Source organism: Bacillus rossius, chromosome 1 (genome assembly GCF_032445375.1).
Source record: "Bacillus rossius redtenbacheri isolate Brsri chromosome 1, Brsri_v3, whole genome shotgun sequence".
Lineage (NCBI taxonomy): Eukaryota > Metazoa > Arthropoda > Insecta > Phasmatodea > Bacillidae > Bacillus > Bacillus rossius.
The window spans coordinates 14,693,648-15,180,762 of NC_086330.1; the positions used below are offsets into that span (position 1 = coordinate 14,693,648).

A 487,115-nucleotide genomic window follows, 5' to 3' on the forward strand; every position below is an offset into this window, starting at 1 on the left:
TGGTTCCGCACTGGGTCGCGGACCACGCCACTTACGGCACTGGCCGACTCCAGCCAACACGCTTTCGATAGACCGCCACGCATACGCCTGCCGGCTGCAACCACAAGTAAGTGTAAGGTGTAATTTAAGGTCACGCTCACTGAGCCACCCTAAGACAGTTAACTTTCGGTACTGGCCGTCTCCAGAACACTCGTAACCGCGCCCTGCGAGACTGCCGCGGCAAATTCATTATGTTATATTAGTGTCGTGTTTTATTCTGTAATCAGTGTATGTTCATGTAACTGTATAACAGCTCAGACACCGCATAGTGCATTCGCATAGTGTTTGTAGTGGTTCTGCCACCGCGTAGAGTACTCATAGGGAGTACCGAGTACCCATGCGTACCACCGGAGAAGTCCATTAATTAAACGTAAATCAACATAACCAGTGTCGCTTACGATTATTTCGCGCCACCTCGTCCTCCACACGGCCGAACGGCCTCAGGGAAATTCAGGTTAGATTTCAAGCGGCATACCTGGCGGGACACACGGGGGGTAGAGTACCCACGACCAATCACCAACGGCCTAGTGTTCCACTAGCCTAGCGCACCCCCCCCCCCCCCCCCACACCACCCCCTGCCAGGACAACAGCACCACCGCGATGCCCGTAGCGCCCATCAGGAACTTCCCGGGCCTTCTACAGAGGCCAGTTGACGGCAAATGCAATGTAGTGATGGATAGAAATTTTTAGGCATTTTAAACTTTTAAAACAATTGAAAATTAAAATTTTATTAATACTTGTTGCAAAATAAAATCAATGTTCTGCGTTGTAAGAAAGTTATAAACACAAAATACATCTTTTTCCAAATATTTTACTTTACATATGACATTTATAATAATTTCATTTTACATTTCATCGAAAATGTCTGCTTTCGCTGTGTACAATACTGATAGGTTTATTCATCAAACATCCAACATTTTTTAGAACCAATCCTATAAACTGTCACGGTCCCAGCTCCGACAGATGGGTGGAGATGAGGTGGATGTCACTTGGTCGCTTTGCTGATGATTGGATGTTTGCTTGACTGGCGCCAGCTCTGTGGAAAGAGCAGCCTCTAACTCTGAGGCGGGAGTGGACCATCCAGCCCAATGAGGCTGACCGCGGACATCACTCGCGCGGAGAACTCTGCAGCAAAAACTTAGAGGACTACTAGTTGGTCCACATGGTGGGGGCCCGTATATGACAAGGCAAATAGGAAGCAAGCAGATTAAGTCGCAAAGGAATACATACAGTTCAGTGGCAATTTACTATAGCACAGGGCAGTATGAAGTGCTCCTACAAAACACACATATGATGCAAAAGAGAACAAACAGTAAAAAAGTGAAATAACAAACAGACATTTGCAATGGTGCGCCTCGCTACAGCGTCTGGCCTCGGCGGTAGCCTGGGCAGGACTGGCGACCAAAACGCAGGGATGCCACACCCGCACGTACAGAGCGGAAGTGACGTCACAAACACTGCTGCCACTTGCTGTGGACAAGGCTGGGCCCAGGCTTTAATTAAGAGGCAGGGAGGTACTATGTCAATAGAAAATAATAAGTGCATCTTAGGCCGAAGCATATATGCATTATCATGCAGGGGAATTGTAGCAAGCATTTTATGTTTATTGGAGATTGATCAGTCATGGCATCAATTGATGTCATTACTAATTGTCCTATACTAACTCAAAACTAGTAAAGTTGGCCCAGGTAAAACCTGCATAGACACAGGGAAAACTCTGGACACAGTCATGTGGGCCAGGACAAAAGAGTTGTTCCAGTAGAAAAGTTGGGCTGCACAGAAATGTTTCTACCATGCATAGGTCAGAGCTTGGACATTTTCATTTGCATTGCTTGAGTGTATGTTGTTAGTTTAATAACCACCCGGTTCCCAGCAGTACCTCTAACATATTTAGGAAGAGAGAAATTATTTATTATTAAAGATTTCTTAAATAACATTAACTTAACATATTACATTCCTATTTTGGTTTGGGATCGTACCTCCTTGGCCTTTATTTTAACCCCGAGTCCCAGCCATGTCTGTACTATCTACCGCTGTCGGGATGCGCCTTTGACAGCACAGCCAGTCCACCGCCCGTGTTGTGTAATATAAATATTGTGTTTTGGCAGTAATTAGCAAAATGGATGGCATATAAATTAAAGTATTTAATATTTGTGTTTCTCGGGTATGCAGAGGAAAGACTGGCAATTTTATATATATATATATATATATATATATATATATATGAATTGGTAGTATCGTTTAAACCACTTTCTGCTCCTTCGGAATGGAAGGGGTGCCTTTGTAGTCCATGCAGGCAATCCTGTCCAGGCCACCACTAAGTCCAGTCGCGGTTGGGAGGTGCTCCTTTGCCATCGTTCGTTTCTTGCCTATTTTCCTGTTATTCGTTACTAGTTTCTTGTGATCGTATTTTCGTCATTAGGGCTCAGACTGCCTCCCAGGACCCTTGTTCGACCATTAATACTGATTAACCCCGAATGTTATCCTGTCCCAGCAAGTGTCCACAGTGTGTCTATCCTAACTAAGGGCATATCCACTAACCTACAACATTAGGGTTAGTAAGGGTTCAGGCTAGGCTGCATAGCATTGTGCGCAGGTGATGTCCCTTGGTAAGCCACACAGGCTGAATGGTCCACGATATCCATCCGTATGGTAGGATGATATTTATGAGAGAGTTGGTGCGAGGTTGAACGAGCTTATAAAATAACTTACGCTATGCTTAGTAATTGACCACATTTTTAATTTATTGCACTGGATTGGTAGTGTGAATTTATTTCGTATTCCAAAATGCAACATGCCATCAGAAATACATCCGGAGCTGGAGGTGAAGCCTTTCTGTCGGGCCTTGTCCTTGAAGCATTAACACGACGGGAAGCCTACAACTCACATAGTTTCGGTTCCCTACCTCGTTCGTGCAACTTCGGATTTCTCTCAAATATTGAAATTAAAAAAATCGAAGGGTTAGGTTATGTTAGGTCAGTCACAATATGCTTGTTTTCATTGATTTAGCGGCTGAAGTGACGTTAATACCAAAACGCAAAACCGGAAATATTCGGAAATTCTTGCAGGGAACCGAAACTACGTGAGTTGTAGGCTTCCCTAACACGACAGACAGTGAGATTGAATAGAGACATACTTACACCTCGTGGTTCAGATTATTTTGAATTAGCATTTTAGTTCAGTTGTTAGCACAAGCTGCCCATAACACTGCCTTTTCATGGACCTTTTTTCCTCGCTAGTCCAAATGGCTAAATTCTAAATGTACTTATCTAAATGTTATTTATACTGTCATTAAATGTCAGTAGAAAACTAAATTAACGGATTCACTAAACTTAAGCGTTAATTAGCGTTTATAGTAAACTGACTTTACTGTATTTTAAATGATAACATTAGTTTATGCGCAAGTCAAGTTGTACAGCTAGGTTAAACTTCGATAGCACTCATTCCAACTTAAACGAGTAAAATTTTATTGTTAATAAATAGCTTAATATTCACGTACATTTTTCTATGGTTTCCAAACACTCTACGATAGTGACCATGTTGTTTGTGTGGTGATGATGTGACATGTTTATTTTGTTGACGTTTGGATTGTTTGGTTTCGGGTGAAATATAGGTTTTTATTTTTTATTTTCATATACTCTTATTGTTAGATTTCAGCTTCATCATTCTTCGACACTCTGGAAGACTTGCAGATAAGCGTATGTTAATTTCCGTCGTTAGTTTAGAACTAGAATACCAATGAATTTTGCTTTTTAATAACAACTGTAACCACGCATTTTGAGTATTAATAGTGTGATAAGACCCGTAAACACATTATTTTTACCGTAGCGTGATTGGTCCTCATTGGTTTTCATAAATATAGATAAAGATGATAAAGATATATAGGTCGTACCGGTTAGCTCTTTATATATATATATATATATATATAAAATTATTCCTTATTACGTATCCAGTTGTATTTTAACATAAAATTCAAATAAAGAATATATTTGGATGTTTTGTGATGCAAAGCTTTATAATGAACAAAATATAATTGATTTTGAAAATATCTGACGGAGGAACATTGTTCGCAGGGGCAATGAATATGTGTGACATTATCCAATTGTATTTTAACGTATAATTTTTTAATGAAGTACGTAAGCAGTTCAATGTGTTTGTGAATTCAAACTGTAATTTTTGTAATTGTACCGTTTGAAATGGTAATATTCTTACGTCGCGGCTTTTCTGTAAATTGAAATTAAAATTTCGAAAATATTTTTTTCGAACACTAAAGACGATCCTGTTTGTACAAACAGCATCTTTAAATTCGTATTGGTTTCTGAGAAATCACAATATATGCCATACATTACAATACCTGTGCATTTGACTCAGCTCCCGACAGTGTTTGCTTGTACGCAGATCAAGATAAACGTTCTTGTATACAGAGAATAACAGGATTGGCAAACCTAACATTCACAACAGTCGGTAAATATGTAGTTTAGCGGTATTTGCGAAAAAAAATGTTAAAAATCCGAAAATACTTTTATTATATGCTCTTTAACTTCCTCTTTTCATTAAACCCGGCGGAGATAAATTCCAAATACATCCACACGGGAAAGAAAACAATGGCAGTGCTGCAAAAAATGCACAGATATTGTAATGTAAGCTTATAATGTTGTTTTTCACGAACCAGTAGGAATTAAAAACCATCCTTTCAGGATAAATTTTGGGACATGTGTAGTGTGTGAAAACAATGTTTTCAGATTTTTTCTTTTCGTTCTAAAAAGCAGCGATATCCGAGTATTACCATTTTCAGAATTTTATTATTATTTTTTGTAAAGCTGCAACATAAAAATTTTACCGAATTTCCTGAATTTTATGAGGCACTGCAGATGATTTGTTTTGTATGTTGTTCCATGGCGATAAATTACTGTAGAATGCTGTATCAGTGTTGTTCCACAGCAATCGGTTACTGTAGAGTGCTCTATCAATGTTGTTACATGGCGATCAATTACTGTAGAGTGGTATATCACAGTTGTTCCACAGCGTCCAATTGTAGAATGCTGTGTAAATGTGTTCCACTGCAATTGATTACTGTAGAGTGCTGTATCAATGTTGTTCTGTGGCAATCTATTACTGTAGAGTGCTGTATGTATTGATATTGGGAATTGAGCTTGGCTTGAACTGGATTTTACATCTTGTAGCAATTTGATTTTGTGTCACTTTAATTGGTACACATAAGCTCTCCAAGGCCATTATCAAGGGTTGTTCACTTTTCTGGGAGACCTGCTAGCAATAAAGTCATAACCCATTCATCGGATACCTCAAACTCCATATCATGTAGTCATTGTGCTGTTGAAGTTACTTCATTCACATACGGATTTCCAATTATCCGAGCGAGTGAAGATTAGCCGACACAACAACCAGACTTTTGTAGTGAGGCCAGAGAATTTTCAAATAGTGTATGGATCTTGTTCCATGCTTGTTTTGAAGTTAGGTACATCGTTTGATGTGGTGGTTTAAATCCTCTGCCAGTAATGAAATTGTGGCTAATGCTGGGATCTTTCTCATTCTCTTCATCTGCCTTGACTTTTCCTTGACCAACATCCCGCTGGTCTTCTAAGCATACCAAGGCTTTTTTTGTGAAATTTCCAAGTTGCGTAGTTTTCGCAACTATGGTTTTTTCATTAAGGATAATGTGTTCGACACCGTGACTGTTTCCAGGTATAGACGTGATGATGCAAAATGTCAGTAACATCTGCAATCCCACATTTACTGAACTCGTTAATCCACACTGATCCACCTTGGCCCAAAACCTCTATTGGTTACATGCAGTTTAAATAATACTGCATTAGTCAATAAGTACTGGGTATATTTTACTACGGGTGATAACATATTAGTATCATGGCAACGGCAGCGACATACAGACTTGTGTAATCGGATTCCGGAATCACGAGTGAGAATACACTTCTCAAGTCAGTTGAAGTCAAACAATTTACAAACCAACACATTTTCTCTGTTCTATACAGTGAAAATGTTAAAATGTTTTTAATTTTTTGCATCCAGAATTGCGTACGTTAGAAAGAATTTCATACCTTACTAAGGTAGTCGTGAATAATTTTTTTGTTTTTTAACTTCAAACGCTATATTTAACCCTTTCTCTAATAAGTTATCATATAAAATTCTTTTTTCGGCTAAGGTTTTATATACTGTTAAGGAAGTAAGTTGGAACAAAATAGGTAGTGAGGAGTTTTTTTTACTTCAACCCTGTTGTTTTTCAATCCATTGCAGTAATAGTTTGTCTCATCAAAATTGTAAATAATCTGTAGGATTTTTACAATAAAAAGTTTCGAATTTGATGGATCACCTTTGTCCTTCGATCATTGTTTTTTATTTTTCACCTCTTGCAGTAATAGTTGGTCATATCAAAATTTTATTCAAATGTTTTAGTTAATATTCAGAAAGTTTAAAATAAACAACAGATTTAATAGTGAATACATTACATAAGTTAAGTTTTTTTATTATTTCAACCCCTGATTTTTAACCCCTTGGAGTTCGTTTTGTCAAAATTTGTTGTTGACAAAAGCTTTGGATAGTATTTAGAACTTTATAATAAATGTTACATATAAGATGGTGTGGCTACTAAGGAAGTTATTGTATATTTTTGTCCTCTAACCCATCTTTTTTTACGCCCCTTGCAGTTATGGTTGTCGTATATATTTTGACAAAAAAAAATTTGTATTACTCTAACAAGCTATAATTAATAACTTTATACTTACTGGAGTTATGGCAATTTTCTGTTTTTCATAAAACCTTCCCCATTTATACTCCTTTGTTCAGATTTTTCCCATTAGCGAATTCAACCAAGATTTGCCATTAGTATATTTTATGTATTGGTTTGGAAGATGTGATCTGAGAAAAATTACAGTAGATAAAATGTTCATAAAATCCTTCAGTGCTAAGAGGCAACCATAAAATGTTTATTACAACTGACGATAATTAAATATATGTGCAATGCATATGATACAGTGTTATGAAAATCTTTACACGGCTCAACTCCATGAATCAGTATTCTTCGGGCAAACAATTTAGCAGTTAGTAGAGAGCCTTAATACATACATACATACACATTAGCCTGAAAGAAGCAGTTGTAAATAAATGTGTCTTTATTGCATGCAAGTGAACAAGGCACTGCTATGATACACATAACCTCCTATGCTGTCAAAATACTGGACATTATTAATCTCTTAATTAGATTACTCTTTAGCAAAGTATAAAAAAATTTATATATAGCTTGCACAAACCAGTAAATAAGAAGCTATGGATGACCAAAAGACAATAGGCCCTGTATTAACATTCAAAATATTACGTGGGGGCTACAGTAAATAATATGCAAACATTTATAAATACACACTAAAATATGTGTTAAACATATTGTTACAATTTCAATAATCGTTGAGAGGGAAGAACTGGGTTCGTATAGGGATAGCCCAATTATTTTATTTTATTGCGCAGTTTTATTGACTGCTAATATTTACGACACTAATGAATAATCTTAACTTAAAATGCCTACTGATCAATGACTCGCACTCAGTATATCAAGTCCTCACACACCACACACCTCGCTGGGCCGCACCCCTCGCGCAACTCTCGCCGCAGCACTTCTCGTGGACCACCGTCGCCACCGTCGCACTTCCCTTTGCCGAGGATCCGCTTGACGTTTCGCTCGGGACTCCACCGCACCCCGCGGCACTCTCGCCACCCAAAAACTCTCTTCGCAGAGGAGGAGCTCACTCCAAACTCGCCGAGCAACTCCCGCGGAGGCCAGCGTCCAGGCTTATATAGACCCTGGCGCCCTTCTAGAAGTGACGAGCGCGGCTGGGGCCAGTCGCGTCATCCTGTGCCGACCCGACGCATCGGCAGCTCGCGCGATGGCCCGTGGGATTCCCGAAGGCTGTCCGGCGCCGAGGCAGGGCGTCGTGCGGGGATCGGAGAGGAGGAGGGGGGTAGCGACGACCCTTGCAATCCGGGCAGGCACGCATGGCATGTCTTACGTCAATGGATGGCGCATGACGTCAAGTGACAGTGCGGGGCTGCCAGCCAGCTCCGAACCCGGCATCGCGGTCTTGTCTCTCAACGTTCGTAACAATATATTACTAGACAACAATCTTTATAAAACAACAGGAACTACTGCTTAGCTAATTACTAGTTGTTACAAACCATTCAGCAGTATTGTCCTACAACGGAGCCCATGTATATGTTGGCATACATGAGTATTCAGTGTGCTGCTAGGCAAACACCTGTAGACAGTATCTTCATGTACGTTAATACTGTTAACGTAACAGACCATTAAACGCTAAATTATGTAAAGTAAAAAAAAAGTTCTGAAAGTCGCTTCATGATAATGGCTACAATAGGTAGTCTTTCTTTGAAATCTACTAAAAAAAAAACGCTGGGTAAAATAGTGTAAGTTGCAACTCATTGGATCTAAGTCAAGTGGGAAAAATTAACTAAATCGAGACTTAGTACCATTTTTCCTAAAGGTAGCATTTAAATATTTAAAGTGATTTTTTTACTAGTGAAGATTATAGAGCTGCAGGTTTTGGAAATTGAGGCGGATATTTACAAAAATGAAGGGTATGTTATATCAGGTACATTAGTAACGTTTAAATTACAATTTGAACAAAGATTTTACGTGTTATTAAAGTAGCTGACTTAATCTAATCAATATTTCACTTTTTGTTATTAGATTTTATTTCCTGGAAGCCTTTGACTCTGCAATTTTCACAGGCGACGAGTTCCGAGATATTTTCTCCTCTTTGTCATTCCACGCTATTCTAGTGTCTGAGACATGGCTAGTCCCATCCCTTGCAGATAGCCTTGTCTCTCTCCATGGATATGAGCTAATTAGAAATGACAGAACTTACAAACGTGGTGGAGGAGTGGCCATATTTGTACGTAATGACATTAAAACTAAAATTGTCTCAACCTCCCTACCCGAGAGTCTGCCTGGGCCCGAGTACCTGTTCCTGGAGGCTATTGTCAACAGCCAGAGAGTGTTGTTAGGAGTAGTTTACAAGCCCCCTAAAATTAACTATGGTGATGAACTTGAAACAGCTATTATGTCAGCTGTCTCGATGTATGAACATGTCATAATTTTGGGTGATTTTAACACTAATATTCTTAATGAAACGAGTCATACGCGCTATCTGAGAAATATGCTCGCTTCTTCTAACCTTAGCATCTGCCAACATTTGCCTACTCATCATACTGAAAAAACTAGCACGTGGATTGATTTAATCATAGCATCTAACTTAGAAAGAGTTCTGAACCATGGACAACTTGCAGCGCCTGGTCTCTCCCACCATGACCTCATTTTTGTAACATATTCCTTAAAAGTCCCCAAGTTCTCCCCCAGGATCGTAACTTACAGGAGCTTAAGAAACATCAATACTGACAAAGTTATAGATGAGGCTGCAAACGCTCCGTGGCATAACATTCTGTTATGCAGTACTATTGACGGAAAAGTTAACACTTTTAATGAGATAGTTACCTATATTTTTGACCAACATGCTCCTGTCGTTCGTAAGCGTATAACGCGCCCCCCCTCTCCGTGGATGACACCTGTCATCCGTAAATTAATGGCAAAACGAGACCATGCGTTTTGAATTTTCAAAACAGAAAGAAAACACAACTCGTCTCTTAAAGGTGAAATGTTTGAAATTTACAGAAAACTCAGGAACCAGTGTACTCAAGCTGTCAGAACAGCCAAACGAAAACATTTGTACGGTCTCTACGAGTTTCGTTCTGAGCCTAAGAAATTGTGGGCTAGTCTTAGAACAGCGGGTATTAACTCATCACAGAAAGATTCTGATCTTAAAAATCATAATTTAACAGCAAACCAGTTAAATTCATTTTTCGTTAGCCAGCATACAGATACGTCAATCCCGTCCACAACCAAATCGTCTGACACATTCGTACCTAACAACTCTGAGTATTCTGAAGATAAGTTTTTCTTCTCTCCTGTGTCATGTCTAGATGTCGCGAAAGCCTTGCGTCGCATCAAAAGTAATGCAATTGGTAACGACCAAATATCAATTAAAATGCTGGAAATTATTTTACCTTTTGTAGTCCCTGCATTAGAACATATTTTTAACGTATCCCTTACAATAGGTAAATACCCGACAGAGTGGAAGTATTCACACATAAAGCCCATACCAAAAATTAAGTCTCCTGAGACAGCTAAAGATTTTCGCCCTATAAGCATCTTGCCAACTGTCTCCAAAGCCTTTGAACATCTGGTGCACAAACAAACCTATGCTTACCTGTTACAGAGAAATTTTTTAGATACCTTCCAATCAGGATTTAGACCCGGCCACAGTACCACTACTGCCCTCATTAATGTTACTGATAGCATACGTCATGCTATTGATAGGCGTGAAATAACGATCCTAACGTTGCTTGACTTTAGTAAAGCATTTGATTCAGTAGATCACAATCTTATTGTACGAAAAATGTCAATTCAATATAATTTTTCTCATAGTGTTTGTACATGGTTCAATTCCTACCTAGGTGGTCGTTACCAACGTGTCGTTCTCAATACCGAAGTATCCATGTGGCTCCCAATAGTAGCAGGTGTCCCTCAGGGTTCAATTCTTGGGCCACTTTTATTTACTATATTCATAAATGATCTACCTAAATGCTTAAAACATTGCCAATACCACATGTATGCCGATGATGTGCAAATATATATTCACGCAAAAGCAACCAATATCAATCAGTCAATTTGTTCTGTCAATGATGATCTCGATTCTGTCTCTAAGTGGGCAAAAGTTAATAAACTCAGGCTGAATGCAAATAAAACCCAAGCAATATTAATTGGTTCTCCTCAAAAGCTCACTGAATTAATTCCTAACAAATACTGTAACTTAACGCTCCAAGGAGTTGATATTCAGTTCTCTAACGTCGTAAGAAATCTGGGAGTCCTGATAAACACAACCTTAACCTGGAGGGAGCAGATAATGCAAATTTGTAAGAAGGTACATTTTTCCCTTCACTGCTTACGACGGTTAAAAAATTTGCTTCCACTTAGTATTAAAACCATGCTTGTTCAAACATTAATTATGCCCCACTTTGATTACTGCGATGTCCTCTTTCCTGATCTAACTGATAAACTAGCTAAGCGACTACAGAAGCTCCAAAACTGCTGCGTAAGATACATTTTTAACCTTAAATTACGTGATCATCTAACCCAATACTACCAGCAGTTAAAATGGCTCACTCTCGCACAAAGACGCAAAATGCACATACTTATCCTTGCTTATAAGGTGCTGCAGCAGGTATCACCTCATTATATGTCAGCCGGTATTAATTACCTACATAGTTACCATAGCCATGACACGCGATCCACACGCAACCCAATGCTATCTATCCCAGTGCACTCATCCAAATGTCTGTCGGGATCTTTTGCAACCGTGAGTAGCAGGCTCTGGAATAAATTAGACCAAGCGACAAGGCAAACAAAAAATCTAGCATCCTTTAAGTACAGGCTGAAAAAACATCTTTGTAACAACTGCTTACCATGACCACTTCACTGCTACCCTACTGCTTGATTCTGTGTGTGAATGTGCGAGTGACTGGTTTTAATGTAGTAGCACCTAATGTTTTTTTTCTTTTTTTTTTCGGTTTTGATACTTTTTGCTGTATGTTTAATTATTTTCCTTTTTATGTATGTCTATGCTTAGTATTTAATTACTTTATAATTAGTTATGGTTGAATATTTTGTAATAGTTAATATTTGAACATTAAGTTAAAATTTTAATTTGTTCTCTTAATATTTAGTCTATATCATGCTTAGTTTTTAATATTCAAATCTTTGATGTAATTGCAGAAAAGTGGTTAAGTGTAAGAGAAGGCGTAACGCCTTAACTTCGCCACCAATAAAGACGATAAACAAACAAACAAACGTATTTCAATGCCCCATTTAGCAAACAACTTAGCATTGTTTTTACATGCTGGTGCTATGTATTTATTTAGTATATTTATCTCACTTGGTTCTAATAAGCAGCAACTTTCAGTGTTTACCAACTTCTGCACTTGAGAGTGCAGGCTAGAGCAGTTGCTGGAATTGGCTAATAGTTAATATACGAGAAAGTATTATGTTATCTGTTTTTAGTCAGTTTGCTCCTGTAATTCGTTACTTCCAAAGAGTGGAAGTAATAAGTCAGTATATCACATCCTGTATGTTGTAGATACATAACCTTGGTTCTAAAAATGGGGGTTTCCTAGGCCAGGTATCCAGGTACCATATCCTTAATTTAACTTGACGTGAAGGAGCTCGGTGTGTTTCCAGTATGGTTAGATAAGTGAAGAGCTCATTCCCGTCTTTATATAATAATTTTAAAAATGCAGCAAGTCTCATGGGCCTATTCATCAAAACAACAAAGTATTCTTCAAATAAAAATAATAATACCTGCAGACGGCAATGTCAATTACAACTAAGCTTGCATGGGTTAAATAGTTGAATGAGGATAATATATCACAAACGTAAACCATAGAAGTTCAAAAAAAATTTTACTCCGAACCATTTTGTGCTTGTAAATTAAGGAGTTGTGACTGAAGGTAAAACTCATCTTCATCCACTCTTGCCAAGATACCTCACTGATCGCGGCCATCAAAGATTCTTCAGGGGTTTGAGATTAGCGACTGTGAACACTTCTTATAGCTTATGGGAACTTCTGTTCCAGAGGCGAAGGGTGGTTTCAAAGTCGAGGAACAAACATTTAAAGTTTCATAAATGTTCACAGCAGTAAATTTTAAGATAAATAACTTTATTTTTTTCTATTATCGTCATTCATAATTTAAATAACAGTAAATGTGAATTTGCAAAGTGAAATTTTTAATTCAAATGTAGAACTACTTATATATATATATATATACTATATATATATATACATACATATATATACACACACACACACACACACACACACAAATATGTCAATTACACAACGCTACAGTAAGATATTGTGTGTAACAACTAATTAAGCCCCTCATCAATCTACATGACCTTCTCATTGTTGCACATTAAATAAGGTTCACAAAATAAACTTAATGTTTGTTCTCAACATGTCCTAAGTCATTCATGAGAACTGTAAAATCTTACTTAATGTATTGTGAAATCCCTGATTTTTATTTTAGCATTAATAAACGTATGCATAATGCCAGGAGTAGGTGTTACACTTAAAATTAAAGAGTTTTTGTCTTCAAATGTCTTGTTACAACCCAAACCTCCCAGCTAGCTCAAAATTGGTCTGAATTGCACATACATGAAAACAACACTTTAAGAATTTGTTGGGTTTGAAAATATGGTTCAAATTTCGTAAAAACCTTTCCTCGAATTGACTTACTGTGAAAATGAAGTCTCTTGAGAACAAATGCTGATTGTTTCTGCTTTTTATTATCCTTTACTGGAAATTCACATAAGCACCAAGGCTGCCATATTTTGATCATAACACTGTTCCAAATAATTCACAACACATACGAAAACAAAGGTTTGTTGCTTCCAGAAAGAAAATTTATTTGAAAATGGTACCGAAAAGTCTGATGAAAAGATCATTTATTGCTGCCAATAAATCCCATGATTTCCTCCCACGAACTCAAGGTACAAACCAAATACTTACATGCTTGGACGATGACAAAACGACTCCTGTTTGCCTCGTTTGGGCTTAACACCAACTACTGCAATCAACTTATTGTAGATGAAATGCCAATAATGTTTATTAATCGGCAATGCCAGGACCGCAGCCACGAAATTTACTTTTCCACACCAAGAAGACTTATTTCTTAATACAATATCAGAGAGAATTTTTTTTTAATTGTATTAGATGAAAGTAATCTTCAAAGAGCAGAGAAAAGCCCAAAGGAAATATTGTAATTTAGAAGTCGATTTGCTTGTTTTTCAGAATTAACTGAAAGTCTTCAAGAAAAATATTTCTGATAACTGTTAGAGATTAATTTTATTAATATATAAGTAATTCCTAACTTATTTACAATCATCCTTTTCTCCAATTCTATTTAATTGCTTAGAAACAAATTAGAACTTTGAACTACATATCAGGAAAACTCCTAAGAAGTGTTAATAGATTAGCAGTGCCATTTTCATTAATTTTATTTTGCCAAAATAATATACAGGACTCAGATCACCACATGCACCTTATTGTATTTTTGTTCTGTTTTCAACCGAACTTTAGTTTTGCAAGTTAGTAGGTGCTCAACAAATATATTATATATATTTTTTAATTAATTTTTTTTTTTTTAAAGGAACGGCAGATAGGCATTTTCTTTCCTTTCGCTGCACCCAGTCTGATACAGCTCCGTGCGATTTTTGTGCTAATTTCAGTATTCACCATGTCGGCAGGAACCTCGTGGATCCAAAGACTTAGCAAGGCGGCACTGACTAGATTGCTCACGGAGGCAGGGGAGGCCGTGTCCGAGACTGAGAAAATCGAGGTCCTCCGCACGAGAATCCGGAAACTGGCGCGGAAGTCGCCCGGTGACTTTGACGTGTCCCCTGGCAGGCTAGAGCTACTGGGTGAGTCCTCTTCAACACCCACGACTTCGAAAAAGTCTTCTTCCCGGTAGAGTCTGTGGACTTGGAATTCTCTTAAGTTGAGGCTGTGGTAGGATGACTTTTCCGTTGGGCTCTTTGGGTTTTCACAGACTAGTACAAGTAGTTCCGAATTTTGACCAGTAGACGAGTACATTTATTGCATTTCTTCATTTAATTGAATCCTTTTGTTGAACGTTCAAGGTCTTAGGGAAGGAACCCTTGCATGAATTTTCCTAAAATCACTTTTGTTGCAAAATGATTGTAGAATTTCGTAAAATATTTTTTTTTTTTTTTAATCTTTGTTTTTGATTAACATTTTTTTCATCCTCGTAGAAAAGTCCAGGAAATGTGGTGACTGTTAACACTTTCACTGCGTGACTGGCAGTCGGGCAGCATGTTTTACAAACTGGCAGGATGGTGAAGGTGATAAATGGGGTAACAATTGTGACACACTCTATTCTTATACTATTTTCGTAGAACAAATAGAACACTAAAGTAGGTAGAAAGTAGTTTAGCTAGGTGAGATTTCGCCAAGCATTTATAAAACTAGCATCACAAGCAAGATAATAGACGTTTGAGTGTAAATAAAGAAATTTGGAGGTTTAGATTTTCCTTCATTCCAAATGAGGTAGCAAATGTAGATATAAAAAAAAGCATGCAAGATGTATATCCAGTCTTTCAAAGGTTGTGTCTTTGACAATACTACATCTGGTAGTACCAGGAAATGTAACACCGTCATGTTATTATTCTTATGAGTGGAATATCAGTTAAACTTTTTGGGTACTTTATTTTTCTATTTCCTTCAATTTTATTGCAATTTGGCTACACGTTGTTTTCAGAAGGTAACCTAATTGTAGTTTCCCAATTTTTTTATATATATATATTTTATTTGCTATTTTGTTAATCTGTGTGTTTTGGTAATGTATTGGTTTGATGATTTAATGAATAATTGTAAGTATTTATGCAAGAGACACTAAATATTTTTTTGTTCTAGTTACTTTTTTCTCCCAGTGACAGATTAGGTACTCCTGAGCAGAACTTGTCTTACTAGGTGGTGTGTGGTAGGTGTGTTACTTTTCAGTGGACATGGGGAAATGAGACAAGCAACTCTCAGACATTTATTGTGTTCTTTGAAAATCAAAAGGCTTACGTCTGCAGATTTAGAAAACTGTTCTTTGCTCGATAGCATCTCATTCGGATCCCAAGTGGATGCATTGACATTTCATTTGTGATGAGTGCAGTCAATGCAGCATGCATACGGTAGGCAACATCACCTATAAAGTATTTACAATATCTTCACACTTTTTTGGAACCTGGCATATGAAGTTCTATTCCCTGGTTTCCAAACACTATATATTCTTTTGCCGCATGTAAAAAACAGCAGTGTGGGAGCTGAAAATTTTGGCAGTATTCTGTTTTAAAGGACAAAATTATCAACCATGGAGAGTTCTAGATAAAGACTAACGCATGCTACGAGTATTACTAATTAGTGAGTATAATAAAAGCATGTTCTAATGATATTGAATGATGCTTACGTATTATTTTAGTTTTGCCTTTAAAACTTTTTAGTTTCATTTGGCATTCTGTCAAATGTATATGTATTTTTCTAAAAAGTGAACTCATTTCACTTGATGCATAAATTCAAGTAATCTTTCTGCAATCTCATCAAAGCTAGAAAACTACTTGTCTAAGTGGACAAAACTGTTTTTATCTTCCTGTCGCTCCCTTTTGTTTTCTTTTTTTTTTTTTACATATATATATATATATATATATATATATATATATATATATATATATATATATATATATATATACACTTGATATATTCCTCCTTTTCCTTCTCCTGTTTCACTTCCAATGCTATTTAACTTCTTTCTCTTATTTAATTTCCATTACTTCTTTCAAGTTCCATCTCTTCTTCCGCTTCCACTTTAAGAGGGGATGAGGGGGAATGGTTTAATATGCACAATAAATGGTTTCCTTGCCTAGCGAGGCATCACTGGTGTTCATCTCTTGACATGCAAGTCTTATTGTCGACTGTGTCGTAAGTGGGCTGAACTGCGCTTAGCCACCTGCGTTTAATGTCCAGCCTCGAGACTAAGGATTATTTTTTGCTGCATAAGAAGCACCAGGAATTGATCATACTTTTTGGACCATCCATGGTTTAAGCATAGCCTCCTAAGATAACCTGGGCATCTTGTGATTCAAATGTAGCCACCTAGGTGAACATGGATGTTGTAATTAAAATTTTTGATAGTCTGCAAAGTAGTCCTTTATTTTCGTAAAACGTAATCGACATGATGTTGGGCTAATCAAGAGGCAATATGGCAAGTTGCTACTGACCTGACGTGTGCAACTGTCACAGTTCCTTCCTTCCTGTCGCCAGGAGAGATGAACAAGCGACGAAGGACTTCGTCTGTAGCGAGCAGGCAGGAAGAGGATGCAGATACCGACTCTGTGCCTGAGCCGGCTCGGAAAAAGAAGAAACTGGACCCCGTAAGTTGCTTTACTTTACCAGTGTAATACACGTGTAATACTGTAGCCTATGTTAGACATAAGTTGGCTGCTTTCATTTTTTACATCTGTAAATAACCTTTATCTTTACGAGTAAAAATTGTGTTAGAAAAAGTACCACACCTTTTTTTTTTTAAATTTGGGAACGCATAGGGAGGTTTATTGACATAAATTTTTTTGTAGCCTTATAAAGAAATTTTTATAATCGTGTGCCAGATCTCATTGAAGAAGGTCGAAACCGATTATGAATGTGGCAAATGATTAATCCTTTTAGAATTTTTATAAGGCATTTTTTTTTAAACACAATTTAATTAATGAATGATTTAACAAAATTTAATTAATGATTCATTTGTAGTCTCAATATTATAATGCTAATGTAGACATGCTGTTTTTATTTATGGATATGGCTGTTCATCAGAGTGCAGTGAATAACTGAGTGTTTGTTCCAGTCGGAGTTGTGTCAGCAGTTGTATGACACGATCAGGAATTATAAGAAGGACGATGGGACTTTACTGTGTGACTCTTTCATCAGAGCTCCAAAACGCAGACAGGAGCCTGCCTACTATGAGGTAAAAACTGATTTTTCTGTGAATATACAATGTTAATGAAGTGTGTTTGGTAGTCACGCAATGAGTTCCCAAAGTTATTTTAACCCAGTTTAGCTTTTATTTCCTTTCTATTTCTTAATAAACAAAATTTCATCTGATATATATATATATATATATATATATATATATACATATACATGCACACTTATTGGAATGTGAGTTACAAGCATTAGCTATGTATAATCAACCTACGGTGTTGTCTTTTCGGGAAGCTGAATTTTTTAGGTACTTTATGTACAGGGTACTACTTAAAAAGATGCTAGTATGTGTTTATATTTTATGCTAAAAAAAGTTGGGATGTTTTTCTGGGAAATATGGGTATTAATACTATGTTAAAAAATCATGTATGTATAAATAAATAAATATATATACTTATGTGTGTATGTTTTTTTGTAATGTGACAGGTAGTGTCAAATCCCATTGACATGCTGAAGGTGCAGCAGAAGCTGAAGACAGATGAATATGAAGACATAGAGGATTTAGCAACTGACATTCAACTTATTTGCAATAACGCAAAAGCTTTCTACAAGGTATAATTTATTGTAATATTGTACCGACCAGTTTACATACTCTTGTTGTGCAAGATGCGCAACTCACTTTGCTCACTTAACAATGCCACACTTGTGAAGGATGTAGGGATAGAAACAGAAGATGTAATCTTGACTTCAGCAGGTTTTTTTAGCACACATTCAAACCATGACCTCATTAAGACAATTTTTTTCCTCTGAAATGTGTGGGTTCAAAATGTATTCATTAGTCAAAAGTGACTTAAACTGTAAAACTGTTACCAACATTTACCCCTGCAACATATATATAAAAAAAAAACCTATTGTCTTAACATATTAATTAATGAGCAATAAAATAGTTACTTATGATGTTAAAAACTGTTAACACTTAGCTGGTGTCGTTCAGCTTCTATTCCTCCTGCTTTAGGGTCTCACATAGCCCAGCAATGATACTCACGCAGAGCTTTGATAAGTCAGTGTTTTCAGTCTGTTACATCTTCATTACAAGGCAGTGGAGCTGGGTTTATTAAAAACACATGGAGCTCATGTTCCAGAGGAACTGGCTTGAAATTTCCATTCTGGCCATCCTTGTTTTGGTATTCTATGGAGAGGGGCAAATGTAGTCTTGGCTAGAGTCAAGATTTTGTGGTGTTATAAAAAAAAAGCATATTTCAACATTATAATTACGTAGTGGATTTCGTCTTTATCGTTATTAAGTAGATATCAAGTACAATTGCATTGGTCAACTGCTTCAACAATGCGTGTTGAGATCCTTCAAATGTGTAAATTAAACAATACTACATAGATTGATGAGAACAGGTTAAACAAAAATCTGCAACTAAAACATTCAATAATCAAAAAATCATAATGCAATGTTAAAATCGCAAAATCGTTGAAGATATTCATTTTCTTGTTATGTTTATCTGTAGGCCTTTACCCTTGTCTTTATGGTATCTGCTTTTATTTACTTTATTTTGAAAAAACCTAGATAGAAACTATTTTTTTTTTTTTAACTTAGTACATAACATTTTAGGTTTTTAAATAAAAACATAAACTAAATATTTCTAAAATTAATTGTATTTTTTAATATCCATAAGCATGTAATTAAGGCTAATTTTGCTATATTTCGGTATTATGATGTGTTTCGACTTTCATTTCAATAATGTTTGGCAGCGTAGTGACATTTTGCGGTTATTTCAGTTTCATCGCCACTATTCACTAGAGGTGGGTTGTTACAGCAATTTTCGGTTTCTGTTCCAACCTGATACTGATACAGTAATGTATCTAGTTACAAGTATCTGATACTTTTGTATCAGAGAAGTAGCGGTCCCAGGAAGCGACAAGGTATCAGCATTCTCGTTACAGGGTACACATCCTCCGTGCCGTCATCACCAGCGTAAAGAGGTATCGGTGTCTCTGATACATTATTTATCACGCCCGGTAATTCTCTACCTCTATTACTCTCATGCCCGCCTGATACAGCCAGTATCAATCAGTTCAACATTCACTGCAGTTCGTCCTGGCCGTGTATTAATTCCCACCATGTACATTGTTGCCGGCTGTCATGCTTTGTAGTTAGTATCTTTATAGTGAAATAAGGAATGGATAAGTGCAGGAAAAAGACTTCATTTGTGTGGAATTTTTTTACGGAAAATAATGAGTTTGCTAATTGTAATTTGTGTAAACAAAAACTGACTAATCTGAAGAAACATTTGAAACGTAAACATTGATATAGTATGCTCACTAATGTACGTATCTGTTTTTTTTTTTTTTTTTTTTTTAATTTTTGATAAAATCGTAATCTTTTAATGTATGAAAACACTAGTTACTAATTGTTTTCGGGAAAAAAAGTCCATATGTTGATTACATCTGTTATTAGTGTCAACTGAGAATTTATTTGCATTTTCATAGCTGTTAGGTGCACAAATATAAATATTATATCTTGTATTAATGTACCTTTTAATATTAAAATTTCATTAGTTTTATTATTGAACGAGACTGTGCACGCACTGCGCACTGAGCGTACTTTGATGTGGGACAATAACCAAACGACTCGTAACAATTTTGCTTTGCGCCTCTCCTTCAACGCCTTCCCCTGCGCTTCCTCCCCTACATTATTTCCCTTCTTTATCCCTTATTCGTCGTTCCTGCTCCCTCCCCTTTCACAAGCTCCGCCCAAGTGACCGTCATCTGTGATCGGGTTCTGCGCACATTGGCCGTGGTGTTGTCCAGGCGAATTCTGAACTGATACTAAAGTACTTGATACTTTTCAAGTGTACTCGTTTGCCATTCCTGATACAGGCACGTATCAGTGCTAAAGTATCAGGTTAATACTTTTCGACCCACCTCTACTATTCACCATATTATTTTGCCTGTGGTCATGCCTCAGTTTCCTTGAACTGTACTGTCAAGCTTTTCCATCCAATAACCTCGCTGTCATAGTCAGAAGTGTCTTTGTGTCAGTGAATGAGAGGGATTGACAAGTGTGACCCTCACTGGTGCTTCTTTGTTTTTCGTTTCATGGTTCATAGGGTCCATAGACCCCAAAACCATCATCACCTCAAAAGTTTATCTATATATATTATGGACATTATAACTGTCGCAATTATTCACAAATCACTTCCAAACTAACACATAAAATCATGCAATGGAAAATCTTGGTTGACCAAAAGGGTTAGAAGTAGGGAAAATTAAAAAAAAAAAAAATAGCTGTAACTACCATGATATGTAAAATATCACATCTGTTTGAACATATTATAATTCGTAGGGGTAATACCAAAATCTTTTACCTGAATAAATTTTTGGTACGACCAACCATAACTGCAAGAGGATGAAAAAACAACGGTTGGAGGGGGGGGGAAAAAATCATAACTCCCTTCCTAGGCACAAATCAAATTCGTATGAATGTGTGTTAATCTTATAATTTTTATCCAAAACTTTTGTCTTAAACAATTTTTTATTAGACAAACTATGCTGCAAAAGGGTTGGAAAAAAGTGCGGTAAAATTAAAAAAAAAAATCTTAACTCCTTATTAGGAACACTATTAAATCCGTTCAAATTGTTTTAGATCTTATAATTTTTATGTAAAACTTTTGGCTGAAACAATTTTTTATTAGACAAAATTTAAAAGATCTAAGGATAGTGATGTATTTGCAGGAAACCCCCACAAATCATAGTAGTGACGAGATGATATTGTTTCTCAATGTCTCACTTTGATTTTAGTATGCTTTGGGATACTTAAATTGTATTTGTTACAATGATTCATGTATAAACAACTTGTTCCGTAGCTTTGTGATACCTACCAAAATCATAGGCTTAAGGAATGTTTTTACAAACAAATAAATAAACCAACATGGTGTATGAGTCTGTGCATACAGTGTGGCGTAAAAACTTGTTTAATTGGTTCCAGAGGACTTCGCAGGAGTACCGCGATGCTTGTGAGCTGTGGGAGTTATTCGTAGCCAACAAGAATCGCCTGGTGGACTCGGAGGAGAGTGGAGCAGAACACAAGGGAAAGATCATCCTGAAAGTTGGCAAACTGGTAAGACCCACTGTTAAGAATAAAAAAAAAAATTTAACGTACTTTCAGTATCATCATCCATAACTAGGAACCTGAAAAAAAATCACTGTCCTGATAAACTCGAAAAATAACGCAAATTGTGATGTTTTGAAGGCAAAACACGATTTTCTAATTTTTTTTCGTCTTTTTCGAGAATTTTACATTTTATTTCTGTGCTCGTGTTTTGTACCTTCTCTACCCAACACTGAGAACCATAACCTCATTATCACATGCCAGGCCGAGGGGTGGAAGAGCTTAGTTGAAAAAACCACACGCTCTGCCTCTAAACTGTGTTACGTATGACTTATTTAACCCCTCTTTTTTTTTTACTGCATGTGAAATGTCTGGGTTGACAGGTGACAGTGGTTACACTTCAGAATTTCCTGGAATGAGGTTCTTACTAGTTTGTTATAAGCAAAACTCCGCACAGAGAACTCAGTACATCAACCAAACACAGTCTTTGGTAACGGTGCCGTGTTTTTCCTACAACATATGATGCAGATGGATTAAACCCAAAAATTAGTTAAGAAAATCATGTTTGCCGACATTTTTCATGGTTTCAGGCCAAGATGATCATGGAAAGCGACGTAAGTTAATATTTAAAAGGTATTTTGCTGGTATTATGAGATTTTGGAAGTAAATTCTCTATATCTTTTTCGGCAAAAAAAAAGTCAGTAATATGCATAAAAATTTGCATTCTGGCAAGTGCAATAAGTGCGTGTCCCTATCTGTTGGCAATGAATGATTAAAAAAAAATTATTTGAAATGTTTGCATCAAATGTCAAATATTTTTGAATACATAACTTGCAGACCCGTATTGGTTAAACGTGATGCGACCTCCAAGGTTATAGTTCACTACAACCCGCTCGAGTTGACTCGGTGCTCGATAGTTTGTCATTTTGGGAATCGTACCCGCGACCCTCACCACACGAGAGTGGCGCATCAGTGGTGTCACGATGGCGCTTGCACCTGTGTTTGCAGGCGCGCCGCGCGGCGGCTGCGGCAGAGGCCAGGAAGCAGGACTCGGAGGCGACGGAGGGGGAGAACTCCGAGTCGTCCTCCAACAACCCCGACGACGACATGAACCAGTACGAGGAGCTGTTCACCGCCGTCATGCTCGCCACAGACTCTGACAACCGGCCGCTCCACACCGTGTTCCAGCTGCTGCCTTCCAAGAAGGTGACCCCTCCGTCTGGGTGTGCACCCGCCCTTCGAAGTAACCCGCTAGTTGGTTCCAGAGCGCTAGTAAAATATTTTTTTTTTTTTTTTTTTGGTTTCATAAGAGCGCACGTTATTCGAAATGATTGTTTTCCCATCCTTTGAAATATGTTTACGGACATTTATTTCAATCAAGACGGTTCACAATTAAAATGAGTTCACAGTATTTAATACATAGATACATTTATGTAAACTTTAGATTTATATTTTGAGATTAAACCCCTAATAACATTCATGAGCCGCATTGTTAATATAATAGGTCTTGGGTGTAACATTGGTAAAAAAATAATTGTTATTAATAAATAAGAATTTTTTAGGGGTTGATCATAAAGATTTTAAATAAACATTTATGGGCTGTAGATTGTAATTGCATGGTAGTGCACAAAAATAATTATTCCTTAGTGCTCATTAGATTTTTTAAAGTAAAATATGAAAACAATGTACTTCACTGAACAGTTATTTCTGTAAAGTATACCTTTTCAAAGCTCGTTCAGATAATGTAATTTAGTAGTTTTTAGAATAAAATTACTTTCATCATTGAATACGAAATTTAAAAGTACCAAGTTTGTCATTTTGATAACCTAAAATTTCCGTGACAATTAATTATTTCTTTAATGGTGGTGACACATCTCAAAATATTATAGATTTTACCTGTTTTCTCAATATACATATTTTCCTTTTTAATGATGTCATTGAAATTTATAGTCAATATTAATAAATATCTGTAAATAAAATGTTTTGTGAATGTGTAATTTTTTTTTTTTTTCAGCGCTATCCAGAGTACTATGATGTTATAGAGAATCCTATTGATCTGAAAATGATAGCAACAAAGATACAGCAGAACAAGTACACCAGCATCAATGATATGGAGAAGGATTTGCTGCAGATGACAAAGAACGCCTGCCAGTTCAACGAACCAGGCTCACAGATCTATAAGGACGCGAAAGCACTGCGTAAAGTGATCACAGGGAAAAAGACAGAAGTGGAGCACGGAAAGTTGGAGCACGGCAAGTTTGTGCCAGGGAAGACCAGCGAAAGGATCAGGTAAGTAATGGAATGTAATGAACAGGGCTTTTTTAAAGAAATATAACTGAATGTGTGTGTGTGTGTTGAATGTCTTACTAAGATTCTGATTAATATGTGATTTACATCCGTGGTAGGTTATTATAATAATTATTTTATTCACGTTATTTTCTGTAGTAATTGATTTTGTTACAAGGTCAACTTATTCCACTATGTATTACATATTATGAAGCAAACAGATAGCCCATAAAAATTTCCATGATATTTCAGCTAACTCCCCTTCTGTTAAGTTGATGAGTGATGTGTAGAGACCCGGGAAATTCGCGGGTTCATTTCGTGTTATGCTAAAATTCAAATAATTATACCTTAGTGCTGCTTCTGTCATTGGTTCACTGTTAATCTGGAGGACTGAGGGCCAATTAGAGACCCTCACTCATAGAAGTGTCGAATCACAGGCCACCCAGTCGAGACGACTCACAAGTCAGCAGCCAATGAACAGTTGGCATTTGCCCGAGTGTGTAGAGGATATTGGAGTCTATCCTGGAGGTCATTGAACCCGCGAATTTTCCGGGTCTCTAGTGATGTGTCGTCCACAGCACCTCCGCAAGGGTGTTGGCCGGTGCCGTCCGATGTCCGAACCAGGGGGTCAGTGATAAGTCAGGCAGTGGTCCTTCCAGGAACAAGCGGCTGAGGGGTGTCCAGTCCCTGTCCGCCATCACCGCGGCGCTCCGGGATGAGGACGAGGACAGCGACGAGGGAGAGATGGACGAGGAGCCCGAGATTGAGGACGCCGACAATCCTCGCTGGCAGCTTTTCGAGTCCGTCAAGAACGCCAGCAGTCCAGCAGGTATCCGTCGCTCGGCTGTTGGAATCATGTCCACACACGGGGGCTATTACCCTGGGATCCTCTTCCGAGGTGGAAAAATACACACGTAGATATATATACCATAGACAATTTCTGACAAATTTATAAACATGTAGATTGTTCATATCCAAGCACTTTGAAATGAAAGAAACTTTTATGAAATAGAGACACTGCAACATTTGTGAAACCCATAGAAAGAGGCCTCAGGGTTCCATTTGTCATTCACTTTTCACAGTTATGATTTTGCAAGCGCAATCAGGCCTCCTGGGTGAGGGGTGTTTTTGACTCCAGGAAGGGGGTGGGGCCCCTCTGGCCTCCGGAGATTTAAGTCCATACTGAACAAAGTAGCTGGCACAAGCCAAAAAAAAATACAAGTTGATTCTTTCAATATAGCCTTCGTTAGAAGGGTCCTCAAAACTATCATTTCAATGTAGTATCGAAGAATATTTAGGTATCAAAGTGTCTAAATGTCCAGTGATGATAGTGATGTTCTTTTTTTCTTTTCAGGTCACATACTTAGTGAACCGTTTTGGAAACTTCCATCAAAGCGGTACTACCCTGATTATTACAAGGAGATAAAGAATCCCGTATCACTGTCTCAGATTAAGAAAAAACTCAAAGTAAGCACTTTTTGTTTCGCATGTTTTTTTGTTGTAACCTTATCTACATTTACAGTAAAACCACATTTTTACATATTTCGAGGGACCAGGACAAAATTGTGAAAACACCTGGAAAATGTAAAAAAGAGGGAAGTATTAAAAAATTTTTTTTGCTATCTTACCAAGATGGAAACAATAAACAAATACCATGTTTACCCACATAAGGTTTGCCCCTGCATATGGATTGCACCTTTAATTCTGGGGCAAAAATCCAACATTTTTACAATAAGGGTCGCCCCTGCTTATGGGATGTATCACCATATATCTGTCTTCACTAGAGTTCCGTGGATACAAGAGTAGTGTTCCTTTCCTCGGCTTATTGGTGCGTAAGAAATACGACTGGTGTTCTTGAATGCACGTTACCGCGAGGCTGGAGGAATATAAAATGTGCCCTTATAAACTACAGTATTTTTTTTTCCTACCCTAACTAAAAACTTAATGTATTTGTTTGGGAGAGGTCTGGGTTAGGGAAGACTAAGTACGTCCCAGGTCGAAGCCTTTACGCCTAGTCATGCAGGGTTTCAGCCATGCATAAAGGTTAGCATGCATCGTGTGCTTTGTTCCGGGATTGGCCAGCCACGGCAGCAATTGATGCCGTGACTAACTTCTCTATCTTAGATCTGGACTATAACTAGTTAAGTTGGGCCCAGGTAAAACCTGTATGGACACAGGAGAAAACCCTGGGCTCTTTCATGCGGGGATAAATACCGCAAGCATTAAGCAGGCAGGTTTAGTACAGGATAAGAAGGACGGTCCGGGAAGAAGAGTTGGTCGGGGCAGCAAGTTTCAACCATGCTGGGGTTGGGAGCTTGGACCCATCGGCCCTCATTGGTGTTTGTTTGTATCTGGATGTGTACCCGTGACACGTGTGCTTGAAGCTAGGAAGGAAGAATGTGTTGAGCGCGGATATAAAATAATTCTGTTAATTAATCGCGAGCTGGCACATTGGATCTCACTCCAGAAGGGACAGAGCACCAGGTCGCCTGTAAAAGGCTGTCAGTACTTAGCGAAATTATCCAATCTGTCATTGTAAAACACTAACTCCAGTATATACGCTTCAGGAGCTACGAGTTAATTAATTTTAAATCGTCTAACCGTAAGTTGGTGCATCGGGACACACTCAGGAAAGGATAAAGCTGCAGTTTAACTTGTAGCAAGTAGGCAGTCGGTCGGTTAGAGAAATTATCCAGTCCTTTATTGCGAGGCCCTAGCCTACACTTCTACACATTTGTGATGTACGTGCTGTAGAATAGCTTACTTAGTCTTAAGTTTATGAACTGCCAGAATACTTGTGTTAAGAGCGCCGGTAATTAAAAATAAAAATAACTGTGCAATGCCCAGCTTAATGTTAAAGCAGAGGGCTGTGTTCTCTCGCCATACCGCAACACCAGGGCTGAGGTAAACTCGTGGAAAGCTGCTCTGCACTGTGATTGGCCAAGGACTCTCGGCTCAGCCAACCACAGTGCACTACGGTAGTCTGTAAGCAAGTACCGTTTTAGGACGTTTATATTTCTGTATCTCATCGGGGTCGTAATTGCCGAGAAATGAAAAAGTTTCGATGTGTTTTGCATTTGCCATAAAATTAATTTTTATCTGATTCTGGATTTGAGGGAAAAAATTTTAAGAAAAAGGGGAAATGATTTTACCTTTTCCATAAAATGAAATCATTATGTATATTTATCTCACCCTGCATTAATTTAAAGTATTCTACAATAAATTGTCCGCGTTTCATCTTATTAGTTTATTTGCAACATGAACAACATGAGAATACGGGAATTTGCTATTAACCGAGGTTATATGTTTATACACCAGAGGCGAGTACTAAAAGAATCACATTTTTCTTAATTTGAATCAAATTTCAAATTGAATATCAAAGAATACATGAATGTTGAATATTTTTCCAACTAAACATAGAGTGACACTTTTTTCCTTCTAATTCAATAATTTTAGGGAATGTCTGATGCACTCCTAGCTTTGATAGCTGTCCTAAGCATAAAAAAACCCTAATGCCAATTACAAATGTCATTTTCTGCTGGTTCATAGGTACATAGGTAATTCAGTACCAGCAACTTTCCCCCAAATATTAGGACAAAGAATGTTGGCCTATGAAAATAAGTATTTAGTTGTGTTTGTGGTGTCTGTGACATTTCTTTCTTAGTGCTTTCATGCAGTTTTTTCTCTGTAGTTTGAATGTTGAGATACTGAGTTGTTTTGCTGAGATGGTGAAAAAAATTTTCAATTAGTAATTGAATTAATTTTTTTATTTTTTATTGATTTCACTTTTATTTTCTGAGAAAAAGCTAAGGAAAATTGTAGCTGAAATACAGGTTGTCCATAAAAGAATGTCTCAGTTTCAATACTATATTATAACAGTTTAATTTAGACTATTTACAACAAATCACACATGGAATTGAATGTAAACTAACCTAGTTTTTTTTACAAATGTTCAATATGTGCACCTTTAATTATACAGCACACATCTCCTACCTAAAGTCCAATTTTTCCCACGCTTGGTTAACAAGTCTGGAGTAATGGAAGCAATAGCCTCTTCAATACTGGGTCTCAACTCTGGCTAATCATTAAAAAAGCGGCAGAACTTAGACAATCTTTTATAAGGTGACAAAGGAAAAAAATTGCATGGCGTTATGTCAAGTAAACATGGAGGCCAGCGAAAAAGAGGTCTGTCGTCTCAAATTGCCTATACCGTCGGTCATTTTTTTGCTACATGGGGGATCACAATTAATCTTTAAATGAAATTCATGAACTGAAATTACAGAATATACTCAGTAAATTGCAGAATAATAAATGCTAGGGATGTGCGAATCCTTAATTTTCAGTTCGGTTCGAATCCGATTCGAATCCCTGGCAATATTTGAGATATGAATCTGAGAATAATTAAAATTAACTGATTAATTTAAAAATAATGTGTGTTCCCTTTTTTTTTTTTTCTAACTGTAACTACTGACAATTATTTATTACATTGAGATTGAAATGTTTATAATTATGTAAACTTAATTAATAATAAACACTTTAAAATATGAAAACCAAAACATATTCTATTCTCCAACTCAATCGTAATAAACTGCACGCCACAGGAAAATCTCAGTTTTATAAACGTTTCAGCAAACGAAACCATTTTTTCTCCAATAAATAGCCAAGACTTTTTTTCTTGTAGGTATGTAATTGTTTTTAGTTTATAGTTTGCTATACGATGAAATTCATAATTATAGTTTAAGCTCTCGAAATCTCGAAATTCTTTTAATGTCACTGTGTTAATTATTTAATTTACATATCTTTCGTTGATACATCATATTATAAACACTTACGTAATAGTAGCTTAATTTTATTTTTGACTGCTAGTATTTTTGAGCCGTATTAAATTAATTTATAACTTTTGTGAATATTCGTAATACTTTTCGAATCCATGTAAGTACAACGAATCCGGGTTCGGGTAATTGTGGATTTGAACCGTACCCGAAAATATCGGGTACTCGCACATCCCTAAAAAATGCTTTACGTTCAGGAGTCACCATTTTGCGTAGGTGACGCTGCAAGCGAGAAAAAACAAAGAGTTACACGCGCATGGGCTTATCTAAAACTGTTTTTGAGTTACTCTTTAATTTGTGACCTTGAACCAACATTCTACAACACTTATAGTTGATACTATTAAAATTTATAACTGGGACATTCATTTATGCACATGGTGTATACTGTTACCTTTTATCTTTTTATATTTGCAATTAAAAAGTTTTGTATATATTTTAGCGGGGTGACTACGGAACTGTGAGCGAAGTGGCCGGTGATATGAATATCATGTTTGAGAATGCCAAAAAGTACAACAGGCCAGATTCCAGGCTTTATAAGGTCAGTTCACTATTTGCTGTGCAAGTAATCAAACCCATAGCTGATGGATGGTACAGTGTTAACTAGAGGAGTAGTTTTATTATAACGTGGTGTTAATGGTTGAGTATTTAATAGCTCAGCACTGTAATATGTTCAGCATTTCTTTTCTCTTTTTTTTAGTAGCGGTACATGTTTTATTTCAAGATTTTTGCATGGTTTATAATAGCTACAACATTTCTTAGAAAGATAGCAAATTGCTAGTTGTTTGTAGGTTATTTATTGTTTGCATTTGAAATATTTTATTTAAAAATTACATTTTCAGATATATACATATATATATTCTCTAGGCATATTGAGTTAATTGCTTTTGTTGTAGTTTTTATTTTGTTGTAATTAATGTTTGTTCTGTATTGTTCCATAGCTTTTGTGTTTTTCTTCAATCTCTATTTTAAAGAATTAGAGATGATGATAGATAGTATGTTTTTGCTGTTGGTATTTTTTATTTCAGAAATTTTTTAATACATCAGCACAGAAAAGTCAAATTTATAAATGGCCTGCTGCAGTTTTATTTCCCTTAAACCTTGTTTCATGGATTTTTTTTTTTTTTTACATTTATTTGTAGATGCCTAGTTAAATAAACACATGTTGAAGCCTTATTAAGTGTAAAGTGAAAAGTGATTTGCCAAACAATGGGAATGGTTAGTAGTTTAATACATACAAATGTCTGCTTCTAACTATATCACCATTTCATGTGTTTTAAAACCTCTTGTTTCAAATTTTGTCGATTCTAAAAATATTCTGTGGAAATCTATCTTAGCTATCACCCAAATGTAAGTCTAGAAATTTTATTTAAATGCTTAATAATTTTATTGAAAAAAAAATTTATGTGATTTTTTTGTCCAAAAATTATTTTATTTAAAGAAATATCCCGTGTTTAGATAATTCATTAATGTAGTAGCAGGTAAGTGTGATATTGCTGTAATTGATGTTATAGCAGTTAAATCATGTTATCTTTATAATGATAATTATACAGTCCACTTGTAAATTGTTCAATACAAGTGTTGGTGGTGAAATGGATATCAGTATGAACAATTTTTTTTTAGGTTTTTGGAATTTCAGAATGTTTATTAGACCATGAAATTTAGCAGGATGTTAGGCCATGAAAGGAATTAAAATAATTCTAGATTAATTTATATCCTCTACAATAATTTTCAAAATAGTTCCATAATTTTTGTTGATGTAAAAAAAGTAGTCTGTCTGCTCATGAATGCACATTATCACATGAGGAACCTTCTAAGTAATTAAGACAAGTGCATTTTTTTAGAAATCTCAATGTTTTTCAGGGAAAAAATTGTCAAGTAATTTAAATTTAAATTTAAATTTTAATGTTTCATAATGCCAACTTAATTTTACTATTTATGAATCTTCACTTTGCTGCAGTATAACTGTTTAATTTCTTCAGAAACTTTTTTTCTCACTTGGTGATTCTATAGATATTGATGGTGCCTTTATGGTATACCGTATTTATCATAGACTAGGACTTCAAAGTAGATTACTATTAGGGTCATGTTTTGTAGTGTAAAAATGACTCTTGGAGTGGTGGTTGGTAGATTACTGGTTATGATTGAGATACCTTCAGGTTAGTATAATTTATAATACTAAACATAATGAACATGTACTTGTAGCTGAAACCAACACTGGACCAAATAAAAAAAGTAGAGTAGTTTTAAGATGATGTGTACATGTCTTAAAAGCTGCTTTAACATACAAATGCTTAGTGTAAATCCAACACTTGTTTTTGCCAGGTGTTATAGCAGACTAGTTTTGGTGTAGTTGATACATTCTGGCAGGTTTTATGACTTTTCAGAATTGGTTTTGGAAAATGCTTGGAAAATAATATTATGAAATTTGTTTTTTAGAAATTGAGTTACGTTGGTCCAATTTGTGAAACAAGTCTCCATACTGGTTTATGTAACTGTAGATAATGTCTGTTCAGTACATTTCTCTTTAATTGCAGTTCTCATTCATTGTTTTTTCCCAGGACTCCACTATAAAGTAGAGACCACTACTACTAATGTTGGATAGACGTAATTCTTGTGCCAACAACAAACATGTTTATTTTGCATGTATTTATAATGAATAATGTTAAGCAAGATGTACGGCATCATGAAAATAGTCTTTTGAAGTTCATTTTGCACGCAGTAATAGCTATAATATTGGTTGTTACAGTACATAAATTGTATTTGGTTAGTTGCTGGTTGTATGTTGTTATTTTATAAACTTATAAAACTTATAACTTTTGCAGTGAAATCCTGCTTGTAACTAAAACAACTTTGCCAGTTTGCTTTAATATCAGACGGTAAAAAGGGGTCGTAAATTTTTTCTCCTTTAATATATTTTGCTTAGTCCTGTGTACATTTTTTTCTTTCCTTAGAAAACCACTTTTTTTTTTAGAGGACTTACGAGTTGTAATTTTTATAATTTTTTGGTTCCTCTTTTTGTTTCACTGCTGATCGTTTATCATTCCTGAAAGTAAAACTTTTGCAAAAATTTTCTATGACTATGAAAAACAGTTGCAATTCGGAATATGTCACTTATTTTCTCTCCAATTCCAAAGAAGATTAACTGAGGGGCACTTTAAAATGTGCTTCAGCTCAAGGCTGTTGTAGATATGTGAATAGAGATATTATTTAATTAATTAATTTTAGTACAATGTAAATTTAAAACAACAAACCAGATATTCTAACTCACCTTCTTTAAACTGTACTGATTGGTCCATAAACATATTGAAACTATTTTAAAGTTTTTTTTTAAAACTTTGCAGGCATCGTAAATTACCTAAGCTTGCTGTTAATGTTAAAATACCATTACAAGTTTTGTTGGTCTTCAGTAGTGGTTAAAGTGGGTCTTGAAAGTTTGATTTAGCTTAACCAGCAATGTGGTTGGCAATAAAAAAAATTATATAAAATAGTTAAACTTGGGACTTTATTTACTCACAGATTATACCACTTACTTATTGGTTATGAATTTACACGAAAATTAGCATATTTTCCCTGTTCAATTTTTTTCTTAAATCCAAAAAGCACAATAAGCACAAAAAGTCGAAGCAGTTATGTAATGACGTAAAATGTTTCCACGTGACTACATTTGGACCTCCGGAAATCGTGCAGGAACTGTTACTGCTTGAAGAACTTAACAACTATTTCTTTATTTCATCTGCAAATATCTTTCACCAATAAAGAAACCTCTTTATATAGACATGGGATTCTCACGTAAGCTAGTCACACAAACATACATTTACAAAATCATAAATTGTATTAAAACCAAGGCGATAGGTTTGGATGGGATTAGCATTCAAATGATTAATCTGTGTACACCAGACTGTGTTCTCGCTTTAACTGACATAAATTTTTCTATCAAAAATTCTGACTCCTCAAACCAGTGGAAAAATTCAAAAAATATTCCTGTAGCTAAAACAGCACATTCATGAGAGCTAAAAGACTTACGCCCATTTAGTATTTTACTTGCAACCTCCAAAATAATTGAAAAATTAGTCCACCAGCTACTAAGCGAGTACATATATTGAAAAAGGTATTATTGCATACGAAAGACAAATCAGGATTTCAGTCTGGCCATAGTACATTATGACACTTCTGGATATAACCGACAATGTATACCGAACACTGGACTACTCAAACATAGCCATTTTATTGTTACTAGACTTTACGAAAGCATTTGACACTCTAAATCATGAATTACTCTTATCTAAATTAACTGAAATCAGGTTGTTTAGGGCCAGCTGGCTTTGGTTCAAGAACTGTTTATCAGACCGGCAACAGCAAGTTCGTGTATGCTCCAATGCTGGAAGTTTTACAAGACTATATTAAGGTCTCTTGTATTTTCTATTTTTATATTAGGGGTGTCACAATGCTTCAAGCACATGATGTGCCATCATTGTGCTGACAATACCCAGTTGTTGATATCCGTGCCTGCTGAAGAAATCTTGCATGCAGTGGTCAAAATAAACAAAGACTTTTAAGTTCATTACACAATTGTTGCATTCAAAACTGTTTAAATTTAAATGCTTAAAAATGTGTATACTTTATAATAGACAGGCAGAAAAATATTAATAAAATTTCTAACCCTATAGATATTAAGATAAATAACTGTCCCATCTTCACCTGCCAAAATTACAGAAATCTTGGTTTAACATGTGATGAAATCTAACCTGGAACAAACACATCATCATTTGCTTACAAACAGGATATTACCAACATTGGCACCTTTATAAATTAAAATATCTTGCCCCCCGATACTCAAATTAAACTTTGTGACTCACCTTTTAATTATAGTGCAGGATTGTTTGTCAGCATTAACAAAACCTGAATTATAGATTTCAGACACTACAAAACGCATGTTTACATTACACTTTTAATTTGAAGAAGCACAATCGTGTAAGAAACTAACTAAAACAAATTGTCTCCATATAGATCACTGACGGCAATTTCACTTTGTAACCCAACTCAATAATATACATTTTAGACCATGGCCAAATTTTCTTGTATTCTTAGCTTTCTGGACAGTTGGTAAAACATGGCTACAACACCAGACATAAGATGAAATATTCAGATACCTAAGCACCAGAGCACCTTCTTTAAAAGATCATTTAGTTACCTGGCAAGCCATCTGTAGAATGACGTCCGTCGCTGTTTTCAGAACACGTTATCGCACACTGCTTCACAAGAAACAGTCAGCTGGAAGCCTGGAAGTATAACCCTACCCAGTCAATATTAACAAAGACAATTCATAAGATGCAGTCTACTGATTTATTTTATTATGTTAGTTCTTAATTTTCTTTAGCAGTTTTCTATAGCTTGATTTAATACTTAGTGTTGACCTGATATTTTATTTTTTGTAATATGTAAACAACACTAAAAAATTGTATGCCAGCCTAGCACTGAATTTTGTTCATTTGTAAATAAACGAAAATAAACAAATAAAAAGTTGTACTTTTTAAGTTTCTGAAAGGTCTGTCCGTGTAATACCTTCTGTCATACATTCTCATGTAACATCACAATTTTTCATTTAATAATTTTTCTAATGCAGTACAATATTTTGTAGTGTCACAGTGATGCACAGGTAAGTAAGATAAAAAACCATCAGTTAGTGTTTTTACATTCATAAATGGGTTTAAGTATGGGCATATAGTCATGAACTGAAAAAAGAGCAGCTGAAATTGTGAAATATGTTTGCAATTTCATCTGTAAGTGAAATGATAACTAAATCAACTTATTTTAGATATTATGGTTGTACCAACTAAGATCTTCACAAAATGATGCCATAAATTTTCTGTATCCAGTTCTGTTCTCATTTCAAGAAATGCCTGGCTTACTAGCTTGTATCTATTTACTAGCTATAATTCAGTTGTAGTATGGAGCAGGGTGACGAAGTAGTCGGACATTGAACTCGCATTCCTACGGGCCTCGGGTTCGAATCCCAGTCTTGCCGTTGTAACAATTCGTAATCATTACAGCAATTTTGGAATGGTTTATGAGTAAGTAATTAAAGTACCATGTCACTGTGTGTAAAATTTTATGTTATAGTTCGTTTTGTTTTGTTTAATGTATCAGCATGATTATAGTTGGGTCAATTTTGTCAGGTATTTCTCTATACCAGTGCTTTGATGAGAGTTTGGAAAATTACAAAGGAGACTTATTGACTTATGTGTATTAAGTAAAACTGTAACAAAATATTTATGAAAGCAAAATTTTCAAATTCAAGTAATTGCAAAAGAAAACATTATATTGAGGTAATAAATATGAAACAGGTTTTATAAATATAAGTTCTGACAATTTATTACTTTATTGTGACCTCAAATGTATAATTTTTAACAAAGTTTTGGCACCCATGAATTTGATTACAAAAAACTATGTAGGTGTTTACTAATTTTGTGGCAAATCATCTGCTAGTCTGTGGTATACCGTCCTGATTACTGTTTTCCATGGTTTTCCAAATAACTCCAGTCAACTGTGTGGATGGTTCCTACCATCGGTCATGGCAGATTCCTTTGCCAATATCCCCATTCCATATCTCTGGGCGTTCACAGCCTCTAGTCACCTCACTATCGACAAGATGTTCAGACTATGTAAAATAAATCATTTTTAAATAGATTGATATGCTAGACTTTCAATGGTTCTCAAACTTTTTGAAGTCGGGGCACATTTAAAATCCTACAAATAATTGTAGGTGCACAATGTACGAATTTCTGAGAAATTTGTTACAGTAATTAAGTCACTGTTTGGGCAAAACATTTAAGGGTCATTCAAATAACACATGATAATGATTTTTTTTTTAACAAAAAGAGCTATATATTGTTATAAAATTTTATAGCAGACTAACTTAATTTATTTTTATATCTGGACAATGGACATGTACTTCTCTGGAATACCACAGGCCGAATCACACACTTTGCGAACCACTGACCGGACGCTACCAAATAATTGTTGTATATAGTGACTAAGGGGGTGAGGAGGGATCTGTAGCAGCTCAAGATGAGGTTAATGTATTTCTTACAGGACGCAGTAAAGTTGCAGAAGTTAATGCAGACCAAAGTGCATGAGATTCTCGACCTTGAACAGGTAATGTACTTCCCCTAGCTTACTGGGTAGTAGATTGCATTACATGCGCAGAAAGTTAGTGGAATTCGATTACTTTTTGTGATCTGGTGGCAATTTTAACCGGAATATTAATGTGTGGTTCCCATTAGGATTCTGACAGTGATGGTGATTCAGATGACAGATCTCGGAAACGAAGCCGTGGAAAATTTTCTGTGACGCCTAAAGTGCTTCGCTACAAGGATGACCTCCCGCTGAAGAAACGACTCCATGCACTGGGGAAGTGTCTGTTGGAATATGTGGTAAGTTGACTGTGGTCCCATTCGGATAGCTACATACTTTCAAAGGTTTTTTTTTTTTTTTTTTTTTTTCAAATTTATTATTTACCTAATAAATGTATTTGAGTTGTTCAAATAAAGTAGTGTGAGTAAAATTAGAATATTTATTTTCAGCTTCTTACAAAGAACTTAAAATTAATCAATCAAGAATAATTTTTGTATCAATAATTTCATTTATAAGATTTAAATTGGTGTGACATTACAGTGGCTGTATAAATAATTATTACATGTACTTCTAATGGCTTGACAAGCAATTTTTAATTTTTATTTTATTCTTTTAGTTTTTGAATAATTTTTTAGTTCTACTCTTTAGTAGTTTTCATCAAATTGAGAAAAAAAATTAAGGAAATATACATTACATGTGTGGATTTAAGTGGTAAAATTGTGGTTTATATTATTTGTATTAATAATACCATCAGGGTGACTATCTGCTATGTGCAGGCTTAACTGTGTTTCTATTTTAGTAATATTTAAAAGAAAATTACTTTTACTTGCTTTTCCCAGTACTTACCATGTATGATGATATTTTTTTTATCAATCAGCATGAAGATGGTAGACAGCCAATACTCATGTTCATGGAAAAACCATCAAAGAAGCTATACCCGGACTATTTCCAAGTCATCACAGAACCTATCGACATGTTGACCATTCAAGCGAACATCAATGCTGAGAAATATAATTCAGAGGAAGAGATAATTAGTGATTTCAAGGTCAGTAATCACATCAGACATTAATGCAAAGTTGTATGTTTTTACAGTATCCAGTACAGTAAAGAACAAGTTCTGATTGCTGTGTTTTTGTAAGTTTTGGTAATTTATATTTCTGTGTGGTAATAACTTTTAAGTATAATGTTCACTGAGATGTAATTACAGTATCTACAAAGAAGGAATCTGGTTTTAAGTATTTAAAAATAAGTAAGTTCTTAAAAATCTGTTAGAAAGAATTTTTTTTTTCTATCTTTACTTTGGTTCACATGTTTGTAGTTGATGTTCAACAACTGTCGTCAGTACAACGAAGAGGGTTCGATGATTTATGAAGATGCCAACAAACTAGAACATGTGTTGATGGAAAAATTGAAGGAACTAGGACCTTTGAACGACTTAAATAAGAAAGGAAAAGGGTTTGTATATTTGAATTATCTTATGTTTATAATTGCTTCGTATTCAGTTTCTAATAAAATTAATTGAAGCATGTTTTACGGAAGTCATCTTTGTTTAGTTCTGGACAAAATTACATGGTGAATTGTGATAAAACCGAAATAGCACCAAAAAGCATCTCAAAACACAGCATATACAAGTTAATGCACCACACAGCACTGAAATACAAGTTATATCATGGAATTAGGCAGTATTTAACCAAAACTTAATTCAAATCATAAAAACAGTGATCTTTTAATGTTTTTGAAATTCAAGGAATGTCATTTCCAGACAAAAAAAGATTGTACTTAAGTGTGTGGATCAGAAAAATTAATTTAATATGTTTTATTGTGCATCTCTTACTGAATCACTTTTAAACCACAAATGCTCTGTAACTTATTTTTATTATTTGGAATGTATCTGTTTTTTGACCAATTTATTACAACTTCTTTTATCATAAAAATGTAGCTTATAAATTTTACCACTATTTGGATGGAGTGAGTTTTGAAAAAAACAGCTTTCATACAAATAAAAACAATAACACCGTAGTCTTCTGAATTAAAAACGAAACTGGACTATAAATAAAAGCATAAAATCTTGTCTCTTATTATAGCTAGTGATAGCTTGGAAGCTAGGTGCATCTTGATGGATTGAGGTTCTGCAGAGGGAGACCAAACGCATATTCGTGATGACACCAGTTTGAATACCGGTGTGGTGTCGTCTTGATTCTAATATTTCGTAGTTTCACCAAAATCATTGCAATCTAATGACGAGATGGATCTTTACAGATTACGGTGTTAATTGTTCTTATTTTTATGAAAGATAGCATATAACTGAGCAAATATGGTACTTAATTTTCCACAATACTAATTTCTCCGAAACAGTATAATACATGATACACTTTTTCAATATGACGATGTATAAAAATTATGTCCAACTTTTCAGAACAAATTTTGTTTTTAATAATATTCTAAGATCTTAATGTAAAAATGATTAAAAAGTAACAGTTGCGAGATTTAAAAAAGTAAATTTTTCCAATCTTTTTTTATTAAAATTGTGTTACAAAAGTCATGATAAAGCATGTTCATTTAATTTAATTCATTTAATTTAATATTTTAAAAAGTAGGTATTTGTCATTAGGAGTCAAGTTTTGATTGAAAATTCTGATTAGTTTCATGATTTTAATTGGATTTTGGTACTGTGTGGTGTATTAACTTAAATTTTGTTGTTATGTGGTGTATTAACATGCTGTGTGGTGTTTATCGCCATTCAATGTATAATCTGGTCCCTAGCCATATGATTCCTTCCCCACTGCTTCTGATCAATGTTGTACGTTTTGTCTATAATTCCTCAAGGCCAACAAGACATTAAACATAATAAAATGGAAATGTATTTTTATATTTATATTTCCATATATATACTAAAGCACTCATGATATCTCTAAGGTAGTTACAAAATTTTTCGTAATGTAATCTGAATTCAGCAGTACTGCTAGAAAATTTTTGCAATTAGTTCTGTTTATTCTCTTCTACTGCTGAAATTTTTTTTAGCTAGACCCTTCTTCATTGAAATACATTACATGTTACGTTCACAAGTACACCATTACAATTCCTTGCTCATTAAATTTATGTTTTTTTAAGCTTTACATAGTATTTGCTTATACGTTACACCCTAAGACACAACTAACATTGATGTACAGCATTGCAACCACATGCTATTCGCATAAAACTCTAAATGTTTGAATTAAAATAACCCATGTTCAATTGTTATTCTGAGTGAAAAATATATTTATTTTAAAAAAAGTTATGAATTTCAGTAGTCACTGCCTGATTCCAACAATACACTTTTGGTAAGTTGAAATATTGAATTACTTAGCTTAGCTGACCTACTGAATTGCATTGAGACCAACCATGTAATGAATTCATCCATTTAGTCAGAGTAATGTGCAATGAGTGTATTGTAACAAACTTTTTGAAATATGATGTTTTTTTTATGGTACATATTTCGCTGATGTTAGAATGGCTTGTGTGTGAAGAGCATGCATTGTAATACCGTCTAGAGAAAACATTTTCTGAGGAATGTGTCAAAAAAAATTTTTGCGAGATTATTTTAATTTTATATGTCACTCATGGTTCATTGACTTACTGTGTATTTCATGTTGGCATTCGTCATTGATCCACCTGATGTTTTTAAGTCAGCAATCACTTGTGTCAGATCATTGACAGCTTACTTTATAATTTCTGAAGGTGATAAATGCCCAATAATGCAATGCATTATTTTCCAGTCCTGTGAAGGTTCGCAAGAGCACAAGTGCTCAGGCCCAAAAACTGAAGACGCTATATGACACCATTAAAGATTACAAAGATCCCAAAGGCAGGCAACTCAGTCTCATCTTCCAGAAACTTCCGTCAAAGATTGTGAGTATAAAGAATGTTACCCAAGAATGTTTCCTGTGCTGGGTCGTTTAGGATATCTTTCTAACATCCTGTTGTTCATGTGTGCAAACCATTAATTTTTTTATCCGATACATACCAAATCTCGAAACTGCTCCGACATTTTTAACGGCCTAACGTGTTGAATATTTTAAACGAATATTAGTTTCACAAACTTTTGTTGATTTTTATGCAGTAAATGATATGGAATTAACTTCTCATGTGGGTTTTAGCCATTTAAAAGTTTTAAATTACACATCCCAACATTATTGCGGTAGCAGCCAATTTATGGTAATTATTATCAACCAAAATTCTGTAGGGTTTTGGTGCCTTTATTCACCCTTTTCATATTAAATCTTTAAATTATTTCTTGTATTGTACCCTTTTCTATAATTGTACCTACTGTGAGGAAACTACTGTGTGTTAGAATAGTTGTTTTTAGTACAATAATTAGATGGAAGTACAGTAATTGGAGTATTTTAATAGTTTTTCTAAGATTTTAATTTTGTTGTAAGATTTTTAAAAATATGCTATAATTATTTAGAACTTAAAAAATCAAAATGTACCTATAATTTAAATACTAAAACATCAGTTTTTTTATAATTAAAATTAACTTGCTAAAATGAAAGTGACTTATTAATACTTTTCCTTAATTCAAGGGACGAGGAGGCCTAATTTTTTGTAGCGTTAATTTTTTTTTTTCGTCCAGTACAAAATGTGGAGCTGTAAAGTTTACTTTCAGTTATTTATTTTCAGGAGTATCCTGATTACTACGAGGTAATCAAAAGACCCATTGACTTGGAAAGAATTTCTCAGAAACTGAAGACTTCTCAGTACGAGACACTGGATGATATAGTGTCTGATTTTGTGCTGATGTTTGATAATGCCTGCAAATACAACGAGCCAGATTCCCAAATATACAAGGTAATTCTCGTCCATCTTTCTAGCTCTCTCTCACACTAATTTTAATTAGTATAAACAATAAATTACTGTTTTATTTTTAGTTTTTACAACTGAGGTTGTCAGTGTTATTGTTTTTATTTTTATAAAACCTGTTTTGTGTTACTCAGCCAATATAAGAGTAAAACTTATGAGCTGCATTGTTACAATTTTTTTTTTTGTTGTAAAAAATTGTTTATAGTCAAAACAATATAAAATAAATTAACGAGCATTTATGGTTTAAAAGCGATTCAATAAGAGAAGTACGATAAAACAAATTAAATTGATTTTTGTGATTCATGTACTTTGGTACAATTTTTTGTCCGGGAATAACAACACTCCTTGAATTTCAAACATAAAAAGATTACTATTTTTTATTAAGTTTTGATTAAATGCTACTTAATTCCAAGATAGAACTTGCATATCGGTGCTATAAAGTGTGCTGTGTTTTGACATGGATTTCGGTGCTATTTTGATTTTATCGCACTTCACAGCATAATCTTGTCCCTAGCAATGAATATTTGCGTTCCCTGGACGCAATTTACGACAAACTTTGGAACCAATTTTACCAAGCCACTCGCCCTAGGAAAAAGGCTTTAGATTCAAGTTAAGTGCTGTATCCGTTGGGGTTCTTCAGAGTATTCAAAAAAGTTGATTTAGAATTTTAAAAAAAGGGGGGGGGGGGGGGGGGTGTTCTGTAAAGTCGGTAACGGACGATAATTTTACGCGATAACGTCATAAGAAAACATTGATGAAAAATTGCATACTTTTTAATTTTCAAATATTATTTACAGTTTTTGCAAATTTTATTTAAATAATTTGTTCAAATATAATCACGAACAATTAATTTAAAAAAGACCGCCTTAACCTGTTTGATATTATATAGAAGATTTTCCTCGCACGGTGTTTGGCCCGGTTCTTGCATGCTCGGCTCAGGTGGAACGTGACAATTTTTCGTGCGTGCAGCCGGCGTTCGTCGATTCATAAGACGTCATCACGTCAAAAAGAAAAAATATTTGCGGAAGCCTGGTGTCTGCGCGCGCGGCTGAAGGCGAGAGACCGGGCGGGGGACGGCGGCGTGTGTCGCAGGACGCGCTGATGCTGCAGAGGGTGGCGCTGCAGACCAAGCTGCAGCTGCGGGAGGACGAGGAGTCAGTCCCGGACGTGACGGCCGCCGTGCAGGAGCTGCTCACCTCGCTGTTCATCGCCATCTACAACCACCAGGACGAGGAGGGCCGCTGCTTCTCCGACTCCATGGCGGAGCTGCCCGAGCACGACGAGGTGGACGGCCAGAAGTGAGCACCCGCCCCGTCCCGCGTCGCACCGCCAGGGGAGGGCAGCCGGGGCCTCCACAAACGGAGGGCCCCCACAAGCGGAGGGCCCCCACAACAGAGACTTGGCAAAAAAAATATCTTTCAAATTCCGACAAGTAAACACTAGTAAACATATTTTCCTTTTGATATTCTTTTTTTCGCTGTTTTACCTTTACCTACAGTACTTTGTACATACATGATTATATTATTGTTAAATATATTAACAGAAATATTTCACTAACACCAAAATTTAATTTCATATAATTCTTGTCTCCGATTATATTTATGTATGTTTTTACTTGATTTCACAATAAATTATTTATTGGAAAACTCGACTGAAAAAAAATTGTTCATTTTATTTGGGAAATAATTTGGGGCCAGGGGCCTCCGCTCCTCTGTTGCCCCGAGGCCTCCAGACCTCTAAATCCGGCCATGAAAACAATAGTTGAGATAAAATTTATTCAACACAAAAATTGCGTGGTGTTAGACTCATTTAATAGGATTAATTTCAATTTTTTTTTTTCCCCCTTAAATTATTTATGGCTGGAATGCTTACTTTAGATGCTACCTATCTTCGAAATCCTTCGTTCCCGACCTTCATGTACCTACACCATATCTTATTACATCGCCAAACAACTAAATAGTTGAGATAAAATTTATTCGACCCAAAAATTGCGTAGTGTTAGGCTCATTTACTTGTATTAATTTCAATTTCTTTTTTTTTTTGCCATTAAATTAGTTATAGCTGAAATGCTTCCTAAAGAAGCTACCTATCTTCGAAATCCTTCTTCCCCATTTAATTTCTTCACCACCAAGTTATGACTTAAGTTCGAGACACCTAGTTTCCAAATTTAGTCCTGGAGTTTGAAAAACATGTTCTTTACTTACTCTCTACCCTCATCAACTCCAGAAACGTTCTTCGAGACCTAGGATTTGGATTCGTGGTACAAACTCAAGATTTTGATTCGGGAAAAGAAAAAAAAGGATTTTATCCGTTCATCAGTACTGTCGGTAATGTCTTCGGGTTCTTTTGTTTTTTCGGCAGAGTTCGGGCGTTATCCTTGGACCTGATCAAACGCCGGCTGGACAGGGGCTTGTACCGCCGGCTTGACACCTTCCAAGAGGACGTGTTCGCGTGTCTGGAGCGAGCCAGGCGCCTGTCGAGAACAGACTCCCAGGTGTTCGAGGACTCCATCGAGCTTCAGTCCTGCTTCATCAGGCAGAGGTACAGTGTGAGGATCCCCGCCGAGACGTTTCTCAAATAAATTAATTAAATTTGGGCTTGTTGAAAAGTAAAACTTCTTTGAAGGGTAAGTAAAAAAAAAGATTGGGTTTTTTGTGTGTTAAATTAATAACTTTATCTAACAAAAAATTTTTTTTGAAGTTATACCTACTTCTAATGCGACTTCCAACAAGGTTGCTTTAAACGTTTAACGCTACCGTGGAGAATAACGCTACCATGGAGAATTATTTGCATGCAATTAAAAACTATTTTTTAATGATGCCAAAGATGTATAACCTAAGTACACGCACCCATTTTTTTCTCGCATCCCTACTTTTCGAACTTTTAGCAATCGATTGTTTAGATCGTTTCGTGCACTAATTGTGTGATCCATGGATGAGGACGAATGGCGTGTTATAATGTACTATGATTCTATGAATCGTTGACACAATGTTTGTTTACGTTTTATACTTGTAAACGATTCTTGAAAGTGATAAAAATTAATTGTAATGCACATTTATATTAAAGAACCCCTGCGCAAAATCAGTAACTATCCTGTAAAAAATTTTCCCGATAACCGGAAGAGAATGGTCGTTGTATTGAAAGGTAGGATACATTTTTAACGTTAGAGTGAAATATTTTTGCATTGTTCTTATTGGTGTTTTTTGAGCGGGAATTTAAAATCATACGTTGAACTAAAAGACACGTTATTCTGGAGTACGTTGTAACGGGAATTTCACTGTACTACTCAAGTTGTTTGGTGTCGGTGGGCCAGGGACGAGCTGTGTCGCGGGGGAGACCTGCTGCACTCGCCCGCCCTCAACTACACGCTGCTGGACATGGCGGAGGCCGTGGAGGCCACCCGCCAGCACAAGCTGCTGGAGGAGCAGCCCGAGGAGGAGGCGGAGACCCGCAGCTCCGACGACTCGCTCAAAGTGAGCCCGGCCAGCCCGCCGCCTGCACGCTCCCTCGCCGTTAGTTGCCACGCTTGCTCGCTCTCTCACCTGCTCTACCTGTTCACCCGGCTGTTTGTCCCCGCTTTCGGAGAGGGCAGTTTGTTTAATTCTAATTTAACTGTTATTTGCAAAAAAAAAAAAAACACAGTGTAAACACATTTTCAGAAATATCACCAAAAAAAATTAGTAAACAAAACATAAAAAAAAAATTTGTTGTCTGTAAAGTCGGTTTACGGATGATAGTTTAACGTGACGTCATAACAAAACATTGATGAAATGATTGCATACTTTAATGAATAAAATTGAATCATTTTTATTTTAATGATAAAAGAAAAAATACTTGAAATTATACTAGTAATCAGATTTTTAAAATGCAAGAATAATTAACCTTTATTGTCGAAATTTTTGTTGTAATAAGCAATGAAAACCACATTAACTTTTCACTTCACTTTATAAACAGTCGAGTGGAAGAGATAGATGCGGCGCAAGCGTACAATGAGTGTAACGGGACACAGCATAACGGGACAATGTGCGTAACGGGACTCTTTTTCGTGCGTGCAGCCGGCGTTAATTGATTTATTAGATGTCACGTCAAAAATACAACTACTATAACAACAGTAATCATAATAATAATGTCATTACCAATGGACCAGTTTGACCATCTTTTCCAAAAAAATAAAAATTCAGCTGTGCATTTCAGCCTGCGACACGATGGAAAATTGAAAAAAAATATTTCTAATCTGGAACTCTGCTGCATTTGCCGTACACCGTAGATGTGTCAAACGGGACGGTTTTAAATCTTTGCGTTCGCCGCCATCGCCATGTTGTGATTCCAGCATAACTCATTAGTCGTTACTTGTCAGAAAGTCTTTGGCCCTTGTTAGCATTTTAGTGATATTTATATCGCTCGTAAATACAGTCAAACCTCTTTGAAACGACCCGTCTTGGTTCCCAGGAATAGGGTCGTAATAGAGGGGGGGTCGTAATAGATGTTTTCCGAAATTTTCAGTTCATTTTAAAAATTGGATTACTAGTATAATTTCAAGTATTTATTCTTTTATTTTAAAAATAAAAATGATTCCATTTTATTCATAAAAGTATGCAATCATTTCATCAATTTTTTGTTATGACGTCACGTTAAACCATCGTCCGTAAACCGAATTTACAGACAACCAATTTTTTTTTTCTTAAGTAGTTCATGTGGTTTAATGATTTATGCACATTAATTCCTAATGTTCAAACCCACCTTTTACGGCTCTTTGTGGAAAAATATTTGACCGTAAATGTTATTTGGTGTTGAAATTTATGCACCCTTGATTAAACTTGCCTTAACACTCGGATGAACACGGTAGCTTACACCTTGCTTGCCATGTTGTTGTTCTACCGTTTCCAGTCTTGTGTGTTGTTCTGCTGTTTGTGTGCTGTCCGTCCGTGAAACTGTCAGTGTCGTGTTATGTTCTGAAATGCCTTTTAGAACAAAATAATTGATTTATATTTGAAAAGGTTGGGTAAATATTTTTAAAGAACATTTTTTTTAAAAAATATCACTAATATCAGTAATAATGTGCAGTATTTTAGTGAGTTTATTATAATTTGTTTTAGTGTATTTTACATTTATCCAAGACATTAATAACATGATGAAAAATTGTTACTGCACTTTAGTTGTTTCGAGACTATAGAAATTATAACTGTTACTTTTTAAATAAGTTTTCATTGCATTCAATGCTTGTTTGTGTGTAGACAGTGTTTAAGATAGTAGTGCTAGATAGCAGCTATCCCGTTAGCTGGTTAGCACTCTACCAGAACGGTAGAATTGATTTATTTTGCATGTGTTTGATTCATTGAGTGCTGATGGTCAGATGTGAGGTTGAAATTTATCATTTTTTTTTCATTATACAGCATGTCCATAAAAGAATGTCCCAGTTTCAGTGGTATATTATAACAGTTAATATTATACTATTTACTACAATTCATACACTAAATAGAAGGTAAACTAACCTAGTTTTTCTTACAAATGTTCAATATGTGCACCTTTAGTTATATGGCACACATCCAACCTAAAGTCTAATTCGTCCCACACTTTGGTTATCATGTTCGGAGTAATGGAAGCAATAGCCTCTTCGATTCTGTTTCTCAACTCTGGCAAATCATTAGTTAGCGGCGAAATGTAAGCACAATATTTTATAAAGCCCCAAAGGAAAGAGATTGCATGACTTTATGTCAGGTTAACGTGGAGGCCAGCAAGAAAGAGCTTTTGTCATCTCGACCACTACGACCAATCAACTCTCGTACAATTAAACTTTAAATTAAACGCACATTGAATTGAAATTACAGATTCACTCTTAGCAAATTGCTGAACACAAAACACTTTATGCTCTGGAGTTGCCATTTTGCGTAGGTGGCGCTGCAAGCAAGAAAACAACAAATCAGTACTCGCTAATGATCTTATCTAAAACTGTTTTGAGTTACTCTTAAACACTTTACAATGCTTACAGTTCATACTATTAAAATTTATAACTGGATCATTCTATTTATTTTGGTTAGTACGTTTTACCTATTTTTATATTTAATCTGATATTGAAAACTTATTTTTACTTAACTTTTCCAGTTCTGGTTTATCTGGAAAAACTAATTTAACCAGTATGTTGGACAAAGCTAATTATCTAATTAGCTAAAAATAATTTATTTCATTTTAATATAATATTAAAAAAATTTCAGACAGCCATAATAATGTTCTTTTTTTTTTTAGTTTATTTGTTCTTATTATGCAAAACAAAAAAAAATTATTGCAATTTTTTAATTTACTTTATGTGAATTGATGTTTTGGCAAGTAAATATTTACTTGCAATTGTGGTTTTTTTTTTTTTTTTTTTTTTTTTTTTTTTTTGGTAATATTTCTTTTATCCACCTGAATGAAGACTGACCTTAATTGCAAGCCAACCTCTGCGTTTTGATATCCCTGTTTTGTGTAGTTGTGTTTTAATCATTTCAAATCACCTCACTGTTAACGAGATGTTAAACTCTATAGAAAAAAAATTAAATTATGTTTGTAGTGCAGTCAACATTGCATGACAACATTCATTAGGTAAATGGAAATATTCAAAATAAACTAATCAAAATGATGATTCAGAAAAAATTTACTCACCCAAATTTAGCTGATTGGCAAATATATTTAGATTAATTTTTTTGTTGTTTTTAAATTTTATAGTTTCAAAATTAATTCTAAATATATGTTAGATAACACTGGCATAAGAGTCGCTATATTGCTGTACCTTAAATAGAAATACTGAAATTTCATACAGACTCACCAATTTTAATAAACTTGAAGTTCCAAAACTTTACAATAAAATAATGTTTTTAAAAATTTTAAGAAATGAGTATTTAATTTAATTTGTATTTAATCGCATAATGTCCGCACCAGACAAAGCAACCTTGGCCACCCCTGAAAGGCACAGTAACGGGATGGAAAATTACAGATGCTGTCAACAATGCTTTGACCTTAAGTTGTTCATTTCTCCGGAGCGGTCGCTTTGACCTTGAGTTGTTCATTTCCCCGGAGCGGTCGCTGAGAGGGTTTGTAGCGTGGTGAAACCGTCCGGACTCAGAAACTCGCACTCCACTGCGCAGCTGCCTGTGCCGTCACGCGAGTTGCAAGGGGATGGGCTATATATAGCACAAGCCAGTACACGTCAACTCACACTACGTCACAAAGTAGGGGAGGTAGCAGGTAGCGGAGAAGTGGTGGGGGTACATGTGCACGGTTTTTTTGTACACACAGTGGGCAAGGGACAGGGAGGGAGGCTTGCCGGCGCCGGCTAATGCAGACATTAGACATCTGCCCCGTGCCGTAAGTGGCCATCTCAATGAAAGATTAAAAAAATATCTTTTCATGCAAAGCGTTTATTTTGTGTAGGCTGGCTGCTGCTTCTGAATGTAAGAGCGCACACGCGAGTGAGAGAAGAAAAAAAAATGAGTGGCGTCTTCCACTAATCGACGGCACCCAATTATCTCGACACCTGTCACATTTCTCACGTCCGCTGTGGAGGGTCGCCAGTCACCAGCGCTTTACTACTAAACTAATTATGAGAGAACAATTTTTTTTACTCTACACAAAACGTAAAATTTTGAGGAAAAAAATTTTTTTTCTCACTTCACCTCATAATGTCCGCACCCCATTTTTTTTTGTCAAAAATGTAGCCAAATTACTGCGGACATTATGCGAGTAAATACTGTATTTTTCAAGCAACCTTACTTGCAGCTTATCGTATAATATCCTTTTAATACTTTTTCATTAAACTGTTAACGTCACTGTGTTTGTCCATTGTTTGTTCTGACTTAAGTGGTTTGTGGTTCTATCTTGTATTTTTATTGTTATTGTTGTGTCTGTTGTGCACATCCGTGCAAACTCATTTTGTGTGTTGGTGTGCATATTGCAATGTATAAAATAGACTGAAAAGTTATTTTAAGTTGGTGATGTTTGAGCTGGTGCGGACGTGTGCTGAGATAGTGATTGATGTGGTGTGGACGGCGGCTGCCCGGCAGGAGAGCGGGGCCAGCGCCGGCGGGGACTCGATGAGCTTCAACCAGCAAGTGTACCGCGTCGGGGACTTCGTGTACGTCGAGCCCAAGGAGCGCGGCATGGAGAGCAGCATCATCCACATCGAGCGGCTGTGGACCAACCAAGAGGGCCAGCAGATGATGTACGGCAACGTGCTGTTCCGCCCGAACGAGACCTACCACGTCACCACGCGGAAGTTCCTCGAGAAGGTGGGGTGGGGTTGACGCTTCATGCCCTTCAGTTCATAAATCTGCTGCTGTTTGAACTGAAGGTAGTATATTTTTAAATAATATTTAGTTTCATACATTTGTCATGTAGAACAAATGCAATTAGATAAAAGAAAAATGTTTGATAACAACAGTTCAGACATTAAAAGAGATGTTCACAAAAGAAAACTCACAACACCACAAAAATATTATTATGTCATGAATTGGTAGCATTGGCTTCGTACCTCATATATTTTATTTATTTAAGCTATTTATTTCTAATTATTAATATTTTCCCCAAATTAATAGAAAAGTTATTTTGAAAACTACCTAATTATGCAAAATTTTCAAAGGATATTTATATCCCCCCTCAACAATTATGCACTTGAAAAGTCTACAACTAGAATAATTTTTCATAAAGGTTTTAAGTACATACAGGTAATGAGTTCAAATGTGTGAAGTACAGGAAAGCACCAGTACAACGAACTTCAGTTAAACGAACACTTCACTTAACCGAACTCATTGTTTGGTCCCGCCAAAAACGTATATAATAACCTTGAATTTTATTTCATCTTAACGAATTTTACGACGGTCCGTTTCTTCCTGAAACAAAAATATTCACTTGAACGAACAACCTTGAGGCAAATTTTGAAAAAAATTACCATCCAAAAACTTGTACTTTATTTTTAATTTTCTTATTCAAACGTAACAGCGTGTACGTAAACAAAAACAATAACGGAACTAGTATGTGTGCGCATGTACTGTCGACATGAGTAGATTAATTCTCGTGTTTTGAAATAATAATGGGATGGTATTACGTCCGTTGTACGATACAAATAGTACATATTCTCGGACTTTTCGTTTGTTGGCTACTTACATCACGATAATTTTTGTACGGTACTTTGGCTAACCTGTGCTGTTTTAATTTATTTCTTGAAATTCATTTTTTTCACCATATTGTTTTTGTCGTGTCTACAGACGTGAAATTTTTTTCCTTTTTTCAATAGTGTTGTGTTCTTCAGTGCCGGTTGTGGGAAGCCTACAACTCACGTAGTTTCGGTTCCCTGCAAGAATTTCCGAAGATTTCCGAAGTTTTGCGTTTCGGTATTAACGCCACTTCAGCCGCTAAATCAATGAAAACAAGCATGTTGTGACTAACCTAACCCAACCCTTCGATTTTTTTAATTTAAATTTTTCAGTGAAATCCAAAGTTGCACGAACGTGGTAGGAAACCGAAACTACGTGAGTTGTAGGCTACCGGCCGGTTGTAGAAATGAAGCGTGTATCTGGGGGATAAAAAAAAGAACGCAATTCTTCAAAACTTTCGACCTAAGACCTAACTATTCAAAAGAATGGCCATGCTTGTCTTCAAATGTTTTGGAACACCACGCGTTTTGTAATGTATGCACGTTTGACTTTTCAATTGCACATGGTGGAAGGGATGACTGTAGAGGGCACATTGAATTAAAGAAACAGGCGGAACATTTTATAGTCATGACGAGCAATAAATCCATATCGTAGTTTTTTCGCTACATCTGAAAAAACGAAAGTAACGAACGCAGAGTTATTGTTTACAAGTTCTTTTGTTTGTCTTCTGTTGTTTGTTTATTAGACAGTTCTTATCCAACCAGGATAAAAGAAGCAAATAAAAATATAATTGTTCAAAAGTATAACTTTGAATACTTTGAATTGAAGGTTGAAAATTTCCTGTAAAATTAATGACATTTCTTACATATTCAGATGATTGTATTGTTCAAATAGTTTTTTTCTTCGATTCATTAATTTTCATTGTATTCATATACATAGGCCTTCATTTTTAATTTTTTTTGCATATTATTGTCCTTTGTTTTCTCTTGTGTGTGTCATAATTCCTCAGGAAAAATTTATTGTGCATGATTTACGCGTACTTTTTTAATATAATTGTCATTACTGATGGGTGTGATTTGAGGTTGGCAGCTCTGCCTACAATGTGTCTCCTGACCATAGACAAAGCATCAGCAGAGAGTATGTGAACAGGTTCTTCAAGCGGCCATAGACTAATGACTGAGATACTGAACCTTAAAACACTTAAGGTGTTTCATGTGTTTATCGGTATACATATTTATAACAATGCTTATGTTTCAGTATAAAGAACTTCAGTATAACAAACTCAACTATTTTTTGGTCCCTTCATGTTCTTTATAGTGAAGCTTTCCTGTAGTTTGCTGTTTTCACTTGCAATGTTTGTCTTGTCACTTGCATGTAAATTTTTGATTTTAGTATCGATTAGCCTATGCAACAGTGTATTGTGAATGTATGTTTTTCTTTCAGGAGGTTTTTAAAAGTGATGTCCACAAAGCTACGCCATTGAACCAGCTTCTCGGTGTCTGCTGCGTGATGAGTGTGAAGGATTACTTCCGTTCCATCCCAGAAGGTTTTGCAGAGAAAGATGTGTATGTGTGCGAGTCGAGGTACTCCACGCGAGCGCGAGCATTCAAGAAAATAAAGGTCTGTATATACATATATAAAATTTAATGCAATGTAAAGATTTTTTTACCCCAAACAATTCCATTATTAGTATAAATTGTAGTTTACAAAAGGATTTTTAATTTTTATTCTAAACATTATTTCAACTTCAAAATACTAATAAACTAGGAATAGTTTGAGAAAAGTTTTTAGAAATACTATATTTTTAATTTTGGGTTGTGGAGATGTCAGTTAATTTGATTGCCGTAAATATTTTTGTAAAACTAATTGTGGTGTCCTCCGTCTCCTCCGTCTCCTCCTCTCACCGATGTCCCTCTTGACAGAGAGCCAGCAGGGGTGGAGGAGGTCGAACTGCTGGTCTGGCCCCACGTTGGGCGCCAGAAAGATGTTGATGTCCTCTCTTGACAGAGAGCCATCAGGGGTGAAGGAGGTCGAACTGCTGGTCTGGCCCCACGTTGGGCGCCAGAAAATTGACGTGCTGTCGTCTTCTCACCGATGTCTCTCCTGGGTGAGAGCCAGGTATCGGGTGGAGAAGGTCCAAGTTGCTGGTCTTGCGGCAGGTTTCACACTCGGCTGGTGTAGGCGAATAGCTAGTGGGGTGAGGGATGGGACTAAACTATTCATTGAAAATAATGTCGGTATTTTCCACGGAACTTTTATTGACCTGAATTGTCGAAACAGTTCAATTTGTTGCCTGCATCGGCTTTTACAACATACATAGAATTTATACACGGTACACCCTATCGTCCAGAAAGGGGAGGGGGAAGGGAGACAAATTCCCTAGGCCGAGATAGGTCCTCGGATGGCCTAACTCGCGAAGGAGGGGTGCGAGCAGCAGAAAACGGATAGCCAGTAGTTCTGCTGCTCCCCCTATGATCGTCCTATGACCAGTGGGCGGAATCCAGCCTCACTGGCCGTCGGGCCGATCAACTGACTTTCAGGTGGATGACCTCGCCTTTATATAGGGAGAAATGAAGGGAGGGGCGAACTGACTCCTCTTTGGAAGGGATGAGATGCGTGCGCATGAATCTCGCTGAAATTTCCCTGCCCTGGTGGTGGAAGTATAAACTAGATATTAATAATTAAAATGAAAAGATAAACGTGGCATAAATAATTATATGTACCTACATTAATATTCAATCCTATGTATTAAAAAGTATTTAAACTTTCTTTCACAACTTAATTAGTTAAATTTATACTTTTTATAAAATATAAATACAGTTGGTAGTTCGCCGGTCACAAGATGGCGTCACAATGTACATGTTTAGCTGCGGCAAGAGAAAAATATCCATTTGTATACATAACTCGTCCATATTTACTATTATATTCTGAAGTGCATTAATATTTGTGGTTATAGCGACGTGAAAAATAAAGGGCGAAGATAGTTGGTTGCTTTAATGAATTATTCTATTGTTTGTCGCTTTGTTTATAACCTACAACGTCGCACAGATTCGTTGCCGCATATTACGTGAGTAGGCCTATTGCCGAAATACATTTTTCCCTGAATTGCTTCTGAACTTAATTAAACTCGTTTTGGGTTTAATTATCACGTAAAGTAACGTGATATTTAATATAGGAAGGGCGGGCACGCGTCAATTTCCCCCCTAGTGGCGAGCGTTACTTTACGGGAGAAGACGCTAGGACGTCTTGGAGGAACTCTTTACACATAGATAACTGTCAGTCTCTGTTTTGTACGAGTCTCTGGGTTATCACTTCGGATATGGCTTCTTCAGCTTTCTGGAAGTCCTGATTGGGGACAGCTGCCGGTGGTCTCCTGGGAACGCCTATTGGGACAGCTGCCGGTGGTCTCCTGGGAACGCCTATTGGGACTGCTGCCGGTGGTCTCCTGGGAACGCCTATTGGGACTGCTGCCGGTGGTTGTAAGATTCTGCCATTGGTAAGGCCGTTGGTTTGGTGTCCGCCAAACCGTCTCTCGGTACCGTCCTAGTAGGTCCTTGGGGTCTCCTTTGCAGCTCCGCCACGGCATCTGGCGACGCTGTGGAGGCTGGTAGAGGCCTGGCAGAGGCCTGGTTGGGTCCTTCCCACTTTGGTGCGAATCCCGCGCAGAAGTGGTTAGGCTTATTGCTGAGTGGATGGGTCTTGACTAGTACCCTTTGTCCTTCAGCAATCTGGTGGTTGGGCGGATTCTTCGGTGTAGGATACTTGCGGGCTAGGTACCCTAGTTGAGCCTTTCGTGCGCATCTACTCTGATGGAAGCTTGTAGACAGATCTCTCCGCTGAAGGGCGGTATGTGGGGTTGGAACTCCACTTCATTCTCCAGGTTGCTGGATCTGTCGTCTCAAGTTTAATTCGCTGGTGCTGGTTCCGATTGCTTCATTGTGCCTACGCCGCAGTGTGAAGAGGATTTCTCCCAGGTAGCGATCCCAGTGGCGATGATTGCCCGTGGTACGCAACCTGAGCCCTTTCTTCAATTCCTGATTACGGCGCTCTGTAGGGGTTGCCTGGGGATGGTAAACTGGAGTGGCCCAGGTTTCTAGTTCCCATTTGGCGCAAGTGTTGGCCCATAATTTGCTAGTGAATTGCACCCCATTGTCTGTAAGTATGCTTTTGGGGTATCCCCATCCAGGGAACACTTCATCTTGGAGTAGAAAATGAATCAACTTTAGCGAGGGGAAAGGCTTCGACCCATCGTGAGAAAAGGTCTGTGGTGACGAGTAGGAAGCACTTACCCGTCGTGCTTCTGGGGTAAGGTCCCATCAGGTCTAGAGCTAATTGGTTCCATGCTGCAGCAGGATTGTCTCTGCTGGCATGCGAGGCATCGATATTCTAGTCCGGCGTGCTCTCGGGGCTCGTCTGGCCAAGAGTGATGGAACAGGAGTCCACAGTGAGCACAGCTGATCTGGTGGATTCCGGTGCCAGGGCAGTCTTCTACACCGCAGAGTCGATGGACTGCGTCTGCCGTCGTTGGGTATGTACAGGTAGGTGAGTTGTTGGGCGCCAGGAGGGGAGGCTGTTCCCCTCCGCTGTCTGGGTCTGCTTCTCGAGGATCTCTGGTGGTAGGAAGGTCAGGAGCACTTGCCTGCTTGCTGCTGTTCCCGGTGTGGGCCATGGTGTGCCTGCTGTTGGTTAAGTCTTCTATGAGCTGCGAGTGGTGGCAGGCGTCCATTCCAGGGGTTGTTGGCTAGTCCATCTGGTAGAGCTTGCAATGGGTCTTCACGGGTATTGTAGAACAATCAACGGGCCCCACGTTGGTGCGCCAAACTTATTGTTGATGTGGTCCTCCTCGCACCGATGTCTCTCTTGGGTGAGAGCCAGGTATCCGGGTGGAGGAGGAGGTCCAGCTGCTGGTCTTGCGGCAGGTTTCACACTCGGCTGGTGTAGGCGAATAGCTAGTGGGGTGAGGGATGGGACTAAACTATTCATTGAAAATAATGTCAGTATTTTCCACGGAACTTTTATTGACCTGAATTGTCGAAACAGTTCAATTTGTTGCCTGCATCGGCTTTTACAACATACATAGAATTTATACACGGTACACCCTATCGTCCAGAAAGGGGAGGGGGAAGGGAGACAAATTCCCTAGGCCGAGATAGGTCCTCGGATGGCCTAACTCGCGAAGGAGGGGTGCGAGCAGCAGAAAACGGATAGCCAGTAGTTCTGCTGCTCCCCCTATGATCGTCCTATGACCAGTGGGCGGAATCCAGCCTCACTGGCCGTCGGGCCGATCAACTGACTTTCAGGTGGATGACCTCGCCTTTATATAGGGAGAAATGAAGGGAGGGGCGAACTGACTCCTCTTTGGAAGGGATGAGATGCGTGCGCATGAATCTCGCTGAAATTTCCCTGCCCTGGTGGTGGAAGTATAAACTAGATATTAATAATTAAAATGAAAAGATAAACGTGGCATAAATAATTATATGTACCTACATTAATATTCAATCCTATGTATTAAAAAGTATTTAAACTTTCTTTCACAACTTAATTAGTTAAATTTATACTTTTTATAAAATATAAATACAGTTGGTAGTTCGCCGGTCACAAGATGGCGTCACAATGTACATGTTTAGCTGCGGCAAGAGAAAAATATCCATTTGTATACATAACTCGTCCATATTTACTATTATATTCTGAAGTGCATTAATATGTGTGGTTATAGCGACGTGAAAAATAAAGGGCGAAGATAGTTGGTTGCTTTAATGAATTATTCTATTGTTTGTCGCTTTGTTTATAACCTACAACGTCGCACAGATTCGTTGCCGCATATTACGTGAGTAGGCCTATTGCCGAAATACATTTTTCCCTGAATTGCTTCTGAACTTAATTAAACTCGTTTTGGGTTTAATTATCACTTAAAGTAACGTGATATTTAATATAGGAAGGGCGGGCACGCGTCAAATGGGAAATGTTAAAAAACCATGAGGGATTTTAATCAGTATTTACATATATAGTACATAACCCAATGGAGTGCATAACGTAGACAATGTTTTGATTGGTTGAATTAATTATTTTTCATTGTGAATAGTCATTTAATCCACTCCTAAATTAAACATATTTTCACAATGGCAGTGCTTTGCGTAGCATTATTGGGTCCGTTATTTAGGGGCACAAATTATTGTTGGATGTCCCTTGGTGGTAATGGGAGAAAGGTTAAATTTTAGTTTAACTGTAGGAGACAAGGTGTCAATTATTTAAGTTCTCCCAACAGATTATTTCATTAAATGAAATTAGATATTTTTTTCACCGTTAACTCACGGATGTGCGGGATTATGGTTTTGCTGTCTAGGGTGGATCTAGAGTAGAGATTCATATGTGCTTCAGCTTGCAACAAAAAAAAGTGGTTGTATAAAGATTTTACCGTTACATTTTTCTTCCTGTCAGACATGTCTGACGACAGAGACTCCGCTCATCAATGCTTGTCCCTCCAGGTGTGGCCGTTCATCACGACCCAGAACCTCAAGCTCATCCCGAGGGAGGAGGTGTTGGAGCCGAAACGCATCATGTCCGTGTATCGAGAGAGAGTGGAGAAGCACAAGGAAGAGATCGCCGAACTGGAGGAGAGGGAGAAGTTTGTTGTGAAGGAGAAACCTGTGAGTATGCGTTCTTGATGTTGATGCCGGGCGGTTACAGTCGGAAACACTTACTAGCTCGACAACAGGCCTTTCAACACGACGGCCATGCCAGATTAGAAATTTTGCAAAATTAATTGTCAATATAGTAGGGTTGTGCGAATGTTCGGTATACCGATACCGTAATCGAAATTTTGCTACTTTCATTTTCGATTTCGGTAAGAATTTCATCTGTCGAAGTTCGTTTTTAGCGAAATACTTCGAGCCAAACGAAAGTTCAATAGCTTACCGAAGTTTGTTTGTTCTAGTTGAAAAAGAACTCGTAATTTAATAAAAATGTACAGTATAATACCGGTACAATAACGTACCTTATTATAAAGTATATTTCACTTAACGAGTTTTTTTTAAGTCCCCGCCAAAAATCGTATCTTCGCCATGCAAAACGGTTTCAGTTTAAAGTATCATATTTTCACTATAACGTATAAATTCTACTAGTAGCGTGGCATTACTACACCAAAATTTACTTAAACTGGTAAATAAATTTCCAGCTAAATGATTAATGTAGTAGAACAAAGATACACAAATACCACCGCAACGTATTTTCTAACCTCTAAATTCTCAAAACAAAGTTAACAAACAGTTGCGCGCACAACCATAGATTATACCGTACGTAGTATGTGACGTGAGCAACACAACACCATTCGATACATCGAAAGACGGAGGTTTGAGAGAAGTATTAATTATTCAGACAAAAGTGTTACGCTACGCTAAAAATACTGTTTGAAGTCTGTGCCGGGATTGTTTATTGTAATTGTTGAGTTTATTTTCAGGTTACGTTATTTAGACACCGCATTGTATTTGTGCTACAATATGAATGATCCTGGAGATAAAAAGAAACAAAAGCAATTCACGCTTAAGGAAAAAGTGGATATACTCAGAGAACTAGACAAGGGGAAAAAAGCAAGTCGTAGTTGCGAATACATATGGCATTGCAGCTCTCCTGTAGCTATTTTTTTATATACCGTATTGGTCCGAATATAAGGCAACCATTTTTACATAAACGAGAGATGCGAAAATTGGAAGTCGCCTTATTTTCGCACCCAAGACGTCAGAACTGCAAACATTAGTTCCAAACTGAAAGCTACAGTAGAAACATTGTTACAAAATGTTCACGATTTTTTATATTAACTAAAACTTCGTTACCTCACACAGGGAAAAAGATAAATCCACCCAATATTGCAGTAATTCACAATTGTTTAAAGTTGAAAATTAAAATATTTGTTCTTGAGTAAAAATGTGAATGTTGAAGCATCTCAAAATGGCAACCTTTTATTACACAATTTGTACTTTATGTACTATCGCGTGTCAACATTTACGGTCATTTATTTTCAGATTTTTAACGGAAATATTTGTACTAAAATATCACAGCTATTTTCAGAACGATTGTTTACGTTTACAAAGAACATTTCGGATGTAATGTCTGCCAACTGTCTTTCCACAATATTTCTTTGTTGTAAAACGAACATTGCCGAACACGCACGAAAACGCCATATTTACAGGAATTTGGTATGTTGCTTCAAAAGCTATTTTAATAATTTCACAGTAATCCACTCTTTATTTATGTAAAAACCTTTCAAACAACATAATTATCATAGATTATTCTTTAAAATTCATAGGACAGAGACACTCTTGTCATAAAGTAATATGGACAAATATTCGCGATCACGTCACCGAAGTTATTCATGGCCGTATGCTTCACCATGGCAGCTAGCCACTTGTTTTGTTCCGGCAAGCTGCATTCTGTGTTTGCGTTGTTACATCTAACACACAATACTAAATAGTAATACGTATCTTAAGTGAAACGGAAAGTTAAATGCTGTTTTTTAAGCGTGATTAATAGCCATTGTATAAATTTTAAATTCGTAGATACAGTAAACTGTGAAAAATGAACGATCACACATAGGTGGAACGGCGGGGAACGAGCTCTAGACAAATAAACAGCTCTGAAGATGACAATGATGCAGCTGCATTAGAATAAACATACGAAAAAATTTCTAGTGTAATACTTTAAAATGTAAATATTTTCTAATTGTTTTCTTTTGACTTTTAGTGTAGGCAATTCAAACTTTTTTTAAAATAAGTAATGTGATAAATATAAATTATTTGTTATACATAAATGCAAAAAGAATTTATCAACACAAAATGTATGTCTAATGAATTTTCACATTAATTTCTGCCAAAATTATTTTTACATTTGTTTGGCCTCCTGAAACTGCAGGTCGCCTTATATTCGGGGTCGCCTTATATTCGGGCCAATACGGTACTTTTTTCTCTTTGCTTTGTAAAGATATGTATGCATGTTTCAGTACTAAGTACAAAAACTTGAGGTACCTGTAAGTACTTAGCACTGAGATTCTACTGTAATGTCTTTATATGATTTGCTTGTTATTACTAATAATGTAATAACAAATGCAAATCATATAAATACATTAATTAGAAAAAAGATTTACATTAAGATTAATTTACGTGGTGATGAAAAAAACTCACATTAATGAAAATACGGTAAAATCATAATTTGAACAAACATGGCAGATAAAGTAAACAAAATTAAACCGTGATTACAGTAGGCCTAGGTATCAAAACAAAATCATGCAATATTTGAAAAATTACCTGATTCATTTGCTTTCAAACAGTAGTGTAGGTACTATATTCGTAAAACATACATTCCAGAACTGTTAGTACACTATTTAGTATTTACCGTATACACATAAACAAAGAACGTACCTACTTTTATTCGCGCACAGCCAAACAAAAACATTGTCGTCTGCTTTATTTAAATTTTACATACTCTGACTGGCATATAAAATCCTCATAATATACAGCCAATTAGACAAAAAGGTGAACAAGTCACTGCATGTAATGACCACTTGGCAGCAACCATTTGTTATGTTTTGTTTTGACCATGTCCCTTGCCTGGTCTACAGCTTCCTGAGCTAGCCATGTGTGACAGTGGTGCAAGATGGCGGCCGTTCCGCAGTATTCACGTGTTTTTTCATCAGTACCATGCACGTGATAAATATATTATCATAGACTGCGACATTACGACTGTAAAGGAAATAGTCTGTGCGCTGAAAGATCTGGATTGATTCTTGTAATTTACGAGTGACATGGGGCTGTGTTGTGTGGTCTAGGGTGGATGTTGATTATATTAAATAGTAATATTTATATATATATATCAAAAGGTACCAAAATGATTTATGTAATAGAATTTATTACTGAAGAGCAAATTTTGGGGCACTTTTTTCTTTGTTAATTAAAAAATTTCGCTTAACTTTCGTTAAGAATATATTTATCTCATAGAAAAATTCATTTTCGTTTCACTTTCGCGAAACTTGATAAATTTTCTTTCACTTTCATTTCGTGTGGATAAAGTCACTTTCGCACATCCCTACAATATAGTTTTAATGGGAATACCAACTGTGAAACAAGAAACAATGTTAAAATGAAAACAGGCAGTAACTATGTATAAACTTGAGTCAGCAACCGGAATTCATCTGAAAAGAGAAGCTCAATGAGTGCCGGATTGCAAGTTGTACCGAACCGTAGAATGCTGGATTAAAGACCTTTTGTTGTAGCATACTTGATTCCTATCTAGAAGGTGGAGGGTTCATGCCTGTCGCATGCACTGGCGGTGTTTTTGTTCCAGAATGGTTTTCCGCGTCTAATTGAAGTGAATGCTGAAGCAGTCTTTAACCTCTAAAGAGGTCGCGGTGGTTGCCTAGTCTGTCACTCGCCTCCCACATAGTTGATCTGGTGTTTCCCAGTGGGGTCGGACCCCTGGACACTTTGCAAGTGGGAAATGTGGGGGACATTGCCTTGAGCTGGTGGGTTTTCTCTGATGTTGACGAGACTTGAACCTCAAATAGTTTAATCCTTTTTCCTACAGAAAATTATTATTATTTTCAATCATTGTATGTTGCTCTAGGAAGTAGTACGTTATTTTAAGGCTGTCTAATGCAGATGGGAAATGCTTTTTTATTTTTTTATTTTTTTTATCATTTGTGGTGAAGAGTTTTGCAGAATGTTTTAAAGAATTAAATTTAGTAGTAAAAAATTCTGGCTTTGCTGTTTTTTTTGACTACAGCTGCCAGGGGTTTGTTTCATTAATTTCCATCGTGCTGAATGGGAATGTTGTGTATAAAATAAATAAAATAATTTAACGAAATTTATTTTTTGACATGAATTTAATGAACATCTTACTTGATAGTCAGGTGGCCATGCCAGAGAAATTGCAACACCAAACCAAGACAGACTAGGCCCATTACACAACCACTGGCTCAACTGACTCCATATCAACATCAGAATCTTCAGAGAGAATATCCACGTGCATTACCAAAAAAAAACTTTTCTGCGTTCCCTGTTGCTTCTCGCGAGGTAGACAGCTGAGACTTGCTTGAGTGTAAATTTTACGCCTCGTTCGGGGGCTTCTTTTGCCCACTGGCTGTTTTTCTTGGCTAATTCTTGCCTCATTTGATACCGATGAAACTTCTCTGAATTTTCAATTGCTTCTGCTTGGGTGATTTTGCTTGTTTTCTTTCTTTTCTCCAATATAATTTTTTTTTTTTTGTTTAGGCATTTTGCATTTAATGTCTCCAAAACCAAAGTTAGTAACATTATTGTTATTCCACTCAACTACCTTTCAGTGCTCATTCACAAGCAAATTAAAGTTTAAATCACGCAAATCTATTACTTTCGGAGTTACAGCTCTCACTGACTTCATTTTAACGCTCCCCAACGACCGTCATTACGTCATTATGTCATTACCAACACCGAGATTAAAGTCATTCATATTCCTGTCTGAAATTCATGTAAAAAAAACTGCGTCAAACACTATGAACCATATTGTTTGTTACCATAGAGTGTTGAATTGATTGCTTTTTTGTTTGTGTGTGTGCAGAATATTGAAGTTTTCTATCCTCAAGGAGTGGAAGGTCATACGTACTTCGAGCAGTATAACACCCCGGCCTGTTTGATTAGGACAGGTGATTGCGTATATGTCAGAACTGATGGAGGGAGACAGTTTGTTGCGCAAGTGGATACAATCTGGACTACCAAAAAGTATGTACCTTAAATGTTTACATATTGTTAATTTCTCTATGTACGTAGTTAGTGATGGCCAGACCCCAATTTTCTCTAATCCAAATCTGAAATTTGAATCCTAAATCTACCTCGTGAATCATACTTTTTGTCTCAAGGATCAAAAATTAAATAACGTACAAGAAATAAAATAGTATTACGTATAATGTTAAATAATGTATTAAGTTTCCCGAATCAATGCATATCTTAATTTTATTTACATAATTACATAATAGAAGTTTAAATTGTTAGGGAGTGGTAAAATAATATTAACTTCTGTTTATATGGTAATGGAAAAAAAATTCTGAGGGGTGCTTAATGCACACTTTGTATTATCATCTGTTTCTGTAGTACTTGCCTCCATTTGCATTTCTTTTTGAAACTTTATGTTTAGTTCCACCCCGTGCCCCCAACAGTAAAACCCCTTATATACACTTTTCAAGAAAAAAAACGTGTAATTTCAGGGACAATTCTATAACATCATAAGTACCTCATATACCAGCCATTTATTATTCTCCTGCCACGCCCCTGCCACTATCTTACTCCAGCTCGATTTTTAGTCGATTCTTTACTCATTACTCACCGAGTGAGTATACACTCGTCAACTCAATACTCGAACCCAGGACCTCCGGTACTGGTGATGTCATCCAAACACCTCATTTGTGGTTCCTAGTGACAAGGCTTACCCACTTTTATCGCATAATCGTCGCACCCATATTTTAGGGCGTCAAAATTTGGATAAAATAAAACATCTTGCGTAAACATCACATGATATTTTTGGTCCCACTATTAGATTCCGAGCGCTTTGTGTGGGTATTTTTTCCATATGAAACAATATATTTTAAAATAGAAATCTAATTTTTATTCGGACATTACCTCTTACTATTTAATTAACGGAAATACAAAGTTGTCTGATGTGTAAATTTTCTTTTAAATACTTTTTAAACGTTATAACCTTATTCTGTTTGTCTGCATTGCCGCGGTGTACCGCTTACAAAAATGTAGCCAGCGCTCGTTGCAATCATTACTGTTTGGTTTTGTTGCTTCCCGTATAGAGCGCGCACACGTAGCCGAATATCGATATCTCGCCGAGTGCATACAAACTCTCGCTCTCTGTTGAGTGCCAAGTTAACTACATCTGATGGCCCACACTCTTTCGTGGTGTTTGTATTAGGGCGATAGTTACTCATTCGTTCAGCTTGAATTTGGATTACAGATTTTGTTTTTCTATTTAAAGTTGAAAGGTTTTTGTTGCATGACTTATTAATTTAAATTGTTTGGCGTGCACTTTTATACGTCACTTTTTAAATAAACGTACTTTCCATGAATGGGTTTTGTTTTTATGAATAACTCTATCCAACAAAAAAAAATTTCTGCATAATTGTCGCACCCCTACTTTTCAAACTTGATTTTAGAATAAAATGTGCGATTATTATGCGAGATAACACGGTACCCCAATGATGGCATTGTCTTTAGGTCAGCACAGTGGACAGGTAGAGCTTTGCTGGGGGGTCTGTCATAGTGGCGGTGCAGTGTCTTGGAGCGTCTGTGCCGGTCTCTCTCGACTTATGAAAAACTGGGGTTAATGTACCCCTCCAGGGGAAACTGTCTTTACAAAACAGAAAAACCAGAATATTCCTTACTCCACTCACCAAAACTACACAGAATGCATAAGCCCCGGGCGGATATTCCAGTGCCACAGAACAGTCAAATGAACGAGAACTTTCTTATTTGAGTCTCACTCAAGCTCTGCAGGCTGCCTAACCCACAGGCAAGCTGAGTACTCGCACTGGGAAGTGCAGCGGGTTGCTTTCTTTCAAGTGTGCAACGAGCCACACCTACTATGTCGCGGTGCAAAGCTGTAACAGTTGGAGAACACCCGTTAGACGAGATAAACTGGGCTACATCAACATGAGAAATAATAACGTACATCATACATTGTATGGAGAAAATGTTGGAACTGAAACATATGAACTTATTTAATGGGAAATCATATTGGGCGAGAACATCTTAAACAAGTTTAATGTAAATAAAAAACCAGTTTTTACTTCGTTTACGAGACTAATAATAACAAGATAATAATTTCCGAAATGTAATTTGAATTAAAGTATTGCATCACATTTAATAACACATAAATGGAACCTAAAGAAAATGTTTACTGCGGAAAATGTAAATATGTACTGAGAAATCAAATACGGGGTTTCACTGTAGTAAAGATAACACCATATTAGTCTATTGCATCCGTGCGAAGCTAAGGGGTCTAGTTTTGAAGTAAAGAAGTTGTCTTAAAAAACTGTTATAATATACATACTAAACCACAAATGTCCCTTCTTTTGAATATTAATACTTTATATGTAGTAACTATTTTTACAAAAACCTGTGTTATTATGTGATAGAATAGCATTTTTAGGTATAGTATTTGAAGGTAAGTAATTTCATACAAAAAAAATTGATTTTAAGCATCAACTTTGTGTAGGAAATTGTTTTTATAAACTTTCAGTTGTAATATAAACACACCCGCGCTCACGAGTGCAAAACAGTGAGACCATCTGGAGCAAGTTTTAAACATACTACTATTTTATGTTGGGAGGGTTAGGGCCTGCAATGCTACAATACCAAATTGTATATTACATAATTATAACTTGGCTTATTATAACACTTTGAAGAAAAGTTAACCTCTTCACTTGGAATTGATGGGTGAAGTAATTTTAAACCAAACTGATGTGTTTAGTGCAATTGAAGTAGCGACATTGTTTTTTTTAGTGTATTTCGTATTGCGGGGTTTTTTTTTTTTTTTCTTTTCTTTCTGCAGTGGAGTGTGCTACTTCCGTGGCCCGTGGCTGGTGACGCCACCGGAAATACCTCACGCGCCCACCCGCTTGTTCTACAAGCAAGAAGTGTTCCTCAGCACACTCGAAGACACCAACCCTGTGGAGAACATCGCTGGGAAGTGCGCTGTGCTCGAACATGGCGAATATATATCCTGTGAGTATAACTGCGTCGCCAGACCGACACAACGCCGTGCCAGAGGTGGTAATGGTGGTAATTTATGTCGTGGAGAACATATGTTGTTTTTTTTAATTGAGTAAATTATAGTAAAACTTTGTTGTTAAGACCCTTCACGATTCCCAGGAATAAAGTCTTAATTGGGCGGATAGGGGGGGGGGGGGGGGGGGGGGTCGTAAAAATAAACATTTTGACCCACCCCAACTCCTATTCGTCAAAAATATACCATTTTTCACACCAAGTACATTTTGTCGTCTCTGGCATAAAGTCGACAAGTTTTGAAAATCAAATATAGCAGTCGTTTTCGTTAAAGGAAAGACACCCAAGAAAAGCATTGCCCTTCCCAGTTTTAAAGAGTATTTTTATGACCATGTTTTTCTAGTAAGGTAGTACATCGGCTGATTATGTAGGTTCAAGGTCATGGTAACCTAGTTTTGTATGTTTTGTAATAGTTTTTGATATTTTATTATTTTATTTAGAAAAGCCATCTATACTGGTTTTCACATTTTTTGTTAGATTGCTATTTGTACAATCATATGTTTTAGTACTTTATTACATTTAAATGTTATATTTATAACTACCGTATTGGTCCGAATATAAGGCGACCATTTTTACATAAACGAAAGATGCAAAAATTGGAAGTCGCCTTATTTTCGCACCCAAGACGTCAGAACCGCAAACATTAGTTCCAAGCTGAAAGCTACAGTAGAAACATTGTTTAACAAAACGTTCACAATTTTTTATATTAACTAAAACTTTGTTACCTCACACGGGGAAAAACGATAAATCCACCTAATATTGCAGTAATTCACAATTGTTTGAAGTTGAAAATTAAAATATTTGTTCTTGAGTAAAAACGTGAATGTTGAAGCATCTCAAAATGGCAACCTTTTATTTCACAATTCATATTTGTACTTTGTGTACAATCGCGTGTTAACATTTACGGTAATTTATCTTCAGATTTTTAACGGAAATATTTGTACTAAAATATCACAGTTATTTTCAGAACGATTGTTTACGTTTACAAACATTTCGGATGTAATGTTTAGAAATTCACGGCTGCCAACTGTCTTTCCACAATATTTCTTTGTTGTAAAACGAACATTGCCGAACACGCACGAAGACGCCATATTAACAGGAATTTGGTACGTTGCTTCAAAAGCTATTTTAATAATCCACTCTTTATTTATGTAAAAACCTTTCATAATTATAATAGATTATTCTTTCAAATTCATAGAACAGACTCTCTCTGTCAGAGAGTAATATGGACAAATATACGTGGTCACGAACCGAGTTATTCATGGCCGTATGCTTCATCATGTCAGCTAGCCACTTGTTTTGTTCCGGCAAGATGCATTCTTTGTTTGCTTTTTTTACGTTTAACACACTACTAAATAGTAATACGCCTTGTTCTGTGGTAATACGTAGCTTAAGTCAAACGGAAAGTTAAATGCTGTATTTTAAGAGTGATTAATAGCCATTGTAAAAATTTTAAATTCGTAGATACAGTAAACTGTGAAAAATGAACAATCACACAATCACACATCGGTGGAACGGCGGGGAACGAGCTCTAGACAAATAAACAGCTCTGAAGATGACAATTATGCAGCTTCATTAGAGTAAACATACGAAAAAATTTCTAATGTAATACTTAAAAATGTAAATATTTTCTAATTGTTTTCTTTTGACTTTTAGGGTAGGCCATTCAAACTTATTTTAAATAAGTAATGTGATAAATATAAATTAATTGTTATACATAAATGCAAAAACGATTTATCAACACAAAATGTATGTCTAATGAATTTTCACATTAATTTCTACCAAAAATTATTTTTACATTTGTTTGGCCTCCTGAAACTGCAGGTCGCCTTATATTCGGGGTCGCCTTATATTCGGGCCAATACGGTATATTTTTAGGTGTGAATTTCATAGTAGGTGTTTCTTTTTTTGCGTAGCCTCGTCAGTCGTTAGAGTTCTGTGCTGATAGATCCCACCATTTGGCTGGCGGTTCTAGTAAATATATATATATATTTATTTTTTAGTGAAATTAAGTAAATCTATGTTACTAAGTCTTTAATCAACCTGTAATATTATATAACTTTTTCTGTATTAGGTTTCTCTTATTTTATATCATTAAATGTAGTGAAAAATAAAAACCATCTATGTGAATAACCCTAAATAACTCTGGAGGAAAATAAATAAATATTTTTCTTTTGCTGGCCGAAGAAAAGTTCTTAGTGATTCTGAACATTTTTCTTGAATTTTTGTTTTCTTTAAATCCCACATTCTACTCATTTTACACAAATCAGAAGTCTGTATACCTTATATAAATACAAAAAAATGTGCAGGTTTCTAAAAGCCTAGTCAGAGTCTTTTTTTTTTTAAAAAAAAAAAAAATTGTGTGGGTCACCCACAATTGTTCACCAAATCAAATCATAAATTTTACCAAATAGAAGTTTAAAAAAAAATTTATTAAGTCGTTAACAAACAGTTATCAAAACTAAGAGAGATCTAAAACCTGGCAAATCAAAGTCGTGATAACAGAAACAGAGAGGGCAGCATGTCCACGAGCAAGCAATATCACAATTGTTTGCTGGCGTCAGGAAGACATACGTAGCGCCATGGAATTTTTATCATTGCTAGGAGGATGAAGAGGATAAGCCAGGGGGTGCGGGTGTCTACTGGGTGCCCTACAGTACAGTGATCGGTAGAGACCTGCAAAAATCGCGGATTCATTCAGTGATAGGCTAGAATTCAAACACATATACATAGGGCCCGGAAATTTTCGCGAACCGCGAAATAACGCGAAATACCGCGAAATGCCACCAAAATTACATTATATGCGAAATTCCACAATAAACCATCTATTCGCGAAATAACCGCTAAATCATTTAAATTCACTGGTTTACATAAGCGTTCACCCTAATTTACGTATTTTGCTTTCACCCGAAACTCGCGTTACACTTATTTACAGCAATATTATATGCTCTTTATTCATAAAATCTACATTTCATAACCCCATGTGAATTAATATTGTTCTGTTTTCTATTCCACGTAACGTAACCTACGAACAAAAACCAAAACAAACACATCGACGCCTGCTAGATGCGAGTGCGAGCGTAGGCGATAAGCGCCCGAGTTCGAGATAATCGATTTAAGTGTCGATACATTCATGGCAACTGTTTTTTCTGTGCGTAAAAGTGTAGCCGGTGCAGTCTATTAACGATTCTATCCGTTTACCGCGTCAGTGGCCACGCGCATTGTGTTCATGTGTTTACTAAAGGGATGTTCACAATAAAATTATCTCGTGATTGATGAAATACGTGTTTGGGTAAATATGTATTGTACGGATTAGCGCCAAAAAAAATCTTACAAATATGAAATAACTTTCATTATATGCTATCTTACGTCCTCTTTTCAGAACCGCCTGCGGAGATAAAAAATTCCAAATACTTTTGGAGATATGGCCGTTCTTATTTTGCTATACCAGACGTGTGTATTAATTTGACCGTCGCCATTTTATATTTTGCCGTGTGCGCGTGAATGTCTAAATAACAGAAATTTTCCATTAGGTAAGGTTAGTTACATTATAAATACTTCAAAATAAACCGAAATTAAAAATTATATCAATTTATTTTACATGTTGTATAGTTTTAAGTATTTATAATGTAACTGACCTGACCTAACAAAATGGGACAAAGGTAGATTAGGTCAGGTCAGCTACATTATAAATACTTTGAAACTGAAAAGACATTAAAAATAATAAAATTAATTTTATTGGTTGTTTAGTTTTAAAGTATTTATAATGTAGCTGACCTGACCTAACAAACCGGGAAAAAGGATGAACAGAATAAACTCACTTAAGTTTCTTTTTACATGATGTATTCGTTCACGTGAGAGTCCTAAGATCCACATAAAGTTCTGCCATTCCCGATTACACCCGAATATTCACCTTCGGCCAACCTCGGGATTTATTTATTTTTGCGCAGGAAAAATGAATTGAAATATTAAAAGTGGTCGGATAGGTTAGCTACATTAAAACACTTTAAAACCATTTGGATGGTTAGTTAGGTTAGTATAGCTACATTAAAATAAACACAGAAATATTAATAGTGTTGAAAATGCCGAAAGTTGTAAGTGTTTTTGATCGCGCACGTGAATTTGAGAGCGATGGATTTTACGTTTTTGACAAAGTGAACAAAACATTGATGTGTAAATTTTGTAATGTTAAAATAGAGTGGGCTCGCAAAGACACGTGTGTCAAGCATTGCCGCGATGGTACAGTGCACAGACAGAAAAAAGCAGCAGCTGAATCACAAGCCTGCACAAGCAAAAGGCAAATTTCTGTTGGTGACAGCTTTCAGGTGGCAAAAAAGACGAAAGTTGACAAAGAAATTTTTGCCTCATCTTTGACAAAAGCTTTCATGGAAGCGAACATACCATTGGAGAAACTCGGCGATCCTGCAATAAAAAACTTTGTGGAAACTTTTGTTCCTGGTAAGGATGAATATTTGTTTATTATAAATTATTTGTTACGTTCCAAGACCCCATCTAATCTGTTAAAACTTGTTAAAGTTAAAATTGTTTTAAATTTTTTTCCATGTTTATACCGCTAGAGGGCACCATTTGCTTACAGGTGGAGGGCAGTTACCATGTGTAAAAACATTGCGTGAGACGTATGTGCCCAAGATCCAAGAAGCGGCTGAGGAGCAGTGGATTAAATCAATTGAGGGACAAGATATTGTTATTTTGTGTGATGAAACCACTGACAAAAAGGGACAGTGTGTTTTTGTGGTGCTTTTCAAAACATTACAAGCTTCAGACTCACAAATTCTTCTTGTTGCCGGGGTCAAAATTTTAGAGAATTCTAATGCTAGTGAGTGCTCGCGGGCAATATTAGAAGTACTGACAAAATTTAAGGTTGACCATACAAGGGTTGTTGCGGTTGTGTGTGACAGTGCACGCTACATGACAAAGTGTGTGCATTCTTTACAAGTTGTTCTTTCGTCTGAGGGTAGGGACGTCCTTCATGTTCAGTGTTGGAGTCATAAACTGAATCTCATTCAAAATATTTGGCCCCAATCTCTGCCGGAGCTTAACAATTTTGTTAGCAAAACGAAAACAGCATTTATGAACACGCGCAAAAGGAAACACAAGTACTTGTGTTTTCTCAAGCAGCGCTATCCAGAACAAGAAAAGCCTCATGTTCTGTTTCCATCACCAGTCCTTACAAGATGGGGTTCATGGTTTGAGTCGGTGGGTTATGTTAACACATACCTTGACGACTTGGTAACATACCTGAAGTCACTGGAGCTCGAGTCGTCAGAAGCTCTGATGTATTTTCAAACCTTGTCAGTGGAAGAGATTGTAATCATTCAATGTCAGGCTGAATTTCTCGTCAAACATGGGTGTGCTTTGGTTGAGCTGACAAAGCAGCTGGAGGGTTCAAGCTACCCCATGTCCCACTTGATCAGTGGAAAACTCTCAGACTTGTTGAAAAGTTTGCAGCTGGTGAATGATTTTAATTTTGGCTCAAAAACAAATGAGAGTCTAAAGTTGTTGGCAGCTGTTAAACAAGGTTTGGTTAAATCCCAGTTCCAGTCCTGTGGGTTGAGGTGTCACACAAAGTTGATGAAGTTGATTAATGAAGATCTTTCCAAAAATATCTTCCAAAACTTGGGGCAACTGTTTAATCCACGGGAAATAATGTTGAATGATGTTTGCAATGATATGGTCAGGGCAGGAAAATCATTGCCATTTGTTTCAACTGTTTCAGGAAAAGAATTTTTGGAAGGATACTCAGCCTTAAAGGAAATAGTAGTTGAGAAAGTGAAAAAGAGTGAAGGAAGTGTGGATATCATTCCAATTCTGTTGGCCTTGAAACTGGACCATTCAGCTTTTGCATTCAATGCTCTGAAAGCCATTTGGATACCAGTATCAAATGTTGACTCTGAAAGGACATTTTCAGCATATTCCGATGTGTTTTCAGACAAAAGGCGAAGTTTGAAACCTCAAAACGTTGAGCTTATGGTCTCATTGTACTTTGGAAGTAAAACATAACATGTTGAAGAAACTCGGACTAAGTTATACTTACAGTGCTGAATTGTTATTAGCATAAATTTTGCTTCTTGTCTTACATATTGAATAATTTTTGTAATTTTTAACTATTGAAACTGTTGATTTGTAATTTGTATTGTTTTGTGGAAAGCTGGAAAAAAATGTAGGCCTGTCCGATTATATTTGCATTCTATATGACATAATTTTTGTAAGTACAGCGTGTATTTTTTTTTAATTCACACTTCCGAAGTGCAGTTTTTATGACGAAATATAAAAATTTTTATGACGAAATCAAGAAATTTTTATGGCGAAATCTGCTTATTTTATTTACCGTTAAAGTAGGGCTCTACGATATACATCTTAGATAATTTTGCTATCTGCTTACTGTTCATCTGGACGAATCTCAACCAGTTATAAACCCTCAACCAAAGAAGGATCGAATCACAGACAGACCAGCTTAGACAACTTACAAGTCGGCAGCCAATGAACTTGCGTTATTTGCTTGAGTGTACAGGGGTATGTGCAGTCTATCCTGAAGGCCATATAAACCGCGAATTTTGCAGGTCTGTAGTGATTGGTAAGAGAACCGCAGCGCAACGCTCTCGAAAGAAATTTTTTACTTTTCTTACACAAAAATTTCATGTTCCCTCGAAAATGGGTTGTAATATAGAAGTGGTCAAATTAATGGGGTTGAAACAACGGGGTTTTACAGTATTTGTAAAATGTTCTATGAAGGTATAAATATTTATAAATAGCACTGCAGTTAATGTGGTTTGTCTCTCATAGGTCGGCCAACTGAAATTCCAGAGCATGATGTGTACGTGTGCGAAAGTTTGTACGATGAGGCAAGGCGACAGGTGAGGAAGCTGTCGAGAGAAGGACTGAAGAAATATTCGCATAGCAATGCAGTTCTCGAGGATGAAATATATTTTTTCAGGCGTCTCATCAACCCACCCAAGGTAAGTAAACTAACACTGGCTGCTAGTGGAAGAGAAATTACTGTACATTTGTCAGACGTTACAAGATACCTGGTTCATTGTAAAATGTTTAGTCCTGTTATGTATTTATGATTTAATTTTTTTTTATTACAGATTGGAAGTGAATCGGCTCAGCATCAGCCAGATTCAAAGCAACAGGGTTCGAACTTTGATATGGTAAGCTAAACTACTTAGCAAAAAATAGGTATAGGCGTCACTAGGACTATTTCAGAGGGTGAGGGTGCATGTGATTTCAAATAAATAAACATAGAGCTTTATAGCTTATATAAAAATAATAGTATGTACTAATTTACTAATCATTAAAATAATCAATAATATATTATTGTAACAGTTATAATAACAAATTAAGAAATTAATTTTTACAAAAATGCATATGAATAACCCTGTTACTTCTTGCTAATGAAGGTTTTGACTTTGTGACTTTATGTTGCAAACAATCATTGGACGTGTAAGGTTCATAAAAATTGCCATTGGATTGACTTACTATGCAGTTGAATACTTGTCATTATTTTCAGTGAAGAGTGTATCATTGTGAAAGTATGGTGGGTGACCAAAGTTTTAATACAACGAGCTAACAGGATGCACTCACCAAGGCTTTTCTTTTCCGCAGTTCACTCAAACAAAGCACAAATGGGCAACATATCTGGACGGCATCCATCTCCCGACTGTCCCGTGTAGTCTACACAGCCTTCTGCACATCTAGTGTATACTGCAGTATCTTGTCAATTCATGTATTTTGACATCTCAACGGGTGGCCCATGACTTTTTCTGTACTCGTATTATTACAGGCCTAACTTCCATCTTACAAACAATCAGGAAAACTTAAAACAATTATCCAGGCAAACTGGTAGACAGCCGGAAATCACGAAACTTTAGTTTGGTAGACACGGTGATAAACTGATAACACATTAGCTATCACAGCTACCAAGATCCCATTTTTTTAATGTAAACATTTTAGAGGTACATATATTGTGTACACAAAACCAACATTACAATTGGAAGCCAACACTGCTTTCAAATTTGCTTTAACAATGTAACATAGTTTTATCTGCAGTGTATATTCTTTCAGCATACATATTTCAGTTTATGTAAATAGAAAATTTTCATTTAATTGTAAAATTTCTCAGTTACAGAAAACTTGAAAATAATTTTGCAAGTTCAGACTTCATGTTAGTATAATAACTAATCAAGTATATTATTCTTTTTTGAGAATATAAACTTCAGTGCTAGTTAGGTTACTTTTAACAAAATACATATTTGGAATCAAGATGGGCCAAAATGCATCAGTGTGAAAGTCAAACAAAAACAAATAAAGTCAATTAAAACAAAAGTTCTTTTATTTTAAATAATTTTGAGAAAAATTTTGACTAGACTAGCTCTTAAATGGAATAGTTAGTAATATGCTCATATTTTTTTTTTTATTTGGCCATTTGTATTTATGGGGAACCTGTACCTAATATGGTTTCTTTATACAAATGGCCTACTAGCCTTCCCTTTGTAGCATTGCACAATGAGTATGTTATATACATATATATATTTTTTTTGGTCATAAGAATATTGATTAAGAATAACTTTGATATGAAAGATAATAATAATTTAATATGTAGATAAGGGTAATTGTTCAGAGCTGTTAAGAATTGTTATTAATTACTTTGGTTAAATTTCATGGAAAGCCTTAAAATACTTATTTCCTTGAGATACTTAATTATTAATTTGAGGGTTAACTCCAGTTCATAATAATTAATGTTGACATTTGATAATTAATGTCAGTAATTAAAGCAGTATAGATTATAATTTTACAGGACATCATTTTTAAACAAAAGTTTCTAATATGGTATGAATTTCAACTTTGTTTACTAAATTTTGATCATTGTAATTGAATTTTTTGGGTAATTTTATATTCTATTGGATATTGCTAGTGTAATATCTTGAGAATAGTCTGGAAGGTACAGAAGGAAGAGCGGACAGGCGCGACACTCTGGCGCCAGAAAGCTATTTTTCACTTTGTAAATGCGTGTTTGGGATTTACGCGTCACGTTGTACGCACAGCTGTAGCGACCGTCTGGAAGGGTCTCTGGAGGCTACCACTAGCCAGCCAATCAGGGCAACCCCTGGCGTCAAGTGATGTGCCCGTACAAATTTCCTTATATGGTCATGTTTTGGAATTATGTGCGCTGATTGGTCAGTTGGCCCACGGGGTTGCCTACCTTGTTTTCACCTTTACAAGGGAAGGTAATCTCGTCGACCAAGTCACTTGTTGTTCGATCGTCACCGAACTCGGTCGCGTCGTCGGCAAGTCGCAAGACAAATGAAAAATTACTAAGGGACAATTTAACGCCTAGGGGCTGGGGCCAGGTCGTATTTTTTAACTTAAGTTCATTGTTTTTCGGACTAGAAACTAGAAATTTAGGCCCTAGGCGTCGGCATCGGCCCGACTTCGTGAGATTACGGTCCGCGATCGACGGTACCTTGAGTTAGGTAATTAACCAAGGGAAATTACTAAGTTTTTTTTTTCTTTGGCGAGTGACAAGACTCCTCGACAATCAACGGCAAGATGTATGGTGCTGTGGTATGTATTTGGACCTCATCCTATCAAAATTCAAAGACATCGTTAAAATTCGTATAAGAAAAGACAAAAACTGTGCAAGTAACGAAGTTTTTCTAACTAAATTCATTTGTAAAATTGTGTATTGAGGCCATGTAAAAATGAGAAAAAACATTTTTTTTTTTAATGAAATAAACAAAGATAATTTAATAAATCTTTTATTTCCAAATAACGCAGAACCATAGTAATGAAAAATTCCTCAGGAACATTGTTTGTTTTGTTTTGTTACGTTTCTATGTGTGCTTAGCCGGGCAAAAACATACAACGTAACACCTTTTATCCTAACATTCGTATCTGCATTTATCCACACATACTATTCTTGGCTTGTGTACATGAGCTCTATAATGTGTTAGTCTAAGAAAAAAAAAATTTCAAACCTTACGTAAGCCATTCAGTGAAAGGTATTTATCTTGTAATCCGTCGCCAATCGAACCGCTCCCATTTCAAATTTTCGGGGTAAATTCAGGTTGTTTACATTGGTCGCCAAATCGCATTACTGTGCAGCCGGTGTTTTCAATCTGCTCCGGGGTTTATCATTTGTGTCGGTTTTCATTTCACTACAGTGGTTTCTGTTCTCTAGCGGATTAAAATTCACATTTGCACGTTTGGTATTCCCGTTGAAACTACATCGACGTTCGATGACCCGGAAAAATCGCCAGCCCGGCCCGGCACTGTGCCGAATGTGCTGTATTCAAGATCCTTTCACTAGGGCCTAGGGGGGCCCTTCAGCTACGGGCTGTGGGACGGGTCGGGAAGCTGTGGTTTTTGGGTAGCCATTCCTTGTTTGGTGCCACAGGATGCCTCTCCGTTGTCCAAGATTGCTGTGGACCCCGACCTGCTGGAGGACTCGCTTGACGGCGGGCCGCCTTCCATGGGCTCGGGCGACATCCCCTCGCAGTCCTCCGCGACGCCCCTGTCTTCCAAAAAGGTGTGTGATCTCGGACGCAGAGGTATGTGTTTCCGTGTTGCGCTGTCTTGCCGGTAGCTGCTGGAACATAGGAGATTGACAGTTGTCTGTAGCTGTTAAGTTGGTTTGTTTGTAAATGCTTTGTTTCGTTTTTTTAGTTCCGAACTGTAGTAGGTAAATAAACTTTGTACTTTTTTTTAGGGATTTTCCTAATCACTATTTTTTTTAAGCTTGATAACACACAAGTATTTTCAGAAGTATCTCAAAAGGGTTTTTGATAATGTTCTTAAATAACCTGTTTTGAAGGTGCTATGAATGTTTCCATCCCGGTTTTTTTTATACTATCACTCGGACTATTTAATTTAAGCTTGCTTAACTATATCTCTTTTTTTTTTTCACAGCCTAAAAATGCTTGTGTTGTCTATCTGGAAAACATTGTGTATTGTTTTATTTTTTATAATTTTTGTATATGTGGTTCCTTTTTGTGTAAGCTGTACTGTTTTAATTTTTTTTGCATACGTAATTTTCTGTAGTTTGATGTTGAAAGATGTCATGGTCATTTCCTTTTCTTTTCAGTTTGGTTTCTTGTAATATGTATGCGTTTGGCATTTTGTTATTATATTTTTACTTTAAAGAACCCTGTGATACTGAATTTCATTGAATATATTTATTGAACAATATACTTCTCTAATTATTAAGAAATGCACAACTAGAGCATTTTTATTAATTATCGGGTGAATTATGCAAAGTGACGTGAATGCTTTTACAGCCCCATTAACTCAAAGATTACTTAAAAAAGAAAAATCAATTTTTTTAAGTTAGTAAAGCATGAAAAAAATTAGTTACATTTCCTATGATGTGAAAGTAAAATACTGATTGTTGTTACTTAATTTATATTCTAAATGTTTTGAACAAAAAAAAATTATTCTGATTTTACATCGTAATTACTGACAAAATTCTTGAACTGTATTGTCACTTAATGTCCCGCCATTTTACACAGTGTGGTATGGGGAGTTAAATTGCCGTTTTGAACAACTTCCTGTCGAAAATCAAGTGGACTATGAAACAGTATCAAAACAATTAAGCTGCTTGCGGCATGCTGCTCCTATGTTATTTTGGCTGTAAAGTTAGTGTTTTTAAGTATTGTCTGTTTATAACCACCATTACTGCCTATTTTAATGTCATGTAGGTTTTTACTTTCCAAACTTTGAACAAGTTTTATTTTGCAAAATTTTAGAACATTTTTAAAGTCCAATTATCTTCATTCATTGTTTGGTTTGTTTGCTCCATGCTTTATATGTAGAGTACGTAGTTTATTACATTTTGAATGCCCTTTTGTTATTTTTTATTTGCTGGTTGTGATTTTTTTTTTAATTGTAAAATAAATAGTACTGTCCTCTTTCTAGACTTTCAGCATAATAATTTTTTTGCGATAAAGAACAACGTAATTTGGGCTTCAGTCTCCGGTGATTTCCCTAAATAAAATTTTGGCAGAAACAATGCAGCTTTCATGGAAATTTGGGTATAATGCGCAATAATGAAAGAATTAGTCAGTTGATTTGTGGAACCAAGATTGTTGCTTAGTTATTCCTCTACTCATTGCCTCGTTGCCTGTTTTATGAACTATAGGAAAACTTATGTTTATTTCTTAGAAACTACAGAATGCCAAGAAATTGGTCACAGGCTACCTATTGTACTCGAGTGACGTACGCAGAGCTATTGCTGCCAACCACCCCGACTCTACCTTTGGCGAGATCAGCCGCATCGTTGGTAATGAAGTAAGCTCCCTGTCACTGGATTCATGGTTGATGAACTGAGTTTGAGTTATTTACCGTCAGTAAGTGGGCCGTCTACCGGAGCAGGCAAAGTGGTGTGCGTAGCAACAGTCTTTGTAACAGTTCTCATTTAATCCGCCTTGACGCGTTCATTGGGCCTAGGAAAACCTTAGAATAAGATCTTGATTGATTATTTTGTCGTTTAGTTCCCCTCTAGACGTAAATTTAATCGGAAGTTTGAGATCAAAGCAAAATGTTTGATGTTGTGATGAGTATTTTCTTCACTAACTGAGCATTGCATAGCTTGTGATCTAGTATTTACTGTTGTTTCTGCTCAATTTTTCATTCCTCGCTCGCAAGTCGGCACGCTGGAGCACTCTGCCCACGGGGGCAGCCACGCCATGGCCCGCGGTAGACGGCCCCCTCGGCTGGGGTCGCAGGGGGGGGCGGGAGCGATAACCACGCCCACGTTGTTTTAGTGGCGCCACCTGCCGGCGCAGGAGAAGCAGGCGTGGGAGGAGCGAGCCGCCAGAATAAACGAGGAGCAGGCTGCCAAGGCAGACTTGGACCGGTGTCCCAGCCCGGCCTCCAGTTACTTTCCCGTCCCGCAGGGCCCGCCTGTCGAGAACCACGTCTTCGAGTGCCTCTGGGACAGCTGCGACTGGCAGTTCGAAGACATTGCCGACTGCTTCGACCACGCCGCCGCCGAACCGCACGGCCATGTGTTCACTCATTTCGCATCCGTGCCGTCCCAAGGTATGCTGCAGTTTGGCACCTAGCAGGTTACTATCTTCCGAACCATAGCACAATTTTTTAACAGTTTTACTTTTTGCAACCATTGTTATTCTGTCCTAAATAACCTATTTTTGTGACCTTTTTATCACAGAAAAAGGAGTGCTGCTTACATTCAGTGAATTCAGTAGATTCTTAAACCAACCTAGTTATTAATTTTCTTAAGATTTGGCTTATTAAAGATGATCCTACAGTTGCAAACTGATCTACATTTGTAATACGTACGAATAGAGCATGTAATTTCGTAAGAGGGCAATTCAGGATGTGGCACAAGACGTATATATAGGGCCCCCTGAACATGGTAAATAAAATTTTCAGATTTCGTCATTAAAAATTAGCAAAAGCGGTGTTAAAATTCATTTAAAAACCCAAAAGCGGTGCTAAAATTCACTTAAAAACACAAAAGCGGTGCTAAAACTTAAAAAAAAAAAAAAAAATGTGTGTGTTACTGTAAATGTATCTGAAATTATTTAAGTTAAATAATTTTACTTGAACCTACTCATTACTGAATACCCTAAACAAATAGGTTGCATATAATATTTATATGACAAACTTTTGATTTAGACACTGATTATTAGTTCGTTCCCATAAACTAATCTGGAAAACTATTAATCCCTTTAACAAAATCGGGGATGCACCACAACGCCGACAGCTAGAAAACTGCTGTGTATCACAATGCCGAAATACACTAACACCGAAAAATGTCATTGCAGGGCTGCCACAAAGGTTAGGTTAGGTAAGGTAAGGTTTGATTGTGGTATTTCAGCGTTAAGGTACATTTAAGAAACACACACAAATTCATTCAGTTGTTATTTCGGCGTTATAGTATTTCGCCGTTGTGGTAATGACCCAACAAAATCTATAAAACACTGTTGACCAACTAATCATCATCGTCACACCATTCGAAAATGAATGTTTGTTTACATTTTTCCGCTTTTTGGCGCGATTTAAAATGCTTGTGCCTGGTTTGCCCGATAATCTGCTTGATACTACGACGCTGTTCAACTATATGCCAGCGCCCCCGGCTGACGTGATATGGCCACTCACGTATGGCTGTTCCAAACACCGTTCGCCCAATCATTTGCTTGCTTTTGTATTTATCCTGTGTTGCTGTTCCAAGCTGACGTTAGTGCCGCGAGCGATGTGCGTACGCTTTAAAACTTCGCCTGTTTGTCTTATCTATCCAAACATTATGCCGGAAAGGAAAATAAACGCCGTAGCTCTGCGTATTTTTACAGTATATTTTTGGGTTTAACATTATAACGTGAGCGTGTGTAAGCTTTTGTTTACTTTAATGCATTTATGATTAATGTTCAGTGGCGGCCATGTTGCGATGTTTGTTTGCCAGTGACGAGACAATTCTTTTACCCAGTATTTAAATTTCGCGTTTTAATACTAAATTTTGTGTAAAAACGCTGTGTTATGGCGATTTCACGTAAAAACTGTATTTAACGGTGATTTCGCATTTATCGTCGTTTAATCGCAATCGCGAAAAGAACAGGCCCCTACGTATATAGTAAAGGCCAAACAACTGTAATGTTAGGTTAGAGAGCTGGTAATCACAGACACATACTGTGTAAAGTGTTGCTCGTATTTATTTCAGAAAGAGACAGAGCATTTAAATTATCAAAGTTTAACCTCTCCTTATTTAAGGATGAAGCAGGCAAATACGGTAGACTCCCGATTATCCGGGTGCGAGTTTTCCTGTTTGCGGATTAACCATGCCATATTTCACTTTCATGAATCATAAAAACAAAAATAATATTTGACGTTCTATTTTCATGCGCGCACAATGGTGAAGACACTTGTTTGCCATTAAATACAATGCAGTGAGTTAGTAATGCAATGAATTAATAATGTGACAAATTAACAAAAATATTTTGCTCTTTCCTCAATAGCTATTCTCTTCCTTCATCCCAATATTATTTCTGACAACGGCCAAGTGTTCAGCAAACGTTTATACTCCGCCATCCTGCTTATCAACAGCAGCTCTGAAGAGAAAATCAGAAGCTTTCAGGGCTAGTTTACATTAACAGGTTAATCTTTCTAATGAAAGTTTATGAATTTTAAATTCTTATTAGAACTGAAATCTATATTTTTTGTAACAATAACATTATTTAGTATTTGTAACTCAGAAATGTTGGTAGCACCTAAGTAGGAAAAATGAATGTATTTAAATAGATATTAGTACTATAAATTAGTTTTAACGGGAGTAGTGTCTTGATTAAAATCGTTACACTTACGTGATTAGGAAACGAATTATTTTGATTAAAATACTCTCTTAATGAAAAAAAAAAGTGTTTAACTAGCGCTGTTTTGATTAGCGCTCTGTTTTACTGGAACGAATTAGGGCATTACTTTGTGTTAGTAATTACAGTAAAAGTCCGTTATAACGTAGATTTATAACGGCGCCAAAAGTTTATGTTATAGCGAATTTTCGTTATAGCCAAAATTTAAAAAAAAATCTTATTTTTGTAGTATTTATAAATATATTATTTTCTCGCTTGTTTTAACTATAGAAATTCACAACAAAAGTAAAGGAAATATACATGAAACTTACTAAAATAACATTTTTAAGCTATATCAGCACTTGCCGACTACGAAATATGAGACCGCATGGCCGTGATAAGGCCGTCACGCACATCGTGGCTAAACGCACAGCCGTTTCTTTACATGGAGACGGGCGGGTGGGGTCACGCAAGGTCATGCCGGCCGCTTCCTGTCGCTTTGACCGCAGCTGGTTTGCTGGAGACATGTGCGCTAAGCTGATGATATCGGGTGGATATTTGCGTAGTTTTGAATACAAAAAAAATTTAAAAATCTCTAATTACGTTCGACAACCATACAAATTATATAAAATAATTTTTCCGACAATTGTTCAGTAACACAAAAATAATCACTCGTACAGATCCTTGGAAAATAACACAAAATTAAAAATCACTTTTTAAAAAACGGATAAATTTTCGTTTGCCTTGATTTCACTAGACTTTCGGAAAAAATAAACGACTGGACCTCTTGGAAGTTCATCAAATCTTTCGTCGAAGCATTTGTATGCTGATGAAAATGACTGATTGTGTCAAGTGCCTCCATCATTGACGTTTTCGACGGAACAGATACGTCACTTGGTTCGTCGTCATTATTGTCATCATCTTCAGATGCCGCTTCGTTTTGATTAGAAGAGACGAGCTCGACAAGTTCCGTGTTCGTCAACTCCCCGCACGCTTACGGTTATGATGCAAGTATGAGACAAGTTATGCTCATTTACGGTCTACAGTCGGCGTGATTCTAAATAAGTAATGCTCGCAGCGGGGCCCTGTCCTGCTTTTGTCACCGCGAGGCAACCTAAGCTCACTGTGGGGCCCCACCTTGTGTGATGTTGCCAAGACAGCCACATCATGCGCGTTGTTTCATTTGCCGGATGCGTGGAATTGTGCGAAGCTGTTTTTCATTTATTAAGGAAATTGCAGATGTTTTCTCATTGTTTTAGAGCAAAATTACAGTTGTGTAATCTATCGCTATAGCGAAAATGAGCCCAAACTGCATTCGTTATTTCCGAAATTTTTATCCTACGCAGCATATGCAAAACTGACGGTGCCGATGGCAATTATCGTTATAGCAGACTTTACGTTATAGACCGTATATGCTACAACGGAGTTTCACTGTATATCAAAATAAAATAATAGTAACCTGTTTATGTCATCTAAGGAGTAAATTTTTAACTATGTATGACAATCGTTCTTTTCAATAAAGCAGTCTGTTGCGAATATCCAACGAGTCTTAATAGGTTATGGGCTACTCCCAAATTTATCAGTTATTAGAAGTTAAAATAGATAAATTGTGCTTGTTGATTCGCGGAAACATGAACTCGAACTACATCGTTAGTGTGCCGAAGTTAAAAGGTAGGGAGAATTACGATGAGTGGTGTTTTGCGGCTGAAAACTTACTGGGTTTGGATGGCATGGACAATTACATCAAACCAACAGCCGGTTTCGAAATCAAGCCAGCGGAAGATGCAAAAACGAAGGCAAAACTAATATTGACAATTGATCCCAGTTTGTACGTGCATATCAGAAAAACGGAAAGTTCAGCGGCATTATGGACTAAGTTGAAGACCATGTTTGACAACTCCAGTTTCTCGAGGAAGATAACCTTACTTCGACATTTGATTTCAATAAGATTGGATAATTGTGACTCGATGGCTACCTACATCACACAAATCGTCGAAATAGCTCAACGGTTAAATGGCACAGGATTTACAATAACCGATGTATGGGTGGGATCATTATTATTAGCAGGTTTGTCTGATCATTATTCTCCTATGATTATGGCCATAGAATATTCGGGTATTTTGATAACTGCTGATGTCATTAAGTCAAAGTTGCTTGACAAGGAGGTTACCAAAGAGTCTGGAGTTAGTAGTGCTGCATTCATAGTGAAAAATAAATATTATTCTGGCAACACTAAGCCGAAGAAAAATGGCGGTGCAAATACGTCAAACAAGAAGAGAGAGACAGAAACAATAACAAAAGAAGTTGTTTGTTATAAATGTAAAAGCAGGAGACATTATCGAAACCAGTGCCAGTTATTGAAGAAAACCGCTAATAAATGTGTTTTTAACGTTTTTATAAACGGAAAGTTTAACAAGACGGAATGGTATGTCGACATTGGTGCGAGTGCGCATATGACTGTGAAAGGATATAGGTTGTTTAATCCTACCAAAAACATTATCATCACCAGCAGGGATGTCATTGTATTAGAAGGCGAGACGGGTGATATAGCAACCAGCTAAGACGCTACATGGATACCATATGATGAGACAGCACAGCATAGTGTGGGAACACCAGAGATCAGTGTGGAGAAAGAAAGCAGCGATTCAGTGGGGGAATCATGTGTTCCAGAAGTAGAGGATTAAAGTGACAGCTTTTCAGATTCTTCAGTATACACTGATGGTAAAGAAACATTTCATGAATTTCCACCAAGTGAAGTGCAGGAGGTCCAGACAACATTGGTTCCAGATCTGGAGACTTGTGTAAATACGAATCGGCAAAGGAAACAGCCAAAGCGGTACGGCTTTAGCAACATGTGTGTATCCAGTACTGTTCCAGCATCTGAGGAGATCTCAATCTCAGAGGCTCTGGAAGAGACTGAGTAGGAGCAGTGGAGGCGTGCCGTGGCTGATGATTTACAGTCATTTGAGGACAATGATGCGTGGGAGCCTGTCAAAAACCCTGGTGATGTATCTATAGTGAAGTGTCGTTGAGTGTTAGTAAAAAAGATTGATGTGGACAATAATGTGCGGTACCGGGCTAGGCTGGTGGCCAAAGGCTTTACGCAGAAGCCAGGTGTAGATTATACTCATACTTTTGCGCCTGTCATTCGTCATTCCACTCTTAGATTATTGTTTGCTCTTAGTGTTAAAATGGGAATGAGCATTACACATTTAGATGTAACTACTGCTTTTCGAAATGGTGTTTTAAAAGAAAAATTTACATGTAAATACCTGAAGGGTTTGCAAACAAAAGTGGGGGAAATTTGTTAAGATTAAAACACGTGATTTACGGTTTAAAGCAGTCATCTCTAGTATGGTATGAGAAAGTAAAAGATTGTCTTTATAAATTAAGTTTAAATAACAGTCAATATAAACCATGTTTGTTTGCAAAAACTAAGGGTGATGTAAAAATAATCATTGGGTTGTATGTAGATGATTTCTTGATTTTTTCAAACAATGACAAAGGAATTGAAAAATTAAAAAAAATTATTAGCTTCAGAGTTAATGTTAAAGGATTTGGGTCATGTTAGACAGTATCTAGGAATGAGAATAAATGTAAACAAAGATAAAAATGTTTTAACTATTGATCAAACACAGTACATTGAACAATTAGTTGAAATATTCCAAATGTCTGATTGGAAACCACAAAGTACTCCTATTGAACCAAAATTTAATGTAGAAAGATCTACAGAATGTTTACCTAATGTTCCTTATCAAAAACTCATTGGCAGTTTAATTTATTTGGAAGTATTAACAAGACCAGACATTGCCTATGCTTTAAGCTATCTCAGCCAATTTAATACTTGTTATAATATAAGTTGTAATTATGCAAAATGAATATTAAGATACAGTGTACTAAAAATTATTGTTTAAAGTATACCAGTAATGACATGGATTTACAAGGTTTTGTAGACAGTGATTGGGAATCTGATGCCTTAGATAGGAAATCCTATACAGGATTCTGTTTTATGATGTCAGGGTCGGTAGTTTCCTGGCAAAGCCGTAAACAGAAGTCAGTCAGTCTGTCTAGTACTGAATCTGAGTATGTGGCTATGGCAGAAGCTTCCAGATAAGCTGTTTATTTAAGGAATTTAATTCATGAGATTACTGGGAATTTATATGTAATTAATTTACATTGTGATAATCAAAGTGCCATAAAATTGGCCTCTAGTCAACACTGTCATAACAGGTCCATACACATAGATGTGTGTTATCATTATATGTATTAGAAATGTCATTAATGATAACATAATTACAATTAAATATGTTCCTACTGGAGAAATGCCTGCTGACATTCTGACTAAGGGTTTGTGTCATATAAAGCATTATAAGTTCATGCACATGTTAGTTATTGTAAGTGAATAATGTTTTGCTTATTTTAATAAGTGGGGGTGTTAGTAAGGGTCCTTACCACAACGCCGAACGTACAATAACGCCGAATACCATAACGCAGAATGCCAAATTGACTACAACGCCGACAGCTAGAAAACTGCTGTGTACCACAACGCCGAAATACAGTAACGCCGAAAAATGTTGCTGCCGGGAGGGGGGGCCACAGGAGCAAAATGAAAAACATCTGAATGAATTTGTGTGCTAACCTTACCTAACCTTAACTTTGTGGCAGTCCTGCAATGACATTTTTCGGCGTTTTAGTATTTCGGCGTTGTGGTACACAGCAGTTTTCTAGCTGTCTGCGTTGTAGTCAATTTGGCATTCTGCATTATGGTTTTCAGCGTTATTGTACGTTCGGCATTGTGGTACGTCCCCTGTTAGTAATTATATCAAATTAAAATAAAAGTAACCTGTTTATGTCATCTAAGGAGTAAATTTGTAACTATGTATGACAATCGTTCTTTTCAATTAAGCAGTCTGTTGCGAATATCCAACGAGTCTTAATACTTTGAGAGGTGGGTGTTACAGTGTTTGTCTAGATAGGATAAAAAAAATTAAAATTTTTTGTCTCCCCCAATTGCTTTAACCGTGATTTTCGGTTATCCGTGAACCCCTTGCCAGTTATTACCCCGTATAATCTGGAGTCTACTGTAAAAGCAACTTGACCAGTAAGCTTGCGCAGTTAATTTGCTGGGCAGTGCTGTGAGGTTAGCAGTTTACTTGAAAGTAGCATCAGTATTAGTATTTGTGTGTTGTAAATAAATATGGCACTTAAATTGAAGTGCAGCTTTTTTTATTTTGTAGGTAAATGTTTCTTTTTGAAGAAACTAAAGATTATAAGAGGTATGCATCATAAAATGAGAGCATTGGATTTAAATAAATACAATTTAACTGTGTTGGATTTTACTTGTTTTCACAGGGTAAACTTATTTTTTGTATTATCATTGTTTTATTTTTTGTCATATAGAGTGTGTAGTAGTGTATTATCGTGGTTTTATTGCCCAGTGTGTGTGTGCACTGCTTACTTTCTTGTAAAACAAGACCCACCAAGCACTGGAAACCATGTTTACAGGGCCGGCCCTACACATTTTTCAAGTGTAAGCGAACATAATTGCAGTACCACGTGGTTATCTGTAATATTATTTATACACCCACTACTTTAATAAATTAAATCATGATATTAGATAAAATAATTTACAAACTTGCATCAATTTTTACAAGAATAAAAAACGCACCTATGTTATAACTGTACATAAAATAGAGAATGTAAATGAATATAACTACACTCACATTATAAGGACGTATGACAAAACTAAAAATAAATCATTAAAAAGAGATTTTTCTGGGTTTCATTTTTGCGAATTCATTGAGTATGAAATCGGTGTCCATTTCATTAAGCAACTCATTTTCAATGGACATTGTTGCCAGCCCACCCAAACGCTCTTGAGACAAAGTTGATATTAAATAGATTTTTATCAGTTTTAACTTAGAAAAACTTCTTTCACCACTGGCCACTGAAACCGGAAGAGTCAGAAGAATTCTCAGCGCAACAAAAATGTTTAAGAAGGTGTCCATATAACCGTTTTTGGTTATGAACGACAACGCTTTAGCTGGAGAACTTTCAGACGGCAGCATAAGTCCAAAAATTTGTAGCTTGGCAAACAGTTCAACTCCGTTTATATCACGATCTGCTCCATCACTTAGAACACTGTCTAGAAAATTACAAGCATCCTTCAACTCATTTCTATCCCAAGTGTGTAAATTTGTAGTATCATAAAGAAATTTGAAACTCTTACTGTGGTTCTCCATAAGTTCAAATCTCTCTTTAATCGAAGATATTGCTGTGTCAAGTACTACAAAGAAGAATTTAACTTTGAACGATGTTCTCCCAGCCTGAATAGGTTCATCTTCAGTCTCGTAGGAGAATAGCTTTTTTGTTTTCCTTGGACGGACTTAAGTTTCTTTTTCAAAGTCAGCAGCAATACCGACTTTTTCTGCAAGCTGTTTTGCATATGTGATGACGTTATTCAGGCCTTCATCAGATCTCATTTGCTCTAGAAATCTCTGTACACTTTTGACGAGATCCATTGAGCTTTGCAGGTCAGTTGTAACCTTTTGCAAGACCTTACTTACCATGTTTATTTTGAACAGAATCTCATACCAAGTTACTAAACAACACAGAAACTTGAAACTTTGCAGTTTTCTTGCCATTCCTAAAGCAGCGTTTCTGCCAAATGCATCAAGTTTCTGGTCTTGAGAGGCTTCAAAAACAGCATCGTATATTTCCTCAATACGATATCTTAGAGGCAATAAGGCCTCAATCCTACTCTCACATCGAGTGTTGCAGAGAGATTTTACAGTAAGATTTGGCGTGTGTTTCATCAAAATACTCCATCGGTGAGTTGAACATGAGAAGAAATTAAAAATTTCTTGAATAATGCTAAAACAGTCAACTGCAGTAGGGCAAGTCAGAGCGGCATCGTTAACCACTAAATTAAGGGAGTGGTTTCCACATGGCACAAAAATTGCTTGATAATTCAAATCAAGTATCCTTTTCTGAACTCCAACATGCTTTCCTTTCATATTGGAGCCATTATCATATCCCTGGCCTCTCATGTTCTTTAAAGGAATGTTCCGTGTAGATAGCTCATTGAGTAAAGTTTCTGTGAGGCCTTCGCCTGTAGAATGTGTGATAGGTACGAAACCTAAGAAATGTTCTTTAATTGACACTTCTTCATTTTCTACAAATTTAACAAACCTTACCACTAATGTCATTTGTTCAGTGTGACTTACATCGGGTGTACAGTCCAGTAATATGGATTAATATGTAGCCTGTACTATCTCATTTAAATTACGATCTTGGATTTTAGCGGACAAGAGACCAATAAACTCATTTTGAATATTTTTGCTTAAGTAATGAACATGTGTGTCTTCCGAAGTAACTCTCCTAACGTGTTCAGCTATGACAACATCAAATTTGGCAATGTATTCTACAAGTTTCAAAAAATTTCCGTTGTTAGGACTGAAAAGAGTTTCTTTTGTTCCTCGAAAGGCCAGTCCTTGTTTCCCTAAAAATTGGACAATACAAAGCAAGCGTCTAAGAACTTGGTTCCAATGTTCGGTTTCACCTCGAATAATTCTTTCATTTTCTTTGTCAATAGTTTTACCCGAACGCAAACGTAAGGCTAGTTCCCGCCAAGACTGACAAATTTTGATGTGATTATGAGACCTTTCATGACTGTACAATATTTTTTCCAAGTCTATTTTATATTTGGGGCCGCGGCGGCCGAGAGGTTAGATCAATCGCCCTCCACCAAGGCGACCCGGGTTCAATTCCCGGCCGGGTCACGTAAACTAGGTACTAATATGTACCATGGACAAGGCCGGGGGTTTGCCCCCCTTTGACCAGCGCCCTACGCGCCCGCGTAGCTTGCGTATACCTAGGACCGGCCCTGCATGTTTATAACAGTGTAACTGAGAACACTTTGAATGTCACATGATTTTCACAGTTTAGTGCAGTCATTTGATATATGTGTGTTATTTTTCACTTCCTGGAGTGGACAAAAAAATACTGAAAACTGTTGGCAATGCTTAAAATTCAAAAAAAAAAAAAAAAACACTAGAATTGTATTTATCATCAAGTTCATTATATTCTATTAGGTATTTTTTAAATGATAAGTAGTACACCATTCTTAGTTATTTTAATAAATTCTCTTGCAGATCATGATAAAATGGACTGTAACTCACCTGAGATTTTGAGAGGAATTCTTCGTCTATATTTATTTTAAAAAATCACTTGATGAACATGAAATAAACTGACATGTAGTTAGCGTTATTTTTTCTTAAATGCAATAAGAAGTCTGACCCATAGCAAGACATCCAGAGTAGTTTTACAGAATTGATATTATATTGTGGATAGCAAAACATTGAAATGTAAGGCAAAACAGTAAATGCACAAAAATTACCTGAATGACTTCATTTTTGTCTATTAAAATGTTAAATTTAATTTGTTAACTCTTGGTTAAGGCTTTTAATTAGAAAATTTAAATAATTATATACTATGCACAAACTTTTCTGTAGTTTGCAGTGTTTTTTTTTATAAGTATTAAAAAAAATTTAAAAAAAAAACAGTTATGTTCCTAAATAAAAGAAATCATATTTGATACATCATAAAGAAAATTAATAAGTAAATTAGACTTTTAACTGCATATTCATTTTTTTAAATGCATATTAATAGTTTTGAAATAATAATACAGTGACAGATGATAAAATTCAAATTTCCAACTACATATATCCACACCTTTCGTTACCCTTTGGGTCACTGCTAAAAATGTTATGTAAGATTATTAGTTATAATAACACTGTTGTCTGGTCTAGATGCTTGAAGAAATGTTAATGAATACCAATTTGAGTTTATTTTATTTATTTGGGGGATGAGATTACTGACATTTACGACATTCGTAGAAATTGAAACGCTAATGAAATCCTCAATTTTTTTACAGCGAAATTGGTCGAAATATAAAACCATAATTATTTAGCTCTTGAACATCGGATTCGTGCCATGTTGGGTTCGTGACAGCCCGGCCTGGTCTCCTGGCGACGACAGTGCCGACGTGTTGCGGGGAAGTGTAAGCAGGGGCTTAGCCAGGGAGGGGGGAGGGTTTAGGGGTTCAAACCACCACCCCCCCCCCCCTTAGCACCAAATCTTTAATTAATTTCTTATTCATCACTCGAAACAAATTTCATATTAAAATTAATAAAAAAAATTTACCTTTACAATATTTAAATTATAAGTACCAAAAACTGCTAAAATAGCACTATTTTACACCTTAAAATCCAAATTTTCCCCGGGGGGAAGGACCCTTGGACCCCCCCGCTTTAATACGGGTGGGTGGGGGGGGGGGAGCATGCTTTTTAACACCCCCCCGTACACAAATCCTGGCTACGCCACTGAGCGTGAGGGGTGTGGTTGCAGAGGCGGAGTTCCAGTGCCAGTGGCGCGGCTGCGGCCGCATCAGGAAGTGTGCCCCGCCCTTCCCCAACATCCAGCGCCTGGCACGCCACGTCAAGGAGGTGCACATCCTAAAGGGCAACGGCAGAGTCATCATGCCGCACGACCGGAGCAGGTGCGTGCGTCATTCCACAAGATCTCCGCACATCCTTCCTTTTTTTAAGTTGAATGTCAAGTTGTTTGCTAATATCAAATATCTATTTAGAATTTAAATTCCAATGTACGATGAAACTTTTTTTATACACACTACTCACATGTCCAATAGGTACAGTAAAATGAAATAAAATAAAATTAAACTGCTAATACATTTCCTTAAACAAGTAAAAAATAATAATTGATGTGAAAACTGTTTTTTGTTTGGCCTATTTTATTACATACATAAAAAAAAGTATTTTTTATTAATTGTTAATTATAAAAAAATATTTATTAATTAAAACAAGGATGTATATATGTTTTGCTGCTTTTTTTTTTAATATATATATATATATATTTTGTGGTTAAGTCCCACTTGTGTAATTTATATGCTGCTGTAGTATACGTTGGCCCCAAGTTGTGGTAGCCACTGTAATTTTATCCTGTGTGTGGCCAACTGTAAATAATTATTGTTGCGTTCTTGCGGGGTTTTGGGCGCCTACCCTCTTCGCAGTGGATATCAGGAACGCTGCTACTGGATTGACTACCAGACTGATAATCCAGCTAGCAAGTCACTGCACTGTGTTACTGTCCAGAGAGTAATTATTAAAAGGAAAATTTGGTAGTGTTGTGTGAATAGTGGAAATTTGCATTACCTCTGACCAGGTCTATTTTATGAGTAACCGACGTTTGCTATAAATGAAATAATAATAGCTGGAAAACATATGACTTTAATGGGTTCTTGAATATGGGCGTGAAGTTACTGTTAACATGTAATTACGCGAGGACAACCAAGATAATATATTTTGTATGTTAACTTCTGTTCAAACCTAGGTGTCGGTAATTAAATGCAAATGACGTCACTGGAACACATTGAATTCCATGCCGAGTCTAGCTATACGCTGTCGGAGGCTTGAGGCTCTCTTCCTAGGACCTCCAGGTGGTCTGCTGCTGCGCTGGAACACTGGTCGCTGTAAGCTGTAATTGGCGAACTACAGAAGATCTGAGGTAGCCGGGTGTCTGGCTGAAGAATCGACTTCCCTCTCGTCCTAGAAAGTCTGGTTTAATTAGGATCGGTCTCACCAATCGTCGTGGCCGATCGCAGCTGGCGCTGACATCAGTCGTCCGGAACCACTACGGGACGAAACGGGACCGACGCGGAAGTTGGCACTCGATGTCGCCGATACTCCCTATCTAAGACTTATTCAGTCTAGATACTATTCTCCCAACTCGTAGAATGGAGAATTCTAGGTAGTACACGACCGCGGATGACGCGAATCTTCAATTCCTCGGGCGGCAACCAAGGCTTTGGTTCGCCCCAGACCGAGAAACGTCTTCCCGCTTCAAGATGGCGATGGCGTCTCCTCCTTCCTCCTCCTAACTATTTACTTTCAGTCCCTAGCAACCAAGGAGCTATAGCTATCAGCAAACTGAATAAACTGCATAGTGAAATAAAACTTGGATGTTAGCGTGTAAGAGTATCGAACTAAGACAAAATGAATAAAGTTTCCAAGGAATAATGTTTAGAAGACCCTGCAGTTAAAAGTGTGTTGTCTCTGGCAATCAGATGTGTAATATCTGTTATACTTTGGTTGTCCTCTTTACAATAAAATAATTAAATACATAATATTGGCTCATGAAATACCCAATTAATGTTACAATAATAATAAAAATAATAATAATATAACTGTAAACAGTTGGACTGGTTACACTTGGTATATCTATCGGTAAGGTATAATTAAAAGACATTATTTCATTTGAAATTTCAAATCAAGTTTCAAATTATTCATCTATGAATATGTAACTTTTTTTAATAATAATACTCGTGTAGACACCTACATTTCACCATCCTCTTTGTCTTGGTACTCGTGTACGGTATTTTCACACTTGGAAAGTCAGGGAATTTGATTAAAATTCAGGAAAAGTCATAGAAATTCATCAGTGATAGTAATTTGAGGGAAAAGATCATTCTCCAGTCTGCCATCACCCCAACTGTGAAGGGGAGGGGGGGGGGGGGGGGGGGGTTCTTTTTTCCAGAGGTAATTTAAGGTATTGTCATACACAATATGAATGACATGCCAAGTTTTGTTTGAAATAAGAAATGAAGAGAAAGAACTAGGCTGTCTATGGGGATGGTTGAATTTGGATTTTCTTTGTTTCTGGCAGAAAATTTCAAGATAGCAAGATAGGTTAATTATATTATAAAAATTAGTCTGGACAATTTGAAATTTAGGTCGGGGAAATTTTATTACATATTTGTTTGGACAGTGCATGGATTTGACTTTTGCTTTTGGTGTTTATTGTACTTAAAAAAAAAATTCATGGAATAAAATAATGTGATGTTATTTGTATCTCTGTGTATGGTATAAGTCTATAAGTTATAATAACTTAACGAACACCAATGAAAGTTATGCGTCACTTAACTTGTCTCAAATTTTGCCAGTTCTCATAAGTAGTAGCAGTGTCAACCCATTTACCAATTTCCATAAACATGCAGTTGTTCACAGTCATTGTTATCAGAACAACAGCGATTAAGGGATACATAGACTGTTAGTACCACTATTGAGTATCTTCAAACTTTAGACGTGTTACAGTAAAATCCTGATTATCTGTGTTAATTGGGACCTGCTGATGCCCGGATGATTAAAATCCTGTAAAAATAATAATACATAATCTGTTTCACATTTTCAAAGGCCACCCATGAATTTGTATTGCATCATATATTTTGTCTTCACTGAATTCTTAACACAATTTAAATCTTTCTATGTGGTCTTTCTCCTTCTGCAGGAGAGGCGACAACCCATAAACCCCCCCCCCCTCTCCCCCAACCACAGAGGGCAGACTTAGCTGTATGGAATACAACAGATTTAGACTGTTATAATACTTGAATGTTTACGCTATAGTTTTTTTCTCCCTGTCAAAATAAGTGCTTTTTATTTTTTATCTGGAAGGCATCACAGCTGCAATTCTGTTAGGCCTTTGTGATTTGTATATGTATGTATTGTGAAGGAAAAGATAAATGTCATCGTGAATGTAAATTATTGTTTTGTAATAATTATATATATATTTTTTTTTGCATATTGTTCCTAAATCTTATTAATCTCGTGTGTATTATTTTTATTTGTACAGAAAGTTGTGTACTTCAGTACACTTGTGTTCATTTATTTATAATAATTCAGTATTATTTTACAGGAACTTCATGAATTCACGTGCACCGCCACAAACCCAAGTCATTAGTCACAGTGAAACTTCCGGTTTGTTCTTGAACTTTGTTAGCTTGTCTGTCGTGCATTTATCATTTGCTTTGTATGTTACATTTCCACAATAGGTTTTTTTTATTATTATTTTTCCCCTTTACCACATTTGGCATCTATGTGTTGCATTATTTTTTTTTATATAGACTTAATAATAATGAAGTTTTCTCATTAATGGAACTAAGTTTTATATTGCTGTGTGTGTAGTATTTGTAGTTTAGTTTTATATTTTTGTACTGCTGTCAAAGAAGTGTGTGAGTCACCTCTAGAAATACCAAAGAAAAATTCCTAGTTCGACGTAGTTGTTGTGTGGCTTCTTCACAATGACTGCAGATTCAAAACAAGTGTGGAAGTCCTTTGCTTTTGCTTGTGCTTCAGTAACTTAATAATTTGTTTTTTGCACAAAAATTATCTGTTACCAACATGCACTTGGATAAGTAATTTTTGTACTTCTACGTGCAGATAATCAACATTTTGGGTGTTATGCCAGTGAAAAATGAAATGGTTTGAAAATTCTATGCTCAAGTCTCACTGCAATTCATTTTTTTTTTTTGCGTGCAGGCATTATCAACAGAGATGAGTCAAGACTAAAAAACTTTTATGTTGCTATTTACATCTCAAAACAATCTAAATTGACGCCATTTTGGAATGAAATACCAGCAGTATGCCATAGATTTGTAACACAGCAAACAAAGTTTGAGAAGAAAATATTTTCATGTGTCCCTAAGTATTTTTTCCTTCTAGTGTAAATCGATAGAATCTATGTTCTGCATAAACGTTGTGAAAACCTTAAGTGTTATGTTATGTTGTTGCATCTTCATATCTTTGATTATCTAGTCAAAATGGCTGATGGCATTTGTTTTCGTGTAAACAAGGCTATAATGCAATTTGCTTCTAAACTTCTAATTAATGCCTTTTTTTAAAGTACATGATGTGATGCTTAAAAATGTCTATAACTATTGTGATGTTTTGAGGAGGGGATCGTTTTAACCAAAAAATGGTGGATTAAAATTTAAAAAAATTATTGTGGAGTTAACATTCCTTTCGGTTGTGTTTACACTTTTTGTTTCTGTTATTTTATCGCTAAACAACAATTTTTTACAATGCCCATGAATGATGTTAACAAATATTATAATATATAAACAAAATATCAAAAATATTACATATTCCAGAAAATAAGATGAATATTAACTTAAAATAAATATATTTTAGGTTAGGTTAGCTACATTAATAAATATATATATTTAATAGGAAGTAAATAATAGCTGACATAACTAACTAACCTTTTGCATTAGTTAGTATTGCCCTTATTTCTAAGAAGCCAATTTTCTGCAGACTTACCAAAATATTTAATATATTTATATTCCCAAACAAGGCAAAAAACCGTATTTAAACCTACTCTTTGATAATATTTATTTTATTAATTTATATGTCTAAGTACGATGATTAACTACTTTCATCTAATATCAAAATATAATCTTTACTTGTAAGTTTCTGCATGCATTAATTATTTTTAACCTTAGTATTATAGTATGAACCATTTTATTTCTCTAAACAATAAGAAAAACTGCACCTACCTACTTGAGCTTGACTTGACTATAAACAAATTAAGTTTGGACTCGACTCGACTTGACTTAAAAGTATGACTACTGAACTCGGCTCGAACAAAAAATTTGCATTCTCATCCATCTCTAATTATCATTTGAAATTTTAGGCCATTTTAGTAAACATTTACTTGTTTAAGCTACAGTATTCGTTTTTAAGGTGATCTTACACACCCCTTGGCAATTTTTTTAATTATTTACTTTACACATACTAATTACTTTCTGCTGAATTTTTTTTTTGTGCACAGTGAATGTTTTTGTGTTATTTTTTTTTTTTATTAGCATTGTAATGTATTTTTTTTATGGTGTGAAATGAGTGAAACTTATTAACATGTGCAGTTTCGGCAAGACAAAACGTTAGTTGGAATGTTTGCCCAGCCAAAGATGCAACATTGGTTTGCTTCGTAGATTTTTGTTTGTTTGTTAGCTGCCTGTTCTCCTCCTGCCTGCATGGTCGGTGTGCTGTTGTTGATAGGAACTATGTGTCGTCTCGTCGCCCCCCCTTGCCTGTCCACAAGCAGTTTTCCTCGCCCGCCACGCCCCAGGCTTCGTACCAGCACATGCATAGTGAGTATACGCAGGCCCCTCCCCCGCAGTGCCGGGCATGGTGTTCCGCTTCCACTAACCATTTGCTTCTGTATTCTCTCCCCCTCGTCTTGCAGGGTTGCGGGCTGATTTACGGTACAGTAGGTCGCCGATGAGTCATGTTGAACAAATACACCATTTATCAGGGTGTACTGTGTCTTTGGTGCTACTTGAAATCGTGTAGCTGTTAACCTGAAACCCGGAACCCAACCGAGAACCGGGGAAAAAATTATAACCAACACATCACTATGCTAAATAAATTACTTTCATTGAATTTATTATTTAAAAAATTATTTGTCAGGAGAGTTAAGTTTTGATCGAAAATGCTGATTAGTTTCAATATTTTAATTGCATTTCGGTGCTTCGTGGTTTATTAACATCAATTCCAAGTGTTATGTGGTGTATTGAAATTTTTTTGGTGTTATTTCAGTTTTATTGCAATTCACCATATAATCTTGTCCCTAATGATACATGATGCTTGATGCACTATGAAAAATAATAATTTTTGATAAGCATTGCCAACTATTTGGAACAATATTTTTTTATAATTATTATTATTATATATGTAACAACACTCAAATGTAAAAATTAGTTACCGTATTTACCCAAAAGCAAGATGAGGATTTTTCACAAGCTTGCAGCATAAAAATTTTAATTTGTCTTGCATTGGGTTATAAATATGAGATTGACACTGTTGATAATTTTTTCCTGCGTGCCATTGAAGTTAATGCAGACTATGCCTGGCAATCTGCGGGCTAGGGTTCCATATCCAATTATACTTTTATTTCTTGCAATATTAAACTATTAGTAATTACAGAATTTAAATATGTTTAAAGCAGTTCAATCACACTATTGGGCGAGGTTCTCGAATTAAATAAACATTTAATTATCTATTCTGCTTTTTATTTTATCATCAGTAGACCCTTTACTTTTTTTTTATCATTTTCCAATCTAAAAATGCGTTTTTATGACAAATCACTGCAGAGCAAGACACTATTTACAACTGTAGGGACTGTTACAAACTTAGGGAAAAAAGGATTTGAAACAGCTGCCAGAGCAGTGCCATGTGCTCTGGACACACGAAAGAGAATAAAGAAAAAAGATCAAATGGGGATATAACGACGACAAAAACGTTGCTATGATGGAAGGACAAAAGTTAAAAATAATAAATCACGCTCTACAGTAAATACAACTCAAAAATGTTTCATTTAAAACAGTTCCTGTTTTGATATATTAATTAACTAAATTCACAGTAAACTTTACTAAGTTTAATTCTTTAATATTGCGAGAAATAAATGAAAATGTAAAATAAAAACTGGTACCTGTGAGAATGGAACCCCAGCCGGCAGATCGCCAGGCCATACGTTTGACCACTCCGCCATGATAGTGGCTTACTGGCTTGACAAATTGTGAAAAAAATGTATATATCCGAAAAACTCTACTTTAAAATTTTTAAAGAGCTTTTTCTCGCTTCTGAGATATTTTAGGGCATTGAAAAGAATACCTACCTGTTTCCACTCACAGTTTAAGCAAAAAAAATTTTGTGTGCCCTGACTGGGACCCTCACCTTAGTAAGGTTTCAACTCTAAATTTTCCTGGTATTGCAGCTTGCCATTTTTTTCTATTAACTGGGTCGTTAGGTAGGTTAGAAACGAAAATAACTTGGCGGTTTTAAGCCGTAACCTTCGATACAGCCAGATGCAATACAAGAGCGAAGAACTCTCTCTCACCATTTCAACTGAACTAACAAATGTAGAAAAACTTTATAAGGCATTTGTACAGATTAGGCATTTACCAAGCACCCGAAATAATGAGAAATAGTGATTTGGGAAAAAAATTCAAAAATTGAGGCGGAATTAGGGATAATATCATATTATATATGAAACTCCCATTCAACACAATGTTGATGAAGGGGACACCTACTACTATTGCCGTTAGTTCGCAGGCCGTCGCGAGCTTCACTAAGCCGACGAGACACGCCAAAGCAAGGGATAGGAAGTTGCCAGACATGTCTATATGACTGTGGTCTGAACTTAATGATATCTTTGGAGTAACATTTATTTACCATGACTTTTTCTCTAAGATATACAGTACATAATTCTTTGGGTTTTTTTTACTAACGTGTTTTTCATAATATTAAAATTAAAATTGTAATTCATGCAGTTGGGTCCAAGCTAGATTGTTTTCTAGCTTTCAAATACAGCTATTCTGTAAATTTAAACAAAATCGTTGCAGCTGTTTTTGAAACTGTCAATACATTCAAAAATTGCTCGTTTAATAGCTTTTTTTGTTAATACATAAATCATTAGTATGTGTTACTTGGATGAAACAAAATGTTAAGTCTAAAGTCCTTCACTTCGCGGCCAAACTTGCACGGTCGGCCACTTGGCCCACGCAAGCAGCGAGGAGTCATGGAGGTGTCACTTTGCAACCTTGCCCTCACTTGTTTGACGTGAATGCCCACCTTCAATTCTCAATCATTCATGATGGGTGCACTTAATGCCATAATTTATTTGATGCTTTTCTTTATTTTCTCACTTGGAATTTTTATTAATAACACGTGACTGGGAGAAAGGATTCTCTGTATTTATTAGATTTCCGATGTTTGGCTGTGGAATGCAGTGTTTACTTAATCATCAGTGTTTTAACATTTGTGTGTTTATCTAGTTTGTGTTGTAACGTCTACCAGACTTGTACAAATCTGTTGGTTTGTGCCCATCAACTTGTTCGCCTCTTGTTTATTTTTCACGTTTTAAGATTTGGTAATTTTTTTTTAGATACCTGTTGTGATAAATTACAGTTACCATATTTGTAACTCTAATAACATTAAATATTTTACTGTATGAACTGCAAAACTAAATTTAACTTACAGAAAATTTAAAAAAAAAAACATATTTTAATACTCAAAAACTTATACTTAATCAAACAAGATAAATTACTATCTCAGTCATAAAACTAATTTTTTTTCATACACCAAATCAATTTTTGTGTTTAGCCATTGTTTGTCAACTTTTTTTGTTTTGTAACTGTTTCTAAAAAAAGAGTTTAATTGTTTTGCTGTGGCCATATTTTGTCAGCATTTTACCATGTTTTTATTTAGTTAGTAGACTGTAGATGTTTGTACCTAAGCATGTTACTAACATTTTTTTATGTTTGTGCTTAGTTTTGCCAGACTAACCATTAATAATTGTACATACTCTTCAAAATTACTTCAATTAAATAACAGACATATTTCTGTGCATTATTCCATAAGGTGTTCACTAACCTGATGCGTTAGTTTGTGTATGTCGCTGGCATGTTGCCTGTGTTTTGCAGTGGCTAACCCTACAAGCTCACTCGCTCACAGTCTGTCTCGACAAACTCCATCGCCTCACGCACATTTCGCTGGTAAGTCTCTCTAAGGCGTACCGCTGCATGCACGTTTCCTGTGAACATCATCCTGAAGATAGGAATCGGCTAGCTTTCCCGATTTGCCAGTGGCTTTGCATTTGTGTTTATGCTTATGCTTCTCTCGTAGCTGTGGAGTGTAATGTAAATATGATCTACTTGTCAGTGGAATTATTGATTCCTGAGCTGTGCCGTGATACTTACACACAAATAAATTTCAAAAAAATAAAAGCTGATGTGATTTCCCGATTTACTACTTTTCAAAAACTAGGTGTTACCATTACATAGTTAAAAATAATCACATGGCATTCTCATACATGCATGTAAACAATAACACATTATTTATAGGGAAGTCAATGAGATTTTTGTGTGTACTAGTTGGGTAGTTTCGAGTGTTTCAACTCATTGTCAGAAAGCTACATTGCTTTCAAAAGATTTTAAACATTGTAAATATTTAATACAGAAAGTAAAGATAGCAGTGCAACATGATGGGCAGAAATGCACTTTATATTGTTCTTGGTTGCAAACTTTATTGTTGAAATATTTTCTTTCTTTGCTGTGGCTTTGCTGCAAAATCTGCGTTAATATTTCTTGGCTCGATGCCCTCGAAATGTAAACTGACAAGCATGCCTTCCATCTCTTTAATTGTGATCATGTAATTAATGGAAATGCCGTTAACATTGGCCGTCTTCCGTAGAGTTTGATTTGGTACTCCTGCTCCAAAGTGTTCTTTTTTATTTTCAGTGTTTGTGATTGATTTTTATAAACTTTTTCGTGAATAAAAAGGTTAATCTTTTTTTTTTTTTTTTTGGGTAAGATAGTCAATTCCTTTGACCTTTTAGTGCAGCTCAAGATGATCTTAACATAAGAAACACTGTGGACTCCAGCAACTTTACCTCTCACTTCCTCCCTCCCCCCCCCCCCCCCTTGTAGGACAAGGATTTACCTATTGACCATTAACTTTATATTTTGTATTTTACGGTACTGTACCTACATTTTCATTTGGGAAATAGACTTTGTCAGAGTAGACACTTATCAGGAAATTAAATTGTGCTGTGTAATGAAAAGAGAAAAAAAAATAAACTGGGTTAAGATTTTTTCCCCCAATTCATATTTGAGTACTTATGGTTTGAGGCCAACGACAATCATCACATATTGTGTTATCTTAGGCTGATCTTTTTCATAACTACATACTTCTCCCTACTATCATAAAAAATAAAAGCCTTTTCTGCGCATGCTTACATCATAGTAATTCAGTCGACAAACCTGTGTTTCACTGGCAGTAATTCTTGTGTTTTTCAGCTATTCCCACCACTGTCCGTGCTACGGAACCATTGTTTGTTAGCGTTCCACCAAGACCTCAGCGGTTGCTCCACTCTGAGGCATATATTAGGTACGTACAGTAGAAATTAATTTTTTTTCTTGGATTTGTGTTAGAGAATTTCCAGTACCGTGTAACATAGAAACCTAGAAAGTGTACAGCATGTATTTAACATTCACATACATATTTTAATACTTTCGTAGAGACAAAATTATGTAGTGGCATACATAACAGGTTTTATTCTTGGATGAATTAATTTTTCAATTAAATGGGTTTGCAATAATTTTCATATAGTTACGGAGGGTGTTTTATTATTCCTGGTGGATTCATTTGTCCCATTTATCTTGACTTTTTTAAACACTTAATTTTTTGTTACATTGCAGACAGACTTACTATGTATTCCATGTATAAACTGTATTCTTGTGGTGTCAGCCTCTATGCGATAATGTCAGGAAAAGTGGACTCTCACACACACATAATATATAGTGATAATGAATTTGTATAATATAAGCCAAGCACTATATCAAAAGTTATTCAATGTAAAATTTATTCTGAGTTCTCAGCAAAAAAAAAAAAATATTTAAATAAGGTTGTAGCCTTGTCGGCTTGAGACTCGTGTGCGTTTCTCATCACACCATAAAAGCGTGCAACCTAGATTTTAACAGAATTTTGCAATACTCTTTTTTTTTTTTTTCCCCTTTTTTTCCTTTCTTTTTTTCCTTTCTTTCTCTCACTTAAGGGGAGATATAGAACTCTAAAGATACTTTCTTAGAATCAGCAATTTTTTTAGGTCATAGGGTATTTTTATGTTTCATTACACAGGAGCACAATCCTTTATCCGAAATGGTCGGGACCAGCAGCATTCCGAATTTCGGAATTTTTCGGATTTCGGAATTTTAATACAGGAGGCCTAGTAAAGCCAAGTTAGGTTATGTCAGATGTATTAAGGAATTCAAGCAACATAGTACAAAAAACAACAAAGTACATAACGTTAATAAACACTGCAGCATAAATAAATACCTGAAACAATCGCCAAAATAATTTGTTTTTAACAACTGATACTGTAAAACATCTGGAGAATGTTTATGGTGCGTCGTCATCGCCGTCAACTCGTACGTCTCGTGATCGGCCGGGAGCAGGATTTTCCTTCTCCTGAGATGAAGCAGCACGAATGATGGCATTTTTAAATGCCTCTTGAAGTGTCACTTGTTTTGGTTTAGTTTCCGCAATAATTCCACCTTCTGAGTTATTGATAATGTTAAGTGTTTTCGTTTTTTTTCGCTACCACCCATCTTCATATCGGAATGCCTTTTTGCCATTGCCGTCTTCAAATATGGCAACACGTTCGCGTAACAACACGGTTAACTACTAATCGCGATAAAACAACTCCTATCGTAGCCAAGCAGCAAGCTGTAACTGGCGCTAGTTTGCCGGACAAACGGTAAACACAGCGCCTCGGCGTTGCCAAATTGCATGCTGCCTTGCTGACGCAGTGCTGCCAAGTCACTCGCTTTAGTCACGCGATCGCGACTTGAGTTTGCCACACAACTGCGAACAATATCGCGGATGTTGAAGTTTTGAAAAATATTTCGGATTTTGGAATTTCGGATAAATGATGGTGCACCTGTAACACCATGTTGGTTTAATTTTCTTGATGTTGCTATTATTTATAGACAATTCCTGTAAATTCATAATGCTAGCACACTTGCATTTTATATTTTGTCCCAAATTATGCCACCATATTTACTAAGTGTTATCAGATAGCTTAAAAATAGTCATGCATGTGTTGGTAATTATGATCATTCACAGATAATGTTTAGAATGTGTGGTGGCAAAATTTGCAAACTTGCAATAAATGCAAGAGCCTCAACAACAAAGACAAGAAAAACAAATAATCAGAGTGGTGTGTTAGTTTTAAGACAGAAAGCAGACATTTAGGGTATATATATTTTGAGATTATTTAAATCATTCTTCAAAGTAATGTTTGCAGGCTTTCACGGCCATATTCTGAAGTAGCTTGGCTTCTGGGTTGTAGTAGCGACCTTGGCGAATAATTCACCGACGTATCGGTCGACATTGCAGTCGCCATCATCAGGGAGCAGTTACTTACTGAGGTTCTTAAAAGTTATCCTGCCTTTATATACTCTCACATGAGGGTAAGGTGCTTCCTAATTGGCTGCAGCTGTGGGCCAATCAGAGCCTTCCTTTCTTCTGGTTGGTTGGGCTGTTTTGCCAATCAGGGGCGATCTGTCTGATGTTGGATGTGGAGCTATGTTTTGAGGATTTCTAAAGAGTGTGTTCCATTTTCATTTACTTTTTTTTTTTACATTGTTCAAAATTTGATATCAAGATTTTATTTCTACCCAGTTCCTACCTTCTGTAAATGTAAATGACACGACCATAGGCTGGATTTGAACGTGTGTTTGTGAAGCGTAGAGATGGGTGCGTTGCAGGTACATAGAGGGCCTGCAGGCGGACAACCGGTACATGTCGAACTGGGACCGGCAGCTGCGAGCCACCCCCGAGACCACGCATCCGCCCGACCCCAGCAAGCTGCCCGCGCACTGGCTCTCCAACAGCGTGGGCAACCACGGCAGCATCGTGAACGCCCTGTGGGCGCTGCGCGACTTCATGATGCGGGACGCGCTGGGCATCAACAAGGCCCTCTGAGACGGCACGGCGTCGTCTCGTTCGCGAAGACCACCTTCACGCGGTGGAACATTGGTGCGACATTCCCCCCTTTATGGAGCTCTCCCACGTGCATTTTGCCTGTGTACGTAAAATATTAACTGTCCCTTTCAAAATGTTTCAATAGTGTACCACTTTTGATCTGTTACTCATAAATGTTCATAGAAAAAGCATTATTTTTTCCCAACTTGATGGGTTTTCCGACATTTTGAACCACTTTGATGTTGGTTATGTTGATACAGCACGGCAAATGTGTGATATCTTGGACCTTGGTAATCCTGAGATGTTGAATAACTCCTAACGAAAGTTGGCAAAATGAGAAATATGTATGTGTTAGTTTTGAATGTGTTTATTAAATTGCAAACGAGCCACGTGGAGTTTTGTCTAGAGAGCTTAGAATACTGTGTTCACCTGTAATTGGGTATATTTTATAGCTGTGTTGCATTGGACATTACAGTGACAGTCTAACCTTTATCACTGCCTTACAGATGATTTTTTGTGGGAGTATCCGTGTGTAAGCATGGTGTAGAAGGGTCTCACTTGTGATTAGGTAGTTTCAGAGGAAGAGTGTCTCAGCTTCTGCTGTTTTCTGGGAAACTGTGCTTTTTTTTCCATTTCGAAGTGATTTGGGCAGATTGCTTCAGAGATAGCAATCCTTTGGTTTAGTTGGGAAGGATCGAGCAGAAATGAAGGTTGATAGAAATGCTGACATCTAGAGCGTAGCTTACATTCAGTTTCTTGTGAACAAATCTTATCAAGTCAGCTTTCTTCCCTCATCCCTTCCCCATTTAGTGCTAGCTTTAGGTAGAGTTTATAATATAGAGGTGTGTGAGAAGCCGCCGCCCCCCCCCCCCCTTTTTTTTTTTACGGTTCGAGACAAAATTGAAATCAAATTAGGAAAATCTTCCAAATCAAACCTAATTAAATTCACAGAATTTACTATTATAAAATTAATGTATTTTTTACTCAATTAGCTAATTCTTCAAGCCTTATTAGTGCACTGGCAGTTATGATCTATTTTTAATGACTTGGCTGATTCACTACTCCCTGAAAACCTCATGATATCAGGATTTTATCGAAAATCGTTCTTGATGTTCCCAGACTCGCATGTTTCATATAACTAGTATAAATATTTTAACATTTTTTAACATTTTGACTATCACTAAATATTTTTAAAAAGTTAAAATATGTATATAAAACTTCTATACAATAAAAACTTATTCAGAACTGAATTGAAAAACTTAAGAGGACACTTCGTTGAGTTGTAAACCCCTGAATATACATGACACCGGAGTTTAGCCATTACCAAGTCATAGATGCAACTTGTGTAGGTTGATTGTGAAAGATTGTTTCAATACAAGAAATGCCAAAATGTAATTTTTTTCTCATGTTAATTTGTTGATTTGTATCTGTTCCTTAATATTTTTATTGCTCTGAAATTTTAAATTTGTCTTGAGCATTTTTGTACACTTGTGTGTTCTGAACTTTGCTTAATAAAAAATGGTACAAAGAGTAAAGACGTGACTTCACTCCCACGCTCACGTCTGTCTCCGTGGACAAGGCACGGACCAAGACAACTCCGAGAGTGCGGTAGAGCGTTGTGCGTACACATCCTGAGCCTGTATCTTGCCCATTCAGCAAGAGATGATTCCAAACAATTGTTCACCGACTATGAAAATATATCACATGCTGGAGTTAATACAGCTCTTGTTTTATTTACGAATACAATTTCTTTATAGACTGTTTGGTGATTCTCAACGTAAGTGGTGGTCAACCGGTTGATCACTAGGGGCCGGAAAAATTAGCATCTTGTCAAGGATACAAATTTTTTTTGCTAATTACCAACATAAATGTTATTTTACCTAATTTTCTAAATTAATGCTCTTTCCAGATAATTAGTTTAAAATGTCATTCATTTGTAAAAAAAAATTAATCCTAAAATGTCCCATAACTGCAACATATATTTTGACATTTTTCAAAATTGTTCAAAGAAAATGTTATCTTTTCACATTTACAAAGAAACAATTCTATTGACTTATAACCTTTCAGTGAACTGGCTCACATTATGTTCATACTTTGCTGTTAATCAAGGACACAAGTGTATGTATGAATAAGTTATTTTTAATTATGTCTGTCATTAAGACTTAAGTCTGAGAAAATCACAATCGCGATAAACTGAAAAATAACACGTATTGTGATGTTTTGATGTCTAAACGTGATTTTCTAAAATTTTTCCGTATTTTCACGAATTTCTACCCAAATAAAGAAATGTTACGTTTCCTACTGTGCTGATGTTTTGTACTTCTTCTCCCGAACAGGAAGAACCAATACAGTCACACGCCAAGCCGTTAGCAGCTGGTTGAAAAACAACATGCTCTGCATCTAAACTGCATTACTTATGTCAGATTTGACTGCATTTGTTTTTCTTTACAGCCTTTGAAATGTCTACGAGGGCTGGACAAGCTTAGTTTAAAAACCACACGCTCCGAATCTGAACTGCTTTACTTAAACATATTTTTGGCACCTTTCCCCACCTCCCCCCCCCTTTTTTTTCCCTCCCTTTTTTTCCCCTCCCTTTTTTTCCCCTCCCTCTTTCTTTCTCTCTCGCACTCTTTCTTTCTCTGAAATTTTGTCTTGTTTGAGAGATGACCCAGGATTACACTTCAGGATTCCCTGAAAAGGGAGAGAAAGCACGCTAATGGAGCCGTCGCAGTATCCTTCTCCCTTCTCATTCGTCTACACACACGCACTTTACTACTGTTTATACATTTGCTTTCCAAACAATGTGTTTTATGCGGCAGCAACCAAACAAAAGGTTTTTATTTTTATTATTATTTTAAAAAATAACTGCCAGCTTGTGGTTTTTTGGCATAGGCGTGTAAGTAACAACGTTATTAATATTTCCAGTCTTAAATTTTACTTTCTCCGCATAAAAAATGCCAAAAAATGTAGTTAGTGCAAGGCAAACAAGCTGACGAGTTTAAAAACGACTGTGTTTATGCATCCGATGTCGTTAACACTAATGTGTAAATACTGCAACTGCAGAGTTATGTTTGCAAGAAATCAAATCAAAATTCTGTTGCAAAGCACTTAAAAAGTGACAAACATGTGAACGCCTAAACTACTCAGTGGTAATGATGAACAGTGACCCTTCTGCACCAGTATTCAGTAGGCATGTGCGAGAAAGACTTTTTTGAATTCGAGACGAGATCGAGAAAAAATTTAAAAATTCTCGAGAATCGAGTCGAGATCGAGAAATCTGTACTTTAGTTAACAGGATAATATGATCCAAAAAAGTAAAACTCAATAATCTGACAAACATACATAATTATTCAATAATTTTATCAAGTATCCACAATTGCAATTGCAATTACAACTTTACCTTTACACTCAAGTTTATTTGCCTACTGTCGTATGTAAACATACGTTACATACAGTTTCCTTGAGCCATGGACGGTACTTGATCATGAAAGTCTGAACATTCGCCACTATCGATATGTCACTATCGATACGGACCGCAATTTAAAAATCATGTTGCTTGTTATATACTGCTGGCCGTGTGTATAACCTAACACCTAAGGCCATAAAACAAAATGCAATCGCGGAAGAATTCTGCAGTCATGTTTATATTTTTATTTTTTACCGTACCGTTTTACGTTGATACTTGATATTGATACCGAAAATGATTTATTTTTAACTTTAATGTTGGTTTTATTAACGGAAAATAATCATTTTCTTCTGTAATTTAATGTGATAACCACATCACAATTCATTGTTTACGTTTACCGTTTCATGTAGTGACTTGTGAACAGAAGTTGTTCGTTTTTAACTTTTTAATAATTTATCGTGTATACTAGCGTAACAAGTATATTTTATTTTATTCGATCAACGTTACGTTGAAGATATGTTAATTATTTCAACACGCAACACAAAATGCTGCCTCAATATATTATATTACCTAACCTATTTCTTGTTTACAAAATTCTCGAAAATTCCGAGCCAAAAAAATTATCTCGAGACGAGATCGAGAAAATTTCTGTCTCGACTCGTTCTCGATGATGCCGAGACTCGCACATCACTAGTATTCAGGACTTTAAATAAGTGTTTTGTATCCAAATAACATTATCCTTAACAAGTCGGAAGATGTTACTTCACTAATGAAAACTATTCCCGATCTCAAACATTTTGAGATTTTCAAGGATTAAGAAGCCCTTGATGATGTGCAATAGATTTGCAACAGAAAAAAAAAAGCACGTACGTAGTTATGTTGAAAGTGCTGACTTCTCAGAGTTTAAATTACAATGAGTTTGCACTGGCAGTCTTTCGTGCTGTTTGTAGACCTTTAAACCATGTTGACAGTGAATGGTTACTTAGTCACTACGACTTAGTTGTCACAGACAGAAGGCATAACTTGAAAGAAAGTAATGCTGTCTTTTGATGACTAAATTCAACACTTACAGTTAGAATTTGTATCCAGTCTTTAGTTTTAAATGTAGTAAAATAAAATAATTACAAAATTGAATTTTTTTTTATGTTCTTAAAATAAGTGCTATCAAATAAAAGTGAACATAAAAATAAAATAACTAGTGATGGGTCGAATCCCAGACCTGGGTCATTTTTGTACAGTATAAATGTGGACATCCCAGTTTCCATATATCTGTTATATCTATCGATGGGCCCAATACAACTTCCCAAAGTTTTTTCAACATGTGCACAGTGAACAGGAGGACAATATGTAAATTGGGAATATTCTGAGTTGAGTACAAAGCGAGTGATAATAATCAGATTGTAACAACTGCACCTTAAGTCCCTAAAAATTTGTAAGCATTGTTAAAAAAAAAAAAAAAATACTCATAAAAATTTAGGGTAAAGAATACCATTTAACTATTCAATCATTATTTGTATCCGACAATATTTTGATATTTTTATTCTAATTTTATTTGAGCCAAAAGAACTTACATTCTGTCTGGTCTGTTTAATTAATTAATACTGTTCTTAATAGTTTCAGCTAAAAATAAAGTTTTCAATTGCACGCATGAATTGACTTGTCAGAAAGCAGTGGACTTATGTAAAAGTGCAATATTTTTTTTTAATAGTTAACAATAATATTGGCATACAGGGTTTGTCCGGAAAGTAACAAGACTGATTTTCTTCCGCCGCGACTACTTCGGAGCGTGCGCGCACCGACTAGATTCGGTAGAGGGGGTTCCTAGCTAACGAACGAGCGGCTGGTCAGTTGTCTCCGAGCAACTGGAGAGTCAGGACAGGCTATTTCGTGCGTCGTGTTTCTGTGAGTGGTGCAAGCCGAAAATGCAGCGTTCGTTAGAGCAGAGGTACGCGATTAAATTCTGTGTGAAACTCGGTAAATCTGCGACAGACGTTATGATCAAGCAGGCTTACCCAGATGATGCTTTAGCAAGAAGTGGTGTGTTTCGGTGGCACAAGGCCTTTTCGGAGGGCCGGGAAGAGGTCACCGATGAAGACCGTGCTGGAAGACCTTCGACTTCGACAAACCCCAACAATGTGACTCGTGCGCAAAGTTTTGAACTCAGACAGTCGACTGAGTATTCGTTTAATTGCCCAGATGTTAAATTTACCAAAATCTGTGGTTCATGACATTGTGACGGAGCATTTGAACATGCGCAAGGTGTGCGCGAAGATGGTCCCAAAAGTGCTCACTGACGACCAGAAATTGCGGCGAGTGGAAGTGTGCCAAGAAAATTTGAACATGTGTGTAAGTGACCCCCAATTTTTGAATAACGTAATCACAGGTGACGAGTCATGGATCTTTGAGTATGATCCCAAGACAAAGAGGCAATCTTCTGAGTGGCACACGCAGGCATCTCCTCGCCCAAAAAAGGGAAGAATGAGCAAATCCAAAGTGAAAACGATGCTCATTGTCTTTTTTGACATCAAAGGCATCATCCACCGTGAATTTGTTCCTTCTGGACAAACCGTCAACGCCAAGTTTTACGTGGAAGTGCTCAAGAGACTCAAACGAAGGGTCAATCGGGTCCGACAAGACATCGCAGCAGACTGGAAGTTGCACCATGATAATGCCCCGGCTCACACCGCCTTTCTTGTGAACAGCTACCTGGCATCCCAACGCTTCATTCCGCAGCCGGCCTACAGCCCAGATGTGCCCCCCCCCCCCCCCCCCCCCCCGGACTTCTTTTTGTTTCCTCACTTGAAAAGGCCGATGAAAGGCGAGCATTTTGAGACGACAGAGGGGATACAAGCAGCTTGCACCGCGGCTCTCAAGACGATTCCGGAGAATGCCTTCCGTGACGCCTTCAATGCTTGGAAATCGCGGTGACAGCGCTGCATCGACGCAGAAGGAGCCTACTTTGAAAGTTTTTAAAGAATTGTAACGATTGGCTCAATAAATTTTTTTAAATTGACTCAGTCCTATTACTTTCCGAACAAACCCTGTATGGACATCGAGATAAGGAAAACAGTAACTCCCACTCTGCTCTTTTCCCAACCCATGTATCTCTAATCGTAACGGACGTTTTGAGGTACCTGCCCTCACAGACGTCGCTGTGTGATACTGCATATGGCCGCACGGAAGCATTTAATATTTTCCCTTTTAAAAAAAAAAAGAACGTTTTAAATAACGAAAATTTACGTTTGCAGGTACGATTGCGCGCTCTAAACACTTTGTCGCTGCAGACTACAGAAAAGTTGATTGCTGCGTTAAGATTCTTAAAGAAGAATACCATTCACAGTTCTGTTACAATCACATCGCCTGGGAAACTGAATCCACCCACGCAGAAAACTTTGTTACAGTTCAAATTTAAGGAGGCCTAGAACATGAAAAGTGCTCATGTCTGAGAACTATTTACTAAACAAAGATGTTTTCATGTTTATATGGGATATTAACAATTTGATCAATGAAAATAAAACACTACAAGTAACATTAAAACCACGTGTTTATACGGGCAGCATACAGGGCCTACTGCACTTGTGAAGTTGCATCTGTGCCTACTATCCAGTCAGATGTAACACAACTCTGCCGTACACAAAACCAGTGTAGAAAATAAGTTTGCAAGGATTGTACATAATCATTTTTCTAGATCTTGTAATTACACAAAGCATAAGCCCTATAAAAAAAAAAACTAAATCGTGAAGATTGTATACGCCGACACCTGCAGCGCGCCCTAGGTATGGTAATTTTGGAGTATGCCGGCTTTCCCATAAAACTAGAGGTAAGTGGGAAGATTGTATTTCTGAGTTCAATGTTAAGATGATTATAATTATTATATTCACTAAAAAAAAATTTCTCTAATTTTTAATGTTTTTACCTCACCATTTCCCAGGAATTTATTGCCCTTCACACTATTAAGTATTTCAGAACCCAGTAGGAAGTTCGAAACTCCGTTTTTGGGGGAAATCAGATAACATAGAAGAACTCATTTTTTGTATTTTTTCCCCATGGAAAGACTGTGAAACTCTTAATTTAACTTATCAAAATATGCGAGTGCCTGCAAATTCACATTGGACAGGGAGTAAAAAAATCCATAGTTTGTAGTAACTTGCGCTTCTCAGTAAACAAAATTAGAGCAGACAACTTTTTCAGTTATCGCTATATATAAGTGAAAAAAGAAATACCAATAGCCAAGATATGTGAGTTAACAGTTAAGAATAAAATATATTCTAGTTTTAAGGATAACTTAATTGTAGAAGGCATACAGGTTTTCTGAAATATTTACGGGCAATTTATTTTGCAGTTAAATATTTTTTTTAGTAATCAGCAAACAGTTTCCATATAATCGACAAACAAAGCAACACTTCCACACAAAAAGTTGATTAAAACTATGTCTCCTGCTTAACACAGTATGCTTGAGAGTTTTCAAAACCATTCAGTATTTCTTTTCTAATTAAATAAATAAACCCGGCCTTTTAGTTTTCTTTGCTGTAGATGACAATAGACTTTCACAAACATGTCCTTACCACATGTCGCTATCCACACATCGTTATATGTAGAAACATTAAAACTTTACTCATTTTTTTAAGTCTCTTGCTTCCTAAGTTCTCAGACAAAGGTAAATCCTTAAACCAACTTCGAATGTATTCAATTTAATGATTTTGTCCACGGCAACTCTTTAAACATAAGCTTATTCCATTATCAGTGGCGGTTTATACTGTCTCACAGTTGACAGTGGCTGTTCAACTGGCTGTTACGTGAACTGCTTGGCTCCGCCCCATTTCAAGTCGTCCATTGAAGCATCGAAAACCAGACTTTTCAATTAAATAGTTAATGAAGTAGAACAGTTAAATAAAATTAATTAATCTCTGTTTTGATTTTTAATTATTTTTATATTGTATCAATCATTAACAGTGCATTTTACTACATATTTTTAAACAGTTTCTTATACCTGTACTTAATACTGAACATACTTACATATTCTGACACTGACATAACCGACAACAGATTTAAAATTTTGTGTATAGGATCAAACCCCATCATGGATTTGTATTTTTTTGTTATGAATTCACTTTCAAAGATTTTAATAACTTTTTAATATAAAGACATACTGAACAGCTCTAGCAATTAAGATTCTAACTTTTGGCAGCTGGGTGAAAGAAAGCCATTTTAAAATCAGTTTCTAATTTAAAATATTAACATTCCAAACATGACTGACTTCTGGAAATGTACTAAAGCTGTGTATTTTGTCTGTCAGTCCATAATTTTGTTAAAATAGTTTTGGCTAACAAATAAATTTTTAAAACCCAAGATGGTGGATCAGCCCATTTCACATTAAATGTTATATTAACATTGTCTTGCACCCTTAATCAAACATCAAATTTTTAAAATACACTGTATGAGGCAGTCTGATTCTGTTTAACCATAAAATATATTCCATAATCTGTAATGAGTGCTGATTTTAAATATATCTAGAAATCAATAAGGGAACTAACCAATATGGCCTTAAGAAATTACGAAGAAATATTTTCTTAACCAGTGAAATAAATTACAAAAAAAAGTTAAATATAAAATTACATACAGTAATTGAACTATTATTTAATGCTGAACAAATTAATTATTAAACTCACAATAATGTACAGAAAAAAGAAATGTAATAGTAGCAAGCTAGCTGAGTACCATTAAGGCATGATAAGGCACTCATTTTAAGTATGCTACAGAATATGCTTAATATAAACACACATACTTGCTAATAGATAACTTACAAACAATTCAAGCAATATTGCATTAATACTATATTCATAACTGGAGTTTGTTAACCTTTTAAAAGCTCAAAATATTAATGTTAAAAGTTAACATCAATTACAGCTCAATGTTTATTAAGTACACTTTAAAAATTTTAACACAAAAGTGCAATATCATAAGAGTGGAAGGCATTTTACTTGCATAAAGTGTCAAATTCCAATTTTACTTGCTAGTAACAATAACAAGAAACACTTATTACAATAACAGTTTAGTTACATACTATTAAACTAGATAATACGGTATTAAAATCCACATGTAATAATAATAATATGATGGAATTTATCATTTGTATGGGTTCCAATATGTCGTGCAGATAAAATTACAGTTTACTGTTAACTCTCGATTATCCGCTCTACGGCACATAACGTAGAATAACCATATCTGATTCCCAGGAATTACCAGCAAAAATGAAAGAAAAGCAATGAAAACTGTTTTAACGTATTTTTGCCAGCTAACAGCGATTAAATGTAGGGGTTGCATGTCACTAACTCTGATACGCCTCAGCATGTATAACAGAACAGATTATAAAAATAAATGAATATAAACTTAAGTCACAGTGATTTATAACGACTCAAGCTGCCGCTGGCCTAGCAAGACAGATTAACTCACGACATCTGCGGCACAACGCACTTCTTTGTTTTACGCTCGTTCCTTTTTTCTCCCCGTTAGTGAAGAGACCTACCTGTTGCCAGTCCTGTACTGGCTCCTCGTTTACCGCCATTCGCACACATGTGGCAGTCAAGAGTTTCAACATATGCTTCGCTCTGTATTAAGGGGTAAAAAAAAAAAACACTTTTTGTGATAAATAAATGTTACGTGTTCCCGGGTGTTGTTCAGAAACATGTTGGAGAAATTATGTACGTTATGATAAAAATAAATTTTCTTGCAAAAAGCCATTGAAAATAGACTTTGCAAAACACTAGCTGATTGAAAAAAAGTTGGGTGTGATTCCTTGTTTATGGTTTCTTTTTTTTTTCTTTCACAATATGAGATTGAATTTGTCATTCTTATAATAAGTGTTTTATCGTAGACATATACCTACTTTAATAAATTCATATTTAATTAAAAATGGAGTTAAATTTTCTACTAGACACCACAAAAAAATGGACTTAGCATGCATATTTAGCCAAAACTAAATTGCACCACAACGGCAGGATTTTGAGGATACCTTTCTGTGGAATCACCTTGTTGACAAGACATGGGACTAATAACATAAAGTTTAATTTCAATAATAAAATCAATTATTTTCTTGCAGAAAACTGCTGAAAATGAACTTCGCAATGACCACTCATAAAGAGTATATGACTTAGCATTTATGGTTCTGTTATTGACAATTGTGGTTGTATATACCATTCTTAAGTATTAGTTTGTTTGGTTCGTCCTGTATTTAAATAAATTATTGCTTAGAAAACAAACTGTCCAACATTTTCATAGTAAGAAGCTATCATGCATCGCATGTGCACAGAGTGACTTTGAGTTACATGCGGCATCACCATCTTCAATTAGCGCGGATAATCGGGAGTCTTCTGTTCTATAAATAACACTTGCAGGAATACTTACTGATGATAACACTTGCAGGAATACTTACTGATGATGAGTCTGTACATAAATGCAGAACACTAATTACTAATTACAAGCTTCATAATAACACTGCTTCTTTTATTTACCCACTTAAAAATTTGAATAATTGCACAATTAGGTTCACATGCATACATTCAATACTTCAGAAATTCCTTCGATGTATAATCTCCCTATCATTGTTTTTAATCTCGTGAGCAGACAACAAGTAATCATTCACAGTCTGGGCTGTTGAAACTTATGCAGTGTTTCTCACTATGTAGCACTATGTAGTGCAGCTAAATTCAAACAGATAAAACTAGACCTAACCACTACTTTCCTAAACTTTGAAGCATGTGTGAAGACAATGGGACTTGTGCCAAAAAAATTTAGAGATTGAGACCCACGACTTTGGGTTTTGACAGTTTATAACAATAATCATGCCTACTGGCCGTAAATGTGAAGTTACACACAATTAAAGGAAGACCAAGTCAAACAATGATAACAATCTCTCAGGTAGTCACTGAAGAAACAAAAATTATGAATGATTAATGAAGAGTATTTTATTATATTTGTTTATATACATGAGTTTTTCCAACCCAGGTTCTATCTTCCTTAATTTCAAAAAATGCACCAATAATTTTCTTTTTATAGTAAAACTTTAACGATCATCTGTTGATAAATACGTTTAACAACATTAAAAAATACCAAAGTATGATGTGATATTAAATATAAAACTGAAGTTTTATTATTAGTACTATATAATGCACTTTAAAACCAGATTTTTACTGTAAAACTTTTTTTTTTCTGTCAAGACACTTTTTGGGCTCGTAAATTGTGGTCTGCAAACTTTTAAGCCATAATAAACCTTTCACATCACACTTTTGTTTCAACTACTTAAGTGACTTCATGTCAAAATAAGTTAATCATATAATTACTTGCTCTCACTTTCAAAAATAATAATTTGAAAACAAAAGGATGTTCAGATATAATCATAGTGCCAGATCTTGGGCATGATTTCAGGCACTTAATTTTGTTTCATTAAAAAGGATCTTCCTGTTTTTTATATTACGGAAACCCGTGACTGCAAAGTTATTGCAAAACTTATCGTAAAAATAATTATATAATAATCCATTTCACTGTAGGTGAATACACTGTTTCTCAAGTATAATCAACACAAATTGTGTACATTAATACAGCACAAATGAATACCAAAGAAAAACATAGGTATCTTTTTACATGTAATTTTCATTATAAATTTTTTTAATATAAATACAGTTTTTTTGACATACTAAGAATAGCTAAAAATTGGTAATAGTTAAATTTTGATTAAAAATTGAACTAACAAACCACAGTCATGTTATTCAAAAACAGTACACTTACACTAACATAATACAAACATCAAAATACTGATTAAAAGTTAGACAAAAACACATCAAAATTGGTTTAATATTTGCAGTAAAACTTTTTTTTTTGCAAAAGCAACAATCAGCATGATAATCACTCAATTTCAAGGCATGTGTAAAAGCATTAATTGTAGCTAGATACGGGAGCTCAATGTCTGTAATACCTCGTAACCTAGCCATCGATACTTGACCAGTATCTTAAAAACTTAAGTATCAAATCAAAATATCAAATAATCAACAACTCCACTGATGTATAAAAAATATTGCCGTTAAGATGCACTTCCCCCCCCCTTTTTTTTTCTTCCCCTCATGTTAATTTTTATAACACAAGAAAATAAGCTGAAAATAAATTATGTAATTTTTTTCAAACTTGCCCTAATACTTTCTATCCACTTAACTGCTACTTCATTCTCTTAAGAGTAATTATAATAAGTTTCTGTAGCTTTTCAGAGGGTTTAACATTTCCCCCCTCCCCCTTCACCACCTGAGTTTCATTTGATTGAGAGTATCATGGTAAATTAGCATCAAGAAGAGAAAAAAAAACAGCACATATATAATACCTCACATTTGGTTAATAATACGCACCACGGTCTAAGCTTCTCTAAATGTCACAGCCTACGGACGCAGTACTTAGCATATGGGCTTCCCTTAGGCCCATTACGACATACACAATAACAGTAAGACACTTGTACAATACTTGTACATCTGGCAACTTCCTTGGCTACACAAAAACATACACTGTATCATTCAATGCGTGAGTGTGCCGGGCTAGCATTATGTTTAAATGCAAACATCAAAGATAAGCTGCAAATGTTTTAACAATATTTAACAATCCTGGATGACAGTAATTATACGTAAAACTTATTATTACTCATTTCTGTTTTAAAAAAAAAAAAATACTTTTTCTCTGTTGTATTACATGAATATGCTTTCTCTGTTGATTTACAATCTAACGAGATTCATGCAAGGATTTACGATCTGTCCTGATATATGCAAGGATTCCATTCAATACCTGGCATCGCACATCAACAACAATTATTATGATTATTATTTTAAAAAGAATTTAAAAAGATAAATGAAACCATGTAATTTTTACAGTTTGTGGAATGGACTCATATTTTGATTCAAAGCTTAGATCATTCAATTTAAACAGTGTAGTAAATTTTTTTTTTTAATTGTCATTTAGAAAACGTTTCTTTGTTTTATATGTAGGTAAAACATTTTCATCACAGTAAATTACATTCTATTAGAAGTTGTTATTGCTTGATTTTTTTTTCCGTGCTGGAAATGGGATCAAATTTACGAAGTAACAATACTGGATACAAGTACCATAATCCATAAACATGCATGTGACAAGAGTCCTGATAAAAGTGGGATCTTCCACGCATCCCTGTGTGACAAACCTTCACACAAGTATAAGGGTGGCTTGGTTCAGGTTAACAACTGTGGATGGGCACTAGTAATAAAGATTTCCCAACCAAGGGAAGCAATTTGTGGAAGTACCACAGCATATTTTATGTGTGCTGTATAAGTACATACATATACCTACAGTTTAAAAATAAAAAAGCCTAATGAATGCAGCAAAAAATAGTGGCCACTATTCTTAAAAATTCCCTGAATAAAAGTTTCTTCAAAATTTTCTAATAATGCTATAGCAAATTCATGGTATGATAGAACTTGGTGGCACGTGGTACATTTGTTGTTATGCTTTTTAAAAAAAAATTACCTTTTAAGTACACACAGGATTAAATATTTTTTTTAATCTACAGTAGTATTTAAAAAAAAAACTTTAACTTATCTCATAGTATGCATTCTGATCTTACAATAATAATACAAATAAAGTATCACAGTTATCACACTACTGCCATTAAGACACATAATTTTAAAAGACATCGCTAGATTGCCACATGTCAAAAAAACTCTTTGTACTAGCTAGTATATATATATGAATTTGTGCTGTGTTTGAATAGTTTATGTTCAATGCAGGCTGAAATAATGTGATTTTTTTTTATTTCCAGGTGTTATTAAAATCAGAGATTTTCAAGATATGACAAATAAAATGGAAACAGCAACTTGGGTTGACTGGCTACAGTCCAATCTATGTCCAATCTCACTCACTTTTCCATCCAAACTACAGCACTTAGGGTCACATAAAATTATTCATTTTCTCTGACATATGTGACTTAATTTTCCAAATTAATAATGAACAATGCCGTAATTGTAATTATTATAATTCACTAGTGCTTGCAAGCTAATGCGGTTGCTATTGAAATATGGACTCTATAAAATGATTACCATTGTGTCAGTTCTCGATAAATATCTAAGTTCCACAAAAATGAAGTCATTAGTTTTTTTTCATAATAATAACTGATTTCTGCAAGGCAGATGTGTCAGCCTGCATCAAAACAAAAATAAAATGTAATCTTTATGTACATGAATTCTACTGCACTATATGAGGGTCTATTACAAGCACCAAATTCATAATATAGTAATTGTAACAAGCAGTAAGATACAAAGTAGCTCTATGTACTATCCTGTAGCTCCAACTGCTCTTTACTAACCAGAATCTACAAAAGTATATGCTAAAACATTTTAACAGTGCTCAAGTTAAGGGGTCCACCTAGCTGGCATTGTAGGGTGTTGGAAATACAAGTTTTAGCAGGAAACTAATGAACATGTTTCGCTATCGTAGGGATGCCTGCCTACCCTACAAGATTTTTAACTTTTGGTAAATATTTATTCAAAACCGTTTTGCATGGACAAAATAGGTAGACAGCTGTTGGGAAGTCTATGTGGTCATGATCGCTAACGTCTTAAGCTCATGTATAGCATGTCTCATCCTTAGATTGCAGTGTGCATTAAAACTGGTATTTACCCTTTTTTTCCAATGCATGGTATCTGCCGTTAGTGCTGTCCTTGTTTCAGTGTGCTCTGTTATCAGATGTATGCCTTAGACACAATGTAATAATATAAGAACAATTTTTTTTTAAATATATTCGATATATTGTATTTTGTAAAGGATAATTTGGAATGAGAATTTTGAAAATAAAATTTCTTTTTGTATTTCATCAAGAGCATCATCTGCTAATATTCCATTTTCACTTCCACGGGGAGCCACAACTGATGGACGACATCTTGTTTTAAACTGTTTTATCCATTAATTTATGTCATTTAATACTGAGAATGTTGAGACTGTTAGAGCAAAGCACTTTATTTAACGGAATGCATTTTTATTAATAATACCGACTGCTAAAAATATTCTTTTGTGAATATATAATTGTTTAGCATTGTATTTTTTTTTCAGGAGGAACTCAACTATAATTATACTACCAATAGACACTATTTTATGGTCTTAGAAAAATCAACAAATAGTGTAATTTAAAAAAATTTATTTTATATTATTATAATTAACCATGGTATACAAAATATAATATTAGTGTTAACAAGCTGAGTAGTATGAATATAGCAACCATTTACTCTGAACTGCAAACTGTGGGTGAGACACTCTATAGTCAAAAGCGAGGGTCGTGAGTTCGATCCCAACACCCTGGTGTTACTCAAATGTATGAGCCCAAGTGCACAGCCGTGCGACACTAAACCTTAACAAAACCAAAGCACACTGCAGTAACAGCAGAGTCTAGAAAAATTTGCAACTGAACATTCATCAAACCATCCATGATTTTTGCACTGAACTTTGGTGCACGCTATCTCTCACAGCTAGTCACTGCCTTGTGTAAATGGCAACTTGGCATTTGCCCGCATTGGTGTCACCCTTAGCGCTTCCCTTCCTTATTATCACTGTTTAATTAAAAATGATAATAAGCCCAAGCGGGTGGGCCCCTTAAGAGACAGACTGCCTGGAACTGTCAACTTAGGCCTTTATCTACTATCCCTATTAACGGCTCTGGTTACAAAACTACTTCACATCCACAACAAACATCGAGTACAGTGGTGGCCAACATATTTGTTTCCATGCATCAGACCCTGAGAACATAAGAACTGCTAAATAAATATTGATTGGGAAGTAAAGTTTAGGTTGTATCTAGCTATAAACACAAAGTTTCTTAAGAATATGGAAGCAGTTTTTTTAAAAACTTACTGGATAAAAAATAAGTTTACAGCCGATCCGGTGAAACACACAACATATTTTTTTAATATCGGTACTTTGATGTGTTTGCGAAGGGCTGACTCATCATGATGTTTGTCGTGTTTTCAATCGGCCTGCAGTGCTGTATGTTGGCCTCCCTTGTTCTAGTCACACACTATAATTATAAAGACAGTAAAAAGTTTTAAAAACAACTACAAAAACTCGATGTAAATCAGCTGAAGCGAGCACAGTCGGCAGCGGAGCTAGTCGGGACGCTGCAGGATGGGGGCCGCCTCCTCCTTGGTGCCGCCGTTGGCTGCGGCCTCGCTCAGGTCCACCTTGACGAACCTGCCGTCGTCGCCGCCGTCGCCGGCCGCCGCGAGGCAGGGCGAGCTGCCGGTCGCCGTGACGACGGGCAGCCGGCTGCCGCCCAGCTGCAGGGTGGACGACGTCTCGAAGTGCGTCTCGTCCTGGCCCAGCCGCGGCACGGGCACCCGCTTCTCCAGGCACACGAAGCACAGCCCCAGCACGAACTGTGGTGCACGGAGGCACGACATGACTCTCCCACTCTGGACGCTCGCTACAGCTCTCTCTCGACACCTCGTCCCAGACCTCGCGAGTGCCGTGTTAGCTGTATCCCCTTAGGCACGGACACCTCTCCAGGCACACAAAGCACAGCCCCAGCACGAACTGCGGTGCACGGAGGACCGACATGACTCTCCCACTCTGGACGCTCGCTACAGCTCTCTCTCCACGCCTGGTCCGAGACCTCGCTAGTGCCGTGCTAGCTGTATCCCCCGTTCCTCCAACCACAATCAGTGGCGGATCCAGAGGTTCACCTCGGAGGGGGGCACTCTAGGATTTCAGAGAAGCCAGAGAAAAAAATGTCTTAAAATTACTAAATTTGTATTTAATCTACTCAACTACACATAACATCCAACCACCAGATTTTATGATTCTACAAGAAATTCATTAATTATATTAAAATATTTTATTGGTTTCAGAAACAATCATTTTTGTCGGCAATATTAATGTAGCAGACAACTGGTTTTTCTGGGGGGGAATTTGCCCCTGGTGCCCTTCTTGGATCCGCCACTGACCACAATACAGTGAAACCTTATTAATAAAAATCCCGATAACACAAAACTCTCATTACCGTTTTTTTTCACAATTTCCAGAAAATGCATAGTAGCTACAATAATAGCCAATTTGTTTACAACAAAATTAGTTTTTCATGTAATACAAAGATGTATAATACAAACAGAATGATGAAAAGGAACAGTATAAAATTTTAACTAAAATAAAACTGTTGCCATTTCTTTTTTTCAGTGTATGATGAGAAAACATATTGACTATTAAATTTATTCTGCTATTATAGATCCTTTTAAGAGTTTTACAGTACACAAGAAAAGTATTTTTAGATCACAGGTGTAACCATCCCAAAAATTGTATTTTATTATCCCCAAAAAAAGTTCAGTTGTATAAAATTATATGCGAGATTTCCTGACGATCATTCTATATTTTTTAGGTGTGTTATGCATGTAGTAAATGAGAATGAGATATTAGAAAATATGCACTTTGTGATTAAACTAGTTTAGAAATAGTTTGGTTAATACAAATTTGGTTCTTCCAAAGTGGCAAAATTTTGCTCGCTTCTGTTGTGTATTAATGAGGTTTGAATGTATAGTTTTAATGGTAGTAACAAGTGTGGAATATATTAAATGTAAGCCGCTAGAAAACAGGAAACATTGTACTGAAATGAAAACCGACAGTAATAGTAAAAACTCTGAGTAAACTAAAAACAATACTGATTTACACAAGTAATTAAAATAGTACAGACTTAAAATATAACACCATTTTCTTGCGACTATGGCCCGTGGCACGGTGCACAACAATAAGCTGAAACCCCGTTGTGTTACCCTCTGCCCAAACACTCCCCTACTAAATGCCAGCATGTCAAATGGCTTCAGACACAGGCGGGTCCCTACCGCCGCGACCCGCCTATTCCTGCAGCACGGCGGGGTTCAACCCGAGCCCGCTCAAGGCATCGGGGCCTGACAAGTTCTCTGCACCGTCCGCAACCTATTATCCTTCCTTTTTGCGTCAGAAACGTTTTACACCAATGTTTCACAAAAACGTCGCATCTAAATTTGGCTTTGAAATTTTATTCTCATCGCGCCCAAAGAAGTTTCACTTCAAAAATTAAATGACTGTAAATGTTACAACTGTAAAGTGTTTTTTTGCGTATTGCATAACTTGTGAGGTTTCCAATGCAATTTGCCCTACTATGAGGCCCCCCTGGTGCCCGGGTGCCCGGGGATAGAGACCCCCCTCCCTTCTCGACGGCCCTACACGCAAGTGAGGACCCTCCCTGCCACATCGGGAACACGGCCAAGTGACGCGAGGCGACTCACCACCACGCCGTGCACAGAGATGACGAAGAGCGTCGCCCATCTGAAGTGGACCATGTCCAAGAGCAGCCCGCCGACGGACGGGCCCACGAACGCACCCAGCGAAAAAGCGGACATCCACAATCCAGATATCAGACCGTAAGTCACTATGTTGTCTGGGAAGCCCGCAGCCCTGGAAATAAAAACAAAAATAACAGATAACTATATTACTATAAATGATTATACATCATATAATTGATAATAATTATTGTTTATTATAAATGACATTCACAATTTAATATTGTAATTTACTTAATACATTATTCATAACTGTAAACATTTCTTTTTTATAAACAGCAACATTCCTACTGACATCAACATTGCTTTTTTTTTTTTTTTTGGACACATTTAGAAATTCAATTTTTCTTCTCATTTGAAATACATTTGTATTTTTTTACCTTTTGGGGAATGCTACAAATATATTGTGAGAAAATTTGTCACTTTTAATGAAACAATAATTTACTGTACAAAAAGAAACACTGAGTAATAAGAAATAAGTAAAAAAAGAGCCTTGAAAATTGTATTTAGGTACGTGCTGAGACACAAGTCCTTTAATGTTCGCACTGTAAAAAGACATAAGTCTCTACATTAAAAATTTTTAAGGGCAATATAAAATTTCACAATTTTTTTTATGAAATTTGGTTTTGAAGAACAAAACCTGATGCTACAGCAGTACGTACTGGAACTCATACAAAACGGAAACCTGAGGTGGCTCTGATATCCCAGCCAATCAAACAGCATGCCCTCCCACTATTTCTTAACCACAGTCTTTTAGGCAGCCACCAACAGCCCTCGTAGAATCTTTAAGTGACAATTTGAATATTCCTCCAAGCTTTAATGCACAGAATACTTTCTGCATCAAAAAATACTAAGAAGCACACCATTTGATACCCTGCCTGTTTAGCATTCTAAACCATTTCATTATGTAAAAAAAAATGTTCAAACAAATTAACATGCTAATTTCTATCACATGGGGGTTGTTTATGGTTAAGTTAGACGTACTGTTATGCCTACGGCGCCACCACATGGATCGCAGGTCATGTGGATCCAACTAGTCTTGTCTCAGGGCCGTGACGTCGCCCGTGTGCAGCGAGATTTGCACCCCCAATTACGGTAAAACACACTGAAATATGTCCACTCTAAGCAGTGGACACGCTATACTAATTAAGGTGATCAGTTAAGCAGGCTCTTGGAGGTAGCGCACACGCCTCAGTCTCCACAACGCCCCTCCACGTTGAGGGCTGATCGCGCATTGCCGGTGATTTCGAGATGTTAACTATGGGCGCCACCACGTGGAAGGGCACGTGGACCCGGCGGAGTCTCTCACTCAGGGCGTGACGTAGCCCAAGTGGGGACGAGTTACCAGCCCTTTCTATCCTAGCTACCCAGACCTGGCCCGCTCTAGGCGTCGGGCACGCCACACTCCTAGACTCACTCACCACGTGATTAAATAAGTACTCACTTTATATTTATTCTCCAGATTTAATTTCACTAACACGTCTCTCTACACGCCCGTTACACGTTACACATTACACGGTTAAAAAGCCTGAGGCACGAATCGGTTTAGGTGAGGGCATGGTCCACACACGTGGCCATACTGCAAAGTATACTTATTACACGGTGATGAAAAACTCGACTGAGACAATTAATTAATTAAACAGCCCGCTGGCCGAGAGCTGCCCCGAGGATGACGAGCGAAAGAGATTCAGAAACACTTAACGAGACAGAATTACTTGGTCAGTGCAGAACAAAGGTTGAGGTCCCCGGGGTGCTGGCGCGTCTGCTCTCGGTCAGTGATGAAGATGGACTGGGCTGAGCTCATCGCTCGCAGGTGGCAACATGGCGCCCTTCGCGCCAACACAATTACCGTTACTGTATTCTACGACTCCGTGCCCCGGCGAAAGTTGAGTAAATTACAGATAAACATTAAAAATATATAAAAATTACTGACAATGGAAAGTTTGTTACTATTTACTTATTTAATGATAATTCATATAAAAGCATTCCTATCCTCGTCCAAGTCCGTGCCTGTTCGGGTCCGCCCGGGCAACGTCTATAGTTATTTAAGGTAACTTATTTAAATTAAAGAAACACAAGTAAACTACACAGCACTGGGGCGAAGATGGATGAAAACAAAAAGGGTTTACAAATAATATTAAAAGGTAGCAAATTAGGGGTGCGGCGCACTGCAGCTAAGCGCCCTCTTGCCGGGCTAGACACACACGCACACACGCACGCACGAGCGGGAGGTTTGAATATAGATGGTGGTTGGGCGGTGTCGTATCGGGCTCAAAGGGGCCGCAGGCCCGGACGACGTCAATTGCCCCCTCCGAAAGTAGGCCGATATGACAGCGCCGTTTGACAGATGGTTGGGGGGCGTTGCCTGTGGTGTTTACGTCGCGCACTCCCACGTGGCAATGTTGATGTTTATGTTTGTGCGGGCAGGTGGCAATGTTGACATGACGGACGGACAAGCAATGTTTACACGATGGAAGGGCGAGCAATGTTTACATGATGACAGTTGAGCAATATTTACACTATGGAGGACGATACACACGGACAGAATGGGCGCTGGCTGACTAACCTTGTGGGTGGTGACCCACCAGTTGTCCCGAGCCCCAAATCTGCGTCAGCTGCGGCTGCGGCGGCTGCTGCGTGTGATAGCGTGGCGGTGGCCAGGGCGCCGGCCGGCAGGGGCGGCGGCGGCCAAGGTCAGGCGGCTCGTGGCAGGCGGGCAGCAAGCGCGGGCGGCGCTCGGCACGACCCGGCTCAGCCTCGCCGACAGGCGGGCGCTTCGCGGCCCGTCGTGACAGACGGGTGACAGGTGTCGAAGTCCGGGTGACGGTCACGTTCGGCGGTGGGACGGTCGGGCGTCCCGGCGTCGTGGCGTCGACCTGCATCGCGACAGGCGGATGTAGGGAGCTCAGGCGACTCTTCACGGTGCGGCGTCCCAATGTTGCCAACTTGCGACATTTGGGTGGCGTCTCGTGCGGCAGGGCACTTGACCGGTGTTCCGGTACTGCGGCGATCGGCGTCGGAATCGGGCGTCGTGGCGCCTCGGTCGATTCTGGCGTCGTGTCAGGTGGGCATGTAGGCGGCGTCAGCGTCGGCGTCGCGCGCGTCCGTCTCTTTCGGTCCGGTTCATCCGTCTGTGCCTCGAAGCCAGGCGGGCACAGAGGAGCAAATCCAGGCGGCGGGGCGGCGCTCAGGCGTCTCGGCGTCATGGCCCTGGACATCGTGTCGCAAAGCGTCCTGTTTGCGACTGCGCACTCTGGTAGCGGTGACGACGGCCGGATGACGTCGAAGCCAGGTGGTGGCGACAAGGTGACACGAAGCGTCGGCGTCGAGTCTGGTGGCGTCCGTGGCGAGTCGTGTGGCGGAGACGATGCGGGTTTCGCCGGAAATGACCTTGGTGGCGTCGGGACGGCGGTTCGGTGCGGTGGCGAGGTCATTCCGGCGTCGGGAGGTGTCTCCGACACGAGGCGGGTGCTGGACGGCGTGGCAGACTGCGGTGGGACGGTCGTTGTCGGGCGTCGCTCGGTTGGCTTCGGCGAGTCAAGCGTCATCATAGTCGGGATGAGTGGCGTCAGGTCGGCGAAACGAGGTCTTGCTGGCGATGATGCGTTTGGACCAGCGTCGGGAGACGTCAGGTCGACGAGAGGTGCCGAGGTTGGCGGCTCCAGGACAGGAGGTGGCGGAAGCGGAATTGTCGGCGTCGGGACGGCGAGCGTCGGCGTCGGGATAAGTGGCGTCGGGTCGACGAAACGCAGTGTGGCAGGCGGCGGCGGGATCGGACTTGTGTCGGGAGACGTCAAGTCGATGAGCGTCGGCACGGCGGGCGTCGGGACGGCGGCCGTCGGCGTCGGGACGACGGGCGTGGGCGTCAGGACGACGGGCGTCTTTGTCAGAGCGGTAGGCGTCGGTAACGTAACACGTGGCGGTGCGGGTGACGTCAGGACGTACCTTCGTGGTGCTGGGGTCGGCGTCGTGCGTGAGGAGTCGGCTTGGTGCGGCGGTGACGTTCCGGCAACGGGCGGCGTCCTTGGCACGGGCTGCGTCGGCGAGTCGAGCAGCGTCTTTTCCGGCGTGGTTGGCGTCGGCGTGAGCGGAGTCGTTTTCGGCGTGGTTGGCGTCGGCGTGAGCGGCGTCTTTTTCGGCGTGAGTGGTGTCGGCGTGATCGGAGTCGGTGTCGGCGTGAGCGGCGTCGGCGTTTCGGGAAACGTCGAGGCGTGTCGTGGAGGATTTTCCAGCGTCTCTGCCTCGTACTGCGCCTGGGTGGCTAGGTAGGCAGTGCACCGTGCGCACGTGAAGGTAAAAAACTTGCGCAGTACGGTCCATTCACGTTCGCCGATACAGCCACGATGCCACAGGCCGGCACATTCCTGGCAGCGGTATCCCTCGCTACTACCTCCGGGACACGACCTAGCTCCACATTTCGTCACGCCGTGTATGCGGTACTCCGTACAGTAGCCACACTCGTATCCGGCGGCGGTCCTGCCATGCAAGTCCCAACTCGGGCGGGGAAAGTAACACCCGATACACTCGTCCGGATACGGATACATGTCTACGCACGTGGTACTCTGCACACGAACAGTCCTCACGAACACATCAGCACTGTGTTACTTACTGCGCTCGGAGTCCGTTGTTTGTGCGCGGATTCCTGGAAGCGTGCGCTTGGCTGATCACGTGGCTGGCGCGCCAGAGTCCCGCTATGCGCTCCGCGCGAACAATAGTTCCAGCGCGAACTTTAGTTCCGCGCGCTCCGCGTAACAACCGCCTATCTCACACGCTCGTACAGGTCTGGTTTTCGCGGAAGATGTAACTCGCCCCACGCTCTTGGGCGCCATTTGAGGGCTGATCGCGCATTGCCGGTGATTTCGAGATGTTAACTATGGGCGCCACCACGTGGAAGGGCACGTGGACCCGGCGGAGTCTCTCACTCAGGGCGTGACGTAGCCCAAGTGGGGACGAGTTACCAGCCCTTTCTATCCTAGCTACCCAGACCTGGCCCGCTCTAGGCGTCGGGCACGCCACACTCCTAGACTCACTCACCACGTGATTAAATAAGTACTCACTTTATATTTATTCTCCAGATTTAATTTCACTAACACGTCTCTCTACACGCCCGTTACACGTTACACATTACACGGTTAAAAAGCCTGAGGCACGAATCGGTTTAGGTGAGGGCATGGTCCACACACGTGGCCATACTGCAAAGTATACTTATTACACGGTGATGAAAAACTCGACTGAGACAATTAATTAATTAAACAGCCCGCTGGCCGAGAGCTGCCCCGAGGATGACGAGCGAAAGAGATTCAGAAACACTTAACGAGACAGAATTACTTGGTCAGTGCAGAACAAAGGTTGAGGTCCCCGGGGTGCTGGCGCGTCTGCTCTCGGTCAGTGATGAAGATGGACTGGGCTGAGCTCATCGCTCGCAGGTGGCAACATGGCGCCCTTCGCGCCAACACAATTACCGTTACTGTATTCTACGACTCCGTGCCCCGGCGAAAGTTGAGTAAATTACAGATAAACATTAAAAATATATAAAAATTACTGACAATGGAAAGTTTGTTACTATTTACTTATTTAATGATAATTCATATAAAAGCATTCCTATCCTCGTCCAAGTCCGTGCCTGTTCGGGTCCGCCCGGGCAACGTCTATAGTTATTTAAGGTAACTTATTTAAATTAAAGAAACACAAGTAAACTACACAGCACTGGGGCGAAGATGGATGAAAACAAAAAGGGTTTACAAATAATATTAAAACGTAGCAAATTAGGGGTGCGGCGCACTGCAGCTAAGCGCCCTCTTGCCGGGCTAGACACACACGCACACACGCACGCACGAGCGGGAGGTTTGAATATAGATGGTGGTTGGGCGGTGTCGTATCGGGCTCAAAGGGGCCGCAGGCCCGGACGACGTCAATGTGGTCGCCCGTACAAAACAAACAGTTGTTTCTATTCCATTACTTTTATTTATGCTACTCGTCCGATAACTATCCACATTATTTATTATTGTTAATAAAGGCCCTTAGCACAAATCGGTTTAAGAACTGGTCCAGGACATCATGAACGCTGGACTAAGTTAGAGTTCGTACTACATGACAAATGTTCAGCTGGGGAATTAAATAATAATAACCAAGCAAAGCAGTCTACTGCCCGAGGTAAGCCCTGACGTTACATGAAAGCAATTTATATATCTTAAGAGAGCAGATGGGAGTGGATCAGTGATACAAAAGTTGAAGACGACGGGTGCGAAGAGTTCCTCATCTCGGACAGCAGCAGGGACACACTGGCCTCGTCCCAGCGTGTCCTAGAGGCGGGTCACTTACATCAGGCTGACAACTGTTACATACATTTGGAAAAGCATGCCTCCGGGAAGCAGAATGAATACATATGGGTGAATCTCAGATTACAGGCCATTTTACTGTGCTGTTTTTTTTATTTTCACAATGAGTTTTAAAAATTTAAAAAAATATATGAGCTCCTACTCAAAGGCAGATGAAGAGATGTATCCTGTCAGCAGAGCTGAAAATGTAAAATTTCAACTTTTTTTAAAACTTCAAAATTCAAGCAACCATGCTAATGACAAAAGCATCCATGCTAATGACATATGACACCATGTAAATGATTAAGCATACAAAAAGTGTTGACAGTAAGTAGGCAATTCTGTCCAGATAAAATACATAGATAAATGAAATTAAAAAAGAAACCTGTTAATTTATTCTTTTAATATTAAATAACAATTAGGCTTATTGAGAAGGAAAACAAAGTCACAAAATGTACGGTTTCCATACACCTTTATGAAACAATTACTATGCCATTGATCTTCAAACTTTCTTACACATTTAGGGTTCAAAAAATTAAAAAAAGCCATTTACTTTGAATCAAATATTTGAAGAAGAAAAACAACAATAGTTCACATAATGCTACCAGTAAACACCATTTTAATAATAGAACTGTATAATTTGGTATTGAAATTTGAAAAACATTACAAAGTCCACTTCTTATTTTAAAATAACATGCATATTTAAACATTAAAATTATAGGCCTAGTTCACTTTGCCATAGTTATTTGAAAACAAGAAAAAATTAAAGTGCACCACACAATGTCATTTTGCTTTAGAGATCTTTAAAAACAAAGAAAGCAGCTCTTGAGCCAGATGGTGTTGGACTGACACCATTGTTTTACATTGGTTTGTTCATCAAAGTCAAATTCCTTTTCTGTGAATGTGATATGCTTGTTTGTACAAAGAGGGCACCCTCTGGCTAGACATTCTTCACTAGTTTTCTCACATGTAAGAGCTTTTAACAAATCATCAATATTTCTTTCTTTAATAATTTCCAAGAAATATAGTTTTTGAACAAGAAGCTTCATGTTTTCGTGCTTAGCACAGAGGCACGTATTTCTCTCATGTACTTTCCTGGAAACAATCCAAGAAGGCTTGTATCTACAGAATGAACTATAGCTGATCCTGAAGTTCTCTGCCTGTAGAAACTTTGCATGCAGATTTTTTAATGTGTTGTTCAAATAGCGTTTCTGCTGTTGCTTCCCATTTCTTGAAACCACATCTTTTTTACCTGGGCATAAAGTAGAATTACCCTCATTTTCTAAAAAATCACGTACCTTACTCTTCATAAATTGAATACTTGCTTTCTTTTGCCTTTCATAAATTAATTCATGTGAATGCCTTTTGTTTGCAAGATGCAGTTTTAAGGGGAGAAAATGCTTAGTGTGAATCAGCATTCTATACTTTTTTTAAATTCTTCCAGAGATCACCTAGGTAAAAATTTGTTTCTCTCTTTCACTTTTTTTAATGCTATCAAATTTGCTTTCCAGTTCCTTTGTAATTACTTCTGCAAACACCAGTTTACGGCGAACATCAGGCACTTTTCTTCCGCGGAGATTTTTCTTCACTTTCGTATTTGGAGTCAATGTTGGAGTCTTTTCTTTCCCTTTCAGCAATCTCTGATACCTTTTCTTGTATTTGTGGTACTTTTTCATAAGGGCACTGTTTACTGCTTCCAATTTTTTAATTTGCCGGTAAGCTTTTGTTTTGTTTTGTCAAATTTGTTTTCTTCCCCCTTTCTTTGTGTGCTGACTCTTTCTCTTTCAGAATAGACGATGTGCATGGTATGTTTTCATTACCTTCTTGATTGACTCTTTCTGAATCACGCACATTTTGTGCATTTTCTTGTAAATATGCCTGCATTTCTTCTTCCTGTTTCTTCTTATATCTGTATTTTATAGTTGCCTACCTCCATTCTTTTCGTTTCTGTCTTTTCTGTCTTTCATTAAAATCAGCAAAAAGTTTCACCTTGCCGGTAACTTTTGCTTTCAAGTATATTTTGTGTTTCTTTTCTTGGAGAGCTTTGAGTTTTTCAGGGTCTTTTTTGAGCCTCTCTCCTTTTTTCACATTCTTTTTTTTCTTCTTCAATCTTTCTGCTGTACTCATTGCAGCTTTCTTTCTAGCCATACTACCAGTTAATCTGTAACCATATAAACATAGGAAACATACTCCGTAAATAGCATTCAAAACATAGTTTGGATTTTCAAATTGAAATGAATAAATCTAAATTTTAAGCATATATTTATGAATAAACTGCTTAAAAACCTCAAAGCAAAATATTTAACTTGATGTTTATAACTCAAGAGTTTTAGTGAAAATATATATAGTACCCTATCCAACTGTAAAAGAAAAATATTTCATTAGCATGGACTGGTGTCATTAGCATGGTCAGCAAGTTCAGAAATGCCCATGCCAATGACAATGAATTTGTCCATGCTAATGAAAATTTTTACTTTAACCTAACCTGACATTAATCTTTGAAGACCCATTAAACTTTTACTAAGCCATGAAGAAGTAAACATAGATAACAAACATACTGAACAAAAATATTTTTTAATAATTACTATTTATAGCAGTTACAACATCCATGCTAATGACAATCAATTTTCATACTCGCCATAAAAAGTCCACACAATATATGATAACATCAACTTAGGCTTGTAGTTCCCTCCAAAACCAAGTTAGTTCTGCCAACCTAATGGAAACTAAATATCCTTGTCAATAAAAGAATAACAACAAAACCTTTTTTTATCTTCCAAGAGCTTACAAACTTTGACCATGCTAATGACACAAAACACTAGGGACCAACTTTGATCCAAAGTACTCTGAGCATTTTCAAAACTAAAATAAAACTTATATTCAGAAATCAGTCAATAAAGTATACAATTTTCAAAAATCTGTAGATAAGTTTCAAACTTAAGCAATTTGGTTCACAAGTCAACCTACAGCTTTGTATACTGTGTCTTGGGACAGCCATGCTAATGACATTTTACAAGGTTTTTAATTTTTATTATTTTATATTTTGAAATAAATCTTGGAACACACACATGACTCATTTAGAGGTCATCTGTAGCTGTAAGTAAATAGATTAAAAGTAGTAGAACTGTCACTGGACTCTTAGCAATTCACTAGAGACCAATTATTTCCCGTAATCTGAGATTCACCCATATAAACCTTATTTAAATTAGCCTTAATGTCTGCAAACGATAAAATTAGTTAACTAAATTATTTTAAAATATGTGCGTTAAAAATAGTGGGCTTCAGGATTGTTCGGGTCACTGATTATTCATTGTATTACATTTTAAGAAAAGCCCAGCTTGAAGTGGTAACTCCGTCCACTAAAACATAAAACAATTTGGGGGAGATAAGGCAGGTTACATTTAGGTAACTTGTCTGGCGTCAAGAGAGCGAAGCACTGACGTCACACACATTGGCGCGGGATCCAAACGCACACGGGACACTGTAGCACACTGAGGGGGAGGAGGTGAGATGCAGCGGCCGGTGTTGATGGTTCACGTCGGGCTTAGGAGGGGCGTAGCCCCTGGTTGATGTCAAAATAATTCCCGCTGGAAGGGCCGATTACATTGGTCACGATTTCCACCATTTAGGCAGAGTGTCCGCTGATGAACTTAAGTTAGTATTTGACTGTACACGCTGCATTGTACTTACAAAGCCGACCGCAGGGAGTCTATGAAGCAAGGCACAAGTATGCAGCCAAATCCAATCCCGTGTACCACGAGTCCTAGTACAACCATCCACATGAGTCTGCAACACACATTGCACAACACAGAGTCAAGTCGCCTCTCAAAAAAACCATGAGTGAACAAAAAGGTTTTAATAAAATAAGCGTATAGTGGTCAATTTTTTAAATTCACATCTCATTCTCATTTTATTAGTTTGGGGAATATGGTAACTCAAAAAACTCATCTCATCTGTAGTAACAAAGCACTCGTGCAAGAGGTTAACACATTTTGTGAACAGAACAAAAACCATAAATATTTTGGTGATCTCAAAGTTCCTGCCCATTATAACATTTCCAATGGGTGTAAAACTAACACACAGGGCTTAAATAAATAATTATAATTCAACTACAGAAAAATAAATCATTATTACTAAGAGAAGCATACTTACCTGTTTGGAAAACAAATTATTTTGATTAACATACAATCTCATGGAAAAAAATATTCAATTAGCGCTGTTTGGATTAGCATTCTGTTTTTCTGGAACGAATTTGGGCGTTTCTTCGAGAAGCGGAATTACTGGAATAACATTCTGCTGGATTACTCAGTTTAAATAATGGTCCAGCTATTATGTTTAGGATTTTCCGTGGTTTCTATAAATTATTCCAAATACTGGAATGGTTCCTTCACAATAGGCCATGTGTTGGCTGATTACTATCTCACTGCAAAATGTTCGCTCGTTATGTTTGCATCAAATGATTAATGACTAATACTAATTTCTAGAAAATGAGTATGTAATTGTATATCACAAAACAATGTCTCTTCTATCAGTAAACCTTTGCTGATGCACCTTCAAACGAACTGGCCAAGTTACCAGCTCCTAAAGCATTAAGCATTCTACTCACTATGAAAATATTAGGCATTCAACCAGCTTAAAAAAACACTGAACATTGTCACATTATTAAATTCAACATTGAAACAACCTACGTACATTGTTTCATAATATTTACCTATTTTTAATACTGTATACACTCATAACCCTGCAGTATTTGAAAATCTAGATGTGTAACATAATTCTGTGTTATATTTGAACATAATGGATATTTAACTTTTTACATTATTAATATAATTTTTGTTGAGTTAACATCTTAGCTCTCTGTGTATGGAATCTGGTAGGAGTAATTTCATGAAAATGAAACGGAAGTCTACGAACGGAAATGTAACACAAAGATGACGGACCCACATGTAGCAACATATAGTGTAAAGTCTATAGTTAATTTCATAAACATTAAGGTACATACCCAACATTTGTCAAATGAAACTTTATGATAATGAAACTACCCCGGAATATATTTGGTAAACTAAAATAGTCATTGTAAAAAGTTATCTCAATTTTTAAAATACATAAAAAAACTGGGGCATTACAATAATTATAATACATATTCTCCTGCAATTTGCAAATGGACTCAGTAGCACAGAATAGAGCGCACGCTTGTTAACCTCATGGGATATGCTTCGATTTTTTAAGAACATTATATTATAATATAATATAATAATTATGTTGAATCAGCTCAATAATGTTGAGGTTTATTTCTTTGTTTGTTTGCAGTAATTATTTACAGATTTTTCGGTCATTTAAACAAAAAAATATACATACAAACATATACTTAGTGCTATATTATGTGTTTTATAATGTTTGAGGTCAATATTTTAGGTATGCCAGAGAAGTATAACTTGCAACATATGCGAGAACTTTGAAGTGTTAACTGTTTAATAATGGGCAGTATTTTAATCAAATTTCTTGTCGAAAAACAGGTACACAGCCGGGGTTAAGGAATTTTTTCAAATCTTTTTTTGCTTTTACAAGAGTCGTTTCCAATTGTTAAAAATATTTATTTGTTTCATGCTGCCATCTGCAGGTGATGGTGGTATGCAATGTTTACGATTCAGGCAGTGAATTCTAGCGGAGAAAGTAAGTGCGTGATTTGCATCTAGAAATGTTTTTGAAAAACAAACACGTATGTTATTGATCAATATGTTTATCACGCTTGGCATTATTTTCAAGAATTCTACTTTAAATTTTGTGTCCGAGTTTCGTAATATAAGTTTATTAGCAACATGAACAACATTAGTAGAGACCCCGAAAAATGGTGAAGCGCGAAATTCACGAAATAACGTGAAAATTTTATACTTTAAACGAATTTTGCGACTTTCCTTTGATTTTGACATAGTCGCGAAATTCACGAATTTTCGCGCGAAGTTCACATATTTTCGCGCGAAATTCACGATTTTTCGCACAAAATAATGTACTTATGTCGTAAGTTCTATTTATTTACGCCATCATAAACATAGGCGTGAAATAAACATAGACTGAAAGACTAGTGCCGTGATATTATCTTCGTTTTGACACGTTACTGAAATCCACGTATTTTTATTACTCTGTTTACAAGCAGTAAATATTGCCATCGCAAATGAAAACAAAATGTAAAAATTGTCAACAATCGATATGTGCGCACTACCAACATAACAAATTGACTCCACAGTTTTCGTGTTTTGAATAATGGTCGTTTCTGCCGCAAGGCGCACTGGTGTCGATTTTTCTAACCTAATTTAATCGCATCGAGCTAAGATGGCAGTCATTTTTGCGTGCACATTTCTATGAGTGTTTACAACTACCGTCCACATTTTGTAAGTTTTGTGATACAATTGAATTTGTGGCTAAGATGCCGAAAACTTCGACAATGTTTGATCGCAAAAGAGAGATAATATCGGATGATTTTATATTTTTGATCAGCGGGACAAAATTATAATGTGCAAGTTCTGCAACGTGCGGGTTGATTGTACACGCAAAGACACGTGCAAAAATCATGTGGCAAATTACACACACAAAACAAAACAAAAAAGACAATTATTTTGTCAAGCATTCTACCGTGTCTAAACAAATCTCGATAGGCGACAGCGTGAATAAAGCAAACAATCTTGAAAGTGCAGAAAACAAGAATTTTTTTTTCTGATTTTGTTAATATGATGCTGTAAGTTAACATTCCTTTGGAAAAAGCTGATCATCCAGCTATGGGGGAATGGTGTAACACCCATGTTGAAAGTTAGCCTTATTTATTTAGAAATGTTTTCCCCCTTTAATAAAAGTTCATAAGCATATGTAGGCCTACAATATTATCAATTAACTTACCTTTACTTCAAATAAATATGCAAGTACCTCAGATTAACAAACACATAAATAGGATGGATTGCATTGTGAAATGGTGAGCACACCACAATATATTTTTGACTGATTGATTGATGGTTTGACTCTGTAATCCAGCAGTACCTAATCTAGAAAAGGTTAGGTTTGGATAAGAATTGTTTTGAATAAATTAGCCCATTAATATTTTTCAGCGATAACCTTATAAATGCTTCCTATTTATAAGTATATTGTAAGTTATGTATACATTTTAGGTGCAGGGGATTTGCCATCATCAGCCAACACTCTTAGAGAAACTTATGTCCCAAAAATTGGCCAGGCAAATAAGGAAGCAGTAAGGTTATGAGGTTTTTTTTACACCGTCAATGGCATAATTTTTTCACAATTTTTTGGGGTCTACTGATTGCTTATTTTTACACCGATTTTTTGCACCGCTTGCTAATTTTTGCACCGGTTTTTTGCACCGCTTTTGTCATTTTTTTGCACTGCTTTTGTCATTTTTTTACACCGAAATGAGCCAGTTTTATTTACCATTTTCTGGGGTGCCTAAACATTAGACACATGAATTTGCACTTTACCAAGGTTAGATGATTGCACATCACTGGTCAGTACTGAAAATATGGCTCACTTATTTTTTTTAGCACATGTCTAAAATTATGCTTTAAACAAATATTACTTTTAAAAAAATTTATAAGCAAATCAAAGTGAAAGAAGCTTATCAAGAATGCAGCTGTATTGAGCTCTCTAATAATTCTAAAAGCCAACCATATTACCTAACTCTGACTAATAAAGGCATTATTTTTTAATGGTGCTGCCATGCTCAGTGACGACAGTGAAAGTGGGGAAACCCTCCAACCTACGTTTTCTTGATGGGCAGAGCCGGGAACGGCCCCACGAGGACGTAGCTGACGATGATGAGGAGACTGCCAACGGCGATGAACTTCTTGGGGTAGATCCTGGTGTCGCAGAGCCGGCCGATCACGGGCGCGGACAGCGTGTAGAGCGCGCCGCTGATCACCATGAACATGCCCGTCGCCAGCGCCGACAGCCCAAACTGCAAACACACGTGGGGAAATGTTCGAGCCACGGAAAATGGGATGCAATTCACATGCAACTTTGATTTCAGTACTCTTATTTTCAAGTTTTCAACCTCTCTTTCTTTCTCTGAGAGAAGTTATGGCAACTCACATCAATTCCTTAAAAACCACCACTCCTTAAAAATCTCTGTTTTACCAAGAGTTAAAGTACGTAAAATGCTTTTTGTACAATTTCACCCGTACTCTTTAAAAAAAAAAATATTCCAGTTTACATGTGACATAGAGTTCTCATGAATGTAGGTTCTCATGAATTCAGGTTATTGCCGCACAAAATTTAAGTGGCATCAAATAATTTTGTGTGAAATGTAAGGTTGTTGATCGTTCATGTTGCGATGGTATTAAGTATGAATCTATATCAATTTGTTTTCAAATGATATTAAAGTATGTTCGTGAGAAATAGCAGCTCCAGAACCTCATGGGGGAAGGCACTTGTGTTCAGAAAATAATGTTCCTCCTTTTTCTTTCCCTGAAAGATTCACTTAATCCTGTGTAAGTTGTGATTAGCGAGAAGGCTCAAGGAAAGGCATTGAAACCGCTTTCCTGGATGTACCAGTGTTAAAGAAGCAACTTTCCTTCTCACTTCCTCTACGCCTGAAAAAAAAATTCAGGTTATTGCCGCACAAAATTTACACAGTATGTCCATAAAAGAATGTCCCAATTATAAAATTTATTAGTATCGACTAAGTGTTTGTTTACGGTCACAATTAAAAAGTAATTCAAACAGTTACACATATGCACATACGCGAATACCTACTGCTTGTGATTTTCTCACATACATAATGGAAGAACGGCTCTTTCCCCAATTAGTAGAGGGTGAACCCGTAAACTTTATTTGGCAACAAGATGGAGCCCCTTCTCACTGGAATCTCTTTGTACGAGAGTGGTTGAACGTCTAAGTCCCTGACCGTTGGATTGGTCATAATGGTGAAGACGACAGGACTCATTTTTCGCTGGCCTCTATGTTCACCTGACATAACGCCATGCAATTTTTTTTTCCTTTGGGGCTTAATAAAAGATCGTGCCTACGTTCCGCCGCTACCTAATGATTTGCCAGAGTTGAGACACAGAATTGAAGAGGCTATCGCTTCCATTACTGTACCGGACTTGTTAACTGAAGTGTGGGAAGAATTGGACTTTAGGTTGGATGTGTGCCATATAATTAAAAGTGCAAATATTGAACATTTTTAAGAAAAACTAGGTTAGTTTACCTTCAATTTGATGTATGATTTGTTCTACATAGTCTAAATTAAACTGTTATAGTATATCATTGAAACTGGGATATTCTTTTATGGACCTACTGTATTTTTCACTATACCTAGTTTTATGTCTCCTAATTTAAAAATAATTTTTACAGAAATAAAAATGGCCCCTGGGTTAAAGATCCATTTCTTTGTAGCAAAATAAAGCCCTACTTTTTATAAAAAAAATTTAAAAAAAACTTTTCCTGCTCACTGTTTGGATCAGTGTGTTGCTAAATCATTCTGTTCAAACAAGGTAGCAACTAGCACTGGTTGGTGGGCGGGGCTACACTATTGCTGTTGGTTTATAAACTGTTACGTACATACGTATCAGAGCATGAGTCATGATCATGCTGTTATATATACTAAGTGACCGATCGCCTGAGAGGCTGAATTCACCCCTTCCTTCGCTTGTTTACCTTTGGATCGTAAATTTCACTAGGGGTAATAATGTTGTTTTCCGGGAAACAAACCGGAAAAAACATTACCGTCTGGACCAGCCACTTGAGGAGCCGGACCGAGGTTACCTGTCTGAGGTGCGGCTCCAGCGTGGCGGAGTAGAAGCCGATGCTGAGAGCGGCCGCGGTCGTGCAGAACGTATCGAGCGCGACCGATGGCACCTTCATCAAGGACAGCAGGCTACCTGCAAGCAGTCCTCGTTCAAGTTCGCAATGACAGACTCGATGACAGAAGGAAAAGAAGCCACAGCACATACAGACATATCCTATGGATTGCAGGCTTTTCTGGCCGTTGTCTGAAGTTACTTGGTTCTGGGTTATGGCCATGCTAAAGGCAAAGATTTGACCGACAATTCAGTCGACTTTGCGACTGCAAGATCGTCCGAAACATTGGACAAATCTTTGACTATCGGCGCGGCTAGAATCCAGAAGCCAAGCAACTTTAAAATTTATCACTAACGTCTAGAGGCAAAAGAGGACTTTGCGGATTCATTCCGTAGCAATGTAGCCTTGAAGCCTGTGTGCATCTGTTACTTTAATGATTTGAGTACAGTTATTGTGTGACATTCCCTGAACGACACTAAAACATTCAGATTCCACGCATGCATTATTACATGAACACTGCTTGAAACCACTTCTCGTCCAACTGGTGGTATGCACCATTGTGCTTGGACGCCCAAAAAAGGAGCTGAAGTGTAGTGTTTGCATCATGGGAACCATTTTAAATTACCTTATTTTGTGTGACTGAATTTAACAACCAAATATCTAAGTCACCCTTTTTGACAATCAACAGGCATGGTCGAGCACTATTTTCGTAATGGTTTGGGCGTTGTAGTATCGAGGCCGTAGCCATGATTTTGTGAAGGAGAGGGATCCATATAACCATTATTATGAGAAATTTTTCTTTATAACTGAATTCTAAAAGAAAATTATTACATTAAAATCCTAGGAAATAGTAGACTTTTATAACTCTGTTGTTTACACTTACAAATTTAAGTAATGATTTTGCTTGAGAATGGTAAACTGAACATTCTACAAATAGGTTTTTATTTAATGGCTTTTAATACTTTGTTCACAAGTCAATCGTCTGATTAATTTGTTAACACGAGCCATTATTACAAAATTAATAATGTTGTTTAATACATGTAACACACATGTCAGTTTGTATGAAGACATGCTTACATAACACTTATACAAACAGAAATTAAATAGAGACTACTGGGAAACACAATTCCTGTATTCTATGAATGAGGCATGTCTGTCTGTAAGGGTGTTGGAAATACATTATTGCAGCCCACTAAGGATTACAGTAATCCCTTTTTAAGCATATGTATGGGGTTGTTTCATCTCTAGACTGTCTTAGCTTGTTTTTTGTTCTTTTAAATCCTGGAAGGGAGGGGTTCGGACCCAATAGACCTCCCCCCTGCTACATCCCTGGCAGTACGGCGACGGTGGAGTAAAATGTGACTTCAACTACATCACAGCTTGCCGTTTACTGGCAATTCCTAGCTCCGTGTAAAAACCTAGCCCAAAATATGGAAAGCCTCTGAACTTGGTATCGGACAATGTCTAGGGCATTCTGGTTAGGCTGAACACATTTTCATTCTTGCAGTGTGTTTTCTTCTGTTCAAGAAGGCATTAAAAAATGAAACTATTAGCGCTGCTCATTTGAAACAGGCACACGGCAGATTAAGCATCAATTTAATTTTGTGCAGTTGTTGAACGGAACAACCGCCGAAAGTCAGTTGTAACCCGCTTAACGGAAAGTATGCCAAGGTGCAGGTACGCTGATTTCCGAGTGACACCATGCCTGGCTACTAAGTTGCTGAAAACTTAGCAGAGGCAAGTAAGATAAAATTGTGTACGTACCTTTCTTCCCGGTGCGAGTGTTGCGGCCAGATATTGGCGCATCTGTGCTCCTCCGCCCCTTAACCCTCGGCATTATGAAAAATATAAATGCACTGTCTAGCAGCAACGCCCCACCAAGCACCATGAACGGCAGCACAAAGCCACCCAGCTGGAACACACAAAGAAATAATTACATTACAAAACACTGGTGTTTGAAACATCTACATTCAAGACAGGTGTAAACAACTATCAACTCCAAAAATGCACTGTCACGTATGACAGTATAGTTCCCACATCGTCAGTTCCCACATCGTCAAAAGTAACACATTGCTTACAAACGCACCATACCCAATATTAAATTTTGAATAATACATTGAGACAAGATTAGATGGTGAATTGCAATAAAACCAAAATAACACCAAAAAGAATGTCAAAAAATGCATAAGATCAAAATGCAAGCTAATTTATCATATAGCACCGAGATGCAAGTTATAGCATGGAATTAAGTAGCATTTAAACAAAACTTAATTCAACATAAAAAAAAGTATACTTTTAATGTTTGATATTCAAGAAATGCCATTATTTTTGGACAAAAAAGTTGTACCAAAGTGCATGGATCAGAAAAATTAATTTTATTAATTTTTTGTGCATCTCTTATTTAATCACTTTTAAACCACAAATGCTCACTAATCTATTTTTATTTTTCTGAATGTATCTTTTATAATAATTTATTACAAATTAATTTATCATAAAAAAAAATTACCATTATTTTGGTGAAGTATTGACGTCGACCAGGGCTACGCCCTCCCTGAGCCCGATGTGCCTCACCTCATTGCCGACCCCCTCTCCTCCCACCGACACCCTCTGTTACAAGCCTCCCGCCAACAAGTGCGTGTGTGCGTGTGTGCGTGTGTCCGGTCGCACTGCGCGAACCCTTTCGGCGCCCACCCTAACTGGAGCAGTGGAGAATGTATGTTTTTTAAATAATGTAATTCTTAAATATCTGTAATATGTCACCCTTAAATCTTAATTAACTTGCAATTTTTAAAAGGTTTAAATAGTTATGTTTAACTGTCTTTAATATTAATGTACCAACGGTAAGTTCAGCACTTCCTGCGGCCATGACACCCGGCAGTCTCTTCCGTTTGCCGTGCGGGGTAGGACGCACCTCAGCACCTCGTCGACTTCAACTTTTGCTTGTAACCGATCAGTTAACATCCGCCATCGTAAATATTTTTTAAACCTTTTTTAATCACCCCAGCGGCAGACTGTTTAACTTAATTAATTAAAGCTCCCCCCCGGAATATTTTTAGATTAATCGGCGGACTTATACTTTTGGGGCCGGGCCACGCGGTGTCCTGGTCAGCAAGAAACCTGGACTATGTGCTGTTTTCTGTGTGCGTCTTGACTGTACGTGTCGGTGCCAATAAAGCTCAATATTCACTAGACTCGTTGCACTTAATTCTCGACCACGAGTTTCCCAGCACAGAGACGGAGGTGTGTGGGGCGCCTCAAGACCCCACGAGCAGTAACATAGCGTGCCCGCCGCTGAGAGCGGGCCGGTGAGTGTTAGCTGGGGGGGGGGAGTCGAGCCCTCGCTCCACATGGGTCACGTCACGGCCCTGGGACTGAGTCTGTAGCCGGGTCCACCTGCCCATCCACGTGGTGGCACCCAAGGTATAAACGTACGCCGATTTGAAAAACCCCCTACCAACAATATTACAAAACAGCGTTTATAAAAATAAAAACAATATCACCGAAATCCTCTGTTTTAAAACAAAATTGGGCTAACTTGATGTAAGCTTTTGGACATACGCCATTGCAAAACAATGTTTAGCAATGGCGTATATCCAAAAGCTAACATCTAGTCACAAATCTAGGCACAAATCTTTCAAAGATAATAAAATTGGATTAAAAATAATACCACAAAATCTTAATAATATAAGATGTAAATCAAATATGTTGACAGTTATTCTATGATTTTTTTCTCACAAAACATTTTTTAAAAATGCTATGAATAAATTTTACAGAATTTAAAATTTTAAAATACATGAGCCAGATTTTTGCATACTTGTATGATTGATAACAGTGACAATTCATGTGTACTTATCAGTCACAGCGCTACAAAATAATTTGACGATATGATACAAGAAAATTCGATGGAAAACAGTAGAAGAAAAAACTCATTTGCAGAAACAGTGGAGAATTTATTACGTTCAATAAAACACAATATTTCATGAAAGTAATAATCAAAATGTTAAAAAATCTTCTCTCTCATGAAGTCAGCTTTCCCCTACCTTTAGAATATTTTTTCCTTACCCAACTGGTTGCTACACTGCCTGCTAGTGCATAAATCGGAAAGACTGAGAAATTTTAACAGCTAAGGAATAATATATGGTGTTTACCCAAAATGTTAACAATTCTGTTTAAATTTTTTCTAACATTGAAAAAATACAAGGAATGTGAATTATTGTTTATAACTACATAATTAAGTAGAACTTAAAATTCCAATTTTTTAACTACAGTACAGCTTTTATTTGAATTAATATAACAGTGTTGGAAAGTGTTGACCTTTTTACTATAGTTCTAACTAGAAAATGGCATTATGAAATTTAAATGCAATGTTAGATATAATGTACACTAAACAAATAATATAAATACTAACGCATTCTTCCGTATAAAACTGTTTGCAAGAGAAGCGCAAAACTTTACGCTATGGGAACCTCGAAGTACAAAAGTGGCTTGCAATCAACTAGATTTTTCTATTATTGGAAATTTCATTCTTACTGCTAAAACCCCTCATTGAAAACATTAAAGTAACAGAAAAAAAAGCTACACAAAGCTCTTAATATGCAGAATAATTATCACTTCATAAAACTTTCCTTGCTAAATAAGGCATTAAGAAATCCCTAATTTTAATCTACAGAAAATCTGAAGCAGAAAGCTTCGAAGGTTAGAATGAAAAGTACAAAACAAGAATTCAAAATTTTTGTTCAGAACTCCAAGCAATTACAATCTGAGAGTGATTTGAAACACAATAATTATAAATGTGTTTACATTTATACATGAATACTATAGCATTTATGGTAGAATTAGTAACTGAACATGACATTGATGATTGGGCTACTTACACCGTAAATTGCTCCTCCAATCAACGGTCCCGCAATGAATCCTAAACCGTAAAATACTTCCATGGTTGCCTGACAAAAAAAAAATAACACAACTTAACACTGCATATCCTTAACAAAAATATACACATAATACACAGCTGTAATTTATTTCACATATAAACATTTTTAACATGCTTTTATTAGCTTCATTTACATTATTACACAATACATGATATTTAAAAACTTATTTTTCAAAAATATGCTTATTTTTTTAATTTGATTTTTCTTTTGCAATCATAAACCGGCAGGTCATAATTAGAGACAAGATTCTATGGTGGATTGTGATAAAACCGAAACAACATTGAAAAGCATGTTAAAACACATTAAAACCGAAATGCAAGTTATATCATGGAATAAAGTAATTAAGTATGTAACATAATTCAAGTCATAAAAAAAGTATTCTTTTAATGTTTGAACTCAAGGAATGTCATTATTTTTGGACAAAAAATTGTACTAATGTGCATGGATCAGAAAAATTAATTTAATTTGTTTTATTTTGCATCTCTTATTGAATCACTTTTAAACCACAAATGCTCTTTTATTTTTATTGTTTTGAATGTATCTGTTCTAGACCCATTTTGTACAAATTATTTTATTGTAAAAATGCAGCGTACATATTTTATAATATTACAAAATATTGTTTATAAAAATAAAAACAATAACACTGAAATCCTCTATTTTATAAAGAAAATTGAATTAAAAATATGAACCATAAAATCTTGTCTCTAGTCAAAATTACACATGAATATTTTGGCACTTTTGCACTCCCATAAGTTATGCTAATTGTGCAAGCAGTCTTCCCATAGAGCCCTTGAAGACATTATACACGACAGATGGTAATCAAATGTAACATTGCAGTGATCCTAGGCAAATACAAAGATGTTAAATAATTATTTCATGGAACTGGGAAAATAAAGCTACTTGGAACTGACACACGTAACGCGGGAGGAACAAAACTTTAAAGGTGGGTTCCAGGCAAAAGGACTGCAACGCCAGTGTGATAACAATCACGCACTCACAAATGTCGTGGCAACGGACTCTGGAAACACTTCTGCGATGATCGAGAAAGCTGCGACCACGGACGCACAGGTGCCCAATGACTCCGCGATCCTCAAGATGAACGACAGAACTATGAAGGCAGTGTGGTCGTACACATAGTCCAGTAAGCTGAAAGCACAAAAGAAAACTCTTTAGCTAATGGATTGTTTAGTGTTTCATGAACAATAACATTTAAAAAAATTAATAAAAAAAAGTTTATATCTCACATTTTTTTTTTTTACTGTCAAGTAAATACACTCACCCAAAAAGCATACTGCAGATAGCTGCTACGAAACATCCAACATTTAACATAGCCGTGGCTCCGACACGATCAATCTGAAAATACAAAAAAATTGACAACCACATATATAATTTAGTTGTATTAGATGTGTAGAATAAGAAATTAATCAGTATTCCACATGACTTCCTTCTTGTTTAAGGATGAGTCAATTTACAATCTGTTATCAGAGCAACCAGTCCAACATCTACGGGTGAAATACTGTAGTTCACGTTACAGAAAACATTCTCCCAAGATGATTTTTCACTATGCTAGGTGTCATTGTAAAACAATCCTTAATGATTGGAGGAAGCAGGTCGCAATGCACACAGAAATAATCTTTTGCCGACTTCACAGGAAAATGTAGGACGTGCTCTCTGAAGAAGTTATAGTTGTATTTGTTTGGTTTTTATTATATTCAACAATTTCCAAGCCTGATTGGGAACATGGGCAGGCAGGCACATAAGAAAATGCCGGCAGTGTTGCCAACCTCGTCACAAGCCTCCCGTATCCTTGCATTGACAACGTTGAGGTTCCCCACGTACGCCATGACCCCCACAAGTAAAAAATTTAGTTCTTTAAAGTTGGGTGACCTGACAGCTAAGTAGCAAATGGCTCTAACAAATCACGGGATGTTAGTGTTCCGCTGTTACGGTGAATAACACTGAACTGATACCTTACTAGACGTGATAAAAAAAACACAGGGTCTGTACGCAACCATTTATTAATGTGTGGAGAGAGATCGGACCGCAAGTCTGTCTCCGACCATGCCTACTTCTTCCCAAGAATGGCAGGGTTGCCACATCGACCTCGAACTGCAACAGTTAGCAGGTTGGAAGGAATGTCGAGTGCAGTGTGTCTGAGCGATGGTTTCCAGAGCTTTATAGCTTGGTGGTAAAACACCTCTCATAGTTCCAGTGAACTTGAAATAATTAATTCACTTTGGCAATAATCCTTGGAAAAAATATTTTTACAGCCTGGCATATGCCCAGTTAGGGTGATGATAAAATTTACAATTAAAATTGAAACGAGTAGATGATTTTTTTTTTAAATGGGAGAGAACAATCTCCTTCAATTACCAAGATAAACTAGACTTATGAACTTTGGAGTTTATCAGTTTTTACAATGGTGTTAGAGTTTAATTTGAGCTATATCTTAAGATGACGCAGAGAATGTGAACGAAATGCCACGAGAAAAAGAGGAAATTCCACAAACTCATGCCCTGCTGTCAGTAAAAGCACAGAGGTTAGAGTAAACATAGTCCACTCTTGCACTCTGCGCGGAACTAGTTAGTGCCGGTTTTGTGGCGTCACTTCAACCTGACCTTGGAGGTCGGAAACAGTCTTGGATGGGCTCCAGAAGAAATAGCATTAGTTATTTTAACCTGTTTTAATTTGGGAAGCCTGCAGCAAACACCAAGGGCAGCACTAGTGTGCGTCACAAAGAGAAGATAAGAGAAGAATTTTTTCCAAAACTTTTTCTAGGTACGAATTTTAAAGAAAATAAAAGTCTCCAAAAGCTTATAAGAATACTGAGTGTTTGAATAAATGAACTGTGGCTCAACATCTTGTAGGCAATGGGTATCATTAGTCGATGGAGCGTGTCGACGTGAGAATAGAACAGGGTCAGAATCATGGGGGGCGGGAGGGGGGGAACGGGAGCAAGATAACCTACAATCTCACTGTAATGTCTGCCACTTTTCCTGCCTGTGCGAATCCAAACTGGAGTAGCACTGATGAAAGGTGATTTTTTTTTACCGCGGAACCAACAAGGCCATTATTAAAAAGAACATTAATTTTAAACCTTTTATGGAGTATTAGTTGAATAATGTACAAGATATGTTTTACAGCCAGGGATGTATGCAAGGGGGGGAATAGGATATACATCCCCAAACCAACCAAAGTATGGAAAAAGTTTGAAAGCAAACAATGGAGAAAAGATGTTCTTCCTAGCAGTCACTCTGGTTGCAGCCTGTAAACAACAGTTTGTAAGCAATATATTTTTCTTTCAATTAATGATAAAGTATGGCCCGAATATTAATGGAGCGGAACCAAGTGGGAAGATTCCACAGACAGCACGCTTCAGATGAATCTGCTGCTTGTGACCTTGAGGCAAGCTCTCGTCAAGAAACCCACAGAAGTCCAGCGTGGCTGTGACGGCACAAGCGTGGCCGCTCAACGCAGCCAGCTGCCCGGACCTCTCGTCCACGGGCATACCTGCTCAAAACAGAAAGGCAGGGCGGGGGAGCATTTTCCAGAATCCAACAGGTGGGGGAAGGGGCATTTTACCGGAATTCAACCTCTTTCGTGGTCCGTTGGAGTCATGAAATAAAAAAACAAAAAACAAAAAATTGAACAAAAGCTTTTGAGAATTAGTTATAAATTTTCTCTACCTACAGGGGCTTGCTATTTGTTTTATTAATTTTTCCCACTTCAGAAGGAGCAGTTGCCTCCCCCCCCCCTTTTTTTTTCCCCGCTTTTGCTTTTGCCCACCCTCTTTCAGGATACATGCTCTCATCTTTGCGGTGAAAGGAGAGGCAGGAGTATCCAGAGAAAACCCGTATAAACTTGTCCCTAATAATTATCAACAACGACTACTGTTTAGGTGACTGATATGTTTTCCAAATTCAGCTGTAAAGAGGAAAGGGCAGTACATTTTATCTACTAACATTTTCTGGTGGCAATTGCATGGTGTGTCAAAGTTGCCAGTATGTTTGTATAACTGCAGTGCTCGGACAATCAGAAATGTGCTGGCGATACTGCGTGCCTGCATGGCTGCAGAAGGACACTAGATCACTAGATAACGGAGGGGGGCATGGTCCACCCGGACTACTCTGTAGACACACCCATGGCAAACCCGTAGCAAGTGCATGTTCAATCAAAATATTTTGTTCATTAAAGTTTTTTTATTAACTTATTACTACGGGCATGTATTTTTCGTGAAAATATTCGGAGACTTATCTGCGTTAAAACACTGTAGCATCGTCTGTGTTTCATGACTGGCACATGAATCACAGCAGTGATGTGAGAAAGCAAAAACCGGTTAAGCCCTGAATAGCCTGGCCAAATAAGGCGATGGCTTCTCTTGCAGATGCTCACCAATCACACTGCATAAACCACTGGTGTGAGCACACTCTATTGCAGTCTAATGAGCATTTAGATTTTTTTCACAAATAAAGCCTGCCCCTTACTTATTACCTTTCTAGGGTTTGGTAATTCCTTAAAACATACATCCCATGAAACTACAAAGGTTCTACCATAGGGGGGAAACTCTTCATTGTTGAGACTGACACCTAGTGTTTTTTTAACTAGTTTTATTATATATTACTAACAAAGCTACATTGATTGTGAGAAGTAATGCAACACACAAATAAACAAGTAAAAATTAGTTCACTTTATTTTGGTAGCCACATATCTTGTAGCGTGGCATACCAGAAATACTGAATCTCCTACTCATTTATATAGAAAATGCTTTTTTTTACTCACCAGTATCGAGTATTTTTTTTTCTCACCGCAATTGTCTTCTAAGCTAGTAGAGTACTTACGTATTAACGCCACCACAGCAGAAGTTGCATTAATGTGCCAATAAAGAGCAATCTTGTTGCGAAATATTTTACCAAAAAAAACCAAAATGTACCAATTCCCATGACATGAAAATTTATTTTGGTAAACGTAAGTTTTGGAAATGTAATTTAAGACAGTGTGATCAGCAAGTGGGACTTACAAAAGACAACTGGTTTGAGGGAAGCAGAATTCCATTTTGTTCAGCTTTGAGATTCATATACTGCTGGTGTGAGGAGTTGACGTCGAATTAAATTTTGTGAAAAGCAACTCTATATCGGCTACTTTTTCCACCGAAATCCGATTGACTACTTTGTTTTTAAATAAAAGTGTTTTGAATTTTGAAAGTGTTTTGATTTTAAATAAAGTTTTTTTTATTTTATGATTTGTCACAAAACTTTTAGGTGTAGATTAGCGGCACTTAAACACCGCCAAATCTGTAGCTGCGGTGGCGTTAATACGTAAGTACCGCAAGTAGTCATTGAGTCATGAAGTCAACAATTTTTTTTTGTTAGCAGTTATGGGCCTACCCAAAAGATAGTGTTTCATGTCGTGCGAAACATAGTACCAGTTTCCACTTTAAGGGTCATGCTTCTGGAACTCTCCCGCCTTGTTCTACAGGTTGCACCTCCTCAATCACTGTCTAAGAAACCCCAGCATGACGTCTCCGGCAGGTACTCACGTATTTGCCGAACACAGGACTGAAGAGGAAGGCCACCAGTTCAAACACACCGAACACAAAGCCATATTCCGTAGCTGTCGCACCTTTGGACTCTGCCTGCGCACAACACAAGGGTAGACTTTGATGACTATACCAACTTTATCAAACATGCACAAATACATAATATGTTGGACCTACTTCCAAATCCAATAATAGTGTGAAATAATTCTTTAACACTAAAAAAAAATAACATTTTATACACAGAATTTTACCCTAGGAAATCTAACATAGTAAAATGCTTAAATTTACAAGCCATCTTCTTCAGACTCTTAACTAAGCTTTAAACAATAACATTGTCTTCAAACCCCTTTGATAATGACTTTATTACCTTTAACATTTAACACATTTATTTATTTTATTTATTTATTTATTTATCAATTTGTTACATGCCTACCGACGGCAGACAGCTAAAAACTTGTTACCTATTTCCTGTTATGTCATGGAAGGGCCACTGCACAGATAAATCAGCATTTAAATGGCTATTAGTAATGTTATTTCATTTCGTTTTACAGTACTACCCCATAAAAAAATCATTACAGTCTTTACATTTTATAAAGTTAATAATGCAACTTACTAACTACTAGTCATACCAGCAGAACCATGCAGATGTTGTCCAGCTACATGGATGGTTCATATGTAATCTAGAATCTATAAAGTGTCTGTTCCATTTTAAACTCACTCACTAATTACGAATCACAGTCAAAATCATTATTTGTTGTTATTTGGGTTATAAAGACAGAAAAAATCACAATATATCAATTTTCATGGCAATCAGTTGAATGGAATAGAAGTTGATGCACTGCAGCTAATGAGCTCAAATCAGAATATTATCATTTAAGCCAGTACATACATGAAGAAACTTGCAAATGAATCTGTGGACTTGAGTATTACAGCTTCACATACTGTAATAAAAGCAGATAAATTCAAAGAAATTTTCCCGAATGCAGAAGTATCTACAAAAGATAGTACTATGCTTAATGATCACCAAATGTAGGGGTGAGCACTAAAAAGAATAAAAAATAAATTGCGAACAACTAGGTATGTTAAATGAACAACTTACTAATTTCTAATTTGTTAAACATGTGCATAGAAAATTATATCCTTCGAAAATTAGACTTCCAGCACATAATAGAATATTTTGCACAATAGAACTCCCGGAAGAAACCATTATCATTAACGTAAGTCCAATTTGCAAAACAGTAAATACTTCACTAATATTTGATATGTGCAAAGCTAACTATACTAACCAATAGTCACTAAATAAAAGTACATACTAATGTTTTCATTCACATTTTAGAAGTTAAGTATACTTCTTAAGGCATGTTATGAAAAAATTATGAGAATGATTTTTATGATGCACATGTACCACGCTATTATATTTTCACAGGATTAAAAAAAAGTATACTTACAAAAACATAAAGCTACATACAAATAAACATATGTATGTGTTTTTAAAGCATATACATTAGTGATTGATGAATCATTAATAACATTTTTTTTGAGAATCTTAGTGATATAAATTGTGTTTATAAATTTTTCAAGTGTATCTATATAAGTAATATTATGTTCTTGTATGTATAATTTATTTTTGTTATAAATTATTACACTATTATTTAATAAATAATTAAATTTAATGAATTAATATAACCATTCAGCACAATTATTTCCATCGATAATCAAAATGTATCTTGATCATTTTGCTAAATAAAATAATTTATTTTATACATGCGTTTATTATCGAATACAGAGTATTTATGTGAAATTTTTAATGTGATTGCCTGTATACTTTACCAGATGTATTTATAGTATCGCTTAAGTCCTTTTTATTATTTTATTTCTTTTAATTATTTGCATGCAAAAATTAATTAGTTTTTTTACCACGCCAAGTAAGTATAACTGTAATCGCAGTAAAAATTGAGCTCCTCTTATTTTCTGTGCAAATGATGACATCTGCTACTTTGAGGCCCCAATCTCTCTCTCTCTTTCTTTGGAGGGCCCCCGACTCTGTGCCAAGGGCCGCTGCCCGGCCCGAGACTCACCTCCTTGGGGTAGAAGGGCGCCTGCAGGGAGATGCAGATGGCGCTGGTGAAGTACACGCTGCCGATCCCCACCAGCGTGAGCCACTGCTGGCGGGAGAACTTCGGGACGCCGACCATGGCGGTAGCTGCCGGGAGCAGACTGCGACGGCGGTGCGACGACGAAGCCACTCAGCTGCTTCCAGGAGCTGTCATCCTGCAACGTGACAAACAATACACTAAAAACAATGCTATACACAGTGCATGTGGGTTACCTGTGGGTACTTAAGTGTTCAAATATATTTTCTGTATTTCTTTAATCATCCAAATAATATATAAGAAAATTGTAAGGGTAATGCTAAGTTAAGTGTCTTTTTCTAGTAAAAATAAATGTTAATAGTCCCATTATACATCTAACGATTTTGTCACAGAAAAACAAATAAAACTATCTATGAACAAAAAATAATAATTCTTGCTTTCGAATTGTTAAGGATTTTTTGTTTTTTGGTAGTGGTTGCAAACGGCTTACTTACTGTGTGCTTGCCTTGATTTGAAATTATCAAAAAAAAAAATCCAGATTACAGATTTTTCCCTAATCTGAACGTTAACAATCCTGCTGTTCACTGTGGGCTCGTTGAAATAAACTCTGGAAAGTTATATACTAGACACAGTAATACATACATTGAAACTGGTATGCAAATAAGAAAATATTGTCCAACAATGATTTTTCACCCCATTTTCAATAATTATACGAGATGACATGGAACAGATTCACTACACTTTGAATACTTGGTTTTTCGAAGTGTAAACATTTGAAATAACATGCATAATAAGTTACTTGTTTTAATATTTGAAATTTCGAACATTTGTATAGGGCCTACAAATTATTCATGAACTGTAGGCTGTGAAAATTAGTATTGTGTTAAGACATTATTTAGTTAGCATTTAAGCAAATGTCTTTATTTCTTAAATGTATGTCAGGTATGTAGCCAGGGGGGAGCTTTGAGGGGTTTGCACACCTCCCTTCAAGGATTTAAATGAAAAAACTAGTGAAGACGGAATCAGAAAATTACAACAACTTAGCTACATAAGGTTACAGAGAGCTTCATTTGGAACGATTATTGTAATCCTATAGGGGACTGTAATAAATACATTTCCTTCAACACATCTGGCCCAACATGCTTCATGCACGGAAGCAGCAGGAATTGTGTTTGCAAGAAGTCTGTATTTAATGCCAGTTTACACGCGTGTTAGTTGTAAGCACGTCTTCCATACAAACTTGAAATGTGTATTTCATGTATTAAATAACATTAATAAAATATGTATTTATGACTTGTTTTAACAAAAACATCAAACAATTGACTTAAGAAAAAAGTATTAAAATAAATTAAATAAAAACCAATGTATAAAAAGCAAAGTTTTTTTTATCAACCAAAATTATTACTTAGATTTCTATGTGTAAGTTGGACTTCTAAAAGTCTACTGTTCCCTGAGATTTAAGTGTGACAATTTTCTTTTAAAACTTAAACTAAAAAAGAGAAATTACCCAAAAAAAATTGTTTTGATTCTGGCTATGACTCTGCATATGTTAGTGCATTAGGTTTTTTTTATGACCATCTTAATCCATGCTTAAAAACCAATTGTACACACTTTTTTAATTGAAATACAAAACAAAACTGTATTAAAAAATTTCATAAGCGTTTGAAGACTCGCATCAGGGTTGTATGCAGGGGGATATGTACAGGGTGGATATATTTCCCCAAAATCCTAAAAAATCTACAATTTCCACCAACAAAAGGAAAGAATTTCAAAGTAAACAGCAGCCAAAGAGATTCTATTCCCCTCCTTCCCCTAAATTATATTCTCCGTACGCTCCTGGCTAGCAATAGCAATATTTCACATCTACAGGTGCCGGTTTCATTAATTTCATATCACAGTTCACCAATAACATTACCTGTCTTTTTCTTTCAATACCTTAAAAACTCAAAACATTTCTGAAACAACTGGAAAATTTATGCATACCTACAATTTATAAACCCTTAAAAGATCAAAATAAATATACTATGTCACGTATAGTTGCTTGGCCTCTGGATTGTAGCAGTGTCGAAGGTGAAGATATCACTGACGTTTCGGTAGATGTTGCAGTCGCCATCTTCAGGGGGCAGTTACCTACTGAGATTATTAGCCAATCAGGAAACACTCCCCTCTCAGGCAGGAAAACTTGCAATAACCTCAGTAGGTAACTACTACCCTGATGATGGCAACTGCAACGCCGTCCGAAACGTCGGTGATATATTCGCCTTGGACGCGGCTACAACCCCGAAGCCAAGCAACTCCGGACAATGGGCGCGAAAGCCTGCGATCTTTACTATGCCAGATGTAAATTTATTCGAGTTTATTAAGCAAGAAAGAAACAAAACCCACGCCATATTTCCTGATGTCATCTCTGCTCAGCGCATGCAGTTTCAATACAAGCGAGTCCCGGCGTGTGTGTCTGGCAGCTTCAAGGCTAATAAAACATAGCAGCTGCCGCGACCCATTAGTTTCGTTGCTGCCGTCCAAACAAACAAGTTAATTGAGAATTCTGTAACTACAGGGAGCGCACGCAAACATCTCGTTCAGACGCATGTTACAAACGAACCTTTGGGTTCTCCCAACAATAATTTATCACAGAAAATAAAACTATCTATAAAGTAAAAAAAAAATCAATCATAAAAATATAGGTACTGTCATAGCAAAGGAAAAACTATGGAGTAAACAAAATCTATAATGTACAGTCATACTATGCTTGAAAAACTTTAAACAAGTTTATTTTAATTTAACTTTGAAACACTATTAAGTTTGTTAGCTAGAACAAGCATAAGCCATCCCAATACTAAGTGGTTACGTAAATATGTATTTACTGAAAATGCAAAACCTCTACAAAATGGTGTAAAGATTTTAAAAAAATGTTTGTATACAAATAAAACATAAGGTGTTCTGCAATGTAATACAAAGTTTTTCAAAATATGTCCCAACAATGTAGATACTGATAACAGTAAAATTGATAGTTTAATTTGTGCTTATTATATAATTTTTTTTATAATGAGGGAGGGGGAAAGAAGTTTACAATTAGTGATCAAAATTACAGTTTATGTTGGTTTCTTGACTATCAGTTGGTAATAAGCATTCTAATAATCAGTCAAAATAGTGGAAATGCTGCAGTGTTAAAAACTTCAGATATTACTGTATAATTTTAACCCCCTTCCCCAGATACACAAGAACTCAATCCTAAAACTTTATAACAATACTAGTAACAATACTAGCTGAGCCCATAACTTTTTTTTCTCCATGGATAGAATAATTCACTCTAGTTGTTTAAATAAAAAAAATCATGAAATAATTTTTTTTTTACCCAAAACTTAATAATCTTAAATGACTCAAGTACTTAAAATGGATTTATTTATCAACTTGTCATTTCTTATATTTAAAAAAATTTGACAATAAACTCAAAATAGAAGTAATGATAATTATTGATAGCAAACCAATTTAAATCTTAAGAGTTAGACTGTTATTGTTGCTCCAAAGCTATAAGATAATATTTTTATTTCTACAGTGTTTTTGCGTCAATTATATGAAAGAAAATATATTAAAATAGAGAGTTTATCAAAAAAAACACACAGAAAAGCTATATAAAAATGCACTGCAGTAAAGATATAACTCCACATTGTAATGGTTAATAGAAATACATTTTTGGTAAGTACATAGGTAATACCAATAAAATGGTCTAAATTAATCCTGGGGTTAGGCACTATCTAAAAACCTGTATTAACTTTAGGTTGATATAGCATCTGAAGTTTTTCAGTTAAATCATTTTGTAAAGACACACAATTTTTTTTTTTTCATAATGTTTCATTTAGGTGTTTATTTTGCTAACATGAAAAATATTTATTAGTATGAAATAATTTGAGAATCACAGACATACTCTTTGATCATATTTATTAAGTTGATGCAGGGGCATAGCCAGGAACGGGGGGGGTTAGGGGTTCAACCCCCCCCCCCCCCCCCTTAGCACCAAATCTTTAATTAATTTCTTATTCATCACTCAAACAAATTTCATATTTAAATTAATAAAATTTTTACCATTACAATATTTAAATTTAAGTACCGAAAACTGCTAAAATAGCACTATTTTACACCTTAAAATCCAAATTTTCCCGGGGGAGGACCCCCGGACCCCCCGCTTTAATATAGGGGGGGGGAGCCATGCTTCTTAACACCCCCCATACACAAATCCTGACTACACCACTGGGTTGATGTCATGATGCATGTTTTATTTCATTCGGACCAAAGTATTTATCTTAACTGTCATTCACTTACAGGTACGGTACTTATGATTCTATTAAGTATATAAAATAAATAACCATACTGAATATACATGCTTGATCATTATGTATGGTGTATTTAAGAATACTGATTTATACATACCTGTAAATAATACACAGTAGTTATCTAAGCTCATATATACTATTTATTAAAACTTACCTATATTAGTGGTAACAAAACATATTACCTAATAGACTATCATGTATACATTTAAACAAATATAATATTAAAATAATGTTAATTATAATTCCAAATTTAAAATTTATATGATCCAGCCTATCATATATATATACTAGCATATTTAAATGGCACACATACCTACATACATGACAGCATTAATTATGCATCTTTATCTTTCTGACACTATTTTCATGAGCATATGTGAAAATATACTCAAGTAATAAATGTATTACAATTTTCCACATGTATTTGTTGATGACGAGCGACGCTAAAAGTACAGAATAAACTTATTTATCTTTGTGCCACTATGCTAGACATATCTATGTAGGTAGTTAATTAATTAATGGAAGTAATGGAACGCTGAAGACGTTTGTACTTGCCGCGTGACGAGATGACAGCGGGTTCGTTGCAAAATTGCACGCTATCGCATGCGACGACGTATCAAGGTCGGTCGCCGGCCAACCCCTCAGATCCTGACAGGGCTCGAACCAAAAATAAACTGCCGAAGCTGTCACTGTTCAGCTGTTCCGACCACCTACAGCTGCCATCCTCTTACGTCAGCCTTTTTTTTTTCTTACGCTCCTCGTTGCGAAAGAACCAAAAACATGCCGCAACTCCCTCGCCTTCTTCGAAAATCAATGCGGGGATTAGTTCTTGAAGGCAGCGATAGGTATTAGCACTGTGCGGCGTGTTGCGTGCTGCGCTCTAGGTTATAAAGCTAAAAATACTACAGCCGAGAGGGTTGAGTTCAAAATAGCAAAATGGTTGCCAACCCACTGCTTCCCGCCACGCTGCCAACCTGTGCGAAGCAAAACAAAAGAGACCTAACTCGCAAATATACGCACTGAGCACCACTGCATCATATTCAAGACACTTCAATGAAATAAAGTATCTAATCCTTAAGTTTTATCAACTATCGATTTACGGCATTTTTTGAAGGTAATTACATGAATATGAAACGTAAATCGCATGGTACGGAAATGTGTAACCACGGTGTTGCCATCACTAACGTATGGCGCGAACCAAAGTGAAACTTTGTGGTATTAACTGCTTAATGCATTTTAACAAGCTGGGCAGTATTTTAATAGCATTCATTGTCAAAAATCGCGTCCAAAGTCGGAGATTAATATTTTTCAAGTCTTTTTCGCATTTATCGAAGCCATTTCATTATATAGTTTTAACCTTTCGCTCTGCAAAGCGAATGATTCGATAGCCGACGTAGCTGCTCCGGCAGCGAATTCAAGCGGCAGGTGCGGAAACTACGTCTGATTCGCGTCCAGAAATTTAGCTGAAAACACAATATTGCATATTTATCACGCTCGGCAATATTTTAAAGAATTCTACGTTAAATTTCGTGTCCGAGTTTCGTATTATAAGTTTATTTGCAAAATGAGAACACACTAATTTGCTCGTTACCGAGGTTAGATCTCACACATCTCTGGCGAGTGCTGAAAAACTGGCTCTTTTTTTTATGTGTTAAAATATTTCAAACGTAAACATACAATTTCGTCTTTAGTACTTCAACAATGAGCACCGTAATCCTATATGCACGAAGCCACGATTATTACATATTTGTATATTTGTACATTTACATGAAAATAACTGTATCACTAAAATATAGTGTTACCATTTATGCTTTGTGTTACCCCAGTACCTCCAATATTTAAAGTTATTTGCAAACAGTTGTTCGAATAGCTTTCCAGTATTAGCTGCACATATAAAGCACGGTAAAACCATATATAGCCAAATAGTTAAATATTCGATCGATTATTTTTTCCATGGTTTAAAAAATAATAATAATAAAATTATTAATTAATTTATGTAAGAAATACTCAGTTATACCACGATAAACCGTATTTCATATATAGTCCATTGAAATGTTACATTTTTTAGGCCTTACCTTGCGTTTCTGAGGACGCAATTTTATTTTTTTGATGTGTAGGGGGGGTCAGTGTAAAGCTAAAACCAAGTTTGTGGGGTCGCTACCCTTGTCCCACGGCCGCCATCTTGAAAATAGGGGTTGAAATTGTTTTTACGATATATCTCTTAAACTATTTATTTGATTTAAAACATTTGTTAACATTTTTTGTTGCAAATTAAATTCTCTACAACTTTGGTCCAGTAACGTTTTGTCGTAGAACTATAAATAAAAAAGTTATAAGCGAAAATCTTCAGAAATTCGAGAAAAAAAATTTATATTTTTCGATATAACCTTTTTTTTTTTATCATTTTACGAAAAAATGATATCTGACCATTTTTGTAGATCGTTTTTTGAGGAACAACTTTTATTCGCATCATTTTTTCAATAAGTCAATAGCTAAGGTTTTACAGCGCTCCGAAGTGAGTACTATATTTTTCAGTACTCTTAACTATACCTATATTATACGTGTGTACTAATAATATGTCATCAGTTATTTTTTTATTTTGTTATTATAACTTTTTAATTACAATTTTTGCAATATTATTAATCATTAATTATTGATTCTTTTTCACTCCATAACAGGATTTAACAATTATTGATTTTTTTAAATAATTTTAAATCTGATGGCCGTTACCGAGAATACTGTTCAGGTAACTTTATTATACTTCTTAAAACTGTATTCTCGGAAATGGGTTTCACTGTTGGCCAAGCAGAATCAGACGCAGACGCTCTTATCGTTCGCACTGCTCTTGCTGCATCTCCATTATTTAATACCGTTACTATTGTAGCTGAAGATATTGACATACTGATATTGCTCACAGCACTTGGCAGAGAACAAGCAAATGTTTTTTTTTTTTTTTTTTTTTTTTTTTTTTTTTTTTTTTTTTTTTTTAAACCATCAAAAGGACGAACAGCAGAACAATTATAATGTGCGTCAGGTTTTATGTACGGAAATGTCATTGCGGATAACTTGCTGTTTCTTCATGCTTTTTCCGGATGTGACACAACTTCAGCTCTTTACAATATCGGTAAAATGAAATTTGTGAAAAACCTGGAAAAACATTTAGAGTTTACAAGTGGAACGGCTTTGTTTCTCAACAAGAGAGTTGACCCTGCTTTGCTCACTGTAATTGGTGAACGTTTTTTTATCTCTTTATACGGTGGTAATAAAGATGATAATTCTCTTAACAGGCTAAGATACAAACAATTCGCCAAGGCAGTGACAAAAAGTACATTTAACTTATCTTCACTTCCTCCAACACAAGACACAGCTCGCTTTCATACTTTCCGAGTCTACCATCAGGTCCAGTCGTGGCTTGGTAATTATAATGATCCTGAAGACGGGGGCTGGAAAAAATTTGGAAAATTATTGATGCCAGTGCAGAACTCTAAACTTCCAGCACCCCCTGAGCTTCTAAAATTGATCTTTTGCAAATGCAAAGGAAACTGTGGAGCGATGTGTGGATGTCGAAAAGCAGGGCTGAAATGTTCTGCAGTGTGCTTCCATTGTTCTGGAGAGACTTGCAGCAACTTAATGGAACTCTCAGAATTAATAAATGAAAATGACTTTGATGATGAACCGCCGACATTAACACCCCTTCCTTCTCCAGTTCTCCCACTGGTATTTAATTCAGAAAGCCGATCAGATGCTGAGCCGCAGCCTGGTCCATCGAAACGACTGAGGACGGAGTAGTTCTAATTTAGAAAATCACCGTGGATTATGCCTATTGGGGATACCACGTAAAAAAAAAACGCGCCTCTAGACTCTACCTCGTGGGTGGTGGGGAAAAGAGTCAATAATTAATTATTAATAATATTGCAAAATTTGTAATTAAAAAAGTTATAATAACAAAATAAAAAAAATAAAAAATAAAACAATAACTGATGACATAGTATTAGTACACACGTATAATATAGGTATAGTTAAGAGTACTGAAAAATAGTACTCACTTCGGAGCGCTGTAAAACCTTAGCTATTGACTTAATGAAAAAATGATGCGAATAAACGTTGTTCCTCAAAAAATGATCTACAAAAATGGTCAGATATCATTTTTTCGTAAAATGATAAAAAAAAAAGTTATATCGAAAAATATAAATTTTTTTCTCGAATTTCTGAAGAATTTCGCTTATAACTTTTTTATTTATAGTTCTACGACAAAAAGTTATGGACCAAAGTTGTAGAGAATTTAATTTTCAACAAAATATGTTAACAAATTTTTTTTATCAAATAAATAGTTTAAGAGATATATCGTAAAAACCATTTCAACCCCTATTTTCAAGATGGCGGCCGTGGGACAAGGGTGGCGACCCCACAAACTTGGTTTTAGCTTTACACTGACCCCCCCTACACATCAAAAAAATAAAATTGCGTTCTCTAAAAAACGCAACCCCAAATGTAACTTTTCAATGGACTAATATGCAAAAATAACCAAAGCCATGTGATGTACAAAGTTATATCTTTCTTTTAGTATTGCAAACAATTCCTTGTCAACTGCTTTCCAATAGAATCTTTTGTAAAAGTAGTGAAAATTCAATTATGTGAGTTGTCCAAAGTATGTTTCGTCTTTACTGTTCTAGTTGCTACTGTCTCGTCGTTGTTTTGATTTTCTCTGATTTTCGCTTGTTTTCTGTGTGTTTGCACATCTGTCATTGAGGTTTCTTATAACATAGGGTACATTGCAATCAGCAATGGTGTATTTCCTAAACTATATATATCATATTTTTTTTAAAGTTTTATTTGGTATTTGAAACCCGTACTTTTGCAAACCAAAATGTATTTAAAATAAAATTACATCTTATTTCGTAATAATCTCAAATATCAAGTGTAGTAGCTATGGAGAATTTAATTTCATAGCGAAATTATCGCATCTACTTGGGTTGTTAAACTGAACAACAAAATTATAAGAAAAGTGAAATCTCTTGTTGAAGGATATTTTACTTTGTACAAAATATTTTCTCGACGGAAATAAATAAACACAGTCATTAAATCAACTTTTGATATTGTAACAGTTAAAACATAATACATGTTTTATACTATTAAGCGTATAAATATTACACAACCAAAATATTAAAAACACCATATTCCAACTTTTGTTACAATTAAAATTACAAATAATTAAATAGCAATGGCAAGCTCTTAAATATTTTTTACTAGTATATATTTCTATATAATTATTGTACAGCGGGACTGTAAATTTGTTTGCAGGAAATCAACTAAAAAATCGCCAGATTAGTTCTACAAATTATATTTCACTGTTATGAAATTACATATCTAATTCATGCTGAACGAACAACATAAGAACACATAAATTTGTTCGTTACCGTGGTTAGATGTTACTGCACGTGTTAATGACACACGAAACTACAGATATCGTGGAATAACATCATGTCAGTGTTAAGAAGACTGCAAGTATCCGCTCTACCACTCTGGTTCTGGGGTAGAGCGCCTGCCTTGTGACTTGTAGGACCCGGGTTCGCGCCCCGGCTCCTCCAAGGCGGATTGCCCAGACAAAATGGCGGCATTTTCTCTGGTAGGAATACAATCCCTTGTAACAAGTCAGGCTACCAAAGAAACGGTGGGTGGAACAGAAAAAAACCTTCCAGGTGGCTTCCAAATGGGGAGCCCGTTTCTTTTCTTGGGCTCCCCATGCGGTGGCCATTCCGGGGGTTTCTCCGGGGGAACGGAGTTTTGCAAAAATATTTTTTTGTAGTTTTTGTAGTTTTGTAGCGTTTTAGTTTTTAGTAACTGTAGCATTATCATTCCACCATGTTATAAATAAAGCTCAAACAAACATTTAAAACAATAAAAAAAAATTGGGAAATATGTTTATGAATTTTCAGCTGTCCAGATCTGATTTTGAAGTTAACAAACGTCACTCAATTACGATAGCATTTATTTTATAACCTTTAGTAATAAAACTATTTCAATTATTAAGAATTATTACATAATTAGTAATGACACTAAACTGTGTCCTCTTTTAAGACCTTCGAGTTATATTGCATGCCCAACTTTTTTTCACCAACATGTAGATAATACTATTAGCAACACATGAAGATCTTTAAGTCTTATTAAATTTATAACTTTTTCTGCATCAATTAATTTTAATTAGAATAGAATTGAAAGTATGCAGAAAAAAGTTCTTAATTAAAAATTTAAAAATTTCAGGCATTAAATTATTTTGAATATGCTACATTCCTATATAAACTACTTGCATTTTCTATTTATTAGACGTTCAATCATACATACATACATACATTTTATTACAATTTTTGTTTGGTCCACTAAGCGGACTGGTCTCACCAAGGAGAAAAATATTAATTTGCCAGACCTTACTATGTGTATGATCGTGTGCCAGACATAGATAAATGACATTCACTCATTTGTATGTCTGTGACCTATGATTTTTTCTGTTATAAAATGAAATTATAACTTTTTCATAAGCTAGCTGTAGGCCAAATTTCATTCAAATACATTCAGTAGTTTTTACGTGAAAGAGTAAAAAACATCCATCCATCCATACTTCTAACTTTCGCGTTTATAATATTAGTAGGATAAATGGTACATTATAGCACATACTTAGTACATAGCTTAAAATTGTTATTTCTTTTATTTTCTGGATTAACACATAGACCCCATATTAATATGAAATTCCATCCGTAAGGGAGTGAAAAAGTTATAATTTAATTTTATAACAGAAAAAATCATAGGTCACAGACATACAAATAATGAGTGAATGTCATTTATCTATGTCTGGCACACGATCATACACATAGTAAGGTCTGGCAAATTAATATATTTCTCCTTGGTGAGACCAGTCCGCTTAGTGGAGCTCGCAGCAGCTAGCAAAATAAAGGCGCTAATAACAGTTTTGTTCTTAACTTCGTCAATAGATAGTTATCTTGAATTTTAAACGCACCATAGTTTGATGCGTTTGTCATGTCTTTAATTTTCGTTTGTTTGTGCCGTATGCGTTCCTATACCATTCATCCGATTGCGATGAAATTTTGGTGATTTGTTATGCGCATGCCCATGAAGGTTACTGAGACTGTATAACTATTTTTCAATAGTTGGAGCACGAAACGTGTCAAAAAAATGTGTTTATTTCATTTTATATAGCGGCACTTCGTCTATTTTTGTTTTATAAGTGCGCACGCATGACACAATTCATTTAAATATAAAAGAGAGACAGAGATAGAGTGATTATAGAGACGGATATAAGTTGAGATAGAGCGAGGTATAGAGAAAGAAATGGGTTAGATAAAAAGATATACCTATAGATGTATAGAGCTATATAGAGACTTATATATAGATAGTGGGAAGTATATATGTAGATATAAAGAGATGAATAGATATAGAGAAATACATACATGTATATAGATGTAGATAGAGATAAATATATATAGAGAGATGGATAGATGATTTGTATATGTGGAACTACTTCAAACATATTACAATACAAAACTGAATGAGGCATTGCAATGCAGGCCGAGCATTAGCGAGATAATGGAATCTTTTCAATATTAGTAATCTCTTATTTTTCAGCTTTTTTCTATATTGCTTTATAAAGTCTAAATTACATACGGACCAGGTAAATAACTATAAACTGGCAGAACGTCTGTCAGGATCTGAAAGTGATATAAATTAATTTTCACACTTAAAATTCAAATTAAGAAGACAATTACTAACTACACCATGTGTTCAGCCCGGGCAACGCCGGGTATTGCAGCTAGTTATTACATAAAAATATATTTAAACTTGTAATGCAATGTATTTATTTCATAGCTATAATGTTTGGCGACGACTAGAATGCACACCATGACACACACATTCAAAGTGTGATAAACTCCATGTAGGCTATCACTGAGACAAATTGTCCACTTCAGTGTGACGTACGTTCATCGCAAACGTGTCCGGCGGGTGTTCCTCCCATGTCTCGAAGACAGTGCTCTTTCCAGCGAACCAGAAAGCAAGGAAGATAAATAGTCGCAACTCAATAATATAACTAGCGCTCTTATTTTCTTTGGAAATCAGCGGACTGAGCGGTATTTATAGGCAACCTAACAACCTAAAAGTCGTTAACGTTTCGAAAGTAATTGTTGGCAACTTTGATTTTTTTATGGTCGTTCATTGCTAAGAATATTCACCATAAATGTTTAAAATTATATATATATATATATATATATATTGCAATATGGAACAACCAAAACACTATGTTACAAGGCTTTATCTTTTGTTTAAAAAATTAAAAACACTGCGTAACCGAAATGTGTGGGTGTTGAAAACCATAATCTCAGTTTCAATTGCAACATAAAAAACACACTCACGTGCACACGTCTGCACCGGTGCACATGGTATTCATGCTTATTTCATTGCTACAAAGATAATTCAACAACAATGTCAACAATTATTCCAAAGTAAAATATTTTGCCATTCTGCATAATACGTCACTCCCTTAATACACCGTAAATTCTGAACTAAGATTGCTTGTAAAATTACTAATTTTTTTTATTTAAGTTGTTACGTTCAAGAATTTTTTAAGTTTTCTTTATATTTTAATTTAAATTTTTTGATGTTGGCATTTCTCAACCGCGCAGATGTTTTCAGCGGCCACCAGGCAAGCGCGCACGGGCGCGACGCCAGCTGGCCGCGGCGGCCCTGCCCATGAAAGGAAATAAAACAAAACCGTCGCGTGACTCACCCAGCATCTCACGGCTTCCACAAGCGCGTGTTGTGCCGTGGTGGACGCAGCTGGTGCCATGTTGAGGTTATGTTTTCTCACGCGACTCTGGCTGTTTCCCGAAATGCACAGGGATGCGTCCGCGGCACGGTCACACAGGCAGGTCTGGCAACTTCCTAACCTTTGCCTCGGCGTGCCTCGACCGCTTAGTGAAGCTCGCGTCGGTCTGCGAACCTAACGGCGCTAGTAGTAGTTGATCCCATTTTCCGCTAAGTAATTTCCATATCAGCTGTGTGTTAAAACTTTGTAACGTTGTCTGTGTTTCGTGGTTGGCTACTGTCGGTACAGCCATCCAGTGCGGAAGCAAACACGTCCTGAATGGCCCTGCAAACAGGGTAAAAGGCTTCTCTTGCAGATTGCAAGGAGAAACTTCTCTATCGCGGGCATGCCTTATTGCAGTCTAATGAACAACCAGATTATTTCGCGAAAAACGCATGGGTTTCTGTCCGGATTGCGCGTAACTGAGTAGTATAAATAGTATAGTGCATTGATTACGTTCTTTGTCCTTCAGAAGGTGTCGAAATACACATGATCCTATAACAACGTCGTTCAAATGTGTATTGGTATGCATTCTATCCTGACTTAAAAATAATAACACGGAGTTTTGGAGGTATATCAACTACACTAAGGTTTTTTTTTTTTGTAAATGGAAGAGAAATATTAACGGAAAATTACAGACATTTGCAAATTTCTGCTAAAAATAGTGTTCGCCTTCGCAGTAATACAGGGTCAGGATTCTTACCCGGGAATTTATGCTTTGTGTTGTCCCTTTAGTTTAAAGTTATTGTTTAACCTTTTTTTGAATGGCTTTCCAGTATTAACTGCACACTTAACAAGCATAATACAAAAAAATAAAGTCAAATTTTTATATAAATATATTTTCCATTTTTTTTTTTTTCAAAAAAAAAATTCTTGAATGAAACAACAACTTAAATCTAAAACTATTTGCCAGTGTTAATGAAACATAATCAGTATTAGCTGCTACAACTTTATTCATATATACAAAACTACCATAGCAATTTGTAATGAAAATTGACTATATCATTCTTGTAGTAGATATGTATTACAAAATTTTCTCGAAAATTGGTTTATGAATCTTTTGCAAAAGTCCAGAAAAAAATTTTTTTTTTTCTGTATAGTCTCGAAAGCTTTTCGCGAATAAATACATGGCCATTTATGAAATTAGCATAATAGCGCGGGAACTGATGCGACATTGTCAAGAACTTGGCTATGCATGTTCTCGGATACAGCGATACAGGGATTCTTTTCGTTATACCCCCTCCCCCCCACCCCTACTTCCCTCTAAAACACGAGCACGTACAATGGCGGCTTCAGGATGACTTTTCGGGAGGGGCTATCGCACAAAGAAAGGTCGTAGTTGCAAAAAAAATGAAAGTGGTCAGATATTGGCGGCCTTGGAATATTATTTACAAATTACAGGTTTCAAATACAGAACCTTAGTAGCTCCATGCAACTTTCGATGAGATAAAAGTTCAACATATGAAATTAAATATTTAAGTAAACATAAATATACACTAATCAATAAAATTGGTCTCGGGAGAGGCTATCCCCCCCCCCCCGCCCTTTATGGAGGCGCTCTTGAGCCCCTGAGACCACCGACACTCCAGAAGGCGCACAGCTGTTCCTGAAGAGGAGAGTGTCGCATGCAACGGTCGAGCGACCTTCAAGGGCGCGGTGGAGCGGGGTAGGGGGGCATGGGGAACAAATCACGTTAGTAAAAGCACCCCAAGGCTTCCTTGACCGCAGGTCTGAGGCACCACGGCAGGTTACTACCGTCTTGAGGGGGTAGTATCCTCAATTAGTTCGAATCTAATACATAGAGACCGGAAAAAATTCAGGGATTCATTTCGTGATAGCCTAAAATTCAAACATGTGAACAATTCTGCTGGTTCTGCTATTGGCTCGCAGGTTCGTTAACTGTATCTCTCTGGGCAAATGACAGACTATTGACCAAAGAAGCCTCGAATCACAAGCTACCCAGTGGAGACGCCTCACAAGTTAGCACCCACAATGAACACGCGTGTTTGCTTGAGAAATGCAGAGGATAATGGAGGCTATCCTAGAGGTCATTGAATCCGCGAATTTTTCAGGTCTCTACTAATACAGTACGTCCATAAAAGGATACCCCCAGTTATAAATTTTTTTGATAGTTTCAACTGTAAGCATTGTATAGTTTTGGTTCAAGGTCACAAAGAGTAACTCAAAACAGTTTTAGATGAGCGCATGCGCGAGGATTGCTTCGTTGTTTTCTCGCGTGCAGCGCCACCTCAGCGCAAAATGAGCGTAAAGCGTTTTGTGTTCTGCAATTTCCATCCCTCCCCATTGGAATCTCTTTGTACGAGAGTTTTTGAACGTCGTAGTCCCTGACCGTTGGATTGGTTGTAATGGTCGAGACGACGAGAAGACTGCGCGTCATTCCAGAGCCTTGCGCTTAGAGGCTATACCGCGCTGCAAATATCATCGAACGTCGCGCTTATCATCCCGCCTCACTAATACACATACACCCCTGACGAGGCGGGCCCATTAATGCTGAAACCCAGGATGATCGGGAGTATAGGCTTCCCCAACAACCAAGATCGTTCCCAAACAAATGTATTTGGTTTTAGCATTGAATATATATAATGTATAGAAGTCGCGAGCCCAGGTTAAGAGGCCGTGTCAGTAAATTTTTATTTCCAATATTCTGGTCTAGAAGTTCTCTCTTTTAACAGTGAGATTTAGTGGCTTATTCAACCGAAGTAACTGTAACCGCAGCGCGTGATAAAACTACTATACCGCCAGATTACTCGACGAAAAATGTATCTGGTTCCTCGACAATCTGAGAGGATGACAATCTGACCGGCGGCTCACTAGGAAATTGCGGATGCAGGGATTCAGAATCAAGAAACCTCACATTTACAACTGTAGTATGAGTCGTATCTAAAAATTTTAATACTTTAAATGTATCGGAATACAATTAATCTTCAAACATGTGGTAATTATTCTTTATCTGGATGTAATATTCCGTGAAAAATAATGGTAGTTGACATTAAAAAGTATACGAAATTCATAGTGTAACGTTTTAAAAGGATAATAACATAAATTCTTATGCTTAGATATTGCATATGCATTACACACAATCTAAATACAATCTCACTTAAGTCAGACTACCTAATTTTTTTACAATGCACCATCATACAGTTTAACAGAGGTAGGAGAACCTCTTATCGATGTTGTTTCAAAGAATCTAAATTTACAAATATTACTATTTATCTTATTATGATATGTATCTTTATGAATAAGAATTTACAAAAAAAAATGAATTTATTACATTACACTTTAACATTACAAAAGACTAAAACACTAACAAAACTTAGTTTTATATATTGCTGTAGCATATTAGAAGACGAAATAACTCACTAGACTAACATTAAGAGGGCTGTATCACAAATTTACTTTACAGAGGAGAAAATATCTTTTAAAGATATTTAATTACCTCATTGATTACATAATACTGCCGTTGATGTGATCGTAGATATAAAGTATTGAAAAATTAGATTTCATTATGTTTATGTAAATATTTAGAAAACGTTATTGCTTATAGATGCTCATTATTTAAATAATAAAGAATCTTTTACTTTTATGTACTGGACAAACAAAATACTTATAAGTTAATAAGCTTAGTTGAATAACATCTTCAATTTGTATTGAATTCAATGTACAAATTGAAAATCATGTACAATGAATGCAACTGATTGAATTCAATAAATATTTGATCTTGTGAAACGGCCATAATGGTGATGTAGATAATTATAGATACTCACATGCATTTTGAGAGTCCTTATAAAGCCTATTACAATTTTATAAGTATACATTAAAATGATTTTAAAATAGACATGTGTAATATAATTAAAACTTGTTTAAATAAGATCATAACAAAAAAAAATGAAAATCCTTCAACAGTAAGTTATGTTTTATAAGATTTTAACAAAACACACATACCATAAGAGAATATTAATCATGCCACATAATTCAACACAAAATATTCATTCCAATAGGCGCTACGTAAAAATAACTTCTATTTTTATGCTGATAACTTTGCATTGTTTTATATATATCATTATTTCTAACTTTTAATATTCTCCACACATTAACTGAAATTAAGTATTTTCAGAGCCTTAGCAAGTGTTGGTCTGTACCACATACAGTTCGTACGATATCTCTACGTGAAACACATACAGTTCATTATTTGTAATTTTAATTATATTTCCATGAACATAATGAAATTAGTATAGGGCCTAGGTTGTTCACTGTTGAGTACTTCTGAAGTATTTTCATTGTGAGTTAACATACATACCAAATGCCATTCTTCCAGTAAAGTTACAAAGAAGACAACAAGATAATATATGTATAATATATATAATATGTATAATATATATAATATATATAATATGTATGTAGTACCATATTTTAAACCCCTATTAAATGAATAATAACTCAATCTCTTTTCTGGACTATTAAGTAATAGTTTTTGATTACTGTTATTTGTAACTTAAATAAAATGACAACTAACAAATTAGTAAAATATATAATTACGTGCGATATAGTGACAGTTTTACTTGGACGGCAAACGAATATAATAAAATGTCTATGACAATGTTAACTTTACTCATTATTATGGAAAGAAACAAAATGGGCAGATAAGCATATTCTACGCTGACATTTAAAAATGCTCAATTCAAAATGAACATTTCTTCCCGATGACAAACAAAAAAGTTGTATGGTCGCGAATAATACATTCGTATGGCGTCACATCAGCGGAATATTCCCTTGGCATAAATGTGTGAAGTCTGTGACACAAAAACAAATGAACGAACAGCTTTTTTTTTATCGGATGTGCAATCGGAGACCCTTGGGGTGGTTGAAGAGTGTCAGGTCGGTCGCCAGACCAGATAGTGAAAGCTCAGGGGCTTAGGATAGAAAAGGCCTATCTCCAAATTATTAAGTATAAATATTGTCATGAAATAGTTAAAGACTTGATTACAACCAGGTTTTTAAACCCATCATGATCATGAAGACACTGATCGGAAGGTAATGTACAATACATTTCAATGGCCTTTTCAGTTTTTGCTAAATAATTATAAATATAAGCAAAATTCCACTGTATCTGGACAAATCAAAATATTGATTATATTTTTTTCATCACAGAAATAATATATGATATGATAACTAAATTTGAAAAAAGCGGTTATGTTAAATGTATTGTATACTTTCAGTAGGCAAAATTTCTGGCCCCTACCTCTTATAGACTTTGAGAAAAACTGCCTTTTAAAATAACATTGATATAGATAGGAGCGCAAATTTGTGACACGGCCTCTTAAATTTTCTGTCCGGTTTCTTAGAAGAATTGTTGTAGTTCCAAGCTCCGCCGCTGCGATCGCTTTCATCGCTGGGTATCGGCCGTATACGCCCCTGGCGGTATTTGGCAGAACTAGGTTAACCAGCCCAGTCGTGACATCATCCTTCACCCCCCCCCCCCCCCCCCGAAAATCCCAGACCAGCGATTCAAATTACCCGGCAGGTCTTATCAGCATCGTTAGGCGACCTTGAAGAGGAGCTTCCCTTACCGTCGTTTGAGAATGATGAAATCCCAAAAGAAGCTAGCCACGGAAATCACTGAATGATGGGATTCTGTACCCGAGTGAAGTGAAAATTAGCTATTAAAACTTTGTATTGGGCCAATAGTCAGCTCAGTGTTACGTTCAAAATATGGTTTTATTTTAAAAGTAAAATACTTATTTAAACTATATTTCGCGTTTGTACAAATTTACTTTTAGATATTGGCAAGGAAAATCAACATACCTTAAACAACCTTCTCTTATTCAACGTTATCTATTAAGTAGTAAAAGGGGTGAATATTATTTTTAAAAATAAAAAAAATGTAACCCACTAAATCAGTATTGGCAAGATATATATAAATTCAATATTAAAATACGCACATTAAAATTTTTTGTAATTAACTTTTTTCGGTAATAAAAATTCAGGATGATTTTGGTTTAATTGGTTTACGTATATTGCTATATTTTCTAAATCACATAGAAAAGGGAAAACAGTGCATCAGTGAAAATTCAAAAATTTATAAGTAATACTAGCCATACCAAAAGTTCAATATGCGAGATAAGAAATTTGGTAACTGCTCTACATTTCAAATAAAAATGCATTTGTTTCATGAATACTGAAATGTATGCGTAATAAGGCATATTATGTTATTATACTAAGCATGACTATAACTAAAAAAATTACAGTAATTTAAAACGATGGCAGTCTTAACATACAATAAGTGCGCGAGTCTAAGTTTATTTTTTAATTGGCTTCTTCGCCAGATGGAAAAGAGTTAAGATTTCATCAAGGAAAAATATATTCTCAAAGTCACTAAACCGGGAGATAGAAAATAAGGTAGGTACTTAATTTTAAATAAAAGTTAAAATAGACTTACGCTAAACCAATTAAAAATAAGTCGTAAAAATATTTTTATTTATTAAATATGTTCTATACTTGACAGTTCTTTGTGTATAATTCTTCAAAAATCTTTGAAATTTAATACATATTTTCTTAAAATGGTAGAATATCAGCAATACCCGCAAATTACGTGAGCAAAGCCACGGGTTATTAGATACACTTTTATTATAAAATAAAAACAATTATGCATTTGTAGTTCACGAATGTGATATTTTGTTTATTGCTTCACAACATTCATTTGCCAGTCTCAAATTTCATCGTACCACTTGTCAGAAATGTCACCAAAAATGAGAGAGTTTTTTTTTACGAATTTCAATTACGAGGAAACCTTTCGCAAGACTTTTTTCTTCGCAGTAGTCACTGGGACACCATTAATTTAAATCCACTAAGATAATAAAATTGTATGTATAATGATTTGTTTTTGTATATTTATATAACTTCCCAACCAATTTTTAATGATTTTCATGTGAATAAAAACTTGTAAAGCAATTTAATTAACTGTGTCATAATACTTCTGATTAGATGGAAATACAAACTTTTCATCAGTAATATACGATGATAAAAATATTTATTATTGCAAAATAATATTTCCTGTTCAAATGCAAATTTAAATAGATTATTCATACATGTTTACTGCTAATTAATAGTTTAAAATAATAATTTTTTAGTATAAAATAATTTTTCTCTTGTGTTAAAATGGGTTGCTAAAATGAGGAATTATAAATATGTCACTTACTAAGTCCGTGCACAGATTTACACAAAACAGCAATGTAAATAATCTTTTTTGGTAGTTTCTAACTTTGTGCCCTGGATAACATGAATTTGGTTTAATTCATACCAAAGTGAATTTTTTTAACAACTTAAATTGATGTCATAAATAAATATTTATTTTATATTAAAAATCCACAAACAGTTTTTAAAATATAATATTTATCACGCCAGATGGAATAAACAAACAAAAAATAGCTCTTATATGTTGTCTGTGTTTAAAGAATTGTATTATATTTCATGGAAATAATATTTACCTTTCGGTTATTAAAAGAAAATATATTTGTATTCAAAATACTTGCGCATCGTTTTTACGAGCATAACTTGTGTATCTAACCTCAAAGCAAGGAATATAAAGAGTGGGAACTCAATGCTATAACAAACACTCTTATTTTCTTTGGAGAAATCCGGGAAATGTGCGTTATTTATAAGCAACTTAACATAGTAAATCGTTAACTTTTCAGATCTATGTTGGCAAAATTGATTTTTTTTTGTGGTCATTCGCTACTGGGAATATTCACCATATAACGTTTAAGATTATTTATTTTGAATTACGTAACAACCAAAACATTATGTAAAAATGCTTCATCTTATGTTAAAAAAATTATAAACTGCATAGCCACAAAGTATGACATACCATTAGTTTCAGTTACTAATAACAACACGTGCACGCGTTTGAACAGTCATCGCAGCCATAGTTGTTTCATAGCTACCAAAATCATTCAACGTTCTCAAGAATTATTCCAAATTATGTTTTGCCATTTTACTCAATGCGCCACTCCGTTAACACAACATTTTATAAATTCTGAACCACGAATGTCAGTGAAAATGTACACTATACTGTACATTCCAATCTGATACGCTTTAAGAAATTTCTGTAGTTTTCTTATTATTATAACTTAATTTTTTATGTTGGCATCTTTTAACCGCACTGTTTTTTTTTTTTTGTTTTTTTTTTCGGTGGCCGTACTCCTCCAATTCAGTTGCGCCCGCCGGTATCTAAGCGCTCGGATTTCAACAAAAGGCACCGCCTCTCGATAGAGTGAAACAGAGAATTACGCGCACGACCTTGAAAAAAGCGACGCTACAGCGCTCTAGCGTGGAAGCTGGTAACTACGAGTACCCTCTTGTGGAAAGAAGAGCTGTCTAGCGGCGGAGCTAACAACTACCTCAGTTTTGGATCCGAAAATTGGAATAATAAATCCTATCCCCTCGCGACTTCTATAAGTTATATATATTCAATGGTTTTAGTTAAGGGGCCCGCCTCATCAGGGGTGTATGTGTGTTAGTTAGGCGGGATGATAAGCGCGACGCTCGATGGTATTTCTAGCGCGGTATCGCCTCTAAGCGCAAGGCTCTAAATTGACGCGCAGTCTTCTCGTTGTCACAGGATAACTGTGAAATTTGAGCGGTGACCGTAACATTATATGGTCGAGAAATGAAGATAAAGATGTAATGCAAGTCCCTTAAGTGCTTTCAAGAATCTGTACTGGTTTACGCCTAAAAATTACTCTAAAAACACGCGTTTTAGCCATTTTAACTCTTCTAGAAATACAGTTCAAAAACTTAATCCCAAATCAAAAGTAATTTTTCGGCCCTCAACGAACTCTTAAATGCTTTTTTGTAAACAGACCCCACTCGGATATATTGAGTAGTTATCAAATCGCGTTGTTTTTCCTGAAGCTCTGCGTGTGCCCGGGTAGGCGGAGCCCTTAATGTTAACCCTTAATGTTAGGGAAGGAAAAACCTGCGACATCTGGCCGAGTGACGGTGGGGGAGGAGGGGGCAGGAGGGACGGTGAAGGCTGTCGTGAGCCGGTCGGGAATGCGGGTCAGCAGGTCAGAGTCGTGCAGAGACGCTGTGAGGCAACTGGAACTCGCTTTCCACCGCGGCGCCGGTCCAGCGAGGCGCGCATGAGGACCAGCAAACAAACAAACAAAAAAAAAAGAATATTTTTTTATTATAATTCACCGACGTTTCGGTCGACATTGCAGTCGCCATCATCAGGGAGCAGTTACCTACTAGTAGAGACCTGAAAAAATTCGCGGATTCAATGACCTCTAGGATAGCCTCCATTATCCTCTGCATTTCTCAAGCAAACACGCGTGTTCATTGGGTGCTAACTTGTGAGGCGTCTCCACTGCTGGGTAGCTCGTGATTCGAGACTTCTTTGGTCAATAGTCTGTCATTTGCCCAGAGAGCTCCAGTTAACCTGCGAGCCAATAGCAGAACCAGCAGAATTGTTCACATGTTTGAATTTTAGCCTATCACGAAATGAATTCGCGAATTTTTCCGGTCTCTACCTACTAGCATTGAATATATATAACTTATAGAAGTCGCGAGGGGATACGATTTATTCTGCCAGTTTTGGAATCAAAACTGAGGTAGTTGCAAGCTCCCCCGCCAGACAGCTCTGCTTTCGAAAAGAAGGCACTCGTGGTTAGTGTCTCCCACGCTAGAGCGCTATAGTATCGCTTGTCTCAAGGTCGCGCGCGTATTATCTCTCTCTCTCTCTATCTTTTGTATTTTGTTTCCGTTGCTGTGTGGAGGGCCAGCGCATTGACAAGGCGGGAGGTTATGCTCGTCAAAACGATACGTAAATATATTGAACACAAATGTATTTTGTTTAAAGAACCGAAAGCAAAAAAATATTCCTTGAAATATTACACAATTATTTAAAAAGAGCCACATATATCAGTACTTCATTGGTGTTGGATTCCAGATGGTGTAATAAATATTGTATTTGAATAAAAATCGGTCCAATTGGAAATAAAATAAATATTTTATTCACCAAATTAATTAAAGTACCTCATAGAATCCACTTTAATATAAATTAAACCAAATGTATGCAAAGAGGAAATTATAAAATACCAGACACTGTTATATAAATAGTTGATCAGTGTAAATCTGTGCACGAACTTAGTCATGCATTAATAAAAACTTTAGTAAGCTCTAACACAAGAAACTCGTTTTTATCGGGGAAAAATATTGTATGTCAAAGAAATAACTAAACAGTAAACATGTACATACATAATATTTATGTTCGCATACGTGCAGTGAATATTATTTTGCAGTGATAAATTAATATTTTATTAACATGGCTAGATCTAAAAAAAAGTTTATACAAAATTTTAAAAATATTTACTACCTATACTTTTCAGAAGTAAAGTTGGTTTGTAAATTCTCCTTCAGGAGCATTATACAACACAGTGCATTAAATTGCGTTTCAAGTCAAATAAAAAAAAAATTTAAAATGGGTGGAAGTAAAATAAAAATACCACAAACAAATGATTATACGTACTATTTTATCATCTTTATAATTTACAAATAATGAGGGCCCAGTAACTTTGAGTTAAGTTGGTGTATAAAACTCTAGCGAAAAACAGTTCTCTGTATTCTAGAGTTGTTTGAAGTGTTTATTTACATGCACAAAAACTTTCAATGTAAAAAAAGCCACATAATCATCCTACCATAGTAGGTGACATTTTTGACAGTTCGTACAACGAAATTTGTGACTTTGACATATGAATTATATGAAGCATTAAGAATTGGTGAAGCAATAAACAAAACTAACACATATTCATGTAGTGCAAGACTAGCTAATCATGTATTAATAACTTTTGTTTATTTTACAGTAAAATATTCAGCGGCCAAAGACTTAATCCGTTGCAATAAATGTAATCTAAAGCCATCTTAAGTGAAACAAACTGTGGCTAAATGATGCCCAGTAATTTTGAGCGAAATTGTAATCGTGCAAGTTCCCATATACCACAGCTGTATTTACCTTATATTATATGTATATGCATAATAAATTTAAATATCACTTAACAACTTTAAAAAAAATAAAACAGAGTACAATATAAATTTCAAAGAATTATTTAATTCTAAATATCAGTATATAAAACTCTTCCATTGCGTATAAATTTTTTTAACTTTTACTTCCGTACATTCTTAACGATACGAAACATGCACAATGCCATCTAATGACATTTAACAAAACTATTGTGTTATTGTCCCTAGGTATTCGTTACGTATACGTTTTATACGTTAAGTAAAATAATCTCATTAGTAAGTACTATTTTTTACATTAATTAATGTAAAATATTTCATTGTCGAGCTTTAGCAAACGACTTACACACGTGCAATCACTGACACGTATAGAGGAAAGTTTATAAATCAATGACTCGTTAGAAAATGTACGTGTTTGTTTCATCATCTGTGAAATATGTAAAAATATGATCGTGTAAAACGCAGAGGAATAATCAACTGTCATATGTCAGGACTGAGATTATTTGTCAGAAACGTTTGTTGAAAGCTTTCAAACTAGCATAGTTCTAATGAGAGAATAAATAGCCCAGTCAAAATATGCTAACATTTCGCTTGTACTCGAATTAAATCCGATATTTTTGTTACACTTTGCACGTATTCAGTAGTGTCCAGGGGAATTAAAATCAAAAGTCATGATGAATAGGAAGTGAGGTAGTCAGAAACTAGAAAGGATTATAAAAAAAGGCATTTGTTTTTGATTTTTAAAAAAATATCTCGTAAATGAGTAACCTTAAAAGAAAAAAGGTTTTAATAAAAAAATGAAAGAGTATTAAAAATCCTATAAAAAATTATTTTCACTTTTTCATTTCTCTAATATTGTTTGAGATAGTTTCACTTAAAAAATGAGTTTTTTTATTTATCTCAAACCTTTTTCCTATAGCAACTGACCTATATATTTGTGAACCGTGCTTCTTGTATGCCAAACGCTGTTACTTGACTTTACAAGACATGTTTAAGCTAGAGTCCATGATGACCCCAGAATTAAACATTTTTACATGTCAGGGTTACTTCTCAAAGAAAAGAACTGATAGCGTTTGGTCAGACAGACCACAGAAAATGCGTAACATGAGAATTGTTGGAAGCCTCACACGAGGACGAGGATTCACTGACAAGTTCTTGAGCGAGTGGACCTTGGGAATGACTGCATTTGCATCTGCTCATCATTGAAGAGTTATGCGCTACTCATTTTATATCTTTGAACAACTAGATTTCTGACAATATCGAAGAAGTAGGGATGCCACAGATTAATATAAGATCTCTGCTTAGCTAAATAATCACCCACCATTTCCTGGAACACAACAAATCATCTATATAGCAACTGGACTAGTAGGGGATGCCACAGTTACCTTTTTCAATGCTATAGTAATTGGCGAGCAATCAATACAGAGTAATGTTGGAAAAATTCTAATCAAGCATTGACACGAAAAGATCAAGCTCTCCCTCTGGCGAATATTAGCTACACTATTACATTCAATTGTAATAGCTCATTTATCATTTGTTAGTTTTCCAGAGGATAACGATAAGTGATGAAAAATAGGATGACTTGATCATGTATATGCAGTATGAGTTGGCTCCATTTCATTTAGCTCTCTTTGACGAAGCTGGGATACGCAAAACCAAGAAAGCAACCCTGTACATGTTTTATGTGACGAGGGAGAATTTGGACTTGGAAAACCCTGACTTTGTTCTTAATGGTGGATTCTTACTACACAGTCATATAGCCGATAAGAGGTACTGATTCCTCTATTTGCCCAAAATATGTCAATTACATTATCATTTCCTATTTATCATGACTGTTGATGTGACGTTCCGTGCAGACCACTGAACAATTGAAACACAAAATCATAAACAACGGATTGAATTTGAGCACAAAATATACTTTGACTGGGCTAGAAGTCTATAACACTCGTGTTTAAATGCGTACCTAATTTTTAGAATCTCAATATAAGTGTCTTCCAGGTGAATTTTTTTTTCTGGATACATAATAAAATATTTTTGAATTTAAATTGTTCATAACTTAAGTAATAACGGTAGAATTCAAAGTATTTTATACAGTTTTATCTACTTAAAAAAAGTACGGAGGTGGTTGTGTGGACCAATGTTTACCACGTTTTTGTTTTTATTTTTGTATAAAACAAAAGTTCGAACTTATGTTTTTCTTACACTAATCCACTTAAAAAGTATGTTCTCTGGTAAATAAACGCAAAATTTTTCACATGACGTTTTTTGACAGCGATCATTAAGCTACTAACATCTTAATATTGTAAAGTAATAAACAAAAAATACTAATGCAGCTGCAGTCTATCTACTCACAAATAATTAATTGTTTAGTTATTTCTTAAGCACATTTTGCAATCTATCTTAAAATTTTGTTGAAACGCTTGCCAAACAAATGCATTTTATGACAGACGACGTGGGTAATACTTGGCTAAAACTTTGCGTTTATTAAAATTTACATCGAAAATTAACTAGCGTTCACTCGGTTTTAGTCAAAATGATGAAATTAAAAATATGTGGTTGCTGTAATATAATTAGTTTTTTAAAGTAATTAAAACGTGGATATTTTAAATATAATAGAAAAGAATTCTTTACTAATTCATATTAAATAATTAGGACTTTCCTCGCATACTTGCGTCAACTTTTTTTACACAGTATATAACTGATAAATAATGTAAAACAAAATTGGCAAGTTATAATTCACAACATCCCTGTCATTATTTTTAACTGGAAAACGGAACATTGATGTGCCTTGTGAACCGATCCTCGTATTCTGACAACCCGTGTACGCACATTTATTACCCTTCAGCATGTCTGAAATTATAAAATTATCAATGCGAAATAAAGTTAAAATAAGTAGGTATTTAACTTTTAAATTAAATCATATTTTAAACTCAACACGGACTGAAGGCCTGATACAAAGTTCTTAGGAGCTAATTTTCACGTTACTAGGGTACACAATCCCTCGATACAGTGATCCAAGTAACTGTCTTCTCCCGGGGTTTCGTGGCTCTCAAAGTCAGTGGTAAGGAATACTTATCGTCAAGGTCGCCGAACGGTGCTGATACCAGCTTCCCGTATATGGGAGGGTGACTGGCTGGTTAACCTAGTACGCCCTAAGACCGCTAGGGGCGTGCGCTGTCGATACCCAGCGATTGAAGCGATCGCAGCGGCGGAGCTTGGAACTACAACAATTCTTCTGCGAAACCGGACAGAAAATTTAACCTGGGCTCGCGACTTCTATACATTATATATATTCAATGCTACTAGTTACCTAGGTAACTGCTCCCTGATGATGGCGACGTCGGTGAATTATCCGCCAAGGACACGGCTACAACCCAGAAGCAAAGCTTCTTCAGACAATGGCTGTGAAAGCCTGCGAACATTTAAAAAATTTTATAACCCGGGGCTGGGGAGGGGGTGGTGTTCCTCGGGCCCTACACACACGCTAGGCCATCGAGAGAAACTAAGGTTCCCGGGGAAGGGGGGGGGGGGGGGGGGGCAATTTAGTCAAGACCCCTTCCCCTATTACTTAATGTACAATTTTTTTTTTCAAACCTCAAAATTAAAAATATTTATATGTGTGAGTGTTTCAGTACTCGGGGGTCATCTGTGACATCAAACTTCCGGTAACCAGCAAAATATCGTGTTCTCATGCTGCAAATACACTTATAACAAGAAACTTGGACACTAAATTTAACGTTGTAGGTATTCTTTAAAATAATGCAATGAGTGATACATAAATATACGCAGAATTTTTTTTTCTCACTACATTTCAGGACATTTCAGTTTCCTCACCCACCGCTATAATTCGCTTGCAGGAGGAGGTACGTCGACTATTGAATCATTTGGTTAGCAGAGCTATATTCTGAACTGTATGATGAAACGGCTCCGATAAAAGCGATAAATACTTGAAAAAAATACTGAAGTCCGGCTTTTCACCTGATTTTCGACAATGAATTGTATTAAAACACTGCCCAACGTGTAAAAATTCATTAAACAGTAAATACTATTAAGTCTAAAAAGACTAAAATATTTGCTTGTTCAGATATTATATACTATTGCCTTATATATCCCACGGGAATGTATTGTTCAATTTACTTTTTTTATTTTTAATTTTTAGTTTTGCAATAAATAATTACACGAAAGGAAGAGAAGGGGAATTCCGAACTACTGGTAAGTACTGCATTGAAGTTCACGTTAATTTAAAAACAATTAACTTTTTAATTACACTTTCTTCGGTACCAGCTTCATGAGCAGTTTGGCGTCTGTTAATTAAACATGGCGGGGCCGAAGAGTCGGGAAATAATTTTGTTCACATGATGACAAGCATTCTAGGATAGCTGTTTCATTAAGGTAGGTGAGCCATAGGACATTTGCCATAGCCATGAACTGATTTTTGGCTACAAGAACAAATGCACGTCTTTCTTTACCCAGCCATTCAGGTGCACTGTTAAATATTTTATTCTGACTTTTACGACGAAAACTGGTTGCAATTTCAAATATTTTGATACCGCTTGCAGTAAAACTAAGGCGCTACTTTTTTTTCTGGTCTGACATGGCTTATAACTTAGCTTAGGCTACTTATTGAGGTCATCACTTGTCAACTGGTGATGTTATCATGTTAGTTGTCGTCCGCGTGAAGTAATAAGTTATTTCCTCGCGGCGCTTACAGACTAGTGCCTGTTGGTAAATATGTCAAGGTATAGAAGGTCCGGGAGATATTATTTATGCCTTGACATGCCAAAAATATGACTAAATAGTTCAAAATTGTAATTATAGCAAAAAAATGAAAAAATCCAATATGGCGGGGCATAATTCCCTTTAAACGTACGAAAACAAGAACACATTGCATAAGCTCTTTTCCTATCCTCCGACTTACATTGTTGTTTCTGTTGTCTGTATTGTTAAAGCAATTTCATATCATATGTGATTTCCTGACATGTTTAGGCGATGATAAAATTTGCAGCACATTTTCTTTCTTTCACGCGAATGATTCACATAATCAGGAGTTGACGTTTCGCAAAGCTGGCCGTTATTAATCACAATCACCACGTACGCCTTCAGGCGACAGTCCGGTTTATTTCTCCGGCTGTTGTCGGTCGGGAACTGCAGCGTCACTAAATGATATTAGCGGACAGCTGGTGAGGTTCCCAGAGCTGTTCTTCGCTCGTCATGCCGCATTGCTCTCGACGCCGCTTTTACGTTCTCGCCAGGGCGACATCCTCCTCCCGGACACTCTGTTAAAATATAGTTGTATTCAAATCATGTGAATATTTCTAAATATAAAAAAAATTGGTTGTCTGTAAAGTCGGCTTACGGACGATAGTTCAACGTGACAACGTCATAACAAAACATTGATGAAATGATTGCATACTTTTATGAATAAAACTGAATCATTTTTATTGAATTATCACTATTTTGTATGGATAAAAGGAGTGAAATGAAATCTACTATTTAATTGATAAATTTACTTTTATTTGCACTCATTAATTCAAATATATTTATTACTTTAACGAAGAGATTATTTTAACTATAACTTTTATACATGTTTGCTATTTAACTTCTTCCAATCTGTGTTATTCTGTTAAGGATAGGACGATGATAGGAAAAGTAGGAAACGAATGGGAGTGTTTCAAGTTTAATGTGCCTCGAAAAAGTCAAATCGATGGTTGTTCCAATCGAGTGGAAGAGAGATAGATGCGGCGCAAGCGTACAATGAGCGTAACGGGACAGTAACGGGACAATGTGCGTTACGGGACACTTTTTCGTGCGTGCAGCCGGCGTTCATCGATTTATTAGACGTTGCCACATCAAAAAGCAAATCTCACAAAACTAGTGTCATCAAAATTCTTAAGTCTTCACAAACTGATCGATTTAAGGTCAGTACTATCATTTCCTGAAATTTCTTCTATGTATCTTTTAATTTGACATCTCCAACACTATCCCAAATTTAGTACTTAATTTAAGATTTTGTAGACGCCTATTTGCAAACAGTAGTTGGACTAGCTTTATAGTATTAGCTGTTTATATTAAGCACAGTCAAACAAAAGAAAGCCAAAAGCAATATAAAAAAGTTAACTTTTCTGTAGCTTTAAAACCAAATAAATAAAATGTTTATACAATAACTTCATGCTTGTAAGCACGTATATAATTTAACTAAACACACTCTTTTAATATCTAACATTTATTTCAAAATAACTTTACCATTGACAGTGCAAGCTCTTTACGTGTTTTTTTTTTACTAGTCTATAGTTATATACAATTATTGTACAGCGAGACTGTAAGATTGTTTGCAGAAAATAAACAAAAAAATTGCCAAACCAAGTTTACAAATTATATTTCACTGTTATGAAATTACATAATTCATGCTGAACGAATAACATAAGAATACATAAATTTGTTCGTTACCGAGGTTAGATGTTACTGCACGTACTGCACGTGTTAATGACACATGAAACTACAGTAAACTCGTGGAATAACACCATGTCAGTGTTAAGAAGACCGCGAGTATCCGCGCTACCACTCTGGTTCTGGGGTAGAGCGCCTGCCTTGTGACTTGTAGGACCCGGGTTCGCGCCCCGGCTCCTCCAAGGCGGATTGCCCAGACAAAATGGCGGCATTTTCTCTGGTAGGAATACAATCCCTTGTAACAAGTCAGGCTACCAAAGAAACGGTGGGTGGAACAGAAAAAAACCTTCCAGGTGGCTTCCAAATGGGGAGCCCGTTTCTTTTCTTGGGCTCCCCATGCGGTGGCCATTCCGGGGGTTTCTCCGGGGGAACGGAGTTTTGCAAAAAAAAATTTTTTTTTTTTTTAGTTTTATAGCGTTATGTTATGGTATAAATAAAACTCAAACAAACATTTAAAACATTTCAACAAATTCTGCGTTTGTACATAAAATATTTGAATAATTGTGTATCAGTCAGTGAGTGGTTGTATACCGATGTTGTGTGTTCAACCATGTATCGTTGTATATTTTCTTGAAGACTACTGTGATCGTCTTTGCTGTCATGACTGTTTAGTTTCATCGCTGTATTGGTTTGTGCGTCGCTGTGTTGTTTTATTGATGTGTGACATATTAGCTCTCAGTATACTGCAAATGTTTTGGAGTAATTTAGTCAAGAAAAGGTAGTGTGTAACCACGGTGCTGCCATCTGTGGCAGATGGCGCAAACAAAGTTCATAAAGCCAATGGGAAACTAAATAGTATAAATATAACAATATGGGCCGTCTTTTAATAAATTTTCTTGTGGAAAATCTGGTCAGAAGCCGGGGTTTAGTATTTTTTCATGTCTTTTTCGCTTTTACCGGAACAGTTTCATTATATAGTTTAAAATTTCTCTCTGCAAATTGAATGGTTCAATAGTCGATGTAGCTGCTACGTGTGGTTCGCGTCCTGAAATAATGTAGTGGGGAAAAAAAATTTGCGTGTATTTATCACGCACGGCATTATTATAAAGAATTCTGCGTTAAATTTCATATCCGAGTTTCGTACTAAACGTGTATTTTCAACATGAGAACACATGGATTTGCTCGTTAACGAAGTTAAATGTTACACATTTCTGGCGAGTGCTGAAAAACTCGCTCACATTTTTTGACTTGAATGAGTTTAAAATTGCTTCCATAGAATTCCATATGGGGATACAGTTTGGTGTTGCAATTACATATCTATCATCTCCATCCAAAATTTAATTACACCACTGGATAGCTAAAGGATCAAAAAATTCGTTACGCTAAGTGAGGACTGTGACGCATCGCGCGCGGTGGAGGGGGAAGCGCCGTCATTTTGAGGTCATTTTGCTGCGTTTCGAGATTTCCATTCAGTATAACGTTTGAGTCGGAGAAGCTACGACGTTCGTTTGAGTTTCAATCGTCAGCTCGCGTCAAAATCTATCGATTGCATATATAAAACATTAGTGTAAAATAGTTAAAATGAATATATATGGTGTTTAAAAAAAACATGTTAACATGCATAATATATAGAGACCATGAAAAATTCGCTGGTTCATTTCGTGTTATGCTAAAATTCAATTAATTATACCTTAGTGCTGCTTCTGTCATTGGTTCACTGTTAATCTGGAGGACTGAGGGCCAATTAGAGACCCTCACTCATAGAAGTGTCGAATCACAGGCCACCCAGTCGATACGACTCACGAGTCAGCAGCCAATGAACAGTTGGCATTTGCCCGAGTGTGTAGAGGATATTGGAGTCTATCATGGAGGTCATTGAACCCGCGAATTTTTTCGGTCTCTGATAATATAGCGTATTTTATATTTTGTATGGAAAATATCACCTGTTACGTACACGTAATCACGTACAACACACGGCCGTGTCCATGACAGCCAAACCCCATTTTTTTCCTCTCAGTAGAGTTATTTGTTCGCCTGTTCTAACCCGCGTTCCTGTTAACGCGGCCACAGTGGCGGCGAACGCGCGTCGGATGTTAGCGACGCAGTGACAGTCGACAACAGAACAATTGAACCCGGCCAATCAGCTGCACGTGTTAGTCTGTTCCACGTGTAGTCGACGAGTGACGACATGCTAACTTCTCACAGTGCGCGCGCTACCGACTTCTTCCCCTCCCCATCCTTTTCACTGTGTTTTCAGCCGCTCGCGATATTTTACGATAATTCTTCCTCTTTTTGACGTGACAACGTCTTATAAATCGATGAACGCCGGCTGCACGCACGAAAAAGGATGACACAGATTGGAAGAAGTTAAATAGCAAACATGTATAAAAGTTATAGTTAAAATAATCGCTTCGTTAAAGTTATAAACATGTTTGAATTAATTAGTACAAATAAAAGTAAATTTATCAATTAAATTGTAGATTTCATTTCACTCCTTCTTTGTATCCATACAAAATAGTGATAATTCAATAAAAATGATTCAATTTTATTCATAAAAGTATGCAATCATTTCATCAATGTTTTGATATGTCGTTGTCACGTTAAACTATCGTCCGTAAACCGACTTTACAGACAACCAATTTTTTTTTCCTTTTATCGGCAATAATTTTTTTTAAGAAATTGTATTAAAACACCGCCTTACTTGTAAAAATTCACAAAACAGTTCATACTATAAAGTTTCCCTTTTTGGATTTGTAAACTTTGGTTAACGCCATCCGCCACAGATGGCAGCAGTGTGGTTACACATTCCGTTCCATGTGACTTCCGTTCAGGAAATTACTCATAACGAATCCCGTATACCGAGAGCTAAGATGTTAGACATCAGCAATTAATGAAACGGGGCCCGCAATTACTCGCGTAACTGTTTATCGATAGTATATTAGAACGCAAAAGTTTGTACACTTTAATGTCAATTTCCATCGGTTATTTGACAGGCCATGAATTAATAGAAGCCAATGAAAACACCTACAAAAACATCTGACGTCATACGCGAAAGAGAAAGTGTAATGTACCCAATAATACCGACTTGATTATGCGCATGTTTTGCATTCTAACCTGTCACCGGAATATGACGCGAATTATGCAAGTATTGCTTCATTAAATTTAAACTTTTAGTGCTGAAATTTTATACATATTTCACTACAGTTACATTGAAAACATTAGGTTGGATGTATTTAATAAAAACAACACGAAGTTTCTGCGCTAGAAACTCTTCAAATCTATATGTTTTTTTGATAGTAACAGATGTCATTCGGGAAAAGGTTTCCGTACCAATAAAAGTATCAAAACAATATTGCAAGTGGCGGTCCTATGAGAGGGACGATGGGCGAATACCCCTTCCCCTTTTTCTCATAACCCTTGTGCCTAAATATAACCGGAGATGTAAAAAAAAAAAAATTTTAAGGCGTTATAAATGCGTTGAAATAGCCTAAGGGACTATTGATTTTTCAAAATATTTGACTACACATTTACCTGGGAAGTACATAAATATATTACCTACATACCACCCAATAGGTACCCTCCTTTCATCAGCTCGCTCCCCCCCCCCCTAAAAAAAAAATTCGAAGCCATGTTCGCCCCTGATTGTAGTTCTTTCTTATTCCTTTAACTGCTAGGATCGTTTCTAACAGGGCAGACGCTTACGGACACGAATAAAAAACTTACAATTGAACAGATGCTACTAGCTAGACTCACCAAAAAAAAACATTCAGCCAACATTTTTTTAACGTACAAACCGAATTGGAATGTTATGAGTAGAGACCTGCAAAATTCGCGGATTCATTCGGTGATAGGCTAGAATTCAAACACATATACCTCTTAGATAATTTTGCTATTGGCTTACTGTTCATCTGGACGAATCTCAACCAGTTATAAACCCTCAACCAAAGAAGGATCGAATCACAGACAAACCAGCTGAGACGACTTACAAGTCGGCAGCCAATGAACTTGCATTATTTGCTCGAGTGTACATGGGTATGTGCAGTATATCCTGAAGGCCATCGAAACTGCGAATTTTGCAGGTCTCTAGTTATGAGTAGAGGCTAGAAAAATTCGCCGGTTCAATGAACTCTAGGATAGACTCCACAATAGTCAACAAACTCGAGCAAACGTCACTTAGCGTCACTTGTTTCTTGGCTACTGACTTGTGAAACGTCTCAACTGGGTAGCATGTTATTTGATACTTCTTTGGTGAAGTGTTCCTCATTGGCCCAGAGTTCTCCAGATAATCCGCGAGCCAATTGGGGAAGCAGTTCAAAGGTACAGGTATTTGGATTTCAGCCTATCACGAAATGAATTCAAGAATTGTTCCTGTCTCTAGTTCCGAGTAGAAACTTGCTTAATCCGTTTTTGTTTTTTTTTTTGGAGTTAGGTTAGAATACACGTACACGTATACAATCTAGTCAATGTCACGTGTTCACTTGCTGCTGGTGCCTGCACCTTCTCTCCACGTCGCACGTAATTAGGTCCGAGGTCTTCTTTTTTTCAGGAGTTTTTCATGGTTTTATGGAACATCATGGTTTGTCAAACAACCCGTGATCCAATAACTAGAGACCGGAAAAATTCGCGGATTCATTTCACGATATGCTAGAATCCAAGCAACTGTACCTTTATATTGCTTCTGTGATTGGCTTACAGTTTATTTGAAGGACTTTGAGCCAATGGAAAACCTTCAACCAAAAAAGTATCGAATCGCAAGCGTCCCAGTCGACAGGTGTCACGAGTCAATAGCCAATGAGCAGGTGGCATTTGCCTGAGTATGTAGGGGGTTGTGGAGTCTATCCTAGAGGTCATCGAAAGCGCGAATTTTTCCGGTCTCTACCAATAACAAGTGACATCCAAGCGGACAAACATTTTTCGTTCTAGTACGTATTTCACACAGGTCCGCAATTCCAAGTTATTTTCTGACTCGTTACCACTCACGCGTGTAGAATCAAGTCGGTTAATTTTCTTGAATTTATTGGCCGTTGTTACATCTTGCCGTCTGTCCGGAACACTCAGTTTATATATTTTAATAATTCGAAAGAAGAAAAAAAATGGTCACGCACGATTTTCGGGATGTTTTGGACGAAACATTATGGCGATGTTGAGGTTAAAAGTTGACTTCAAATACGTCACGGCACTCCGTCTCCTGACAATTCCTAACTCCGTGCGTAGGGATAGGAAAAATTCGCGGGTTCATTTCGTGACAGGCTAAAATACAAATAGTTACACCTCAGTGCTGCCTCTGCTATTGGCTCACAACTCACCTGGATGACTCTGGGCCAATTAGAAACGCCCGACCAAAGCTTTATCGAATCACAGGCTGCTACGTTGGGACGTCTCACAAGACGGCAGCCAATGGGTGGGTGGCATTTGACCGAGTGTAGGTAGAACTATGGAGTTCCTCCTGCAGGTCATTGAACCCGCGAATTTTTCCTATCCCTACTCCGTGGCTAGAGACCTGAAAAATTCGCGGATTCAATGACCTCTAGGATAGCCTCCATTATCCTCTGCATTTCTCAAGCAAACACGCGTGTTCATTGGGTGCTAACTTGTGAGGCGTCTCCACTGGGTAGCTTGTGATTCGAGGCTTCTTTGGTCGATAGTCTGTCATATGCCCAGAGAGATCCAGTTAAACCTACGAGCCAATAGCAGAACCAGCAGAATTGTTCACATGTTTGAATTTTAGCCTATCACGAAATGAATCCGCGAATTTTTCCGGTCTCCACGTGATTGGCCAACCCGAACGCGGCCTCGAACTCTCGGTGCTCGGCGGCGTCCGACCAGATGGCCGCTGCCTGCCGCTCGGCGCCGGCGACGGCCATTTTGTGGGTCAGTGTGGTAAGGTCGCCGTGACGTCACCGCCGGCGGGCAGGTCGCTCCACCGCGTTGTGAGTCACCGCGGCGCGCGGCGTCTTCGCAGGCTTACCAACACAGCCGGTGGTGGACTCTCTTAAAGGGGGTGCCTCCAACTTCAGGTCAACATTTTATATTTACAGTAATTACTAGAGACCGGAAAAATTCGCGGATTCACTTTGTACCTGAACTTTACTTAAATACTAATTTTTATTTAATTATATTTTCATTTATTCATGTAACAATGATATAATTTATACTTTTTTTGTTTATACATAATATTGAATTTTAATAATTTGCTCTTTTTAACTTTCATCTTTATATAACTAATGTAAAGTTTCTTAGGTTATATTTTATATATTTATTACTCAGCTATTATACATGTACAAATGTTTGCAATCGTCAAAATACCGCATGTAATTTGAAGTGACTATATGCACTGACATACAAGCTTGCTTTCGTGAGTGATAAATTTCCTGGTTAATTAAGTGAATATTGTTAACAAAGTGTAAAAAAATGGGAAATAAAAAATATAATTATCTATTATTATTTCGTGATAGGCTAAAATTCAAACATGTGAACAATTCTGCTGGTTCTGCTATTGGCTCGCAGGTTAACTGGAGCTCTCTGGGCAAATGACAGACTATTGACCAAAGAAGCCTCGAATCACAAGCTACCCAGTGGAGACGCCTCACAAGGTAGCACCCAATGAACACGCGTGTTTGCTTGAGAAATGCAAGAGGATAATGGAGGATATCCTAGAGGTCATTGAATCCGCGAATTTTTCAGGTCTCTAGTAATAAATTACTAGACACCTGAAAAATTCGCGGATTCATTTCATGACATGCTACAATTCAAATAATTATACCTTAGTGCTGCTTCTGCCGTTGGTTCACTGTTAATATGGAGTAATGAGGGCCAATTAAAGACCCTCGCACTAGTAGAAGTGTCGAATCACAGGGTACCCAATCGAGACGACTTACAAGTCAACAGCCAATGAACAGTTGGCATTTGCCCGAGTGTGTAGAGGATAGTGGAGTCTATCCTGGAGGTCATTGAATCCGCGAATTTTGCAGGTCTCTAATAATTACGCGAGTTTCAAATATTAGAGCACCCAAAAAATTTCCTATCCTTTTGCGTGTGAAGTTCCACTCTTCTGACGCGCGGGGCTTCTATACTAAACTTTTTTTTTCATTCAGTTTCCGGCGATATTTTTAACGGCTCAAACGGTTTAAATCTGCGGCGAATTTCGGTGAGGTGTTCGGTTGACGCTAAACACTTAACATTTTTTTAAAAATAATGTGTGTGTTTAAAATCACAAGAAATGTGTAAAAACATTGCTGGGAGAGGGTGGCAGTAACAATTTTATCTTCAGTAATTAATGCGATCCTTGCGAGAATAATTTTTACCCCCAATGAATTTTTTTTTTTCAAAAAGATGTCCCCACAACGTTTAGTGATGCATCATGATGAGGACCAGCATAGGTTTTGAAGGACTGCAGTATATAACTCAAAGGCCAATGGACTTGCGAATTTTTCCAGCTCTGACCTCTAAGTTGAGTTCCTGCTCCTTCCCACTTGCCCTTCTCCCCCCCCCCTACACCGGGGCCACATGGGCACAGCAGCGCACGTGGAACCCAAGCAGCTGACTGACATCCGTGAACTTACCCATGAGCAAAGCGGCGTAACTCAACTAGGGTCGTGGGCCAATCTCGTGCATCAACTTAGGCTCTTTCCAAACCCGCCTAGTCATCAGGGGTTGTATTTGAACTGCTGAGGCTGGATGATAAGAGCGACGCTCGCTAGTGCTTCCAGCACGACATCGCCTCTAAACGCAAGGCTCTTAACTGGCGCGCAGTCTTCTCGTCGTGCACGGGGCAACTGTGAAATTTGAGCAGTGGCCGTAACATTATATGGCGCAGAAATGAAGATAAAGGTGTAATGCAAGTACCTTCAAGAATCTGTACCGGTTGTTTTATGCCTAAAAGTTTACTCTGAAAACACTCCTTTTAACCATTTACACTCTTTTAAAATCTTTATCCGGAGATAATGTTCGCAGGCTTTCACGGCCATTGTCAGAAGTAGCTTGGCTTCTGGGTTGTAGCCGTGTCCTTGGCGAATAATTCACCGACGTTTCGGTCGACATTGCAGTCGCCATCACCAGGGAGCAGTTACCTCCTGAGGTAACTAGGTGCAGTAGGTAACTGCTACCTGATGATGGCGACTGCAATGTCGACCGAAACGTCGGTGAATTATTCGCCAAGGACACGGCTACAACCCAGAAGCCAAGCTACTTCTTTATCCGGAAACCAAACTACTTATCAGCCCTCCACGAATTACTAAAATTCTTTTCGTAAACAGACCCCCACTCGGATATCTCGAGTAGTTTTCAGATCGCGTTGTTTTTTAGCATGGTATAGCCTCTAAGCGCAAGGCCCTGAACTGGCGCGCAGTCTTCTCATCTTCACAGGATAACTGTTTCATTTGAGCGGTGACTTAAAAATTATATTGCGGAGAAATGAAGATAAATGTGTAATGCAAGTCCCTTAAGTGCTTTAAAGAATCTGTACCGGTTGTTTTACGTCTAAAAATTACTCTGAAAACACGCTTTTTAGACATTTTCACTCTTCTAAAAATACAGTTTGAAAACTTCATCCGAAATCAAAAGTACTTTTCGGCCCTCGGCGAACTCTTAAATGCTTTTCGTAAGCAGACCCCGCTCTGATATCTTGAGTAGTTTTGAAATCGCGTCTGCGCACCGTGTGTGTATGGCTAGGTGTAAACGGAACTTATTTCCTCGCTGGATTTCACGTTCACGGACATATCGACATCGACACCGTCCAGCCACGTGTCTATCGCTTTCTGTCTCGTATCGCATGTCAACTGCGTCGGAAATTCAATCTCTTGTTCGTCCAATAGGAAATGCCACACCGTCACAGATTACGGATATTTCACCTGTTGCCAGGCAGAGAGGTTTTTTTTTTTTTTTTTTTTTTTTTTTTTTTTTTTTTTTTAGATCTGAAGAACGATTTTGATACACAACAACTGGTAAATGTTGAACTGGGATAGTTTTTATACATGTCCTAATTATGTAATTATAACACAGGTTTAATATTTATTTACTACTGTATCCATTTTTGTAATTACCTGCATAATTGTGTTTACGTATTTTAACGTTAAAAATGTACGTTAGAACGATTTTTTTAACCCTAAATTCGGGACCTAGCTAAATAGATTTCTTGCCCTTGGAAACTTGTATTCAGTAGATTTAAACGAAATCGTTAGAGCCGTTTTGACATGACAAGGTCTAATAAATTAATGAACGCTGGCTGCACGCACGAAAAAGTGTCCCGTAACGCACATTGTCCCACTACGCTGTGTCCCGTTACGCTCATTGTACATTACGCCGCATCTCTCTTCCATTCGATTGGAACAACTATCGATTTGACTTTTCAATCATGTTTTCGTCGTTTGAATTATTAAAATTATGTAATTTAACGATCGTCCACCGATTTTCAGCACAATCGGTACGGTTATTTAAAAGTAATGTTGAATTTTCAAATACGTTTTTGTACGAACAATGGTGTTTTACAGTTACACATAATAATTCAAATTACACCCGGGATCTTTTGCACAATGTTTTAAAAAATATTGTAACACATTATAAATAACTTTGGTGTATTTGGGATGCGAATTTGTTATAAAATCGTATTATAAAAACCAAATAATATTATTCCTGCCATCTACGGTGACGGACGCGAACCGAACTAATCGCGCTATCTATCCTCTTCTGCGGCAACCAGGCACTCGTTAATACACATTTTACTTTGTTTATCGCAAGGGGCGTTATTATTAATGAACTATAAATAAAATTTCGTGCCCGGGGCCACAATTGCATATCATTTAGAGCACTGGAAGACATAAAAACGTAAAATATTCTCGACGAATTTTAATCTTGGCCCCACGAGCGTCTGGATTGGAGATTAAAGCCGAAATTATTTCTTAAACTTACTAATACTTATTTTATTAACTGTAAGGGTATTTTTATTAAATTCTACGTTTAATTTCACGACGAACAAACTTCGTCGTTAAATGTGTAATTGCGAAAAAGCGTAAAAAATTCTCGACGATCTTGAAGTTAAATAGCAAACATGTATAAAAGTTATCGTTAAAATAATCTCTTCGTTAAAGTAATAAACATATTTGAATTAATGAGTGCAAATAAAAGTAAATTTATCAATTAAATTTTAGATTTAATTTCACTCCTTCTTTGTATCCATACAAAATAGTGATAATTCAATATAAATTATTCAATTTTATTTATAAAAGTATGCAATCATTTCATCAATGTTTTTTTATGACGTTGTCACGTTAAACTATCGTCCGTAAACCGACTTTACAGACAACCAATTTTTTTTTGTCATCTCCCAAACAGTTATTCCCGCTACATAGCAACGTCCCGCGAAACTAAACTGCTGGTTTCGAACTTGAACTCCGACTTTAATAAATTATAGTCTGGTCCCGGCGTTACAACTGCTCAAACTCGAAAATAAGAGACAACATGTGCTCAATCACACCCAAATTACAGGTAAGTAGCACACCATGACTTTAATCAGGAGCGGGTAATTGTGTGTGTACGTTTGAAATTGCCCGTTTGGAACAGTTGGAACTTTGCCCAGTGTTGTTTGGCCTCCTTACGTCTCACTACCAATAATCAACAAAATTTACAAAATGTAAAATATAACAAGAATTTCAAATGCATACTACCAATTCGGACAAAGAAAATGTTGATCTATTTTGTCACAGAAGAGGAGAATTAAGAATCTAAACACGAGATATTGGTTTCAACAATTTTTTTTATAAAGTCAGTAGGCTACATACTTCCATTTGGACCATCCACCAAGCATAGAGATATTAATTATTCGACGATTCTCATTTTTTCTGTATACGTTATTTAGTCCTCTTCTTCAGTTATACTGACATACAATTGGGTTGTTTAAATATAAGAAACTCTGACGCTGTCTCACAATTGTTCGACACACCCATCAATAGGAATTCGTGAGTTCATTGACCTCCAGGTTAGATTCCATAGTCCTATATATGTATTCGGGGAAAATGAACACCCGTTCATTGGCTGCGCACTTCTTTTTTTTTAAATCAACGTTGTCAGCTTACTGTTTGAACTGTGCTTGCTGCTTGTTTTCCTGCTGACATAGCCGCGAAGGTTGGCTGCTTTCGAAATGCTGTTTTCCCATTTTACTTGTACACAAAACTTTTGTTGTTCTTTGCATATTTCAGAGTAGTTCATGTCCCGATAAACTGCGTTATTTCTTAACGCTGTTTTAAATGAACAGTCTTGTAAAATTTACTTATAAACCTGCATTTTTTTTAAGTAGTTCTCTTCCATCCAATGCAGAGTATTAGAATGTCAATATTTTCCTTAAAAAGTAGGTTATTAGCTTTCTGACAGTTGAATCATTAAAATAGGCCTCTCCTGAAACTTATTGCATTGTTAGTGGCATTAGGATTTAAAAAGAACATTGTAATTTATCTCTATAAATTAATATGAGACCTTTTTTTAAAATGCACTTCTACAGATTGCTGGTTAAAGATCAATTTTTGTGTCCTATGGTTCCTTTTGAAGCAGTATGCAATTATTGGGATGTAGCGGTTTTACCTCGTGACTTACCAAATACTTTATCCTTGTGGTTCTGACGCATGACATTCATGAAGCCGATGCACAGAAGAAAAAAAATTCTGCGTTTTTACGAAAGATTATTTTGGAAACCAGTTGCCAATAAATAGTTTGTATTACTGAAATAAATATATCATTACTTTGTACAACACATGTACCTATATGTTTTGTTGCATATATGAAATGCGCTTTTTGTGATAATACTGAGTATTTCTTACGGAATATTGGAACGTAATTTTATACTTTAATTGATGTTTCATTCAAGCATAAAATTTTAAAACCATGGAAAAGATAAAGGAATAATTCAATTATTCGACTTCATTTTGTTGCATTTATGCTAATTAATGTGCGCAGTTAATACTGCAAAGCTAGTCAGGGAACGTATCCGAACCCAGAATTAATTTGCGAACACTTTTTTTTTGTAGTGATTCAGTTGGTTTTTTTTTTAATGTTAATGTAAAAAAAAATTGTACAAATATCTTAAATTTTCACGTGAATATGTTCTGTTCCATTTACAGAAGAAGAAGAAAAAGAAATCACGTGATGTAAGCGAGGCAGTTTCTTAGGAGCACGGCAGGTTTGCAGAACCAACGAGAGAGACTGAGGCGACGGCCAGTCCCACGTGGTCCCCCGTCCGGGAGGATTCTTCGCCGCGCTGCATACGTTCACCCCCCCCCCCCCTTCCCGGTGTCACACTGGTCTGTTCCGACGTGCGGCGCCGTCTGTGACGAACGCGCATTCTGCGTGGGCGCACGCACGCAGTGTTCGATTCATAAAAAATAATACACATGATTTAAAAAAAAAACTGCCCGAGATATCCAAGTGGTGTACGTTTACGGAAAAACAATTACGCATACGCTGAGGGCTGATAAGTAGAGACCTGCAAAATTCGCGGATTCATTCGGTGATAGGCTAGAATTCAAACACATATACCTCTTAGATAATTTTGGACGAATCTCAACCAGTTATAAACCCTCAACCAAAGAAGGATCGAATCACAGACAAACCAGCTGAGACGACTTACAAGTCGGCAGCCAATGAACTTGCGCTATTTGCCCGAGTGTACAGGGGTGTGTGCAGTCTATCCTGAAGGCCATCGAAACCGCGAATTTCGCAGGTCTCTACTGATAAGTAGTTCTATTTTAGTTTTTTTAACTGTATTTTTATAAGAGAGAAAATGACTAAAATTGCGGGTTTTTTTTTTTTTTTTTTTTTTTTTTTGATAAATTTTATTGGTACCCGGTACAGATTCTTCAAAGCACGCTAGGGACTTGCAGTAATATAAATGGGCAATCTGGCAATGGAGCTGGGGCGAGACATGAGATGGGGTTAATGACCGACCACTTTGACGTCACGCCGGCCATTTTCGCTATCAAATATGACTCGAAATTCCCAAAAAAATTCCAAGAAATTTCCTTATTTCGAGGAGGAAATATCCAATTTCCCCCCTCAAAAATTTCAAAAATTTGAAATTCGTAATGCCTCAAAAGACTTTTGCCTTTGAAAGAACCGAAATTCCTAAAAAAACGGCTTAAATTCCCCATCGACAAGCTTCCCTAAACCGTCGTGGTCATGACCTTGACCTTGACCATAAACTTAAATCTTTTTTTAAGACCGAAAAATTAGAAAAAAATATATTTTAAAACAATTTCTTACTTCGAATGTTTAGTTATTCACTCCATCCCAATCCTCATTTCCATTCCCGGCGAGAATAAACATGTACTTTCAAAATATTTAATTTTTTAATTCTTAATTAAAATTTTAATAAAATTTGAATAAAATCTTGTTTACGTCACACTCTCTATCTTGTATTCTAGAAACGTTGCACTTTTCGTAACGTCTGCAATCTTGACAATTTGAAATTATTATTCGATATTATTGAAAAAAATTTAAATTCATAAAAAATTGTATTACTAAAATTTAAGTGCAATTTTATTTAAAAATCTCACTTATGAATGGAGTCCTCAGTTCTAAACCGGCGATGGCAAAATAAAATTGGCGATGGGTCCTTCCTCCACGGAAGCCACTGGCAGACTTATCTTATGCCAAGGCAGATATTATACATATCTGTCGGTATGACGTCATGGCGACCATCTTTATTTAGTTGGCTGGAGGCCGCCATCTTGGGTCCGACCTATTGCTTTTGGTCTGTTAGATGGAGCTGCCACCATATTAGTTTACTTCTTAGTCGCTAGAATGCAGTATTCATTTATCTGAGGCGTCCGTCATCTTGAAATCTGGCCGACATCTTGTAATTCTGTAATTATTAAGCTATACATTTGGGAGCCAACCCCGAAATAAACGAAGATTTCTTCGTAATCTCAAACAACTGAATCTTCGTAGAGACTACGACGAGTCCCGACTTCCGAGTTACGTGTTACCTTTGAATATATATACTGTATAGAAGTCGCCAGCCCAGGTTAAAAATTCTAATGCGGTTTTGAGGTAGTTGGTTAATTCACCGCCGCAATCGCCACCATCTCTAGGGCATCGACTTGTGGTGGTCCCTAGCGGACAAGTGTCAAACTCTTCAAACACCCCTTCCCCCTCCCGTTGAACGAACTTGAGCTGCAGTGAATGATAGGTGGGGGGTGCGGGGAATGACAGCGGGCGACAGTGCTGCGCTCTAACGTGTAAATAACAACTAAGACGATACAGGGCGTTACGGCAGCGCACTGCAGCGGTGAAGTTCCCAAGCTGCTCATCATACGCTTCTGAAAAACGTAGAGTAAATCCTATCCACTCGCGACTTCTATACAGTATATATATTCAAAGGTGTTACGTTGTAAACAAGATAAAACCCACGTGGGAGGAGGGGGGGGGGAGAGAGAGAGAGAGAGAGAAAGAGAGAGAGAGAGAGAGAGAGAGAAAGAGAGAGAGAGAAGGGTATTTTGCTTGGACTCAAAAAATGTCTTTGAATGTTTGCTACCATTATAAGATTATTGTTGTTTCGTGTTCAAAGTGAGTGAACCCACGACCCGCAAACTTACGACGATAACCGTAAAGTAACGAAGATCCCTGGATAATTTTAACCAAACGTTCTTCGTAAATTTATGACAGTGTGGCGAGGCCCCATCTCCAAAACATCAGTCAGAGCCATGCAGATCGGTCTGCCCCGGGGCCCCGAATATTCCGGGAAAATCTTACATCGGTAATAATTATTGTCGCATGTACTTCCACGCTGCAAAGGGGCAGCTGCCCCCTCCCCCCCCCCCAAGGCAGGGGACGTCTGCTTGCGTCACCCCTGTGGGAGGGGGGTGGGGGGGGGGGGGGGGTCGGAAGGGACCACGAGGCCCCCGCGAGAAGTGGGTCAGGCCGCGCCATATGGCGCTGGAATTACGGCTGTGAGCCGGCGCGGGAAAATGGATAAATAATTTCGCAATTCCTGCCCCGATTGCCAGCTCCCTCCGCCAGGAGTGAGAGGGGATACACTTGTTGATGGAGGGGGGAAGAGAAGCGGGGAGAGAGTGTTTTTTCGCGTCGCCGGCCAGGACCACTATCAAGCGCCATTCTCGGAATGTCCATATTCGGAGACAGCAGGATGAATTATTAACGGCCGGACGGTAATGGCTTGATGAAAATGGGAGGGTGAGGGGGGGGGGGGGTTTAAAAACACACCACACACTCGTGTTTTCTAGATGCGTAAGCCACACCAGGCTCAGATGCCGCGCATATCCGCTTCATACATGCACCTCTGCCATGGGCGTAGATCAAGGGGGGCCAGCCCTCATTCTCTCTCTCTCCCCCCCCCCCCCCCGAATTAAGAAGCCCCTCACTAGCCCTCACTGACGCGACCCGCTTGCGCTAGCAAAATTGCGACATTGAAACGGATTTTGGTAAACGTCAACGTCAACACTATGTTTTATGGAAAAAAATTCTGGTTAGTGCGTGCATAAAGGCCAACATACAGGAGTCCATAAAATTGTGTCTCAGTTTCGGTATAGTATATCATACATAACTGTATCTGCTTCAACAGACCACGTGTACACCGGGTTTCAATCCCTCCAAAAATAAATTACCGTTTTTAAAACACTAGGGACACACCGCCACTTCATTTTTAATGGGTAAAAATTCCCAAATTCTACGAAAACTTCTACAAAAATTCGAACACGACCGATTAGAAAGACATCCATGAAAACGGCCAGCGCTCTTCTAATTCTTCTACAGAGCCATTCATATACATTCTGCCATGAGAGACCTTCCAAGGAAATATCCATCATGTGATAGGGTCTGAAGCAGCGAATGGCAACTCAAGCAACCCGATATGTACTCAAGTAGTGTTTAAAATCGACACGATAGACAGCCAGCTATTTCTTTTGTAAATTCTTAGACAGGGTTAATTTTTTGTAATTAAGTATTTTATTAAATGTTTATAATGGGATTAATTGTATGGATTAAATAATAAATAGTAGTAAAAACATAAATTACTATTAATATTATTGTTCTATAAATGCGTTTTTTTACAGTAATGCGTTACTACCTGATAGGGTGATAGCTTATATAATAAGTGAAGAAAAGAAAATTAGCAGTTATAATAAAATCCATAATTTTAAAAATTAATGATTTTCTATCAGCTATAACTTAAAAAAAAAATTTCAGCGTTCTGAAACTGTATCGAGTGCCCTGGCAATAAACAAGTCTTTGGACGTTTATTATTGTTAATACTCTACTGTGCGAGACTCACGGTTATCTAGTGCCTACGTTCGAGTTAAAAAATAAATAAATCGTTGGCAATACATTCTCTCGTCATGCACTTTAAATCACGTTACTTCATTTGTAAATTCATAAATGGCAGTGTAGTCGGCGACTGTATGCGGGCACAGAGAAAGAACGCCGAGTTCCAGTCTTTTTTTTTTTGACGTGACGTCTAATAAATCGATGAACGCCGGCTGCACGTACGAAAAAGTGTCCCGTTACGCATATTGTCCTGTTACGCTGTGTCCCGTTACGCTCATTGTACGCTTGCGCCGCATATATCTCTCTTCCACTCGATTGGAACAACCATCGATTTGACTTTTACGAGGCACATTAAGGCTGGTCAAGACATTAAATCATTTCATGGAATAAAAAAGTATGGAACTCCTAGTTGATGTATACATGACACACATTTGTTTGGTATATGCATTAAAAAATTACAAATTTTTATAACATTAATTTTTTTGGATTTATTAAATTTTCAATTCTGTAATTGAATTCGTGCAAATGAAGAAAAATATTTAACTTCAGATGACAAGAAAATAGAATCTGGTGTACGATATTGTTTGCGAGGGTGATGTCAAATTTGTATTCAGTAAAAGCCATTAGATCATTTTTGGCATCATATTTAGTGTTACATAATTTTTTACAGAAACGTTTGGGCTATATTCAACCTACGTTATAAAATTAATTGAGTTTTATTTACAATTAATATTTAGCCATTGCCCTAGCCTCGAAAGTATAATTTCCAGTGGTATATGGTTTGTAAATGTACGAGTGAAAACGTAGTTGTGGTCCACGAATAACCGGAGGCATGATTGGGTCTCGCGCGAGACTTGGAAATCGCCTCCGTTACCAGCGCGCGACCTGTCAGCCTGTGACTGTATGCTAGCGCTCCAAGCGAGATGTCTTGAAACTACTACCAGCTCTCGCGTGGGCAGCCAGTCTCCCGGGAAAAAATTCCACTTTCGCGCGCATTTTGTGAAGTGTGAGTCGTACGAAGTGATTTTGTAAGCAGAGTGGATCTGAAACTGTAAAACATGTCCAACAGAAAAAGGCAGCCGAGAAGCATTTTGAAGAAAAGTAAGAAATCTAAAATCATGCGGCAGTTGTGGAAGAAGAAAAAAGCCAAGGCCGAAACCGGAACATGTTTTACAAATTAGAGTTAAGTCATACGCTCGTTTTGAGGTGTATATTTATTCATACATTATTCAGGGTTTCAGTATGCTAATGAATTTTGAAAAAAAAAAGTTTCTCAGCCAATAGCCTAATTTTCTTTTGCAACTGTGATTCAGGTGTATCGTACTTGTAAGTTTATAAATTATATAAAAAAAGAGAAACTGGAAATGTTTATGCTATATTTCGTAATTTTCTGTATGCAATAAGAAAAATAAATTATTCGAAATTTAAAAAAATTATATTTTAAGAAAGATGTAAAGAAACTTGAAAATATTCCGAATACGAGCTTGTAACTACCGAAATTGTAGAAAAATTATCTTTAAGTTATAACACAATCTCACTATCTAATTACTCTTAATAAATAATTAATTTATTCATTGAGTAAACTGCAGTTATATCTTTTTTTACCTCATTATGACAGTACTAACAAATCGCGTTATAATCTCTGCTAACTTTTTCGGGTCAAGGTTACGTAACAAAAAACTGGACAAAAAGTTACTCGTATGAGGTATCCAGTTACCATGTTTCCATTTCGTTTTCTAAACGATTTCGAAACACTTTTCGAATTGAATACGCTCATGTATACAGTACCTATTTAAATCGAACAGTCAAAGTCGGGCATCCCAAAAATGAGTTAATACCAGCTCGACTAGGGTGTTAAATTTACCTAACTCATATGGTTATCGTATTGAAATCCTTTTTAAACTAAACGCGTGCATTTTTTGCGTAAAAGATTTACCTTTAGCCATTAAAAATAATTTAAAAATAGATACTTATTGAATATTATTGAATATTATTGAAGTTTCACGTCATTTTCTGTCGTAGATAACAAAATACAACCGTGACAAACAGAAGAATCAGTACATTGGACGACAGTATTGAAACGTTATCAGATCAGATCGAAATTTCATATGTGAATGGGTATCGTACTTAGACGAACGTGAATAAACTATTTTTAATGCATGTAAATTTAGTAATTAAGCGCTAGTTTCGAGTTTAATAAACTGACATTTTACTAAAAATGGTCTAAAAATGATTTTGAAAAAAAAATACAAAATTGCACAGTTTTCGTTACACAAGCAGATACAATTTAGAAAAATCCAGGCTTCAGGTTGCAAATCTAGAAGATAATGAGTTTGCAGCTGCAGCTAAGGTGATACTGAAATTTCGCGACCCATTACAAGGCACATGTGCAACAGTTGAAAGAATTAATCTTGCTGCTCCATTTAATGCCAATGTATTTTTCATGTCAGTGTAGAAATAATGTATGTAAACGCAATACAAGATACCCTATCCATGTTATAGAATAATCTGTCCAACACAAAGTACTATTATGTGTACTTCTATTTTTAGTTTTTGGTGTAAGGATAACAATTTTAATCACTCCACTGTACTACAGTCATGTGTGGTTGAAATTGCACAACTGCCTAGCCATTTGTTTGAATTTTTCGTCCATCATTCAAGTCAAATTTCCCATGGCCAACGACTCAGTCTCATAATATAGTTGTGGGTTGGATTGTAACGCGTAATGGCCTAGGTCTCCGCGGCGTGAATGACCTGCATATCAGCTGACGCCGGGTAGGGGCTGGGCGGACCGCCTTTCAAGGTCACCGTGGCAAGAATTACTAACCCCTCCCGTTGCAAACGTTTCGTGCGGGAGAAATATTCACACCAAAATGCGCTCTGCTCGTCTCATGACAACGAAAAAAGGAGTTTTGGGGAGGAGGGGAGGGCGCGGCGGCTTTGTATTGAATTATTGCGTTACACTACTGAGTATAAATACAGGAATCTTTAGAACTGTTTAGCTTGAAACGAAATTATCCTGAAACTATAAAATAAAAGTAAATACTGCATATTTTCTTGGCATCGTTTGATGTTTCGTTACTTATTATGGTGCGCGTTGTTTGCTAATGAATCGGATTGCCCCCCCCCCCTTTTATCCTTTTGTAATAAAATAATTATGGTGAACAAAAAATAATAAAAAGGCCGCGTTGGCTGGCGCTAGAACGCAGGTTTACCATCTATGCAATCCAGGTTAGATTCCCGTCGCGGCTTGGTCACACGGATTTCCGCATGTAGCAATCGTTATTGGTCGGCGGGGTTTCTCGGAGATATGCCTGTTCCCTGTCCCTGTGTTACGGCGCTCGCACCCTGTGCACCTCGTCCATCTCGGGCATTATTCACGATTGGCTGGAAGCTGCAGGTCTTTTCCTCGCGTGGGTCGGCCCGCCTCACAAACGTGCCAACCTCCATTCACTGCATCCTTAGACTCCGCATCAGGCTGTAACTTCAAGACGATTTTCAAATTTAAACCGAAGTATTTGGTAAAGTGTAATAAAGACATCATTTTCATTAAAACATTTTATTTTTGCTGACTCTTGCAGTAGTTTGTATTGTAGTAATTACTGCGAGATCGTTGTTACTGTTTATACCCAGCAATTAGATTATTTTTTAAAATATTTGTGTTATTCTATTAACTGCATTCCTTTACACAGAATAGTTTTCTGATTTTGTTTTTTAAGGTTAAATTGCAGCATATAATGTACTTGTACGTAAGTGTGTATCATCAACTGCGTAACTTCATTGGTTTTGTGTCCTCCCAAAGAAAAAGCTTTTATATGCCTCTGTAAAAAGGCAAACCACACTCATATGGTTGCTGTAAGAATTTTGAAGCCTAACACGCACATAAATGAATAACGCAAATTTTCGTTGTTATTTTTTACCTCAATGTTGGAATGTACTTTTTTCTAGAAATAATTTTTTATTGGAACGCTTGAATAATTATACACCGTTTCTGTCACATTTATATTAACTTACTAATTTTTATCACTATACAGGTCAAACTAAGAATTACGCAGCGAAGAAACAATCTTGTCACTTACAAAAGTTTCTCTTGAAGAGCAAAAGCAGTCGTGTGATAATCAATTGAGTTTACTAGAAAGTAGTGGCTTTGAATATATATACTGTATAGAAGTCGCGAGTGGATAGGATTTACTCTACGTTTTTCAGAAGCGTATGATGAGCAGCTTGGGAACTTCACCGCTGCAGGGCGCTGCCGTAACGCCCTGTATCGTCTTAGTTGTTATTTACACGTTAGAGTGCAGCACTGTCGCCCGCTGTCATTCCCCGCACCCCCCATGCATCATTCACTGCAGCTCAAGGTCGTTCAACATGAGGGGGAAGGGGTGTTTGAAGAGTTTGACACTTGTCCGCTAGGGACCACCACAAGTCGATGCCCTAGAGATGGTGGCGATTGCGGCGGTGAATTAACCAACTACCTCAAAACCGTATTAGAAATTTTAACCTGGGCTGGCGACTTCTATACAGTATATATATTCAAAGGTAGTGGTGAAGAAAGCGAGTTTCCTGATTTTATTGTTGAGCACGACATTAACTACATTTTCTTGGAAGAGAGGCTTCGAGGAAACAGATGTGTGAATATTGCCCATCTAATGAAAATGGCTCTACTGGAAGACCATAAGAAAATATGTACGTTAGGGAAATTTGTTTTCATGTCAGAAAGTCGCAGTGGCCTCTTTTCGACTTGGACATTCCAGTGTGATGCATGCAACCAAACCAAATAAATTACATCTCACGAACCGGAGTATTGTGACGACATCAATGATGCTCTGGTTTGGGGTGCTATATCCATAGGGATTGGACACAGCCTAATCAAAGAGCTACCATCTGTGATGGACGTGCCTAACATTTCTGAAGAAAAATTTCGATCTCACGAATCTTCAATTGAAGAGGTAAGATTAAAATGTAAAACAATTCGCGTAAAATATTATTTTTCTAGAAAGGATGTTTGTTTTTTAGTGGTGCCATGTTATTCATTATCCCATGTCACTTTTTTATTGCCACATTAATGTGGTAGGAGGGCAAAATAGGATGCTCAGATATAAATACGTAGTTCTATAGTAGTATTGGATATATATATAAATATATATATAAATATATATATATATATATATATATATAGAAATGAATGTTTTTAATTTCAAACAATACTTAGTTTCACACACTAACATGTGTTTGTTCTGTCCGTTCCTTTGTACGAACGAAATAAAATATTTTAAAATAATTTCCTTATCCAAACATCTGTTTGGTTGTTCCTACATCATCGACAGATACATGCGCGTAATAAACATCTTTGCAATAACAATTACGTACATCGTGGTAGAGGCAAATAAATATTTTGTTTTCAGTAAATAAACGAAGCACCCTGTTTAGGGGTTTTGGTGACAACCAAATCAGTTTTATGAGTACCGGCCTGCATTTACATCGAAATAGTATTGGTCATTTTGAGTATCTTGGTTCGGATAGGCCTTTACACATTGAAGATTTGTTCGGAACTTCTGTGTAAATAAAAATTATTTGTTGTTTATTTATTTAAAAATTATTTATTGTGTTTGTCGATGTTTTTATTTAAACTTAATTAAATAATAAAATGGGAAGATGATATATTTTCTACGAAAATAAGATAATAAATGAAACGTGGATTAACGTACACACGCTAATACCATTTAAGCGATAATATACATCCATTAATAACATTAAATTTTTAATAAGCATTTTAAACCGGCATTATCTCTTATAAACTGACTCCTAAACACGTGGTCCCAGACTAGAAGTTCGATTAAACATCCTACAGTTTATTTTTATAGTGATGCAACATATAAGGTTTATTTTACACTGTGTACGAACATGTATGGCCATGTTCAAATCCTTAATATTTTATGAGCATAAAATTATTTGTGAATGCAGCCATAAACATCACCTAAGCTGTGTGAAAACAAACATTCCATTTTTGGGGCAAATCATAATTTAATTTAAACAGCCATATATTTATTTCACACAATTCAACGTATTAGTTTGTTGATAGGGAAAATTATGATCCTCGAAATCATTTCTTTCTCTCAGTGATGGTCAATATTGTAGGTCCCATCGTTTTCCATTGCACATAATCATGCATGCCATGTAACATTGACATTTTTACTTACATTTAATTAAGTTAAATAACTTACGCTATATAGGCCTATGCTAATAAAGTACTGACAAATGTAATTCTAACTGGAATCAACACATAAATAACATTAAATACGTCTGGTGTGTTTGATTAATAATATATATATTTTTTATATTTGTTATCTCTTGTTTGTCTCTTCGACGTCAGTAATAGCGTTTTGTAGTACATCTTGTGTGTAGGGTGTTTCTTTTCATTCTTTTTCTTTATGTTATCTGCATTGTGGGAGGCACTTTTTGTCTCACGCTGTTCAATGGCACCATATATCATAAAATAAATAAATAAGTGATTATTATTTTATCTGTGTTGTTTCTGCCATATTTGAATTATGCGGTTTGAGGTGAAAATGCTGTACTAATGGTTATTATCAAAGTTTTTCTACGTAATAAGCAGTTTCCACATGTACATATGTACATATCGCGTAAAACATTTTAATGTACTTGAGTTATTCCCTAAAAATAATAAAACAGGATCTAAAGAACTACTAAACTCATTTACAAATATCGTTATTAGTATCATTGCGCATGCGATGCTAAAAAAATTACAAGATAATTACAAGAAATCGCATTTGTTTAGAACAACGAGGTCTAATAGTTCAGTTAAATATTAACTCTCTTTAAAAATATGCTGCAATATTTTAAATGAAGCAGCATAACAATGGTAATATGTTCGTACAATTTAATAATAAGCACTACATAAATCATATTACTTTTTAGATATTTTATTCCTTCATGGATTCGTTGCATGCTCATCAACTCAGAATTGTCACAGGCTATATTTAACTACCGGAAGGTGTCTTAGTGGAGCTACCCTTAGCTCTAAAACAAATTACTTACCATGAAACAAAACCATCTTTTAAATACATGTATATTGGCATATTCATATCTATTCCTTTCTTTTTACAGGCCATGCAGGAAACAAGATGTTTTAGTTGAGCCATTGCTATCCAGTAGTGATGTCGGGCATGTGTCGTTTTGCCTAAAGGCGTTTTGCCTAATTTTAGGCAAAACGCCTTTTAGGCGAAACGCCGTTAGGCAAAACGCCGTAACGAATTCATGTTTAGGCAAACCACCGTTAGGCAAATCGCCTGTTACTCGTGATGTCGGCTAAGAAATTGGTGACACAACAGAAAATGGGCACAATGACTTATCTGAGGAGTCTGATGGTGACTTACCTAAGTTGATAGTTGAAAAAGACGACTATCACATTCCTGTCACCAAACAGCTGTGTGGTAATAGATGTGTCGATATTGCACATATAATCTAACAAATGGAATCACTTAAATCCCACAAAAAGGAATGTACCATGGGAAAATTTAATTTCCACAAAGAAACCCGTTCGGTTTTTTTTATACATGGCAATTTGTATGTGCATCCTGCGACCAAGTTCAACACATAACTTCTGACAATAAAAACCAGGCTGATGATATCAATGATGCTGCTGTTTGGGGAGCTGTGACCATTGGAATTGGCTACAGTCAACTCGAAGAGATATTTTCCGTTATGAACACTCCCGTTATGACATGAGACATTTTGAAAACACGAAACTTCAATTGAACAGGTGTTACAATTATTATTATCAATGATGATTACGTTTCTTTGCCTAGTGCATTGCGCACGTACTTTGCGTTTCCATGAAAGAAATAATACCAGGTTACATTCCATTGCATTATATTGTAGAACAAATATCACCAAACTACTAAGTGTAATAGCCTCAGCATTAATAAATAACGACACACTAATTAACACGAATATTATGAACGTTAAGAATAAGCATTACTTATATGAACTTAAATAAATGTAGTTAGCCAACAACAGCATTATATTTTCCTTCAATACTGAAATCATTTTTACTTTGATATTAATGACTTTCAGGCCTGGGAAAAATATCTGACAGCAAAAATGAACGCAGCAGGCGTTCAAAAAAATTGCTGAAGAAAACGGCCAAGATTTATCTTGCCAGTTATCCCAAAATAAGCAGGAAAAATATCAGTACCTCACTTTGCAAGTATGATCACCGGTTTTCCGTGTGCAGCACAACTATCACAGAGGGGAAATGTTGAATTGTCTGGTGCATTTGTTTTTTATTTACAATATATTTTCTTACTTAAAATATTTGTCAATGTGCCACTCTATATTAGTGTTGTAGTGACAACTACAAAGTACTTTTAATATTTTCAAAACGGCGCTGACGAGCGGCGAGATGCAAATGATGCGTCACCGCTCAGACTCACAGCGTTCACCGCGTCTCTCAAACACCAAACATCTCAAGTGGTATTTGTCCAGATACCCGGATTGCCGTGGAGAGATGTCGGCGTGCTATGTGTAACTGACTGACACATCAATGATATCTCTAACTACCTTATTACATTAAATATGTAATTTATTTTCGTGTTAGCTTGTGCGCCATCCTCTAAAAATAGTTATTGCATAAATCGGGTAACGTTAATAAAACATGATTTTAAAAAAAAATGTCATTACATGTATTAGCGTCACCCTGCTCACCTAGGCTAAATGCGATGACACCTCTGTAATATTGAATGTAGACAAAAAGCAAGTAAAGAATTTATGCCTATAACTATAAAAGTTATATAAGCTTTCATATTGCACAGGCCGTATGCGTGTGGATGAAGCATCATTAAACAGAAACTAGGAAGTATATTCGAGATGGCACGTGTGGAGCAGGAACACGTGTGAAGCCGCGCACTGCTGGCCAGCGAGCCAGGCGCCGAGCCACGACACGACAAGGCGACCAGCGATCAGTGGGCTCTGAGCTCCGAGTTGTTGTCTGTCACATCCTCCCCCACCCCTTGTCGGCGCGACCCTGAGTCTTATACAGCGCTGTCAGGGTGTTCGGCCATCAGTTTTCATGCTATTGTGAGTGATGTATCAGTTTGAAGTCATTCTGAAGTAGGGACGATTTTTGGACCTCTTGAACAGCCTTAAACTTGAAACACTCCCATTCGTTTCCCACTTTTCCTATCATCGTCCTATCCTTAACAGAACAACACAGATTGGAAGAAGTTAAATAGCAAACATGTATAAAAGTTATAGCTAAAATAATCTCTTCGTTAAAGTAATAAACATATTTGAATTAATGAGTGCAAATAAAAGTAAATTTATCAATTAAATTGTAGATTTCATTTCACTCCTTCTTTGTATCCATACAAAATAGTGATAATTCAATAAAAATGATTCAATTTTATTCATAAAGGTATGTAATCATTTCATCAATGTTTTGTTATGACGTCACGTTAAACCAACCTCCGTAAACCGACTTTACAGACAACCAATTTTTTTTATATACATGTTCGCTGGCGTGTTCGCGGAAGAACGGGCTGTAATGGGACCTCGGCATCAGCAGTCGGATGTCTGGCGCTTGACTGACACAGGCAGGGTCACGAGGCCGGTTCGCCGGCCGGCTGCTCGCATGGGCGTGACGGGTCGAGCGCAGACGTCAGTCATCATCGGGAAGGGACTTCAGCGACGTGTCGAAATAGCAATGTTGCCAACCCGTTGCTGGCCGGCCACGCTGCCAACCTGACACCAAGCGACCCACTGCCAGTGGCGGATCCAGAGGTTCACCTCGGAGGGGGCACTATAGGATCTCAGAGAAGCCAGAGAAAAAATGTCTTAAAATTACTAAATTTGTATTTAATCTACTCACACTACACATAACATCCAAGCACCAGATTTTATGATTCTACAAGAAATTCATTAATTATATTAAAATATGTTATTGGTTTCAGAAACAATCATTTTTGTCGGCAATATTAATGTAGCAGACAATTGGTTTTTCGGGGGGGGGGGGGCACTTGCCCCTGGTGCCCCCCCCTTGGATCCGCCACTGCCCACTGCATATGTACGCATGTAAATAGAGTAATCTTAAGGGCGAAATTCCAAGACATTCGGGTAAGGTAGTGAATGAGCACTTACATTGTTGGGATACAACCGAAACCTAACTCGCAGACCCGTATTACAGAACGTGTCCAAACTAAAAATCAACCGTTTAAATAAACTGTGGCCTGCACCAGGCTAGAAACCGATTTCAATGCATTCTAGCGGACGTTTGGCAACCATCAATACGTTTGCTATGCCAAAATTCCTACAGATACCTGCACTATCGCGCGAATTGAATGGAGTAATTTTTCAATTTTTATTTTGTGAAGTACTTTTAAAGTTGCGATTCTTTGTTTTTATGACCATTAAAGTGTAAAAACAATGTATTCCAGGAGAGTTTCGCTGTCATTAAGTTTCATTCGGCACACCAAAAATAACTATATACGAGTTAATGGCACCAGACGCGGGTCCGCCATCTGGATCAAATCAACTGAAAAGTGAGCTCTGCGCATGCGCGGAATTGGGCAACAGAACGGCAACGGATAGGTCACCAAAATCCGTTGCCTAAAAATAAGGGACTAGCCGTGTCATATTGTGTACTAGGAATATGGTTAGGGTACACCTATACCTTATTTTCGTGCCTCGGAATACCGGCCTTAGAAAGACCCCGAAAATTCGAGGATTCGTCTGGCTTCACTAACACAAATACACTCCTGGCTAGGCGTGCACCTTACATCTTAAGGTTCTCCTAATGCTTAGTGATATTAACTACGTTACAGTGTACCCCATAACATTTGGCCACAAACTCGGTGCTCATAAATTAAATATAATATAGCCTACGTTGGACTTTAAGCAGGGAAGGGAAAAATAACAATGACCTCCAGGATAGACTCAACAATGCTATTGGAGACTCCAGCAAATGCTACGTGTTCTTTGGCCGCTGACTAGTAAGACTTCTCAACTGGGTAAGTCTGTATTCGATACATCATTGGTTGAACGCTTCTCATTGGCCCAAATACCTCCAGATTAACTGTTACTAAATATCACAAACCGTTCAAAGATATAAATATTTGAATTTTAACCTATCGCGTCTTGAATCTGCTTAGTTTTCCGGTCTTAAACGAGGACCCAATGAAAATGCCGTTGAAACGTATAATGGTATACGGTCTAACCTGGCTCCAAACAAAAAGGTGAGTTTTGCAGGTCTCGCCACCAATGAGTTGTTTTCTGAATTTTAAGCAATGCCACGGAATAAATTTAAAACCACTGATATCTACAATCATGTGTCAGGGTGAAAAAACAGACCACATCAAGGAGAGATAATTAGGGCATTACGCGTTGTATAGGGTTTTACAACGTTGGTTATTTGCTATAACTAATCTTGTAAACATCAAGCGTGATGAGAGATATCCCCAAAAATAGCTTTACTAATTGTCATGTCGACTCTTGCATCGTTATGGCGATCGTTTCAAACACCTACAGGGAGTTACACGTTCAAAGTCACGGCTGAGTTATGTTTTACAGCGGCTACAAAGAATTACGACCACGGTTTATGTGCCTTCTTTCCTGTTTGCTACTCTCTCTCTCTCACTCACACACACACAAAGTTGTATGGCAGTCGTAACGAAAACTTGAGCACAGTCTAAAGAAATGTTTTGTTGCGCAATACGACAGGCATGTCGCAATGTTTCCCAGAAGATTGGTCGTTCCCTTCCTAGAAACTAATTAAGTATCTAATCTTTTACAATGATAGTACTGTATCGCCTTGAATTATTAGCCTTTTTTTTTTGACGTGACTACGTCTTATAAATAGGGATACTAGTTTCAAAAGTATACAGTATAACGAAAATAGAATGGATTTTGAAACGTTTTAAAAATTAAACTAGGATTAGTATTTTCGAGTTGCACATATACATAGGAAGGGTCAAAATATTTATTTTTATATAATTACAGGTCGCTAGGACTAATAGGCATATTTCTCGAACGTTCGATTCCGGAGCAGATATTGGACACACGCGTTAACCAAGCTGAATAAAATAAAATTCAATTTGTGCAGGCAATAGTGAACTAGCAAACCCACGTTTGGAAAGGTGAAAAAAGTTTACGATATAACAACTACGAGACAAAATTAAAAAATAATAGTACGAAAAATTTCAATTTTGAGGCATATGGCAAAATATATACGTTCGGAATTGCAAGAATCGACTATTAGAAGAAAGAACAGATTGTGACGATTCCAAAAAGGGACCACTAAAACTGCAGGAAGAGGAAAAAAACTAAGATGGCGAACTAAACAATAATACTTTTAGTGACTTCATATTTTCTGTGGCCTCGTGTACAGTCACGATACAATATTTAAAAAAAAATACTTATATAATTTTGCAAGAGATCTTGTGTGATACAGAGCACAATCTAGTCAAGTCTTAACATCCAATGGGTGATTCCGCATTTTACTTTCTCTCCGCGTTGTATTCGATTTCTTCGCGTGAGTTGTGTGAGATTGCTCTTGACTTCTAAGTAGAGACCGGAAAAAAAACGCGGATTCATTTCGCGACAGGCTAGAATCAAAACTCTATTACCTTCTTGCTGCTTCATCGATTGGGCCACAGTTTATCTGAAGGACTCTGAGCCAATGAAAAACTCTAAGCAGAACAAGTATGTAATCACGAGCAAACCCAGTTAAAAGATGTCACGAGTCAGTAGCCAATGACCAGGCGTAATTTGGCCGAGTGCATAGAGGATCGTGGAGTCTATCCTAGAGGTCATTGAAAACGCTAATTTTTCCAGTCTCTACTTCTAAGCCTTCGTAGCGTGACCAATCAACTCATTCACAAACGTGTGCTCAGTCAAACCTACGTTTTGTGTGTGTTCATTGGCTGGTGTCGGTGATACCACGTTCCACTTTCTCTATGGATCGTGCGTGATTCGGTCAATACACTTTTTTTTTAAGTATTTTTCATCGGTTTATGGATTTAGGAACATGTCTTTTTTCGAGAAAAAAATCTGATCACTTATTACACAGAAGATATTTTCTGTACTTTTACAATGGATCCCTTTGGAAACCAGATGCAAAAAAAAATAGATAATAATATTAAAAGTAAGATATTGTAACTTATACAACACAGAGCTATGATAATTTTTGCATACATACATAGATACATACATATAAATATATATACTATATTGTATATAATACTACGTATTTCCTACGAAAATTGGCAAAGATATTAATTTTTTGATTCATGTTTCATTCAAGCATAATTTTTTTAAACCAAGAAAAAGATTATCAAATATTCAATAATTAATTGTACTTTATTTTGTTTTATAATACTTATTAATGTGCGCTGTTTAGTACTGGAAAGCTGATATATTTCTGTTCCATTTCCAAAAAAAAATAAAAAATCGCACTTATCATTCCGCTTTGCTTGCCTACATCCCCGACTAGGCGGTGAGGTCGTTAGAGGCGGAAATGCTCGAGCACACAGGGCAACAGGTAGTCCACGACCTGTTGCAAGACACTCGTCACAGCCTCTGTCCGGACCCGGGTCAGAAGCAAGGCAAGCTCCGCGTGCAAGCGTACTGCACAGAGCGCCATTCTCTTGTTCACGGAGTAATTAAAGAGAGGCGTTTGTTGGCGAAATTCCCTTATTCGATAGTCCCTCCTGGGGGTGGCGGGGTTGCCAGCGGGTATCTGTCTACACACGTACCCAGATATTGCTCTTGATGAAATACAACAAGGAAATGTATTTCCAAAATTCTTTAAATTATCATTTCAAATTTTCCTTTTGAAAATATTTTTTTGAAAGTATACTTTTTTAGGCACGTTATAAAAAAAGTCAGTGAATTTTTACGATGCGTGCGCACCATGCAAACGAAATTTTCACAGGATGAAAAAAACAATCTTCATACAAAAAAAAGAGCTACAAACAAATAAACATTATAGGTATGTGCTTTAAAATCATATACTTTAGCGATTGATATTTAATACTGGTTCATATAATTACAAAAAATTATATTGTGAATATTAGCGATAGAAATTGTTTCTATAAACCTTTTCAAGTGATTTATATAAGTAAAGTTATGTTCCCATATGTATAATTTATTTGAAGTATAAATTATGGATTATTACATTATTATTTAATAAAGAATTAAAACTAATAAATTAGAATAAACGCTAAGCATATTTATTGATTTTCATTGTTAATTAAAATTAATCAAAAATATTTTACTTAATTATAAAATTAATTTTACACACCGAGTATTTAATTAATTTTTTTGTTTGGTTGTATTTATACTGTACCCACCTTATTTATAACATCGCTTCAATCCTTATCATTTTATTTCTATTAGTTATTTGCATGCAAAATTTAAGTTAGTTTATTACGACATGGAAGTATAACTTTTCTAACTATTATATAGTTTTGTCTAACACTTTTGTGTTTTTGGATATATTTGATGACAAAAGGATATCGTCAATGGCCGAAGTGCATTGGAAAGAGAGTAAATGCCCATTAAAATGTACACTGGGATCAAAGGACGAGGCACGCTATAGTGTTAGCCCCTTGCTCTTGTTCGTCTGGCGCAGTGTTGTTGCCAGCCACAGAACACACAATTTGTATGCACTCACTTCTACATTCGGGTACTTTCGGATAAAATAATTTCTCAGTTCGGGTGTCATGCAGGTAGATACACAAAAAAAAAGTATGAAAACAAAATATTGCTGTCTTCTTCAAATACAAATATCATAAGCGCTATTCTGTTAGATCGCACAATAGCGTGACAACATAAAATTTTATCTTTTAAATGCAATATTGGCTCTACTGCTACGGTCCATGTGTAGGATTTTAAAATGATTCATCTTAACCATGTGAGAAATGATAGGTGCAAATTAATTGTAAAAGTATTACCTGTAATATGAATATGGCGAATTAAATCTATGTTGTACTTTAACAGTGTAGCCAAGACTGTTTTAAATGATATTCCCAATTTTGTAGTTGCCAACCTACTGTTCACTGGATACTAGCTATAACTTGATCCTGTGGTTCTCCAGAGATTCTTAGGAATATAGCGTAGCCGAGGCTGTTTTCAAAAAAGGCAGATATGTTTAATGTCAGTGCGTTACGCTCTAGGAAAAGGCTGTTTTTTTTTTCCACCACGATTGGTCTTCCATTACAAGTGAGTATTGTTAAATGTTTTGTGACTATTTAGTTTGCTAATTTCGGGTGCATATGCGTACCCGAGCGGACCTTCTCGGATGGCGGGTACAGACATAGTAAGCAAAAATTTAATGCAGTTATTTTTACACAATGCAACCAGTTCTTGCATTGACTTGTGTCAACAGTCAGATGAAACTGTCAAGACACATTGTAAACAGATTTTCTGATCACTATGACATATGACAGATATTAAAGACACTGATGATCCTTTCAGGATAAGAGTCGCAGCAATCGGTTGAAGAGTTATGTGCAATTCATAAAGGGTGACATGAAAATAAATATGGAAGCACTACTACTGTGCCCAACTTGGGTACGTCTGGCAACACTGGTATGGTGTGTAAGCTGAAATCACCGACAGCTCTTTCCGGCTGACACGTCTGGACACGTAAGCGTCTTTTTCCCTTGTCTCTCCTCCCCTCCCCCCCTCCTTCCATAAATACAAAACACATTCGCAGGGACTGCTTACGCAGGCGGAATTCCTCATTCCTCTGTCGAGGAAGACAAGAAGAGATGGAGGGGGAAGGGAGAGAAGACAAATGGCGACGCTTGCGTAGACGCGCTAGCGGAACTAGAACTGGTTCGCCGATGTGGAGTCGAGACGCGAGAACAGTCCAGAAACTTCCCCAAGTGTGCTGCCCATCTCGTACAGCGTCGCGGTCGAAATAAAACAGAATTTTGCCATAATCATCGATTTTTTTTACAATCTCAAGAAAATAATTGGTTGTCTGTAAAGTCTGTTTACAAACGATAGTTTAACGTGACAACGTCATAACAAAACATTAATGAAAAGATTGCATACTTTTATGAATAAAATTGAATCATTTTTATTGAATTATCACTATTTTGTATGGATACAAAGAAGGAGTGAAATGAAATCTACTATTTAATTGATAAATTTACTTTTATTTGCACTCATTAATTCAAATATGTTTATTACTTTAACGAACAGATTATTTTAACTATAAATTTTATACATGTTTGCTATTTAACTTCTTCCAATCTGTGTTATTCTGTCAAGGATAGGAAAATGATAGGAAAAGTAGGAAACGAATGGGAGTGTTTCAAGTTTAATGTGCCTCGAAAAAGTCAAATCGATGGTTGTTCCAATCGCGTGGAAGAGAGATAGATGCGGCGCAAGCGTACAATGAGCGTAACGGGATACAACGTAACGGGACAATGTGCGTTATGGGACACTTTTTCGTGCGTGCAGCCAGCGTTCATCGATTTATTAGACGTCACGTCAAAAAATTTTTAATGTTGCCGACCCCAACCGGAATCCACACAAGACTTTTTTTTTTCTTCTTTGAACACGCATTACAGCTCAGTGATAAGCAGTAGTATGTTCATAGTGTAAGCTTAATTCTGAAATTTCATGTTTAAAAACAAAAAAAAAAAACGCACGGGTCATCAGATAGCCAAAAATTACGTACTAAAACATCGTCTTTTGAAAACTTTTCTGCGGGAGGAACATTGGATAAACAGCTTTTCTTTGAGGGGGAATATGGTTGGGCGTTTCAACAATCAATACCACTCACTTCAGACCTCCAAAAACACACCTATAAAATATATATATGAGAAACTCAAATATATTTTGCCCGGTTTATATTTTAAAAGATTCTAAAATCTATACAATTTTCGTTTAACTCTACTTTTGAGACTGGCATCCCGATTTAAAAGACTTATTAGGTCAAAAAATAATCATTTATTTACGACGTCGAAATGTCGCTACATTTTCCTTCTTTCCCCCCAAGATTATAGAGCATCCAATTCTTAGATTGCAGTGTGGAAGTAAATGGGCGCATTCTCTCTCTCTCTCTCTAACACACGCCGATTGCCGTTAGCGCTGTCGTTTCTTCTTGCGTTGTTGCCAAACATCAAACGAAACTAAAATTTTAATTTTTGGACCAAGCTTTTTTTCATATTGTATAGCATCGAAATACGCACCAGGCAATGCTTATTTTGAATACTTAACAATATTTTAAGTGTCCGAAAAAATTAAAAAACATAAATTATTCACTGCGAACTGTTTTGAAGTATTCCGAGATGTTTCACATCGAAAAAAGAAACATACATGTGTATTTCATTCAGATTTTTTTTAACAATAAATTAATGCCTTAGGACGCCACCGAACAAATGTTAAGACAAAAACTGTACAGGTTTCACTTAAATAATTTTTTTAATATATTGAAATGCATTTTCTCACAAACTGACACATCAAAAAGTTGACCAGCGGAAAACGTTTTTTCTATTAAAGATAGATGGGGGACGAAAGCGTGAAAAATGTTCACAATGAATTGAATTAGTTTTTAAAAGCAGCTCCATCTCAATTGCTTCTACAGTTTCCGTGTAAATATCTGTTAAAGATGTGTCTTATCAGTACAAGAGCGCGCTGCAATAGAGGTTTCTCTCACAAGCTGCCGTCGTAAGAGGAAACAGGGTCGTGTGTTTAGATAAGTGGGGTTCTGTCCTGCAAGCAATTTCAAATACATGGCTTCCTTAGTCAACCATGTATTTCCTTAGACACGCATTTCTGAAAACCAGCCTGCCAGTTAGTATCGCGTCTCGCGACGAAGCAACGCGTTGTGTCCAGTGACTCGTTACAGTTATAATTTTGACAAGTTATATATTAACATACGTGATATTATTTTCTAAGTTTATTTTTATTACGTACATATAAAATATGGAAGCTAGAACACCGAAAAGAAATTATATCGGTAGGCTACGAGGGAGGGAGCGCAAGATTGTGTTGAATGTATTTGAGTATTTTTCAAAAAATATGTGTGTGTGCAATGCAATTAAGGAAGCTTACCATTCTTCTGGTCAGCTCTGTGCTACTCTTATGGAAGGGGTATCAACATTGGTCAGCGGTAGCGATAGTGATTAAAAGGTATGTGATGTTATTAATTTCTTAATCAAGTTAACGTTAAATTTATCGTATAAATTCCCATGAATGAAAGTGTATGAACAGATTCTTGTTGTAAGTTAAAGTTAAAAAAAAATTCCTTATCGGCACCGCCTAAAGGCGCAGGAAGATTTTGATGATTATATTTCATTACATTAGAACAAAAAGAGATTTTTATATCCTTACACCCATATTTTCTTCTTCCCCTTGCAGTAATGGTTGTTACAAAAATATTTTTATCGAATCTTGAACATAATATGTAAAATGTATGAAATAAATACGAAGGAATTTAATAGAAATCATGGTACAAAATTTTGAATTATTTTTCTATCCTTCTCAACACCTAGCATCTTATCAAACATTGTTTTAGACAAAGTTTTGGAAAATAATTATGATATTTACAAACAATTTAAACAGATTTGATAAGGTGTCTACTAAGGCAGTTACGTTTTTTTTTTGTCCGGTGAAAATATTTTTCGACCCATGCAGTTATGGCTGGTCGTATCAAAAATTTATTTCGAAAACATTTTTTGGCATTAGGTACTCCGAGTTATCATACGTTAAAACGGATGCGATATTATTCATATTATGGGAGTTGTTGCGATTTTTCTGTTTTTCAAAAAATCTTCCCCATTTCGACCCAATTTTTCGGATTTTTCCCATAACTTACTCGACCGAGAATTTCCATTACCGTATTTTATTTATCATTTTGGACATGACTTGTCCAAAAATACGGCATTTATCGCGCCCATGAAAATGTGATCTTTATATATATATATATATATATATATATATATATATATATATATATATATATATATATATATATATATATATATATATGTGTGTGTGTGTGTGTGTGTGTGGGATTTTTAGAACATAAAAGAAAACTATAAGAAATTTTCGTCTACAATAGGTAGTTTTTATTTGAAATTTACATAAAAGTGGCATTATTACAAATTTATTTGTGTAATAGTATAAAATATTATAAATTACGATATGATTTCTTAAAATGCTTCTTGTTCGATCCGAATTACAAAGACACACATCTCCTGAAATTCGTAATGTGTTAGAGATTTGGCAACAGCGCGCGCCATAGGCCGTGCACTGCAATCTAAGAGTGGGACGGGCTATAGCATAGCTAGTTAATGCAGAACTATTACTATAAAATGGTTTATTGTAATCGTAAATCAACAAACATCCGAATGCAAGACTTGTTATCACTGTACTTCAGCTTCAGAGAAGCGCGTTAGACCAGGCCTTCTCAAACAGGAACAGCTCGACTCCCATCCGCCAGATATCATCTTCGAGGCGAGTTTATCAACACAGTGGCTGTTATCAGAATCTCGTTTCCCTTCGTCGGTGGTTTGCGTCAAGTTCCGCCCTCGTTCGACGGGGCATTCCAGTATTCCAGTAGCCCAGTATCCGAGTAGCCCAGTATTTCAGTAGCCTAGTATTCCCGTAGCCCAGTATTTCAGTAGCCTAGTATTCCCGTAGCCCAGTATTTCAGTAGCCTAGTATTCCCGTAGCCCAGTATCCGAGTAGCCCAATATTCCAGTAGCCTAAAATCCCAATAGCCTAGTATCCCATTAGCCCAGTATTCCAGTAGCCTAATATCCCAGTAACCCACTATTCCAGTATCCCAGTATACCAATACCACAGTATTCCAGTGGCCTAGTATACCATTAGCACAGTATTCCAGTAGCCTAATATACCGGCAGCCCAGTATCCCAGTATCTCAGTAACCCAATATTCCAGTATTTCAGTAGCTCAGTAGCCTAGTATCCCAACAGCGTAGTAGCCCTGTATCCCAGTAGCCGCGAGGTTTGAAAAGTTGTACATGAAATAATAGGGAGAGGGGCCCCGACAAAATTATTTCGCCCCTGGGACCTTTTGTGTCTCTCGATCGCCACGAACCATGCCTTTGCCAGGATCTCAAGTCGTAAATTTCTAACAACGCTGCTTTTCCGTAAATAAAATAATATACATACAACCAAATTATTTGTTTTTTTACATTACAGGCGTTCCTCTTTTTGCCGTGAAGAGGGCGTTTCTAAATTCTTAATGGTTTCTGAGAAATTGCCGTATATAGGTTACATTACATAGGTAGCCTGATCAGAGACGCGGCCGCCGCCATTAAGCGTTAGTGGATCAACGTGATCCTTTAGTTCCTCCAGTTCTCCATATACATCAAACAACTTGTATTTGTATACATTGTATTTGGGTTTTGTGACGTAGTGTAAGGTAAATAAATATAAAAATTATATAATATGTTATTCATGTGCGACCAGGTACGTGAGTACCTACTGTGCATCCAAAATCCAAGTGTCAAACCTTGTCAGGGACGTTCTATTTTTACAAGCGTGGCGGCATGGAACGCCTAAAATATCCCTGTCAAGAGTTGACGCATGGTTTTTAATTCACAGTAGGGACTCACGTATTTTTTTAAAAAAAAAAATTGTTTACCTTCCACTGCGTCACAAATTCCAAACACATAATAAAACATGTACTAATTTATCGAGAGCCACGTGATCAGGTTGCTCCGCTGAAGCACAATGGCACCGGCCGCAACAATGCACAGGCCACCCAACGTAACCTATAAACGGCAGTATCTCAGAAACCAGTACGAATTTTGTAACGCTCTTTCCAAGGTGAAATTGAGGAACGTCTGCGGTGTAAAAAAAAAAAAAAAAAATCGACATTATTTTATTATTTCATTTACGGAAAATCCGCGCCTTTAGAAATCTGTACCTGATAAGTATTTAATTTGACCAAAGGGCTTTTTTCATTGCTAACAATGTTCTTTCAGTAGCAGCTGTTCTTTTTAAAATAAGAGACACAAAAAAGCTTTTATTTTGACGTGACGTCTAATAAATCGATGAACGCCGGCTGCACGTACGAAAAAGTGTCCCGTAACGTACATTGTCCCATTACGCTCATTTTACGCTTGCACCGCATTTATCTCTCTTCCACTCGATTGGAACAACCATCGATTTGACTTTTTCGAGGCACATTAAACTTGAAACACTCCCATTCGTTTTCTACTTTTCCTATCATCGTCCTATCCTTAACAGAATAACACAGATTGGAAGAAGTTAAATAGCAAACATGTATAAAAGTTATAGTTAAAATTATCTGTTCCTTAAAGTAATAAACATATTTGAATTAATGAGTGCAAATAAAAGTAAATTTATCAATTAAATTGTAGATTTAATTTCACTCCTTCTTTGTATCCATACAAAATAGTGATAATTCAATAAAAAAGATTCAATTTTATTCATAAAAGTATGCAATCATTTCATCAATGTTTTGTTATGACGTTGTCACGTTAAACTATCGTCCGTAAACCGACTTTACAGACAACCAATTTTTTGTAGATGTGCTGAAACACTGACAATGTATAAAAATTACTAGATCTAGTACGACAGTGGGTACCAGCAGTGGAGACGGTCGCCGCTGGCCTCACCTGGCGGGAGACGCGCGGACCGGAAGTGAAGGTAGACGCAGCACGCCGGCCGGTGAAGCACTACGCGCCCTGCGCCAAAACACACTGGCGTGACTGGCGGAACCGGCGTGACTGGCAGGACTGGCAGGATGTCCCCGCGCCGCTGCTGCTTGCCCCCCGCGGCGACTCACAGAACAACAGCGCCGCTGTTTCCGCGTCGCCTCTTCCCCCCTTCCCAACCCCTCCTTCCAAACACTCGCCTCGCTCGTCGAAGGAAGCGTCCACGGACGCGAGATATCGATGTGTCGAGTCCGTACCCGCGAGCGCCTCTCGTTCTGTTCGACGCTCGGAACACCGAAGCCAGGGACTTACTTCACGGGAAGCCTATGATGTACATCAAGTTCTGTCCCTGTACGAACACGCCCGAATATTCACCTTCGGCCAACCTTGGGTTTATTTATATATATTTATATTTCTCTGTTTATTTTAATGTAGCTATACTAACCTAACTACCCGTCCATAGTGTTTTAAAGTAGCTAACCTAACCCACCACTTTTAATATTTGAATTAATTTTTTCCAGCGCAAAAATAAAACAAATCCCGAGGTTGGTCGAAGGTGAATATTCGGGTGTGTTCGGGCAGGGACAGAACTTGATGTACATCTTAGGCTGCCCTTACTTCACTGCTAGCACCTGCTCTCCTACTGGATCTAGTACTTTTACAGATTTTCAGTGTTTCAGTTCGTTAGCCATACTACTAAGAAATTTTTTTTTCCAAACCCGGCATGGCAACAATGATTCCTCTTTTAACAACAGTCAAAGCTGTTCTGTTCGTCTTTTTTTCTCAACAGCTGTAACTTAAAGAACATTTTTAGGGATGAGAAAAATAAAGTAAATTTGATCAAATTAACTACATTTAAAAAAAATGTAATTTTTCATCAGCCACATTATTTTATTTCGCCAAGCTGTGATAAAAAAAATTAATAAATCTATTTTTTTCCCTTTCAGTTAGGACCTTATGAAAGAGTAAATATAATATTAAATAATTAACAAATTAATGTATAATTGTTTTAATTGTCTATAAAGGTGCTATTTTAAATACAAAACATTGCATAGTAAATCAATAAACGTGTTAAGTGTAAGAATTACAATTCTTATATTAGTTGCCTTCCCAAACTGCAAACGGAGGCCTACAAATCATAGACGATTACGTCTAAGTAGAGTTTGGCAATTTTTCTCTTAATATTTGTTGTTAATTCAGCGGCTTTACATTTTGAGTTCATTTATAAAAGCATGCCAATATCACAAAATTGTCTAAATAGAGGCTACATCCGAGTTCTAGCCTAATGTATCCCTTAGCTGAGGAAGCAACTGAGTGCATCGTAATGGACGCGGCCATCTTTGCGTTGCATCCTTGCATGCTTCCGTGGAACTCAATATTACTTACTAGGGATGCGACACTTTTGTTCGTGAAAGGCTCCCTTAAGAATATATACACGCAATTTGTGCGCGAAATGAATTTTAATGGCAAAGTTTATAATTTTGTTGTATTATCCTGTTTCAGCGCCTCGTGTGAACGAGCCTTTCAGCCATCAGCACCCAGTGTCTTGCTGTCCGGGGAAAATCTCTTTCAGTTCACAGAGCGCTTTTCACTTGTGTATATGTATTTGTAGAGACTGGAAAAATTCGCGCTTTCGATGACCTCTAGGATAGACTCCACAACCCCCTCCCTACATACTCAGGAAAATGCCACCTGCTCATTGTCTATTGACTCGTGACACCTGTCGACTGGGACGCTTGCGATTCGATACTTTTTTGGTTGAAGGTTTTCCATTGGCTCAAAGTCCTTCAGATAAACTGTAAGCCAATCACAGAAGCAATATAAAGATACAGTTGCTTGGATAACAGCATATCGTAAAATGAATCCGCGAATTTTTCCGGTCTATAGATATTTGTAACCCGAACAGGCAATGAGAAAGTTTGTGGATAAATTGTACTTAGCATACTTTGCCTTGATATCTTTTTCAGTTCATAAAAAGAAAGAGGTAAGTACAAACCCCGTACACTTTTGGTTAATCATGACCTTCATGGTAATAACAACTAAGTGTAGATGGTCCGCCAATACGCAGGCAATGACTATAAAGTTTCCCTTTGACTTTTTTTGTGAAGTTTAGGTTCGCGCCATCCTCCACAGATGGCAGCACCGCGGTTACGCATTTCCGTTCCTTGACTTCCGTCGCATTCACAAAATTACTCCCGCCAAATGCCGTGAACCGGGAGCTAAGATGTTAAACATTAAAAAAAAAAAAAAAAAATACTCACATTACAATATTTCACAAAAACATTTACCCGTCTTCAAAGGTCAGGTGCAGACTATAGTAGTAGACTATCTTTAGTTATCTCTAATATTTTATTTATTTTTTAGTTCTGGGAGGGGTTATCGTCCCCAACGCCCCTCCCATAGAATCGCCATTGGCGTTGACTTGGATAGAGACCTAAAACAGGGGTGCCCACAAGGGGGGGGTAACGACGCAGACTGCGTGATTAAAATTTCAGGGGGGGGGGGGTGGTTAAAAAACGAGAAAAATGTATATATTATTTACATAATTATAGCTTCTAATGTGAAAATACGTTTCTGGTGCTTTGATAATTGAAAGCGATCTTGTAAATCAAATTGGCAACCCCGCACTTTCCTCAACAAAAGCAGTTTGGCATCTGTCGGTTCAGGATGGAAATATTGCCTGATATATGAACAAAATTATTATTAGAAAATCATTTTTAATTAATGCAAAATGTGATAAAATATAATACTAAAAAAGTATAATATTTTAAAATAATTGAGTAAATCGTTGAGAAAATGGCATAAAAAATTGCGGGGGGGGGGGCATCATTAGGTTAGGGGGGGTGAGTCATAGTGTTTGGGGGGGTGGGCATGCCTAAAAAATTCGCGGGTTCAATGACCTTTAGGATAGCCTCCATTATCCTCTATATTTCTCAAGCAAACACGCGTGTTCATTGGGTGCTAACTTGTGAGGCGTCTCCACTGGGTAGCTTGTGATTCGAGGCTTCTTTGGTCAAAAGTCTGTCATTTGCCCAGAGAGCTCCAGTTAACCTGCGAGCCAATAGCAGAACCAGCAGAATTGTTCACATGTTTTAATTTCAGCCTATCACGAAATGAATCCGCGAATTTTTCCGGTCTCTATAGGATACATCGAGTCGTGGCCCTTACACCCCTCCTCTGCGTGCGGCCATGACGTCAACACGCATCGTCGAGAAGCTTCTCTTCCCCGCTGACAGGTGGTCGGCGGACGTGACGGCTGACACGTGGACACGTCATGCCCGTGCCTAGTCAGGGGCGTAACTGTCTGCGTCGGTGAGGCGGGGTGGTAGGTTCCAGCGCAGTCTCTTCTCTGGACCGGCGCGCAGTCTTCTCGTCGCGCACGGGGCAACTGTGATGAAGATAAAGGTGTATATTCACACATAACTTAGAAACACGCAACTTATAACTGACATAACTTAGAAACACGTAACTCAGAAACACACAACGCCGAACCACATATAGCTTAGAAACGTAAAACGTATAACTATCAAAACTTATAAAATCAGTACTTAGAACTGTCATGACTTAGAAATACACAACACCCAACCACAAAACTTAGAATCGCCATAACTTAGAAAACCACAACTTAGAAATTTCTATCTTGTGTGTTTCTGAGTTATGACAGCAACCCTAATGCAAATGCCTTCGGTGCTTTAAAGAATCGGTAACTTACCGGATGTTTCATGCCTAAAAAAATTATTCTGAAAACACGCGTTTTAGCCATTTTCAATCTTCTGATGATGTAGTTTTTTTTTTTTGACGTGACAACGTCTAATAAATATATGAACGCCGGCTGCACGCACAAAAAAGTGTCCCGTAACGCACATTGTGCCGTTACGCTATGTCCCGTTACGCTCATTGTACGCTTGCGCTGCATTTATCTCTCTTCCACTCGATTGTAACAACCATCGATTTTCTTTTTCGAGGCACGTTAAACTTGAAACACTCCCATTCGTTTCCTACTTTTCCTATCATCGTCCTATCCTTAACAGAATAACACAGATTGGAAGAATTTAAATAACAAACATGTATACAAGCTATAGTTAAAATAATCTCTTCGTTAAAGTAATAAACATATTTGAATTAATGAGTGCAAATAAAAGTAAATTTATCAATTAAATTGTAGATTTAATTTCACTCCTTCTTTGTATCCATACAAAATAGTGATAATTCAATAAAAATGATTCAATTTTATTCATAAAACTATGAAATCATTTCATCAATGTTTTGTTATGACGTTGTCACGTTATAATATCGACTGTAAACCGACTTTAGAGACAACCAATTTTTTTTTAAAAAATGAAACAAAGAAACGGAAATACTCATCCATCCTCAGCGTATTAAAAAAATGTTTTTCGTAAGCACATAACCCACTCGGTTATCAAAGTGCGAGTGTTGTTTCTCGTGAAGCTCTGTCCGGGCAGGCGGGGCGCGTGATAGTGCAGTAGAGCTGGGACTCGCGTGGCTAGAGGTCCGCCGAGTATAGTCATGGTGGTCCAAGTACTTACGAGAAATAGTTTACCTTGTGTACCACCACAATCACACATACATATAGACTTAAAAAATTCGCGGATTCAATGACCTCTAGGATAGCCTCCATTAGCCTCTGCATTTCTCAAGCAAACACGCGTGTTCATTGGGTGCTAACTTGTGAGGCGTCTCCACTGGGTAGCTTGTGATTCGAGGCTTCTTTGGTCAATAGTCTGTCATTTGCGCAGAGAGATCCAGTTAAACTGCGAGCCAATAGCAGAACCAGCAGAATTGTTCACATGTTTGAATTTTAGCCTATCACGAAATGAATCCGCGAATTTTTCCGGTATCTACACATACAAAATATTCTACCTGTATGAGTCAACCAGGGGCGCAACAACAGGGGGGGGGGGCAAGGGTATTTTGCCCCCCCCCCCTCCGAAACCTTGAAGTGGGGGCAAACGGGGGCAAAGAAAGTGCTGTGTAATCAATTTTTAGATAATAAAACTGCTTAAATAGCACCATTTTCCACCTTGAAATACAAATTTTCCCGGGGGAGGACCCCCGGACCCCCCGCTTCAATAGGGGGGATCGATGATTCTTTATAAATAGGAATATTGCCCCCCCCACCCTTTTGGAAATTTAGTTGTTGCGTCCCTGGTGTCAACGAATTATACGAGGGTCATCCGAAAAATAAAAGCCTGTTTAGCTATACAAAATGAAAAAAAACAATATTTACTGAGAGAAAAAAAAAATCATGTTACATACCGGAAGCGTCATTCACTTCTCTACATAATCACCTCCTACATTTTAACATTTGTCGTTTCTGTCCACGAGCTTCAGAATTACCACATAATTATCTTCTGCCGCCAGGTGTTCACTGTATTCAAACAAAAGACCGCTCGCGCATTTTCGCATCAACCTAGATTGTGATTGGCGATGAGACATGGGTGTGTCACATCACCCCAGAGAGCAAGCGCCATTCACTTGAATAACAGCATCCCTCATCACCCAAAAAAAAAAAAAAAAAATCAGAGAAAATTCAGACAGTCTCTCTCACAACGAAAGGTCATGGGAAACTATCTTTTTTTGGGATTGTAAAGGTGGTCTTTTGGTGGATTTTTTTGTGAAAGTGATTAATAGTTGAATAACGCAGTGAACAAACACCTGGTGGCTTAATGAACTGGCGGCAGAAAAGTATGACATGGGAATTCTGAAGTTCGTGGACAGAAACGACAAATGTTTAAATGTAGGAGGTGATTATGTAGAGAAGTGAAGGAAGCTTCCAGTATGTAACAGATTAAAACCATATCTATATTAAATTTTGTATAACTAAACTGTCTTTACTTTCTAGATGGCCCTCGAATGTGTCATACAAATTTAGGTAAGCAAATTCATTCTGGACTGCGTTGAAAAAAACAACTTAAAATGCTAACGGCAGTTAAATAAATCGTATTTTCAAATGTTGGTGTAACAACTATTTGTTTACGAATCTCTTTTTTTTTTTTTTGAGACTGTGCATTTTGAAGATGTCTACCGGCGCGCGTATATGCAGATGTTCGCACCTGATGGACGAGGGCTAGCCTGCTGCTGGCTGAGCTGATTTCAGGTCAGCTGCAGACAGAAGGTCGTGGCGCGCGTCCAAGATGCTAATCGAGCGATTATAGAAGCGAGCTGCGCGCAAGATAGGCGGCCTTCTGCTCCCTTTCGGTCACTTTCCCGCTCCATTTGCCTCCCCGTGATCGCACGGCGCGTGTATTCATTTATGTGGCATTTCCACATTAGGCGAACAATATCACTATGGTTTTCTGCTTATAAGTAGAGACCGGAAAAATTCGCGGATTCATTTCGTGATAGGCTAAAATTCAAACATGTAAACAATTCTGCTGGTTCTGCTATTGGCTCGCAGTTTAACTGGATCTCTCCGGGCAAATGACAGACTATTGACCAAAGAAGCCTCGAATCACAAGCTACCCAGTGGAGACGCCTCACAAGTTAGCACCCAATGAACACGCGTGTTTGCTTGGGAAATGCAGAGGATAATGGAGGCTATCCTAGAGGTCATTGAATCAGCGAGTTTTTCAGGTCTCTACTAATAAGTAGGGGCATGAAGATTTCGCAAAAAGATTTCGAGACTAGATGAAAGTTAAAGCACTTTAGCACCGTCTGCGTGTTTCGTGATTGGGTGAGTTTCTCACAGGTACCTACATATCGATTGTAACAACACCAATCACAGTGATTCAGTGCGGAAGTTGACGCGTCCTGAGTGGCTCGGTCAAATAGGGCAACGTCTTCTCTCGCTAGACGGCCGCCAATCACAAGGAAGAAACCACAGGTGCGGGTATACCTTGTTGCAGCCTAATAAGTGTTCAGACCTTTTCCGCGAAAAATGCCTGCCCCTACGTTAAAAGATGTCAGCGCGTGAGCAATGAAAACAGTTTGAATATAAGATAATTTATTCTACACCACAAATTTGCTGCCATTTTGTGTCTGTGGCTGGATCTCTGGATGTCTTCGTCAGCCTCACACATTTTTTTTGTGCGTGTGCGTGTTTTTTTTTTTCATTTTAAGTTCGTATTTTTATAGTACCAGCCTGCCTTCACTTACTCTGCTGGCCAGTAAACAAATGAAAATTTTAAAATAAACAAAATCTCAATTGTGATATTTGAGATACGGATATCGTACGGAATTTCGGAAAAAAATTTATTTTCAAACGAATATTTTAAAATGGTGAAATTAACTTGATCAAATGTCCTTGCAGAAGTTCGTGGCCGTTTTTCCGGGGTCGTTCGTGCGTGAACACGAGGTCTGGAATGCAAATAACTTTAAACTATTGAAGGTACTGGGACAACACGAGGCATAAATGCCCGGGTGAGAATCTGAACCCAGTATTACTGCGAACACCGTCTTGTAGTGATACAGTTGTTTACATGTAAATATACAAATTTACGATAAGTAGAGACCGGAAAAATTCGCGGGTTCAATGACCCCCAAGATAGACTCCACTATCCTCTACACACTCGTGCAAATGCAAACTGTTCATTGGCTGTACTCTTGTCAGTCGTCTCGATTGGGTAGCCTGTGATTCGACACTTCTACTAGTGAGGGTCTTTTTATGGCCCTCATTACTCCAGATTAACAGTGAACCAATGGCAGAAGAGCACTAAGGAATAATTATTTGAATTGTAACATGTCACGAATTGAATCCGCAAATTTTTCCGGTCTCTAACAATAAGTTTACATTAATATTACTGTTCCATTCACAAAAATAAATTTACAGTGTGAATTTGCGTACAGGCTTTTCGTTGTCTGCTCTCCTCCGCAGGCGAAAATTTTGTACTTTCATCGCGAATTCAAGAAAGATGAATAATAAATGGTTTCCCGTAATCAATCGCATGCAAACGCTTGGAATTTTTTCTTGCGGTAGGTCATGGGCTGACCCCGTCTTAACTTCTCTTTCTTGTACGGCGTGTGCCCCGTCAGTGATTCAGACAGCTAGCGCTTTGAGCAGATAACCTTTAGCCACCCCCCCCCCCTTCTTTTACAGTTCTCGCCAAACTTCATAAGATTGCACGCATTCAAGATTATTTACTATCAGTTTTAAAACAGCACATTAGTGCTTATCCAAATGATCAAATACTAAGGTTTTTTTCAAGACATTTGCTGTTTGTTGATTTTGTTATTTTTTTTCTTGATTAGATTTAATAAAAAAGTTGTTGCAGTTTTATACTACTGTTATAAACTACCTTAATAAAACGTCAGTTATAGTATATACTGTATATTGTCCCCCTCACTTAAAAAAAAAAAAAATATATTTTGATCAACCTGCAACACGTTATGTTTTTCTCTTACGTCAAGCTACGGGGATTGTAGGATTTGACATTTTTTTTTAAATCAAATCATTACCGTATGTTAATGATCTTAATTTTGTTTTGTCCTATTTTTTTTGGACCTCGAATTCTCCCGCCCCTCAAAAACTGGCGCTCTGGGCAAATGCCCGTTTGGCCCGTTTGCAATTCGTTGCCGGTGGCGGGTGCAGGGGGAGGGGGGGATAGGGCCGATACATCCCCCCCCCCCCCACTCACCCAACCCGCCGTGAGGTTATAAACAAATTTTTGCATAAGTGAAGGCAGTATTTTATTACGGGTGATGCAAGGTGAGCTGTTACAACACCCGCTGTCTCAACTGTGCGGGAAGCCACGTCACATACGGAAACTTCTACGGGCCCACATGTCAGTGTGTGAGTGTCGATAACACAGTTAGGTTTTCATTTTTGTAGTTATATTTTTTTAGGCGGGTCATGAAAAAAAATTGATTGTCTATAAAGCCCGTTTACGGACGATAGTTTAACGTGACAACGTCATAACAAAACATTGATGAAATGATTGCATACTTTTATGAATAAAATTGAATCATTTTTATTTTAATAATAAAAGAATAAACACTTGAAATTATACTAGAAATCAGATTTTTAAAATGCAAGAATAATTAACCTTTATTGCCGAAATTGTTGTTGTAATAAGCAATGAAAACCACATTAACTTTTCACTTCACTTTATAAACAGTCGAGTGGAAGAGAGATAGATGCGGCGCAAGCGTACAATGAGCGCAACGGGACACAGCGTAACGGACAATGTGCGTAATGGGACACTTTCTCGTGCGTGCAGCCGGCGTTCATCGATTTATTAGACGTTGTCACGTCAAAAAAAAATATGAGTGTGATTTTTACGATGCGCGCACACCATACAACGAAATTTTCACACAATGAAAAAAAAACTTAATATAAATAAAAATTACATATGTGCCTTTAAATCTTTTACTTCAGCGATTGGTATTGAATACTGGTCCATACAATTAAATACATTTATTTTTTGTGGATATTAGTAATGGAAAACGTGTTTACAAACGTTTTCAATTGTATTTACGTAAGTGAGGTTATGTTCCCGTATGTATAATTGTTTTGCATTACAAATTAAAAATTATTAATTTATATTTAATACATAATTAAAATTATTCAACTTGATTAAACATTTAGCATATTTATTTTTACTAATAATTTAATTTTATCAAGATTATTTTACAAAATTAAATAATTAATTTTATACATGTGTCTGTATTAATTAAATATACTGAGTATTAATTCAAAAATTTAATTTGATTGAATTTATACGTAACCGCCGTATTTACAATATCACTGCAGTCCTTTTATTAGTCTATTTCTATTAATTATTTGCATGTTGAATTAAAGTTAGTTTTTTCTTTATCACGTCAAGAAGCATAACTTCCAACGCGCAAACACAGTACATTAACCAATTTTCTTTTTCACATCCTTCCTCTTCTCCCCTCCCCTTCCCCTGAAAAAAAAAAAAGCTGTTTCAGCCACTGTTCGTGAAAATAAAGGAAAGTGTGATGTGTTTATTTACCAATGCTGTTTCATTAAGTTGCGGGATTCCCATACAAAAAATACTTACCTATGGAATGAACACCTTAGCTCTTCGTGGTAAGCGCAGCGTGTACCTTTTACGTCAGACATTACGTATTTCGCGGAATTGAACAATCTCTTTAACGTTGAAAACAGTTACAATGATTTGCCAAAGCTGTCACTTACGTGTAGGCCACCAAACAGTAGACAGAGGTTCAGAAAAACAAAACAAAACAAAATAAGTTCAAAATTCACTAAAGGTGTCTTGAGTACAGACAACATTTCAGAACTTGATGTAAGTTTTTGGACATACGCCATTGCTTAGCAATGGCGTATGTCCAAAAACTTACATCAAGTCATGCACTCCCATTGCACAAATCTTTTAAAGATAACAACATTTCAGAAACTGTTCACGTCCATATATAAAAAAGTTGTCACGTTTGGTCTTTTAAAATGACTTATTTTCCCTTCGAAAATGAATATGGACGTGGCTTTCTTTTACGACCATGTTTGGCATAACGATTTCGGATGAGAAATAAAGTGGTCTTGCAGTACATGTCAATCTTTACGAACGCGTTTTCAAAACCTCGCGCGTGAAGAGACGATAAGGAACACAGCCTCCTGTGCTTCTCAACTTCGAACCATAGACTAACGATCACGTAGACAGATCCATGTATCCTGTGCATGGAGCCAACACTGGATCCGGATTCGCAGAGTTGTCCAAACTCAATTTTGTTAACAAAAGACATTTCCATTTGTTTACAAATGTTACTCAATTAGACAAGATTATCAAATGTGAAGTTGTAATATGACATAGAAAATATTTAAATCTTGTATCTGCGAAACATCAAACACGATTTTTTTTTAACCTCGAAAAAAGTGCCGACCGCGTACGCCATGAAACACCATTCAGACAGTTCTATTGGTGTATAATACGTTCTGTTCTGGCGTCTTGCATTTTCAAGATTCCAAGGCCTGTCACAATCAGACAATCACGCAATCACGCCCGTCTGACCTGTCCTGCCGTGCTGTACGACCTTGCTGTCTGATGGACTTTCTGTAGAAACTGTGGGATGCATCTGGTTCACGTGCTAATACAATGATGGCAGCACGGTTAATCGCTATATATATTTATCTTGGTCTTTTCCCGAGAGTTTTAGGCAAAGTAAATATTAATGGGCATTTCGATATATATATAAAAATTAATACATTTGTACTTAATCTGTTATTTTCATGCCAACACACTTTTTTTTTTACGGGTACGTTTTTCGTTTTCGGTTCCAAAGCAACTAACGTGAAGCAAATACAAATACAACAAAATGTACCCAACATCAAACGAAAAAAAAAATCTCAAATTAAAAACTTTTGTAAGTAAACAATTATTTTTGTATTATTTTTCATAATGCTTCTCATTGGCGAATATGGTTCCAGACGTCAGATGCTGATGGTGCTGGCAGTCTCGGCTGACCACGGAAGTTCAAGTTCGCCAACTCTGGTCAGACAGATCCGCTCCACGCGACCGTGCCATCAGCAACTGACGTCACAGGTCGCGTGAGCCAATCGAGTGCAGTATTCGCCTCTTCACTGACAGCCCCGAAAGTGACAGCTATCGAGACCATAGAGTAAGTAAAGGGAGAGGCGCCACTCCCATAGTAATGATCGTTCGCTAAATTTGTAAACAAAACCCTTGCGATCATACCATTTCTTTGCAACTTGACAACGAAAAAATTACAGCCAAATACAACCTGAGGAATGTTTAGCGCGTGATAGTTGGCAACAACATGCCAACGTGCTCTAATTTTCGTTTTCGGCAATATGCCACGCAGAATCTAGTTTTAAGTGACATTTTAAAAATATACGCTTTTACTTTCAAATCCCATTATTTCCACGAGACAATATAAAAGATGGCCGTATGATAGTTCGAAGCTCGACCACAGAACAGAGAATTAAACCCAACAAAATTATAAAAATGGCATCACAAGAAACTATTTATAATTAGAAAAGAAGTAATTTCTAGTACTGTAACAGCAACTTAGATTAACACAAATTAATAAAAACTGGACATGTAATAAACTAAAGAGATCAAAACTTGTAATCTATTTTTCCCGATGTTGGTGAAACATGGTATGATCCAATTTTTAAGGATTCAGTTCGTCCTATCTACTGTCACCCCCGTGGTCGAGACAGAGAAGGCTTCGGGGGTCGGTCTGTGTGTTAGCACTAATCTATGCTTCGGAACACCCAGCATACGCACTTCCTCCAAGCTGGTTGTTGTTCAAGGCCAGCGAGTGCGAGACCATCAGAGACAAAACTGACCCTAGCTTCAGAAGCCGTAAGGCCGGGTTTATGAACTACGCAAGCAGCAGTGGTCCTAGACCTAGCGGGGTCCTAGGTTATTTAGTTTAATAGAGTCCCTCTCCCGGAAAATTTTAAAAATCTACTTTTTCAAACAACGTTTTTAACCCGACCTGCAACGTGTAATTCGACAATGGTTTTGGTAATTTATTTTGGTATATTTTTATATTCTTTCCTGATAAATAATATTCAGGTGAAATTTATAAATGCTTACGTCCCCCGATGATCGCGAAAGTGACTATATACGTGTCAATGGTGCCAGACGCAGGACCGCTATCTGGACGAAACCAAAGAAAAAGTGAGCTCTGCGCAGGCGTGGAATTTGGGCAACATTCAGTAACGGATATGACAACAAAATCCATTTCATTAAAAATAAGGGTCTGGCCGTGTCCTATCGTGCACTAGGAATGTGGTTAGGGTACAGGTTTGGCATATTCAACATCTAAACCCTTAATAATGTTCGCAGGCTTTCTAAACCCTTATACTTGATTACCCAGTCAGGTGTAATCTGTAGAGACCGGAAACATTCGCGAGTTCATTTCGCGATAGGCTAAAATACAAATAGTTATACCTTAATGCAGCCTCTGTTATTGGCTCACAACTCACCTGGATGACTCTGGGCCAATGAGAAACACCCAACCAAAGCTGTATCGAATCACATGCTGCTACGTTGTGACGTCTCACAAGACAGCAGCCAATGAGTGGGTGACATTTGACCGAGTGTAAGTAGAACTATGGAGTTCATCCTACAGGTCATTGAACCCGCGAATTTTTCCGGTCCCTAGTAATCTGCCAAATGATGTAACCTTGTTGTTCACCAATGAGCTTTCTAAAATGACTTAAAATTATGTGCACGCAAGTATGAGTCTAGTTTGGAGTAAAATGAATCCTCGAAATAAATTTGGCTATATCCACCGGGTTACATACAATACTATTTTTTTTTTATCTATACACAAACTATAGTATATTTAACACTCAAAGAGCAATTCTTAACGTTTCGAATCGTCACGTACAAGAAGAGCAAGCATTACACTGTTAGAAATTACAATAAATTCACGAACCCTTTCAACGAAGAATGCACCTGAAATATATGAAGAATTTTTTTTCGTAATTTAAGATAACTGGATCTTCGTACATATAATGTAAGCCGTACTTCAACTTTCGGATTCTGGTTTCGGTATAAACAGTGTAAACGCACTCGTGGAAGAAAAAAAATGTATGTGTTTGTATGAGTCGTACCCAGTTATTGTAAGTTTATTGGTGTGATTGGATTCATGTTCAATTGAAGTAAAAATTTGCATCCGCAAATTTACTAATATAACGACAAATGTACGAAGATATCTGGTTAGTCTGTAAACAGCGGTTTTTTAGCAGTGTAGCGTCTCGCAGCACCTCCGCGCAGGAGACGCGCGGTGGTTTGTGGGTCTTTCTAAAAGAAACGTTTTCTCCCGCGAAGCCGCAAGAGTCGTGAACGCTGACGCCCGAGGGGTGAGAATGATAATGGGGGGGGGGGAGGAGGGGGATTTGGGCAGGGGGGGGGGGGGGCGGTGGTCGACTCCGGACTCTAGAGGAAGCCGACCAAGGAAGCCATCATGGGCTTGGCGAGTCTTCTTTACTCGCTGGAAATAACTGCGAGACGTCGGCAGTCAGCGGAAGATAGCGAATACACTCTCTCACTTGGGGGCAATCTTGATTTAGAAACTAAAGATCAGTTTATATGTATGACCCGTTCATGTTGTTTGAAGTTATACTTTTAGGCAACTTATTAAAAAAAAATGACGAGAGTGTATTTTTTGAATTTATGCGTGACGCGCGCGCACCATACAACGAAATTTTCACAGGATGAAAAAAAAAGAAGCTAAATATACTTTAGTGGTTGATATTTCATACTGGTCCATGTAATTAAAAACATTTATTTATTGTGAATATTAGTGATAGAAATTGTGTCTAAAACATTTGCAGTGTATTCATGTGAAGTGAGGTTATGTTCTCGTGTGTACAGTTTTCTTTCGTTATAACTTATAATTTATTACATTATTATTTAATAAATTAGAATAAACATTTAGCACATTTATTGATTTTCATTATTATTTAAAAAAATTATCAATAATGTTTTACTAAATTAAATAATTAATTTTACACACTTGTTTATATTAATATGAAGTATTCAGTAATAAATAATTTTTTAATTTGGTTGAATTTTTACTTTACAACAGAATTTATATCACTTTCGTCCTTTTGTTATTTATTTCTATTAATTATTTGTATGCAAAGTTGAAGTTGGTTTTTTTATTATGCCAATAAAGTATAACTGTAAACGCGCATACTTAAGTACACAAACCTATTTTTTTCTGTCAGAATGATTACAACTCTAAAAATACTATCAATAAACATAATTTTATGGTTTTAGAAAAAAACCATAAAAGGTAAAATAGAAAATATGTTAAAACTTATCATGATAAACGATGGTATACAAAATAAGATTATTTTATGTTATCAAGTTGGTAGTATCAATCTGGCAACAGTGGTCGCCGTCTCCTCTGTACTGCAAACTAATTTTTTTTTTCCTAGCCTAAGTTAATTCTAAGTGTTTAGGGGAGGGTCCAGGTTAGGGGAGGACCTAGGTGTGTCTCAGGCCGAAGCCTATACACTACCATGCGGGTTTCGAACCATGCAGGACAAGGGCGCGTGCAATCGTGTGCGTATTGGGGTTTACTGGCCAGCCATGGCTGCAATTGGCGCCATGACTGACGCCCCATTGGTCGCCTAGCTTAAAAGCTAGCTAATGTGACCCAGGTAAAACCTGCATAGACACAGGGAAAACCCTGGGCCGGGTCATGCGGGGATCAATTATCATGCATTAAGCAAGCAGGTAACTACTGGACAAGAGGAAGAAGGGTCCAGGTAAGAAGAGTTGGAGGGGCTGAAAAATAACCATGCTGGAGTTGGGTGCTTGGGCGTTGCGGCCCGTATTTAAAGTTGGGAACTCCTGGGTTGTTATTAACCAGGGGCGCATGCGCCCCCAGGGGCGGGCGACTTCACTCGTCATCCCAGCCACAGCTGCCCAGGCAGCCACAGTTAAAACAGAAGTGGGCAGACGAGCCAGTAAACCGGCTCGAACTGCTGGCGCACGGAGCGAAAGGCAGCCTGACGTTGCGCCATCTTCATCTTCCTTCTTCAGGTTAACAGCAGTACTTTTCAAGCCAGGGTGGGGGGAGGGAACCAACCTCGCCACCCAAAATCCCCGAGACGGTTGAAGGTCGCGCCGCTCGAGGCTACTGCTGCCACACCTACAGCAGCCCCAGCTGAAGGTTCCTGATGTCTTCCTTCAGAGTTCCGATGCATTTAAGTTCTGTTGCGCGCGCAGCAGTTCACAGCTCCGCAAGTTCCAGCCCGCAGTTCGTCTACACTTCGCTACTAAGGCACATCGAGCTCCCCTGCGGTGCCTTCGCCGACGAAGCTGCTTCCTGCCACGCGCCGAGCTGCATTCAGGCTACCTTTCACACCGACAGCCGTAATAACGACTCCACAGGCCGGCCAGTGGTCCGCGGACTGCTATTGGTTATTCGCAGCCACCCCAGCGAGATTGCAACTCTCGAGCTGGGCTCCCGTATCCGCCACCCGCGGGACGCGGTCGGTAGCAGTTGGCGCTGCTAGGCCGCCCCCAGCACGCACACAAAACCAACACGCACTGCCAGCCTTCGGTTACCCAATAGGGCGCAGGGAACTCCCAGCCAACAGCCCGCGAGAGAGATGCGCAATTGCGCACTTCTCGAGAGACGACCACCGACAAACTAAGCGTGGGACGCACTGCATATATATGGTAAGAAACCATTCCAAGATTTACCTGGGGCTATTTCGGGAAACCGAAGAAAACAAGTGAGTACACACCCATGTTTCCAGAATGCGAACCCAGTGAAACGACGCGACCATTACGTGCTCTTTTTTAATGAAAGTGATAACCACTGATCGACCTAAAAGTGAATCACGCAAGAGCGATATTAGCATGAAAGCCTACGATTCATTGAACCCCGATCAGTCCCGAACACATGCGAAGTTCCCAGAGTTAAATGAAAGTACGCAATAACGGTGAATTATTTTAGTTTTTTTTACCACTTAACCATTTCAATTGACAGCGAATTAAATAAATTGAGAGTTAAAAAGACACGTTATATAATTTTTAAGTGCATTTTAATTTTGTTAACTACTCACGAAGATAAATAACGTAAAATGGAGTGGCAAACATTTTTGAAGTTACATATTTCAAAGTTTTATCGTCGAGGTCGAGTGCAGATGCACTGCTAGACAGCCTGTTGCCTAGGCAGCTACCGCAGCTAGGGTATTGAACAAGTTGCCTAGGCATCAGGCGTTTATTAAAAGGTCCTAACACAAGTTTGAGATTTATTATGTGCAATAAATTGACAGTTCGAATTGGGATGCGTGTAATAATAATTTAACTGTATCGGACTAGCAAGATTAAAAAAAAGGAGTGGGTAAATTTCGTATAATAACTACCTCTTGCTGTCGTTACCTTGGTGCGACTTTCCGAAACTTTGTACCTAGTTTTTCGTTTTCAGTCCCTTCACCCTAAAATCATCGTCAACTCAAAAGCGTTCATATGTTTATATAACTTTCTTATGTACACGAAAACTATAGTTATTTTGCACCATTTACTTCCAGACTGAGATGAAAATTCGCGCTATAATAATTTTTTTGAGAAAAATAGGAAAAAATAGATAGGAGGGGAAGGTATTCCTAAAAAAAAAACTGATAAATCAGTGTAAATTGTTTAGTATGACAAAAATTGCATCCGTTTGAAGTTTTTTTTAGCCTCCTTAGAGTAAGAATAGTTTTTATAACACCAACCGTGATATTAAGGCGTAGAAAAAATTGGTGTTAAGTAAAATAAATAATAAATACTTTGGTAGACACAGTAACAAATCCGTTCAGAGTTATTTAAAACATTATAAATATTATCTAAAAAATTTGTCTGAATATAGTTTTGGTACGAACAACCCTTACCTACGTCGTGCTAATTTCATGGCTAATGTCTTCGTTTAAGAGTATTCTAAAACATTTACGGAAATTTTGTATGCATTGAATATAAAATATTAGAAATATTCAGGCTGCATGGAATGTGCAAAAATTTATATTAGTCCTTTCGGATTATTCTAGAATGCTCCAGAAGTTTTTAAAATGTTCCAAAAAATTATGAACTTCGAAATGTACCAGCGCTTGTAGGCCAAACGGAAAGGAATATTTTTAGTTTTAATTTTATGTGTCTTGAGGAATTTTTTTGTGATGTTAGTGATTCAGAAACAGCTTATATATACATACATAAGACATAACACAATATATAATATCCATATAAATTTTGCTAAGGCAGATTTATGCTTGTTTTCTGTGTATCTGCATATACTACTTTTTTGTTTTTCCGTTATTGAGGTATATCTATGGCATACCGTGCACATGATGTGCCTTAGGAAGCCTACTGAGTTCAATCTGTGTTTGTCGTTGTGGTGATCAGAATATCTGTTTAGTCACTGTTTAGGGACAGCCACAACCACAACACGAATATTTCCGAAGTTCACCGAAGTAAAATGTTAGGTTAGTTTCGGTCAGTGCAATAAATAATAGTTTTTTCTTTTCTTTCGGGACGGTAGTTAAGGTAATCGTAACTAAAATGAAAGGCTCGTTAGGTTAGGTTAGCGTTATTTAAAATACTCTATGACGGTAATAGTGTTTTTTTTTAGTGAAAACTTCTTTAGCCGCGTTGAGCGACTTTTGGTAGGGGCAAAACTTATGGTTTCGCGTCACCGACATGCTAGTGACGTGTTGCGCCAGACTGGCGACGCGCAGCGGCCTGTGTACATGTATACGCATATATACACTAATACATTGTATATACTCGACTGTATCATGTGCATGTTGGACTCTTTTTTGGATGGGTAAAATCTTGTGAGTTCTCATCACCGACATGCTGTAGTAGCAGTAAGTGAAGTTAATTTGAGCACGTGAATACGTGACCTAGGTCTGATATCACTGGTAAGTCATAGCTAGGTAATGAATTTTTACGTATTTTTTACATACCACTGACATCTGGTGTGACTAAAATATGATGTAAGGATAATTGATATCATGCTGACATCGTACTGATATTTTAGTACCAAAATCATTTTCTTACGTACATTTGACGTAGTGATGATGTCATATTACACATTTAAACACAAAGTTTTAAGTTTTCACTTCTGTTGACAGTCCTCATGACTGGCTATTTTTTTTTTCCACGAGCGATCGTCAAACTTCGGAGAACTTCGGAGCTGTTCGGGCGTGGCTCTCATCCCTGTGAACTGTATACAAATAAAATTCAAAGCGGACCACGAGTCCAAGTGCCCAACCCCCGCATGGTAGACTCTTTTCTAATCTGTCCAACACTTCATCCAGACCATCCTCTGTCTCCTGTAAATTACTACACGTAATGCATGCCAATTTGCATCCCGCATGAATGTGCCCAGGGTTTTCCCTGTGTCTATGCAGGTTTTACCTGGGCCCAACCTATCTCTAGTTATAGTCTAGATTTATGAGTGAGGGTGAGTTAGTCATGGCGCCAATCGTTGCCATGGCTGGCCAATCCCCTCCTAGCACACGATGCATGCGACCCTCTCCCTGCATGGCTAATCCCAGCATGACTAGGCGTATAGGCTTCGGCCTGAGACGCACCTAGGTCCCTCCCTAACCCGGACCTCTGTAAAATACACTTAGTTTTAGTTAGGTTAGGAAAAAAAAATCGCGAACTGTAGGCTTCCCGTCGGAACACACCCGATGCAGGCAGGTCATCGTCCCACGGATATCGTCCTCCCATTGGGCGCATTCCGAGCGCCTCCCACCTCCGTCGACGCGCGCTTGTCGCGTCGTGATTGATGAGTCTCCCCGTCGGTCGATCGGCTATAGTCACGTCGATGTGAAACACTAACATCCATCTTTGTGGGTTTATATATATATATAATTTTTTTTTTTCGTGTATTGTTGTCCTGTGTGCCATGGTGGTATCCCTGGCATTTTCGACGTGATAACGTCTTATAAATCGATGAACGCCGGCTGCACGCACAAAACATTGTCACGTTCCGCCTGAGCCGAGCGTGCAAGAACCGGCCAACCACCTTGCGAGAATATCTTCTATAATATCAAACAGCTTAAGGCGGGCTTTTTAACTAATTGTTCGTGATTTTATTTAAAAAAATTATTTAAATTAAATTTGCAAAAACTGTAAATAATATTTTAAAATTAAAAAAAAGTATACAATTATTCATAAATGTTTTTTTTTTGTGACGTCACGTTAAACTATCGTCCGTAAACCGACTTTACATAGACAACCAATTTATTTTTAAATTTACGTTTAAATTTACGTTTGCTGAATATTCGTATGTATCACGGCTCAAAATGGCTACGTACGTATTAGTACGAACAATTCTAAACAGGTGGTGCTTACAGTAAAAGTATTCGGATACTATCCAGTCCTTACAAATGCGTATTCTACATTGTGGTTGCATTTTTTCAAAATTATCTTAAGATTTTTTATTTTCTTTATAGAGCAATTGCTAAGAATTAATCTGTAATTTCAGTTCAACTAGCGTTTCGTTGGCACGAGAGTGGATGAACGTCGTAGTCCCTGACCGTTGGATTGGTCGTAATGGTCGAGACGACAGAACTATTTTTCGCTGGCCTCCACGTTTACCTGTCATAAAACTATGCGATTTTTTTTTTGGGGGGGGAGGGGGGGGAGGTCATAAATAATTGTGTCAACGTTTTGCAGCTACCTAATGATTTGCCAGAGTTGAAACAGAATTGAAGACGCTATTGCTTGCAGTACTCCGGACTAGGGACCGGAAAAATTCGTGGATTCAATGACCTGGATAGCCTCCATTATCCTCTGCATTTCTCAAGTAAACACGCGTGTTCTTTGGGTACTAAATTGTGAGGCATCTCCACTGGGTAGCTTGTGATTCGACGCTTCTTTGGTCGATAGTCTCTCATTGGCCCAGAGAGTTCCAGTTAAACTGCGAGCCAATAGCAGAACCAGCAGAATTGTTCACGTGTTTGAATTTTAGCCTATCAGGAAATGAGTCCGCGAATTTTTCCGGTCTCTACTCCGGACCTGTTAACCAAAGAATCGGAAGAATTTGACGTGTGCCGTAAAACTAAAGGAGCAGATATTGGACGTTTGTAAGAAAAACTAGGTTAGTTTACCTTCATTTGATGTAAGATTTGTTGTAAATAGTCTTAATTAGTTAATTAGTTAAACTGCTATAATATACCATTGAAACTGGGCATACGTTTTTCGAGAAATTACAGAGAATTTCTTACGAAAATTGTGACATATTTTAATATTATAATTGGTGTATAATGCAAGCATAATTTTTAAACCATGGAAAAGATAACCGATTATTCAATAATTTTGTTTTATTTTGTTTTATTGTGTTTATTAATATACGGAGTAAATGATGGAAAGCTATTCAGGGAACGGTTTGATAGAAACTGTAACTATTGGAGATACTGGGACAACACAAAGAATAAATGGAATCAGAACCCAGTATTACTGCAAATACTATTTTTTAGTGGTACAGCTGTTTTCATGTTCATGTACAAATTATAAGCATCTGTAATTTAAATGAATTTTTTTTTCAGTTTACAATTCAAATTACGCACGCAACGCAATAATGAACAATATTTAAAAAACGTCTCCTGAGAATGTTGTGAGACTATCATGCCAACGAAACACACTCAGCTGCTCGACACAGAACTCAAACGGCAGTGTTTGCAGCGTAGATAAACCTGGTTCTGTGACGTATCGCGTGACCCAACCAATCTGATGTTTCCCGTGGCGCGGAGTTACCAATCAGACTCGATCAGACTCAATTTCGTTCTCGCACGCTCGCTAGACCAATCAGCGACCGATCACAAGACTCAGAGAGCGTTCCTATGCTCAGCGAATCTAGCGGGAAATAACGAATATCACATCGTCTTCGTGATTACATAAAGACAATTTCCAAAATCATTGTTTGGAATTAAATAAGCTATCAAAACGTGAGTCTACATGTGGTTAATAATATTCAAATTATATATTATAAATTATACAAATTATAAATTATATATATAAATAATATATTCAAATCTTTTAAAAAAATATGTGATCGAGTATTTCAGTATTCACCAGTGATTTTTAAGCATCTAACCTCGGTAACTAGCAAATTCTTGGTTTCTTGTGTTACAAACAAACATAATACGAAACTCGGACACAAAATTTAACGTAGAATTCTTAAAAATAATGTCGAGCCTGATAAATATACGAAAATTGTTTCAACTACATTTCTTGACGCGGATCACACCTAGTTTCCACACCCACCGCTAGAATTCACTGCCGGAGCAGGTACGTCGACTGTCGAAACATTCAATTTGCAGAGCGTAAGGTTAAATTATATAATGAAACTGCTCCAATAAAAGCGAAAAAAGACTTGGAAAAAAAAATACTAAACTCTAACTTTGGACCTGATTTTCGACAAGGAATTTTATTCAAATACTGCCGTCTTGTAAAAAAAATTCATTAAACATTTAATGCTATAAGATTTTCCTTTGTCTTTGCGAACTTTGGTTCGCGCCCTCCGCCACAGATGGCAGCACTTCCGTTCCATTCACGAAATTACTCCTACCAAATGCCGTATATCGAGAACTAAAATGTTTACACATCAAACATAAAATAGTATTGAAATCCCTACAAATTACATTAGCGCCTCAGGAAATAAAAGGTTTTGGTATGCGAAGGATTCTCCTTTTTGAAGTTGCACAATGAAACAAATTAAATAAACAACTCTGTATATAAAGCGTGGTGTGAAGATTGCATTAATGTATTGTTGTTGGCGACCGCGCTGCGTTCTGCCACTACGCCCGACATAGTTTCGTCAGCCAGACGTGGCGGCTACCCAACTTGTCTCGCTGCCAACAGACAACAAATACAAAGTACCTATAGTTGACTTATTCTACGTGTGAGATCCTGGAGCGCGTAACTGAAGTAAGAGTCGTTACCACCACGCCGAAATACCACAACGCCGAATGCCAAATTGACCGCAACGCCGACAGCTATAAAACTGCTGTGTACCACAACGCCGAAATACAGTAACGCCGACAAATGTTGCTGCGGGGAGGGGGGGCTACAGGAGCAAAATGAAAAACAACTGAATGAATTTGTGTGCTAACCTTACCTAACCTAACCTTTGTGGCAGTCCTGCAATGACATTTTTCGGGGTTAATGTATTTAGGCGTTGTGGTAATTCGGCTTTGTGGTAATTCGGCGTTGTGGTAATTCAGCGTTGTGGTAATTCGGCGTTGTGGTAATTCGGCGTTGTAGTACACAGCAGTTTTCTAGCTGTCGGCGTTGTGGTCAATTTGGCATTTCGGTGTTATGGTTTTCGGCGTTATTGTACGTTCGGCGTTGTGGTATTTCGGCGTTGTGGTGCGTCCCCCTGAGGTAATATTTAATTGAAACTGGGACATTATTTAATGGACATTTGATGGAGAAAATTGGAAACCAGTTTCCGCCCAGTACTTCCCCGCCAAACCCTACACTGTCAAATATATTAGAGACAAATGTTTGACAGTGTGACAGGGCCTTAAGAGTTGTTGTTCAGTGGTTGTGCGTGTGTCCGCCTTCCCACAGCTTGGCTCGTGTCCGCTATCTCTCCTGCTTGGAGGCACTGCGCCCAGGATATCGGAAGAGCTACGGCCTACAGAAAACGGAGAGATATCACAAAATATTGTCTACTCCAGTCCGCGCCGAACGTCTATATCAGCTCTTTTTTTTTTAATCTCAAAAATCGAACTGAACTGTTTACATTATCTTTAACTCTATTACTTTTAAAAAACCAAATTGTAATGACTTTTCAGGACGTAAGATATTTATGTGGTTCGGTGTTCATCAAACAAATCAGGATGCTGGGTCGAGATTCTATCCCGGGTCTTTCTGAGTGCGACATTAATACAGGATGTCCATAAAATAAAGTTACAGTTCAATGGTGTATTAAAAAAGTTTAATTTAGACTATTTACAACAAATCATACATCAAATTGAAGGTAACCTAACCTAGTTTTTTTTTGCAATTAAATATGTGCACCGTTAGTTATACGACACCACACACTTTGGTTAAAACGTCCGGAGTAATGGAAGCAATAGCCTCTTTATTTCTGTGTCTGAACTCTGGCAAATCATTAGGTAGCGGTGGAACATAGACTTGATCTTTTATAAAGCTCCAAAGGAAAAAATATATACATCATGGCGTTATGTCAGGTGAACGAGCAGTATTCGCGCATGCGTTTATCTAAAACTGTTTGATGTTTGAGTTACTCTTTTAATTGTGACCTTTAATAACCCTCCACAACGCTTACAGTTGATACTATAAAATTGTATAACTGGGACATTCTTTTATGGACATACTGTAGCATACCTTCTCTCTTCCTCGCTCGGTCAAACGTCTTTGTGACGTGTGCAGAAATAATCAGGGAATAAGAAACTCTTAAATTAGTCCCCACGATGTTATCAACCTGAAAATAATGCACCAACTGGTATGACTTAGAGGTATGCTTTCTATTCGAGCGAAAATAGTTGTTTGCCGAACACCCGTAAATTTTTATTTTGCATCTTTAAATTTCAAATGGTTAATTTTAGTTTCTTGAAATTATCACCAACATTAAGGACGTATATTCAAAAGAGTTTCTCTGTTACACTTTTTTTTGCAGATGTCTATAGTCTTACGCACGTGTATACTTTAGAGGTTTTTGTTGCTAGAAAACTTAAAAATTCTGATTGAAATCGTTTCGAAAAAAAAAAACGGAACAATTGTTGCGCGGGAGTTGTAAAAATTAAAATAGGTAATTCCCGAAAAGAGAGACCTTTGAGAATATAATTGGGTCATGTAATAAAAAATTAATGAAAATATCACCTTGCATTGCCGTAATAGTAAATATTTTTGAGCGTGTATATTATAAAATTAATTTTGACAGAATATATTAGTTATTGGTATGTTTTTTCACGATATTATTTGCTGTTTTTTTTTTCTGTCTTTACTGGCTGAAATTGGTACGTATACAGAGACCTACTACCTACCCACCATCCCCAGAAAATACTATCGAGTAAGGAACTTTCGCAGACATGGGGCTGACGTATCTCTTTACTCACTCTGTAGAAAGGATTGTTTAAACTGGAAGGAACAGATGTTTTGAGCCGGCATCAGTTTTGATTTAAACGGAGGAGAGGCGATTATTTTTGCTCCATTTCCCCCCAGAACGTTCTGTGGGAGGGAGTTCGAGGGGAAGGCTCTGTGAAACGGGAGAAGCGCGAATTTAAACTCCGCGCCAAAGCCCCGTCTAGACTGAGGAGGGGTGTTGGAGGGAGGGCAGCGAAAGAGGGGAGGTGAACGCCTGAGCTCCTGGTAAGGAGAAAGGAAAGGTGATCTGTTGAGCTATTGAAGCGTCCTTACATCCAGTCTATTAGTGACTCGATAGCAAGACACATCGGTCGCAGCTACTGCTCAACATCTTTGACACCAGGTGAGTGCCGCCGGCTTTTCTTCTTAAAATATACATTATGTTTCTTTTCATAGTCATTTTTCCGCGTAGCTGTCTTTAATGCGCGTTTTTTCATTGTTAAAAACTTTGGGAGTAAAATGGCTTCGTTTGTTTGAGAAGTTTCGTAAAACAGTCAAGTTGGGCATACAATTTTTTAAACCATCAATATTTTGGTACTATTCTTTTTTGTGTAACGCTAGTCGCATCACCGGGTGTGATTTTGAAAATCTCTGTTCACAAACGAAGCGTTCGTGTTTTATTAAAACCAAATCTAAACATCAGCTAAGTAATATAATAATCCTGGTTATAACTAAGGATCATTTTGTTTGTTAAGATTTAAGTTAAGCTCTCAACCTGCTTTGAAATTAACGCGTTTATTATAGCTCTTCTCTCGTTACTCTTAACAATTTTATGTGCTATATGTGTTGTTTTCGAGTAATTATTGATATTCGCGGGCTTTTTTTATCGCTGTCTGGCTTCGAACTCCTGACTATTGCAAACCTTTACGTGATAAATAATTTATTCAAGGTGAAGTACTTTTGATTTTTTAATTTTTTTTTGTACTTGGCGCGCAAAGCAGGTCTGTTAGCCTTCACATTCTCGCCTCGGCAAGTTGGCAGCATGTTACCCTGTTTAGCGTTCAGCGGACACGTGAAAACGAAAGTGTAGCAGGGACGTTACGAAAGCGAAATATATATATATTTTTTATATCTCGAAGGCCACGGAGGTTGTGACAATAGAGATCCAGAACCTGTTTGCATGTTGATTATACACACGGACAATAGCAGTCTCATAACAACGCCGTCGTGCTACTTATGGTAGCTTTACTGACTCAAACAAAAAAAAAAATGAAAAGGACTAAGATTCATGTCAGCTAATAAAGAAGAAAATAATCATAAAATGTTATAATAAAGATTTATAAGAAATATTTTGAGCGACAGAACGAAGATCTCCTAGTAGTTAGAAGACAATCCAGCAGTCATAATTCTATAAACATTTAAATAAGCACAACCACAAAACAATATTAAGCTTAAACTTATATATAAATATTAGAAAAGTAAGGAATACCAATTAAAAATGGAATAAAAATTAGAGCTAATGGCTTCAGAAAGGATTCAAAAATATCTAAAAATAACACTATAATCGTCTACGGATCTGAATATAATCAAAAACCTTACGTTCAAATAAAAAAAAACAATCCGGCATATCCCGAGTACTATATATTTTTTAAACAAAATTAGTGGCCCAATCCTCGATATCTCCATCTCTACACAGTAAAAAAAAAAATTGTAAATGGAACTGAAATTATCATGTAAAATTACAGATATTTGGACGGGTTTTGTGTCAAAGGAACCAACCGATTTTTTTTAGTTACGTACACCAAGTGCGTAAGAAATTGGTTTATATAAATAGAACCAAGCTCCTTGTACCCTGTGCCAGGGTCGTAAGCTAAAGAAGGGGGGAGACGGGAGATATTTGACCTCCCCTCCTGACCCGAAATCCACCAACCACCATCTTGCTAGATGTAGCTATTTAAAAAAAAAACGTACATATACAAGCGGTTTTCCCAGTGCCCTGCATAGGTTGTTTCGTTCCATTTATAATTATCAAAGCTGTCTATTAGTGAATTTGTACACTTAATTGAAAGCAACTGTGTCGCTACAAAATAATGTTCGCAGCAATACTGGGTTCGGATTCTTACCCGCGACTTCATGCTGTGTGTTGTCCCAGTACCTCCAATAGTTAAACCGTTCTCTGAATAGCTGCGCACATTAATAAGCATAATAAAACAAAATAAAGTCCACGTTTTGAATATTCGGTTATCTTTTCCATGGTTGTTTGCCAGAATGTAACTGCGCCCTGTTGAAAATCATTATACCAATTATAGAAGCCAGCAGTTGCCCCCCTCCCCCTTCCCCAGAGCCCTAGATATTCAAAAAAGTGTAGCCAAATGCAAAAAAATACATACTTTTCCCACAACATGCCCCCCCCCCCCCTAGTCCATCGGCTGGCGACGCCCTTGGAAGAAACTACAATGTTTTGGCTAATATCTTTGTACGAAACACTCGCTAATTACAACTGTCCATTTTGATGATTACAAATTATGATCTATCACAAAAAATGTTTTGCGCAAATGTAGTATGCATTCGACTTTTATCTTCTTACTCGTATTGTAAGATGATTTGTAGATATTGTTTACATTTTAAGGCGAAACAATTTTTTTGTAATGCAGTACGTTTTGTGTTTCTTCATTGGCTGAATTAAACATTCAGCAGGAACGGCTGCAGGTACGGGCAAGACAAGCAACTATCGGGACACCACGGTGGTGCATTTATTTTTATTGTATTTTGGTCTGTGTTCCGTTGAAAATATGTACATTAATTGGAAAGAGAAAATTACATTTTTTTAATTATCTCTTAAAACTCAATGTGCTGGTCAATACCTATTTCAGTTCATGATTTATATTAGAAAAACATTCCAGGGATTTTATTGTCATGTATAATTATGTGATTACCTATACCGAAAATTCGATCGTAAGCATTTATAAAACTGACCCCGAGGATAATTTATTCGGAAAGAATCTCAACATATCCTAAAATACATTAGCAAAACCATCGTCGAAATTTAAGTTACAGGTTAGGTTAATAATGTTGATAGAGTTTTTTTTTTTTAATTTTCCGGGGGAGGGTCTCCATAAATGTAAATAGCCCAGGGCCCCGCAAATACTGAGGTCACCACTGGATTTTCCTCTGTATACAATCTCTATTGATGATGCACGAAGTGTCACGTGCGGTGACAATTAGAGCAGCTGATTAGAGCGTGATTCATCCGTGAGCACCGAATCGTGCATCATTTGAGGGGTCGGTAACTAACTAGGTTACCGCCTGGGCGAAGAGGACGGAATCTCATCTCTCACTGACCCATATAGCCCAGTCATGCACCCAATCGCGACGCCTCCACGTTCGCGGCCTGATTTCGTATTTATTTTGTTTCTCAATGGCGGGACCATCGGCAAGGTTTGTTTGGGGAAGCCTACGATGTACATTTCTGTATTACACAGACCCGAACAAGCCCGAAAAATCTACCTTCGGCCAACGTCGGGATAATTTTTTTCTGTAGACGCAAAATATTAACACGAGGAGGATTCAAGGTTGAAGGCATAGTTTGAATTTATGGATACGTAAACGAACTGATTATTGATGTTGAAGGGGTAATTATCTCGACTAGTCCCTCTTCCTTTAATAATAAAAAAAAGGGCAATACTTTTATTTCGTCCTACAAAATTTCCTCTATTTAACACATTTTGTGGAGATAAGAGCTTAATTAGGTTTGTATAGCTACATTTAAAAAAATTGGGAGATTGTGTGAACAGTTTGTTAGGTCACGATAGCTACAAATTAAATTATAAATTCCTAAACAACCATTAAAATGATTTGACAGTATTTCTAACGTAGCTATACTAACCTAACATAACCAACAATCCACAATTTTGTAAAGTAATAAACAAAAAAACTGACGAAGTTGGCCGAAGGTAGATATTCGGGCTTGTTTGGGTCTGTGCAATACAGAATGTACATCATAGGCTTCCCGTTTGTTTGTGCAGGCGCGGCGACTATAGGGGCGACACCGGCTCGCACATCACACGCCTCGCCGCCTCTACGTGCAAGCCACTGAAATAGTGCAACCCTCTAGTTCTTTGGTCTGAAAAAAAAAAGTTATTTAAGCCGTACTGCTTTAAAAATAATGTACCAGAATTGTTATATCTGTAAAAAATAAAGTGATAAAAATATGGAAATTTCGTTTTTAACTACATTTCTTGTTGCGAATCACATGTAATTTTCGCACCGCCGCTAGAATTCGATGCCGGAGCAGCTACGTCTGCTATATTATCATTTGATTGGCAGAGCTAAATTTAAAACCATATAATGAAAAAGCTCCGATAAAAGCGAGAAAAAAAGACTTGAAAAAAAAATACTAAACCCCGGCTTTGGGCCTGATTTTTTTACAAGGAATTTATTGAAATACTGCAATATTAAGGTTAAACTTTAACAAACAGTTAATACTTTAAAGTTTCCGTTTTGTCTTTGTGGACTTTGTGGTCCCGCAATCCGACACAAATGTTACACATTTCCGTTCGTTGACTTCCGTCGCATTCACGAAAATTACTCCCACCAAATACCGTATACCGAGAGCTAAGATGTTACACGTCAATAAAATGTAACGAAAACGAAGAATATTCTGTGTTTTGTTCTTTTATGAAAAATTTAGTACACAATTTGTATTTCTTTTGCAAGCATTTCAAACAACAGTTCACTGAATGATACGAAACTTCATTATTTCGTGAACAGTGTTAAAAAAAGATGCCGGTTGTACGATATTAATCTATACGGCGGTCAAATGCATGGTTCATTTTTAGAGACCGGAAAAATTCGCGGATTCATTTCGCGACAGGCTAGAATCAAAACTCTATTACCTTCGTGCTGCTTCATCGACTGGGCCACAGTTTATCTGAAGGACTCTGAGCCAATGAAAAATCTATAAGCAGAACAAGCATGTAATCACGAGCAAACCCAGTTAAAAGGTGTCAACGAGTCAGTAGCCAATGAGCAGGCGTAATTTGGCCGAGTGCATAGAGGATCGTGGAGTCTATCCTAGAGGTCATTGAATCCGCGAATTTTTCCAGTCTCTATTCATTTTCGTTCCACGGCTGTTCCCTATCGCGGTGTTCCGGTCACACGGGGCTGGGGAACACCGTGTATAGCTGGTTCTGTTTGTCCGCCGTCGTCCCCCGGGGGTCGTTATCGCCGCGGCGCGCGATGACGCAGTGCAAACCCAGGGAGCATGGCTCATCGCGGCTAACACTGACGTGTCGGGCCCAAGGAGGTGTTGTCTCAGATACACACCGCGGCGCGTCTTCACGCAGGACGGAGCGACGGGAGAACACGCAGTATTTCATACGAGAAAAAAAAAAAGGGGTTGGGGGGGGGGGGAAATTGAACCACTTTTTTTCCAGCTGTTTTGCTTTCAAAGTATTGTATTATAATTAGAGACCGGAAAAATTCGCGTATTCATTTCGCGATAGGCTAAAATACAAATAGTTATACCACAGTGCTGCCTCTGCTATTGGCTCACAACTCAACCTGGATGACGCTGGGCCAATGAGAAACACCTAACCAAAGCTTTATCAAATCACTGGCTGCTACGTTGGGACGTCTCACAAGACAGCAGCCAATGAGTGGGTGACATTTGACCGAGTGTACGTAGAACTATGGAGTTAATCCTGCAGGTCATTGAACCCGCGAATTTTTCCGGTCCCTAATTATAGTACTATTGAAAAAAGGAAAAACAGATTTACCCAGTAACGAGATTCGAACCACGTCCCTTGACAAGCGCGCGCCTTATGCCGTTTTGCTACCAAGCCCGTTGACATACAGCAGGTAGAACATTGTGTTATGATCATTTTCTTGGCTTCTGGGTGTAGGCCGTGTCAGGTAATTGTCTTGCGACGTTTCGGCAGACATTGCACCTGCCATCATCAGGTAGACTGTCAGACTTAGTCAGACTTAGTTAGACTTAGTTGGACTTAAGTCTTCCTGATGATGGCAGCTGCAATGTCCGCCGAAACGTCGCAAGACAATTACCTGACACGGCCTACACCCAGAAGCCGAGAAAATGCAGACAATGGTCTTGAAAGCCTGCGATCTTTATGCGTTATAATCATTGTGGCGTCAGCTTTCGTAGACATTTTAAAAGAGATTAATTTTTACTGTGACTATTTCTTTTTAGTTTACCAAATATATTTCGGGGTGGTTTCACTATCACAAAGTTTCATTTGGCACATCAGTATGATTGGTATGTGCCCTAATGTTTACGAAAGTGACTATATACGGGTTTATGTTGCCATCTTTGTGTCACATTTCCATTACAATCGACTTCCGTTCCGTTCACTTCAATATGGCGCAACAGATGCATCCCACTTCCCTTTTGACTACACATCACGTCGGAAATAATGAGTTTCTAATGACACATGTCACTCCCTCCTCCAGCCCTCGTTATTATAAGGTTTTTTTCCCTCGCGATACCAACATTTTTACAACAAATACTAACATTTTTCTCTTACATAAATATTTTATCGTTACACAAATTTATGGTGATAATAAATCTCCAGTGCTTGAAATTTCATAATAGAAGCGAAAACAATATTTGTCACCAGACAGTAAAATGCACAACTTAAATATTGTCGCTTAGTTATTTGTCGCACTCTTGCCTGGGTTGGTAGCATAGAACTGTTCGGTATTGAACCCTGGCGTGTGGCTGTTTGTATTTACTGTATATAAGCTCCTTGGTCGAGCCACGATGTAAATTAAACTTCAAAAAGAAGGGTTTTTTTCTTTCCTTTACCTTCGGAATCATTCATTTATCTGTTACCCTAAAATAGTGTTTAAGGTCATTGATGCAGCAAAACAAAAGAAAAACTGTAACAAAAAGAACAGTGGAAGAGACCAATAAGTAGAGACCGGAAAAATTCGCGAGTTCATTTCGCAATAGGCTAAAATACAAAAAGTTATAACTCAATGCAGCCTCTGTTATTGGCTCACAACTCACCTAGATGACTCTCGGCCAATGACAAACACCCGACCAAAGCTGTATCGAATCACATGCTGCTACGTTGGGACGTCTCACAAGACAGTCAGCCAATGAGTGGGTCACATTTGACCGAGTGTAAGTAGAACTATGGAGTTAATCCTACAGGTCATTGAACCCGCGAATTTTTCCGGTCCCTACCAATAAGGTCTGGAACTCTGAATTGTGTTGTATTGTAAATGTTTCCTTGTATCACTGTTATATAACCAGTGGTATGAGTTAACCGAAAGTGGAAAGATTTTTAAAACTACTGCAAATCGTCCGTCAGGACTCTTGGCACAGAGGAACGCCCCTCGGCTAAGGAGGCCTGAGTTTGTGCGACGTGACGTCACGAGGACATTGCGCGTACATCCGGCCTTACGACGCGCGAGATGCTGACGCATGATTGCAGGATATATGGTCAACGTTTTTTTCCTCGGAATTGAGAACCTCGCGTTCTTGTTTTACTAGGAAAAGAAATCGAGTGCTCGGCTAGGGGACTGATGATAGACCCTCTGGGAACTGAGATGCTTACGACTTGCAAATATATTGCTCAGAGGAGCGTGGTCTTTACCAAGAAAACAAATCGTTCACAGAAAAATAAAATGTGTTTTTTTTTTTTTTACAAAAATTCCTTTGGAAACCCGTTGCCAAGAAATAGTTTGTAATACTACCAGAAAGATATTGTAAATTTTTTCAACTAAGGGCAGGCATTTCTTCGCGAAAAAAAAAATCTAAGCGCCCATTAGAATGCAATATGATTTGTTCGCGCCAGCTGTTTCTTCATTTTGCAAGAAAATTCATTCATTGCCTTTACGAAAATAATCGAAGTCCCACTGACCAGAAAATATTTTATCACCAAAGTGGATTATTTCATGAATTACTCTAAGTGTAACTTCTGCAGGAAATATTCTATCACCAGATTAACTTTTTCCTCGGAAATATGGCTAAGTTCCACGTATTCTTCGTTGAACTTCCATCACCCAAGTAACAATACTTAGAGACCGGAGAAATTCGCAGATTCAATTCGTGACAGGCTAAAATTCAAACATGTGAACAATTCTGCTGGTTCTGCTATTGGCTCGCAGGTTAACTGGATCTCTCTGGGCAAATGACAGACTATTGACCAAAGAAGCCTCGAAAATCACAAGCTACCCAGTGGAGACGCCTCACAAGTTAGCACCCAATGAACACGCGTGTTTGCTTGAGAAATGCAGAGGATAATGGAGGCTATCCTAGAGGTTATTGAAACCGCGAATTTTTTAGGTCTCTAACAATACTTAATCGTCGACACACAGAGGTCTTCAAGATGGCGGGTGGCGACCTGGAACGATGCAGAGGCACCAACTCTTAGGACTGCTTCGAGGAAGAGGCTTCTCTGATCATCCAGAAGTATCATTGCGGCTTATTGACACTAGGAACACTTTTTTATATAGAGGAGCATTTTCTATAAAGGCATCAGCAACACTGATAGCCTACTTATCAGGGGGCGATATTTAGTCACATCGGGGATTATCAACAATGACTAGGGGCATGAAAATTTCGCGAAAAGATTTCGAGACTAGATGAAAGTTAAAGCACTTTAGCACCGTCTGTGTTTTGTGATTGGGTGAGTTTCTCACAGGTACATATCGATTGTAACAACACCAATCACAGTGATTCAGCGCGGAAGTTGACGCGTCCTGAGTGGCTCGGTCAAATAGGGCAACGACTTCTCTCGCAGACGGTCGCCAATCACAAGGAAGAAACCACAGGTGCGGGTATACCTTGTTGCAGTCTAATAAGTGTTCAGACCTTTTCGCGAAAAATGCCTGCCCCTAACAATGGCATAGCTGCAGGCGTCAGAACAAACACATTAAAATTACGAAGCGACAAAAATTGGGAAAAGAAGAGAATGTTGCGCTATCAGGCGCAACAATTGAAACAACTTGAAATAGGAATACAACAGTTATTTGGTTGCAAACATCACACGTGCGCATTAGCGGCAGTGGTTCTGGAATAGTTTGAACTTGGGAGTGAGTTTCCTACCCTCGCAACTTTTTCAGGGAGCCTGTTTCAGTCGCGCGCCGCAGAAACTGCGAAGGAGTTGGGATAGCGCTGCGTCTTGTGAGTTAGGTATACAAAGTTTAAGGTCCACATTCGAGCGTGTACCAAGGCTGTGGGTGCCGCGGAATGGTTGTGTTATTCCTTATGCGTTATGCGGCGCTCACAAAGGCGCAGAATGGAAGGAATGTGGTGAAATGGAAGGTGGTTGCTGTTGGCGACGTGAAAGCTTGTGTTCGGTTGACGCCTCGCCCGCGCTTCGTGCTCCCTGGGGTCAGCCATCGGAGAAAGTCCGTTCGTTTAACCGCCAGGTCTTTCGTCTTCGCGACACGAATCAAACGGTGAAATCAAAACTTTTTTTTTGGACGTGACAACGTCTAATAAATCGATGAACGCCGGCTGCACGAACTAAAAAGTGTCCCGTTACGCACATTATTCCGTTATGTTTTGTCCGGTTACGCTCATCGTTCCGTTACGCTGCGTCCCTTTACGCTCATTGTTCCGTTACGCTGTGTCCTGTTACGCTGTCGGCGAGTGCAGTAATAGGCTATGTTATAATTGACTAAAAAATTATTGTGATTCATATAATCGATGATAGATATTTGATTAGAGTTTATTTATATGAACACTTGTTCATAATTATATTTAAACTTTATATAAATACTCTAGTTTTTAACATTAATTACAAGTCATCTACACGTGAACTGTTTCGTCGAATGTTTATAAAGTGAAGTGAAAAGTTAATGTGGTTTTCATTGCTTATTACAACAACAATTTCGGCAATAAAGGTTAATTATTCTTGCATTTTTAAAATCTGATTACTAGTATAATTTCAAGTATTTATTCTTTTATTATTAAAATAAAAATGATTCAATTTTATTCATAAAAGTATGCAATCATTTCATCAATGTTTTGTTATGACGTCACGTTAAACTATCGTCCGTAAACCGACTTTACAGACAACCTATTTTTTTTTGCCATCGGTAGACTCGCCTGCTCCGTTCTCGAAGTCAAAAATATTTTTTTTCGATGTTGTAATGATTTACTTACAGTAGGTAAATAATTTATTCAATTATTTGGCATTTAGAATATGTTTCTATGTGAAGGAAGGATTTAGGCGTTTCCACGGCCTCTGTGACTGCAAAAAATCGCATTATTGTGAACGGGTAGGTTTTAACTGCGCGACAAATAAAAACAAAGGAGATAGTTCCTTATTGCGTATAAAGTTCTATTTTAATATTTATTTTAAAATTAAATATTAAAATGAAGAAAGGAATCGGTTATGTATGTGATGCAGAGCTGTAGAAAAAACAGAGTATATTGGATTTTGAAAATATGTTTAAAACTTTGACGAACATTGTTCCCGGGAGCAATATTGTTCTGTGTAACATACCCAATAATTGTATTTTAACGTAAAAAATTAGTATTAAGTAAGCAGTTGAAAGTGTTTGTGATTTGAAGCTATATATTACCAAAATATTTTTGATTTTGAATATTATATTATAATGAAACTTTGATGCAAACTATACGCGATAAGCCCGAGAGCAATTGTCCCGTGACACGTTCAAATGTATTTTCACGTAAAATATTAAAATATAATAAGCAGTTATATGTGTTCTGGTGCAAATAACAAAAATATATTTGATTTTGAAAAAAAACGAACAATTTAACTCGGATATAATTTCGATACGTAAGAAGGAACAATTACCAAAACAAACATCTATATAGAAAATGTTTCTTGCTTTTACAATCGCACTACTTAGGCCCTATAGGTACGACATACATCAATGTTTACAAGTTCTTTTTAATACAGTTAAAAACAAACTGTTTAATCAAAAGTATTCTGAAGAAGTATGTGTCCGCAAATTTCGTAAGAAAAGGCCCGATTGAGTGCACGGAAGTAAATACGTTACCGTTTCGGAACGATTTTGGACGGGTTTGCACGTTCGTGCGTCGGCGTGAGTAACGGAACGCGCGCGCACTGAGTCGAGGAACGCAAACCCGGAAGCGACTGCGGTGCAGTGTGTTTATCGCCGGCACATTACGTATCAAGACGGGTTCACACGCTTGGGGCTGATTATTCATCGCGGGAAAATTGAAAAAAAGTTGATAAGCTTCGATTAACTTTTTTTTACACATATAATCAACTTTGTTTACTTTTTGGTTCTGGTCGGCGAAAGAAGCTCTTTTTCACTTAAACTTAAGGGGATTGGTGCAGGACAAAAAACAGTCATCCGTCAGAATTTGTTGGAAATGAGCTTAAGTGTTTCATAAATGCTTGTTTATTACTACTGTAAGGCCAGCCAGCACGTATATAAGCTAGCGGGTTAGATTTAGCGAGAGAGCTTCTGTGAGGGGAGGTTGTCGGAGATTGCAGCTCCGAGGCCTGCCATCTAGCGGGAATCTTTCGAAGGTCTTCTACAATATCGCCTTTCTCTCTCTCTCTCTCTCTCTCTCTCTCCAACACGGACGGAAAGCGAACCGCGATAACCAGCTCTTATCTTCGCTTCCCATCTCGCCCTATCCTTCATTCTCGGATCAGGTAGCCGCCCTTCCCCGCGTAGACTTTCGTGTTACTCCAGATTTTTGTACTCTGGTAGAGTTGACTGTGCTTAGTAACATACTGAAAGTTTACCGCTGTAGACCTTGTGCGTTATAACCGAAAATTTGCATTTAAGTCCTAGGTGACAGCAAATTAAAAAACATTAAAATGCTACCCATTTATACAGTTTTTAATTTTGACTGTCCGTAAACTTACTAAAATAATCGAGAAACTGTAATTCACCCATTAATGTAAGAAAAAATTAAATTTTTAATATTTAAGATATATAAAGAGATTAATTCACGACATATTTTTTTTATCTTTGCCACCCAGATAAAAATACGATTTACACCGATTTGAAGAGCCAAATGCGAAAAAATGTCTAAATAAATGTTTATAATTATACTTGTAGCTTTAAGTTAGTATATTTATAAAGAGTCTAGCATAATTAGTTGCCTCATTAAAGCTGCCCGAGCGTTGCAGTGTACTGCGGCCGTACTGATCTTTCACGGCCGGCGTGGTTTGAAACACGCTGCGTACTGCGACACTCAATAAACTTGGTCTTATTTAAGGATTACTTAAAATATATTTAATGCATATGATAGGGTGTATTCATGTTACATCTATTGAGATATGCATATTCTTTTTTCTTATATGAATGATATTTGATACAATAAAATTAACAATAAACAATTTCTGCTTGGAACTTGTAAATAAAAATTCTAGAGGACCTCTGGTTTTATATATGTGTGTTCGTATTTTGTTACAAAAATTTTATTATTAAAAATTATTTTAATACCAAAAAATATAATTATTTTTTATTTCTAATACATTATATTATCTTCGATCAGAACTATGCAAAATTTTAATGTAGCCTATATTATAAAAAATATATATTTAATTGTATAAAATTACATAACAATTGAAGAAAACGATACAACGTAAATTTACTTATTGAGTTTTGTCACTTTTATAACATAATTCGTATGATAATATTATTTTTTCCAGAAAATAAATAAAACATAAGTTGTGTTGTAAAATGTATTGATAGAATTACATATTTAGTATTTTTTTTCTAAGTTAATTTATTGGAGTGCTGCGCCTAGCTGACTTCGTTGAATTGCTAGTGGCAAAGAGCGGTGGTGGATGTTTTTGCAAGAGTTTGACCGTATTTTATGACCCTAGCTGTGAGAGGGTGTTCGTCCCAGAAATCCTAACGTTCAAGGAAAATAGCCTTTCTCTGTAGTCACGTACGGGTCTGCTACTCGCGCAATATCGTCAGTTTATCACAACTTCCCGGGAAGTTCTATTGTTGTTATTTATTTATAATTTAGAAATTAAAGAGTCGATCATACTAACATTTTTACCTAAGCAAATCGCATCCTGGAAGATTTTTATCTACGTTTGCAGCAAAAATCACTTGTAGTTAGGAAACTTTTATTCTTTCAGAGTAAAATTCAGTCTGGAATTACCATACATTGAAAACCTTCGCTTTCTGGAGCAAAAAACGTCCCAGCACGAGCGACTTTAACACTGCTGCACACACACTACGCAGCTTGAAATACATCAGTGGTCAGACTATTGTACCAGATACTCAAAATATACAAATTTAAACCTTGAAAAAAAAAAACAGACAATATTTATGAAGTGATTTTGACGCTACGCTCAACATATTTATGTAACATGTAGTGAAATTTCTATAAAAAATATTTTTTTCTTACCTTTTATGATTAAAATGACCAATTTAATAATAGGACGTTTAAACTTTGAGGTGTTTATCACAATTACCATGTAAGACATTCTTTTATATAACTTTGGTACCATAATGAGAACCGACTTAAAAAAGTATTAAAGTTATTAAATTTACGAAACATTTTTGTGGATCATTGTAGAAATTATCATTAAGGACTCAACTTCTCATTATTGGTGTGATCACTAGGTTTCATCGGTAAACTTATGACGTGTTACTAAGAAATGTTCATTCTACTAGTGTACAAAATTTTTGCTTTGGGATAATTTTTCATGTATTAAAAATTTTTGTTTCTTAACAGCGAAATTCGTCCCAACCCGAGCCTACTTCCACAACCTCGCAGTAGTATACACTACGCGGCTCGGATCGCTTTAATGGTCAGACTAATTGTATGAGACACTTAAAAAATATACAAATTTAAAGATGAATAAATATGCAACAACGTTTACTCTAAGCGATTTCCACGTTGGGCTCTTTAAGTTTATGTAAGATGTATTTATATTTCCTTAAAATTGAATGAAAGTGAATTCGTTAACTTTAATGATTTAAATGGTCTATTTTATAGAAACATGTTTAAACTTTGTGCTTTATATCACTATCCTCAGATAGGGCAATGTTTCTAGATTATTTTGGGTTCCATACTGACGGTCTACTCCATAAACTGCATTTGCAATATCCATTATAGTGGATCGTTGCAAAAAATTGTCATTTTGGACTTAACTGATCGTTTTTGGTGTGACGCACAAGGTTTGCGGCAGTACTTAAACTTTTGACGTGTTACTAAGAAATGTTCATTCTACTACTGTACAAATTTTCGGCTTTGGGATAATTTTCCATGTATTAAAAACCTTTGTTTCTTCACAGCGAAATTCGTCCCGACCCGAGCCTAGTTCGGCAACCTCGCAGTAGTATCATTGAATATATATAATGGTAGTATACACTACGCGGCTCGGATCGCTTTAGTGGTCAGACACATTGTACCAGGCTCTCAACAAATAAACTTATTTAAAAGTTAAGAACAAAATCGTGATCGTAAAATGGCCGCCATGGTGATTTGCGATTTATGGAGAAATAACAGCAGTTAAAATCTTATGTAGTTTCCAAGAGACATTATTACATCACCAATCATCTAAAGTAACAGGTTTACAAAATTTTAACATATTCAGTAACTAGTCAATTTTTTCATGTGTGTTAGTATTAACAATCTGGACCATATCTAGTTGGTGAGGTCTGTATTGTTACAGACTATCTGCATTCTGGTATTTGGATTTTGAAGCTACTTAATGATTCGCTTCCAATGTCTATTAAAATATACCTAATGCTAATTGCAGGAATATTTCTACTCGATTTCAAAATTATAATTCCTGAACATTTGTAGCGGACACATTTCAATGTAACACATACTGATTTTCGAGTTGTGTTGAGGTTTAACATGCCACTTCGTGTACACCTGCTCTGGTAACGAGTCGTCACAACCGGTGCCGTCTGTACGAGCGTCTTCACAAGTTATCCTGAAATATGTTCTTAAATATTAATTCAAGTGAATTCTTAAAATCCTACACACCTTATCTTAAGTGTCGTAAATGAATCGTTATATTTTGTAAATCCATAATAATATAGGAGCCAACATGGCGCGAAGCGATGGACGCGATACGAATAATATTTTTTTTTACCAACCACTACATCAGTAAATATTTGTGGTTTCCATTCGCTATGAATTCAAGCATGTAACATTTATACTGCTTCTTCAATTCGGCCACAGTTAAATGGGAGGCTCTGAATCACTGAAAACTCCTCAACAAAATCAACGATGAATCACAGGCATTACAACAAACAGTTGTAACAAGTCAAGTAGCCAATGAGCAGGTGACATTTTTCGAGTCCGTAGAGGATTGTTGAGACTATCGTACAGGTCATTGGCAACGCGCCCTTACGCGCATGTTTAATACCCGCATGAGTATAGTGTAAAGGCGTAAGCATGAGACACATCTAGGTCCTCATGTAACCGCGCACACTTAGATTTAACTCAGGATAGGGTGAAAAATGTTTACTAATTTTGCAGTCCTAACAGTCACCAACGAAACGCCAGCAAAATAAATAAATAAGGCCACGAATATTGTTCGTGAATGAAGGTGAAGCTGATACTTTGGAAATGTTACCAGCAGATATTAAATAATGTTTAACTATTATTTACGTAGCTTACTTCTTAAAACTGCATTCATGTAAACTGATTTTGTGTGAGACTATGTTGAGTGTTTTCTGCTACACTTATTTTTCTGAAAAAAGTCTATTGTGGCTTAATAAACTTGTTAACATTGATGCCTGTCATAAAAAAAAATTCAAACGTAATTATACGGATACATGTTGAGTATAGTTTATGAATGGTTCACGCATTGCTGAAAAAAAGCATGTTTACAATTTTACACATCTTTTTGTTGTCGCATCGCGTCCATCGCGTTATACATACGCAACTCTGAAAAATAAATGTATGGTAAAAAAAGCTATAATAAAATAATCTCTTATCTTTCTTTATTCTTTTTTCTAAGTGCTCTAATGGCTTTCGATAGTTTTGTTCTTTTGTGTACTCTGCTTGGTGGAGGTTTCTTCGGCATTTTATTCCTGAATAAATCTCACGCTTACAACAAAAAACATCTAGCTAAATCACTGTGTTAAATAATAACAGAGAATAACCATTCAATTATACGCCGAGCTAGACCAAAGACGTTCTCTTATCTAATGAAAATGAGTACGTTGACCTTCATATCAGTTTCCCGCGAAATCCCGTCTCCCCTTCGTAAACAGCAGACAGCTGTGGCTGGGTGGGAACGAGAGAAAACACTGGCTGCAAACAGTTGGGGAAACTGTCGCAAGGTGTCACTACTGTCCAGCGCGCTCCATAATTTCTCGTATCCGAGCTTGCACGCTGCTCAAACTTCTACAGCTACGTTTTTACTTTAGGTCCGACTGCAATAAGCTAAAGACTAAAATAAAGTCAATCATTCAGCCGACAGATATGTTGGCGTTTGAATTACAAATGAAAACGCGAATGTTATTAAATTCGCAAATGAATATCACGCAATTTCGTAGCAGCTCATTTATTAAAATTCAAATTGTAAATACGTTAAATTGATAATGATTACAGATAAAATAATGGTCACAGTCTTATCTCCCGTGTCTGAAAATTTATCTGCGAAAGTTTTACCACTGAATTCTTTATAGTTTATTAATAAAGCTTGAATTTAAAAAATTCCCGAAAATCAGCAATAACTTATTTAAAATAAAAAAATAAAAAAATAAATTTTACACCAGAATGGTTAAAATTTTCTCTAGCAGCTGAATCATTAACAAATATATTGTTTTTTTTAATACGATGCTGGTGCACCAATCCCCTTAAGGGGACCGCCAAGTCAGGGGCGTATCTTGTTAGCAAGGCGTGATGATTAGGGGCATACATATTTCGCGAAAAGACTTAGACTAGCTAAAAGTTAAAACATCGTAGCATTGTCTGTTTCTCGTGATTGGGCGAGTTTCTTCAAGGTTAATATCGATTGTAACGACACCAATCACAGTGAGTCAGTGCGGAAGCAAACGCGTCCTGAGTGGCTCGGTCAAATAAGGCAACGATTTCTCTCGCAGACGTCCGCCTATCACAAGGAAGAAACCGCTGGTGTTAGCATAACTTGTTGTAGTGTAGTAGGCGTTCAGATTTATTCGCGAAAAATGCCTGCTCCTAGTGATGATAAAGTGAGACACTTGCTGGTGCTTCTAGCGCGGTATCGCCTCTAAGCGCAAGACCGTGGACTGACGCGTAGTCTTTGAAGCGTTGTCTGTGTTTCGTGGTTGGCTGGGTTTATTTCAGGCACATGTTTACAGCCAGCACACCAATCGTAGCCATCCAGTGCGGAAGTTAACGCGTCCTGAATGGCCCGCCAATCACAAATGGAACACTTGCTAGAGCAGGCATATCTTGTTGCAGTCTAATAAACTTTTTTTTTCGTAAAAAAATATATGCCCCTAGTGATGATTAGTAGAGACCGGAAAAATTCGCGGATTCATTTCGTGATAAGCTGAAATTCAAACATGTGATTAATTCTGCTGGTTCTGCTATTGGCTCGCGGTTTAACTGGAGCTCTCTAGGCCAATGAGAGACTATCGACCAAAAAAGCGTCGAATCACAAGCTACCCAGTGGAGACGACTCACAATTTAGTAACCAATGAACACGCGTGTTTACTTGAGAAGTGCAGAGGATAATGGAGGCTATCCTAGAGGTCATTGAATCCGCGAATTTTTCCGGTCTCTAATGATTAGAGACCTGAAAAATTCGCGGATTCATTTCGTGAAATGCTACAATTCAAATAATTATACCTTAGTGCTGCTTCTGCCGTTGGTTCACTGTTAATCTGGAGTAATAAGGGCCAATTAGAAACCCTCACTCATAGAAGTGTTGAATCACAGGCTACCCAGTTGAGACGATTCACAAGTCAACAGCCAATTAACAGTTGGCATTTGCCCGAGTGTGTAGAGGATAGTGGAGTCTATCCTGGAGGTCATTGAAGCCGCGAATTTTTCCGGTCTCTAGTGATGATTCATGGTCAACATTAATTTTTAGAGTCAAAATAGTCTTAACGTTGGAAAAAAAAAGAAACATTTTGCATGGCTAAGTTATTTTAGGGTGAATCACAGACGGTTTCTATTTCAGTGCGTTTTCTGATTGGCCCCCGTCCACCCTGGCACACCCATGGTATGCAGAACTTCAGAAGAAACAACAAACACGTGCGATTCGAAAACTGGTTAAGATATCCGAGTGGCGTTGAAGGGCGTATGAGTAGTTCTGCTTCCTGATTCCGTTTAGAAAACTGAATTTCTAGAAGAATTAAAATTCCTGAAACGCGTTTTTTTTTAAAGGAATATATTTTAGGCATGTAAAATTCGTTTCAAATTTTTTAAATATCTCAAGGGACTTACATTACGCCTCTAACGCTAACCCCATTTAGCCGCCATAAAATGTTACGGTTACCTCTCAGATCTCAAGTCGTTTTTCCACTTAGGCGACATTTCGGTGACGTGTGGAATGCGACATTGTTGCCGAGTGATGAGTGTTTACGCTGGGTCGACAGATGGGTGAGCTGACAATAGGCATGGGCCTGAAAACGAAGCTCAGACAATACAAAGTTTCAACACACGAAAAATCTTTTCGCTGAGAATACATGATAATGCTATAAGTTTGTTATACCTATATCTTGAAAATAAGTCGTTGGGAAGAATTGTAAATGACGTGGTGAGCGTGATACATAAAACAATTAATTCAGTCGGGAATCAGCACTAAACTCCATTGCTATCCATCAGTAGGGAGTGGAAAAATTTGAAGGTTCAGTGACCTGCAGGATAGACCCCAAGATCCTCTGCATACGTGGACAAATGTCGCCTGTTCATTGTCTGCTGAATTTTGAGGCGACCCAACTGGGTAACTTGTGATTCGATAGTTACTTGATTGAGGATCTCTGATAAACCAAGATTCTTCCATGTTGACATTGAACCAATAGGAGAAGCAGCAGAATGGTATTGTTATTTTTATTTCGCATATCACGAAATGAATACGAGATTTTTTTTCTCCGGTCTCTGTACATCATTAGGGGGCCGTCGCTTTCTCATCTCGACTTAAGTTTTATGAACACGACGTAGATTGCTAGTGACTGGAAAATTTTCGTGGTGTCAATGACCTCTAGGATAAACTCAACGATACTGTTATGTACTCGGGTAAAATGCACCTGCTCATTGGCTACTAACTCATTAAACCTGTTAAAACTGGGGTACTTTTGATTCGGTACTTCTTTTGTTGAGTGTTTTTTAATCGGCTCAAAAGAGTTTCTCGGGTAAACTGCGGTCCAATCACCGAAGCAGCGTGAAGGTGAACGAGTTTGGATTCTAGCCTGTCGCGAATTTAACCCACGGCGAAATTTTCCGGTCTCTGCGGATTGTTAGGGGCAGGCATTTTTCGCGAATAAATCTGAAGGCTTCTTAGACTGCAGAAAGGTATAAACGCACCAGCGGTTTCTTCCTTGTGATTGGCGGCAGTCTGCGAGCGAAGTCATAGTGTTATTTGACTGAGCCATTCAGGACACGTTTGCTTCCGCAATGAATAGAGACCGGAAAAAATTCGCGGGTTCAATGACTTCCAGGATAGACTCCAATATCCTCTACACACTTGGGCAAATGCCAACACTGTTCATTGGCTGTTGACTTGTGAGTCGTCTCGACTGGGTAGCCTGTGATTTTCGACACTTCTACGAGTGAGGGTCTCTAATTAGCCCTCATTACTCCAGATTAACAGTGGACCAATGTCAGAAGCAGCACTAAGGTATAATTATTTGAATTGTAGCATTTCACGAAATCAATCTGCGAATTTTTCAGGTCTCTAGCAATGAATCATTGTGATTGGTGTTTTAACAGTAGATATGTGCCTGAAAGAAACTCACGCAATTACGAAACACAGACGGTGGTGCAGTGTTTTAACTTTCAGCTAATCGAGGGATCTTTTCGCGAAATATGCATGCCCCTACGGATCGCTCACGCCCGCTCCCAGAACCGCTTATCTGCCCGGAGGGAAGACGGACGCTCCGCCGGTTCGCGGTCGTGTCGACGCCCGAGCTAGCGCCCACGGCGGGGCGGTCGACTTCCGCCCGCCCCGAGACGCAGAGGTCGACGTCTGACATCCGCCCCCTCTCCTGCCCATCTCCCCCTCCGCGGGAACTCTTCCTCAGCGGCGAGGCGGTGTTGCCGCGTCGGCGCTGGAGCGGCGTGCAGTCGTCGCTGATGGCCATTTGTAGAGACCGGGAAATTTCGCGGATTCATTTTGTGATAGGCTAAAATTCAAACATGTGATTAATTCTGCTGGTTCTGCTATTGGCTCGCAGTTTAACTGGATCTCTCTTGGCAAATGACAGACTATCGACCAAAGAAGCCTCGAATCACAAGCTACCCAGTGGAGACGCCTCACAAGTTAGCACCCAATGAACACGCGTGTTTGCTTGAGAAATGCAGAGGATAATGCAGGCTATCCTAGAGGTCTTTGAATCCGCGAATTTTTCAGGTCTCTAGCCATTTGGCACGATCAAAGTTGCCGGTTTGACCATCCTTCGAAACACTCTTTCTGTTGCACCGTTGGTCGTGTTGTGAGAGCTGAGCGAAGATCGATGTGCGCTTCGATGTTTATCGACTCTCGTGTCAGTTCACAGCAATTATCTCGGATCGACCTTGGCATCAGCCAATATGTCCGGCACATTCGCGGACTTTATGCATGTAAATTTAATCAAACGTAAATATTAGAGTATTATTTAAAAAAAAATGCAGATCACGTATATCACACATATAAAATTTTTAAACCTATATTTTAAATTTTTTATTATTCTAGTTTAATGTTTAAATATTTAATTTCGTCACGATTACTTCCCATATTAAAAATAAGCTGTTTTTTATTAAGTCGAAACATATTCATTTTTCCGACTGCTTGTAGTTGTATTAACTTTTATAAATACCATTGTGTGTTTTCAGTTATCAAAATTCAGAAGATGAGGCAGCGACAGTACGTGCTGCTATCTTGTGGCAATGACATAACTATTTGTTCCACCGTGTCACAATCGATTGTAGCGACTTCACATCGTTCCACCTAACATTCCTTCGACACTGCTGCTGCCTGTTGTCGCAGATGTAATAAGTTCGGTTTACGCGAACAAACATCCTGTAGTCCCATTATGTGTTGGCGCAGGGTTCCGTAGATCATTCTGGTGCTAAGATCATTGGATCGGAGAGGAGGTTGGTGCAACTGGCCGTAAGTGATCCGTAGATAGAGCCCGGAAAATTTAGCGGATTTACATTTTGGCTGAAATTTAATTGCTAGAGACTTGAATAATTCGCGGATTCATTTCGTGACATGCTACAATTCAAATAATTATACCTTAGTGCTGCTTCTGCCACTGGTTCACTGTTAATCTGGAGTAATGAGGGCCAATTAGAGACCCTCACTCATAGAAGTGTCGAATCACAGGCTGCCCAGTCGAAGCGACTCACAAGTCAACAGCCAATGAACAGTTGGCATTTTCCCGAGTGTGTAGAGGATAGTGGAGTCTATCCTGGAGGTAATTCAACCCGTGAATTTTTCCAGTCTCTATTAATTGCGTGTACCATTGAGCTGGGTCTGCTATTGGCTCGAAGTTAACGAGGAGGACCCTGGGCCAATGAGAAACCCCTCAACCAGAGAAATATCGAATCAGAGAGGTCCCTCAAGTCCACGGCCAATGAGCTGGAAACAGTTGTTTAGATAAGCATAGGATCGTGGAGTCTCTCTAGCCTAGAGGTTAATGAACCCGCGAATTTTCCCGGTCCCTGTTCTTGCGTCAACGTACTGAAGAATCGTCTTTTTTTTTGTTGGTTTGGGGGGGGGGGGGGGGATTGGTTGGGTTGCTCCAATACAAGGATTTTCTTTTGTGTTTGTACTTTTTTGACGTGATAACGTCTTATAAATCGATGAACGCCGGCTGCACGCACGAAAAATTGTCACGTTCCGCCTGAGCCGAGCGTGCAAGAACCGGTCAACCACCGTGCGAGAAAATCTTCTATAATATCAAGCAGGTTAAGGCGGACTTTTTAACTAATTTGTTCGTGATTATATTTAAACAAATTATTTAAATTAAATTTGCAAAATCTGTAAATAATAGATATTTGAAAATTAAAAATTATGCAACTTTTCATCAATGATTTGTTATGACGTTATCACGTAAAATTATCGTCCGTAAACCGACTTTACAGGCAACACCCCCCCCCCCCCTCTTTTTAGTTAATGTGTGTTTTTTTTTATGCTACTGAATTTCTTTATCCATTCTTGTGGAATTTCTTCTGTACTGAAAAATTCCGTGAGTAAACGTGGCAACGCTGTCGGGAAGGTCGTGTTCCGTTCGCACGCGCGAAGACTCCACTCGGCGGAAGGAAGTCGGTCCGCGCATGCGCGCTCCGGCCACAGAATGGATGTTCCCACAGAAGAGCGACGACAGGAAACAGCATTTGATGTCGGCGTCCTCCGCGTGTAATTGTACAGGAAAAATATTTTTTCTGTACTTTAACAAAAGATAAGTTTCTTTGGAAACTGGTTGCCAAGAAATAGTTCGTAGCCTAATACTTAGAGACCGGAAAAATTCGCGGATTCAATTCGTTACATGTTACAATTCAAATAATTATACCTTAGAGCTGCTTCTGCCATTGGTTCACTGTTAATCTGGAGTAATGAGGGCCAATTAGAGACCCTCACTCATAGAAGAGTCGAATCACACGCTACCCAGTCGAGTCGACACATTTGCCAGAGTGTGTAGAGGATAGTGGAGTCTATCCTGGAGGATTTTCTGTCCATTTTCAAATACTTAGCCTATGAATTTTATTCGGTTTATTTACATTTATTTCTTAGGCTCAAAACAAATCTATAGTTCGCAATATAGATACATGCGATGCAGAGAACACCAATGGGCAATGATTAATATTTTTTTTTTAGTTGCCAGTATGTTTTGATTAGTAATACAGCCGTATTGATGGAACGAACTTAAATAATTTTCTACAGTTATATTCATTCATAGTCGTAAACAATTTTTTTTTCTATCGGTCGAGTTTTCGAACCACCCGAAATGTGTGTTTCCAAATTCTGCAAGTGAAGTCGAGCTGTGGTCAAATGGGACAATGGTCTTGCGTATCGACCCTAGATCATAAACGAATGCTATATATCTTTGGATCGGAGACGAAACTCACGGGAAAAAAAAAAAAAAAAAAAAACGAAATTCGCATTTAGACGAACTCAGGTTCGAATACCCCTGTACGTCCAATTCTAATTCCCTCCTGTTTTCCATGATTCTTTCCGAAAACACTCCGTGCAAAGATGTCTGGGGATTCCCTGCTCCAAATTTTTCGTGATTCGTGTTGCTAGTTTACGCCTCTGTTGACCTCGAAAGTCGACTAGACGTTAGGTTAAAAAAAAAAAAAAAAAAAAAAAAAATTAGAAGGAGATCGAAATACTCGTGGCTTGGAAACTGGACGGACCTGTTGTTGGGCTTAAAGCTTTCGGATTGCGGTCCACGCAGCCAACTTCTTTCCACCTGGAGATCGAGCTTGATCACTTTCCCGCGCGGCCTTCCAGTGTCTCGTGATCGTAGCTCTCTTCCCGCTACGAGCTCCAAACACGACCGAACAAACTCTCTTCTCGTCAGGGAGAACAGGCGGGGAATGAGATGTTGTAAAATTCAAAGCAAAGCCACGAGGGCGCCTGTTGAATTTCCCCGACCAGGCCGAAGGAAATACGGAGGTGCTATAAAGCTATAAGGTCCGCCTCGTCAGGGGTGTATCTGTGTTAGTGAGGCGGGATGATAAGCGCGACGCCTACTGGTGCTTCCAGCGCGGTATAGCCTCTAAGCGCGAGGCTCTGAAAACTGGCGCGCAGTCTTCTCGTCGTCACGGGATAACTGTGACATTTGAGCGGTGACCGTAACGTTATATGGCCGAGAAATGAAGATAAAGGTGTAATGCATGTCCCTTAAGTGCTTTCAAGAATCTGTACTGGTTGTTTTACGCCAAAAAAATTACTCTGAAAACATGCGTTTTAGCCATTTTAACCCTTCTAAAAATACTGTTTAAAAACGTAATTCGGAATCAAAAAGTACTTTTCGGTCCTCAGCGAACTCTTAAAATGCTTTTCGTAAGCAGATCCCACTCGGATATCTCGAGTAGTTTTGGAGTCGCGTTGTTTTTCCTGAAGCTCTGCGCACCGTGTGTGTGCCCGGGTAGGCCGCCTGCACCGGTACTTACTAGAGACCTGAAAAAATTCGCGTATTCATTTCGTGAAATGCTACAATTCAAATAATTATACCTTAGTGCTGCTTCTGCCATTGGTTCACTGTTAATCTGGAGTAATGAGGGCCAATTAGAGACCCTCACTCATAGAAGTGTCGAATCACAGGCCACCCAGTCGAGACGACTCACGAGTCAACAGCCAATGAACAGTTGGCTTTTTCCCGAGTGTGTAGAGGATCGTGAAGTCAATCCTGGAGGTCATTCAACCCGCGAATTTTTCCAGTCTCTAGTACTTACACGTACGGCGTGGAGAGCTTCGTTAAAAGAAAAGAACCACGCGATATAAAAATAAATGCTCGAAGTTATCCGAGTGTTTTCTGTTTACGAAGATCGTCAAACAGTATGCTTGGGGCTAATGAATAGTTCTGTTTCCGTATTTATATTTTAAACGGTAATTTTTTTTTTTTAGAAGTTCTCGTCACTTTTTAACCTTGCCAGCCATCTCCGTATTGGTCCGCCCAAAACATGGCGTGAATCGTGCTCTATTACGTCTGATGATGTTTAGTGGTATGGATGAGAATTTTCGTCGTTAAAAACAAGTCACGTTCATTAAAAAAGTTTTTTTTTTGAACTGTTCTCACAATGCAAACGCCACACTTCAGCCAATGTTTTGAGCGTTGAACCAACATGGCGCAACAATAGACCGAATATAAAAAAAGGGGGCTTCACTCACTTACATAATCATGCAGACGTGGTCGGCCGTCCTGTGGTGCCAATTTCGTCGCGAGTTGACATTCTGATGTCTGCAGTGCTCTGCGCATGCGCGAGTTAAAAAAAAATATATATATATATATTATACAAAGACATGCCGTAGTGTTTATAGCTGACTATTAGTTAAATACTGTTTTTCATTATTACTTTCATCATTATGGAGCTGTATGCAGATCGATTAATATGTTTAATACCGAGAAAAAAAAGACCTATTGTATATAATCCGTATTTGAAGAAGTATCACGACAGCAATTTGATTTCAAGAACATGGAAAGAAATAACGTAGCGATAATATGGCGTAAAGCTGTCGCGAGAAGATTGTGTTAAGACATTATATATATATATATATTCAGTGGGTAAGGTGACCGCATAGTCAGGGGCGTATCTGTGTCAGCGAGGCTGGATGATAAGTGCGACGCTCGCTGGTGCTTCCAGCACGACATCGTCTCTAAGCGCAAGTCTCTGAACTGACGCGCAGTCTTCCCGTCGTGCATGAAGGGCAACTATGAAATTCGAGCGGTGACCTTAACATTACATGGGCGGAGAAATGACGATAGAAGGTGTAATGCAAGTCCCTTAAAAGTGCTTTCAAGAATCTGTACCGGCTTGGTTTATGCTTAAAAAATAACTTTCGAAAATAAAGTTGAATAACTCAATAAGAAACCAAACGACCCTCAAGCGAATTCTAAAATGCTTTTTGTAAACAGACCCCCAACTGTGATATTTTGGGTAGTTTTCAAATCGCAGTGTGTGTCTCGAAGCTCTGCACACGGTAGGTCGCAGGGTGCCCACAGTTAGTACTTTCCTACTAGATCTAGTACTTTTATAAGTTTTTTTAGTGGTCTAGTACACTTACGCTCAGATCTAGTACTTTTTTCTTTAATATGATAATGTTACAGTAACTCCAATATGTTTTATTGTTAAGCGTAATTATTTTTAAAAACTATGGAATGTATGTGTGTGTCGTGTGTTATTTAAGTTAGAGCATTGCAATTTGAATTTCATTTTAAATTCATAAATTGTTAAAACCATAACAAATTATAATCTAGTACTTTTCTCTCCTAAGTTGGTACGAAATATTTTTTCCTTGTGGACACCAGGGGTAGGGGTCTCTCCCCCCCCCCCCCCCCCCCCAACCCGTTAGGCTGTTGGTCACCCGTCATAGTTGTGTGTCGCGCCTAGATAGTCAGAATGCAGGCGCGCGCACCGTCTGACCTTGACTCTGGAGCGGCGCCCGGTCCACTCTCGCTTCGGCTCCGCAGGGCGCTGGCCCGTCTGCGTCACGTGACCTGTCCCCCTCCCTCGTCCCCTCCAGCGCTAGTTGCTCCTTCGCCTTGTACACAGGACCACCTTCTTGGCGGACCCAGCTTCTTGGTTCAGGGGATAGGGACCGGAAAAATTCGCGGGTTCATTTCGTGATAGGCTAAAATTCAAAAATGTGTACAATTCTGCTGGTTCTGCTATTGGCTCGCAGGTTTAACTGGAGCTCTCTGGGCAAATGACAAGACTATTGGCCAAAGAAGCCTCGAATCACAAGCTACCCCAGTGGAGACGCCTCACAAGTTAGCACCCAATGAACACGCGTGTTTGCTTGAGAAATGCAGAGAATAATGGAGGCTATCCTAGAGGTAATTAAATCCGCGAATTTTTCAGGTCTTTATTTATGGGGGACCGTCTACAGAAGTATAAACTGAAAAACTTTTTTTTTAAATGTGTAATATGACATAATTTGTACGTCGAATGTACGTAAGAAAATTATTTCGGTATTATCTCACTATCATGTCGGTGACGCAAACCCGCAAGTTTTGCCCCTACCATTAATAACTTTAAAATTAGAAGAAATGAAGTTTTATCATTGAAAAAATAAAAATAAAACTTAAAATACACAAATAATCAACATTACCTCTCATAAATCAATGACCTGACATTTGAAGAAATTCACTACGTAAATAAATAAACAAAAGAAAAAAACATAACCTCAACTTAACTACGTACTAATAACTAAGTAGCCAATACTCGCAATATGTACCACACAATAACGTTAACATTTCCTTGAAAAATAAAAAAAACAATTATTAACTTAAATCCACCAATAATCACATTCACTGCGTAAATAAATAAACAAAAGAAAATCGCTAAATGCGGTCAATTTAACTTCACGTACTGCTACTACAGCATGCAGGCGACGCGAACTTACAAGATTTTACCCATCCAAAAAGAATCCAACACGCACATGATACAGACGAGTATATACAATGCATTAGTGTATATATGCATTAGGCCGCTGCGATTCGCCAGTCTGGCGCAACACGTCACTAGCATGTCGGTGACGCGAACCCATAAGTTTTGCCCCTACCAAAAATCGTTCAACACGGCTAAAGAAGTTTTCACTTCAAAAAATATATAACGGGGTGTATTTCAGGTACATGCATGTGTACTTGTAAGCGCACCAATCACAGCCACCCATTGCGGAAGCGAACGCGACCAGACCGGCCCGGCCAGACAGAGAAATGGTCGCCAACTGCAAAGAAATAATTTCTCTAGTGTGGGCGTGCCTTATTGCAGTCTAACGAGCGATCGGAAATTTTTTTTTCACGGGACATACGTGTTCATTCGCACCTAGTTTTTGTTGAAGTTCAGCGCGATATTATATTAATTAGCATTTTACAGGGTTTTCGCCGCAGCCTGAATCACTTCAACGTTTGTACAGGTTTTTTTCCCCTTCGGATCTCAGGTGACATTTTGTATTCTTGTTTGCACGGGAAACAAAAAAAAATCGGCTGAGTTTCTTCATTTCTAATTCAGGATGACATAGACCGGGCGTAAGAGAAGACCACAGATCGACTTGAATTTTTTTTGACGTGACGTCTAATAAATCGATGAACGCCGGCTGCACGCACGATAAAGTCTTACGCATATTGTCCCGTTACGCACATTGTCCCGTTACGCGGTGTCCCGTTACGCTCATTGTACGCTTGCGCCGCATCTATCTCTCTTCCACTCGATTGGAACATCCATCGATTTGACTTTTTCGAGGCACATTAAACTTGAAACACTCCCATTCGTTTCCTACTTTTCCTATCATCGTCCTATCCTTAACAGAATAACACAGATTGGAAGAAGTTAAATAGCAAACATGTATAAAAGTTATAGTTAAAATAATCTGTTATTTAAAGTAATAAACATATCTGAATTAATGAGTGCAAATAAAAGTAAATTTATCAATTAAATTGTAGATTTCATTTCACTCCTTCTTTGTATCCATACAAAATAGTGATAATTCAATAAAAAATCATTCAATTTTATTCATATAAGTATGCAATCATTTCATCAATGTTTTGTTATGATGTTGTCACGTTAAACTATCGTCCGTAAACCGACTTTACAGAAAACCAATCAATTTTTTTTTTGTGGAAATGAAGTTTATGGGTTCTTCGGACTTACCCTTGTTTCTCACTAAAGCTGAGGGAAAGAAGAAAGACGGACTATGCAAAGGCACTGGTAATAATGAAACAAACGGTTAGTTTCATGCGCCAGTTGGGCACATTCTATCCAGCCTTATTCCATAAGTCATCTCCCCAGTAATAATTAACTAGAAAATATTTTTAGATGTGAAAGCGCTCGGAGAAAGTGAAGACCCAAAATAACCTGTATTTAAGTGCCGCGGGAACCGAAAGCTGTACTAATTATCATAATTTACTTAGTTCCCTTCTCACTGGCTTGTGATGTCACGTCGGATCGTAATACTGGTACGTTACAGTTATTCGGTTGTACCAATTTGCGCTTGGCTAAGGGAATTACGATATGTGATACATAGAAATCATCTCTCCCCTTTCGTATTTGTAGTAAACCACCAATTAAAACAATAAAAACATTTGTCACAAATTTCTGGATATGCTTATAGTGGTTTTATTTTTTATACCCGGCTATCTAGGAGTTGTCAGGTTTTTATATATCTATTTTAAATACTTGTCTGAATAATTATTATTACGACATAAAGTTTTTACAATATTATTTTTTTTGTTATATTATGGTAGTTAGTATTATAACAGACTCCAGCTTGTAACTTTTGGGAGGAAATAAATAATTTTTTTTTTTTTACGCGGTTCACTTCAGATAGCTTCATATTTACCTAAGGTATAGGATTTTTATTTTAAAAAGTAACCAAAGCTAGGCATTGTATTTTCTCGAACTAAAATGTAAATAATGAATAATAAATATGAATTGCAATATTCGTCTAGTATTTTCACGATCAAAGATGGCGGCATTAAGCAGGCAAGCGTTTTTGGGGGAACTGAATTAAAACTGAGGAATTTCGAGAGAAAAAAAAACCTAACGCTTGATATAACACGTGAACTCGCGGCTCAAGAGTTATAATTCAAGCTCGGTATTTCCAAAGCCACTTAAAAAAAAAGTTTCACTTTCATTTATTAAACTCGCCAGTTTTTAAACTTTAAAATATCATTGACTAACAAAAACGATATTTTTTTTCGCATCCAAGCTTTACCCGAGACTCGAACCTAAACCTCTTCCCACCGAAGAAGGGGGGGGGGGGGGTAATTAATTTTTGGGTAGGCCCGGATTGTACCACAGGGGCGTATGCATAGTTTTGGGAGTCTTTACTCCCCCCCCCCCCCCCCATTTCAGAGGGTGGTCCGGGAAATTTTTAAAATTCAGATGCAAAATGTTAAGTTTATGTCAACAAAATACCAATTGATAACCTATAAAGGATTAAACTTGTGTTTATATAAGGTGAATAATTCAACACAACTCGTACGTTAATGTAAAAATGTTACAAATCTGCAGGTATAGTTTCATTTAATTGCAAACTATCTTTTCTCCGAAGAGCAGACGATTACAGTGTGTAACGAAAATAAGATTTACTTTTCATATAGTTTTCAAAATAAACCTATCGTTTAATATGAATTGTGTATTTTTATGAAAAAGTCGTATTTCCAATTTTCAGTTTTGAAAACTGGAGCCGCCATACACGGAGGTGGAATTGTCGAATGTAATGGTATGACAAACAGCATTCTTATGGTTTTACCACACCCAGAACAAACTTTTGTTCAAACAAATGAAATATTTGTTTGAAATTTGTTTGCAAAAAAAAATTATAGACCGCCCGGATTTTTTTTTGCTTGATCATCTAAATAGACTTCTAGCAAAAATGTATTTAAAAAACGTTACCGTATACGTTTTGTTGCAGCTATTTAGACAACTTGCTGCAAAAAAAAAATTAAAAGCAGTCATGAGGACTGCCGACAAGTGAAAACGTTTTCGCAATTTTTACGAAAAAATATTATCAAACAACAAATGTGTTTTATCACGTTAGTAAAATAACTCCTAAATTACTGTAAAATACGCATTGCATAGTACATGTAGGTATTACAAAAATAAATAATGCTGTTTTAGTTTTTAGGCTATATTGCTACAAAGACTCCGTTTTCTTCATTATTCAAACTATATATCTATATGAGAATATTAATATCTTTTATACTCACTTTTTACTGCACAGTAATCGTATACTTAAGATTTAAAAGCGCAATAAGTTATACTAATAGGAACATATATAGTGTTATCGTTAACACGTCACGTGACCATGTCGATGACGACTTACATGAATTTACACCCTATCCAAACCTCCCCATAGAAGTTTTCACTTAAAAAAAAAGTATTTTTCAGAGAATGTCATCTCAGAGATACTCCCAAACCCAAACAGTACTTGAACTCGGGATGAAAGGTTATCGTGCTGCTGTCGTAATACTTGAAGGAAGGGAGTGAGGGAGGGGGTGGTAGTTAAGAAATAACATTCAAGCTATGCAATATTTGTTTGGGAAGAAGTTTAGGTATTTACTTCGCATTTCTGCTCGATGCTTATCTGTTCCACTCTCTCCACCCTACATAACGTGTTGTTTATTTTGTCACTTTATGATTTTTTTTACAATACAGTCATATCATCGATGACCCAACAGTAAAATTAGCTCGCTTCATTGAACGCACGCTAGACCGAGCAGTAAACGCTCTTTAAACAGAATGGACACCAAAAGAAGTGTAATAATCTGAGAACAGTTGAGTTAGTTAATGGAAAGAAATTAAGTCATTGCGGTAATGTTGGCTGATTTGAGTAATTTAATATTGCCGAAAAGTACAAATCAGAAAATGTGCGTCAACCAGAAAACTTTCCTACCCAGTGGTGTACAGAATCTTCGTCGATATCTTACTCGTGTTTCTGAAACAAACAGTTCAAAATCATACATCGTGAATGTGACTGGTTCCTGAATACAACCTTCCGTTGTGGCAACAAACACCTCATCCTGCACCAGGTCTGCCAACAGTGTAGAAAATAAAATACAATCAGAAACTTTGTTTATAAAAAAAATTCGAATCGGAAATAATTCGAATTCTGTTTTACCATATTTTTCCTATACATTATCTTACGTAATCTTTAAAAACTTTTTTTTGTATTGATATTTCGCTAACTCACAATAAAATTAATACTAGTAACTCTAGTCGCTGACTTGCAACACCCCTATTGAAATTAAATACTTTTCATTAACACAGTAAGTGTATTCTCTTGTCCCCCCCCCCCTTTTATTTTTTTCCAAATTTCACCAGTTATTCATCACTTAATCTTGATCAACTGCTACCATAAAATCTTATGTTTTGATCTATTCTCTTTCTCTTTTGCAGTCATTAATAGAGTCCCGGAAATTTCGCGGATTCCTCTGGCCTCAGGATAGAATTCAAAGTTATAGGTGTGCTCGACCCATGTTTACTTTCCCATTGGTTGATTTCTTAGCGAGAACATTTTTATCCTGGTTATTTGGCACTACCTGATTCGCTTACTTCTCTCCTAGCTGGACATCGTTGGCTCACGGTCGTAGAGGGGCGTGTCCAGATAACTGCGGTCCAATCATGAACACAGTGCGACAGTGTGGAGGTTTGCATTCTAGCTTGCGACTAAATGAATCTGCGAAATTTCCGTGCCTCTAGTCATTAATTTAAGTGAAAATACTTAATTCAAACACACACACAAACACGCACACTCTCCCCAACTTTCTTTCATCTCCGCAGCTACCTGACACATGCCAGTAATTTCACAAAGGCAACTAGACAGAATTTATAAGCAACTATCTGTGATAACCGGCTTAGCAGAGAAAGTTTTTCTTTAAAGACTCACTATAGCTAGAGACCGGAAAAATTCGCGGATTCATTTCGTGATAGGCTAAAATTCAAACAAGTGAACAATTCTGCTGGTTCTGCTATTGGCTCGCAGTTTAACTGGATCTCTCTGGGCAAATGACAGACTATTGACCAAAGAAGCGTCGAATCACAAGCTACCCAGTGGAGACGCCTCACAAGTTAGCACCCAATGAACACGCGTGTTTGCTTGAGAAATCCAGAGGATAATGGAGGCTATCCTAGAGGTCATTGAATCCGCGAATTTTTCAGGTCTCTTAACTATAGCAAATAGCTACATTAATGTGAAGAGTCCGACCCATCGATATTGCATTCGATTGCGCGCATTTTCCAAGCAACATATCGATGTTCTTCGCGCTGACCTCTCGGCCTGCTGTCATGAACAGTGCGGGGATGAGAAAACATAGCGGACATTGCTGTGGAGATTCTTTACTCTGGGAAAACTTTTTATTTACAGTGCATAAATAAAAATAACACAGCTTATGTTTTTGTGAAATAATATAGCTTTATAACCGTTTAAGAATGTTTTAAATCGGTCTAGTAGTTTTCGAGTTGACTTTTCACAAACAAACAAAACAAACGCAACTTTTTAAATATAATATTAGCATAGATATACAGATTGTCCCAGAACTCGGCGTCAAGCGAGCAGTTGATAGGCAAATTAATCACGGTTCTGAATCTAAAAAAACAAAATAAAAAACTATCGTTTTTGAGTTAAAACGCATTTTTTCCCCAGAGTTTTAAAATCCCCACCCTGCTACAAATTATTAGTTTCTTTGACTAAACATTGTTTTTACGCAATCGTGAATAATCCTAATATTGATTACAATTCAAAATAAAATCAAGCATGCTATACGTTGGGTTGTGAAAAGGGGGGGGGGGGGGGGGGGGGGGAATTTTTGCACGACTTGTGCGGAAAAAATGTTTTCTCGAGTAACTTTGAATGTTCACAATGTAAAAAAAAAATTACTTTGCTGGGTTGGCAAGTTATTTGAAAATATTGTTCATTGAAGCAAATAACTTCTTAATTTAGCATAGTATTTAAAAAAAATGATATGAATATTCAAAATAGTCCTACTAACACTTTTTCCGTGTAAATCATGCTGAGAATCCTCAACATGTATAAGATGTTTTATTTTATTTCGAATTGTTTTCTATTTTTGGGTTATTTATGATAGGTTAACAAAAAATTATAGTCACTATATCTAATAATTTGGTACAGGATGGGGATTTTAAGGGTCGAAAAAATGCCTAGAACTCATTAACTATGGTGTAATTTTTTTTTAAATTTTGGATTTTTAAAAATCAGAATTTAATTAATTGACCCAACAACTGTTCCCAGCTTGACGTTGAGTTCCGTGACACTCCGTGTACTGTATTTCGCACCAGCAGCTAAATTGTTTTCTGTTCAACCAAAACGTTATTCGGAAAAAACACGTTTAGTTGTAGAACGACTATGTTGGCAACCCTGCGAGGACCGCCCGGGCTATGACGTCAGCGTCTGCCGCCTTGGGCCCCTGGACCTTATCGCGGTCAAACAAGGGCGGAGGGAGACGCGGTGATAACAGCAGACCAGCAGAGGCGAGGCGTTCTTCTCCCGCGCATGCGCGCTGTTGCCAGACTGCCGCGTCACTGCGCTGTGGCGTCATGGACTATTGAGGGCAGTCTAAGGTTCATATAATTTTTTTTTCCTTACCTAACTGAAAACTAAATGTATTTGTAGGATGGGTCCGGATTAGAGAGATACCTAGGTGTATGTGCGTCTCAGACCTAAGTATGTAAGCCTAGTCTTGCTGGGATTAGCCATGCAGGGATAGGGTCGCATGCATCATGTGCTTTGTTCGGGGATTGGCCAGCCACGGCAGCGATTGTCGCTATAACTAACTCCGCTATCTTAAAACTATTTTGGGTAAAACCCGAGGAGCAAAAAACAACCAAATATGCACGAACGAGGTCTCGGAATTGAACCCTAGGTTTTAATGATGTCTAGAGACCTGTAAAATTCGCGATTTCAAATCCCTAAAGGATAAACTCCATGATCCTCTACGCACTCGTGCAAATTACATCTGCTGATTGGTTACCGACTCGTAACAGTTGACGGGAATGATCGTGATTCGCTAATTCTTCTGTTAAAGATTTTTCATTGGCCCAAGTCCTTAAGATAAACTGTGACCCAATCACTGAAGCAAAATAATGTCAAAAGTATTTGGACTCTATCCTATCGCGAAATAAATCCGCGTATTTTACAGGTCTCTAATAATGGCTGTAGTCCAGTATGTCCGACTCCACTCATTGTGAGTGCCAGATATCCGTTTATAAGTAAGCTAACCCAGGACAAGACACGTATGAATTAAATATTGCATTTCTTTCACAGTTTATTTATGTCTTGTTCTGTGGGATAACAAGTAAATACAATTTTTTTTTAAATGGTTCTTGCAATGTAGAATGGTGAATTAAAACGGTATTTTGCTGTTTCATTAAATTGTATGTCGTATAGAAACCTCAAGAACGGAAAAAAAGAATATGAGGACACACATAAAATACAACATAGCGACAAACAGACGAACCCCAACGAGGATACTAAACAGATAATTGGGAAAATACAACGACAACACAAGAGTCGTACGGGCGAACCCAGCGATGAGGCTGAACAAACACAGTTGGCAGAACAGATGCGACATGTTTTCGGGAAATGACATCAGCTGTCGTCTTCAGGCACAGACTGATGACAGTTCGTTTGAGGTTTCGCGGTGGACATCAGCAAAGGTGTATGTACAAACGTTTTGTAATCACTCATAAGAAAACATTGAAGAAAAATTGCATACTTTTTAATTTTCAAAAATTATTTACAGTTTTCGCAAATTTAATTTAAATAATTTGTTTAAACATAATCACGAAAAATTAGTAAAAACGCCCGCCTCAGCCTCTTTCATATTATAGAAGATTGTCTCGCACGGTGGTTGGCCGGTTCTTGCACGCTCGGCTCAAGCGGAACGTGACAATGAGTCACGTTTTTTTCGTTCCTGCAGCCGTGCGTTCATCGATTTATAAGACGTTATCACGTCAAAAAGTAAAAAAAAAAGTTGATCAGTGATTAATATAAATATAAAATCATGATCTGAAATGGGAGGCACCTCCTCAACCAACTACTGGCCGGATCCCTGCCCCGTCGAGCCGTCGCGAGGCATCGCGTGTGTCGCTCGGGACATCGCGTGTGTCGCGCACCGACGCGACGTCTGGGATGTTGCCGCTAACGCCGCTATGCATGCCGGTAGGCGCGACCGCACCACGTGGTGCATACCGCACTGCTCCGTCTCCCCGCTTGAAGAAAAGGGAGGGGGGTGGGTGAAAGGCCGATGGCAACGACATCTTTGGATTGACGCCAACACTTCTTGCGGCCGGCCTCTGCGGTCCAGCGGTCGGGCATGTCTTTCTTCTGTCCCTGGAAGGGGGATCGGCTAGAGACCTGAAAAATTCGCGGATTCAATGACCTCTAGGATAGCCTGCATTATCCTCTGCATTTCTCAAGCAAACACGCGTGTTCATTGGGTGCTAACTTGTGAGGCGTCTCCACTGGGTAGCTTGTGATTAGAGGCTTCTTTGGTCAATAGTCTGTCATTTGCCCAGAGAGATCCAGTTAACCTGCGAGCCAATAGCAGAACCAGCAGAATTGTTCACATGTTTGAATTTTAGCCTATCACGAAATGAATCCGCGAATTTTTCCGGTCTCTAGCGGATCGCAGTTTCGAGTCTCACACGCTCTTGTGACGTCACCCCCCCCCCCCCCCCAACTATTTCAGTGAATTAATTTTGCGACAGCGACAATCTTCACGGTGGTTGTAGTAGAACTTCGTTCATTCTGAATATATATATATATATATATATATATATATATATATATATATATATAGACGCTAGCTCCGCGTGTTCAATCTTAAATACTTTCTCTATCATTTAAAGTTAAAATGTTGTTAAACCCCAACTTCAAAAACGTATACCAGACTTTAGACCACAGGTTGCATGGATGTTTTCAACCTATTTTGTCGAGGCGATTCTGCAGCCGAAGTTAGTACCCACTCTGTGTACGTGAAAGAGTTCTAATCAAGCCACAAGGTAGTTTTGACACTCCCGAAAAAAAAAATAATAATAATATTCGAATGACACAATCTCATTCGATTCATCTGGAAAGTAAAAATGGTGACAGCCGGAAACTGACAAGAGATAGGGATCGGAAAATTTCATCGGATTCATTTCGTGACAATGTAAAATTTAAATAAGTATACCTTTGTGTTGCTTCTGCTATTGATAGGACTTGCAGGGCCCGTCTCTCGGGACTTGCAGGGCCCGCCTCCCAGGAACTGCAGGGCCCATCTCGATCTCTCGGGACCTGCAGGGCTCACCTCTCGGGACTTGTAGAGCCCGGGGTATCGGCGAGCGCCGGGCGATAAGGACGAGCCAGTTGAGCAGCCGGAATGGAATGCGCCGCCGCCGCAGGAATGTTGTTTGTGAAGGCAGGCGACGCAGGCGGCGGGCATTTCCCTTGCGCGCTGTGACGTCTGCCCGTCGCCTCTGGTTACACAAACCCATGTTCCTTCACTTGGCGTTGAAACGGGGCAGTTTAAGGTGAAAGCAAAGAGATGGATTGAGTCGAGCTAAGGCTCCTGCACACCTTACAATTCAGATGCGATCTCCAATTCAGGAAAGTAGATCGTTATGCACACACTACAATTTATTTCTTCCGATCTCGTCATCAGTCAGTGCCACTGCGACCCCTGTCCTGATCACACCCTTGTAATGACACCGTTTTTGTCGAGAAAAAAAATTGGGGTTGCTGTTACAACATTGTTGTTCCTTGAAAAAGTCCCCATCAGAAAGGAAATTTTGGGCAAAAAAAAAAGTGGAAAAAGGAAAGAAAGAATTTTACCCATTCGATATTGTTGAAGCAATTGAACTCGGACGATTTTCGAATTTTTTTTTACGAATGAATTGCAAAGAATGGTAACGCCATTTATAGAAATACATGATATAACATTTTTCGAAACTCGATCAAAAACTTGCAGTCCGTTAAAAAGAAAAAAAAATAACCAATCAGAACCGACGTTTGACTGCGCTACACACTTATCCGATCTGGGAAGGAAAGTGGACGGGGGTCTGTCCTAAGTCGGCAAGTCGGATGGGGAAGACCGTTAGACCTTCCTAAATCGGATTCTAACTTTTTGTTATACTTATGGTCTGTATTTTATTCCTGAAGCTGGTATGGACTTTTTTTTGTTGGAAATAAACAATTGGTTTATTGAATTATTGAAAATGATGAAGTATTTAATACGAACACTAAGCATCTGTGTCTCGAAGAACGTTTTTCATGTATGCAAAAAATAAACATAGCTGTGTGGTTTATTAAGTTACTATATCTTTCCAAAGTAGCTTGGCTTCTGGGTTGGGCAATAATTCACAGACGTTTCGGTCGACATTGCAGTCGCCATCATCGGGGAGCAGTTTACCTACTGTAGATAACTGCTGCCTGATGATGGCGACTGCAAATTCGACCGAAACGTCGGTGAATTATTCGCCGAGGACACGGCTACAACCCAGAAGCCAAGGTACTTCAGACAACGGCCGTGAAAGCCAGTGGACATTATTACATCTTTCTAAGTAGTTTTGCAAAATATTTCCGTGGCAACTGTGCAGTCTCTCGTGGCGTGTTGTCGCGGACGTGTGCTGCAGCTTAGTGGTGGAGAGTGGGTAGGGTGTGTTGAGGCCGGCCTCAGCCAGCACGGAGACGACGGGTCGTTACCACAACGCCGAACGTACAAAAACGCCGAATACCATAACGCCGAATGCCAAATTGACCGCAACGCCGACAGCTAGAAAACTGCTGTGTACCACGACGCCGAAATACAGTAACGCAAAAATGTTGTTGCGGGGAGGGGGGGGGGGGGGGCACAGGAGCAAAATGAAAAACAACATTGAATGAATGTGTGTGTTTCTTAAATGTATATTAACGCCGAAATACCAGAACCTAACCTAACCTAGGCTAGCCTAACCTAGCCTAACTTAACCTAACCTTACCTAACCTAACCTAACCTAACCTAACCTAACCTAACCTAACCTAACCTAACCTAACCTAATCTTTGTGGCAGTCCTGCAATGACATTTTTCGGCGTTAATGTATTTCGGCGTCGTGGTAACGACCCCGCGGAGACGACCCGCGCTGGGACCGCTGGGACAGGCAGAGGCGCCGACGCGCCCCGCGCATGTGGGTCAGCGGCGGGCGAGAGTCGGAGGCCTCGCTGGAGGCTCGCCGAGGCAGTTGACTCACACAACTCCTTATATAGCCGGGCGGTTCCCTTCTCGACTCGCGCGTCCTTCGGCCCCCGCGGAGCTCCCAAGGTTCCTCGCGTGGCGTTGCGACGGCCCGCCTCAGCCCCATGGGGCGGCCGCCTCATGGCTGAGGCACGCCTCCTCGCCAGCCACGCCCGAGGAAACCACAGAGCAGTTATTCGCGCACGCGCCCGTCTAACACTGTCTTGAGTCACTCTTTCGATTGTGACCTTGAACCAACACAACACAACGCTTAGGTACTGCTGATACTTAGGGGCATGAAGATTTCGCGAAAAGATTTCGAGACTAGATGAAAGTTAAAGCTAGAGACCCGGAAAATTCGCGGGTTAATTTCGTGTTATGCTAAAATTCAAATAACTATACTTTAGTGCTGCTTCTGCCATTGGTTCACTGTTAATCTGGAGGACTGAGGGCCAATTAGAGACCCTCACTCATAGAAGTGTCGAATCACAGGCCACCCAGTCGAGACGAATCACAAGTCAGCAGCCAATGAACAGTTGGCATTTGCCCGAGTGTGTAGAGGATATTGGAGTATATCCTGGAGGTCAGTGAACCCGCGAATTTCCCGGGTCTCTAGTTAAAGCACTTTAGCACCGTCTGGGTGTTTCGTGATTGGGTGAGTTTCTCACAGGTACCTACATATCGATTGTAACAACACCAATCACAGTGATTCAGTGTGGAAGTTGACGCGTCCTGAGTGGCTCGGTCAAATAGGGCAACGACTTCTCTCGCAGACGGCCGCCAATCACAAGGAAGAAACCACAGGTGCGGGTATACCTGTTGCAGTCTAATAAGTGTTAAGACCTTTTCGCGAAAAATGCCTGCCCCTACTGATACTATTATATTTCATGACTGGGACGTTCTTTAATGGGTTCAGATCTGAAAAAATTCGCGGATTCAATGACCTCTAGGATAGCCTCCATTATCCTCTGCATTTCTCAAGCAAACACGCGTGTTCATTGGGTGCTAACTTGTGAGGCGTCTCCACTGGGTAGCTTGTGATTCGACGCTTCTTTGGTCAATGGTCTGTCATTTGCCCAGAGAGATCCAGTTTAAACTGCGAGCCAATAGCAGAACCAGCAGAATTGTTCACATGTTTGAATTTTAGCTTATCACGAAATGAATCCGCGAATTTTTCCGGTCTCTGTCAATGGGACATGCTGTATGAAATGTCTCGTACACTTCAGTTTCCAGCAATAGCGTACGCTGTGTCGTTAACCCACATAATATTACAAACAAAATTACAAAGAGAGTGAAAAAAAAAAAAAAAAGTTCGGCGTGTTCAGTGAACTTCAAGATTTGACTAAATTGCCAGGTAGCTTCAGATTAAAAACTTTTTTTGCGCGATCGAGGGCGGATCCAGAATGGCGGTCAAGGGAGAGGTCCAATTACATTTTCTGATATAATTTTAGTAGATTTAAAATATAAATATTCGGTACATCTTATTTTTAGTTCAAAAAGTCCTGTTGTCTACAACACTGAAGTAAAATGTTACTTAAGTAAGTTTGATAAATTATAAGGAATTAGTAGAAAAATTTATACATACATATATACATTGTTCAAGGGGGAGCTCTGATACTGACTGCAAGGTCCAAACTCCAGTCCCCAGGCGTGATCGGAAAACTTTTCTACCCCTACCAACTCTTCTTACTGACCATCCTCCTTTGTCTAGCAATGCACTTTACGCCTCGCTTTCTTCCGATTTTAAATACATATTTTGATACTGCTTTGCAATAAAACTTCATGGCTAAAAATTTTTTTTTTTCTTGTTTGATGCGGCGTAGGACTTAGTTTATGCTACTTTTTGAAGTCTTTTAACACTTTTGAGCTATGGTGTGATTATCGTTGACAGCTGCAAGTCGTCCGCGTGAAGTAATAAGTAGAGACCTGAAAAATTCGCGGGTTCAGTGACCTCCAGGATAGACTCCACTATCCTCTACACACTCGGGCAAATGCCAACTGTTCATTGGCTATTGACTTGTGAGTCGTCTCGATTGGGTACCCTATGATTCGACACTTCTATGAGTGAGGGTCTCTAATTGGCCCTCATTACTCAAGATTAACATGAACCAGTGGCAGAAGCAGCACTAAGGTATAATTATTTGAATTGTAACATGTCACGAATTGAATCCGCGAATTTTCCCGGTCTCTAGTTAAGCATGGCAACAATTGCTGCTGTGGCTGGCCAATCCCCTCTCAGCACGTGATGCATGCTACCCTCCATACGTGGCTGAAACCTAACATGTCTAGGAGGATAGGCTTCGGCCTGGGACGCACTTGGAGTCTTCCCTAACCCATACGCCTTCCAAACAAATACACTTCATTTAAGTTAGGTTAGGAGAAAAAAAATAAAACTTGTCCAACTATGTTCGACATCGTCGACATCGGGTCATCAGAATGATGAATCTCCTCATGAACTGAAGAAGGTGGAGGTGGGAAGTACCCCGAGAAAACACCCAGTGTCACGGTAATGACCACCACGTTCCCCCTCCCCCCTCACTCAAACTCGACTCCTTCGGGAATCTAATTCGGATCGCTTGTGTAGAAGGTGAATCATCTAAACCACTCGCCCACCATGACCTCTTTCCTCACTCCCTCCTTTCCCCCTAATTATCAAACCTTCGCTGTCTCACAGCGCGTCTGACTTCAGAACACGCGTGGTTTACACGACTGCCCAAGTTTCAGAGTGGCACGTCTATGTTTCCGAATGTTGATTGTAATTTATTCATTTATTTTTAGTTTTTGACGTCTTGACGTTTTTGAAAATCGGCTGCACGCACGAAAAAGTGTCCCGTTACACAAATTGTCCCGTTACGCTGTGTCCAGTTACGCTCATTGTACGCTTGCGCCGCATCTATCTCTCTTCCACTCGATTGGAACAACCATCGATTTGACTTTTTCGAGGCACATTAAACTTGAAACACTCCCATTCGTTTCCTACTTTTCCTATCATCGTCCTATCCTTAACAGAATAACACAGATTGGAAGAAGTTAAATAGCAAACATGTATAAAAGTTATAGTTAAAATAATCTGTTCGTTAAAGTAATAAACATATTTGAATTAATGAAAGCAAATAAAAGTAAATTTATCATTTTAATTGTAGATTTCATTTCACCCCTTCTTTGTATCCATATAAAATAATGATAATTCAATAAAAATGATTCAATTTTATTCATAAAAGTATGCAATAATTTCATCAATGTTTTGTTATGACGTTGTCGTGTTAAACTATCGTCCGTAAACCGACTTTACAGACAACCAATTTTTTTTTGCTTTATTGAGTTTTATAGAAACACATTTTTTTTACTTAAACTGCATTTCAGATGATATGGAAATTTAGGAATCGCGTCTTGACACGTAGTTCCAATCGAATATTGCGCAATATTCTGCTTTAATATAGCTTATGTGTTACACTTGTTTCGATCTACCAAGGTTAGTATTTTTTTTTTTTTGTTTTGTTTGAAGGTCCTTCACTGAAAGGAAACCAAACACAATAAAAAAAAAGTGTTACGTTAACACGAGTGTCGTAGGCTAAAATGTTGTTTGTGGTACGAAATCTTGAGACACTGCAGTGATTAGCATCAGAACCTTTATCTTAGTCCTTCGACACAGGAGATTAGGGCCACCAATTGGAGTCTCGTAGTGACGTGTGTCACAATGATGAGCTCACTGTTTCGCGAGAACCTTATTGGCTGGGCCGCTCAACGGCTTGCAGAGCTCAGGGTGTTAACGCGCCATTCACAAACCGCTTCAACATTTCTTGAATGTATTTGATTACGAATAGCTAGAGACCGGAAAAATTCGCGAGTTCATTTCGCGATAGGCTAAAATACAAATAGTTATATCTCAGTGCTGCCTCTGCTATTGGCTCACAACTCACCTGAATGACTCTGAGCTAGAGACCGGAAAAATTCGCGGTTTAAATGGCCTTCAGGATAGACTGCACATTCCCCTGTACACGCAGGCAAATAAAGCCTGTTCATTGGCTGCTGACTTGTAAGTCGTCTCAGCTGGTTTGTCTGTGATTCGATCCTTCTTTGGTTGAGGGTTTATAATTGGTTGAAATTCGTAAGCCAATAGAAAAATCATCTAAAAGATATATGTATTTGACTTCTAGCCTATCACCGAATGAATCCGCGAATTTTTCCGGTCTCTACTCTGAGCCAATGAGAAACACCCAACTAAAGCTGTATCGAATCACAGGTTGCTACGTTGGGACGTCTCACAAGACAGCAGCCAATGAGTGGGTGACATTTGACCGAGTGTACGTAGAACTATGGGGATCATCCTACAGGTCATTGAACCCGCGAATTTTTCCGGTCCCTACGAATAGCACTTGTCTATACAAGTTTCGTTTCCTGGATTCGTGTTCACCGTGTATTTATTGGAAATTGAAGGGAAAAAAAAGCCTAAAACAGGTGTTTTCGCCTACGTTCCAGGCTTACGTTCCCGGCTTACGTTTCTAGGTATGAAAAATTCTACACACAGTTTTGTAAATGGCATAGAGAAGCGCTGTAACCAGCAAAAGTGATGATGGTTATTACATGAAGACTCCACGCCAGTTCGGGGCCTGGCGCGTAGAGGCAAAGAGGCTTGTGATGAGCCAGACAGCTCGAAGAATTTTGTACGAAAACCTGGTGGCACTGTAGCGTCAGTCCGTTAGATGGCAAACAGTATTCCCAGTACGAAAATGTATCTGTTTAATACATGTGGTACCAACATCATAACAAACTAAATAAATTTATTTTCTCTTGGGGAAACATTTTTTTTGATCATCGTACAGATTTATGGGCATTATAAACCTCCAGCTCTTAAAGTTTTTAAAAAAAAGTAAATATGTTTGACACCAGATAATATTATATATAATTTAACAATTTATCCAAAAAAAATATTTTGTAGTTACACCTCTTGCCTCCAGGTTGATTTTTCACACTCTCGCCTGGGTTGATAGTACATACGAATATTGTAGGTATGGAGCTGTCCGGTACTAGTCTCTATAGAGTATTTTGTCGCAGTATGTTTTGGCGTAACGTTTAGAGGAATGAATGATACTTGTATCATTCTTGGGTCAAGATCATTGGATCGCGGATAGAATAGCAGAATGGCGCAACTGGCCATAAGTAGAGACCTGAAAAATTCGCGGATTCAATGACCTCTAGGATAGCCTCCATTATCCTCTGCTTTTCCCAAGCAAACACGCGTGTTCATTGGGTGCTAACTTGTGAGGCGTCTCCACTGGGTAGCTTGTGATTCGAGGCTTCTTTGGTCAATCGTCTATGTCATTTGCCCAGAGAGCTCCAGTTAAACTGCGAGCCAATAGCAGAACCAGCAGAATTGTTCACATGTTTGAATTTTAGCCTATCACGAAATGAATCCGCGAATTTTTCCGGTCTCTAGCCATAAGAAATGCGGTATGTATATATAAAAAAGGCGCTGCGGTGCAGAAATGCATAGCCGTCTCACCGGCCTTACCGCTTCCTTGCTTCTGCTGCAAGTTAACTTTCACTGTGCGGGTCGCCGAACCCTTGGAATCCAGCGGCCGTCTCTCTCGTCGTGTACCGTTGACCAGGGACCAGGCGGGGGCTTGGGGGAATGACGTCACGGCGCGCCCCGATACGGCCGCGACGTGCTCGGCGCTCGGGTTCTAATGGGGCCACGTGGCAGGCGTGCAGCCAGCCGGGCGTCTGGACGACCCGACCTCCTGGGGACAGAGGGCGCGCTTCACGGGTCCGCGACCTCCCGGCCGTGGTTGCCTCACGCCCGCTTGTCGCATCGCGCTCACGCGTCCCCGTACATGGTCAACCATGTGTGCCAGACCCCTTGTGCAGTCAGCCGAGCTCCAAAACAGCTGGATCTGCTGGTTTCAATGCGTGGCCCCCTGAACCCAGCCCCGTCTATTTCTAAATGTTTTAACTATCATAATTTTTTTTTGGACGTGATAACTAGAGACCGGAAAAATTCGCGGGTTACAACGACCTCCAGGATAGACTCCACTATCCTCTACACACTCGGGCGAATGCAAACTGTTCATTGGCTGCTGACTTGTGAGTCGTCTCGACTGGGTGGCCTGTGATTCGACACTTCCACGAGTGAGGGTCTCTAATTGACCCTCATTACCCCAGATTAACAGTGGACCAATGGCAGAAGCAGCGCTAAGGTATAATTATTTGAATTGTAGCATTTCACGAAATGAATCCGCGAATTTTTCAGGTCTCTAAGCATTGGTTGACCAATTCTCATTGGCCCAAATGCAACCAAATAAACTGTTACTAAATAGGAAAAACCTTTCAAAGATATAAATATTTGAATTTTAACCTATCGCGTCTTGAATCTGCAAAGTTTCCCGGTCTTAAACGATGACGCGATGACCCCATAAAATTGCTGTTGAAACGTATAATGGTATACAGTCTATACCTGTCTTCAAACAAAAAGGCGAGTTTTGCAGGTCTCACAACCAATGCGATCTTTTACGTGAAGGAAAATACGGGACGTGACTTTACAGTGTAGCAAGCATCGAACCAATTCGTAAACGCGACAGCGTGGACCCTCCCTTCCCCACTCGCAACTATGTTGTCTGTCCCTGGTGTCGGATGCGTGCAGACGTCTTGAGGCCTCGCCCTGTGAGTGCTCGCGGGCCGTCGGCTAGGCGGATCACGCAGTGGCGGGTGTTTCTCATTCCGGTCACGACCGCGTTCCTCTCGTGAGCACACTGCCTCGCGGGCACTGCGGGCGGTGCGCGCGAGTGCAGCGAGCAGAACACGGCCTGTCGGGTCCTCTGGACATCAGCACGTACTTGAAACAACAATTTGCTGTCATTTCAATTTTCTTTACTCGGTTACGTTGACAGCAACTATCCGTAGAATGTTACCAGTAGAGACCTGAAAAATTCGCGGATTCAATGACCTCTATGATAGCCTCCATTATCGTCTGCATTTCTCAAGCAAACACGGGTGTTCATTGGGTGCTAACTTGTGAGGCGTCTCCACTGGATAGCTTGTGATTCGAGGCTTCTTTGGTCAATAGTCTTGTCATTTGCCCAGAGAGATCCAGTTAAACTGCGAGCCAATAGCAGAACCAGCAGAATTGTTCACATGTTTGAATTTTAGCCTATCACGAAATGAATCCGCTAATTCCGGTCTCTAACTATCACCCATTCACAGGACTGTACTATGCGTAGTTGTGAACCAGAAGGTTCGACACACTTTGTCGGTGCCTGATCTGTGTTGTATGTTTTTTTTTTTTAAATTGTGAATACACCTCTGAGCGTGTGTTGCCCCGTGTTGCCGCAGGTAGCGCCAGCAGCCAGCCGCCAACATGGACGCGATCAAGAAGAAGATGCAGGCGATGAAGCTGGAGAAGGACAACGCCATGGACCGCGCCCTTCTCTGCGAGCAGCAAGCCAGGGACGCCAACCTGCGCGCGGAGAAGGTGAGTTGGAGGTCGCAAACCTCCTTGGTCGTTTCTAACCTCCGTGGCCGTAGTGGTGGCCACGCCTGCGTTATTGAAAAGCCTAAGATGTCCATCAAGTTCTGTCCCTGTCCGAACACGCCCGAATATTCACCTTCGGCCAACCTCGGGATTTGTTTTATTTTTGCGCAGGAAAAATGAATTCAAATATTAAAAGTGGTCGGTTAGGTTAGCTACATTAAAACACTATGGACGGTTGGTTAGGTTAGTATAGCTACATTAAAATAAACAGAGAAATATGAATATATATAAATAAACCCGAGGTTGGCCGAAGGTGGATATTCGGGCGAGTTCGGGCAGGGACAGAACTTGATGTACATCTTAGGCTTCCCCTGCGTTATTACATGCTAACCAGGTGTAGCCTTTTTTTGAAGTGAAACTTCTTTGCTGAGGAGGCTACGGTTTTCGAGCGTTACGAAAATTCCGATCGCACGAGGAGAATAGTTAGATTCTTGGTGGGGGGAACCGGAAGAAGAGAGGAATAAGTACGTGACACACTTGCACACTTGCATACTTACACACACTTGCATACTTGCACAATTGCACACTTACATACTTGCATACGTGTACACTTGAACACTTGTACACTTGCACACTTGTACACTTTGCACACTTTGCACACTTGAATACTTACATACTTAAAACTTGCACATTTGCACACTTGCATACGTGTACACTTGCACACTTGCATACATGTACACTTGCATACATGTACACTTGCACACTTGTACACTTGTACACTTGCACACTTGCACACTTGTACACTTGCACACTTGCACACTTGTACACTTGTACACTTGCACACTTGTACACTTGCACACTTGTACACTTGCACACTCGTATACTTTGCACACTTGAATACTTACAACTTGAACTTTTGCACACATGCACACTTGCATACTTGCATAATTGCACACTTGCGCACTTACATACTTGCACATTTGTACACTTGTACTGCACACTTGTACACTTGCACACTTACATACTTAAAACTTGCACTTTTGCATACTTTAATACTTGCATACTTGCGCGATATAATAATTTATTGCTCGCATACTTGCATGTATGTTTTTTTTTTTATCTGTGACCTCAGACAAAGAGAATTATATTTTCTAAACCTAATATTATAATAAGTAAGAAGTTTCAAATTTTTACGCTCATGGACTTCACACACACTTTTTCCTCTTCAGATAATGGTCTGCGCCATGTTCGTTAGACGTGAAAAAAAAAAACATTGGTTGAAGTGCCATTGTGAGAGCAGTTTGAAATAACTGGAAGTGACTGCGTTTAACGCAGAGATTCTCACGCATACTTACTAACCATCAGACGTCATCAAGCACTATTTCTGCAATGTTCTGGGCGTGACAATGTGACGATAGAAAGGTAAAAAAAAAGTGACTTCAAAGACGTCGCAGCATGCGTCTCCTGATAATTCCTAGCTCCATGGTAACCATAACGTTTTCACCATGGAGTTGAGAACTATACCATCGCCATATTGCAACACCCAAAACATTGCCTGAAAACCTCCGAGGATGTTTAATTATAATTTATTTCAACGCAGCCACTTCCATAAAATACAGTCCTATAAAGTTTAAAACTATTTTCACAATGTTTTGAGCTGACCCGCAAACATGACACAGATTATCAGTTGGACAAAAAGTGGCTTCATGCAGTAAGTAGACTGGCTGACTAGACAGTTGTACCAGGTCGTACTTGTACAGAGTTGAAACTATAAAAATCCTCAAAAATAATATACTCTCGTACACTACACTTATCGTGAATGCCCATCGTCCAACAAGAAATACACTGTGTTGCTGCACCCAAAAACACAAAATAGAAATGTAAACAAACTACCGCCATGTTGGTATACGCAATATTTACTGCTACACCATTTTTTTCCTTCTGTTTCTTTGACTCACTTCCTTCGCCCAAAAACATACCTAATACTACACCTGTACATCTCTACTCCGGATATAAGGGATTAGGTGACGCAAAGTGCAGGTTGTACACATAGTAGTAGCTGGTGCAGCACAGTCGTAGTTTTCAACCAATCAGTTGAAAAAGCTCATGCGGGCATATTGTTGTTTGAAACCTTTGGACGTCATTGCAACAACAGCGATTGCTTGATTCTGTCATGCAGTTAAGTGGGATTAGTCTCTGCAGTCTTGTATTTTTCAAGCGTTAAGGCAGACACTCCATGTTTGATTTTTTTTTAATTTCTGCGTCATTATTTTTTATTTAAGGGCTATTTTAACTTGATTTCTCCCTTGCATTTGTTGTTTTTTCCACCAATATTTTCAACACTTAGTGTAATATCCATTAAAATATTTCTGGCAGAAAAACAAATGCAAGGGAGGTATGAAGTTAATATTTTAGAAATAGCTTTCAAGTAAAAGTAATAACGAAAAAAATGAAAAAAAAAAAAAAGATATGTGAGACTGATTTTTAAGCTACAGGTTGCAGTATAGCTTACTTATGCATACTTTGTGGAAGTCAGTGTGAGAACCCATTCGATTAAGTTCGATAAAAAAAGAAGTGAGGTAAAGGTATGAGGTAAATAGAGATGGATAGGTATGAGGTAGATCAGCAGGGGGGATAATGTGGCAGAGGATGAGGTGGGGTTATGTGGCAGAGGAGGAGGTGGAGGTGGATGTAAGTGGAAGATAGAGCAGTAGTTGGAGGTATGTGGTATATCAGCAGGTGGAGGCAAGTGGTACAGCAGGAGGCTGTAAGTGGAACATAGACCAGTAGTTGGAGGTATGTGGTAGATAAGCAGGGGGAGGTGTGTGGTACAGCAGGAGGCTGCAAGTGGAAGATAGACCAGTAGTTGGAGATATGTGGTAGATCAGCAGGGGGAGGTATGTGGCAGAGGATGAAGTGAGGTTATGTGGCAGAGGAGGAGGTGGAGGTGTGTGGTAGTGCAGGAGGCTGTAAGTGGAAGATAGAGCAGTAGTTGGAGGTATGTGGTAGATAAGCAGGGGGAGGTGTGTGGTACAGCAGGAGGCTGTAAGTGGAAGATAGAGCAGTAGTTGGAGACATGTGTTAGATCAGCAGGGGGAGGTATGTGGCAGAGGAGGAGGTGGAGGTGTGTGGTAGAGCAGGTGGATGTAAGTGGAAGATAGACCAGTAGTTGGAGATATGTGGTAGATCAGCAGGGGGAGGTATGTGGCAGAGGATGAAGTGAGGTTATGTGGCAGAGGAGGAGGTGGAGGTGTGTGGTAGTGCAGGAGGCTGTAAGTGGAAGATAGAGCAGTAGTTGGAGGTATGTGGTAGATCAGCAGGGGGAGGTATGTGGTAGATCAGCAGGCGGAGGTATGTGGTAGAAGAGCAGGTAGAGGAGGGTGTGGACGCGCCAGACCACGGCCGTATTGCGTGCTCGCAGGCCGAGGAGGAGGCCCGCTCCCTGCAGAAGAAGATCCAGACCATCGAGAACGAGCTGGACCAGACCCAGGAGCAGTTGGGGCAGGTCAACGCCAAGTTGGAGGAGAAGGACAAGGCCCTTCAGCTGGTGAGTGGCGACACTCTTACCCCCTCCCAACCCACAAGCTTTTACAGTCCGTCACCGTCATCTCACGTCCGGCAGTCTCAAGGCCCTTTCTCTACCAGCACCTTCTGATTGAGTTGCTTAAATTTCAGTTGGGTGGCTTCAGTTATCAATTTTTTTTTAAATATATAATGGTGGTTTTTAAAATATCTTGTATTTTTTAACGTAATCAGCCAATCAGAATCGCGCCCCAGCGAAAATGGAAATGGCACGACGTTTCCATCTCAACGAGTTTTTAAAATGGCGAAGGACACTTGGGAGAATTAAAGAGGTTGTAAATGTAAAAAAAACGAGCATGTAAGTTGAACGTCGTCTGTAAAGTAATTCATCTTGAAAAAGTATAAGATGTATCTATAACGTTTAAAAATTGCAAAATATTATTTGCTCTTTTTTTTTTTTTACTATGCAACGAGTATTACTGTGATTTAAAATAACAAATATTTGAAAGTCAATAAATGTGAAAATATTATAACAAAATTCAAATATATACAGCACTATGATTCATTATTATGTTTTTACTTTAAGATCAAAGTGAAAAGTACTAATTAGCTCAAGCCAATCATAAACTTTGACAGTTGTGACAGTATTAAAAAAATTGTTTGGATTGATATGTCCAACTTTATTTGAATGGAGGGAATCCGAAAGGTGTATTTCGCCCACCATTATCCCTCCAACTCTGTTGTCAAATATAGTTGGAGACGAAACTTTTGACAGCGTGACGAAAGTTCAAGCCCCATCAGTGTGTTTCATTGGTTCATTGGGGTCGACATCGAGGTCAGAGCCTTTTCATCCTGTGGACTGGTCTGCACATGGTTGGGCCAAACTGCTTCATTGTGCCGTTCAGCAAGAGATATATGGGTCAATTAGCAGAGTAAAACTGGCATAGATGTACGAGGGTCATTCAAATACGAACCGGAATATTATTATGTATACAATTTTTATTGTTGAGTTACGTAAATAAAAAGCCTTAGTTTTCTACATAGTTTTCTTCAGCAGAAGTACACATTCTCCATCGTTTAGGAAGATTTTTTGATCCCTTCATGAAAAATAAGATTGTTACCCCAGAAGTCAATTGCGCACGTACTGTTCGACCGAAGCGTCGTCTTCAAGTGTTTCCCCCTCCTAGTGCCTCCTTCAGTGGACCAAACATACGGTGGTCACGTGGGGACGAGTCTGGACTGCATGGTGGGTGGTCAAGAGGTCGCCGGACGCCGTTAATGGCTTTGGCATTCCACTGCATCACGACCATTTCGAGACTTCCGGACCCATCGTAGGTACATTTGGGTATTACTCAGAGCAGCATCACAGAACTGTGCTTGGTGTCTTTTCACGATTTCACTCGATTTCACACCTTCATTGGCGAGAAGAAGGAATGATAACTTGTTGCGCAACTGACGCTGCTGCTATCACAGCGACACTACATTACGGACGAGAGTGTGAGGGACGTATGCCTGGCCATCCCCTCTACAATCTCCCGCAACCGATTACCCGCTCACGTCACTACTTGAGTCGAGTAAACACTAAATTCCTGTTAATATTTGAATTACCCTCGTATTTCAAGTCTCAGTGGTGGATACAGGAATTTTATTTGGGGGGCGGGGGTTAAAAAAAAAAATTAAAATTTGAAAATTTGTATGAGAAAAAAACCCTTACAATTACTATTGCCACTAACGCACTGAAATATGGGCCCATAGAAATAGCCAGAAATTGCTGGTTTTGTAACACAGCTCGGCTTGCCCCATTCAAAATAACATACTGCCCGGGATATTTTGCAAATTTTTCCCCTTACTTCTTTGCCGGGAGGGATTGAGGAGTGGGGATATATCATCCCCTCCCTTGCTACCGTCACTGTCAAGTCTGCATTTCTGCCAATTTAATACATTCGTATGTTCTGAATTAAAAATTAAAAAACGGTGGATTCAGCGACATAGGATGGATTCAAAAGTGTTATGTTTATTTGTGAAAATTTACGTTTTCTACGAATGTTGGATGTTTTTCAATGCTGGCATTTTGGTAGATTAAAAATGACCTTTTTTTTACCCGCAACTATAAAACTTTTTTTGGTGGAATTTATCATCCCTCGAAGGTGTATTATGAATAGTTGGTTAGAACGCAAACAATTTAAAAATGGTTTTACAGTTGTTCTTTGTTATAAAGTATCGATGATATTAAAATATATGGGCTCAGCTGTTATAACGAACTATATTTTCATTGTTGACAGTCAAAACCAAACTTTATGAGTAAAAATACTGAAATGTATGATGACAACCTTCTGGAAATGTGGGCAGTAATAATTATTCTGTACAGCATAAAAAAAATGTTCCGTGTTTTTATTTGTCTCTTTGTGCTGACAAACAAGTTAAATAAAATTACGCATATCCAGGGGCGAGCCAGCTAGTGGAGAAGGGGCGCCGAAATACAATCTGTACAAAATGTTACTCTGAGGAGTCGCCTTGTTTGGGTAAAGGGGGGGGGGGGGGGGGTGGAGTGTGCGGGGGGGAGGCTCGATGACGTAGAAGCTCTTCGCGAAGCTGACATCGATGAAGAGAGGTCCCGCCGCCCCGACAGCTGCTCAGCTGTTCGGGTGTCGGCGGGGTCAAGCTGGCGACGAACCAATAACAAGCCTCGTCGCAGCTGGGATCGTGTTGTCTTTCTGACACGTAGCGTCTTGGTCCTCGGTTCACGGCATTCGGTAGGAGTGATTCCGTGAGTGGGATAGATATCGCGCGGAACGGAAATCTGTAACCCACGGTGCTGCCATCTGTGGCGGATGGCACGAATCAAAGTTCACAAAGCCAAAGGGAAACTATGGTACTGACTCTTGAATGAATTTTAACACTATGGGCAATATTAGAAAAAAAATCCTTGTCGAGAATCAGGTCCAAAACCGGGGTTTAGTATTTTTTTCATGTTTATTCACTTTTATCGGAGCCATTTCATTATTTAGTAAAACATTATTATTAAATAAGTCGACGTAGCTGCTCCGGCAGCGAATTCTAGCGGCGGGTGCGGAAACTACGTGTGATTTGCGTCAAGTAATGTAGTTGAAAACACAATTTGCGTATCGTTATCACGCTCGGCATTTTTTTTTTAAAGAATTCTACGTTAAATTTCGTGTTTTGAGTTTCGTATTGCAAGTGTATTTGCAATATGAGAACACATTAATTAGCTCGTTACCTAGGTTAGATGTTACACATCTGCGAGTACTGAAAGACATCGCATACATTTTTTTCTAACCTAACTAAAACTTTGTGTAGTTGTTAGGGAAGGGGTCAGGATTAGGGAAGACTCTAAGCGCTGGGTGCTCACAGAATGAGGCACACGACACGTCACGACGCGACGCGACGCGACGCGACATTTTGTCTGATAGTAGTTGACTTCCATGCACCGCACGGCGCCACAAAACTGCTGCCACCAGACACGAGGCGACAACAATGAATGACTGCTCCAACTTCTTCGCGAGCAGACCGTCTGGTGGCTTCAGTGTCCTGAGCATGCGCGAGTATAAAAGAATTTGTCACGAAGCCATGCCGTAGTGTATTTATTTATAAATGACTAGTTAAAGACTGTTTTTAATGTTACTTTAATTAGAGCGAATACTCACTAGTAAATTATTTAATTCATATTTCCTTAGTATATAGCTGGACGCATATCGATTAATATATTCAGTACAGGAAAGACTTGTTTTATAGAATACACACATCTTTGAATGAGTATCACGACATCAATTTGATTTCAAGAGTGTAGGAATAAATAACGTAACAAAAATACTGTGTTAAATATTCCGACAGTTTAATGTATAATCATTTTAATTCATATAAAAGTATTATTTTCAAATACCAAACAATACACAGTAAATCAATAGACATGTAAGTGTAATAATTACAATTCAGCAGTCAAGGCAGTGTACCAGGTGTAGCGGTGTTGAAGTTGTAGTTACACCCCTCCCCTCGTCATGAACGCCAGTAGAAAGATATTGTTGTGGTAACCCAAGTGCTGCTTCCGGTAACAAGAACCCAGACTGTCCGCTTGCAAGCCCCGTGGGAGAGCGAGCGACCCACGCTAAACAAGAGACCGCGCTATCTCTCGTTGCGCCAGCGTGGGTGAATTCCTTTCCGGGAGTATTTACGTGCAAGTTCAGTGACTCGGAGCAGTGTTGCCAAACGTACACGAATCCGGGTACACGTACCCAAATCAACGTGCCTGTACCCTGGTACGCAAACGTATCCGTAATTGTGGGGGGGGGGGGGGGGGGGGGGTTAAATGAACAGTCAAAAAATATTTAACAATATTCACTTGGAATGGAATACCAATTAGGGTGCAAATCAGTCTTTGCTCTGACCGTAACTGCCTCGACTACGCTATATTCCTAAGAACCTCCGGAGAACCACAGGATAAAATTGCAGCTAGTATCAAGTAAACAATAGGGTGGCGACATGTTCAGGTATATAATCTCAATGAAAACAGTCTCGGCTACACTATCAAAGCACAACACAAATTTAAAGTTAATATTTACAATAATTATACACCAAACATTAACATGAAAATACAAATTTTCACACGTGTTTGGAATAGCAGTAATCAACATTTATATTATCCCCCCCCCCCCCAAAAAAAAAAAAACATCCAACGACGCTTTTTTAAAATCCTACGCGCTCGTAGCAGTAGAACCAATATTGCATTTAAACTATAAAATTTCATGTTTTCAACGCTATTATGGGATTTAACAGAACGGTGTATATTATAATTGTATTAAATAAGACAATTTTTTTTTTGTTTTCATACTTTTATTTTTTGTGTATCTACCTGCATGACACCCGAATAGAGGACTTCTTGCACCCGAAAGTATCCGAATGTAGAGGTGAGTGTACCCGCATTGTGTGTACTTTGGCTGGCAACACTGACCCCGAGTCAAGTCTTCTCAGTTTTCTGTTGCCTCGCGTTGTTAGGCCGTCACCGGGAGTCAGTGGCGACCCTAGTATTTGCGGGGACCCTGGGCCGTTTACTTATGTGGGGACCTATTATACTTCGGCAAGTGCCTTATCGGGCAGCCTGGGGCTGTGGAACAAAGACTGAGTCGTAACACCTGTTGACTGGAATGATCGGTATTCGCTAATTCTTCTGTTAAAGATTTTTCGTTGGCCCAGAGTCCTTCAGATAAACTGTGGCCCAATCACTGAAGCAAAATAATGTCAAAAGTATTTGGACTCTATCCTGTCGCGAAATGAATCCGCGAATTTTACAGGTCTCTACCAATCACAGCACAGCTCTCTCCTACCCCTCGCAACGAGGCTTTTTTTCCGACAGAGATTACAACTAGAAAAAAAAAATTCACGAAGTCTGGTGACATCATTTTTAACCAATCACAAAAATACCGCGGAAAAAAAATATCCGCCCATCATGGCGCATGGCAACAGAACTTCCTCTAACTCCAGAGTTCTTTCTCACGGTTACTGACTGAACTTTCTGACTCTCTCATTCGTACTCAACCGGCCTACTGTTGCATCAGCTCGTTCAAACAAAGAATCATTGCAAAAAAAATTACAAAAGAAAATTACGTTAACGCTCGTTTATGAAGAAAAAAAAGCCATCGTTAAAAAAATCTTTAAAGCACACAAAAATGTAATTATATAAATTTGTAAAAACAACGCCTAGGGGAGGGATTATTTAATATAAAGTAAGCAAATTGTTAGAAGCATGAAACAATGTCAATTACGATCATGAAACATATGGCAAACACAGGAATACTTCTAAAAAAGGAATAAAAAGCTGTTGTTTAAATCACACCAGGAAACAAACCATAGTACTGAATATGAGAAAACATAATAAATCGTTAATATTAAACCATTTAACAAGTGGGAAGGGCGGTAACCTGTGTCGTTACAAGCGACAGAAGACGGCATTACGCTTTCTCTCGGCATCCTGTGGTGTCTGATTCTGTTTTCTGTGTGCGCCCAGTCTGGGTCAGGGATGACAAACAAAAAAAAAAAGGGGGGGGGGGACGAATTTGGGAGAGAGGAGAAGTGGAAAAGGTTTTTTTGTATGTGAATCTCACCGATTTAGTTTTTTTTAGCGAAATAAAAGAGGTCCTTGTTTAATTCACTAACGAGTTGTAATTAATTCCCTTCCCGTCATAATTTTTTTTAAAAATTTTAACTGCATTAGACAAATAAGTTTTTGTGAACTTTTTAAAAAAATATCCAGTTAAGTTAATGTATAAAGTTTTTCACGATTTCAATGTTCGATATTTTCACACATTTTTACTGATTGGTCACATTTTAAAGTGACTCTCAAAATTTAAAACAAGATTTTCTGGTGACACACATTAAGCTCTTTTAAGTGGGTTGGTTGTATTTGACGTAGCTTTTTTTCCCCCTGAAATATTATCGTTTTTATAAAGTAAGGTATTGAAAAATTGGAAAAACACAAATTGTGAAGCACTCCTATACGAAGGATTTTTCTTTTTTTCTTTTTTCTTTAAAAAAAAAACAAACCTTTTTGTTGCATTTGAACTATACAATTGTTTTTCAGAGTTTTCCCATAAAGAACCGATATATTCTGTATGTGTAATATATATAATATTCGAAGCGGCTGAGGCATTGATTGAAAAAAATGCGTAACTATCCTTTGTTCCAAATATTATTATATAATATGTATGTTACTCTGGTACCGTCAGTTAAAAATTAAATCGGGGAAAGAGAGGGAATGAAGAGGTTTGCACCTGCCCCAGGATCTGATCCTGGTAGAATAGATCTAAATAGTTTTCACGCCCGACTGTAAATTTATGGATACTACATTATGTGTGCACGCCAACTAAGAATAGTGATAAGTTTATGTGTACAAATTGTACATTTTCTATTAGACACTAGTTTTGTACTATTCAAACTCAAAATAGGTACAACGAAAGTAAAATTTGAATTAAAGGAAAAAGAAAAAGCCAACCGCGAAATATTTGCGAAGCGTGCTGGATGCAGTCTCACTGGGAAATTTCCTCAGGCAACGCTCGAAGAAGTGTGCGAGATTGTGGCAGCAGAGAGACGCGCGCGTTGGATGTAATCCAAGACCGTCTAATTCTGTTCGCAACTGCTACTTGGTGGTAAAATTAGCCCCCGGTTTACTGGGGCTCATGTCCAAATATGGATCAGGCATGTGGGTTAGGGGGGGGGGAGGGGCTGTAGGGGAGTGATGCTCCGTTCATCCCTGACGCGATCACCGCGGGATGTGGGTTGACCGGAGGGGTAAACCGATTAGTCATTAAACAGTCTTTTATACTCTGGATAAATCATTGCCCCATGCAGTTCTCTCTGGAAGAGTTGCACGGAACATTAGGGTGTCCCGCGCCTACCATGATCAGCACGCAGGCGCGCGTGCGCAAAAGCGCCAGCGTCTCGCAACCGTCTTCTAAAACGAATACGAAAAGCTGCCAGCGGGCGGATGGAGGCAGTTCGAAGAGCGTCCGCGGGAGCGCGCCACCGACCGCGCACCGCGCAGCACGTAGTTCGCGCGGCCGCCGCGCTGGAGCGCGGAAGCCTCCGTCTCCGGGACACGCACTTCAAGATGGCAGGCGCGACGTGCTGACGGCGGGGTCGCGGATTATGGCCGACGACAACACGGGGCAGCGAGGACAACATGTAGCAGGGAAAACGCGTCGCGGCGATGTCGGCCAGAAGGAAGTTCCGTCCGGCGCGCAGAAACAGCTGACGACGGCGCCATCGACCGTGCTCCCGATATGCAACAGCAGAGCCGTCGTGGAGAGAAGCCGTGCGAGACGTAAGAAGCTGTCAGCAGAACAGAAAAGTGTCGACAGTGCAAGTGCGTGCAAAACGACCGCGGACAGTGCCGGCGTGCCTTCGGAACCCGTGTTCGCGAGTGAGAGTTTCGTTCCTACCGCGGAGAGATCTGCGGGCGATGGCAGCAGCCAGAGCGACCAGGAGGACTCAGTGGGACACGACCCAGATCCGGAGGACGAAGAGCTCTCGAAGCTGCGATGCCCGAGCGAGAGGACAGAAGTCATCGCGGAGCGCGAGTCGCGTAGAAGACAGCGGAAATGCGCCGATTACCCGGGTTTCGCGTTCGGTAATTCGATTTTCGGTTCGGACACGCTCATGAAGTTCAACATCATACGAAACGAACTTCAGAACATAAAGAACTCTCAACTCAAAAGGGTTAGTATCAATGTTTCACCATGCAATGTAAACACGCCATCAGCTGTTCGCGACTGCGCAGTGCATGTTTCCTGCCAACTTTCTCCTCCTACAGACTGTTGCGTCAGCTGTCACGTGTTAATATGGAGGCGGCGCTTCATGACGTCACGACTAGTTTCGTGCTACCAGTGTTAAAACCGTTAAATACTTATTTTTAATACATTACCCACTTATGATTAATACGGCATGTACACACACAATTTCAAGAATAGCGCATGAAGTGTCTTTTTTTATTTCATATACGGCGATATCTGCGCCAGCTGAGTCGTTCTACATCAGCCATGTTTTTTTGTTGCATGCTGTGTGTGAATGAAAGTGGCTTACAGATCGTCACGTGCAACATATTATTAAGATACTCTCTCAATTATAACCCAAGTATAAATAAGATTATAGCAAATTGTTACTTAATACCCACACACTGTTAAACTTCCGGTCTTAGGAGATTGTTAGCTAATTAAAGTTTTTCTGATTGTTGGGGAATAATGGGTACATATTTATTTTAATGGCTTAAAAGCGGTGGTGTCAATTGTTAAAAGTTAAACGGTTTCATTTAAGTTAGTTATTTTGATACTTAAAGTTAAATTTTTTTTAGTGTATTTAAGCGTGGCAGCGCTTACAGTAGGATCCTTCGTTGAAGTAATGTAATTTTTTTTTTCTATATTTGTGTTGAACTAATTACGGCAATTTTGCGCTAATCCGTTCTCTGATTTCTGTTTTCGAGCTAGATACTGACAATGACAGTAGGCTTAATTTTAATGTTTCTTTTGCAATTAAACTTAAATGTTTATTAACGCCTTTAAAAGCCATTCGGTTAAATGTGAATTGGTTTTCTTCTGTCAACCGTACACAAAAGTGCCGGTGCTATACGTAATAAGAGTAACACGTTTCTCACAAAATCTGATCATAGATAGCGAATTTCTGATGTACACCATAATATGTCGTAAGCATTTTAATATTGTTACATAAATTTAATTCTCATAATTATCAACCATGTTAAAATACTTATTGTATCTATCTGTTCAAGTTTTGTTGGTAAGGGGAGGGGGTGGAGAAGTGTAACAAAATTATTATGCGAGTATTAACAGTAATTGATACACGCAGACGATATCAAGTAATATAAATGTGAAAAGGGCTTTTAATAGAAAATTATTGGTAGAAACACTAGAACACTTACAGTTAATGTAAAACAATAGCCAGTAATGGAATGGTGAGTATAAAATTGGCTCAAGTGTCTCTTTGTGCAAACGTTCTTGTCTCGTGACGTCATGTACCGTATTAAGCTCCAGCGCTATCAGCAGCACAGATTTCGGCCATCTTGTCCGTAATGGGTCTTCTTTCACCAGCTGAAGGGAGGAGATGTAGTCTTTGCTAATGCCAATGCCGGCAGATCACTTTGAATCATAATGACTACGACACCATTTGTCAACATTCATTACATCGTGTAATACAAACGTTTGGATGGTATTGGGTTATGTGGAAGGAGTGTTCGTCCCCAAGCATCATTTAACTTCTGGATGGGATTTCAAACTTGTCAGCGTGATAATTTAGAATGTTCCACAATTTGTGTAATCTGTATGTATATTGATTATTAATCCCTTGCCGGGTACATTTTTGCGAGCAAGATACACTCTGCTCAAGTTAAGGTGTGTCCTTTTTTTTACAGGTGCTTCAGGCAGCATTATATAATTATTACATTATATAATTATTACAAATAATTATTAATACATAATTAGCTAGTCTGGATGAACAAAATGTTAAGCTGTCAAAAGTCCCACTACTGTTCGCAGAAGCATCTATTATAAAAAAAAGTGACAACCTTTTCTTGCGAACAGTGTGTACCGCAGGCATGCTTGCTCTGACGTGAGTACCCTCACTTAAGTGGCAACATCCGCCACGTTTTCCATTTGCGAACCGCGTGACTAAGGGTATGTTCCTGATGCTGAGTTAGGTCGGAACTTATTGTCGGTCACGTGTGCTCGCGTCTTGTGACGGATCCGTGTGGTAGTCCTGGTCCAGGGAAATTTGTATACTTGTAATTTAAAATGAAAACTTTTTTGACGTGACAACGTCTAATAAATCGACGAACGCCAGCTGCACGCACGAAAAAGTGTCCCGTTACGCACATTGTCCCGTTACGCAGTGTCCCGTTACGCTCATTGTACGCTTGCGCCGCATCTATCTCTCTTCCACTCGATTGGAACAACCATCGATTTGACTTTTTCGAGGCACATTAAACTTGAAACACTCCCATTCGTTTCCTACTTTTCCTATCATCGTCCTATCCTTAACAGAATATCACAGATTGGAAGAAGTTAAATAGCAAACATGTATAAAATTTATAGTTAAAATAATCTCTTCGTTAAAGTAATAAACATATTTGAATTAATGAGTGCAAATAAAAGTAAATTTATCAATTAAATTGTAGGTTTCATTTCACTCCTTTGTATGCATACAAAATAGTGATAATTCAATAAAAAGATTCAATTTTATTCATAAAAGTATGCAATCATTTCATCAATGTTTTGTTATGATGTTGTCACGTTAAACTATCGTCCGTAAACCGACTTTACAGACAACCATTTTTTAAAATAAAAATATTCACTTAGTATTCAAATATATTGTTTTTCCAATAAAAAAAAACATATTCAAAGTCTGAGCTAGGCTTCTCTCCGATATTTCCCGTTCTTTTTACACTCCTGCAATGAACTGAAGCCAGACAAAAAATTATTATTTTACAAGTTTTAGGACGTGCGACGCATCTTGTATCATAAATATTCCTAAATACTTTAATATTACTTAAAATTAAAATAACTAGTGAGAAAATGCGTGTTGCTTTAAAAAAAAAACACACACACACACGCTGAAAGTCTGCATGTTTATTTTCATCTTGATTGAAAGCTCCTGATTGTATGATGTTATTTATACATACTAGTAAAGACCCCATTTTTTTCCACTCACACTTCACCTTTTTACACATTACTTTTTGAAGTGATTACCTATTTAGTGGTAAAATAGAGTATGAGTGGATTATTAGTAATTAATTGCCATCCTTTCTACAGTAAAATAAAAAAAAAATCTGAGTTTTATTGACCCTGCCATTTATTTTAAACATTTAATACTCTGTGTCAAAAGTAATAATTGTCATCAGTTTTTTAATGGCAATATTTTAAAATACAATTCGTAGTAAAATTTGAATTTTTGCCAAAATCACACCAAAGCTAGAAATATGCAATATATTATAGTGACTGAAAACTTTACTGACAGTAAAACTATATATTAAATTTTCTGATGTAATTTTTTTGTAACATTTAATCAAGTGATTTTGTTTTTGGGACTGAAATGACTTTTTGATCCAGTAGAAAGCTAAAACATTGGCTAATTTTAACAAATGTTTAGGCACTAGCCTTTGATTGGTACACCTGGGCCTGCTTGTGTTAGTGAGACGGGAAGCCTCTTTTCACAGACGAGAGAGCCAAACGCCCGATCGTGCATCTTCGGTTTTTTTTGTTCATGGTAAATAAATATGGCGGTGTTGATAAAAGGAAAGACCATAAACAAGGCAACGGTATTTATTTGTACGCCGCCATATTTTTCGTTTGCCGTGTGTCAGTGAATGTTTATTTTGGACAACATGATAACTAATGGTCAATTATGTTAGGTTAGCTACATTATAAATACTTTAAAACATTGTGGACGGTTGATTTGGTTAGGATAGCTACATTAAAGATACTGTGAAATCATGTAAACGGTTTCCTAGCGCTGGATAGCTACATATTAAAAAGTTATTTGCTAAGCAACCATAAAATGATTTTACAGTATTTTTAATGTAGCTATACTTAACCTAATATAACCAACCATCCACAATGTTTTAAAGTATTTATAATGTAACTAACCTAACATACCGCACAATTTAATGCCCCACTGGTTTATACAATGAGATAGAACGGCGTATGACGTATGAGAGCTACATCCCAAATAAATACACCTGTTGTGGTACAGAAATAAAAAAAGCGAGCATGAACTTCGGGGAACTTCGGGCGTGGCTCTCTCGTCTGTGAAATGAAGGCTTCCCTAGTGAGACCGGATGGTCGGAAACAAAACCCTTTAGCGTAATCTTAATGCTTTTCGTAAACAGACACCACTCTGATATCTTGATCAGTTTTTAAATTGCGTGGTTTCTTATGTATACCATATATGTGCCCATTTATATGGGAGACTTAAGGTACAGTAGTAACCAATATTGTCGACTTGCAGAAGAAAATATAACTAATTGAATAAGTTGTTGAGTTCGAGAGTCGTTTGAAAATTTTGTCTCATACTCATGACCAGAGAAATCTAAAAGTAATTGTACAACTTAGTCTAATATGGGATAACGTTCGTTCAGTGGTTAGCCAAACCGAGCTCAACTATGGCAGGGCCTAAAACGGATTTTTTTTTTCACTAGGATATATGGCGGACGTTGCCGGGAAATTGTGGGTTTTCTCAGGATACTCCCATTTTCTCCTTCAGTGTTCCATTCTCAAATGATCACACATCATCACCTCAATGTCGACAACATAAGCGTTTATTGAGACATTAATTTATGTAATGCAATTCAATTCTATTGTATACAATTAAATTATTTTGTAAAATTAAAGGCCTATACTTTTTTTTTTAAGGTGGACGTACCCTTATGTTGTACTAATTTATCAGTTTAACTTTTTTTTTTCCCGAAATGATTGAAATATACATGTATATCCTCTGTATATAATTGGATGACAAATTAACTGATGTACAAGACACGAGTTTTTTACTAACAAATTTAGATACAAATGTGTGATGTACTAATTGTGGTAGCCTAAATTATTAGTAATTGAAAATGATTAAATGATTCTCAAAATTCAAGGGCGTACGCAGTTTGGGTAATGAGGGGCACTAAAAAAATGCTTTTTAAAGCAAAAATAGGGCCAAATGTTTCTATATCCCCCCCCCCCCCTTCCCAACGTAATGAAATTATGGGAACTATTGCAAATTGAGTGTTGTTTAATTTATCTTTGTGAATTGTGTTAAGTTTTGACCGAAATGCAAGACGAAAAAACTACAATAGTAATCATATTTCAAATACATTGAATAGCGCTGAATACTTAGTGTTCAAAAAGTCTCGTGGACAGTCGGTCCAAAAATTGTAAAAATCGTGCAAAAATCAAAGATATTGGAAGAGTCCAGATGGAGCATTGTAAAAGTGAGGCCAAAATAAATCAGACCATTGTCAGGAAACGACCTGCCATTTCATCCACCCAATATGGTGGTCATTAGATCCACTAAATGCTCTTATAAAGAAAACGAACTGATCTTTACAATATGGTGTAACAGCTGTATGCTAGTACCCTCCTGGTATAACATCCCGACGCTTATAATTCAGTCATAATCATGTGACAAAAAGTGATTCATGTTAATATCGCTGGCAATCATAAAATTTAATTTATCTGCTGTAGTCGGCCTATTAATTTTTTTATGCTGTCTTGCGCGTTATCTAATGAAGGGTTTCGCAATCACTTGTGACCGAAAAATTAATTGTCATCTTAAACTATCATATTGGTTTTTATAAATTTTAGCTATAGTTGTGACGTTAAGGGCGGGGAGGCAGTACATACACGCAAAACGGGACTCTTTGTCATAAATATGCCTTTGTGAGGATACTAGGTTAAAAACGAAATCTTGTATAGCAGCTTCCAGCGGCGGCCATGACTAAACGTGTGCGTGTTATTCCCTCTAAATGCATATGCTTGTATGTATTAGCATTGTTAATGCTCTTTACAGGTTGCATTATTCATGCATATGCATTGCACGGAGCGGCTCAGTTATGATAAACCAGAGATTGTCCCAGTTGCCTCCTAAAGGAGACGGAAAGTTGGCTCGCCGCTTGGAGCTCCAAGAAAGTCTCTGGTTAGCGATTCATGACCTTAAAAGGAGAAGAAGCATTGAGTGACGTCAGTTTGCAAAACTCTGGGTCGTTTCGTCGAATTTCTTTCTTGTTTCAAACATCGCAGCTGTTCATTTTAACCCAATGTTTTTTTTTTTTGCCTCTACACACTCATTGTTAAAATAATCAAATTCGTTGTTAAGTCTTAAAAAAAATATTACATAATCAGGGGGTCAATGACGTTTCCTTCCATAAATACAAAAGTTAAACAGTATTAATAAAAAAACAAGTGAAATTGATTGAGTCATGTTACGTACTGTAACATTATGCCACTTCATAATCACTGTAGTTTTAATTATGTACTTAATACTAGACATGAATTTCAAACACAAATATTTTACCTGTAATTCTAAATATCGGTGTACCGTATCGTGATGTTTCTTTAAAAAAATATCACTCTTTTTGGTAAAGTTTTAAAACGTTCGATTGTTTTTTTGAACCGACACTTAGCTTGCCCGCGTAAAATATCCGGTAATACGTGGACGAGATCAGCGACTGCGCCGAATATAGTTGTTACATAAACATTAGAATATTGTGTTATTAACTGAATTACTTTTTTTAACGCCATGTGTGCAGAGAACGAATTTCGTAACGCGTGTGCAGCAACGCAGTGCCTTGAAACGTGAAAGTGGACACATCACTTGACAGCTGGCTCGTGGTCGTGCGCGCGCATGAATACAGGCGCGCTGCAGTCGCCAGAGTGGGCTGGGTAGTTGGAGAGTGCGCCACCATCTTGCGTGCCTGGTGCGGCCGTCCAGTTCACAGCGGGGCACGGTGGTCGTTGGGTTTTCGGTACTTCGTGACAGTTTTTAGTGACGTGAGAGGAACACATTTTCTCAAAATGACGACGAATATGCAGCAAGGCACCCTCCTGGATGTTCTGAAGAAGAAGATGAGGCAGACGAAGGAAGAAATGGAGAAATACAAGGATGAGTGCGAGGAGTACCACAAAAGGTTACAGGTTGAAATAATGCGCCGGGAAGAAGTAAGTAGTATTTATTGGAATTGTATAATTTTTTCATAGCAACTGTGCAGTGTTTCGTTGAATATACATATGATAGTCGTCGATGTTAGCAACACATGTTTGTCAGTTCAAAAAAAAATGAAAGAAGCCAGCCATTCGGGCTATTCACCTCTTCATCGATTCGCGTAGTGGTTTAGGTTTCGTGGCACTGGGAAGTATCAATTTATGAAGTAGCATTACCGAATATTACATCTGAATTAGTCCCCCCCCCCCTTTAAAAATTATTTGTACTAAAGTGATGCGAATTGCTGTTTCCTCACGTTGTATTTATAATGTAGGTCACGTTTGAAACATTCCGATGGTGTTTTGGTTTATCTCCAGTCGGATATAAATATGTGTAATTAAATAACGTAACTATTGCATTTTATTATTTGATTTATTTTGTACAATTTGCGTGAAAAAACCTATTTTTTAAAACGGTCTGTAAAAAATTTAGTTTCACGACTTGAATATTGTTCGTCTATTAAATTATTTTCAGTATTTTATTTATCAGCGTGGTAGTTTTATCTAATTAGTCATGAGCCTAGAACAATTTTTTATTTTATTATTGAAGGATGTGGTGAAACTGTTCACGAATTATTTTTTGCTTTTGAGCGTTGTGCCTAATCACGAATTAGTAATTTCAGGGCGTTTTACTGTCACTTGCCCACGATATGAGAGCAAACACAGATTAGATAAGGAAGTACGTAATCTCATGGTATAGCATCATAGCAGGTGCAGAACGGTTGAACTTGGTGAACATTCATAGTGAACACTTTTGAAACAGTACAGAAATGTTGTAGTGTTGTTTGATATAGGTTTGATAGTCGCAATAATTTTTTTTGGCTCCAAAATGTAGTAGGTTGTTCAGTTCTTTTTATGGGTGTAGCCGTCGTGTGGCGGCAGGTTTTTCGTGCGGGCGCGAAGCAAGGTTGGCAACACGTGCACGCGCGCGGGCATGTTGTGTCGCAAGCATTGGTAGGCCTGCTCGGTGTTGTAATTCATCGCGGCCGCAGCTTGTAGGGCGGGTCACTGGTTCACACACTGTAGGGAGCCTCGCCCTCTGCCATTGTGGCGTGGGGCCAGGATGTTTGCCCCGCTCGTGATTGCTGAAGTGGAACAATAAAACAAGCGTCTCCACCAGTACGTTACACTGCCTTTTTTCCGTGCCATCGACCGTGTTTTGGCTTGTGCGGCAGCGGCCATGTGTCATTTCTTTTTATACAGACGTTGACATAGATGCTAAAATTATTCCGACTTTAATGCACACCCCTATAATCTCTTCTCAGAGTGTTGGTGTGCATGTCACAATTTATAAATAAATAAAATAAAACAAAATAGTTGACTAGTTCAACCAGTAGCCACACCATTTATTAATCAAGATCCAAAAATGAAGCATTGCTAACTTGGTCATACAAACACTTAATATTAACACAACCCACGTTAGTATCGAGTAGTGTTCACTCTCAAGTTTACTCCTGCTTAATACTGTTTATGTCTGAAACCGTGATATGTTTTCGGAGTCAGAAGTTTTGAAAGTCCTACTGCATCATTATTTGAGAACTTATTTTAGTAAGAAAATATGTTTACTAGATCAAATTGTGCCGAATATTTTGTTTTGTTAATTATATTCACACACGGGGTGAAGCTATTAACATCACGGTCCAATTTCAAAGGAAAAAAAAAATTTCTGCATTTAATTTTATGTGCTATTAATTGTTTTATTATGTTAATAATACCAACTACAGAAACAAACAAAGGGATTGGGTTAAGTTTATAACCGTTGTATCACACCACTGTGTTAGTACTGTGTCGAGTACTTAAGTGCCATAACTATCCATGTTTTTGTATTAAGATGATTTTGGCCGAGCCTTAGTGCCCTCAGTTAACCACTTGATCATCTTGTTTTCAGGATTACAGGCCACCCAAGCCAATAACAAAGAAGCATCAAAATATTAATACATGTTAATTTCCACAAAGGGGGAGCAAAAAGCCAGATTGGGGAAAAGGGAATACAGCTGTTGCATCTCATCCAACATTTTTGTTTGTTTTTATATCATGGGAGTGGATCTTATGACCGGAAGAGAAAATTCCCTGACGTGTTTGGCTTCACTTTCACTAGCACATGCTCCATCTGGACTCTTCCAATATCTTAGAGTGGTCACCATAAGCTGTGGTATGAGATATGAAAACGCATACCTTAAATCTAACTCTTCATTGGGTCAAATTTGATCATTGTTGTAGAAATTGGTGACATTTTAGTTTCGTGGAATTCTAGCCTCAATCCTGAAAACTGCTATAAATTTGGGAATATTTTTGACACATTCGCAGCGTATTAATTTTATATATTTGAAATTAGATTCATTAATTTTTTCGTTGCCTCTGTCGAAATTTTATTTTGCTTTACCAGAAAATTGTTATTCTGGGGAGTCATAAATTGCCAAATACACACAAGAAGTATTTAAGAAGTATTTATTGTGAAATTGCTTTTGGTTTTAACTTGGTTTTCAAATAGAAGTGGAAGCCTAAATTATTAACACTTTTTTTAATCGACATTCCTGTATTGAAATCATAAATTACAGTGAACAATATTCCTGTGTGGAATGTATGACATTGAAATAAGGCCTCTGAGCTTCACTCGTATCATAATGTCGCTAAACCCAAACGGTTTCGCTAGGGATTGATTGTTAGTTGACCGAGTTATTATTTTTTTTCCTAACCTAACTAAAACTAAGTGTATTGGAAGGTCCGGATTAGGGGAGGGACCTAGGTGCGTCTCAGGCCGATTTACCATGCAGAGAAGGGTCGCGTACATCATGTGCTAGGAGGGGATTGGCCAGCCATGGCGGCGATTGATGCCATGACTAACTCCCCTCACTCTAGTCTGGATACTTCTAGATAAGTTCGGCCCAGGTAAAACCTGCATAGACACAGGGAAAACCTTGGGCACTGTCATGCGCGTTGCAAATTCGCATGCATTAAGTGTTTGAGAATACAGGAGACAGAGGATGGTGTGGATGGAGTTGGACGGAATCGAAGAGTCTCTACCATTTGGGGGGGGGGGGGGGGGGAGGGGGATGGTTAAGCTCGTGGTCCGCTTTATATTTTGTCCAGTTCTGAGTTTTGTAACCTGGTGGTGAGTGGATATACTGACCACTCAGCTTCCAGGGTTAGTGACTGGTACATAGGCCGATTTAGGGCAGGCGGTTGGGAGGCGTGTTCTATTGGGCGTAGCCTGCAGTCGGGTCTGTGGCCTGATTGGATGTCGTGCCAGCCACGTAACTTAAGGCACGAACCGAGCTCCGTTGTTTCGTCGACACTCCTTGCTGCCCGACATTCTGTTTTTTGCCCCTCCTACTTTTCAACCTCTCGACCTCCTAACGCAATGCGTACACAACTTCGGACGAACCTACGCGCATCGTGCATTGTTTTAATGCCTGTAGCTATCGACGCGAAGTGAACTTCCTGGGGTCATTAACACTACGCCGAACGTACAATAACGCCGAATACCATAAAGTCGAATGCCAAATTGACCACAACGCCGACAGCTAGAAAACTGTTGTGTACCACAACGCCGAAATACAGTAACGCCTAAAAAATGTTCCTGCGGGGGGGGGGGGGGGGGGGGGCACAGGAGCAAAATGAAAAACAACTGCATGAATTTGTGTACATAACCTAACCTAGGCTAGCCTAACCTAACATAACCTAACATAACCTTACCTTACCTTACCTTACCTTACCTTACCTTACCTTACCTTACCTTACCTTACCTTACCTTACCTTACCTTACCTTACCTTAGTCCTCCAATGGCTTTTTTCGGCGTTAATGTATTTCGGCGTTGTGGTACAAGCAGTTTTATAGCTGTCGGCGTTGTAGTCAATTTGGCATTCGGCGTTATTTTTTTCGGCGTTATTGTACGTTCGGCGTTGTGGTGCGTCCCCAACTTCCTGTTGTAATTATCAAAGTATTACCGGACTTTTGATTTTTGAGCATCGTATCTTCGAGGAGGCATGTTTTGAGGTTATTAAACATTTTTTATTTGGTCCGAAATTTTACACGAGTTTGAGTAAACCGTTAGTTTACATTTTGGACCTGAAAGCAAGAGAGTAGCTTGAATGACGATGCTAATAAATTTATTAGTTACTCACTCTTGGAACACCTACATATATAAATGTAGGAAAATAGTTACTGATTGTCATTTGTTTCGTGGTGATAACTTCGACATTGTTCATAATTAGAGACCCGGGAAATTCGCGGGTTCACTGACCTCCAGGATATACTCCAATATCCTCTACACACTCGGGCAAATGCCAACTGTTCATTGGCTGCTGACTTGTGATTCGTCTCGACTGGGTGGCCTGTGATTCGACACTTCTATGAGTGAGGGTCTCTAATTGGCCCTCAGTCCTCCAGATTAACAGTGAACCAATGGCAGAAGCAGCACTAAAGTATAATTATTTGAATTTTAGCATAACACGAAATTAACCCACGAATTTTCCGGGTCTCTATTCATAATGTGGAGGCTGTGTTTTTGCGACTAGCGTGTAAGCCAGCCTTACACGATACCTTAGCAGTTTTCATAACTATGGGTATCGTGTGGGGTGGGCTTTAGTAAGCTTCCAATCGAAACACTGCGACCAATTGATGATCATTTAACTTCCAGCTCTGTCTATACGACACATGATAGGTAATACCCTTACGTGATAGCATTGATAATTAAAAGCAAAGTATTTCATCAGCTGTATTAAAATGAATAGGGCTCTCCGTACTAGTTTTAGATAATGACTTAACTGTGAAGGTCTCGTAGTAACATACATTCTTGACAAAAAAACAGGCCACACGATTATTTCGATAGAAAAAAAATTTAAACCGGAAAGTTCAACAAGTTCTTAAGTTGTCTTGAAGAAAATACAGGATCCCTGATATGAACACTCGCATGTTAGTGGAAGGCATTATCATTTTCACTTGAGGGAACAGGTCATACATGCTCGTTTCAGCAAAGCAACTATTTAAATGGTTTCAGTGGCATAAAACCGCAGATTGATACCCATTTTATTCAAGTACGATGGTCACTATGGACAGTTTTTCTAAAATCGGTCTCTCAATATTTATATAACACTGTGTGACGAAATACTCAAGTGAAAAAAAAAAAAAATTTTCTTCGACGAAAAGAGATTTGACAGTCTTTTTAAAAAGTGTACGATTGTTTTGCCTGAATGACAGATTTGACTAATGCTTTGAAAACAGGTCAGGTTAATGTTCAGTTCTTATTAACCACTCAAGCACGCAACTAAATATGCTTTTTTGTTCAGTATTATAATAATTACATAGTTTTTTTCCTCTCTAAACAGTCATAAAAAATTATCTCGAATACAAAATACTAAAGGAAAAAAATTCTAACTGCTTGTAATAAAATTAGTAACTTAAACTTACGCAAGTTCAACCATTGACTCGCGCTGAAAGAGCATAGATCAGTGGTGACTAGTGTCCATTTTTAGGTGAATTATGCGATTAATAAATAAGACGTATCCGTGCCTATATGAATATGCAAACAAAATGTTAACTCCTTGCAGGTATTTATTTTAGAAAATTTTTATATGCTGCATTTATAACATACTAGTGATATATAGTGTTAATGAAGAAACTTATTTTTTTGGTAAACGTTTTAATATCAACGTTTATATTTAATTAATCTGTCACGTGAATGGGACCTGGACACGCAGATAATATATTTTACAAGTGAACAGTCTTACGTTGTCCATAGCTCGGTGCAGCACCAATGATAGTTATGGGCCCGCCCGCTAGATAGTAGCTTTCATAAAATATTACGAATATAGCTATATTGATTGCGAGAAGTAATGCATAAGCCATTATAAGCCAAACAAACCAGTGGAAATTAATTCACATATTTTTTGGAGTGGCATACCAGGAATTTTGTATCTCGTACTTATTTATATAGAACATACTGTTTTTTTTATTATTACAAAACAGCATAAAGAGTTTCTCACACAGTTCAAGCCCCTGTTACTAAGCAATTGTCAAGTAGTTAAATTAACACTATAAACCTAACACTTTGGATTTTGAACCTCACGTCCGGTTTTTTTTTTTTGCTATTAGTTACGGACCCACCCAACAGATAGTCACATGTCTCGCAAAACATGATTTCCGCCCCCTACTGTAATAGCTAAGAGCGGGAAGCCTTCTTTTCACAAACAAGAGAGCCAAACGTCCGATCGTGCATCTTCGGTTTTTTTTTGTTCATTGTAAAAGTTTAGGTTAGCTACATTATAAATACTTTAAAACATTGTGGACGGTTGATTTGGTTAGGATAGCTACATTAAAGATACTCTGAAATCATGTAAACGGTTTCCTAGCCCTGGATAGCTTCATATTAAAAAGTTATTTGCTAAGCAACCATAAAACGGGCGTGGCTCTCTCGTCTGTGAATTAAAGGCTTCCCGCTAAGAGCAGCATTTTCATGTCGCAATGACGGCACCGCACGTAGTGTGAATGTGAAAACAAGTGCCGTGTAGTTTTCACGATGCGCGGTTGGTAACGCCTGCGTTGGGGTGACGCTCTCCTCTACCCCCACCCCGGGGCGGCGGGGCGCGGACGTGCTTCCCCTCCGCTCCCGGTGATCAGTGATGACTCAGCCCACGTCACAGTCGGCCCCACCTGTTGGTCGCGGGGCGCCCCGGTGGCGCCGTGACACGTCACGGGCCTTCGTGTTCTCAATCTACCTTTTAGTCTTGTTAGTTTGTTGAATTCATACGTTAAAGTGCTAATCAAACCAATCCTTAAATCAGCAAATTACGTTTACTACTTGCAATATCACACACAATACCTCACCGAATGGTTAGAAAAAAAAACTTCAGGAACAAAAATAAATGCATTATCTGATTGTTTTTTGACGTGACAACGTCTAATAAATAGATGAACGCCGGCTGCACGCACGAAAAAGTGTCCCGTTACGCACATTGTCCCGTTACGCGGTGTCCCGTTACGCTCATTGTACGCTTGCGCCGCATCTATCTCTCTTCCACTCGATTGGAACAACCATCGATTTGACTTTTTCGAGGCACATTAAACTAGAAACACTTACATTCGTTTCTTTACTTTTCCTATCATCGTCCTATCCTTAACAGAATAACACAGATTGGAAGAAGTTAAATAGCAAACATGTATAAAAGTTATAGTTAAAATAATCTCTTCGTTAAAGTAATAAACATATTATTGAATTAATGAGTGCAAATAAAAGTAAATTTATCAATTAAATTGTAGATTTCATTTCACCCCTTCTCTGTATCCATACAAAATAGTGATAATTCAATAAAAATGATTCAATTTTATTCATAAAAGTATGCAATCATTTCATCAATATTTTGTTATGACGTCACGTTAAACTATCGTCCGTAAACCGACATTACAGACAACCAATTTTTTCTCTCGAATGTGTTCTACTTGACAGTATTACTCGACAGCATCACATATGGACTGCTTAAATGTTTCTGAATAATTAGGATTCGCAGCGAAATCAATTTTACAGAAACATTTCGGACAGTATTGATGACCTACTTAGATGTTGAGGTTCCCCCAATCATCCCGTCGTTCCCGTAAACATTTGTTTGACGAATTACGTCACTTGGATTTGGTGTTTGCGAATTTAGTTGTTATTTCGGCTTTGATTGTACTTAATAGGCGCGTGAGCCGTATTGAAGGGCCGCAAGGTATTTTTTTTCCTCCATGTTAAAAAAAAAAATAGCTTAGAATGTTAAATAATTGGGAGTGTTGTCTTTTCATATAGTGTAACTGCATGTAATTTTATTTTGTAGAATTAATGGTGTACGGAAAAAAAATTGATTGAAGAACGTCATTCGGGTTACTTCCTGCATCAGCTCGCTTTAGCTGGCTCGACATCCCTGCATTCGGGTTACTTCCTGCATCAGCTCGCTTTAGCTGGCTCGACATTCCTGCAGCTGAACTGAACACACAGTCCAGGGAGCGTTATCGCGAAGCCGGCGATCTTATCAATATCTCCCATTTCTCTCTCTCTTTGATAATTGACTTTTCTGAGGAACGACACGTAAATTATTTCCCCGCGGTATCGTGTTTACCACCAAAATTTTAGATTACAGAAGTTATAATTTATTATGTTACGCGCCTCACATTAAGTTTAGTATGCGTGTGTTCCTTAATGGCTGAACGGTTTTTCATGAAATTTGGTATACCTAAAGCTACAGTTATTGTAGGTCCTGGAAATGGACATAGGATATTTTAATCCCTGAAAAATGTATAGTTCTTATGGGATAGTAACAAAACGTAACTCTGCAAATGCTGATTTTTTTTTTATTTTTAAATTTTGCTTTTCAACGTATGAGATACGTGTACGTCGTGAAATAACACAAAATATTTATTCCGTATAAATGTAAATACATACCTACAGTTCATGTGGGATTATAATAAAAAGTAGCCTACAGTTGCTGAGAGTATGTATTGGTTAAATAACACAATGGGATATTACATATCTCTTAAAAAAATACGGTCACGGGATTCTTGTAAAACGTTACCCTCCACCGTAAATAGTCGGGTAACAATAGAACCTGTAATCGGTTAAGAAATATGCTAGAATTAATTTTGTGTAATTTTGATTCCACGTGAATAATCATTACTCATCTCATGTAAATATTTCATTTAGCATATTGAAAACAGTTTAAAAATATTTGCATTTAAATTTTCATGTTTATTTTTGTATTTGGCCTTAAAATTCAATTTTATTTTCGTATTTGGCCTTAATTCCATTTTATTTTCGTATTCGGCCTTAAAATTCCTTTTATTTTCGTATTTGGCCTTAAAATTCCATTTTATTTTCATATTCGGCCTTAAAGGTTCAGTTTTATTTCACCAGTACTGTACATGTAGAAGTGTGATCTGCCCGTGCGACACCGGGTACCGCGTCTATGCGGTATTGTTCGGAGAACAGCTCGCTGCTGCGTGGGGCCCATCTCTCGGGGGGCGTGGGCCGCCCGGAAGCGTGTCCGGTGGACGGTGGCGGGGAAACGGAAGTGATTTCCTGCCGCGGGCCGTCGTCTGATCACACGCAATTGTGCCGGGCGCGTCCCGCTCTGTCAGCCGTCCGTTCGAAACGGCCGCGGGATAGCGGAGTGGGATGAATCGATGAATGAAACATTTCTGGGGGACGCAGTTCAATTGTTACGCGTTGCGGAAAACCCAGGAATTGACTATATCATGCTCAGGAACAGAATAAAAATTAAACATTAGGAACACCACACGAAGCGGAAAATGAATTCTAAGAAAATAATTGACATTGTGTGTTTATGTAAGTTTTAGACAGTTCTAACCTTAAATGTTATTTTTTTCCGTGTGCGTTAGGGTTCATGTGACGTAATGTGTTTTCTGAATGGCCTATATAATAGTGACTTTACTGCTACAAATATTTTCCCCTGTAAAATATAAATTGGATTTTAGCAACGAATTATTATTTTTCTTTCAGTTAATGTCAATATACACTATTTATGGTATTAAAAAAAATGAAAAAAAAATTGCAAAATTAAAAAAAATATATAGTTAACGATGGTATACGAATTAGGATTTTTAAGCTTTTAGTCACACTGTCATTTCGTAACATATAATTTGTATTTTATATTTTAGCTATTTTTTTGTTTTATGTGGTAATGATTTGAAGTTATAATTATAATACACAGTAATATATAATTTTTTTTCATAGCCCTATAGAACGATGTCGACAAGAACGTAGGGTGCACATTCAAAGTTTGAACTAATCCGTGCATCATTGAGATATAAATATGCAGTCCACTGAAGCTGACTAATAAACTGGAAGGTCTGTAGACGTGTGGGAACGGGAAGCCTTCATTTCACAGACGAGAGAGCCACACCCGAAGTTCCTCGAAGTTCATGCTCCCTTCTTTGATTTTTGATTTCACAGTATCTTCAATGTAGCTATCCTAACCAAATCAACCGTCCACAATGTTTTAAAGTATTTAATAATGTAGCTAACCTAACCTAATTGACCATTAATTGTCATGAGTTACAATGAACAAAAAAAAAAAAAACAAGAAGATGCACGATCGAGCGTTTGGCTCTCTCGTCTGTGAAAAGCAGGCTTCCCTGTGGGAATGGCGGCCGCCTCTTACTCTGCTGCAGTCTCGAGAGAGTGAGACACTACAGTTCCTGTGCCGTGGGCGGCGCGGATCGGGCGGAAAGGCGGCGTGTGGCGGGAAGGCGGGATAACAGTTACAGCCGAGGTCGCCGTGGGCCACACCTGCCCCCTCCCCCCCCCCCTCCTCCTCCTGCAGGAATGCGGCGGGCCGGCCTTGGGTGGTCGCGCGTATCGGCCGCGAGCAAGCGAGGCTTCCCGCGCGCCATGCTTCACAATGCTTCTCCCTTCCCCGTGCGTGCAGATATTCATTTACTTCGGCAACTATACTTTAACGATCAAAGTGGGGAATCCTTCTTTTCACAGAGACGATAGAGCCAAACGTCCGATCGTGCATCTTCGGATTTTTTTTGTTCATTGCAAATTAATATGGCGATGTTGATAAAAAGGATACTAATGGTCAATTAGGTTAGGTACATTATAAATACTTTAAAACATTGTGGACGGTTGATTTGGTTAGGATAGCTACATTAAAGATACGGAAGAAAGATTAGCGAGCATGAACTTCGGGGAACTTCGGGTAACTTCGGGTTTTGGCTCTCTCGTCTGTTGAAAAGAAGGCTTCCCGGTTTCTACGCGCGGCTCCCACGAGACGGCGCCGGTGGTCGACCACGCAAGGTCGCGGCAAACCGGCTCTGCGCCAGAGGCCTCTGGTAGTCTCCAATACGACTACTTTCAGGCCTGGCACACGTGAAGCGACGCGCACGGACACATTGCGTGCGTTGGAAGCGTCTGGTCTTCGCGTTCACCCGCAGCAGCAGTAGTTTCCACGATAAATTACATTGGCTCCATTCTGTTTTGAGGAGATTAACAACAGGTACGATGACGGGTATAATCATGAATACACACTCAATGTCTGGAAACACCATCTAAAAGCGTTGACAATAGAAATTTTCTTCGGGGCAGTATGCGGTCTCTTTCCAACTTCGTCAATGAATAAATCAACATAAATATGACCTGGGAACGATTTCTATTGGACTTCTCGACATGCCGAGGAAATACTCTCGATAAACCGTTCATAGATACAAATGGAACACGCCTAAAATTTAAAATAGTAAGACGACAAACGAAACCTCACTGCAATTTGTGAAGTATATCATATATAAATTATTTTTTTGGGTTACTCATAAAATAATAGGATAATTTGCTAGCAACGTGACCTTAATTGTATTATGCATTTTGTTTTTTTGATCTATGTGAGGTTACAGTAAAACATGTCAAACTTTTTGACAGCCGAGACGAGCGACTTGTTAAAATCTTTTTCTCTTCGAAATGGCGCCTGCATGACGCCGTGTTACGCAATCAGCGACGTGGAAGAACAAAGGACGATCGTGCGAGCTCTCCGTGCTGGATCACGAGTTTGCTGTCTCTTGAGAGAACTGCGCGTCATAGGAAGGAAGCGACTCAAAGCGCGCACGGCGTGGCGGTGTCTGCTTTGGTGACGTCATGGACGTAAAAAAAAAAATCCTTGGCGTGCGCACGACATGTGTGCGTAGCCGTCGGGTGCTCTGGGAGCGGACTCTTACTACACTCACGCACTCACGCACTCGAAGCGACGATGCTAGGCACAGGGTTGGCTGAAGCGACAGTAACGCTTCAAGGCTATGCATAGGAATCACATGAATACAGAGATCTATATAAATAAAAAAAAATCCCCGAAAGTTTTCCCCCGATACGCTTTGAAATTATGACACAACGTTGCATTCGAATACGCGTGTATTTTTATAAACCTGTGTCACACCTGTGACAGGTAAAAAGGTAGATGAAAATATAGAGAGTTACTTTATTGAGATATATATGCAGAGAGTTGCTGTGTATAAGTGTATCTGCTTCAAACAAATTACAAAAGAAAGAATTGATGGAGGCATTAAACGTATGCCGGGGCATAAGCTAGTTTTCGAATAAATAGAAGCGAAAATGAAATAAGAATTGTTGTAAAAAAACTTCAGTTAGCAACAAAGGGTTTGGACTGTTTTCATTATCGTTATCGACATGCTTCATTCACTTCTTTTGTAGTTTCGATTGTTGCATCATCAACCAATATAACGTAACCGCCTTCACCGATATCTCTCGAATTTTTCAATAACTTTAGGAAAAAAAAATTGGGATAGCCACCAAGTATTCCTTTTCCCCCCTCCCTCGTGTGCGTCACTGCTGGCTGGCATGCACCAAACCTAGCATAGTGGACGCTTTTTTTTGTAGGTCAGCCTGTGGGTGTCCGACCTGTGGCCCAGTGGCGGATCCAGGGGTTCACCTCGGGCACTCTAGAATTTCAGAATAGCCAGAGAAAAAATGTCTTAAAATTACTAAATTTGTATTTAATCTACTCACACTACACATAACATCCAACCACCAGATTTGATGATTCTACAAAAAATTCATGAATTGAATATTTTATTGGTTTCAGAAACAATAATTTTTGGTCGGCAATATTAAAGTAGCCGACAACTGTTATTTTTTTTTTGGGGGGGGGGATGGCCCCTGGTGGCCCCCCCCCCCTTGGATCCGCCACTGCCGTGGCCAACGCTTTTTTGTAGGTCAGTCTGTGGGTGTGACCTTGGCCAAGAGTGGCGCGTCAGCGAGTAGTTGTGCCCGGTGTTGCATTGTTCGTCGGGAACTGCAGTGCTTCGTTCGAGGAGACAGCTGTTCTGCGCACGTTTCCCTTCGTGCCGCTACTATGTGAGCCGATGAACGGGCTCAAGTACTGCGGGGTAACAGACCTGGGGCCTATTCCACCATTTAACTTTGCAACTATTCAATTTGCACTTTGCACTTTGCATATAACTGAAAAGTGCAAAGTAAATGTGTTCCACCAAAATTTTTAACCTCTTTGCATTCCTACAGCCAGTCTGCAAAGTCTTTGCATTATTTAATTCATTGTTTACATTGCTGTTGTCTAGTTTGTAGGTTATAGAGTGCATGATGAGTAAGAAAATAGAAGTTGTGCATAAAAAATTAGCAGTATTAGAATTTATAAAAGAAAAAAAGATATATTATTTGCAAGTTTCTCGAGTAGGTACAGTAACACAGAAACAAAAGAAGGAATGGACTGACGTTCTTTTAAAAGCACTATGAATATCATTGTCAATCATGAAAATTATTCTTAATCTGTACACATTCCTTACTGGAACTCTGTCATCTTCATCAGATTCATCACTTGAATGCAATAAAATACGCCTCCTCATTTTCCTTCTTTTACTTTTGTAGGTTATGTGTTTATTTTACTACTACCTATGTTTTCATTTCTCTCAACCACATTAAATTAAATAAAATAATTACTTAGATGCTAAATTTATAACAAACAACACTTTTAACCACCTCAAACTAATTATTTAAATAAGATCACACAATAAAAAGTTAAACTGCAAAAGCAAAATGATATTTGCAAAACCTCTGAAAACTTTGCAAATATTTATATATGAGTTATGCAGAGAGAGATTATTGTGGAACAGAAACACGTTCAAAAGTGCAAAGTCTTTGCACTTTTCGCTTTGCACTTTTCAATTTTTGCTTTGCGAATTCTAATTTTCGTGGAACAGAAGTAAGAAAGAAAAGTGCAAAGTGCAAAGTGAAAAGTTGCAAAGTTTATTGGTGGAATAGGCCCCTGGACGTAACTTGGAGTCTGTCTGCTGTCGGTGACCGAAGACGGTTTTTCTGTTTCACCACAGGCGTATTCGCGACGTTTTAGTTGTTATTGTTCGAAAATAACGTTAAGTAGGTATTATCTGGCAAGGGCGTCTTTTGGTTGTGTGGAAAGGGGGGGGGGGGGGGGTAGCTGAGTTCCTTCCAAAATAGAAAAATACATAAAAATATATAACACCAAAGTCATAGAAAGATGAACTATTGAGAATGCTAAGCAAAATGTAAGATTTTAAAACAGAATTATGGTTTTGAGAGTATTTTTCTATGAAACGGTTCTTATTAAATCGTGTTAATGTTCTACGCACAAACATTACAAAAATAAATTATATTATATCCTTCGCAACCGCCACCCTTATCTTTGGATTGTGTTTTGTTATTATTCTGAGCTCGTTTTGTAGGACTGTGCATTTACATTTTGACACGTTTTCTGATGTTGATTGATCGTATACATGCGTCTGTGACTAAGAAAGGTACTGCCTAAAAATGTTAAATTAAATAACAGCATTTATTTCTCTCTATCTTCGGTTAACCAATTATTTGATAAGGTGACTGCGTGATCCCAAAGCAAACAAGATTGTGAGATATTAGCTCCCTACTGAAGCGACTAAAAGGTTTATAAATAAAAATGTTCGTCACGCATTCACGCTAACGTTAATTAACTGTTCAGATCTCAGAATGCGATTCTCCGAATGCATCGGCAGTGACATCAGGACGTACCTTGAATGTCTTCCTTGTAGAGATAAGGTGTTTGAACGTCATGCTCTCATCCACAGCATAGTTACTAATATAGATCTGACGCCAGTAAGTGGTTTCAAAACTTCCCTTCACAATTCAACACCGTATGATCCATAACTTCATTAGTTACTATTTGGTAACAGGTTAAAAAAAAAAATTGATATATCTTATTTGGCATCACGGGCCAAACAAATAAATATTCTCACCAACAAAAGAAAAGTTTGAAAGCAAACGGCGAGCAGTGTTTCTGTCAGCCCCCCCCCCCTTTTTTTTTTCTCTCTCCACGAATTGAAACTGTTACACAGTTACTGGTTTCTTTGGTTTTACCATTTATCATGTTAGCTCAAGTGCATAGTTGGCTCTAGGTCCAAACATCACTTTTAAATTATCGTTACTTCCCCTTGCCGTCAGAAAGACGTTAAAATATGTACTGTATTATTTTAAATATTTATTCACTTAATGACGAAGTTAAGGCTTCTTACACTTAACCATAGTACTACACAACTACACAAAACCATACTTCATAAACTTATAATACTAAACTAACCGAAACTGATGCGATATACAAGTGGTTACAAACATTACACACAAACATAAGCGGCAGTGCTTGTGGAATCTTTAGTGTTTGCATACATTACTCACATGCTCAGACCAAGACAAATCATTGTTAAAGAAAACACCTATTATGGAACGGGAAAATGCTAGAAAAATATTATTAGGACATACTGTGTTTATTTTTATTTTCATTTTTCAAACTTATCCTTACCTGTGAGAATGTGTATGCCAAAGAGTGAGTTTAGTTATCAAATATATACACGCATCACTGACTGACTGGATCACTGGCTCACTGACTCACTGACTCTCTGTCTCACTGACTCTGTAATGCTGTATGGATTCTGTTTTCAAACGATTACAGTGGGTAACATTTTCATTGCTCTTTGCTGACCTGTTCCTCCTAGCATTGCTGCAGAGTCCGCTGCGCAAAGAAACATGCACGGGAACATAGCGTCATATTTTGACGAGGCCGATAGTTCCAGCATTTTTCAGTGATAAAAGTAGCGAACCGTGGCTTAGTTTTCCACGTTATGACCGCGTATATCTGTTCCAAGTTGTTGGCCTCAACTTGCAAATAATATGAACGTACCAACCGTCAATTTTCCAGCACCAACGATAGGATTATATTGATCGCGAATATATGTAAATACACATTTGAATCGTTGCATGCTAATGTTGTGAACTATATTCAATTGACCACCTTCATACGAATCGCACCGCCAAAAATGGTTGCCGTCCTGGTGTATATTGATTCGTATCTACATCAAGGAAGATTATTGAATGACCAGAGACAGTTAACACGTAATGTAATTTTTCAAGAGGTTCTTTATCTAAAAATCTTCGAATCATTTCATATATATACTAGCTGCAGTACCCGGCGTTGCCCGGGCTAAACACATGGAGCTTTAATGTCTGCGAGTTAAAGCAAACTGGATAGCGCTATATGACAGTGTGGTGTACATAGAGAAATGTCACACAATTACCGTTTGTATGTTTATGACCTATGATTTTTTGTTTACCCATGGCGATCGGTTATTTATTATTTATTATTAATTATAAATTATTAAGACCATTAATCGAAATAAAAACAATAAATGTCAATTTTCATCGAAATCGGTTGACTTGGTGAAGAGTTCACTGGAAACAAACATCAGGACACTGGATTTATATATATTAAGATAATTTTCAATTGCACAATATTCAAATGAATTTAGTTTTTGATAAATATTTCGTGTATATTAAATTAGTGTTAGTTGTGTTCATGATTTATCAACGGGCGCCTTACAACTGACTCATGAGTCATGACATAATATTCCCTCTCTCTCGCGAGCTCCATTGTGCCGAGGAAATGACGTCAGGCGGAGCACTTGTTCGGCTCCAAGGAGAAAGTGGCCGAGAGGGAGCGTGTGTCGCCGAGTATGGCGGCGCGGGTCGCGGCCATGCTCCATGGCGGCGGGACCGGCGCCGGCCGGAAGCGCGTGCCGGCGGGGATGTCCGGCCCTGCACCTGCGGCTCGCCGCTTCCTCGGCCGCGAGTGCGCAGACGAGACAGCCACACCCGAAGTTACCCGAAGTTCATGCTCGCCTTTGTTTTGACGTGACGTCTAATAAATCGATGAACGCCGCGGCTGCACGCACGAAAAAGTGTCCCGTTACGCACATTGTTCCGTTACGCACATTGTTCCGTTACGCTGTGTCCCGTTACGCTGTGTCCCGTTACGCACATTGTAAGCTTGCGCCGCATCCATCTCTCTTCCACTCGACTGTTTATAAAGTGAAGTGAAAAGTTAATGTGGTTTTCATTGCTTATTACAACAACAATTTCGGCAATAAAAGGTTAATTATTCTTGCATTTTTAAAAATCTGATTACTAGTTTAATTTCAAGTATTTATTCTTTTATTACTAAAATAAAAATGATTTCAATTTCATTCATAAAGTATGCAATTATTTCATCAATGTTTTGTTATGACGTTGTCACGTTGAACTTTCGTCCGTAAACCGACTTTACAGACAACCAATTTTTTTTCCCGTTCTATCTCATTGTATAAACCGGTGTGGCATTAAATTTTGCGGTCGATTAGGGTACGTTAGCAACATTATAAATACTTTAAAACATTGTGGATGGTTGGTTATATTCGGTGAGAGTAGCTAAATTAAAAAATACTGTTAAATCATTTTATGGTTGCTTAGCAAATACCTTTTTAATATGTAGCTATCCAGGGCTGGGAAACCGTTATGATTCCACAGTATCTTTAATGTAGCTATCCTAACCAAATATCAACCGTTCACAATGTTTTAAAGTATTTATAATGTAGCTAACCTAACCTAATTGACCATTAGTTATCATGAGTTACAATGAACAAAAAAAAAAAAAAAAAAAAAAAAAACCCGAAGATGCATGATCGGTCGTTTGGCTCTCTCGTCTGTGAAAAGATGGCTTCCCGTCTCCTCGGTCACGAGTGCGCAGACGCGCGCGTTCGCCGTACCGGCGCCCCGTCGCGGAGGCCTTCCGTGACGCACGCGAGCCGTTCCTGTCGCTCGCCGGGCGCAGTCGTTCGTTTGTTTCTGGGTCGCGGCGATCCTTATCGTGTTTATTGCATTTTTACCTTGGCCGCAGTCAGGGATGCTGTCTATAAAAAATAAAAATGCAAAAATGTTCGTTCATCATCATACATCTCAGAAAGTTCTTCACCGATCTGCTTTAAATTTTTGACTATATACTTTGCATTCGATTACACGCGTGTTTTATATACCTATGTCACACCTGTGACAGGTAAAAAGATCGATAAAAATATAGATAGGTAAAAATATATATACATAAATGTTCCTGTGTTCGTCTTCTGTTTTGTAAAGATAACGATATGGAAAGGAAAATATGGACAAAGAGAGAGATACACAGATACATATATAGAGATAATTTGAAAGCTAGTGAGGTATATATAGAGATGTAGAGATATTGATAGAAATATGCATATATATATATTCATATATAATATATTTTCAGAGATAGAGAGGGATAGACATTTTTGAATACATAAATATGAGATTTATAGAGTAATACATAAATAGAGTTAAAGATAAATATAATTAAATGCTTTGTATATGTGTATCTACTTCAAACAAATTACAAAAATTATTTTAGAGGCATTGCAACACATGTTCGGGCATTAGCTAGTCATATAACAATTCTTTATACTTGAAACTAAATAAACGGTGTGCGCGCCGCCGGAAGCGACGATGCAGCGTGTGTAGCAGATTGCCCAGCCCCCCCCCCCCCCCCCAATCCAAACCCCCATCCATACCCCCGGTGAAAGGAGGCGTCTGTCACGTGACATTTAGCGCTGCGAGGTCCCCTCCCTGCTCTTTTACCGCACGGCAACCTCAGGGAGGTCTTGGAAGCAGGGACAGTGAAGGCTTATTGCTCAAGTCACACAAGGAGAGACTTGACAGTTGCTCACGTAACTATCAGAGACTTGGACAGCCAAACAACTATTGTGATGTAATAAACTAAGCGAACACAATTCATTTAGCACCGGTCAAGGAGGAGGGGGTGGCTGCCATATTTTTTGTTTTTGGAATACAGCCTCTTTTATAAGGGAGAAATTAGGGCCACACAATAATAAACAATAACCAACCTGTTAGTAAATGTTTCAGAAATTTTGTTCATATATTTATATTTCCACTTCCTCCTCCCCCTGCCTTAAGATATTCCCTTGGAACTGGACTAAGTAAACAAGTACCAATAATTGTTTGATAGTTTTTATAAAAGTATTCACATGTCAAAACATCTTTCCTTTATATGAACACTTTTTACTGAAATACGTATACCACCAAACATGAACAATACTCTCAAATATTTTCCTCAAAACCTAACTTGATCACAAAATTTTTTTAATTTTTTTTTAAAAAAATGTTTTTGTTTTGATTTACCTGTCAAGGCTAATCCATTATAGGTGGAAGCGACTGAGTAATAATGAAATAAAATGGCATGCTGAAAGGATTGTATCAGACCACCTTTCTCTATAACTACGTACACTAAACTTACTTTGTAACCAAACAAGTTATTGCAACACCACCAGTAAAAATTTTAGGTTAAAATACACACTTCCATTCAATTTTGTTCATACTGTAATACATACACACACACATACACACACATACACACACACATACACACACATACACACACATACACACACATACACACATACACATGCATACACACACATACATACACACACATCCATACATACACACATACATACACACATATATACACACACATATATAGCCTACATACAACATTAAAAATTGTTGTCCCAATTTAAAAACAACCAAAAAATGTCATCAGGTTTTTTTGCCACCAAAATTTTGCCGACCTTGGTAATTAAGCGGTAAAATGCTTCCATAAGTGATCATCGAACCTTAAAGAGTATGTCAAAGATTCCTTTTACTAATCTTAATGACTTAAAATAAAATTCATGAGCACACCCCCTCTGCCTGCAGGCTATTGCTGCGAGTTTCACTAATGCTGATGAATGGGCCAAAGAGGAATGACGACTGCACTATCTCAAAAGTTTTGATTTCATTAATTGAATTGCGAGGCTGGACGCTGGGTCATACGGGGGCCACCGCCCCAGATGCAGCTCCCTGGAGAAGCGGCCTACATCCGCGAGCTGCCCGCTCGCTCGCCGGCATTAATTCTCCCCGCCAGGCGTGAGCGAGAGAGCGAGGGTTGGGGACAAGGAGCGTGTCTGTGGCGAGCAAATGAGTTCAAGTGGGAGTGGAAGACGTGCGGAGGAGCTGTTTCCTGGTGCTGTGCAGGAGCAGTGTCTTGTCGCGGACTCTCGGCGCAGCAGACGTTCGTAGTCAACCCAAAGGGTTACATACCTCTGTCTGTTGATGATTATTGCACCCACGTCATTTCCGTAGATATTGTTTAGTTTATTAGCTAGAGACCTGCAAAATTTGCGGTTTCGATGGCCTTCAGGATAGACTGCACATATCCCTGTACACTCGGGCAAATAACGCAAGTTCATTGGCTGCCGACTTGTAAGTCGTCTCAGCTGGTTTGTCTGTGATTCGATCCTTCTTTGGTTGAGGGTTTATAACTGGTTGAGATTCGTCCAGATGAACAGTAAGCCAATAGCAAAATTATTCTGGCCTATCACCGAATGAATCCTCAAATTTTGCAGGTCTCTATATGTTACTGAGGGGGTACACGGTGAGCAGTAAATTGATTAAGGCACATTTTAACCTGCACTTAAAAAAAATTTGTTTAGGTACCACCTGTACGTAATTGGGACTGTATAGTCAGAATGCGGTAAAAAGTATAGCTCCAATTTCTCAGTAGTTATATATCCTGGAAGCTGGGATACATGGAAGTGAAACCAAATAACTGACCTAATTTGCTACTCAGAATTTTTGTGTTTTTACAAAGTGGGCAATTTTTTTATGGTATCAATTTTTATAGATTTAAAAATTTTTAGCCATTAATTCTTTAATGTCCTATGTATTCTGGTTAGCAATGTAACGTTGCACCAGTACTTGGCTCCAAGACAGCCCAACAGCTTGAAGATCTCAACTACAGGGATTGTACACCTCCTTAATATCCTTAAAAAAAAGTCCCGAATTAAATTTTTATTGGTCAAGGATCCTTAAAATTTACTAATAGTCCAGAAAAACTTCTTAATTGAAATTTTATTCCAGTCATATAAGAATCGTTTGTTGAGAGTGTTTTATTTCTTTTGTTTTTGCCTGGCAGCCAGCAATGCGTAGCACCTTAATTAATTAACGTTAATGGTGAAGCAGTAGAATTTTTGAAGTTAAATTTTCGGATTGTAATAAAGGTACATTTTTTATTAATATTAATGTATATCTGAAGTCATTGAAGTAATTTTAGTTTTTTAAAAATGTTTCAGTTTTGTCGTACGTTTCAAGGCTAACCCATTTTAGGTGGAAGCGGGTTAGAATTGTGAAATAAAATAAGCACGCAGGCAGGAATAAGATTAAGGAGACTACTTTCTCTGTAACACTACTTTCTATAACCAAACAAGTTACCGCAACACCATCAGCACAAAATACTGCAAATAATACTGCCCACGTACAACATTAAAACTTGTCGTTGCCTTGAAAACTCCATGGTGGTTGTTGCTGTGGAGAGACGGGAATGACGGTGAGGGTGACCGTGCTGTGCCCGCGGTGTTGCAGGCGGAGAGCGAGGTGGCAGCCCTGAACCGCCGCATCCAGCTGCTGGAGGAGGACCTGGAGCGCTCAGAGGAGCGTCTCGCCACGGCCACGGCCAAGCTGGCCGAGGCCTCCCAGGCCGCCGACGAGTCCGAACGGTACGCCGCGTTCCGCCACCTGTTTTCCCTTACCCCTGCCCGGTGTCTCTCGAGTGTCCAGTCGGACATCCTTGGACGTCCCGCGTTAGTTCGGGAAGCCTTCTTTCCACAGACGAGAGAGCCAAAACCAGAAGTTGATTCTTTTTCAGTTTCTTTGATGTAGCCATCCTAACCAAATCAACCGTCCACAATGTTTTAAAGTATTTATAATGTAGCTAACCTAACCTAACCGACCATTAGTATCCTTTTATCAACACCGCCATATTCATTTACAATGAAACAAAAAAAAAAAACCGAAGATGCACGATTGGGCGTTTGGCTCTCTCGTCTGTGAAAAGTAGGATTCCATTGTTAGTTCTTCAATCCGTCAATTCGATGGTCCGGCTAATTTTTTTTAATTCGGCGCCAATAGCTGCTTACGCTCAGGAAGTATTTTGTTTGGGTGGATTCCGGTGTTTTACCTTGGCCTTCCTGTCGCATTACTGCTAATTTTTAGTTCGCTCCGAATTTATTGTCACTGCCCGGTTTTCGTACAAGACTTCCTGCTTTTCTAGCCGGGTTAACATATCACGTTTTTACTTCTTTTTTATCACAGTGGTTCCCATTAAAACAATATTGGCGTGTTTCGGAATGTGCTTGATTGAGGACCTTTCGCAGTTCTTTCAGAATCCCTTTGCCTGATGGAAAATTTGAGATTGTTGCAGTGATCCCGTTTGAAAAAAAAATTTAAGTGGTCATCAACGTAACCATTTAGGAAAAACCAGTGCACAAACTTCATACAATGCGTGTTTCGTATCGCCGCCGCAGGTCTGGGGTGCAATTGGGAGTGGTTTTGTGTTCTGCCGCTGAAATATTGGTCAAAACTGACATTTCACCAAATTATTCTCACTAACATCAAAACAAACTATTACTAAAAAAAAAAAACAAAATATATTAAGGTGTAACAAAGCACACAGTTGGCAGCTGTGCGGAAACTGATTTCATAGGGATTCAGACCCAAATGTCCACATCTCTCATTTTCTCATTTTTTTTTTACTTTCCCCCCATTCCAAGTCTCGCGTATTTTGACATCCGTATAACATGGTTTAGAGCCACTTGTTCATTCTAGCAATTATTAATTTTCAAACTGTTTGCATAGCATTCTTTAACTTTGGTTTTACCATCATACAATGGAAATGTAACCATGACTTAAGAACTAGAGGTTGTGGGCTGCATTTGGCAGCACATCCTGTACAAGTATGCTCTCAGTTTAGCAACTTGTCTTGACATGAATATGTATCTTTTACACTACATCTTACTCTAGTATTTAAAAAAAAATTAATTTCAGTTGCCAGCGATTTTTAATGTAGCATGAGCCGTAGTCTTGGAACTAAATTGCTTGATCTTCGGCCAGCATATTAAGGCGTTTACATGCAGTTATGGGTTGTGACTTACCAATAGATTGATCTCAATAATTCAGATAACAACTGTACTTATGGAAATTGTGGTTTTGACATTCCTATCTAACATAGAAACATTCAGCCTGTAAACTTATAATTTTTGTGCAAAAAAACTTTTTCTTGCCTGCATTATCATCATGTATTCTGGAAATGTTTTGAAACTGCTTCAAATTCCTATCTTAAAACATACAGTGGAGTCTTGATATTCCAAACTTCGGTAATCCGAAACCTAAGGAAGTTATGATTAAACCACAGTGATACTAAATAATACATACAAAGTATATAGTATCTGAAAATTACAAGAATATTCAAAGTTAGACAATGTACTGAAATAATTATTACTGAACTAAATGTACTGTACTAGACAGCATTCTGCTGTATTCATCCTGAAATTTGGTTATGTTTATACAGACCTTATAAAATATGTGTAACCACACTTAATACGTACTTTGTAATCACACGTTATCATGTAATTTTAAGTTTAGTATGATTTTGCTTAATCCGAAAAATTCGTTAATCCAAAAAAAAAGGGGGCTGGTTCCAATCAGTTCAGATTATCAGATTATCAGTACTCCACTGTATATTAATGATTTCCTGTACTGAATACTCGAGAGACACCAAACCATGCAACAGAGTTGACTCCTACTCGCGTATGGTGTGGGGCACTCCTGGTACAGTTAATTTCAGCAGCTGTGGCACACATGTTATATCTAGTGCCACTATCATTTCATACTCCCTTTTTTCTGATCTGAATCATCATGGACCACCTGGGTGGGGTTGGCTGGAACACCATCCGACTTCACGATCCGTAGGGCTCTGGGTTTTAATTCCTGTAAAGACATTGATGGTTGGTTTATAAAGCCACCCCTGAACAGCCTATTGGCATGGCTGGGCCAATGGTAAAAAAAAAATTGGCTTGAAGTCTCATACTCACGTATTATCGTATTACGATATTTGGTATGATGAGAAATCACAGGGTTCCCATTTATTTTGTCTGGCTGAGTTTCTCATTGTAGGTAATAAAACCCAAATATGCAACATCTGGAACTGTTGTTAAGCTCATGGTGACAATGACCCGTGTAAAGCAAGTATGAAAATTAATAATGTTCGCAGGCTTTCACGGCCATTGTCTGAAGTAGCTTGGCTTCTGGGTTGTAGCAGTTTCCTTGGCGAATAATTCACCCACGTTTTGGGACTCGGCTACAACCCAGAAGCCAAGCTACTTCAAGTCTGAAAATGTTGGCACATGCTGACTAGATTCTCTCTCGGATAAGTTTCAGAGAATTGCAAGCCTAATGTATGTGTGCCTGCGACACCTGTATTAGTGGAGTAAATGCATTTGCTGCCTTGTGCATTTCTCATCATTTTTGATCGGCTCATTATCATGGAGCAGAAAATTGGTGCTCTTAATATTTTAATATACTATTGACATTGGTAAATTACCACTATTATTCATTTTTGCATTAACCTTATCACTCTTTGTCAATTCCTAAGATATACCTAATTTAATTTTTTTTGTAATAAACTATTTTTTGGATATTTATGTATTAATTTTATTTTATAAGTAAACTAGAAATTATTTATTTCATTGCTATAAAGTATTATGTTCACTAGAATGTAGGTACACTTTAATCCACATATTAAAGGTTTGGTAAACTCCATGTATCATTGAGATATAAATTGTCTTCTTCAGTGGACAAATTAGACTTTTTAAGGGTTAAGTTGTACTTTATGCAATCATGAATTTTGGTTCCTTTAAGCATTATTTAGAATTTTGCAATATTTAAACGTGTATTGGACAGTTCATTCGTTTGTCAAGGGACTGTGGTGTTGGTGATCAAATCACGCACCTTCCATGAAGACAATAAGGGTTAGATTTCCTGAAGGATCAAAGACTGATTTTCCGCAAGGTGGGAAATGTGTTGGACATTGCAGTGAGCCAAAGGTTTTCTCTGGTACTTCTGTTCACCCCATCCATGCATTACTTAATGCTCCATTCTCGTATCACCCTAGTGATCTTAATGTAGACAAGATTTTAACCATTCATACATCATTCATACTTCATTCATCATTCATACCTCATTCATTCAATCCTTGCCACTAAAGTTACATACATAAGGATTTAAAGTTTTTTCATGATTATGTAAATGTAGTTCCTAAGTTTATTGGTTAAGATTTCATCTTACCAGGTTTGTTTGTATGCATAATTTGTGAATGTGCATTAATTGCAGTTAAGAGCTCCTAACATTTTTTTTTTTAAATTTGATGTTTGAAATTTATACGTGAACTAATTTGCAAAAATTACTGTTTTGAAATTATTTTATAGTGCATTTACTAACAGATGTGCCTATTATAAAATTTGTTTTTAACATCAATACCTATCACTCATTGCAAGATCCATCATATCTTATATTATTTTGCCATTTTGATGAAACTTCTCTGTGAATAATACCCATGTGTATTATTTAAGTTTAGGTTATAATTTTATATGATATCTTGTGATATCATATCATATTCCTGTGATTCAGCTGATGTGCGAGAAGTTTCAGATCTGATCACAATTGCCATCTACAGCCTTTCGGCTTTTGACTGAAATTCACACCTTGTACAGTGGTATTTTTGAATCCTGCAACTGATTTTGATTTTTAGAATTTTAAGGATAGCATTTCAGGACAATATCTCTTCCTTTTTGCTATTAAACTGTCCTAATGATATTAAGATAGTGTGTATATAGGAAAGAAGTCTATATGAAGTATTTTTTTTGTTTACAATTTTTAGTGTTGGGTTATGATTTTCTAATTCTGTGATGTAAATTAGAATCTTGTTAATAGTAATTCAAACAAGGTTCGAGTTGACATTTTCATGCTCTTTCAGAGTTCATCTGTTGTCAGAGACATTGTATTTGACAGTATTGCATGCCACTAACTGTTCCCACAAAGACAAGGTTGCCAATTTTTGATTAATGACAACATATAATTATTCCTTTATAACCTTTCCATAGTTTGTGGAAGTTTTTTATAACACTTTATCTGTAATTACAGTATATGTCATTAATTTAGTACCATTGCAAAATGTATACAAATATGATTGTATTTTTTAATACATTTTTTTTACCATTGTAGCTTGTAACACATTTTCATAAATTTGACTTATTGAAATCTGTTTATTAGTTTGCAGATTATAAAATTAATAGAATTTTTTAAAGTAGTATTTTGGTACATTTAATTATTTAGAAAATAACTTAAGATGATTTTTCTGGTATCTCAGTGTTATATTATTTTAAAATTACCTTTTGTTATGCATTTAAAAAAATTATTAAAACAAGAGAAAATAATGAATTTAATATAGCATTTTTTAAATAATTTAGAAATGAACTTTCTAAGAAAAAAGTTCTGAATTTTTCCAAATGGAAAAATTTAATTTTATCATACCAACTAAGCCAGTCAGATGGGGTTCCAAGTGTTCGTAAGTTCTGTTTCTGCTCGATCACATGAAACTCTGTTTTGCTGGTTAACTTGGTACAGAAAAATTTTTCAGTTATGGGAATTATAAAGTTAACTTTTCTTAAAAAGTTAATTTCAAAATTATCGAAGAAAAACTGTATGCAAATTAATTTTCTTTTAATATATACAAATTTCTACTTTTTGTCTAAAACCAGTAAAATTTCTTAACTTGTATACTAGTAAACAGTTTTCAAAAATTAAAAATTTATATAATTGTGTGTTGTTGGCTACTACAAAAAAAAAACACTGCACCAAATTTTTAATGACAAATGTATTTGTATGAATTTTGTAATGGTCCTACATTATTGATGTGTGCTGTAAGTGATAAATTAATTAAATAAATTAATGGTGTGTGAATTTTTTTATTAATAAAGTTGCTTTACAAATTCAATATTTTAAACAACTTTAAAAACTGTCTAACAAATGTTTTGTGTTTAGTGTAGGTTTTTGTAGAAATTCGTTGTTAATAATTTTTTAAATTTTCATTTCCTTCAGACATTTGGAAGTGAAATTGTGGCATGCTGATAAAATTGAGGTGTGTTTTGTTACCCAGTGTGGTTTTATGACGACTAACCGCGTGTAACTGGGCCGCATGTTCTTGCTGTGTTGTGTAGGATACGCAAGGCGCTAGAAAACAGAACTAACATGGAAGATGATCGCGTAGCAATCCTAGAAGCACAGTTGAACCAGGCTAAATTAATAGCAGAGGAAGCTGACAAGAAGTACGAAGAGGTAAGATTGGTGCCAGTTGATAGTAACAGATAACCTGTTTGCTCTATACGGGGCGAGGTTCTTTTTTTCCAGGTGCAGACGGGGGTTCCGGGCACTGCGGTGTACTGAATGTCGAATGGTGTTGTGCATTGCATTTGTTACATCCTTTGGAACTGCTTGTAATGTTGGTTTTTTTTTTTTTTTCGTGGATGAGTTAAATTTATAACAAACATTTTTTTGTGGGATTTTTTTTTTTAAAATTGAAACTACTTATATTTAACGTAATGTTGATCTCGATGGTGTTAATTTGTGCAGCAGTAAAGGATGTAGCAGTGCCGTGCAAACACCTAGCAAGGCAAGTTTTACCTTTGCGACCTGAAGTGAGTGCCGAGAGTTTTCTGTTCACACGGCTTGTTTTGTTGTGGTGGTGCGCAGCCTGCGCAAGACCCTTGAGAACCGCAGTTTGGCAGATGAGGAGCGAATGGACGCTCTGGAGAACCAGCTGAAAGAGGCGAGGTTCCTCGCTGAAGAGGCGGACAAGAAGTATGACGAGGTGACGAAGGCGGGCGCCGGCCGCCTAGAGCATGACGACACGTAGTGCGGCTGCCGGACGGTGACGCAACCATGGCGTGGTTTTTTTTTCTTCCAGTGTGCATAACATAACAAGGTGTTTCTAGATACCCGCGCCCTCGTTCGCCCGTCCAGCGAATCTCAGTTTTAGTCTCGAATGTGTTTCGACACCATGGAACGCGAGTGAGTTTCGTGGAAACTTGTGCTTTCCGAAAGAAATATTCATGGTGACAGTAGCTTGGAGTTTTCGAACTTTCAGATAAACTTAGTTACTTACGAATTAACCGCTCATTTGTTACGTGAATGAAAATAGTGGTTGTGTGTTGTTAACCATCAACAGTTGAAAATTTATATATATAAAAAAATATCAAGTGTTTTTTTTTGGAGTATGGACTTTTAAGTTGTATATTTAATATAGGATAGATGGTGTTCATGGTGTTTGGTTAACATGAACTTGGATTAAAATTAAGAATTGCTTCTACTATACAATCAAGATAATACCTTCGTTCAACAGATTTGCGAACAGGTTTATTTGCGTCCATCAATCTCTTACCGTACGTAAAGTTTTTGTGTGCAAATTTGTGTTGAGGGTTCCATGGTGATCAGTTTGGTCTTGCATGTCGTGTTTTGTGTGTGCTACCATTTGTGCAGTTGTTTTGTATGATGGAGATTTTTTTTGTTCTGTACTATTTGCATTTGTCTTAACATCCATTAGTGTAGCTTGATAATTTAGCTGAGCATCACTGCAGAAACAAGATAGCTTTAATTCGTAGTCCATAAACATGGAAATTTGGTTTGTGCTTGTAAAGTATAACTATACAGTTACGTATTATAGAATGAATCATATCTGCATTGGCCCTAATTCAGAGAGGAGTTGATTGATTTATAGTGTTTTGTAATCTCAGTATGTCTGGATACATCATCATTATTCACTTAGTTTAATGTATTTTTTTACCACTTGGCTCATACAGACTTAAATTGCAAAATTTCACTCAACATTTTTAGAGCCACATATTTGTACTTTGTACTATTTTATAACCATTCCATGCCATCTGAGTGAATTTATTTCAATGGCAGTATTAAGTAGAGCATAAGTCCTGCTGGTCTGTTAAAATAATAGTGCCAGTTTTTCAAGTACTAACAATTATAGATTTGGTTTTGCTTCAATTTGAAAATGTGAGGTGATAATACGTGCTTTTTATGGTGTTAGAGAAACCATTTATGATAGAGATTGATGATATGGTTTCTAGAAATGATTTAACTCTCAAACGTTTATGGGTAGTAGAAATATTAACATGCTTGCAGTGCTCTGCTCAACTAGAAAGTTGTTACGTTAAACGTAATATTATACATTATATATAGGGGTGAAATTACAATTACATTTAGTGACTGTGCTGTTATACTGTGTGAATCGTTGGGAGTAGTTGGTTGAACATCAGATTTGAGGGGAAAATGAGGTTATTCTTACTTAATTTTTTTTGTGTTTTTTATTAACCCATGAGAAATAATGCACTAATGTTCTGCCACATTATATGCCTTTTTTATTATTCAAGAATTCATTTATTTTCTGACTGTGATCTGCAAAACATAAACACTAGTGAATTTGCCACATTCAATTTAATGTGTTGGGGATAACTGCATGACGGTAAGTTGGTGTTTCAGAGCATTTTGTGTGCATGATATACTATAATTTAGGCTTAATGAAGCAATTCCTGGAGCTTTACACAAATTTTCAAACTTATAAAAATAATTTTTATTTAATGATAATTTAAGATCATGTAAGCTAGTTAAGAATATAATGTAATGCCACTCACTAATTACTCTGTATTTGACCTCTTAACATGTGATTTTGCATGGGAAAAATTTTCTGTTGTATTTTGACTGTTGTTTGTATTTTATACAGTGTTTTATATGTATTTCGGCACGTTAGATAAAGGACAAAAATAAGTTGCACAGAAATCAAAATACAAACATTAAGATATAAATTGTATTTTGTTTCGATGCTAGGATTATTTTTTGATTCAGGTTTGTAGGATCAAATTAGCGATAATATAATGTTATGATATTAAAACAAAACCACTGCTTATCGTTCATATTGTCAAGTACTTTTTTATCATACTAGTTTGTAATTGATTACTACGGTATTACAGTATGCATTAAATTACTGCAGTTAAGTGAATTTATGGCTAGTCAGATTAGAGGCTTGTTTCAAAAATCCAATAATATATTTGTAGATGTATAAAAAAAAATTAAAGTTAGTTGAAAAAGTTTACTGAGGTAGGTATGTACTTTGTAAGACTCATTAAAACTAAGTTTTTGTAGATATAACGAAACTATAATCACTTGTAATATTATTTCATATCAGAAATTAAAACTTATAGGTGGATAATTTCAGGAACTTTGCTGGTAGAAGAAAAAATATTTAAGTAACAAGTAGTGCACTCGGAGTTATGATTTAATCATAAACAAAGCTTGAGTTATTTTCTGAAAAGGTTTTATTTTGTAATAAAATGTAAGACTTTTGAGTTTTCTTTTCGATATACATTTTCAATCATTTTCTTTTCATGAAAGTGTTTGTAATTGTCAGTGGTTTCTTGCTTTTTCAAAACTAGTATGTTAATTGGACTACTCAAAAAGTGACAAGTTGACGAGAAATGTTGGAAGTGCGAGTGTGGAGCGGGTGATGTGATGTGATGCGAGGGTGGTGAACGTTGGCAACACTGGGTTTTGCAGGTGGCTCGTAAGTTGGCCATGGTGGAGGCTGACTTGGAGAGAGCCGAGGAGCGTGCGGAGGCTGGAGAGGCGTATGTGCAGTTGCTTGTTTGCTCTCGGTTGTGATGCATGTCGCGTGCAGCCTTGCAGTGATTTAACGTGTGTTGCTAAACTCCTCGGAAGTTGGCCGGTGTGATTGGTCGTGCTCAAGTCAACCTTTATTTAAGCTCTTTAGCTAGTTCAAGGCTAATTGAACTCTTTTGAAAATCTTCTTTTGTTTTTATTTTTCTTTTATGTTAACCCTCCTGTTACATGTATGAAATGTAATGCTGCTAGAAACATAATTACATTGCAACATTAAGATTTACTCTGCCTGCATGCAGTAAAAGAAATGGAATTGACTTCTTTCTAGAAAGTTATGAAATGATATGTTCATCAATTGCTAAGCTATTCACTATTTCATATAGCTAATTATTTTGCAGTGTGCTCAAATTATTTCAAAATTTTACCTACTGCCATACAGCAAGAAAATTAATGGTGCTTTTAAAGGTTAGTCTTATATTTAGTTTGCTTTCTCATTCTTCGACTGATAAGTATTTGAACTTCCTCTTAAAATGTTTAGTTTGAATTTTATTAATGCTCACTCATGTAGTAAAATTTCAGTTTGTTTATATTTTGAAGTTTGAATTTTCCCATTTTTGTTTCATGAAAAAAATGTTATATTTACACAGTACTGGTATACTTATGTTTTGAGATTGCTTCATATTTGAACATAATACTAAGCTATCATTTGTTGGAACTATTTACAATTCAGAAAATATTTTACTCCTGCATATCATTTCAAAAGTGTTCATATTATAAATACATTTTACTCTTCAGTGGAATTAGTGAGATTGAAATGGCTTAAAGATGGTCAACATATTAGGTTGGCTTTTACACGTCCATGGTATTTGCAGTTTCATGTGCATGGTTTGCCCGAAAATGCCTTTTTTTCAGCATAGTGGTTATTTGTTCTCTATTCTGACTTTGAAATAAAAGTGGAAGGTCTATACGCCACAGTGATGTAATTTTAATGTCTTACTTTCCGATTTGTTTTGAAGTGTTTGGATTAACTATGTGCCGTGTCGTGAACTAATTGTATTTTATACCTTACTACTATGTTCTGTACTGTAGTTGCCAGCCTTTAAACGGAGCAGCATTGCTTTTTTCAAAATTGGGGTAGACCTAAGAATGCTTTCAACCCCTGAGCCCCCACATGAGGTCTGTAGCTGTATATTTAGAGAAAAAAGACAGTTTTATTTGTTTTACATATTCATTTATATAAATAAAAAATTATTGAAATGTTTATAGGACGGATGGAATCATTACGTGAAGCAGAAATATTTGCACTTCCAACTGCCTAAAATGTGCTTAATTTGATGATTTTAAGTGCCGCATAAGCATGAGAAAAATTTAAACTTAATAAACAATATTTTTAATAACTACATTTTTTACTTATAATTAATGCAATGATAAATTGCGATAGACAGAAATGATAATTTCATTAATTTTGATAGGTCGACCTAAGTTAAGAATGGAAAATATTTGACAAATTCGTGAAAAAAATAGAAAATTTACTCTGGGTGGTATGATAAGTCAAAAGACCGAAATTTTAATCTTACCAAATCTGATAGAAGTTCAATCCATGTTTTCATAAGTGTTGCTGTTCATCTACAATGGACCTCCTCTTTAAAATTGTGTTTTGAGCTAATCTCTCTTTTGTTTGTTGGAAGCTTAGCCTCCCAACACCCACATGAGTGCTGATCCATTTTTATAGTACTATACAATCTCTTGCTAGTCATCCTCTTAAGTTTTCAAAAATTTCAACCATAGGATATCAAACAATGATAGATATGATGGAAAATAGCATTTATAAAATTACTTAATAGTGTTTATTAGCATTGGGGGCTTCAAAATTTCAAATTTTTTGAATTTTCTTTTGGTTATGGGTTGAGATCTATCTCCTATAAAATTTCAAGTTTATAGCTCGTCTGCAAGTGGGTGGGACTATAGGCAAGTCTGTTTGTCAGCGAGTCTCACATTGGGCTGTATATATATTTGAATTTTTGTATAAAAATTATATTGTTAAAAAATTAGAGGTCATAATTTTTCAGATGTATAACACTTTCATCTAAAATTTTAAAAATATAACCTCTTTATCTAAATTATGTAATTAAAATTTAAAAATGACAAGAAGAAAACTTTTGACTGCAAGCTTTTTAGAAAGTTAACACCATTTTAAAATTCCAATATTTATCTTATTAAATAATACTGTAAGAGACCTTACCAGTGATTTTTTTTTTCCTTCAAAATTTGTGATTAATTTTATTTTTGGATAAATTTTGTTCCCTCAAAGCCCTTTTTCTAAACAGTTTGCAATGTTCTACAGGGAAAATATGCATCAGTTGCACTTCGATATAAATGATGTTCTGCTGTAAATTTGAGATAAATTTATTATTTTGCATTTTGTCAATTTCATACTATGTATTCTTTTGAAACTTGTTGTGTGGTTTTTATACTCTTTGTAAAAATCCATGAGGATAATATAGCCTACATTTTCAACCGATTCAGTCACGTGCTTTCCGTGAAATTAGCATTGTTTCTGGAATTAGACTCGTGTACGCTGGCAATTGCGGTACATCCCTGATGTCCCTCCGTCGTAGAAAGAGAGAGCGGGTGCTAGGAGCCACGTTGCAGTGTGCGAGTGTGTGTGTGTGTGTTCCCCCCCTGCTGGCCGTGTGCCCTCGTGGCCGTCCACCGACCACTCACGCTGCATGGTTTGTTTTGCACGCTGCCGCCCCTTGCGCACGCACCCTGCAGGTCGCCCGCAAGCTAGTGCTCATGGAGCAGGACCTGGAGCGGGCGGAGGAGAGGGCCGAGGCGGGGGAGGGGTGAGTGTCCCTCGTCGCTTCCTCGCTTCCTCGCAAACCTGGGGAGGCTTGCGTTACTATTCGGCGTGCGTCTACGGGTCAGGGGGGTAAAAAAAAAGTACCTAACGAAATCAAAGGACTTGTCACTTAAGTACACCTTCTTAAATATCCCTGAAAAATTCTTAAATTTATGAAGTTATACTTTAGGCACGTTATTAAAAAATTGATGAAAGAGAATTTTTATGATGCATGCACACAATGCAACAAAATTTTCACAGGATGAAAGAAAAAGAAGGCTACATACAAAAAAAAAGACTATATACAAATAAAAAAATATGAATGTGCTTTTAAATCATACTGTATACTGGTCCATATAATTAAAAACTTTTGTGAATAATATTCGTGATAGAAATTATATTAATAAACTTTTTCAAGTATATTTATATAAGTGAGGTTATGTTCCTGTATGTATAGTTTATTTGCATTATAAATTATTACATTATTATTTAATGAATAACTAAAATAAATAAATTAAAATAAACATTCAGCATATTTATTTTCATTGTTAGGAAAATGATTCTTGATTATTTTACTAAATTAATTAAGTATTTTAAGGTATGTGTTTTAATGGACAACTTGAAATGGGGCAAAGCCAAGCAGTTCAAGTAACGGCTGGTTGATTGCCACAGAATGTAAATGGACAGCCATTCATGTAGAATAAGCTACGTTGAAAGAGTTGCAGTGGACAAAATAATTATTAATTTGAAATTCATTTAAGGCTTTACCTTTGTTGAGGACTTGGGAAGGAAGAGACTAAAAAAAAAAATAGCAGAGTTTTCATGTTTCTACATATTATAATGATGTGTGGATAGCAACATGAGGTAAGGACGTGTTTGTGAAAGCCTATTGCTATCTACGGCAAAGAAAATAAAAAGACCAAATTAATTAATTTTCTTGGAAAGGAAAAACCTAATGGATTTTTAAAACCCTCAAGCATAATATGCGTAAAGCAGGACACATAGTTTTTATCTATTTTTTGTGTGGAAGTGTTGCAGTGTTTGTGTTGATTATATGGAAACTTTTGGCTGATTACTAATATAAAATACTTAACTGCAAAATAAATAGAGAGTAAAAATTTCAGAAAACCTGTATGCCTTTTACAATGAAGTTATTCTTTAAACTAAAAGCTCCCAAATAAACAGAAACGGTGCTGGGAAGTCAGGAAACTGTCAATTTCAAGCAGCTTTAAGCTAGCATGAATTTGGTTTTTTGATGCCCCTCTTCATTTTATAGTCCCACATTGAATAAAAATAGTTTAAATAAGACTGCCCATTACAATAGTGTGCAAATAAAATTATCTCTGAAAACTGGAAATGTTTTTGATTTTTCTATTTGTAATTATATATAAAAATTAACCTGTGTTATAAAGAAGTTGTAAGAAGGTCCTGAAAAAAAAGTCCAGAAATTGGTTCGTAAGGTATTTGTAGACATCCTGTAATGACAGTTCCGTCCTTAGGGTAGGTTGTCTGGCTCTGAGTGTGCTGACCACCCCTTAGTTTTATACTTTCCATTATTCACTACCGTTATATCAAGTGATTCAGCACAGTGAATTATCTAATTAATATTTACCAGTGTTGAAAACCTTACAAGGGATTGTACATTCTTATCTATGTGGAAATGTCACTTATTGGCTCAAAAAGGTCCGTCAGTGTGTGCCAGGTAAGATGCTGGTTAGTGACGACTGTAAAATGATGGTATGTTAATCGTGGTGCCGGAATAGTAACGCAAGTTTGGTAGGTCTGTGGCTGTGAGGCTTGCAAGCAAAGGCCAGTTTCAAATTACTTTGGCCATCTGTTCGTATCTAGTAATTGTGTGTGTTCATGTTTCTCTTCTGGATTGTTAATATGTACATCTCTTGGAAACTTTTTTTTTTAATCTGAGGCAACTTTTTCTGATAAATTATTCGCTGGATTTATTTGTTATTTTGTGGATAAAGCACGAACCTCTAAAATTTATCTCTCATGAGTAATTTTATCTTCGAAATTTTTTTCATTTATGTGTTTGTGAATCTGGCCTTTTGTTGTGCATGCAAAAATTGTGTTCAGCTGCTTTACACTTTGACGTATGTTAGCTTTAGAGGTTAACTGCTTTTTTAAAATAAAACCATTTAGTTGTTAAAGCTGATAACTTTTTTTTTATAAATTGGATGCCCCCCTTTTTTTTTCCAAGAAGTACTGCTTTTTGTCAGTTGAATGTTGTAAATGTTGTTTTATTAAATTTTTTAATCTATGAAATTGTTTAAATTATAGCATTTGGGAAAAAAATTAAGCATGTATTGTTTAGCCTGCTGTAAATTTAACATTTGATACAATTTCCAACAGTTTAAAATTTTTCCTTTGTAATTCATTTATAAAGTCACTCATCACTATTTTTGATCTTTGATCTAACCTAAACAGTGCTATGATTCAGATATTTTTCCAAATTAATTTGGTGTCAAATTTACCTCTTTAAGTAATAAGAATTAAAAAAAAATACTTAAGCAAAATAAATTAAATTTTTTTTCTGTCCTGTTGTAATAAAATTGTAAAAATAATTATACTCGGAGATGTTAAAACTTTTGAAGCATGGTAACATTTTAAATGTAAAAAAAATTGTATTCCTGTGTGAGAAGGAAGGGTGAGTAGGGGAACTGTAGGTTCCCGTAGTTCCTTAGGAGCGTTCGTCCCCGGCTCCCGTAGTTGAAGGTAGTGCTGGAGTTGTGGCAGGGCCTGACACGGCTGTGTTGTTGTCCGTGTGCAGGAAGATCGTGGAGCTGGAGGAAGAGCTTCGCGTGGTCGGCAACAACTTGAAGTCCCTGGAGGTGTCCGAGGAGAAGGTGAGTCTCCGCCCGCGGAGCCCTCGCGCTCCTTCGGAACCGAGTCATTTCAGTTTGGGAAAATTTTTTTAGAAAAGCAAAAAATGCCACGTCACGATGCAACCTGCAGTTAGGGACCGGAAAAATTCGCGGGTTCAAATGACCTGCAGGATGAACTCTGTTATTCCACGTACGATCGGTCAAATAATGTCACCCGCTCGTTGGCTGCTGTCTTGTGAGACGTCCCGACGCAGCAGCCTGTGATTCGATAAAGGCTTTGGTCGGGTGTTCCTCATTGACCCAGAGTCATCCAGATGTGAGTTGTGAGCCGATAGCAAAGGCAGTACTGAGGTATGACTATTTGTATTTTAGCCTATCGCGAGATGAATTCACGAATTTTTCCGGTCTCTACCTATAGTGTAAACGTGCGTGCAACTCAGATGGATTAGACCCCCCCGCCATTTTTTTTTGTTTCTCAATTGTTTTGCTGTAATTTTAAATTTTCGTGATCTCGAAAGTTGCAGCTTATTGGAAGTAAGCGAAGATAAACGTACCGAATAAATTGTATCATCTTGTAGAAACTTTACTTTACAATGTTTGCTGAAGGGAGCGTTGAAGTAATAAAAGTTAGTTTTATTTACCTCTGAAGGTTGTAGAGTGTGCGGCAGCATCTGGGAAATACGTCAACTAACAACCAAGTGAAAGGTTGAATGTTAAAAATTTAATTTGTGTGTTCATGTTACTGATATAATCTAACCTAACTTTTCACTTTAGTTACGGTTTGTCTTAATTTCCAGAAGCCATGCGACAACACACACCACACACACAATTGCAATATATAATTACACTTCAAAAAAAATCATTAAGCCTGAAGACAGGTTAATTTTTTTTGTTAATTTATTCCACTTAGTTTCAACGAGCTGTGACTTTCAAAATTTACCATAATGTTGTTCCAGTCTAAATATCACTAGACAGGTTAGTCTAAAACCACTGGAAAAAAAAATCATTTCCCAAGGGCAACTATAACAGACTTGGTTATTAAACAAATCGGTGAATTTTGCAGTTGAGAGCAATAAAATATAAGCTGCAAGTTGTACTGTAAGATGTGGCTTAAAGAAACCAAGAGATTGAAGCCCATTTTCCCTTTGCAATTGTCTATGCATCACAAATTATTATTTGAAATTTATTACAATTAGAGTGAATAAAAAATTGTTATATTAGGAGTTGTCGTCTTGGTGCGTCTATTAGTTTTTGGTTTCCATACTTAATACAATTTAATTGCTGTAAAATTTAAATGATTAAATAGTGCTTGCTTTGGCTAGTTTCAAAAGTTTTTGAATCGAGCTGCTTTCTAATGTCCTGATAAAAAAAATTTATTTATTTTTTCTCGGAATATTTTTTTCCAATTACATTTACAGTTTGATTCCGCTTTATGGAACACTATTAACAAGTTTTCATAACAATATGGTTGAAAAGATGTGTAAAAGATGTTTATAAAATATGCTCAAAGAAAGGACCAAAATTTAACTGGAAGCACCAATTTGAAACTGACAGTATGTTGTATTCAGGAATATGCATATGCAATATGGTTGTTGATAACTTGCAGTAAACTGTTATTTCAAAGTGTACGTAATATTTTTTTTTTACATTAGTTTATTTCAGTTGTGAATTTCATGAAGGGAATTAAAATTAACATTGTTATTTTACTTGCAGAAGAAAAAAATATGTTACATTGAGGAACTGTACATTAGAAGTTTGCTGTAACTTACAACAACTTATTGTGTAACTTCAGCCTATTTATTCCAACTAACATTTAGTTGATGATCGGTAGAGCAATGTAAGCCACTTTGCTGTGATAGCCTCTGATTTGAATATGAACTAAATATATCATTTTAGTTAAATGCATCTTACATGAAATTTATTTTATATTTTAGGTGATTCTTAATGTAATTTTTAACCAGAAATTTTTTTAAGGCTATTTGGTTTTCATTGTAAATAATTTTATTCTCAACAAATTGGTTGTTAGAAATACCTTTAGTTATTAAATAAATAATATGTATTTCTTAATATTTGTAAAAGTACTGAATCAATATGAATGTTTGTTGGCATTATAGTTATAAAAGCATACTGTTATAAAAGTAAAAATACCACTACTGAAATTTCCAATCATAAAAAAACTTGTGTTGTAAAGTAATTCTTTACTCTGGTTTTGTAATGATTTCTTGGCAAGAAAATTTTTTGTTTTACAATCTAAATGGAATTTATTCACACCGGATTAAACTGAACGATGATTGATGAATATATTTTTTTAATAGTGTTACAGATGGTTTTCCACCATAATTAAAATTATTAATGTAATGCTTAACATTACAATGGTGAATTCATCTTTTGTATTTTGATTTTTTTGTTAATTTTTAAATAGTTTATCAGATTTTGTTGGCATGGAAGGCTATAGAAGACGCATTGATTGTGAGTTATGTGGTGCTAGAATAGTTTGTGATGTGGTGAAATTAAACTTAATTCAATCAGTGGGAATTTCAGTAATTTTTTTTAAATTATCAGTGTGTATAATTATAATTAGCAAATTAATATTTTTTAAATTCAATCAGTGGAAATTTCGGTAATGTATTTTTTTTAACTATCAATGTTTGTAATTATAATCAGCAAATGAATATTTTTTACTCTAGATAATAATTTTTTGTTTACTTTCAACTTGGTTTTCTGTGTAATGGTTTAGGCCAACCAGCGTGAAGAAGAGTACAAACAGCAGATTAAGAACTTGACCACCCGGCTAAAGGAGGTACCACGTTTGACCCCTCCTTGATGCCTGCATTCCCCCCTTCCCCCCACACATTGTGTTTTCAGCATGGATATATTGCCTGGCTAACAGCTGTGTAGACTCGTAGAACAAGTGTTTTTTTTTTTTGAACTCTAACTTGTGTTTTGTCTTGTGTACCTCGTTTGCGTAATCCAATAGGCCACTCAGCGCGAAGAGACGTTTGAGGAACAGGTCAAAGCCCTGACGGGATCCCTGAAAGAGGTAAAACGGCACAAACCGGAAGCTGTTTAGACCTTCAGTGGATGGGATGTGGCACGGTGATCCCTCTGTTCCTTCATTTTCGACCTCTCTCGGTGATCCATTAATTTCCAGGTTTAAAGCACTTGTTCTCTTCACAAATTCACCTGTTTGAGAGCATAAATGATTTAGAGGTTATTTTTGGTGCTTTAAACTTTGAAATTGTTTTGCGGATTCCTCCTGAGAATGTTTGGCCTTTGGCTTGTACACACCTGTATGTGGACTGCTGCCTCAAATGTAAATCACGAATTGAACTGGGGTTGCTTTGATAAATTTTGTTTTACTGGGAACACACGGAAGTTTAAAACTTTTACTTTCGGTGATAAACCGTTATTCAGTTCTTGGTTTGTGTTTGTTGGCGGTGTCAGGCTGTGAAATGTTTTGTTTCTTGTTTTCTTTAGATTTTTTTTTATCTAATGTGGTTTTCTTTTCTGTGTGCCAATAATCAAGTATTTGTGTGTTATTTCATGTCTCTCGTAACCGATAACAATACAAACAGGCCACGGCTTCTCAAGAGCGTATTGAGGACAAAATTCACGTGGTTACCGATAAGCTGAGCGAAGTAAGTACGCGTCAAGGGTGCGCTTAACTATTGGTGCATGGTATCTTGGAAGGGCCGGGGATGTGCTGGGCACCCGAAATGACTCCGGTTGCCAAAAGAAAGTGTCTTTCTTCTGTAGCCTGTTGAGCTCATGAAGTAACCATCGCAGCAATATGTTTTAATGCTTAATTCTGTTGCTTACATGCTCAAACGTCCCCCATGTTGATAGCTGTATCAAAACAACTAAAACACTGGAAAATAGTAACGCGCTTGATGAAGTATCCTGGGGTGTCTCGCGACCTTTTTAACAATAAATGTTATGAATCTTGTGTGAGTTTTGTGACTTTGAACGTAGTTACTGTGGAAAAGAAATACATTGATTGATGGATCATTATCATGTAGTAATTATAATTCAAATATAAGGTCACATAAGTTATCTGAAGGATTGGCACAAATGGCCAAGATTTAGAAGAAAAAATATGGCGTTGAGTAACTCTAAGAACATAAGATAATGGTGTAGTGAATGAGTGTGTATGTAGTTTATGATGAAATAAATTGGGGGAAATTTTGGTAATATGGTACAACTATTATTTATATTAATCGCATTGTGCTCACTACTTTCATGAGCTAAATGTATCTTTCATATAACCTTTTAATTTTTGCTTCCCTTTTTATTCTAACGGCAGTTAAAATGTAATCAAAATTTATTTTTTATGCTAGTCAATAAATTTTCCATTATTGATCAAGACACAAATACTTGGTTGCATTTGTTGTGGGGAGTACATTTAATTTGAAATAGTGCCTTGATGTTTTAGTGGATATGAGCATGTCTGCTTTGTAGTGGGATATCTTTTATTTGGGCATATTTTTATGCTGTTGGTGTTGTAGTGGATTTTCAAATTTTAGTTTGAATCAAATTCTTGTCATTAGCTTCACACATTTTCCTTTGGGGGATTTTAGATATAGTACAACACTTTTCCATTTCCACCCTTTCTCTCCTTTCTTTTCTTGGTGGCAGACAATGCATGGCTTAGACAACTGCTTATAAAAATCTTAACCATTTCTGACTACTATAGTAGTAGTCAAATGGCTATACTGGTTGTCATTTTCAGGTATATTGCAGTGTGCTAATTATATAATGTAACAAAAACATGTAAATACTTTTTTTTAATGTCATGGAATTTGTATTTATTTATTTTTAAAAACTAAAATTACAGTTTTAAATAAATTTTTAAGTAAATTTAATGTTACTATAATTTTAAAACAAATTTTGTTGCTTGAAGTATTAAGAAACTTTCAAGTTTATGATGTTTTCCTTCCTAAGGCTGCTTTTGAACTCAGCTTCAAACTACCTATCTGGATATAAAAGTTTCAGTACATATCACATGCTGTAAACTAATTTGTAGCTCTTCAGCATACTATTGTAAAATATTATACTGTATAATACCGTATTGGTCCGAATATAAGGCGACCATTTTTACATAAACGAGAGATGCAAAAATTGGAAGTCGCCTTATTTTCGCACCCAAGACGTCAGAACCGCAAACATTAGTTCCAAGCTGAAAGCTACAGTAGAAACATTGTTTAACAAAACGTTCACGATTTTTTATATTAACTAAAACTTTGTTACCTCACACGGGGAAAAACAATAAATCCACCTAATATTGCAGTAATTTACAATTGTTTGAAGTTGAAAATTAAAATATTTGTTCTTGAGTAAAAACGTGAATGTTGAAGCATCTCAAAATGGCAACCTTTTATTTCACAATTCATATTTGTACTTTGTGTACAATCGCGTGTTAACATTTACGGTAATTTATCTTCAGATTTTTAACTGAAATATTTGTACTAAAATATCACAGTTATTTTCAGAATGATTGTTTACGTTTACAAACATTTCGGATGTAATGTATGGAAATTCACGGCTGCCAACTGTCTTTCCACAATATTTCTTTGTTGTAAAACGAACATTGCCGAACACGCTCGAAGACGCCATATTAACAGGAATTTGGTACGTTGCTTCAAAAGCTATTTTAATAATCCACTCTTTATTTATGTAAAAACCTTTCATAATTATAATAGATTATTCTTTCAAATTCATAGAACAGACTCTCTCTGTCAGAGAGTAATATGGACAAATATACGCGGTCACGTAACCGAAGTTATTCATGGCCGTATGCTTCATCATGTCAGCTAGCCACTTGTTTTGTTCCGGCAAGATGCATTCTTTGTTTGCTTTTTTTACGTTAAACACACTACTAAATAGTAATACACCTTGTTCTGTGGTAATACGTAGCTTAAGTCAAACGGAAAGTTAAATGCTGTATTTTAAGAGTGATTAATAGCCATTGTAAAAATTTTAAATTCGTAGATACAGTAAACTGTGAAAAATGAACAATCACACATCTGTGGAACGGCGGGGAACGAGCTCTAGACAAATAAACAGCTCTGAAGATGACAATTATGCAGCTTCATTAGAGTAAACACGAAAAAATTTCTAGTGTAATATTTAAAAGTGTAAATATTTTCTAATTGTTTTCTTTTGACTTTTAGGGTAGGCCATTCAAACTTATTTTAAATAAGTAAAGTGATAAATATAAATTAATTGTTATACATAAATGCAAAAACGATTTATCAACACAAAATGTATGTCTAATGAATTTTCACATTAATTTCTACCAAAAATTATTTTTACATTTGTTTGGCCTCCTGAAACTGCAGGTCGCCTTATATTCGGGGTCGCCTTATATTCGGGCCAATACGGTATTTCACCTGCAAAGTTACTATTGATTTCAGATAAATTAGTTGTACATTATTTATTTTTTCATTAATATAATTTACATAGTTTCAACCTAAAATTTTGTTTTAACTTTACAGTTTAAAAATAAGAATTTTCAGAAACTCCTTTCATTAATCCGTTTCTTAGGATGGATATGTGCCAAACAGTATTGTTTACATTCAAAGTACTTTTAATTAATTAAAGGAAGGAAATATATAAAATATTTGCATCCTTAGAGATGAAATTAACTTTTCATTCAACGTTCAATTCTGTAAAAGACAGTTACAAATAAGAATTTTCAGAATCTCATTTCATTAATCCGTTTCTTAGTATGGATATGTGCCAAACAGTATTGTTTACATTCGAAGTACTTTTAATTAATTAAAGGAAGGAAATATATAAAATATTTACATCCTTAGAGATGAAATTAACTATTGATTCAACGTTCAATACTGTAAAAGACAGTTCTAGTTGTTTTTAAGAGTGCCTTTGCTGAGCGAGGTGCGGTTGTGTTGATCTCGCTCGTGGGTGTCCCACAGGCTGAGGCCCGCGCCGAGTTCGCGGAAAGATCTGTCCAGAAGCTGCAGAAGGAGGTTGACAGGCTGGAGGGTGAGTACAGCTGCCTGCTCCGTCTCATCTCTCTCGCCACGGCGAAGCCCCCTGCGTTTCAGCTTTCGAGTGGGGGCGGGACAGTATCCCAACACCTCGGGGGGGATTTTAAAATCAGAGTATCGTTGGGTCGGATACTTCTTTTTTTTTCTTTTACCCGTGAAAGGCCTTTGGCAAAGCTTTCTGGGTTTGAAAGACACCTTGGAAAATCGGGGAACATGAACTTTGTGTTCGGAGGAAGATGTTTTTTTGGCACACCTTGTTGTGGCATCTGAAGTTAAACCGAGTCCAAACTTAAACATTCCATTTTATGTTTGGCAAAAATTTATCATCACAGTGTTTTTAATGCGCTGGTATTTCATGTTGCAATGTTTCAAACGTTCTGGCAGCATGTTCTTTTTGATGTGGCAACATGGCGGTCCCAGTTTCTCAAGGTCCTTCTTGTGCGTCGGCGTTTTTTCGTTCTACTTGCACACAAGTTCCAAAGTTATTAGTATCTTCATTCATGCTCTCCATGATGATAATACTGTAGGTACACTTGGTACCGGTACCACTGTCATCAGCTTGATCAGTTTGAGCCTGATTGCAACTTTGCACTTCTGTATGCAGGCACAGTGGGTAGATAGATACACCTTTGACATAAACAGCAACATGGAAGTGGGTTGATTAACATTAAGGAACGTGGAAATTGACCAGACATCTAAGGGGACCGGATGGCAGGAATTGTTACCGTTTATTACTCGCCTTGCTTTATAATTTTTATTATCAACAAAAATTACATGACCCAACTTCACCCTGACTTGGTTTGAAAATTCCCTATCTGGACATCTACTTTAAGAAATATTTTCATTTCATATTTGAAGTCTGCAAGTCAAATGGCATTGTGAAAATAAATGGGCCACAATTGAAATGTAGTCCTTATGCACAATTGTCAGCATTATTTCTTTTCAACAAGGTATAGTAAAAATTTTCAAAATTTACTGTAGATTTTTGTAAGCATATTCCACTTAAAACTATTTTCTATTTGATATATTTTAAGAAGTTTAAATCACTGAATGTCAAGTTGTTGCTCTACTAGCTTGAGTTTGACACTCATAATTCATTTAAAGTACAAATATTATTTATGTATGTTAACAAAGTTCACACTGCTTTAAGATTTGATTTGCAAGAACTTATCTTTTGCTTTACATTCTGTTTAGGGATGGGTCTAGCACACATTTTTATTTTGATTTTGATTCTTGGTTCCAAAATTTAAATTATTTATATTTTTCAAGTTATAATACACCATTATCTGAATAAACTTTGGAAACTCCCATAAATATATTTATAGTTCGTACAATGTCATCAACTAATTTGAAAAAAATGTTACCTTAAAATTATTCTGTTAGTAACCATTTTTGGCACATAATTAAAACATGCAAAATAGTATGTGTTGCAGAAAATATTACTACTAAAAAAATTAAAAATTAAATATAGCATAGATTGAGTACAGATAACTAAAAATAAAACTGATAAGTTTGTTGAAACCTTGTTGGCCAACCTGTTAATAATTCATGTCAACATGGCAGTTCGCTGACAAAAAGTACAAACAATAACTTAAAACAGCGAGTGAGCTATATTGAGCTATTATTGTATACAATAACAAAATCTGGAAATGTGATGTATTATGGAGGACACAATCACTAACTTGACTCGTGCGGACGTGATGTGAGGGTGCGTTCCGCCAGTGGGGACTGGTTGGTACTGGTGGGGTGGAGACAGACCAGGCTTTACTATCATAGGAGGTATGACGTCAGTGAAGGGTCAAATATTTAAGTTTTTCCAAGGAGTTCTTACTTTTTCGAATTATACTTGCATGAAATAAGGAAACTAAGAATCAAAACAACCCATCCCTAACTCTTATTAATAATGCACATGTTTAAATAATGTGGTTTAAATTGTAAAACTGGTAATTGTTTATTTTAGTTTTTTCATATTATTCAGAATTCATTTAAAATTTTCATCATTTTTTCTTCTTATTTTTATTATTAATAACTTAGTTATATTATTTACCTGTTAGTGTTTATAAGTTTTGATATACTCGTTTCAATAACTTATTTGTTGAGGTTTGTTATAATAGCAGAGGATGACATTTGGTCCTATGTTGTAAGTATGTAATAGGTTTATTTGTATTTAGTGTGTTCGAGATTAGATTTCAATGTTAACTTTGTTGATTTCTTGGTATTAATACATTTATAGATGGGGATATTGGCTTCAAGGCTCTAATATTGCTATAACATAGAATTTGTGTTACTTATTTTGACTGGCTTTTTTTGTGTTTTTTTTTAATTTTAGGTTATATGCATCTAAATAGTTTTTTTAAGTTCAGTCTTGGCTAATTTTTTTGTGTGATTAACTAATATTTAAAAATTTTTTTAGTTTAAAAAAAAATTATATTTTGATGCATAAAGAATTTTTGTAGTACTGATGAATAAATTACGAAAGCTGTGTTTGTTGTATTTTGTATGTATTCTTGCAGTTTTTATTTATATTACGTAAAATGCACAGAAGCATGTTCCAAAAGTAAAAAAGTTTTTATTTAGATTTTTTGGAATGTTAAGTGTGCTGTTTTGTGCTGTGTGTGTTCCTAGTGCATGTTTTATTTAATGCATGCTGGAAGATAGTAGGTAGTTTATTTTCTGTATTTTTTTTCTCCATAAAACAGAGTATCGCTCCAAAACTAGTTTTAAAGGTTCACATTTCAGCACAAATTAATTAACTGTTGAATGCCGTAAATCCAGATTGTCACCTATGTCGAAACCTTAGTTGTACCTAACTTTCGAATGAATCATCAGACTTAAATTTTTAATGCAAGGTCTTAATAGTTGTTTTTTTCTTTCTTTTCAAAATACTTATTACTTCAGAGCTGTGCGAATGTGCATTTCAAATATTCACCTGTTCAGCAACATGAATTTTTTGACTTCTAGCCAGCGTACGCGTATCGGAAGGTTTCCCCCATCAAGTTTGTTAGTCTTAGACGTGCCTCCTAAAGTTCTAATTCGTAAAGTTCTTGGTTGTTGGAGATACTCCCGAACAATAGCGTCGAACCACTTTGAGGTCCCAGATTGTTTTTTTTTTTTTTTTTTAAACATAGAGCAAGGGGGGGGGGGGGGGGGGGAAGGGGTATGTGCTAGTCCGGGCGATGGCCGCAGGTTTGGTTTGCCCTTGCAGATGACCTGCTGGCGGAGAAAGAGAAGAACAAGTTGCTGCAGGAGGAGATGGAAGCAACGTTGCATGACATCCAGAACATGTAGACACGCCCACGACCCCCGCCCCCTCCCCCTTCTCACTCCACAACCCCCCCCCCCCCCCCCCCAACCCACTCACAAGCACATGGCAGGGACTGAGGTGCCGTGCGCCCGCGTGCCCTTATGCTCTTGCAACCCCAGGTTTGATGACGTCCTTCACCGACACTACCTCGCTACTAAGCTCCACGGAGTCCATGTTCACTGTCCGCAACTTGGTGTCTATTCACGTATCAACATGTCTGTGAAACAGTTTTTAGTATATTATACTTAAAAAAAAAATTTTAAATCACGTTTATTAAATTAGTTAGTCTGTAACTCTATAATGAACTTAACAAAGCATTGAATCCGTACATTTAAAATTAATATTGTTTGATTGAATGCAAATCATATACTGAGCTTTATTTATAGTCAGTTTGATTCAAAATTATCAATTTTTTTTTTGCGAGACGTGAGTTAAGACTTTGAACATGGAATGCATGAATATTGGGTGGCAGTTGGTATTCTGCACATTTTTAATGACTTCCTAACATTTTTCAACCTGAATGTACTCATTTCCATACCCATTTTTTTTTTGTTTCCAAATATTATCAGTTTGCATATACTAGAATACAGGTTTTGCTGGAATTTTTTTTTACATATATATAAATTTTATTGTTAAAAATTACAATTCATTAATTGTCATAAGGTGATTAATCTAACCTGTATTCTAACTAGTTGATTGTGAATCTGATAATGATATATGTAATTGCATGATTTATTGAATTTTGTTTTCATCTATACATCTTTATTTATTTCAGCTTTTTTTATTATCATGAAATAGGAAGCATTAGTTGTACTATTAACTTATAATAAATTTCAAAGAAATAATTTCAAAGAAATAATTTCAAAGGATGTAATGTATTTTTTTTAAATACAATTTCATTAAGTTACAGAAAATGCTTCTTATTTGCTCAGCTAGTGTATTGTTTTAAGATTCTGTATTTTCTTTTGTACCATGTACCCTTTTTCATTAAACTCTAGATGACTATGAATTCCATCTGAGACAGACTTGTTAGGAATAAGTAAAATCTTTGCTCTAAATCTTTGCAAAGGTTTAAAAAAACTTCATTTTGAATTTACTTTGTCTTCTTATACAAATGTGAATATTCTTGGCTATGACATTCCATAATCATAATGTATTGGAGCCTAGACATTGGTAATAAAATTAATTGGTTCTGGTTTCTTTTTATATATATATATATATAAAAATATATATATATATATATATACACACACACACACACACACAGTTTTTTTTTCTACATATTCAAGCTCTGGGATGTTATTCTTAGTACTTTTGTGATCTGGATGAATCTAGTCAACGTTAAGAATTAATTCTGACTTGGTCAACATGATTAGATTTTTCCAGCCACAACAGTGCTTTTAGGGCTTAAATAAGTTAATGCAAGGAATTTCTTAGAACATGGTTTTGAGGTGAATATGGTACTAGTTGAAAATAATGGTATCTTATTTAGCGGTAAGTATGGTGAAACCTTTTTCACATATTGCTCGTTGACTTGTAATATGTTTTTTATCTCTTAGGTTTTGTATTTCTTTTTTTAAAAAAAAGTTAAAATTCTGGAAAAAGATAAAAGCTTGAAAAACGAACAAGCTTAAGCATTCAAGTTTACCCTGTTGAAATCAGTTTGAAAGTGAAGATTTTTTTTTATCATTCTTCGAACTTTGGTGGCTTAAGTTTTGTAGAAGTAATTGCTTCACATAATTTTTTTTACCCCCTCATTAATTTATAACCACACTTATTTTTCAGCATTTTTTGATAGTGAAAATTACTATTCAGTTTTGAAAGTGTTTATTTTTTTTAATACCAATTCTACAGGTTTTCTCTCTGTAAGCTAAACATGATTATGACTATATGCATTCCATGCACTGGTCTTGTGTGTATATCAATTTCCAAATGCCTTTTAGTTAGTGGCTCCCAACACGGGGCGGATTAAACATCACGAGTCAAACAACCATTACCAATTAGGGACTATTTTATTCTTATGAAAATTTGATTGATGGTTAGAAAAAAAAACCAACAAGTTCTTGTACTACAATTTTTTGCTATTTGCTGTTTATATAGGTAAATTTTTTTTTACATTTGGTTTATTTAATTTTGACTTTTGCAGTCAAATCATTTACTGGTACTATTCGTTTCCCTCTTATTACGTACACTTAGCTAAATTTTGCAATATTTTCATACTTTTTGAGAGTTATAAACAGAAAAAAAAAGGTTTCACTGTATTTTGCATGTTGGCTAACATTTTTAAGCCTTAATTATTGGTTGCAATTGCAACTGAGGTCCGTAATATCTCCAAGTAAATAGTATGGATTGCAGTTTAAAATGTAGTGTTTTTTCTACAATGATTATAATTTCCCCCCCCATCCCCACCCAAATTGGTTGTAACAGCGGAAGAAGTAGTGTTGTTGTTTTAATTGTTAATGTATTTTATAAAAAAAGAATAGTATGTAAATTTTTAATACTAGGATAGTAATATTTCAGAATATTTTTAAATTGATATCAGTTCCATAGGATGATGCCATGGCCCTATTGATTAGTAATGCTATGCTATATACAGTAGAACCTCATTTTTAAGTACCCAGGATTTATGAATTCCCGCGTTTAACTTTTTTATTACTTGCACAGTCATTTTCCCCTATGGTATTAACTGCATTGCTTTCCGGGGTTTTTGACCTATTCCTTGTGATGTTTTTGTTTGAAAACATTAAGCCTTATACAATAACTGTAACCCATTGTGACTAGTTAGTAAGGGTCTGTGCAGTAAAAATAACTTCAAAAATTAAATTTTTCTAACTTTGTAATAACAATTATCAAAATCAGGTCCAAAGCCAGGAATTAGTAACACATGAATTTTTGGTAACTAAATGATAAGGATAACTAAATGATGAATGAGAAAGGCTCGTAGATATTAGATGTTTTACAGAAGGGATTCTTTTTGTTTGGAAAATTTTTAAGAAGGAAAAAATTATGTATTTGCCAAGTGGAAATAGAATGGGATAAGAAAAAAGAAAGTAGTGAAATATAAAGTGCAAACAATTTTTAGCAGCATGGCATTTATATTGGGTCTATTTCAAAGTTATATTTTTAATACTCCTGGAGTTGAAAGTCATAATGTAGAAAAGTAGTATTATAAATTAGGACACTTTAGTATGTGCTCTCATATCACCTTAGTGACAATTAAAACTTGAGTTTCATTGCTTTCATAAAAAAAAAAATGATAGTCCATGTGGTTTGATTTATTAATTCTTTAATTATTTAAAAATATTCCATTTAGGTTAAAATAGGGAAAAAATAAAATTAACTTACTGAAATAGTATACTTCAAAGCAATATTTAACTGAAAAAGTACGTAATCTGTGTAACTATAAATATATTTGACTGACGCTGTCTAATTTGTATCATTGACAGCATGGCAATAAATGCCAAATTGAATTTAAGTATAGTTTTATTTTTACCATCTGATTAGTGAGAACTTCTGTTAGTGTTAAGATTTCAGGATCAAATAACATTAACTTAGTCCCGAGTGAGGTTAATTGCAGAATGGATTTCTCTTTTGGTGTATGTATCTTCTCTCATATAATTTTTTTATATGCAATTCACACGTCTGATTATGCATTAATGTGTTAAAATTAAAATTAGGACCAATTCTAGAAAAAATATAACATACCTTAAAAATCATTAGAAAGTTTAACTTTGGTCTGTATGATTTAAAAAATTATTACATATCTTGCATAGCTTATAATTTATTTTCTTAACGTTAACTAAAATTATTTTTTCCCCCATATTTTTTTGTTATTATTAATATTCACAAAATTCTTTTGTTTATGATATATAGTTTTCAGTGTGCATTGCAAATTGCAGTGCTGGTATTTTAAGTGTCCTTTTATGATCCAACCCATAAAATTAAAATTTAAGAGAACTTAAGTGGAACCCTCTTGTGTGTGTTCGTGACATGCAATTTTTTTAAATTTTACTGATTTCTCTTTTTAAAAAGGTTTAGAAAATTTGTATATAATTCTTGGAAGTTTTCCATGGACTGCAAAGTAGGAGCAATAACAAAAATCTATGTATATCCATACTATGTATTTGCATGTTATTATTTTAATGATTTTCATATGAAATTTCAAGGTCTAGAAATCTTATAAGGCATGAAAGTTTTAACATATATTATATATATATATATTAAAACTTATTTCATTATTACATTTTTTTACATGTGCTGTTTTGTGTTTTTTTTTTTTTTTTAACTAGACTATCTGTGAGAACATATTAGCATGAGTATTTATTTTATTGTTTTTCTCAAGCATTATTTTAGTGCAAAGTCTATTTTTAGTCTTTTGTAGTGTAAAGTTACAAATTTTGTATTAGTTTTTTTTGCGCAAAGTTTTTATTGTTCGGCATGTGTTTTACATTGTGTTTAGCTTTTATGTAACAGTATTCCTAAATAATAACATGAAACCTTTTCCCAAAAAGTGAATATATCAAACTTGGGGCAGAAGTATTTAAGAATATGGTATTTTATGTTCGATAGGTGATAATTCCCCCTCCTGCCCCTTTCTCGTAGTTTTGTGTGTTTACACGTCTGTGTTGTGTGTTGGCTTTGCAGATGAGCTGGTTGTTGAGAAGGAGAAATACAAGCTCATTGGTGACGATTTGGATTCAGCCTTCGTTGATCTCTATGACTACTAAACTCGAACAAGTCACCAATCTTGTCGTTTCTGTTTCCAAACTTTATGTCATGTGTTGTGCCATCACTTCAATTGCTTTCATACCGACTCCTTACCGAGTGGCATTTTACTAAGCCTGCACTTTTTTTCTTTGCTTCTGATGTAACGTCTCGTAACCGCCCCGGCAAGAAGACAGTAAACTGTGCTTATGAAATGAGTGAGAAGAGAAACGTTTGTTTTGTGTTGAACAGAAAATATTTAACATCTTAATCATGTTACATGAAATTTTATTTTTTAATTTAATTTTTGTTTTATGCTTACTAGAGAGAAATAAAACTTATATATTGTAACATATTTTGTTTAGTAGATTGTAAATTATATTTTTATTAGTTGTGTTCTATTAATAAGCTATATGTACTGTAGTTGCTGCTTCAACGCTTTAATCATTGTACTGACAAATCTTAATTTTTAGCATATTTGAATGCCCCATCTTTTTATTTTGGCATTACAGGTATATTTTGAGGGTGGGAGGTTTTTGTTGTACTGTGTATTGTTAGGTTATGTATTTACTAACTGTACAGATTATACAGCTAAGAATGGATTATTGTAGAAAATTATATAAGTACTCTTTAAGATTTTATTTTATTGCCTGGCGTCGTGTGTGGCCACTGTTGTCGGTTGTGTAATTGACTCGACTCAAATAAGAACAGACTTCAGACTGAATGCTCATTTATTATTTAAAATCTTATTTGCTTTTCTTGTTTTGGTTATGATTTGTGATTCAATTTGGTTTTTAAATTTTTTTTTACAAATAACTATAGAAATGATAAGGCAAGGCAAGGAATAGCAAACAAGAATTTATCCTTTTTTTTTGCTTTGTTTTTTCTAATCATATTTATTATCTCACAATTTCAATAGTTAAGGTGTTAACTTAAATGGCTATACCTAAAAGAATGCTTTTTTGATACTACAAAAGTAAGTATATATTTAAGTAACAATTCTTTTGCTAAACATAGAATCAAAAACTTTAAAGTGTATAAACTTAATTTATTTGCAATGTTTTTCAAGAATACCTATATATGTCTACAAAATATATGGCATATATCAAGATAGTTGTAGTTCTGGGAACCTATTTTTTTTTGTAGCTGTAAGTTGCCGTAGTCTCTTAGTGTTGAGCTGAAATTTTTTTTGGAAATCTTAATGTAGAAATATTTTGGGACATTTAAAAAAAAAAAAGAAATACTTCACCCTGGCAAGAATTGAGTTAGTGGTTCACCGATTATACCATATTCTACTAACCTGCATGGTAGAATTTGTGAGTAGATTTTTTTTTGTTTTATTAGTAATTCATTTGTTGCACTTCATTTTTCTTTTTTGCAGATGAGCTGGTTCACGAGAAGGAGAAATACAAATACATTTGCGATGACCTTGATATGACATTCACTGAGCTCATTGAGAAACCGTAATGAAACACTGCTCGCAGTTTTAGGGCCAGTTGGAGGGAATCCAGTGACTGGATTTCTTTCCAACTGCATTTGCACCAGATAATCTTGATAAAAATTATTCAACTCGTGGGTTGGCATAGATTATCGTTCCTTTGATTAGGGAAGGCACCAATTTATTCTCTTCGTATAATGGGAAATTAACAAATTTAAGGAAAAAAAAATATATATTTATTACTTAAACTTCTTTTGTATTTAACAGTGTAGTGGATGTTGCATTATGCTATTCAGTTGTTTGACCATCCCTAATAGACTCCTATGTTAACCCATCAACTTGTCAGAGTGTTAATTTTGTCTTGCTATTCAGTGCAGATTATGTTTCTGTTAATTTATTTGCTGTAATACAGTTTCTTAGTAGTATTACATTTTACATCACAAATTCAGTTTTGTTTCTGTTTCACATTACTTTAAATTTTGTTACAGCTGCAAATAAATTGTTGAAAGGTGGTTTTTCTGTCTTTTCATTTTTTTAATTTTCCTTTTCCTTTTATTTTTTGTTAGCATTTTAGTTTTTACTGGCTTTGTACAGTATATAGATCATGTTTTGTTAACTGCTTGGTAAGACTTATTAAGTATATAATAATTCAAGGTTCTGCACTGTGCAAAACTTCCTTAAAACAAAAATTTTGTTTCTTGAAGTTGTGTGCAAATTCATTAAATTTCATGTGCCCCTAGCCCTGTCTCTCTCTAAACATCTTTTATTGGATTTAAAGAAGAAAACTGCCCCAACCAAACTGACGTCCATAATTTTCTTGTAGCTGTTGTCTTAAAAGTTAGAACTTTAGTTTGACTTTGTCTATACTAATTTTTTTTTTTTTATAATTTATTAGTACCAGATACAAATTGATATTACATTATGTTCAAAGTTAGTAATTTTAGTGGTGCAGGAGTAGTGTTTATCTAGCATAAATATATTTACTATTTGGCCTGCTGATTGTATTTTAAAAGCTTAAAATACTTAAATACATACTACCTATTTTTGCATAATTTACATTTTTCACAAAATTTAACCCATCAAATTGGGTTTTGTAGCACAACACAATTGTTGCCTGAACTGTTTTTACTGAAATTAAAAGTTTAACAATACAAGTATATGTAATTATCATTACTTCAAATACGTAATATATGTTTGATTCTGAAGTACTGAAAGTAAGCCAAGATTCATTAATACATGTGATCTAAATAACTCGATGACTTGCTGATAAAGCAATATTAAGGACAACATTTATAGTTGGCAACATACCTAATCTATAGGACTCCCAAGCTGTGAAAGAAGACTAGTACTTAAATGCCAGGTTGGTATGGCAGAAGGTTTACGCACACAATGCTGCCAAAAATTTTTTGTATATACATTCATTATATAACTTTCTTGTAGAAAAAAATTAAGCAACTGAAGATTATTCTAAACCCATTTAAAAGCTTTGGAAATTTCTGTAGCATGCTTTGAATGATTCTCAAACATGACAATTGGGATAACTCAAATTAAAAAAATATGTTATCCTTGAAATTATTTTACTTCCATTTTTATTATCTTCTAATCTATTTGTGTGTGCAGATTAATGCCTTGTAAGATCTTATTTTTAGAACTTTTATATTGAGCACCAGCTGCAGTTTTGACTTTTTTTTTCCTTCAGTAAATATGAACAAAGTATCTACATTTTTACAAAAAAAAAACAGACTTTGTAAAATATTTTACATCTATAGTAATCCTTTATCTTATGAGTCATTCACTACTTATGTTAGTGTTATAGTTAATGGGAATGTAAGCATACAGTGACATACCATTACTTAAGTTTGCTGACTAGCTGTCAAGACTTTAGAAGTTTTATGATCACAGTTTCACTTTAGTTGCTGTTTTAAAATGTTTGATCTGAATTGCTTTACTCTGCTCTCAACTGCAGATCTGATATAACAGACTTACCTATTACTGATTTGCTGATGAGTGCTAATACATTATGTTCATAAAATAATGCCCCAGTTATAAAATTTAAAAGTATATCAACTTAAAAGCATTAAAATTTCAAGTTAATTCGAGCAGTTTTGGATGAGCGCATGCACAAATACGGCTTTGTTGTTTTCTCGCAGCGTGAAAGAATGGCTTTCTCCCCAATTAGTAGAGGGTAACAGGAACTAGCATCTCCCCATTGGAATCACTTTGTTCGAGACTGGTTGAACGTTGAGTTCCCTGACTGTTGGATTGGTCGTAATGGTCGAGATGACTGAGGTATTTTTTTTGCTGGCCTCCACATTCACTTGACAAAGCCATGCAATTTTTAAAACTATGTTTATCTTCAATTTGATGGGTCATTTGTTTAAGAATATGTGTTCTGTATAATGTGCACAAGACTTCTCTGTTGAGGATTCTCAACAAGTTGATTCAATATCAATGATGCTTTCTATGTTCAAGTTTGTCAGCTTCTTGAAATTCCATTAAGTCAGTAAATGAACAAGAAATTAATCCCAGTCCTGATATGCAAATTCAAATTAAGATTCAGTAATTCAGTTGGGTGACTAGAAACAGATTATTGATACATATAGTTTTGCGAAATAATAAACAAGGTTAGAAAGTTGTGATTTTGCTGTTTTTTTTTTTTTTTGTAATTTCTGATGTGCCAAGATTTTTTGAAAAAAATGTGGGTAGTATGGAATTTGTTAAAAATTTTATTGCATCAAAGATATGAACTTGTATCTTGTGCTCTACCTTCCTTCACATAAGGATGCTATTTACACACTTATTTCAGGTAAAAATATTAAAAATAAAATAAATAAAGGTTGTGTGTATTATTCTCACTTGGATGTTTATTCTTTGCATTATAATATGGAATTGAAATATGTCAAATCACTACTAGACCTTGGGGGAGGGGGGGGGGGGGGGTTTCTGATTGAGTTCAGAGATTTTTTTAATGCTTGGGTTTACCTTGATAGGATTAAAATGACAAGCTGTGCAAAAGGTACAGATCACATTTGCAGTCTTTAGATTTTATTTTAAACTAACTACTGCCCAGCATGCGTTGCAATGCCTCATTCAATTTATTTTTGTAACTTGTTTGAAGTTGGTACACACACAAAACATCTGTATCTCCTCTATATATGTCACACTATAGCGATGAAAATTTAAAAAAAATCTGTGTGTTTACCTAGCTTACTATTTTTATCTATCTTTTTACCTGACATAGGTATATAAAGACATGCTTGTAATCTAATGCAATGTTGTGTAAAAATTTCAAAGCAATCTGTGAAGAACACAATCATTGCTTTTGGTTTGACCTGGAAGCTTAACAAAGACATTTAAACATTGCACTATATTATGATCCATCTATCAAGTGAATGAGACAAGTATTATTACACAGGAGACAGTATTGCTGGGCTGGTTACTCAGCCACACCAAGAAAGACTAAAAGAAAAAATAGATGCTAAATTATTAAAATATCAAGTAACAGGTAAAAATGTGGAAAAACTGTTGCCACGTTACCTATTAAAGTAGCAAACACATTTTAGAGCCAAGCTGTACGTAGTGTGATTGAATTTCTCATTTGTGATAGGGAGTTGAGTGTAACCAAAGCCTTGGATGGAACAAATATGAAAAAAATAGATCTGTAACTGAAGGAATTTTAGATAACTGACAAAGTGAATTCAATTTCTAATGTTTGTTACTTTGCAATAAGCCGTTTGGCTTCATCCATATTCAGTGCAACATGACTTGTCCATTATCTTTGTGTAAACTTGAACACAAAATAAAGATCTAATGGATGCATTAAACGAAATCAGTGGACACACTATTTTTTTTAGCCCTTTGTTTTGTATTTTTTATCTTTCTTTATTATTTATTTGTAGAAATTGTTGTGTAGGTAATGTTAGAGAATAACCTTTTTCTTATTGTGTCTTTTTGGTGTAGTGAAAGTTTTGTTTCCATCTCTCTGCTAGTCATCATCAAGAGAGAAAGTTTACCCATGTTTCGAATGTTCGAAATTTGTTTAAAATATTTGTTAGTGTAAAGCAGTCATACAAATTATTTTCTGTTTGGTCCTTGACATGTTTTTTGCTGCAACTAGAAATACTAACTGCCCCTACGTTGTCTCTACTAACACTGCTTCCCCTGTCCTTCCTCTTTCAGACGAGCTCACGAACGAGAAGGAAAAGTACAAGGCCATCGCAGACGAAATGGATCAAACGTTTGCTGATTTGTCCGGTTACTGATCAAACCTTGAAATTATGGTGGCCGCGGGCTTGCTTGTGTGTTCTTTTGCAGTTGTGAAGTTTCCATGAATGTATTTTTCGAGTCTAAAATAATCTTAATTTCATTTGGTTTGATTCAAAAAAAAAAAAATGGAAAACCTAAATTGATACACTGATCCGGAATATATATTCTGCTCGTGTATAACCCAGAACTTAAAAGATTTTTTAAAGAGTTTTTAGCTTATTGTATTTAATAAGTGAGTTCCTGTTCACCAAAACGTTTGAAAGCATTATTACCCGCTGAGCATAATTAAGATTTTCAGCTTATGTTTCAATAACATTATGCCTGGAGATGACATTCAACTTGCATTAAATTGTAACAAGTCGGCAAAGTGATGTGACATACAAAAATGTAGTTACCTGAGTGGCATGCTTTGCAGTAAACAGTGGTACTGTCTCATTTGCTCACAGTGACAGATTCAAGGGGGGTTTTAAGTGGTTAATGTCTTACATTAGTTAGAGAACATGACCCTTTTACTTTCAAACTTTGGCATTAAGTTATCATTTATCTCGCATGCGCTATTATAGGTATATGTGACAGTACTGCACATGAAATGGCAGTGTGTGTGTCATGTTTGTAACAGTGTTGATTCTTATTAATATTAATACATTCAACAAAGGCATTGAATTAATAACAATTAAAAAAAAAACACCCTGAAAACCTTTTTTCTATATTTGAAATAATAAAAAGCCCAGATTATAAAATTTTATAATAATTTGCTCACATTAAAATCATAGGAGCTACCTAAAAGTTAATTACAGAAAAGTAATAAATAATTTTTAATTTTACTGTACTTACCTACCTAAAATACATTGCGAAACTAGTACAAGGTACAGGATTACTCAAATATTTATTAGGATTTCATTATCCCTAATACAAACCCTTGCTTAACTAGCATAAGCTTGATACATTGAGCATTTATAACACATTTACCATTTTGTTTATTTTGCCGACACAACCTGTAGGACTATAAAGTTACAATGTATTCTACTATATATATATATATTTTTTAAATGGGGTGTTTCAGTATATTAGTTGATAATGTGTGATTTTGAATGAAAGCAAAACAATGTCTTTGAGAAACTGTTTTGCAAATCACTAATGTTAATAAATCATGCATAGATAAATAAACCTACTGAATGGTAATTTGTATGTTGTACTGTCTTTTTTTCAAAAAACGTTTTAATATTTTGGTACCAATTTCAGAATTTTTTTATTCAAACGGTTTGTAGCTCATTTTAGCATGAATAACTTTTTGAAATGTTAAATAAGGAGTCATAAAGAAATACTGTTTAGTATGTAACTTTGAATGAGTTATAAAAAAAAAACAAAAAAATACTTTTGTACAGTATATTATTTTGATGTGCAGGAAAGTAGTTTTATACGTGGCTTATACTAGTAACTACAAATGTATTAGTGCAAATAATCATTTAAAATAATACATATATTTTGTACTTAAAATAAAAATGTTTGCGAAGCTAGACTTCAAATGAAGTGTAAAATATACTTTGAATTATTTAAGATCATTTATTGCAAATGAAAAATTAAACCATTGTGTCATTGGAAGGCATAAACTGTGATATTGGAACATTAGACGAAATTGTATTAGGGTAAAATATTTTACATTTAAGTTATTTTGGTTTTCTGCAGAGTTTGTTGTTGCAGATGTTTTGCATTATTCATCAGCCCAAGGAAAAATAACATTCCAGTAGTGGTCATAAGAATATATGTTAATTTTGTGTCCCTAATGTGATATACTGAATATTTTAGTGCTACTACACAAATCGTACATCACTGTAGGTATATTAGTGCCTATGAATTTCTTAAGTACTTTCCGGAAAAGGAATGAATTTATTATGTGGTGAAAAGTCTCGTGACAAAAGATTACAGTAATTTTTGAAACTGTGGCGTTGCAGTAGTGTTGATGGACAAGAAAGTGTTGTCGAAATACTGTCAGACATGAAACAAATGATGAATGAAGTTGTGGTGGAAATTATTTTATTGATGTATTTTTTTAAACTTGATGGATCATGTTGATGACCGATATCCTTAAGGTCCCCCACACAAGAATTAAAGCTGATACATGTTGTTCAAACAGAGTGATTTATCACATACATGTGTGTTATTGTAAGTGGGGGTGTCCATCGACGATTCGTTATAAGAGCACATGGACCCAGAGCGTGACATCGCCAATGTGGAAAAATGAGAATCAAAACCCCTCGTAGCACCTTCACAAAGCTTCACCTTGCTTTTAGCATCAGGCTTACTTGGTTATTTAAAACAAGTGGGTTTTCTAGGCGTCCCGTACGCCTTGCTCCGTGAACGAACTCCCACATGGGTTAAGTACACATGTGTGCTTTGGGTGGAACACATTCATTGACACTCCTTGGTGCTACACATACATTAATACAAAAATTATATTACAACGGCTAACAGGCTCTGCATCACGAAAGTAGTTTAAGCGAGATCCAATCCACCGACGTGGGGACAAATTTCCGATGTGTAGATTACAAAGATAATTAATTAAGCAGCACACCTCCTGAGGTGGGCTCTGAGGATAAGCGAAAAGTTTTAAGGGTTGAATTATCACCAGAATGAAAACTGTCAGTGAGTGCAATGTCGAGTCTCTCAGTCAGACTGGGCTGAGGTCAGCGCGCAACGGTTTCTCAAGCCACGCAATAAGCAGTTAATACAAAATTTGTCAGTAAATTATGCTATGTGACATAATATAGAATGAACCCTTGAATAATATAATTAACAGTATTATTTTAACCGTCTCGGGCACCCTAGGGTGTGTTTGTATCCGTTGTTACTGTGATTACATTGATGTATGGAAAATTATGTTTTAAAGATGGTTAAGAGTCTGCTGGAAAAAATGTAATTCTAGGGATGTAAAAATAAATGAATTACAATTATGTTTAATATTAGTTAGGGGTAGGTTGCACTGACTGTAAGTGTCCCCCTCGGGGTGTGAGGTTGAAGGTGGGGGTTGCTGGCATACTTTTCGAAATGTCAAATCTCGCGCACGTGGAGGTAAATAGAGGGCTGGTGAGTTGAGGAGTTACATCGGTCTCCATGAGAGAGTATATGTGTACTACATGCGTCATGCACAGAATTAATGATTGGATGATGCTTTACACTGACTGATCAGTAAGCACTAATAACTGTTTTTTTTTTTAAATTTTTCATAATCTTTTATATTGTGTTTAACACTTAGTGGCACTTCTCTTCCCACACAGCACTAAAGTTTCACACACATTTCTGCAACATCGCAGTAACACAATGCTTCAGTATTTTCGTACCTAAACCATTTGTGCAAATATTTATCAAGAGAATTAAATGCTGAAAAAACATGTGTAATTGTTATTCATATTTATTTTAATTTGCTAATTTTACTACAAGTATTTGAATGTTTGTAAAAATAATTTAATGAAATTAGTGAAAATAAATTTATTAGCTGGTCTTTGTGCCAGATTAAATATCACATCCAGTTGCAAAGTAACATCTACAATTCTTCTAATGTTCTGTTATCTATCGATTCCAGTTTGAGAATTGCAGGTTAATCAAATTTATAATTTAGAAAATTGTAAATAATTCTCGCTAAGCTTGCTGGCAAGGGAGCTAAGTTTTTATGCTTATCTGTGATGACTTTGCATTTATTGCTGAACTGCATTTTTGTGTAAGATTGTTAAAGAGTTTGTGTATGATGTTCTGTGTGTGTGTAGTTGGATGTTACCAACTGTAATTCTTTTAAAACTAGCTTTCAACTATTTGTGACTATTTACTTGGAAATATAAATTTACACACCTAATAATATAAATTATGTTTATAGGTTAGAATTTAAATACATACGGAGGTAGATCCTCGTATTAAACAATTTTTTTTATATTTTTCTTATGGTTAAGCACGAAAGTTCCTGGTTTACAGCTGGGCTTAAAATTTATCTCTTAATTAACAAAAATTTTATTTTTTTTAAATCTTTTTTTACTGTGTTATGTCCTAACTGTGTTTGTAAATTTTTTACTATTGTTGTGCAAAACTGTAACCTACCAACGAAAGGTAATGTAAGAATATAAGGGAACAACAAAATGTAACCTAATGAATTTAGAGAGACATTCGCCCAAATAAAGGTGGTGTGAAATTTATTCCAGAAATATTTTAACAGGTTAACCATCCATTGCATCAAAAATATTGTAAAAAAAAAAAAAAAGAAAATATTGTGATGTGATTAATTTGTTCTTGATCTTAAGAAACATCCAACAAACACGTGTGGCTGTTGTGTATTATTTTACACTGCCTTCTCTCATGAAGCATTAACATGTAATAAAAAAAAAATCAGTGAAATACAGATTTTGACAAAATAAAGATTATAAAATTTTATTTCAATTAACGTGGTTGTGTTTGCACTTGCACGAAATGCTTGGAGCTTCCCACTCTTTCTTTTCAATTTGTCTGACATAACACTGAACCCAGCAGTACAAGGGCTGTGAAGGTAGGATAAATGCATCAATGTGAGTAAACTAGTGAATGCTGGAAATAAGGCTAATCCAGGGACATAACTAGAGGGGGGCAGAAGGGGTTTGTGCCCCAGATGCCGCATTGCTAGACCGTTGGGGGAGGGGGGGCTAAACTGTCAGCAGAGTAATTCTTGTTATAGATATACACTTGAATATTGTAGTGTTAGGACACGAAAAGTGTTGGAGGTCAGATGAATTGAATTAGTATTTGTATTGGAAGATACATACGTGTACATTGTTTAATATTTAAAAACAAGTATTTTTCTCATACTGTTCAACATGTGATATATTAAAAATAAAATTACTGCAAAGGAATTTATTTATTTACCAGCTAAGTTGAATAAAAAAACATTTGGAATAGTGAAAATATTATGTGGTGGCGATATGAGATGTGTTTGGTTTGGTTTGGTTGGTATTTTAAAAAAAAGGGGGAGCCAAGATGAGTTCTTGATCCTGGAAGAAACTCGTCTAGTTATGTCTCTGGGCTAATCATGATAAATAATTGGTAAACAAGGGAAGATTTTGCCCTGCAACATGGATTTTGTTGATGGGTCACCCTTCCTTCCTCCATCCTTCCAAATAGTCCCTCCATTCAGCAACTCCCGGTTTTGACAAATCCAGAAAATCACGAAAGAGAAGTTTTGAACCAAAACTAATTCATGTTTTTTTTGTCCAGTTTAGGGTTACCAGACATCTGCTTTTATACAAGTCCTATTTTATAGTCTTTGACTGTTCATGCAGCTTTTCTAAGAACACAGGAAATTTCTTTTTCTTTTTTAGAACATGAAATTTAAAAAATTTATTGCTTTTTTAAAATTATTGGCAAAATAAAGCTCTTCAATATCTTTTTTAATACTTCCCTCCATGGGAGGCCTAATATTCATTAACCCCAATGCAAATAATCCACATTCACACATCATTAAAACTAAACATGACTGTTAGATCAGGCAGTTACATAATATTACTTAAAATCATTGTTTAAGTATTAAAATTCCTCACAATGAAAAAAAAAAATTATTTTTGGGATTGCATTGTGCACTTATACGTATTTATAGATCTTTTAATATTTTAGCTGAATTATAACTTTACAAACACCATCTAACATTTTTGAATTACATTCCCCTTTTTTTGTTGTCATTTATTGTATACTAGCGACTCTAATATCGCTTTTAATTGTGAATGTTCAAAAATCTAAAAAAATAGAATACATCTAATTTTGTATTAATTTGTATTGAAAATGGCACAAAATTAAGAAAAAACCCAACCTGTTGAACTAATTGCTACCAAACTTCACAGGATCACCCGCTGGGCTAATATGAAGATTGCCTGAAAATGTCATCAAAATCTGTCCAGCCGTTTTGGGGTCCATAGGGAACATACATACACACATTGATTTTTATATATATACTATAGATAGATATCCTCTTTTTTTTGTGTTATTCATCTGGTAACCCTAGTCCAGTATTGCCCACGAAACATTATTTCATCCAGGGGACTCCGTGGTCAAGAAGGAAAAAGGAGGCAGATGTGCCCGGGCATCTCACTTGATGTGGAAGACGGCGATTACCTGCAGATGAAGTGGGGGAAGGCGGGTGGCAAGTCGTCCTTGTAATGGGCTAAACCCCCCTTCACTTGCTTTCAGATACACTTTATTCTTCGATTTACATGTTCATTCTTCTTGCACCATTACTCTGACTCCGCCATACTAGTTCCACCCACCCACCCACCAACCTCGTCTCACTCAACACACCTACATGCAATACAGACCTGACAACGATGGCGATAAGTTCCCTCTCTGTTTACATTATTTTTGATATGTAAACATCCTAGCTTTTGGTAGGTATACAGCATTTGGTAGGAGTAATTTTGTTAATGGAATGTAAGTTGCTTGGAACAGAAATGAGTAACCACGTTGTGCCATTTGTGACGGATGGCAGGAAACAAAATTCACAAAGCTGAAGGTAAACTTTATAGTATTAAATGTTAAATGAATTTTTGCAAGATAGGCAGTATCAATACAATTCCTTGTTGAAAATGAGGTCCAAAACTTTATTTCAAGCATTTTTCCTTTTATTACAGCCATTTCATTTTATAGTTTATTTAACCTTCTGCTTTGCAAATTGAATGATTCTATAGTCGATGTGGCTGCTCCGGCAGCAAATTCTAGCGGTAGGTGCGGATTCTACATGTGATTCGTGTCAAGAAATGTAGTTGGAAACACTATTTACGAATATTTATTATGCTCGGCATTATTTTAAAGAATCCTACTTTGAATTTTGTGTCAGAGTTTCGTAATATAAGTTTATTTGCAACATGAGAACACATTAACTTTGTTCATTAACGGTTGAGATGTGTACACATCACTGGTGAGTATTGAAAGAGACTCACATTTTTAAAAAATATTTTATTGGATTTTTAGTTGCTGGTCAAATGCATAATGCCGCTGAGAGACCAGTACTGTAAAGGTTTAGGCAAGGAGTATGGAAGTAGAGAGATATTTCACTCAGGTCGAACCTCTTTGCTTATTTTTTTCTCTGATAACCGCCACTTGTAGTGTAATAATACCAACAGTGTGAAATAAACCTTACAATTATATACTTTGAATACATAGTTTTATTAAATTATGGTTTCAAAATAGTTTTATAACTGATTTTATTTATTGAATGTATGTACGAAAATTAAATTCACAGCTACTGTTTAGAATTTTTTTTGTCTTAATACCACAGGATCTAGGGCATTATATTGTTACGAATGTGAGCAAGGCCACGACATGTGCAGGTGCAGACCTGGCTGGCAGCTGCCGTAACATGAGATGTGCCGTGCACACCTGGGTCGCCCCTTTATCTCCCTCTAGCCCTCCGCTCCCCCCGCGCGTCACTGTTAGTTTGACATCCGAAACCTGCCAGCTGCGAGCCGCCGACACGTGTTTTCGAGAGATTTCTGTCGTTGGGATGGCTCGCGATCACGCGACTGGTCCCGGCCGCTCTCATGAGTTCTGGAATTGCGCCGGGGCCTATATATATGCCCGAGGACGTCAGGGCAGAGAGTTCAGTTCGGAGTGTTCAGTCGGGAGTTCTCCCGTGGCGGAGTTTCCGGGCGATAGTGCCGCGGATGCGGCAGAGTGCCGAAGTCCTTGGACGAAGGTTCCAGGGCAGGGAGTGAGTGAGTTCAGTGGAGTTGGGAGTTTTCCCGCGGCGGAGTTTCCGGGCGATAGAGTCGCGGGCGCCGCGGAGTCCCGAGCGAAGTTGCGAGCGAGGCGTCGAGCGGATCCTCGGCGAAGGGGAAGTGCGTCGGCGGCGGCGGAGTGTGGCGACGGAGTCCCGCGGCGGAGACCCACGAGGGTTGCTGCGGCGAGAGTTGCGCCAGAGGTGCCGCCCAGCGAGTTGTGTGGAACGAGTGACTGGGTAATAGACCTTTCTTTAAGTGTAATTAGTTATTTGCCATTTTAGAAGATTTTTGTGACATAAGTATTGGCAATAAATAAAACTGTGAAGTGTAATAAAATCTTTGATTGGGCTATCCTTTACGAACCCGCGGTAAATCGTGACAATATTATAAATGATCTAAGATACTTAATATGTTCCAGTTTGTTGGAAATAATTTTAATTCCCCCTCCCCCCTTCGTAAATACATTTTTTTGCTTTCATGATGGAATCGTTTTTAGAAGAACTTAGGTTATTACCTATCCATCAAAGTACTAAGTTATTATTAAGTTCGGCAAATAGGCCTACACACAACCTAAACTTACAATGTTTACTTCTAGATGGGTATATATTTCTTTCAAAGATATTTTTTAGGGAAACAAAAATATTTCACGTCGTTTCTAGGCTTAAAATTTTAACAATGGGGTACCCAACATATTCACTTTCTCTATATCAAAAATTTTAAAGAACTCAAAATGACAACAAACAATTAGTTTCAAATTCAAACTATTTAACAGTTTGAATTTTTAAACGAACAGTGACACCAACCCAAAGTCATTAATACGACTCGTTCATTCAGAACATCAACTAAATACGTTATTTAGCATGAATGATTTTAAACAAGCTACGGTTGATTTCAAAATGAAATTATATTTCTTAACTTAAGTCAAATTATTCAACTTTAAATTATTTAGCTTTCTCACGTTAGCACAACTCCTTCTCCGTAGTCTTCAATAAAGCCAGCTAGGCCCTCGCTATCTAGTGACGACCCCATTCCAAATGTGGATATGGAAAAATGTAGAGGATGTATCCAGGGTGCAGCAAATGGAAGGAGGAAGGAAACTTGTTCCTTCATTTAGAATAATAATAAAAAAATAATAATAGAAAAATTGAAAGAATAACCAAATTACTTTATATGAACGCATCTTGATTACAAGTAACAATTAGTGATTAATAACTAAATAATAATGTTTGGGATCTATATCCAGTGGACGAGTACATACACTATAGCGGCAGATGAATACATTAACATTGATCGATAGCCACACAAAAGGTTATCGACCCATCGAACTTGGGGTCGTTCTCTTCGCTGCACTCACACCACCGTAGTGGCATAATGGCCTGTGCGACAAAGGAGTTCCGACAGTTGGCTACAACATACTAGTTCCCATAATTACTATGTTGCAAATAATGCAACTTGTCTTCTGCTGGGCTGTCCCGTGGGTGAAGTTAGGAAATTTTATACCTGGTGAGTTTTCAAGGAGTGTTCCTGGCAACATGGCGAGAGACAGCAATTACGAAACGAAGAACAAAATATAGAGAACGATGTTGTTTTAATGCAGAAGAGACACTTTACATGGCACTCACCCTATTGTGTTTCGGCGCCAGAGCACGGCTCTGCGTACTTATAGAACATGAGCATTATGGTTAGGAATCGGTACTCGAAATTAGCAGTTTTAAGATGACACGGAGTGGAGGTTCGCAATGACATACGTGATTACAGATTAATTGACACGCGAAGTTCGTGATGTAGTACACTGCCATCGTCCCGGTAATGGAGGCTGCGTTAGCGGGTGAGCCTAGTAGGGAAGTCGGCTGGTGTACTGTTCGGTCCGGATGGGCGCCAGGCTAGCTTGCAGCTAGGCCACGGTGGGTGTGGGTCGTCAGCCCCTGTGCAGCTCACTAAGCTCGCCGGCGGTGCGGAGTTCGCGTCCGGAAAACACTCACATACCTCACTATTCGCGTCTCACGTCTTGCGGTCTCACGTCTCCCGGAGTCTCACAGGGTTACACTTCCGTCCTTGGTCGCGCGCGGGCGAAGACTGACTAGTGATGGTGACTGCGCGGAGGAGGGGTGTGAGGGTGCATTTCGCCAGCGGGGGCTGGTGCTGGCGGGGTGGGGACCGGGCTTTACTGCCCACAGAGGTACAATGTCAAATGCCCCCCCCTGGAGAAGACCGGTCTTACCCCGCGCTCTGGCCCCCGCGGCGTGTTTGCACCCTCACTGCTGGCAGCAGGTCCAGGTGGGAGGCACCTGTGAGAGCTGCCGCTGGTAGGGTCTGCGCTCTGCTTCCCCCTGTGTCACTCGTGGTGTACCTGGGGGCGGCGTCTCCAGATGAGGGCCCTTGGGATGTTTCCCATGTGGTATGCCTCCAGGTACCTGGGTGGCCGTCGTACTCGGCGGGGGTGGTCAGGTCGACCGTCTCCTGCCCGACTGCCTAGAGGTTTTGGGCTGTCATTGGTCCTTACGGTGGTTACCCCATATTCGGGTTGCCCCCGCGTTTGTTGTAGATGGCATGGACTCCTTTCCTGCGCTGGGCTTCCTACCGAAGGGCCCATATGTGGGTCCAGTGATGCAATTGTTTCTCTCTCCGGGCCGATTTGGACTGACAATGAACGGTAGGGCACCCTCTCCCGCTCAGGGATACCTGGTGACATGTCTGTATTGTTGGTTTCAGCTGCCTGATAGCACTGGGGACTCCCTGTTTTGCCACCGGGCCATGGGCAGTTCGGGTTTTGGCCTCTTGGTCCGGGTGTTGTGGGCCGGTCTCCTGCATAGTCCTCCACGAAGGGGGGGTGCGGTGACTGTCGGTGTGGTCCGATGGGTGGTTCTTCATCCGGATCGCTCTCATACATTGTGAAGGTGGCTCCTTCTAGGGGCGCAAGGTGGCCCCAGGCACCGCGAGTGGGAAACTCCAGTGTTTCTGGGTCTAGCTCCTCCGGCTCAGTCACGACTGGTAGGGTGGGCGGCATGCCATCAGATTCGGGCTCAGATTCCTCTGCTGAGACATCTGTGATGCTGAATTGCCCCAGGTTTTCTTGTTGAGGCTGTGGTCGGCACGGGGTTTGTACGTCGGGTAGTTCGCTATTCCTCCCAGTGGAGGGTGTTTGCGGTTCATCCGGTTCCCCCTGTGACCTCGTGTCGATGGATGGGCAGTTGGGAGTCGGTGTCCCCGGGAGCCTGTCTCCTGGGAGTGGGGCGAGTCGTAGGTCATCCCGGTGTATTTTCTTCACTCGGCGCCCGCCTAGGCATACCTGGTATGTTGTCTGGCCGAGCCATTTCTGAACGGTGTAGGGCCCGCCCCATCGCGGGGCTAACCCTGCGCAGTAATTGCGAGGGGCAGCTGACAACGGGTGGACTCGGACATAGACTTGATCCCCGGCCCGCACCCCAGGAGGGGGTTGATTTGTTATAGGTGTGATCTCCTGCGCGTATGCCCATTGCCTCTGGCGTGCACCCTCGTGTGCGAGGTTGCGATGCTGGGCCCGTTCTTCCAAATCTTCCGCTGTGTGCGGAACCCCATGAGTAGTCCACTCCCCGGGTAGTGGCAGGTTGCGCCCCTGGACCATCTCGGCGGGTGTCATACCGGTGGCGGCGTTCGTCCGGCGCCGGACACAAAAGAGTGCGTCTGTGAGGTGCTGGTCCCACTGGGCATGGTCCTGGCCCAAACGGATGCGGAGTTGCACTTTCAGCTCCTGGTTCCTGCGTTCTGTGGGGTTGGCCCACGGGTGGTAGGCAGGTGTAGTGTGGTGCCGGATTTGTTGCTCTCCACACCAGGCTTTCCAACACCGGCCCAGGAACTGACTGGCATTGTCTGTGAGAACCAACTGTGGGTAGCCCCAGCGTGGGAGGAACTCTGTGCTCAAGATCTTGGTGATTGTGGCCACCCGCACGTTCCGACATGGGTAGGCCTCTGTCCAGCGTGTAAAGAGGTCGGTTACTACGAGGATGAAGCGGTGTCCTCTAGGAGTTCGTGGGTAGGGGCCCATCACGTCGAGCGCTAGTGTTTGGAATGCCGTGGTGGGCTCCCGGGGCTGCTGTTGTTCCTCTCCATCTCGTCTTCGAGCCTTCCGCGACTGGCATATCTCACACTCATGCACGTAATCTCGTACATCGCGGGTGACTCCGGGCCAGTGGTAGAACTGACCCACTGCCCGTCGTGTTTGGTCAGTACCTGGGTGGCCGGCCAAGTCATGGTCATGGTGGAAACGTAGCACAGCCTCCCGTGCCTCGGGTGGTACATATGTTTTCCACTCGACATGTTCCCCGGGTGCTCGGTTCATCAATGTCCCGTCCTGGGTACGCCAGGTCTCCTGATCTCCTTCGGTCACCTGCTGGCGTCGATGGGCAGCTTCTGGTGAGACTACTTGTGCCTCTAGTACCCGTCGGTGGACGTCGTTCGAGGTACACGGAGGATCGCCCTCTTCCAGTGTGTCGGCTGTGATCCGAGTGCAAGTCGCATCTGGGTGAGGTAGCCTGTCTCGGCTGTTGGGGGGCAACATGTCTTCCCACTCTTCTGGGTCGATCAGCTCATTGCGCTCGTCCGGCTCACGGGACAGCAGGTCGGGCAGCTGATTGTCTGCTCCGGGGACGTGTTCGACGTTGAAGTCGAAGGATTGTAAGAACAACGCCCACCGGATCAGTTTGCCCTTCCTTCCCTGCATTGTATGCAACCAGGTTAGGCGCTGGTTGTCTGTGCGAAGTGCGAAGGACTTCCCTTCCAAGTGTGGGCGGTACTTCTTCATCGCCCACACAACAGCCAGGCACTCCTGCTCGTTACTATGATAACGACGTTCTGCCGAGCCGAACTTCACGCTGGCATAATCTATAACTTGCCGACCCCCATGCTGGTCCAGGTGGAACAGCACGGCCCCTACCCCCAGGGTACTGGCGTCGGTCTGCAAGTACAAATGATGCTCTGGGTCGACCCGTGCCAGAGTATGGCATTGTGTGAACACCATTTTGACCTGGCTGAATGCTTTCTGAGCAATTGCATCCCACCGGTAGCGGTGTTGTGGGGACAGGAGGTCAGTCAGGGGGGCAATGACGTGAGAGAAGTTCGGTACATAACTCCTCAGCCAGTTGACGAGGCCGATGAACCGCTGCAATTGCTTGCGGGTCCGGGGAACCTCGGCCTCTGCGATTTTCTGCAGGTGGCTGGGCTGTGGGCGGTTACCCGCTGCGTCAACGACGTGTCCCAGGAACTCGACTTCTGAAGCGCCGATGTGGCATTTGAGCGGGGCTACCGTTAAGTGGTGAGTGTCCAGCCGCTCCAGGACGAGTGCTAGGTGTTGGACATGGTCTTCCCATGTCTCAGAAAACACAATGACGTCGTCCAGGTAGGCCATGGCAAACTGCCCCAAATAGCCCTCCAGCACTCATGTCATCATTTCCTGGAATGTTGCAGGCGCGCACTTAAGGCCGAAAGGCATGGCTCTAAACTGGAAGCGCCGCCCATCCGGGATGGTGAAGGCTGTCTTTTCCCTGTCCCCGTGCCGTATGGGCACCTGCCAGTAGCCGGCCTTCAGGTCAAGGGTGCTGAACACCTTGGCCCGTCCTAGCCCAGCTAAGGCGGCCTCGACACTGATCTGAGGGGGGGGGAGCACTGACGGTGATGGCGTTCAGGGGCCGGAAGTCGACGCAAAACCGTAATGAGCCATCCTTCTTGGGGGCCAACACCACACAGGAATTGTAGTGACTACTGGATGGCTCGATGACGCCATCTTGCAGCATCTCTGACACCTGCTCCCGGATGGCACGCTGCTCCCTGAAGCCATACCCCCTAGGTGGCTGGTGAATAGGTCGATCATGGGTGGTGGGGATCTGGTGTTCCGCTACTGTGGTGCGTCGGAGTGGGCTGGCCGTGGCGAACACACCCTGCCTCTCGCAGAGTACCTGTTCGATGGCGGCTTGATACTGTAGGGGGACATCGTGGTGTAACTGTCTCAGAGTCAGCGGCTCACTAGGTGGTTCAGGTGTGAAGCCTATGCCATACACTGTGAACCGTTTCTGTATTCCCACGTGGACGCCGGCTGACTTTAGCTCCACTACAGCATCATGTGCTGCTAGCCATGGTTGTCCCAGGACAAGGGCCTCGTGTAAATCCTCCACAACAAGGGCAGTCACTGTGGTAGTAAGGTCCCGAAGGCTTACCTCAATCTCCGCCTGGCCCACCGTCACTCCTGGTCGTGTGGTGGTCGCTAGACGCAGCTTCGCATGGTGAGGCCGGAGCGCCCCTGGTGGTACGAGGCTCGGGGTGATGAACACATGGCTGGCGCCTGTGTCCACCAGCGCTGCGGCCGGCCGGCCATTCACCTCCACCGGTATGCGCAGCAGGTGGTCTTGCAGTTGGAACAGCTGGCCCAGGGTTGGCCTGGGGCCTGTTGTGCTCCCAGTAGCCAGTGGTGCCCCCAGTGGTGGGGCAATTGGTGCCCGGGAGAGTGTTGTAGCAGGTGGTGCCGATGATGTTAATGGTGCTGGGTCTGTGGTAGGTGGTGCCGGCATGGCTGGTGGTGCGGATGGTGGTCTTGTGGGGGGCGGGCTCCTTAGTTCCGCGCCCCCGGTGGCCCGTTTCCCGATGAGGTTGTCGTCGGGTGCTGGCGTTGTGATGGAGGGAGGGGGCACTCACGATGCCAGTGGTATGTTCCGCTGGGACAGCCTCGTTGGCACTGTGGTGGCCGGTCATATTCACGTGGCTGCGAGTGTTCACGGTAGCCCTGTGAGTTGAGTGCCATTGGTGGTGCTGTCGCACCCTCGGTGGCCCGCTGTCGTCTGGGCGGGGTTTGCCACTCGGTTGTCCTGACTGGTTGGTTTGTCGGCCGGCTGCACTGTGTTGTGAAGTGGCTGCTGTTTGCCCGCTCTGGGGCTGGTGCACCTCGCCGCCAGATTTTCTGCAAGTTCTTCTCCGTGGCCACTGCCTGCTGCACGTAGTCTTCTACTGAGAGGTGTTAGCTGTTGTGGAGAAAAGGCTGGAGCTCGTCACGTAGCAGTGTGGTGATGGTCGGGAGCGCAGATGTCAGATCCGTGTTTGGGGCGATCCGCCGAAACAACTGTACTTTGTGGGCGATGAATAGCTCCACTTGCTCCCCGTCCCGCTGTTGTTCCCCGTAGAATTGGGACGTGCAGAGTACTATCGCTTGGTCGGTGTTAAACCGCCGTGTGAGCCGGTCCACGAACTCGGGCCATGGCATGTCGAACTGGCCCCAAAGGCTCCACCACTGCTGTGCAGCGCCTCGTAGCTGTTCGCTCGTCCGTTGCGCCCACTCGTCAACCGGTACCCTCGCTCGCGCCAAGCGTACGTTGCACTGTCGCAGGAAGGCCCTTGTGTCTTCGTGTGATAGTCCGCTGAACTCCGGTAGCGTGGTCCTTCCGGCACTCATCTCCACATGTGGTGCTGCTACCCATGGTGGGCTCAGGTCGACCAGTGGTGAGTACTGTTGCACGGGCGTCTGTTTGGAGCCGCACTGAGCGCAGTTTTTACATAGGGTTGGTTTCGTGTCGACGGGTGGTGTCCCGGTGGAGGGGTTACCAGTGTTTGGGTTTCCTTGGGTTGGTTGCCAAGGAAGTGGTGGCTTCACCTCTGTCTCCCCTCTCCAGATGGGGTTCCCTGGTATGTCCCATGCGTTGGCCACGGTCTCACATTTGGTTGGGACTTTTCCCATGTCCGGTGCACACAGGCATGTGTTGTGCCATGGTAATGTTCCCGTCAGTAGATCCATGTTTTTTGGCAAGGAGCATTTCGCACAGAAGATTGTCATTGTGTGGGGTAACATTGTGTTGGTGTTACTATCAGATATGAGGTGATGGTCAGTCGAAAATGTTTAATAAAAAGTTTAAATTACTTTTAACATTGGAATCTTTAAGAATCAAAACTAATGGAGTGGTGTCTGGTGTTCGTTTTGATCGTAGTTGTTTGTTACATGGTCGTGCGCGCGCACTCTGAAACGAGGGGAGGCGTGGTGGCCCCTTGCCCGGACGACCGCACAAAGAGGAGAGTGATAACTCTGAAGGTGGGGGGGGGAAGTGGGAGGTTGGGTTGTGTTGTAGTTGTCTGCGCGCGCAGCATCGAGGAAGGAGTGTGGGACGCTGCCCGGACAATCGCACAAAAGGAAGGGCGATAGCTGCCCGGACGATCGCACAAAAGGGAGGGCGATAGCTGCCCGGACGATCGCACAAAGAGAAGGGCGATAGCTCCGACAGGTGTTGGGTCGTGACGCAGGCCAGCTGCGTCGCTCGCTCCGCTGGAAAGATGCGAGGGTGGGGAGGGATGCTCTTTGTTCACTGCGCTGGTCGCGCCGGCCTGTCTGACTCTAATCACGTCGCGCGCACGAAATGGCCGTTTCCTGCATACCACTCAGTTTGGATGTTGAAAAGTTGCTGTAGAACACTGAAATTTTCTTGATTTTTGCCACACGCAGGGGCGCCAAATGCCGTCGTCCTGGTAACGGAGGCTGCGTTAGCGGGTGAGCCTAGTAGGGAAGTCGGCTGGTGTACTGTTCGGTCCGGATGGGCGCCAGGCTAGCTTGCAGCTAGGCCACGGTGGGTGTGGGTCGTCAGCCCCTGTGCAGCTCACTAGGCTCGCCGGCGGTGCGGAGTTCGCGTCCGGAAAACACTCACATACCTCATTATTCGCGTCTCACGTCTCGCGGTCTCACGTCTCCCGGAGTCTCACAGGGTTACACTTCCGTCCTTGGTCGCGCGCGGGCGAAGACTGACTAGTGATGGTGACTGCGCGGAGGAGGGGTGTGAGGGTGCATTTCGCCAGCGGGGGCTGGTGCTGGCGGGGTGGGGACCGGGCTTTACTGCCCACAGAGGTACAATGTCAACACGATGAACACTTTTACACGGCAGAGCACTTTAGGATGACAAAACACTATGGACCAAGCCCAAGGAAGGTGTGTGGACAATGGACGTTTGCTACATCTTGCGAGGAATAGAGTTCAATTTGCTTGTATATAAATTAACACGGCGACGACATTGCATAGTTTACTAAGCGTATAGATGGTCAAACTTGGGCGAAGGTTCCCACTTTTACGTTCCTCACATGGTGATGCGGCCTATAGCAAAAGTCCCATGAAAGAATAAAAAAATATGAATAACATTATGTTCGGAAAGCATCTACATGTTTGGTCCGTGGATGGCCCAGTGTGGGCGAATGTAAACAGTTAAAAAATGTAGCTTCCTGCTCGAGGATAGTCTCACACGAGACCCATCGACTACAAGAGTAGTGAAACTAAAATTCGCAAATGCGCGGTTGCGAAAGAAAAAGTATATGTTAAGTGGTCAGCTATCCGTTGCACCGAGGTGAGGCCGGCCATGGGGTAGATGAAAGAGGAATAAGATGTATTTACACTATTGCAACTAAGTTAGACAAACAAAGCAACAAAGCAGTGATGACCCCAATGCGCGCGCGCGGACGCACCCGGCCTGAGCCAGACAAGCAACGATTAGCGTGTCTCCTGTAGCTGCTGCCGCAGGAGGTCGCGTTTCCCGCGCGAAGTACGCCCAAACTGGGAATGATTAGGGCTGAGTTTTGTAGCCTGATCGAACAGTGAATAAAATTTAATTAATTAAGAAAGACAAGTGATGCGATTTTAATCAATAATTAACAATTAAAAAAAACAAAGTTTGGTAACTACATTTAGCAGATTGATATCCACCTGGCATGGCGAAGGAACACATAGACACTTAAATGTCGTGCAGGCGGCTATCGATACATCGACTTTGGGATCATTCTCCTTGCTGCACTACATTGCACCAGACTGCCCCTGGGCATGTTTGTGGCACTAACACGCTACAGGGCGGGCATAAATGCAGCATAATAGACTTGCGATAGAGGGGCATCGACAGTTGGCATCAAATGCCCACCCTAAAACATGGTCATTATGTGCATGGATGTCTCCATCACATGCACTGGAGTGAAGCACTAGGTCGTGGCCCAGGGTCACTGATTAGGAGGGCGGGCTCCGGGCTTGCATAAAGCAGACTTGTGTGGCATGACCACACAAAGTAGAGTAAGGTTACCATGATGCTACACCTTGGACCTGAGTTCGAGAGTTTCCCCTGTGTGTATTCTTACTTATAGTCCCTTAGATGAACTGGTCTCTCCAGGTCCGGGACAAAATACCTATAGGAGGCATGAACAAAGTCACTGCCAGTGTGTTTTTAGGTGGAGTTATGATTTTGTCCCATTCATAATCGTGCAGGTATGTTGGAGCCCTGCACATCCGGGTCGAATGGACTGGTGTGGGAGTGGCCGTGCTCTCTGGGGTTGTGTCATTGGGTGGTGGTATGGGTGGACCAGCAGCATCTCGGGGCCCATTCACTAAGGGTTCCCCAGGCCAGTCTCCAACGACTCACCTTTCTTCGCTGTCCCTGATTCCTGGTATCCCTGGCACCTCATCCGGATACGATTGTGGTGGGGGTACCTCCCTCCAGTCTTTGGTTCTCTGGCTCCTCCGCTGACCGAGAATTGCTAAAGCCAATGTCCAGGGGCCACCATGGCTACTCTGGTTCGTATGGTTTGGGTTTGGACTCCTCGTCCCCTGGCTGTCAAATGAGTGGTTCCCTTTCTGGGATCTCCTGGAATAGGCTGGTAGGGATGATTAGTGGATTGGGTGGTGGTGATTCGGGGGTGCTGTGTTGCTCTCATCCAGCTCTGCCAGGGCAGTTGGGTCGAGAGTGGTGTCCCTTAGACTTGATAGAGCCGACTTGGGAAGTTCGACAGCGCACTTATCCATCTTTGCATTCACAGGTGGGGCAAGTGGGGTGCCAAGGCAGCAAGGTCTGGTAGGTTACTCGGGTATGGTAGGTTCTCAGGGCTTCCCTTCTTGCATTCTCCCCAGGCTCCGGAGCGGAAGTGCTGGGGTTCATACCCACTGGTGTCAGATGTTCTCCCCTGGCAGTCACTATGCACAGGTCGTCCCTGTGTACCTTGGCGGGTCGTCCGCTGGGAGTGCACACTGTGTAGGAAGAAGGGCCAGTTTTCCATAGGACTATCCAGGGCTTCGACCACTTAGGGGTTAGCCCAGTGCAAATATTGTGGGCACTTGCTGAGAGGTGGTGCTGCCCCACATATACCCACTGGCCAGGCTCGATGGGGTCGGCTGTATGGGTGGTCTGGGAAGTGTTAGCTTTGAGGTACTACTTCTGCTGTTTCCTGGCTTCCTCCCACATTGTCTCGAGTTTGGGTCATACTACCTCTCCCTGTGCATCTTTGATGGCAGCCAATGCTGCCCCCCCCCCAGGAGGGCTAAGTTCTGTACCTGTAATAACTCTGCCAAGGAGTGGCCGGTGATGTCATTTGTGTGCCTTTGCAGACAATACAGCAGTTTCGGTATGTGGACATCCCATTTAGAGTCATCCTCCCTCAGGCAGAGACCAAGCTGAATTTTTATGTCCTGGTTGGCATGTGGGCGATAAGTGGGCATGGTTTAATGGGTTTGCCCCATTGGAAGCAGTCGGAATGCCAGCGCCCTCCCACGACCTGGCACCCATTGTCTGTCAGTAAAATTCGGGGAAAGCCATAACAGGGAAATATTTCGCCCTCTAGTAGATCACCAATTGTTCTGGCACGAACATTAGACCCAGGGATTGCCTCCACACAGTAGGTGAAGATGTCTGTGATAACAACTAGGAAGCGATTTCCCCTCGGTGTGCAGATATGGACCCAATATGTCCTGCTCCATCGTGTGGAAGGGCTTACGCAGCTGCCGGAGTCGCTGCTGCTCAACCCATCTGACTGGCGCGATTTCCTCTGTTGGCACCTTTGGCAGCTCCTTATGTATTCCCTCACATTGTGGGCGATGCCGGGTCAGTGAAAAGTCTGGCAGAGTTCCTCCTGGGTCTGCTCCGCCCCTGGGTGGTCCCAGAGGTCGTGGTCGTGGAAGAACTGCAATGTGTTTGAACGTGTGGCCTCAGGCATGTATGATCACCAGGGGCCTTAATCTGTAGTACCACTTCCAGGCACCTCTGGTTTGACTTTTAGTTGTTCCCTGCATGCAGCTACTCTGGTTTCTGTGGTGGCATATATCTGCTAGGCCTGGTTCACGACTTGAAGGAGGTCGGCCAGGATGTCAGGTATTATGGCTGGCTGGGTGATGACATACAGGAGGGCTATAGTGTTCTGTCCCGGTAGGGTCGGTGGATTTTCCAGTGGTGACAGAAGGTCTTCCCAGCTACCATCGTCCTGATAGAAGACCTCGAGGTCAGGGTGATGCCACAACTCATCTGCCAACTGGTTCTCTCACCTAGGTACACGTTCCATGTGTAAATCGAAGTTCCGGAGCATGAGGGCCCACCTTGTGAATTTTTACTTGCGCCCTTGCACGAAGTCCAACCACTTCAGGCACTGGTTGTCTGTCCTCAAAGTGAAAGCTCTACCTTCGAGATGGTGCTGGTACAGCACCGCCCACATGACCACTAAACACTTGGTAATTCACGTGGTACTTGCGTTCAGCATACCCGAACTTTGTACTGGAGTACTCGACGACACCTCGCTCGCTCCCTTCCCCCAGCCCCTTACAACACCAAATGGAATCATTACAAATTACAATACTCCACAGAAAACTCATTCAAATTTAAATGGATTTATCAAGAAAACTCATGGTTGCAATTAAAAATTGAATGACTACTAAGCGACTCTACCACATGAATTTGTAGTTACAATAAAAGCGCTTAGTCGCCTCGTCGACTGCGTGACGACGATGCTCCCCGACTGAGTTCGTGGCTCCGACGAGTAGAAGGAACTCGCTCGCTCTGGCGTATCGGAATCAAGGACGCCAGCTTCTCGGCAATCTTCCACAGACAGCCGTTTACTCGTCCGTTCCAATGCAGGCAGCGCTACACTCGCTCACCCAGTGAGGACTGGGATACCGTCACAGCAGACACCACCAACTCTCACCGGCATAAGACAAATCTAGAGCCGAGTAATCCAGCAGTGATACCACGCACATCTGCTAGTCCCCAGTTTAAATTGTTCCAAAATTCGAGATTCAAATAAATACTTGTCGATCATGCACCTAATCGCCACACACGCTCAGCCACAGAATCGCCTTGAAGCAAATAACTCGTAACTCGAACTAGTCAAGCGAGTAACTTGTTCATTCGTCCACCGAGTCCATGCTCGCGACACTCTTTCAGTCGTGCAGCGATCCCTACTCGCTACCTTAAGCTCATTTTACAGAAACGTCCTCCACAGCTGAAGAATCGTTTAAGTCCAACTTCTAAGTGAACGTCTTGAAGGGCTTGCCAGCGACAGAGTCCAAGTCAGGAGAATGACAAGGCAGGGGCGTGATATGTCGTCGCTTCGTTGGTCGGTGGCTCTCTCTTTTTCCGCTGAGCTGAGGGGGCTTTACATACCCCTTCCTCCAACGAACATTTGTTTCGAGACTGTTCGGTAACAGCGTGGCGACCATGTGTCCCGGACTTCACTCGGTCAAAACGCCCGAGACTGTTCGACGGTGCGTTGGCTATAACTGTGCGGGCAGTCTAGATACAGGCGGCACAGGTACAAGGCAGGCCATGCCTTTTTTTTTTTTTCTGTTGGTCCGTTACGGGTGGTCTCCCGTCGAAGATTAGGCGTAAAGAGGAAAACAATAAATTACCGGTGAAAACAATCACCCAATAACAATGTTTAAAACGAAACAGAGTTCTAAATAATATGCCCACTTTTACGCGAAACTCCCTTCTAACACAATGTTAAGAATGGGCTGAACTACTACTAGCGCCGTTGGTTCGCAAGCCACCGCGAGCTTCACTAATTGGACGGAGAATGAAGATAAGTTGCCAGACCTATCCATAAGTCCGTGACCCCGACTTTGGATTTTATTTTTGTAAGGAATTTTATTAAAATACTGGCCATCTTGTTACAATGCACTAAAAAATAAACAATAAAAAGTTTCCGCACACGTTTGAGATCATTCTTCTATGGCATTAGTAAAATATTAGCCTGAAACATCTTGAAACACATATTATAACACTAGTATACGTTTGTATATATATTTTTTTTAACGACTGAAATTAGTCTGTAAATACTTCCTACAAACGAACCTTTTCCTTATTGAGCTGACCAAACACTATTATTTAATATTATTATATTATGTTATTAAAAATAGAAAAACAAAAACAATTCCCGGGATGAGATTTTAACAACGATCCTTGAGATTATAACGCCAACGCTCTACCACTGTGCTACCAAGCTTGTTGTAAAATATATTTTATTATCATCTTAATTTTAGTTTTAATAGGTATTTTAAAACTTGGGATTACTTTTACTACGACTACTTTATTTATTTTACCAAAAATAGTCACAAAGTTTCATTTGGCACACCAATACGGTCGATATGTTTCCTAATGTTTATGAAAGTGACTGTTTATGTTGTTCTTGTTACGCGTGGGTCCGCCATTTTTGTGTCACATTGCCGTTCGTCGATTTCCGTTCCATTTTCACGAAATTAATCCTACCAAATGCCGTTTACCGAGAGCTTAGATGTTTACACATCAAAATTCCGTACGATAATTTAGCAAAACCATTGTCTAAATTTATGTTCCAGGTTGGCTTAAAACATGGTTTTAAAAATTTATTTTTCAAATTTTCCATTAGAAGTCCCCCCTTTTCTTTGGTGGGATATTGCATAACACCCAGGGCTTAAGGAAAGGTCCCGCTCAATAATATTCCAGCTCCACTAAGTCCAGAGCGACGATGCTGTGACGCGGTGAACTGAACTAGCATTCCAGGGACCCATTCCGGGTTCAAGCCCCGACTTTAGCTTGCCACGATTTCCTTAAATCACTTCAAGCAATTGCTGGGATGGATTCTCACTTTGGCCAGGTTCAATCACTTTTTCAATATCTTTAGTTTGTGTAGTCTTAACGTAAAACTTAAATGCTGTCTGCTGTCGACAATGTGTATGCATGTATGTGTATTTACGTCGTACCTCCTATGGCCACAAGACCCGTTCTACAATGGCACGGAACGGAATATTTCACTATAGCATCTGCTGCTTCCACAGTGCACGGGAACTTAACAATTGGCAACCAATGAGATTGTAAGGTTACAAAATATTTATTTAACTATAAATATATTAGCACGGGAAGAATATACAGGTATAATAAAAACAAACGACAAACAAATGATAGATCAGTAGATATTCTTGTATCTACTTGAAATTTTTTTAAAAAATATTTATAACACAAACAAACATGGCTACCATCGCAGCCATGTTGTGTTGGTCGCACGAAGCAACGTAAAAACGAAGAGCTCAGCGTTGCCGAGCTAATGCCTCCGTCTGCGTGCTAGTGTAGGTGCTCCGTTCGGCGAGATCCGTCTCCGTTTCCGTGCCATTGTAGAACTGGCCTTGAGACTGTCCCCGCAGCACCTCACCCACCTTAGTTACAGAACTCCGCCGACTCGGAGGCTTGTGCGGTCCTTCGCTCCGGCGATGCCGAGGTTTGTACACCCTCGGTGAACGTGACCCATTTCCCCCTGCGACGTCCTATTTGCGGGCGCGCAGCGAGGTTGCTCCCGGCGGCCATCTTGCGCCGGTTTATTTTCGAGCGGCTGATGTTTGCGAAGCCCGCGTCTCGAGTTTCCGCCGCGCACGGCAGCCGTGTGGGAGCGCGCGCGGAATATCATTTTCATTTTCTTGAGTTGGGGAAGAGGGTGGTTGGTCCGTGAGGGGGGAAATATAACCACTTTGCCTGCGGTTTTCTTTCAAATCTTTCCTTTTATTGGTGGGAGTGATAGGTTTTTAAAATGTTTTCTTTGGATTTCTGGAAAAGGTGTGTGTGTGTGTGTGTGTATACACATACATACATACATACATACATACATACATACATACATACATACATAAGCACAAGAGAAACAAAATATTGAAGCGAATAAAGGTATTGACCACAATCGATATATCCAAAGAGTTGTTCATATAAGTACACAGTCCAACACTTGTGCTTATGCATGTATATATATATATATAAATATAAATATATAAATATATATATAAATATAAATATATATATATATAAATTATATACCCTCCTCATCTTCCCACATGAAGGGTGTACGCCCCTATGTTAGGAAATAAAAATGAAGTTAATTTAAACTTTAGTACACACTAATTCTCTACTTCATTCTTAAGTTTCAGGAGCTGACTGACAGCTCGGTTATGCGCCACCAGGGCGCGCGCGCCCCAGGTTATACCAGATCCAGACGCGCGGGATACAAACCTAATGCGGGCCTCCGTGTCCAATCACCCGAACAACGCACGGCAGAAAACCTTTCTCTGCCCGGCGCAACTCCTATGCTGGATCACCCTCTTCAATCCCGCACTTAAGAGGCCACTCCAGTGTTTCAGGGGCATTACGCAACCCGCGTTAACATCATAAGTTTCAATGCTATTTTCATTTTGCTTATAACTAATTAACTAATATAGATTTCAAAATGATGCTTGCTTTATATGTAAGACAACGATGCTCTTATCAAAGCCCCTTTCTTCAAAAACGTGCATAAATTATGGTTTTATACTAATCTTTACTAATATGCATAAGTGTATTGTCTAGGTTTGAACAATAATTTATGCACATATTTGAAGAAAGGGGCTTTGATAAGAACATCGTTGTATTACATATCAAGCAAGCATCATTTCGAAATCTATATTAGTTAATTAGTTATAAGCAAAATAAAAATAACATTGAATCTTATGAGGTTTACGCGGGTTGCGTAGTGCCCCTGAAACACTGGAGTGGCCTCTTAACCTGCATTCTTGATGCACGACTGAGCCCAGGCGTGTGTGCAGGTTTCACCGGAGCTTTAAGGTAGGGGGAAGGTTTAGTCATGGCAATGATCGCTGCCGTGGCTGGCCAATCACCGATAAAAGCACACCCCCTAACTGCATGGTTGAAATCTCGCTTGATAAGGTGTATAGCCTTCGGCCTAGGACGAACCTGGAGTCTTCCCTAACCCGGACCCCACACAATTTAGGTTAAGGGAAAAAGATAATATCTTGATGCTATTCTCCAGAGAGGTTTCATTTTGCAAGGTTAAACAATGGTCCGATGTGGCATTCCCGGGGTAGCTGCCTCCCCCCCCCCCTCGTCAAGAGCTAGTGTTAATTTTTTTTTAAATGCCGTTCCTTTTGTTATTGCTTACTAGCTAATGCACCCGTTCTTTGCTACGGATGTCTAAGGCAGAACACCCTTGCACAGCTCATTATACGTGAAGGGTGCGAAGTATCCTTTGTTAGTGCTGAACTATAATGCAAGAAGAAAAATATATTAGTATTTAGCCCTTTTGTAATTATATGTATACAAATATCAGTCAGTATATAAGTAGTTTTGCATTTCATAGTTAGCCTATAGCTGCGGCCATACAAACGATTAATCGAAAACACACAATGCTTTGACGTAATTTAGTCCTTTTTTTTTTTTACCAAAAATTTATAAAAACCATGGAACGAAACTTGAATAGACAATAAACGGGCCTTCTCTATCAAAACGTTTATTTCTTATTATAAATCGATTTGACTTTGAATGACTCGAAAGTAATTAGACTCGTTCTAATGTGTTTATAGAATAAAAGCAAAAGAACTAATCATTTTATATTAATTTGTGGGCGCCAACAACTTCTAAGAAGTTGTAAAACTGAGTAAACATTAAAAGTATTTAGATATGTCGACTTGATTATGAATGACACAATATTCGCAACGTGATCGGGAAATAACCGTTATCAGTTTTCAGTGACATTCCATAATTATCAACAGATATTCATAATTTGTTTAATAACAGTAAAATAGTATCAAACTCTTTGAACCTGTTTTATTGCAAGTCTTCACTCAGCGAATGTTTACTATACAAAATTTATTCAAATTTATTTATTGTCCTGACTATTCAGTAGGTAGAGCTGGGTATTTCGTGGAAAATTCATAAGTTCATTAGTTTAGTTGACATACAAACTTTTTAACTTTAACTCAAGTTGTCACAGACTTAAACAGTATGGTATTGGTGTAAAGAGTATTTAAAACTGATTTCCCGCGATGTTAACTATTCCGGTGTGTTAGTTTTTGCAAAGGTAGTAAGTTTTGTAAAATTCCTTTACAAATATCTGACCGACCTGTTAGTATAGTTCAGTAGTAACGAACTATGCATTACGATGTCTGTCTTCGTTGTTAGGGAACTCAGCAACGAATATTCCACGTCTTCATCCTTGAAACGCCACTCCGCTGTTTCATGTTTTCGTCCTGGGAACACCTCGTAGCAATTCTTCGTCTTCGTCCTGGGAACGCCTATCGTCGATTCCAAGCCTTCGTCCTGGAAACGCCTCTCGTTGTTCGTCTTCGTCCTGGGAACGCCTCTTGTTATTTGTCTTCGCCCTGGGAACGCCTCTCGCTGTTTCCGGATGATCTCGTACAGTCAATTATTCAGAATATTTCATTCTTCGTCCTGGGAACGCATCAATTTTACTTACAATCTTCGTAGTCGTGTTTCATAGTCTTCATCCTGGGAACGCCTCGATGTTTCTTATAATCTTCGTACAAATAATAATTCTTCTTCAATTCCATAAATATTTCCAAATTATCAATATTATCAATTCTACTATTATTTCTTGCCATTCTTCCAAGTATTCCAACAGTCATAATTCCAATTTCTGCAGTAATATAATGTCACGTCTAGCTTATCCGAAGGTTCATATATCAATTCTCCTTTTCGTTTTCTCACTTAAAATTTCAAACAAACTTTTATTTTCCAGCAATAGTTTTTGTTATACCTTTTCGACCAATACCAGATTGTTTTACAAACTCTTAGTCATATAATATTAAACATGAACTTTGAAAATACCCTCCTTATTGGTTAAACAAAATATCTCATTACTTGAGCAAAGAAGTTTTACATTAAAAGATATAAATACAAAATTACTGACTTATGGTTCATAGAGAAATAAAGAAATGTGCTCAGAAGTGAAATTATAAAACATGATACATTAATTTAGTTCCTCCATCTTGTTATATAAAGTTGACAAGTTCAACCTTTATAGAATGTGCAGTGGCTCTTCAATGCTATTCGTAGTCAGGCACTCTTAATAAATCACGAGCGGTTTGTAAATGGAGCTCTGCGTACCATTTGGGGACCTAACTAGGCGGTCACCTTAACTGTATTTTAGGCACTTTAAGGTTAGTCAATAAAATTGTGGCCAGAATTACCATGCGTTTTTGTATACCTTTAAATTGTGGGCGGTATTTTTGACGCATCCAGAACTTATGTATACATACTTTTTACTTATATGAGCAGCCAGAACTTATAGGTATATACATTGTAAATGATTCGCACATATAGTATATTCATAAGTATGTACATATTGCCTATACGTAACATTAGTTCTATAATTTAGGAATGAATAAATAACAATTTCCCAAAGGGACACAAAATATGCTATCAGGGCCGATGAACATTTTGAAATTCTTTATTTTTGTTAGTGTTTGCAATCGTTATTCACTTTTATATTTCAAGCCTTCTTCACTTAGACCCTATATGCACTTTAAAAACATCTTTTGTTTTGATGAAATACATTGCCAGCTATTAAATGGTGAAAAGGAATAATTTTGTAGCAAGTCGCAAAGTTATTTGTGACAAAAAGTATCGTGGTTATTTAGTTAGTGTTAAAAATAAATCCAACATATTCTCAGTGGTTTATCTGGCAACTCTAACCGCACCATTATTGTACGAAAGCAGCGACTTAATTATAATAATGTGTGTGAAGTTATTGCCGTCCATTAGTCTTCTTTAGATTCACTTTCTCAGAACTCATAGCATAACGGACTTGGAAATTTACGTCTGTTTTTTTTTCTGCTAGTAAACTGTATCTGGAGCAGAAAGGAAAAAAAAAAAAAAAATGCTGTGGCCGGATTCCGTGGCGGAGCGCCAAGACAAATTATGTTCCTGTGCCTGTTCAAAACAGGGAAGCGTGAATTAGAGCAGGGCCTTTGTACCTTAGTTCTACGGCTGCTATAGTCTGGCTCATGCTCGGATTGCAGGACAGAGCCACTGTTGCCAAACTGATACCATCCGGCTTGTTTACATTAAAATTCTTACTTTGTACAGGCACCATCAATTATTACAATGAGCCTTAATATGTTTAAATTTCACTATTTGTTTATTTTTTATAAGCCCACAAAAGAGTTATTTTGAAAGTATTAATTATTACAGTTTTTTTTTACCATTGAGATTAAGATTGGTGTTCGAGGGGTATATACGAAGTACACTCTCGGATTTGAATTCGAGATTCGGATTAGCCTGAATTGAGATTCGACTCATCATCAGTTGTAACCAACTAGTGTTCACATTCATTATTATTATTTTTTTTGGATCGTGGCTAATTATGTATTAAAACATGTCCTTCGTAAAATTGCAATTTAAATGTAATAATTTCAACGAAAGGCAAGTCTATTGACATACAAAATTTAAAAAGCACATACTAACTCATCAGTAGACATGCATAATTCGCGGATTCATTTCGCGATAGGCTAGCATCAAAACAATTATACCTTCGTACCGCTTCTGCGATATGCCCAAATTTTATCCGGGGAACTGTGAGCCAATGGGAAACACTAAACCAAGAAAGTGCCGAATACGGACAGCCTAGTTGAGACGTCTCACGCGTCAGTAGCCAATGAACAGGTGTCATTTCCGCGAGTATTTAAAGGACTGTGGAGTCTATCCTAGAGGTCAATGAATCCGCGCATTTTGCAGGTCTCTACTCATCAGTAAGTTATGATTTAACTACATTTGAGACAGAAGCTTTTAAACGGTTAAACTTTGGAACATCTGATCAGGATCAATGCACGGTCTCGCAGTGAACGGTCAAGCAAACATAGAATAATTGCGACAATGCAGAGAGTCTTGATTTCTTTGTTCCACATAGAGACCGGAAAAATTCGCGAATTCATTTAGCGATAGGCTAAAATACAAATAGTCATACCTTAGTGCTGCCTCTGCTATTGGCTCACAACTCACCTGAATGTATCTGGGCCAATGAGAAACACCCAACCTAAGGCTTTATCGAATCACAGGCTGTTACGTTGGGACGTCTCACAAGACAGCAGCCAATGAGTGGGTCACATTTGACCGAGTGTACGTAGAACTATGGAGTTCATCCTACAGGTCATCGAACCTGCGAATTTTTCCGGTCCCTAGTTCCACACTATGAGATGTTTTTCGGAGTGTTAACTAATGTCTGCTAATCTGAGGCGTAGTAAGAAATTAGAATAATAAGGATTTTACCTTTCTATCCATGGTAAAAAAAATATTATTTAATAAACAGTTAAACTCATTGGAAATTTATATTATTTATATGGTAAATCTATTATAGAATGTCTAGGTATATAACTTCCATTACATGTTTAGGAATAATTTTACTGTGAGGATACTTGGTGGTCACACTAATGTGTTTTTTTTTGTACGATAGTAAAATATTTTGATGAATAAAATAGTTTATTATTGGAATTTTTTTAATCAAGTCTCTCTGTATCCAGAAGTATAATTTTAACTAGCTAGCATAATATTATTTTTTTAAAACTAAAATTCACAAAATTAAAAAAAAAATTAAATTGAATCCTTTTATACCACTCTTTTATTAGCTTGACCAGTATGTATGAATGAATGGACTATGTAATAAAATCTTTCCCTTCAATTTTTACCCACTTTCCGACGTCCGAATGTGTTGAAATTTTGCATACATAGGTATAAAGAATCTCTGACAATACAATATTTTGATAACTTAAGACCTTAGAGTTTAGGGGGAGTGTGGGGTCAGAGGGTCAAAAAACCTAATTTCGAGCTATGTGTAACAACTACGCTTTTTGTGTATCCATGAGGTCGGGGCATGATGAGAATTGGCCCCGGGGTGGACTGTTCCCTTAGGAGGACAGAGTAAAAGACCCAAAATTTAGAAAGTTTTAAAAATCAATGCTTTTTAAATTTTGAGTGTTTCCCGTCCAAACGGTCGGGCCCTGGTGAAAAATGTGCCCGGGGTTCGGCTTTATCCTCCTCAGAGGGGGAGTGGTTAATGACCCTACATTTAGAAAATTTTAAAACTATATTCCTTTTTTGGTTTGGAGTGTTTCCGATCCGATAGGTGGGTTGTGGTGGAAAAGGTGCCAGGGGAGGTGTTAAAGCCCTAAAATCTTTAACGCTCTCGTAACCCACCTTGTTGACGACTTGGACGGAATCATAAATATTTTAAATGGAAAAATGAAAAATTGGCAAGACTTTCAAAAATGTTTTTCATAGTTTTACTTTTCATGGTGTTACAGAACAAAAAAAAAAAACACATATTTATATATAACTTTTTATGGACACGGTAACTGCAGTAATTTTGCAATTATTACTTCCAGACAGATCCGTAACATATAGAAATGGAGAAAAAGAGCTGAGTTCCTTAATGGGTATTAACGGGGAAGGTTTTTTCAAAACAAAAAATTATCATCGTTACTCCATTAATAAAAAACATCCTTATAAATTTATTATACCTCATAAGAGCACTATCAAAAACTTTAGTTGGAAAGTTTTTTTATAACTGTAACAATTAGCTCGAAGGAGCAGGGAGAGAGGGAATTAGGGAATTATGGGCCATAACACTTTCATCTCTCTCATTTCGATACGACCAACCCTTATTGCAAGGGGTGACCAACATGAGGTAGCAGAACAAAAACATTCATTACTATCTTAGTTCAAACAACAACGAGCAGTTTGATAATTTACGTAAATCTTCAAAATGTCAGCAAAATATTTTGTGTGAAACCTTTTTTTCGATAGCTTCAATCTTTAGTGTAAGGGACGAATCATTTTGTTTTTAAATACTTAGCTTATGGGAGAAAATGAATATGATTTTTTCGTTGGAGTTATCCCTAGCGACACTAATGTTAAGCTCATGGCTGGATGTATTGGAAATAATAATAATAAAAAAAAATAAAAACATCTTGTCTACAAGCAAGATGTGAACATTTTTGTTAAATTATTTTGGAAAATACTAAAAATAAGGGCGATCTGTACATAAAGCTGCCAGTAATTAAATAACAACAGAATGTTCCCCAAGTTCAAAGAATTTTTCAAGACGAATTATAACTTAGAAATCTAAACGCGCATGTAAGCCGTGCAGAAAAGGGATATTTTTAAAATTTACAAAGAGAGGGAAGGCACATTTGACGGAAGAAAGAGGGCTTTCAGCTTGGCATACTATTTTTTTTATTATTTAAAACATTTATGATTTCTTCCTTCTACGTAAGCAGCTAATCGAAATTCCATAGTCATTCTTAAAATAACCGACGTATCTTCATCATAGTAAAAAAAGGATATAACTAGACTTTATTATTATTGTGAATTTTATTAAAAAATAATATTATTTTTGCTAGTTAAAATTATACCTACAGACACAGAGAGACGAGATTAATTAAAATTCGAAGGATGAACCGTTTTAGTTATGAAAATATTTAACTTTCGAGCAGACAAAAACCATATCAGTGTGACGTGTTAGCTCACAAAAGGAAACTAGCATACGAACCATATACATTGTATAGTAAAGTTATCATACAAGTAAAGTAGTATGTAATAGGGCTCCGAGGACAGGCGCCAGGCGCGTGGATTGTGATTGTCGGTCCGCCATATTGGATTGTGACGTCACAGCGGCCATCTTGGATGAGTGTAATGGGACACAGCGTAACGGGACAAGTAGGACATTGGCCTTTGACCCTCAAAATCCGCCAAAATTTGGCAAAATTCCTCAAAAATCGCCAAAATTTCAATTTTTTTGAAACAAAATTCCGCCAAAAATTCTCAAAAATTTTGATAAATTGAAAATTTCTCTTTTCGACGGAAAAATTTCCCGTTTCGAGGGAAAAATTCCCGTTTTTAGTCCTTAAAAATCCCAGCGGCTGAAAATTCCTAAAACTGGCTGAAGCATCCATGTCTACAGCCTCCGATAAGCCATTTCTAGGAATAAGGATACCATGACCGCCATCTTGGATTATGTCGTCACCGTTGCAATTATCGTTACGGTCGCCTTCTTTAACTTTTTTTATTTATTATCTGATTTTCATGAAAAAAAATTTAAAATTTATAAAAACATTCAAATAATAAAAATTTAATAAAAATATTTCCAAAACAAACTTTTACGACACGGAGCTCGGAGTCCTCGGTTCAAACCCTACGAGGGCAGAAAAATAAAAATGGCGACAGGCTCCTTCCTCACAGTGGCTGCAGGCAGACTGGCCCCCACCACTTTTTGCCATTCATATATATCGTCACCTAGTATGACGTCATGTCTGCCATCTTGTCTTCGTTGCTGGAAGCCATCATTATTGTATCGTCTGCTAGAGTGCGCTGACGTCATGTTAGTTTAATTCTTACCCGCTAGAGTGCAGTAATCATTTATTATTACTGTGACACCCGCCATCTTGTCATTTGGCCGCCATATTGAAAATCCGTAATTATTTAGCTAGAAATTCGGGAAAAGTTCCAAAATTCATTAAATAAATCACTCATTAATTTACATACTGATTCGATCCGCTCCTGTCCTCGGTTCGATACCCGATCGATGCAATAATGTTTAATTTTATGTAAAAAAAATAATAATAATTTCAATATACCATATTCAACATTCTTAAAGAGACTTTAAAACCTCTACTACCATCATCCTATAAGCCATCAACACCACCATCTTGGAAAATTCGTAATTATATTGCTAGAGATTCGGGAAAAAGTTCAGAAATCATTAGATAAATTTCCAATCAATATACTGATTAATTAGATCGACTAAGGTCCTTGGTACGATCTAGGATATTGCAAAAACTTAAATATAACATCAATTTAACATAATAGTAACAGGTTCGAGGAATTAAACACCACAAGATCTTTTACAAACATAATATTTATTACATAATTTCTATTCTACTAAAGGATCACTTACGAAAGCTAGCAAATTCATAATCAATCATTTAGTTCCGCATCGGTGTGAAATGACTAATTCTTAGCTCCAATCGGTTTATACTAGACAGAGTCCAACCAGAACCTTTACTGACATAGTTCTCCTCTTCTTGACAGAGTTTCTGGATACCGTTTTTAACAGTTTGCTTCACATCGTCAGAACTGTAAATTACTGCAGCCGATGTCTTGAATGCACACTTCTTCACTTTGGCATCTAACGGATATGGCTTTCCATATAGACAGTCCAACCACAAGTTATATTTTAATGGACCGTTTGTTGCTACGTCATCAGTAAGCTGATTGATTATGTATTGTCTGATATAATCAAGAAAAGTACAAATGTCCTACGTCTCACTAAACGTATTTAGATAATAGTAGTCTTTCAACGTTCCACGAAATGCAGACTGCGCCAAGTAGAAGCCATTATCATTCACTTGTAATGCTCCGAACACAGTCTTAGGTTTAGTTCCATGTTCAGACGCCATACCAATCGGTTGCTGCTCGTTTGTTTTTTTGGTTGTACGCTTTCGTGTCTCCAATCTAAAGCGAGGAGTCGAAATGTCGGCAGGTAGTTCAGCAGTAGGAGCACAGACTCCACCTTTACATTTTTTTCGCATGATGTCGCAAACTGTCAATTCGAGTAAACCATTTAAGGCACTCATCACAGCGAAACTTCATGCGAGAAGGATTCTTCGTGCATTTGCTCCGCTCATGTCTTCGTGCATCATGGGAAAATGCGAACGACGTATCACAGTAGCTGCAAGGATACCGTGGTGTTGAAGACGAATCTTTCAGACCTGATCCAGATACAGGCGTTGCAACAGTAGTACCATTTCCAGGCATACTCTTATGCACATCGATGCATCGTTGTTGCGCCGAAACCTTTACTTTCTGCCGCACAGCAGGACCTTTGCATGCCTTCATGTGCGTTTTCATATTATCTTTTCTGGCAAACTGCTTATGACATTTCTCACAAACAAACATTTTACGATATAGGTTCTTGGCACATTCGCTCCTCTCGTGTCGTCGAGCATTGCTGTTGTTTGAGAAAATCTTGTCGCAGTAACAGCACCGATGTTCGCTAGTTGTCAAATCAGCATCCATTGAAGTCTCCATCGAGGCCGTATCGTCGATCGTCGTGGTTTCCTGCATATCCAGCACTGTAGTCATTAAGCTATCTTCTGCTGGTGGTATCACATCTGTTGAAATCTCCTCCAATGTTGACGTCGTCGTCGTTGTCAACGGTATCTGCTCCACCATTGTCGTCGCTGACATCAAGGTTCCCGTAGACGATGGTACAACGTCCATCGAGTTCGACGTTAAAGTCGGTAAAGATGCCATCGAGTTCGCTAGAACAGGTAATTACGCGACTTATGCACCAGATGAAATAATCTAGGTGATCCTTACACTGTCGACGACAGTAACAAACTGAGCGACCTGCTGTCTAGGACTCGCTTATATACATGCACCGAATGGAATAATACGCAAGTCAAATCAAGAACAATTTACTATAATACTAGAGTCAAAACAGCATTAAAAATAGAAGCACCATCAAAAAAAAGGCACCACATTTTGGACGCACCGCCAACAAAAATGCAGCACATTTGGAAGCACCGACAACGAAAGAAAGCACATTTGTAAGCACCGACAACGAAAAGGCAACACATTTCGAGCCTTCAGATCCAAAGCTCCAACACGCAATGTACGCAATGTTCGCGCAATGCATGCAAATTACACGCAATAAATGTAATGAACACACAGTACACGGAGGAAACGAAATGAAGAAATAGTACACACAGGAAAAGGAACGTACACACACAGGAAACGGAACGAACACGTAATGTTCTCGCAATTGACGCACAGTACACGCAAAGTACACGCAACGTACGCAAAGTATATGCAATGTATGCAATGTACGCAATATACGCAATGTACACACAACGACTACGCTTCGTTCGCACAGGACAGGCATTTAATGAGAACATAGCACGTTTGGACGGAAATTCTATAAAACAAAGGCTCATTTAACGAAAAGGAGGCACATTCTCTCTCGTTCATTCAACTTGGTAGGATGCGATCGGCAATGATAAGTTAGGATATAATGTCTCCAACAGTCTATGAATCCAACAGTTTTTTATTTCCATTAGTCATTGGCTCCAACAGACATTGCCTCCATCAGTCATTGACTCCAACAGTCTTTTGGCTCCAAAAGTAATTGGCTCCAAAAGCCATTGACTCCAACGGTCTTTTGCTTCATCAGCACCAATGATATTTGGCTAGATTGCTGCGAGTATAAGAGACTATGAGGCTACAATTCTACGAGTCTACGAAGCTCCAACTACTCCAGAAGCTTTATGTTATAAGATTACAAGACTACTTGTTTACATAGCTACAAGTCAACGTGGCTACTTGGCTACGTAGCTAAAAGTATACGAGGCTTCAAGAAATCATGACTACGCGACTACGGCCCATGAGGTTACGAGTATTCAAGTTTACGAGATTGCAAGGCTATAGAGCTACGAAGCTTCTAGAACATAAGTTTACGAGACTGCGAGGATACAGGACTACAAGTCTACACGAGTACTTGACTACGAAGCTACAAGTCTACATGGCTCCAATTGCGGCATTTGTCCTCGTCTGAATTTTCTCTTTGGCTCCAACTGCTTCAGCAGCATTATGCTATAATAGTACAAGGCTACTTCACTACAAGTCTACATGGCACCAATTGCGGCATCTGTCTTAGGCTGAATTTTCTCTTTGGCTCCAACTGCTACAGCAGCATTATGTTATAATAGTACAAGGCTACTTGGTTACGAAGCTACACATCTACAAGGCTCCAATTATCGCATCTGTCTTCGTCGGCATTTTCTCTTTTGCTCCCACTGCTCCAACAGCATTATGTTATATGATTCCATGGCTACTTTGTTACGTAGCTACAGGTCTACGAGGTTCCAATGCATCATGTTTACGAAGCTTCCAGAACACAACACAAGTTTACGAGACTGCGAGGCTACAGGACTACGAAGCTTCCAGGACACGAGTCTACATGGCTACGAGTTTACATGACTCTAACTGATTACAATAGCACCATTCAGTGGTGAGAGTTAGGTTATCTAATGCAAAGAAAATTGATGCAAGTAGTTCTGGCTGTCATAAACAGATGTAGCAACGTGTTGATTGCAGGTAAAATATTAATTAGTTATTTTATGTGGGATGCGGGATGCTCACTAACGATCGCAAAAGAAGGAGGGCTTCGCTAGACACCAAGGAGAAGGAAGTTCGTCTTACATGTTAATGCTTCGCTGATGTCTCATGGCATATTATTTGACTGAGTAATGGTTGTTTATTTTTTTAATTCCACCTGAAAAAATTATTGCAAGTGTCAATTTATTAGCAGAAATTCACTAATTCAATGTAACTCTGAATAAAATGACATGACTCATTAAGTAAATATCCTTCATGCAGAGATCGATTTCACACAAATAATCAGGAGCACCCGGAGAAATCATTAGATGTCTAGCCAGGAATAACCAGAAGCACTTGGAGAAAACCATGAAATTATTAACAAGAATAGTCAGGAGCACTCGGAGAAAACGTAATGACAAGAATAATCGGGAGCACACGGAGAAAACCATACACATATTGAAAAGAATATTCATGAGCAAACATAATGACAAGAATAATCGGGAGCACACGGAGAAAATCATTACACTTTTCTATGATATCGAAAAAATACAGAAAAAATATTTAATAAATAACAAATAAATCAATAAAAAATTTAAAATTAAAAATACATAAACAGATTCTGCTAGCTTGTGAACTTCTCATTGTTGAGCAAATATAGAGTTCTAGTACAAGCCAGAATTTTCTCCTTGGTGTCTAGCGAAGCCCTCCTTCTTTTGCGATCGTTAGTGAGCATCCCGCATCCCACATAAAATAACTAATTAATATTTTATCTGCAATCAACACGTGGCTACATCTGTTGATGACAGCCAGAACTACTTGCATCAATTTGCTTTGCATTAGATAACCTAACTCTCACCACTGAATGGTGCTATTGTAATCAGTTAGAGTCATGTAAACTCGTAGCCATGTAGCCTCGTGTCCTGGAAGCTTCGTAGTCCTGTAGCCTCGCAGTCTCGTAAACTTGTGTTGTGTTCTGGAAGCTTCGTAAACATGATGCATTGGAACCTCGTAGACCTGTAGCTACGTAACAAAGTAGCCATGGAATCATATAACATAATGCTGTTGGAGCAGTGGGAGCAAAAGAGAAAATGCCGACGAAGACAGATGCGATAATTGGAGCCTTGTAGATGTGTAGCTTCGTAACCAAGTAGCCTTGTACTATTACAACATAATGCTGCTGTAGCAGTTGGAGCCAAAGAGAAAATTCAGCCTAAGACAGATGCCGCAATTGGTGCCATGTAGACTTGTAGTGAAGTAGCCTTGTACTATTATAGCATAATGCTGCTGAAGCAGTTGGAGCCAAAGAGAAAATTCAGACGAGGACAGATGCCGCAATTGGAGCCATGTAGACTTGTAGCTTCGTAGTCAAGTACTCGTGTAGACTTGTAGTCCTGTATCCTCGCAGTCTCGTAAACTTATGTTCTAGAAGCTTCGTAGCTCTATAGCATTGCAGTCTCGTAAACTTGAATACTCGTAACCTCATGGGTCGTAGTTGCGTAGTCATGATGTCTTGAAGCCTCGTATACTTTTAGCTACGTAGCCAAGTAGCCACGTTGACTTGTAGCTATGTAAACAAGTAGTCTTGTAATCTTATAACATAAAGCTGCTGGAGTAGTTGGAGCTTCGTAGACTCGTAGAATTGTAGCCTCATAGTCTCTTAGACTCGCAGCAATCTAGCCAAATATCATTGGTGCTGATGAAGCAAAAGACCGTTGGAGTCAATGGCTGTTGGAGCCAATGACTTTTGGAGCCAAAAGACTGTTGGAGTCAATGACTGATGGAGGCAATGTCTGTTGGAGCCAATGACTAATGGAAATAAAAAACTGTTGGAGACATTATATCCTAACTTATCATTGCCGATCGCATCCTACCAAGTTGAATGAACGAGAGAGAATGTGCCTCCTTTTTGTTAAATGAGCCTTTGTTTTATAGAATTTCCGTCCAAACGTGCTATGTTCTCATTAAATGCCTGTCCTGTGCGAACGAAGCGTAGTCGTTGTGTGTACATTGTGTATATTGCGTACATTGCATACATTGCATATACTTTGCGTACGTTGCGTGTACTTTGCGTGTACTGTGCGTCAATTGCGAGAACATTACGTGTTCGATCCGTTTCCTGTGTGTGTACGTTCCGTTTCCTGTGTGTACTATTTCTTCATTTCGTTTCCTCCGAGTACTGTGTGTTCATTACATTTATTGCGTGTAATTTTCATGTATTGCGCGAACATTGCGTACATTGCGTGTTGGAGCTTTGGATCTGAAGGCTCGAAATGTGTTGCCTTTTCGTTGTCGGTGCTTCCAAATGTGCTGCCTTTTCGTTGTCGGTGCTTCCAAATGAGTTGCCTTTTCGTTGTCGGTGCTTAGAAATGTGCTTTCTTTCGTTGTCGGTGCTTCCAAATGTGCTGCATTTTTGTTGGCGGTGCGTCCAAAATGTGGTGCCTTTTTTTTGATGGTGCTTCTATTTTTAATGTTGTTTTGACTCTAGTATTATAGTAAATTGTTCTTGATTTGACTTGCGTATTATTCCATTCGGTGCATGTATATAAGCGAGTCCTAGACAGCAGGTCGCTCAGTTTGTTACTGTCGTCGACGGTGTAAGGATCACCTAGATTATTTCATCTGGTGCATAAGTCGCGTAATTACCTGTTCTTGCGAACTCGATGGCATCTTTACCGACTTTAACGACGAACTCGATGGACGTTTCACCATCGTCTACGGGAACCTTGATGTCAGCGACGACAATGGTGGAGCAGATACCGTTGACAACGACGACGACGTCAACATTGGAGGAGATTTCAACAGATGTGATACCACCAGCAGAAGATAGCTTAATGACTACAGTGCTGGATGTGCAGGAAACCACGAAGATCGACGATACGGCCTCGATGGAGACTTCAATGGATGCTGATTTGACAACTAGCGAACATCGGTGCTGTTACTGCGACAAGATTTTCTCAAACAACAGCAATGCTCGACGACACGAGAGGAGCGAATGTGCCAAGAACCTATATCGTAAAATGTTTGTTTGTGAGAAATGTCATAAGCAGTTTGCCAGAAAAGATAATATGAAAACGCACATGAAGGCATGCAAAGGTCCTGCTGTGCGGCAGAAAGTAAAGGTTTCGGCGCAACAACGATGCATCGATGTGCATAAGAGTATGCCTGGAAATGGTACTACTGTTGCAACGCCTGTATCTGGATCAGGTCTGAAAGATTCGTCTTCATCACCACGGTATCCTTGCAGCTACTGTGATACGTCGTTCGCATTTTCCCATGATGCACGAAGACATGAGCGGAGCAAATGCACGAAGAATCCTTCTCGCATGAAGTTTCGCTGTGATGAGTGCCTTAAATGGTTTACTCGAATTGACAGTTTGCGACATCATGCGAAAAAATGTAAAGGTGGAGTCTGTGCTCCTACTGCTGAACTACCTGCCGACATTTCGACTCCTCGCTTTAGATTGGAGACACGAAAGCGTACAACCAAAAAAACGAACGAGCAGCAACCGATTGGTATGGCGTCTGAACATGGAACTAAACCTAAGACTGTGTTCGGAGCATTACAAGTGAATGATAATGGCTTCTACTTGGCGCAGTCTGCATTTCGTGGAACGTTGAAAGACTACTATTATCTAAATACGTTTAGTGAGACGTAGGACATTTGTACTTTTCTTGATTATATCAGACAATACATAATCAATCAGCTTACTGATGACGTAGCAACAAACGGTCCATTAAAATATAACTTGTGGTTGGACTGTCTATATGGAAAGCCATATCCGTTAGATGCCAAAGTGAAGAAGTGTGCATTCAAGACATCGGCTGCAGTAATTTACAGTTCTGACGATGTGAAGCAAACTGTTAAAAACGGTATCCAGAAACTCTGTCAAGAAGAGGAGAACTATGTCAGTAAAGGTTCTGGTTGGACTCTGTCTAGTATAAACCGATTGGAGCTAAGAATTAGTCATTTCACACCGATGCGGAACTAAATGATTGATTATGAATTTGCTAGCTTTCGTAAGTGATCCTGTAGTAGAATAGAAATTATGTAATAAATATTATGTTTGTAAAAGATCTTGTGGTGTTTAATTCCTCGAACCTGTTACTATTATGTTAAATTGATGTTATATTTAATTTTTTTGCAATATCCTAGATCGTACCAAGGACCTTAGTCGATCTAATTAATCAGTATATTGATTGGAAATTTATCTAATGATTTCTGAACTTTTTCCCGAATCTCTAGCAATATAATTACGAATTTTCCAAGATGGTGGTGTTGATGGCTTATAGGATGATGGTAGTAGAGGTTTTAAAGTCTCTTTAAGAATGTTGAATATGGTATATTGAAATTATTATTATTATTTTTACATAAAATTAAACATTATTGCATCGATCGGGTATCGAACCGAGGACAGGAGCGGGTCGAATTAGTATGTAAATTAATGAGTGATTTATTTAATGAATTTTGGAACTTTTCCCGAATTTCTAGCTAAATAATTACGGATTTTCAAGATGGCGGCCAAATGACAAGATGGCGGGTGTCACAGTAATAATAAATGATTACCGCACTCTAGTGGGTAAGAATTAAACTAACATGACGGCAGCGCACTCTAGCAGACGATACAATGATGATGGCTTCCAGCAACGAAGACAAGATGGCAGACATGACTTCATACTAGGTGACGATATATATGAATGGCAAAAAGTGGTGGGGGCCAGTCTGCCTGCAGCCACTGTGAGGAAGGAGCCTGTCGCCATTTTTATTTTTCTGCCCTCGTAGGGTTTGAACCGAGGACTCCGAGCTCCGTGTCGTAAAAGTTTGTTTTGGAAATATTTTTATTAAATTTTTATTATTTGAATGTTTTTATAAATTTTAAATTTTTTTTCATGAAAATCAGATAATAAATAAAAAAAGTTAAAGATGGCGACCGTAACGATAGTTGCAACGGTGACGACATAATCCAAGATGACGGTCATGGTATCCTTATTCCTAGAAATTGCTTATCGGAGGCTGTAGACATGGATGCTTCAGCCAGTTTTAGGAATTTTCAGCCGCTGGGATTTTTAAGGACTAAAAACGGGAATTTTTCCCTCGAAACGGGAAATTTTTCCGTCGAAAAGAGAAATTTTCAATTTATCAAAATTTTTGAGAATTTTTGGCGGAATTTTGTTTCAAAAAAATTGAAATTTTGGCGATTTTTGAGGAATTTTGCCAAATTTTGGCGGATTTTGAGGGTCAAAGGCCAATGACCTACTTGTCCCGTTACGCTGTGTCCCGTTACACTCATCCAAGATGGCCGCTGTGACGTCACAATCCAATATGGCGGACCGACAATCACAATCCACGCGCCTGGCGCCTGTCCTCGGAGCCCCATTTACATACTACTAAGATAAATTTCCCATTGGTCTGATTATTATTTAATAAAAAAAATATATATATTTTTACCGTAGATTAAAAGAGAAAATTCTTATCAGCATTAATTTATTACTACGCCAACACATTAGCAGGTATATGGTTAAACGTTTCTCGTAGTGTAAAATAAAAATAAATAAAGACGCTCGGCTTTGCCGTAATTATTCTTTCTTTGCATTGACCGTTCAATGCGAGACGGCGCGTTCAACTTGATCAACTGCTCCTAAGATAAACCGACTAAAGGCTTCTGTCTCAAGTCTGGCGCACCGCTCCAGTCTTGACGCGTGATGACACAGAGGGCAGCTCCAGGATTTTTTGACGTGACAACGTCTAATAAATCGATGAACGCCGGCTGCACGCACGAAAAAGTTTCCCGTTACGCACATTTTCCCGTTACGCTCACTGTACGCTTCCGCCGCATCTATCTCTCTTCCACTCGATTGGAAAAAACCATCGATTTTACTTTTTCGAGGCACATTAAACTTGAAACACTCCCATTCGTTTCCTACTTTTCCTATCATCGTCCTATCCTTAACAGAATAACACAGATTGGAAGAAGTTAAATAGCAAACATGTATAAAAGTTATAGCTAAAATAATCTCTTCGTTAAAGTAATAAACATATTTGAATTAATGAGTGCAAATAAAAGTAAATTTATCAATTAAATTGTAGATTTAAATTCAACCCTTCTTTGTATCCATACAAAATAGTGATAATTCAATAAAAATGATTCAATTTTATTCATAAAAGTATGCAATAATTTCATCAATGTTTTGTTATGATGTTGTCACGTTAAACTATCGTCCGTAAACCAACTTTACAGACAACCAATTTTTTTTGTGTAGGCCTGTACTGTGCTGCAGGGGCGTACGCCCCCGGGGAGCCAGGGCCCTACCGTGGCAGGGGGTTTGGGGGGGGGGGGGGGGGGGTGGTCTGTCCCCAAACATCAGAGGGTGGTCCGGGGAAATTTTTAAAATTCAGATGCAAACTGGTATCTTTCGTGTCTTTCTGAGGGCCACTTATTTCTCTCTGTAGTCCAATATGTATAAGAATATTAATCATAATTATTACTAACGTATAATTTTATGTAAACAAAATATACGATAATACCCATAAAGGTCACAAAATTAATTGCTAGGATTAAACTTGTGTTAACATAAGGTGAATATTACAACACAACAGTGTTACAAATCTGCAGGCGAATGTGTAGTTTCACCTCATTTGCAAACAGCCCTTCACAGAAGGGCAGACGATTACAGTTTGTAGTGAAAATAAGATTTACTTTTCTTATCGTTTTCAAAAAAAAAACCTAACGTTTAACTTGAATGGTATAGTTTTGTAAAAATGGGGGTTGTCTGTAAAGTCGGTTAACGGACGATAATTTTACGTGATAACGTCCTTCATAAAGAATTGACAAAACAGTTCACGTGTAGGTTGTGTGCTGCCGCTGTCTCTCTTCTACTCGTACGCATCGGCCGATGGAGTGGAAGAGAGATAGACGCGTCACAAGCCGATCGTGCCTCCCTATCGCTTGTTCCGCGCTCTCGCTTGCACGCTCGGCTCAGGCGGAACGTGACAATGAGTCATGCTTTTTTCGTGCGTGCAGCAAGGCGTTCATCGATTTATGAGACGTTATCACGTCAAAACGGATTATTTACAAATTGTTCAGTTTTGAAGAAGTTGAGTAGTCTCGGGCCGGCCTGTCCGCTGGAGTCGCCACCGGTCATGACTCGTTTACACCCTCGAAGTCGAGACGAGCCAGACAGCTTGTTCGAGAAGGGGACGCACCACAACGCTGAAATACCACAACGTCGAAATGCCAAATTGACCACAACCCCGAAATACCACAACGCCGAAATGCCAAAATGACCTCAACGCCGAAATACCAAATTGACCACAACGCCGACAGCTAGAAAACTGCTGTGTACCACAACGCCGAAATACACTAACGCCGAAAAATGTCATTGCAGGACTGCCACAAAGGTTAGGTTAGGTTAAACTAGGTTAGGTTAGACTAGGTTAGGTTAGACTAGGTTAGGTTAGACTAGGTTAGGTTAGACTAGGTTAGGTTAAACTAGGTTAGGTTAGACTAGGTTAGGTTAGGCTAGGTTAAGTTAGACTAGGTTAGGTTAGGCTAGGTTAGGTTAGGTTAGGCTAGGATAGGCTAGGTTAAGTTAGGTTAGGTTATATTACGCTAGGTTAGGTTAGGTTATATTACGCTAGGTTAGGTTAGGTAAGGTTAGGTTTGATTGTGGTATTTCGGCGTTAAGGTACATTTAAGAAACACACACAAATTCATTCAGTTATTTCGGCGTTGTGGTAATTCGGCGTTGTGGTACACAGCAGTTTTCTAGGTGTCGGCGTTGTGGTCAATTTTGACATTCGGCGTTATGGTATTTCGGCGTTGTGGTAACGACCCGTTCGAGAAGTGTCCCTGACGGGGCTACCACCTGATGAAGCTGTCCCTCCCCTACCCCCCCCACGGTAGCACCGGGACGACTGCACCACCCCTCCTAGTGCTGGCGCAGGGAGGGTTAGGGAAGCGTCACCCCCACCCCTCCGCGAGCATCGTCCAGGGAGGGGAGGAAGGCGTCACCCCCACCCCTGCGCCGGGAGGAGGTGGGGTCTGTGTAGGGGGTGGAGGGGCGGCAGGTGGCTGTGGAGGGGATGGTGCGTGGAACTTCTCAACGCGCGCGCATGCGTGTGCGTGTAGCTAACGGCATTTCGAAAAAATACCAAAACTATTTTTTTTTTTTCGTTTGGGAATGACAAAGTTCATTGTTTTAACAGCACGAACTTAGTAAAAACCACACCTTTGAGAATGCCTAGTCAGGGGCGTATCTCTGTGTTGGTGAGGCGGGATGATAAGTGCGACGCTCGCTGGTGCTTCTAGCGCGGTGTCGCCTCTACTGGCGCGCAGTCTTCTCGTCGTGAATAGGATAACTATGTCATTACAATGGCTTTCAGAATATAAAATTTATTGCTGATGTCTTTTACATAACAGTATTAAAAGTGCTATATTGTATGTAGATGTAATAAAAAGAAAATTAAAATCCAAATTAACTATATCCATAAGAAAACGATTAAGATGTTAAAAGAAAAAAAAAATAAATTTAAGGTGTGTAGTAAAATATAATTTCACTTCACTGGTATTTTTTTTTGTAATCTCTAGCTAATATTTTTAACGAAGTTTTTGGTTGTCAAAGGTGGTTTATTTAAATATTTCACTATTTAAAGGTTGTCAAATTTACATTTACTTTTGCATCACGCTATAAATACAGAACTACCCATCCACCCTCTGATATCTTGAGCAGTTTTCAAATAGCATGTTTTTATTTCTGACGTTCTGCACACTGTGTGTGTGTGTGTGTCTCCCAGGTAAGCGAGGGTCATTACTACTCGCATCATCCTCTCCGAAGCTGATTTTTTTTTGCGTCTCCCCGTAACTTTCGCATCCTACATCTGTTTTCGCAACTAGATTGCGTTCGTTTACTTTTCCAGGTATGCCTGAAAATATTTTCAACACGTTTATTCCCACTTCCTTTGTCCACGCACACACACACTGCTAACGTATACTTGTTGTTAGTAGTATTGGAAATAATTAAGACACGAAGCTAAAGCATTTGATTTACGTAGTTGTAGGATGCCAACCGCCTGGGGGGAAGGGGGGTAGGGGAAAGGGGGGGAAGACGTAGGCGTCGCGAAATTAAGCTCCGCTCGAAAAAGAAGGAGCAGCGGCCGGGAGACGCCCCGGGCCGCGGGGAGGGGGGCGGCTCGCCATTTTTGGCTCCCGGGGGGCGGCGTCTCTGGCGAGCGAGGCGTCGCGACGCCCGTCCGCAGTGCACAGCAGGCGTCACAACCCGGCACTCCTCGGCCCGCGAACAGCGCTTCGGCAGGTAACACACCCCCTCCCGCCCCCCTGCGTCAACCCCCGGGGAGGGCGAAACGGCCACCCTTAATAAACTAACATGCTGGTAACCGCTTGTCTTGGCTTTTCATTCCACCCTTTCGACCCCCGCCTCCCCCCTCGGATGCTGACCTCAGCTAACACGAAACACCGCTGTGACCGTAATGGCTAGGGACCGGAAAAATTCGCGGGTTCAATGACCTGCAGGATGAACTCCATACTTCTTCGCACACTCGGTCAAATGCCACCCCACTCATTGGCTGCTGTCTTGTGAGACGTCCCAGCGTAGCAGCCTGTGATTCGATAAAGCTTTGGTCGGGCGTTTCTCATTGGCCCAGATTCATCCAGGTGAGTTGTAAGCCAATAGCAGAGGCAGAACTGAGGTATAAATATTTGTATTTTAGCCTATCGAGAAATGAATTCGCGAATTTTTCCGGTCTCTAGTAATGGCGCAAAACATCTCACACGGGTTCAGTTCACAACCTGCTCCACCTCACATTACATTCGGAGCGCTGAGAGACATTTACTACTTACTGAAAACGCATGTGTGGTCGTTTATTTGATTTAATTAACTCTTTCATGTTAAAGTAGACGCCGTTATTTGTTACAGTATGCTTGTTGTGTAAATAACACGAGTATTTGGACTAAATGTTTGTTTATAATAGTTTCTTGGTTAATCAATACATCTATATTATCAATTTCTATGATATTTTCTGTGGAAAACATTATTTAAAAAAATGTATAGATGTGCATTGAAAGACTGAGAAAATCATTACTACCTAAAATAATCACAGCATAAAGTTTAAACTAGCAAGAATTTAACAATTATTTTAATGTCAGTAACAAAAATTACTAAGATTAGTGTAACCTGAAACCGTTCGAATAACATTTCCTTAGTCAAATTAATGGCCATTGTATTTCGCAGCTTGGGGCTATAAATAGCTCCAACTTACCAGCCCGAAAACTGAACGGTGCCGATATAAATAGTCATTAACAGTTTTGCTAATTATATCCGACGTTTACATGGTAAAGCGATTCCAGATGCACAGGGAAAATAAACACATTATTTTTTTTTACAACGAAACCGTTAACTTAAGGAACGATCAAAATGATGGCCTTACATTATTTATAGTTTTTGCAGTTTAGAATGAAAATTCGTTCAAAATGTTGGACGATGAATTTCTCTTTTGCTGGAATTTTTATTGACATTACAAATAGACATTGTTCAAAGTCCACTAACTTAGATGGATGACTAAATCACATGTCATAATGTTATACATTTCCGAGAAATATTTGAAAGGTTTTCTTGAATATATCAAAGAAAATAAACTATAATATTATTTGACTTTTATGACATAAACACCTGTTACTTTGATTCATGTAGTTGACTTTGAAGTAAAAACAAACAATTAAAATTCGTATTTTATATTGCTTCTGAATGCTATTGAAATGCCTTTAGCGTGACGCAGAGGTTAGTGTTTTTTTTACAACCTTTAAATAGTTAAATATTTAAATAAACCCCTTTGACAACCAAAATCTTCGTTTAGAATAATAGATAGAGATTACAAAAAATTACCAGTGAAGTGAAATTATATTTTATTACACACTTTTAATTTATATATCTTTTATTTTAACATCTTAATCGTTTTCTTATGGATGTAGTTCATTAGGACTTTAATTTTCTTTTTATTACATACAAAATAGCACTTTAAATACTGTTATGCAGAAGACATCAGCAATAAATGTGAGTAAATCCATCAAATGTAGATGATTTGATTACGAATAGGCATCACAACTGTATATTCCATATAAAATCGTCTGATTGGCAAAGTTAACTAATTTTAGATTTTGCTCTAACATTGAGGGACTGTTCCTTAGGATCCCAAAAAACAAAATTTACGCTTATTTGATTTTGTCTACATAGACAATGATCTTAAATTGCGTGGGAAAATAAGTGTTTTAATTTGCTATCATAATCTTACCCTCATCCTAGCTGAATAGGTACTAATTAAAATTGATTGATTCAAAAATCTTCTCGAAGGTTGCTCACAAAATACACACGAAAATAAAAATAGAATTTAATTTTTAAACAAATGAATTAGAAAGTTCAGAGTTCAGGCAGACTTTTAACCAACTGAAGAACCACTTATTATTTTTTTCTTTTGGCATTGTTAAAGGAATATTTCTCATGGAATCAGGAAACTATGAAATAAATTTTAAACAAGATTTCTATAAATTCCACTGGTTTTAAGAAGTAGGGATTCACTTAGTTGATAAATTGTTAGCTGGAGAAATACCAGGTTGTTTTTTGTAGAAACTTTCAAATTTATCAGGAAATATAAAGAGTGCTATTATTTTGGGATTCGGAAATTTTCCAGACTTTTGTAATATGTTTTAAGTTTTACTTTTTAATGAAAAAAATCTCTCTCTATCAGTCGTACATAGATTGGGCAAGAGCCTGCATACACATGCACACTCGACCTACTTTACATACATTGGTCACAAAATAACGACTGTAGAACTGGGAGATTTTTAAGTATTAGAATCTAATTGGCAATTAAATGGTGAAGACTGCCGTGTCAGAAGTAACTAAAGAGTAAGCGCGAATCACGCTATTTATCAGACTGCTCCCTGACTTAAAGTTGTTTTGTGGTTAAGTGAGGCACTTTGTAAGCTCCAATTAGTTTCTACTTTCAGAACATTTTATATTATTCAGCCGCTTGCTAAAAATAACATCCTCAAAGTCTCACTGATTGTCAAACTCATAAAATGGCGAAAATGTTAGAAAAGCAAATACTTAACATCCACCCAAATTTTTTTTTACGTAAATGAAGCAGAAGTTAAATAATTAAAGGCTACCCTCCAAAAGATGATAATGGTAATCATGCAGCAAACCATTGAACTACTTGTGCATAATATGCTCTTTTGACTGGATCAACACGAGAGATTCTGATCTTTTAAATATTTGCAGTTTTAGGTTTAGCTTTGTTTCAAATGTTTAAATTCGATACAACTTTTAAGGCATTTTTAAGTTGTAGAAGTTATAAAGGGTGATTTGCAATCATGGCCTTTATCTTTTACCTTCTAAATTAAGATGTGAGGATACTGAATCAGCCATTTTCTGAAAAAAATTAAAGAAAAAATGAAAGAGAATGCAAAATAATGATTCAGAATTCACAACAATCTTCGTAGCACTGGCATAGCTCCGTTGAGTTTCTAAGCACATGGATTCAAATTTACAAGATAAACATGTAATCATACACAATCCCACATTAAATAACACACTATTTTGGACAAAGTTTAACTTATCACTAATATATGGTACATTTGATGGTATTAAATAGTTATAATAAAAATATATACAAATTAAGAGTGTTTTAGTGTTTTAGAGTGTTTTAGTGTTTTAGAGTGTTTCAAAGAAATATTACCTATTGTACCCGTTAACATGGCGCAACTTCAGGAAAATTTTTATACGGATTTCCTTTCATGGTCTATAGACCACAAAACCATAGTCAACTAAAAGTTTATATATAAATACTGTCAAAACTTTTGTATTCAATAATGTTTGATATAATCAACCATTGCCGCAAGGAGTGGATAAAGAGGCGTTAATATACAAAAGAAAGAATTAATAATTGTCTTAGTAGGCATACGATCAAATCCGTTCACATTGTTTGTAAATATTATTATTTTTATCTAAAACTTTTGTCTGAAACCAATTTTGACGATACAAACTATTAATGCAAGGGGTGGAAATAACAAAGTTAGAAAGACAAAAAGTAATTACTTTTGTTTAAATATGTTTAAACATTCTATCAAATCCGTTATGATTTATTGTAAATTTCCTAAACTTTAACTAAAACATTTGTCTGAAAAACAATTTAGATGAACCGAACTATTACCGTAAAAACTGGGATTGAAAAAAAATTACTTTCTTAGTATTAAGTACGTGAGAATTTATTTATAACGATCTGAATATTACTTTAAGCCTTTGTAAAAAAATTCATAGGAACACACATTAGTGCAAGGGATAAAAACTAGTGTTTGAAGGTTAAAAATAATTCCATAACTACCTTAGCAGGCATAATATGAAATTCGTTAAGACATTCAATGCTGGATGCATTGCGTTAAAAACATTCAAAAATATTTTCGCTGCATGGAATATATGAAAAAAACGTTTAATCGATCTTTTTTGAATATTGGCGAATATATAAGAAGTTACGTACATTAAGTTCTTAAAATGTTCGAGGAGTTTTTAGAGTTTCAGAAACATTTCCAGAAGAAATTTATACTTTGAAATATACCTACGCCTGTAGGCTGTGCCAAAAGGGATTTTTTTCAAAGTGTATTTCACAGATATGGTGGGTGTAGTACGGACTTTGTACAATACATATCTAGCGGCTATGCAAACATTCTACTCTGAGTAAAGTAGGACGAAACTGCACGTCGTGAACTAAACTTTCGTTAAAAGTCTAGTTCACAACGTGCCGTTTCGTTATGTTATAAAGTCGTTAGATGTCTCCCCTTCGGCTAGTAATTCGTCGGACGATGTCATACGCAGTCGATGCCAAATTGTGGTTTATTTATTTTATGTTTGCTTCATGAACACTAACAGCAACGTGCAGCTACGAAAAACAAAACTATTTATTTGTGATACAGAACTACAGCCAGATATGGAGTGAGCTCTTTTATGTTCACTTTACGCACCACAACCTTTAAAAACATCATCGATGTGAGCATATTAAATATGGGAATCGAAAACCAAAATGACACACATTATTTAATTTTTTCAAGTCCTTAAGTAAATTTAGGTGTTCCTATAATATTATCTTTCATTTTTAAGGTTATTTCATAAATTTGTTGCGTGTTATCAAAGTAAATAAGGTAACAAACAAGAATAACGTCGATGACAGAAGTTATTGGAAAATTTTGACGATAGAAGAGATGGCTTGGTATCCAGGTTTTATAGTTAATTTAGTCAAGAAGAAAGTAAAATCAGAGGGTGAAAAATATAAAAGTATGATAAGAGGGCATAACAAGTTGCGTCAAACCAATCTACAGACTGGTGACTCGAACGAAAACAAATCAGATAATAAAACTTTTAAAAAGTAAACACAATTTTTTCATAGTGATTTTGTACGATAAAAAACCAAATCACAAATTAAGCAGAATACACGAAAAAATATTGATTTGCTTAGAATAAATCTAGACAGGATATGTCACGAAGACATTGGAAAACCACAAAATATTTATTTTAAACGGTTCTCTTGACTCACCTGAAATGATGATTGAACTTCAGGCCATTTCTGATTTGAATTTCAGAGAAAAATGAAAACAGTTTTACGGCGGGAATTTTGAATTCCTAAGAAGTTCATGTAAACCTTATCTACTAAACGGTCTTTAAATAAATTAAACGATAGCCAAACATATTATCCGCGACAGATTTTGTGATTATTTTGTGATAAAGTTTAATCTTATAGTTGTAAAAATAAAATAAAATATTCATTTGAAAAAGAGTTCTTAATTTAATTTGCTCCAGAATCACACTAACCTTAAGTATCACACCTCAGAAATATAAATTTTGGTCATAATATAGAAAACATTTTCGAAACCTTTCATAGTCATAAATTACTTCTTACATGTGTTGTGTGACTGATGTCAGACTGCCTAAGAGTATTAACGACTCAAGCATTCCAAACATCCTCATTTTCTCACGACTAGTTTATGATTATAAGAATTCCACTCTAACTATAACATTCATCACATGCACGATACAAGGAACGTCGCGCAAGAAACATCTAAGGAAACTCAGTAACAATGAAAATCAAACACGTGGTGAAATATTCAGACATGTTTTCCGCTACAATAGGACAGCAGTGCCGAGCAAATGCATTTAGAATGTCATCCAACGCGGACCGAAATGAGTGTCTGTTTTTGTACGAAAGCTCCATATTTGCGAGCGAGGCACTTCATAACTCCAGACAACTTGTTGCTTCACTTCAGCTGTTCATTAATTTCGGACAGCGGTGGTTCTAGAGACATTTCTCTTGTGGGCAGAAAGACTTGCGAAAGTTCTGCGACTCAATCTGCACATCTATTTTTACGAACTTTAATTATTTTTTAAATGCATGACCAAGCCATTATTGATATGTAACATGTTAGCTCCCGGTATATGGCATGTGGTATGAGTCATATCGTAAACAGAACGGAAGTCAGATTGAGCGGAAATGTGCAATCACGGTGCTGCCATCTGTGGTGAATGACGCTAACAAAAGTTCACAAAGCCAAAGGGTAACTCTATGATCTTACTTTTAACGAATTTTAATAAAATTACTTGTCGAAAATCAGGTACATAATGGAATTTATAAATTAATATTTTTTTTTGCTTTTATTGGGGACCATTTTATTATAAAGTTTAAAATGACGAACTACAATTCGAATGATCCGATAGTGGACGTAGCAGCTCCGGCAGCGAATCATAACGGCGAGTGCGGAAACTTAGTGTGATTTTCGTTCGTAAATGTAGTCGAAAACACAATTATATAGGTTTATCACTATCGGCGTTATTTTAAAGTATTCTACTTTAAATTTACCGTTCGAGTATCGTATTATAAGTGAATTTGCAATATGAGAACACACTCGAATTGGCTCGTTACCGAGGTTAGGCGTTACACATCAAGGTGCGCAGGTGAAAGACTCGCTCACACTCTTTATTTTTTCGTTCAACAACTCGCTTTCCCGTTAAATAGACTCACTTCTTATCGTGTTTTGTAGCAAACATGATTTGTGTTCCTCATTCGGGACATAAACTCGGCCTACGTGACATTTATGCGACTCATGAGTGGAGGCTGTATGGGAGAAACCTCTTGGCGTACCATATGTATTTGTAAATGCTATGGAATTTGGCCTATCACAGCAATTATTTTGCCATGATAGTTTTAAGAACAATGTTGTTTCTGTCTTTAGTAGTTAGAAGTATCATGATAACTGTTACAAGTGATAAAGCCTTGTGATAAAATCATTGTACTATTATATTCAAACTAGATTAGTTTAGATATTCTTTGAAAAAATGATACATTTTACGATTTAAATTAAATTCCGAATCACACACCAAAAGTTTCTCATTTATATCGCCCAATCAATTATGCTCTGAGCTTTACTGGCACTTGAATTAAACAAAAATTATTGATACAGATACCCGGTTCGAGTGAAGATTGGCCAAAGTAGGGCCTTTACTCAATAAATAAAATCATTTTAAAAGTATAATTTGTTAGTTAAAGTCTTATTTCAGTCATTTTGGTTTTGAGTTTTTTATGTCGACGAGGCCTGAAATTGTCTTTAGGCGAAGTCCACATTATCTCTTAATCTTTGTTTACAAATACATGCATGTATCTTAATATTTCTGGATACTACAATGTGATTTGATGAAACGTACTCTTACTTAAAGACGTTAATTTATATGCTTACTCACGTTCTTCCTTTAAACACACAATCAAACTTGTGATGGTTCAAATTCCAATTTTCTCGAATCAGAATTCCGGAGAGTACTTCCTCGACTATATACTTCGAATCCGAATCTAAGTAGCAAGGGTCAAAAATAAAATAACGTACAATAAATTAAAAATATTAACTATGGTTCTTAAATCTACCCTTTAAATGGTTATTTCACAAACTAAGTTTCCACAATCAACGTGTATTGTAATTTTATTTATATGATTACATGTTAAAAGGTCAATATCTTGGGGAATGGTAACACGAGAGGTATATTATATATAATGGTAACAGGAGAAGGAAATACTGACCTACTGAAATTCAGAGGTTATCAGTGTTGAATTTTTTTTTAAATTTACATTATTTCCTCCAATATTTTCTTTCCTTGAATATCGAATCGTTCCAATACTAAGGATTTGATTGTATTAGAGGTTTTGACGATTTGATTGGCCCATCCATATTAAAAACCAAAAAATTCCAACAGGTTCATGGATAAACATCTCATACGCGACCTGGGTAGTAAAGTGAAATGAAAGAAACATTGTTAAATAGTTGTGATAGGATGGAGCCCAACAATATCAACGAATATATATTTCGCCGGCCTCGCAACTGGATGGCCTGGAGGGAGACACGTTCTCTGGAGGGACGCGGGAGACAGCGACTGGAGAACAGCAGGTCTCGGGGAACTGGAAGCAGCGGGTGGCCTCAGTTCCTCCAGCGACAAGTTACCTCCACAGTGCCTCCGAGATGGTCACGGATTTGCAGTCGACTGGACAACTTCCAGTTCAAGAGAAATGCGAAGGCGTTTCGGAAAACCTCGTTTCAAACCTGACGAATCAACGTCTCTCAGTCCGATGTTTGAAGAAACCACGCATTTCTGCACACTGGAAATTTCCTAACATCGAAGGCCTTTTATGAAATGTTTCCACCTGGTGAAGGTATACGTACATTCGAATGCGTGTCAACACTTGGATGTCGTCTTGAATGGACTGTTCCTAAATGATGAAACAGACAACTTTCAACTGTAGTTTATTCTCTGTGAAAAAGCCACCGGAATATTCAGAGTGGTAAGCTATATGAGTTGTGTTATTACGTCAGTAGATAACATTTCTTTAAATCAGTTAAATTAATTATTTTGTCGAGGTTATCGCAGGTGTGGAAAGGATAGCTTAAATAATTATAACAGTTTAACGATTAACTTATAATTACGCAATTTCTGAAATTACAACAATCTCAGAGTCTGTCCACAGATTATTCACACCTCTGGAAGTCCTCTTTTTAATCTTCCCAATGGAGCTCGGCTCAACAGTAGCTCTCTATGCTGTTCGTCTGTTACCACGCACTGCTCACTCTCCCCCGATGCTCCTACCTTCGCACACGGAGCCCGCTCGTCTCCCGCTATAGCTCGCCAAGGCATCACTCGCCCTCTTCACTTCACTTCACGTCTCTCGCCAGTCTCGCACTCGCTGGCCGGTGTCACCACCAGCCTCGGTCACTCCCGACCTGCAGTGGTCTCGTGGCCCTACGAGGTGTCGCGTCATCAGGGTCGCCGAAGTTACAAGAACAACGCCACCTCACTTCACTTCTGGGAACGTGCCGTACCCTCGAGAGAGATATAGATAGAGAGAGAGAGAGAGAGAGAGGTGCCGCTGCTACTCGGATTACCGCAGAGGGACGTGCGCTACTTCGTGCCGAATGGTTGGCCAGCCTCGATTACAGCAGCCTCAGATCACTGGCCTGCCTAGTCTCTGGCATCCTCGTATTAATAAATTTTAAGGTAATATGGGTAAAATACATTAATACTTAACAATTCCTTTTTTTATAATGTATGAGTAAAATTTTTGTTAAAATTGATTTATTATGAATCTCGAAAGCTAAATTATATATCTACCTAGTTAATAGGCAAAACTCACTTATATTACTGTCCAGATATTAATTGAAAATACCATTTTGTATTTCAGTGATTATGAATCCAAAATAGTAGTATTCAGGATTTAAATACAGTAAGCTTTCTGGGAGTTAGCTTGGGATATGCACAACGACAAAGGGTTCAAAAGACCCTAATATGTGGTAGGTGAAAGTGTAAAACTCATAAAGACGTCGATAGTTTTTTTCATTGACAGTATACTTCTGTTGTAGACAGTATATTTCTGTTGGAATTTGTCCGTCTGGAAATTTTTGCTGTGGTTTTGGATCACATTAAGGCAGCCGAAATTCAAGGATTAGCCGGTGATGCACCTTCGTCAGGAAGCAAAATTTCCAAAAGGCGTACCCGTTTGGTAGATTTACAGCGTGCAGAAATTCGTGGTTTCACCGGCAGGAGAAGAGCGGAATGTTTCGAAGACGTCTTTGCAGGGTGTTTGAGCTGGAAGTTATCCGGTCGAAGAGCAGATCGGCTCTTCATCTGGAAGACTCTGGAGAGGTGAGATGCCTGGGCTGGAAGGAGTGGAGGGGGTAGGGGCTCCACCAGGCCGCAGTGTGGGAGGTGTCAGCCGACAGCCAGCCGCCCGCAGGCCTTGCCAAGAGAGTTCCTGGCCGAGCAGAGACCGAGAGCTCTCCCGGGACCCACGAGCTATTTTTACGAGCCGCGCCGAAAATAGCCACGCGCTCGCGGTGACTTCTTACACGCTCCTGGGAGGGCGAGGGACCAGGGGTCCCGTTCCCTGCGCCAACGCATCGGTTCGCAGGGAATTCGTTCCATTACCCTTTTGTGCGCGCATGATTACGTGTAAAGTACGCGATGATCATCAATGGCTGGACCGATGAACCAGGTGGCTGTTTTTGGATATACAATTTGAAACGTTCCTGAGAGAGTGAGAGACCAGGATCACGTTCTCTGCGCGAACGCATTGGCTAGCAGGGAAGTCATTCCGTAACTCCATGCGCGCATGATCCCTCTGGGACGTTAGGTGTAAAGTGCGCGATGATTACAATAGATGGACCGATGAACCAGGTGGCTGTTTTGGATATCCAATTTGAAACGTTCCTGAGAGAGTGAGAGACCAGGGTCCCGTTCTCTGCGCGAACGCAATGGCTAGCAGGGAAGTCGTTCCGTAACTCCATGCGCTCATGATCCCTCTGGGATGTTAGGAGATGTAAAGTGAACACATGATCACCCTGGGTATTTTCATGTAAAGTGCGTGATAATTGCAGTGCAGCGATCAAACAGGTGGCGGTTTTAGTCACCCAACTATCGATGACACACGATACTCAGACAGTCCATGCCTATAGTGCATTATGTATAATCTGTACATTTGGAATCAGGTTCTAGTAGTCAAATCTGCCAAGATAATAAACTCGTTGAAACTTAGACTGGGATGCACTCATTACTGTTTTTAAAGTAATATGTTTTTGAATGAAACAAAAAATAAAATGACATTTAAGATTAATCAGATTAGCTGGCCAGTACTATATGGTCTTCCTACAGTCTTGCAGATAATCTTGAGGTTTTGGTGGCTAGCGCTACCAGGGTGTGGGCAAAGGCATTGTTGAAAGGGGGCTAGAAAGAATGATGGGGAGGGGCGAAGGGCTTATACTGTACGCGAACCGACCTCAGCGGCAAAATACCCGCAGACACGCCAGAGCAGGAAGTTACGCCCCCACGGCAACAGGATACACTGTTCCCAGCTTCCTCGCGCTAATTTCTAGAGTCGGGTTACTTAACAGGTAACTTTCTGCTTCTGCTTCAGATACACAACTTTCCAAACTCGAAATAAGTTCTAGACATGTGTTGGTGGTGAAATGACACCCAGTGAGACCTGCGAAATTAACTTTATTTTCTGCAACCAGGTTATAATACAAAAATATGGTCATAATAATGTTAATGTTACGTGTTTATTGGCCGCTGCAACCATTCACTTCTCCGGGTTGCACACGATTCGGTTAGTGTTTTTTTTTTTAGGTGTTTGCCTTTTATTAAGTCCCCCAGGGTTCGTCAAACAATCATAAATGATGAAGAATCATTTTAGTGTACCTAATTTTCGTCCACGAGCCAGTAATGGCCAAGATCAATCTTTTGAAACTAATCCGAGGGCGTGACGCATACCAATTAATATGTTATTTCTTACAAAATTTTTTTCAATGTGATAATATTCTGTAGAATGACTAATAAACATGTGTCATATCGCGAAGAAAAATAATAATAATAAATTAATGTACGGTATTTTAAAAATATTACCTTTTAAATGCAAGAAAAGTTCCCACGAAAAAATATAAGCAAAAAATGTTTTTACATAGTTTTTCGTTTCATGGTTCATAGACCCCAAAAACCAAGGTCAAATAAAAAGTTTATATACATATATATGTCACAATTTTATGGGCACGAAACTGCTGCGATTTCTCACAAATCACTTCCAAACTGATACATAAAATTAAGTAGTGGGAAAATCTCGGTCGAGTTCATTAATGGTCAATATCCGACCAAAGGGGTATAAATGGGAAAGGCATTTTTGAAAAACAGAAAAATTGATGTAACTCCCATAATATGGAAAATATCACATCCATTTGAACGTATTATAACTTGTAGGAGTAATACCAAAACCTTTTGTCTGAATAAGTTATTGATACACCAAACATAACTGCAAGGGGTTGAAAAAACAAGGGTTGGATGACAGAAAAATCATATCTGTTCGTAGGCACACCATCGAATTCGTTAAAAGTGTTTGTAAATCTTATAATTTTTATTTAAAGCTTTTGTCAGAAACAATTTTTGATAAGACGAACCATTACTGCAAGGGGTAGAAAATAACAGGAGTTAAAAGAAAACAAAATCATAACTATATTAATATGCATACTATTAAATCCGTTAATATTGTTTGTAAACTGTATAAACATTATCAAAAACTTTGTCTGAAACAATTTTTACACTACCAACCATAACTGCAAGGGGTAAAAAATCCAAGAGCTAGAAGACAAAAAAAAAACTCCCTTAGTAAGGACACAATCGAATCCGTTAAAATTGTTTGAAAATCTTATAATTTTTATATAAAACTTCGCATGAATTAATTTTTCATAAGATGAGCCCTTACTGCAAGGTTGAAAAAACAAGGTTAGAATTTAAAAAAATTCATAATTTCGTACCATGTACACTATCAAATTAGTTTTATATATTTTAAAACATTTAATTAATATCTACAACATTTATCTGAAATAATTTTTTTATTCGACCTACAATAAATGCAAGCGGTGGAATATACAGGGATGGAAAGACAAAAATTAATTACTCCCTTATTAGGCACACTATCAAATCCGTTGAAATAATTTGTATAATCTAATAATTTTGATCTAACACTTTTGTTTGAAACAATTTTAGATGGCAAAAAAATATTGCAAGGGGTTAAAAAAACCTGGGGTTGGAATAAGAAAATAAATAAAACTTCACTGTCATGTACGCTATAGATTCCAGCCTTATTTTTGTTTAAGTTTCTAAATATTATCTAAAACTGTTGTTAAATTTTTTTATCTAACAACCATTGCTGAAGGGGGTAGAAATAATGTTTGAAATTATACTATCAAACACGTTATTATTTATTATATAAATCCTAAACTTTAACTAAAACTTTGGCTGAAACAATTTTTAATGAAACGAATTATTACCACAAAACAGGGATCAAAATACAAAATATTCAAATTTTTCTTAGGTTCAAATTCATTCGAATTTATTTCAAACCATCTTAATATTATATTAAACCTTGGTGCAAAGCAAATTTTTATACGACCACGTTGTTAGTGCAAGCGATGAAAAATAATGTTTGAAGTTTAAAACAATAAAATAATTAATAATAAATAATTACCTTATTTGGCATGCATTGATTAAAAAATAATCGTAATATTTTCGCTGCATGGAAAATTAGCAAATATTTAATCTCTCATTTTGTAACATTGGAGAACATAAATATTTGATAAACATTAAGTTATTAAAATGTTCTAGAAGTTTATAGAAGTTTCCAAAATATTTACAGAAGAAATAGGTACTTCGAATTCTATCTACGCCTGTAGGCTGTGCCTAAAGGAATTTTTTTTCGTAGTTATACAGTTGTAAAAATTTCCAAATATCTGTAAATTTACATTAATATTTCTGTTCCATTAATAAAAATTGCAGTGTAAAGATTACAGAAATATAAATAATATTTTCGTGATAATGTTATAGTTTTCGGTCTATGTCTGCTAAACACTTACGTATAACAAAGACAGTTAACACTCTACAATTTACCTGACAATTTATCTGAAAATATTCCTGTGTTGGAAGATTCTTTAAGTGGGCCGCACGAAACAATAACCAGTTGGCTACCACTATGTTGCGAAATAATATAGATTGTCTAAAAAAGTATGTCCCAGTTTAAATCGTATATTATAAAAGTTTGATTTAGACTATTTATAACTTACAACTAATAATACGTCGAATTGAAGATAAACTAACCTAGTTTTCTAACAAATGTTCAATATGTGCACTTTTAGTTAAACGGCACACATACAACCTAAAGTCCAATTATTCCTACACTTTGGTTAACATGTACGGAGTAATGGAAGCAATAGCCTCTTGAACTCAGGCAAATCATTAGGTAGCGGCGGAACGTAGACACCATCTTTTATGAAGCCCCAAAGGAAAAAAAAGAAAGACATGGCGTTACGTCAGGTGAACGTGGAGGCCAGCGAAAAAAGAGACGTATCGTTTCGACCATTACGAACAATCCGACGGTCAGGGAATTCATAGTTCAACCACTCTCATACAAAGAGATTCCAGTGGGGAGGGCTGAAATTACAGATCCACTCTTAGTAAACTGCAGTACACAAAACTCTTTAAGCTCAGAAGTCACCATTTTGCGTAGGTGGTTGCTGCAAGTGAGAAAACAAGCATGCGCTCATCTGAAACTGTTTCGAGTAACTCTTTAATCGTGACCTTGAACCAGCACATCTACAACGCTCACAGTTGATACTGTTGAAATGTATAACTGGGACTTTCTCTGGTGGACATAATGCACAACGCAGTTCCCAGGCGCCCGCCTCGTCAGGGGCGTATCTGTGTCAGTGAGGCGGGATGATAAGTGCGACGCCTGCTGGTGCTTCTAGCACGGTGTCGCCTCTAAGCGCGAGGCTCTGAACTGGCGCGCAGTCTTCTCGTCGTCACAGGATAACTGTGGAATTTGAGCGGTGACCTTAACATTACATGGCTGAGAAATGAAGATAAAGGTGTAATGCAAGTCCCTTAAGTGCTTTCAATAATCTTTACCGGTTGTTTTACGCCTAAAAATTACTCTGAAAACATGCTTTTTAGGCCATTTTAACTCTTCTAGAAATACAGTTTATAAACGTAATCCAAAATAAAAAGTACTTTTCGGCCCTCAGCGAACCCTTAAATGCTTTTCGTAAGCAGACCCCACTCGGATATCATGAGTAGTTTTGAAATCTCGTTTTTCCTGAAGCTCTGCACACCGTGTGTGTGCCCGGGTAGGCGGAGCCCTTAAGATATTGATCATGCATGGCGTAGAGAATTCATTGACCTCTAAGATAGACTCCACAGTCCTTTAAATACTCGCGGAATTGACACTTGTTCATTGGCTACTGACGCGTGAGACGTCTCAACCAGGCTGTCCGTAATTCGGCAATTTCTTGGTTCAGTGTTTCCCATTGGCTCACAGTTCCCCGGATAAAATGCGGGCCAATCGCAGAAGCGGTACGAAGGTATAGTTGTTTTGATGCTAGCCTATCGCGAAATGAATCCGCGAATTTTGCAGGTCTCTATGCTTGGGCGATGCTGACAGTTCCTCGGGACCAACATGGTAATGAAACCGCTCGGGAATGACGGAAGCTGCCCCCGCCACGGCAGCGAACAACGAGGCAGTGCCGAAGGTACGACGACGTGTTTCTCGCTCGCGGGAGGAGACCCAGCGGAGATACCAACGGACTCCACAGCTCGCATCTCTGCTGGGAGCCGGCCAAGGCAGGGCGGCGCAAGCGAGGCCAAGCCGCCCGCTAATTTAGCAACAAGCCTGACGCCTCGCCAGAAACACTATCTTTAGAGAGTGCGTAAATATTCGCGAACCAGTTAGTTGTAAGGCAACCGTCGAAAAATGACGAATGTCGTAGAGACCTGCGAAAATTCGCGGATTCGTTCGGTGATAGGCTAGAATTCAAACACATATACCTCTTAGATAATTTTGCTATTGGCTTACTGTTCATCTGGACGAATTTCAACCAGTTATAAACCCTCAACCAAAGAAGGATCGAATCGCAGACAAACCAGCTGAGACGACTTACAAGTCGGCAGCCAATGAACTTGCGTTATTTTCCCGAGTGTACAGGGGTATGCGCAGTCTATCCTGAAGGCCATCGAAACCGCGAATTTTGCAGGTCTCTATGAATGTGACAAACAATTTAGTACACACGAAATATTTACCAAAATTTCAATTTATTTTCATATTGTGCAAATAAAAAATATTTGTGACACATATAACGATGAAAAAGTATTTGACAAAAAATTGTTTTTAACGAAGAACCCTCTTGAAAAACTACATTGCTTGTGAATCGTCTCATTCAATAATCTGTAGTGAATTATAACGACATAGTCACGTAATCAAAATCGATTTTAAGCGATAAACCGAATATTTACTTAATTCGCTAAGTTGATTGTTGAAATGATAAAAGTAAAAGAATTATTAAAATCTCACAACGTAAGTAAAAAAATAAAATCTCTTCTTTAACTTCTAACGCCATCTTTAGGTGAAAGATACAAATGCACTTCTTAAAAGATATAAAACAAACGAAAGTGTTGCTGTGTATAACAGCAAGTGCTGCTACCTGCAGAGTGCTGGCCTCAGACGCCTGGTGGGCGACTTCCCGTCGCACAATGGCATTCTTCAGGCAGGCGCTATCTCAAGAGTTAAAGGATTATTAAATCAGTAGAGACCTGAAAAATTCGCGGATTCAATGACCTCTAGGATAGCCTCCATTATCCTCTGCATTTCTCAAGCAAACACGCGTGTTCATTGGGTGCTAACTTGTGAGGCGTCTCCACTGGGTAGCTTGTGATTCGAGGTTTCTTTGGTCAATAGTCTGTCATTTGCCCATAGAGATCCAGTTAACCTGCGAGCCAATAGCAGAACCAGCAGAATTGTTTACATGTTTAAATTTTAGTCTATCACGAAATGAATCCGCGAATTTTTCCGGTCTCTATAAATCAGTGATGAGCTTTAGGAGCCAAATCTGACTATAAAACTCAATAATAAATTATAAATATATAAATAACTAAGAATCTATGTTAACTACTGCAAGTAAGTGAAATTAAAATGAACAAAATTGTTAACAATGTTTTAAAATTATTACTTGAAATACACTTAGGAGCAAGTTTACTGTAAAACTAAATGACAGCAAAGAAAAGAGACGCGTAATACACAATGTTTATTCGTGTTGAATTTATTATTAAGATGCAATATTAACACGTCTAGAAACGTTAACAGTGTAGCATTGAATTCCCTAACTTTATTTGTTGCGGTTTTTTTAGCATTGGTCATGTAAGTGACCTAACATAACCCATTTTTTTAAACTTTTAAAACAACCACTAATAATACGTAGATGCATTAATGCAGATTATTCTGACAGGATTCAGTGACTAGTAGAATTACTCAAGGAGCAAAAAATTAAAAAAAAATTAACAAAAAAAAGTGGACTAGTCTTTCAGTTCTCGCCAGTGATATGCAAACATCTAACCTCGGTAACGAACTAACACATGTGTTATCAGTTTGTTCATGTTGCAAATAAACTTATACGAAACTCAGACACGAAATTTTACGTAGAATTCTTTAAAATAATTCCGAGTGCGATATATATACGCATAAATAAAATACCTGCTTTTCAAATACCCAAATTTCTGGATGCGAATCACACAAATACTTTCTGCACCCGCTGGTAGAATTCGCTGCCTGAAGCGTAACCGTTTCTTGCCACCATCACGTGTAGATAGAATCATGAAACAGACGGAAATTTTAAACTATTAGAAAAGACTCCGATAAAGGCGAGAAAAGATTTAAAAAAAAATCCTAGGCACTGGCTTTGGACCTGATTTTCGAAAAGGAATTTGATTAAATTACGACTCATCTTGTTAAAATTCACTAAACAGTTAACACTTTAAAGTTTCTGCACACTTCAAAAGTTTCACTTCTATGGCATTACTTTAATCTAACATGAAAAAATTGAAACACATATGTAACTCTATATTTGTATGATTGTTTTTGCTTAAACGACTGAAACCAGTCTGTAAATATTTCCTACAAACAAACCTTAACATTATTGAACTGATTGAACATTATTTTTACATTTTATTATGTTATTAAATTTTTATTTTCCTTTGACGAGGTCTGAAACACGTCAAAAGTTCATCCTTGAGCTATATAGGCGCGCGTTCTTCCCCTATGATACAGAATGTTTTGGGATTATGTACGGATAATAGGTATGTATCATTAATCAGTGTAATGCCATATTTAATACTTTTTTAAAACTTGTAATTACTTCTTACTACATATGACGTTTTAAGTTTACTAAATATTCCAGGATAGTTTCATTTTCATAAAGTTTCATCAATATGTTTGATATGTCCCCTATTGTTTACCAACGTTTACCAACGTTCCATTCACGACATTACTGCTAACAAATACCGTATAACGAAAGCTAAGATGCTTATACACACATAAAAAACAAAAACAAATATCGTTATTTCACCCGACTTTTAAAAACCCATACATAATTAAAATGAAATAGCAGAAATTTTATGTCTCTCAATTCTACTAATGCTGAAAAAAGAGAATATTTCATAGTTCCATGAAAAAGCCTTCGGGACAGCTATAAGTAGGTACTTGTTTGGGTAAAGAGAGGACTTCTGGTAACGCTGGGCAGGAGGTAAGGTGGAACCGTCGGGCGTTCAGTAATAACGTGTTCTGTTTCAAAGTTGCAAGCGAGGACACTCTTGTGAATCAGCTGCCTCCACTTGAGCCAGGCACCAGTTCGTCGTCTGCACCCGATGACGTCACCAACCCCTGGTTAGAGTGACAAGAAGTGTTCACAGTCGAGATCTATGCAGAACGGCGAATCTGCTACGCTCCAAGGCCCGTTCTTCACTGTAGCACACCGCATCTGATTCGCTCCCAGGCCCGTTATACAATGTAGCACAGCGAATCTGCTACGCTCCAAGGCTCGTTATTCACTGTAGCACACCGCATCTGATTCGCACCCAGGCCCGTTATACAATGTAGCACACCGCATCTGCTACGCTCCAAGGCCCGTTATACAATGTAGCATGGCACATCTGCTCCGCTCCAAGGCCCGTTCTATAATGTAGCACGGCAAATCTGCTCCCCTCCAAGGCCCCTTCTACAATGTAGCACACCGCATCTGCTACGCTCCAAGGCCCGTTATACAATGACACAGAAACGCAGACGGATATAACGGAACAGGGTTTCTACAATGGTACGCAGGGAGACGGATCCACACGTATTAGCTCGGCAATGCTGAGCTCTTCCGTTTACGTCTTTCCGTGCGGCCAATAGAAGTAGAGCACTTGGCTGCGGTGGTAGACACGTTTTTTTCTGTTATTAATACGTTAAAAACTGTTTAATGTACAAGAAAAATCTAGTGTTCTATTATTACTTAGTCGTTGATTTTATAATACGTGTCAATTCTGCCCTTTACTATGATCTCGAAAAATTAATGTTTTTGACGTGACAACGTCTAATAAATCGATGAACGCCGGCTGCACGCACGAAAAAGTGTCCCGTAACGCACATTGTCCCGTTACGCTGTGTGCCGTTACGCTCATTGTACGCTTGCGCCGCATCTATCTCTCTTCCACTCGATTGGAACAACCATCGATTTGACTTTTTCGAGGCACATTAAACTTGAAACACTCCAATTCGTTTCCTAATTTTCCTATCATCGTCCTATCCTACTTTTCCTATCATCGTCCTATCCTTAACAGAATAACACAGATTGGTAGAAGTTAAATAGCAAACATGTATAAAAGTTATAGTTAAAATAATCTCTTAGCTAAAGTAATAAACATATTTGAATTAATGAGTGCAAATACAAGTAAATTTATCAATTAAATTGTAGATTTCATTTCACTCCTTCTTTGTATCCATAAAAAATAGTGATAATTAAAAAAAATGATTCAATTTTATTCATAAAAGTATGCAATCATTTCATCAATGTTTTGTTATGACGTTGTCACGTTAAACTATCGTCCGTAAACCGACTTTACAGACAACCAATTTAAAAAAAAAATTGATTTGATATTTTGTAACCTTGAAATGCAATAATCTCATTGGCTGCCATCTGTTACGTTTCCGTGCATTGTGGAAACAGCAAATATGCCAACATGAAATGTTCCGTCTCCGTTTACGTGCCATTGTAAAACGGACCTAAAGCACCCATAACTTCTGCGTGCCCGCACGGAATTACACTGCTTCGAGCGAACGTGTTTGCAATTTCTTAACATACAATGAGGTCATATGCAATAGAAACCCGTGCTGTGGATAAGTCCTTCGCTGATCTGGTTGGCATGGTTTAAGTCCGTGACTTAAGTCCAGGGAGTTTGTGGCTCATATAAAAAAAGGCTTAGAATAATTTACTTGACGCATGAACCGACTAAACAGACAGCATATAAGAAAACACTTGTCATCCCACGTTTATTAATTCGAATATAAGATTAGATCAGTGATTCATTAGTGGACAAAATTATGCGCAAGAAGTACCTATATGTTTCGTTTAATATGAAACGAGTCTTTTAACTGAAAAAAGTGCAAGTTTACTGTAGGATTTAATTATGAAATATTTCCTTTAAATTATGCACATATAAATCGCGTTCCAATAAAGCCTCGAAAAATTTAAAATGCAATAAACACACTGAACAGAGATGTACAAGTAAGTGAGTTATGAGCAACATTTATGTCGAGTTGCTTGTTAATCGCCCTATAATGATGAGCGACTTATATACGGCAACATGTGAGATAAAAAATAACTTCCTAGTTAGACGTAAAAAATGTCATGCATCTGGCAAACGGGCTAAATTTCACAGACCTCCATAAATTCTTGACATGCTGAGCAATTATTCTGCTGCTGCCAACTGAGGGGTATTTTTAGTTTCTGCTGGGTTTCGGAAGATGTGGTCACTCTGTTGGCACGGGTTTTCATTTTCTGTCCCAGACTCCTCTGCGAGGCGTGGCGGACGAATTTCGCTCCAGCTGGGACAGTGCTGCGCTCTTTAACTGCACATTCTCCTGGTTGGCCGAGCCGAGTCCGCGGAAAACACAATCATCGACGAGTGGCGAATTGAAACAACATCCAAACTAAGCACGAGATATGTTAAAAAAAACTATAGGATATTCGTCAAGGTTTACTTTAGGGTGCCAGCTTAGGAATCTCATTTCCTTTAAATGTTACTATTCAATGTTGAGTTTTCTTCTATCTTGCTTTACGTCTTTTGAAGAGGGAGATAGTTCTCCATGTAAAATAATAATAAAAAACCAATCTTTTAATAAAAGTCATTATATTTTAGGTTCAAGCGATTCTGTTTTGAAGTAATTAAATTTTAATAGTCTTGACCAAACAGAAAAATTAATTGAAATTATGAGTATGAATATCACGCAAAAATTACCTAAAAAAAACATTATATAAAGAGAATATTAGGTAGAATTCATAACGCCTATAAAATGATACAATTCTCGCACGAACATAAAGTAACACTCTGGAGGATAACGCCTGTCATCACCGCGGTAGTCACCACGTGAGTGACGTCATCGCTGTCGACACTGTGACACGTGGCAATGTGACGTGAGAACGACAGCTCGACATTATGGCATTCCACGCAACAGGGATCCAGCGTAACTCATCGAGCACTTTGACGAGTCTAGCAACGAACAGAAGCATTTGAGTGGACCTATGTTCACGGTCGTTTACGCCTCTTCCACGTGTCTCGCGTAAAGGAAACGGAAAAAAAAAATTGGTTGTCTGTGAAGTCGGTTTACGGACGATAGTTTAACGTGACAACGTCATAACATAACATTGATGAAATGATTGCATACTTTTATGAATAAAATTGAATCATTTTTATTGAATTATCACTATTTTGTATGGATACAAAGAAGGAGTGAAATGAAATCTACAATTTCAATGATCAATTTAGTTTTATTTGCACTCATTAATTCAAATATGTTTATTACTTTAACGAAGAGATTATTTTAACTAGAACTTTTATACATGTTTGCTATTTAACTTCTTCCAATCTGTGTTATTCTGTTAAGGATAGGACGATGATAGGAAAAGTAGGAAACGAATGGGAGTGTTTAAGTTTAATGTGCCTCGAAAAAATCAAATTGATGGTTGAAGAGAGATAGATGCGGCGCAAGCATACAATGAGCGTAACGGGACACAGCGTAATGGGACAATGTGCGTTACGGGACACTTTTTCGTACGTGCAGCCGGCGTTCATCGATTTATTAGACGTAGTCACGTCAAAAAAACATAACCTGGAAATACATTTTCTTAAACTAGTAAATTTAAAGTTGGAAATAAGTTTTGTTGATATGTTTATGTACATAAAATAGAATATTGAAATAATTTTAAATCATAATAATTGATTATTTGTTAGATATAAAACAATGCGTGGATAATGTTGCAATAAACCATACTAAATTTCTCAATAAACCATTTTAGTCACATATGTAATATTTCTTTCCCGAATTTTTTTTAAAGTGATATTTCTTTGCTGAGGGGGCTACAATTTTCGATCGTTACGAAAATTCCAATCGCATGAGGGGAATAGTAAGGTACGTGGTGGGGGAACCGGTAGAGGAGGAGAGTGCGTCAGCGGCGACGCCACTCCAATGCAGCGCTAGCGGTCGAATGGGAAGGACGGCAAAGGAGGTGGGGTGGTGGGATGGGTTCGTAGCATAGCTTGCTACATGCTAGTTGTAACGACCGGAAGGGAAGATGTAGAAATGACGCAACAGTCATGCTACGGCATTCTTGTAACGTTCCTTGTGTTTGTCCACTCCTCAGTTTTTTTAAAAATGTGAGATCATACTTGCATTCTTTCTATTCTCAACTATTATCTCTTGTTCAATAAACAATACTAATAATCTATCTCTATACATAATAAGAAAGAAGTTTCAATTCTGTTGCGCGTGCACACTACGCACTCTTTTTTTAATGAATGAGTCCGACATGGTTTAGGGCTATTCGTAACAGATATTAAAAAAAAAATTTGAAATGTCGAATCGAATATCGAATGATTCACAAATATCGAATATTTGTCTTCAAATGCTCTCAGACCGCTAAAGAACATCCACAGTTTTGACTCGTATTTTAGATACACTCCGTAAAATCCCCATCTTTATAAAGCAGGCAAAGTTAATATTCTACAGGATGCTCTGTCGCCGTGATCGCTAAGCCATCACTAGGGACCGGAAAAATTCGCAGGTTTGATGACCTGTAGGATGAACTCCATAGTTCTACGTACGCACTCAATCAAATGTGACCCACTCATTGGCTGCTGTCTTGTGAGACGTCCCAACGTAGCAGCCTGTGGTTCGATAAAGTTTTAGGTTGGGTGTTTCTCATTGGCCCAGAGTCATCCAGGTGAGTTGTGAGCCAATAGCAGAGGCAGCACTGAGGTATGACTATTTGTATTTTAGCCTATCGCGAAATTAATTCGCGAATTTTTCCGGTCTCTAGCGATCACGCTTGTGCGACGGGGTGGAACTCAGCGGTCAGGCGTGGCTTATGTCAATGAGCATCGCTACTTCAGTGTTTTGAAGCCCATTGTAATCCTGGAGTTCACATTGCCTTAAGGGCCCCGTCTACCCTGGCACACATACGGTGCGCAGAGCTTCAGGAAAAACAACGCGATTTACAAACTACTCAAGATATCCGAGTGCGGAAATCATTTAATAATTCGCCGAGGGCCGATAAGTATTTTTTTGGATAAAATTTTTAAACAGTATTTTTAAGAGATAAAATGGCTAAAAGACTTGTTCTCAGAGTAATTTTTGGCATAAAACAACCACTAAAAATTCTTGAAAGCACTTAAGAGACTTGTATTAACAATTTATCTTCATTTCTGAGCCATATACTGTTACGGTCACCACTCAAATTTTATAGTTGTCCTATGCACAACGAGAAGCCTGCGCGCAAGTTCAGAGCCTTGCGCTTAGAGGCTATACCGCGCTAGAAATACCAGCGTTATCGCACTTATAATCCCGCCTCACTAACACAGATACACCCCTTAATTCTCAGTCCCACACCCCTATGATTTTCCTGACTTATTACTAAGGGGTATTCTTGTAAACGCAGTTCGAAAGCTTTCTCGCACTTGCTTGTAGGGTCACAAATTTTCTCACCAAATATTTGCTAAACTTTATTTCGGGATGTTAAAGGCCGCGTGAGTGATAAATATTATTAACACTATATTCTCTTCCCATTTAATAAATATAAAAATGCGAAATTGAACGGATCTACATGATTTTCGGCATATTGATAGTTTATGGGCCGCAGAGTGACATAGACTACATATAATTACGAAATTCCCTCCCTAAGGGATTGTGAAAGAAGTAAATTCAGTTTACTATAGACACACAAATAATCTGTCATTTCTCTATGTCCGCATACGGTCATATAGTAAGGTTTGGCAATTTCCTAGTCTTCTCCTTGTCAAAACCCATCCGCTTAGTGAAACTCGTGGCTGCTAGCGATCTATAGGCGTTAATAACAGTTTAGTTTAAGATTTCGTCAATAGATGGCGTTGGCTTGAATTTGTAACGCGCTATCGTTTGGTGGGTCCGTCACGTCTTGCCTAGAAGCTATCTACCTTCCCACTAATTGAAGCGTCCCGGTTTTGCTGATGCGTCATCTTGATACACCGAGGCTGGTATTGATAGTCGCATCTTGAGCAATGTCTTGAGACCGTCTTGACGAAGACGGTCTTGTTTCTCAAGGCAGCGATTTCAATCTCCATGTTTCATAGTCCGCGAACAAGACGAGCTTCGTGAAGACTGCGTGCTCAAGCAAGAGCTTGTTTGCCGTACTTATGGCTTGACGAAGCACTTACTTGAGACAGCCGAAAAGACACGAACATGCACGAACTTTGCCGATTGAACTGTTTTCGTTAAATATTCTGGTACTATTCACACCAAGCACTGAAACTTCAGAATTTGAGGCTATTTATAGTAACAAGATTTAGTGAGTAGTATATATCACTACATTCGAAATGCGTTTGTACGTTGATGTGAGGAATTCATTTATTGTTTTAATACTCTTGAATCACACATGGAAACATTGATGTTTTGCGACCACAAATATGCACACCTTCTAGTACATCTCTACTTGTGTTACTTCAGATGAATGAAATTAAGAACTCTATAGACTTTTGTCTTTCCTGTGCAAGTTTAACATTAAGAAATTATGTATCTAACGATTTAATAATACACTTTAAACAAAATAATGCAATAAAATTAAGTTAGCATCTTCATAACTGTTAATACTGAATTACTTCTTGTTTAAAAGCTAGTTGTCTTTACAGAATCATCAAAAAATATTTCAGGTAGTGAAAAACGTTTTTTTTTTTGAGAAAATGTCACACTGCTTCAGCTTCAGGATAAGGCACAGTAAATGTTAGTTTAATAAAAATATCAGATTTAACTACACAGTAAAAGAAAATTTTTAATTTAAGTAAGAAAAATGTATGTTTAGAATTATAACAATAAGTTTGAACGAATCTGATAAGGGTACATACTAAGGAACTTAAAATTTTGTAAAACCCTTTATAAAGTGTTTGATTGTTCATTAATAATATAAGACATTAATTTACTCATATAATAGGTTAATTTTTCTTGTTCAAGTTACTTGTGGTTCTATAATTTAATAGTATTATAAGTAAAATATATAGACTACAGTATGTCTCAAAGCATACTGCGTATGAAATAACCAAACCAATAAACTGAGCTATGTACTTAAATATATTATAACAATTATATTAAAAAAATAACCTAATAAAATTTCTATTAAAGCTATATTTTCATTTTTTATTAACTGTGACTATAAAAAAATAGTACTGTTAGTGCCAGGATTTGAACCACATTCGTATTCTTTCCTCTGTACATGGACTTGAAACCCAACACCCTAACCATTACACTACTTCTTCTTTTTCTTTTTAATAAGATTGATGGCACACTGGCAAGTTTGGACAGTCACCAGTGTGCAACAATCTCCCCCCCCCCTTAATGTGGTAGTTGGAAGTCACCCCGAGTCATGGAGGAATGGTAGTGTTTGTTGAAGGTTGTTACTAAGACAATACAAATTACAGCCATGTCTTACCCGGGATTCGAACCCGGAGCCCCCGCACCGTAGCCCGGTGTGCCGTCGACTGCGCTACGGAGGCCGACCTTCTACCAAACCTCTAAAGTGCAATGCCACTTTTTCTTAAATTATTTTTAATGTATTCTGGGTGTCACGAATGTAGAATTAAATTTTATGATTGTGATATGTACCATCAACCATCATTAAACGCATCGTTTTCCACATCCATTGTACTCGTTCTGTGATCGATATGTAAATAAACGTGTCTGTTTAGCACTTGAAAATGTAACCACTGGTCACAAACAAACACTAAACTCATTTAAAATACATATAAAATTGCTTCAGCACTTCATACAGGATTTATTTAAGTTTAAAATACGAGGTTCACGAGAATCCGCCATTTTCTACATTGCGATAAGAACAAGCAACTGCTTAAGACATGCCTGCAGTGGTCTTGGCAAAGACGATCTTATTCGTGTTCTTCAGCACGGCCTCAGCGACTATGAAACATGCTTCTACGATGGTGTTCTCAAGCAACGACTATGAGACAAGAGAATGCCCTCTCAGAAATAAGAAATATGGGACTATCATAAGATGGTCTTCATCAAGATTGTCTTGTTTGCGATCATTGAGATCATCTCAAGCAACCTCTATGACACACAAATGTTAAATAAGAATGCATATAAGATTTTCTTGACGAAGGAATTGCTCAAGACGTGAATATAAATACCACCCCGAGACTGCGCAAACAATCCTACCTAAAAATCAAAATTTCCCGTTTTTTAGGTGTAGGCATGTCCTACAGACTTTAAACTCTATAGTAATGTTTCCTTATATTATGAAGTTTTTAGCCCGAGCAGCGTCGTGAACTTCAGCTAGTAAAACCTTATAATTATAAAAATGATGGCGGTCATAATTGTGGGAGTTGTTGTGTGCAATATTTGCAAAAAAATTGAATTATAAAAATAATGACACCCCACTCCCTTTTCCATATAGATTGCAATTTTTTTTATTATAATGATGTTTAACGGCAAATCCTTGCCGATGTGTTGTTTAACAATACTCACTAAGCCATTTTTACGATTATTCCTAGCGAGTTTTTTTGACATATGACATTGCTGGTTACACCTATGTCATAAGACACATTAATATAAAAATATGAATATGCAAACACATAAAAAGCGCAGTCTGTTTGTGCCTGAGGATGGGAATAGAGCTCAGTTCCCGAAACGTCGAAACAATTTTATCTTAGGGAGCCAACTGTGATTGTCTGTGCTGTCGTCGTTGCGGTGTCCAGAACCTGTGTGTTTGCCTGTGCGTCTCTGTGTTGTCACTGTTTTTTTCTCACTTTATCTGTTCAGTATCGTCCCTGGGCTAGTCTGTTTGTCCAAGGGAGTTCCTTTCTTGTTGTTCCTGTCTCGTCGCTGTCGGTTCACTGTGTCCGTCTGTGCTGTAGTATTTTTCCTGACTAATTCCTTCCGCGGAATTTTAACTGTGCTGTCTCATTTTTTAAAACTCTTTTGACACCGGCTGATTTTCGGCTTGTTTTCTGCGTGTTTGCATATTCATCTTTTTAAGTCCGTTATTGAGAAATGGCGTATTCCCAAAAAAATTGGTTGTCTGTAAAGTCGGTTTACGGACGATAGTTTAACGTGACAACGTAATAACAAAACATTGATGAAATGATTGCATACTTTTATTAATAAAATTGAATTATCACTATTTTGTATGGATACAAAGGAGTGAAATGAAATCTACAATTTCAATGATAAATTTAGTTTTATTTGCACTCATTAATTCAAATATGTTTATTACTTTAACGAACAGATTATTTTAATTACAACTTTTATTCATGCTTGCTATTTAACTTCTTCCAATCTGTGTTATTCTGTTAAGGATAGGACGATGATAGGAAAAGTAGGAAACGAATGGGAGTGTTTCAAATTTAAAGTGCCTCGAAAAAGTCAAATAGATAGTTGTTCCAATCGAGTGGAAGAGAGATAGATGCGGCGCAAGTGTACAATGAGCGTAAAGGGACAATGTGCGTAACGGGACTATGTGCGTAACGGGACAATGAGTCATCCTTTTTCGTGCGTGCAGCCGGCGTTCATCGATTTAACAGACGTCACGTAAAAAAAAAATAGCACTTGGCGCAGTTCAACTGCCGCCCGCGGGGGGTGAGGTCAGTAGAGGTCACGTGGGCGAAAAGTGAAAAGAAGTTGGGAGGGGATGGGAGGAGGCGTGGTCTATAAATACAGGGTGCTCGAATGTTCTGGCGACGCGCTGCAGTGCCAAGGGGTTGGCAGTTGGACGCCTCCTCCCCCCTCCTCCCCCTCCATCAGCAAATTCACGAGTTCTCATGTTGCAAAAAATAATTATAATGCCAAACTTGGACACTAAATTTAACGCAAAATTCTTAAAAATAATGCCAAGCGGGATATACGAAATTTGTGTTTTCAACTAAATTTCTGGACGCGAATCACTCGTAGTTTCCACACCCGCCGCTAGAATTCGGTTCCAGAGCTGCTATGTCGACTATAAAATCATTCGATTTGCAGACCAGTAGGTTAAACTATATAATGAAATGGCTCCGATGAAAAAAAAAAACCTTGAAAAAATACCAAACCCCGGCTTGAACCTTATTTTGGACAAGGAATTTTTAGTAAACTACTGCCTATCTTGTTAAAATTCATTAAACAGTTAATACTTTAAGGTTTACCGTCGTCTCCGTGAATTTTAGTTCTCGCTGTCCGCCATAGATGGCAGCACCGTGGTTATACAATTCAGTTCTATGCGACTATTTGCGAAATTAATCTTACCAAATGCCGTATCACTGAGGGGAAGCCTAAGATGTACATCAAGTTCTGTCCCTGCCCGAACACGCCCGAATATTCACCTTCGGCCAACCTCGGGTATATTTATATTTCTCTGGTTATTTTAATGTAGCTATACTAACCTAACAAACCGTCCATAGTGTTTTAAAGTGTTTTAATCCAGCTAACCTAACCGACCACTTTTAATATTTGAATTCATTTTTCCTGCGCGAAAATGAAACAAATCCCGAGGTTGGGCGAAGGTGAATATTCGGGCGTGATCGGGCAGGGACAGAAATTGATGTACATCTTAGGCTTCCCTATCACTGGGAGCCAAGATGTTAAACATAAAAAAAACTTTTTTATAAAAATTAAATACAAAATAGCTCCCTAAAAAATTAAAATATAGCCTAAGTAATTATTTGCAATTATCCATTTTCTTTGTATCTTACTTCCTAAGAGTCGGAAATACAAACGAATCAAACCCTAGGTTAATTAATTCACAAAAACTACACGCTTTGAACTCAGTTTGGAAAACACAGGTTACAAACAACCTGCACACAGAACAAGTAGGTACGCTGTCGAAATTTTTTCACCTTACATTTACGAAGAACGCTGGTCACAAATTATCCAGGGATTTTCGTAAATTTAAGAGTTCAAAGTTCACTTACTTTGAATTTGAACTCACAAGAAGATGACTGCAAAAACACACTTATATCTTCCAATTGTGCGTTTGCACGGTTTATGATGAAAAACAGAATCGGAAGTTTAAATAACGGCGTTGTTCAAATCTGTCTGAAATTACGAAGATTTATCATTTTTTTTTGCCATGAATTCTTAGTTGAAAACCCCTCATAATTTACTGTAATTTTTAGCAGTGTAGCATTAACGTAATCTATGTATAATGTTCCCCTCCCAAAGTACCAGCAAGACCCGGAAAATTTCACGAGTTTCGGTGACCTTTACGTTAGTTGCGTCCACGTTTAAGCCGGTATATTGATTGAGTCTGAATTCAACCAAACAAACTCCAGTTGCAGGTTAATAGAACTTATGGTCTAAAGTACTTCCCAAAGCTGGTATTAGTGGTGAAGTTGAAGCTGAACAACATGTTTATTGTAAACTAATCGTTAGAGACCTGCAAAATTCGCGGATTCAGTGACCTCCAGGATAGACTGTACTACACTCTACACACTCGGGCAAATGCTACCTGTTCATTGGCTGCTGACTTGTGAGTCGTCTCGACTGAGTGTCTGTGATTCGACACTTCTTTGAGCGAGGGTCTCTAATTGCCCCTCTTTAATCCAGATTAAGAGAGAACCAGTGGTAGAAGCAGCGCTAAGGTATAATTATTTGAATGTTAGCATATCACGAAATGAATCCGCGAATTTTGCAGGTCTCTACTAATCGTGTTCCAGATGTGAAAGTATTTGATCCTAATTTATGATGAATTACTAAAAAAAAAACGCTGATACAACTGACTTATATTACTAAACAGAGGCCCTGCTACTAGCTAGTAGAGGTTGGCTGTGCTTCGGCCAAATCACAGGCTCCCTGGGATTGTCTGAGGGGATGTGAGATACTTGGATAAGCGCTGTGTGATGGGTATTCCTCTGAGGCAACCACAGGTAAGCTGAGAGGTTGGCAAAATTGCTGGGGTGATAGCCTCAATCTCTCCTTGTAGCTCCTCGAACAACTCCAGTCACGATGGAATGCTGTATAAATTTACCCGTGGCTCTAGGGAGCTCGTGTTAGTGCACAGTAAAATATTTTCCGTATCTACTTTTACAAAAGATCACTTTGGAAACCAGTTGCGGAAAAATAGTTTGTAATAATACAAGGAAGATATTTGAACTTTTTTCCTTACATGCCTATGGTTATTTTCGCATATATGAAATTCTTTTTCGAGATAATACCGAGCATTTCTTACAAAATTTGGCGCATAATTTTTTTAAAAATAATATTTAACTTAAGCATAACATTTAAACAATGGAATAGATAATCTATTATTCAATATTTGGAATTGGACATGCGCAGTTAACACTATAAGTTACTCTGGAAACACTTTAAAAATAACTTTAACTATTGGAGGTACTGGGACATTGAAAATTCCCGGGTAAGAACCCGAACCATGTATTACTGCAAAAACACTATTTTGTTCTGGTTAGGTTGTTTTCATGTAAATGTACAAACTTACAAACATCTGTTATTTTACATGAATATTTGTTTGTTCCATTAACTGTGTGGTGTTCGTTCAGAACTGACCAAGGAGACAGTCGTTCGCCATGACTAGAGACCTAAAAAATTAGCGGATTCATTTCGTGACATGCTACAATTCAAATAATTATACCTTAGTGCTGCTTCTTCCATTGGTTCCCGGTTAATCTAGAGCAATGAGGGTCAATTAGAGGCCCTCACTCGTGGAAGTGTCGAATCACAGGCTGCCCAGTCGAGACGACTCGCAAGTCAACAGACAATGAACAGATGGCATTTGCCCGAGTGTGTAGAGGATAGTGGAGTCTATCCTGGAGGTCATTGAACCCGCGAATTTTTCCGGTCTCTAGCCATGACACCAGGCACGTTAAATAAACTCAGCAGCGGTAGCTACTGATGGAACTGGTCCGCTTGTCGCTTTCAACCTACCTCCCTCTGCCAGACGCTGCCCACCCTGATAGGCCTCCGTTCCATGGTCTTCGAGCACTCAGGACACGACCAACTGTCTGGTTTGCTGAGTGAGCTAGGTGGGGATGATGCCGGGATGGGTGGCATCAGACTCTCGTCATAGCTGGGGCCCTGACAGCTTTACTGATTGCTATAAAAACCGATAAAATTCGCGGATTAATTTCGCGATAGGCTGAAATTCAAACATGTGAACAATTCTGCCGGTCCTGCTATTGGCTCGCAGGTTAACTGGATCTCTATGGGCAAATGACAGACTATTGACCGAAGAAGCTTCGAATCACAAGCTACCCAGTGGAGACGCCTCACAAGTTGGCACTCAAATGAACACGCGTGTTTGCTTGAGAAATGCAGAGGATAATGGAGGTTATCCTAGAGGTCGTTGAATCCGCGAATTTTTCAGGTCCCTACTGATTGCGATTGGAAGGAGTGTACCTTCTTCTGGTGGCGGGTCCCACCGCCCGCCACATATCTGAAGCTCTGGGTGAGGCATGGCATGGGGCCCTGGGAATGTGCAGCTGGCCTGGATAGGGCGTAAGGGCCAGTATAGTGAGTTAATGTGGGCTGGAGGCTCCTCCTTCCCACTTAAGTACGTTCCGGTGGGGGTACTCTTTGACGTTTAGGGAGTTTGCGGCGGCGTTTCTTGGTCTCTTAACAATATCTGGACGGTTCAGATTGACTGGTTGTTTTACGCAGATCTACCGAAAGGCGCACATACTGGGAACCAGTGCAAAGACGGCCTGAAAACATGTCTTCGAGCACTGGTCTTTCAATCTCGTCGGTTTTTGGTGGTGCTCACAACTTTGAACTAAAGTTGTTGTCATGTCAAATATTTTGACCAAACGGACGCGCCAGGGATTGTCCACAGTCGGCGGTAGCGATGCACTGACGGTTGTCTGTCCTGCCCGATGTTTTCAGAGCGAGCACTAGTTTTTCCTGGAGGCGAGAGGGAGAGCAGTCGGCCGCCAACATGGACGCGATCAAGAAGAAGATGCAGGCGATGAAGCTGGAGAAGGACAACGCCATGGACAAGGCCGACACGTGTGAAGGACAGGCGAAGGACGCAAACCTCCGAGCGGACAAGGTAACGAGTCTTTCCACTCACCTACAGCACATGGGATAGTGATGGGGTGAAAAATCATTGTTTCCTCGAATCCGAATCTCGAATACTAACCCCAAAGAGTATTTAAATGTACGCCTCAAATCCGAAACTCGAATTCGAATCCCAAAGAGTATTTCAGTGTACGCCTCAAATCCGAATCTCGAATTCGAATCCCAAATAGTATTTCAATGTACGCCTCAAATCTGAATTTAAAATTTGAATCCCAAGAGTATTTCAATGTACGCCTCAAATCCGAATCTCGAATTCAAACCCCAAAGATTATTTCAACGTACGCCTCAAATCCGAAACTCGAATTCGAATCCCAAAGAGTATTTCAGTGTACGCCTCAAAACCGAATCTCGAATTCGAATCCCAAAGAGTATTTCAATGTGCGCTTCAAATCCGAATCTAGAATTCGAACCCCAAAGAGTATTTCAATGTACGCCTCAAATCCGAATCTCGAATTCGAATCCCAAAGAGTATTTCAATGTACGCCCCAAATCCGAATCTATGTCTCAAGGATCAAAAATTAAATAATGTATGATAAATGTAAAATTTTACCTATGGTGTTGAAACATTTACCTCTTTAAATATTTGTTTCACAAACTAAGTACCCAGAAGAAATAAATATGTAAATGTGAATGGTAACATTATAGGTATAAAGACGAAAATTGATCAAGTTAACTTCAGAGGTGTTGAATTTTTAAATTTTATTTATCGCCTATAGTATTTTCTTAGAATCTGTTTCCTGGCATACCGAATCCTTCCAATACTAAAGATTTCATGGTATTTGAGGATTTGACTGTCCCATACCTAATTTACAATAGGTATACACTCTCTAAATGTATTTAGGAAACGTTCATAAAAAGGCAATCGAAGTTATTAATCTATACAATTGTACGGCAGTAGTATAGGTTAGTATGTTCTGGCACAGGCTTCCAGGCTGTGGTGCTGTGTGTCCTTTCCGCCATCTTGGATTGTGACGTCACGGCGGCCATCTTGGAGGAGTGTAACGGGACACAGCGTAACGGGACAAGTTTGACCTTGACCTTTGACCTTGACCCCGGCGGCCATTTTGGACCCGCCATCTTGGATCCGCCATTTTGGATGACGTCATTTTGTTTTCTCGAACTTTCCGCCATTTTGTTTTCCGCCATTTTGAATTATGACGTCACCCTTGCAATTTCCGTTACGGCCACCATCTTTAACTTTTTTATTTATTATCCGATTTTAATGAAAATTTTTTTAAAATTTATAAAAAAATTAAATTAATAAAATATTAATAAAAAATATTTAAAAAAGGTACTTTTAGACACGGAGTTCGGAGTCCTCGGTTCGAACCCGACGAGGTCAAAAAAATTAAAAATGGCGACAGGCTCCTTCCGCAATGGTGGCTGCAGGCAGACTGACTGGCCCCCACCACTTTTTTCAAAGCATATATATCGACAGTGATCATGACATCATGTCCGCCATCTTGTCTTCGATGTTGGAAACCATCATCATTGTATCGGCGGCGAGAGTGCGCTGGCGCCTAGTTAGTTTGATTCTTACCCGCTAGAGTGCAGTAATCATTTATTACTGTGACACCCGCCATCTTGAAATTTGGCCACCATCTTGAAAATCCGTAATTTTAATGTTAGAGATTCGGGGAAAAGTTCAAAATCCATTAAATAAATTTGTAATCTATATACTGATTGATTAGATCGACTAAGGTCCTTGGTTTGATCCCTGGCCGATACAAAACAACTTTAATTTAAAAAATACCACAAAAGTGTTAGGTTTGAGAAAATAAAAACACCACAAGTTCTTTTAAAAAAAAAACTTTTATTACATAAATTCAATACACTACTACAAGTACAAAAAATAATACACAGACATAGAACTAAAGCCTTGTGGATTTCTCGATGTCTGCATCTGCCACCCACGAATTAAAGCGAGGTGGAAAGCCCCACCACTTGACGTAGGACAGTCCGTTTCTTCGTTTTATAATCTTCTCCACCAAGTACATATCAGGATACAACGTTGGCTGAATCTCTTCGGCATAGAAGCCGCCACGGATAGGTTTGTGGTCCAAATCTTCGAGGTAGTAGGTCCTAGGCTCTGATTCACGAACATGTGTCACACGGAAAAGTTCGGGACTCCAGTTCGCAGTGAAACCTTTCTCGAAGATACCTTTCTGCTTGGAGATTCGCACAATGTCGCCGACGTTAGCTTTACGCTTTCGTGGATCTTTCTTCTTCGTGTTGGGAAAAACTGTTTGAAGCAGGCGATTATTCTTTACGTCCTTTGGCTTCATTTTCGTGGTAGAATGCACAGTGGAATTATACTCCCTTATTAGTTTCGGCAAGATGTCAAGCCACTTGTAATTTCCGTTAGCCGTGAACTGCCGCCACATTTTGGAACGCAAAGTTCTGTTAAACCTTTCGACAACGGAGGCTTTGACGTTACTAAATGTAGAGTAGTGTTTGATGCCATACTTCTTCATCAAAGCCTTGAAGGTCGCATTGTAGAATTCTTTCCCGAGGTCCGTTTGCAGGTGCGACGGTACACGTCCATCACGCAAAATATTGTTCATGGCATTGGCTACGTCAGTTGCAGTCTTTGATTTGACAGGTCTAGCCCAAGCGAACTTGCTATAAACATCGATGACTGTCAACATGTACTTGAAACCTTTATTCAATCGGGAATACGGTATCATCTCAACAAGGTCCGCCTGGAATAAATCATCAATTCCACGAACTATGACTTTGCGACGAAGGTATTTCCGTCTAGCAGGAGCATGAAGTTCGCGAGCGATTCCGGTTCGACTCATTGTATGTAGCCGGCTTCCTTCAGTTCTTCAAGTATGGAGACTATTTCGTTGATGTGCGAATAGTTTCCTACACTAAGCGATGCATGTAGAATTCTAAGGCGATCAACTAATTCATTAGGGTCGTCCCAATATACATAGTCAAATGTCTGACCACTTTCTAGCTTTTTTAAACCTTCGCCATGTATTGTTAGTTCACTGAAGAGATTAGCGAGAATGTCGATTTTTTCATGATCTACGTCTTTATATACACCACTATCTGGATCGTTATCGCGAAAATGTGCATTGGTTAGCTCTAGCAGTTTTTTGTACTCTTGTAAGTCGTTGTGAGAATATCCTTTAGGCTCCCTGCGAAACAGCAATTCGTACAGACCCGGAGTCCCGCGCGTTTTGAACTCTGCTACGCGCACGATATTTCCTGGTAGAAAGTCTATTTCTTTAGCACCGAGGAACCATTTATTATGTTTTCTGTACACTCCGTAGGTCGTGTCATTATTCCGGCTCGTAAACGATATCAGGTATGGTCGGACCATTGCATTAACTTGATGTCCCTTTTTCGGTATTTTTTTCTTGTGCATGGACTCTGTACTTGTTAAGTCCTCTTCTTCTCGATCTGGTTCATACTTTCTCTTCTTTACAGTCGGCATTTCATCTTCAACTTCTGTCTTCACAATGAAGGCTGGTTCTTCCTTGTTTTTAAGTTCGTCGAGGCGACTAGTGATTGGTTTAAATATCTCCTCATTTTCCATCTCACGTGCAAGTCTGGTTCGTCTAGCAAGTAAATATTTTTCGCGAACAGACTGTATAGCTCGATGAAGGTCACTGGCCAGGTCCGACATTGTACTGGCTGAAAACTTATTGCAAGACCTCCTTTTATACTTTTCTATTCGTTCGCAGAAACTTCTTTCTTGTGTTTGGCCAAATCTGAATTTGTTGACGATTGAGATAGTGATGCTTTCAGACTACTTTGAAAAGTCCTCAGATCGTCCCGTCTTTGTGCATTCGATACTTCGATCATGTCGCGAATGCGAGAATCCGAAGCTTCCACGCGCTGGTCTATGGCTACGAGGTACTCAAGAAATTCCTTTTTCACCCCGTCTACTTTTTGAGCCAGTAGCGAAATGTATTTGCGGATAACGTCGTCATGAGACTTGAGAGCAGTACCTAAGTCTCGACTGCTACGACCGAATTTCGAAATGCTATGACTCATGTTTGGTGATAAACTGATCGAAACCTCGTCTGTACCTGCCCTTATATAGAGGCCAGTCTTTGACTATAACTAGGAATCCGTGTTCTTCTTTCCAACACAAGGAGCACATGTCTTTGAATTCCTGGAATGTCATGTCGGTGTTTACGTGATCATCATAAGCGTGGCGTAAATTAAGTTCGTCCATGCGAAACAAAACTATGACATTTGCGTTGTCTCGTAGGAGATGTTTTGGAATACGACTGTACGTCTGACACAGGTAAACGCAGTCTACCTTGGCGTGTCTGCCCATGGAAAAGTACTCTTGTATTATGCCTTGTTTCTCGCACATTACATCGTCGAAAACAAACACGGAATTGGCTTTTGCTTCGCTTGGAGGTACAACATCGGTATTATCGCTAAACGGAAAATACTCCAGACCATCCACAGATCGTAGAACAGTTGCTAGGCGCTGGTACTTTGGCTGTTGCAACGACTTGGAATACAAGTAAACGTTCTCGAACCGAAGACCATTTGGTTCCTCCAGTAAACTCAGTAAAACACACGTTTTACCGCAGTTGGACGGACCCGCCATTATGCAACGTACGGCAGAAGGCAACAGTAAGCCATGTCGTGATTCACGCGCACTAAATACATCATCTTGCGTAATGCGCACGGGCAAACACACGTCTTGCTTGACGACCTGCATTGTACTAAAGTAATTGTATAAAATCAAACACATTTATACTTTCTGGTCAGTTGTGCGTAATGACTCGAAAAGGTAAGAACAAAAAACACATCGGCGCAGGACTCGTGAACTCTCTGATAAACAATCTACCATTCGAGCTACACATTCCCGGCTACAGATTTTGCGGCCCCGGCACGAAACTAGCGAAAAGGTTAGCTCGCGGTGACGTGGGCATTAATTCTCTCGACGAAAAGTGCAAGCAGCACGATATCGCATATTCATTAAGCAAGGATCTGGAATCCAGGCACCGGGCCGACGAGATATTGGCACAGGAAGCCGAAGATATAAGTAAATCGTCGAACGCGGGACTAGGAGAGAAAATCGCAGCGTGGGGCGTATCTAAGATCATGAAGGCAAAGACGAAATTAGGACTGGGTGCTCGTCGAACCAGCTACATCAAGTCAAAGACTAACTCACGCAAGACCAAGAAGCGCAAGATCGGTGCAGGCGTGCAAAAAGCCAAGCAAAAACTACAGACTCTCGACAAGAAGATTATAGGAGGATTTCTTCCTTTGCTTTTGCCTGCATTGGGTGCTCTCGGAGGCCTTATCGGTGCAACGAGCGGTATAGTGCGGGCAGTCAACACTTCGAAGAATGAGCGCAAGCAGTTAAAAGAAGCACAGCGACACAATGCCAGCATGGAAGCCATTGCCATCGGTAAAAAAAACGGCGCAGGACTGTACTTGCATCCTCACAAGACAGGACGAGGCATGAGAAAGAAACGTGTAAAGAGAAAATCCTAAGTTCCCTACCGAAACGACCGCTCACCAACGTAGATTTAATAAAGTACGCACGCAAACTGAAAATACCAAATTTCCGCGACGTGTTTATGCGAGACACTTTGCCCAGCAAGCCAAAGACACGTGAGTGTGCCATAATTAATTTAGACACGTCGGCGGGTCGCGGCACGCACTGGGTGGCGTACATAAAGTCTGGAAAAAAAGCAACTTACTACGACAGTTTTGGAAATTTACGCCCTCCGCCCGAACTGCGACAGTACCTGGGCCGATCCACTACGTTGTTTTACAATTACGAAACGGAACAGAAGCCTAATCAAACAAAATGCGGACACTTGTGTCTTCGCTTTTTAACAAACAAAAATTAGCTGACAAATAAAAATTGCTACTTAAAGGTTGTGCAGTGATGTTAATTTATTAGTCATGTCGATAACACTTACCCTGACAGGTCACGCATCTGAGCTGCGGGCGGTTCATTTCCCGCCTCTGGATTTAGACGGAGAATGGTGTATCGGACTCGTAGATTTTCAAACGTATAATGCCATACCTAATATCGACGAAGAAAATTGCAAGATCTGCTTCCTGAAAAGTGATGGGACCGCTCATGAAATACGGTTACCTGTTGGCTCTTACGAAATTGACGACATTGCAAATTACATCAGGGATATGTTACCACAGGATGTAGACTTTCAACTGCGTGGAAATCCAAACACTCAAAAAAGCATTCTAACATGCAGTGAAAATGTCGACTTTACGAAACCTGGCACCATAGGTACGATGCTCGGATTCGAATCAAAGGTTTATGATACGGGAAGAACGTACGAATCTACACGCGCAGTAAACATTTTGCCTGTGAATGTCATAAGAATAAACTGTAATTTGGCAAGTGGAACGTATCTCAACGGAAGACTAAGCAACATGCTGCACGAGTTTTCGCCGATGGTCCCGCCAGGATATAAACTGGTCGAAGTACCGCAAAGTATCATTTACGTTCCAGTCGTCGTGAAGTGCGCACACGAAGTCGTCGTCCGAATCGTTGACCAGCGAGGACGATTGGTGAATTTTCAAGACGAAGAAATTACATTACGTCTGCACTTGAAGCAATGGGCATAAAGTTCGTAACACCGAACAGTTATAAAAGAAATCGTATTGGCGTGAACAAGAACAGTTCTCTACCAGACATCGGTGCATTAACACCTGACAACATAAAATATCTTCTCAGTATTGGACAAGTGCCGAATAAATATGGAAGACGAAATCCTCAACGTGGAAGATCCGGTCATTTTTGATGACAGCATTACGAAAATGGAATTGCACGAGTACCAGCCTTTCCTGCTCGGACCGTACGCACTTCCATCGGAAGTACGCATTGCAGTACAGCACCAAGATATTTGTACTTTACCTTCGCAGTCATTTCTACGTATAAGAGGCACGCTTACAAAAGCGGATGGTACGCATCCGACAACGACGTCAATATCCTGCAATGGTATTCTTCACCTAATCGAACGCATTACTTATGTACTCAATGGTGTCGAGGTAGACCAGACGAGAGATGTAGGCATAACATCTGCTATGAAAAATTACCTTTCGCTCACGCCAAATGAACTGTCTGCTGCAAAGATGGCCGGTTGGGCTCTCGAGGATGAATATAAGCTTCCGGTTTATGCCGAAGGGAAGTTCGAAGTTTGTGTTCCTCTGTCCATGCTTCTTGGATTCGCTGAGGACTACAAGCATATAATCATTAATTCGAAACAAGAGCTCGTACTGCTTCTAGCCAACACGCACATTAATGCAATTGTCGCCGCTGCAGAAAACCCTCAAGATGTCTCGCTAACACTACAGTCTATCGAGTGGATGCTGCCCCACATCCAAGTGAGCACCGTTGAACGAGTCAAGATGTTGAAGAACATAGAAAATGGCAAGAATTTCGATGTGCCATTCCGATCCTGGAGCCTGGAAACTTATCCTGGCTTGCCTCATAGTCAGCGTATCAATTGGATAGTAAAGTCCAGCTTCGCTACGGAAAAACCAAGATACATCATCGTCGGGCTTCAGACCGGAAGACAGCTCAATGCAGGAGTAAGTCGCTCCGTATTCGATAACTGTCAAATACGTAATGTAAAAATATTTTTAAACAGCGAAAGTTATCCGTACGTTGACATGAACATGGACTTTGAAAGTGGAAGATTCCTTCTAGCATATCAAATGTATGCCAAGTTTCAGCAAGCTTACTATGGGCGGAGACAGTCACCGATACTGAGTCCCGACAGTTTCAAGAACAAGGCACCGTTAATGGTGTTTGACGTTTCCAAACAGGATGATCGAATAAATTCAAACATCATCGACTGTAGGATCGAGATAACGACTAGCGGAAATATTCCACCAAACACCTATGCTTTTTGTCTGATACTTCACGATCGGCTTGCTTCGTACAATTGTCGAGACAAACTTGTGAAAATTCTGACATAAATACTGTTTCGTTTTCGATAATAATTTAGTTACGACCGAGCATTGCTAGCGACAAGATGTACTGCAACCTGCAAGGTTTCCAGAGTCAAAATGGATTCGTGCTCAAGGAAATTAGCGTCACCTCTGGAGACAAGACTCGAACCCGCAGCTTTCGACCTCCGTATCCGTGGAAACTACTAGACGAAAAAAGCAAACGGTCGAACGAATGGCTATGTAAATACTATCACGGACTAGAGTGGGACGAAGGAAAAATTCCGTACCACCAAGTGAAAAACACTATTGGAGATTTACTAGTTCAAAACGAAATAATCTACGTTGCCGGACCCGAACAGAAGAAATGGCTACGAGAACTGTGCGACGTTGGAGCAGCTGAAATCGTAGATATACAGACCGACTACGGCTGTCCTTCCCTGCGCAAGCTTAGTGCAATATACGACATGCAGCCATGTGACAAGTTTGAACGTGTCTCTGCCTGTACAAACTCGCAGCTAATGCAGAAATGGCACACACAATGTTAGTAGGAGCCTGCATATATAAATGGCGTAAATACGTACGTGCCTTCAGTTAACGTTCGACCTGCAAGAAGATGTTTACATTTCATCCTGCTAACGTGTACGTGAGCGCAAGACCTAGCTTCAGCAGTGTCGAGTACAGCTACTGGGATTCCGGATATCTACGTACATATACATAAACCTGTGATGGAGGTGCTCAGCATTGGCGGTTTGCGCACTTTCCTGTGTCCTACGAACCGACTCAGCAGCTATTAGACTGTTGCGAACCTGGAAACTGTGCCGTCTATCACATGAGACCACACACAATCCTTCCTGCTAGCATCACTGAGGTAGTCGCCTCGTCTGCACGTGCAACACCAAACATGATCGTGTTGCAACCTGTTGCGACCTGCGATGCTTCTACGCAGACGTCCAAACGGTGTGTGTCTCGTCGTCGCAGTTCATGCAGTGAATTTGTCCCAACTAGCACTGAGCCAAAGCCCAGGCGTAGACGTGGTCACAGACGTCACCGACCATGTCTTGTCGGAGTTGTCAACGTCGCAGAAGATGACCAGCTGGAAACCTGTGTTCCTGATCCTGTGGCCTGCGAACCAGTTGGAACCGGAGTCGACGAGTCAGTTCGTGCGGCATTAAAGACTTTGCTTGTGAAAATGCTTGATTCCTTAACCTAACATGCATTTGTGTATGTTTTATAAATAAATGTGTAAAACTTGAACTCGTGTGTTTTTTATTTCTATAATTTTTAGGTACCTAATAAAAAAATAATTTTAAATACAGACATTATTTTGACTCATGAGGTATTCCAGTAGACCGTGGGTACATAAGCGAGGTTCGGACGACTGGACCCGCAGTTCACCTCTGGTCGCGGTGCAGTACGGACGTGCTCTCTCCATTAAATTTCGTAGTTACTGCTCCAATGTCGACCTGAATAGAAAGTTTACCGACAGCAGCTGGGACCTCGATGACAGCATCGATGATGGAGTCGGAGATCCCGATACCGACTGCAGAGGAGACCACGGCGGCGGCGGAGATCTCGATACCGACTGCAGAGGAGACTTCAATTAATGAAGAGCGTACTTCGAATCAGTGCAAATACTGTGTCGCATCATTTACTAGAACTTCAAGCGCTCGCAGACATGAAAGAAGCAGTTGTCCCAATAATTTACTGAAACGAATACAATTTCAGTGCAATAAGTGTAATAAACTAATTTCACGCCTCGACAGCTTACATCGTCATTATATAAAATGCTCCGAGACAGTTAAGTGCAAGTATAATGAACATGGTTATTGTTTTGACTCATGTGTTGTACCAGCTGATGAGAATATATACCCTGGTGATATGAACATTTAGTCCGTCTCTGGCTGCGGTGATGAACGCATCGGGTAGTCAGCCTTGAATAATAGACCAGTATCTAGCTGTTCTTGAGACCTCGATGGCGTCTTTACCAGTATCAACACCGACCTGGATCGAAGGTCTACCATCATCAGTGCAGACCACGATGACTACGTCGTCTACAGCTACACCTGCTCTCTCCGCACAGCAGGAGATTTCGACGCGTGCAACATCTTCTGCAGAGCAGACCTCAACGGCTTCAGAAGTTAACATGACAGCAGTGTTACAATGGTTGTCAACAGTTCCAGTGTCATTGATAAAGGAAGGAGCATCCAACAGTGTTCCATCGCCCAACTGTACGTACTGTGACAAGATCAAAAACTTGAAATTACGTGATTATGTAATACACAATTGTAATAATAACTCTGAACGCATTAAATATCAGTGCAACAGGTGTTTAAGCAAGTTTAAACGTTATGGAAGATTAAAACGTCACCTCAGGAATTGTGATAGACTGTCTGTACATTCATCAGAATCAAGCTGTATATTTTGTAACAAAACATTAGCAAATATTCAAATTGCAAAACGACACGAAATATATCACTGTCCTTTTAATGAAGTCGATAATTCGGTTTTGTGTGAAAAATGTGGTGTACTATTATGCCGACCTGATAGACTGAATAGACATTTACGAACATGTAAAGGACTTAGTCCATACAATAAGAAGACTGTTTGAATCGAGAAATCAACAAGGCTTTAGTTCTATGTATGTGTATTATTTTTTGTACTTGTAGTAGTGTATTGAATTTATGTAATAAAAGTTTTTTTTTTAAAAGAACTTGTGGTGTTTTTATTTTCTCAAACCTAACACTTTTGTGGTATTTTTTAAATTAAAGTTGTTTTGTATCGGCCAGGGATCAAACCAAGGACCTTAGTCGATCTAATCAATCAGTATATAGATTACAAATTTATTTAATGGATTTTGAACTTTTCCCCGAATCTCTAACATTAAAATTACGGATTTTCAAGATGGCGGCCAAATTTCAAGATGGCGGGTGTCACAGTAATAAATGATTACTGCACTCTAGCGGGTAAGAATCAAACTAACTAGGCGCCAGCGCACTCTCGCCGCCGATACAATGATGATGGTTTCCAACATCGAAGACAAGATGGCGGACATGATGTCATGATCACTGTCGATATATATGCTTTGAAAAAAGTGGTGGGGGCCAGTCAGTCTGCCTGCAGCCACCATTGCGGAAGGAGCCTGTCGCCATTTTTAATTTTTTTGACCTCGTCGGGTTCGAAACGAGGACTCCGAACTCCGTGTCTAAAAGTACCTTTTTTAAATATTTTTTATTAATATTTTATTAATTTAATTTTTTTATAAATTTAAAAAAAAATTTCATTAAAATCGGATAATAAATAAAAAAGTTAAAGATGGTGGCCGTAACGGAAATTGCAAGGGTGACGTCATAATTCAAAATGGCGGAAAACAAAATGGCGGAAAGTTCGAGAAAACAAAATGACGTCATCCAAAATGGCGGATCCAAGATGGCGGGTCCAAAATGGCCGCCGGGGTCAAGGTCAAAGGTCAAGGTCAAACTTGTCCCGTTACGCTGTGTCCCGTTACACTCCTCCAAGATGGCCGCCGTGACGTCACAATCCAAGATGGCGGAAAGGACACACAGCACCACAGCCTGGAAGCCTGTGCCAGAACATACTAACCTATACTACTTACGGCATATTTACTGATTGCATGATAGCCCTCCAGGAACTGTACCATATTTCCATGGTAAATCTCCCACGCAATTGAATAGGTTAATAACTTCCAATAACGGTACAGGAACATTAGCAAATTTTTTTTCAGCGCAACCTAAGTATGATAGAGTGAAAACTACAGGAAATTTAGAATGAAAATCTGTTAAAACTACTTCTTTATGAATCTGTTTGATGGCAGATGCAAAAATTTCCCGTACGATTAAGCTGAACTGTAAACTTTATCACATTTTTATATTTATGACCCAGCCAATTTGAACATAAGTGTTATTTAAGTAAAATTAGTCACATAGGCCTATGTTATTCCAGTGTGTCTTTTCGTCTTTTTTTAAATTAAAAATCGCATTACAGTAAATTTAATAAATCCAATATTAACTCAAAAATAAGATTAAGGAACCATATAACTTTTCCTATTAAAATTGTTCTTTGATTTATTTGGTTTATTTGATGATTAATATTACTTTGAAGTTACAACTATATAGATAGTAACACAAACCTTTATTTGTAGTGATATCAGCTAACTTTATTATTAACAAAGCTGATGTACTGATTTAACGACAATGCAATTCGTATTACTGCATACATACTTGTAATAGAAAACTTTGGTTTGCAGCAATATTAATATTTGCAGTGGCTCATATTAAACAAAATATTTGTTACAACAACCCATTCCATGCAGCAAATAAAGTAGTTTCATAGTTTGAAAGTTTAAATTATATTATGCAGATAATACCCCCTAGAGTAGGGTCATCAAGTTAAATAAAACTTAATTTTCTGTTAGATTTCACGAACATATGGCAGTTAGTTCGGACATGAAAGTGTGTCATTTTAATAGCCAGCGACGTCCAAAAGTACTTCGATTATTACACACCGACCAAAAGTTATTTAAAAAATCACATGAATAAAAGTTTTTTAAATGATTCATGCAACGAGGATTTTTGATTTGAATAAATTTTTTTGGACATACGCCTTTGCAGTTTTGAACTGTTTATGCTTGTGCCTTACGAAGGAACAGACGAGTTCCCGAAACTTCGCAACTGTTTTTGTCATGGGAAACCTTCTGTGTTCGTGGGTGCTGACGTCGTTGTGCTGTCCATTATACTAGTTTCTTTCCATCGCTGTGTTCGTATGGTTGTTGTATGGTGTGTTCGTATGTTCGTCGTATGTTCGTATGGTCCTGGTTGTAAGCTGACTTCGTATGGTTGCTGCGTTGTCCAGGTTTTGTTATCTGTCTGCATTTAAATGTTCTTGTTGAAACTGTCTCGTCGCTGCTATCCCACTGTGTTTGTATATGCTGTTAAATTTTAATACCTGGATTCCTTCTGCAGAATTCTTGTGCCTTCTATTTTTTTTATTTTTTGTTTTTTAAAGTTTGATTGTGTTTAGTCTGTGCTGTCGTCGTCGTGTTGTCAATAACACAGGTTTAGGTTCATCTTTGTTCGAAATCAGCTGATTTGGGTTTGTTATCTGTTTTTTTTGCGTTCTTGAATTTTTTTCTCCATTACAAACAGTGCAAAACTTCAATGACTTAAGTCCAAAAAAAAATTGCATGTTACTGAAAAAAAATTGAAAGTTTGAATTTGGTGACATTTCGTAACTATGCGTTCATTTTATGTTCAGTACAAATTGAAGTCATACAAATTATCACAACACATTTAAGTTCGACTTGATGTAAGTTTTTGGACATACGCCATTGCTAAGCTTGCTAAGTTTGTTTAAGGAATTAACATATTAGTGTCAGATTGGTCATATTATCTAATCTTTCATATATAGATTCTGTGACACCCATTCTTAAATACAAGAATTCTTAACGCATATTAGTAATTTATTATTTATACTCCTTACAGTCACAAAGTAAAACACACTGGATGATTACATCACAACCTTAAACATATTTTAAATGGAACCCATCATATTATTGACAAAATTCGAATATCACTTTCTGTAAATTATCATTACCTTGAAGAGTAACTATGAAACGTGCTGGTTAAGCTACCGGGCATGCTCAGAGAAATACAGCCGTAACACCAAGCAAATGTTAAAAACTTGATTAGCATACATTCGGAAAATATATATATGAGATTACAGAAGAGTAGCAATGGGGTATGTCCAAAAAGCTTGAATCAAGTCATGCACTCCCGTTGCACGAAATCTTTCGAAGGTAACATTTAAGTTGGTGAGTTCGCCGTGAAAGAGGGGGTTCGGGGTCACATCTCGTGCTGGAGGGAGACGCGCGCGCCCACAGATCCTGGAAGACGTGGGCGACCTCAAGAAGAAGCTGACCCAGGTGGAGGCCGACCTCGCGGCGACCAAGAACAACCTGGAGCAGGCCAACAAGGACCTGGAGGAGAAGGAGAAGACCTTGCAGAACGTGAGTCCTCCCCCCGCGGCCAGCAGCCCGCAAGTGGCGCACGCGGGGATTATTTTTTGTTCGAGGGGCGGAAGGGGCATGATTTCAAACAATGACTAGAGACCGGAAAAAAAATTTCGCGGATTCATTTCGTGACAGGCTAAAATTCAAACATGTGAACAATTATTCTGCCGTGTTCTGCTCTATTGGCTCGCAATTTTAACTGGATCTCTCTGGGCAAATGACAGGACTATTGACTAAAGAAGCCTCGAATCACAAGCTACCCAGTGGAGACGCCTCACAAGTTAGCACCCAATGAACACGCGTGTTTGCTTGAGAAACGCAGAGGATAATGGAGGCTATCCTAGAGGTCATTGAATCCGCGAATTTTTCAGATCTCTCACAATGACAAATAAAAAAAGGGGATGTCTCTAAAGTCGGTTTACGGCCGATAATTTTTACGTGATAACGTCATAAGAAAACATTCATGAAAAATTGCATACTTTTTAATTTTAAAATATTATTTACAAATTTTCTTAAACTTAATTTAAATAATTTGTTTAAATATAATTACGAACAATTAGTTTAAAAGCCCCCCTTAACCTGTTTGATATTATATAAGATTTTCTCGCACGGTGGTTGGCATGTTCTTGCACGCTCGGCTCAGGCGGAACGTGACAATTTTTCGTGCGTGCAGCCGGCGTCAATCGATTCATAAGACGTTATCACGTCAAAAAAAATGGAGCGAGTCTTTTCAGTACCCGCCAGAGTTGTGTAAGTTAAACGAGAAAATTAATGTGTTCACATGGACACGAAATTCAACGTTCTACTACATTTACTTAAATTTACTCACACGAATTTCGTCACGATCTTAAGTTAAACTAAACAGTGTGCACTATGTTGAGTCAAACAACACGAATGACTGATATAGTTTAGTAACACCACACTAGTCATCCATATTTGCTTGTTTCATACTGACACGTTGAATTTAGCTACGTTTAAACTTTTATTTATGTAAACGTAAATGTTAATGAAGAATTATTAGCGTTTACTACACCAGAGTTTTTGTTCTATGCCAACGCAAATCTTTGACGAGAGAAACAAACCGATGTCAGATGTGGTAAAATAATTTTTTTATCATGGTCATAGATATACACAAAATTTCTTGGAAATTTTTTGTTACTTAAAAGATTTGTAACTCTGAAAGATGAAAAGTGTAATTTTTTTTTGTTTTGAAAACAATTTGAGGAACAATTTTCAATTGTATTGTTAAAAATATTACAAAACTAAATCAGTTGAAAGGCAAAAAAACGATCCAGTACGCCATTAAATTATATCGCCTTGCCATTTCGTTCTGCGATCAAGTCTTAAGGGCACATTCAACTAAAAAAAATATATATATATATTCCAGAAGAAGATACTAGTTCCCTGGCTTATGTTGCTTGTAACGTAAAGGTTCTTAAATGACTCTTTAGCTTATAGCATACTTGAGAAGTACATTTAGGAGGGTGCCAGTCATCTTCGTCTATCTCCCGAATGGTTGGAAGGATGCGTACAGGATCGCCGATGCAACCTTTCATGTCCTTTGTTGCATCCTTGTTGCCTTTGAGGGGATAAGGCACTACATTACATCTTTAGTAAAAAAACAAAACAGAGAAAGGCGCAGATAGGGCCCACATCGTAGATTTTTCGTGAAAAAGTCGAGTTAGATTCATAAAACGTGTTTCGTAATATTTATCAATCTCTTTAACACAAAGGCTACACAGAGTAGTATAATGGTTACAGACTAGATAAATAACAAATTGGTGGGCCAGATACATAATCACTTTACGCAGTTTCTTCATTTGCTTTAAGACTCTCTCGCATTCGCTCGGCACTGGACTTTTTAGGCTTTATGGACTCCTTTTGACGCAAGATTTCCTTTGACTTGCGTTTTATATTAATTACTAGTGTATTTACGAGTCATATGATAAACCATCTTTAATTATTTATATTTAATACCGATTTTCACCGGCGAATATTTTTATTGTCTCACTATGGGTGCTAGTAGTGCTCAGCAAGCTTTTCACAATTACACCCGAATCAATGTCCTAGCACAACTAGTTTACGTCAATTTATAACTTTTCACAAAGATAATTCGAAACAATCACGCGCATGCGCCTACACTGGTTCGATGACGTCACAGGAAAAAAACAAATACTGCTCGGCAAACACGTACACGACATGATCCATCCGTTGTGGGCGCAACCATTGTTGACGCATTATTAGTCTAGTAGTTGTTAGCGATTAAAATCTGACGGTATTTTGTCACAAAAGTAAGTTGGACCGACCATCACTGTAACGAGCGAATGGACGTTTTCAAGTCAAAATGTAGCGATATTCTGTTGCTTAGCCAGCTAATTATTGCCAAAAACCCTTTTAAATATATCTTTTAATATCAAATAATTAAATAGAACGTGTAAAAATAGAAAAATAGTCTGAAAATAGACTGCCGAAAAATTCGTGAAAGCAAACAAATGACTGCCAAAAATTATTTCTTTGTTGATACAGCAGTTAGCGCAAGCGTCGAAATAATTAAGATATCCTTTCACGGAGAGTTCCTCACTGAATGCAGCCTTAAATGTAAGGATACTTTGGTTCAATACCTCATCGTTGAAGTGCACGTGCTTACGACAGTGAAAAGTCTTTTGTCCGGCACTCTATGATCCGCAACATTCTGTAATTCGGCACCAATCGGGACGTTCGCGTTAAGATATTTTCGGTGCAGACAGGTTTAGTTCGCTTGTGGTTTATCGGTACTTTCGGTTTTTAATTTCAGTACAGCGTTCCCTGTTTTATAACAGGTTACTTTTCACATTTCACATTTGATGGATACATTTTCGTAACAAGTATTAAAAAAATCCAACGCTCATATATTCCTTCCTATAGAGCCGAATATAACAAATATGTTTTTGCCACATAATTAAACTTTGTAATTTCATTTGGCACACCATTATTTTGTTTGTCCCCCAATTATTTTTTTTATGAAAGTGATTATATAAGGGTTTATGTTCATGTACGTTGGCCCGCCATCTTCCTGTGGACATTTCTTTGCACGTTGCGCGCGCATCGTGAAAATTTGAGTAACAGGCGATTTGCCTAAAGGCGGTTTGCCTAAACATGAATTCGTTACGGCGATTTGCCTAAAGTCATTTCGCCTAAAGGCGTTTTGCCTAACGGCGTTTTGCCTAACGGCGTTTTGCCTAACGGCGTTTTGCCTAACGGCGTTCTGCCTAACGTCGTTTTGCCTAAAATTAGGCAAAACGCCTTTAGGCAAAACGACACATGCCCGAAAAAATTCATTCTCATAATTTTTCTTGTCCCGTAACGCGGTGGTGATGTGAGGTGTTGCCGGGAGAGGGTTCTGGTCTGAGTGGTTGGTGGGATGAGTGGTTGGTGGGATGAGTGGTGGGTGGGAAAAAGAGGACGCCAGGATGAGTGGTTGGTGGGAAAGAGGGGACGCCAGGATGAGTGGTTGGTGGGAAAGAGGGGACGCCAGGATGAGTGGTTGGTGGGAAAGAGGGGACGCCAGGATGAGTGGTTGGCGGGAAAGAGGGGACGCCAGGATGAGTGGTTGGCGGGAAAGAGGGGACGCCAGGTGGAGTGGTGGGTAGGAAAGAGAGGACGCCAGGATGAGTGGTTGGTGGGAAAGAGGGGACACCATGATGAGTGGCTGGTGGGAAAGAGGGGACACCATGATGAGTGGTTGGCGGAAAAAAGGGAACACCATGATGAGTGGTTGGCGGGAAAGAGGGGACGCCAGGATGAGTGGTTGGTGGGAAAGAGGGGACGCCAGGATGAGTGGTTGGTGTGAAAGAGGGGACGCCAGGATGAGTGGTTGGCGGGAAAGAGGGGACGCCAGGATGAGTGGTTGGCGGGAAAGAGGGGACGTCAGGATGAGTGGTTGGCGGGAAAGAGGGGACGCCAGGATGAGTGGTTGGTGTGAAAGAGGGGACGCCAGGATGAGTGGTTGGCGGGAAAGAGGGGACGCCAGGATGAGTGGTTGGTGTGAAAGAGGGGACGCCAGGATGAGTGGTTGGTGGGAAAGAGGGGACGCCAGGATGAGTGGTTGGTGTGAAAGAGGGGACGCCAGGATGAGTGGTTGGCGGGAAAGAGGGGACGCCAGGATGAGTGGTTGGCGGGAAAGAGGGGACGCCAGGATGAGTGGTTGGCGGGAAACAGGGGACGCCAGGATGAGTGGTTGGCGGGAAAGAGGGGACGCCAGGATGAGTGGTTGGTGTGAAAGAGGGGACGCCAGGATGAGTGGTTGGCGGGAAAGAGGGGACGCCAGGATGAGTGGTTGGTGGGAAAGAGGGGACGCCAGGATGAGTGGTTGGCGGGAAAGAGGGGACGCCAGGATGAGTGGTTGGTGGGAAAGAGGGGACGCCAGGATGAGTGGTTGTTGGGAAAGAGGGGACGCCAGGATGAGTGGTTGGTGGGAAAGAGGGGACGCCAGGATGAGTGGTTGGCGGGAAAGAGGGGACGCCAGGATGAGTGGTTGGTGTGAAAGAGGGGACGCCAGGATGAGTGGTTGGCGGGAAAGAGGGGACGCCAGGATGAGTGGTTGGTGGGAAAGAGGGGACGCCAGGATGAGTGGTTGGTGGGAAAGAGGGGACGCCAGGATGAGTGGTTAGCGGGAAAGAGGGGACGCCAGGATGAGTGGTTGGTGGGAAAGAGGGGACGCCAGGATGAGTGGTTGGCGGGAAAGAGGGGACGCCAGGATGAGTGGTTGGCGGGAAAGAGGGGACGCCAGGATGAGTGGTTGGTGTGAAAGAGGGGACGCCAGGATGAGTGGTTGGCGGGAAAGAGGTGACGCCAGGATGAGTGGTTGGCGGGAAAGAGGGGACGCCAGGATGAGTGGTTGGCGGGAAAGAGGGGACGCCAGGATGAGTGGTTGGCGTGAAAGAGGGGACGCTAGGATGAGTGGTTGGCGGGAAAGAGGGGACGCCAGGATGAGTGGTTGGCGGGAAAGAGGGGACGCCAGGATGAGTGGTTGGCGGGAAAGAGGGGACGCCAGGATGAGTGGTTGGCGGGAAAGAGGGGACGCCAGGATGAGTGGTTGGCGGGAAAGAGGGGACGCCAGGATGAGTGGTTGGTGTGAACGAGGGGATGCCAGGATGAGTGGTTGGCGGGAAAGAGGGGACGCCAGGATGAGTGGTTGGCGGGAAAGAGGGGACGCCAGGATGAGTGGTTGGCGGGAAAGAGGGGACGCCAGGATGAGTGGTTGGTGGGAAAGAGGGGACGCCAGGATGAGTGGTTGGCGGGAAAGAGGGGACGCCAGGATGAGTGGTTGGCCGGAAAGAGGGGACGCCAGGATGAGTGGTTGGCGGGAAAGAGGGGACGCCAGGATGAGTGGTTGGCGGGAAAGAGGGGACGCCAGGATGAGTGGTTGGCGGGAAAGAGGGGACGCCAGGATGAGTGGTTGGCGGGAAAGAGGGGACGCCAGGATGAGTGGTTGGCGGGAAAGAGGGGACGCCAGGATGAGTGGTTGGCGGGAAAGAGGGGACGCCAGGATGAGTGGTTGGCGGGAAAGAGGGGACGCCAGGATGAGTGGTTGGTGTGAAAGAGGGGACGCCAGGATGAGTGGTTGGCGGGAAAGAGGGGACGCCAGGATGAGTGGTTGGCGGGAAAGAGGGGACGCCAGGATGAGTGGTTGGCGGGAAAGAGGGGACGCCAGGATGAGTGGTTGGTGGGAAAGAGGGGACGCCAGGATGAGTGGTTGGCGGGAAAGAGGGGACGCCAGGATGAGTGGTTGGTGGGAAAGAGGGGACGCCAGGATGAGTGGTTGGTGGGAAAGAGGGGACGCCAGGATGAGTGGTTGGCGGGAAAGAGGGGACGCCAGGATGAGTGGTTGGTGGGAAAGAGGGGACGCCAGGATGAGTGGTTGGTGGGAAAGAGGGGACGCCAGGATGAGTGGTTGGTGGGAAAGAGGGGACGCCAGGATGAGTGGTTGGTGGGAAAGAGGGGACGCCAGGATGAGTGGTTGGCGGGAAAGAGGGGACGCCAGGATGAGTGGTTGGCGGGAAAGAGGGGACGCCAGGATGAGTGGTTGGCGGGAAAGAGGGGACGCCAGGATGAGTGGTTGGCGGGAAAGAGGGGACGCCAGGATGAGTGGTTGGTGTGAAAGAGGGGACGCCAGGATGAGTGGTTGGCGGGAAAGAGGGGACGCCAGGATGAGTGGTTGGCGGGAAAGAGGGGACGCCAGGATGAGTGGTTGGCGGGAAAGAGGGGACGCCAGGATGAGTGGTTGGTGGGAAAGAGGGGACGCCAGGATGAGTGGTTGGCGGGAAAGAGGGGACGCCAGGATGAGTGGTTGGTGGGAAAGAGGGGACGCCAGGATGAGTGGTTGGTGGGAAAGAGGGGACGCCAGGATGAGTGGTTGGCGGGAAAGAGGGGACGCCAGGATGAGTGGTTGGTGGGAAAGAGGGGACGCCAGGATGAGTGGTTGGTGGGAAAGAGGGGACGCCAGGATGAGTGGTTGGTGGGAAAGAGGGGACGCCAGGATGATTGGTTGGTGGGAAAGAGGGGACGCCAGGATGAGTGGTTGGTGGGAAAGAGGGGACGCCAGGATGAGTGGTTGGTGGGAATGAGGGGACGCCAGGATGAGTGGTTGGTGGGAAAGAGGGGACGCCAGGATGAGTGGTTGGTGGGAAAGAGGGGACGCCAGGATGAGTGGTTGGTGGGAAAGAGGGGACGCCAGGATGAGTGGTTGGTGGGAAAGAGGGGACGCCAGGATGAGTGGTTGGTGGGAAAGAGGGGACGCCAGGATGAGTGGTTGGTGGGAAAGAGGGGACGCCAGGATGAGTGGTTGGTGGGAAAGAGGGGACGCCAGGATGAGTGGTTGGTGGGAAAGAGGGGACGCCAGGATGAGTGGTTGGTGGGAAAGAGGGGACGCCAGGATGAGTGGTTGGTGGGAAAGAGGGGACGCCAGGATGAGTGGTTGGTGGGAAAGAGGGGACGCCAGGATGAGTGGTTGGTGGGAAAGAGGGGACGCCAGGATGAGTGGTTGGTGGGAAAGAGGGGACGCCAGGATGAGTGGTTGGCGGGAAAGAGGGGACGCCAGGATGAGTGGTTGGCGGGAAAGAGGGGACGCCAGGATGAGTGGTTGACGGGAAAGAGGGGACGCCAGGATGAGTGGTTGGCGGGAAAGAGGGGACGCCAGGATGAGTGGTTGGTGGGAAAGAGGGGACGCCAGGATGAGTGGTTGGCGGGAAAGAGGGGACGCCAGGATGAGTGGTTGACGGGAAAGAGGGGACGCCAGGATGAGTGGTTGGCGGGAAAGAGGGGACGCCAGGATGAGTGGTTGGCGGGAAAGAGGGGACGCCAGGATGAGTGGTTGGCGGGAAAGAGGGGACGCCAGGATGAGTGGTTGGCGGGAAAGAGGGGACGCCAGGATGAGTGGTTGGTGGGAAAGAGGGGACGCCAGGATGAGTGGTTGGCGGGAAAGAGGGGACGCCAGGATGAGTGGTTGGCGGGAAAGAGGGGACGCCAGGATGAGTGGTTGGCAGGAAAGAGGGGACGCCAGGATGAGTGGTTGGCGGGAAAGAGGGGACGCCAGGATGAGTGGTTGGCGGGAAAGAGGGGACGCCAGGATGAGTGGTCTGGTGAGGCCTCAGGGAGCGCGACCTGCCCGCAGGCGGAGAGCGAGATGGCGGCGCTCAACAGGAAGGTGCAGCTGATAGAGGAGGACCTGGAGCGGTCGGAGGAGCGCTCCAACACGGCCCTCACCAAGCTGGCCGAGGCCTCCGAGGCCGCCGAGGAAGCCAAGCGGTGAGTGCCACACGCCCTCCACTTATCTTTCATTCCATCGTCTCTATTTTCAAATGTCTGCCCCTTGGACACACCAGGTGCGCAGAGCTTCAGGAAAAAAACGAGATTTTTAAAACTACGCAAAGACATCAATGTTGGGGGTCTGTTTTCCAACTGCGGTTCTTGACGCGAAGCACACTTATCTAGAACACCACATCTGAAATAATTGTGCCCCTGGCCGATGAAACGTATGAACTCGTGGGGGTGTTGTCGGGTAATTGAAGCCTTGAGGGCTGTAAGGGGAAGCTCTGGAGCTACCCCCTCCCCGCGGATCACCGAAGGTGTAACGTGACCCGGGGCCGCCGCGAGGGGTGTTTATTTATAGAGCGCTGGCCCGCTGCCCGCCGCGTGGTTGCGAGGCGGCCAGGGCTGTACACCCCCCCACTCCCGCACCCAGCCTATTCCAACCAGTGGCGGATCCAGAGTTTCACCTCGGAGGGGGCACTATAGGATTTCAGTATAGCCAGATTTCAGAATAGCCAGAGAAAAAATGTCTTAAAATTACTAAATTTGTATTTAATCTACTCACACTACACAACATCCAACCACCAGATTTTATGATTCTACAAGAAAATCATTAATTATGTTATAATATTTTATTGGTTTCAGAAACAATCATTTTTGTCGGTAATATTAATGTAGCAGAAAACTGGTTTTTCGGGGGAGGGGGGGTCCACCAGGGGCTCTAGCCCCTGGTGGACCCCCCCCCCCCTTGTATCCGCCACTGATCCACACCTCCCCTCCTCTCAGCCAGCTCGTCGGACCCGCGCGTATTGTGCTGTGGACTCTGGCAGGTGGCATGTGGAGATCTCGATTTAATCATTAATCGACGCGTAAACATCTCAGCTCTCGGTACACAACATTATGCAGGAGAAATTTCCTGAGTATGAAACGGAAATGCGTATCCACGGTGCTGCGTGTTTTTTTTTTTGTAAAAATCGCGGTCACCCATCTAAGTAATAACCCGGCTCGACGGTGCTTACCATCAAAAATTTCTTAACTAAGGCACACGATTTTACCCGGCCGCTAACGAACGTACATATGAAATAAGAATATCTCAGAAAAAAAATTTTTTACAGGTACTTTAATTTTTATTTATTTTTTGTTTTTTTAAGTCACCTTGCCAACACAATCACATGAATGGCATCATAACTGTTTCGAAACTACCCGAAGCGCATCAAATGCACCGCCTATGAGAAAAATTGTAGGAAAAATAATTAGCCTAACTTAACCTGGGTTGGGTTGGGTTAGGTTTTAAAAAATGGAAACATTTTTACCTTTTTCCCCCCTCTAATATGAATACATTTAATATATTTATCTACGTTAAATTTCGTATTATAAGTTTATTTGCAACATGAGCACACATTAACTCCTCGTTAACGAGGTTAGATGTTTACACATAACTGATGAGTATTGAAAGACTAGGTACTTCCCATTTTTTTGTGATCACCTTCTTGGTTAAATAAACGAGATTACAAACGAAGTATGTTTCACAACAATTATTTCGGATATGGTATTCTAGCGGCGGGTGCGGAAACTACGTGTGATTCGCGTCAAGAACCACAGTTGAAATCATAACTTGTGTATATTTATTACGCACGGCATTATTTAAAGAATTCTACGTTGAATTTCATGCCAGAGTTTATTTCTAGCTTACTTATATCAGTTAATTTTTTTAAAATTTGAAATAAATTATGCTATTTCTTAAAAATCCATCATAAGAAATAAAAATTACTATTTTTAATGTACAATATGATTTTCAAACAATTGTTTCTACAGAAAAAATTAATTAAAATATAATTTTTCAAAATATTTTGGCTTATATCATCTTCACACAAACCTACAAAGTATTTTGCTTCTGTTTAGTAGTGAAAATATTTGAAATATTATGATAAAGTTTGGAATAAAGCTTCCGGGCTAATTTTTTTGGTTTGACATGGCATATAAGACTTAGTTTTGGCTACTTGTATGGCGTCAGAATTAGTGAACTGGTGTGATTATCATGACAGTTGTAGTCACCCGCGTGAAGTAGTAAGTTATTTCCTCGCGGCGTTCACAGACTAGACCCTGTTAGTAAATTTTTGGTTGCATCAAGATTTAGAAAAACTGGAAGATATTATGATTTATGCCTTGGCATGCCAAAAATTGGGATAAATAGTTCAAATTAGAAACGTAGCATTAAGATGGAAAAATAAAAGATGGGAGATTTTTCTGATTGCAAATCAGTTGGAACTGATCCACGGGAATCAACAAAATTAATTGCGCATTAATATATGAGTAGAGACCTGAAGAATTCGCGGATTCAATTAATGAAATGCTACAATTCAAATAATTATACCTTAGTGCTGCTTCTGCCATTGGTTCACTGTTAATCTGGAGTAATGAGGGCCAATTAGACACCCTCACTCGTGGAAGTGTCGAATCACAGGCCGCCCAGTCGAGACGACTCACAAGTCAGCAGCCAATGAACAGTCGGCATTTGCCCGAGTGTGTTGATGATATTGGAGTCCATCCCGGAGGTCATTGAACCCGCGGATTTTTCCGGTCTCTAACTATCGATGACGTGGTTTTTGAGAGAGTCAGGTTTACGGATTGCCCGCGGAGGAAGGCCTCCAGTGTCGAGGGTCGACAGAGACGTGTGGGTCGAGGAAGAAGTGTCTCGAGGCAGTGAGTGACGCATGTCTCCCCCCCCCCCCCTCGTGCAGGATGTGCAAGGTGCTGGAGAACCGCAGCCAGCAGGATGAGGAGAGGATGGACCAGCTGACCAACCAGCTGAAGGAAGCGCGCCTGCTGGCAGAGGACGCCGACGGCAAGTCCGACGAGGTGAGCACCTCTTCTTCCCGGCGTACCTTTCCGGGTAGCCTACAACTCACGTGGTCTCGGTTCCCTGCGAGAATTCCCGAACATTTCCGAAGTTTTTTTGCGTTTCGGTATTAACGCCACTTCAGCCGCTAAATCAGAAGTTTCCAATGAAAACAAGAATGTTGTGACTGACCTGACCTAACCTAACCCTTCGATTTTTTTTTTAAATTTCAATTTTTGGAGAGAAATCACGAAGTTGCACGAACGTGGTAGGGAACCGAAACTACATGAGTTGTAAGGCTTCCCGTACCTTTCTCTCGCCCGCCAGCCCGGCGGCCATTTTGGTCGCGCGGACAAGCTCCCGAGAGCGGACATGATCCAAACTAACACACGCCCACTCGGGGAAATTCCTCAGGTTCAGTTTCGACTCCAGTTAGAAAGTTCTGGTGTCTGTGTTTTCTTTTTTTCCTTTTTCTGAGCAACACGTCCTTCAAAAATTTGCTTTCACACACACACACACACCAGGGACGTAACTATACTACTTTCCACCTGGCTATAACTCATCTTGGCAACTCCCTTTTTTTTCTTCTTTCAAAATCAATAAGGGGGGTGCCTCCCATTTCAGGTCAACATTTTACATTTACAGTAATTACAGATAAACTTGTAGACTTTTTTCAATCGTTTAACTTTCACGAAATGAAAAAAATGTACACAGCGCATACTTTTTTGCATGATTAGCTACCAAAGTCACATTTTTTTTAACGTTTATTTGGGTTGTACAAATAAGGAGAATTTAATTTTTTTTGCAGAACTGAAACTTTTTTAGGTTTAACTGAAATGCCACTGGCCACTTCAAGAAATTGGTTTGAATTTCTTTCAGAAAATATTAATTTAATTTTTACCTGTCATTTCAAAATTCTTCAAATTTGTTACGATTTTGACAAAAAAAAAAAAAACACCCACGAAATGAGTTTTTGTGACAGAAACGCAAACCATATCACGAAGAAGTCTAAAAGTTGATCAGTGATTAATATAAATATAAAATCATTACCTGAAATGGCAGGCACCCCCTTAAACCAGCCTTTTCCTTGTGCGCTGTACAAAGAAAATCCTTTGGAAACCCAGTCGCCAAAGATGTCACTTGTGAAACCTCAAGGCAGAGATTTGTAAAAACCGCAAATGGTTCAAATACCTGCCTGGCAATTTTACGAGTGGCATCGTCGCATCTGAGTTGCCAACGACCATTCTTGTAAAAGTACAAAAAAATACTTTTTACAGTGTAGAGCTCTCGCTATTAACACAAACTTCATTGCATTGTCCTAACTTATTTTTGATCAAATGTTTTTAATTTCACAAAAGATTCCTTTGGAAATCAGTTGTAAAGAAATAGTTTGTGATACGTACTACACGAAAGATATTTTAACTCTGTACAACACATGACTATGTTTTTTTTGGCATTTACGAAACACAGATAATGCCGAGTATTTCTAACGAAAAAATTGTCGCATAATTTTATATTTCAATTGATGTTTCATTCAAGCATAATATTTTTAAACCACAGAAAAAATAATCTAAAATTCAATCATTGTACTTAGTTAAGTTTTATTATGCTTATTTAATTTTCGCACTTAGTACTGGAAAGCTATTCAGGGAACGGTTTCACTATTGGAAGTATTGGGACAACACGAAGTAAGGGTAAGAATCAGCACTAGAAACATGCAAAATTCGCGGATTCATTTCGCGATAGGCTAGCATCAAAACAACTATGTTTATCCGGGGAACTGTGAGCCAATGGGAAACACTAAACCAAGAAAGTGCCGAATTACGGACAGCCTAGTTGAGACGTCTCACGCGTCAGTAGCCAATGAACAGGTGTCATTTCCGCGAGTATTTAAAGGACTGAGTAGTCCATCACAGAGGTCAATGAATCCGCGAATTTTGCAGGTCTCTAATCAGCATAACCCATTATTACTGTAAATTCTATTTTGTGGTGATACAGTTGTTTTCGTGAAAAATTTTCAAGTTTACAAATATCTGTAACTGTACAAGGATATTTCTGCTCCGTAAAAACTACGGGAAACAAGATGGCGCTTTTTTTCTTCTGTTCCTCCCTCCCTCCGCGAGAGCATTTAATATGTATATTCAATGGTGAGAGCTGCAGCTCCCCGAGCCCTGATGCGCCGTGCGCGCGCTCAGGCAAGTCCCGTTGTGCGCAGGTGTCGCGCAAGCTGGCCTTCGTTGAAGACGAGCTGGAGGTGGCTGAGGACCGCGTCAAGTCCGGAGACTCGTGAGTATTCGTCGTCACCTTGTAACCCCGGCCTTCAGCATCTACAAAAAACCTTCCACACACACACCGCAAAATTACTTCTATGTACCCTTTCCCCGTGTATGTGTGTATGGGATTCAAACATTAATTCTATAAGCACAGGGAAGAAAAATAATAATAACAATATTAAAAATACAAAAATAAATACCAATAATAAAAAATAAAAATCTTATTAAAAATAAATAAACTAATAAAATAGTACATAATGAATAACATCAAAGAATAACTTAAAGTAATAAATACATATTCAGACCCACAAGCTGATATTTTAAATTAAATTATTTAAGTAAATAAATATTATATTAGATAAAAAAAATAATTATATTTAAAGGTAATCAATGCAAAAATAACAATAAATATTCAAGAATATAACCATTATAAAAAGAAAATGAACCAGAGTAAATTATACCATGTTGACTACAAGAATATATATACCTATATATATATAAAGTATAAGCAGCTCTAAAAAAAGATATAATAATAAAAATATAAGTATTTAAAGAATCCCATGAAACCAGTCTATTTAATAATATAATTTCACCTATTAAATTCAAAGAACAACAAATTGAAGGGGGTCGATGGGGCTCTACACGTAAAGTAAGGCGCACACAGAAGCACGGTGTATGAATTTAATGCTATACTATCACCGCGAGTGATGACGCCGTGCAATAATGACATGCATCTAGCACTGACATTGAAAGGCAGTTACCAACATGGTAACAACGTGACCCTCGGCGGCCATGTTGGTCACACTGACAAGCTCCCGAGAGCGGACGTGTCTTCTGGCAGACGAAGCTGATCCAAACTAACACCCACCCACTCGGGGAATTCCTCAGGTTCAGATTTGACTCCAGTTAAAAGTTCTGGTGTCTGTGTTTCTTTTCCTTTTTCTGAGCAACACTTCCTTCAAAAATTGCTTTTACACACAGCATGGACGTAACTATATCTACTAGTTTCCACCCGGCTATAACTCATCTTGATACCTCCTTTTTTTTATTCTTTCAAAATCAACAAAACCAAAACCTTTCCCGACAACACCTCATATCGCCACCACATATTAATTCCACTATTAAAAATGTTTTTGATTCAACTAACACGGTATTCATTTTTAATACATCGCAAGTTGGATAGTACGCGAAAAATATCAGTTTTTATATATTTCGTGATATACATGTAACTGTATGTATCTTTCAATGCATATAATTCAGTCCATCTGCCTTCCAACTCTTTATTTTGTGTTATAACACTACGATATTCAAGTAAGTATCTATAGTAATAATTACTCTGCCGGTTTAGCGTCCCTAAATGCGGCGACCGGGGCACAAGCCCTTTTTGTTACGTTCCTGAAACAATATTTTATTTTTATTTGTTATTTATATTATTACGTTTACAAAATCAGTGGCACTCACGTTAATAAATAGAATTATTAACATTACCCTTTTCTTCCAAATTAAATTTTTTTCCCCGAAAATTAAAATCAAGATGTTTAGAAATCAAGTGCTGTATTTTTTTTGAAACGTGAGGTTTAATGATGTGTACTGTGTTGTTCATCCCACAGGAAGATCATGGAGCTGGAAGAAGAGTTGAAGGTTGTCGGTAACAGCTTGAAGTCTCTGGAGGTATCGGAAGAGAAGGTAAATAACAAAATATTTTCTCTCAGTGAATTATTTGTTGCTAACTCCTACATCCCCGAGGGCTTGAACTACTGGATGCGATGTGAGTACGTTGATGACTTTGTTCCCTCAGTGCTGTAAGGCATATAGAAAAATCTTCACTGAAAAACTACCACAGAGCACTGATTTTAAAGTGGTATCGAACTTAAATATTACTATAAAATTCAAGTGGATTCAGCTTTAATAGTAATTTTTTAAATTACATTTTTCTGTCACGTTTGGTATTTTGTTCACAGGCCAACCAACGAGTGGAAGAATACAAGCGCCAGATTAAGACCCTCACAGTCAAGTTGAAGGAGGTTGGTAAAATTAATCAAAACTAATTGATAGTTTACAATTTAAACTCATAAATTTTGGGATCACACTCAATAAAATACATTATTAGTGTGAGAGAAAGTTATAAAATATTTGTATTGTCTATACATGTGATAAAACTACCAAAGTTTTGGCCACAATGAAAATAATTTAGAGTAGCTAGAGACTTTAGAAAATACTGTTCTATTTTTAAAATATTTCAATTTCTATCTTCATTATATTGACCGGCAAGTGTGGTCATAGAGGGAGAAACACTTTGTGGTAGGAGAGGTGTGTATTCAATGTTTTGAGTTCAATGCCTTTCCACCCATGACAATGAATGGCCTCAATTGAAAATTATTTTGGGCAAGCTATCACATTTCTTCTGAAATTCTCTTCTACCTTACAAAAAGGGGTTCTATAATTCCCTTACGCCGAGAATCTTTAGAATAGTATAATTAAGTTCATTACCGTGACTATTTTTGCCCGAGTTTGCCAGTTTATTCCACGCAAGTCTTTCGAGCTTCGGTAATAAAATTAAAAAAAAATTATTGCAATGTTCTTTAACTGTTTTCTGAGGAAAAATAAGAAAGTATGCTAATATGGTTTTATAGGGAAACGTTTATTCAAGATAGGCGTACAGGCTCTATTAGATTTTGAAATACACATTTCTTTTGAAATATTCTGTAAACTTCTGAAACACTCTATAAAATTCTCAAACTTTCTGGAAAATATAGGCCTACGTGTAAATCGATTTATACGTTCAGAACATTTCAGACGTATTTATCAAACGTTTTCGCATATTGAGCCAAAATGCTTCGAATATTTTATATATATATATATATATATATATATATATTTTATATATATATATATATATATATTTTATATATATATATATTTATATATATATATCTGGACGAGATCAACGGAAAAAAAAATGTGAGCTCTGCGCATGGGCGGAAGTTTGGGCGACAGATCGGCCACGGATAGGAAACCTAAATCCGTGGTTGGCCGCGTCCTGTCGTGTATCAGGAATGCAGTTAAAGCACAGGGGTAGCGTGTTCAACTCCTAAAAACCCTCATTTTTTTTTCGTGTCTTGGATGACCGGCCTCGGTAGAAGCGTGTAGGTCAACATTGTTGTCATCCTCGTCGATACAAGGCGGACCCTCCCCAGCTGAGCTGAGATGAGCTGAGCTGAGCCGAGCTGAGCTGAGGGGTGTTGTTGCAGGCGGAGGCCCGCGCTGAGTTCGCTGAGAAGACGGTGAAGAAGCTCCAGAAGGAGGTTGACAGGCTGGAAGGTAAGCACATCAGCTCTCGCGTCCAACTGCAGCGAGAATCTGTCCCCGTCGTCTCGGAGCTGAACATGCCTTCGCCCAACTTTCACCCGCCAGTTATTTCACCTTACATTTTCAACATGGCAGGGAACCAACAATTTATGAACGAGTTCTTTTACCTTTTCAGCATCCCGAACTTTGAAATGCCATTTTGAAACTGAAAAAAGTTACAAACATATACTTTTAATATATTAAATTGTATGTAAATAGTTAACATGCATTTTAAGCAAATAATACTTTACTATACCATTCCTATAGAATTTTTTAGGCAAATAATATTTTTTTCCTCCAAAACTTAAAACTTATTATTTTTAACGTCAAAACTTCCCAATATTATTTTTAATCAATGTAAATAATGTTAATATTAAGACAAAATAATCATTGTGTTTTTTCTATGTGAATTGTAAAATTCAAAAAATTATTGTAAATATTGTAGATTTTCACAAACGAACTTTATTAATGTGTACAGTATATATAATTTTGACGATATTCTTTTGCTTAGTACTGCAACATTAACTGAATTTTGAGTGAATTTACAGTACTGAAGTGTTTTAACATACATTTTTTATTGTATATGTATTTATAAAATTTTAAAACATTGTGTGTTATGTGGCTTTAGATTTATAAATTATTGTTGTGTGTGTGTTGACGCGATGTTTAATTAAAAAACTCACAAATGTACAGATTTAGAAGCTAAGCAATAATTTGATAGTGCTATTTGCGTAATTTAGTGTTAAAGTTTATTTGAGCTGTTTTCCATTTGCAACTAATTTTTTTTAAAGATTTTTGAATTTTTTTATTTTAAATTTTTGACTGCACTTCAAAACATGTCCATAACATATAATCAAAAATAATTTTTTTTCTAACTGGCGCACATCTAATTCATCAAAAAATTTTTACTTCTGTAAACTTACATACATATTCTTAATATTTCACCACAATTATCGAATTTTTTTATTTTCATAAAAGTAAAAAAAAAAAAGGAAGTCTTAGAATATTTTTTGAATGTTCACGAAATTGTGGCCAGTTTTACGTGCTTAGCAAGTTTTTTACTGATGAACTCTGCTACGGGTGGGGAAATCAGGTTCGAAAATCATAGCCCAATTAATTAAATACAGTTTCATTTATTACATAACATTTACAATATTAAGTTATAGCAAATAAATTGTCCATGCACGAATTTTATACCCCTCAGCCCTCTTCTGGAATGGTATCGTGCACCTTTCAAGTGTCGCGTCTTCAGGGTCGACTTGACGCCCGAAGCTCCTAGAACAATGGCGTCCTTAGTTAAGCCACTTCACGCAGGCGGGGCTCAAGACGTGTCGAACCCTCCAAAGCCGAGGAGGGTTCTCCGGGGTAGAGGGGTAGCGAGGCACCGCTGTTAGTCGGTTTAGGCGTGTAACGGTAATACTCGCACCCCATCCGCAGTCGAGCGCCCGAGCTGGCCTGCCCCGTTGCCTCGCATCAATTATCCTCGTAACAATACGGCGAGTCCATAAAATAATGTCCCAGTTATAAATTATAATAGTAACAACTGTAAACGTTGCAGAGTTCAAGGTGACATTACAGTTTTAGATAAGTACATGTGCGAGTTCTGCTTTGTCGTTTTCTCGCTTGCAGCGCCACCTACGAAAAATGGTGACTCCTGAGCGTAAAGCGTTTTGTGTTCTGCCCTTTGCTGAGTGAATCGATAGTTTCAGTTCAACGTGCGTTTCGTTTAAAGTACATAACTGTTTCTTCATGCTTTAAAGCCAGATGACTGTTGGATTGGTCGTAATGGTAAAGGCGACAGAGCTTTTTTTTTAGCTGGCATAATGGCATGCGATTGTTTTTGCCTTTGGGGCTTTATAAAATACAGTGTCCACAGTCCGACACTACCTAATGGTTTGCCAGAGTTGAGACACAGATTTGAAGAGGCTATTGATTCCATTTCTCCTTACTTTTAAACCAAAGTGTGGGAAGAATTGGAATTTATGTTGTATGTTTGCCTATAACTAAAAGTGCACTTATTGATTGAGCATTTGTAAGAAAATCTAGGTTAGTTATCTTAAATTTAATGTATGATTTGTTTTAAATAGACTAAACAAAACGGTTAGAATATACCAATGAAACTGGGTCATCATTTATGGACACTCTGTACTTTAATAATTAGAAGGAACAGATTTTAAATATTATAAAACTGCACATGGTGCAGCGAACAAAACTGAAATACATTAAAACTGTAAGTTGCTAGTTAATAAAAATTTAGTTTCATCAACTGTGCTAGTGAATGTATTACTTATGTTACGTATAAACACATCTAAAGGCTCTTATTTCGTAAACATTTATAAGAACATGTTTCTTTATAACAATAATGATTTTTGTTTGTTAACATTTTCTTGGTCAACAGTGGACCTATTGCTTACAGATAAATTGCAGCAGTACTTGTTTTAAAAGAATGTTACGTTGTGCAATGGGATCAGCTCAGGTTGGCTTGTGCAGTTTGTGCTTCTACTAACACCGCTAATGCTTATGTGTTGCCTGTTCTTTGCAGACCTTCTGTTCAGCGACAAGGAGAAATACAAAGCGATCACCGACGATTTGGATCAGACATTTGCCGAGCTCACAGGCTACTAGATAGCGCACCTTTCAAAAACACGCACAATAAAAATAAACCTTCTTGTCTTACTTTCTCTCTCTTCAAATTTTTCCATCATCTCGAGTCCAAATTCACGATATATACTCTCTTCCAAGTCTCTGCTACAGAGGCATTAAAAAAAAGAACACTTATTTTGCATACTCTTGTGTTTGTTTACTTTCTTATTCTTCTGCTGGTGTGCTGTGATATGCTGCTTCGTCAGGACTGCTTGCCAAGGTAGTGTGTGCTTTTATTTAAGTCGCGCCAACATGTTTTCACAAAGAATTTTACTCAGAACCACTTGTTATAATATATAAGTTTATGAAGAAAGTTACTTTTACAGGTTTGTAGAAAAAATAAGAAAAAAAAGGTAAAGAACATGTTGCCGTGAACTGCAATTTGATGAGATAGGCTTTCATGCTTTTAATTGCTTGTTTTCATAGAACCCATTTTGCTTATGTGCTTTTTACATAATGCATACAGTTTACGGGTTTTAAACAGAACAGAAATTAATAATAAGCACGATTTTTGCACAGACTATATGTCCAACTTCTCTGGAACATCAAGTATCACTGTTAAATTGATACTCGATAAATTATTTTTACAGATTGTTTACAACAATTATTAAAGTCAGAAAATATGCCTTATTTAAGGAAGTATTTAATTTGCGACATTATTGCCTTAAGTATATTTTCCTCGTGGCAAAAGTGTTTAAAAATAATTATCTATATTTTCGTTTTTTGATAGTTTTACAAATATTACTTTCATATAATTTTAAATAGTTATTACCAGAGCTATTAGTTTCAGATATTATGAATTTTATTGACATACTCTTAGCATAGCGAAATGTTTTTAGAATTGTTGATACATAGTTATTTTGCTTCCTTATAAGTCTGAAAATATACACTTTTGGGGCTTAATTTCCTTCTTCAGGCAAACCCTTCAATACAAAAAGGTAAACTTTTAACAACATTCAATATGAACCCTCAAAATTATTCGCAATTTTTATTTATGTAAGAGTTCAAAGAATAAACACCTGTACTTGTGAATGATTTTGATAATTGAACCGGAAGTAATATGATATTCTCTGAACTCAGAAGTCAATAAAATTCTTGTAGGAAACATACGTAATAGAATGATAATTGCAATGCAGACTACGGGTATGATAGCCAGTAACAAAACACGGTGACTAAGTATAGGAACCAACCTTTCATTCCAAATAACGATGACCTAATTATTATTTGAAATATTCGCTGGAGAACCGTTTTTTTACAATAAATTAAAAAAAAAACATTTCAGATGGAACGATTTCTGACATTTCTATTTACTTGCAAGAATGAAAGCGCAAATTGATCTAATTGGCATTGCAAATAAATATCAAAGTAAAAAAAAATGGTTATCAGCTAGGTCTACCGCAAATGTGTTGTGCCGAACAATTTTTTTGGATTGAATACAGTTAGACGTTATTTTCATGAAAACCGACTACAAAGTGTAAGATTAGATGGCATGTCAACGTCTTAGAGATAGACAAAATGTTTAGCACTCGTTACCTCATTAAAATAAAATATAAAAAAAGTAACAGCCGTAGTGTTATGCAACACACATTACTGCTATACATATATGGTTTGCTACACTGAAGGGATATATAGTCTTGGCTAACACAAAGCTACACCCTTCCAACTTTGAGGATACTTTTCGTGGAAACGGACGGGTTAAGCAGACTTTTATTTTTTTTCTCTGTAAAATCGTGATAAACATCATTCTAGAAAAAAAAATATTTGTCAAAAAATTTTCTTGGAACCACACATCTGCCCTACGAATAAGATGGCGTCAGGTATTTTTGTTCTATGCTTTGGCAGTTTGGCGGGACAAACTGGAAATTCATCTGTGTTTCTTCATGCATGATAAATGAGGATAAAAACAGATAATGTTTCATCTGCGGCAGTTTTCGATTTACTGTAAATGAACACACGTCATCTTCATTTTCATACGTAGCTGTTGCTTGAAGTAAAGGTTTATTTCCTATATTAATTGTTTTTGTTTCATGACTTGAGAAGGTTGCCAATACGTTATTTTAATTGAAGGGGCCCGCATAGTCAGGAGTGTATCTGTGTCAGCCAGGCGGGATGATAAGTGCGACTCTCGCTGGTGCTTCTAGCGCGGTGTCGCCTCTAAGCGCAAGACTCTGAACTGGCGCGCGGTCTTATCTTCATCCATAAGATAACTACGAAATTTTAGCGGTAACCGTAGCATTATATAGCGGAGAAACGAAGACAAAAGTGTAATGCAAGTCCCTTAAGCGCTTTAAAGAACCTGTTCCGTTGGTTTTATGCTCAAAAAATACTCTAAAATAGTCCTTTCAGCCATTTTAACTCTTCAAAAAGTACCGTTTAAAAACTTGTCCCGGAAACAAAAAACCTTATCGGCTCTCAGCGCATTCGTAAACAGACCCCATTCTGATGTCTTGCGTAGTTTTCAAATCGCGTTGTTTTTCCCGAAGCTCTGCGCACCGTGTGTGTACCCGTCTTAATCCTGGGTTTCTGGATCATGCGCATTATTTCTCCTTGAGAGAAGGGTTCGTGTGCCGTCAACTTGACCACGCACAGGTCTGTAGAATCTAACCTGAAGCCAGGTCGACGACGCCGATGGTTGAAGTCCTCCCCCCCTCACCAAGCGTTGGAAGGGGTACACACTTGCCGTCGTTGTGCAGACACTCTGAAAAATACAGCGTCTGGCAGCGTCTTCCGTCGGAGGAAGCGACGCTAGGTTTATTTATATCCGCCGGGCTTGTCAAGTGGAAGAGACGCAGAGGTCGCGTCGAAAGAAGATCCGGTCAGACCCGTGAATTATTTCCAGCCTTCTTGAAAAAAAAAAAACACTTGCCATCAGGTACTGGGATACTGAAGAACCGATGCGGCACACATAAAGTACTTTATTTTTTGCTTAAGTTATGCTAAAAAAATATCATCTTTTAAAAAATGGCACATTCTTATATTTTTTGTTGGTTTTGTTCTGATACAATTTTATTTAATGCTATTTTCTCTTCTGAGGAGGTTGGTAATCAAATCTTTTAACGACTTTACATACTCTCATGCAGTATTACAGTTACAAAAGCTTGTTAAATATGTTTTTGAGCTCATCGCACTTTTTTGCATGTCATCTCCTTATAAGTCCACTTTTGCTTATCGGCACAGTGATAATATTGTAACCAAGGGTGAATCGCAAAGCAAATTCCAAAACTTTAGTCACACACTCATTAAATATTTGTATGCGGAAAAAATGACCTCCCTTCATGAAGGAGCACCACAACGAAGAACAAAAATTATTTCCAAAAGTTTTTTTTGTCACTAATTATTCTCTTCAGATTTTAGCAAAATTTTAATTTTTTTCACTATACCCATTTAATTTTTGGATATATTCTTTTTTTCCAGTACATTAAAGAAATATATTAGTGATATTCCTATTACTGAACTTATTCTGTATGTTCTTCCCTTAGAACCAGACACTTCCAAGAAAACGTTTTATTCAAAACATATTTAATGAAATTTAAAAAATTAAATTTAAAAGTACTTTTACAATTTTCTCCACAGGATAGATCAACATAATAATAAAAAAAAACACTTTTGTGACGAGCCCATCAGATTAAATAACAATCGTTATACATAATATTGTTCAAATTTATCTAAAACAACTACAGTAATTTAAATTTAATAACTGAAATAATGTGCTGCAAGGAAAAAAGACAATACTGGGCATTTATGCTAAGCCAATTATTGCATAATGCTGTTTATTATGTACATGGAAAAAACGTTCTTGTGTTCGTATTTTTGTTTTTGTTTTTGCGGTAGGATCTTATTTGAAAGATAAATATACATTTTATAACACGACAGTCTATACACTTGCAACGAGTATGTTCTGACATGCCGTAGCTCAGCCAACCCGTGTCACGGGATCGGGGGTTCGAACCCAGACGATTATATTAACGAGGCGGAGGTCACCACTGTCCAGGAAATGGTCAGTTTAATTTCTTAACTTTTTTCAAGAGACCAACGTTATTTCTTTATTTTCAAAACAATTTATATTTTTTATTTATGGGTAACAATAAAAAAGGCAATATTTTTCAACATTATTTTGCTCAGTTATTAATATTTTAAGTAATATCTTACGTCAAAAAATTTTCAGAATTTTTTCATTTAAACCATTTAATGATTTATACAACTTTTCTTTGAAATCATAGTAATGAATAGACAACTTACTTATTAATGACTTGATAAATTATAACAATTAATCTTTAATCTGATCCAAAGGAATCAATTAATTTATCGTCACAACAATATTGAAAATAATATGCCAGAAAAACATTGTAAATCATTCGTTTGAGAGAGTTTTTTAAATAGAGAGTTATAGAAATATGTCTGTGCGAATTCTATGCTTATTATTAGTATTGCTTCCAAAATACATTCCAAAATAGTATCTTAGGTCTACATAGTTTTAGTAACTCTGGAAATAGTTATTGTAGGCATGAGCTACTGCAGAGCATTTGTATGTCGCAAAAAACTATAAATGACAAATATGCTTTTAATGAAAACGGGAAGACTGATATCGAAAATATAGTAAACCCAATTAAATACCTCGGAAATTATCAAGTTAGTGGATGAAAACAAAACCATTCATAATAATCAACATCAAAATAGAGAAAATAGACAGATGACCCTGGATGACACAATGAAGACAGTATACGGTCTTGATTATCAAGATTTTTCTACTGTGTTCACTGTGATGGCTTCGTAATTATGTCCAGCGTCAATTACTGGTTTTCTTTCAGTACTCTTTGTTCTTCAGTTACTTTTTTCTTTTTTTATCTTTTTTTTGTCCACTGGCATTCCTAAGGTGAAAGTTTTTTTTCGACATGTTCTTGAGTTTCTTAAAAAAATGTTGGTACCAGCTGGTATTTTTATGTTCCGTACACACATGATCAATTTGTCATTCCTGGTTTACTGTGACATTAAAATAGCTTCGCAAGGGCGCATCACGACAGTAATTGCCAGAGCCACCTGCTCCCGTTGTAGTCATAGACTTGCATAGACACGTGGACGTTCAGTATGCTTACCACTGTACAAAAAAAAATTTAGTAAAATATTTCATAGTCTTAGATGTAAATACAGTAACTGCTTTCATGTGCATTTTTTCCTGAAGGTTTTGCAGTAAGTTTACTAACGCTTCTAGCTGGTTCTGTAGTGTACAGCATTTAGCAGTAGACATAAACAAGGCCAAGAAAAAGTTTGTTATTTCATTTTCCTGCAAAGACACAAAAGTTCGGTTATGTCTTGTAGGGCCATGAATTTTTTCGCGAAAAATCTGATTCCTCAATAGACGGCATTAAGGCATGCTTGCGCTGGCGTTTTGATTGGTGGCCGTCTGCAAGTGAAGCCATTTCCCTATTGGTCTTGACCACTCTATGATTGGTACGCTGACAGTATAAATGCACCTGCAAAAAAATTAGAGCGAGTCCTTAAGAACTCGCCAGTGATGTGTAATAATATCTAACTTCGCTAACGAGCGAATTCATGTGTTTATAGCCCCGGCCTACAGCTAGACTTCACACAAAACTACCGGGCATCTACAAAAAACCTTTCACACCCCACTGTTACAGGAAAGCCAAAAAAAACAAACATATATATACATCCAAAACGTCGCCCTTCCCTGTTGTGTGGGTGTAGGATCCAGTATGTTCTAATATTGCAAATACACTTAAAATACAAACTAGGACACGGAATTTAACGGTTTAATTCTTGAAAATAATGCAGAGCGCGCTAAATAAATGAAAAAATAGTTGTTTTTAACTACATTTCTTGACGCAAATCACACGTAGTTTTCACACCCGCGCCACTAGAATTCGCTGCCGGAGCAGCTACGTCGTCCATCGAATCATTTGATTTGCAGACCGAAATTTTAAACTATATAATGAAAAGGCCCTGATGAAAAACGAAAAGATTAAAAATAAATAAATAATCTCCGGGTATGGACAAGGAATTTAATTAAATTACTGTCCGTCTTTTTAAAATTCATTGAACAGTTACTAATATAAAAATTTCCTTTTTTTGTGAAATTTTGGTTCACGCCTTTTGCCACAGATTGCAGCACCGTCTTTACACACTAAATTATACCAGGCAAACCTCGAAATACATACAATGCTACAGTAATGACTGAATAAGGGATTTCTCCCCCTTTTGGTTTGTTGACAAAGTCCTCTTAGCGTGAGCCCTACCGGCCTGGGGGCCCCTACGGCCGTATACGCGAAACAGGAAAGGTGTTACGAGATCCGGCTATGTCCAGGGGCTAAGGCTACCCATCCCAGCTTAGACATTCAATGCTACGGTCGTATGGTACGTAATTTATTTTTCGCAAACAAAAAAATCCATGGCCCTACAGACAAGTTGCACAGCTTCCAAAGCCGGAAGGGGGGGAGTATGTGTCGCCGCCGTCAGGAAAAAAATAAGTCCTAACGCGGCGGGTGTTGCTTTGGCGTTCCCGCAGATGAACTTGGAATCAACAAGGACCGATACAAGTCGCTGGCAGACGAGATGGACTCCACCTTCGCCGAGTTGGCCGGGTACTAACCCCGCCCCCCCTGACCACACGTCGCGGACAGCAGCCGGGCGGGGCGCGCCTGCCTCCAACCAATCAGAGCCGGCGTGACGTCCACCGCAGGCCTCTCTAGGGAAACTTCACTTCTACCAGCCTTCTTCTCTTCCGCAGTCGAAATAAGCTCCGTTCGCTCGAATCAAAAAATTAAAAATTCTGGAACTTTGAAAACACATGTAAACAAATAAACTTATGGGTTCTGCTACAAAACAACCAAATTCTACGATTAATTATTTTTCTTTTCTTCTACAAGTTGTAAATATGTAGAACGTGAAAAAACTTGACGGTAGGAAGGAAATATATGCATGTGTTTGAGAAGTGTACGTGTTGATTGTTAACGTTTAAACTGCCTATATTATCTCGAGAGTTTGTACAATTTTTTTTTCTAGTTGGACTGAATCAATTGTTTCCTTCTGTGAGCCACAGATGGTTGTGTGTGGTTTCACAAGTTTGAAATTCAACAAAACTGTGCCTTACAGTGCGGTACCAAGTGGAAAGCACTGATTAAAAAAAATATAGAATCATATGATTTGTATTAACAGAAATAAACTGTTGTTAACCGTGAGCAAGCATATTTGAAATTATTTTCAATTTCACCAAAGTCTGAAATTCTAAACAGTTAAGTATTTAAATAAATTTTTAAGAATTGACAGCTAGTGAAATGATTTTTTATAGTTTCTTATTGATATAATAGCTGACAAATAGAACGATAGGCCAAGTTAACAAAGCGTGCGTGCATGAAGCATACATAAAAATATCTCGTCGCATGATTGAAGGATACAATATACTTTCAAAGGGTGAAGTATACAGCTTCAATGCTTTTTAAGGCGTAGGACATATGCTTTTTTTAAAATGTGCTTAAATTCCCTTTAAAACTTCCTCCTATTTAGGTGTACATAATTTCTTAACAGATTTTAAAACTTAAATGTTAATAAATTATTTTTTTACTAACTTATTTGAAAGTGGTTTATACATGCTATATAATTTAATATACACTATTTAAAAGTTTTAATATTGTGAGTTAAATACAATAAGAATAAAAGAGAAGTAACCCTTAATTGATAGCTTATTAAAATTTTTGCGCATAGGCTTACGGAGTCAGAAACATGATAACATTTATCCTTCTTATAATTATTCCTACAATTTGATTTATTTTCTTATTCAATGTAATATACTGTTTTCTAACCTTGGTTAACTTTCACTATTCCCTACATAAAAGTGGAAATAGTAGGCCCCTATTTTTTAAAAGTAATAAAAAAAATAAAACCTTAAAATAAAAACATATGAAAGAAAATACCACTAACAAAGCTACTGAATATCCTCAACACACGTGGCTGTCATTAAAACTAAAAAATTAAGGTATAGCTGTTCTGCTTAAGCACAAACCCTCAGGAGACAATAGCTTAGCGGGGACTTCAGCTCTCCATTGTAGAGGGAGGTTTATAAGACGAGAATAAGGGATGAGATGCGTCAAATGGGGTGGCACGGAAGAGGCGTTGTTGCGATAGCCCTCACGCAAAAGAGAGTGCGTATCTTACCACGGATACTTCGCTGCCAAAGCATTATCGTGCCGCGTGGAAATTCTTCACTCCGTGTAGCTAGGCCCTAGCGCGCCGCGGGTCTGACTGCCTTCAGACACGCAGGCGAGATCGACCGGAGTGCCGCATAGGGCAGGCTTCCTTTCATTCGCGGTGCCACGGAGTCTGGAGGCTGGCCTACCTGCCCGGGGCAAGGAGTCTGGAGGCTGGACTACATATCAGGGGCACGTGAGCTGGAGCTGGCCTACCTATCAGGGGGAACGTGGTCTGGAGACTGGCCTACCTGTCCAGGGGCAAGAAGTCGGGATACTGGACTACCTGCCCGGGGGCAAGGAGTCTGGAGGCTGGATTACATACCAGAAGCAAGAAGTCTGTAGGCTGGTATACCTGTCCGGGCGCAAGGAGTCTGGAGACTAGACTACCTGCCAGGGGCAAGGAGTCTGGAGACCGGACTACCTGCCAGGGGCAAGAAGTCTGGAGACTGGCCTACCTGCCAGGGGCAAGGAGTCTGGAGGCTGGAATACCTGCCAGGGGCAAGGAGTCTGGAGACTGGACTACCTGCCAGGGGCAAGGAGTCTGGAGACTGGCCTACCTGCCAGGGGCAAGGAGTCTGGAGACCGGACTACCTGCCAGGGGCAAGAAGTCTGGAGACTGGTCTACCTGCCAGGGGCAAGGAGTCTGGAGGCTGGAATACCTGACAGGGGCAAGGAGTCTGGAGACTGGACTACCTGCCAGGGGCAAGGAGTCTGGAGACTGGCCTACCTGCCAGGGGCAAGGAGTCTGGAGGCTGGAATACCTGCCAGGGGCAAGGAGTCTGGAGACTGGCCTACCTGCCAGGGGCAAGGAGTCTGGAGACTGGCCTACCTGCCAGGGGCAAGGAGTCTGGAGACTGGTCTACCTGCCAGGGGCAAGGAGTCTGGAGGCTGGAATACCTGCCAGGGGCAAGGAGTCTGGAGACTGGACTACCTGCCAGGGGCAAGGAGTCTGGAGACTGGCCTACCTGCCAGGGGCAAGGAGTCTGGAGGCTGGAATACCTGCCAGGGGCAAGGAGTCTGGAGACTGGCCTACCTGCCAGGGGCAAGGAGTCTGGAGACTGGTCTACCTGCCAGGGGCAAGGAGTCTGGAGGCTGGAATACCTGCCAGGGGCAAGGAGTCTGGAGGCTGGAATACCTGCCAGGGGCAAGGAGTCTGGAGACTGGCCTACCTGCCAGGGGCAAGGAGTCTGGAGACTGGCCTACCTGCCAGGGGCAAGGAGTCTGGAGACTGGTCTACCTGCCAGGGGCAAGGAGTCTGGAGGCTGGAATACCTGCCAGGGGCAAGGAGTCTGGAGACTGGACTACCTGCCAGGGGCAAGGAGTCTGGAGACTGGCCTACCTGCCAGGGGCAAGGAGTCTGGAGGCTGGAATACCTGCCAGGGGCAAGGAGTCTGGAGACTGGCCTACCTATCAGGGAGCACGGGAGCTGGAGACTGGCCTACCTTTCCAGGGGCAATAAGTCTGGAGGCTGGCATACCTGCCAGGGGCAAGAAGTCTGGAGGCTGGACTGCCTGCCAGGGGCAAGGTATCTGGAGGCTGGCCTACCTGCCCGGGGACAAGAAGTCTGAAAATGTGTCTACCTTCATTGTGGCAAGGATTCTTGAGGTTTATGGGTGCGAATAAGATCTTTCTGCGTTCGCCATTAAACTGAGGCCGCCAATGAACGAGACACGAACTATGTTTATTGACTTGTGTTGGCAATTAGATACTGTATTAATTATTATAAATCAATCACATTAAAATTTATGTGTGTAATTCATTGAAAATACTGTTTTTGGTAACTAGTTGCCAGCCAAAATTTTGCCCGCAGTTATTTTTTTTATAGGCATGGCGTTGCGATATTGTGCAAATTCAGAATTATTTCTAAAAGGAGAAATTAAAAAATATATAAATAAAATATACTTTATTTCAAACCACTTCAATACGGACATTGTGTTACACCTCTTCAATACGGACCTTGTCTTACACCGTTTCAATTAACACCTTGTTATACACTGAAATAAAGGCTGTTTGGAATGGGAACATTTGCTATTTGAAATAATAAAGGAAGCACTAAGGGTGACAGAGGCACGCTCACCAAACAACATGTCATCTTTATGCGTTATTCAGTGAGTTGGCTTACAGTTACTTTGAAATGATGCGTGCACCTGTAAACATTTAGACGGTAATCATAAATTTTTATTTTTCAACATTGTGGAAAAACATTCAACGCAGCTCCTTTGAACAGTTATTTAGATGTTTACGTTGAAGGACTTCGATAAAGTATCCTCCAGAATTAAAATACTTTGAAAAATTTTCAACCAATCTTATATGAAGCATGGTTTATAAATATTATTTTTTTAAAACAATTTCAACGTTTTTCTGTAACAATATGTAGCATCTTTAAACAATCTGTGGCGCGATTTTTCGCCAGTTTAGTTTTCAGCACAGAAACTCTTTAACTGATACTGGTACAAGTTATACCTTGAACCTATATGATGGTACGATAAACAAAGTGAATTTTAGCGTAAAAGCTAAATTTTTGGTTGCTCAATTTTTGCTTGAAAATGTGTAAAGTGATGTTAAAAAAATACAAATTATGTACTACACAAATACTTTAGCTCCGTTGCAAATAATAACGTGCTTGGTATTCTGTAGGTGGCCTAGCACTTGGGGCGAGACTACCAGATGATATTCACGTACATCTCCTGTCTGTGACCTGGTTCATCCAGCCTGGAGCCTCGTGATCCGAGAGAACACTATTCACTGGCCTCCGACTAGGCAGTTGCCTCACGTGGCCAGTCGCAGCACGTCTGTTTCATGAGCGTGGCGTCGACACATCACACACACCCTCTCACAGGGCCACAGCAGGAATAACTGGCTAGTTCTGCTGTCACCTGTTTTGGGATTGGACTCGCAGATACAGTGGCAGATCCAAGGGGGGCACCAGGGGTAAGTGCCCCCCCCAAAAAAACAACCAGTTGTCTGCTACTTTAATATTGCCGACAAAAATGATTGTTTCCGAAACCAATAAAATATTTTAATATAATTATTGAATTTCTTGTAGAATCAATAAATCTAGTGGTTGGATGTTATGTGTAGTGTGAGTAGATTAAATACAAATTTAGTAACTATAAGACAGTTTTTCTCTGGCTATTCTGAAATTCTAGAGTGCCCCCCTCCGAGGTGAACCTCTGGATCCGCCACTGCGCAGATTTTCCCTTTTCTTTTCCGTCATACCCGAAGGAGGTCTGTAGTTGCTTCGTCTGGAACGGGGACCAGAAACCGTGTGTAAAAAGCTAACCTGAAGAGAAATTCTACTACATCTCACCTATGAAATCTAGAATAACAGCCAGGCATACCAACGTTAGATTAAACACACTCGTTCGATGAAGAACCATAAAAAGGTTGGAAAAAATGTTTGCAAATATCTACAGCATTTAAAATATTTATATTCTTATTCAAAGTTCTTCGAAATATCACCTATTATGTTGTAACACGGGTTAATAGAAAACAATTATAGGAATTTACTAAATCTTAATTGGCATGATACTTTTAAATTAATTATAAAATTAAGTTTATTTTAATTGTTTTGGAGTTCACACTTGCGGTAAAAAAGGGGATAAGTTACAAGCTGTGTTTAGAATGTCAGTGGGGCGAGGGTTTGCAGTGTTAAAGCACTGGACTAGCTTCTTGAAAAATTGGGTTCGATTTCCGGTGTTGTGATTGAGGTTTTACACGTTTTCCTGAAATTATCTTCTGTCAAATATTGGGATGGCTCTTTACAATACGTTTTGGTCGATTCTTTCC

At 38.3% G+C, this 487,115-nt stretch overlaps 4 protein-coding genes across 82 annotated transcripts; 3 read left to right on the forward strand and 1 right to left on the reverse strand.

Moving 5' to 3' along the window:
* Positions 1 to 3,564: 3,564 nt before the first annotated feature.
* Positions 3,565 to 104,067, forward strand: LOC134532555 (protein polybromo-1). 29 transcript variants are annotated; one of them, XM_063369174.1, is made up of 36 exons: positions 3,565 to 3,737; positions 14,420 to 14,611; positions 17,016 to 17,125; positions 17,593 to 17,712; positions 18,156 to 18,281; positions 21,667 to 21,798; positions 22,798 to 22,995; positions 23,804 to 24,078; positions 24,723 to 24,904; positions 25,430 to 25,542; positions 29,347 to 29,445; positions 36,000 to 36,062; positions 36,191 to 36,340; positions 36,919 to 37,086; positions 37,360 to 37,496; positions 39,797 to 39,929; positions 40,701 to 40,868; positions 41,973 to 42,178; positions 43,242 to 43,421; positions 44,194 to 44,392; positions 48,917 to 49,141; positions 51,449 to 51,625; positions 56,491 to 56,652; positions 61,589 to 61,749; positions 64,580 to 64,752; positions 71,617 to 71,789; positions 71,922 to 71,984; positions 75,230 to 75,361; positions 76,993 to 77,118; positions 77,595 to 77,871; positions 89,544 to 89,694; positions 92,904 to 92,965; positions 95,045 to 95,136; positions 98,470 to 98,541; positions 99,844 to 99,934; positions 102,316 to 104,067. In XM_063369174.1, the coding sequence occupies exons 2-36, from the start codon at positions 14,428 to 14,430 to the stop codon at positions 102,321 to 102,323; spliced, it is 5,088 nt and encodes a 1,695-aa protein (XP_063225244.1). In that variant the 5' UTR covers positions 3,565 to 3,737; positions 14,420 to 14,427; the 3' UTR covers positions 102,324 to 104,067. The 29 variants fall into 29 exon arrangements, with proteins under 29 accessions (XP_063225244.1, XP_063225287.1, XP_063225172.1 ...); XM_063369217.1 differs by lacking the exon at positions 98,470 to 98,541; XM_063369102.1 differs by lacking the exon at positions 92,904 to 92,965.
* An 8,557-nt stretch (positions 104,068 to 112,624) lies between these two features.
* LOC134532663 (MFS-type transporter SLC18B1-like) lies at positions 112,625 to 218,683 on the reverse strand. Of its 4 annotated transcripts, none has more exons than XM_063369342.1 (12): positions 218,521 to 218,683; positions 149,967 to 150,159; positions 147,889 to 147,984; positions 143,632 to 143,705; positions 143,351 to 143,498; positions 142,293 to 142,361; positions 139,183 to 139,330; positions 137,383 to 137,498; positions 135,381 to 135,574; positions 131,308 to 131,403; positions 121,247 to 121,415; positions 112,625 to 119,365 (listed from the first exon to the last, which is right to left on the reverse strand). In XM_063369342.1, the coding sequence occupies exons 2-12, from the start codon at positions 150,081 to 150,083 to the stop codon at positions 119,096 to 119,098; spliced, it is 1,497 nt and encodes a 498-aa protein (XP_063225412.1). In that variant the 5' UTR covers positions 150,084 to 150,159; positions 218,521 to 218,683; the 3' UTR covers positions 112,625 to 119,095. The 4 variants fall into 4 exon arrangements, with proteins under 4 accessions (XP_063225412.1, XP_063225430.1, XP_063225422.1 ...); XM_063369360.1 differs by having other exon boundaries at positions 218,490 to 218,677; XM_063369352.1 differs by lacking the exon at positions 218,521 to 218,683 and adding an exon at positions 154,868 to 155,464.
* A 24,592-nt stretch (positions 218,684 to 243,275) lies between these two features.
* Positions 243,276 to 360,878, forward strand: LOC134528633 (tropomyosin). 46 transcript variants are annotated; one of them, XM_063362407.1, is made up of 10 exons: positions 243,276 to 243,441; positions 288,850 to 288,988; positions 292,410 to 292,535; positions 329,079 to 329,212; positions 335,301 to 335,418; positions 338,169 to 338,239; positions 343,856 to 343,931; positions 346,648 to 346,710; positions 350,846 to 350,915; positions 360,310 to 360,878. In XM_063362407.1, exons 2-10 carry the CDS (start codon positions 288,875 to 288,877, stop codon positions 360,393 to 360,395), a joined length of 858 nt encoding a protein of 285 aa, XP_063218477.1. In that variant the 5' UTR covers positions 243,276 to 243,441; positions 288,850 to 288,874; the 3' UTR covers positions 360,396 to 360,878. The 46 variants fall into 46 exon arrangements, with proteins under 46 accessions (XP_063218477.1, XP_063218484.1, XP_063218475.1 ...); XM_063362414.1 differs by lacking the exon at positions 335,301 to 335,418 and adding an exon at positions 334,769 to 334,886 and having other exon boundaries at positions 243,312 to 243,441; positions 358,869 to 360,878; XM_063362405.1 differs by lacking the exon at positions 335,301 to 335,418 and adding an exon at positions 334,769 to 334,886 and having other exon boundaries at positions 243,312 to 243,441.
* Positions 360,879 to 409,680: 48,802 nt separating this feature from the next.
* Positions 409,681 to 482,318, forward strand: LOC134528636 (tropomyosin-1). 3 transcript variants are annotated; one of them, XM_063362433.1, is made up of 10 exons: positions 409,681 to 409,855; positions 442,104 to 442,269; positions 456,106 to 456,231; positions 463,886 to 464,019; positions 466,764 to 466,881; positions 469,077 to 469,147; positions 470,745 to 470,820; positions 471,096 to 471,158; positions 472,386 to 472,455; positions 481,646 to 482,318. In XM_063362433.1, exons 2-10 carry the CDS (start codon positions 442,156 to 442,158, stop codon positions 481,726 to 481,728), a joined length of 855 nt encoding a protein of 284 aa, XP_063218503.1. In that variant the 5' UTR covers positions 409,681 to 409,855; positions 442,104 to 442,155; the 3' UTR covers positions 481,729 to 482,318. The 3 variants fall into 3 exon arrangements, with proteins under 3 accessions (XP_063218503.1, XP_063218504.1, XP_063218502.1); XM_063362434.1 differs by lacking the exon at positions 481,646 to 482,318 and adding an exon at positions 475,025 to 475,158 and having other exon boundaries at positions 409,709 to 409,855; XM_063362432.1 differs by lacking the exon at positions 481,646 to 482,318 and having other exon boundaries at positions 409,709 to 409,855; positions 472,386 to 472,740.
* The last annotated feature ends 4,797 nt before the right edge of the window (positions 482,319 to 487,115 follow it).

What these genes read in the sequence shown, in the direction of transcription:
- LOC134532555 (XM_063369076.1), top strand. Translation starts at nt 14,428, where the DNA reads ATGTCGGCAGGAACCTCGTGGATCCAAAGACTTAGCAAGGCGGCACTG. An exon ending in AGATTCTCGACCTTGAACAG is followed by an intron (nt 36,063 to 36,190) that starts GTAATGTACTTC and finishes GGTTCCCATTAG; the next exon opens with GATTCTGACAGTGATGGTGA. An exon ending in TTGTTGTGAAGGAGAAACCT is followed by an intron (nt 56,653 to 61,588) that starts GTGAGTATGCGT and finishes GTGTGTGTGCAG; the next exon opens with AATATTGAAGTTTTCTATCC.
- LOC134532663 (XM_063369342.1), bottom strand. Translation starts at nt 150,083, where the DNA reads ATGGTCGGCGTCCCGAAGTTCTCCCGCCAGCAGTGGCTCACGCTGGTG. An exon ending in AGTCCGTTGCCACGACATTT is followed by an intron (nt 142,362 to 143,350) that starts GTGAGTGCGTGA and finishes TTTTTTTGTCAG; the next exon opens with GCAACCATGGAAGTATTTTA. An exon ending in GACTCCCTGCGGTCGGCTTT is followed by an intron (nt 121,416 to 131,307) that starts GTAAGTACAATG and finishes TTTTATTTCCAG; the next exon opens with GGCTGCGGGCTTCCCAGACA.
- LOC134528633 (XM_063362402.1), top strand. Translation starts at nt 299,864, where the DNA reads ATGCAGTTCTCTCTGGAAGAGTTGCACGGAACATTAGGGTGTCCCGCG. An exon ending in TGGAGGTGTCCGAGGAGAAG is followed by an intron (nt 343,932 to 346,647) that starts GTGAGTCTCCGC and finishes GTAATGGTTTAG; the next exon opens with GCCAACCAGCGTGAAGAAGA. An exon ending in TGACCACCCGGCTAAAGGAG is followed by an intron (nt 346,711 to 350,845) that starts GTACCACGTTTG and finishes GGTGTCCCACAG; the next exon opens with GCTGAGGCCCGCGCCGAGTT.
- LOC134528636 (XM_063362432.1), top strand. Translation starts at nt 442,156, where the DNA reads ATGGACGCGATCAAGAAGAAGATGCAGGCGATGAAGCTGGAGAAGGAC. An exon ending in CAAACCTCCGAGCGGACAAG is followed by an intron (nt 442,270 to 456,105) that starts GTAACGAGTCTT and finishes GCGCGCCCACAG; the next exon opens with ATCCTGGAAGACGTGGGCGA. An exon ending in TGGAGGTATCGGAAGAGAAG is followed by an intron (nt 470,821 to 471,095) that starts GTAAATAACAAA and finishes TTTTGTTCACAG; the next exon opens with GCCAACCAACGAGTGGAAGA.